Source organism: Bombus fervidus, chromosome 10 (genome assembly GCF_041682495.2).
Source record: "Bombus fervidus isolate BK054 chromosome 10, iyBomFerv1, whole genome shotgun sequence".
NCBI lineage: Eukaryota > Metazoa > Arthropoda > Insecta > Hymenoptera > Apidae > Bombus > Bombus fervidus.
This window is the reverse complement of record NC_091526.1, coordinates 12,841,904-13,382,355: the sequence shown is the minus strand read 5'-3', so window position 1 is coordinate 13,382,355 and position 540,452 is coordinate 12,841,904. Positions and strand designations below refer to the sequence as shown.

Below are 540,452 nucleotides of genomic sequence, written 5' to 3'. Positions count from 1 at the left end.
TGGTGAGACTTTTTTTCGACAGGGTAATGAGATGCTTGTTAAATAACGATTGGTGTCCAACTGGCCGTGTCTGTGCCTGATTGGGCTTGCAGATGTGCGATGTACCTACTTTAACCGTAGTTGCTTCGACGTAAGAATTCTTCGTCGTTTTGCCGGCAGTAAACCGTTTCGCGTAAGATGTTAAACTTTCGCGAATAAATTGGAATTTTTATCGATGTGAAAATTCTTTGTTTCGTTTACTGTACTATCGTATGGAAATCTTTTTCCGATCTCCGATCTGTATAGTGCACTTTTACAAATCAAAATCATACCATTACTTGGCATGACAAATCTTGCGACGACTTAAAGACTCTTTGCCGTCTTTTTTTGACACTGCCTCAAGCTTCTCGTACACAAGTCCCGACCTGTTTCAAAATCCCAGAAACATTAACCTACACGACCCGCGTAAACCCCGAATCGGCGGCACATTAAATTTCTATTACCATCGGCCTGTTAGAACGTCTATGGTAACGCTCCATGACCCTATTCACAGACCGAATGCGATTTTAGAAATTTGTCACGGACGTTGGTAGTCAGACACGGCGTATACCCTTCGAACGTGGTTACTACTAACGATCTTTTGTGGTCGAATTCTTCCGAAAAACTGACGATCAAAGGTGGCTACGAAACGGGAGGGCGAGACGACAGACCCCCTGTGGATAAACCGCACGGTAGCTGGCCAAAGTGTCGCCTCCTCGAAGACCACCGTTCGCGTTGTCCTTTTTACGAGATTTACCTTTGACGCGGCAGAAGCCTCCAGGCAAATAATGGCCGGAGCAAGTGGAGAAAAGGAAAATTTTGTCAATCCAAGGGTGATTCACCCCCTTAAATAAATTAGTTATTTTCAACTGCTAGACTAGTAAGAAAAAATGGTAATACAGACAGCCACAGGTATAAGCTAAAAACTCGTACCTATCTTATCTCGTAGCAATTTTCGTGGAGAACTACAGGTTATTTTGACGTCTGTCGCGCGACACTCGAGATAAGCTGTAGATCATTATTCATCTCAGAAAGTGGAAGACGAAAGGCAGGAGGTGCGATGTTTCGATGTTCTTCGGTGACAAGCAGTGTCTGACTTTTATCGATTTGTAGTAGCTTCTTGTTTTACGAGAAGCTTTTTCACGGGAAACATCAGAGTGATCGGACTGTGTGACAAATCACTTTATATACAGTATTTTCTACTTATGACGGATGGAATAAGAAGGAGAATAAGTCGATTTTTAAACAAATAAGGGTAAATTCAAAAACAAATTCGTTCCTTGCTTTGGAAGAATTTCACAAATTACGAATGGATGAAAGATTTTCGAACTATGAATATCGTAACACGTAGCGTTACGCAACAATTTCGGATGACCCAATTACTGCAAAGCCCCAGTGACGAGCTGTTAATTAATTACATTAATTCTACTCATTAAATCCAACTGACACGCATACCAAAATTTGCACAGCTTCGATCAGGAGGGCTCGGCCAACAGAACGAATCGATTGGCCGACTTACGAAGCCGCCTGACATTTCAAGCCTCTGTTAAGACAAGCGTGACAGAATCTAATTAATGAATCATGCAAATCAAGGGAATTGTGAACCAGGTACATCGAGGCGATTCTTCCTATAGCTGTTTCGTTAGTTCGTCGCTACGAATGGTCCAATAAGTCAACACCGCGGTCAAGTATCCGTGTCCTACCTGAATTATGCTCGCCTATTTACCGCTCTCGAGTCTTCGAATCCTTGAAACGAGGACTGCAGAGATCCTCGAGAGGCTATTGTTGCACCAAGTATCAGCTACCTAGCTATCTACCTGTCTACGAGACTCTCGTGCCGATCTGCGCCTATCCAGCGTGAAAAAGAGACCCTTTTCTCGTTCTTCCCTTTGCTCTTTTTATTCACTAGCCTCTTCTCTTCCTTTCTATTTTGGGAAACGATCATCCTCGACTACCTCGCCTTTTGTCGCTATTGTGCTTTCAAGAGGCTACCAGTCACTTTGTGTCGCTGTTACGGGACAATTTGCGGCTTTCTGTATCTTTGCTGTATTCTACGGTGGTCCTTTCTGTCGCGATCAAAAAGTGGAAAAACACAGGAAGCTTACCACAACTGCCTAAAAACTGTCGCTCGACTGTGATTTGTTCGCGTCGTTCCAGCGTACCCTCGATGGGTGGTGTCTTTTTGCGTTGTCGTTTCCCATCGAGAGAGTCGAAAAGGAAAGAAGAAGTTTCATCTGCTTTTAATGGAATGTGTCAAACAGGGAAAGTTTCACGAAAATGATATTTTAAAGTACTGGGAGACATAAAGGGTTGAGGAGGAAGATTCTACGCAACGTCTATGCGAACATCTGCTAATTTTCGTATCGGTTGGATAACCGTACGAGAAAGACTCGTGATTCGAGATAGAAGCCCGGTTCGATTTCAATGAATACCGGCTGGGTCGTGTGAGTGAACTCGATTGTCGACTCGGGGTGAGTTCGAGGCGCGTAGAACTTGTGGGAGAGGTCAGAGCTGTCACTCAAACGACCCGATGTGTCTAGCTACCCTCCCATTAGACCTCCTCCCCCTCGTTAATTGCTAAATTGAAGGCAATTTCGACGGACAGCTAATCGGAATTCGACGCAATATATCGCGCGAATCGAGGCCCTGAAATCAAGAGAGGATTACGTGGGATTTATGGAGGCATCATGCCGCTCGTTCGTTCTACTGCCTTCTTCTCGAGAAATCCTTCGCGCAGTTTTTTCGTTGAACCAATCGAACGATCAACGTATCGTGAATGATAGGCCTGTCGATCTTTCTGTTCGCTATACTTCGCCCGCTACCACGAAAGTGTCGCGGATCCAGTTTCCTATCTAGGAATTTTTCGATTGTCGAGGGAAGATTCGCAAATCTGTTGCTTCGCTTCGGACTAACATCTTTTTTATTTTAATACTTTTCAATATTTTTGTTATTCGTTTCCTCTCGTAACGTTCTGTTACGGATCCTACGTTACAGTAAGTAGAAAATATTCGAGTAAGAACAGAAGGATAGAAAATGGAGTAGCGAAAGGGTTAGCTGTCTTCCCATCAAGAATCTTCGGACAGCTTCCGCGGAGCGAGGCGTATCGTTCTCGAAAAATGGGCCGGGGCCCGCTCGTAATCCGGCGCCCTGTGTTTACGACCCGACGGGAGCAACGTCTCTAAAAACCAGGTACTCCCAAACGATTCCACCGGTCTGCAGTAACCACATTTCCACCGTACAGAACTCTCCTCGCCTCGGGCCCTCCACCAACAAAACATTCATTCCGTCGCGTAAGTTCGCGAGGTACTTTCACACGTTCCACAGCGTTGCTTGAAACGTTGTTCTCCATCACCGAGAGGAACAAGCTACGCATTCTTGTTCAATCAGTTTTAGATTAATACAATTCTTGTATTTGCAACTGTCTTTGAAATTTGAAGAATACCCGATGAAACAGCTCTTCGTTCATCTATTATCTCTTATCTTTTCAAGCAACTTTACAACGATAATAAAAATTCAAATCTACTGCTACATCGGTACGTGTGTAAGTGATGCGACTCTAGAAAATTCACATTATTTGCAGGATAACCCAAAAATTTAAAACAATTCCCAAAATGATACTTTAAACTCACGCAGATTCCTAAAAAGAATTTAGAAAAATCCAAGTCATCGTCTAACAAATCGATTCAACACGTTGCAACATGCCAACCGCCTTAATTCGTCAACGTCGAAGACAACGATCTTTTCGGAGACACGTCAATTTTCTATCCTCGTCAGCCTCCCCGAAGATACCCAACAGAAGTTGTTGGAAAAGAGAACAGGCTACGAAATAATAGAAGAAGACAAGCAAAACACAGCCTCGCGGTTTTCGGGGGGTAGTCGTAACCGGTCGCAATCGTCGGGTAATTGGCCGTTTCGATTTTTAATTGGCTAGCCCGCGGTCCGAGTACGGTCGTTAGGTGTTATATTGTGTTGCGTTGTAAACTGTTCCGCTGGAATAGTTGGATCGAATATTTTTCGGGAACCGCGGCAACAGAGGTCCCGAAATGGGTCTGTACCGGCACGGTTCTCGAGCTCTCGAAAACGGAGGCTCTCGCGTTTACGACCGGGGGACTGGGCGGGACCGATCAATGGCCAATTATATACGCGTTCGCAGAGACCCGACGATAATTTCGAAAATTGATCCCTGCGTGTTCAGCCCTTCCTCTTTCTGCCCCCTTGAGTTTCCTCGATACAGCGGGTAGCCGAACGACGACAGCGACGAGATAGGTCGCGGAGGTAGCGTGGAAGGATGATGAAGGGTGACAAATGACTTCCTGATGGTTCCAAGCGTATACTTTCGAGGAATTGTCTCGATTGAATTTAAAACGGCTTTTGGATCCTGCTCTTCTGATTAGCGGTTTTGTTGCTGGAAGCATTTCTGGAGATGTGTGTGTGTGGGAGGGGGGGGGGGGGGTTAAGAGAGAGGTGAAGACGAGAACGAGAAGTTCTGCTGGAATTTTTGTTCGATGATGGATTGATACGCTTGGTTTGGTACTTTTCGTGATTGGAGACTTGAATTGGAGAAGTCAGGGGGAATAGAAATGGGCTATTTAATGATACCCATACGGCCAGTTACTAAATTTATCCTTCTGAGAGACGAAGACTGCACTTCGGAGATTTTACTTTTAGAATAACGTGCTTTGATACGAAGCTAACGCCAGAACTACCAGAATGCTATGAAATTTGTCATTTTTCATGGCCAGTGGTTTACAACGATGCATTCTTCGGAAGTCTTACAAGCTTGTTTCTCCGTTGCGTTGTATAAGCACTTATTCGTACATTTTTTTATCTCGATCCCCTTGATACAAGTTTTATGCTTTAGTCATCTAAAAGGTGCGCAACAAAAAACCAACAACTTAAACGAAAACTGCTTGTCTAGAACCGTCTGAAATCGAGTAGGAATGGGTTAATCACACTTGGGAGAATCGCCGGAATCGTATAATTACATCCTTCGAAAAGACATAAAATCAAAAACGACACGAGCAGATAAAAGGCGGAAAGCCGCGTGGGACCAACTGTGCACAATGTATCTCTTTGTGATAGATGGAAGCTCGAACGGGATACTTTTTGGGAGATCCTTGGAACATCATCCTCGTTATACGCCGCCTTCTACGGCCTACGAGTTTATGGCCGGTGATCTAGGATAGAACGATCGACGAGCAATTATATACGTGTCCAAAGATTCCTAAAATTCGATCTTGCGACCCACTTTCTTCTTCTATGTAATGGAACATTTCGTGGCAAGAAACGAGTCCGTAAATGGTTTAAAACTTCGATATACGAAGCCGACCATACGTTAAATTTGACAGAATGATGGATAAAATGTCTTTTAAACAGTACAGTTATTTTCTAAACGAATATTGTAATATTCCACAAAAAAATTGATTATTGAAACAAACCTATATCAACAGTCGCTCGTTCATATGCAACTAAACACACCTTTCTAAAGCTTCGATTTTTCCTCGAACGACTGTGTAGACAGGCGAATAGGTTCGAGGGACGGACGAAGAGAGGCGGAGAAGAAAGTAGAAGGGTGTAGATAGGACCGGCGAGGCCTCGACTGGGCCACGCAGTTTCGAAAGTCTAGTGCCTACCATATAATTGTTACGTTATTAAATACCGCTTAAGTTGGACTGTTTCGGAGGAAATTCCAGTATAACACGGGGTCCTCTTAATTAAGGGGCACCGGTGGCCATGCCGCCCTCGTACCATGTCCAGGAAAACGAACTTTTAATAGGCGCCAGGGCACCCGCGAGAAAGGGAATCGCCGCAGATAATTATCCACGGGGATATATAGAGACTTTTTCGGTATTTATGGCGATCAAAGTCCCTGCCTCCGTTGTGATGTAACGAGCTCGTTTCCGTTGATCGACCTTCTCACAAAATGGAGGGATCACGGATGACCGATGAAGAGGTAATCGAAGGTGCGCAGTCTTCCAGTGTATCTGATTAAAATTTTGCAGAGCACACTCTTTCAGAGACACTTCATCATATATATAACATCTCTACGTATAATAATTTTGCGTATGATACAAATAGTATTATTGGATACAATTCTATATCGAAATTGCTAAGTATCGCTATTTTAAAGCGGATAATATAGGCAAAAGTCATATTTTCATTATACGAAACAGTTTTTTCCAAATTTCAATAGATAAAGAAGTTCAATAGAATAAAATAAATTAATGCATAACCTATAAGCTCTCGGATGTATCAAATCTACTAGCTTTCATAATAACAAAAGACAACGTAATAGCGAGGAATGCAGAGATTGTTTACGAAATAAAAGATTTGTACCGAAATTTGACGATGCAATAAAAATTCTTCAACAAATTTTGGTGTGTGTGTGCGCGCTGATTAAAGGTGGAAAAATCGATGCCAGTATGTATTGCTAGCGCAATTTTATTCGATCAAAATTGCCATCAGCAAATACCGGGCGTGGACGTGTATTGTTTTGGTGTTTCGAACGATATTTGCATGCGATGTACGTCAATGGATATGCACCAGGTGTTCAAGGGACGACCGATCAGCGGTCTGCCTTGCTATGCAAATACGCGTGCAATAATTTATTCAAATTCAAGGTTGCTGTAGATTTATTGATGTATGCACGTAATAGCTTTAACCTTCCATGTATTAATAATCGATGAAATATGTTTTGCAAATTATAATTAATAGGTGATTTCTTTTTCCACACAATTCTAACTGACTCGCAATTTCTTTCTTTACTTTTTAAAACGAATCCGATTTCTAAGACGCTTACGCGTCAGTAGTATCATAACACTGATAATTTTTCATCGAGTTAGGTAAACATAACCAAACATATTTGACATATTTAATAGGTACGTTACAAAATATCTCTCATTAGTCAATTGATTCATTATTATAAGATATATTAGAAGGTGTATATATGTAAGATTCTTGTTATATAAAGTATATACATGTACAAAGTATCAAACGACGCTTCATAATATTTGCCAGTGATAATCTAATTCTCTCAAAAATTAGAGCAAATATCGAAATTATCCTAAGACTTGTAAGGGAACGTTTACGTCGTAAATTATATGCGAACGATAAATATTAACTCACCAAAGTCGTTTTCCAATTTCCCCAAATGTTCTCCACTTACTCCAAACGTGCCAGCTTCCACATTTTTCACTTGAGAAACATAAACATCACTTCATAAATACGCACTAATTAACCTGATAAATTGCGGCACTGCATACGCGCGGGATTGCGCATGCGTATTGAGCGTATCTGCTCGAACAAAATGTACGTTCGACGCGTTTACGCGGATGGGAGTGTTCGCGATTGAAACAACATTGTGAGCTGTGTAAATGGCTCGGAACACGATTATCGCGTTGGAAAGGAGATGGGAGGCGAGTGGAATCCGTCGAAAATTGAATCCTTGTAGGAGCCGCGAGGGGCGCGTCTTTAAAAACACATAAATTAGAGGCAAACGACCACGCGAGAGGGCAGCATCGACGGTAAATTATGAATCGCTGACGCTGCCGTGTGTACGCTGCCTCTATGCCTCGAATGTCCTCGTCTTTCAACTCAAAAACGACGATTCTCGGTCCGATCGGAGAAAGTGGCTGAAGAAATCGAATAAAATATACATTTGGCTTCTCGCGATCGACAGGCGGAAACCATAGAAAAAAATGTAAACGAAGCGTTATGTTCGCGTTGAATACGATGGTGATCGATCTATCGAATGCGAGTGTGTAAATGTGTAGATGCTGCGTTCAACGGGTCTGCTTCGTTCGTTCTTTTCGATCTCTTTGACAAGAAATGGAATCTCAAAGCGGAGAGTGCTAATGGAGGTAAATTGTATACATCTATTATATGTATGTACACTACTGTTCAAATGTATCCAGACACTGGTTTACTTTTAACAAGACGTAATTTCAGTGAGAGGTTATGAATGAAAGAAAGAATTCGCCTGTGAAATCAGTTTATTGCTCGAGAAGTACTCTATCGTCACGTTGTTTAATTTCCAACCTATGTAAGATTTTCTTGAATTGATTAGAGAACTTCCTTCTGATTATTTCTTATGATTAACTTGTCAATAGTTCTGGATACAGATGATAGTAGAAATTGTTGAATAAACCTGATATATAAAGTATTTGTTGATACGCATATTTTTATTTATATTTTAGTTTAACCAAAATATGTAGATACTTATTTCATATTTTAAATATTAATATGGGCTCATACATGTTGACGATGTTTTGAATATCGAAATTAATTTTAATTCATAGTGGAATTTATTTTCATCAATTCATTTACTCATTACATCAATTTTTTTGACATTATATGAATTTTATTTTAAACCAACGAGAAATTTTAAAAAAAATTTACTTAGCAATGTAACTAAAGAGGAATTATATATTTAATGAGAATGTACATATGTAACGAGAATGACAAGAAGTCACGGCAGGATCATCGCGAAAATCAGCGGTTCTCAGTATTCAAATGTGACATCGATAAAAACTGAATAACTATTATATTTATCTTGTCAATTCTTTTCTGAAAACATAGGAGACAATAAATAAGTAAACAGCATAGGTTTACAGGGATTCACTGTGATCCATAGAAGGAGACGAGTGGCAAAAGTGGGGCCTGATTTATTCGAAATTACGTTAGCCAGCGGCCATCGCGCGTTACCTAATTGAGAAACGCGATGGTCGGTGAGTTATTATCGCGGTGTAGAGCCGCAAATAGTTTTACGACTGTGAGAGAAACCATAAAACTGGGAAACAGGTCGGCAGATTCGAGGAAAACGTGGCAGACGAAACTGTGGTAGTTAGGAAAGGGTTAAGGCCCTGTTCAATTAGCGACAGGATAGCGTCAGGAAAGTTTCGATGCGGAGGGTAATTAATAAGAAACTTGTTTCCTTGCATCTGGACAGACGAAGACAGGGTAATCAGTCGTGATTTATGAAGGTGGAGCATTCTTATGGTATGGAAGGAAGATTTAATACGACGTGAAACAGGGAGTATCATTTTGTAGAGTGATGTAAAGGAGCGAGTTCAGTGATTGAATTTTTCGAACATTATGTACATGGAATATAGAGCAAATCGTGCTTCAGGAAATAGTAAGAAATATTTAAAGAAAAGGATTAGCGTTTAACTGGTCCAGGGTCTTCCATCACGGGAACGAGGAATAACAATCTTTCATAGAAAGTTTTATATTCTAAAAGATTGGCATCAAATATTTTCTTGGCAAATACCTAACTTACGTTGCCTACTTATGTTTACTTATGTCTATTGCACTGGATAATGGAGAACACGCAGTGAAACAGGATATTGCACGATACGATGAATTTGATTACTTTACATAGAAATTTAATACGAATGCCAGAATCGTGTATTTCACAGAATAAGAAGCATTTTCAACAATTTTTAAGGCAATAAAATATACCGTGTACGAATATCCTGTTTCATCGTTTGTTCTCTAATACGACTAGACAACTAAACTCGAAGGTGAGGAATCCATCCAATAAAGAGAAAAGGGAACAACGGAAGAACATTAGTGAACACTGGTCTCCCTCTTTTTCCTCCTTCTTTCACCGTGGCTTGAAACTTGCTTTTCTCGGTGTCTCCGCAAGTTAAGCGAAGAAAATAAGAAGGGAAGAGAAGACAGGGCTGGAAAGAAGGACGCAGAGAGAGGCGGAGGTCCGTTCTGTCTCTTTCCCTCGTCCCAGCTCTCGTTGGCTCTCCTTGTCGACCGCGACATAACGTGCCGTCGGCCACACGCGTCGACAAGTAGATAAACCGATTGATATACGACCTACATCCTACCTACCTTCTCTCTACCTTCGGCCGTGCGCTTACTCGCGCTCACGTGCACGTCGATTCGACGATCCCTCTTCATTGACCATTGCTTCTTACGATTAGAGTCGTCGTGGACATCGTGTAGAATTAACCCTATTATCGTGGTCGAATTTATACAACACAATCACGTGTCGTTAGGTTAGCGTAATCGTTGAAGGAATTAGAGCTACATCATTTATTCTATTTACTTTTATACAAATTTTAGAAAGCTCGGAGATATACAATTCCTTCGTGTACGTTTATTCGCTGTGTTTATTTTTTGATTAATCGAGTAATTTTGGCGAGGGCTGGTCTCGTAACTGAGGTGTTGAAAAAACTGCAGGATTGCTTGTTTTAATGGAAAAGAACGTAAATACGATGAGAAAAGTTACAAGTTGGCTTCTCTAATTCCTAATTCAGTCCACAAAATACACATGCTCTTTCATTCTCGTCAAAATCGCGTCTCAATCAAGCGGAGAGGAGAGGAGTTCCAAGCGAATCAACCGGTCTATTAATTTCCTTCAGCAGCGTTTATTACCGACTCACATGCTAATGAGCAGAGTGAGTCAGAAGAGACAGCCAGCCTCTAAACTCTCGAGACGAAGCCAGTAAAACCGATCGTGGTCGCTTAGGAGATCCGCGAGGAAGAATTTCCCCGGATGCGGTTGCTCGGACAGGCCAACCGGCATTTATAGTCGTTCGAAAGCGGTTTCTCGGCAAGGATCTCGCGATACGCGGCACGAAGGCGACGATTTGTCCGAGAAATGGTAATCGGAGTCCCGCTGAGCTCGGTAACGAGATTCGAGCAGGCCCGAGGCCCTCGTTTCCCAGGGGGAGGATCGATTTAAACGTTCGCCAAGAAGGTCGAGATTCCTCGGCCCTGAGGAGTCCCGTGAGCGTTCCCGAATTTAGCGAAAGATTGCGACAGCCAGTCGTATATATCCTAGCATACGCTAAAACGAACACAAGAGAATGCTTTAAGCTCGATGACAGCGCTGTCAACGCCTCTGGAGGAAGTACGTGGCGACAAAAGGAGTGGTTTTGGGAGCGAGGTATTACAATGGATCGTTTCGATAATTCTTTTGTGGAAGGAATCGTTTCTCGGATAAAACTGAGAAGGCAGGATTATTGGACAAGGGAATGGAAATTAATTTCAAGAATTAGAACAATTAGAATTCCTGCTACTTAATCGTCGTCACATTTACTAAATTATCACTTTCGTAATTTCTTTCACAAGTATCTTCTTCCTCGTTCATTCATATCTCTAACAAGAAGCGCGCATATCCGAAACGAGTCGCGTTACATCATCCCCGATGAATCAACGCGGCGACCGCGGCAAGGTCCAAAGAAGCTGCGAAGCGCGTTCCTAGTGTCAATTTTACTCTGCAATTTCAGTCCATAATTCCAGACGCTTCAAGGCCGCGTGTCGGTGACAGCAGAGTTAAGAACAACGTTCGAAAAGAATACTGGAGAGGACGCGTTAAAAGATGTAGGCTTGCAACACGTTCGGAATCACGCGGCAAACGGACCGCGATGAAAAGAAAGAATAAAAAGAGTCAAGTGTACAGGGAGGAGAGAAAAGGAAGAAAAGGGAAAGAGAAAAAGAGAAACGTTGCGGGTCCGATGCCGGAGGTCGCGTCCATGTCGCGTTGCAAAAGTGTCGGTTCGCGTGCTACATCCGGCATGCAGTTCCATGCACGGTCCAACGCGTGGTCGTAAAGAAAAAAATATGGATGTGTCTCATCCCGGATTCAAATACACACCCTCGGCTCCCGGTGCCACATAAATTTAGTTCAAGCCGGTGTAAAGACAGCGATGCGCCGCATACCAAAACGTTCCTGTTCCGTGTTCTTCATGGTTAACAAAGTAGATCCCCGGGACGGGCTGGCGTTTCTCCATCCTTCGTAATCTAGAAGCGTGCATCAAGGATTCGCATTTGAATCTGGAGAACATTCATGACGGACGGGAATTATATTCGGGACCTATCTTTTCGAACATGTTTCTGTTCTGGTCGGTTCTCGATCGTGTCCGTGTAGTGCAGGTTATTTTTCGGCTGTTTTTTCAAATCGTTTTGGATATCTTTAGCGGTGACGTCGAAATTTTTCTTCTTGAGCGAGATACGGGTATTATTTATTTTATGGTTGCTGGATTGGTTGGATTTGGATCGATTGTCAAGATACCTCTCATCACAGCCTTCATCGTACGTTTGATTTTGGTGTACACGAACTTCCACCGCAGCACTCGATCGATACGTTTTCATCATCCGCTTCAAGAATCCAATTCCAAACCACGCAGTCACTAGGTACCCACAGGTACCCAACGTTCGAAAGATTCGGAAGGTTTAATCGGTCATTTCCGTTGGTCGATTATCGCCATTCTCCTGCCAGAGATAATAGTAGCGGCGTGGCCACAGTTACCACGATTTTTCGAGTGTTTCATAAAAGCAGCAACAGCCTCTAAACGGCAATAACAGCGAATGAATACGGTTGTTCGGGGACAGAGAGCCGAAGAGAGGAGAGCGAGAATATAAGGCAGTTATTTACGAGACAGCGCCGCGGCGTAACGAGCGTCCACGAGGCCAACGAACGACTAAGCGGCGCGACACCGATCTGTTCTGGCCACATCGTGAAATTTCACGCAACAAACGCGTTTGCGCTTACCCCTTAACCGCCTTAAACCTTCCCGGATTGCACTCGATGGTTGATCAAATTTTACGTCTATATTCGAGGCTTACTGCCGTTTTATGATCATTCTCAGCTGGCGATTTTCTAAATGACTCGAGATCACTTCGTTAACGAAACGCGTATCTTTGTATCCGATACTCTCGTGGAGAACGTAGGTCAGTAATTGTTGCCGTTATTAACCAAGTATAGTCGATTTTTTTGTCGATTAGTGAAATAAACCTGATACGTTTGAGTCTGGAATTCGTGCAAGTTTCGAATCACTCGTTCAACGAGTAGAGACCTAATCGAAATTGATCTGTCTCTACCAACTACTAATTCGATGATCGTAGAAGGTTTCTAAAAGCCCAATAGATAAATGAACACACTCCCGAATATCTCGAAATATCATTCTGCTTCGACCGATTTCTCCGCATAACCCAAGGTCAGCGGAGAGGGTACCGACTAAAACCCTCGTCGAGAACTATTAACAACACCGGGAGTAAGCTCGAGGTGGGATCCAGGCCCGAAAGGACTTTCGAATGTTACACCACTCTCGCTCTCGGATATTTATTATCAGGCGTCGATCGCATGAATCGCCAATCGATATGCCATTCGTGGCCGTCCAAGGAGCGGGACACCCCGCGGACGTTCTTGCGATGCTTGACACGACCTAACAAATGGCTGTTTTACATCGGCCAGAAAATGAAGCGAGCATGACGAGTTGATTTTCGGTCTCGGCGGGAGTGTACACTCCGCGAGGATGATGCCCACGGGAGGACTCTCTCCTGGCAGAGACAGAGGAACAGGACAAGGAACGGGACAAAGACGGAACTCTGAGAGGAAGAGAGAAGGAAAGATGAGTCGTGAGACAGACGTAGAAACGAGCCGGTCGATCAGATCGGCTAGGAGAAATAGAGACGAAGGGAACGAGTTAAAAAGAGAGGATTCCAGGTGAGGACCAATGACTGGAGGGAAAAAGGTCGAGCTGGAGGGGCAAGCAAGAGAGGAGACACTCCTACGGTCGAGAGGAACACGAGCCAAGAGGTGTTACTTGTCAGTCCTCGCCTCGAGGCAATGACAGCCGTAGCCAGGGAATTAGCATGGGATAATGGGACGCGGTTGGCCCGGTACCCCCACGGGGGCCAATGAGCAGCCACAAAACCGTAGCTGGAGCCGGGACGACGCTCGAAACGAGAACGATCGCGCCGAAACACTCGACTGGAAACTCAAATACCTCTGAGTCATACCTACCAAGTGTTTTTCTTCTACTATTTCTTCCCTTTTGTTTCATGTTCCTGTCGATGACGTTGATGCGCCACGGACTTGATCCGCTAGAACGCAGGGGACCATTTCGGGGCGTTCGTTTCCGAATCCGAAGGGGTAGTGTGGCGGATTCTACGTTCGAGCAATGCGTCTTCTTGGTTGTTTCTGGTACCGAGAAGGTTTGGTAGTAAATGGGCTTCCTCGATGAAAAAAGTTCGAAAATATAGTTTGCTAAAAAGAACGACACAAGTACCGAAGAATGAGGATTCCAAAACGAGGAAAATCGAACTTTAGAAACTCTTGAAAATCTTGAAAATCTTCGACTTTCAGGAATAATTTCTACAAATCAAACTATTAACGTTTCCACGAAACTTCTAAAATTCGGTCCTCCGATAAATTCCACCTCTTATCGGCATCGTGTCACCGAAGTGCTCGAGAGCGACGAACGACGCGTGTCCACCTCTTTCGAGCTAATCTCTCGATATGATAATTGAATTACCTCCCGTGCAGCATCGAATAACGAGAAAAGAGGTGAAGATCGAGTGGAAGCAGAGCCAGGGATCGAGCGACAGGCAGCGTGTGACGAACCTCCACGCCCCTTCGTGACACCTCCACGTCGACCGGCTGTCACCGATCTTTTTCTCCGTTCAGAGACGCGGATGATCCCTTTGCGACACTCCCACATTCCCCGATGACGAGGCTAGATCACGTCCCTCGATAACGCTGCATCTGGGCCGCCTCGCAGCTGAATCGTTTGCGTTCTTCGAACCACAAGATGCCTCGTTGAAGACACCTCGTACCAGGGGTGGAGATCGATTAATCCCTAGAAACTGTGACTCGTAAATCGATTTGGTATTTTTGGTTATCTTTCCTATTTTTGACAGACGCTGTTTATGATCGAAGACTATACGAGAACTGCACCACGTAAGCCAAAATTTTCGTTCTTTACAGGGGTAGTCTTAAAATTCCAATAGTTCCATTTTCAACTACGTTTCAAATCTCAAAAAACTTAATTGCTATTTTATCAATTAGAAAGTTTTATGTTATATAGTTTTAGGCTATTAGTTGGTTATTCGTTTGGGCTATTACGAAGCTTTGCGCGCGCTATTTAAAAATAAAGTCTATCAAACCAGAATTCTGAAACGTACGTAGTAAACGATTTCGCACAGACGTCTATGTGAAGGAATTTTGAAAAAAATATCAATGCATGCAAAAGCTTTTAGAATGTGAATAAATTAGCCAATATCGCGGATACGTTCGCTCCGACATTCGAGAGCGCAACGATCACTCTTGAAGAGACCAGGTTCGATTCGCTTCAAACATTCCCAAGTTATCAGCGTGGGCGGGTTGACAGAGAGAAAGGACGAGAAGGTGAAAGATAGAGAATAGGCTGCGAAAGGACTCGTGTAATATGTTTACGGAGAAACGTGAGTCGAGAAATCTGCTGGCCCGGTTTGGCTCGCGTTTCCGCGGCTATAATTTGCATAAAACATCACGGTCATTCACTGCTTGGTAGCAACAACCATATCTAGACGGAGATTACAACTGCGTCCCGATTGATTTCGTAAATGTAATTAACGGCTGTAGCCGACAGGCTGAAGCTACTTTACCTTCTGGCGATTAAATTCTTAAGAAGCAGTGGATGTCGAGGCGATTGCTGGGTTTTCTAACTAATAGGTACCAGGAAAGGTTTACAAGGTACAATAAAATTGCACTGAACGATAACGTATGAAACGTCCCATTTGAATACCTTGCATTTTTCAGCTAGATTATATCGATAAATTATTTAAATTGTCTGCAATATGGTTAATATTTTATTCTTCTTTATTTTGCATATCTCTGATTTGAAATAATATCGCGAGATCTCCGGTTATTATTTTCCACGGTGCGTGAGAGAATAAGGTGTTGTGTCTTTAAATTAATATTCCTCGAAATATTGCAATAAATATTGTTACACGCGGCACATACCTATAATTATCGAACGTTCAATGACAAGAATTAAATGATTGCCACTCCTCGATCTGCCGATATAAAATATCTGCGATTGCGCAATCGGCATATCCTCGTATATCGGTGCATATATTTGTAGGTAGTAATTACCAGCGAAAATAAAATTCACAAAAATCTCGTTAATAGTATAAAATCTCATACTGGTCACTGTTCACCCAGTTTGCGGTATGACATAAAAAACGATCCGCTTTAAAAGGGTTAACACTCTTGCCGAGGCGCGATACAATCGATAGCAAAGTTTCACTCCGAACGAAATAGTCCGTAAAGCAACCACAACGTGAAACCAAAGCAACAAGCTGCGTCAACGGCAAACGCGAAGCCGCCCAATCGTTCCATAATTGTAGCCGTTCAAACCGTAAGCATCGTTCGAGCATCTCGCGTGTCTCGTCACCGGATTTCGGTGCAATTTTCCGCGGGACGACGCGTAAATCACCCTCGGCCGGGCCTCGCGCATTAAATGGACGCTGCACCTCCCAGAATTTCAATTACGAGCTCGCAACTATAAAGTCATTGCTGAATTATTGCCAACGAAGCGGAGTCGTAAGAAGGTCCCGATCCAGCACGTAGAATTAATTTCTCTAAAAGCGGCAATAATTCCTCGGTGAACCGTAGGTCGTACCGATCGGACAAGCGTTGCTTTCACGGTAGGAGAGGGACGTTAAACGTCAACGTCAATGTTCCGCGGGCGTAAATAATCGTTATTGTTAAAGCTCGGACCGGCAGCCAGCGTCTTTGCTCCTCTTTCTTCCTCCCTTTCTAACCTCTTCTCCTCATTCTGCGTCTTTCAACTCTCGATGTCTCTTCCCTCTCTTCGTTCGTCCCTTCGTTCCTCGTCTCGCATTCTCTTCGTTCGTCTTTTGGCTTTGTCTCCTTCTTTTCTTCCCTGGCCTCCGTCCGCGGACACAATGTCCGTTCCTCTTCGTAGCTCTTTCACTCTCTCGTCGTCCCGTGCGAGTTGTGACTGGTGAGTCACAACGAGGGCCCGCTCGCGTCGGCGGAGGTGGCTCTTGTCTCGTAATTTATAGATCGTGGCGAATCGTCGAAGGAAGACGGCGGAAGAGCCGCTGGACTCCTCGCGAGACAGTCTTCTCGATGCTCACCACGCATATGTGTTTCCCGTCCGCTTCGTTCCATTCCGAGGTGACGATGCTTAACGGCGGTGCGTGAGGTTTATGAATTGAGAAGTTGAAACGAGAAACGATGCGAGTGGCAGAATGCAGCCGATTAGACGTGGTTATCGACAAGCTTGTAATTTTTACGAAAGATCTCCTTTCAGGAGGAAAAAGAAGTAAGTGGAACGCAATTACGTATGCGTGCTGCAATACTATACTATGTAATTTTAACTGCATCATAGAGTAACGTTTACAACGTAGCATAGGTACGGATACAGTGATTATCGCGTGTGTTTGAAACAGTATCACGAAACGATGTACCAACAACGCGAAGGTGGAGAAAACCTGGAACGTAGAATCGTACAAATCTCAAATACTGTTCGTTCTTGGCAGCTGGATAAATTGATAGCTCACAATTATTAATTATAGTCAATTTTTTAATCCGTTTAATTCCTTTTTACTCTCTATACCGATTCGGTTTAATTTATTACCGAGTTATGCTGTTTGAATAATATAGATTTTTCACGCGTGCACTTTACTATGTAGTTAAAAGATTTTGCAAATTCTCTGTGCTGTTTTCTTCGTTCTGTTCGCCGCGTTTGATTGATAGCAGGAAATTACATATCGAGATAATAATTAAATTAACATTAGAGTGCATTCATATTTGAATTCTATCAAGATCTGTACTTTCTGTATCATTAAACGATTTTTAACTTCAACTCTTTTTCTTTGCCTCGTGATTTCATTATTTCAAAGAGAGAACGAATTTTTCATAGAAATTTTATAACACGGTTCAAACTTTTTTCATTTCGATCCCTTTTGGCACAAACTTTACGCTTTAATCGGCGGTAAACGTTTCATCCACTCGTTTCTATCAAGAACGCTTCTACGTATCGCCGTAAGAGCTGACGAGTCTCGCGCTTTCCAGTCGGATCGCCTATCTTCCCAACAGCTCTCCCTACGCCTGTCTCCCTTAATTAGCACGATGCTCGTATCAGCCTAAAAAAAATCTTGCGATATCGCCAGTTTTCTATGATCGACCTCCGCGGTAAACCTAACCCAGGCGCCACGAGCCGGGGAATCATCTCCAGAAGTCGATGGGAACCGTGGTGGCTCGGTCTTCACATATTGTGCCAACAATTAGGTGAAAGGCGCTCCCACAGATCCTAGAAGCGGCGACTCGCGGTGCACCGAGGGAGAAAGAGAGGCCAGAGATCGAGAAAGAGACTTGCAGAAGGGGGACAGGCGGGGGGGACTGGATCGTTTAATATACTTACCGAGCGACCAACCGACCTACCTACCTACCAACCTACCGGCTGGCGATGTAGTCAGTTACTACGTCGTGTACCGAGAGCAAGCCTGACAGAGACGGAGACGCGGTCGAGCAAAACATACCTCGTGTTCGCCCAAGGGGGACTAATCTAGCTGGTAGTTTGACGTGGCGATGATGCGGTAGTAACCTTTAGGTTACTTCTCCTTCTGCTACTCTTCGACCTGATATCCGCACCCACGGCTCTTCCATTCCTTCCTTTCTCATTCATCGACCTGGATCTTCTTCGTTTATGGATTTCTAGGTTTATTGGGTAGTTGGGTGGATGCGACAAGGGGAAGGATACTTGATTCGAGAGAAACTTGCCCGAGGTTGTAATAAGAAAGGAAACAATAAGATTTGATTACGCTTAGGAGGATTTTTTTAATTTGATCTTGGAAAGATAACGCAGCTGGCCTATAGGACATATTGTAATAATAAATATAAAAAAGAATTTGATATTTCCATAATGCTGACGTACACGTACCTATAGTATAATTCTTGTCAACAGCAAGATATCATAATCGTAAATTAATTAACAAGGTTTAATTAAATATCGCATACTTGCCATTTTTACGCGTATGTTTATTCGTGACTTACAGGTTAATTCAGCCATTAATTTCGTCTGGTAAAATAGGACTACCGTGTTTCTTCTTAATGGCCTGTTCTCACGCAGATTAGGATTATGGGTACATGCAGTGGATGCTGTTAGTAGGAGGGAATTTTTCGCATTCTTTCAGCACAAGCCATCAAAACTTCGCTTTCACTTTCGCCCACTGGTGTTTACTTTCCAAAATAATAGTTCGTGTCGACTAGTCACATAAAATCTGGATTTATTCCTATCTCTTAAATTGCTTCAAAAAGTTATCTGCGTGCAATGTACGTACACAGGATCGTTACAAACAAAATATTTTACTACAAGTCGTTTTCATTTCGAGCGAATACCGTGCAATATAATATCGAGGGACGCGATATCTTCATTGAAAGTTCGTGACAAGGCTATTATCCGAGTGACAATTGCCGTTACAACAGTCGATGAAACGTTCCCTAAATTAATTAACTATGCAACCGTAACCTTTATACGTTTCTTCCTGCATGTTGGCGTCCAAAGCGATACCTGCAGCATCCATATCCAGCTAGTTCTGTTTTCAGTTACCTTTCGACCGTTCGGATCGTTTCTTGATTTGCAGGTTGATTTAGCTATTAACTCCACTTAACGAGGCGCAGCTACCAGACTCATTATTAATAGTACGTTCTCACGCGAATTAACTCCGTAGACTTCTAACGAGAAATACTGATATTATGGTCTTTCTAATTGACAAGGAACGCTTTCCGCGATTGCTCAACAGATGCAGAACACCTGCACGAGGAAAAAGAGATATTTTACTGTTGCGTTCACGCTGTCAGGCTCGATTTCTATTGTAATCGGTTCATGCAAATGAAGGATTTAATTAAATAACTTTCACAGCCTCAAACGGATACCGTGGTACACAGCTTGTCCGTGATAATGTTGATTGGTTCTCGGATGCAATAGGTTAAGAAATGTAATATCTAGTTAATTAAGCGTTTGCTTTTTCTGATATTATAGTCGAGGATATAAAGATTTCACTTTTATTCTAAACAGTTGGCGTAAGTAAATCCTATTATTTAGGTTATCCTGATTAATTAGATTCAATTTTCTATCGCCGTAACTAGCCATTTGTTGAGAACCAGAATCAGCGCGCAGAATACACGCGACCGGTAAATAAATAATATTTCATTAATTTCCCCTTAACTCGTTACCTTTCCCATGCTCCTTTAATCACGGATCAGTTTTTTACACTTGGTAGTTGTGGCGATTAATTTCATAGATCGAATAATTAATTCGTTCGTCAAGGTAGAGCTACCAGTTTCTGTATTTGTGTATACAATCACCTGTTTCGTTATTAATAGGTGGCTCAGGCGGGAATTAATCACAAACGCAAACGTTGCTGCAAGAGTTGCGGTCATTTTTACAATTCCACGCGGCGTGGATGGAAAATATTGCCGCTGCTTTCGCAAAAGGGGCTCTGTAATTAGTCACGAAAGCAATTTCGCGAAACGTACGTTTACTTAGATAATTAACAATTATAAATAATACCGTTCTGATGTCAGTAGCGAATTATTACACTTGTAATTTTCTTCTCGTTATTTATCGTAAGGTATTGAAGTAAAAGAAAACGTAAAAACTTGTAAAGCGTTTTACGATCGAACGGATCGAGTTCTAGCTTTGAACGAGAAACGGAGAAAAGTTAAAACGTTATGTTTAAAACAATTACATCTAATATTAAAGAAAATCAACTCGATATTTTAATATACAACACAACATTAATATATAATATACAACATAACGTATCGTACTTTTACCCATACGTGTATGAATCCTTCGCTAAGTGACTGTGTCATAAATGGCTTTTATTCAAGAATATTAATTACCCTTCATCGTAATCGATATTATAGAAATCAACCATCGATCAAACAGCTGTATCGAGACGACAACTATTACTTTTCATAATTATATTTCATTCCATTCGTATATACACAAGCGGTCACGTTCGTGTACAACGTTCCGCGATTATATTACATATCGTTTTACGTATAAGGCCAATTTAATCGCGATTAATAAAATTTCAAAGGAAAGTATTCCCGTTGTTGATCACAATAAGGCAGTTTGAATCCGTATAACCATAATTGTAATTGATAATTGATCGCGTGTCATACGTTGCACTATTATCATTGCGATCATTAATAATACGGTTCACATCAATTGTGATTATTAATAACACAGCCGTGGTGTAACGGGCAATGTAACTGGCGTTCAACTATGGGGTATTAATCTCCCTGTTAGTTTGACGTGACGATGATGCGGTAGTAACCTTTAAGTACTCTGCCTTCTGGCACTATTTAAGACGGTATCCACACCCACGGTTGCCTCTCTCTTTCTTCTCCCTTTCTATAATCCTATTTGGATTTTTTTTCCTTAGCCCTCGGTTCGTTCGTTCGTTCGTTCGTTCTCCCCTGAATACCGTCACGTTTCAAAAGTTATGTCTTTCTAGAAGTTGAAAATCCGAGTTCGTTGCACCCTCGACTGTGGCATCCGAGCTATCGTTCAATTTGATGGCACATGAAATGTGCACCGGACGAACGATTCTACGCGGAAAACGGTTGTTGGCGTTGTCATTTATTTCGATTTTCGTTGGTTAATATACGTGCTACGTGCTAGCGAGAGCTTACGCTTTGTTACAGATACTCGGAGAAAGGTTCGGTGTAGGTGTTACTAATCGCTGTTTTTAATTAGCCCATTTGATGAACGTTTAATTTCATTAAAAATATATGCCGTCCATATCGAAATATTCGCTAACGTATCCATAAGGAAACGTGTTGATTAATACATTTATAACGCGTAATACAAATTTCCGACAGAATAAGTCACGATATCCATTCTCTTACCTCTCAGTAATCTATGCAATTCCCACAATCCTGTTTTATCCGCGATAATCTATACTCCTGGCTTAATAAAGCAATTAACGAAGTGCATCGCGTAATCGTTGGATACGAGGCAATTATATCGAGCGGCATTGATCGTGTCGGACGATTTTCAAATCGATAGGATCTTGGACACGTAATACGATTAGCCGCAACCCTCGCGTGCGGTCAAGACAAACAGAAACTACAGTGCTGTTTTTCTTTCCGTCCTTCTTCCCTCTCACCGTTTCTTTGACGCGACGATGGTACTGTAGTAATAACCTTTAGAGCAGTTAAGCGTTCACCTTTTGCTACTACAAAACGACGCTCGCTTTCTCACGTAACTCGTCTCTCTTTCCTTTCCTCTCTCTTTCTTTTCCTCTCTCTCTCTTTTCCTCTCTTAGCTGATTCCCTTGCAATATTGATGCCCTGCTGTCTTGACGTTTATATTTAATAACCAAGCGTTACACGGGTAGCCCCGATTGCGTGAAACTACGACCTACCGTATTCCATTAATACCTGCTGTTCCGAGTCGGCGTAGACCTGTTCGTTTTTGCTGTTAACGACCTACGATTACCGAGTAAACGCGGTGGTTATGTTCGATGAAGGGATTGACGAGCTATTTCTCGGATTACTCGGATTTCTGGCATCCTAGTCTCGTTCGGTTTAGTTGCCGATGAATCGTGATCGCGGAAGAGATCATTCAGAAACAAATGGGAGATATCGCAGTCCTCGTGTTCTCGATACCGATAAAACTTTGATTATTCGAGCATTAGATTCGTGGCACGCGCTGTTCCAATGGTCGAATAATTTTGCTTCTCTACGAGAGAAAATCGTTCACTATCTTACGATAGGGATAAAGACGTAATAATTTCTTTCCATTTCCTCTCAAATTTTCCATTAGAAAGTTCCGGCGTATTAATGCGTTTGTATCTCACTTACCAAAGGTTTCAAACGCAAAACTCGGAATATGTTCGTGTAGGTACAGGTGCATTTCAAAGAGAGTCGCGATATTTGCAACTCAAAGAAAGAAATAACGATCATTCTCCGAAGTGGACACAGCGAGTCGATAATCAATTTACGAGGCCTGAACGACGAACCTTGCGAACCTCGAGCACGCAAGGTCAGCCGCGTCGCAGTAACGTTTCCGCGTTCGAAGAAACTGCGTCTCTGGCGGAGTGAAAGCGGCTCGTGGCATTGGTGCTATTATAGTAGCGATCGTCGAGTCGTTTTTCACCGACCTTTCCCCCCAAAACGGATCGCGGTCACGTCGGCTGCAACGCGAAGTTCACTTTCCGCCCGCGGAGGTGAGAGCTGCATGGGAAGCTTCTGCCCGCTACCTTACCACTTCGCACATGCTCATAACTTGTTCTTAAGTATGTGGAAACGCTCTCGTGCCATAGCAACGGACTTACGCGAGTCGAATTAACGCTGGCCATCGTGTGCCAATCGTTCGAGGTTAAGGGGATGCCGATAAATCTGTCTAATCCGCCGCTTCACGCGTCTAACGCGTTGTGCGCTTCATTTAGTTTTTGGAATTTGAAAATTAGTATTCTTGTTGATTCTGGTGTTAACAATTTTTGTACGGTTCTTGTATTTTCTAACATTCGGTATCTAGATAACCAATGCCATTTAAACGTTGCTTCCTAACCGGAAACCTAAACGCCTGTAGGGAATCGTTCGACGTTTAATTCAATTTCGTTGGAAGAAACGGTTCGCGTATTTACCTCGGGCAGAGCGTGGATCACCGATCGCGAGGCAAAAGTACAAAGTGGCCGTAAAGTGGTCGTAAAACACGGACTCGGTGCCTCGAAGATGGAAGAGGAGGAGGAAGAGGATACTTAGCAGTAATGTTTCGGCTGATAAATTATTCAGAGGCGCATGTTACGTGGAGGTAAAAGAGGAAACCTGGACAAAAATGGGGCTGTAGACATTGTAAAAATATTCCTAAATCCAGGTAAGACGGGAGACACGGAGATGGAGGCGGAGGTGGAGAGGCGTGTAACGCTCGTCTCGGAAAGCGCGCATCAACGGGTCGTATTCAATCACCGTGACATTCAGCTCACGACTTTTGCCCCAGGAGGTGAGAGCAGCTTCCAGCAGAAGCATAAAGCGAACAGGATGCACCGTCTGCAATCTTGTACGCCCGCGCCGTGCGCCTCTCCGATCAGGCTTAAAGCCTGTTGCACAATCGCAAAATTCTGCACGAACCACGGACGGACTATAGAAAAATCAAAGTCTCGCTGACCAAGTGAAAGCGATACGTTTTACACGTATTTCATACTTTACGACGATCTGATTCGAATTTTATCGCGCTGCCTCTTCAATGGATCTCCGATGTGTTTCGTACAAGGTCGCAGGCATTGTGAAAAAACCGAATATTAAATGGTACCTTGTAGATATCCCGTTGAATGCACCTACCTCTCCTTCTTCCTTGATTGATCGATAACTGCAAGATATACGAGTACATTGTCGTCCTTCCGATAGATCTTGCAGGTGTTGTACGTTTTAATGGGCAAAATTCCATATCGCCGGTATAAAGTATCGCATTGTTCGACGTAAATTTAACAAACGACTATACGCGTTTAAAACGAGGTAAAATCGAGGTAAAAACGAGGTAAAAACGAAGCTGTAAAAATGTGCTTAAGAAACTCATCGTGAAACGTGTACCAGGAAGAAATACGTTTAAAAAGGCAGAAACGTATTCGAGCGGAGCATAGCTAATGTTTCAATGTTTGCCGATCCCTCCTGCCCCCTCTAACCGCCTGCCCGCCCAAGAGCCTCTTCCGGTCGCTGATACGTCTCTTTTTCGAATCCGGTAAAGCTAATTGAGTCAAGACGTACTGTTTCTCTACGGACGACGTATTGTGACAGGAATGATAATTTCGTGCAAACACTCGGCTATTTCACGCCTGCGGGAGGCCTGTCTCGATCACGAATACTCTGCTTATCCTTTTCTCCTTTTCTCGGCTCGTTCGTTTCTTCTCGCTTGTTACGATTCGCGTGACGACCATTCCGAAGCGATGCCTGGCCACGACTCATCAGAAACTCGTTTTAAATATACCACGATCTCGAGAACGGGACAATCAGAGACGACTTTAAATGACCCTGCGTTTCCATTTAAATCGCCCGTCCCGACGTGTTGATATTTCACTGTTCGAACATTATCGTCGTTGCCCCGTGATTTCGAACGGCTTCCTTGGCTAAATTGTGCGAGGTTTTGACGTTGAAAGCATCGTCCTGTCTTTCCTGCTTTTCACTTCGCTATTATGGACCTTATTTTTATCTTTTCTTCTTTTTTTTCTTATTATTATCGTATTTCGATTCGCTGTTTTATTAATATAGTTTTATTTATCTCAACGGCATTGAATTTCGTCGTTACTACGTCGTAGAGCTAGAACTAAACAACCAAAGCACGAAGTTGTAGTCAGCTATAATTTCTCTTCCTTGAAACAAAGAGAAGTTGTAGATAGTCGAGACCTACCTACCTACGATCCGTCAGAGCGTTGTACACCTTCGCAAAATCCTTCCTATTGGACTCGTCCCAGCAAGAAAGAAACGCGACCTGGTCTGCGTAGCGATGCATAGATCACCGTCAAAACCCTCGAACAGATCGAAACGGAAGAGAGAAAGAAAGGAAGCGGAGGTGGAGGCTGCTGGGCCGAAGTCGTCCATCAAAAGACCCCGAGGGGCCCATTAAAATAATTCAATTAAACGGACAACAAATCAGCCTCGGTTCGAGCAGAGATGCGAGGCATCGGGATGAACATGGTCATCCGATAACTTTCATCGGTTGGACTCGTCGGCCATGGAAAAAACGATGGGACGGCGGATTTCGTGAAAATGTGCTCGCTCGCGCTCGCGCGGCCCGCACAGAAGAAGAAGAAGAAGAAGAAGAAGAAGGAGAAGAAGGAAATAAAGGCAAAAAAAGAGAGAAAAAAGAAGAAAAAAGTGCGGAACAGCGTTTTACGACTTGGCAAAATTTATTGGTAGGCCGGTAGGGTGGGACGTGCCCACAAGTACAATGCGATTCCCCGAAAGCACACGGAGAGGTGTCACGCATACTCGTGTCGTCTTATCTCTCTTCGAGAGAAAAGCAACAGAATCACCTCTCGCTCTCTCTCTAGCTCTCATACGTTTTCTCACACTCTTTCACGCACACATACGTTCTGTCTGTTTTTCACATTGTCACCGGGCTGACCGTGCGCCTCGGTTCACTTGTAAAGCTAGCGATACAGGCATATAGATATAGATACACGTTACAATATATAATTATAATAATTATAATATAATATATAATAATATATAATATAAAATATAATAATAACATTATTATCACTTCTATTAATCGGTAAAAACGTGAATACAGCTTCTACGGGGATCGAGAGGCCTATCGATTGGCTACGATGCGCATTGACTAACGACTATTCATTTTTTTCAGTTTTCTTCCATAACGTTCGTCCAATAATTAATAATTATATAATAATAATAATAATAATAATACGCACGTGATAATCGCGTTGTTCGTAATAAGATACAATATTAGAAAATATAGCGATAAATTGTCATTTTCAAGATATATACAAAGCGCGACTTTGCTTTTCTTTCCTTTATTTTGCCAACTTCGTTCCTTTTCTTTCCCTAACTTCCGTTCCGTTCCGGAGAAACAGGTCTCCCGAGAGGATCACAGTTGAATTTAATACAATTTCAATACCTCAAGGGATCGAGTGAAGTTTTTTATAGCTTTTTGTCGATGTGATCGCCGCAGACTTTCGATGCTAACGAACAATTGACCGATCGATCCATCTCGAGCACCCTCGAGACGTCGCAGCTTACGAAAGTCGGAGTCGTTCAAACAATTATTTCCACTTTTCATCCACGCCGTGTGTAAGTGTTTAATTTACAACGTGCACGCGTTAAAACTAGTCCCGGAAATTTCTCGATCGCGACCGATACGCGACCGTGTCAGAAAGTATCCCTATGAAGAAAGAGAACAAAAAATAAAAGGTAGCTGTGCAGCTCGAGTCGCGTGTAATACATCATCCTTTCAGGGAAGTATGAAATGTTAATTTTACGCAAATTATATTTTGATCGAACGTCCGGTGACGGAAAAAAGAAATAGTTGTTTCTTCGACTATGGCGATCTGGTTAAATATATCGTAAGATCACTGGTGATTGTTCGGTTTGAAATAGTTTCTTAAGGAACTTCTGTTATTTCGAACGATCGATAATTTCATACTTTTGATATTTCTTTTACGCCCATTCGGCAAGCACACGATCTTCATCGAAAACTAATCTTGAAATTAACACAAAAATATCCTTGAAGTAGAAAGCCAAGAATAAGACCTTGAAACCAAAAATTACCAATGACATCTTCAATGGATTCGAACATGCCTGACCGGTTTCCGTTTTCTCCCAACGCTTTTCCCAATGCCGATGTTCAGCAACGAAGCCACGAGAAAGGTTACGAAGACGAGAGAACGATACGGTCGCGCCAACGGCTGTCCAGTCTAGGAAACGCTCGATAGCAATCGATCATGCCGTTCTCGATCGAACGGCCGAGGTTTCGTATCCGCGCGAAATCGAAGAGACACTTGCAGAGTCGACGGTTCATCCACTGGAAACCGATTCCAGCTGACTGCTATCTGCGTCAGCGGACTCGCCTTGTTTCACATTTCCAAGGTCGTCTGGTCGCGTCTCCGGCTAGATGTTGCTTCGCTCGCGATTTCGGTTCGCCTTGGTACGCTATGGGACCACCGAGATATCTTGATTCGATTCTTCCCGTTGAATCGCGTTGAATCACGCGGAACCGAGCCCCCGAGACGACTCGGCTGTGATCCTGATGGCCAGATGTTGATGTCGGACCAAGAACGCGTCGCTCCAGGCCTGGGCGTGGTCCCACGGTAGCATCCGGTCCTCAGCAGCATCTTTGAAGCGGGTTATTACGCGGCCTAATTTGGAACTCTAGCCCGAGGTCCTCGTGTAACACCGTTGACACGGAGCCTTCCTTTTTTCTCCGCTTGTTGCCACCTGCTCGTGAAACGAGCGGATCTTCCAATTCAAATTAGCCGCTTCCGGACCAACGTGAATCCCAATCGGCGATTCCGGGACCCCTTTGATATTGAAATTCAAATTTCTCGATGCTTCGCTCGCCGGATTCGTGATCCTCGACAGGCATTTCTTTCGTGAGATTAATCAGTCTGATATTTTAATTTATTTCTGACCACCTTTCCGAAGATTCTCGTGCGTATGGATTTCCTTGTTCGTGTTACAGTTCCTTTAATAGTTTCCGATCGAATGTTTCGAATTTGGTAAGGCGAGAATGGCAAACGATGAAATTTCGATCTTACGGACGAAAGCGTGCGATGATTTTCTTCGTACGACCTTGGCCTCGTTGCTCCGTTCCCATGGATGCTCGAACTGAATTACGGCGGCTTTGCTTTCCATGATTAAGATGTTACTTAGCTCGGTCGGGAGAAAGCAGGAACCACGGGCGAGTAGATTTTTCGAGATAACGAAAACTGGTTGGGCATATACTTCGTGTTCTTCGAACGTGTCGCTGATAACGAAGTTAGATTTCCCTGTCTGCCTTTCCACGATCTTATGCAACTTCTGACTATCCTTCACCGGCGGACATTCGTTAAACACGTTGAAGTAGAACGATTTCGTTTGTTATCTCGCACGTTCTTCGAATTGTCGAGAAATTTCGATCGAGGAATGCTTGAAATACTCTCGAAAGACCATAGAGATCTGTTTAACGAATGTGAAACGTGTCGTGATCAGATCTTCGGTATTCTAACTTCCAGCTCTCGTCTTGATGTGAATTCAACGATTCGATTAATTTGATTTTGCATGGAATCCTCGGGAGCCTCGTGCCGATGAAATTCTAACACGGTTGACACCATTGACGTGATTCTTCTTGTTTTGTTTCTGTCTCTCCATGTCTTTTGTCGCGATGAAAAGTCTCGATGACTTGCTGTGGCTGGCGTCTAGGTGTCTAGGCTTGGAATACAGGAAAGTGGCAGAAGCGAAAAAAAAAAAAAAAAAAAAAATAAAAAATAATCGGAGAAGCGGAATGGAGGAGCGAGAAGCGAGGTTCGTAAGACAGGCGAGGAGACGATCAGTAATTACGGAACTGTTTCCCTTGCGACTCAGTAGGCTGACGCGCTGCGTCTTTTTCGAGTTGATTAATTAATCGATCGACTCGGAATACCGACAGACGGACATCGAGAAGAATGGACGCGTGATCGGGTCAAAAGATTCTCGGAATTTCGACGTGGATTTTTATTTTCATCGTTGGATCGTTGTCGAGAGCTTTTTTTCTATCGTTTTTCGTGTCACGCTCGTTCTCCTTTCGTTTCTTTCCAACGCAAGGTGTCTGAACATTTACCGAAGTCAGATCTCGTTCTTTCTACTGATTTTCCTTTCGTTTCTTAATTTTTAAATAGAACCGGAAGAAGAATAATTCAACATAATTCACGATCGACTCGATGTAAAGTAAGATTTCTAATTGAAGATGCGTTCTTGTATTCGATCGGCATTTAAAATTAGCATCCAGAAACTAATTCTTTCTGAACAGAACGGCCGACACGTTATTCCGTTTCTATATTTCATTTGTATGCTCGTATGTATAAAATACGATCGTCGTACGTTTATATATATACATACGTATAGGCTTCGTCGAAATTCCAAAAAATATTTGTTGAACCACGACCGCGCGGCATGAAACTAGCCTAATCAGAAACAGAGAGAAACGCGTCTCTACGGGAGAAGATTTAGGATATTAGTTGGCCGGATGGCTTCTAGTACCTAGAGTAGCCATTCGAATAGCCATTTGAGTAGCCGTTGGAGCCCTTGTAGGGAACAGAGTGTATGCTCCTGGAACAAAGATGGTCGAAATCGGAAGATGAGGAAAATTCTCTTCAAGAAGTTGTCTGCTTCCTCTCCCTCTCCCTCACTTTTTTTCTTCTCCTAATTAGCAAATCAAATTCCACCGCTTCGCGATTAGCGAGGAGGGTGTCGTGCGCGCTCGTGTTAGTATCAGTAGAAATTAGAAGGCGATAAATGCGATCGTGGATCGTCGATCGTAGCAGAAACAGCGGAAGAATAACGAAAAAGGTGATAGCGTTGATAGAAGTGTAGATCTTTTATAGCATGCTGGGTGTATTATATCCTTCCTTGTTCTTTTTTCTTTATCTCGTGGTGGCGGTAGCAATGCACGGAATCGATGTTCGTGCGTTGTTCTCGCGATTGCGACAGGGACATAACGCGGCAAATTTTGAGTGACGAGTACGATAAAAAAGAAATAAAAAGATAATAGAAACAAGAGGGGAAGACTATATAAGTATATATAAATGTCAAACGATAGAGAAGAACGTGGATTGCAACTTTTTGTTGTTATAGGCTGTTGTTGAGTTGTTAGAATTTCTTTTTGTTGATCATGTTGATATTGTTGTTGTTGCGTGTACATTGTGTGTGTGTCAAGGTGCAGGAGGTTCAGAGCTCCCGCTCACCGCCACCCACATCTACAACAGAACAGAAAACAAGACCACCGCCGTTACATACAAGGTATCCATTAGTATCCACCAGTATCGAAGATTTATTTTATCGCTCGCTCGTTCGAACGTGCGTGCGCACGCTCGCTGGCTCGCACGTTCCATGCGGAGGCAGCATTATTTCAGACTGATTTATGGGTCAGACTGATCTTCAAAGTGCCAAGACGGCGTCATGGGAGGAAGGACGTGAACTTCGCGGATCTACGCGGATTCCCTCTCTACCTTCTTCGTTTTCCTACGCGAAATTACCACGGTGAAGGTGACACGTTACCACTACGCAAGGCCAATATGCCGCGAAAAGGTCACGCGTGAAAATGATCCGGTTCGCTCGATCGTCGACGAAATTCAGATCCAAACACAATTAACTAAATTATCAAAAATGTATTCTCTACTCAATGTCTTCAAAATCGATCGAGCGATCAATGATTTTCCAATACAAACTGATTTTCTAAAAAGTTGACTTCTCTGCTCTTAATCCTTTCACTATTTCGTTCACGAATGCCAAATATCTCTTCTTAAATATTTTAGAACAATATTTTATGTATCCTTTTTTTTTCATATACCTTTATATACATTGTGATCCTTCTCCAGCTATTAATTTTTAGAGCTTTGCGTTATGTTAGAGCGGAGGTTGCTACTAATTGTTAAATGATTTACGAAGTTGCAAGACCGGTACACGATACGCCAAATCATTCTCGTTCCTGATAAGTAAATTTCGTTTTTAATGAAGCGATGTCAACCGCCGGAGATATCGACGTTTTTATTAACTCCATGGTATTTCCGTAAAAGCAGTAACTTTTTCGTTTAAATTATACCTTTATATATCATGCATTTTATGCTAGCTCGAGCATTCGAATTACTACGTTTAATATCGAACAGGAAGAATAACAGAAGTTTCGTCTCTCAGAATTGCTTGAAATACTGGTAATTTCAGTCAAATTAAAGTTGTACGTAAATCATGTAATTTTGGAACTCGATTAAAAATTCCCAGAGATTTTAAATTTTAGATTCTTTTCTTCTCCGTATTAACAAAATCGTTTATTTACTTTGCAATTAGCGAAATTACAAGAAATATCATTGTTCATCGTTTATAGGATGGAATTAAAATGAACAAATTTTAATTCACTGTATGTAACAACATGCGAAGTATATATCTTTCTTGAAATGGAAAGTGCGATTTCATAAACGAAGAAGTTTCCGCTTTTCGTATCAACGATACAAAATTTTATAAAAATTTGCATTGGCGCAAATATTTGGCTGTCAGTGTGCAAAAAATTACGATTATTAGGGGTGTATTTTATATTCGGTTGACGTTTCATAGCCAATTCATATTTGATTGCCGATTGTCGACGACCGACGGGTCGCGAAGTTACGTCCGGCTGAAGCGAGCAAACTTTCGCTTTTCAATTCTCACGTTTTATCGTAAAAAGCTAGCTATTTTCGCGAATATTTGTTAAAACAATAAAAATTCTTTGTGCCAGAACACGTAAACCCAATTGACGAACAAAATTTATCTCGAAATCTCTCGTCACTCGTCGAAACACGTTGTAATACGTCTTGAAATAAAAAAAACTTCGTTATTTCACAAGATATTGCATAAAATTATCTATGTTCGATATTTTACGATACTTTTAAAAATTCGTATAGAACGGGGCTACGAAATTTCACGAAGTAAACCTTTTCGCATGGAAAGTGCGGCGAAAGTTTCAAACGTTAAATTCTTAACCATATTTCTCGTTTTATCGAATATGAAAAATGTATTTTTATTTTGAACGAACGTGTCTGTGCTTCGTTCGACGACGATTATTCTCAACCGAGTTTCTCGACGCGATTTCGCATTGAAACGACGATGGTTCCGTCATGATGGGAAAGGAAAAGGATTGACGAATCGTCGGTGGGAAATCATCCAGCAGGATGAATCACTAAATGAAGTACTGTCTTCGTTGGATTATACTTTTTCGTCTTACAAAAGGTCCTACTGGTGACCCGACCGGTTTTCGAAGTGGTCCCTATGTTCTTGCTCGCTTGGGTCAATACACAATATGCGCGGCTAGTTCGTTTTAAATCGATAGGTTTCGAACGAATGCACTTTCGTCGTATTTTACCAACTAAACGGGACTGAGAATCGAATGGAACGGAACTACCATCGAAATTTCGGGAAACGACTCGCTTCGAAACGTTTTAACGTTGAATTTATTCGTTATTTCTTTGTGGAAATGCAATTTATGTTTCGTTTCAAAAGTTGCCTCGGTATTATTGCCTTGCTTTTATTACCGAAACGTGATTTTTGTTTTACATTTTGAAACAAATGTACGAAAAGAATTTAACGACTGTATTTAAGGAAAATATTCGACGAATAACAATGTTTGACTATGCTAAGACGATTCGGCAGAAACGTCAACTTCTGTAGCTGTGTTCTTTTCGCGAGTTTTAACTTTTCTTTTAGATCACAATTTTATTACCGAACCTACGTTTATAGTTATCGAAAACGCGAAGATTCTTCTGATAAAATTTCTGATAAAAAACGATTATGCCTGTTAATTTTTCTTTCACATGACACTTGAATTTCGCAACGTATCAAAGTTAATAGTTTAACGTTAGAAACCATCGAAACGACGAACAGTTTAACAAAAGGAATCGGACAAAATTTGTTAAATCACTTCGCTTATCTCTTTGTCATATTTCCACAAAATGATTTGAACGCGAACACTGCTATACGGCTATCAACGCAAACGTCACGAGAAAGATATCGATTTTTCGTGTTAAAACACAAATTTCAACATTTTCTGACCGGAATTTTATCAAGGTATTCGAGAACATCGATTCGAGTACGCCCGGCACGAAAGATATCGATTTATCACTGTTCGAACTTTACGTTACCGCACTTCACGTTCAAGAACATTCGCGACGGAGCACGAATCGAGCACAGACACGTCTTTCAGCTACTGTCAATCTTCGAACGAGCCGTAGCGATCGATTTTTCGGGACCAGTTCCGAGAAAGTGACCGCGCGATCGACACTAGACGTCGAGAAAGACGTCAATGAAATTCGTCTTCAGACACCAGGATCACGTCGAACTTCACCACAATCTCTCCTCGAAATGGCCACGAGCTCGTCGAGTCTGTCAGTGTCACGGGCACGGTGCGCGACCTTTTCAGTTCGCACTAGTTCAGTCATAATCATCACTCGATGCAACTTGCTATCGCGACACGGCAATCCACGATCAACCACATCACCACGAGACCGAACGAATAAAAATAATAATAATAAAAAAAAAAGAAAAACATAAGAAAAAGAAGAAAAAGAGCAGAAAACAAAGTATAACAAAGACTGCTGCACTGTTAACCCGTACAGAGACGAAAAATAGCGATCCTGGGTCTGTTGGACGTCTGGTCAACGCGAAAATCAACCACGAAATTGGTCCCGTCGCCGAGCGGCGAATTAGAACAGACTCGATAAAAAAAATGTTCATATGTACGTATATACGTGTCTCTATATATGTATCTACATATACACGGATATATAATAGAGGCATATAACAGACGTATGCACGTACATAGATATTTAAAAGAATATTCCGGGCGAAATGTACCTGTGTTGCTTGAGGTTATCCTGTCGCTTGAAGGACTTTCCGCAGACCTCACAGGTGAAGGTCACGTCGTCCTTATGGCTGCGCTCGTGGATCATGAGGTTGTAGGGCTTCGTGAAGCGCCGCTGGCAGTACTTGCAGACGAACTCTACCGTGCACTTGGCGCGCATCTTCTGCCGGCGGCCGAACTCCCTGCCGTGCCCCTCTGTCTCCATCGGCATTATCGCGAACATCCTTATAAATTCCCACCGCTCCTTCTCTTGGTCGACTCTCTGTCTCCTTTCCCTCTACCTCCTCTCTCGCGGTCCTGCTAACGCCTCGAGTCACTCCCTCCACCAGGTTACAAGCCTATAACGGCGTCTCTGTCCCTCTTGTCCCGACAAGGGGCACGTTTTCTCTCTTTCACCGAGCTTCCTCTCTCCTTTTGGTCCCTCTCTCACGATGCTCTCTCGGTGTCGCTCTTCTCCTCCTGCGCAAACCTAGTCCCGACCGGCTAACTCCTGCGAGTGAGATCACTCGGCCTGTACCTCCTCGCGGGAACACGCTCTCTCTCTCTCTCTCTCTCTTCTTTTTTTTTCGTTCTCCTTCTTTTTCTCTCCTAGCTCTCTCTACCTGCGGGAAATAAAGGAGCAATGATTTTCGGATCGATTCCCGGAGACGCGACCGCTCGATCCGCGCTGCATGGCAACGATTAGGCACCAGAATGGTACCTAAAATCCGGCGCGGACAAGCGACGCGACGTCGTTGCGATTTTAAAACGGTGACGCTTTGCGGCTCGGCAAGATCATATTTTTAATAGTACAACGCAGATGAGCGTGCGATCCCACCGTTGGGAATGCGCAGACGCACGTCGTCACCGCTGCGAAATCGCAATCGCATCGCTCTTTTGTATCGAGGTTTGAGGATTTCTCATAGAAATGCGAAATAGTCGTAACGATTGCAAAGCAGATTCTTCTCTGCAACCGAAGATTCGTAACGGATGTGTACTCGAACGAGAAATATTCCCAACGAAGATTTCGCATCTTTACGTGATTCCAATTTACGGAATTTTGATGTTGCCGATCGTGCAATACGATGACAGCGAAAGATCGATGGAGATAAAAAAATTCTAAGATGGAGATTGGTCCACCGAATGCGTTGGTGGTATTGCATCATTAGATATACGAACATACCAAATTATATCGGTGATGTGGCGATCGGCGATTCGACGAGTTTAGCTGTGATGCAAGCGATCGACGCGCCGTCGATGCGATTTCGCAGTAGTAACGCTGTATGATTCGACAGGCACGTGGGTATTTTCCACGAAGAACGTTAAGAAAAGGTTGCTCGAAGATACTTTGGACATGTAAGGGCATCTTGAAAGAATCGCGCTTTACCGAGATACGTAGTTTCGCTTGGAATATGGCTTAGAAAGTTAGCTCGAGCAAGTAGTGATAGTAAATGATTGCTTGTACAGTCTTCGAGATGAGGCTCGAAGCAATCGAGAAACTTACGAGTATGGGATTAATGGAGCATACGATGCTATCTCCTTGGACAAGATTTGATCTCGTTGATCCATGAAAATCATAATTTTGCCTGTAGATTGAATACGAAGATGGTTGAAGAATTAAGCGAAGGGAAATGAACGTAAGGATGTGTCGACTTTCGAACGAACAAGACAGAAACACCATTATCCTCGACGCGCTATCCCTAGAACGCTAACAGCTTTTTGCACGAAAGATTGACACGTAGAAACGCGAATTCTTTTGCGTGAAAACTTGAGTAAGAAGTACTATGTTTCTGAACACTTCATCCCGTAGAAACTGGTCTTAAATCTTACCACTCGCATAATCAAATCAATCCTGTTGCAAAAACTACGGCTTCCAAATGGCTTTATCGCGAGACTGTCAACGATGCGGGCTGTCCATCGGGTCCTTCGCTCTTCGACGTCTGCTGTCCGACTAGTTACAGAGGAGTGGAAGAAGGGGTGTACGGTCGGAAGTAACGAAGCAAGTTAAAAACGAACGCAACGCCGGAGGAAGCTTATTGCTCGGCGAGTCGTCGAAAAGAGAGGTCCCGCGGAGTGGAGAGGCAGCAATAAAAAAGGCCCCCGGGGTCTGATCGCGGGGTCCGCCGCGGCCATTGTGCAGGAGCCACGTCCGGTGCTACTGGTAGCACAAGGTAAGCACACGGCGCACGCTCGAATAAAGTGGCGTGTCCGAATGAGTAATAAGCGTGGCTGGGCGTATCCCGGTTGGTTAGGCTGCCTAACGGCGGTGGGGCCTAATCGGAGCTGCGTGTTACGCACGAATCTGCTCTACCCGCTTTTTGCTTTCCGCCTCTTCGTTTCGTTTCAGGCGAACCGCCAGATCGGAGCACGCATCCGCGATTCGTCTATTCGATATTACGTATAGACGAAGAATTCCATTTATTCTCACAAAAATGTCGCCCTTAACTCAGATATGCTTCGACGTTTCTCTCTTACGATATCTCTTAATATTTCTCTGCTATTTGCGGTTTGAATCAAACGTATTTTACGCTCAGCTTATCGCCAATTCGTAACAACGCTGATTCATGGGTATGACGTGAAATCTACGCGATTCTGAATCGAGAAGGGGAAATTTTATTCTTGGAATTTACTATTATTAGACACCTACTTTTGGTTTAACACCGGTATTATATGGCAAGGGGTTGATCGTCGGTTCGCTGATGTTTCTCCAACGTCCTCTTCTACTATCACGATGCGTTTCTATAAATGTAATTGCGTTATACTTTAGTATATTTTAAACGAATTTTCAAGTTTGATTGAAAATAATGAAGTAGAATGGCGGTCTCGATCGAAGAGGGTCTCGTTAAGTAGAATAGTCCGATCGATAGTTCGTCATCGATTTTTCTGTATAGTCTACCTTGTTCGTCCTTTTCTATCGTCACTGCTAGATTATCATTCTGAAATTCTACGGTATTAACATTAACTTCTAACATTCGGAGCAACACAAATTTTTCTTGCACTTGTAGATTCTTTTAACGTCGATCTTCTGAATTAAAGCAGTTATACCGACTTTCTTTTTTCCACCTTCCTTCCGAATTCTTCGAATATCTATCGGAAAACGAAGATGTTTATTTCGAAATCGCTAGAAATTTCTACGCTGGGGCAATCACGTTACTCGATATTAATTTTACCAGAAGCAATCATCCGGCACAATGTCGAAGCTCGTGTCAATAGTCAAGTTCGTCCATACGCCTGTCGTAATCAAGAGGTCAAAGCTAATGTATGATAATGTATGATAATAGGATGTATATGGAAGCCCGCAGTTATGATCGCGTAGTACGTCAGAGGTATCTGCGAATGAGCATACCCACGCAAATTATGTAGCCATATAGAGGTGAATTTTACGTTATCGACAGACGATCTTCGTTTACCTTGAGAAATACGTAAGAAAAGTGAGCAAAATGTCATTTATTCTCATTCCGTCCGATCTTGGACGTTTTTTCCACTGGCTGTTTCTCTAAATTGGAAAATATCAAGCGTGTACGCTCGAAGGTTAAGAATACCGGTATAGCTTTTATGGACGGGGTCCTTCGCGCGGTCACGACACTGTCATCGTAAAATACGATTTCGATTCATCGTAAGGAATAATGGAGTTGTTTAGGGGGCTGTGAGGAGAATAAAATCATAGCGTTAAACCGGGCAACTGAGATTTCTTAATCCTGTTAGACACGCGTGCTGCAATTCGATCAGGCTGTCGCGTTCTAAGAACACCGATGCTAACGCGTGTTTCACTCGTGAACACGGGCACGTCCCACGAAAGTTAAAGCGTACTTGTCATCCGCCGAAAGTTATCGTTTCGGATCGGTCGTGGAAACGTGGTCGTGATTCGCATGGATATGCGACTGCTTCTTTTCGGCGGGAAAATTACGCTTCTTAGGTAGCCACGAGTCTATCGCGGAGATTTCAAAGTATGTAGTGTTAGGTCGTATGAAATGGCCGACTTTTCGACTAAATACCACGCTGTTTAGAAGCAATGCTACCATTTAACCGTGCTCTTTGAATTTGAGCGGTTCAATCTCTCGCCATCGTCTTACAGTCAGAAACTATTCCGAGAACTCTTTTCAAATTCCATTCGTCGTACATCTATCTGAGAAGACAGTCGTTTCAATCGACTCTGATAACCATAATCGCTACTTAACCCCTCTTAATACCGGCACAAACCTTGCAAGTATTTCCCATTGACCGTCAGAAGCACCTAATCCGCTTAAAACTCCAATTAGGTCAAGCTGCGCTAATGGCGCGGAATTTTCCACGTCGCTTTCGTAACGAGTCATTGACCTTACAAGAGCAACTGGATTGTCAATCGCAGCTGGAATAATTCAGTTACGAAGATTCATACCGATTAACCCCTCGTCCAACGGTCAACGTTAAATATTCCACCCCCAAGGAACTGGTAACGAGCCGGAGGGTTGTTCTCGGCTCTGGCGATCTCATTCCTTCGACAGAAGCGTTCTTTCAGAAGGGAAAGGGATTGCCTCGCGACTGTCGACGAAGACAAGAGGTTCCCGCGTTTACGCTCGGTCCCTCGCGAGCAAAAGGACGGAGGGCACGGATGAAGAGGCAGCCAATCAAAGAGAGGACGGAGTGGAGCCAACCAAGAAGCTCGCCTCGACGTGCGTGCACCCGTTCTCGTATGTATAGAGGAATAAAGAAGGGAGCAGTAGCCTTCGTTCGTTCGTCGGTAGCCAACCAAAGAGAAGCTGCTACCGTGCACCGCCCTACCGCCGACTACCGGTTTTCGGCCAGTCGCTACCGAACCTCCAGAGAAATCCACCAAGCGGAACCACACCCTCCTCCTCTGGATCGACGTGGTACCCTGGTACTGAAAAGTAGCGCGGGCTCAAAGTGCAAGGGCTTGTCCGTCTTGGAAGGGCGATTCCTTATTACAATTCTTCCCTGGCATCCGATAGGAAGGGTGATGCCGAGGCGATCGATGGCGAAGCTTATGGGACGTTGGATCGATCGAAGGGTCTACTCTTTTGCGGTCAACCAGATCGTACTCGGCGACTTAGCTTTGAAAGCTGTTGGCTCGTTATCGAGTTAGTTGGATATAGTTTGATCAAGAGGGTTGAGAATGTTTGCGAGGGTGAATGATCGAAAGAATACGAGATTCCCACCGTTGATAGAAATTTTCGATAAAAACTTTGAGAGAAAGGGTTGATTGCCAGATTTCTAACGACGAAGGAGCGAGAAATTAAGTATTTGGAAAATGTCAAGGGTATGTCCTGGATTAAGACTATCGTCCGGATATTATGATTCGTTCAATCAGAGTACGCGGGACAACGAATTTGAACCAAAGCCACCAGTGGTTACGTTTCGAATCGATCACGTTCTCCCAAACATAAAAATAAAGCTATTACACCAATGGCACTGGTTTGAGAGCGTTCGACGAATAAAAGATTCGGTACAGCGTAGCCTGGTAGCCAATCAAAATGAACCAGCTACCGTGTAACGCCCTGTGGCACGCTACCGGTTTTGGGCCAGTCACCACGAAGACTCGAGAGACATCAACGAATGTGGACCACACCTTTTCCCGCCCGCGCGATTCCAAGTGCAATGAAGCGCGAATCAACAGTCACGAATATCAATTCGATAATAATGAAAATAAAAACAAATTATACGAGAAAGGAAATTACAGATAGCTAGAAATATTCCAATTTTAGGGCCTGTAGGATAAAAGATATTCTGTAAAAAGACCAAACAGTATCAAACTATTACGGTAAATAATGTAAACAACGAAGATAGAAAGGTGTCATCGGTGAATTTTCGTCGTATCGCGCGAGAGCAAACTGTCACGAGCAAGAGGAGGCCGTGACGAAGAAAAAAAAGTGACGAAAGACGCACTTACCGGTGGAAGTAGAAAGCACACGCTTCGTAGTTCCCTCTGAGGACGCGATGTTTGCCGGACTTCTGGTCAAATAAACGTCCCTTTGAAATTTCTTTGGAACTGGTCAGCGAATATGCGTGCGTTTGTTATCCGCGTAGGGGAACGAGGGTGTGTGAGAAAGAAAGGGAAGAGAATCCTTGAAAACTGGTTGGAGACGTTGAGATTCTCTATTGGATTCTCTATCGAACGTGTGTCGGGATGCTGTCTTCCGGGCTGACAGGTCTGGACCGTTTGGGTGCGCGGCGTCGACTGAAGCTCCGTTTGCCCGCTCGGTTCGCTGGTAGCCCGAATAGGTAGGCACACCAGAAGACGGTAGGATGCCGTGTGTAACCGCCAAAGGTCTCCTTCGTCGTCGTCGTCTCGCTTCTTCTGGTTGGAGGACCGGGAGACACCTCCCTACCGAACCAACTCACCGATGCCCACCAGTTGTGTCGTTTCGTTCGTGTGAGCCTCTCTTGATTCTACCAGAAACGCTTCAGGATCTTCCTTCCTTGAACAACGCTGCCACTACTAGTAGTAGTAGGACTATAAAAGTAGTAGTAGTAGTAGGAGTAGTAGTAGTAGTAGTAGTAGTAGTAGTAGTAGTAGTAGTAATAGTAGTGGTGGTAGTGAAGAGAAACGTAGAAGAGGAGGTAAGGATCGAAGGATCGCGGAGGAGGAACGGGAGCAGAAGAAGGAAAAGGAAGAGAGGGCTAAACGAAGAGGAAGACGCGTTTCTTATCCTCGGAACTTGTCTCTCTTTCCTTCTGGTGTCCTTGTCTGACCAGTCGCCGAATAGCAGCGTGGTTATTCACAAATCCTTCGACGACGCGGCTTCCTGAGCTCCTGGGATAGTGGTCATCCGCCCTCCCCTTGCTCCAACTGTTCCTCAAGTTGCTCCCTCTCTTCCACGATCCCTTCCACCGGGGTCCGATAGGACCGCCCTCGTAACCGTTGGATCAGAGAGCATCCCTCTTCGCCCACGCGAGAGACCCTTTTCGAAACGGTCTTCCCACTCTTCGAAGAATACCGACCAAGAGTTCTTTCGTTTTCGCCCTCTCTTTGCATGCCTGCCCCCCGCGGGGGCGGTAGCTAGGCCAGGGTACAAAGGAGGTAGCGGTGCTGGCCAAGCCACCGCGACTATTACCCATTTACCGATCTCTCTGACTTTCGTCTCCAACCGCGAAAATTTGTTTCCCGTTTCGGCGAAAAGAGTTTAGCCTTAGGGGCTAAGGAAATTCGGCTGGAACGCGGCGCGAAACGCCGAAAGGCAGTGCGCCGGTGTACGTGTCACAGCCTTGGGACCTGTCGCCTTTGTCGCCGAACAGCGGCCAAAACGAGTTCGCGTCGTGTGTCAATCTGCTCGCCCACGCGAAAAAGCGGATCAGCTGGAATCGATTCCTGGAAGAGGATCCGCGGCAGCGGTGATCTCTTTGTCTCTATCGAGGCCTCTCTCGAGGCCAGAAAGAGTGACGCTGACGAAGGTGTGGGAGGAAGCGGAGGTGGAAGGAGCGTGCAAGAACGAAGAGCGGGGGCTGACGCGATGCCGCGGGGGTTCCCAGGACACGTGGGAAATGCACAGTAGTCGATGTCAATCCCCCCACCAGCCGGCGGCCAGCGTGGGTCCTGTCGGTCCCCGTCGGGCCCCACTACGGCCCACTGCGGACCCGGAGAGCCATCGCCAGCGTACAGGGTACCGCCCAGCGAGATCTCGCGGTATCGCTTCATTGGACGATTCAATGGGCTATCGCCTCCTTCGCGAGCCACCAGGATGATCGAGTGGTGGAAAAATTCCACGGGAAAGGCTGGCGGATCGCGTGGAAGAAGGAGCGACCGAAGAAGACCAGTGAGCGATCGGCAACAAAGAGAACGCCGACGTACCGCTTGGAATCCGATTGTAGCCACCGGGCAGCGTCTCCACGCCGGTTCGGACCGATCTAGCCGAAGATGAAGACGACAACGATGACGGGGAAAAGACGTTTCCAAGGGCTCTGTCCGACCCAACTTCTTCACCGCGTCTGATCTCTTCGATAGGAATATTTAGGCAAGCAAAATGAAAACCGGCATCCGCGAGCAAAGGATTAGGTTTCTTCGAGATTTCCCTCGCAGATACGCGTGGAAATCGATGACAGCAATTTCGATGCTGACGCAGCTAGAAATTTATGGGAATTTGTGACAGCCACTGGGCTACAGCCTGGTTGAAAATTGAGAAATTCGAATTCCATACCGAATTCCTTTGAAGATCGAGCAGGGTAGGTTAGAAAATAGATAAAGCACGGCTGAATTCACTCTTGCCCGTTATCGCCTGTCATTCGGATTGCCAATCCCTTTCCATATTTCCATAAATTTCCAAGTATTAAATCGTAAATTGCATCGTACGAGTTCTAGCATCGATACGTATCGTCGATATTATATCGTCGATATTGTACAAAGATGCCGAGAACCATGAAATGTTGAAAATGTTATCGATTGTCTAAGGGCACTCTTGGATAACAAATTCTGCAACTGTCGTAATCGTTCTCACGTAGATTGCTAATTTATATGGATCTTTGTGAAATTTGCTGTCGAGCAAAATGTTCGATATTGCGAGTCAAGTTGTAGATGCATCGGAGGAATATTTCAGCAACAAAATTGAAAAATTCAACTCCAGATAGACGAAGAGCAGTCGCAGACAGCTTTCCTGAATAGATCCGTTTCCTTTGCAATTAATCTAATGATTAAATGAATGGTCTTCAAATCGAAAACACTATACTTACGAGGAGATGGCGAACGAAGTTGACCGAAATATGTCTTGTCATTTCTTGCCGTTTCCTTGTTAATTAACGACCGTATGAGTTACAAAAAGTTAGCAGAATAAAACTTTAACAGACCGAAGGGTAAAACGGAACTTGTTGATAAAATTCTGGTCGTAACGAAGAGAAGTAATAAATCTTTTAAATTCCATAGAACGAAAACACGTTCAGATAAAAGAATGAAACGAGGAGAATGCGTTAGTGGACAAAATTGACAGGCGACAAGCCTTTGATAAGGATGTTTACGAAGGACGTATTACCGAAAACTATGCAAACATCGATCTCGAAGATAACGTCTCGGGATTTTGGTTTCCTGTACCGAGTTCAAAGAAGTATCCGGAGAAACTATATGTAAAGTAGATATATATCAAGTAACCTGATTTTTATTTCACCTTTAACCTTTTATTTAACCTGAACATTTCTGCGGTAAGGAGTTTTAGAAGCTTCGTAAGCTTGATAAGTATCCGCGATCTAATCTTAATATTAGTAAGAAAACTTGGCGAAGCTATCGTCTATCTCTAAAATCTTACATTTTTTCGACTTGATAAGTTTCTCTCCTTTCGAATCGTGTCGTATTGTACATGCTCCTGCAACAGCCGCGAATTAACGTAAAATGGGTTTAATAATACGTTGCGATAAATTAGTCTAGAAACACAAATGTAGTTAGAGAAAGTAAAATATATATTAACAACGAGTAATTTGAAGCAGCGCGTTAATGGTTTCTGCTAGAGGAAGGTAATTCGAACAACGAATAATTTCCACGATCGTCGGACGCTGTTTGCTCGAATCTTTTCGCTTGTTTGCGCAACGGTGATCCCTTGTACATTACGTAATGAGAAATTTAGAAAGACGGCGTACGACTTGTGTGTCATTAGCGGCGGGATGACGCGCGTTACGTAAAGTTAAAATCAACTAGATGACATAGGCTGGGTTACACGTGAACTTTACCTGGTTTCAATGAACAGTAGAATAGGCCGTTGATCGGACCAAGCGTAAGTAGAACGAGCATTCGCGATGTACGGCGGAAAGATATAAGAGAAGACAAATATTTTATCGTATCAGGACCTTCGTATTATCCCTTTCGAAGGAATATTTCTCCTGTTACTAGACTTTTGCACTTAATTTATGTACATGGTAATCCTCAGAACGATAGGCCGAGTAAATCTACTTGCTGCTGCCAAACTAAACGAATCCCGCTTAGTGGTTCGATTTCAACGTCTCTATCTGATTATTCGCGCCATTTATTAACTGCGTTAAAGGTTAATACAATTGTCGAAAGAATAATAATAAATATATTTCATAAATTATTCCAACTGGAGTTAAATAGAAAGTTTCTTTCCATTATTACTTCCATTCCACGATGGTAGACGATTGTCGTAACGACAGTATGGAAGAAAGATACTGAAGATCGACGGTATCTAACACGTAACGTGGTAAGAAAGTAAGACAGCAGATAATGTTACTTCTGGAAGCATAGTGTCTCGTATTCCATCGCGTTGTCGTAGCAACTGTCGACTTGGGAAAAAAAAAAAAAAAAAAAAAAAAGGAACGAAATATCGAACTCGATGAACGTTTCGGAGTAACGCGTATTCGGTAAGCGGGGATAGATCACAGAGAGACCGCCGTGTTGGCGCAGGAAACGGAAACTGGCGGAAACAAAGGCCGGGCAAACAGACGGCATCCCATGGGGAATGTTACCAGGGCAAATAGCGCGCGTCCTCGCTATCGGCCCGGTCCGCGACAAATATTGTCACGTTCTTCTGGCACCAAGGAAAAAAGGTACTACGTGGTACATACCACGGCTCGTTTTCGACCTACGGGTCCCGTAGGCCGATAGATTAGGTCCTAGCCACACGATACCGTGAACGCCATCACCTTCGCCCGTGGGCAGAGATAACGAGGAACGATCGAGACAGGTCCACGTCGAATTAGCAGGTAGGTCCCGAGCTTCAGCATCGACGAGGGTCTCGGGCTGGCTGCTACGCGCCGGAAATCTTTTTTTTCGGCCCTCCACCGATGTAGATGTTAGTGATAATATATAATCAGAGCGTGCACTTCAGTTTAGCGTATGATTACAGACTAAGCCCAATTAATCTTCCCCGATATTACTCGCTATTGCTTAATGATATCGCTCGCGTCCAAAGTCGAATCGTTCGACAGCCACGCGTGAATTTTTATGCAAAGAGACGAGATCTCGACGGGACTTTCTCCCGAAGAAGAAGTTTTAGATGCTTTCGAAATCGCTTCGCTCGTGTGAATTTCTTTGAGGCTTAAATTGGATCGTATCGAGTCGATGTCCACCCGATGAAACGTCGCTTCTCTTTAATTTCAATCTCCCCGCTCGATATCGCTCGTTAAATTTCCATCTATTCCAGAGAATCGTCCTTTCTTCGTTGGCTTCGATCCTTCTATATTATATCCGTCTGTTCGAAGATCGAACGGTCAAAAGATAATTAAGCAAGGAATTAATATTACATATTCCAGCAATTGCAGCCTGGCAATGTACTAGCACTGGCCGGACGAGCAATTTTTTTAAGTAAAATCCTTCGAAAAGCATCGATCGATCGTGGTGAACGAAGAAGGGATCATCGGCCAGCGGAGGATTTTTTAGGCCACCCAGTCCGCGAAGCAGCCTGATACGTCTGAAAACGTTGTCAGACACGACGATAATAAGTGTCTCCCAGAATGGCGGCTACATCAAAGCTCCAGTCGCGTTGTTGGGTCGGCGCGAAGTCGCGAGTCGCAGATACGCAGACGCACCCAATGGCAACGCGTCTGTATGCATACGTCTCTGCTTCGTCTGCCTAATGGTTCTTTCACAATTGGTCGTTTCGCAATCGCGTGAATCCTTTTTACCGCCATGCGATTTCTCGGTGGAAAACTCGCGCGATCCATTTGTACGCGCGTACGCGCCACTCTGCCCGCGATTGATAACGAACGATGGATGGATTAGGCTCATGGTCGATGCTTTCGTATCTGTATTCGTATTCTTATTATTTTTTCAAAAGAAACGAAAGAACTTGCGATTAATTATACGAGGCATTCAGAACTATCCGGATGGTGGTATCGGATTTTGCTTCGAAGCAAGCGACATTTTAGTCGTTTTCGAGTTAAAGACAAAAATTGTTGTTATCGTTGTTAGTTGAATCGCAACACCTGAAAATTATCGCGTTCTTCGGATTTTCAACCGCTTTGTGTATCGTACTCGATCTTCGTCTAAGCGATTCGCCATATTCTTCGCAACGATATATGCGATAACGATATATAATACGATCTTTTACATGCCAATTTACACTTTAACTTGCTGGAAAGTATTGTAATTGTCACGGTTGCGTAAAAAACAAAGGAACGTGGTTTTGTAAAATGTCAAAAATTGGAAATTTCAAATAGTTCAGAGTAAGAAGTATAAATCGTCGAACCTTTACGAGTTCAAGCGCGCACAAAGTGAAAATTTCATCCTAAATCGATTTAAAAATAGATGGGCGAAGCGAAGAAGCTCGGTTCATAGAATTCTGTGTTTTACCAATATCGGTAACGTCGTTCTTCTACGCACACATACACGCACACATCCACGCACACGCACACACACTCACTCACAGATTATGTACTTTGTATTTTTACTCCACCGTCGGACGTTAACAAAGTACAATTCCATAATTGCGGCACTTTATTGTCCATCGTTATCAGTTGCACTCGTTAACAACTTAGATAAAGAGATTAGTTTCAAAACGCTGGCTGATAATCAAAATAGAACGCAACAGTTGAATCGTGTTGCGCGTTTTATCGAGACTCTATTAAAAGTTCTGAAAAGTAATTTTTACCTCTGCCGTACACACAATTTCAATTAAACTATATTACTAACGCTAGATAAACGTTAGTTTCCTTATCTTTCGGTCGTAACATCCGCGTAACTCTAACTCGTTGCTCCACTATTTTCTAAGCTCGACCTTATTCATTCGTATTTTGCACACGATCTCTATCGATCCTTTAACCGTTATGCAGAGATCGTCCAATTAAATTATTCCTAATTAACATCGAAATATCCGTCCCAAAGCGTCGTACGCTGGTACATCTCGCAAACGACAGGGAAATATTTCCCTGTAAAATTTGCGTAAAATTTGTCGATCGATCGCGAAGAATTCGATTTACATCGCTGTGAACGACGCTTAATCGAGAGCCTACGAAAAGGTACGACGAACAGTTCGCTCGCATAATGGGCATAGGGCGAACCCAAGAAGAATCGCGGACCAAAGCCGCACCTTGTGCCGGCCACGTAAGTATGCGACGTGCACACGTTATAATGCTACGCCCGCGAACGTACGAGGCAACTAAGGTTATTGCGACCACCGTGGCGCTCGATAGAGCACCGCTTTCACCTACGATCCTCCTCCACCCTCGTCTCGTTCGCCGATTTCATTCTGGAATTCGATCGTTCCGCAAGCCGATCAACCTTCGTTCGAATTTCGATAACGATAAAGGGAACGCGATGCAACGATTATTCTTCGCGTTCCATGCATCGCCTTTCTATCGTACGAATAATAATTTGACTCGAAGCTGTTCGACGTTTGATTTGTCCGTGCCAGTCGCATTGTAATACCTACGACGGTAATTGACTGTGAATTCGAACGCGTAGGAGCGCAAAGGCAAACGTGCGCGTCTTGCGACTTTTCCAACGGAGATTCCACCATGCAAATTTCCCCGAAGCGCTTCGAAGGTAGCAGATAAGAAGCCCGGAAGGTGTGTCTTTCGTTTGCCGATCGGAGGAATACTTTTGTCAGGCCGCCAAGATATCGTCAAAGTTTACAACTCGGCTACTTAGCTTTTGCCGTCCGAAATACTCGTCGAAATAAATACGATGTATGTCGTATAAATTCAAATTCTTCGTATCGGGAAGTAAAATCGCTTTACCAAACGACTCGCATTGCTCCAGAGACGATGACTGTCGTGCGAGAAAAACCAAAGGTTCGACGATGCTGTTTACCTTCGGCGTCCGGCGATGTTTCCCGTTGGCGTGTCACTTTCCCGCACACGCTACACGCTAGACGCTGCGTTTGCGTTTCGATATTTGAGCGCGCATCGATCTCTCGGCAAACGCGGTTTCTTCGTGACTCGCTCCGCGAGGTAAATCCGCTTTCCGCGAGAACACGACCACGCGTTCGACGATTCGCCGACCAGCCACGGTACGCGAGTTCTACGTGACATAATGAAACTCGTCGCGTGAGATTCTTCCGCACGCTCTGACGGAGCGTTTATTGGATGCTGGAATGCTAGATACTGCGACTTTTACGTTCTTTACGACGCGCAGCGCGAATACCAGCGAATCGCGTGGACATTGTGCGCTTGTTACGTAAAATCTTTACGTTTGCGGCTAAATACGCGTTTCTTCGCCCCCTTCGCAGCTTCGAAAGTATCGCTCGTCGTAATATCACGGCGTAACGTTACTTCTTTACCTTTCTCGGTACTTGAAAAACGTCTTAGTTCTCTCAAATTTCTTTCGCGTCAACAAAAATCACTTTTGTTAAGGTTATTGGATGTATGCGAGTACAAAGGAACGCGTGGATAAATTGTAAGGTAGAAAATACATACACGTAAACTCCCTAGAGTTCACGCGGGATAGGGATAGCTCTTTTTGTTTTACGGGTAGCACGACGTTCTTTGTTTCACGGACAGAGCGACCCTCTTATGTTTTTCGGACAACCATCTTTGAGAAGCACGTATTTTCCCAAACGGACGGACAGAGAGTAACATTAGAGGCGGACAAGATTACAGAATAGTTATTTAAAACTTTGAAGACCGACGTAGAAAGATCGGTAGCTCAGGACGTTGAAAATCCATTTTGTTTATGTAATTTATTGTTATTTATTGTTATAGACGGATATCGATTGTTGTTTAATTTTGTATTTTATCTAATTACGTTCATAATAAAAAAAACTCGATTTTCAGACTTCAGAATCGGTCCTTGAATTATCCCAAGAATAACGATATTACATACATTTTGAATATCAAGGCGTAAGTACAAAGTTTGGAATAAGATACGAGCTGGTCCAGATCCGCGCGCTAGCAGCGTTACCCTATGACCGAAAAAGCCTGAAGCCAACGTTGCGTGTTTACCGTTTATGGTTTGCCTTCGACGCAGTCTTTTGTCTATGCGCTGTCGATGGCTTCGGTGCTGGAGAAAACTAAAGACCACAGATATGTAGAGTTTTCTCACAAGCGGCGACCACTTCGACAATTTTGATTTATATCTTGCGAAGAAGCAAAAGTCGGTCTTCGATGCTAGAGTCGCGTTACGCAAGGCCTAAGAACAAAGATACACATTGAGAGAGGCGATCGAGTACTTGCACCCCGTGTAATCTCCATAGCCGGGTTTCGGATGTGGGTTTACGGCGTTTCGGCAACGAGCCGTTCAATGTTCGCCGCGAACCATAAAACGCGCGGCGCGAGACGTGCGGACGGTAGTGTATATTGCCGTGCATTTAGCTCGTCGCGCGCGCCGCTGACAGAAGAGGGATTTGCCTTCGCCGCTTTACCGGATTTACCGAGACACCTCGTGAAACACGCCCATGTTTGACTTTAGCTTTTGAGCGATGCCGAAATTTTCACAGGAACTCACCGCCATGTGTCACGGGACAAGAAAAAGAAAGCAAGAGAGAGAAAGAGGGGAATCTACAGACCCGGCCAACGATGCAAGACTTATCACGCGCCGTAGAACGACGTGCCGACGCACAGAATAGATTGTTTGTCGATTTTTAGTGACCTCGCGCGCTATAAAGCCGACCGCTCGTAAAACCGAGTTGCGTTTGCCGAGCTTCGTCTCCACGTATGCTTTTTGCTACGCGCGCACGGTCATCCTTGCCGAACGCGGTTTTAACCATTTCTTAATCGCGCTGCATCATTTTTTTCCAGCGATTGGCGCTAAGATTATCAGAATGGTCGGACAGTCTCGTAGAAGTTACGTAGGTTTACAACGACGCAGGTTTCGCCGTCCAAGATGATTTCTCGTAAAACGCACGGATAAAAGTTTCGAATTTTCATGGTATATTTCTGATCGCTTCGTTCGTCGTTGATTCTTGCGTCGTCGAGCGATGCGAAGACGTAGATAGATATTCCCGTTTCCGCTGCGTACAGCCGTATTTGCATCTTCGAGAGAATTTAAATCCTTCCTTCGAAAGAGTTCAGATAGAATTTCTTAGAAGCGTGACACGTATGTATCTTGGACGTTGAGATTTTCTATCAGAGTCGCACGCTTGTGTAACGATACGGCGGAGTTTTTATGATTTACCGTATTTATGTTAGACGCATGAATTTTTAGATGTAGGGTACACCGAAGGTAAGAGAAACAAATGCACTACGGTCGGTAAGGCAGGCGTTGGTTACGTAACCTACGTTCGATATATTATCTACGCGCAACAAGTTAGAGATCAAAGAAGAGGCGAGAAACAGAGTAAACTTACTTATCGTCTTCTTCGGATTACCTTACCGATCGCGCGAATCAAGATCAAAGTTTTCGATGTGTTTTCTGTAATCATCCGAGTTGCTAAAGTACAGCAACTTGTCTGTTGCATCTTCTCTACGATAGACCCGTGTGGTTAATGTTTCTTTTTCAATAAAAGATCGCACAAGGTGTACCAACAGTCGGTCGAGTATCTTCGGTCGATCAGAAATTGATCGATGGTAATAAAGTTCTTGAATCAGATCTACTTTATTCTCTTCGATGAAATTTACCAACAGTCGGTAAAATATCTTCGGCTGGTCGTGACTGGATCAACGGTGATATTAGTCGTTGTCGTTATTCTATTATTTTTAAAATACGCATTTGATCCTTACAAACGCGTGTATAATTGGCAACATCGATAAAAATCACAGCGTAGAGTATTGTTTTTGTACGGGATGATTTACTCGTTCACCCATCTACCGATGTTTCTTATGCCGTCCAAATTCAGAAGATTCTGAAATACCGCGACCAAGGATACGCGAGCGAATGTTTTTAATATCTTTTATTTCGTTTTTCTTAATATAATTTACAAACTTACTTAACTCTCGTATAAATCTAAAAATATAGATGCTCGTGCATGGCGTAAATTAATAACATAGAAAATAACAGGAGACTTAAACCATCCGCGAATTTCTAGTTCATTCGGCGGAACAGAGCTCGTTGTACATAGTACATTGTACATTTCCATATATCACTATACAGTAGGTATATTAAAAAATAGTACAAAATATTTTAATTCTTTTGTTTCGCACTTTCTCCCTCTCGCTTTCTCTCACACACTCATACGCAAACGCATTCTTTCCTTTCCCATCGCTCTCGCGCTTATACACATAGACCTAGGAATTTCACTCCTATTTTAACGTGTACTTTGAAATAAAAATTACAACGTTGTATAATAGCTTTCGTTTCGTTCTCGTAAAGATATTTCGTTTCGTACGGTTTATATAATCGTCTTCCACTTCTCGACGAGTCGCTTCTCCAGATTTTCAACGATTCCTCGAGAATCGTGCGATTCTCAACGATCGTACAACGCCAAGTATCGCCAAGTATGTCGAAACATTTTCACGCTTTTCCTAGGATAAACGATTCAATAAAATAATACTCCGAATCTTTTCAAAGAAATATTTTTCACGCATATTGCTTCGATCTTCTTTCAAATTCGTCCACCTAATAATTAAAACCAACAACTTCTTTAAAAAAGAAAAAAAAAAAAAAGTTACGCCATCCATCGCAAAGTTCGAATCGATGCCATTGCCGTTCTATCGCGCAATTTTCATCCGCTTGATAAACAAATGGCAAGTTAAAAACTGCAAAGATGGCATCGTTCTCGGTGAAATACGGTTCGACTCGAAGAGCCGAACAACGGGTAGCGTTAAACGCCGAAGGAAGAAGCGAGCTCGACGAATAAATTCCACGGACGTTTCTTCTAGAAAAGAAACGCGTTTCGACCAGTAGTAAAACCGAAGGGGAGATCATCGTTGCGGTTAGACGGTGCATCCTCGGTCACAAAAGGACCCTTAATGATGCTCTCCACCGGTAGAATAGAAGAAAAAAAAGGGGGTGGGGGGGAACGGTCTAGGGTCAGGAATATTTTTAGAAGAGAGCAGGTACCACCTAAACCAAGTAGCTTCGACACCCTATTGCACCTGTCACCTGTGGCAACGGTGGCACAGGTTCTTCCTGTGGCCGAAAAATTTGCATTATCCCCTCCTCGAGTCGTTGCAGACAACGAAGGCGTTTTACAATCCTGCCGTTTCCATTTTTATTTACGGCATCTCCTTTATCGAGAATCTTTCAACTTCTTTCTCCTTTTCTTCTTGTCTTTTCTTCACCGAGTTCGCCAGTATCGTGCAAGTCGTGAAAACGTCGCTTCTTTTTTTCCAAACGAGTGTACTCGACGGCTCGTACTATCGTCAATTTTGAATTTTTCTTCTCTTAGAAAATTGCCGAACGTTAGAAATATGCGGATGAAACGTCGATGGAAAATGTTGTAGAGATTTTTCGGAAAACGTGCCGATGGAGACCGAAAGAATACTCCGTTGCGTCTCATCGTCCTTTGTACGATACAAAATAAGGCACATTTTTTCACGTTGAAAATTGATATCGTAGTTGTAAGAAACGTCGATATCGGCCGAATAAATTTTTCTACGACTCGGCCAATAGTTCGCAGAATATTCGTCCGATATGACCGATAGAAAAAGTACGAAATTTACATTCGCAGCGTATAAAATAAAACTTTTGCGTCGATTAGTCGTTTCAAGATTAACTAGACCTCGTAGTTGTATGTACAAACGTCCTCTCGATGCACCGATATGATAAAATTTTGTCAATGTTAACGCTTCCAACCTCTGCACGTTGTACTTTTCTTAAGGTTTCTTTGTTTCTTCCTTTTCTTCTCCCTTATCGAATATAAAAGTACAGCCATATATGTATATAACTACAGATAAAAACATCTTTCAATCGCCAACGCGACATAAAATCGTATCGAAGAACGGTAAAAATATCGCCACGATTCGTTGCGATCGCTTTTCCATCGTGTTTCGAAAAACGGATATTGTCGTTTCTCTACAGCGAGCGAAAATTCATGCAGAACAATTTCTTTGCAATTTTTCTTTATAGTTCATCGTTGAATTAAAAATCAATCGCTCGATAAATTTCCAATCTTTTTCTAATATCTTCGTATGTACAACAATTATAAATGCTCTTTTTATAAACGCTCTCTTCGTAACAATAATATATAATTAACGTTGCATCTAGTTATTATTATATTATCTACCAACTAATCTTTCTCCTAAGAAAAAGATATCGAATACTTAACGTTTAACGTTTAACAATTAAAGTAATATAATGTCGATTTAATTTTGTAATAGAAAAAGATTATACAATTTATACATCGTTTGTTTAACGAACTAAAAAAATACCACAGTCTGTAGCAATGGTTTCGCAATTATCGATCGAATCGAAAAAACAATACCGTTCGATCGTCGTGACGATATTTCCACCGTTGTAAAACGATCTTCGTCATTTGGCATGTTTCATCCTTTTATACTACGCAAAGGTTGGCAATCCAAATTGACGTAAGCTCGCTCGTAAGAAAAGTCTCGTAGCATTTTTTCAAAGAAAAACCGCCTTTCGACGTCTAATTTCTGTATCGACCAGTATCGGTGGAAATGCACGTGTAAGGAGCGTTACAATAGTAACTCGATATCTTTCGCAACATTTCACGGAATATACTCGTCGCATCGTGATCGCGATAAAATCACCCGCGATTACTCGAAACGAAATTAAATAATCGACGTATCGAGCCTACGCCACTTGGACCGCCCGTGTAAAAGTCCTAACACGTGACATCCTCTTCCGCCGTACTCTCTACCATCCAGATACAAGTATACCGCTTAGAAAATACTCCGTCACTCGGACCATGTCCGAACGACGATTCCGTTCGTTTGCACCAATTAGTCCCCTTCTTCGAAATCCAATTTCACAGCAAACGATCATTTGGTATTCTCCGTCGCGACATTGTCCCTTCTACCGACGCATTATATCCGCTATAGTGAACCCTTGCCTGGCTGGGGCGGGTCTGGGTGGAGGTGGCGGCTGTGGGGTGGGTGCCCTAGGTGGTCGTGACACCTCTTCCTCTCGTTCTCTGTCGCGTTCTCTTTCTCTACTCTGTTCCATCTCTCGTTCTCGTTCCCTCTCGCGTTCCTGCAGCTCCAGCAGCACCCTCGACGGTCCGGGTGATCCGATTCTTCGTCTGTACGAGGTCAGAATCAATGGCGGTGGGGGTGGAAGCGCACCAGGAGGATTCTGTGCGACAGAGTGTCCGCCAGTTGCGCTGCTGGTTACCGTGGAGGACGGCTTCACGGCCGGAAGCAGGTCTCTTCTGATCTGAAGGTGAGGTCTCTGAGGAAGAGCGGACGAGGAAGTTGGCGCCGGAGGCGGTTGCGGCGGCCCGGACGAGCTTTGAGAGGGATAGGAAGCGTTCGTCGTGGAAGCTGGCAAGGAGGAGTTGGCCGTAGACGCGGACGACGACGAGCCGGCATCCTGGCAGTCCTCTTCCGGGCTGTCGTCGTCCCTGAGAGCCTCCTCCAACGCTTCGGGTGGCACGTCGCCTACCGCGTGCGTCAACGCGTGCCTCCTCAGGTCGCAGTTTCTGCGAAACACCTTACCGCACGAGGTACACTCGTAAGGTTTGTGATCCGTGTGCGTGAGGAGGTGGGTTTTCAGGTTGCTGCGTTGGTTGAAGCTTCGAGCGCAGACCGGGCATTTGTGAGGAGATTCTTCCATGTGAAGGATTTTGTGCACGGCTAGGGTACGGCTTTGGCAGAAACCTTTGCCGCACTCGCCGCACTTGAACGGCTTCTCCTTGCTGTGAATATACCTGCAATGTACATAGGGCCGGGTTTAGTTTGGTCTGATAACGAAGCGTTCGTGCGACCGCGAGATAGCAGAGGCGTTGCAGTTTCTAGCGTAGCTTGGCTCGCGATATCGAATCGAATTCTCGCCTCTGCACGATCTCACAGATTTCATAATAAAAAAACGAAATTACCTATGATCTCGAAGGTGATCCTGCCTCCTGAAAGCTTTGCCGCAGATATCGCACGAGTACGGCCGCTCGTCCGTGTGCGTCCGTTCGTGAATCAACAAATTGTACGACTTTGTAAACTGTCGATTACAGAATTTACAGATAAACTGTTTCTTAGGCCTGGACGCTCTTCCCGGCGCCCTTAAGAGCCTCCTATCCAAATGTTGATGCGCCAAGGGTCCACCAGGCGGATAAAGGGCCGCCGAACCACCCGGGAAGGGACCTGCGAACACCGGGTAACCGGGTGGTGGTTCGAGAAGAGGCGGCGGAGGAAGCAGAAGGGCCCTCGCGGCTAGTTCCTTCCTCTTGTCCGCCATCATAGCCATAATTTCGTAACTGGACGAGGATTTTCTCGCGACGGACGACTCTGCGCCGACCTCGTGATCCGGATTCGACGCGTTCGACGAGGAAGGTGGTGGCCCGGTTAAGTGAGGGTGCAGGTCGGCCGGATAGGGCGCCAAGTGCAACCTCGAAGGCACCACGGGCACGAACGCGGACGATTCGCGGTGATGATGGTGACCCAAGCCGGCTACCAAGCCGTGTCGATGGTGATGATAGGCAGCCAGGGCGCTAGACGGGTCGAAGCCCCTCGAAGTCGACTGTGCCGCTGATCCTGAGGACGATGCGCCCGCTGAAGTCGGTGCCGTCCTCGGTGACGGCCCAAGGCCCAGGTCCCGACCTCTGCTCGTCTCCTCCGAGACCGTAGCCGAGGCCGAGGCCGACGACGCCACGATGTCCGTCGGCATACCGATGACACCTGCAATTTCAATCAACTTCGCTGCTGATCGATGCTTCCTTCGCTTCTTGTCGATAATCGTACGAAAGATATCGTATCGTATAGGTTTTCTTGGAGGGTACGAGGGAAATTTACATGCGAATTGGGCTGAATTTCAGCTCCGCGTGAAAAAGATACCCGATGACTGGAAATATAGGATAGACTGGAAATAGTGGAAATAGAAAACGTAATTTACAAATGCGAGTTCCACCATTCGGATACGTTAAAGCTATTATTCGAGCTTTAGGTAAAATATTCTTTCCTATCTGCCAATGTAAATCGTTATGACGCATATATTTTTCACCGTATTGCGACGGTGTAGTTATAAATTGAGAGACTGGGTAGATGCAAACGAGAAACGATACGTTTCTTTGGATAACTTTCGGGTAAAGGGAAGATTTAATCGACGATCGACGCGTAAACGTTGCATCGGTATTAAATTACTGGATACTTGTTCTTGAAAACGATACTTCTCGGCTAGCACTTATTTTTATTCATTCGAAAAGCTGAACCGAATTATAGTAATAAAATCGGGGAACGTACGTAACGCTACTTTTCACGACAACCGATAAAGCCATACATTTTCGTTTCCGCTCTACCTTCGTGATAAGATAAAGCTTTTACTATGTATTTACCCCGAAACAAACGATTTAGGCTTCTGGGAAAAGAAAAAAATTCTAGGTAAACAATATTACTACTTCGAAGCAAAAAGTTCTAAAGCGACTTTCACACCGTTGCAAAATGGTAACGTATACTCCGATTACGAAATGCCATGGAAATGCGATTCAAGGACTTTAGCTACGTTCGTAACGTTTGTTTCTCCGAACTTCCTAAGATCTGTAGTTTATCGTACGTTAAAAAAAAAAAAAAAAAAAAAAAAGAAGGAAGAAAGAACGGATCCTTCGAGAATGAATCTACGAATGCCGAATACTTTAGCGACTCGTGTGAAAATCATCATCGATGATCGATCTTTTGAAATTAAGCCGAGAAATCCACGTGACAAGGTTAAGTGTAAACCACGTTAAACATATCCGCCATCTTGCTATTCGTCTGTGACTTCCATTAAACATCGATACGAATTGAATTCATAGTCCGTGAGATATCGTTTTCTCGTGATATTTTGCTCCATTCTCGTAATCGATCGTTAATTAACAAGACCCTTTGTACGATACGTTCCGTACGGTCAAGAAATTCTCTTATTATCATCCTACCAACTAAACTCTATCTAAATATCTCTGCTCGGAAAGCATTCTTCCATCGGACCTTACTCACGATTCTACATGAATAAAACGATCGTGCGATAAGAAAAACGGAATCCCCCGAGCAACGGGTCTCGTTCACGATAAATCCAACGAACAACGTTATTCAACGGCGTAAAACGAAGCGCCGTTTCCACCTAAAGTCATGACTAATTGCTCGTCTAATGAATCAAAAGAACACGACTTTATCGCGTATCGCGTTTCCCAGACAATCGTGCGATAATGCGTGGAACCCGCTCCCGTTTAGCCAGCCGCGTGCGTTCCACGAACGTGAACTGGTTATCTCGAGCCGAGCACACCTGCCAACATGGCTTCCGCGGACCCAGCGGTCACGGCTAGTCCTAGCGGCCATGTTGGAATCGCCAATGCCCAGAAGAATGCAACGAGCGCGGACCACCTTGTTCCCTCTTTACCTCCGTATCGATCTAAATGTTCGACGCCTATACGATCCTAGAAAGGAGCTCACCAGGGAAACGTCGGCCGTCGAGAACGCTTCTCGATCTCGCGTTTACTCTCCGCCGATATCGGTCCACCGTCGCATCTCCGCCCGAGACGTGTGATCCTGTGCAGCGATCGCTGGCGGGAGCATTCGTCGCGATACCAGGATCGGCTACATCGAGTCGCTGCCACCAACGATTCTGCTGTTCGTTCCTCGGCTGCTTTATCGTGAAACCATCCGCGAGCACCCACGTAAGCACACATACACGGATCCGCACTAGCGACACACTGTGAATCGTACAATCAAGTTGGTAGGGGCACACGATTTCGGCCACGAAACTCGCACACTCGCCGCGCACCTCCTCCAACCTCCTCGATACCCACTCGATCGTGGATCGCTTCTCCTCTTCCGGAAGCCTGGATCACCGCGAAGTCGCGATCGGAGAGGGAGATAGATGGATAAAGAGAGAGAGAGAGAGAGAGAGAAAGAGAGAAAGAGAGAGAGAGAGAGAGAGAGAGGAAAAAAAAAGGAACGTAAGGAAAAGGAAGAAAACCGCGTAATCGTCACGGACGTAGCACCGTACCTACGTTTCTCGATCGTAGACACGAAGGAGCGCGCGGTTTACTGCGTGTTGGACGCCGCCAGGTAGGCTACCTCGGCGCACACCCACGCAGCCGAGGCACACGCATGGTCCACACGCACGCGGACACACAGGTAACAGACCACGACTTGCCTGGGAGTCTTTCCGTTCGGCTGCCGCTAGTAGCGCTGCTGCTGGATGCTGTGCTCCGACTGCCTCGCTTCTGGCCGACGACGGTGCGACAGAGTCCGATGGAACCGGCCAATGGGAGTCCAACCGAGACGCAGCAGAACCTGGAGCAGGCCCTAGCAATGGGACCGAGACCCTTCCGCGTTCGGCATCCTGCTCGAACAACTGCCCAGCTGCCGCGCAGGGAACACGGCGCGGAGAACTTTGTTTATTCGAAGAAAATTTTTGTCCACCTGTACGTACACGATAATAGGCTAAACAGGTTGATCGTATCGTAGGATCGAGCGTAATTTTAATCCGATATGGAAATCCGAAAGTTTCGGCGATTGTAGCGTGTTTGTAGGGTGACGTTAACGTTCGTATTAATCCAAACGAGAAGGAAGCGCGGCGGCAGAAATACGGGAGTAATTTTAGTCTAGTATGCATGAACACGCGAGAATGTATTTGCATAGTCTATGTACGGATCGAATTTAATTTGCATGAAAATTTAAATTATACATGCAAATAAGAGTCAGAGAGACGCAGAAGTTTAACAGCGGATCGAAGAAACGAGACAGTGGTCGTATTAACGCTTACGGCTCGTTGCAACGAGACATCGTTAATGCGTTTACGATAAAATCAGATAACCAAAAGGAACATCGAAGATAACGATTGACTAAATCGTCGAATATATAACCGCGCCTAAGGTTTGCGCTATTTCGAAACTATAATCCGAGATAATTCTATTTGAAGCGTCATGCAAAATTCATGAAATGACTTTAGATTAGATTGCCGGCTATTCAAACGATAAAAGAAACATATTTAAACGTAATTTTTCACGCGAACGTTCTTCCGTGTTACTCGTTCGATTCCTCCACAGACATTCGACGGATCGAGAAAGCACATCACCGTTTGATAAACGATTCGAGACTTCCCTTAAACTACGCTGATATATACCGTCGGTATTTCAAGATTCTCGACTAGAAGAGTCGGTATATATCGTCGATACGATATTGCGAATATTTATCGATAAGCTGCACCTCCGTCCAGACCCTTGAACGATGTTATTGATCGTCCGAGGACACCCTTCCAAATAATTCTTCTTGCAGCGCTGGAAATCCCACGGACGATCGTTCATACCTAGCTATACGTATCGATACGATGTTCCAAACTGTTGAACTACTTCAAGAAAAACTCTACAACCTTATTTATGTATATCCGTGACCTGGAGGCTACTATTACTACTACTACGCTTACTTGCTACTACTATATTATGTCTTGGGTTGCAAGGTCTAGGAACGAAGAAACTAATAAACAGATTTCTATTTAGGTTCCCTGTAGCCTCTAGCCAAAGCTACGAGGTTAACTTATTTCGATAATGTTCTTTTGCTATAAATATATGAACGTGTTTCCTATCGTTCCATCGTCTAGTAACATTAAGACAGTAAGGATCTGCATCAGCATAAACTTATTACGAATTCATTCGCTCGTTCTTCGATCAGTCAACCTCGAGCTCAACACGAACGGTCGTTGCGAGATCCAGCCTTTCTACCCTTATTTTCTACCCCGCATGGGTACGATCAACGTTCCAGCAACGTTTGTTCCAACTTGAAAACTCCATTCCGCGTCAAAGCCATCGCTAACAGAGACGCAGAGCAAAGGGGACCAGGAACGAGGGAGGGAGATCCACGGGTATCCTATCTACCAGTGCCTACGACGCGGTGCCGCGCAGGTTGAACGCAGGAGGTTTAGGTAGAGACATGGTATGAGGAACAGGTGCGTAATACCAAGGTTCGGTGCCCCCCTGATCGATAAACATATCCATCTCCTTCGAATCCTATATTCTCTATCTACAGAGCCGGTATAAACATCCATCTCTAATCCTCCTTCGAAATCCAGCGCGCAAACACGTTGCATCTTCGCCACCGGACTGTTACCAATTTGCCAAAAGAACCCGTTCATTTACGTGCATTTACATACCTGATCGATCCTTCCGAAAGTCAATGGACCGTGCAGCAACTCGAAGACTCCTTGTTCGTCTTAGATCTCAATCACCTGTGCATAAGAGGAAAGTCGAATTCCAGGAGGAGGATAACAGCCGCTCGAAGCATTATTTACTAGGAACGAAGATGAAGGTAGATCGCGTCACGTTCGAAACGCGAAGTTCGGGCGAACGGGTAACGGAAGGTAAAAAATCGTGGGGCAGGTTGTAAGTCCACCTGTAGGAAACTCGTACGGCGCCGGCACTGAAGAAGGAGATCGGTTGATGGTGGGCGGGAAGGGGAGAGACCAGCGGCCAGAGGCACTCAGAGAGATCGAGCCTCGATCTTTCTCCTTACTTCTTCTCTTCTCTTGCTTCTTCTTCCCGGGCCAGTCGACATCCAGTCCATCCCTCTCCCTCGTGGGCAGAGCACGCGGTTCTTTTTCTTTCTTTCCGTCTCTTTTCTGCTGGCAGCAGCCGCCGCCGCCGACGCCCAGCCGGTTTTACACCGGCGAACCGATCCAATCGAGTGTCTCGGAAGAACGAGGCTGGTTCTAGTTCATGGATCGTGGATTTCGCTCCACTTGCCTAGAACAACCGGCGTAATTGTTCGTCCGTGCGATCCAGAGGGATTTGCTCGCGCCACGATCGCCACGCCACGCTTCCTCGCGGAGCAACGTCGAACTCGCAGGAATCCAGCTATTGGAATTACGAAAAACTTTGGAGATTCGCGCGTTCGTCAGACCGAGCCGAGACCCGTTTCTCCGTTTCGTTTTGGCTTACCTTCGTCTCCTCGCGGTGGCCACGAGCAACTGCTCCGGATTCCTTCCGAGTCCAGTCGCTTTGCAACCGAACGCTTCCTGGCTCTGTCCTTCCGCGAGACACGATTTTTACGGCAATAGGAGGTGGAATAGTTTACGCGTTCGCTGCTACCGATCCACGTGTCGCGTCTATTCCATTGCTTATGTACGTAGCACTGCCGACGTAGCTGCTACATTTTACTTTCTGTACGTTTCGACGAAATAATCTGCAAAGAGAAACGAAGCGGTATATCGAAACGAGTATTACTTAAAATAAGACGTTTCTAGCGAAAAAAAAAAAAAAAAAAAAAAAACAGAGGTACCGATCGATATATTCATCGAATAGCAAGACAGCTACTGCAATCTCGCTAAATATCCGTAATGTCCAAGATTACCCGGTTAAAATATTCATTTTACTCGTTACGCAAGGAGAATTTCCAATCGGACACGGTTCCAGCGTTATTCGTGCAGCGGTCAACTCGATACGGTTCGTATTCTGGCTATTATTGGGTTTCCCTATTCACCTTGCTTTCTACTCTTTGGTAAAAATCGGTCACGAAATCGGCTGGCGAACGCGAGCATTCGCCGGTGGCTGATAGACGAGGTTCGAGCGGTCGATCGATAGATCGGCGATCGAGACGACCTCCTGGCATGAATATTAAGACAAATTTCTCGAATATCGGCCTTCTCGCCGAGCATCCATCAGCTCGCAGCGCGATCAGATCGTTTTCTCCGCAGCAACGCCGGAACAAACCTCCCATTGATGACCCATCGATGTTCATCGACCGACTATTTTAATGTCCCGTGAATTTCTGTTCCGCGTCACGAGAAAACGTACTGCTGTCCATAAAAATCGATTTCTCATCTCCACTGCTATCGTTCGATCAATATTCTTTCCAGTCGGAATAGAAGTACGACTTGTTCGAATTTGCTTTTTATTAAATGTAAAAGAATTTGCAATAATAAAAATAAATGCAGAAAAAATTTACTTATATTTCTTTGACAAAGATAAACCTCCTCAGTAACAAAAAATCGTTGATGCGGTAGTTTGGAAGAATGAAACTCGACGTTTCAGAGTTTAACCTTGCGCGTAACAAATAAGCATCGAGCATCGGATCCAAGCTCGTTGAAAAAGACGATGGAGGCAGAAGCTATTATCGATCATCGATCGTAGCTACTTTTCACCGTAAGCGGCTATGAACTTTTCCGTCTTTCGTGCGCTATTGTGCGTAGGTCAACGTTTACCTGCAGGTGCATTTGTATTCACGAGCCGGCGACACGCTGTCGGATGTAGCGTCGTGTAAACGCTGCAGGTACCTGCCAATGTGGACGAATCAGCTGCGGAGGAACGTTTTTATGCAGCATCTCGGAGAGGTAATGTAGTCGATCTTTTTACTGGCCTTCTATATTGCTCAATGTACCGACAAAGAACCTCCATGGACGCTTTTGACAAGTTTTTTCTTCGCCTATTCCATTGCTTTTGTACTCGCGAGGTAGCCCGAGATCGAATTAAAAGCTGATTAAGCAAGCATGGCAGGATATATGGTAATTAACGCCGTAAATTTTCTCTGATTTTTTTACAGTAACCTTTAAGACCAGTTTCTTGTTAAAAGAATCGTTCGAATAATTTAAGTCGATGAAATTTATTTAAAAAATGATCTATTAATTTATTCTTTCTGAAAATACCGTTTCTTTTCTAAAAATATGTTAGAGATCATTGCTATTACATTTATTACAAATTTACGCAATTTACGCGAAGAGTAACGAGTTGTAAATGCAAAACGCTAGAGGGTTCGTTGTGACGAAACATTGACGAATTACTGGAGGAGGCTACGGTAACGGTATGCGGTGACGAGCCTTTTCCCTAAAAGGCCCAGATGCTAGGGAGAAGGTCAACATGGTTCCTTTACGTGAGAAAAAAAATGGGTCTCCGACGACAGGTATTTTACATTTAAATATCGGAGTGGCTCGCGGTACTCAGATGCAAAATACAACGTTGTACGTGATCTCACGTGTTGAGAACGAACGAGGATGGACGCTAACGATAAAGTTACAGAACAGTTTTGTATTAGAATTTAGATTTGCATTTAAGCGTTTAACAGCTCAATGGTTTCAATGCCGATATATTCGTTCGTACTTTACACGCTACATCCTTCGATGCGAAGAATCATCGTCTCCTCGATTCTAGACCGAAGCATAACGGTTGGAAGAGTTTTGTAATAATTTTTAAACCAATAGTCCGAACCTCGATGCTCAAGAACAAAACAATGTACGATTACCGCATGCAAAATCATAGAACGCGGTGTAAAAGACAAGACGCAGTCGCACCAAATTCTCGTTAAAATCGTACGAGAAGAATCTCAAGCGAATTTTTGGCTCTGCTTCGCACATCGTAAGTCATCAGAGAGTGCGAGAAAGTCACGCACCGATTAAAACGCGAATGGTAGGTTTTGGGGGGTCAGAGGACTCGATCCGTACAAGCTTTTAGGCAAGGCGACAGCACGCGAGGCGTTGCTACAGCGTGCAACTGCCTCTCCCGTCGTTTTGTTCACTGAACTAGTTCCCTCTCCTCTTTCCGCCCCCGACCACATGCAGCCACTACCATCGACGCTATCTCACCACCACCACCACCACCACCACCACCAACACCACCACCACCAGCACCATCACATCCACGCCGGGAAGTTATCAAGATCACCACCGTGCTGGAAGTTGGAGGAAGACTGGGCGAGCGACTCCTTGCTTCCAAGAGGAAGAGAAACGACGAGCAGTCCAACTCTGTTGGCTGACTTTCGACCAAGATTTCATCGAATTTGCTCTAATTGAAGAATTTAAGGGAAACATGGAGAGGAAATTCGCGTCGAATCGTTCCTGTCGAAGCTTTCATGGAAGTTATGGACGGATTTCCTTTGTTCACGGTTTATTAAACCGTTACCTGTTATGGATCTCGTTCAGTAACTCTAGAAAAGATTCGTTTCAATTTGGAGGTCTTATACGGTCGATAAAAGTTAGAAAGTGGTACAACTCTAAATAATTAATAGAATTGTAGTCTTAAGAAACGTTGACAATCTGAAAACTAAATGTAATTTCTGTATTTCTGTTCATCGAGTGGTGTTAAAAAATACGTATACAGGGTGTTCAGTGATCTCTGGTACCCAGCGTTTTTCTCGTAAATGGCGAATACCGGAAAAAGACGCTAGAGAGAAAAGTTTTTCCATTAAAGTTTTCTAAAGATCAGCCTAGTACGCGTGTGTGACAAATTTTCAAGTTTATTTTTCTCGGAGACAAAGCGTTCTTCGAACAAATTTTATTCCACATTTTCGACTTATTCTCGCACGTAGAACAACGTCCTGTCGATTATTTTTGCTCCCGTTGAGTCCCAGAATTGTACACGTTCGAGTATGCTTGCAAACAAATTTTCAAACTCGATTTTCTCCAAAACGAAACATTATACGAACGTTATCGTTCTTCTTATTTTTCCATAAAGAATCACCCTGTACCCGCTTGTTCGTGTTGTTCGGTCGCATTCTGTACAGTGCCGATATCGAAACGAACCTTAAACACTTTTACACGGTACCGTATCTGAAGAGAGGTAACGATGTCGCGTGTGGATCTACCTTAAAACACGGAATACGATGCGTCGAATTTTGATGCATCGAACGTGAACAAAAGTTGGTGGTTACCGGCGAGGGCGTTCACATTGCACGCGGTGCGTGTGTTGCCGGCGAGCGTCTGCTTACGGTACCGCTTCATTTGCGACTAGCGCGCTCGATGTGCACGCGCCCCATGCGTAACGCGTGCTTGTTGGCAAATTTTCAGATGCGAATCGATTCTAGTCGAGTAACTGCCCCTATTTCCGTCCCAGTTGCGTAGAAATTGCATCCGCTCAATGAATAAATGGAAATGCGAGCGTGAAACGATAATCGCGAGTCATTATGTATGAAACTGCAGGTACGGTGTTGTCGTTAATGTATGGGGTTTTGATGCGCGATCAGATAGAGTTATGTTACTCGTAGACAGCTTTAATTACAGTGTCTGTGATCGATGCGCCATGGTACGTAGTTGTTTTCGGAATAAAGGGCTTATTATGTTCTTGCGAATAATCGGACAGCAGCGAGTTTAATTAAAAAAATTATGGAAAATGGTTTTGCGTCGCTGATGCTTCTTCTCTCGTCGAGAGAATTAATATCCGATATTACAAGAAATATATTATGAACGAAGCTTTACTCGTATCGCGCAGAAATGATAGAAAAACACGACAGGCAAGAAGGAATTGCCAAGAGAAGAAGGATAGAGAAACGGAGCTGGAAGAAACTGTACAAAGAGTAAAAACGCATCCCTGCCAAATGAAGTCTCCCTAAAGTATATGCATACTTTTTGCCTTGGTATTTCCATTCGAGGAGCGTTCAAGAAGATGACGAAGATTGGGGAACAAGATGAAGATTAAAGACGCACTGTAGGGAACAAAAAGACGACGGCGACGTAATTAAGGAAGTAATATCGTAAAATTTAAGCAGTATAGTAATGATTGGTTTGCGAACGTACTTATATTTTAGTCCAAATAAACTTCAAGGGGAACGAAAAACCGTGGTGAAGTGTATACCCAGCAGAGTGGAAATTAATATTCCTTTGACGATGATTAAGGCGTGTGTTGCTGGGTGTACGTTCGTTTCGGGTTATAAAATAGGAAGAAAAATACTAAAAAGCAACGGATAAAGATAATTAAGATTCAGTGTATAAAATGGGAAGCAAACAGTGTAGTAATGATAATTATCGTTCTTCTAAAGAAAGTACCTAACGATGCAAAATCCGAAAGAACGATATAACGTAACAGCGATAATTCAGCGAACGAAAAGATCGCAAATGGCGCTATAACGTACATTAATCGAGGAAACACTGAAACGAACAAGGTAAAGGAAAGTAGGAGGTATAAAACGGTGTAACTAAGAGGAAGAGGAGAATTCTGGGGCGGTCATAGAATGGTAAAATAACGCTATAAGCGTTGCGCGGATCCGCAGTTTCTCTCAATGGAACCCGAAAGAAAAGAAAAGAACGCGACACGGGAACCGGAGGAAGAAACGGATGGCCTCGCAAAACTAAAAGGAAGCGGGCAGATTAAAAAGAGGAGCGAGAGACTTCTCGCGAAACTTTAAGATAAATACGTGCCTGTTAAAGGAATCTCAAAAGGACAAACTCGACCGGGAACGAATTAAAAATAAGCCGGCAGAAATGCCAGGGTCGAGGACCTCCGTAGTCACATCTTTCCAAAAATTCGGACGTCACGGTTGCTTTTCGCTCCCGTCTTCTCTTTATCGTTCCGAAGAAGCTTCAAATGAGACGAAGAGAACCGGCGAATAACTTATGCAAAAGGAACAAACTCGTCGAGAGAAAGGGGGAGGGGGCGGGAAGGGACGAACAGAAGAAAGAAATCGAATGAGATTTTCACACTGGTCGGGGACAAATGAACGTTCGAACGAATGACAGAAAAATGGTTTCACGGGGAGCATAAGCTACTAGGAATATCTCGAGGTTCGTGAGAAACGAAAGCGTGGATCAAGAATAGGGAAAATGTAACGCAGGAAGATCGAATCTGTAGCTCATACCCGACCAACCACGTGGTCAGTGTGAACGGAGCTTGAATCCTGATCCAAGGAGCACCGTAGAAAAGGATAAAGAGGGCAAGAAGGAGACGATGAAGAAAGACCGCGTCAGCAGAAGGAGAGGAAACGTGGTCTCGCACCGCGCACGGATCTCGAAGCATGGAGAACACGAACTGGTCGCCGCATACCTACACGACGCGTAATGAGAACATACCAGCGTCGTTCGGCCTGCTATCTGCTATCAAACGGATACCACCGGTTCAACCGCGGATAAACCGTGTACCGGGCCCTCGGCAAACTCAAATTCGTTTTACATCGAGTCATATAGCCGATAAATTTATCGCAACAATGTCGTATCGGAAGAGCCGTTTCGCCAAAGGATCTCGCATGCCACCATCTTACACGTTATATTCTCCCGATACAAATCCCTGATATTGAACGAAAAATTGCCGCCGGTTGCTGAGAAATTCGTGCTACAAAATTTTCGAGAATGTGTCGTAACAGGGGAACTGTTTCGCGCAAGATTTTCCCTCGTCACCTACTTACCGGTTATATCTTCCTAATCCGAAGCCCGAATTTTTGCCCGAGAACTTTATTCGTTCTTATTCGATTGTATTACACGCGTAGCCTGGTCTTTTATAAACTTACCTTATCTACCGATCTTTGTACGACCTATATACTGATTTGAATCACCGTGTTGCAGACATTGTGAATAATTTTTAGAAATTCTTTTAGGTCTATAGGATCATACAGATAGATACCTTTTAACCATTTTATTTCATTAGTTTAGAGAGTAGGATTATTGAACTAAACGTGGATGACGAGATGTGAGACACAAAATAAAGGGTGCTGATTGCGAGGAATGGAGCAATGATAAGGGGTAGGGAATATTGGACGCGAGATATCAGTATTGAATCGTAGGTAGAGAACGTAAGATTTAGAAAATAAAACGGGGAATAAAAAGTATGAGACGCGGAAATATGTGCGAATTCTTCAACGTAAAGTTCTAAAGTCAACCCAGTCTTAACGGTCAAACGATGATTTACTAAAAAAGCATGCGATGCAAACAGTGTACAAAATCATTGACAAACGACTCGAATACTTCGTTTTCAATTGAATATGCATCAAATTAACATTCTATTCTCTATATGGCGATGCTCTTCGTATCACTTTCGTACAAAAATTATAGCGCGTATAGTGCTTCGGTATCCTTAGGACTTTTCCGGCGGTTACTTGTCTGTGTAGAAGGCTAGCACATTGCAATTACCCTTTGATAGTCGTGGCATAGACATTATTAGGCATTTCCTCGTTCTAAAGCGATAAACGCGGCGAAAGTTTCAAATCTAAAATTAATGTAAATTATACGGCGTGAACATCAATAATTTAACAATAATTACCATTTATAGGAATTAATAGGTAATATCATGGGTATAACGTAACGTATCGGTATAGGATTACGCGTGGAGTTCGAAAACCAACTAATAATCTTCGAAGCCTTTCGAATTCTATTGCGAAATTATACGTCTCGATATTTGGAGTTAGTTTCACGAATACTTGGAAATAGTGGCTAGATAATTATTATCAATCCGAAACCATGGGAACATAGTAGCCAAAAACTACCATTGACATTGCAGAATCGCATTAAATTAGAATTTTATTCTATACCTTTAACGTTTATTTGTTAACTTACTGAGAGAGCTTTTTGTTATATTCTATTGTTCCGTTTCCAATTTAAGCTATCGTTCTTTCGTTCGTACTACCGATAAAATTGATAGACGGGTAAACGATAGCGTCTTATAGTACGTGTAGTATACGATGACACGAAGTTTATTTAGAAACGCATTTTATAGAAAATGGGACAAGTCATTTAAATTAAAAGGAAAAATATGTAATACGTAATGGGTGAATATTCCAGTCAGACTGTGTTAATCAATTAAGATATAATCAAAGTATTTGTACAGGTGATTTATATCTACCGACAGATAGTTAGTAAGTGGATAGGAAAATAAAGTTGATACTACACGTACTACTTTGTATTTAAAAAAATTCCGCCGTCGATTATCGGTTTTTAAATATTTCAGTGTTTGAAAAATTTCTTTACCATTTACCGAGCACCTGTTTCTATTTAAACAAAGATTAATTTTCTCTTCGTTAACCACCTCATAAAAATTATAGAAATAGCTGCTACTTTCGTGATTATTACTTTTACATAACATCTTTATCAAACATAACATTGTAAAAGAGAAAGATATCGGTATGTTTGTATAAAGCTATTTTGAAATACACGAAGACAGAACGTTAATAGATAAAACATTATCGACGAGAAGAAGCGCATGTTTTAAACATTTTGCTCAAAGGAAATCTACTTTGCGTTTTCGTAACATCAATTGACCAATCTTAGCGACCGTCCAGGTAGAAAGTTCTTACAGCTTTCGAATCTCGCCACGACATGGCGTCTGAAAGCAATTTATCAGATAATACATGTATGATTGATTTTATTTCTACCAAGTATTTACACATTTATTTTATCTCAAAACCTAATGCCGGAGTATCTTTGACATTTGAATGGAAACTGCTTTATTCTTATTTCAAGATAAAAATAATTTAATTTATCAGAGAAAGTATGCAAAAAAGATTTTGAAAATATTCCTTTAGATCCTGATCTTCTTGGTAATGAGAATTTTGGAAAATTTCTAATCGGAATTATTAATAAATATAAAGATAGAAACGTGGCGTTATTATTAAACGCTACTGTATTATAAATGTAATGAAGAAACGCATATATAATTTTCTCTCAACGACATTTATTACAATCTCGGTTGGTTCAATTAATTAATTTTAGTTTTGGCACTAGAAAGACGGACACGGTTACATTTGACCCTTTGTACTTTTACAATCACACTGATTCCACTTTATTACAATAATATTACGCAATCTTTTCTTTCGTCACACGCTTTATAAAAATTCTTATTCTTAACGCTTAAAAAATGTCGACAAACGAATCAGTTAACTTAGAATCAAAAATGTTGTGATTTGATTTTGATAGAAACGAAGAAATGCTATCTTTTGCGCAAGATATATTATCACGTAATCGCTAATATCTTCATTTTTTTCACGTATTTGCGAATTTTCTAAACCTTAACCGATATCGTATGTTTCTTTGATAAATTGACAAATTTGAATTTGTGCGCTATTTTTTTTTTTTTTTTACTTTGCAAAGAGTTCTCTAATATACAGAGTGAATCATATATTTGGATATATTCGTATTATACGGATCAAGTAACTTTGTAAAATTATTCTCTGTTTGAATATGCCAAAGTAACGAAATCCCGAAGCTTCTATCCACTAAAAAAAAAATCTGTCAAGTTTAATAAATCGAAACTTTTAAGCCTTGTTTCTTCTTTTTCTTCTTTCACAACCAGTTCCAATTACATGACTCATTCTCTAATATCATTCAACATTTAATCAAATCACGTACGGAATATACTCTACAATTACTTCGTCAACGATGAGGACATCGTAATTGTCGTCATATTTATTCATACTCCAATCAATTATAGACACATACATTTACTAACAACCCAAACGGTACACCTCTACCGACAGAATATACCTAAAGTCAATCATTCTTTCAGTAGACCAGAAAAAACGTAAAAATTCTACACGAATAACTTACCAACTCACTGTCAAGTACGAACGTAATTGAAACGTAAATCCAAAAGTGAAACAACAAACGTGGTACGGTAGCAAATGTTTCTGGAAATTATTTGGTCATACACCAACGAAAGATTGTCCATTGGTCAAGCAAAGCGACCGCTGTCCGGCTTTCTCGGCGGTAAGAGGATTCTCCTACCATGAAAAAAACACTGCATCATCTAAACAGCGATAAAACCAACGTCCTTCAAACCAGCTCGAAGGGTGACAGGTAAATAATTGACGCACTTCATTCTACAATTGTATTAAACCTCCTATTTTATTATCTGTGCATTTTTTGAGCGGTCTGTCGTTCAATTTTTGCTGGCTTCTCTCGCCTTACTCTCGACGCCGTATACGAATCACGACTCTTCGACTAGTCCTTCGTTCCTCCTTGTTCCTCTTCCGTTCTCCAGCCCTCGGAGCCCACTATTATCGATTTCTGTCGCGATCAACTCGATCGTTCTTCGTTTCTTCGTTCGAAATACTCTTCGTTCTCGCTGCTCGAAATTATTTTTCGCACTTCGCTGTTTCGAAAGAGATCGTTCTTTGCTCCTTCGTTTGTGTTCACGATTCGCGCGGTTTCTCGATATCGATAAAAATATTAGCGGTAATAATAGCGATGCAATGGCGGCAATTCCATGTACGCGCGAGGGCGTGCGATTTAGCCGTCGAATAGTTCGTATGCTCACGCAACAAGCACGCGCAAGAAAGCATTCACTCGGCCAAGAAGTTTTCCCCGCTTATGGGAAACTTTTGCGACGGTACACTTTTGATTTTTCCTTGCCACTTTTTTTTTTTTTTTCTTTTTTTGGCCACTTGGTACGTTTGAAGATTTGAATCGGATAAGTAAGCCTTCGATGTTACTGTCGCAACTTTACGATTTTTATAATGCCAATAATTATTCGAGCGGCCCTTTTCGATCAGTCACGCGAGCAAACGATTATCGCTCGAACAAAGGTTTTATCCATTGCGAATAAAAATATCGTTCGTTCAATTGCATCTTATTTATCTGACCGTGATCGACGAATGCTGCTAACAGTTCACAATTCTTACGCGTTAAACGATATTTTTCGCCCGAGTCTGTAGACACAAATATGCTTACTTAAATTTATAAAACAAGTACAACTCGAACGACAGAACAAACTGATTCTGTACATATTTCCAGCTTTCTTTTGTTATCGTTCGTCGTGGTAGCGTATGTTGCGTTCAATAAACGTTACAACAACGTCCAAGTGTTTGCTGGTCAATGCTGGACATTGGGTATATTTTCTCGCGAGGATGTTTCGATTTTACGTTGTTCGAGCTTTCGTGAGCAGTTCCAAATGGAAATTCGTGTGTAACGCGGTGGACGACAGTTTAAACCCTCTTAAAAGCTAAAAATCGAATTCTAATTCTGTAAGAGAAAAATCGGTTGGAATCGTTCTAATTAATACAAGACACAATCGGTGAATAAACGATTCTTTCGTTCCTTTGCATGTCTTTTTTTTTTTCTGCGAGTGTTCCATGCTTATCGTGTGTGATTTCAATTCCCGTGTATCGGTAAAGTACGCAACGTTTGTATATATAAAAACGGAATCCAAAAGCTGATTTTAACAATACAAAAATCTGCTGAATCACGAGCACGAGTCCAGGAATCACGAAGATTACGAGTACTTACGGCAGAACTCCATTTATCGGAACACATCGATGATAGTAAATTCCGTATCACTACCATATTCCGAAATGGAAAACTAATTCCTTTAAGCGTTTTTAATAAATACGACCGACCTTTCATATTCTGTATTACAAAATTCATTGTTATATGTTGCATTCAATATTTGTTCACAACTGTGTAACGTAGCGTTTACTCTAAATTTCATATAATATTTTTTGCTCCCTTTCATTCGTATATTATGCTTCCGCAGTTTGTCCAAATAGCAATTTCAACGAATCGACTTGAATATCCACTAGCGATTCGAATAAATGGAGTTTCACTGCGTGAACATTTGTCTGACTCGATACTGGGACTATTTACTTGAAACAGTATTTCTCAAGCCTTATTTACCATTTTTGCACGATAAAAGCTACTGTTCTCTAATTTTCTTACGATGTTTTTCAAGTCTTTGATGTATTCTTAGTGAATTATTATTGAAAAAGTAACGATTATACAAACGGTAAAAATTGTGCGTCGTATATTGTAGGAAAATGAAAGGGATTCCGAAACTGGTTCGTTTTGTTCGTTTCATGATGGTTCGTGATACTAGTTGCAGGAACTACGCTAGATCATCTTGATTATCTTAATGACATTGAGAGTTGCTTCTTTTTTTCTTTCAAATAAACATTTGTCAGAAATATAATATAAATGTCTAAAGAAATGAAATCTAATTGTATCTTATAGCTTATATACGTTACTTAAAGAGAAACTTCGTGTTCGTATACATTTAACACGACTGTAGAAATATACTGTTCAACTAATTAACAATTTACGATTCTTTTTCAGGAACGAAAAAAATCTGTTCGATCGAGATTCTTTTGTTACTGAACACTTTAACAATCAATCAAACTCGTTCGTACTGATGATTCTTTCGATCATTTTGAACGGTATACGATCGTGCAACGCAAACATCCTTTACAGCTCGAATAAAACGAATAGCGTAATATTAACTATTTTAAATGTAACACCTTGAGAAACAGTGTTTCAAGTATCGATTGCGCTATGTTAACTTTCGATAGATACACTGCCACTGACGACCAGCAATTATTACAAAATGGTGTTTATGACACTAAGAAACTGGCGAAGTGAATCGAGCATCGGTATCAGTTGGAAACAACGAGATCGACGAAATTCGTGAGAATCAGAAATAGCACAAACAGCTAGAAGAGTGTGGCAAAGCTCGGAGTAACATCACTGAAATTTATAAGATAACGGATAACTTACAGAACGTTTGTAGAAAATTGAAATCGTCAAGAGGCGCCTGACAATGTATTCTTGACAATGTTTCGTGTAATCTGATATTGTTCGACAGTTAGCGATTAAACAGCAATTAGACATTGGCTTAAGTTTGAAACAATTTGCAATTAGACGGTAATATCTCTAATAGCAAAAAATATGGCAGATTTCAAAGAATATTACCATTAATCCTAGTTAATTAGTCGACTGAACTAGTGAAAACAAATCGATGGATCTTCATCGATGATTACGAAAAATGGAGCGAGCGAGAGGGAGAGAGAGAGAGAGGGAGAGAGAGAAAGAGAGAGATACGAAGCCTTTCAAGTGATAGTAAATAACGCTAATGAAATTGTTACGATTTCTGAAGAATCGCGAATTTGAAGAGTATTTGCGACATGATCCACGCGATGAATTTGCGAACGAGAATCGAGACGATAATGGCGACGGTGATAGATGAATTTGTGATTTTCGACAATGTTCGTTAGGAACCGGAAACAGGAAGAGGCGAAGGACATCTCAGAGGATCTTCGCTGCTTCGACTTCTTTGCTTCTTTGTACGGTAGGTCGGCCTTTGTCAACCAATCTTTATCCATCGATCGATCGAATATTCGAGCGCCGCGAGCCACCTGCAAACAAACGTAGTTGTCTTTTTGACATAAAATTCGTTCTGACTCCAAATCGATTTTCATTGAAAATCCACGTTGGAGATTAGATAATTATTTTCAAATCTTAATAAATACGTGACCTTGACATCGTAATTCAAGACCATCGACATCGATGTGCCACGTCTCCGTGTAAATAATTACCATAAACGTGGCGGTGATTATAAAAGTGAAGTGGATAAAAGTGGAAAGAATTTCAACCGCTTGTTCACGTTACAATAATCGAAAACCATGTTTGCAAGGTAATAGAAATTGAACCATTGGATCGAGTCGGTTGTTGCGCCGTTAAACAAAATTCAGTTCATGCGTCAAACGCCAATGATATCTCGAAACGAAAATATATGACGTAGTACACTTTCATAATCGCCGGCACAAATTGCGTACAGCAAATTCTTCGACTCAACGACACGAATTGTTGAAAATAATATAATAGAATCGATAAAGGAGACTAAACAGGTTACCGTTTCTTGTCCATTTCTGATTCGGTGGCGAAGATGTAACTTCTCTGCGTGGGGTCCGGTGGTTGCAGCTCGAACGCGTGTTTCCTGCCACCGGAAGTGGGCGCGCTGCTATGCACCCTGAACCCATGCAGGCAGGCGACACCGAACGCCTTCTCCGCATTAGCGTCGTCGTAGAAATACAATGCAGCGTCCTTTAGTACGCAATATCGCCTGGACCAACCGGTTGGTGACGACGTTTTTCTGGCGTGTTCTTGCTGCTTGCTCAGGTATCCGAAGCAATCTGGTCTGTGAATGGCGCATGCTGCCATTTCACGCATTCTCATCGACGATTCCAGCCAGGTGTCAACCTGTAAAAACGTCAGCGGGAATCTATAGGATATACAGGAAAAACGGGCGATTTCCGTCTTTAGCGATTTTCTATTTCCTTCTCAGAACTTTCGTTTCTCTTGACGCGTTTTCCAAGTTGAACTAATTACTTCGAACATTTCGAACGTTTCACAATAAATCTCGTACAAATGCAAAGACTATTAAGGTAGATGCACAATAAGGCATATTAGTAGAAGTGTACGATTCTCCAGAACGCTGCCAGACACTTGCAGCGTCTAATCCAACTATTCGAGAAACTCCAGCAGGCGGGTAGCCAAACTTGCAGAATTTAAAGCGAATCTCATTTACTTAAACTTACAAGAACGCCGACTTCCATCGTTTCGCAAAGTTTTCGAAGGTTCTTTTACCTAGATAACGATGCAAGAGTATCTCCAAAGATACATACATACAGCATATGCTGTTAATTGTTCAACTTGCACCATCCATCTCTCTTTCTGTTGGACGAATGTAACGAAAATTTTCTTTTTAGCAGCGATTGCGAATACTAGCAATTTTTGATTTGATTTTCTTTTATTTCCGAATATACCATCGCAAGTGAAAGACCGCATGGAAGGAAACACATTACGTACGCGTGTCAGTTACCGCACCAATTAAAGATTAAATGTCATTCTGATCAAGAAGATCCGGATATTCGCGAGCGGTATTCGTACATAATGTAAACTTCGTTTACTCTTTGAGCATGACCCGGAAATAGACGTCGAGAGTAACTTGGCAAGCGACTCGTAACATTTACCTGGTCGTTTCTCTCGATCGCTTCCTTGATGACCGTCGTCCATCGAGCGGCAGCTTCCTCGGTGTCCGCCGCGAGCCGAAGCGTCGGTGCGCCCTGTTTTTTGATCGCGAAGCTGTGTAACCTCAGCTCGGGCGTTTGCTCCACGTCGTACTTTATCAGCATCATCGCCCCCACTGGCTGTGAATCCTACGGGAAACGGAATGGTCCACTGGTGAACCATTTTTCCGACAAAACGATCCCGTGCAAACACTCGTCGCGTCGATGGCCTCGATTAACCGAAAGGAATGTCGGTTAAATAGGTTTCGAGGGGACGCCAGGCGTGGCTGGATGACATCTCTTTAAACTAACGACGAGCATGCAAAGTTCGGAACCTTTGTGCATAGTTTGGATGACTGAACTTTCTAACTTTGTTTATTTTAGAGCAGCGTTACTTGCTCTGCCAGTTTTCTCCGAATACAAAGTACCCGATCGTGTTAGATATTCTCTATATTTTGTGTAAAATTACACAAGCTGTACTAGACGAGTAGAACCAACGACGTGCACCAAGCGAATAGGACCGACGCTGTAAAATAAGCTTCGACAATTCAGAACGGAGAATACGCTGATATTAATTTTATCCTTACGTATTGATCGTACCTTATCGCGTTTCGGTATTTGAAAATGCAATTTCATGTTTTTCTTTTTTTTTTCTAAACCACATCCTATAGATTTGCGCGCGCTAATCGACACAGTTTTCCATTCTACGAAGAATGGACACAGAGAAGGGAAAGAGAAGAGGGGATATTCGTACTAACCGCGTCAGTCTTGTAATAATAGAGGCAGTTGTCGCGGCGCAGGGCGAACCATCTTCGCACCCACTTGTCCGTGTTGGTCGAGGTCGCGGATTTCCTCCATAGGTATCCGGTGCAGAGCGGCGCCTCGTCGCTTCCTTCCTTGGTACCGGGTCTGGCCACCCGCGGTGCCAGTACGTTGCACGTTCTCGCCACTTCGAGTTCAAGGACGTCGGTGCCAGAATGCGCGAGCCTCACGACTTCCGAATGCGTCGCGTCCATCACGTTCTTCCCGTTCACCGCCATTATAATGTCGCCAACTTCCAAACCAGAGCTCTCCGCGGGTGTGTCGGGCTCGATAGCTGAGACGACCACGGGTTTCGAGCCGTGAATACGGAAACCGAACTCACCCCCGGCTTCTCGTTTCACCACCACCCTTTTGTCGCTTTCTGTAACCATCACCACCACCTTCGTTATTTGGCGTCTCCAGCAGTGTCTTTCCTCTTATTCGAGTCTCATCGAGCGGCAAACGCGAACTCGTTCGCGCGAAATCCCACGATCCAAGATTCGAAATCCGAGATTTCAGGAGCCGCGATCACAGCGGATTTGCCGCGTGATAATGCAGTACGAGCAGGAATTGATATGGATCCTGCGGATGATGGATAGCGAATATCGGTAGGAGCGGAATTGGGCGCATTAGGAGGATAGAATTCCGGATATTATAGTCGGTTCAGATCTATTTTAGCGAGCAAGGATTCGATAGAGGCGCTGAGCAGATTCGAACGTTTTTGGATAGTTTGTATCCTGTCAGGGGAATGGCTGAAAGGAATGCGTGGTAGAAATCCTATGGAGATTACGTTAATCACTGCTGCGAGGGAAATGTGATTCGAAACTTTACAACTCTGGAAAATGAAGCTCTGCGTGAAAAAAAAGTCAGTAGTCTACGTTTTCGACCTATTTTTCCGCACGGATTCACCTCCTTTCGGCTTTTACCGTCAGTTCGACGGCAGCCGGTATAAGTCTTGCACGGCTATTAATTTAAATGATTAATGTGTTTCGGAGGCAAATATTTTTCTCATTGATCGACGTTAACGTTATTATACCGTTGAAAGGAGCTATCATCGGTTCAAATACTATCAATCTACTGCCGTTTTCCTACGTAAACAGGTTTAGCAAACAGCAAAACTGACGAATAGTAATGATACTCGAAGTTCAGTTGCCGTTTACTCTTTTACGCTTCGAAACCGTGAACAAACAGCACGTACGAATAGAGAGAAAGTCGTAGAATTGTACACAAATTGTAGTTTCATATTCCGACTGCATAGATTACATAGTATTTTATTTTTAGCTTAAATCGACCACACGGTTCGATGGAATGATTAGTTCCACACGATACACGATACGTTTCTAGTTTGGTATCATCCATCTTATTTATCAAGCATCGAAGCACGCAATATCGATTGCGCGTGATCGATTATGGGCGGAAATCCGAGAGTACGACAGACGGTTCCGAATAAATTATCCTGCAAGTTGTTACTACTGCCAAAATGACGAAGCTGCTCGTCTTTCACAATAACGGAAAATATAACGCCGTTGTTAATGATAAATCGTGCAATCTCTAGAATTTATTGCGACTCGGGTTACGAGAAGGAAATATTTAGTTGGGTAATATTAGGCTGTTTTATAATAAATAATAGTTGTTCGGAATTTTGAGTGGCCGTCCGTTTATGGCACGGACAGGCCCATTCCCTTTTTTAGGAAATTCCCAATTACACGTTCTCCCCGAGCTGTAAACCTAATGAATCCGAGATCAGGTAAAAAAACCCCGGGAAAGGACCAGCCGGAACAGCACGATGGACAGACGAAACCCAACGGCTGGTAGGAAGAATCAGCAAGGTAGGAGGATAGTTCATCAACAGACATCGTACCGTGCGGGTGAAATATGAAATATGAACTGCCAACAAGATCTTACCACCGCCGTGTTCATAATATCACACTTTACGTTTATACAAGTGCAAATACAGTACTGAATTGCTCTAACACTCGATTTATTAAACCTCCTCTACCTTGAGCGTTAATTCATTCGAGGTACGCGATATCGACCGATCGGTTTGACCTGACCGGTTGCTCTTTAGACGAGAATTCGCAGGAAACTCCTCTTTCTAATTCCGCCGTTTTTTTTTTTTTTTTTTAGTTGCAGTTTCTATTAACCGGAAGATCGTCGATGATCCCAAACTCGTTACAAAGAATTACAGAATCGTTTTTGTTTCTCTTAAACATCGTCGTGAATTAGGAAACACGTGACGAAGAAACGAGGAATCGGCCCGTAGGTAGAAAGAGCATTGTCATCGTCGATAAGCTTCTCTTCCGACTGCCTCGTTCTCGATCCTTTCTTAGACGGATATTTTTATTTGCGATTACGCTTCGCGCGAGATAACCAACGATTTACTTCGTTCGAACTCACAACTACAATTTCATGGATACTTTGGGAACGCGCAGTCACGCAATAAATCATCCCCCGCGGTGGAAATTTATACGAGAAGATTTCAGTGAGGATTAAGGGTTGCTCCAATTCCTCAACCTTGTTTCCATAGCTATGCCAGTATCGTTTCCTATTCCGTACTGTTACGTATTCATCAAACGGGATAGCTTTTGTACATTATCTCGAATCGTGAGATACGTATTAACCCTGGAAACCCGACAATTCTATTTTACCATACTTCTTGTATTAGGTGAATATAAAATGTCTCTACAAATAAAATTCTAACTACACGTACATTAAGATGTAAACGTATCCGCACATTTGCTTATTTTTAGCTTAGCGAGTCTTTCTGCGGGTCCTTTAATCTTTAAATTACGAGTAAGACAGTAATTATATTCAGATGGTTGAAAAAAGAGAGAGAGAGAGAGAGATAATTTTAGCAAGATTCTGAATATGAATCGTACTTTTTGAAAAAGAACTTTAATTTTCTGCTAGCACTGCAGCCTCATTAAGTATCCAAGAATTCTCTGATAATTACACACGGCTGATTCTCATGTTGGTCGATTCTTTAAAATTTGGAATGAAAGTTACGGCGCGAGGAATAATATTAATTTTTAGCGCGAATAGCGGAAAAAATATATTTCTATTTATAGTTACTTCACCGATTGGTTATTTCGCGAACTAGAGCTTTTTCGTTATAAAACACGTTGATAACGCGTATATCCAGAGCTGAAATAACGTTTCTTTAATTATAAAATTGATGGAACATAAACATGGTATTTTTAAGAATTGAAAGCATCGTTGTCAATTATATATTTCATGAAAATATTCAGCGATTATATGTTATTCCTCTCTTAAAATTGGATTTTATGGTTCTAACGAACAGGAGTCTCGAAATATCCGTGCTCATTTATTATTTGCATTTCGCGATTATTTATCCAAGAATATTTCAGGATCTTATATCTATTTAGGTTATCGTTTGCGTTGGATTATTCATTTATTCAATCGCTCTTCCATTTCAACCGATCCTCCGGCTCATTTCTAGGCATTTCATATAATTGAGAAATCTCATCGGTATATTTGAAATTGCTAATTAGTCGTATTAAATTAATGTCGGTCTCGCTGTCCAATTAATTGTTTCCAATTTCCTGCGAAAAAGTGACGTGCAATTCGAATTTACACGCGTACACGATTCCATTTGTTCATGAATTTACATGTTGACGTGACTGTTCCGTGAACACGCATCAATTCATTTTCCCTATATCTGCGAGAAATTCTGATTCGCTTTCTGTACGAACGATCTTTGGGTCGTACAACGATATTTTTCGCATTAACATTAATTATAATAGTATATTTTATACGATTTGTATTCTTGCAAAGGAACGCGTGCGACGAATATTGAAAAAATTTTCCTAACAAAAGCACGACGGATACTTTTGTGAAAAAGCAACGAATGAGCATAGAATCGGAAACGTTTCAATCGTTTTCGTTCTCATAGATAAAAAATTTCCGTAACTCGCAACGTTTATCTTGCAGATTTGAAGAGAGAGAGAGAGAGGGAGGAGAGTACTATGCACGTCCCAAAGCAAGCGCATAAATAGAAAGGAATACTGGGTAAAAATAAAATGAAAGCGGGACGGTCTACGTCGTCGTAGCTACATAAATAAATGCATTTTTAGTTCAGTATTTGTTTTGCACTTTTTTTCTCGGCATTAACATTTGCAAAGTTATATCTAAAAATTGTAAAACAAGAAATGACGTAACGCGAAGCGATGTTAAAAATACGTAACCGAAACTCTTACATTATATATTATATTTCTGAAAGAAAATTCCGTTTCTTCTCCTCTCGTATGAAACGATATTCGCTTATAAATATCGGAAAACACACGCTTAATATGCCTCGTTCAAATAGTCGCATGAACGCCATAGCATCGTAAAGAGTCGTGGTAGAATTCAGTTTGCGAACCGTTCCATTCAGAGATACGAAATGGATAAATGGTACCGAACGTAGGAGATGTCTATTTAAATCAACAGAAATTTCTTTCATTTTTACGTGAAACGATATATATTCAGTTATAAATATTGAAAGCAGCCATACGAGATATTCTGCTCGATGGGACGAAATAAAAATTAATTCACGAGACGTAAAATGTTTAATAATATCAAACGTAGGATATAACGTTACGTTCTAAAAGCAAAGTTTCGTCTTTTTCTTTATAAGTTTACTAGGGAAGAATTAAATTGTTTTGTAAAGCTCGGAATTTTGAAGAAGTAGAACGCTTGTATACACTGTACGATGCTCTTTTTCGTAAAGATACAATGTCAACGTTTTCTGAAGTTTACGTCGCTCGATGTTCGCGTGACGGGGCAAGAGGGAAGTGCACGTGACTTGGTTAATACGAAAATGAAAGTTGTTAGTGATACGTAGTACGATAGAAGCTATAGTCTCTTCCAACGTTCGCCACGTCGGGGATACGATGACGCAAGCAATTATTTTTGTAGGACGTTGCACTCGTGGGCGACGCACCGATTTTGTCTTATTTTAATTTCGTCCACCGTTCGATCTCAATTCAGTTCACGATTACGCGAACGCTTAACAAGTAGTGTGCGTGTAAACAGAAACGCGTGCGACACGCCGTTGCTATACCGTTGTTTTCTTCTAACTGAGAATGCGAATCAACCCTTTTAAAAGAAGCTCGTTCGCGGAACGATTAAATCAGAGAAGTTGAGACGGAGTGAGAAATAAATTCCAGACGAAATCTCTTCGGGTATAAATTTTAGAGATATGAATTTTCGCTTAGGAATCGCTATGTTTGAACAGTCATCTTACTAAAAAGGAAGTCGAGTAATATTTCGAAAAATGTTCACAGTTCCTGATCTTTATCTTTCCGTGTTGCAACAATCGTTGTTGATATTATTTCGCAATAGTTGGATTAGGTTCGCGTAGAGCGCATTCGAATTCTCCGATAATTACACTTGCCCTTAAACTGCAAGAGCTCGTCTTACGCGAAATCGATTATCGAGTACCCATCACGGCTTCGTCCGACAATATCTTCATCAAATGTTCCATGGATGTAAGTAATTGCATACAAACACTTACAAAGAGACGCGATCAATTAAATTAGTAGAGCAAAGGGAACTCGATACGCATTCCTTTTAATTAGCACGTTGTTCATTAACATTTGTACATTTCGATTTTCGTATTACTTCTAACAACGACAGAGGCAGTTTTACGAAGGAAACGATTTAATTCCACGATAATTTCCACCTATTTTTCGTCGCGGCTTAATTTTAAAATGCACGATACACGCACACACGGATCTCCTCGTAAACAAAAATGTAATGTGGTAATTTCTGCACGCGAACGTACGCATTGTTACATTTCATCGTGAGCTTTAGAAATTAATATTTCTTGCTCTACTTAATTCTTAAATGCAGTTGCTAAATTCTCCCCTTTGTGTTGCGATGAAACAACAGCCGGCGGTGCTTCGTTGTTATTTTTACTTTGGTGCAATTAATTAACGTTGAGATTGCGTTTAGCGCTAATTGCATATTTCAAACGACAATTCGTATTGTTACGATATAATGTTCATAAATGAAATATTGTGAGATAGAAATGGCGGAATAGAAGTGGTACGAATATTCGCGTTCGAAAGAGTTAGGGTACCTATGTATATGTTTAACTGTGTAAATCAAGAGAAAGCGAGGGAGAAAGATAAGGCAACAACAGGAAAACGATGGAAACGTGTCGAAGCATGGTCGAAAATGTCGAAATCCAGGTCGAAGGAAAACAGGTCGAGACGAGATTATCAAGAAACACATCATGCCATAAAAATAATCAAGTCCTTGCGTCATCAGGCGTCGAACGTAATCGATAGTGCTCGTGCTTATAGCCTTTTTGTCTCATCATCGTTGCACCGTCGATGAGAGACGGTGAGACGGAGGGCTTCCTTTTATTTCTGCGATAAAGATGGCACACGCAACTACCGCCCAACCCCTTTCGCAGCTGGTGCGTCAGAAATAGCGAAGATCGCTTTGTCGTCTTTTTCCTGATGGCGGAAATTCTCGCACGTGCGACATGCACAAGCATTCCAAGGTTGTTGCGTCTCACAGGGGGGAGAGCCGACGTTGTTATGGATTTTAATAGGGAGCGTGAACGACACGCTCAGGGGTAGGTAAATATCTCGCTTGGCTCGCTTTCGCTCACTTCGACTAAAGTGAAAATACGAATTCGTAGCATGCCATTTCATTTACTAGGGGCGCTATTGTATTCAAGAGGTACGAATTGGAAATTGGTCGTGAGTTTGGTGGTGGATTGCCGAAGGAATTCAATGGAACCACGATGGCTTCGAGGTAGCGCGAAATTCATTTCTTTCGTGATAGGTTGTCGCCACCAGACGCAATATTACCGTATTACAGTTACAGTCACAGACGATATTCGCCAAGTATTATATATGACGTAGCGTGAAAAGATTTACGCTTCCTTTCAAAACCTCAAATTACAGCTATTTCGATTAATTTCTTCTGTATGAATATAAATCTGTATGTATAGTTGACAAATTTGTTAACTGACGCTGCTAGCGAAAACGATGTACAAACGATATTGTTTTAAGCAGAAGCGAATTTAAGTAGGGAGAACGAAGACAAACTAATCGAAAAGTCCATCTACGTAAAAATATATCAATTTTCTTTGGAAATTTCTAGCATAGAAAATGCGTGCGTAAAGAATACAAAAAAAAAAATCGAGTGTTTTTTAAGACAAAGCCATTCTATAAGCATGTCTTTAGTTTCATGACCCTGATCGCGATAAAGGTACGATTGACAGTGGCACGTATTGTTCGATTAATGACAACCAAACCGTGCCGTGCCATCGACTTGGCACACTTCCGATTTTATTGTCCCGACGACAATCACGTTTCTCTATAAATTTCTGAATATCGGAATTGGCATTGTTCCGGTACCTGGTAGTTGCTACTTTGTGCAAAGGAAACAAAATCCTTTGAATAAAATTTACGATATCTTGTTTCCTAATTATCACTGTTCACCGCATGATGTTACTAGATTTTCCATGTTTCATCAGCTCTTACGTTATACCGAATTCTTCAAAATTTTCTTCGTAGTATCATTTCTAATGTCATTTTGTGAAACCAAAACACACCCATTATCGGTGTAAATCCCCTTTCGGAGTAAAAACGTGAAGATTCTATAGAACATGTACAACCCTCGTTCAAAACACATCGTTCCGATGCACTTGAGGAAATTAGCTGCTGCTATCAATAGTTAATTATGCGGGTCGTGTTCATAAGATCGTACACAGTAAACTAATTACAGGTAAGCCCTAATAACCTTTGGTGTGGAAATTTAATTTTATTGTCATTAGATTGGTACACACCACGGACGAATTTGGACGAAACAAGCAGACTAATGGCCACCTTGTTCGATGTCGTAGCGGCTTCGATAAATCGGTTACAAGACGAAAATCGTACCTTGATTTTCAAAGTGGATATTTTCGAGCCATTGCCTCAGGGTCAGGCAGAAAATAATTATCGGTGACGACCGTGACTTCTTTTGACCAAAGACTCGAGGATCGAATTGTACGAAAATGATGGCGAAAGAAATAGAAATTTTTATTGACCGAGGAGAATATTGGTTTTCATATTTTTTTATATTCTCCTTACGAACGAATCGTATTCGATCGATTGTTTAATCGAATTATTTAATCGTTATAAAAACAAATTATTTCGTAAGTTCGAACAAATGACTAAAGAATATTGGGGAAGAGTATAAAATGATCGCTTAAATTTCCTACGGGAGAAGTGTAGTGAAACGAGTTCTGTGGAAAAATGTTCATTCGATAATTTTAATCAGGTGGAATAATCGTATTTACGTATTAACAACTCGATAAAACAGCGATTAATGGTCGTTGCATAATAGCTGTTCACGTTTTCATTACACGTGTTATCGAAAACATCCGTGCCGCTGTGTGAGTTGCGTTAAGCTATGTTAACTAGCGCATTGAAATAACATTAACATAAAAAGCTCTAACGAACAAAGAAGAAAATTGTGTTGCAAGATCGTTGAAAAATAATCTCAGTTGGATATCAATTTCGTTCGACAGAATATTGAAAATGATTTCTATTTCTAATCTCGGATTATACGATAAAGAACGACGACACATTTAAATCCGGATACGATTAGTTTAGTCCTTTTCTTACAATAAAAGAATTTATTGGAAAACTTTGAAAAACAATTTCGAAAGAAGGAAACCCGGTTTTAAAGAAAATTTATGGTCCTCCGTAGAAGTCTTTGCAAAAACAGCTTCACCAGGGAATTTCGAAGCCGAACCAGTAGCATTATACGTACAAGTTTCGAAGCCAGAGAGTAGAAAAGTGAACCGCTTTGGGATACGTTTCATAACATAAACTTTGACGCCACGGAGGATTTCCTTCTGACCTGGCAAACATTCGGGAGGGTACCAATTTAATTATTCACTTAGGAAACTTCTCCGGTTTTTGATTCACCCTGTCTCGGTTCGTGAAAGCGAGCCGTTCGATATTTACAAGCACGTATCACGCACAATGCAGGATCGATCGCCGATAAAGAAATTAATGAAATTTCACTTTGCAAACTACGATAGCCAATTCGCCGTTCTTTCCAAAGTTAAAAGCTTTTTTGTATTTTTCTATTTGTACGAGATCGAATCTTTGTTTACAATACTTACAAGCATCGATCACGAATTTCTCTGTTGCGATGAAATAGAATATGATTTTTGAAAAAATGTTGTACACGAGTAAATTATTACGTGTAAAATGGAAAAATATTTACCTTCTGTAATGTCCCTTTTCCAATGTATCTTTTTTCTTTTTTTTTTTTTTTTTTAGTGGATGGACGAAGAGGAACAAAAATTTGCACGTTATTTGGAACTTGTTAAACTGTAAATGTTTCTTCCCGTTTAATTAAAACCACTGGCAACGTTATCTGTTATTCCGTTCAACCGGTTCAATTTTTCGCTGAATAAATATTAAATATTGGAAAATGTCATGTAACTGGGAATACAACGGGGAAAGGGCGAACAGAAATCGAATTCCTCTAGATACAGGCAGGTGGGATGAAACAATTCACAGAAGAATTGATAACTTTCTGTATCGCAAGAAACGTTATTTTTCTGCAAGATCGTGTCTCTTAAAAAGCGTCGAATAGAATAATTAATTTACCATGGACGTCCGCGCCGAGCCTCGTAAGGGCTTGACCCTCCGTGCACCAAACTCTGAGCATGCACTTCAGCAGCTCCTCCAAGGCCCTCTTCAAGGACACGTCCTCTCCGAGCTCCGTGGAACATTCGGAGGCCGCGCAATCGCACACCATCTCGCGTGTTGATGCGTGTCCGGCCACGTGACGCGTTCCAAGTGCTACGCGACTTTCTCGTAGCCTACTCGAACTTTCGGCGTACTCTTCGGTGAACAACGTATCCACCGGGTTGCCCGGCGATCGAAAAATCACCACCGCGCTATCGTCTATTCGCCTCCTCGTTCCCTATCACTCTCGAATGCTTCAACGATGCGGTATCGATCATGAATTATGACACGACGAAGAAGCGGAGGATTTCCGGTGTACACCGTACACCGTCTTTTCCACGCGCTCGCCGTCCTTTCTTTTTCTACCGTAAAAGGTCGCGTCAAGTCTACGCCTCGATTTGTTCACGAACGAGATACGAAAGCAGGATACACACGCGTCGCGGAACGCGTCAGACGCAGAGGAAAGCTCTGTTCTTCCGAAGAGGATGCCTTCGGCCAGCTCGTGGAATGCGACTCGCCGCCCTGACCCACTGACTGCCAGCCAAAAGCTTCTTCCACGCCACCCTCCCTGCCTTCCTCTCTCTCTCTCTCTTTCTTCCTCTCTCCTTCACGCCTCACTCCACTTCGGTTTAACTTCGGCGGCAATATTCAGACGGCCGCGAATCAAGCTTCCACGTATAGAATCAACTCCTCCCTCTCCCTCTTTCTTTCTCTTCCTCTCCGCGCGCTCGAAATTGTATCTCGATGATACCCGATCGATGCTTCCGGTGTGTTCTAGCGAAACGAGGACCGGGGAAGGGGATCTCGATGCGGTTTTCGATTGTTGTCTTGAAATGGAACTATAGAAGAACGGAGGAGCGAGATCGACGAGGGGAGTCGTTCTTTCGACCGACTGGAGGAAGCGCGCAGCAGCCACGCTTGGATGTTTTCAGAATATCTAGAATAACGCTATTTTACTAGGCTAAAATTATTTTTCGACTTTGTTCGAGAACTAATTTTGCTTTCGGATATACGAGACATTCGAGTTTTTCTTGATATCGATTTTCCTTGCATGGATACGTTTCGTAGCGATTTGTGATATTGTCTTCGATAATAACTTACTACGTAATGTGACAAAGTTTCTTCCGTGGAACTCCTTTACTGGTATTTCCTTCGCGAGAATCATCTAAGAGAATATTTAACAACGTTCTATTATGGAAGCGAAGAGTATAACGTCTGGAATATTTGCCATTACTGGCACTTGTAGTACATACCGGCGTGTATACATAATTACTTATGAAAATCGCTTACAAGAGCACTCTAAAAAGTTCAGAACGAAACAAGCCTAAGGTATGCTTAAATAACGTAATTCTGCGACCTTGTATCATATAATCGGACAAAGAAACGAATCGGCAATTATCCGAAAGTCGTTAATTATTGCAAATATTTGCAGAGTAAACAACGATGCTAACATACGAATAAACGTTCAGAACGCATTACTAACTTCAAACATGGATATACGTACTGTCAACAATCTGCTGTTTTCATTCATACTCTTGCCAACTAATATATCCTGTATAGTTATATTTCCACATAATTGTCTTTAGAATATTGCGACAAAGACGCAGTTTAACACGTTCGCTCTACGCCTATACGACTTTTCTTACGAAACTACTTAACGAAGAGAAAGGAACGATGAGAAATAAAGCATCGATACTCCGTATAGCAAAATTTACAGCTTGAAATCCTAGTTAACTGGGCAATCGTAACACCGAACAATATTTATCCGTTCTAGAAATACGCGAATCCCTAAATATAGTACAGCCTGATACGATTTATCCGCAACTCTATAATCGTAAATTATCAAATGAAATTCATTTCCCATTAAGTTTAATAGAGGTCGTTATAATATTCTGACAATGGCTTGAACCAGGAAAGCGAGGATTCGCCTATTCTAATCAAGTAACGACCTATTCGTCACATGTGCCTAGCTGACGCACAAGCATCGTGGAAGCGTCGTAGCAGCCGACGACGCTCGGCGTCCTTCTCTCAAGCTACGCCGTTTCGATTATATTTAGCCAGAGTATTACGCGGTGCTTATTTAAAGAAACGGGAAGAACGATTCCCTCTTTTTTCTCCTCTTTCTTCTCTCTCGCTCTCTCTCGGCCGTCTCTTTTCCGCCCTCCATTTTCAGCACATTTTCCACTCTTCCTACCTCCACGAAAGCCATCTGCTACCGTTCGCTTTCTCTCTTCCACCCACGTCCCGGCGTTCGATATGGCAACGATTTCTTTGTCTGATCTCCTTCTGTACCAGGGCATTCTTCAGCGATGCGTTGCCTCATAGCGAAGTAAATTTTAGTTACAGTAACCTCTCCCTCTTTTGCTCGCACTCTATCTCTGTCGTCGATGGAATTTCTACATTTCGACGTATACATTTTGTACGCTTTGGATAGATCTAAGCGACGTCTACTTTGCCGTGTTAATTCAAATAGGCCTATTTGATTCTACGTCAGAAGATGTTTCCGAGAAAAATGGCTTTTAGCATTTAACATCCCCAGGCATCGACTTCGCGTACGTCCGAAATATACACCGTTACATCCTCCAGTCTCAATGGAAATACGGCTTTCTTATTTAATGTACGTATAGACAAATTATTTTTATGCTAGCCGGCTGCAATCATTCGATTTTAAGCGAAATTTTACGGACAAGCTCTTTTTACTTAAGAGAACTTACTAGTTTCATACGAGTTCACTGCTAATCTAATTTTTATTGTAATATCCGATCGATGGATCTTCTAATGGGACAATTTTATTTATGAAATTTTCAGTATCGATCTTTTTTAGAAATTGTAAAATGCTAAAGTTTCAATTATTTCGATGTTACACGAAGCTTGTTTCGGTTTCCATTTTCACCATCTGTTTTCCATCAGATGTTCAATCTCATTCCCATTAACTTGCGTAAAAATTTTAATTTCAACTGCCTGCATGCTTGGTTTCTGTCAAGTGTCGAAGTTTAAATATAACGTTCGAAGATGTAATTTAAATTGCTGTCCAACGGAAATGATACACTCGAATACAAATTTGCCGTGTTATGTCAAGAGGGTGCATCTGCAACTTTTGCTTAAACCGAGACATTGTTGCCAGGTAAGACGAAAATAGTTTATCTATAGGTATATTAAGTAAGAAGGCTGTGTCCGCATTGAAACTGAAGATTATTATTGACATAGAACGTACGCGTATGAAATCGGTGCCTGCTCGTTAGATACTAAATCTAAAGGTCATTTTTCTCAAAATCAACCTTTCCACGCCAGCGTCGGTTACTTCCTTCAAACTAGAAAAGTAGGAATACTTGAAATCTCAATTGCATTCCTTCCAATCGCAAAAATTACCCTATATCCGTACCTGACGCTTCTATATTAGTTCTTCCTTCGAACATCCCACTTTACCTTCGTCTCTCTTCATATTTCGCATACTTATACATAGTTTATCGTATGAATTTCGAAAGTATGCCGCAATCGTTTTTGCCGTGCGTTACATGCTTAATTCTTTATAGGCCTGTCGCGTTGTCTAAATTCCGTGTATCGTACTGAAATAGTTGAAGGAAACTCTTCTGTACGAAAGAATGTTTCTTTACGGATAAAAGAGATAATTTACTTGTAACACTTTAAATATATATTACATGCATTGTGTCATAAAACAATGCAAACACGAGCACAAAGTTCACCGTAAATCTACCTCCGGTATATTCGTGTAGCCATGCATCGTCTCCAGTCTCCTATTACGTGAAAAATTTCGATTTATTCGTGTGACGTATCGTGTATAATTTCTCTTTTCTGTCATAACTATCTCGAGGAGCGTGTCTACACTCAGCATATAACGTATGTATAACATGTAACATCTTTGGAGGATGGTAAATGATCCTCGGAATCTCCACAGCCGAGGGCATAAATTTAGTGACAGCGTTAAGGTGTTGTGCATTGTAAGATGAATTTAGCAAATATTTACGCAAACATAACGTTAGATCTATCATAGGTGTCGCGGGGAATTTTGAACTTACCAACAATTATTCGCTCATTTCATTAGAAACTTTGTGTCTCTTTATCGATATTCCGTACAAACTATAGATTACCAATGACGAGCGGTGGTAAATATTTTCCTATCAAAATGTAATAGCCATCGTTTTAACCGTCGTTGAGGAACAAGCACAATTCCGAGTAAAGAGCAATCAGTTTTGTGTAAACTACTCTCGAGACCAATTGCGAACGTCACCGTTAAATATAGTGAGCTAAGTGGAATTTATTTAAAACGATGATTCTTATTTTGGAGTAATCGACATATCGCTGAACCAGCATCGGATTTATTTTTAAAACCAAGTATTTAGCACTTTTAACGCTCGTCAGGATTAAAATTCATTATGGAAAGGTTGCTCGTCGTTCGTAAGTGGTTTCGACAAGTAGTTATAAACGGCTGTCAAGACTAATCTCCTTATCGTTATCTTTCTGATAATTTATTTCCTCTCCGTATTGTATTTCTACCGTTAAAATATTTGGATCGCAGGTAAAATAACAGAACCTAAAGTTCGATATTTACTTTTATAATCCATGTATCGTTGAAATTACACTGCAGATAAAGAAGCAGCAACGAGCAAGTTGCGTTATAAATCGATCGATTTTAGCCTTGATTAAAACCTTCATTTTAAATATTCCTGTATATTTAGAAGAATAACCTTTATGTTGAAATTTATCCATATAGTCTGAGGAGTGAGATTCCGTGCAAATCGAGGACATTCTATTCAGCAGATTGATTATTCGATATTAATAAATATAGGAAATTTATAGACACGAAGAACCACATGATGTAACTTAACTTCATTGTGACCGAGTAAACATTTGCCAATAATTCCCATACATTTGCCACCATGTGCTGCAAACTACGAAACTAGAAGCAGGGAATTTCGTCCCGACACTTAATAAAAGAAGTTTGGCTATTCCGTTGAAGGCGAAATAATAAGAAAATGCAGTCCAACAACTCACCGAAACACTTGGTCTGTATCCTTTTATACATTTCCCCGCTTATCTTTCGGTGTACTATCCTCTGCGTCGTCGCCTGGTACTTTTTCCTAAAGTTTCTTTCGCTCTCCGTCGATTCCTGAGAGCCCCTTCTCTCTTTAGCCATACTTTCTGTAACTTCGTCGTCGCCGTCTCTGCTGTCTGGCCTTTTCCACACGTGACTCTCCTCGAGATCGCCGATGTAAATCCATTCGCTGCTCGTGTACGGTTCCACGTACGTGTCTTCGTCCTCCCGACCTGATATTAGACGCAAGAACAACAACTTTTAGACAGAAAACTTCCGACACAATAAATTTCGAACGAGAACATCGTTCTTTTTTTTCTTTTTTTACCAGAGATGATACTTTCCTCGATGGATATGGAATAGAATTACTTTCTTTGACAAGTATTCGAGGGACGAAGGGGAAAAAGTACGATAAGATCGTCGTAAAACAACTTTTCCCAGAAGATCTAACTTGAATATTTCAAGTGTAACGATAAAGAAATTATGAATTCAATTTTGTTGTTCATAAATACGAAGCTTATACTTTTATTAAGCGTTGGAGAATCTAATTTTTCTTGTCGTTACCTTTAATATTGTATTTAGAATAGCCTGAAATTTTCCATAATCGTATGAAATTTAACAATCGCGCAGCTTCGTGCAATTATCCTTCGTAATTTTAAATTTAATTTTGCTAATGTCCTGTTTTTTTAATTCTACCTTATAAAAGGTATTATATTCCATTATTACGTAATGGTAAAATTAGGCGAATGAAACAGACCTATTAAGAAAATGAACACTTTATTTCTTCGGATCTTAGTGAAATTTATTGGATCTTAACAAACACCGGAACAACTAATCACCTCCAAGGAAGATATACGGTACGAGAGAATCGGGGCGAACTTTTTTAATTAATGAGCGCTGTGTTCACTAAATTTTTGTTTTAAATCGCGTTTCATTACGTAACTTTTTACAAGCGCGTTACCTGTCTGCCTTTATTATGCTCGTTTCGCAAATACTCGCTATGTCCATTTACCCGTATAACGCGTTTCCCAGTAGATGTGGAAGCAGTTAATAGAGTTCTCGCATCGCAACTTTTTCACACGCTTTTTTACGACACCGTCAAGGGAATATCTTAATAAAACATACATAAATACGTAGTGATCAGAGCCAACGTCGCAGTTTTTGCCGATTGTTACGATCTAAATGTGGATGTTTATGCATTTATGGGAAATTTAGTTGTACGAAAATGTAAACTGCTCGTTACGACATTTGGTTTTACAATTTAAAAACCTTCATCGTCTTATTTAAATCAAAGATATTTCTACAGATAGAAATAATCGAAATGTAAGAATCAACACGTCGTTGTTACAAGTAACGGAGGACAAGTCGTAAAATCTTCCTCGAAGGTGCTAAGTTTTGAAATCTTTGCCTCGCCTTCGACTTCTTTCCCATTACTCTCATAGCACGATGTATTGGCAAAACCCTAAACTTCATACAATCCTAGATCCAAGCTATCTTTTCTTAGAATCTACTCTTTTATCTCTTACACCACCAATACTTTACAATACTTCGAGAGTATATCCCAAAAGATAAGGCAGATACGCACAGGATGCTCTAGAAGCCACGACAAAACAAAGAAAAAGAGGATTGTTTGTGCAAGATAAATATTACGAAGTATCATTTACGAGAAAATTCATTCCTCTTATAAATTTTAACACATAAAGATAGGTGTTCAAGCTAGCCTTGATATCTCGCAAACGAAACACCGTGCAATTGCTATGTAAAGTATCTTTTGGTAGACCACGTGTCGGGATGAATGAAAAGTTCGTTCCATTTTTACGGCTAAACCAAAGGACGTGTTTTCTCCTTTACGTGTGTCCTTTTCGATCACAATGTGACCATTCCTTTCGATGTCCTTCCGCCATTTGTGTCAGGCCAACAGATATCAAGTACTTGTTAAGTAAAAATGCTTGTTTTACACTCTACAGTCGATCGTTAACTAATCGATAACGGTTGATTAGTTGGTTGATTAATAGCCATTGTTTAAACTCGGATCCATCTCGCTACGAAAAACGAAACGAACTTTCTGTTCAACCGAATAATTTAGAAGCGATTCAAGACGGACAGGTTACGCGACTCATGCTGTACGATAGACATTCTTTGCAACGTCAATTCTGTACATCGTACTAACCGGTAAGTATCTCCAAACTGACGTCGGTGCTCCTCGCGTGAAGCCTTTTTCTGCCAGCGGCGGTATCGTCGATAGATCCTCTGCTTCCTCGTCTCGAGGCCACCCTTTCCTCCGATTTCGCCCGGACGTCCGATCTACCAGCGCTGCTGCGTCGGTGCCTTCTGTCTCCTCGATCCTCCGATCGATACCTTTTGTCGAACTTCTTGTACAGCCGATGGCCGGGTACGTGCTTCGGCGTGGAGGACCTGTGTCCTTCCGGGGAGTCCGCGAAACCTGCCGGCGGTCGAACGATCTCTTCCGAGACCTCGAGGTGGAGCAACACGACGGCACGCACGATAGAGAAAAGAGGTAGATAGACCGACAGATAGAGAGACAGATCGATTCGAGATTGTTTTTTTTTTTTTTTTTTTTGGTAGCTTGCTGGAGGTTAATTTTTAATCGAACTAAGTCGAATTTGAGTTAAAGCTGATACTTCAGCGATTCGTGATTCTCCGACCTGTTAACTCGGAATGCGAAAATCAAAGATTCTTTGTCTTTTAACGCTAGAACCGCCAATCCAAATTCAAAGTTTGGTAATTGTAGCGTTAGGGTATCACTGTGTTTCGTAAAAAATTAAAACAGATCCGCACAGAGATAATTAATTTTCGGATATGTTTAATTACGCCTGAGAGAGCAAGTTAACAGGTTAAGGGCTGGTTCGTTAGAAACGAGTAGGAAGAAAGGAAGAAATTCAAGACTCAAGCAACGACTAAACTACGCTATACACTACAGGCTTCGTCTATTTATAGTTAAATATACTAAAAAAAGTACCTTGAAATCCACCATCAACTAACAAAAGAAGGAAGAATATCGTTTGAAACCTCCTACAAATGTTCTATCGCCCCTATCGTATCATGCCTTCGAACTTCCTTCCTTTCATAGGAGGAACTTTAATAAACACGGTGAATAATTTACCTCTCTTCCACAATGGTGACAATGGGGAGCGTCGAGGGCGCTGGCGGTCAAGCACTGGTCCGCGCCCTCGCTGTAGAAGACACTGTCGCTCCCCGGGCTCACGGATCTCAACGATTCCGCTGAAAGAGCCCTTAATCTAGCCTCTGGGCTCTGCGACTCAACGATCATCGTCCGTTGTCCGTTGTGTCCTGGACTGCGTTGATAACGACCCGGACTCAGCCTCGAACACATTATGTCGTCCGCAGCGCGCGATCTTCTTCGTGGAAGGCTGCCTGTTATGGCAGCGTTCTTGTCCTAAATGGAAACGATGGAAATGGGATAAAAAGTTGTTCCGCTATGCCAGTATTACAGGTTGGTTTCGCGGTATTTTCAGTTACGAGATTTGTCAAAACACATGTGCATGGAATATTAAAATTTGCGTTTGGATCGAAGGCTTCGGTTTTGACTCTCGAACGAGTGCTGCTCGACATTATCTCAAACATAACGTTTAAGAAGCGAATTTCTGACGGGATACATCTCATAAAACTTTACGAGATATAAGGATTAGCATTTTTTAAACGTTTTATCGTGCAACTTAGGAAGGGACGCGAAGGACGATATTTCCAGTGTCCAATACCCGTAGAAGGGAATTTTTTTTTACAAGGATTACTTTACGTTTTATATGCGAGTTACGTACGATAACAAAGAACCAAAAGGTAACACTGTGCAGGAACTTGAATAACATGGAAAGTGATTATATCAAAGTTCACATATAACATTCAGGAATAATTTTTTAATACGTAAAAGAGTGAAATGTCTTACGCTAAAAATCCACTGGTAGCCAAAAGATAATTTTTAGCAGATAATTTTAACACGAACCAAACTAAGTTTATGTAAAATAAGTAGAAATAGAATTATTCTCTCTCGCAGGATTATATTCGTAGTAATATCCTCGACATTTTCCACTACGCATATATGAATTTGAAAATATACATATCCGATGTAATCTAATATTTTTCACGTGCAAATTAGAATTTTCCGATAGTATATTTTTCGTCAACGTGACGTCTGATCGCTGCTTTAAAAATTATAGAATATGCGTCTCTCAAATTTTGTCCTTTTCATCGACTAACGTTTCTCCAACAATGACTTACCTCGTTGCTCCTTCTCCTAACAGAAACGTAGCCAGCGGTCTTCCTCCTGGGACTATCCCTCGTCCTCCTGTGCCTTCCATCAGCGCTCTCGCGATGCATATGATGATGATGATGATGATGCATATGATAGTGATGACTGCAGCTGGAATCGTCCGAAGTAGGAACATGGCCGCCATCCTCGGCTTGTTCCACGCGCCAATCCTCTTTCTGAGGGCTCCTGGTAATCTGTTGTTGCTGCGACTGCTGCACCTGAACCGTTTGCTGCACAGTTTCGCGCTTTCTGTTGTTCTTGTGCGGGCTTCTGGCGCTCGTTGATTTTCCTCTCGGCCTATGACGATGACTCGGCGTCGGGCTAACGTCGACGTTGTCTCCGTACAATTCCGCGCTGCGTTCAATGCCCGATGAGCTTGCAAGGAAGTCGAGGGTGAAGGTTTTCCTTCGTCTGCGACGCTCTTCTTCGGTCCAGCCGCGTAAATCTGGCGGAGACTCGGCGTAGCCACCGGAAGAGGAGCGGTGACCTTCCTGGAAGCGAGTGGTAATGAAAGCAGCGTAATCGATGTTTTAATCCTTAATTGGGTATCTTAGACAAATGGTAATTATCGATCTTACCAGCGATTTATTCGTTTAACCATTGAAGCAAGCAATGTGACGTATGAAACGTGTCAAATGTAACGGAGAAACGTATGGATTCGATTATTTGTAACCAAATAGGAATAAAAAAAAAAAAAAATCCAGTGCGTAAAATATGTTCAAACGATCGATTACATTATCATCAGGCACGGAACCAAGACCGTGTAAAATCGAAATGGTACACGATACGATCCCAGCTGAGATTCGCATTTAATCTTCCAGAGATCGTACCTTAACTGGAGCGAGACTAATTCGACGCCATTAACGAAGTTCGGAATTACTAAATCCTTGACGACTTTCTAATACTCCCTTCGAAAAAAGGAAATAGCAAAAATTCTCATTACTTATATAGGATTTATAAAACGCCGCTGTATCTCGTTATTTTATGCAAGAGTATCCAGGAATACCAGGTTTTCTCTCGTAGAACTATCACGTTCTTCCGTTGGACGAGAATAAAAATTTGCTAATCGTAAGGTAAGACAGGATCGACAAATCGATTGGAATTAGCTTAATTATGTTCTTACGTCACGATCCAGTTCCGTCTCCGAGGTGTGTCCGCTCGGCGGTGCCGTCTGCTGCTCGAGTTCCTGACCCGGATCTGTCATCGCATCTTTCAGGTCGTAACTGCCAGAACTACTGCTGCTCGTGGACCTAGCTGGTGACGGGGGTACCTCCAATCCGAACGGACTTTCCGTTTCCTCCAATATCGGTGGTGGGCTGCATGGCTCTTCAACGACGGCCTGACGCGACACACCACGGAATTTCAATTTCGCATTCCGCGGCACTTAATATCTCGTCCTACGATTTCTTCGCTAGGTACTTACTCAACGACCGCGCTAAACGCTTATTTCGTAGAAAAAAAAAAAAGAAAAAAATTATACGAATTTGAATTTGGCTAACAACCTTCTGACCATTGAAACGAATGTTCCATCTCCACGTAGAAATGCAAACAACGCAGATGAATATAGATGCAGACAAATTAATATAAAAGTTGTCGAGAAGTTGCCGAAAACCGAGTGTTCTCGGTGCTATCAAATCGGACATGGAAATAGCAGCAATAAGTTGTGACAGCGATTGAGAAGAAATAGGATACGAAGCAGACTTTGGGCGAGTCGTCTGTTCAACTTCTTCTCGAACTTCTCAACAAAAGATCGCCGAGAGAAAGAATGGCGAAGCTTACCTCGCTGCGGGCTAGGCTATAAATCGAGCTGGCGCTCTCGAAAGAGCTTCCTTCCGCGGCAGTGGCTGTCGCCGAGGCCGAGGCCGCGGCGCTCGATGTTTGCGGGGGCTTCGACCAGGAACTGGTCGTTGCGGAAGTGCCTGTAGTGGTCCCAGTTTCGGTGGAGGTGTTGGCAGTGACATAGTCCTCGGTGGTCGAGGTTTCGGACAGGTCTGTGTTGGTTCGACCGCCCGAGTCCGTTCTGGTGAGGCTCAGGCCGAATTCGCTCGATGATTGCGATTGTGGCTGCGACAACGGCGGACCGGGACTCGGACGACGGAATCCGCTTCTCGGTCTGCCGTTCAGCGGCAACGTCACGGATGATTCGACGCTGAGAAGTAATTGCCTTTAAAAATCGCTTCAAATTTTACACGAGGTGTCTCTAGCACGGGCCGACGTTCGATGGGTGAAGAGATCGAACGATGAGGTGCTGCGGGTGATCTCGTGCTTTTACTTGGCGCCGGGATAGAATGCTCTTTGTGGCTTGTTTCGATGTTTTGTATTATAGTCGAAACGAACATTATGCCTTTTGATTTCTATGAAACTCAATGATTCGAAATACATTGAAAAATAAGATCCGCGATACGTTACCTTGGTGTTAAGGGTTGAATCGGTGTCGTCGGTTCCAGGCGTATCCTCGGACTCGATGGACGTGACTCCATCGTCTCTTCGATATCCAACGCTTCGGTATCCATCGAGGAACGTTGCTGGTGCTGGAGAAGCAGAAGGTGCCTTCTCCTCGAGGACGGTGTCAAAAGAGCCAACGAGTCAGCCTGCAGAACCGTCGCCTGTGACTCGTTCCAAATTCCGTCGCTGTGGTCCCTCGTGACGTCGTTCGTTAACGAATCGCTCGATGCGAACGGAGATGCGATCATGCCGGTGATACTGGTTCCAGGGCCGAAGAGTAGCGGGCAAAGTCCGCTTTGCCGTAGTGGCCGTGTCGGCGACACGTAGTCCTTGGGGCTCTGTAAAGTCCTTCGTGGCGCTGCAATTTTAAGCGTAATCAAGTGTCAATCCTGAGTACAAAAAGATACCAGTTTCAACTGAAAATGTTACTTAGTCCGAGTTTATTAACGTAAAGCGTGTAATAAATTTTCAGTACTTCGATCGTTTTAAAGTTCATCGAATACGACCATTCGATAAGATTTCGAAGAAATCGAATCTGAATATTTTAAGAAGAAATAAAATCGATCAAAGGCACTGTTGCATCAGGATTTGTATCATTTATTTGCTGCACGATTTGTTCTGCTAGCCAGCCCGCTGACCCATGCTTTCATCTTAAACCCGATATTCCAACTGGCTACCTCTCACACTGCAAATTGCTTGAACAATTTGACGGCTTTCGAACGTAGATACGCAAAACTCATAGCTTGAAATTGGTCGAAGGTAACACAAGCGTAAAGACAGAAAGAGTGACTTAATCTCCTCGAACAACGAACAGACGAAAGGAATAAACTACGCAGAAGTACGTACATATGCGGTTGAAGTCGATCTATCCGTAAGTAGAATCTATCTGTTTAAGTAACGATATAAATGAATTAATACAGCTGACCAAAAGTTTGCATTTTCGCATTCCTGACTCTTCGTACATTTTTTAAAGCGCCGCTCTGTCTATTACGATATTGTTCTGGTTCGTTCCTTTCATACAGATTTTACTTCAACAGTCATAGAATTTTCAAAATATCCTACATAATTCAAAGAATTTTCGTTTGCAAACGTCACACGGTGCAATTTCTTCGAAATTTCTCGCGAGTGCATACATAATAAAAACATGGATCACATTTCGTACCTGAAACTGCAGTCGGCGAAGTGGGAGACGTGGGAAGCGACCTCGGTAGCATAAAATCATCCGACGCCAAGCCTTGCACGCCATCCTCCAATGACACGCTTCTCTTACGGAACAGTCCTCGCCGGATAAGATTTTCGTGAAACTCCTAAAATAATACGCGTCGTACATTTGTACGTGCGTACGATGTACGCATCGAGAAAGAACATCGCGGTGACGCTACGTGAAGTGGTTTTTCGACCGAACTTCGACATTTCCATTTTTTTTTTTTTTTTTTTTTATTCTTTTCCACTTTTGCGACTATCGCAAACAGGAGAAAAATACAAGTTCGTTCGACGATTATCGATTTCTAGTCTCTTCGAGTTTCGAAGCTTTAAAGTCTTTGAGTAAGGTCGATGATGAGAGCCTGAGTAGCCCTCCGGCGTCCAAACTGGGAAATTTGCTAGAATTTTTGACGTCAGGATGATCGAAACTGTCGAGGACCGAGTAAATATGATATTTTTCGAGAGCTTTACATGCCGCGTTGACAGAAAGTGTTCCGTTATTTTTTGAAGGAAATTGAAGCGTTTTTGTTTTTTAATATGTAGATATTTTTGGAAAAATTAATAGCGATCTTCGTTAATCGTAAGACTGTAGGTGTTAAAATCGACAAGATCGTCGAGAAGTAATCGAGAATTCGCTATTATTTCTAAGGAGGCGATCAGACTTTTTATCCTCGCTTTAAAAAGTGGCTGTATATGTTCGAATAGGGAAAAAGTTACCGTTTCGTTCAATTAAAATAACTTTTCTCCGGGCTTGTTGAACCGTGATCGATTAGAATCCAAGCACCTTGCACAAAGCAGTGAATTCTTTAAGAACTTTTAATTAGTTCTACGATCTTTCAAGGAAGGAAAAAGATACATTCAGTGGAAATATTACGAAAATTTACCCTTAGAAATATAACCGAGGATTAAAGAGAGTTACGTGAAGTTAACGAGTAAAATATTCCTCGAGAAGAAGTACGTTTACCTCGATAGCAAAGAACAAAAACGACAGTCACGTTTCATAGACTGCAATTTCAGTTGGATAAATTTTAAGAGCTTCGGTTTAGTTTTAGATAATCGGCAAAGTTCTCTTAATGGTTTCGAAAATTTACGCCCGACCGACATTTGTTGATAGGAGAAAAGGGAACTAATTAATTAGGATAACAAGGGAACAACGATCTCAATTTTCTAATAAAAAGCTTTTTTAATAAAGTGGATCAAGGGTAGCTAAAAAAAAAAAAAAAAAAAGAAAAAAACGAGAAGTAAATGAATTATTCAAACGAAGAGGTAAAGCCGAGTAGACGATCATTATCCAGGCGAAAATTTTTTTTAAATTCAAGCAATTAAGGCGGAGAAAAGTTTCAAAAGTGCTTAAATTCGGGATGCACTGCACACGTTATTAACTTTAAACTTCGATTTAGCTCCGAGGAAAGGGATCAGAAAAATTCAAGCTTTCGGTATCGAAATTTAGTTGGACTTGGAGTTCGTCGAACTTTTCGCCTCCTCGTCGACTTCGCTAATGTCTTCCTATCGAAAATCGAATATTTGTCCTCTTGACTCGAGTTTCAGTATCCTGCTTCGAAATTAAACGTAGGTAATATAAAATTACAATTTTTACTGTTTCTCCCACTATTCGTGGAAACGTCACGGTTTCTCGTTTTCGTGGAAATTTTCCCCAATATCCTTAGAGACCACGTTATCTGTCCAATCCACGCGATTTATTAAAAATCATTACGGATAATATTTCAGCGACACGGAAAGAACATTTCAAATGATTATTTGTACGTCGTGCGACGCTTTGCAGTTTGGAGGACTAATTTTTGAAACAAAAATAGCCCGAACAAATTGATAATAGGATAATGGTATTACGCGTCGGTTTCAAGGAGGAGTTATGCGAAAAGTTCGATAAATAGAGAGATTGGAAGATTTCGACGTAGCAGGAATAGAAATTGCACTGGCTCGGAGATTTAAAATGCTTCTGTAGCAGTTATCTCAGTGTTCCATACTGCGTTGCGCTTCCGTGCAACGGTAGACGAAAGAATATTGAAAGAATTGCGTTCGGTACGTGGTCGTTGATAACAATTCCTTAACGTGACTCTAGCCAGCTTTCTCAAACTACTATCGGAGACGTTGCATTTCGATAGCAATAGTACTTCGAATACCGTGCAACGTAAATTTATCTGGATGAGAAGCAAAACCATATTTATTTCAACCGAGACCATCGAGAATTCGTGTATCACGACTTAATGTCAAGCGAACATAAGAAATAGAAAAATCGAGAGGATACTTACCTCTTCGGGATGATCCTCTTGGGGCGAAGCGACCCTGAGCAGGGACAGATCCTCGGGCGTCGAGGAGAATTGGACGGTTGCTCTGACGGTCCTGCCCCACGAGTCCTGATGATTCCTCCTGCACGTATGAGGGTAACTTGGCTCGCCGGCTTCGCCGATCAGCTCGCGTCTCTCCACGCGAATTTCACCGTCTGAAAGAGTCTTCTGCAAGGGCAGGAACCTTCGCGTCGTCTGGGACATACGGTTGAGAAGGGCGCGAGCGTCCGGCGAGACAGGCGCCGGCTTAAAGTCTATTAGGATCTCCTGGTCGTCCAAATCGACGGATCTTCGATGACCTAAGGACTGTAAAACGAAAGAGAGAACGTGACATTTTACAAAGCGAATGAATAACGTGGTTCTATTCGGTCGTTCTGGAACTTTTGTTTCTTTTCTTCTTTTTTTTTTTTTTTTTTTTTTTTATCAAACGAGCCAGTAAAACGTTTATAAACGCATTTCCAACCTTATGACGCATGACACGTCGAAAATAATTAGATCGTGTACCTTCTTCCGGCGAGTCTGTCCATGCCAGTATATTAATTAAAATTATATCGTCAAAGAGCGACGAAACACGAAATAACGAACAAACTGGAGGACGCGCACGCATTGGTGGTGAAACGTTTCGAAACGTATAATGTCATAAAACGACGAAACATCGATCAATAAGTTAATATCCGTAACGACGTTGTGTGTTCTTTAATTACGCTCCACTGACAAGCTTTCGCTCTTTCACAGCGTTTATTTTATTAATCAGATAGTAATTCGATCACACTACCATTATAATTCATTATAATCTACTATAAATAGCGTTAAAATGTGATCCTTGCCCGACTTTCTGATTAATATAGCGTAAACGACTGTCCGCAGAAACTATTCGGATGATTTATGCGGGAAATGCCTCGAAAATAAATTAGTTAATCCCCCGCTGTTTTATCGAACGCGTTAATTGCAATTTTTATTCGCGTTCGCGTGTGTGGACGGGATGGCTCGCTAATCTGTCATTTTTATCCGAATAGCAAATTGAAAAGAATGCAGTGGAAATTAAACGTTACATAAAATTTGGTCCAACTACGAAGGCAATGATTGCATAGACGTTAAACGTTTATCTTGTATATGTTGCACGAAAATTCCATATGACAAATGGAAAATTTGTACGGAATCAAATATTACTATGATAATCGTAAAATAACGCAAAATTCGTTTTACCGTGCCACGCCGTGGGATACATAATTCTCTGGTAATTGAAGAATTCATGGTGCACGCACGCTACAGGATCTCGCGCATAAATTCATCATTGATTGCAATCGATAAATCGTTGATAGTTAGATATAATTTCGTTGAATTCGCAACGAAGGATGTATAATAACGTTATTTTATTAATTGTTTTTATTCGCTCGCAGTTTCCATGTTATTCTCGAATATTACGATAAAATCGAACGGGTTTTTCTCTTTTTCAATCGTCACGCGGCTTTCGAACGGCTCAGGTAACTTTAGTGTAGCCACGCACGCGAATCCTATACGATTTACACTGTTCGAAATGTGAGCTTAAACTCGGTGAAAAAGCTGGATACACGTAAATCGGTATACTCGAGAATGGTCAGGTTACGTAGGAGACCGGCCGGAAAACCGAATCGTTGGCCGCCTAATCGATATCTAGTCTCGCTACTATGACAGCGGTGAGACTTCATACGTGAAATTGAATCGGATGGAACGTCGGCGAGAGAGACGTTTGATGCTACACAGAACCAAGCAGGATCGGCGAATAATTCGGCAGATTTTCGAACCGGTTGCTTAACCACCGTTCGAAATTGGAATCTGTAATATCTTCGCTCTCTCTGAATCGAGAGTGGCGTCAAGTAGTACCCTACAACGATTCGAGCATCACGAGCCGAGGCCGAGTCCTTTCAACCTGCTGCTCTCCAAGTAGCAGAATCAATGCGATTCGAGTCGAATAGTCAGCACAGAGTGTACCGGCAATATTCCAACGCGAATCTAGTCAGCAGCTGCCTGTATGATTGCTTCGCTATCAAAGGAATTTCCTGTCGGGCACTTTGCCTGTCGAGCATCGATCAATCCACGAGGACAAGTGGCGCAACACAGGACGAAAGTCGTTGCTCGAGAAAAATTCAATTTGCCACAGAGGCGGATCGAGGATCCCGTGTCCTCTTTGTCGTGGTTATATCTGTAAAGAAAAGATCGTAGGACGCCTTGCGAGTGTACTTTTCCCGGGTTGTTGGTTTAGACGTCACGTTTAAGGGAAAGTTTTCCTTTTTTTTCTATGTAACTCGAAGCGATTTTCAAGCAAACTTCCCATGTATTTTGATACGTTGAGAAAAGCGTTCGCGAGCTTTTATAAAAGACGCGCGAAGAAAATATCTAAACGAGTTATTTTTATCGTCGAAGTTAGGAAATACGTATTACAAAAATGAAACGCTTCGAATGTTGCGGTGATTATCTCTCCAAGTACCATCTTTTTTTTTTTTTTCTTCTCCCTTTTCTCGTCTCTCTTGCTACATCAATTAACTTTTACGAGACATCGCACGAGCTTATAAAAGCTTCGTATCTCTTCCGTTAAATCGTGAGTTCTGTTTAAAAAACCGTACCGTGGCACGACCTAATATTTCGCACGTTATTCGTTTGTGAAATATTCACGAGGCAGGCTGCAAAGAGCTGCGCAGAGTACCGTAACGCAGTAAGTGCAACCATAAAAAAGATCTTTGAAAGAAAATAGTTACTTGTAAAAGAACATGGAGTATAGCTTGTAATGCGTTTAATCTAAGAACTGTAGAGAAATATCAGATCATTATCCAAGTTTAAAACGCAACGCTATAAATCAGATTGCAAAGTTCTGCGAGCAAAGTTTCGACTAACGAACAAAGAAATAGTCAAGAGAAATTAAGTTATACAGTAGGCGAAGGAAATAATCAGGACGATCGAGTTATACAATACATCCTGCGTTACAAGTCCGTGCCACATCTGTTTCTCACCGAAGCTTAGGACACATTGTGCTGACGCGTTGCATTTAACTGGTTTATTGAATCATGATGACCTATCCAATCAATAGAATTCAAAGCGGAATTAACCGTGACACCGACTAATCGCCAAAATTTCACGTTACTAATTTTTCCAAAGAACAATACCTCGACTAACTCTTTTACCAGTTTTTCATTTAAATCCCTCCAAAAAAAAAGGAAAAATGAAATTACACTGAAAAATATTCCAGGATTAACAAAGAACAAAAAGAATGTACAACCGTGATGACAAACAAAGAGGCAAGTGGAAATAATACAACGAATTGTATCAATAGAAAGAACAATTTGAAGAGTGATAATTATATTTTAACCGATAGCGATATTTCGCTCAATTTTTTTTTTTTTTTTTTTTTTTTTTATAGCGATCAATGTCTGTCGTATATCGCGAACAAATTCGATGTACTTAAGGCACCCTTTAACGTTCCACCACATTTTTCCACGACCCTTTAAATCCTCTTTCTCCCTTCCGCCCCGGGAATTACCAGAATTCACGTATGACGAAATCTTCTGCGGGATTCACCGGTTTAAAAGACCAAGCAAATTCCGTGGTAACCACTAAAACTTACAGCGTATCGAGCTATTACTCCGTTTCTCATTTAGAAGAAGATCGATATTAGATTCACGGCTCGATACACGTACTAAATTATCAAGTTAAAACTAATAATTCATTTCGCGAATGAATAATTTCCATTTCCTGACTATAATTATACTACTGTTAAATTCTGCGGTGCACCGGTTAAGCTACGTGATAAATAAATAATTTGTGCGATGAATAATACAAATAATAATGAACAGCTAAAACCTAGTTATATCTAATATCTCCCTGGTTCTACTCGTGTTACGTGAATTATAAACTTGTTCTCTGTTTAAAATGTTTAAATTCGCCTCAAAGACATCATGAAAATTATCGTAATATTTTTTAAAGCCTGGAAGCGTATAAATATAGAAGCAATAAAGATTTATCGTCGAACGTACACAGTAAAAATTCTCCTTAGAAATTTCTGCAGCTGATGTGCAGTAATAAACGCAAATGAGTTGACATGTACGTCAACGTTCATATGCTTTTCGTAAAGTGGCTCACCACGAGTGTATCGCCCGCTTTGGACATCCCGACTCTCAAAGTTTATTTATTAAAGTCAGACGTACCTTGGTTACAAATTCTAGCGAATCGTTTAAAGTCAGAGCGTACGCGAACTGCAGTTTGGACACTGCTCGCTTTTATGAAATTGTGATACAGGAAAAGAAAATTTGTAGATTCCTTGGATAGAAAAGTAGTTCGTTTTCCTAGAATTAATAACATAAGTCTTCGATGTAACGTCGATCGAGCAACGAACCTTTATATTTTACAAATTCAATTGCAACGTTGTGACTACAATAGGATCTCTATTATCCCACGTCTATTATCCAAATGTGCTACTATTCGAATCTTCCATTATCCGAATGCTGCATTATTCGAACTGCATATTTCCTCTATTGCTATAATATGAAATTACTATTGCGCACTTCTCTCTAAAGAGAAACGTATCGTATTAGCTGTTGATACAAACCGAGAGACGAAGCTAGAGTAGAGAGCGAGTTTCGGCTCTTAACTTATTTATTTGCAATTAATCGTGTCGTAGGTTATAAAAATTTAAGATTGAAGTTGTGCTTTCTGAAACACCACCAGGCCGTGAAGGTACAGAATATGGTAAGCTACAAGTGGCAAAATTCGCATTTGGCTTTACCATCGCTTGTTTTTTCGCTTACCGTTTACCAATGTTGAACAAAACTTTATTTACCTATTAGATAATAAATTACAAATTAAAATAGTATTTCAATTGCTAATAAGAACTAAATTTCTTATTTAAATGAAACTCGTCTAAACGACGCCAAAAATATTATTCAATAATCATCGCCAAACATTGCCGCTTACCGCTCTATATAGAAAAATACGCTAAATGTATATCTTTGTATCTTCACGGCCTTAAACCACCTTTTTCCGTTCTCAAAGTTCAATCCGAACAATTTCTCGAACGAAACCACGTCGCAACAATGTTCCCAAAGACTCACATGGCTCATGATAGGTTCGGAGATGTCCCCGTTGGTCAATGGCTCTTCGAGTCCCTGAGGGGGTGGCGTATCGACGAGGAAGGGTGACCTCGGCGGTTCCTCGCTCTGCGTTCTGTGAAGAGGCTCGTGGTGCTCCGTTTCGTCCTTCCCGTTTGCACCAGCCTGACCTCCGCCCAACGGTGTACCCAGTTGACCAGCCTCCGAGTAGCTCTTTGTCAGCTTCCTACCGTTGAACAGACCGTTCGTTTGCGCCCCTTGCGAGACCATCTTCACCCGGTGTATCGTCCTGGGGCTGAGGGTAACGGGGACTCGACCCCGGAACACGGCTGGAATCTCCGTCTGGGTCGCCTGGGTTTTCATCGTACCGCGCTTCGGTGGCTTCTCTGAAGCGAAATTCAAACTTAAGGTCATTTGTATTATCCGCACAGACACGTATATAGATATACACGGTGAAAGCTCGATTATCCGACGTGATGTAGTCCGGGTCTATCTCGGATAATACGGAAATCGTGCGATCAAATCATAGAAAACATTTTGATAGTGTAATATTCTGTAATATTCTATTGTATTTAGATCGAAACTTTGATTAACTGCTTTTTCAATACCTCGCTATTTACACTTTCGTAGTCTTCGTGTTAAAAATTCGGAAAAGACAAAGCTATGGTAAAGTTCAAAGCACGGATAATTCAGATAATACAGAACGTTGGTTAAACGAGACTCGAAAGAAACGAGACTGCACAGTACTTAAATGAGAAAACATTTTCATTCGATATTACATGCCTTTACGAATCGCCTTCTGTTGACCGACTGATCGAATGCCAACGTACATGTAATATGGATACTAACGTCTGTATAATATATGTATGTCGGAATAATGCTACCGTGAACAGCGATACCGAATCGTTCCATGTCGGGTACGATGAATATAAATCAACCTTAAATAAATCGGCGAAATCGAAGGCTAACGAGTGCTCCAGTCCACGGAAAGGACGGTTCGGTCTTGAGTCTCTGCAGGAGCGAAGGGAGAAAGAAAAGTGGAAGAGGGTGGTAGGAATAACGAGAAGCAAGGGACGTGAACGGAAGGTGGTAGACGCGACAGAAAGAAAGGTGGCGTTGCTGGAAAAGAGCTTTGGCACAGAAGGTAAATCTCTTTAGCTCCGTTCGACTTTGCTGCTACTACGTTTTTGTCAGCCCGAAGAGAGACTGCTCTGGAGATGTTGTTCGAAAGATATGGTTTGCTCGTTGTTTGAGATGTGGTTTAGGGAATTGTAAATGTTTTTGGTAGAGTTTAGTTTCAATGCACCTTTGTTATGGAGGGCTAGGAACTCGTAGTACATCCGAAATAGGTATAATAATTCATCTATTAAGCGTAGAGAAGGATTACGTGCTTTCCATTATATGTCTATTACTTATTTCGTTATTTTAAATTCAGGTATAAAATGCAAGAAGTGATATTATCTAATTAATTGGAATAGGAGATCGTACAGCGATGGATATTAACGAGAAGTTGAATGGAAATCACAAAATAATTTTGCCAGTAACACGTAACGGAATTTTCATGGAATGTTTCATTTCCGATGTTCATTAAATGTTCAAACATTATTTAATTAAACTAGTCGATTTTTGAATCGGTCGGTAGAGAATAAATAGAGATAATGAAGCAAAAATACCTTACGTATTTTTAATATCGTCCTTTTTTCCTTCGAGAGTCAGTAAGTAAATTAACATAATATAAGGACATCGCGTCGCGTCGTTCAGATTACAAATCAAGCAATTTCAACGTGCTTCGCGTATCTCGTTCCCAGACGTAACATATTCTTGGGAAAATCGTCACGCGGAGACGAATAAGAAACGGATATCCTTCGTCGTGGAAATTACCCTAGTAATATAATTTACATCAACGCTGTAATTGGACGTTCATTAGGAATTAATCGAGGAAGCGAAATTAACGCTTTCGCCTATCTTGGCTCCGTGTAACTCACGAATCGAATCTAATGTCAATGCGACGAGACTACTCCGAGTCGTTATCATTTCCTACGAGAGTTCAATATCGAGTCTCATTCGACCGACTATATTGGCAATTTGTTGGCTAATATTGGACTAACAGCCGGATCGAGGGCAACAAGTTAATACCTCATAAGAGTTTCAAGGTCCTTCAGTTTACCCTGTTATTCGAATATTATGATCCAGGATAAGGGATTGATTGTGAAGTAGGCTTGGCTATTATCGCAACAAAATATTTTCAAAACGATTACCCAACTTATCCGGTTAAATGTTATATTAAAATAATTATAAACTGTTCGATTTGAATAAATAAATGATTTTTTTTTCAATTATTCTACCATCTAACTATCAACTTTTACTATTTAACTATAACTAAGAATTTGTTTACTTAATCTTGATCCAAATTTCGTACGATTTTTCTTATGCGTATGTTCCGAAGTAGATATTTATTACGGATATCAAATCTTAGAAATTCTATCCGAACATCTTCAGGGTAATATCGAATAAACCTTCCCCTTCAAAAATTCAATTCTCGATCATTAGAGTACACGATGGAAATATATAACAGTCGGCTGAGAAATAAACTCAATCTATTCCCCGTAATACAAGCTAAAATATGGATGATCGCCTATTTGTAGATACCCCCGTTCACGTCGATCTTTTTTTATTCGTCGTTTTATAGAAGAAAAATTGAATTTACGGTATTCTCTCGTACCTCTCGTACCTCTCGTACTTCCGATCATACCCTCAACATGCAGTATGTATGTAACTATATTGAATTACTATAGGAAAGAGAGCAACACCTCCCCGTTAACTTCTTCCATCGCAGAATTTCCATATCGTTTTACGATTTTTTGTTTCGAGAGGATAAAAAACGTAGCATTGTTGTCTCTTCGTTGTTAATGGCGATGTATGCGCAATATTATTTTTCTCTCCGCGACATTATTACGTAGAGAATATAATTTTACGACACCTATTTTCCACGGCTTTGACTGCTTTATATCGCAGTTCGTGCTAAAACAATAGAACTATTTCACTTTGATAAGCTGTTTCTTAATCACGAATGATTGATGAAGTGTCATCAAGGTGTCCGACTTTTTCAAGATTTCCGTTCCCACTTCGTTCGAGAACAAAACTTGTGCTTGCGTTATCGTACATTGGGTTTCTCGTAATTAATAAACTAAAGGCAAGCTCCTCCATTCTTAAAAACCTTTACAACATTGAAGACTTAAAGTTCTACGTAGCAGTTTCATTCTGAATTATGGCGAAGCCAGAGAATAAACGAGAAGAAAAGTTTCGTGCCGCTACTTGCGAAACGGAGAAGCGATATAGAATGAAATTTCATCGTTTAATTAATTTCATAATTAATTTAAATTCAAAATTAATGAATGATGGGAAAATATATATATAAAGCTTCAACACGAGTTCGTAACGTTATTCAATAACAGAAAATTAGTTTGTTAAACTATCTTTATGCGTTTATAGCACGCTACGCAATATATCGATATTTTCATAAAGTGCATTTATTAGCACTTTAATGAAATAATAGACATATATTGTCTCGTACATAAACATATTAACTAAATATTACATTTCATTGGAAATTGGACACTTTAGTTGTACTCAAATATGATATTAATATCGGTAATAATATATAAATATGCGTATAATATAATAACGTAGATGCAGAGGTGTTAATTAATAATTAAATTTCATATCAAAGAGGAGGAGGAAGAGCTTTATTAAACTCTTCTCGAAAATTTCAGCTTTGAACAACTATTATTATTAATTAATTCTACTTCCTTAATTATACGAGTTCTAAATTTCACGGAACTTTTCGCTCGATGGTCCTGATACGCGTTGATTTCAGTGTAGAAAGATTTCAAACAAGCCGCATCCTATTGAAACGTTTTCTCCAAAGGGTGCTATTGTTCCAATCTACGGCCTTAGCTTTAAGTTACGTCGTAGGGCCTATTTCGTTACATGGGGTAAATGTGTGTGTGCTTGCGAAGGACCGTCAAGTTTGCACAGTTCGCGAGAAAAGCGAGATGCGAGTAAGCCGTAAAAAAGTGTGAAAGCGTGAAAATTGACCTCCAAGGTGCCGTGCCGAGACTTGTGAAAAGTACGAGAAATTTCAATGAGACATTTTTATAGCACCGAATGCTGCGTATTATAGGAGAAATCATCTCTTATACCATCCCATGACAAGCCATCCGATTCTGGTTTTGGTTTATTTCAATCACAATTATCCAACGGTCGAATTATTTCAATTAAAAGTTCGAAATGGGATAAACGAAAGCTTATAACGAGTGTTTGAGCATGGAAGCACTAATCTGAAAATTTCAACTATCATCAAATTTTTCAATCTAAAAATATTCTATCTACATAAAAAATACTGATCTTGTACTATTGGACAAATTATATTACTTTGATTAATTAACTTTACGTACGATAAATACGCGCATAGCGAGTTACGTTACGCGCAATTACTGCAGGCCACAGCGTTAATTGCTGTATTTGCATGAGGGAAAAGGTACTCACCAAGGACAATAACTCGGGTCTCGTTGGCGGCATACGGGTGCATCAAGGGTAAGGCCGAAGGAAGCATTGCGTTCTGTATCGTTGGCTGCGAATCTATAAGGCGTTCCTGGTTCTGCGGCCTTGGAGGGCTTCTGCTCCTTGGAACGTCGAACGACGTAAGAGTGTGCGATCTCGCGAAACTCACGTGCTTCGTTTTTGGTACTTGCGTGGTGGGTGGCGGGGGTGCTGGGGGCAATACAGGTCGAGGACCCTCCAATTTCGTCGATTCTTCGTCCTCTGGAAGCCATGTGTACCTATAACGGAGAACAGTTTCAGAAGCTCGCTTATTATTCGCGAATTATAAATATTCCCATATTTTTGTATCGTTTCTTCTCTTCCTCTTTTTTTTTATAATTGTTCCGATTCTGAATATTCAAAGGTTTCATTTTCATAAAAGCACGCGTTGTTTGTTTATTGCTTGAATCTACGTAAATTCACGGGGAAATTTTACTCATATTATTGCAAATGTATACTACGATGTATACGACTCTCGTTGGAAACGAACGGATTGTTCGATTCATTTGAATAAAATGATAGGATACGCAAAAGGATATTGAAAATCAGAAATTTCGTAATTAAATGATAAAGGGAACAGCGAAATATATCTCATTATTCGAAATGACAGAAAAGTATATTACGTAATAGTTTGGTTAGCGTATAGAACGCTGTTGCAATGGAACACAGAAATACCATTCAAGGTTTGCATTGTAACAACGAAACCGAATTTACGTCGGGGTGTGAGCGAAGCAAAGCGCGAGTCTGCGATTAAAGAAACGAATCCATAAGTAAAAGATAATCAGATTAGTTTCGTGTTATTTGTTCGCGATCTTCACAAAGAGAAACCAAGTACGAATCCACCGTGTCGTCGTCAAACACAACGCGATATTTTTCCGTAATTGTACGAATTAGAGGGATGCCTGGTGCTGTAAAAAAAAAAAAAAAAAAAAAAAAAAAAACAATGAAAAGCAGCAGCAAATGACATTACACACGCGTGTACGATGATCCAACAGGTGTCGCGGAAGAACGTTTCATAATCGCGAGACAAAGGGTGGGGCGCTAACGATCTAAAGAAAGCACGTCGCGCTTTTTCCACCGGATGACATTAGGATAAAAGCACGCCGGGCAGAACTTCCTTGCCGTGGATATAAGGCTTAATTAACCGGTTAGTCGATAGACATTTATTTCTGCCCGGGGACATCAAGCTTTTTATTTAACACGCGAGGGAGAACGCCATGCCACGGAGATATTGCCACGCACGCTGGTTACATTCTCATTTCCATTGTGTCGGCCAGAAGCCGATCCTCGCGTGTGACAGGTATTATCTTGGGGGAAAAGTGGGTGACGCCAACGTTGCCTCTGCGACACTGCAACAACGACCTAAATAAATTGCATTTAGACTCCAGCATGATGATCTCAAGGATGCGTGGCAATCTTGCTCCGCTCTTCTTCTTTACGCTCAGATTTTAATAAAATAAATCTCGTTTCCACTTATTCCCTGTTCTTTTGACAACCGTGTAATTTTATCCGACACGTTATATATCGCTTTCACGGTGTCGAGTGATATTCAAATTTACTGGCAACTTTCTTCGATACGCTGTCAGAGTATTTCAACGCTATCTATCATTTGTTGTAAGCCAAAGGCATTTGCGAGCACGCTTCGTGTATCGAAGTTGGAGGATTTTAAGTCCAGCGATCGAGTTGTCAATCAAAACGAGATGGAGCACCATCGTGCACGAGCCATACACGATCCGCGATTTCGAGTGGCACGCGTTCTAACGATAGCTCCAATTATCGAAGATAAAACAGACGTGCACTTTCTGCGAATGCTAACTATAACACGTCGATACGTTTCCCTGCCATTAAGTTCCGTAATAATTTCTAAAATCGATCAGAGTCACGTGTCCACATTTATTTCCGCTTATCTTCGCATCGACGCGTAACTAAAGTCTAAATACGGTAGCGTGTACATCAGGGAACATAATTTTTCATCGATCGGTGACGGCCTTGAAGCAACGCCGGCGAAGGCTGCTCTCTGTACGCCGGCGAAGGCAGCAATCAGAAATAAACCAAACCCCTTGAACACGCCATCAAACCCGTAATCACTTGCCTTTCCCTTGCAACAATAACCTCGTTGGTAACGAGGTTTCGTGAAAGTGTCGCGTTAGAAGGCTTGTTACGAACTTGCAAACATCTTCTTAAGATTCTATCGAAGTCTCCGTGTATTTTATGCGCAGATTCCGAGTGGTTAATTTCTCTCGGTACCACTTCGGAATATTTACGCCGACGAATCACGCCACCGTGAACGATGAGATATTTCATCGGTGTGGTAAACCTCTTTTACGCCCTCGGAATATTATCGATGCTAAATTTCGTCGTACGACTCGATATTAACGAGTTACGACACGACGGACACGTTCTTTCTCCTCCTTTTGCTTTTGTCAGAATTTATGGCAAGTATACGAGTAGATGCTCCAAAGATTTTCTACGAACAACGGTTTACGATTGCGACGCGAGAGATATTTATGTTTTTTTTATGTCATATTTTTATTTATATTTTCCTAGTTTGCATTCCGAATGGCTTGTGTCGGGTTTCCTTCTTTTTATAAAATGGCCAGCGCAAATGAAAGAATCAACGAAGGTATTTCGACAAAGAGCGATGCATGAAAGTTGCATTTAAACATCGTTTCGTTGTCGAATCAGAGGTGTATCAAGATCGATAGCCGCGATGATTCAAACTCTGACGCGTATAGCGCTTACGAGAATCGAAAAACATGTAAGTGACAAATTCATTATTCTTCTAAAATACGATTACGCCAGAATCTCTTCAGATCTCATTTTCCAGCGGTTCTTGATTTTCAATTTTCTTCTGTTCGGCACCATCGTCTCGTCCGTATAAAACGTAACATGAACGACATCGTACCACGATGTATCTCAGCCGTAATATCGCGCGAGCGAAATTGCATGCTGAAATATCTCGTCTGCGAATATCAAATATTTAGAAGCTCACCTTTTCGGATCGGGGACGGTGCAGAAGGACCTGGGTCTGCGCCGGAAGTAGGAACTCTCGATCCAGTCGGCCTCGTCCTCGAAATCGTAACGAGACAAACCCCTCGAGTAGGTCGGATAAGGTTGACGGTACATAATCTGCAGGGAGCGTCGGGGGTAAGGGGCGTCGCAGAGGTTCTCATCGCTGGGCACGCTTCTCACGCAGGCGGAGAGAATCGAGGTCCTAGCGGAGGCGCAAGGTGACGGGCCCCTGGTCGACAGACATCCGAAAAACCCACCACCCGATTTCTCCACCGCGTCCAATTGCCGGCTGGTTATGCAATACTGCTCTTTAATGTCCTCGCGTGAATAAAGCGGGGTCGCCCTGCGATCCCAGTCGATGCTGATGCTGCCAGCAGGCGCCCCGAAACCACCGTGTAGATCCACCTGGGTCGAGACGTCCACCTGTCACCCACACAACGTTCGCTCTGATTAGTGGAAAATCGATGGAGGATGCCGGCTTCGATACAAAGTGTCGGACCACGATTCGAACAAAGGTTAATTCGATACTATAGCGTTAGTTTAACGCGTTTGATGCTGTCGATGCATATGGTGCGTCTATTCAATTACAATGGCTACAAAGAGTATTTACACGTGGCCTGTAATTATTTTTCAACGAAACGTTCCTTTATCGAGTCGTACGTTTCACGCCCGTACGATAAATACAATGTTACGTAAATACGTACTCTTTATAGTCGCTGTATTTAAATATCGATCCTCACGTACTCGTCCACGCCTTTATACTTTTTCGGTAGATAAGAAAGCAGCCATCGACGAGAATAAAATGTAAAATGGCTACATCTTGTGACTGTCGTAAACGAGCGTTAAAGGATTAACGGACGTGCCGCATATCTTTACATAGGATGCCGACGCGAACGTGATATCCTTTGAATAACAAGCTTCGATAAAAGCAATTTCAAGAAGTGATCGAAAAAGAACGCAAACAAAAAAACGTTAAACGTCCCTCTTTCCATTTCATTGGGATCCGATTTCAGTCATTAAAACAGAGATCAATTAACAACTGACAATATCGATATTCAACTGACACCTCGGCAGTAATGCTCGTCCAGATTTATGAGCTCCATTTACGCCATCGCGAATTGCGAATCCTGTTAATTTGTCAAATCGATAAAACATCCCAGTCAACCACCAATTACGGTTCTTCTCTTCGTGTAAAAAGGGAGATATTTTTTTCGCAGAAGAAATTATATCTAGTTCGTTTCTCATTCAGAATGCGTTCTGCCTGTTCGCGCTTCTCGTCTTTCGATGAAATTCATGATATCACGTCGAGCTTCCGAAAGTCTGCACACGCCGATATTCGATAGATCACCGATACACGTCGATTTATAATTGGCTTCGCAAAATTCCGACTTGCAGTTGCGTTGTGATTTTATTTCAGTTCGAATCGACATCGTTGCAAATAACATAGAGATTGATTCCTACGTGAAAGTTTGTTTGCTCCACTCTATATCGTACATCGATTTCGTTTTCGTTTCCTTAAATCAAACTGTATGCTCTGTATGATCGCTGCTACTTACATTCGTAGGTTTCAAATTCTCACGCGTTTACTGTACGCTGATATCTTTTCTAACGTCATTATCGAATTCCAAGCTAATCACTATCGTCCCACGTATTTCGAGCGAGCGCCGATACTCGTTAATTTTTAATCGTTCTGGTGGAGAAAGGAAAGGGACAAAAACGAAAAAGAAGAAGAGAACGTTCTTCTATTCCGCGTTAACGCGTCTGTCTCGATTCGTCTCATCCGAGCGTTCTATCGATTTTCCGGATAGATCGATACCATGCGTGGAACAGAAACTGTAACGCTATTAGCGTCACGCGAAATATCGATACAGAGCGTGCGACTTAAAAGGACCGAGCGCGTGTTTCAAACGGCCGATGCGTCGACGTACCAGTGGCCATTCGAATAGGACATTTATATCGTTAGCGTGTCGACCCGAACGCACCGTGTAACCTCGCTCACTCTCTCTCAATCTCTCTGTATTTTCAACGGCTGATTAAATTGCGAAACGGGCACGATGCGGGTCAGCTAATAGAGTACCTACACCACTGCAAACGTTGAAGGTGGCTCGAGTGAAACTCGGTATGGAAATTGTATGGAAAAGTTTGATAAAAGAGTTATAGAGATTTTGCATAGTTCTCGTTCCTTTGTTTTATCTTATTATTGTATTATTGCTATATTATTTTACCTCAAACTTTCTATTTCACGCCAATATCCTTTGGAATTTAAACCGATCGTACTTTACGTACTACTTTGACGAACATTCTACGTACTAAAAATACCTATTCTTCGACATTCTCTTGTTTCTGTGTATAAGCATAATGTATTTGCAAAATGTTTCGAACATAATTTTACGAAGTACGAAGATTGCAACAAATACGGTGTTGGAAACTCGTTCAGAACGTAGCCAATACCTCCGAAGCTTGCGCTTAATAATGTAAAACGCGAAGCGATCTAAACTGTGCTGAAAGAGTTGCTAGCTCCAAGCTTACCCGTAACTCAGTGAAATGACGGGAGGAAAAGTAATAACAGTTAGGAAAGTTTAAACAAGTAGACGGTTGTTATCGTTCCTTTTACGAATTCATTATTTTAATAAAAATACGAGAAGAATTAGCCGCGACTTAAGCCAATTATAGCAGGAAATTATAAACACAAAAATTGAAGTCTCGTGTTCACCGATATTACAAATATCTAAAAACGTAGCGAGTTTAAAGTTAAATAAAACAAATTGCAGATACAATTATCCGAGTAAAATGAGCTCAACTTTTGTTTTAAAACAAACAAACACCCTGTATACCCTAAATCAGTAACACACACGAAACATTTTACCTTTAACGAACTTCACGGGAAGCCGAGCGTCGTGCAAACTTACAAACCAACCAATTCTCCGTCACTAAAGATCAATTTCCCATACCATTGGCCAGATTCCGCAAGATTAACGCAAATTGCAAACACGGAACGAGATTAACAGTAGCGTTTACCAGGGACCGATTGATCAAAGGTTAACAAGTTGATTGCCACTCGAACGACGAAGTTCGATGCAATGGATTCCATTTTGCTCGAACGTTACCACGCTAAACGGCCGGGACAAAATCATCAAACAGAAATAGCGAGCGTTGGCGTGCCACGAAAATGGCTACATAGGGCGATAAAATGGATTTTCTCAGCGGTTTTCCAGTATCCGCTTATGGTCGATCGAAGGAAATTCGCTTCGCCGCGAGCATCTTCAAAGTCTCTTTGTTCAAATGTCACAAAGGTCCCATTATTGCGGACCGAAAGAACGTTGCTTATCGCGTTCAATATCGATGCATGTACGAACACGGCTACACACAGGATAACTCAGGGCAGATGGTCATTTTATTACGTCGTTTTGTAAGTTTCGTCATCTTTGTTTTGATACTAAATTGCAAAGAAGAATTATAAGCTCGACCATCGACTTTCGCGATATTCTTTCTCGTTTTCTATCGCAAACCTTTCATTTAGGAAATTTTTTTTTTTCTTTTTTGTAACCCAACTTACGAGATCTCCCTGATTTTACTTTGATCGGATATATCTTGGACAAAATTCTTCTGAACTTCGACAATCGATCTTTGACATTTTCTTACGTCTAAACTTCGCGTATAAATTGAACCAACATTTTCCAAATTTCTTTAATTCGCAACCGAGAACGATTCGTACTTATCGAATGGCATTAGGATTGTTTGAGAGTTCGATAGCTTGCGGGGGAATAGGGCAGTTCGGAAAACGCATTTAAGAAGCTCGGGATGAGAATGGGCGAAAAAAAAGCGAACGGGAGACGGGACAAGTGGAAGAACTGCGGAGAACGGTGACCGATAAGAAACTTCTATATCGAATGAAGAAGTTAGAGTTCCTGAAAACAATAAAATTTCGAGCATAGTTTATGAAAATTAAGGAATCGCAAGGGAGAAGCGACAAGTTTTATGTTGTAACGTGGATACAAATTTTTATAAAGTTGAATGGTAAACGATAAGAATCCAAAAGCGCATTCGGTGCATTTCGAAATAAAACGGGTTTTCAGTTACGCTGTTTCTAACGCGTTTCTTGCGTTTAACGTTAAGTTTCTTTTTCACGAAATATCTACAACTTGTATGTACTAAAATGATGCACAGCGTCCGTAGAACAATACCTAACCGTTGACTCAACTTTGACCAAAACGTGCTATAGATCCTTATTCTCGGTTCCCACATTCCCGGTTCGCCGGCAAACGTAAATTTAGAACGTTTTGTTGTAAGAAACACAACGTTATTCAGCGCGTATGTACCGAACATTTCGTGCAAGAAAGGGTACAAAAGCGACGACAGTAAGGCAAGAGAAATTACGCAAGTCTAATGCCGTCTCTGTTGTCGATTTCCGATAGGGGAACTGATCATAATGAGCTAAATACGGCAGCAGACTGTTTTGCGTTTACGAACTTCACACGTATTAACTGGTTGCTACTAATAATGGCGAACAAATTTTCGAAGAAAGAAATTATCCAGGCAACAAAATGCAAAACGGTGTTTGTACTTGGGATATGTGTTACTTGAACATTTGCGAAAGAATTAAAGAATTAAGATAAAGGGAATTCTTCTATGCTGCTAGCAGCGTGCAAAGATTATACGTAATTCGTAAAAATTGCTTTTCAATGCCTTTGAAAACGTGTAATGAAATCGCTTGGAGCGAAATAGGCGTTGAACGTCATCTCTGGCGGTAGTTTAGGTGCACGACTTTTAACAGAATCGGAACGAGAGATCTAGAAGTTCGTTTTCAGTCAATGACGTTCGCCGTGTCGGGATTCAATTTTCTCGAAAATGCACAGAGAAAAGAGGCAACGAGGATGAGGACGGCGCGACCCCTTAGCTGAAGATGTTACAAGTATACGATGCAAAATTGAAGCTTCGCGTTAATTCTTAATCCGCACTCCTTTACTATCTCGTGCGCTCTTCGGATGAAGAGAAATGAGATTGTCGGAAACAATATGCGACGAATTAATACGCAGCTAAAGGCTGTCGAACTTTCTCATGGATTAATTCGTTCGATTTAGATTTAGAAAGATATCGAGCTGTGAATTATTCATTAGAAATAAACGATAAATATCTTTCCTGAACGAACGATATCGGCTATTTATCGTAAATTTCACTTTTCAGATACCGTGCAGCTACTAAAACCAGAGACAACGTTATCCTCTTGCATTAACGAACATCGAGGAGCGACAACTAAATGACACGGACAGCCACACCGCCAGGACACGATGCAGGAAATTAAAATCGGGATGCTGTATATATCGATGTGTATTCCACAGCTGCAATACGATGCTATTGCGTGCGCACGGACAGCCACGTTCGCAGGACATTTTCATTTCGCGCGAGACGCGTCGAAAAAACGATAATTGATCGTTAGGGACTAATTAAGAGTTTCTGCTTTGGTGGGTGGGACATACGAGTGGTCATGCTCGTTCCAATTACACCAACGCCTCGATCTTTCATTTTCCACGTCCGTGAAAACTGCGCACCGATATCGCGCGAAATAACGATCACGATATTCCAGGCAAACGACCACGCGATGATAATGGTCCCGCGTTGCAGAAACCTGGCCTGTTTTTAGGTGCGTGAAAAATTCACACCTTCCGGTGACGTACGCTGATAATGCATCCAGCTGGAGATTCCGCGCGATTAATACGCGAATTATCGAGCGATTATCGAATGAAATTAACGTTCAAAGAGAATTTGGTTTTCGAAAATAGCAGAGTATGAGGAGGGAAAAATGATGGCGCGAAAATCGACCTACTGGTCTGCTGGTAAATACATTCAGATTTAACTCTGTTGCGGTTCTTTCAGTTATTTTCAACTTTGTAGTCCTCTTTTTATACGTAAAAATTTGGTAAGTTTGTGGAAAATACAAAAGAATGGCACGCTATATCTTCGCTTGAAAATCGTGTTTCGATCGACTCTCTAATTGCAACAATATAATTTACAATACATCTTAAATGGTTGAAATTAATTGAGACAAGATTATGCAAGAATAAATTATTAAGCTTCTATTCTCTGCATAATAATTGGCACGGTTCCAAGTAATTATCCTAAATGCTGTTGTCTTAAGTAAATGAATTGTTAATCGATTTTAGGTGCGTTTGTTACCGGCGCGTCATAATATCTCTAGTATCTCTTAAACACAATGAAACAAATTTCGTGGTGCGGGCGTAAAATGTTTTCCGGTGAAAAAGTTACTATCGTTTCGGCTGTAAAACGATGTACAGTTAATTACTTTCTGGGAAAAACCGTCCTTATTTCGCCTTGAAGGGAAGGATAGGAATACTGGTTTAAGAATCGAAAATGGCAAAATCGCTTTTGTCGTTTCCATTCGTTGGAAACAGCGTACAGACTTATTATTCTCTTTAAAATCGTTCCTTTGCTTTTGTTTCACAAAGACCAGACGCCGTGCTTCTACTCCAATAATTCTCTTTGTTGTTATACCGCAAAAAGGTGAACAAAAATGTTCCCTAACGAAGATCGATAATGCGATGTGAGGTTCTTACGTGCACACCAAAGAAATTCTTTATCGACAAACGCGCCGCATTTTGCGATAGATAATATATGGCACACGTGATTTAGAAATCACGGGGCACATTTTTCCGTCGAAAAGTGCAGAATGAAATAAAACAAAACCGTGCTGAACGCTACTTTCACGTATCTCCCAGACGAATTTTTCATTCAGAATTTTTTAAATCTCCGGAAACCTTATTTTTAATATATTTCACTTGCTTATACGCTTCCATGCGATACGCAGTGTGTTAGAATTTCATTGTTTTTAATCAAATAACGAAATATAAATAGGATTGTGCTTGAAGATCGTTCGAGAGAAACATGACAAGTTCGTTTCAATGTATTCTCTGAGTTTGATGCTCTTTTCGTAGCTGAGACGGAAAACTTCGTTGAAAAAGTATTTAAGGATTAGACTAATGCAGCCGATTACGATTTTATACCGTGCTACGTCTGTTTATCTATACGTATAATATCACATTTTCGCAAGACCGAAGACAGTGCGATAAACGTGCTACATTTCTCTTCGTACGTTTCCTCGATCTTTTAACTGTCCAGAAGAGAAATACACGCACGACTCTAGGATGCGCAGTTACGCGACGAAGGTTGTCAAGCGAGGAAAACTGTTTATACAAATGGACATTTTAAAAGTTACGAGTGCCCGTCGCATATGGTCCTCGAGAATACGCGACATCTTGCGAACATATACTTCCCCTCGTGACAGTAAAGCAACGTGCTGTTATGTGACGCAGTAAATCTTTGCCTTTTATAAAATATTTCACCTGTGAGAAAGGACATGACAATTTCAATCTGTATAAATATTTTCCCAGCTAGAGAAATTACGCTGCGCAACGTTGTTATGCAAGATTTACGAATAAGCAGAATCGACCGCCTATGTATGCTCGGTCGTTTTAAAAGCATCGATAAATAAATCACAAAAATCTTCGACTCTTCTAATTCCAACTACATAGAACGATGGCGGGAATCGACACAAAGTCATTGCTGATATTTCACCAGTGAATCGATGATAAATTCTGTTCCCGGATAGCGACACCGTTTTATTGAAATTCGGTGAAGATATCATCGATAAACGATGTTCTCTCTAACCATACCGAGCATAATCTCGCGACGAAGAAATTTTCTAATCCGCGAAAGATGCTGAAAATTCCTCGCCGCGTAATTCCATTTATTGGAATTCGAGCGTGAAAAGATCAACAAAAAGGAACCCTCGATGAGAAAATGGAACAGACCTCTCTCTCTCTCTCTCTCTCTCACACACACACACTTTATCGTACGTTCGTCTGCCGCTCGCTCTCGATAAAACTGACCCACATTCGATCGGCGGGAAACGAGTCTTCGAGTGCATCATTGAGGCGTACCGAGCACTTATTCGAAAGACGAGAGGATGACACGAGGATGAGTTGCGAGTTTCGATTTGAGGTCATGCACTTTCCTATTCGTTGGGGGGTGAGTGGGCAAAGAGAAAGAAAGGGAAAAAAATAGAGAAAGAAGGAAGAGAAGGAGAAAAGAGAGAGTAGGTGGGCGAAGGCAGATGGCAGGGGTGAAAAGAAGAAACGAGAACTCCTCGAGCAGTAATCACGATTAATTAAAGGCTTTAAGCTAACTCGAGTTCTTACGCTTTCTAGGCCTTTTATGACACTTTCAATGGTTGACTCGCCTTAAGGCTGCCTTTCGAGAGATTCCTTGTGAATTACGCGGTATCATTGTTTATCGAATTTCCAGCGATAATTATCGATCGAGGCCTTATTAACGAACAATCCTCTGGCGGGTTTGATTCGTCGCTACCTGCTTGCAATTAATACTTTCTGAAGGTTTTTAATGCGTCTAAATCTGTTGGGAAGTCGGTCGCGGGATTCATTACGACCAGGATATATCTTAATTAAATGGTAATAGATAATTTTCGCTATTCCCCAAGTGCCATTCAAAGTGAAAAATAAATCTTTGCGAAATTTTTGATTTTATCCTTTGATACTTTCGAATAGTTTTGGAAGCTGTGTACATTCCGTCAGCTTCTTCCGAATTCGAAAAATCTCCTAAAACTTTACACCAAATTTATCGTTGGTAAACACGTAGAATTGATAGTTTTATGCGTTATACATATAGAAAGAAAAAAAAAATAAATTCAACTGCTGTCGAATGAAATCCGAATTTGTTTATACACACACATCGATTTTCATTAAGCTGCTTCCACAATTTCAGCACGCTGAACGAAATTTCGCATTTTTTCCACAATTGAAATGGTTTCGGTAAACATCCTGCGGATATCAGAAATCCAATATTATCGTATTTTCTTGGAAATAATCGAAGTAAGCTTTGTTGTTTATCGAAAATGTTAAATGCATAAAAGGATACGCGTCGTTTTAAACGCAATTCGGTCGGCTATAGCAATCGAAGTAATTTAACAACGAATTGGAATTGGTTGAGCATTTCGACCAGATAAATTTAACGTTTAGCAAATGTAAAACGTTCTACTGATAATTATGGATAAAGAAAATTGTTCGAAGAAGAAGCAGGATAAAGTTAAGAATTATGAGAAATTAATTAGGAAAATTAATCGCACAGAGAAAAGCCGTTTACGCTCTCGATAGCTGATATCGCGTATGTAGTTACAGTAACTGAGACAAATTAATCGTTCCTCACACTCTCCAGCCTCTGTGTATATATTGTAGTATAGCAGAACTCTGGTTATCGAGACAGCTTGCAGCTGAAAATGTCTGTACAGCGTTATGAACTTTCTGGATAAATATTTCGACTCTTGATCTTGAGAACGCACGGTTTAACGTATACATCACTTGCAAGTGATACAGACAGAAAACAGGTCGTTCCTCGTGAACGTAAAAGCCCAGGTACATAAAGCATCTTGTTTGTGATTCATTATCTTTAATGAAATTTATCTTTGAAGATTCCTTTACTATAAATAAGATGTACCATGACGGTCTCTATAGATGCGATTATTTATTCGTTCAAAGTCTAAATAACATTCGTCGAGAGTTTGAGGTCATTAACAATATTATCGATGAGAATCAAGAACGCGTATCGAGTACGCTATTATCGTAATTTGAATTTCCAACTCTTTGTGCGCGCTTGGATAATACTTCCCCTAATTATAAGGGGCTCTCGGTATTTTTACCAAGGGGAACAATATTTTTAGCGACACGTAGCTACATCTACGTGCGTACGGTATTAGGTCGAAACATAATAGATGTTTCCAGTGATATTCATTGAACCGAATTTTAGTCAAGCACATGTATTTCACGTATTCGGAAAATCGATCTTCTCTAGAACAAAGGCTAATAAATGTACGTACGATCTTATTCCGCTTTTTCTTTTTCGTGTAATTGCTACAGAAATGAGTTGATAATTGGTGTTCGACCAATAATATAAAAAGTATATTCTCGTTATTGGTAACAGTTAGTAATTAGAAATAACCGCACAATTCTGTACTAATATTTATATAACTGTTGCATAAATGCATATACATTTATCGTAATATGATAACGATAAGCTATCGTAAGCTTGTTGTTCCGTAGTCCTCTAAATTACTTTTATCTGTGATGTACGAAAGATTTATAAATAAAATAATAGCGTAAACGGTGTAACTTGAAAGAATAAATTACCTGATCCGTATACGTGGATGGATATTTAAATGACGCGATTAAATCGCGATTTAAAATATTCCTAAAGTTACATTGTTACACCGTACTATCTTTCAATCTTATCATGGACAAGAAAATATATCATACTAAAAGTTTAGTTTCTTTAAAAACTTGTTCGTTTAGTTCTGAGGCCGCTTCGAAGCTATTCAACCTGTCTTGCATTTTCACTAAAGATTTTATAATGAAATCCACGCGTTGAATATTTAAAGTATGATTTAATTAATTCCCTGGTATTTTATTATCTTCGAATATTCAATATTCTATTTGTCAGAGAACATAATGGAATTAAATTTCCTAAAATTCTATTACGACGATAATTTAAATATCTTAAATGGCTAACCGTGTTTTATCGTAATTCTCTCCAACGTTTAATTTATTTTGCACAAATTACATTTGCGTACCGTCAAGTTCAATTCTTCTCGTAATAAAGATCATTGTTGCATTCTCGTTTCGTAGCAATCTAACAGAATTTTTCTCATTTTTCTCACTCATTTCGAATTCCGCTCAACGTTCGTTCGCATTTTCAACATCGATCGAAAGGAGGAAATACAAGGAATTAATCAGATTAATAGTCATCGATGAGTGAATCGCGAAGCGGAAATTGCAACATCGAGAGAGGCACAAACTGGCTCGTTTATGATCCGTTTGATGGCGATAATATTGAATTACGTCGATAAGAAGAAGAAGAAGAAGAAGAAAAAATGAAATAAGAGTATGAAAGAAGAGGTCGAATAAATCAATGGATTTAAAAGATTACGTGTTTCTTAGAAAGGATCGCGGCATCCATTCATTCATGAATCCGCCCGCACGTTTTTCGAACCGCCCGCCGGCCCGACCTAATATCTCTTCGCTGAATTTAACAATAATTTATTTGCGACATCGAAAGCCTCTGGCGATCATTGAATTGCAAACGTTACGACGACAAAGGTGTGAAATGAAGAGCGACGAGGTAGGAGTTGTCGCTGTAAAGATCAAACGAGATTCTACAAGAAATAAAGGAATAGGGTCGGCGGAGGCAATGCTCCGGAGAAATTCAGATCGAGCAATTTCGAAATCGCGCTACAACGCTCGACACGGTGAGCAAGAAATTGAATGGACGTTTGAAAGATCGAGCCGGATGAAAAAATATCGAAGACGCGTTAAATAGGACTCGAAATAGCACAGAAAGTTTAAAAAATCGAATCGAACAAGAAAAAAGGGGGGGAAAAAGAAAGAAGGGAAGGGATTTACGATACGAAAAATGGGGTTAGATCACAACGAAGAGATAAATTTTTAGCAGTTTGAATTTTTATCGGTAGCTACGTAAATTTCGGTCAAAACGCATAGCATGACAGTTTTTTTGAAAAAGGATATTTTCCTGTAATTTTCAAAAATTCTTGTGTATGTAATCAGAGAAATTCATTAATTGGAAATTCAATACAATTATTAGAATTAAATATTAAATTAATAGAAAAGTAATTAATTCTACTTTTATCTTTTTACGTCGATGTAAATATATATATAATATTATTATTGTTGTGCGTATAAATCAAATAAAGGAAAGTTAAATTCTACAAATTTTGATAATTAAAAAACAGATAAAAATATTATCCGGAAAAGCACCAGATATATGAAAGTTGGCTCAGTTCTAGAGGGAAATTTTGAAGATTCAAACAACATCTGGCAGCTGTTACTCTGTTTGAAAGACGCTCGCTACTTAATAGGCTTCGATTGATCTAATTATCTCTGCAATAAAGCATCGTAGTTAATGACGACGTAACCAGAGTCGACACTGATTAAACACGTAAACATGAAAAATTGAGCGAAACAGAGACGAAAAAAGTTCTAATATTGCCTTAATAATCGCAGAATTATGACAAATGTTTATCAAAAATAACTCTCCTGGTTCATTAACCGCTGCGAGAGAAAGGACAAAGCAAAAAAGAGGGTGGCAATCGATCGACTGTTAACCATCATTACGCGTGTAATTTAAATATTCATCGTTTAATAAATTGAAACTCACAATTACTGATCGAATAATCTAAAACAGAAAAATGGGAGTACAGCTGATAATAACTAAGAAAATAAAAGATTATACGGTGAGACCGATTCTATACGGTAATAGATAAAAATAAAAGTAATAGAGATAAAAGATAAAGAAAGTAAATGAATAAATAAATAGAGTGAAAGCATCGTTCTTTAAAATCCTTACTTTCGTAAACTTGGCAATCATTGAGTCGCAGAATTCACCGATCAACGATAAAAGTAAATCTACAGAAACAGATCTTAAAGCCTTATATCGTACGATCTTCTGCAGATCGAAACCTGACAGTAATTAAACCCGAGAAAAGGGAGAGAAACGTTCGACACGATCGACTCTCCTTTGAAACTCAATTTGTTCTTAATCAGCGATCACGAAAAACAGCGTTCAAGCTCGGCTGGAAACGCGATTGAAAAAAGCCGAAAAACTGAGTCGACACAGAGGGAGATTCGCACTAGACGCATTGGCGGGGATACGATTCTCAGCGCGAAGGGAAATTGCCGTCGCAATCCCGACCCGTTCGCCACGCTCGATCAAATTGTCTTCCTATCGCGATACAGCAGAACACGATCAAAACAAGCTTCGATCAAAGAACTTAACTTGCATCGATATCGAAACAAGAATCAAATAAACCAAACGACGAATCGCGCAGCACATCGTTCGGCTCAACAGATCGCGGAACATTATCGAAAGCATCCTGTCAGGAAAAAAAAAAAGAAAAAAAAAAAAGAAGAAAAGGAATCGCAAAACGTTAATATACCTGAGAATGATATATAGAGGTGGTCTTGCCATCTGTTCGGATGCTGGGAGGTGTAGTGACGTTCGCGGTCGGCAGATTCCTCGGATTCATCGCGATTTCGGGGCCAGGGTGAATCTTCCTGATCCCCTGGGTACCGGCGGAGGGACCCATGGTCGGGGCTTTCACCATCGTTGGCCGCACCCCGTGTGCTTGGTTCTCGCTGGTCCACGGAACGAAATCCACGCAAGGAAAAGGAAAGCAGACAGGCAAGCACGCACGCACCGAGGAGTAAGCAGAGGCGAGCAAGCAAAAGCACACTGGCCGCCGCTACCGCCGGTTCTATCGATCTGTCCTTTCTCTCGTGTTGTTTTCCCCGTTTCACGATGGCAAAACGCGTGTCAAACAGAAAGAGAACCGAGAAATTGTCCCTGGTCCTGACGGTTGGACCCGAGGAGGACCCGTAACGGTGGCACTCACCACCCAGCGTCCTCGTCGACTATCACCACGGTCCGTTCCCTCCCTCGAACGTACATCGTCTCGTTTTGCCGACCTACCCCGGCCTCCTTGCCCGACGCTAGCGCCAACATGGTACGTTCACGAAACTAGGCTAGATTCTCCGTCGACGAGAGAGGTCTCACCGCGAGCGGTGGCGAGTTCGGGGGCGGGCTGTAACGTCGGCCGGAGACAATTTCATTCCCTCGTTTAATGAATGATGCGTGAATGCTATCGTTAATTCCGTGGCGTGGCGAATCTAATCTAATCTTTTCTATACACCTTTACACCGCTTGTTTCGGCGTGCTGCATGTCCTGAAGACTTAAATACTTTAACGGCAGAATCTTTTAATCTCTGTACGTAAACGTTTGTAATTTTTACGACCCAGCACCAAGCTTTCGTCTCTGTTGCAGATGGACTTCTTGAACTTTTTCTTTCCTAACTTTTTCTGTTCCAACTTACGTTAACTGCAAGGTGAAGACCTCGAGTCTGCCACAGCTCGTATATCTTCAAATTTCTCAAGTTTAAGAAATATACGAAAGAATCGCAACTAGCAGTAGTTCGTTTTCCTTATTCGCCTCTTTGTAAAGTGTACTTTTGCACTGTTCATTTTTGCAATTTGTGGAGATCGAGAGAGCGTAGGAGTTTGCTCGTTAAACGGATGTCAGAATTTATAGGTTTTCGAATATGGGTGCGAAGAATTGATTGAGAAGGAAATTGTACAATTACACGTGGCGGCATGTGCGGAGTTACGCGAGACTCGCGATCAGTTTGGAAATTGTTTCCCTTGCTTAAAATTTGATCCGCCTTCACATCCAGCTTCAACTAAATTATTATTCCTATATCGGAATAATAGTATAGATATCGAAAAAGTCGATAAAAATGTGCTGAAAAATAGAACAAAAATATACGAAGCGTTGAAGTACGTATAAGAAAGAATTGATCAAGTATACATCTACCTTTGCTTCAAACAAATGAATAAAACATTAACCTGCGAAGTTGCTATATTTTTATTCATCATTCACTATCGCCCCCTTGTTATTGCCACTTTCTTTCAATATTACTTGCTTTTATATGCGTTCTCTTATGTAATATACATATTAGGTTTTCAGATATTTCCTTATCTAACTTCCGCGTATCGCTTCACCTGTATCAATTTTTCCTAATCAAACTATTTTCAGAAGATGGAAGATTTAATACGCTCGAACGTTAAACAGCGTAAATGTTAAAACGAACGACATTGGTCCGTTTTATCTATATTTCGTTGTTTTACAACGTCTATCTATCGAGATATTTCCAACGACAAATTTCTAAAGTATAATAAACGCGAAGGAAATATCTAAAAATTCATTTCTAAATGACGTCACGCGGAGATATTTCCCAAAAGTATGATTGGTAATCATTGTGAGATCACTATCACGGATGCGCTAGAACTTTTGCATAGCTATATGTACGGACAGGTCGATTCTCTCAAATATTCCACTGTATAACGATGAATTTTACCCCGTGGCGACTCGCCGCTTCGAGTGTTCTCGACGAAGGTCGTGAGATGAAAAGGAAACGGAAAAGACCGAGAGAGAGAGAAGCTTGAAGACTGATCGTCGCGGCGAGGGTGAACGCCACGTTCGTCCAGGGGAGAGTATCAGAATTAGGGAAGGGATGAATGGATGACGGAGATGGCAGTGGCTGCATGGAAGAAATTGAGACAGGCTATCGCGATGGCCGTTACCCGCCGGCGGATTCACAGGGGTGGAAGTCGAGCACGGGCTTCTCCGATTGCCTGTTTGCCTTTCTTTCGTGCTCGCACACCCCGAATCGTGTACGCTGCTAACATTTTCGTAGTCTTTAGTTAGCGATAGAAGCTCGGGGGAAAAGTCTGAGGTTCGCAAGTTCCGAGCGTATTTAAGCCTCATCTAGCATCTTGATCTAACAGAGGGTGCAAATGGAGCGCGAGCCGATATCATGCTTCAAGTACACGTTGCAATTATCGTGAACGCGAACTTTCTCGGAATAAGCATTCGCGAGATCAACTATACCGTACATAGATTCCGGCCCGATCGAAAAGTTTTAAACGCATCGCGAGCAAAGAGGATAAGGTAGAAACAATATTTTTAAATGATTTAGGATTTAGACGAGACAGGTTCGAACGCTTTATAGATATTTCGAGACATGGGACAACTACAACCAAAGTGACCAGTGCAAGTGACATTTTTCTGATATCAAGGAAATCGAGTATTAAATTTCCACGTGTTTGAAGAATTTCAGATAATATTTTCATAAAAATTGAGCTACGTTTCATAGAAAATAGATATAGAGGATACAGAAAATAGAATGAAGAATTGTGTTACGAAGTAATTCTATATTTGAATTGATTTCGATTCGGCAGTACAAATATTACAATTAATTCCGTCCTTGTTTTCTAGTTGACTGTTTCCAATGTGTAATAGGGTAATTAGGGAACATTGGAACGGGTACTTTCTTGGGGAATGTGAAATTAACGAGAATCCGATTGGCGAAGGAATTATACGAGATATTGATCGTTCCAACAAGTATCGTATGCTTCTTAACACGTTCGCGCTGTTTTTCATACAAGATAACACATACACTTTCATGGTATGCATATGATATAGACTCAAATGTGCGGGACGAATTAACAACCTCAACATTTTGAAGGCGGAACGAAAGATCCATAATATCATGATTTAATTGGATACGGTATTATTACGGATAACATTCACAGCGATGATAAATGAAATCTATGGAATAAAAATTGTCTGGAAGAAAATTATAAATCTTTCGAATCGTCTAATGTCTATACTGACAAATTGCACATATCAAAGTAGAGAAAAGATGCGCTATCGTGGACTATACGCGACAATAGTATCTGATAGACCCGACAAACACGAGTCGGAAGTGCAAAAACCATTTGACTAGCGAACATCCGTCCCATAAAAACCTATACAATAATCCTCTTCTACTACTATTCTCCAAACGAAACCTTTCCAAATATCCGACGAACGACGAAGAAAGAGTAAAGGCAACTTATGTCAAAACCTACATATACCTACACAACGATCGTTCGTCGCGATTGATTCGGCTTGCATCAAAGAAAGGAAAGTTTCTCGCTAACGACAACGTATCAACGTCATCGTTCCCCCACAAAAAGTATAGTAGGTACATATCACGGGCCGCCTACGAGCTGACGGATTGCCAATCTGGAAAAAAACCGTATCTGTCGAAAGATATTGCGAGGGAAGGGGCGGGGAGGATAAAAAAAAAAGGAAAAAGAGGAAAAACGAAGAAGAAGAAAGGATCGCGTTTTACGTCATCCAGCATCCGCAGGCAACGACACCCACGCGAAAAACGGCTACGTACTAAGCCTATCAAAAAAAGGAACGTTTCTGTTTCAACAAAATAACTGTAATCAACATCCTGTTAAATTAAGTTCAATAAGATTAGACGATCTAAAATTTGGCACCTAAATGCTCTTGATAGCTCTTCGCTGCTCTTCGATTACCGACAGTAAAAACTCATCGCGTGTGCCCGATTATAATTATCAAGCCTTCGTGAATTTATTAATCAAATAGAGATTTACAAACTTATCGAAAATATCGTGGAGCAACGGGTTAGTCATTGATATTGACATCGTCGCAAAGACCATAACTTTTAATCGTGTAATGGCTGTATTTCTTTCAACAATCCGTTTTTTCCGAAGCGCGCTTTCGCTTGCGTGATACATAGCGTTCAACGAACCGACAGGCCATATTCTATCCTAGTTTTTGCGCGCCTGCGAGTAAACAACCCGGTCGCGTGTGTTCACAATTGTTCTTGACATCGGAAGATGCATCGTCTCGTTTCGTTGTTTTGGTTCAGTTGTTAGTAGCGGTCTCACGATCTCCGATAATCTTTTTGTAGTGCAGGGTCTTCTGCATAGAGGTCAGACGTTTCGTTATTTAAAACGACGGTTGATAACAGATGTCGCTCGATGTATGTATCTCCACCGAATGTTAACGATAGAATAAACGTGACACGTCAGTGGTGACATTAAATAACGCTTTGTGCGTCACGTTCTGAAATACCGACTTGGAAAAAATTCGACGTGCTTCTTACGCCCTCTGCGATTTGCTATGGACAACATAGGAATCGTATTCAACCGCAGAGGGAGTGCACTGATTTGAAATACAGACGAGTTTGAATTAGAACCATTGCGACAAAGCATTGTTATAATACATCATTAGTAGTAGTGAAAACTAAAATTAAATTTTTCTTTAAAATATGTGTAAAGTACAAAAAAAAGGTACTTCAAGGTTATAAACAAAAATTTAAGACTCCATTAAGAATCTGTTTCGCTGAACTACTCGATTTGTATGGCTAATTAATTATTTAATACGAATTACTTGTCTCCGTGACATATAACAATCGTACATCAAATGCTTATTACTCGTGGTTCGACAAAGAAACAATATAAACGTATACATACTTTTTCTGCATTTACTACAGCGAATCGAACACCAAATCCGTTTGACAGCCAGCGAATTAACCATTAATTATCATGGCGTCCATAAATTTCTGTTCTTTCGAACTCGTTTCAGTGATCAACCAGCTATCTGTGCAAAAGAGAACCAAAGATTTAACATAAATGTAAAATTGAAACCGGTTACATTAAAACGAGACAATAAGCGAATCGAACGGTCGATCGACAAAAAGTGAACCAGCAAAAGTTCGAAAAATTAACGAGTTTCGGTACGATAATGTCTAATAAATCGTTAAACAAATGCATATTAATTAAACGAACCTAATAGTAGCGTATAATAGGAACAGGATAGCGGTGGAAATACGACGTAGTTGAGGTGACGCGGTTGAAGCGCAGAGATACATATTGATGCCACAATTTTCGACCGTAGAATGAAGTCCCGCGACGTAGCATCGCTTAGTTGATTCCTGATTGGTCGGCGCGCAACAGCGCCGCTTCCAATCAAATTTTCGCGCGAGATTCGAAATACTTATACAGTGGTATATGGTTAAAATTGTAGAAATCAGTGATAATAACTGGAAGATAAAATCTATTATATAATATATTTACTATTACTTATATAAATAATATATTTACTATTACTGAAACGTACTCGGAATTGTTATAACCGGTTTCGTGTTTGATATATACATATATATACGTGATATGATATTTATACAATATATGTGTTATATTAGAGTTCCGTAAATACTTAAACTCAGTTACGTAAGACGTATCTCACTCACGAAAAATAAATTACGGAGACAGCACTGAAATACTAGTAGACTACTGTATACCACAGAACACTTTGATCTTTCATTAGTTTATATTATACTTTTCGTGGTTTCTATCTTGTTCTTTCATCTCCTTCTTGCAAAATTCTGCTATTCGTCACTCCATAAAAGCGTACACCCTTATGAATACAATTTACACATTAATCGTATAATATATCGAACTAGATCGAACACGTTTACATTCGACATACCGAAGAATTTAATGGTTATCACTTAGTTGATTTTCACGCGAATGAACGACATTTTGAAAATAAATATTTTTCAGTTCGTTTCTAAAATGGAACAGTCTCGTCGGTCCACGTGTCGATGGAACTTGAAGGTTCGCGACTGGCCACGCAAATAAACAGTGTCGAATTTATAGAACGAGAAATCGCGTTTGCTTCGTGGGTTATTCTTCTCCGCGAAACTCGAGTTCTTCGATCGACTGCGGTGAAACGATCGACATTTTCTCCACCAGTGGATCGTTCTGATCCTGTGTGACTTTCAGTTATAAAAAAAATTCAAGTGTGAATAATTTTTTGATCTCTCTTATAGACTCTAGATAGATATAGGATATAAGATTGTACGTATTATTCAAATCGTCATAAAAATATGATTAACGAATGCGAAGTATGTAATTGGTGAGGATTATTATTTTATCTTTTATTAAAATAAATTTAGTGCGAGTATTGTATATTTGCCATAATGCTTGTGTGTTTGTGCTTAATGTGTGGAAACGATAATTTTACTAGATACCTATTATCGAAAGATCTGATTGAGTATAAAGTGTGGTGATCGTGTGTGTTTAAGTTCTGATATATTTTTGACACCGCATGGAAAGCGCATCGAATTTCCTAAAAGCTAACTAACGCTATACCGTAACACAGCATACTATTGACTCGTATCATTAACATACAACTATAAAATTCAGTGACAAAATACTAAAAGGAGAAGTCAAAATTAAAATTCCTTCGAGTCTACAGAAAAACCATTAAGAAGATGTAGAGATTTTACGTTTGGCTGAACGTGGCTTCGTTCAAATTGCACAGTTGACGGGCGACTCGTATTTCCCCCTGGAACGGTTCTTATTTCCAACCTATTTTCCAATCAGTTTTTCCCGACGGCCAATCCTTCCCAAGGGTGTTGTAATACTCGCTTCGGTCTTCTTTCACGTAGATTATATATAATAGAAAACTAGATATCGAGTAATCAGTGGTCACGGCGAGCGTAATTGCGCGACGCTGCATTTGAAAACCTACCCCTTCTCAACATCGTAAATTTAATAACGCAAAGTACATATTGATTGCCTTCCCAACACCCTTGACTTCTATAAGAATATGAAAATATTGATCCAACGTCTGCTAACAAGCAATAAAATACGAGAATGTGCATACGTCTATGCCATCTTCTTCGATGTACAGGTAGATGCGTACATTGCGTTTTGTATATGTGTCCGGTGTGTGTTTGCACAGTGTGTAAAGTAAAGAATGAAGTATTTGCAAAATTTATCGATTGTTTGCAAAGTATCAGCTTCATATGGTTAATAGTATTGATAGACGAAATAACCACGTTTCTTACATCGTAATATCATGTACCATAAACTGAGGGAATATCGACAAATTTTCTTAACATTTTAGCGAAACTTTGTAAAAGAAAGCATCTTTGAAATTTATTACGTACACTTGCGTCAAATTGAATTTTACGTTGGATCGTTTTTACGGACGAACCTATTTGTGCCGATATCCCAAAAGTCATACCTTAAAAAATTGCATTGGAAGTCTATTCCATCGCTATTTCTTATCCTATATCAGCTACCTTAATTTAATTTTTCCGTAAACAAGCTTCTTTCACAATTTCCTTGACAAAAGAACCACTACGTAACAGTAGTGAGACAGTATTGCATTACATCACATCGAAAAAGGAAGATAAAACCTTATCTTGCATCTTAGATAAAATATACATTATCAAGATTATGTAAAATTCAGTTGCTTTTAGGAAAGTATCATATTACGTAAAATTCGTTTCTATTCAATTTGTATTATATAACGTCTCTCTGCGTCCACAAATTCCATCGCAAACTACATACATAGCAGTGAGAAAATAAAGAAAAAAAAAAAAAAAAAAAAGAAAAGAACAAAAAGATAGAGAAGAGAAAAGAAACACGAAAATTGTTCAGCTATTTCCTTTACCAATACGATAAATTTTTATTTGATAGCTCTTACCATTTCGGCGTCTGATATCAATGCCGTCCGGAAGCCTAAGTTATCATTCGAGCTTTTCCTTCTACCATGCGAACCGTGGGAATCCAGAAGGATGAGAAAGCTAGATGACGGCAGATGGAACGACCGGGTGATCCTGAACGTCGGCGGTGTACGACACGAGACCTACAAGTCTACTCTGAAGAAAATACCAGCTACTAGGTTGTCACGTTTAACGGAAGCCTTGGTCAATTACGATCCTATTTTGAACGAATACTTTTACGATCGTCATCCGGGCGTTTTTGCCCAGGTGTTGAATTACTATCGTACCGGAAAGCTTCATTACCCGACAGACGTTTGTGGTCCGCTTTTCGAGGAGGAACTCGACTTCTGGGGACTGGACTCTAATCAGGTTTGCAATTACCTTTTATTTCAACCGCGAAACGACTTCGTTTTGTGGAAAATCCTACGTGATTACTCTGGTCACGCTGAATCGGGGAAAAAGCGTCAGCAGATAACAGAAACAAGAATCGGTGACTCGATATATTTGTTTGAACATTTACTCTAAAACTAAAATTCTAACGAGACACGAATACCACGATCAAAAGATTTGATCGTTTATTCGGTCGTTTATTCCGACCGTTTATTCGATTCGAAACGCAACTGCATTATTTCATAACGTTTAACGATTCTGCATAATTAACGTTGGTTGCCTGTCCATTTTCCCGACTAGCAGCGCGGACACGAATACGCTTTGATATCGCAGGAAATGTCTCTTTCAAAACGTAGAAATCACGGGCCTGCTATCGAGTCACCGGGTTAGAAACGTTTGCTCGACGACAGTTTCTATTGCACAAACATCCAGCGTTTGATTTTGGGTTCTGATCGATTATACGCTTAAGTTGCGGCCAATTGCCAGACAAATAACAAATTTGTTTCCAAATTATCGATTATTTGTCTAACGTGCTCTAGCGAGCATTTTTATTTCTCGAAAAACGAAATACTCGTTTAAGTTTCTATACTTTTCTACGATGTTTCAATCATCTGATTTACCATTCGTAAAATATAATTGTGTAGCAAACGTGAAACACTGGTAATGGTAGAAACCGGGTCTTCTATTCGTTCGTTGCACTTTCTTGCTTAATTAATGACGTAATCAATATCAATTAACCTTTTCGTCTTCGTCTGATCCTTTTTTCCCCTGGAGGATCCCGCGAAAATCCGCTCGCGCTAATTAAGGCAGCGTTATATTATAATTGATAATCGCTCGGCAATAATACAAAAAAATTATCACGACCAAGAAATTATTTGATATGTAGCTCGAATACGAACTCTGTCTAGTTACGTGGTCTGCAATTAGCCAAGTTCTAATCATCGCCGGCGCGTATAATTTCCAATTACGCATACATTTCAGGTGGAACCGTGTTGTTGGAGCACCTACAGCGTACACAGGGACACCCAAGCGACGCTGGCGATTCTCGACAAGCTGGACATAGAGGGTGAGAAATTAAGCGACGAGGAGATCGCGCGACTTTTCGGTTACGAGGAGGAATACAACAGAGGGACCTTGACAAAATGGCAAAGACTACGGCCGAGGATCTGGGCTCTGTTCGACGAGCCGTACTCCTCCATCGCGGCCAAGTGCATAGCCTGCATGTCGATACTTTTCATCTGCCTCTCGGTTCTCTGCTTCTGCCTCAAGAGTCACACGATGACGAAACAATCGAGAAACAATCAACGGAACGATGAATCGCTGCATTTCGAATCCAACGGATACGTGGATCACGTCGATTCTTCTCCGGTGCTCCTTTACCTTGAACATACGTGCAACGCTTGGTTTACTTTGGAGATTACTCTTCGCTGCTTGGTACGTAGAAAATTGTCCTATTGTTGTTACGATAGCTGGCTAATTATGGTATTCGACAGCTTGAAACTACGCTTCTTTTCCCGAGTAAAATATCGAAATAAAGTATTACTCTTTGAACGTTTGATATCTAAAACCGTTGGAATTTCATTTCATCGAGAATTAATAGATAGCGTTTTCTCTCTTATTTTATGCAATTTTTTAATAAATATTTATCGAATGATTAAATGTGCCGCAGCAGGCGAAAAGGTAAAGATCGAGTAATCAATCATTCTATACATGATCATACACATGTTTGTGTATAATGTATAACGTACAGCATTATTTCCAACTAAACTGCAACGTAATCTACAAGTGAAAAGCGAGAAAAAAATGTTGCAATTATAAAGGTGTACTGTGGGCATTTTATTACATTTATCAGGAAATATCGAACGCTTTACGGAGGACCATTTGGTTAATTATATTACATATCTTGCTACGACACCATATACATTAAATGACATAAAATTATCATTAATGCAGTATTTTACACGTGATGCTCTACGTCTCATTAAAATCAATTAATTGCCCTAGTTTCTAGATATGTTTATATCATACGAGATGTAATTACACAAAACCGTACTTGAAACGAGGAAATTGGAATTAAAATATTTCCGTTTCAAATTTCGATAGACAGTTTTTAACAGTTTCGAGTTGTGTTTAAAGAATGTGGAACAGCCAAATAAAACGCGTCTGTTTAATGTAATTATCGTACAACGTTTCATTGTTATTGCATTTTATATAAGTTAAGAAGGAGCGAATAACGAAGTAACCCCGCGATGTAATTACGTCCCTTTCAAGTGCACGTGAGTGACAGGAGCAAAAGTGGTTCACCACTGAAACACAATGGTACAACATTAGAACAAAGCACGTTTTTGCGCGTGCGACGTGCGGTAAACAAATTCAATTCGGTGCTAGCTAGTTCGGGTTAGCTTGCTAACACAGATAAATTAACGTACCAGACGACCTCGGCTATTTCTTGATAAAACGCCTTAAATGTGAATTGCCGCAAATAACGAATTAACGGCGAAAAAAAAAAAACATTTACTAGAAAAGAATTATTACTAGAGATAACATAAGGCATGATATTTGAGAAGTTTTAGATCGACGTTCAATTAACTTAACGACTGTCTCGAATACGTGTTATGTTAAGCTTACAATTGTACCATTTTTTTAAAGATATATCAATGCCGGAAAGACCAGTTGGATTTTTAACTTGCGGATTTTGTTTCTCCGTGTCTTAATAGATACACGATGTTTCAGATTTTTATGGAAGTAAATCGGCAAAAATCCCAAACTAGAAATGATTTACTGCTTCCGACTAAACAACGTAACAAATCATTCGTTAATTATCCCTTTATCCAGGACTCGTTTTTGCTCGTATATAAAACATTATAAATGTGATTTATTGGATATCTGTATTTACTACTGTACTTTCCAACACGTTGAAAAACGTATAAATTCAAGGAAATTATAACCTGCCCGGTTTCACCGTACGTCAAATAATATCCACTGCCACGAAATTTAAAAACCATTTATTTCTAGCAAGAACTAAAGTGAAATGTCACGTTTGCTTTTAAACTGTCACATCGTAATTTCATCTAGACCTTGATTAGTCGCAGAGTAATAGCTTCCAGTCGAGCAAGTCGTTGCTTTTAAAAATCAAAACGAATATTAGAACGAGATTTAATGACGCTGCACGCGACTCGCCAAAGATCATTCTGTGTAATTTATATTTCGCGTGATGTTTGAAAGCCGTGATACGGATTTCGTGTATTGATTTTTTTCGGCGAGGAACGGTTGGGAACGTGCGAAAAATACCAACGATGTGGACAAAGTACCGAGGATTTTTCACTTCTACGCGAAATCCTGCATAAACCATACGCTCCGCAGTGATCAATAGCGCAATTATTGAATTCTCATTTACAATCTACGGTGAAACCCTGGGAATCTATCTGGTCGTTGGAAGAAGCAAATTTTCGAATAGAGGGAAACTCGTGTCTCTTTATTCGTATCGATAGAAAGTAACAAAATTTCCAATGTTGTAGCACGATCTGACATACAAGGTCTAGCTCGTTGATCGACTTAATTACAGGTAAGCCCAAGCTTGAAGAGATTCGTCGTGTCACCAGTGAACGCGATAGACTTAACCGCTACGTTGAGCTTTTACACGGAGTTCCTTACCAAGTCCAGCCTGTATCTTGAGATTCTGTCGATAGCTCGAGTCCTGCGGCTCTTCAAGCTAACGAGACACTCCCCAGGACTTAGGATTTTGATCCATACGTTCAAGGCGTCAGCCAAGGAATTGGCGTTGCTGGTTTTCTTCCTCGTTCTAGGCATCGTCGTCTTCGCTAGTCTCATCTTCTACGCAGAACGTCTTCAAGTAAGTGCTTACAGTTGCTTTCCGAGAGTATACCAGGTGCAAGATTTCCAGGTTGTGTAAGTTCGATGATCGGGGCGTAATAATTGGAAAAGGAGTTAAAATATTAAAGTACTACGAACAAGTTCTCGCTCGGGAGAAGCTTTGATCTGCGAGCACGATCGATATTGAAACTTTCACTACGTGCAAACGTTTCAGTTCGTGTTCCTTGATTACTTTTTTGAACAAGTTAATTTGAGGAGAGGATTAAGACCGCGAGTAAATCTTTGTTCGTGGGATATAGTTTTGTAGGAATTCGAGCGAATATAAAACAAGTTCTCGTTGGGTTCTCCATACAGACATTATTTTTCATTTATCTTTGACAGTAACAGCAACATACCGATGTATATTGTACTTGTAGTAACTCGTTACTTTACCGTCAAATGCCAAATACGATGCATTATCGTTTCACGAATATGTTGAACAATATCTTCGTGTTTAGAAGCGGTCCTTTCTTCCTTTTGAAACTTAAATGTTCCTATTCAAAATCACAAACCTTAAAACGATCGTTCATACGTCTCGTTTGACCGGTAGGAAAACCCGCATAACGACTTCGACAGCATACCGCACGGTCTCTGGTGGGCCTTGGTGACCATGACGACAGTTGGTTACGGCGATATGACACCAAAAACCTTTCCCGGAATGTTCATCGGGGGATTGTGCGCTATTGCGGGCGTTCTAGCTATCGCTCTTCCAGTTCCTGTTATCGTCAGCAACTTCTCCATGTTTTATTCCCATACGCAGGTTCGTGGCACATTTTCAAAAGCTTACTTTTCTTCTTTCTCCTTCGGAATATGTTATACATATATATGCACGAATTTATACTGTGCTATTTCAGGATAGGTAGAAAAATGGAATGGGAAAATAAAATAAATATATGGAAGGCTCACCGGTACCCTTATTTTGTACGAATTCGTGCCCCAACCATAAAATTCTTTTGCTTTAAGCCTGAGTAACTGTTGCCCAAACCATATATATTATTTAATGAACCTCGTGTCAGACAGAGTTTCTTTCAACGAGACAGGAAGTTGACGCGAAGGTGACGCGCGAAGATTTTCCTTTTTTCGTCGGATTAACTTGCCTTGGCTCGGGGACCAGTTCCTGTGCGCTGAATAACGTGTTCACCGAGAACACGGAAGCGGCAGTCCATTCAGCCTAGCAACATGCAAACTTTTGCACTTTTCGCTAGCCAATTTGAAACTTTCTATCCGGCGAAGAAGTTTCGCCCCGGTGTCAATTTTTTATACCGCCATTAGAGCAACGCGGGTACGCGTACTCGATACACGCCGCATTGACGCCGCCATTCAATTAATCGACAACGGAATATTTTAAGTTCGATGTTGGCGAACTCGCGAGTCTATACATCGTACCCTCGCCTGTCTAAAAAGTTCGGTATTAAACGTTTTATCTCTGTCAAGATTAGGCCAGCATTCGCTACTTGAAAACCCGCGAGTTTAAGGAAACTCGAAAGTTTCGTCCGTGAGGGCGAGCATTCGGAAAGTTCTGCTGAAAACATCGTGAAAATTAAACGTTTCGAGATTGCACGACCTTTATTTCAGCCGTTTCGTAGATCTTTTCATTTTGACGAAGCATATTCGAGGATACTGGCAACAGAGTAACGAAAACACAAAGGAGGAAGAATGTATCGACGAAACGAACACGAGTCTCGTTGAAATAATTTGGAAAGTAATTGTAACAAGAAGAGATCACGGTCGTTGGGTCGTCGATCGTGATAGAATCTCTTTTGACGAATTGAGAGCAAAGATAAAGCAAAAGTTGCAAAAATTAATTAAACAACGTAAAAATTGTTACAGGCTCGAAGCAAGTTACCGAAACAAAGGCGAAGAGTGCTACCAGCGGAAGTGCCAAGACGATCGAGATGTTTGAGTTACCAAAATACCAACGATATTCAATCTCAACTTATTTCCAATACCTCGTCCAGGTCACTGAGACGGAGACCAGCAACCATAGGGTTGGAAAATGTTTTCAATCTGCAGGTAATGTGCTATACGTTGATAATTTGGAATGTGCAGCGATGTAATTCTGTCGGTAGCCGATAAAACGGTAAATTTTACAAGCGATATCCCAATTAAAAGAATACTGGCTCCCTTAATTACTGTATAAAATTGAATTACATAATCCTCGATGCACCAGAGAACTGTCGTTAATGAATAACGAGACACTCTACGTTCGCGTCCATTTGATTTGCATATTGAGGAACCTGAATGCTCGTAAAGGTGCAACGAGGTAATACAAACCCCGTTCCGACACGATTCATATGCCGTGCAGTTAATAAATAAAGCTGCGACAAGATTTTAACGCATTAGACATTCCGGTGAGGGAAAAGGAGGTTTCCTTTTACAATTTATGAGAAACCAGCCAGCTGCTGAAAGTAGCCGTCGCTAAGAGCTGTCTGAGCGTGTTTCGCAAAGGAAACAAAATGCAAAATGCAAGAGTACCGTGTAAAGACCGCCTACATTGAACACAAATATATTAATAACAATGTGTGTACTAATTACACTTTCAAAGCAACTTGTTCATGCTTTTTTCTTGGTATTTCCTCTTACACAGCCTAATATCGTGATAAATTTGCCGCAAGAATCCACCGTCACGGGAACCATAAATTCTGACAGAGTGGATTCTCCTCACCTTGCCACCACCAATCCCGTGAAAAATGGCACAGCAGTTGATGGGGCTACGTATGATACGTATCAAAGGGAGGAGGGCAAAAAGGCAAGTTGGTTTACAGAAACCTCCAAAGATATACCTCATACTTACATCATTGTGCCAGAGACGTTGGCAACGATGTAAAAGTTAATAAAAAATAAATAAATTCGATTTAATTACTCCCCTCTATTCACTTTCCTATTAAATACGAGTGACACGCTTTCTCATAAATTAGATTATTCGCGTAGAATCAATGATCTCGTTGGAAAACCTCGTCGGAATTAGAACCGTTTCGCTAAAGCGACAGATTCGCGAATCTAAAGATGGCACAGCCACATCTTCGAATAACCGACCTATTTACTGAATTGGTGATTGATCAATCGCGTTGGAATAAAAACGAAAATAGGCGAGAAAAGGCGCGTAACGAATAAGCAGTGAACGTCGGCGCGAAATCCTCGAGGTAAAATTCATTTAGTTCGACGCGACGACGCGACGCCTGGCTACGCATCACTGTTTATGCGACAATGCTGGAAATCTTAATCCATTTCGCCTGAAATTATCTTCCCTTCGGAATAAAAGTTTCTTTCTCTTCTCCACAATGATACTCGATTCAATAGCGCGACTCGTATTTTACTCGGATTACAGCGGTGCACGTGTAAAACTTGATTCTCTGGATTCGTTTCTTTCTTACTGGAAAATCTCCTCGACGGTGTATACGCCCTTGTACGAGTGTCTATACGATCTTTAAAATTTATGGAAAATACTTCTTCTTTTCCGTCGTAGTTTTTATCGTTGAATCGTAAATTTTATTAAATCCTCTGATTGAGACTGTGATGCAGTAGAGGGTGGAATCCGCGTAGAAAGTTTTCGTTTTATAAGGTCCTTGGCACGAAGATAGAATTTATTTGATGAATCTTGATTAAAACTCCGATTAAGCTTCGGTCGAGTATACAGATGTGGCCAATTTATCGCAGAACGAATTTGGGCAATGATAAGAGAAAATATCTTGGGACTAGAAATCTATCGATCATTTTGATCTTACGTGGTATCAAAAATTCACATTAATTAACACACGTGTAAATCACTGTACACGGCATAACAAGTTAAAGAAACGCATCTATCTATAACGTTTCGTGCAAAAAGATTACGCATGCTTGTAATTAAACCTTTGTACAAAACAAATTAACGTCCGAATACGCGACCTCTTGTGCCACTTTGTTTCTGGTTCTCTTAATTATTTGTTCGTTATTTTATAATTCTAGGTTAGAGTAAAAAACTGTAAACGTTACACATTGTATCGTATATAAATTTTATAGAGATTTTAAATAAACTTCTTCGGACATTTCCTTTTAATGGTCGTAAACTCTTCGAATAAAAACAATAAATCTGGCAACTAATCGCTCCTCTTAAGCCCCCATCTTCCGGCACATTGCAATTAAACGGATTTAATTAAACCGAGTCTCTAAAATTCTACATTAAATTGTATAATTAACTCTGTGATTAAAGAAAAATTTCATGCGTATAGAAGGGAATATTTATCATTTTTCTCGTTTCGTTGGCTTAACGCGCACCACCGCGTCTGGTACAATTTTGTTGATGTGGTGAGTTAATTCCCGTTCGGTGAGCGATATGGACGTACGTAAATACGTATGTATATGCGTATATTTAGTCCGTGAGATGCTTTATTTATGCCTGGAGAGGCGCGGTTGTGAAGTTTTTGCGAACACGTCGCTGTTTCTTCCTTCTGAATATTTAAACGACGAAGTCAGTGAGTGCTGAAAGGATATGAAGACTTTAAAAAAGGGTAACTCGATTATACTAGAAAAGGAAAGGATTAGTAGGTAGTAGGTAGAAATATCTTTTGAATATTTATGCTATCTCTTCTTTTAAAAGTTGCTTTGGAAATAAAAATACTTCTAGAAATTGCATCTCTTTTGTAAATTAAATTAAACAATATGTGAAACCACTTCCTCGTGAACACATCCTTTTCCAAGCTGATCTTGTGTAAATATTAATAAAGTATTCCGTTGGCCACATGCTAGAACCTGCATTGATTATAAAGCGAAAGAAATCTTCGCCGTTTGTGAGATGAATGCAAATGACGGAATAAAGTGAAAAAGGGAAGCAAAAACGTAGGGTCAAGGAATTTTTTCTATGAAAAAGTAAGAAAATGGCGAGTAACGCTAGCGATAAGCACGCAACGTAGCATGAAACAGAGAATGTTCTAAATCCTGAAAACTCTGCCTATTATAAATAAAAAGTGTTTCAACGTTCAACGAAAGACTAATTATAAATTTGTCGAAAAAGAACGATTCAAATACGTTGAAAACTAGAGATCACCGAAAATAAGAAAATGATACGCCAGATTCGTATGGAAATGTACTCGTATGTATTCTATAACGTAATTCGTATGAAACGGAGCGAAGAAAGTACAGGAACATGGCCTGCAGCGACGTAAAAAGCAAAATTATCTCGAAACAAGGAACGTTTGAGCAACGAGATGTTTACGAAATTAAAGAAGAGGCGTTGTATCTTAATTACAAACGCTGAGAGTTCTTTGTGAGAAAAGCGAACATTTGTAGCTGAAGCAAGCCCGATAGTACGAATCGAGTACGGTTCACGGTGCCCTTTCCGTCAATGAGAGGCACTTCCTGTGTGGCGGCAGAGTTTCCCTATCATCTGGCCGCAAAGGAAAACAGGGACGGCGGAAGGAACAAAAACGACGAAAGAAAGGAAAAAAGGGCTGAAAAGAAGTGCATAGAAGAAAAGAGAAAAATGAGGAGAAAGGGAAAAGGGCAGAAAACGAAGAACGGAAGCGAGGTGAAACTTTAATCACCGATTCAAACGCGGGGAGATTCACAGAGGGCGAAGGAAGGTTGACGCGAAGAGGGGGCGGCGGCGGGTATCAAGGCGCAAGCGTAAGGCATCGACCGGGTAGGGCAGTTTGCTCGGGGATAGAGGAGGCAGAGAGAACGCCATCCCTCTCTTCGCCCTTTAGCCACCGTCATAGGCCCCCCGGGTATACCTTTGAACCTCTTCCAACGTGATGCGCGAGTAAACGTAGCTTCCTCTACCCCCGACGTGCACACGTATCGCTTCTAGCCTCGCTCCTTATGTCTCGGTTATTTTCTTCTTTTTCGCTCTCCATTCGCCGGTTCCGCGTCCCATCACGGACCCTGCGGCTGACCAGAACTTCCCCCGTAGACGTCTGGCTTTTTCTAAGACCGGCTTACCTTTTCGTCGCGTGTCTGTCACCGTGTCCAGATGAATTACGGGAACAAGGGAGCAGAGTCGAGAGCCAAAGACGGAATCGCGGTGATCTACCCTCCGTTTCGATTTTTCTTTGAGAAGCACGACGTAACCATCTGCCGTAGATCTGCCGTAACCATCCTTCTCTATTCTCCATATCCTCGTTTTGTTTTCCTGATCTTTTATCCTTCGAGATTCGTACGCTAGCCCGATACGAGCACCTGGGAAACTCGATCACTTTCTCCTTTTTTAATGTTGCTAATAATAGTCCGGGGATCGCGGGCTTCCTCGCGGTGAATCTGACAGGAGGACTGCCGGAGGTTAATTCGTAGCTGATTGTTGTGTAAAGAACGCGGACGATAATGGATTGTTGACGTTCGCTGATTTATTATACTATATTACGATACGCCGCGCTTTCTCATAGGCTGATCGAGTTTCTTTTGAAATCAGAGGACGCAGAGTGCTTTTTATTAATTTTTAAGACGATAAGGAAATTTATTCTTATGACATACGACGATACGATTCTTTAAGAATTCATCATTGGTATTAAAAATTATTTTAAGTCATTCAAATTGCAATGTATGGAAGCTATCTCGGTCTCTCGCTATTTAGAAAACACGAAATAATGAATTCTTCCGCGATATTTTTCTCACCTGTCAGCTTTTTCTCCCTTCTCTTGACATCTTCCAAATTACTGAGTTAGCCTCGCAGAAAAGATTCCACCGACCCCAAAATGCATTCGCTTTCTCGCGAAAACAAAGTACAGGACGTAGAATGCTTCGCATCTGTCTCTCGAAGTTCAAAAAGTATAATTTTCACTTTCGGTTTTAATTTTAACTTAGTGAGATTATAAGGGTGGGAAGATAGGTTTTGTGGCGAGGATAATGTACAAGGTAAGATAAAATATGGTAAATGGAGACGTAACCGGAAACTATCCAAAGTGCAAATAAATAGAAGTAAAAGAAGATGTAAGATCTAAAGATATGTCTAGAAATTTTATAATTTAAGGGCTATTTTCCGAACATTTATCTTGACACTTTTTCTCTAACTGTTTTTAATTAAATTTAATTTAAAATTAAATTTGATAAAATAAACTCTTGCAATTGATCAGACTTTTTAAAAAATTTTCTCCCAATTTTCGTTTTCACGCCATATCATTCTCTGTTATTTTCTTGCTGCTTAGCGTCATAATTCTCAAACTTTCGATTGTTCCTTTTGCACCGTCGTTCACAGGGAGACACTGTATGGACGCAAGGATAAGAGAAGGGTAAGGCGCTAAAAGTGCATTGTTCAATGAAATTTACCTTCTTTTCTTCCTTTCTCTCCTGGCCACACAAAGGAAACGACAGCTTCACTGCTTAAGATTTTGTTTCGTGCATACCTTGAAAACTTCGTCTTCTAACAAATCGTCTTCTGTACGCGACACAATCGTGTTTTTATGAAATCGTAATTTACAAAATTATGTCAAGGCAGGATAATTTAATAATTCGGAATATGTTTTAATTTATTAGTACAGGTAAATTATTATTGCCATGTCATTGTTATGCTATCAGAAATAACCACACGTTATTAATGTTTATCTGTAGCTAATCATTGTGTTCGTTGTATACTCTTTTGTATATTTTGCTTGTATTCGTTTCATGGAAATGTGTTACTTATTAAATGCTTATTAAATGTCAATTATTAAATGCCTATTAACTGTCAATTATTAAATGCTCTTCCGTCGAAAAGTTCAGATTAATGGATCTGTAAAATAACAGATAGGAACTTCGTGAAATTACGTATTACGATCATCGATAACTTATATTTTACGATGATAAAGTAACACACTAATGACCAGGAGGTTACTTGTCTCAAATGAATAACGATGCTGTCTTAAACGAGTAACGTGGCCAGAAATCATCGTTCTATCATTTTTGTGAATATTATTTGTCTCTACAGCGATGTTTCACCGCTTTAATTTGTAGATTTCATCGATTGAACTTCTCCTTTCGCTTTAAATTTTTACTTCGCACTTCATAGAATGGACAGTGCGTTAAACTGTTCCCTGTAACATATATGGAGCTATAAATAATTGTACGTATATGCATTTTAATTTGGAATAAACCAACTATCAGAAGGACTACTGTATGTATTTTGAAGTGTAATAAAAAGAGTGGCGTTAAATGCACGGTACGTTAATAATACTCCCTCCTTCTCCGAGTGTATCTTTTATACATTTTTCCTCACGATATTCCAAGATAGTTTCAGTTATGGATTAAGAAAGAAAATTTACTTCTTCATCTTCTTTCACAACATTAATTAAATTCGAAGGGGAAAATGGAGGCGAAAGGTTTGAATACTTTAAGTAGACGATTCCTCGTAGCCGAGAAACATGTTCTTCCCTGAATGTCAATTATTCAACACCGAACGAGCGAGAATCCATTTTCTCGTCGCCGTGAGTGACAATTTGTATGTTTAAAAGGTTTGGAGGAAGCTCATTGTGAAACATGCGAAATGAAACATACCTGTTCGAATAAATGATGAATTTTTAATTGACTTTCCAGGCAAGATATTACTTGCGGAGATAAAAATTGCATTTAGTTTTCGTTCAAGGGGTTCTGTAAGTGGGTCGGATGAAATTTTATGTGACATTCACGAGCTTGATCATCGTTCTATCACGATCGGGACGTCGCATGTGTACAGAGACGGGGGCAAGCTAACTGTCGCTCGTTTCCGTCAGAAAATATCGATTTAACAAGAGCTGCAATTCCAAAGTATCTATGAACAGACAAGTGAAACGATTGTAATTACCCGTTTCCTATAAATCATCGCGCATATTTGTAGGCAATAAGTAATACTGAATCGCGTACTACTTTGAAACGAATTGTTAAAATACAACGAGGTCGACGAATAAAAAGAGAAGGAATATTGCAGAATCTTAAATGTAGTTTTGGAGATATTTGTTATTCTTAAAAAATGCGTGTGCATTTCTCACTTATTTTGTTGCGTTTATTTGGTATCGTCGTTCGCGAAGAAAGATTCATAAATTGATAAATACTCGACTAAAGCAATAGACGTTTATCAAGATTATAACGTTGGCAGTTCCATGCGCTCGATTCGTCATTAGAAAATACAGATACAATTGCGACAAAAGAGAAATTTTTCACATAGAAGGATCGATGGTCGAGTAACGTTCCGTTTCGGCTTGTAATCGATTAAACGTTGCATTCGACTGGTAATCGTCTATAACCGCGGCACAGATCCGACGGTTGACTTATCGACGAGTTCAGACGATTTCCATACATATTCTGGCCAGCTCGCCAGAGCACACGAATCGCTGATACACCGGCCAGTTGCTATGGGTTCGGTATTGCTCGCGAGGTGGTTCGAGGGTACCAGGAATAAAGCGTAACTTCGAATTGGGGATCAAATTCTAACAATCGGACGCAATTTAGGGACAAGTTGCTTTCATCGAGATATACCTTCGTATGGTGAACATTTTACGTGTATTTAAATACCATGTTCATTTAACATATACGTATTTTAATTTGTCTCGTTGGTTTGTTTTTAGCGTGACGCGATCGAGGTAGGGAAAGTTCGCAAAAAATTGATTTGAAATCCGAACGTTGCTTCGACAGAATATCGATGTTCCGCTAGATTGTTACGTACAAGCCCGTATCCACGAGCTTTCGAATCGAATCATAGTAAACCAAGTAGAACGTCGACGTATTCGATCAGCCAAGTTGCGAATTTTTATGCGCTTGCTTGCTCGGTATTCAGCGACTTCGGGTTAGTTCATCGCAGTTCAGTGACTTCAATATAGCATGGTAATGTTTGTTTGGAAATACGCGACCGAACAAAAGTTCGAGACCGGTCGACTTATCGCTGTTCCTTTATGGCGTCTCACGACTAACACTATCGAACAAAATTGGTTTCTCTGGAGAACATGGAACGGTGCTGTGATACGGCTTTACCGCAACTAGAATTCGTAATGAATCAAGTGGAAGAAGATATCTTTACTAATAATAGGAAAAATGAACTTAGATATCGATATGTGCTTACGTAAAGCAAAATTCTAAAATACAGAGGTAATAATTGCCTGTATAGCAGAAATTGTCACGTAAAGAAAAATATCACAAATTTTCTGAATAAATCTTTTCTCTGAATACGTCCATTAGAGCTGATGGCTGATTCGTTAGCTTTTATATTACGAACGTAAGGCTAACGAAGTGTAAAAATCGATGCAACAAAGTCTAGAAAATAATTTATGAGATTGCATTGTGCAAACGCGTATGTCGCTCTGAATAATATAATTGTTCATTGATATCGATTCTATCTTACGATACGGTAACACCCGCGGGCAATATCCTCGCTGAAGTAGAACAGAAGCATATTGCTTGTCACGATACCCTAACGTAATGTATGTACGTATATGTATTGCTTCGGAATTGTGGTTTGGCAATTTGGCGCCATATGTGAGACCAAAAGTGGCTTTTCTACAATAACAAGACACTCTAAATTAATTCGATATTTGTGACGTGTTTTCCAATCGTAGCATTATGATTGAGTAATAATTTTCTTCATTAAAATTCGATAATGGCGATAATTAACATTCTTTCAAGTTGAATCGTGTACCTTTCTCCTAAACGATGTACGCTCGTTATTTTGCACGGTCTATCAACTACTAGGAAATTTTGTAAACAAAGAGAGATAACTTAATTTATAGCTCGCACGATTGTCTTTTTCTCCTTTCCATCTACTTTCGCTGAATAACAGCGTTTCATTTGCCGTTGGAACATTGTACAGTTTACATAAACAAAATGAAATATCCAGGGCGATGAATGAAGTTCTGAATTTAGCACGTATCACGTAATGCTAGCATGAATCTGTCGTTACAATGCGTTAACACGCATCGAGTATGTCAATACACATGCGATGGTTAGCAACGGAATGCAAACATATTCGATTTAACCGTACGAGATACAGCTTTTAAGTATACTCATAATTTTCGTAATGCGTAATCATTTTCAACCTAATGCGTCTCTTCGTCGCAATTTCCAAATTATTCGAGCCACGAATATTTATCTGTAATTTTCCTGCATATTACCCCTTTGAGGGATTCTCCCTTTTTGCCCAACAAACTTTCGATTCCCATAAGCCTGTTACAACGTATTTATTCCTCTACGTAGAAACTAAATTAAATTTGAGGACATACGAAGGGACTACGATTCGTACGCTTTTGTTTTGTTTTTTTTTTTTTTTCCTGGAAGGATTTTACTTGGAAGTACCATAACAGTGCTAAAAGCACAGCTTCCAGAACTCTGGCGGTAACATCAAATTAAGGAAAGTAACTTGACGTGGGCGTAATAAGACGGTAGACTGAACCGCATTCGAACTCAACTGGAGACCGAGGAAAGGATTCGTTTGCTTTTCCTATCCTTACAGCGCTTGTATGATGTAAATTGTCTAAGCTGTTTAAATATGTTTTTAAATTACTATAAGTGTACGAATAATTATTCGAATTGACGGAGCTAAATTTGCAGAACGATTAATACGAGAATCTCACGTAAAATGAGTTCGATTATATCGTCTAAACCGTTATTGTATTTGGAGTGTAAGGTAATCTCCTTTCTCAGAACATAATCGAAGCTATTTGAATACGACTCAAGTTCTCTGTGCACTACCATAGAAACCGTATGAAGCGCCAAATCCTTGCAGAAGAAACTTAAAACCTAGTTTACGGAGACCGTTCCCGTATGAAATTAACTATTGAAACTACTTTCCGTCTTATGAAACAATTAACCATATTTGTGGTTCTATCTCATGGGCTTTGGTTGAATTAAAGAAAAATCTATAGATGTTCTTTTTCGCGATTTAATAAATTCAATTCGATAATTTCATAAAGTCTCAGAGTTTGGTAAGAATTTCCTTTCCATATACGTAGGAACATCCTTAATAAAATTATACCGCTTTTATCGGATTCTTACTGTCGTAAATGTATTAGCTGCAATAGGGATTCATTCCATGTCTTCCATGCCAAATCACTTTTGGGATGTCCTAAATTCAATCTGAACCTTCTTGGGTTCCGAACCCCTGCTGGCCTCAAGCCATAAGGCACAGCACGCCTATTCTATCACTGAGCAATTCGAAAAAGCGCAATAAATTTTCATGAAATCATTCAGCTTATTCTCTTAGTTCGTTTCATAATTTATAGAGACAAGTATTGCGCGAATCTATGTAGTCAAAACGTGTTTTACGATTCGTTGAAGACTTTGGGTTTGAGATAAATTGCAAGGAAAATTATCGATATACGTTAAATACAAATTATCGACCAAGTTGGAAAATTGTGAATTACCAATTTCTTTTTTTAAACGCAAAATCGAAGATCCTCTAATTAATTTCATCAGACAACGATAAAATAATCCGTTGCATCCGTAAGATGCCATTATTTGCTTCGCATTCTTAATGGCAGAAACGTGGCTAGCAATAAGCACAGAAGCTTTATTTCGCAAGCACGTTTCCCGTCTTTCTGGACCTGATACGAAAAGAGCCTCGTGAATCGATCGTTGTCGCCCTCGTCATCGAGCAACCGTTACTGGTAGCAGCCCCTTTAAGACGTTGACGCCTCGTTGAAAGAGAGAAGGGATGGGATGGGAAAAAGCGAGAAAAAATGAAGGAAAGGTGAGACAAGTCAGAGAGAGAGAGAGAGATGAAATAACGACCCAAATAACAGGAGAAGATATGGAAACACACGTGTATTGTCGACCGATTTTAAGTTTGGAAGGGCAGACAAAAGATTGTAATAGCTTATTAGAAGGAGCATTATGGGTATAAGTGGTATAAGAAGAATACTATTACAAAAGTAATGCAAGATATAAATATCGTTAATTATGCATTAACGCATACATTAGTTATGTAATTAGCGCACAGAAATGAATGAACGAACGAATAAAGGGAAGCAAACGAAGTACGTGTCAATTAGTTTAATTAGAATTCTTAAGAATATAATTGAATATTAAAATAGAACTGGAAAAAATAACAAGGGTATGAAAAGAATTTCAAAAATACACCTCCGCAGCGCAAAAATAATATCGGTCTTTCCATTCGTACGATCTTTCTACACGTTTACTTGCTGACGTTGGCGTACCGTTGTTATGAAATTCCCATATTTCCTTACGAACCTTCACACTCTTCGTAGAAACGATCGAAACATAGAAAAGAATCAACAACAAAACGGAGATCTCATAATAAGCATATCGTAAAGGTCAAGTTAATGAAAGATATCAATACAATAGACGTGTTTCCAACTGTTCCATCTTCTTTGGAAAATTTGGCCTTTCTGGCGAAATTTAAAAAATCATAAATTAATAAAAATATGTAGAAAATCGAATACGATATATATTAACTGTAGAAACGAGTTTTTTCCATTTCCCAGAAAAATCGGAGAGAATTCGTTTCTGCACCTAATAAACCACGTTCGTCATTCATATTTTACTCCTCGGTATTTTACAATTTTGAAAAAGAATGCGAGAAAAATGTTCGTAAGCATTTCTATAAAAATGTTATTGCTGAAATATAAAGTATAAAGCATTAAGAGAAGTTTCAAGCGAATAACTCGATTTGTTCTTTCGTTTTTATTTTTAATTTCAGAAGGCAATACTATTATCCATTTTCTGCTGTAAGCAGATACCACGATAAAACTACAAAGGGCGCAATTAAAATACTGAACTCCATTGTTTCTTAAACGGATCAAGCGAACAGTTGTCTGTTGATCCTTGACTCATCGACGACAGCACGAATTTACGAAAGGTCGATGGACGCAAACGTTGGTCTATCGGTAACTACTTCGAACCGCTTCTGCATTTAGACAACGATTCAAACTAAATATAAAAAAGTAAATAGTAAGAGAAACAGTAAAAGAATAAAATCCGTAAGAAAGAAGCTCGCGTTTCTCCACGCAACAACCGCTCGGTTTCTAAAACCGAAGCATCCTTTGAAATCGTTGAAACCCTAATTCCCTCGAAACAAACGAAACATTCACACGTATACATATACTTGTATGTACATACGTAGATACGTTGATGGAAAAGCTAGGCAGAGGAGCAAGTTGGGCAGAAGCAGGTTCGCGTAGCCACGGCTGAAAAAGATCTCACGGAACCCGGACGAATGCCCCGCAGCCTGTATCGTTCCGCGGCATCCACGGCTATAGATATACCGTATAGAGCGAGAAAGGCAGAAACAAAGAGACATCACGAACGCAAACTCCGAAAAAATCGGTGCTCTCGCAGAACCCGAAAAATCCACGTCCCCTTTCGTGTTCAACATGCATTTTTTTATCGTGGTCGTGGTCATGCCCATCGTCTTTAGTCGTAGTCGTGACGAGGATAGTGGCGGTTGTAGCGACTACCCCAACGCATACGCAATCGGGGCTCTGCGCGCGCCACTCGTCCCACTACTGCGCCCTGTCTACACCCCCACCCCGCCCGCTTCGCAGTATCCGTTGGAGGACAGAAACGGCGGCTCGGTTCGAGGTTAGTTCTGTCCGCGCACGAGTCGAGATAACCGGAGAATTCGTCCTGATATCGTCACGGGACAAGTCGCGACACGAACGAGTAACGATGACCTTTCGCTCGTGTCGGGTGGTGGCACGGTGAGAATCAACCGGTAACCGAGTTTCCACTGGAAAGTCCAGATAAAACGAACGACGACTCGGTGGTGAAGAAGCGTATGCTGTATCTGTGAGTAGAGAAGTTAGACGAAGGAAGAGAGAGAGAGAGAGAGAGAGAGAAAGAGAGCAAGAGAGAAAGCGACGGTGGACCCGGCTTCGTCGAGTGGCAGGTCGAAGCGAAAGAGCTAGTGTCCATTGTGCGAGTCAACGGTGTACTTCGACCAGCGCCATCGTCACTCGCTACCATCGACATGGAAGATACAGAAGCGGAATAGTGTCGTTGAGATGCTGTGAAGTAGTCCCGAGACATGAAGAGAGCGCGACCGTGGGTAAGTAGATTTCCCTTTATCTTTCACCCTTGGTGGCTGGATCGCTGGCGGAGTTATCCTAAGTGGATCCTCGCCTCGAGGGACCCTCTCGGCCAGCGTAACCTCAACCACCGGAGCGAACATTTAGTTCGCCACAGCGACTAATTATATTGGCCGTGTTTTGTCGGCCGATTACTTTGCCAAGCAATCGCGGCCGACAGTTTCTCGAATGCTTCAGCTACACCACCCGTGATGTACGAATTTCATCCGTGTTTCGAGTATGTGCCTTGGTCGCGTTCTCGTTTTCCTTCTCCTCTGATTTCGTTCGCTATTATCTATATGAGACAGACTCTACAAGGGAAATATAACGAGGATTTTCTCGTATCACGAGACCATTGTATCTCGCGTTACTCGGTACCATTGTTGCGTCTCGTTCTCGCGTGTGCATATTTCCCTATTTCCTAGCGTCTACTCGGTCTACGTTCCTACAATAAACGTACTGAAAAGTAGGTGGTAGGATTGTTCGATCAGGGACAGACTATTTTTAATATCACCTCTTTTCGTTGCTTTCTTTTGCTCCATCAAGCGGAAAATCCGTTGAAACGTGCCTTTAAGACTCTCCAAGAGTAGGAAGAGAGGATAGAGGGACAGAAAGGGAGCGGAATTCCGCGAGTCGATCATTCTCTCGGTCTTAATCGCTTCTACCCTTATCAATCTTCGCGCAAAGCGCTGGTTCGATGCACCCGCCTCGACTAGTGCCCCTAACTTTCCTCGCCACCGGCGTCGTCGTATCCACCTTCTTCCGGTGCTCGTGTACGAGTATTTTCGTTCATTGATTTATCGGATTCACTAGTTTCTCGTTTTCTCGCTCGATCGCCGTCGGCTGACCCGCACCACCCTCTCCGCTGGTTGCGTTGGTTCGATTTCGTTGCAGCTTCGACAGGTTAAGTCTAGCTCGAATTAGTCGAGTTACCTGAATTCGATCGACTTGAATCGTGATAAATTGCAAGCTATGATTTACTTAGCACGTAAAAGTTCACCTTTTTATCTTTTTACTAGCGCGGATCTGTTACTTACGCGACTCGAAATATCGCAACCCTGATCCAATTCACGCCTCTTTGCTAACGTTATTTACTCGACTTCGAGTGCTCTAACTTAAATCTCGCCTAAACTTTCTCGCTAATAACAATCTGTTATTTACTTGGTACACGTTTTCATTAAGCTTCGAGTAGTTCACGTTCAAGAAATCTGAAACGCTTTACCAATGCGAATATATCGTTCTTCTTCGCTCGAGATATTCTTTCGACTTTCAAGCTATCATAGATCGAAGTTCTTTCAACTACGTGTATTCCTTGATTCGAACGAAACAACAGATGTTAGGTAAGAGGTTATTTCCACTTTCGTGCTTGTTGATATCGGTTACCTAAACCGAGCCGACTGTTCTTTCTGAACTTCGTGTTCGACCCTCCCTATACACAAAATCTTTCTTATGTTTACAAACGATACAGGTAGAGGCATAATATGAAACGTAAAATCTGCAAGATAAACTCGTACGCTTGCAAATAGCAAAACATAATACGTAGTCAAAAAAATAAAAGCATTTGTATACATATTGAACCGGTGTTTGGTCTCTCTGGCAGCAATACATTTACACTACTTTTCAACAGTGTTCCGCAATCATAATACAACGAACGTTCGTACAGATATAATCGCTTTCTCAGATTTTATATATACATTTTCCTTGAAGTATCCACTTGAATCCAGCCGACTCGCATTCAGGTAAGTTGATTGATCCGAACGAAACTTTACTCTCCGCTTGTTTTTCTTCGTCTGACCCTCTCACCGCAGGATAACCTCCTTTCTTTTTCCACCTTCGATCTTCTCCTCGGCCAAGTTCTAAGCCTTTTCCGATGCTTCAACATGGACGATCGAAAGAAGGAATCGCGATGGCAATGTCGTTGGGCGTACCGAGCGCTTATCGGCGTTTCGTGCACGCAGACTATCGATTCCACGCGACAAGAGGCCGCCCGCTACTGCCGCCGCTCAGGCTGACTTGTAAACCAGCTAGTACGAGCTCGTAGAACCGCCTCGTTCCGCTCGTGACAGCACGCGCCTTGTCTTTGCATACGCGCCTCCTCTGACTATCATGTTGCGTGGTCAATAACCTCTTGCCGAACCATGTCAAATGTATACACCCCCGCCTCTGGATCGTTGCGACGAAGAGCGGTTGATTTGCGCTCTGGTTAACGACGAACAGTAATACGGATATAACGAGGAGTCGACGCGTCGTGATTTTGGTGATCGATGCCACGTACGTAGTTGGCAGCGTGATTTCGGCGATCGTTATGCGACGAGGAGTGGGAATTCTCGGCGGCTGCGGTCACGGATATATCGTAAGTTCCGGAATCTCGCGGTCACCTCGGCTGGATAGTTCCGCTAACCTGCAATTTCTGATTCGGGACTATTAATAACGCGGTCACCGATCATTGTTGTGTCGCTGGCTTTCCATTTTCTGAATTGATGATCGTTCCGTTGTGGCTCGAGATAGGTTTTATTTTATGATTGATGCTTTATGTCGTTGATCTCGTGACTTTGTCGAGTTTGCCGCGCTCGTTGTTCCGAAATTCGATATTTATAATTTATATCGTGTTCTGAATTTTTTCTTCCATCGTGTACTGTACGTACTAAGGGCTTCGTAAATCAAATTTATCAACGCTGTAACAACGTTGCAGGGATGATTTACATTAACAACAATAGTTTTCCTAATTTCCATCGGGGATCAGGTAATGGTAATTACGTGCGTTAATCAGATTTTCAATTAATCTCCATGTACGATATCGGTACGATAGATTTCCAAATATAATAACGCCTGCTATTTACTATCGCGTAACCTAATTTTCTAACCAATATATCGTGTACTTTGTTCTTTAAAAATTATAATTTAAACAGGGTTTTCATACAATTTTCAAATTACGGTAAGAAGAAAAAACGAATTCGGAAATCGTGATATTACGAATCCAATATAGCAAGGAATATTCTGCTCTGCGAAAAATGTTCTTATACCACTTATTTTTTATTTCTATGCGCTAAGTACTGGCATAATCCTACAATTTCCGTTTATCCTCTAAACGTTTATTCGCCCTATTCTAATAGCTAGCATTTTTCATTTTCCAAAGAGCCCTACGTCTTTCGTTTATGTTCGCGACCCTCGGAATTTTTTATCGGCTAACACGAGACAGAATTTTCAGAAAAATTAGTTTTTACGGGTCGAACGCGCGTAGGGCGGAATTAACATGTAATTATTCAACGGTTCAACGCGGTCGCGTCACTCTTCCCCGGCATTAAACGTTTCCCTTTTTGTTAATTTATTCGTACGCGATGTTATTCTAGCCTTGGCCTGGCGCCATGCGAATTTCGCAGGTAATATATTATCGCTTAGAGCCATTTATTGCGCTAATTACACAGATGCGCGCTCTTTCCACCTCCGTACGATACACATTCGTCGTGGCAATATTTTTGCCAGCGATTTCTCAGGCTTAGATTTTTCATCGACCACCGACTTCGCATATGTGTCCGGTGTTTAAAAAAAAAAAAAAACACGCGATACGAGTTAAATTGCTGAAAGCAGAATGATAAAAAGTATCTCGTTCGGGCCCAAATTTTATCGTTAGTTCCCTTCGATCTAAGTTCGTCGTCTTTTACTTTCGTCTCTTTTCGCTATTATAAAAATACAAAAATGCACCTGGTGAAATATACACGAGTGTAGGTTGGGATTCTAATGGACACATGCGTAGTCCTTCGCCGCGTCGCTCGTCCTTTCGACCGTTAATTCATTCAATAGTCGTTAATAACCTTCGACGTCGATGCGATTCTAAAGCTATAAATATAAAAGAAGAAAATATCAAATGACTTTATTACAGAAATTATTCGATAGCTTTTGGTAAAAGTATCTCTACTTTAGAAGAACGCTGGATTTTTCTCTGTAGATTCGAGGATATTTCTTATTTAAGGGCAATCGGCCATTCTACGAATCAATTAAAATGTAATTGAGATTTATATCCCCTGTAAAGTAAATTTATCGAAGAAATCTGGCTTAAGAGAAGGAAATTGTTCGGAGAAATACTATAAACACGAAATTAGTAGAATAATTGACTCGTTCAGCGAATTACTATCTCGAGCTTCTTTTAAGGGTTATAAAGAGTTTACTTAATTGAGATGGCGAGATGTCTTTTAATTCGAAGCTGGTTAAGACGAAGTTTGATTTAAATGAACTTGATAAAGATTTGCTAAGTTTGTATTTGTGCCGACCATACTGAGGCACACGAAAGTGATTTTAATCCTCTCTGGTTTTAAAGCTACGCAGCAATCGATACGAAATAATCATGTTCCTTCGTCATAGATAATTTATATAATGAGATGACAAACAAATATTTCGATGAAATGTATAGAAAATTAGGGTAAATTGCCATAAGAAATACTATCGTGGTGAAATATTTCAATAGGTAACGACCAGTTTCAGTTCAATTATTATACATAAAATTCATTATCTTCCACTCCGTTCGAATGGCCTGCAGCAGTCGACAGAAAAATGTTTTCGCGCGAGAAGTGGAAACAACGCTCAGCGAATTAAACAAGTCGACCAAATTGAAGCGCAATACGAAAACAACTTTAACTTATTTAGCAATGACTTTCCACTGAAAATTTCAGGTATCGAGGAACGTGCACCAATATTTTTGGTCAAATATGCAAATTTACAGTTCGTTGTTCATTTCCATTGAGCTGCGATCAGTAAAAATCGCCATGAACCGATCGTTATAACAGGAAACATGTTAATACTGTACGTTGGATCGCAAGCGAGAAGCAGACTGATTACAAATCCTATGACCATGGTCACTTCTCGTTATTTCGCGTTTACACGATAGAATCCGTTATCGTGGCTTTCTTATATCGCAAACACACGCGATTCGTCGCAATACGCTGTGACATAGGTAACTGCTATCGTCATCAATCTGTTCGTTTCTTCACAGTTTGCGGTCGCCTGTAATCCTCGTGGCGAATCGCTATTACAACTCCTTTCCTCGTCGCCATTATCGATCATCATTTTTCAAGCTGCCGCGCGAACTATCGTACAGCGTGATGCGATCGAAGATTTACGTTTTCGTCCAAAAAAGCCAATCGATGCTCGTGATATCAGAGAAAATATGGCTGTAGCGTGATCTCGTTTCTCATAAATATTACAATCTTTTCTCGACCCTTCCTCGAGAAATATCACTACAATAACTATGAAAGACAATTTTTATGAAAATGACTTTTTCAATTTCTTCTCATTTTTCTCTCTAAACGAAACAGCATTTGTAGGGGAATCACTTTTTCCTAAAAAATTATATTTAGACGCAGTAAAGATCAGATGAGAGGAATGTATTTGTACGAACAAAATGATTAGAAAGGATCGATTTATCCTGCTGTTTGCGTGTATAAAAGGATCGTTACAGTTGCATTACCACAACCAATCGTGTAAACGATAATCGGCGTGTGAGCTACGTTTTGTTAGGTTTTCGACACTTGGATTTATGAGAGGATTTCGCGCGAATCGCTGTTGCGTCTCTAATCCGATGACAACGAGAAGCGACGTCTATAAACCATTCTAGCCTAAAATTTTTAACCGTTTGAAAACTCGATAATGGTTCAACTATCACGAATCCATGGAAGGCTGTGTGTCAGGTGATATACGTGTACACATCTCTGATATAAATCCGTAAGTCAGCAAAATATGGGACGATTTTTCAAAACTGCGTATCAGAGCGTAGGAATCTTTATTTAAAAAGCAGCATGCTAAATGAAAGAACATAAAGAATCAATTCGAGATTAGCATCGGTAGAAGATCGAGTTCTGCTCAACAGTTAGGTGATACGATCGGTCGCTCGATTTATCACGATCAACCCGATTCGTACAAGAAATGGAGGGTCTCGGTCGATCGGCTAATAAAGATCAATTTCAGTAGTCTCGATCAGGGGACACATTAGTCAGTCTGACTCGGAACGCTCCAACAACCGATCTCATTCAGGAAACTCCCAGTCAATTAGGACCGGGTGGTCCTTCGGATCCTAGACGGCACGTTGCCTCGCGTGCAATAGCCAAGGTCAGTAGGTAACAGGGTGGCGACCATGCCGTGTCTCCCTAGTAATAATTTTGGGAAGTCTTGTACAACTCTAGGTCACCGGTATCTCCCATTACGTTGTATCCATTTCGAGGAAATACGACCCGGTTGACAAATACTGTCCTACATAGAATCCACGCGATATGCGCAGTCGGTCGCGTGTGTATTCGTGTACGCACACGTGAAAATCTGGCACGATGATGACACAAATAGAGAACCGACCTAGAATTCGATCGCGCCACCGCCGTCGAGCCGGCCGCGTTTTCCGGCCACCTCGTCGATCGAACCTCGGCCAAAGCGGACCAGCTTTGACGATCGTACACGACACGTGCACGCCATCGTCTAGATTTCCCTCGTCTATCTTCTATCGAACACGCTCGATCGTCATTCGCGATAGGTTCCAGTACGTTTCAACGAGTTTCGATCTAGGAAGTTCGAGCTCTGTTTTATGAACACGATAGGGTAGGAAGTTGGACATCTCGTGAACAGGAATTTTAGATTAATCGGAGATAGCTGCGTTAGTGTTTTGAGGGGCGTTCGATACGAAAATTTTAACCTTAATTATCTAGTTAGTTACTCGTTGCTGTATGTTCTGTCAAATACGAAATACTAAAATACGTGATCTGCTTGGATCTATCTAAATCTCAGGTATTAAAGTTAATCTTTGTCGAGTTATTTGTGAAAGTAAAACTTCGTACGATGTTACGATATTGCACTCTCAGCGCGGCATTTCGATTGGCATCTTTTATATGTCACATTATGAAAAGGAGAATATCGAGATGATAATCTATCGTTATAGATATCCGCTGTATATTTCCCTCGCTCATCGAGGAGGAAGGAATTTCCCTTCGCCTTTATTTTTATCGAGGAAAAGGGTCGAGGCAGCTTTCCGGGAATCCGGTATTTCACTCTAAAAGTAAAACTCGATCGTCGACTTTACGATTCTGCGGAAGGCAGGCACGAAGTCACGTTGGCAGGTGGTTCGTGCCGAACGTTGACCGGGAACAAAGTAGTCTGCAACCCTCTAGAACACATTAGCTGAGGTTAGAACCACTTGTAGATTATTTTTTACCGTCATTTCGACCACTGTTATATTTGTTTCGAATTTTTAGCAAATATTTTCCTGCCAGTCCTTTAAAAATTTGAATATTAATTTTTTCCTCGTAAGCACATCGAATAAATGGAATACCAAAGGTCTAGAAAATTTACGTTTCTTTACGTTATTACTTTTATTTCGTAGAAACATTCGGCAGACCAGAATTTTAGATTTATATCGCTCTTAAACTTTCTTCGCATCTTTGTGTTTTTCGAATTGTCGGAAACCACCCTTTCCCGTTGGTTTTTCTATTTTCTTCTTTCGCGTTAATTCAAAGCGAACGCGTGATACGAATTGTTTCTCGCTAACCGTGAAAGCAACATCTGCGATGCACAAACTAATTCTATCTTGTCAACGAATTAAAAAAAGAAACAATGGAAGGATTGAGTAGAATTCAGCGAAAAGAATTATCGCGCTGTATAAAACGCAGGAGACATATTTCGACGAAGAATTTAAAAACAAAGAACACGACTACTCCGTCGCGGATGAAAAGAATTTGCGTTTGTTCTTCGGCTGTATAATATCTTCGGATCCAGCACAGTCATATTTGTATATAATTTCGATGGAGCGAAGTTGCTTTCCATGGGAGGGGGAAGATATCGTTTGCGTCGTTTGGATAAATCCAGAGAAGACACAATGGTCCCTCCGCGGAGGGACGAGGGTTCTCAAATTTACATTTAAAAAGTCAGTGTCCCAGATTCGAAGGGATAATTTAAATACCTTTAAAACTTGCGGCTAACGACCTTTCCGTTTGTCAATAGGTTCAACCATCACGTTCCAAAGTGACGGTCGTTTTTCAAGATCATTAATATTCCGTTATCGATCCGCGTAATTGAAGGAAATTTTGTGTACAGTTTGCATTAACGCTGGGACTCTTCTTATGACAGGAAGGCGGTTTAAAGTTGCAAAGAAGGTGCGGAAATTTGATGCTCCATTTCAGGAGTTGAAAGTTTTAACGAGTACAGGAATACGATTTCCTAGTGTCATTTTGTAGAAATTGATGAAGTGAAGAGCATTGGGTCTTTGGGATATTCTATTTATGATAATTCCACTCGTTTGATACTTCGTAAATGTGAAATTCTGATATAACTCGTCTTACAGCGCGGTTGGTCAGTGTAAGTGAAACAGGTCAGTCATTAGTCGGACATCGATTTCGCTTTCCTCTACGTTTAAATTTTCCAACTCTATTCTATAAACATTAATCAAGTGTTACGTATATATTTTGAAAATATACGGGGTTTGTTTCACGATCGATAATATAATATAATAATATAATATAATATAAACATACCGCCAGTTACGTGCATCATTTGCTTACTTAACATTTTCTTATTCTATTTTACTCGTATACACCGACCTAATATCAACTGTCGTAGCTCGGTTTTTCGAGCTTCGTCGCTATACAGAGGCTCATCAAGAAGTCAGCGTTACACTTAGGGATCGCTCCTTGTTAAATCCACCCTGAAAATGTGAACCACCAGGCAGTTAATTTACAATGCGAGTTTTGCGGCAATTAACGGTATCTCAGCAGACTGTAACCACTTCCGAGCGCTGTGACTCACGTGTTCAGGTCGATGATTCTACAGGCTAGATTATAACAAGGCAATTGCTATTGAACAGGCGACGACCAAAGCCTAGTTAATTATTAGCCCTTCGCGGTCCGAGTCGCATTCGATATTTCATTTCAATTGGTTCGTATTCAGTAATTTACCCTCAATGACTATTTATAATTTGGCTGTAGTTTTATTATTTTTATAATCGATGACGTATCAACGTTTATAATATATACGGGGAAAATTGGGGCGGATTGATATTTCTCGAATTCCTATTTATATCTATATAAATGTCTTTCTTTCGTCCATTCGATATTTATTCTAGAAGCTTGCGAGAATATTACGCGATATATTTAGTTCAAAAATATCGCTTGACGAATAAAGTTTTAATCGTAATTAATGACTCGACGAATACTTTCTACGATCAATTTATTTCATACGGGAATGCGAAGAAGTTAGAGTTCCTTGGTATTTACAAGATACGAACCGAGTAGGAATTTTCACATTTTCATATTATTGTATTAATTGGACTGTGCTATGTATTAGAGTTGCTCGATGATACAAACCAGAAACAGCGAAAACCTTCTACTAATATTTGCTTATCATTTGTGGGTTATCGTAATGGGCAGCACAGCCTTTGAGTCTAGTTCTCCCTTATCTGGAATTTAACGACCATCTACGGAGCAGTATTTCTCCCGTTCTCTATTTATACCTCGTTCGATCATTATCCGTCCTCTCTCTCTCTCTCCCTCTTTCTCTCACCGTATTTCGTGTACTCTTTACTTTACACATAGGTGTACACAAACACGGAAGAAAAGCAAACAGAGAAAGGAAAAGAATGTAAAAATTCTAGCGGCTTCTCTTAAAGTTGAGAGCCGCACGTTAACCTATAAATCCGTAGTTGCTTCAAAGTGGGCATTGCGCCCTGGAAAGGGGGTCGTGATTAAAGCGCGGCAAGAGCCACTGGAATCTCGAATTGTAAATCTACTAGGTAATCTGATAATTGCGGATTACGGTAATGAGATAGATAAGCGTTTAAGCAGAAAATAGGTTCAATGTACGGGTTAAACGTGTTGGAGTTCAGATCGCGTACATTGAGTTTCATGCTCGAGGAAGCGGTGAATATTTCAAGAGAGACTCGACCAGCCCACGAAAATTTCTCGATAGACTTCCGAATTGACTTTCAACCGTGTTAGCTACGGCTGCGCGGCGACATTTGAAATTGTAATATTTTAAGAATATTTGATACTCGGTACAACGCGGGGGCGCCCTACAAGTTTTTCAGGGCTGAACGAATAAAACGATCGAATAAATAACAAACCCGTTGAATGGCTTCTCGCTCAAGAGGAAAGTATCAAGCCGCTCGTTAGACGTTTATAAGCAATTTGCTCTTTTCTTCTTGTCAACGTTTACAACGATCGCGAAGAGTAGATTTCGGAAGAAGAAAACATTCAAACGTTTATTATTATTATTATGGAGATTAAAAGTTCGGACTGTACCTTTGTCGATGTTTCGTTCGATAAGAAGTTCCTAATGTTTCCTGCGAGCTTTTGTTTGCGAATGAGAGCAATTTATATTATGTTATCTCGTTCGATCGGTTTCGAAGGAACGTAAGTGCTATATTTAGTATCATAGAATATTTAAAGCAAGGATTAATCTCTATCAGCGATTAAGGTATTTCAATTCCAATAGTTAAATTTTAGAATTACGCTCGCCATTAGAACATTTGGATTTTACCTGTTATGCCTTATATCTGCAACGCTGCTTTTAAACTGTTAACTATTTTGCACGATACGAGCACGAGATTCCATTACAGCCAGCTAATTCTGTATGCCCACGATATCTAAAGTTTCTTACGATTTAAACTACGCGCTGAACTGAGAACCGCAGAAGCTGATGGTCATATTGATTTACGGGGTCGTTTACATGTGGCAGAAAACCGCGGAAGATAAAAAATGTAAACGAAAGGCAGAAGTTTGGACCGAATCCAAAATAATTTTTCGACCTACCCATTTACCCTCATTTATACTGTTTACGGTGTGACGTCGATGAAAATGGCAAAGTATAGTAATCGGGCTGCTTTTGTACTAAATTCGATGTTTACGAACAAAGATTTTCAATATCGTAAAAAATTCCATGTAAATAGGATTATCGTTTGCAATGCACGAAACAGTTTGTAAAAAATTCTCGTTGTTCTGCCGCTGACGGTAGCGACATAAAACGTTAGCAACAACCACGAATTCCGTGTATGACGAATCGCGGGCAGAGGTTAATTAAAAAACGCACACATCGCTGTACCGTTCTATTGAAAGTTAAAAATGTCGGGGAATATAGCATTAACGGCGTTTAAAGCAAGTTTATCCGAACCGGAAGATTTTTTAACAATCTTACGGTGTACGAGAAAAATAGCCTCAGGGTGCTTTTCTGTTGGCTACGGTGTATGTACGACTCCTTTAAGAGGAGACACGAAAGCCCTCTCAAAGTTGCTGCCTGAAGAACACGTCGTGTCGTGAGCTGCTTTTCAGGCATTTTCCAAGCCAGTTGGAAAATACGGAAATTCCGTCTGCATTAAGGTACAAACTCGCAGTGATTACTTTCATATAGTTGAAGCACGAAAGTCGACTAGATTTCAACTCGACGAGATGTTTGCTGGTAATAAAAAATATTTATCGCTACATTTATTTAATTATATTATCACTGTTGTTACCAAAAGACAGTGAAAATAATATCTTTTATGCAAAAGTTGTCGATTCAACATAAACGAAGACCGCCGCAGAATTAATTAGAATTTCACTCAAAATGCATTTTCGCTCGAACCATCCGACCTCTTATTCATCCTTCGATCGTTTTATCCCATATAATATGTTCTTGGAGTCTCCAATTACGTGTAACTGTACGACACATGCTCACCGAGACGATACAAGATGCTTAATCAATTCCTAGTTAGTTGTTCAAATAAAGGATCGATTCGAGGCTCGAAAGCTCGGAACTGCGAATACCTGGTTCCGTAATTGCTTCTCTCGAGCAAGCACGACGTGGTACGAACCGCACGAATGTCGTTATTCGTGCTATTTACAAAATCAGAGGTCCTTTTACAACGAGAAGAAAGAAATACTCGTAGGAAGGAATTGATTTCGAATTAATAGAGCAACGTTTCTTAAACCTTTTCCATTGGTGACCCCAGTTGTATGTACGTAGATCGGTAATAAATCAAATAAGTTTGATTTTAAACAATTCTTTGTTATATTTACAATTTTATCACTTATTTACCACTTACTAGAACAAAACATATTGACGGGATAAATATGCTTGTTTAGTTTGCAAAAGAATTAAATCTTGACCGAATATTTGATACAACGCGTTTTTCAGAATTAATATCGTATCATGATTATACAATCTTTAATGATAAAAACATCGTTTTGCCATAAATACATAGTATAATACGTTACAACTGTGTCTAGGGCCATTCTAGAAATTACTGGGGATTTTCTACTAATTCGGAGTAAAAATCCATTTAACCGATCTTTTAAAAAGCTCTTATTTCACGTCTATCTCGATTGATAACTCGCTGAATTCTTCATGATCCTTTAGTAACAGATGATTGACATTTTTCATTTCGCTGGTGTAGTTCGTTGTGGCAGTTGCACAAATTTTCACGATCCGATAATTCCGTTACGCAAGCCAGAGTTTAAGAAGCTCTGTACCGGAGGATCAAAGTTGAACTTTTACCACGGCCGTAGGTTGTATCGTTTGCGCCCAACAGTACTTCAATTAACTTTAATTCGATGAAACGACGGAATCGAATTGAGATAAAAATGGACGCCGACGCGACAACTTTCGATGTGAAATATTTCAAACGAATCGACGTACAGACGTCGCGTCACTTCGTTTCGCACGGAATTGGATTAAAGCGAGGCCTTTCCTTTTTCCCTAACGAAAGTTCAGAAGAGAGCGGAGAAAAAGTAAAAATCACTTAACGAATTTGAGTTACGCGATTCGCTTTTTGGCTGCTACCGGAAATTGCTTTTGACGCGACCTAGACATGGCCGAAGGATGAAAAACTGCGAACTAAAGTAACACGCGGTGCTTTTCGAATTTCTCTTTGCGAAAGAAGAAAAATATGCAACTTCGAGAGTTAATAATTTGATCTATGTATTTATTAGAACATGTTCCAATGATATTTCATTTTCTTATCGTATCCTTTATAAAAATTCTCCTTCGGGTGTACGTATTTAAGAAATTATATATCGGATCGGTCGACAGTTAATACATTAATCACGGTTGAACGGAATTGGAATGTCACTTCAATAGCTCCTTTGATACGGTTTCATGGAAACCTCCCAGAGATCCTGTCACGTATTATCAAGTCTGTGACAGTAATTCGCTATCGGCGGAGATTCCAGCATCCTTGATACTCCCTCGGAGATCTCTTCCTACCACGAAACATTAGTAGCAATGGTATTCGCTGCATTGGAAAAAAATTGGGGGCTCTTAAGATTGGAAAATTCAATTCGTATATTAATTTATTGTAAAATCGTCGAAATACGATATTATTTCTTGTACGGTATATATCACGTTCGACAATTTATTCGTCAACGTTCGTGTCAAACGTAAGGGCGAAAGATAAAAATTCCGGAAATCCAAAACACCGAACCAAATACAGAATTGGTTATATCGAAGCTTCATCACGTCGTTGGTAAACGTTACGAGCTCTGAAGCACATTCTCTCCTTCATCATCGATCAATCCATTTGTCATGCGTTAGAATTAACAAACCAAATAATGTCACAATAGTTCGAAGGTTTCACAGTCCGTGCGAAACATCAATACTTCGATAATTTCGGAAAGCATTTGCTTTTCCATCGTGACGCTTGTCGGTAATACGTTCGATGATCGTTTAAAATCATCGAATAAAGGAACGATCGTATCGTTTTCTTTAACGAGTTTCGATAATTTTTAATCTCGCATCAACGTTGAAAATTGTACATAAAATATTTAAATTAATCACGTAACTTAGTTTCAGTTTCTGTCCATTTATTCCCGTTGTTACTTTTCCTATGCAAGTTTCGGAGATACCTATCGAACATAGCCATTTCGCTTTTGCTATGGCTATCGGCCAAGTTGGACTCATTTTTGTGCTAAATTAGACAGGCAGGTAACATGCATTTGAAGATGAGAATTTGGACACGATGCAGGAATAAAAAGTTTGTATTTTTAGTTTGTCCCAGTTAAGTGCAATTGTTAAATATGCATACGTCAATGGCGAAGTCACGAAAGCGTATAATTAGAAAATATTCGCGAGCCGTAAAACTTCCGGGAAATTCGACGTGTCACGGAGGAATATAAGAACACGTTACACGAGTCGTAAAACTATGAAATTAAAAGGATCGAAACGACGAACTTACAAAGGAATTTTATTGGCTTTTGTCTCTCGATAAAGTAATAACTTGGAATAAATACGATTATAAAAATACTATATTAGGTGAATTCGATTCATTTAAGAATACTTTGACGTGCAGCTGAACGCTGCATCACAGATGTTTCTCCAAGCACCAGCGTATTTTATAATCCTCCTCTCCTTTTTCTTCCGAAACCAGCAACTCAACCAAGAAAGTTTAACCTTTGGATGAATTTCCCATTGAAGTACGCCGAAGTATACTATGTACTTTGAAACAGATACTCTTTACCGCTTCTATCTGCAGCAAACTATCAACAAGACTTAAAAAATATGTATACACCAGGTGGTTCGTAACCGATGGCACAATCGGGTACAGGTTGATTCTGTGAGAAAAGATTAGGCGAAAGTACAGAGTAAAATGTTTGAAAAGATTTCATTCCATATTTTCGACTTATTTTCTCCCGTAGAAAACAGTTCCATATTCGGTTGTACCATCAATTACGGACCACCATGTACATCCCTTTACCTACAAACTATAGTCTATTGCAATAAAAAAAAAAAAAGAATAAAAGACATTAGATACAAATAAAATGTAGAAAATCTGGAGCATTGGTAAAGAATCGAGTATTACTGAAATGAAACTCGCAGCTCGGAGAATGTCCGGAGAATTTTGCCATATTCCTAGCTTTTCGACGGAATCATCTATCTTCGCGACGTTCCATTCGAGGAGAAATATCGATATTCCGGTTGAAGTGTAGCCAGACAGTGAAAGAAAAAAAGGGACAGACGGAATCTTCATTTTCCGCGCATTAAACACCTTTAGAATCGACAAGGCACGGCGTAACGTCGCGAAAAATGATCACAAATTCATAGCAATCGTGTCGTACAAGACGACTATACTCCGCGTGAAAAGACTCGCCTCACATTCACCGTGAAAAGAGGAGTACTTTCTGTCAAAGAGAAAATATCTTTGACTTTTCGCAAGTAACGAAAAATGGTGACAAATTCGTTGGAATGGCGTCACGATGGCCGATCATGACCCGTTACGATTCACCTCCTGTGGAAAAAAGCTTGATTCTCGTCGGCTGTGTGAAACAACGAAGAGTTTTCGACAAGGGGTCGAAGAAGATTAAATTGCGCGTAATCGATGACCGTTATCCCTATAAATCAAACCAACTGGCAAAAAGTGCTTGGCGCGCGGACTTGCCGTTGATTCTCTGCTGGTCTCGTAAAGTTTCCATTTAACAGAGAAACGCGACTGTTCGATATCGTAACGGTACGAATCGAACATGGGACAAATGCAAAGTTCCGTTTGTCGGAATACCGCGGTACTCGATAGAGAGTTTTGCTGGTTCTACCTATTCGTGACGATCGTAGATTTGCCGAACGCGTACGATTTTCTTATTTCCTTTTTGAAGCATTTTGGCGAGAAGCGTTTCGGCAAACGTAGTTCGGGTGGGAAAATTGAAAATCAAAAGAGAAATTTGCTCGCCTTCGTTCTTTTTAAAGGGCCGTCCAAAAGGCTGAGCCTGTGTATCTTGACATAACGAAGGTGGCCTGTGTCTATAGGCAATTCTTGTAATAGCGCTTTTCATAGCAGGTTGAACTTCTCTTGAAACGCGTGAATGAAAAATGATAGTTATTTTCGTGGAATCGCCACGGCTATCTCAGAGGAAATGTCGTATAGAAGATCGCGGTTACAAATTATTCTATCTTGTGTGTAGAGTAGATAAAATCTTGCACCTGAAGTGTCGTTCCTCCTAAATACAATTTAGAAATTAGATATTCATATTACGATGCTAATGCATCCTGCATACGTCCCAAATTACGCAACAGTTGCATTTGCTTGGAAGCTGTCTTTTACACGGTTGTCTTTTAGAAGCTCTTGGAAGTTTATGATACGTCGTTCGTTATTGACAAGTAGTAAGTAGCTGTCGAAGGAAGTAATTTTCTAAAACTCTAATTAAAATACTTAATTAACAAAAAATACTAAAATGAAAATATACATTCTTATCTTCAAAAACGTCTACGAGCTTCTAATCGAATAAAAGATACTGTTCAATCTTTTAGCCGGTTTGGGGTGACTCTGCTACGATTAGTAACTCAAATATTTTGAAAACGGATTACACGAGAATATCTACTCTACGCGTAAAAATACTTGTGAAAACGTAGAAAAAGATTTGTTCCGTTTAAGACTTCGTTTTCGAAAAAATCGAGACATAAACATGTTCCATAGGAAGAGCGTTAATTGCAGATTTTTCCCTCCTTTCTTACCATGTACTACCGACTATAAGCTTCTTCCGATAGTGAAAAATATACAGTGAAATTTGGAATTTTTTAAAACTAAAGTTTACGCACTAACATCGGGAATAACGTAAAACGACAGCCTAGGACGTTTAAATTCAACAAAATTCCCTAGCTCACCAGCTTCTTGCGATAGAATCACGATTTCAATCTCTCGGATTAGGCATCGTCATCGCAAGTGGCATTCGATTGTGCCATTTCGATGACTCTTGGCAACGATTCACGCGGAAATCGGCTTACACGGAAAATGGGGACATCGAACCTTACACAAGTGCCTTCTGGATTCGTTTCCAGTGAAAATGGGGAATGTCGGCAACGTTTCTATCATTTTAGTATTTGATCGAGTGCATCGAAAACAGATAGTTCTTTCATCGAATTCCTTTCGACTCTTATAATGAGAGTGAAACGACGTTCGCCGTTTGACAGCGGATGTCGTATCGAGTGTCAAAATAGATGGAACGAAATGCGAAGTAGAAGATCTTTTCATTTGTCTAAGAAATAATAATACTCGATCTTACGAAATATCATAGCAAACGGTACTTGAACGATTTTAGTTCTTTGCTATAGTATCACGCTAAAATAAACAACGGTACACAAAATATGAAATTCCTTCTATCGTCAATATGTTAAAAATTCAAACAAAGATCGATCAAATTGTCGGACATTGAACAGTATCAAAGATCTGAATAAGTGAGTGTAAGGTAACAGATAGACGCAAGCCTATATAAACGAAAGGGGAATGGAATTGAAAGAAACGCTGAAGGGCTCTCGAGAGACAAGATATATATGTTCAAGGATGTACATAACTCGATAGGTAAAAGATTTTGAGGCTACCGGCAAACAGTCTTAGATCGGAGAGATCTTGCTTGTCCTCTTGCGTTAGTCAACGACGGGTGCTTATCTTGTAAGTCTGTTTCAGCGATTGAACAACTTAGTGATCGGAATTCTATCAAAAATTATTTTCTTTTTTTTTCTTATTACGGTAGTCTAATAATATAGATAATTACGTTCCTATGCAACTTATGATCGGAATTTAACTAGTCTATACGGTTTGGTGAAAAGCGAAGGAAAACAAAGACGACTATGAGGGATGGACTTTTCCAGACTGTCACAGACTTATGGTCTCTTGACAGACGCGAATCGATAAGCCATGGGAACCCGCAAACTGGCGCCCTATTGCGTGACGCGAGGAATTCCAAGCTCGTGGCTGAATATTCCACCCTCTTAGCACCGACGACAGTTCCATCAACGTCAACGTGTCGCCATCATCGTGTTTTCATTTTTCATTGCAGGCCGTGTGGGTTTCTCTGAGTCGGAACCGGCGATAGCAGAGCCGCGATCAAAATGAGTATTCTGAACACGGATTCGGAAAACCGCGTGATCCTGAACGTGGGCGGTATCCGGCACGAGACGTACAAGGCGACCCTGAAGAAGATCCCCGCGACCAGGCTGTCAAAGTTGACCGAGGCTCTCGGTAACTACGATCCGATCCTCAACGAATACTTCTTCGACAGGCATCCGGGGGTCTTCGCCCAAGTGCTCAATTACTATCGCACAGGGAAGCTTCACTATCCGACCGATGTGTGCGGACCGTTGTTCGAGGAGGAACTCGACTTCTGGGGACTCGACTCCAATCAGGTGGAACCATGTTGTTGGATGACATATACCCAGGTATATAAGCATCGACGCACATCTATCCAGCTTTCAGTTCTCTTTGTCGTGTTCACTTAGCTATTCGTAGATGCGGTTTTACCGATCGCGGGTGCAAGATTAAGGGACGAAAGATCGCGATTTTTCAAATACGCGTTCGAGTTTAAGACGAATCGTCGTCGTTGACGAAGAGTCGGTGTATCTACGGAGTTAAAATTGAGAATCGTTAGATTATGGTAGATACAGTTCTGCTTGTCGAGTACAAGTTTTTTGAGTTTACGTAAATTTGACTCTACGTCGATGTTTCAGTGACTTGATTTGTTATGGTTAAATTATTCTCGATAGAACGAAGTAATTTGAAAGGACATGTAATTATCGTTTAACTATAAATATCATTGCTGGTCCACGTGCTTAAACATAGGAGACAGTATAGAAATATGATGGTATCGCTTAATCTGCATCCGCAATCACACTAGTAAATACTGATTTTTTTTACCACATAATGGGAATGCGTTTGTTACGTCTGTTTATAATATCGTTTTATATTCAATCTAGATCTATAATCGCAAATACGAAGCATTGCACTACGCGAACGATGTGACACAAGTGTCATCGATTTTATTTAATCATTAATAATACTATCGTTCGTTAATTAATAGTGTACATACACCAGTACATAGAAAATCACCGCTCGTATAATGCAATTTGTATAATATAATCGACGTGTATCCTATTCGTTTTATCGTATTATCGCTAGTTTAATCGAGAATTAGACACAGAACCACGATCGTGTAAATTTTCGTTTACACGATTCTAAATATTCGCCATTTGTCGGATGAATTTAATTTAATAGCCTTAACAATTTTAAAGGAGGCGACAAATCGCATACACGGATAAAATAATGAATTATTTCTCTCTGTGGTCGTTATTTCGGTCAACTGATTCGGCAAAACAGCGAGGCAGTCGAATCGAACAATTCCTACTTTTATAATGAAAAAAGAATCATTTCCATCGATGAAATCGCGATGTCCCGTTTATAAATTTTTTCATCGTTCGTTGTTCCACAATTTTACCAGCGTATATCTATCGATTTTACGAATATCAATGACAATCGTATTAATTTGCTGATGAAATTCGTTCGCTTTAACATTCCGACGATTATTACAAGTCAGACAAAATACCAAATAATATTATTTTAAAATCATCCTTCGAAATTATTCAGAAATTAATTTACTCAGAAACGTATGTAATATATTACGAAACGATAGATTTAACATGGATTCGACCCGCTTACATGTTTTTTACATTCTTCTCGTTCCTTTCTCCGTTTTAAATTCTACAGTACACGCACAATTATCGATTCGTGGAAACTAGCACACCGTGTACGAGGCGAGCGAATTGATGCATCCATAGTCGTGCACATTCGCAAGATGCAAGTACGAAAGAAAATCGAAAGCTAGGAGAAATCTGTAAAAATTTCGTCCTTCCGGTCTACCGATCGTCGTATGGAAACGAAACGTCAAGGAAATGAAACGAACCGATCGAATAAATTGCATTTTGTTTCCTTCGTCTCACTATTAAGATGTGACGCCGATATCAGATTCATGCAAAACGTAATTAATTGTATTATACGATGCGACTACGAAACAAAATTGAATTTATCGGATCGCTTTACTTTTTCGTAAGTCGTACTATCTTTTCCTCCCTCTTTCTCTCTCTCTCTCTCCCTCTCTCTTCCTTCATTTTTCTGCGAAACAAATAAGAGAAATGTCAAAGTAAAGAAATCGGGCAAGTTTCCAAAGAACAGTAACTCGGTTATCATAATTCCAGCAAATCTGAAATATTCTTTTTCGTTTTCATACCATTGAACTTTGCGAATCTTACTTCTTCACCGATGGACCGAAGTATCACAAATTTATTCTCTTTCTCTCTGAATGAAATCGTTTCGTCGTCGTTCCTCTTTTTCTTGCCCCTCACCCTTCGTTTCACTTTCGATTTATACTATGAAGTAACTTACTTTCTCCTCGACTTCGTTCATCGAGTGTCTCCAAGCCTTATCCCGTGAGATTATCCATCTTGACCCATTTGCGACGTCTGGACCAAACGGTGACCATTTGCAGCTTTGACCATATTCGACCCGTGTTGGTCGTTGGGTATCGGGAGAAAAAGATGAGGGGAAACGAGAGATTTATGTTGAGGCGCCTATAGAACGCAGGTCAAAGGACATCTTTGGGGTTTGATTAAACGCCAATGATTTGTGACGGTGGATATAAATAAAGTAACAAGGTGCGATTTTTTCCGAGGCACTGAATATTTCACTGGAATTTATATGGCTATTTGTTTCACGGGCAGTAGATCTTTTTTTTTTCGAAATAATGGAGTGGAGAGCTTCTCGAAGGTATCAGGGCAACGAGGCAAACAAATGTTAACAAAGGGAGAAAGAATCGGACGTTAGGAGTTGATATTACACTATGGACAGAAAAATTGGAAGCGGTAATTTATATATGGAGTAATTACTACAAATAACTCTAAACTTTTGGCTGTTAGCGTATGTATTTCATTTCTGGAAAAAGATACACATGTATCCTTTTTTTGTTTTTATAGAGTCTTCCAATTATTGAAATATTGAAAAAGCTACTGATTCTAACAGGTATCTGTGAATAAAATTCTCACGTTCAGATAGTGTCTTAAAATAGTGTTTTTTTAATAAAGTAGTTAAAACAACAGTAGTAAACATAATTCGTATAATATTCACATTATTATTTCCATCACACATGGCCATAAATCATGGCGACCACATTATAGTACGAGTGTGCACATGCAGCTGTCGTGACAATAGAAGATTAAGATATTATCTGTGAGTCGCTACGAATACGATAAAATCTCATCGTTCGTAATACGACACGTACGTAAACAGTGTTACCTTGCTGTGTGCGCCGGATAAATTTATTATTTAATTAGAGTAATGGAATTCATTTGTAAATGGTTGTCGAAACGTAAGCGTCGTTAATTTTCATACAATATTGACAATCTCCGGGAACAGTTTCCATTATTTCGCGATTCTGACGAAAGTACAAATACAAATATCAAGTTTTAGAGAGATATTCGAACCATGACTCGATCTAAAAGTTACTAACAATGTCTAAATCTTAAACATTAGTTAGGGTACTCCGAAAGAGTGAAACATTAGCTTCGCCAAGAATTGTTTTTAAATTTTATAGTAGAAATCTCACAAATTCATCGTTCGCAAGCAAGCTGATCGTATAACGGAAATGTGTGGCCATTTTTAGTATTGTCACCCATTAAATTATCGTGCAGAAGAGATTTTTAGAAGATAAAGGATTTTTATGGGAAATGAAAGAATATCCCGGGAGTCTCTGTGAAAATTTGAAACGCGGTCTCTAGATCTATCGCGAGATTAGATCCGAGAATATAATTTAGCGAAGAATCCCGTGTAACTCTGGCGAATTACTCGTAGTTTTCTATTGTTTCGTAAATATTTAAAGATCCAACTGATCTTCTTAGCTGACCGTTGCGACGTTTCAAAGACACGCGTGCAAAGTGCCTAATATCGATGGACGTGTAGCAGCGTACGAGTCGATAATAATTCTAGAAATTAATCAAAAATAAGTTACGTACGATAAATGTTAGATTATTAATCGACGTTAGAATCGATCGTTACCGAACACCACGATCAAGCGAGGCTGTACTACCATGTAATCGCTGACACGTTTTCTTTTTAACATATTTGCGCTTAAAGAGTTGTGTTCGTCGCAGCCATAGAGAAAAGAAAGAAAGTTTTGATAAAAAAAATCTTTTTCATTGCATGGATTAATATGAAATACAAAAATACATAACTACATTGGTATAAGGTCCTTTTCTGCGACATGGAAATTCGCGACTATCGCGAGTATAAAAGCGATAGAGCAGAGTTCGAAAATTTACGTACACGTCGTGGACGATTTTAATGATCGTCTAAGGGGATTTTCGATGTCGACAGGGGCGTTTCTAGCCGATTAACCGCACGATCGCGTACCCTATATCGTCTTCTAATCGGGGTCGTGTATATACGTCCTTCACGGTTTCCGGTTCTGATATATCGCATTCGCCAAAATCCAGTAACGACAAGCTTGCAGTAATATTCAAATGCTGCTCGCCACAATCGTAGCATACCATTCCACGAGTCTCTCGTACATTGTACATTATCCAAATTGTCAATCAGCGTCCAATTAGCTTCAAAGTAGTAATGGTACCTCAGAAATATTCCTGGAATTGCACGTCCGTGTTTGCCAATTCGATTATTCCGTTATCCGGTGTTTTCTCCCTACTTGCCTCGGGTTGCTCTGCATGTACGAAAAGCTGTCGTAGAGTTTGCATCTTACGAGCTGTTATCATCCATCGAATTTGTTCTTACCATAATTTATGATATCGATATTTAAGAAACGATCGAATATTAAACCATTCCACGGCTAGAATATGAAATCTTCTTGACCGATTGACTTCAGTTTCGCGGTGTAAACATCGGATGCGCGTGACATTTCCCAATTAATTCAGAAATTTCTACTGATCCGCGAAAGAGGCGCGTAAATGCCGATGAAAACCGAATAATATCCGTCGAAACGATAATTTCTCTGTTGCAAAGCAGTAATCTGATACGGTCATAACTCGTAAAGACGAGAACAGAAATGAAACGTGAATTATAGAAAACTTAATGGGAAACTGTGAAACGACTTATCGATCTTCGTGCTCGATTAAGGCCATAGAAACGAATCCACGGAGTTATTGTAAATAAGAAGCTTTTGCGTTGCGTCTTCTGTTTCCACGAAGAAATTCCTGCTACAATTTTTTACGCTATTTTTATATTAAAATGTTGCGAATTTTAAACGAGTATCAGAATATTGGAAGAAGTTGTTAGAATTAATGAATTTAATCCAGAAGTTTAATCCTTTCGTTACGATGGAATTAGCCGCCAACGCGCTTCCGCTGCAGGGAACAGTTCAAATTCGCGAAGCCGCAAAGCCGTTTTGACGCAAAAACAAGTACAACAACCCGCAAATTATTGGATTTTTCGTGCACAGTGTTTCAAATTAATATATAAAGAATTATACAAACAGATGTACGTGTCAGATTAACCAAAGTTTAATTGAAATTGTTTAGTACAGTATCGTACGCTAAATCTCAAAGCAAAAATTAGAATCGGTAAAAACTAGAATTTCCGAACTTTTCAACGAGTAAAGTTTCCAATGTCGTTTATCCTCGAAACCATGAAATCGAATAAAGATAGTCAAGAAATCTACGTTCGTAAAGCAAGCAATTCGATTGATATTCAAAGAGTAGACCGTTAGCTTCGACTGCTCGTAAATATAAATAACATAAATAACGCAAAATCACTCGAATCTATCGCGAAAGTCGTTGACCGAACGATTCGAAAAAAGACAGGCGAGGTTGGTTCCGATTAGAACGTCGATCGGTTCCGCTCAATTAACGTAAACAATCTCGTCGATAGCCGCGGCGTGCAAACGAGCAGCGATTATAATCGAATTCCCGTTGGAACCCGACGAAACGAGGCCGGCCAAAAAAAGTGGCATCGAATTTCCCGGTGATTAGGATTAATCGTGAGACGAAGGTGCGAATCCCAGTGGGCGAGTTCATCGAACGATGCGGTGAAACATGGCTCGTGCGACTCTATTTGCCTGGTCCAAGTTAATCTCGTCCCTTGATTTATCGAATTGCGAAAGATTCCCATGATCAACGCGAAATACTCGTAATGCAACGACAAAAAAGCTTCTTCGTGACAGTGTAATAAAAACGATAGCAGCTTCCGAGTTTGCTCGTGCCGGAAATTTTTGCTAATATGACGCGCGTATGCTGAACGATGGTGTGAAAATTTCGCGCTTCGACGCGAGGCGTAAGCTTGTGGCAGCCTCGAGTATTTTGAGTCGATCGGGGGAATCCTTAATCCGTTAACCGAGGTCGGATAGTCAATCTTTCGAGCGTAATTTTTCTTCGGTTGCGTTCACATTTGCGAGAGTTAAAAACAGCCTGACTGGAATTCGTTTGTCTTTGTTAATTTCGAATTTCGTAATTAAAGAAGATTCTGGTTAGGGGATGACCCGTTTTAACAGTTTCATTGTCAGCCGGTAATAGGAGCGTGGACCGATGATCCGCCAGGTGAAAGAGGAAACTGATGAAATCGTGTGTCCCCTTGGGAAATCCTTCTCCTATCATTCAAATGTGCTGCTAGTTGTGAGCTACAATGAATGTTTGCGTATGCAAATTCGAAGCAGGAGAATTGGACGAGTTTGATTCTCGTGCTTCGATTGCACATTGTTACTTGCATTTGTTATACGTCCAATTTCTGGAAGAATTTGCTACAGTTCCAGGCTAGTTGCTCTATCAAGGTTGGATCGTCATCGTCGTCGCATCAAATGAGAATCAAATTAATAACAGATAGCAGATCAAGAGAGTAGTTTATAGATTGACGTATTCGTCCTTTATAGAGCACAGAGATATTTCATTTTATTAGCAGTTAAATATGGTATCGTAAATTTCTAGGAATTAGATGAAACGCAAGTGACTTCGATGCGAGAACGAATGCTGTATAATGCCTGTAAAGACGATGCTGGTTTCGAAGCGACCTTGTTTCATTGGGGTCTGGTCGAGAAGAAAGCATCGTTGGTCCGAAAGAGGGTAAAACGCGTATGAATTCGCAGTAACATCCACAGCCTATCCTGTATCAACGATTCTAACGAATATCGTCGTTGATAGGATCGTGCCTAGAGTACCCAGCACCGAAAAGGTCAATGATAAATCTAATAAAAGCCTCGTATATTTATTCAAACACAATCTCGGTCATAATTCCCCCGTTCTCTTTCGGCAAAATCCTGGACGTTATTTACAAGCAATTCCGCGAAACAATCTGTACTCCCCCAATCTGTTGGCGAACAAAGGCGAGGCATCACATTAGCAATAAGAAAGCGAAAGCTCGAACAAATGATACTTTATAAGAGTCATCTCTCCATTGTCTCCGAGTGTCGAGTTCGTCCCTCGAGTCGTCGACGCCCAATAAAGAAACACACGGCGGTATAATAACACGATGATTGAGAGCTACGCGAAATCGTCCAGGGACTCCTTCGCACAAAGGAATCCAGGAAACTGGTGGGTTGGTTGGAAATGTGCCGAAGAATACTCGGAGAGGCGCGAGAAGTCAGAGCGCAATGCCATTTACCCTATGAAACCGGCAATTTCACGTGGCAGCCAGAACAAATGCGCCACGTGGGGTAACTCGAGACCACGATGCTTTCATCGGTCCTTTTCACCACCATGAGATACATGCATATTCCGTGGCTGGAAACTTTGCTAGCGAAAGGAACGTCGGCCCGATTGGTTTCCATTGGAACGGGACTACGGTCCGTGACGCGACGTGACGTGAAAAATAGGACACACGTATTTTCGCCATTGGCCAAACTTTTCATATATCTACAAATAGATTGTTTGGATCTATTGTTTGGAACAGTCGAGACACGTCTATGCCAGATAGAACAATAACGTCGTAGTGAATTTAAGTTCTGGGCTGCAAACGTTATTTACGACGTTCTTTCTCCTGTCGCTTGCTCTCCGATAACCGTTCACGTATTAGTATTTCCAATTACACGTTTCGGCATTCGAAACGCGTAGCACCAACTTTCCAGCCACGCGTAATACGAATTACGGACGAGAGCGTAATAGCAACAGGAACAACGTAAAATAGAAATAACGAGATGTAACGTATGGTGTGATCGTGAGTTTCGAAACCAGCTAGAATTTAGTCGTAGCCGAAATTTGGAATGATTCTCTTCCTCGATATGTGAAGATTCACGTACGCTTTGCACGCGCTTTTTTATGTGTGTCCCGAGGAAAAGCACGACCAAAAAAAAAAAAAAAAAAAAAAAATACGCACCTTCGAGAGAACGAGAGAGTTTCGCAGGTACGAATAACGATCGTTGTTGCATCCTTCCTCTCTTCCACCCCGACCCGCTCTTCTAGCATCGGGACACGCAGGAAACGCTGACAGTCCTCGACAGGTTGGACCTCGATACCGAGAAGCCGACCGACGAGGAACTGGCAAGGAAGTTCGGTTTCGAGGAGGCATATTACGAGGGCACTCTCACGTGGTGGCAAAAGCTCAAGCCCCAGATGTGGTCGCTGTTCGATGAACCCTACTCCTCGCTGGCAGCCAAGGTTCGTATACTTGTATTTTCTATATTTTCTATATTTTCTATATTTTTCATGTGTATACGTTTGTTTTCTCTAGACAAGATGGACAATACGATAGAACTGCACCGATTGGAACAGAATTTTAGTTATAGTGGTGGAATTAAACTTTAACGACTTTAATCGTTCTAGATAAACATGTTGCAATGTGTAAACGTACGGTATATCGATATTTCGGATAATACGTAATTTTAATAACATCGATACATAACGTAGATATAGTAATCAATGCGTTTTCAATGTAGCTTTAAATTTCCAAGTGAAAGCAATTAACTGATTAAGTGTTACGTTAAAAGCGTTCGGTGCCATCGAAAAAGTGTTAAAGCCTGTAGTTAAGGGTTAACCGTGTTACGGTGTTCTAGTTTATACACCCGTTTCGATCTTGTTCTCGTTTCAACGAACAAATAGGATTTAAATATTTTATTTGGTATTAAATTGCAGATTGAAACGAAGCTTTGTTATCAAGCAGGAATTTTAATATATAAATAGACGAAGAAAAGCAAAAAGGAACAGATTTTGTCAAGTCCTGTTATTATGTTAGGTAGCTGTCAAAAGTTTGACGACAACTTGTTTGTCAGAAACTTTAGGGTAAGAAGTTTAAACATACTTCGCTCGTGGTTAACCAAGAAACGTGGTTCGTAAAATATAACGCAACAACCAACTATGAATAAGATTAAAATTTATAGCAGGAACTAGTCATTTTCTGCCATGTATTTCATAATTAAACAGTCGACTCCGTTATATTTTGTATAAAAATTGTTGCTTTATCGTAACGAAACGTTTTTTGCACAAATGTCTATGTTATATGTCATCCATATTAATATCGTAATAAAATCTGTTAAAATATTCACAGGCGATTTACAAAACTAGGAATAAGAGAACTGCTACGAAGAAACGAAACGCGTATCTTAATTCTCGTGAAACGCTGAAGTAGCTAAACGTGATTAATAAAACAGTGGCACATCGTTACATCTTCTAAAAGTTCCATCGTAAAAACAGCTTTTCATTTATTTTCCCCCTGTTGCTGTTTATGACAAAGAGTGAGAAAACGAAGAAGTGGATCAAACTGAAAACTTTCAACTGTCGTACGCTGCTGTCAAAACGACAGAACTCCGCTGTAAACAGGTTTACGTTCAATGAAAAAGTTGTACACGATAATAAACTTCTATCGGGTTTCCAATACGCGATTCATGATTCAAAAGGAATAAAATTTATATACAGGTTGGATTCCGGTTTCGCAATTGTAAGACCAGATAGTATTCACGGAATGGGAAAAGAAAATCTCAATGAACGTTTTCCGTTTCGGCTAAAAGCATCCTTGATCTTTGTTCTTTCGTTGTTAAAAAAGACAATTAATTAAATTGAGCGGCAAAATGACAATTGGCTGTAGAAAAATTATGAATTTGTACGTTGTGTTGAAATTCTGTAGCCGTAAAACTTTTAATCAAACTTAGTGACAATTCAGGATCTTTCGAGCGCGCGTTATCGTCGCAGGATATTCTCAAGGATATCTCTCGTTCCGTCGGTTATCGAAATTATTTATGATAAAGAGAAGAACTAACTCAACGGCAAAGAAGCGATTAAAGTACATCCAGGAATTGGTAGTTGGAATTTACTTTTCATATTACTTTTCTCCTGGCTTTATTTTCATTTCATCTCGTCTTACCTGTGTTCTCTGTACGATCCCTTTCAACTATTATCGTCCTTCGCCTCCAGTTCTATTATCCTGTCCACGTGAAGTTGACGTGAAATTATTACAATACCTTTCTCAGTTCGTTTCTCAGGAACACGGTGATTATTTTAGATCACAATACGTAGCATTACGTCGTACAAAGAAACACAAAGGTAGCATAAAATGAATCGTGCGATAATTTATCCAGCTTGTTATTATTATCTTCGATAAGAATTTGATTTAACACGAGTATAGATTGTCTTTTTTTACCCGTTTAATTATAATTAATCAATCAAATTCTCAGACATCTGGTACGGTAACTTTAATGTTCGTGTATCATCGACGCGTTAAATCGCTGCGTGACAGAATGGATCGTCTATATCGCCTCCGTTAATATCGGCCACATTTGAGAAAGAGTCATCGACGTAAATTCTCGTTCGTATCGAAAGTTAACGTAACTACTTGTTTCGTAGCGACGCTAAAAGCTGTTCCTAAAGAAAATCGATCGTAGAGGTAAGAACGTACTGATCACGCAGCAGCGCGTAACTTTTAACGTCGTTACAAAGAACAAAACACGGTGGAACCACGGTAACAGGATTTTCTATAAAAGTTAGTCGTGTGTTAGTACTCCTCTAGGCGATCCCCGCGATAATCTCAATTTCATGGTTCGACGTGATCCCTCCAGACATTTTATGGCCTATTCAGATTTTCGTGTAACATTGTCCGCGTTCCGACGCTCATAATGAAAAGCAATTCTGAAACTTTGGTCATGCGTTAATATTCTTTTCGCGAGTAATAGCGGAGATTCGAATCACGTCCTCGACTCTTCGTTTCTTTATCCTTTTATCGCCGATCAATTTGTTGGAAGTGTTTGCGTTTAGTTTTAGGGTTTTGTTTGGAATACCCTATAGAAGTGGGTATTTTCAACTATATCTCTGATCATATTATGGTATATGGACGATGCGTTAGTTACGACCGTCTACGAGAAGAAGTTTCGATAGGACGATAAACGTCTCGACCAATTCCTTAACACAATGCAAACTCGAACCTCGACGATCGATCCACCTCTAATCAAATTATTCGAAATGCTCCACAGGTGATCAGCATAGTCTCGGTCCTGTTCATCTGCATCTCGATCTTGTCGTTCTGCCTGAAGACGCATCCGGACATGCGCGTGCCGGTGATCGTGAACCGATCGGTGAACACGGGGAACGGCAGCTCCTGGGCGGTGGATAAAACGCATACGAACGCTCACGACTTCTTTTTCTACATCGAGTGCGTGTGCAACGCCTGGTTTACTCTCGAGTTTCTAATACGGATTACCGCGAGCCCGAACCGGTGCGTGTTCATCAAGAGCTCGGTCAACGTGATCGACATGGTAGCTACCGTCAGTTTCTACATCGACTTGGGGCTACAGCGTTTCGCCTCGCATCTGGAGAACGCCGATATACTCGAGTTCTTGAGCATCATACGTATCATGAGACTGTTCAAGCTAACCCGTCATTCGTCCGGCCTGAAGATCCTCATCCAGACGTTCCGCGCATCCGCCAAAGAATTGACCTTGTTGGTCTTCTTCTTGGTCCTTGGCATCGTGATCTTCGCCAGTCTGGTCTATTACGCGGAACGTACCCAGTACAATCCGAAGAATGATTTCAAGAGCATACCATTGGGATTGTGGTGGGCTTTGGTCACGATGACCACCGTCGGTTACGGGGACATGGTGCCGAAAACCTACATAGGGATGTTCGTCGGCGCGCTGTGCGCCCTTGCCGGTGTCCTCACGATCGCCCTGCCGGTGCCCGTGATCGTCAGCAACTTTGCGATGTATTACAGTCACACGCAGGCGCGAGCCAAGCTACCGAAGAAGAGACGCCGTGTAATTCCGGTCGAACAGCCGAGAGTACGGACTCTGGGTGCGCCGTTGGGAGCGGCCGGGGTTGCAGGCACTATGGGGCCACCGGGATGCACCCAACAGCACATGCAATCGGGTGGACCTACATCGGGATCCGGTGCTCTAGCCCCTGGCCTTGGACAGACGCCCGGGGTCGGCTGTACTGGCGGCATGGGACCTCAGAACAGACGGATGAACGCTATCAAGACCAATCATCCCAAGGATGTTTCGTTCGCCACGAAAACAGGTAAGTTCTCCATGCTTGATCGCGCCACGTGTTTCTCGAGGATTATTAGGTTCGTCGTTTTCGTAAGTCCGCGTAAAAACGTATTTTACTCCGTTTCGACCGTCGAGTATTTATATTCGTTGTCTAGATTAGGAGTACTGGTTAGTTACTAATACAAATCTATGGAAACGTAGTAATGGCATAAAAGGCAACAAGTACTTGCCAGCGTAAGGTAAGATATCTTATCTTCGCAAAAACAGAATCCCCGCGACAATCCAATACGAAGAATGCAACAACGCTATTGTAGTAGTCGACTATTGACGGATTTCAAAGGCACCATCGTAACATTTTCCATCGCCCACTCGCGTTTTTATGGGAGGAAAATGGCATCGTAGGTTCGAGCGACGAGCTCCAATAGCATTCCAATATAGATGAAAGTTTACCTACTCTTCGTTGATCAACAATTTTTTTTATCCTTTCTTTCGCGTATATACCGTTTCGCGTTTAGAACGAAGGATACTACAGAATACAGAGCGTAGAAGAATACTACAATAGTGGTTTCTCCTCGGTGGTTTGACAAAATATATAGGTACAGACAAAGTCGTTAAAAGTTTTAACAGTTTCTTTCCACAGACACGTTTGTTTGTATGTATATATTTAGCTTATCTGCACGCAAATCCTATACGTATCTACGTACATGAAAACAACGTTCTCCTTCTTACTGCCCGCAAAACCTCCGGTAAAAGCCACCGACACACCTCCTCCAAACTACCTACAATCTTTCCCAAGCACCTGAAACGAGTCTTAAACCGCATCACAGGTGCACTCGCAGCGTTCGCCAAACCTACATTTCTTACTCCGTTGAGCCGAGTGTTTCTAGGAAGAAGCCGCGCGTGTATGTCTAGCAATTATCATGCACAAAGGCTCTGCCGGTGTACAAAAGGAACGTGAAAAGAAGGAAAGAAAGAATAAAGGTAGAAAAAGGGGGAAAAAAGCAAGGGGTTAAACAGTGGTCTTGGCCAAGACGCAAGACAATTTTAGCTGTAATTGTCGCCCGAGCGGAAAGGTCTGTAGTGTCTTTGTTTTCCTGTTCTTCTTGTACCGTGGGTTCCAGAGGAGGACCGGAGGAACTCTAACCTGCGGACCAACGGGACCAAGACAGCCGGAGGTTTGGGTTAAAGCTGAAACCAACGCTACTCTCCACCACTGCCGAGGCGCACTCAACCGGGGCATCGGGACGACCTACCGAGCCGAACGGGAAAAACGGTGAGGGAGAGAAAGAGAGCCGGGGACGGAGGGGAAAGATTGCCGGAGGAACGAGCTCAAGACGGGTATCAAGATTGCATGGTCTATAAGGGAATATTAGATCGCTGCGGGTGAAACGTCGGATTTTTACCGCAACCACTTGCGACGCCTTTCACTGCGACCATGCGTGGATTATTACAGCTGTCCTGGCTTCTTTTCGTTTCTGTTCGTTCCAGCACACGTATACGTATGTATGTACGAACATACGTGTGTAGCAGGGGTTGGGAGAAATTTTGGCTGTGAAATTCTGGCTCGTTGGTGGCTTACAGGCAATCATTGGAATCTTAACGGATGATAAATCTCTCGAAATTCGGTGAACGAGGGTTGCGCTCGAAAGGTTAGCAGGACGATGTAAAACTTGAAGTGTCCTGTTCTTCTTTATTGGAGTTTTATTAGAGCTTGACGTCTGGTGAATTTTTTCGCGATGTTTATACCAAGAGATGTATTTGACGTAATTTATCGTTATAACTTTTCAACTTTATAGATTTATAGATATATTCGTATAAAACAGGTATATTCATCGCGTTATATTTATAGTATGTAATTTATAATTTATTACGATATATTTAAATACATATTTTATTTATATATTTTTATACTACTTTATCTTTAATTACATATATATAATATATATAACTTAAAATGTGTACAGCACGAGAGAATACGTTTGACTAACGCGTTGGAAAGACTAACGCGAAATTTCCAGAGATATTTTCTTGACGTACGAACAGTCGTTGAATGGAAGAGAATATTTCTGGCAAATATACCAAGCTGCTTGTTTTCTTCTTCTTCGGAAGCTTTGTAAGTTCGTACGAAGCTCGAAGTGACTAGATAAGTAAATAATCTCTGTGTTTTTATAAACGTAGACACACATTATATAATACACGATGGAAGAGAAGAAAACGAGTACTTTGTTGATATAATACAACCGAATTAGAAGATCGTACATTTCATTTCGTCCTATTTTATTTCTACCGAGTGAAATTTATGAAACATTAACGATCCGTTTAGTATGCATGATACGTATCGTGGTTGAAATACAAACGCGGGGATGTTACATGAAATTATACAAACATTATACGTTTCAATTTTGTAACAAATATTTCATAAAGTATATCGCATTAACATAGCACGGATACTACTAATAAATGAGCCACTCTGAAGAGTAAACTGGCTAACTATACTATCTGAAAATAATTTGATAATATCACGAGAATATATAATTATTGCTCGACTTTACAAACCAAAATTGTAAATAATTTAGTTTCTATGCACCTCCGATAAGGAACGTATCCGCCTTACGTATCAGCCGAATTAACGTTTTACCTACAGCATGTGCAATCTTACGTTTTAATTACGAATCGTTTCTAATTACGTTTAACGTAAAAACAAGCAGCGTACGGTTTTCGAATGGTAAAACCGAAATGCTCGTGAAATTGTCATGAACGAAGTACTTGCGTCGATAGTGATAACGAAGGGCGTTCCAAAGCCTTAAAGCCGAACGCCAAAAACAGTGAGCAGCTTGGCCACCGGAAGTGGAGTCACGTTTTAAATCAAAAGCTGCTGGAGGCAGCAATTAATTGGAGCTTTTAATTAAATCACGTCCGCGCCAACCTGCTAACCTTTCGAAAAGCAACAAAAACGAGGAAAAGAAGCGAGGGAGGCGAGAAAAGAAGAGGAGAAAAACTTGACGACCAAATAAGAAGACAGCGGAGCGCCTTAATAAACGAGGCTGGAGCGCGTGCGCGCACCAAACATCCGACATTTTACCCGCAACGATCTAACATTATTCAGGGACTTCTCGCGATACATCAATTCAGCCAATGTATCATTTTCACTTTCTTCGATCGTTTGCTCGAGCGATCGATCTCTCCTCTCCTCTCCAATTTCTCCTGTCCGTTCTTTATTCTCGCCACAACGTCTTCACCTCCCTCCATTCTAGTAAACACGGATCATTCGCTCGTATCGTTCAGAAAACACCGAGAACGCGCCTTCGGATCGGCAAAGATCGCGCGTTGATTCTGCTAAATGTTTAAATGAGATTGCAACGAAAGAAAGATAGAAAGGTGAGTGGGGAGAAGCAAGGAAAAGGAAGCGAATGAGGTAAAAACGAGAGAAAGGAGGGTAGAGAAGGTGTACAAGGGATGAATGCGCGGGGCAGTGTTGGGTGAACGAATGTTTGTTACTAGAATGAAAAGGAAAAGGAAACCCGCTACTTGCATATTATTCGCTTTGTTTCAAACTATCGAAGCTATCCAAGCGTTTTCGGTCATTTCGTACAGAAGTTTTGTATTCGTCTTTACGCGCTATCGATGTTCTTTTACGACGGAGCAATGTTATTTCTTTTATACGAAAATTTGGAACGACGAATGCGAAAGACGTTGACTAAATTCATTTTATATGTTATCCGAAATAATTGAAGCCCGACACTGGCGCAAAAACTCGTTTGAAACGACGAGGAATATTCGTCGATTGTCGAGTGGAAGCCGAGTGAAAGCCTCGTGTTGGTCAAAGTCGAATAATTTATAAACCGGAGAGCACAGCTTCGCTGCCAAAAATTCCTGAAAGTATCTGGTAAATGCTGCAGCAGCCGCGTAATGAGACTGACGGCGTCTCGAGGAGTTTAAATATTTGCGTACGGAACGTTCGTAGGAATTTTTGTCAGGATTCGACGTCGTACCAAGAAGATCCCTCCTCCCCTTAAACGGATTCGACTTTCCATCTATGAACCGTCGTCGAAAGCGAATAGAAGGCCGCTCTTAATTTCTCGAGATTGCCGCTTTAAATATCGACGAGTGAACAATTTGCGTTTCTCATTTCCACCTTTCATCTGGAAACTTTCCTTTCCAAACGATATAAGGAACGAAACGAGATAGCGAATAAAACCTCAACGTGGAAAATCCTTGGAGAAATTTCGCTGTTCTTCTGCCTTTCGCTGCACGAAAAGCGTAACGTATTTATTTCCCGCCATCCTAATAACATCTCCGTTAACGATCATCGATCGATAATTAATCGAAAGAGAATACTCATCTTACGATACTTATCGTTAGTAGCTGGTAAAATCCGAGCGTCAAAGTGGATATTAGTTGATGCCCTAATTGAGAGGACCAAGTGTACACACGTGTCGCATAAAACGTTGATTGTTAACAAATTTTGATATACCATAATTTTACCCCTAGTAAAGTGTAACGTAGTGAGTAAAATATTTAATGGGCTGCCATTTGCCTCGATTGCCATTTGATCCTCTCAATTGGTTTGAAGATTAATCGGATAATCGTGAATATTTGCTTGTGACTCTTGTAATAATTTAACAAGGCTGCGTTAACTAGCGATGCATAATTTTCCAAAGTAAATGCATAAAACGTTCGAACGCTGAGAAAGCTAATAAAAGTCTGGCGATACTCGCTTAACGCTAAGTGTATACCACCGATCGGAAATGAAGCAAGTAAAGGCCGAACGTCGATTAAAGTCAATTGCAATAAAATTCGCTACGCTTGTTCGCGGCTGCTAAATATCAAGCGACGCTGTACTCGGCGGACGAGTGGCGAACCGAACAGGTTAAACGAATAAAATTTATTTCCTATCGAGACTTCGATGGCCAAGCTTTTTGTATATACGCTTCGTGCATATACTGCGTGCCGTTAATGTTGAAGTAAGTTTGTTAATAATGAGAAAACGACGATGCAACGAAAAGTTGAACATTTCTCCGGATTTTCCTTAAAACGTAATATTAACGAGAAACGATTATAAAACTGCTACGGTATTAATATAGCGTATGTAATAATATAAAAATATCTTTTCGGAGATGAAATGCCGATAAAATTCGAGCAACTCGAGGACGAGGGATCTTTGATGTACACGCGCGTATACACACACACACACACACACAAGTCTCGAAACTAACACGCATATACGTCCAAGTACGTGTAAATATTCGGATCAATCGCGATCCAAATACGAAAACCACACAGGCTGTTCTATACTCCTTTGTTTCTATTTTCGGCTGTTTTCTGCGTAAACGATTCTTCGTTTCTTCTTTGTTCTTCGACGATACGTATATACTTGCTCGCTACGACAGATAAAATTTAAATTCAAATTTTTACAAAATATGGGATCAATGCCAGTTTGAAGTATCTTTTCTTCTAGTTATCCATTTCGGATATATTCTTACGCGTTTAATTTGGATCGAATAGAGAGAAAGCAGCCTTCGTCGTTTAACGCTTAAGAAGCTCCAAAGTTGTGAATAGTCACATCGGCGCGGTATTATTATCTTTAGGAGCGGTATTCTTTCTGAAACCAGTGATGTCGTTTCCGCGTTACATGTAACGAACCTTCCCTCAAGCTTCGTGTCTACTTCTGACGCGTTTAAAAAAAAAAAAAAAAAAACACTGACTATTTTATAAAAGAAAAAAAGAAGAAATTGTGAGTAAAGAAGTTGGACGAGTCGTATGCGCTTTAAATTAATCGACGGAAACTAAAACGCTAAAGAATCGTTGAGATAAAATAAATTATATTCTTTACAATGTTTTCATAACGCGTTCTAATCGTAAAACTGTTACTTTAAGGTTTTGGAATATTTACAGTACTTCAAATGAATATTTGAACGTTGATAAATAAAAAAAGGAACTGTGAACAATGTAACATGCTCAAAAATTGACTTAAGTACGATATACAATGTAACGGTATACTAATTTCTATAAGAAAATTCGAAATTAACTTCTCCTCTTGGACACGGAATATCGTTGATTTCTCAAAATTATCGGTCTACGGCGTAGACTTTATTTCGTCGATGAAAATACAGAGAAAATTGTACAATCGACTCAGTGCCGTCCATCAAGCTACTGTATTTACGTATATACGTTACGTATGTCTTTTATAAAAAAAAAAAAAAATCGTTGTAACAGGTAAAACGATAAAAAGCTAAGAAATGTAAAAAGAAATTCTGATGTTTCGTGATAACGTTGTCGTTCTTGATGGACGTTTAGCTCTCATAATTTTAGGATTAATAAAAAGCATTTGGATGGAAATGTTGCTCAAATGATAATAATTCGATACCGTTTTTTAATTACTTTCTACGCGTATTTCATGATATTTTCATGTCTTTCTTTGATTTACTGTGATATCGTATACCGCGATCGAATACAAAAATGATATATATAAAATTCCTACCTTTAACGCGCCTATCGACTCAACTTTTAACGTTCTGTACTTTGACCAAATAATATGAATTTTTATAATAATTTCATTCTCGACAAACACACGATCCTAGATACGAAAAACCAGAAGAGAAAGAAACGTTAACAAACATTACGTACCATGCTAACAAGGAAACAAGAAGAAAGTATACACGAGATCTAATCGAAATACGTCAACATGTAAAGAAGCGACTTAGCGATACGATAATCCAAGTCGCGATGTTGTTAAAAATAATTTTCTAAGCAATATATGTATACATGTGACAATAATTTACTGTTAAAAACGGTTATTAAATCAACGGTTTTCTAAAAAGTAATCGATAGAAACGAAATAAGAACATTAAATGAACGTAAAGTTAATTAGAATAATTCGTAAAGAACAATTGTCGAACTCTCAAGGGAGAACGAAAGGATATGCCGGTTGCACCGATGAATAAAACTGAGCCATCCGACGTGTATGAACGCGAGACGATATCACTGGCGACAGAGGTTGCCTGGAAGAACAAAAACATCATGTTGCAGCGTTCGAGGCGCGTTCGAGGAACGATAAAGTTGAATCGCAATCGAGACTCGACAATTTCGACGCACCTATCGCACAAGTACACCCCCACACATGCATAGACACACGCTCGTCCACCTGTGACACATAGACGTACACGTACAAACGCAAATATTCACCGACAGTTCATAAGTACTTAACTAAAAGTACTTAACTAAAATTACAGCGAGACAATACAAACCGTATTGTATGATACACGTAATACAGGGTGATTCTAAACGAAAATGAAGGGACGAATCGAAAGGCAAAGGGGATGAAAATAGACGACGAATGTCCGCTTGTTTTCTACGTATAGATCAACTTGAACGAACAGAAGGCAGAACTAAGATCTTCGCTTCTTAGCTGTTATCGGTTTTTAATCGAAATTAATAAACGTACAATGCGATTGTCAAGCAATACGATTATATATTTTTGAAATTATATTTTCTATTTTCTCGGACAAATGCACTTTCTTCGATTTTGCCGAATCTTTTGCTTTTTAATGTTTTCTATTCCTACGTCGACATTGATTCGTAGACACTGCAAGAGATGGGCATTTCTCATCCATTTTTGTACCCCGTGCCTGTAATATTTATTACATTTTTAATATAAAAGCAGTTTAAGACGGTACTTGATCAACGTATGCTTTGTTAAAATATAGTGGATAATCGTGTCATTTCATTATCATACGCACATCGCTATAATATGTATGCTTGGCAAAAGACATTTTTTTTACTTGCTAGAATGATATCGCTCGTTGTATATTCTTTCCACGATAACGTACCCGTTTATTCATTTAGATATAACGTTCAAACAAAAGAGAAAAAAAGAAAAAAAGCAAAAAATACCAGTCTCGAAAGCTACCAAAGAAACGTAGAAAATGTTGAATCCAGCAGAGCAAAAGTGATTTACAAGCCACCTATTCAAAATTGAAAACGAGAAGAAAGAGTTTTCTAGTTTTCAATGCTTCGAACGAACATTGTATACGAAACTTCCGTCGCTAAATTTCAAAGCATTGTTATCTTCGGAACGACACGTTCAATTACTACGAAAAAAGAAAGAAAAAAAAAAAAAGAAAAGGAAAAAGGAAGGGAATAAAAGAAGTAAGGGAAAAAACACAGAACACCTAAAGCAGCATTGATCCAAGTATCCTCGCGTCGCGTTTCTCATCTTCCTCGAAGAAAACATTCCGCGTGCCTGCGACGTGTTCGTCGCGGTGCAAGTGTTTGGACAAATAGTTGTGAACTTAAAGCCGAGTAAAGATGCGGAAGCAAAACGACTGAAAGAAGAAAAAGATAAAGAAATACAATCAGGGAAAAATAGGGGAAAAAAGAAAATTAACGAGAGAACAAACACGAACAAAAAATACAACACGACAAGAACACATGACCAGGTTCACTTTGAGAAAACAGAAGTTCGATACTAGAGATCGAACATTCGGTTTTTCACAGACACCAGCAGCATGTATATTCACGTACATGACCGTACGCATGTATGAAACGTATTCGTACGTGACACGCACACGATACGCACCCTGAATACCGCCGGGACCAATCGAACCACCCCCTGTACAACCCCACGCTGTACAATCCGTCTGATCCTCAAATTGCGTTTAAAGAGAAATTACACTGTCGTCTAGACTACGGAAGACGAAAGTGTAAGAAAGCGCCATTTGTATTTACGATTGTGTGTACACGCGTTTGCACGCGTGAGTGAAAGGAGTGAGAGAGCGAGAGAGAGAGAGTGAGAGAGAGAGAGAGAGAGAGAGAGAGGAAAAGAGTTGAAACGACGATATAAGCGGGGGATGGGGGACTGACAGGGTCAAGTGGAGAACGTGGCAAGCATATCAAGCGACCAATAATAAGGCGCACTTTGACTCCTTCGTGGACAGGACCAGGTGTTTGCAGGATTTATACGAGACTCGTGGGTCATCGGCAAACCGGACGAACAGAAAACCACGAACCAGAGAAACGTTTTTGAGAAACACGTTTGCGAACGTCGGGACGCGACTTTCATGCGCAAAGACGCGTGAAAGATCAAAGGAAGTCGAATATTTGCCCGCGAGCGAATCGTTCGAGCTGATTCTGATGCGATCAGCGAGGTTTGGTCGGAGAAACTGAATGCGAATGGAGTTTCGGGTGAATCGGAGGTGAAGTTGTTGGGGAGGAGAAATCGAGCAGAGAGTTGGGAGTTTTGTTTTTGTTGGCACTCGTGGACAGTTTTATGGTATCTAGAGAGAGTGCCGTAATTTAGAAGGGGGTTGAAAATGGTTGGCGAAAAGCCAGAAAAGGGAGGAAAGTGGAAGATGAAGAATAACTGCGATATCTGCGAGTATTGAGAAATTGAAAATCCAGGGAATAGAATATGGATGTGATTTTATGAATAATGACTTTTTAAACAATAACGAATTTTAATAAATAATGGGTTTATCGTTCGGAGGAGATTATATAGTGGTCGATATATACGCGTTAATGGTTGAAGTTAAATGCAGCGTGACAAGAACGAAACGGGAAAGGAAACTTTCGAGTGAATTTCTGCTTCGATTTATTCGACATTCGTAAGAATGATCAGAACGAAACGAAATAATTATTTATCAAATATCCAACAAAGAATATATTGTACAATGTCTCAAAGTTATATGCGAATACCTAATCGAGAAAATAATATCACTTTACTACTAGGTACTACTGCCAGAACCAAATATTAATCTCAAATACAAAATATTAACTACGTTAAAGTAAAGTTAATATTAAAAATATTAAAATACTAACCTCGTAAGCAGGAAGGAACAGTTATTAAATGGTATGGAACACAAAAAGAAAGTAATCCTACGGTACTACTAACTTTAGAAAGAAAAAAATAAATTATAATTTTTAATATGAAACGATGAAAATTCGATTATCGAGCTCCCACTGTGATACGAATCGGTGACACTGAAAATTTCGCGAATATTCGATCGTACAGCATCGGCTACTGGATAATTAACGACGTGTGTAGAAACGGACAGAATTCTATCGTACGAGCAACAATTTTTTTCGTTAAATCTGCCCCATGAACCGAAAACGTGATTAAATTCAGGCTCGATTCACTTCAGGAACCGTTTCTACGCGATTTGTCCGGAATTTTCCACTCGTTGGTCCGACGTTAATTAATTAGTGGCGAAAATTAAATGCGAGAGGAGTAAGAAGATACCATGACCTACCCAGATGTAACGTTTTTTGAAGTTGAGGTAAAATAGAGGATACAGTGCAGTGGAAAAATTAAAAGTCATCTAAGGGTAAAATTAATTATATTTTACTTTTATAGTAAAATACGAACTTACGCTCGAACCGTATACTAAATATTTAGTAATACATTAATAAATATCGTTTAACACGTTAGAACATTTATTGATTAAATTCGTATTTTTCCGAATACGACGGTTCGATCTTCTTTAAAGCACATCGCAATTAAACGTCTGCTTTTCAGTAGATACTTTTAATTTTAGATACCGCGAACTGATTTAATTGAATATCGATAATTTAGCAGTGGGTTGTTAGCGATGCTGAGAGCGTTCTTAAATCAGCAGGTGAAAACACGATTCGAATTAGTTGAACCGTAAGTCACTCGAATAGAATTTTCTTCGTTAGTTCAATGCACGTGAAACGACGATTTCAAGTTTCGAGGTGAGTTTAAGTTACCGCGGAAGACAAGGTGTACGATAAATCTCTTACACTTTCCTTTTAATCATTGCAAACTGTCTGCTGCAAAATACGATGTATAAGTGCAAGGCCTATAAATTAAAAAGCTATCGTTCATCGTAAAAATGATACGCTTCGTTCGATGAACAACGCAATTTTTCTTCAAAAAATAGTACCTCGATCAAAGAACGTGAAATTCGTATAATTTGTTTCTAAATCTGATTATCGACTCAAATATACGTATAAAAATTTGCAAGCAAGGCCTACTACCGTTAACACTAAGCATAGCGTGTAACTGTCCATATTTTTGACGGAACAGAATTGTTCTGGAAATCTTCTTATTGTCGCACCTCGTAAACTAAAAGGTTAGCACGAACTGTTTCGAGCCACGAATCTAACAAGTGGAACAACAGAAAATCTGCGACGGTAAATTACTGCTGTTCGAACGTGATACACGAACCGCAAAAGAAATCTTTCAGCCGTGTGACACGAATCACCGGTGATCAATCTTATCTGAAACCTCTATCTATCCGATCCCTTTACGAGTCCTACGTGCGTGGATTACGCGTTGGCCACTCGATTCGCCGTGAACAGATATAAAACGATACGTGACCTGTCGCCCGGACAGCTTGTACGACAATCCGCAAAGTATTCCCGATTTTATCTCTCTCCTTACACGCCCCTAGAGGAACGCGAAAGCCATAGATTATAGGCTGACGTTCTCTTCGCGCGAACGAGGCTTCGCGAATCCGATACATTGTTCCGTTGACGGCGAATAAATCAGATCGAGGATCGGAAAACAGGTTCGACGCCGCGACAGGATTTCCATCGGTTACTATCGAGTCGGGTGTAATTGATAGATTTCTAAACGAGGAAATCGGAGAAACAAAGCGTACGGTGGCGGCACGAGAGTCTTAACCCTCGCGTTATTAGCCGAGGATATGGGGTTGGTTAGGGAGAAATGGAAGGCGGGAGTTTGAGAAGCAGATTTCGAGAGAAATGGAAATTATGAGCCTCGGCTGGGTTAAGGTGAAGAGAAAGGTAGGAGTTTGGGCTTCGTTAAAGAGGAATGGGAAGTTGAAGTTTGGATTAAAGAGAAGTGGAAAATGGAAGTTTTGGTTGGATTAAAGAGCAGTGGAAAATGGAAGTTTTGGTTGGATTAAAGAACAGTGGAAAATAGAAGTTTGGACCGGATTAACAGAAAGTTGAAGGTGAAACTATAGATTGTTTTAATGGCAAGTGGAACATAAAAATTTGAGTTACGTTGAGTTACGCAAGTGGAAAACTAGAGTTTGGACTGTTAACGAGAAACGGGAACATCGGAGTTTGGAGTAAACAGAAGTAGACAATGAAAGTTCGAGCTGCGTGACAGGATCATGGAAAAATAATTTTAGATCGTTAATTTTATCTTGTTAGTAGATGAAGCTCCCATTGAAGCGAATGATAAAACCAATCGTTAATAATTGCAATTAAACGGTAAATTTCCTACAGTTCCAAAAACGCTGATCTCTATTCGATCTTGATAAAGGTAACGATATGACAAAGAGATGGCACGCATCGAAACGATTCTAAAAGTGAAACAAAAAGTTATAATGAGATCCTGTTCACCGTAAAATATCCAGTCATCGCTACATCGATGGAAAAGAAACCGGTTCGCGTTGTCATCCGTTCCAGTATTTAACCTGGTACTCGTTTGTTCAAGTCCGTTAAAAGGAAACGCAGCTTGAGTTAAATTTTGTTTTTGATAGTCGACTAGTGTGCAGGTATTATCCAAAGAAAAAGTGCTTCAAAATGTGCCGCGTGCAAACGAAGAACAGAATGACGGAAGCAATGGAAGAGCGTGAAAGAAAATACGAAGAAAAAGAGGGAAAAGGTCGACGAAAAAAAAAAAAAAAAAAGAAGAACAAAATGAAAGGAATTGTACGCGTTTGCGGATGTGCAGAAAGAAAATAAAAGGTATCTCTGCGAACGTATATATGTACGCGTGCAAACCGCTGTTGCCTGATATTAATAGTGAATCACAGCGATGGTACGCGTTGGCGAGGAAGATTTTCCAGGCGAATTGACGTTTTTCTCTTTAACACCGTTACTAATTGTCGCGGCAAAATTGTTCAAAGAAAATTGAAAAGCGAGAAAATGTATTACAGAAGAAACTACAGATGGAAAGAAAAATATGATCGTCCAGCGGCAGAATTTCGCGTAGAGACCAGTATCAATTTGCCTCTCGCGTGATACTACTTTTGTATAAAAGTTTATAAATTTGAAATTACCTCTCGACTTCTCGTCCAACGCAAATGAAATATTTAAAAGCCATATAAAAAGTATCTCGATTTAACTGATATTTGATAGTACGGAATTGTTACAAAGCGAATCATTATTTGAGTTTGCAATTAAAACGCGTTACCAGCATGAAATACCGAACCGGTTAATTTATCACGGTATATATGTATATATACTGGCATATTTAATTCCATTCAATCTTAGAAACAGCTCTCGTTATTACATTTTCTAATGCGATAAGTACCGACTGTTAACAAAGCATTTGTATTGTAATATATGCATTGTGTAAAAAGCAGAAATCAGGACACAGAAATAAATTATTTCTGTAATACGCTACAGTTACGATTACTATTCGAATTTATTTAACGTTGAACGTTGAACAGAAATACTCGTAAAGAATGAAAATCTAAGATGTTAAAGATAAAGTTTTAAGAGAATAGTTATAGTTTTTATGGAATTTTAAGAAATATCATGATATCGACGATAAAAGAAAATTTGAGTAGAATAACGGTGTTGCATTTAGAATAAAACCTGGTTTTATTACGTTCTCACGCATAGTGTCTTCTTTTTAGATTATTTATCTTAAATCAAGCGCAATTACATAATATGGCTGAAAGGGCATAAAAGTTCTGAATATCAGATCGATCGATGTGCGGTAAATAAAAAGTTAATATCCAAACATTTTCACTCGTTGATGTGTACTTGATCGCGATTCGCGTATAATAATGTAAGCAAAGGTTTGTCGTGAAAAAATGTCAAATGCTTTCAAATTTATGTCATAAATTTTAACATCATCTTGAAACTTGCAAATTGTTCTAATCGAATCGATAACTTCTCGTGCATTTATTTGTCTTAACGAATACATTTTGCTTTTTATTTCTCGTATTTTCTTTGGAAGGATTCAAACCAAACGATAATAATCTTAAGATTTCATGCACAATGTATCTACACAGTACTCTGAAGTAATGTTCGCCAGATAAAATATCTCGTTGCGTGGAAAAGGAAAATCATACTATTTTCGTAGTTAAACGTGAAACACGATATCTCGGACTTTTTCCTGAATATCTGAAATGTCCCCAAAAAGTTCTATTTTTCTGTTATCTAAGGTTCGTTCTCTTATTCGCAGTCTTCGCGTTAAAAGTCGCTGTAACCATAAAACGACAGAACATTGTGTTAAACGAGTAATAGATACATAAATATCGGACGCTTAGATCTACTACATCTCTTTCTCAAAAAGGTTACACTTTATTAAAATCAATGAACAAACGAACAGAAATGTATGATATAAATACCGAACATGCATACGTGCATTCACTCGTGCAACTAAATATGGATAGTAAACAAATTCAAACGAAGCCTATTCGATAAATATAACAGAGACCAAGGAACTAGAAAATAAATACGATTACAAGGCAAACGTTCGTTTAATAAACATACCAAACGGCGAACATTTATTGAACAAACACGCCACACTTCGAGTAGCTATTCAACGAATGAATCGCAGTATCGAACGTATACAACGTTTAAACAAATTTAATGGAAGATAAACATTCATCGAACGAGCCTGTAATGTAACTTCGAAAGATTACAAATCAATGTACCGAAGAGTTGGTCGTTCAACGCGCAAAACGATTCAATTATCACCGCATTAAATCAATATCTGGAAGGATAATTTGAAAAAGAGAAACAAAAAAAAAAAGACACGAAACATGCATTGAACGAAGCAAAATTAAAAAATCAGCTCACTGATCAAAGTTTATAGTTGCAACTACAAAACGATTCAATCCCTCTACCTCCATGAATCGATATCAGAAAGGATAATCCACGAAATGGAAGTACAGAAAGCACGAAATATCACGACGGATAAACTAGAATAAAACGAAGATAAAGATAGCACATCGTAACAAGAAACAATTCGCCGATTCTTCTAAATAGTATACATATCATGACGCTTTAAAGTAACTCGAGTACTTACTCTGTCAAAGAAAAAGAAAAAAAGAAAAAAAGAGAAGAAGGAGAAGAAAGTGACGGGAGAGCTTTTTTTCTTTTTGTTTCATTAAGCCAGACTTCCAAGGAAGAAGGATCAATTCAAGTTCCCGATAAGAGTAACTCATGACATAATAAAAGAAAGGAAAAAAAGAAAGGAAAGAAGAAAAAAAGGGGGGGAGAGGGGGAAAAAGGAGAAAGAAATGTACAGGAAAATCTTACTACGAGTTAGCACAGTACGGTATCAGGGGAGCGACATGTGCTGTATCCAAGGACTCTGTACAAAGAAGCATACACAAATACACACGCATACACACACATATCTAAATCATACTCACACGCACAGACCTACATATGCACACACGTTCGTTGACCACCGCCCTTTTACACGTTTTATCGGTCTTTTTGACTTTGTAGATAGTGGTACGACTTTTCTTACACATGCCAGACGACGTCGACGACCACCGGCCTCCGGAATACAGTTTTTGTCTACCGGACACCGGAAGTCATCGCCGTTCGATCACGATAATTGCTAATCTCGTTATTATTATTACTTATCATTACGGTTATATACATTTAAAGAAAAAGAAAAAAAAAAAAGAAGAAGAAGAAAAGGAAAGAACGGAGACGATGAAAAAAAGGTGATAGAGGACTAAATCGAGGAACATACATAGATACACGACGATGATGAGGAGCTCGTAACGTCACGCCGTGTTCTGGTCGGAGCATCGTTTCTTTCGAAATTCCGGCGTGACGTCACCTTCATTATTGTATTTAATAGCATTATAATTTATTCTTGTAATATCATTATCGTTATCGCTGCGATTCCCGTGATCATCGTCGGCCCCTTCCAACTGCCTAGTTCCAAGAGGGTGGAAACGCATTTCTCTCCCGGCGTTTAGAAACACGAGGACCGATGAAATAATAAATTACTTTAGAGAAACGTAATACAAATGGGGGTATTTCCGCTTCAAGGACTCCAAGGGAGGGTGGACTCAAATTGCGTTTGCGATTTGGACTGTTGGCGTGATGTGGCCGACGATCGTGACGCGTGATCGAGAGAGAGCGTGAGAGAGAGCGAAAGAGAAAAAGAGCGAGAGGGAGAGAGAGAGAGAGAGAGAGAGAGAGAGAGAGAATAGAGGCGAAAATGGAAACAAATTGAAAAAATGAAAAAGCGAATTATATATCTATTATTGTATCGAGAGTTGTGCGCTGCGTTTGCGATTTAAGCTAGTTCGTTTGTAAATAAAGACTATTTAACTCTTTGATATCGGTGTCTGTCGATCATTCCGAAACGATGTACATTTCTGTCTATGGTTCTCTTTAATCCTCTATAACCGTATTATAAGTATTATAATCAGTGTTTGATACGCTTGCGACAGACGAAGGTTGCAGCGGACGAAATTACATTTTGAAAACGCGGTCTGATGAATATAGATATCCCAAGTTACCTACGGCGTTATAGAGGGTTAGAACGACTGCTGTCCTTGTAGGATATCTTGGTGGAAAAGCGAGGAAACCAGGATGACGGTGGATGAAGAACGCTGGATGGGGTCTCAGAATCTTAATTGGCCATTTCTGCGAGAAGCTGCTAGATATTTGGGTTTATAATTGGAGTAGTCGGCCCACGAATCTTTTGATCCTCTTATATTTTTGCTCACAGCGGGAGGTATCTACTTTAATTTCAACGGCTTGCGACGTTTTCTTTTCGCGATGCGTATAAACGTACGAGTGGCCGAATTATGAGACACGTTTCTCCCGTTTCTAAATTAAAAAATTTAATTCCGTAGGAAATCCCGACCGACATAGCTAGATAGCAAACATCGAATCGTCCTCTTCAAATATTAATCTTTGGATACCACGTGAATTCTCAACTTGTGTCACACCCCGTACGTCTCGACTCGTTTCTCGCTCCAAGGCCATTCAGACAACGCAGGGTAGTTGCTCGTACACGAGACACATGCCAATATTGTCCTCGAGAGTGGTTCCCGTGTCCTGTCCAGGACCGAAAGCCACCCTAATACGAAAGGGCGTTGCCCAGGTCTCCACGCGGCAGTTGCCTTCTTCGTCCAGCTCGTTTCGATCGCACAGGGAGTTGCCGCAGCGTTCAAGGTTGCAAACTCCGGCCTCGTTGTTGCCAGGCTGCAATAGGGAAATTCGTTGAAACGCGTCAGCAAGAGTCTGGCGTACGACGACGTGGATGTCTACTTGGTCGAAGAAGAAAAGGTTAGTCGAAACTCTACGGAAATTTAATCTTTAATTATCAGCATATTTTGTTCATTTTCTTTCCTTTCCTCCTTTGTTGCATATTCTACCTATGTAGAATACAACAGCGAAGAAAATTTGTTACACTCTGAATCTCTATAGTTATATGTTGTTAATTTTTAATTACTTAAAATTATGATTTTTTTTTTCAAGCATCTTTTTAGAGGCTCTTGCGACATAAGCACGCGTGAATAATATTTACGACGAGAAACGACGTTTCCCATTTTTCACACGCATTTTTAGACACGCGAGGCGTAATTTTTCGCATTGCAGTGCTTACACGAGCTCGCATTGTGCCCGTCAGGGCTTTGCTCGTGTTTGTGAGAAATGAACGAAATTAAGAAAGAAAAACAGTATTTCCTATTTCTCTTGTCCTCATCGTGAAAAATTCTCTTCGTAATTTAGATTCTAATGCGAATAATTAAAACAATTGGCATAATTGTAAATAGCAAAGTAGTTAATTTGCAGTCACACAAGTTACAGTCACGTAATTAAAAACATCGTAAATCTTTCACTTTCAAACATTTTTTACCACAGTTTTTTTCGTGAGATTTAACTAGGTAGCTGATCCATAATTCGTGACTAAAATAAATTTCTCCCAGCAACATTTTGCAGCGTTCATTGTTGCATAGTAACAGTTTAGAACTACAAGACCAGCTGAACATGGAATCCGTAAAAAAAAAAAAACGCGCTTCTCGTATTAACAAGGTAGTTGCATGCCCGTGTTTGCAACATGTTAGAAACTTTTTAATCGTCCAATGGTTTTCCTTATAACTACTTGCAAAACTTTGTTACGTTCGCTCGAGCAAAAGTATCACGCGCATCACAAAATCAATTAAACATATTTTATAGTGTCAGTTCGTATTGGTATCTAGTAAACTTAAGATTGTTAAGACAAGTTCCAGTTAGAACAATCGATGTTCCTTCCAAAGAACAAAGACCACGGAACTTTCGGTCAATTTAATACTTCTCGTGTGAATTATTCATGTCATAAATTCAAGTAACTTTCAAATAGCAAGAAACAGTGACAAATCGGCCGTAAAGACAAACGATAAATCGCAACACCGAGCGAAACAACTTCAACAAGTACCGTTTCAGACCGCCATTACCATAATCGTAAAACTGCAAAATTCGATAGTATAATCCACCGTAGTATCCGAGTCCTTTGCATACTATACACGTTATGCTATATATACGATTTACCAAACCAAAGAAACAATCGAGCCACGATAAAAGTCAGCGAAACGATCTACCAAAGGTGTCGACCTACCAAAACCGAGAACCGACCTTCGAGAAGTCTCGAGCTAATCAAATCCACCATCCCATCGACAGTCGGCCTTCGCGAACAAACTAAAAAACATTACCGTGATAAATTCCTCGAAATCGCAGGGGATGAGCACTCTGTCTCGACAACGTTCCTGTCCATAAACCGCTCCATTCGACGAACCGACTTCTTGTTCCATGGTATTGCTCGTGTTCATAGAGGTTCCAGCTTCTTCCATCGGATTCGATCCAGATCCCTCGATATCCGTCCCATTCGTAGATCCGACGGTCGTATTAGAAGTAGTCGAGTTCGCGTTAGGACCCTCGTCGATCGACGACCCGTTCCAATTTGTATTGTTCGTCAATAGCATCCTAGGAGGGCCGATTCGAAAGGAATCGGGTGAACAGGGCGTATAAGAGATTCCGCACATCTCTCTCTCTCGATGAATACACATTAGATAGTCTTGATCGGCCAGATATCTTCCGTTTGACAAGAAGTTGAAGGTTTTTAAGGTGCCGTTGGAACCTTGGAAGTATTGGAGGCAACCGGTAGGTGCACGCTGCGCGAAACATAACTGGACGAGCCTCATCTCCCACATTCTCGATCGAAGATTGCTAGGTAATCGGAAGTCCAGTGTCAGGGACTGATCGTCCCCGTCGAAGTCTATGTATACTGGACAAAAAGGAAAAAGAACGAGTCTACAAACGATTGTCTTGCTTCCAAAGAGCTTTGTATCGGAGAAGATGGATCGATTGCTTAACGAAACTTAGTCAGGTCTTTCTAACGATATCGAGGGAAACTCATCGGATGGAAAGTATCGTCTTCCAGCGTACGATATCTACTCTTTTTTCGTACGTACAGCTACAGTTTTGCAGACGAGATTGATTGTCCGACGTAGTTCGGTGGAAATGCGATATCAGCGAGATTTTAATCGTGGTGGATTCCCCGCAAAGATTAATTACGCGAATTTAATTTATTAATCTGAAAGCGTTTGATACAAACTACCATCGAGCAATTAAGATTTTTCATTCGATCGATCGATTAGTCTCCGATACAAATGCGTAAAGATAGAGGAGAGTATAAAGACGTTGATCGCGTGACGATATTTAATTTTTCCAGTGAAATTCTTTTTCTATCGCCGACTTGGAGATATGAAAGTTATAGAGCTCCGCCTCGTTGCGTGAAATGCCCTGTATATCGCATAATGCATCCAAAGAATGGTATAAATTCTTCTCGCATAAAATAATTAATTAAAATTGACCTTAATAAAATTGACCGTACGACTTATTTGAATATCTCTGAAACTCTTTTCACCGAGAAAACGAGGAAAGAAATAAATAAAAGCGAAGATCGAAGCGCGAGATTGGAGCGCGAAATGAAAAGTTTTAACACAAAGCACAAAGGAACTCTTACTTACGATGCTGACCGCTGTTCCAGCCGCACATTTGAAACACGTTCTTGCCATTTCTGATTTCCATGATATCTTCGTCACATACGCCAGTCCTGGGGTTGGGTTGACCCTACAACGATCGATAAGTCTCTTGAATGAACAAGTCGTGCGGTAAATTGCGGTCGATTTTTATCAGCCGATCAGCATACGCGCGTATAGCGTGCTATTCGAATACTCGAATCAGCCAGTACATCGTGGCCGTCTTTGGTCCGCCATCTCCATCGGTGGATCCAACCATTCGAAACAAATTAATCGTCCTCCATAAATTTTTCCATCCGAGTATTTCCAATCTTGTTAAATAATTCGTTTCGTTTCATACATTTTCCCACGGGCATCTCGTTTGTCGTAATAATTATCCGCGAAATATTCCAATGAAACTTTTGCTACTTCCGTTAATCGATCGCAGTAAAGTAATGATGGAATACTACGCATTTATCTTTTTGAGAAAACAGAAACAGTTAATAAAGCTAGCCAGATAATAGCTAATTCAAATTTCATCGCTTCTCCTATGATTTCCTGTTAATAAGTTCTTATACGAACGAGGAAGTGGTGCGATACACTCGCTTCAACTGGTTATTACAACACTATGTCGAAAAGAATGTAAAGTTCAAATCGCGCAAGCCGCTACGCTGGTACACGGTGAAGCTACGATGGTGTCATTAACCCTCGGGAAACACAGCGCAACCACCACGTACTACCAACGTACAATTATACTCTTTGCAATCTTAATTTTAATCTTCTGTATCGTACATTTTGTCTGGGAGCTTCAGTAAAATAACATACCCTCATGCTATAAATCTAAATTACAAAGTAAAATTCTTCTGTACAATACTCGTTGTTTCTTTTAAATGTGCGTTATAATTTTATTGCGTGATCGCGACACCTCTATCCTAATAAATACAGTTCACGTTTCGATATTTCAAAATTATTCGAACGAGCCATTATCCTGCTAAATCATTTAACAATCAAGGTAAAAACTCGTCCCATTTCGGCTACACGGGAATGTTTCCATCGTCGAGATTACCACGCGAAACACATACTACAGCCGTAATCGGCATCAGCATAAAACATAGCGCATCTCGACTGGCAAAGCATAAAAGAAGCGACGGTCTCTCGAAACGATAGCTTCACCCTTAAATAACGTGAAGTTTTAAAAAATTCATCCTCTCTCTCTCTCTCTCTCTCTCTCTCTCTCTCTCTCTCTCTCCGTCGACCTCCATCCTGTCTCGCCGTCGACGGTTGCCCGGTTAATTTAAAACGTGGTAATCTTACACGTCAACGTGGATGAATTTTACAAGCGTGCCTAGATCCCCTGGAGACACTCATAAATGTCAACGGAGGGACACTAGCTGGAACAGGGGAAACGTAGATATATATTCGGGTTATTGAACTTTTGCTTGCGTTCTCAATTATGGGTCAATAGTAGCACACGCCACCGTTCCTGTGGAAGTCGTGCTGCGTGTCCTGGCACTCCAATAGGTTAGCTTTTTGACACGAACCAACAACGATATCCAAGGGTGCGAGGCGTAGCGGAGAGAGACAGAGGTTGTCGTGTACAGTAGGAAACCGTGCATAGTGGGGTGAGATCGTAAATGCGTAGTATTCCAGGGGTTAATATGCCGTTAGTGGAGCAAAGAATGACAAAGAACTGCGTGGCTTACTATGTTGAAATGGACGAAATCGATCCTGAGCTGGCTGACCTGCCTATTGATCTTCTGCACGACCACTGAACATTTCATGGGCCAGTCAATGAGGTTGGGGAAACCAGGGCTGATCACGTAGGTCAGATTATTCTGCACCTTCTGCCCGCAAGTTGTCGTGACTTGTGACAGGGGAAAAAAGAAAGAAATGAATAAATAGCAAGGGGGAAAGACGAACGGAGGAACGAAGAAAGCAATGGTTGGAGAAAGAGAGCGAATCGCACGAAGGTGGAATCGGCCAAATAGCGGATATACACCGACAGCCAAGCTCTATTTCTATGCGCACGATCGAACTTGGTGCAGCATAAAGTATCTGTTGTACATTGTGTATATCGATTTGAAAATATTGATCGGCTTTTCGCTGTGTTACATAGCCGGAAAACAACGAATTCGAGTGCGTTCGTGCGGTCAGAAACATTGTGTTCTCGTACGATGCGTTGACAACGATTCTTTCATTCTCTACTTCTGCCGTGCCATTTTTTAATCGCTTTCGTACCAGGTGAATCGTCGAATTCGCTGGTGACAGCAATTGGCAAAGATTCGGAGGTAACGACGGTGAGCAAATAAATTCGTCGATTTCGACCGCTTACTTAGAATTCGATCTCTCTTTGTTTGAAAGAAACAATACATAATCGGTAGAAACCAAAGGAAATAAAAACGGACACGTGAATGATATTTTCTAGGATAATGTACTATTCTTAACGATTTAATTAGGGATGTTTTTTATTCTTTGATACTATAAATAATTTTCCTAAAAAAAAAAAAAAAAAATGTAAAGATTTTACGGTGAACAGATACGCTGGTATTTTTACTGCCATAAAGATTCTGCTTGATAACGGGAAAAAGCAGTTACTATACTCCCACAACAGGGAAACTGTGATAACGGTACACGAATGAATTATGACGCGAGGTACGATACGCGGTACCTGTTTACGTGCGAAACAGGATATAAATTAATGCCAAGTAAGCAGCCGAAACTCGTATGTGGATCAACGGCTGTAGCGGGAAATCGAATAACAGGTATCGGGCATTTTTCCAATCTCTTCATACGCGAGTACGTCGAGAACGACAGGTACAAGATACGCGATGTTCGTATCCTGCTCTGCCTGCAACGCGAAATATCTTGATCCTACTGCCTGACTACTGAAAAAAGTAAAAATGGTTAATCAACCTTGGTCCTACTTTTGGCTGATTATACCGTCGTAAATAATTCGCGAAGCAGTGAAATTTCGAGTTGAACAAATATGGAATTTAATATTTATCCAATTTATTAATTTGTTATTAATACAAATACAATTTACTAATTTATTATTAATACAAATACAATTTACTAATTTATTATCAATTTAATTAAATATCTTTTCAAACGTTATACACTTAGCGACATTTAAGAAAAGCATTCGTTTAAAATCTTGTAAAATGTAATTTATCGCGTTCTACGGTACTTCGAATTTGTAAATTGAACTTTCAATAGGCTTACAGAACGAGCATACACGGTAAAATAGTAAATTTCATTCGCGTGAGAAAAAAAGCTTTACGCGATAGACTTTTAACGTTACCGAATGTGCTTGCACCGTGGAAATATTCGAGCTGCATCGATTTAAGCACCGTTAAATTGAAATAAATGAAAATCCAGAATCCAACATGGGAAAATTATTGTAGCGTGGAACAAATACGATACAGATTATAAAAATAAGTAATAAACTGAGAAAACGAATATTCATTAAATAGAAGAGGAAAATTGAAAGACGTAAAAATAAAAATTATTCGTTTCTCGCCACTTCCATTTCAAACAAATTGATATTTTTCATTGCCCTTTTACTCGCGCGTTTCATCATTTTTCAGAAAGCTATCTAAAAAAGCGATCGTTCAAAAATTAAAAGCAAGCATTTACGGAAAATATCGACAAAGAAAGAAGAAAGGCTACGAAAGAAATTCTTTATTCTCAAAGAGGAAACTATTTCTCGATATAGATATCTCCAAAAAATATTTTTGGATGGACGAAGCAGTCGTGTAATTAAGATTTAATCCGTACGATGAATATGATATTCATCGGAAGAGTTTCGTGGTTCGAAAACCACTCGCCGAGAATTACAGCAGGTCATTCCAAGAAAGTTCGAAATTCCAGCAAACTATTTTTGAGGAGGAGGATTATTAATCGCGGTGTGACGGTCTCGTAAGCGGTCCCAAGCCCCGATAATGAGTTCTCATTCAGCCATTCAGCGGTCGTTTTGGAGTCACGGTGGTTCTATTCAGCTGGCTGCAACCCCGAGGAAACGGTTACCAGTTTCGCGCAGACGTTTCTCGCCCTTCTTCTCTCTCGGAAAACAACCAGTGGACAATCTTGAAAAATTTACGGAGCGGTGTCTCTGTGATCGAACGATGTCTCGTTAAACTCTTAAGAACCTGACCGTTTTATTATTTGTATTCTTTCGTTTCATTAGTTGCCTCATTTTTTGTTTCTTCTTTGGTCCTTCTTTTCTTATATATTTTATATATACATTGTGTATATAAGAGAACAGTGGAATTATTACGAACAATAAAATTAAGAAGCGGAATCGGTGGAACTTGTAAGAGAGGCGATAAAGTTAAGAGCGTAATTGAATTGTACAGAGACGTTTGTAGGAAATACTTTGTTGGGATGAAAGGAGAGCTTGGACGTAGAGATTTCTCGTAATTATAATGGCACTAATTCTCGTTAAAAGTCAGTAATTAGATCAAAATTCATATATTATAAACCATATAACTACGAAGTTTATTTCGTTGCGATGTACAACAGAGTTTCTTCGAAGCATTCGATTTTCTAAAACAAGACGTTATATCAAAATAACGCGGCGAGAGTCTTTTATTTTCAATTATAATATTCTAATCTAAAACCGCTTCTAGCGGATATGTCCTGAAACACACGAGACTTGCAGATCAAGAACTGCCTATCTGGTAATCAAGGCCACGGCATTCGGAAACTGATCGAGGGTACGTACTCGTTTCTACGCAACATATTCCATAGGCATCGCTCGATGTAAAACAGTTACTCCGATGGTGAAGACGTTAGTGATCGAACTGGTTGAAAAGCGACAATTCCCGAACGAACTGTTCTCCGACCGCTAGGATAATTTCTTTCTCGCGTTAGGTCGATTTACAAAGACATAAAATTGAAGAACATCGAGATTTAGTGGAAAGATCGTATCGTCGAGCTATGTTTCTTACGTAGAATCGTTAATGGACGGCATACTATCCGAGATATAGGATTTCCAAACTGTTTTAAAATATTCTGGCTGTTCTACCTTGACCGTTAGAAGATGATAAGGAAAGTTTATCAATTATCTATTTTACCGCTGGCTGCAATTTTATCTTTACGCGATCAATTTAAACGTGCTTTCGATAAATATAAATACCATAAGTAATACAGCAGAGAAATATTCAGATTGCGGGAGAATTTCATGAACCGAAATTGATGTAAGTACGTTAATATATTCGATGACCGAAAATAAATTTCATAGACCGAGCACGGAGGATTTGGAATGCGCTGGGAACTTATGAATATTTATACAAGCTTGAGAAATTCGGGGTCGGGATGTCATTTGGGCGAGAACCTTCCTCACTCGACTACAGTATTTCTATATTATTCTGTTTTTCTTCTCTTGGAACGATCGTATCATGTTAGATGGATATATCGTTAAATATTTTAATATCGTGAAAATATTTATATACAGTTTTGTAATATCGAAGCTATTTATTCCCTTCGATATACTATTCCGCTGTTTAAAATTGAAAACAAAGCACGAACAGACTCTAGTTATCGAATGTCTGAGCGATATTATTCGATATCACGATGCAGCGATCTTCGAAAACATTCAAATTTTCAGGTCACCGAAGTTCCCTCGTCGAGCTCGATTTAAAATCAATATATCACGGTCTACAAGACGATACGAACTACCACTCGCAAGCATTTAATACGCTTCGAACACGTCGGTTATATTAATATAAAAACAAGAACGATTCTTAATGGAAGAACGATTCGATAATTTATCACGGTATCGTAGAAAGAAATAGAGTGACCGAGTCGTATGATTGAACGAAAAAAAAAAAAAAAAAGTTTCAAAGTGTTTTGCATGACACGCGTAACGTCAATTGTGATGTAAATTATAAAGAAATGTTTACAGTAAGTTGTCGTATATTTTCGCGAATCGCGAGCATGTAACGAGGTTTGCATAGGATGCGGCGCGAGGTATCCAAAAGGTTTTCCTTCCGTATCCGACACAATATCGTCAACGAAACACATCATGTACGCAACAAGAAGACTCTATACGGTTATCAAGTTATCCTGAAAGTAAGCACGTGCACACAATAAAAGAAGTATTGGCGCTTGTTTCACGAGTTTGCTCACGTATCACGTTCTCCTCTAAACGAGCAGTCGCTCTTCCGTAAAACGCTATACACATTTGATACGCGAGTCGCCGAGCGATCGATCTGAATTCCATCAAACTGATACCGAATAATATATGCGATATATGTATAGCGTAAATATAAAAACACACCTGCGCGTTTCTAGTAATTGCAAACACGAAACGTCGCTGCAACGACTATTGCGTTATTCGAGAATTCCCTCGTCTTACCGATCGTGTCTGCCTTGATTAATTCAGGTACCGTGGTGGTTCGATTTAAAATCCGATTCCTCGCCGGAATAAAACTCGCAAGGTTCCGAGCGAACAGCTCGAGCGAGAACTACTTGTTTGTAGCTCTGGTAATCTCTATGAAAGTACGAGAAATAGACGAGAGAGAGGGAAAGAGAGAAGAACGCGAGTTTCCTTCTCGCAACAGGATCTTAACGGGTAATCGCGCGACGCCTTCGAAGGCGATGATCGAAAAAGAAATTGAAAAGATTCGACGAAACGCGAAGGCGACTTGTTATGTGGGTCGCGCGACCGAGATGGCAACCAATTAAATAACTGTATAACTTGTGTTGTACGTTCTTCCTTGGCACGCGAGCTCGTAACAAGTGTTTCTCTCGTTCTTCCAGTTTCTCTCGCGCACTCTTTCACCTGTTTCTTTCCTCTGCGCGCTCGGAAACGGAGGCGCACGTTCCTCGAGATCGTTCCTTCGGACGTGCACGCGGTCTCCGTGATACCGTTAGCTAAAACCGCCGCGCGATCTAACCGAATTGTCGACGACGACGACCTTCGAAACCCGAGAGCAACCCGATTAATCTGGAAGGAATGGGACCTTTACAGAGGTACTTGTTGAGGGAATCTGCGGATAAACACCGAGTAATCCGTTGACATCGGTGTAATTAATTGGATGTCGCTTTAGTTACATGGCTCGCGTTATACCGCGTGATAGATAGGAATATTTAACCTTTCGTTGCGACGCGCGACTTACAAGCACCTAGACGATCGGTATCATTTCTGCGATATCGTTAAAGAACGTCGCTCTCTATGAGAAAATTTAATTGAACGCGTTCGAAGGTTATAGAGTTATTTATGCAGAAAACGAATGAATTTCTTCGAAATCGAGAACACAATTTTTCCGCTCCAGCTTTTTTAACGCTTGACGCGAAGCAACGATAATTCAAGCGATTTAGTGAAAATTATCAGATCCTTTTTATCAACAGCGGTATTAAATAATAGGATTAAAATCACATATCCCGTCCAACGACGTGCGAAAACGTCGCGTCGCGTTTATCAATTTCCTTCCCCTCGAGAAAACCATCTTCCCTGTCCTTTTTTTATCGCAAATTACGCTACATTTCGTGTTTATATATCATGACGAAAGTTTCCAACCTGAAAGTGGTTAAAATCTTTAAGCAAGTTCGGTTTATCGATGTTAATAGAAGAGCGCATCGCGTGGTAAAGTTTCGTGCACGATATCCGTGAAATGTTCATGCAAAACGAGTAAGAAACGCGTAAGTGCTTTCATATCGAAGACCGAGCAATTTACGATCGACAGAATACGACGTGGATGGAAACAAACGGCGTAAATCGGATGTATATCGTTTTTACACAGAGTCGAGTCCACGTAATCGTATTGAAAAATCTGTACCGAGAATTACGTCGCGTGTTGCTCAGTCGCACGCGTAACGGGACTTACGAATGTTAAAATGTAGCCGAGATTAAAATTCAGTCGCCACGGTTTACGCATGGGAAATGTACCAATCGCTTTTCTAGTAAATCGACGATACGACGCCGTTATTAACATTTTCTTGTCGGATTAACGGAAGAATCTAAGAGCTGTCACGATGAACATTGTCCGTAGAAAATGTCAGAGAAAAATCTTAGAAAATCTTAGCCTAGAGAATGTTTTCATCGAATATAGATTTAATTACTCTCGTTCGAATACCCAAGTTTGTATATTCTCGAGAACAGGACAGGCCTTTCATCCGTTGAAACTCTTAAAAAGAGAAATACGTACAAGTATCTCCGCTTTAAAATTTAGCGATGTACCCTGGACGCGTATCAAGGGTGCGCTGAAAAATGACGTCGTGTATAAAAAAGCAAGAGGAAAATAATATACAAAAAGGCAACGAGTCGTAGGGGATGAAGAGAAAAAGAAATTAATTGCACGGGGGAGCAACGATCGTATCGACAAATTAGCAGTCACGGGGAACGAGCGCAAATCCCCGGAAATTTAAACGCGTTCACGCACCGATCCTGTATTTCCCGGCTATAAAACTTCTACCACGCGAAATTTATGAAACGTTCGCACACTGGGTGAACCGGGAATAACAGGTTATAGCTTGCAGGTACTTACATATGCAGCATACGCCGAAACCGGGAACGCACCGTCCATTCGACTTTCCTTGTCGAATGCGACACTCATACTCTTTCATCCATATGCCCCGTCGTCCGTCCTGCGATTGGCACTCCTGTGGCACTGGGGTGGGAAAGAAGTTGAGAACTACGAGGGGGTTACAAACGAAAAGTCGAGCAAGATAACGAAACCGAGATAGCAAACCGCAAACTGGAGGAACACTGTCGGTAACGGGATAATAACACGGTCAGCTACGAGACTCGAGCGAGATTTTCATATTTCTGACGAGAGAGTAGAAGAAAAATGAATGCCAGCGAACGAAGTAATTACGAACATACGATTAGTCCTTTCGGCGCTATGGCTGTGCATGTACAATCACGCAGGTACCTTTTTCTCTTTTCTTCTTTCTTTTTTTTTTTTTTTTTTTTGTTACGTATATGCTATTTAATATTATTTTTGACATTAAGTTAGTTATATTTAAGAATTTGATGAAGTTTTTTAGTTCGTCTATACGAAAGTTCTATCTGAGCCAAATGGATATCGGTTTATTGTCTAGTGAGTAAAGCGTGATCGATTTTTAGTCTAGAAAATCTGTTACTTGTCGAAATTTTATAGTTAATTCGATAATACGGAGGGGCTGTAATATACGAAGAGACTAAGTTATTCCACCATGCCACTCGCTTCGTCATCAGGATCTTTAGTACGCGATTGGTTAAATCTTCGTAGCGATGATTATTCGTGAAAAAACGTTAGGAAGATCTACACCAATGCTACCCCAGTTTACGGTACGTACAAAAGAAACTGGTTCGCCAGTGTTGAACCGTGTTTCTTTCGTCCTTGCAATCTGAAGAAAGTATAGCGATGATAGGGAAAGAATGGAAGGAAGAAGAAAATAGAACGCTGGAAAGAAAGATCTGCTTTTTTAACCCATTCGCTACAGCTGTCTCTGCGGGAAAGCAGTCGCGCGATATACGTCTGTACGAAGTTTATACGTAGAACGTGAGAAAAGTTACTTTTATTTCCTGAAATTTTAAGCAATTCCAAAAATTTTCTTTCGATATCTTTTTCTGCTTTCTCGCGCATTAATAACCCCTTCAGACGAGCGTTCGAGTATTACGTTAAGTATTTCATCACGAACAGTGGTGATTTAACGCGAACAAGAAACCTTTCCTCCGCGGTACATTTGTAATTCATGAATATTGTAATTAACGTTATACAGGTATCACACCTACGCGTGGACTGTGCGACTCGACATTCGAATAGAGACGCATTTTGTTCAGAGTCGGAGCAATCAACGCACGATGATGAACACGCAATTACCGCAGTAATTAATTCGTCGGTCTTTGGTTTCTCCGCGGTGGAAGGACTATCGAGTTACTCTTACTTATCGTTACTGATTGCCAATTAACGCTTTGCGGGCTACACTCATAGGAATTTGCATAAGTAGTGGGATTTGCGGACTAGAATTTGACGAAATGTACGGGATAATCGGTAAAGGCTAGTATCATCGAATTGATTTGTTCGATAAGAAATATAATTCTGTTAAATATTTCGTGTATTAAAGATCAAAGATCCCTGTGAATATTTAACTAGTCGGGCATCGAGAAAATATTTTAATTCAAATATTAAATTTACACGTAATATTTCACGTTAATTTGTTCTGTTCCTGCTTAATAACTCTGAATATTTTAGCTATGATTATGATCATTACAGAGCAAGTGATAACTAATTTACTTATAAATATCAAAGGTGATTTTAATGATAATATTATACGCTGTATGTATGTATTTTAATCGTCGTTGGATTAATTTTGAAGCGACCAGCGAATACATATTTAATCTCTACAAATAGAAACTAGAATAAAAGCTACATCTATCTCGACGATCAAATTTTGAATGCTATTATTGTAATTTAAATGTGACGAATAAGAAATTATATTGAAAACGAGTAAAGAAAACGAGAAAGAAAGAAATTCGAGCGACGAATTAACTCGCTCGCGATCATTAACCGGTTAACGGATTCGTTCTATTCGTAATTTTGAGAAAATTCGTCATCGTGCACCACGATAGAATGCCATCTCATTCCAAAAAAAAAAAAAAGAAAAAAAAGAAAAAAGAAAAACAGCTCCGTAGGTGGCGTAGGGCTGGAGGAAACACAAATTCCGGTGCAAACACAGGACGTAGCGTTGGTCCGAGAACGTCTTGGTGGACACAAAAGAAACACGAAACGGCACTCCGAGAACTTACCCCTCCAGAATCGGTTTCCGAACAAATTGAATTCATCCGAAAGTTTCTCATCGGTTTGGGTCTGCCAGGAATCCAAGCCCAAGAACAGCAATTGCTGCGTGTTCGATGGAAAAACGATCAGAGTGCAAACACTGGATGACAACCACGACAAAACACTCCACTGTGCTTGCGACGCGAACGCGACGTTTGCGAGTAAAATCAGTGGAAGAGAATAGATCGCGAAGCATCTGAGGATCATGTTCGACATCGGGGAGCGCGCATTCGCGCGTCTCGCAACAAGGATACTTTCAAAAGTACATCAGCGGAAGACGATGACCGACTGACTGGCCTTATAACAAGCTGCTCAGGCACGGCGATACGTGTTGGGCCCCTTCTGCTACGGTTACTATTTATACGTTTACCGCTACCGGTTCCTTTAATCGCGAACATCCTCTACAACACACCGGATCTCATCGATTTATCTCGATTAGATCGATTTAAGTATTTACCTACCTTCGAATATAATATCCGCCTGATATTAGATTAACCTATTTTTCTGTCATACTTAGTATGAATTTAACTGGGATTTTTTTTTTTTTTTTTTTTTTTAATTAATTAATTCCAGTTTGCAAAGCAAATGACGAAGCGCCATTTTTCCAAACTTTTCTAATTTTAATCAGGAAAGATACACTCCAGCCGGCCCGGTAAATCATAAAACTTATTACTAACGTCTTTCCAGGAACTGGATATTCTTCTAATTTGTTCTACCATTTCCTTTCAATTTATTTTTAATTCCTTCCATTAACCAAGGCATCCTAATTAGGATGTTTCTTCAAAGTTTTTCAATCTCCTTCGGATTTTGTCGGAGAAACCCGGTTTCGATGCTTGGAAAATGCTTTTAATACGCGCAAATCGAAATATCATATTTAATGGCAAATAAATTCTAATAATCCTGTATCGATAAATATCGTGCAGAGATTTATTTATTTAGACCCCTTAACGCGACAGGAAAAGGTTACAAAGAACATTTGAGCGTGTTTCGGATTAAAAACAATTCCAACTTTGAAATTGAAAACTGAAAGAGTATAAAAGATTCAAATTTCACAAAGTTGTGACATAGTTTCTCAGTATTCGTTTACAAAGGCAAACGTACCAAATAGCTTTTCGATATTTTTGATCTACCGATATATCTCAACTAAAATATTGGAAAACTTTATCGCAAGCATAGTAGCTCGGTAAATAATGTAGAGCTTAGGAATACGATTTTTCGCATCTTTTCTAGAATTTTATGAAAAATTCAATAACGGATGTATTATACTATCGTACATTCATATTTATATCCGTTTAATGAACGTATATACAAATTTGTTGCTACGACATGTTCGATACTACGAAATGCAATATTTTAACAGCATTGTACAAATTTACATCGCTTCTATCGATAAGAAATTCAAATTGAAAACAAATGTAAGGAAGAAATGAAAAGGAACAGAAGAAACCTGTTTGATGTTACTTTTTTCTATATGTATTAACATTTAGAAATAGAATTTATTATATGTTCTATTTTCGTTTCAGATGTATAATTTATTTAAATATATAGATATTTAACAGTATTTTGTAGCATGATTCAACAACGGTTTTCATTCAAATTGATTTAAAAATGGAAGTACACGTCATTGATTTCGTCGGTATACGTACGCATAAATGTATATATTTATCGGGTGTTGTAAAAACAGGAAAAAAATTCACGTTGGTAATAAGGTTTTCTACTAGCAATTAATTACCGAACGCGACCTCTATATACAGGCCAGTCATGCGCAGATCTTTGCTCGTTGAATATTTCTTTTTCGATATGGCTACCGAAAGGTTTTATCGAAAACAAAATTAAGGAAGCAAAAATCTACACGGGCGGAATTACTGAATATGATCATCGTGCATTGGTAATTTGGTAAGTCAAGCTTATTCTTTTTATTTCGATGTTATGAGAGGTTATAATTTAAGGGTAAAGTCGTCGAAAGAAATGAAAAAGAAAAAAAAAATAGCAGTGTAAAAGGGAGAATTAATTAAAAATCAAGGTTTCGCCATTTGGCTATGATCGCTTGATTACCAAAAATTAGCGACGCGAGTGAAAAATACCATTGTATTATATTTTTATGGATTAAATCGATCGAACAGCCTTTTGGTTATCCGTATTACAGGTTGTTCCGAAATTTTCATCATGATTTTGTTATTCCTATTATGTTATTAGCAGCATAATTTGTTTAAGCAAGCACCGCTTAATAAAAAGACACACATTGTTTATACAAGTCTCGTTTATTCTCCTATTAACAACAAAACTCACAGCTTTATTCGTATTAGCTGTGTTCATTCTATATATAACATGATTTTATTTCAACCTGAATGGCTATGTTTTTCTCTTTTTATTATCAGTCGCAAAGTAATTTTAAATATTAACTTTGTGTGATGTTAGTGTCTTTACATGGTGCACTTTGTTTAATGTTTTGTGGTACTTGTGTATCCTGGAAACATTATTGGAAATATGGGGTTTCCTTCCTATCGGTAAGTAGCTAGGGATTGTGATTCCTATACTCCAAAAAAATTATAAGTAGTAGTAATAGTAATGATAATAACATAAATTACTTCTCATTTTAAAGAACAAATCTCTTTTAATATGAATTCCTTTAGGAGCCCAATTACTTTTTAGAGTTGTTAGCCTAAATGTGTAAGTACATATATAAAAATTGATTTACATTACAAAGTGTGTTATAAGAACTTATTTAAAATGTATTTAAGTATTTGTGTTGTATTTTCTGTTGCTGAAATTATCTATTCAGCAATATTTTACAGCACTTATAAGCAGTTAGCGATAAGCTATTTGCTTTCAAATATAAAGTTACAATAAATCTATTTAACATAAAATTTACTCGATGGAAACTTCACATTTAAATAATATTATATGTGTATATAAATTGTTTAAGTATTATAGTATATACAACACTAAATGGGTAAGTATAGTTTTTTTAAATTTGTAGCTTTATTATAACAAACTTTGAACAAAATATACCACAAATGATCGAATGAAATTGCTGCTGCAGGGTTGGCTTATAAAATAACGTTATTACTCTGGGTATATATCGTTTCTACAGATATTAGTGAGCATTGACTATATGTATATTATTTTTATAATTTCAAGTTTTCTTTGGAGTAACTATATATTTATTTCCAATTTATTATTTATAATTAACGAAGAATTTATTTTTCTGTATCATTAATTTTATGTACTTTATAGTAATTGTAGTGGGATTAACTAATTCTTATACTTTCTCGCCAGCCCTAACGCTGCATTGTTATCATTCTCAAACATGATAGCATTTTTATATTTTCAGAAAATTCAACAACAATTTTTCATAGACGTGGTCAACCATGCAAAACTTTGATGATCTTGATATAGAGGGACGCAATCCTTCTCATTTATCTGAAGCAGATAAAGAAAAGGTAATGCGTAATAGGAACTGTTTGTAAAAGATATTGTTATTTATTAGAACCTTAGGTATATTGTAATGCACATTTGCCAAAGTTAGATACATACGACATATCTAATTGAAAGCAAAATTCACAAAGGAAATCTGTATTTCTGTAATAAAAAATCTTTTACTACTTTCATGTCCAAATTAATGTTATATATTTATATTTTATGATACGTTATCTGCCCATTCTATAAAGTGTTTATATTTCACAGGAAGAATATGATCGAAAACGTTTAATGAGGAGCAGTGTCACTGCCGAAGATGGCACTCTCAGACCTGTATATTCTGAGACTGAAGATGGTGATATATGGTGTCATATCTGTAATATTGCTCTATTTGGAGCTCATAAATTGCTAAATCATAATATGTGTAGTCGTCACAAAATGAAATTAAACGAATGGCCATACCCAGTATTATTATGGTCCAAACGGTCAGATATTGTGAAAACAGCTCCACCTGTTCAATCGACGGCTATTGGTGATGGCTTGGCACCCGGAGAACCTATACCACCTGGCATGGAAGATCAAATAACTAGAACAACTACGATTCAGATGAGTCTGGATCGACATAGAAGTTCACCGCTTGTTGGTCTTGAATATCTGCTCGAACTGATCGATAATGATTCTTGTGAACCCAGTTATACATGTGTTTTGTGTGATAAACGAGGCGATCCTCGCACCGTTATGGCTCACATTACCAGCTATAATCACAGAATAACTTACCTAAATAGACATTTCCCAACAATATCGCGAGCAATTACGGAATTACCGCGTACTCCTAATTATAAGCGTGGAGCTAATGAAATATCTGTGTTAGTGGCAAAGAAGATCGAAGAACGATTTGGAAGATTACAACCGCAGTTGGTTGACAAGAATCAATTCGAAAAGAGTAAAATGCAATACATCAAGAGGGTCTATCAGGACTATCATTTTAGGTAAGTCATGATATTTACCTTTATACATTTTCGGCTTTCTATACGGTCGAACATTGTACGAACATCGGTTAGCGTGATTTTACGAATGTTTATGAATGTGATCCAACAAGGTGCGCGTTAATGATCTTCGTAATTTAATTTACTTTTCCTTTAAATCAATGGCTGTTTCCTACGTGCAGGGAAACGCCAGAGTTAACATTTATGGATGTTTACGATGTGCGATGGGTAACGAACTTCGAAGAGAAGATGGCAGAAATGACTGGTAATAGTAGTTCGAAGAAAGGTGAGTATATGACAATCTATATCTTCAATGTATATCGTTTCTGTATTTACAAGTATTGAATCGTTCAATAATCTTATATTAAGATTCTCAACCTGCCAATGAGAAGCAAGATAATAAACATAAAAGTGAAGATAAGAAAAATGAAAAATCATCGCCGAAGAAAACAGACACGAAGTCAGATACTACTAAATCGTAAGTTAATGCTTACCTTTGATTACGAATTGTGTACATAACATTTTGATTTAACAGGATTCGTTTAATGTTTTTGTCGATATTTAATTTTTGATATTTTCTTCGTTTAAATAAATTTGTCGAGTAATATGATAATCCAGAAACAATATAAATATATGGAATATGATCTTATGCCTTCCTTCGTTAATAAAGCCAGTCAAAATCAAGTGTTGAATTAATGTTTTGTCTTTTTTTAGGGGTTTCAAGATCCGTATTCTCACAAGGGATAAATTAAGTATTCGTAAACCCCTAGATAAAGACGAAGAGAACGTGAAAAAGTCCCCCAAACGCCCCTCCGACGAGACAAAATCTCTCTCGTCGCTTTCGAGCATATCAAGTAGCCCATCGCCATCGCGTTCGAGATCACGATCACCTATTCGTAATCGTAAAGCCAGTTCGGTAGATAAAAGTGGGAAGTATCGTAGTAAATCGCGATATTCGCGAGATCGTACGCGTTCTCACACTCGTTCACGTTCGCGTTCCCCAGAACCTCTTAGGGAGCGAGATAAGTGGGACAAATATCGAGAACAAATCAGACGTGCCGAAGAAACTCTTGATCGCGCGTTGAAGTTCCACGAGAAAAACCCAGAGAAACATCCATCTTATCCGGACGAATGGAAAAAGTTTTGGAATAGGCGATATAAAGAATTACAAGCCGAAGGTAAAGATCCGAGCAAACATGACTTTAAACCGGAGTGGATCGAGTTTTGGAATAAACGAATGCGGGAAATTCATAACGAACAGTTGCAACAGCGGAAGGAAGAGATCAGGAAACGATTAGAATTACCGGAAGATAAGCCACCGGAAAAATGGATTCCATCGAACAGGCGCGACAGATCGCCTAAAAGAAGTCGCCATCGTGTGGAGAGCGATGACGAAGTGGAGTATGTCGGTACGAAAACAATAAAGACGGATTATTACGATCGTCATGACATTAGGGAACGTGATTACGCTTACTCTTCATACATACGTGGAAGAGGAAGCATGTATAGAAGCACTTATTATCCTCGAGGAATTCCACCGCGTACCAGACCGATACATTACGCGACACCATATCCGGTAACAGACAAGTCTCCGAGCCCTATACCAGACGAGGTATTGACCGAGGATTTAGAAGTCGTCGGTTTATTGCGATTACTTACGGCGCTAGAGGGTCAGTTAGGTTCTCTTGGACCAAAGATAGTATCCCTTCTCTCGAAAGCGTTAGCAGCGGAAAAAGCGAAACCTAATTCCGCCGAGGAATTACTATATGACGAAGAAGTGTGTGTATTGTTTGAAACAGTTAAAGAAAAATTAAAAGGCCAATTATTCGCGGGGATGATAGAAAAAATGGCCATAACGCCGACAAAAACGGCGATACAAAACATTGCTCAATTGCTGCATAAGGCAACAGAAAACAAAAAGAAAATGGAGGAGGAGAAAAAGAAGAAACACGAATTAGAAGCTGCCAGATCGACGAGCTATATACCTAGAACAACTATCTACCAAAGGCCGGTTGAGATAATTACACCCGTCATTAAATCCGAACCCGTTAGCGTACCTGGTGTCGGAACTGTAGATAAGGTAGCTATAGCACAACAGATAGCAGCTGCTTTGGTAGCTCAAGGTAGATCTAACGTGTCGCAAGAGGAATTAGAAACTCTCATTAACGCGGTTGTAGGAATGGCTGAGGCATCTAAAAATTCTGATAAACCAGTAACTACCGCAGATTTCGTTAAAGGACTATCAAGCGGAAGTAATACTTTACCTGAGGCTACAACGCATGTTGCACCTACTGTTTCAACAACGGTGGATACAGTTGAACGCCAAACTACTAGAATGGAGAGTTTATCGGATTCGGACTTGAAATCACTTCTACAGAACTTTAAAGACCTGGCCACTCAGGAACAACACGGACTTATTAATTTTTTAAAGAAGTTAGAAGTAACCGATCCAGTTCGAGTAGAAAAGTTAAGAGCATTCGTTAATTTGGGCATGACGTCGATAGCGTCAGCAGTACCAAAAATAAAATCTCCAACGCCAGAAAAAGTGGAGATTATTTCTAAGTCGAATAGGAGTATTTCTCCGTTCTCCGGACGTAAGGCAAATCAAAATCTCGTAGAGGAGGAAGATAAATGGAAACCTAAGATAGATATGTTCGCGAACGATGACGAGGAAGAACAACAGATCAAAAATGACAACGACGATAAACAGAAGTCGAAGTTAGATCTGTCAGATGACGATGATGATTACACGTTCGAAGATATATATAAAGCGGCGGATAAAAATGTTAGTGAGAATGAAAAAGCAAAGAAAAAGTCACGAGCGTTTTCGAAATCATTGTCGAATTCGCCGCGATCATGGACGCGCTCTCACTCGCGTTCGAGATCACGTTCTCCCGTAAGATCAAAGGAATTAACAAAAACTAACGATCCAAATGCGATTTTAAACGAGACAAAGCGACTGATAGCTAACATAATGGGTGATCTTCCAAACAAATACGTGCCAAAATCGCATCTACCACTCGGAAATGACAATTCTGAGAAAAATATGGCGAAACCGGTAGATTCAATGTCTAACGCATCAACGGTTGCAATGCCGAGTTTTTATAATCAAGAATATGTTCAAAATAATCAACAACCTTGCTCCCGTCCACAAGGACCTTCTTTAAGTTATCCAAACATGTCCAATCAACAATTCCAAAATTATCCTCAACAAGTTTATAGTGGTAATCAGGGTTACATGGACACTAGTTATAATTATCAAGGATACGGTGGTCTAGGGAATCAGGGTCAATACAGTGGACCGTCCATGACATCGAATCAATATCCGACTCAACAAAATTACGATACATCAGCTTACGTTGGACCGCCCACGGCTCATTCTTCCAGTTATTCACAGCAACAACAACAACAACCATACGGAAATTACGTGCAACAACAGCGTTTCTATTAACGTGATATTCGATTTACAGGCAATCGAGAATATACAGAAATTTTACATAATTGTAAAGCTATTTACAATTGTTAGGGGATTTTTACCTTGGATACTGTTACGGTGTCTAACGTGAATGTTTAAATGTTACTAGTTCAAGAACCCTAATCAAGATTTAGAGATGATCAGGATCCTGTTGAGTTTATAATTGATGTAAATACGTTTTAATATAGCGCTCTTTTTCACTACTACGTTGATATAATAACTTTTTCACTACTACACCAATCATAAGTACCCTGATCATTTCTACAAGAAAGAAAAAAAGGTTAATAATACGCTTATTTCATTGTCACAGGACTTCCCGATATATTTCACATTTACATTTGTCGTTTCTCTTCGTGCAGAAAAATTTATTTCCCCGTCGTTTTTTATACGTTTATAATCGCGCGTCTCTCCGTCGTCGGTAACGAGAAAATTAAATACATAAAAAAAAAAAAAAAAGAAAAAAAGCAATGAAATCTTTCTTAAAGTGTATCGCGTACAGGCGTGGAGTGAGTGTTTCTAAAGATGGAGTGTTTTTAAAAAACGATCAATGTGAACGGGACGAAAGTAAGTAAAGCAAAAAAGAACTTGAAACGAAAAAAACGACTACTCTATATTATAATTTTGTTATGCCAATTTTAATTCGATCAATTGTTCATCGTTTTATAATTTAGCAGTTTCAGATACGTGAGATAAAATATCAAAGGAGTCGAAAATAATGATGTTATTTTTACAAGCACTTTTAATGTTTAAAAAATATATATATATATAATATCAAGGGTAACTATATGTAATTTTACAGTAAAAAAGAAAAATTGTAAAAAAGCATTAGATTAAATGAGTAAACTATAATCTTATAATCTTCATTTGTAAATATTTTTAAGCGTGTAAGTTTTTCGTGTATCCGCGAAACTACAAAGATTAAACTCGATATTGGTACACTAGTGAGATTAAAGCACATAAGTTTAATTGTATAAAGAAGGAAAAAGACACATAAACGAGTTATATTTCTTCTTATGTTTCGTATTTCTATTCTAACAAATACTACAAAAAAGGCAAACAAAAATTACGCATTCCAGTCTTCATGAACGAATAGGAATCTGACTTGGACACAGAAATAATCGATATATTAATACCATGTGGCTGCACAGTGCACACTGACTAGAGAGTTACAAAGATTTCGGCTATTTCGTGCCTATCGATGCACACAGAGTACCATGTGTCGTATCACAACGAATCGTATAATTATATATATATATATGTGTGTGTGTGTGTGTGTGTGTATATATATATAATTATATTAATATATATATATAATATATTAATATTAATATATTAATATATATATTAATGAAAGCTCACGATGCGGTTCGTACAATATTTACACGTTTCTTTACAGACTTTATCGGAACGTATTAAAAAATTGTCTACTTCGGTACGAGACCTCTCATCTTTGGATAAACCGGCGCTGGGATTTGAGGGATCTTTCCAACGCTTTTAGGTCGTATTTTCGCGGATTGTAAACGTGGTTTCGATCTAAGTTTCGCACTAGACGCATCCACGTCGATATCTCCTTCGTCTCGCAACGCTTCTTCGAGAACAGCTTGAATCGTAGGTGCGATAGCGGGTCCTTGATAGTCTAGCGTTGTTCTAGCTGGCATATCTAGGTCTAGATTCAATATATTTTCACCCGCGTAACGACTACCTCCTCCCATGGCTAGAGCAATTCGAGCATATTCCGAGACTGGCCTACGAGCACCAGGAATCGACGTGGGTCTCCTTATCAAGTCTACGCTGGATGGTTCTGTATCCTTTACTACCCAACCGTCTTCTTCTTCGTCGAGGTGAATTCTCGATAGGATCTTATTCTTCTCTTCGTCGGGAATGAAATTCTCGATTATAAGATACTTTAGTTTTAGTTCCTTCATTAGCTCGTGTTGAGTTTGTTCTAAGTCTCTTCTGTCTCTGTTGAAGTCGTTAGTGACGTCTTCGAGTTCCTGCTTGAGAACTTGCAACTTATTGAAACATTTCCTCAGCTTCCTCGACTTCACATCCACTTCTTGTTGCAAGTTCGAATATGTTTCTTTCACGCCTAGCATAGTTAGCTCTTCGTCCTCCAGTTTCTGTTGCATTTCGACCTCTCGTTTCTTTCTCTCGGCAATTTCCGCGGCTTTCTGTTCCAGTGTTCTCTGTTGTTCGTTAGTATGATCAATGATATTCTTACCACCGCAAAGCATCTTACTTTCCAAATCCTTTATTCTCATTACGAGTGCCTCCGTCTCTTGTTTCTCGGCTTTCAATTGTTCCGCAATTAATTTCTTATCCGTCTCTATTTTGTTATCCTCTCCCCGACTGTCTTCCGCTTCAGACTCTGAGTCCATAACTTCGTCTCCCTTCTTTCTCTTCGATTTCTTCTTTCGTCTCTGCACAGTGCCCTTTTGCGCCAGCTTCTCCTTCAATCGACCGATCTCTTCCTGATACTGTCTCAATAACGCGTCCTTCGGATCTTCGTTTATTTTTGGTTTGTTCTTGATGTTCTTCGCCCGATTCGCGTACCGTAACGTTGTCAAAGACTCGTCGTAATTGTAACTAGCGGGTCCAATGTTTGCAACCATGATGGTCTTCGAGTTGCCACCTAAAGAGTCTTGCAGCAGCCGCGTTAACTTGGAATCTCTATACGGCACGTGCGTTGTCTTCCCGTCTACCAAGGCCGAGATTACATTTCCTAGCGCTGATAAGCTCAAATTGATTTTACTGGCTTCCTTGAGTCTCTCGCCAGAGGCTCCGGTCTTGCTTTGCCTTTCACTGCCCGCGAGATCTACCAGATTCAGACGACCGACCCTAATCCCACTGCTATCGTCGATCGATCCCATTTCAATAGTGATCAAAAATATCGCGTGCGACCTAGAACTATGTTCGTTCATATTCGTCGCGCCAATGGTTCTATTCTGATTTCCGGTGTTCATCAACTGCTGAATTTCAACGGCGCTCTTGCACACCGACGTGGATAGATCTTTAACGAATACACCGGTATCTGGTTTCTCCTTCAACTCGAATCTGAGACTCTGGTCGGGCTGCAAAAGGTCGCGAATCTCTTCCTGATATATTTCAAGGTAACTAGCTCTCACCAGGTATTGCATGTTCTCTGATCTGCCTATATGATTAAAAATATGCTCGAACGATCGTGGAATTACACCGCGTTTCTCGTGATCGTTCTTGAGGCCCTCCATGGTGTACGTTTTGCCTGTTCCGGTTTGACCGTAAGCGAAGATGGTACCGTTGAAACCGTCAAGAACCGAGGATACCAGTGGTCTGACCGTTTCCTCGTAGAGGTCTTGTTGGCTGGAATTCCAGTCATAGACCGCATCGAACGTGAAAACTTTCACATTGTCGGTGGAAGGATCGTCCCGCGGATGACGAATCTCGACCACTCCCCTCGAAGGGAATACGTCGACCACACGCGTATAACCACGGGCTAACTCCTTCTCGTCCATCGGTCTGCAACGCACGACCACCTGGACGCGTTGGGTCACGACGTCCGCCGAGCCACTCGTCTTCATGCTTTTCTTTTTCCAGGTTTTCAGCTGGTTGTCCGACTTATCCATGTTGACGGCTGATGCGACTTCACCTGAGAAAAACGCAACGGTGAGACTGTGGACTCTCGAGCACGCACGCAACTACTTTGCAAAATCAATACTTAATCCGATTCGACTCGTTGCAAAACCGATGAAATAAATTGTGAAATAATCGTATCGTAAAAAAGTGATAGTTGATCTTGTAAAGAAAACGGATAATATCGTGTTTTATGAATTAATAAAGGTTTTATGGAAGTAACGTGACGTCTGGTTTGTTTAATTTTACGATTGTACGTGTACTTCTTAACAATTGTTGCCGTTAATGGAAAAGCGACGAACAAGACGCCGGTTGACGTAACTGTTTGTACTTGCGTGATCTTTAGTGTGTAGGAGTAGCGTGTAGGATCCGCTGCATGGTCGTTGATTAATCGAAAGACGATTGTTTTATTCCCCCGAGGAGAGTTAAGTATCCGTTTTTTCGTTAACGACAAGGAGCGAGAATACTCGTAAGCATCTCGTAATTCACGCATATTCCGATTTCTTTTTAATTATTAGAATTAGAATTAAGCAGAGAAATCGTAAAAATTGCGTTGGAATGCGGCCGCGACTTTGTTAACGTTTAGCGAGAAACTTTCTTGATTTTTCGAAGCATTCTTTGACTAGATGCTCTGTTATTTTTAACGGGAGAAAAAGAAACGAAAGTACGTACACGTAGTACACCTTAACCAAACATCGCGTGACACGTTCTACATAAATGTCGGGACTGTATATTTTTCCAACAATACACACTTACCTTCTGAAGTTTCTCAAGACAACAAGCGCACGCACGTACAAGACACGTTACTATAAAGGTACGACGATTTTTCGTCGTATCCGCATGTTACCCTTATCCGCAAAGTATTGATCCATTATTTGCTTTCTAGGATTTACACTAACGCGCGCTCTTTTTATTTCCACTTGTTCGAACAGTTCTAATTCGTGGGTTGGTCTGAGTTCCTCCTTTAATCAGAGCTCGATGCTCGAGGGAATCATTAGAACGATCGACGGTGCATTGCGATAAAACGTAGAAACAACCGCATCGTATTTTGACAGGAAAAACGTATTACAATCAAGCGTGCGCACTGAACTTCCCTCACTCGTTTCCACGGACTTACTGAATCGATCTCTTGTTTAATCACTGAATATATTTCTCAAGGTAGTCGTGTCGATGTTGGTATACGAAAGTTTGTAGAAAGAAATTTACTTTATCGACGAATCGCATCTTCATCTTTTTTAAACTTTGAAGGAAACAATAATATTGGTATAAGTTATTTGAGTCACGTTGGAAAAGTTAATCGATATAATATTATCTGAAGAATACTATGACAATAAAATAACAACTACTTTTATGTAATTTTGTGTTTTTTAAATAAAATGTGTGAATGCGGTCGTATATATATGCATACGTATACATATATATATTTATAACTGTTTTGTTCGAGAATTATTACGTTATGTATAACAAATATTTCACATTTGGGAAATATTAAGTAAATTTCATAAATTAAAAGGCAATTAAAATATTATTCTTATCTATAACAACGATCTTTTGATCGAGGAAATGACGTTTTAGTTTGTAGTTAGCTTCGTGGCGTGCAAGTCACCTCGAAAGGGTGCTGTGACAGTGTTATTAGAAACATTATTAGATTTAATTAGTAACTGGAATCAATGTTGAAAAGTTAAAAGAGTTTTATATAAATTTACAGTGAAGTTAGTGTAATACATTAAATTGATAGAAGTAAACATTCTTGTTGCATAAAATCATTCCACTAAACACTTTTTCAAACACTTCGTATTTAAACCTGAAAATATCATTTTTGGAAAAAAATTTATATAATTATTTTAATAACAGATTACTCGAAGTTATCCGTTTCAAACAGAATAAATATAGGATTATATGTATAATTTTTTTTTTTTTTAGTTTATTGTTTTAATGTCCTAACTCTTTGCTGCTTTCTCTGTTTCAGCCAAAATGAAATTGTGGTTAGTTGTAGTTCACATCATCTTGGTTGCAACCAACATATGGGTCACAGCACATTTTCACGAAGAACTTCCCGAAGACAATGAATTTGCAGAGTTTGAAGATTTTGAAGAAGAGAAGACAGCTCAAACGATCAATGATCATAATATAGAACACCTTAAAGAATCAAATAATAATCAAGATTTCGACGAGGATGATATTTTAATTGTGGATGGTGATAGTGAATTTGATCATTTCCAAGATGAAGAAGAATTTGAAGGATTAGACGCAACTGGAGGAAATTCAGGGCCAAAGAATGATGAACCTTCTACTTTAACAATCACAAAAATACCACTTCATCTGCGTGCAAGATGGGATAGCTTTTACTTAGAGATACTAATGATTATTGGGCTATTAGTATATTTTATCAATTACTTAGCAGGGCGTTTTAAAAATGCCCATATAGCAGAGGCATGGCTCATGGAGCATAAGCAGCTTTTGCTGGATAATTTCTCTCTTGTTGGAGATACAGGAAAATCAAGCAAAGATACATCTGAAAGTGGTTTGGTAAAAGAAAGTCAGTCTCATTATAGCTTGTATTGTTCAGGGAGAGTTGGGTGCGATTCCATGTTAATTGAATTGAAATTAATTAAGAGGCAAGATTTGGTTGCGGTACTAGCACAGCTTGTGAGGCCTCAAAATGATCAGGCCCATATACGTGTAGAATTAGCAAAAGATGAAACGGATAATTTTGTATTAGCAATAGCTACAAAAAGGACTGCGATGCATCTAGTACGTGATATGGCTGATATTAGTGTTTATTGTCCAGAAAAGAGACCAGGGGAAAAATTTGGTCTTCCATCAGGTTTTTATTTAATGTCTGAAATTGCTGAAGCAGCATCAGCTATTTTAGATACAAGAGTTTTACAAGCACTTTCAAAGTTTGCACCATATATAGATTACATACATATTAGTGATCAATTTAGTGGTCCAAAACTACAAGAGTAAGTATTAAATACGTTTTGTTTTAAGAATAATGTTTTTCTTGCTTCATGTTGCGATAATTAATTAATTTCATTTCACTTTAGAGATACAACTCAGCTAACAATGCCTGAAGTAAAAAGAGTTTTACTCGTTGGACTAAATATAAATATTAAAGGACGTACAACTAATGCAGAAGGCCAAGAGAAATTAAAACTCCTTTTACAATTAACCTTCTATTTATTAGATAAATTACGTCGTTTTAAATTATCCAAAGAGGTTTGAATATATACATATATATATATATATATGTATTCTTTTAAAATTATATTACTATTCTAATTTATATTGTTGTTTTATTTATTGAAATTTCATGTTATTTTTAGAGTAAAAGCAAAGCGGATAAAAATAGATTAAGAGTAGAGGAAGCATTTTTAAAAACAACTCATGCAGCCAGAGCTGAAGCAGCTGCACAGCGAAGAGAAGAACGTCGTAGAGCTGAAAAGGAACGTATATTACAAGAAGAAGATCCTGATAAACAAAGAAAGTGGGAAGAGAAAGAACAACGAAGATTGGCTAAAAAACGAGCACCTAAAATGAAGCAGCTTAAGGTGAAAGCATTATGACCAAATAAAACTAAATAACTAATTAACTAAACTTATAGCTCTTCAAAAGTTTTAACAAATTCTAAGTTGCTCAATTGAACTGCCTACTTACTTTAACTCATATAGCAAAGCTGTATCATCTCAACCATATTTACTTATTTCTTATAACTATCAAAATTTCATTAAATAGCTTTAAATTATCACAAAGGTATAGTAAGTACATATTACATACTCAAAATCAACCTCTGTGAGATAAAAGTACTTTTATATTTTTTATTTGTAATATATACCTCCATTTTGTTTTCCTGTTGAAAATATATCTCATTACTGTTACATATTTATTTTGCGCATAATTATTACAACTTGTCAAATAAGCCATAAACTCAACATAATATGTTATAAAGATTTTTGACTTGATAAAAGTGTAGCAACATATTATGGAGATAATATATATAATTCTTATTTTGAACTGATATTAATATTAGTTATTGCAAATTTTTGTTGATATCCACCCTTTTATGTTATGGCCTTCTTACTAAATATTTATATAATAATAGTAGAGCATAACTATAAAAAATTTTCACGTATGTATGCCTTCAATTATATTGAAATATGATGCTCGTAAATCACATTGAAATACTTAAAGCATATTCTTTTGATTACTTAAATAATGATATATATACATTAATCAAAGTAGTTAAAATTAAATAGTGTAAAATATAAATGAAAAATGAAGCAAAAATATTAAGAATATAGGATATAAGAATAACATATTAGTATGAAATTTATATTGATTTATAGAAATTAAATATTTAATAATAATAATATGATGTTAAATACTATTTTAGTGTGCATGAACTGAACATTTAAACGTGAATCTTTATTCAGTATTTTTTAAATGTCATAAATGTTACTCTCAAAACATTTTTTCATCAACACTTTTCAGGCAAATCATTGTTATTTCATAGTATTACATTTATATAGATCAAAAATTATAAGTAAGGAACGTACTGCAGCCATTGATATTATGATGTTATTAAACTTTAGAAGTTATACGAGGGTTTAGAATAAAAATGAAATATTTAGATTTTTAATAGAGTAACGTGAACACGAATTTATTATACTATTTACTATATATATATACTATATGTATATATATATACAGATACTTCTTTAGAAGTAAAATAAATTTATCATTGAAAATGTATGATACAAGTATATCTTTAAAATAATTTTTCACAAACAGATTGCATCGAAATCGTAAATTTCATATTCAATTTGTATATACATATGTGCATTCGAGTACAAAATATTTCACACGGAATATTGTACATTGAAATACAATTTTTTATTAGTATCGATGACTGTCTTACAAAATAAAAAATTGTGATCAGATATAAAATCAGCTATAACGATATTTAAACCACCACGGCCAGGTCGTTTTTTATTTATCCATGGAAGAATTGCTTTTTGACACGATGGTACTAAATCTCTTTGCAATGTACCGCATAGATGTTTCAATACATAAGGAATATCAGGTGTTAAGAGGCATTGTGATACGAAACCGATTTGTAATGGTCGCGTCTTCAATTCGATATCTAAAAAGTTTATAAGCTCGTTAACGTTAACGGTGTTAGGCCATGGAGTGCGCCACAGTCCACTTGGCCATAAATTTTTATAATTTTGTGCATATTCGTTTCTGTAAATAACGATGACTTGGTACTTTTCCAGATTAAGCCAATGTAATGTGATGTGATTAAACGTAGATGCCATGGGGCATAATTTTGTTTGAAATATTCGGAAAATCGTTTCAACGAGATGGTGATGATCCATTTCTGAGAATGAATAAAAATGTTGAAAATCTAGGATTACGATCTCGTTATTGTGATAAGACAGCCATTCTGCTATTTCATGGAGCGGCTGATATATTTTCGATCCGTACAAGCCATGAACAAAATAGATATTCCCATTCATTGGCTTCGTCGCTACGCGTAAGTCTAGATATCGAATTCCACCATCGAGCTGATCCTTGATGCTTTCATGTTGTGTAATGGACCAATTAAAAATAACAGGTTTTGAAACGAACGAACAATAACGACCAAGAGCTCTGATGTATCTTGGCTCGTCGGGTCCCACGTCACTGTGCCGATTTATGGTATAAGTCATCGTATCATGAGAACCTATTAGAAGTTATCAATTTATATTACATGTACTAATATTATAATTTTGAGGTCAATATAATTGTATGAAACAGGATCATTAGTTTGTAAATATATCGAAATATATAACTGACAATGTGATTCAAAAATTTTCATTTTACGTAAAATTTTGTGTACGTCGAAAGAAATTCTAAATTTGATATGAATTAATTCTTCTGGATCTAATAAAATTAAATGATCTCTTTACAACTTCGAAATATAAATATAAGTTTTCTAGCTTCTAGTATAGACTTTCATAAAACGAGAAATATTTTGAAACTTACCGGGTATCGCCAAACGTATTATGGAAAGGCTTTTCAAAGCTTCTGGTAGCCGAGTCATCCAGTATTCTAGTTCCTCGTTTACAGTGTTCTTTCGTTTTGATCTGTGTGAAAAATTACTGACACCTTTAATTTCATATTCCATTTTATTATACATTTAGTGTCGATGTTGTAGAAAATTTCCTGATGAATTATTTTAACGAAAGGACGGTATGATGTAGGTGACGTACACCTACTCGTCAAATGACTCGTCAGTAGATGTTCTCCATGCTTTATATCGCTTTTTCAAATTAACGTTCCCACGGTGATGGTGCATTAATCACCTCGCACCATCTTCCGACACGCAACTGGACGGTACAGATTCATAGAACCTAACCTCATGGTCATTCGGTTATTTAGCGTCCCTCTTTTCTACAACCGAGAAGTTAACTGCGGGAATGAGTTCGTTAGAAAAAAAGATACTGTTAACGATACGCGGTCATGATATTTATTTATATAAAAAAATCTGTGAATGTTCTTTTTTATGAATTATTGTAATACTTTCAATATGGAATGCACGATTTAGAAAAAAGTGTTTGACACAAATAGTATGATTATATTAAATAATTCTGAAGATAAAATTAGGGAATTAATTCAAAAGCCTAAATAGTACATGTGAAATTTTATCTTTCATTGAAATTTAACGAGAACAATATTTTATTTTATGGAACTACAAACAATTATTAATTATTGGACTAAGAGTATGTTATCATGTCACGTGTTCTGAAATACAGAACGGTAGAAATATGGAATTCTATATATCCTCTAGAAGAGTAATTTACAATTGCACAATAACACCACGGACGAGGTACTAGGCAATGGTATACAATATTAATGTAATTTTGTGCTATATTGAGTCGATAAAGTCGTATATGACATAAAAATGGTAAGTCAGTCAGGTTATACATACTATATTCAATATTCATTGATAAATTTCATTCGACAAATGAAATTAGAGAAGGGATACCTTATTTTTTAAGACATCTATGTTTCAAACTCAGTATTAACTTTATGCAATGTGCATCAAGCTTTTCTAAGGATTTGTCGATTCGAATTTGGCGGACCGATTTTCTATGTTTCCCGCTCGCCAAATTAAATATCTCTGCCAATAGAAAATCTCAACCAATAGAAATTGCCACCAATAGGATATCCGTTAGATGACGCCATGCCACAAAACGTTAGTCAAGTGTTAAAAGTTATAGCGGTTAAATGTATCACTTTTGCTTTCTATACGGTATAACAGGTAATATGCACAACTTAATCTATTAATTAAACAATATTCCATTGCTATTTTATTACCGTTTTTACATTATTATTAGCTTCGTTAATTGATACGTGTTTGTTCAAGAATTTATTGAACATTCGAGTATCTCTAATAGATAATTATTTGAATTCTTTCGCTTATTCGATAATTAGATGTGCCGGTATCTTACATTATGAATTTTAAAGACAGAATTCGGTTATCGTTTCATTTTAATACATGTAATTGATGTGGAAATACTGATACAATATTTCGTATTTTGATAAAGGTCAATCACAGTTTCTACTTCTCCCTATCTTCTAGAGAGGATATATCGATACTTCAAAAGCCAGAAATGTAAGTATTATTACACGTTATATTCCCACTAATTTTATTTTAAAAATAAATTATAGTATTTTACGTTTTGCAAACGCACGATAAAAGGACTACTTACTTGTAAATTGATATTTTAGATGATAGATCTTGAATCTAAAAACGAGGTAAAACGAGGGTGGAGGAATCTCCACGTACAACAACTTTCACCTGGTCAATTAGTATTATTTGATATACAAATATTAATTGCATCACTGCGAGATACAATTATGAATTTTATAGCAAATAATATATGACTTGATTGGCTGCAATTTTTGTTACGTTTTTATGTAACTAGAAAATTTACTCGGTACTTGATTAACGCCTGTTTAAATTTTTATTAATTACATATAATTATTACAAAAATATAGTATCATTTACAAATAATTAAGTTGGGCTCTTTTGAGTTCGGTGTACTTTTCAGTTTAATAATTTGTAATAAATAACGGAACTATGATACATGGAAGATATTAATTTTTATATTAGTAATTAATAGTTTGATAGCGCCTCATACGGAGTCCCTTCGATTTAACAATGGGATATATATATGTATTTATTTATTTAGATATGTATGTATTTCACGATTTTGAATTTGGACTTGAACTTTTGTTTGTTACATTAGTTTTACTTCCTTAAATTATTATACATATAATTTTTTATTTTTGTAATCTTTGATAGTTTATAATTAAATTTATATATATAATAATTGAAGAAAGTAAAACTAATCAAAAGTTCAAGTCCAAGTTCAAAATCGTGAAATTACGTATCGAAAATATTATAAGATTTGGTACTAACTTCCTACTTTAATTAACTTTAGATATATTCCTCCTTTCGGCGCTAATAAGAAAGCAGCTGGATCAATTACATACGGAATCATAGTTTTCTCGCAAACTTCAATTTTATGATTGCGAAGTATCGTTATCAAACCAACTTTGGATTGATAAACTGCAAATCGAGCGCCTGAAATATATTAAGTATTTCGTTGAATATATCGCAGTATCTCTTAAAATTAATGTAGTATCTTTGCAGCATTAAGAAAAGATAACTATAAGATAAAATAGTTAAACACGTACCAATACAATTTCTTGGCCCATCACCAAAAGGCAAATAGTGCATGGAATCTCGTGATGCAACGGCGTCATCGTTAAATCTTTCAGGAATAAAAGCATCAGGATTTGGATAAATATCAGGGTTATGATGAATCGCGTATAACGGTATCCATACGAATGTCTTTTCCGGTATGGAAACTTTAGTGTTGTTAAAGGTATAACTGCTCACTGACTTCCTTAGTATAAGCGGTCCAGCAGGATACTTTCTTAACGTTTCTGCAATAGATGTAAGCAATAAAAATTAGTTTATGGTTACTAAACAAATGTGAGTCAAAGTTACGGTAAAAAACGGATAACGCGAGTTACGCACCTCGAAATACTAGATCCAGATATGTCAAATCTTTTATTTGATCATATTTCAATTCACCGTCGTTTTCCTCAAAGTGTTCTCTAATTTCTTGCCGCAATTTGTCTTGTATCTCGGGGTTTAAAGCTAATTCATAAAGGGCATTGCTTATAGCTGACGAAGAAGTCTCAAATCCAGCAACGAAGAAAACGAACGCTTGAGCCGTTAATAGAGTGTCCGTAAGCTCTGTACAAGACGATTAAAGGATAACGTGAACTGCTTATCAGAGATAGCTATCGTAGGAATTGCTTAAAAATTGCTAATAAGAAAAATTTAAGGTACTTACTAATATTTTCTAATTTATCTGGATGTTTCTTAAGTTCCATAAGCATATTCACAAAGTCAGGCCTCACGATGTTGTTGTCATTCCTGTACTTCATCGTATCAACGATTATCTTCGTGAGGAACGTAGTAATTTCCAGTGGTGCCATTATGGAACCGAGTAAATTGTAAAGGCGAGGAAATATTTGTCTAAGTCGAAATCTCAAAATTTGCCCAAAGGAAGTGGCAAACACTTGTTTGCCCATTCGACGAAATTCGCTATCTTCGTCGGATAACGCGTTCATTTCTATACCAAAGGCACAGCTACCTATTACATCCGTCGTATATTTGGCTGTTAATTCGCGACATTCTATGGGCTCGCCTTTCGCTACCAGGCTATCGAGGTACTGTTCCAAGTGTTTCGAACATTCTAATATCAGAGGAAACATCTCTTTGAGCTTGCCAGATGTAAATACTGGCGAGAGCCTCGTTCTTAATGGACGCCATCTCTGTGACTCCAAATTGAAGAGATGTGGAGATAGTGGTTCCGCCTATGATCATTTTTGAAACTGGTTCGATATTCGACAAAAGTAAAAAGACCGCGGTGTGTCATTAAATAGTTTAAAGAAGCAATGTGCCATGGCACGGTTAAGATTCACGGCTTACCGGTTAGCGCTCATTTACCTTTTCGTGAACAGGAATCCCTCGATCAGCAAATATAGAGAAATCTCTTATTAGGACATCTTTTATGAGCTCCGGATCTTGAAGAATTAGTATAGGCGTTTTTCTTGTAAATATTCCGACCATTGGCTCATCTTTATACTCCTCCCAGAGTTTCTTCAAATACGTACACATCGATGTCCTTAGCAACATTACATCTTTGATGTTACCGAACATTGGTACAGGCTTTGGTCCAGGTACTCCTCGGACTTTCCAAAAATCGAAAGTCGAGGTAAGGTAGTAGTAGAACGCGAAAAGTAGCGCGATAATTCCGCAAATAATTTCGAAGTAAGTTGCCATTGCGCTACACGTTGCTTCTAATCTGATGGACAAATGATGATTCATAAAAGTAAATTCTCTGCAAGATATCGTTACTACTTATATTTTCATAGTAAATTCAAAATCATAAAAATTACATGTTAGCAATGTATTTGCCAGTATTTTGGGATAAAAATCAATTCTCAATTAAATTTAAACATAATTGAATGAAAAGAGTAAGATTAAATTATTTTTAGTTTCGACGTGTAACGTAACGAATTTAAGTATTAAATAATTCTCGTTTATAATAATCTGTCCGGATGTAGAGCAAGTCTATGTCTGTCGTGACATGTATTGATAGAATCAAAACTTATTTGAAACGAGGAAAATAATATCACGAATTTTTTAATTGATGTTCCTTGTTTAAAGTTGTCGTTTGTTTTTCGTACATTATTATAATGTAAAAGTTAAGTACACAATTAAATTATCTTTTTTTTAAATATCTTTAGTAAATGCCAAATAAGAAGGAAAACAAAAATCTCGTGCAAAATTAAATAACAACGATAGACATATATATATATATCATTATTTCATAATGTGTATGGAATACGTTTGTAGACAAACTCATACTACTCGATCATTAGCAGCTTGAAGCTGTGCATCAAGGTCAATAAGAAACGTAGCAGGAACACGAAAGAGTTAATAGTGATTCAGTGTATATATTATACTATTATTTTGTATATATTGTATAACAAGATGGTTGCATGTAACGCACGATAAACAAAATGCTTACGACGCTTGCCACAACGTAGAAATTCACTGTTTGACACTATTTCAGAGGCACTGGCGCAGTGGAATCTTCAGTAGAATGGAGTGTGAATGATTCGATAAAACCACGGAATGCGCAATCAAAATGAGTTGCATAAATGCGACGTTAATGACTAATAAAACAATCACACAGGTCACATGTAGCTAGCGGATCGACATTTTATTTGAACAATATTTAATACTGTGTTTAATACTGGGAAAGATGAGTCGATTAATGGAACGTAATATGTATCTACTTTGTCTGCGGCTATACTCGCTTGCACGGTTCTACCGACTAACTGCCTATGAAGAATATTATCGCCGGAGTAGTGAATTTAACTGAGGGATTTGATCGATACAGAGTAATGCGCAGCTCTGTAGGTGTCGCCGTCAGTATTGGATACCTACCCATTAACAAAATACTATTGCAAGGGAATAAAAAATGACTAGAATACATAGTAACAAGCAACTATAAAGCAAAGAATGGTAATTCAGATATTTATTTTGAATAAATATCGCTAAACTACGGCCTACAGTAGCGTTACAAAATCCGTTAGTAGATCAGACTCCAGGATGTCGACATTTTTCCTACTAAACCCAGATTCCATAGCGTTTATTTAAGTGCACATCATGCAAAAAGAAAATGTCATTCTCTCGGGGAAAAGAACATTTCCATAGTTGGAAATACCCAGTCTTTCTATTCCCATTAATTTCTCTAGTACTATAATGTGATTCTGGTAATACGATATGTATGAATTCGTTAGATTCGCCAGATTTTTGGAGAAAACATTTTTCTAATATTTCATTACATCGTTGAAATAGATCCGTTATAGATAATAAGTTTGTAGAAGCACGTTCACTACAAATTTTTATCAATTTCTTTTTATCAATTTCTTCATAGATAAAGGGTTAGAAGTGGCCGAAAGCTTAATACATTTTTATAATTTTTTTTTTATCATAGAATAGTCAAAAAGTGCAAAATATAAAATCTTGAAGCGATAAATAAAAAATATGTTACGTTACGTTTGATGTTAAAATCTATGAATAGCCACCGTTCAAGTAATAAATTCAATTTTCCACTTTGCTTAGTTTCAAGTGAATTCCACCCTTGGGAGACAACATAAAGGGAGTCAGATCATGTACATAAGTAGTTATTGTCTTTTCGCAAACATCAACTTTGAACTTGTGTAATATTTTTATCAATCCCATTTTAGTTTGATAAATCGCAAAACGTGCTCCTGAAACAATAATTAAATTCGTTACGTGTACACAAAACAAATTAAGAACAATTATTTAATGCAATATCTCTCCTTGCTTTACCAATACAATTTCTTGGTCCACTGCCAAACGGTAAATAGCACATCGGATGTCTCGCAGCTACAGCGTCTTCGTTAAATCTTTCTGGATCAAATTTCTCAGCATCCGCATAGATATTGGAATCCCTTTGAATCGCATACACGGGAATAAGTACTTCGGTACCCTTGGGAATCGTTATCTCTGTACCACTAAAGGTATAATTAGCGTTGCATCGTCGCCTTAGGGCCGTTATTATTGAATACTTTCTAAGCGTTTCTGTTTAACAAAGGCAGATACGCGTAATTTTAATACGTGGATAGATATTTTTATTTCTACAATTTTTATGGCGTAATTTTAATATTTAGTAATCGATTTCACGCGCTAATTTCGGGTTAAATGCATGAACATTCGCAGTTAAATTATCAATAAAACGTTTAACAACAACGTACCCTTGAATATTTTGTCCAAGTATTTCATTTCTTTGACTTGTTCGTATTTCAGGTTTCCATTAGTTTTGACATAGAATTCTATGATTTCTTTCCTAAGTTTATCTTGTATATCAGGGTTCAAAGCCATTTCGTAAAGTGCGTGCGATATTGTCATCGAAGACGTTTCGAAACCAGCCCCGAAGAAGACGAAAGCTTGCGCAGCGAGAATTGTGTCCGTTAACTCTATAAAATTTCGCAAAATTTGATAGAACATGAAATATATATTATAATGAATTAATCATATTGTACTACTCTAATTAATAATTCATCAGTATTCTTCGCTACGGTGTTATCTATATTAAACGTAGTTGCGTAATTAAGCAATTGTTCAATCTCAATTTATCATTAATTCTTGCATAACAATGTCTGATTAAAAGAAACCTATTTAAAGATACAATTAATTGGCTTACCGATATCCCCTAATTTTTCCGGGTGCTTCTTCAGTTCCATTAGCATGTGTATAAAATCCGGCCTAACGATGTTATTTTCTTCTCTATATTTCATGGTATCCGCGACCAGTTTTGTAACAAATTTAGTTACTTCCAATTGTGGTATCAAGAACCAAAGAAAGTTATACAACCATGGAAAACTTTCTCGGAAGATTATCCTGATGATCGATTTCGAATTTTTATCAAAGATTTTTCTTCCTATTTTTCGAAATTTACTCTCTTCGTCCGACAGTGCATTCATGTTGATACCAAAAATACAGCTTCCAATAACGTCAGTAGAGAATCTCGCTGTTATTTCGCAGCAATCCATGAAGCCTCCCTTTTCTATAACCTTCTCCAAATATTGTTCCAAATTTTCGGCACACTCTAATATCAGGGGAAACATTTCCTTTAGTTTACCGGAAGTAAATACTGGTGAGAGTTTCGTTCGCAAAGGCCTCCATCTTCTCGCTTCTATATTAAAGAGATTTGTAGCGAATGGATCAGTCTGCGATTAAAATTAAGTTGAAACGATTAATCTCGTAGCAACTTATACAAAATACCATTAGCTTACAAGATCTTTCTGAGTAAATGGTAGATTTGCGAAAAGAACGAACAAAATTTTTTTTAATCTTTCACGATAATATCCTAAAATTTCGTTAGTCATAACCGTATTTACAAGTTATCAAAATATTCCAATTTTCTGTAATATTTCGCACACCTACAACGTCGTTCATGAAATACATGGACACTATGCTCGATTTCTATAAACGACATACGAATGTTAATATGAAATTGCCTTGTATCATGGATCATTCCGTGTGTGTTTTTGAAATTAAATTATACTATGTTAAAAAAAATATTAATGTCCATATACCTTTGAACGCTAGTGTACATTATACATACCCGTTCAAGAACATGCAGTCCTCGATCGCTGAACGTTGAGAAGTCTTTGATTAAAACGTCCTTGATGAGATCTAAATCGCACAGAATAAGCGAAGGCGACCGTCTCGCGAATATTCCAATCATTGGTTCGTTTTTGTATTTCTTATACAGGCGTGTTACATAGTCACCTATATTGATTTTTCTCAGCATAACATCTTTGATATTTCCAAAGCCTGGTATAGGTCGAGGCCCAACAACGCCACGATCTTTCCAAAAATCAAACGTAGATGTTAAGTAATAATATACAATAAGAAAAACTGCAACGATCACACTTAGTATTTGAAAATAGTCAGCCATGTCGATTTGCCGTCAGCTTTTGTTCAAACGAAGGTTCGTCATAGACTGATGTCGTTAGATGAATTATGCTGTGTAATTATTTTCTTAAAAAACATTACTCTTAGAATTTATAACGTTGGCGCACGAATTTTCGTATTAAATGTGTACAGACTAAATTTATGGCTCTTAATGCTTACAGATAATAAAAAAGAACGTGAATTTACATTTTCTTGCTGTTAAGTAAATAGAGTTAATCAAGCTGAATCATTTCATATAACATATTTTGATATCACTTATATCTACATAAAGTTCTGCGTATCTGACAATGGTTTTATTTATTCATTACTCAAAGATATAGAAAGTTAATTTTATAAATAATTACGTAGCTCTCCGCTCGTTATCTTGTTAATTAATATAAAAGCTATTTTTTTACGAGTTTTAACAAATATTTGTCTCCCGTGTGTTAGTGAGATAATGAGAAGATATTTCATTAATTCTCCAATTCTCCAAACACGGTCGTTAAACAAATTGTAATGACGCGTTTAGGATGTCAATGCACTGTTGTGTGATTGTCCTAAATATACAGGGTGTTATACAAAAAAATCAGTGTAATTAATGTAAGCCTTCAAATCAAAATTCTTTCCATGAAAAATATGGAAATTTTTCACGCTTACAAATGATATTCGATGCGTTTTCCCACAACTTCGAAACAAGACTGTGTAACGAGTTTTTTCAACTATTCCTTCTGTGTTTCGCTTTTCATCATATACAATCTTGTATTTATTGTCATGTTATCTTTTATTCATTATACATATTCATATATAATAATTGAAGTAAAACCGCCGAAATACATTAAAACATGTTGTGATAGATAGAACAATATCAGTTACATTAATGCAGAAATGCATTATGGTCATGAAATAGTATCTGTATGACTTCGCTCATTAATTACGCATGGTGATTATATAACGATGTGTAACCGGTACTGATGTTATTTCAACGTGCGTAGATAACTCAATCCCACAAACGAAGTCCCACAAAGGACACAAGACAAATTTATATGACAAATAATATTTCACGTTAATCGAAGAACCTGGTGGATTTGATTTCACATCAAAAATATTGATTGTACGAATGAAGAATACAGAATACTTATAAACTACGAAGTCTTGGATGCTTGTTTTACGATTATTTCTTACAATAGACTTTACACTCTTTCTATCTCTCTGCTTCTGAATTAGATTTATACAAGGCTACGTTTTTTTATCAGATGTTTCACGTTTGAAATTTCACGAAATCTTAATCAGACCGATTTTCTTTTAATACATTGCACATCGTTTCCTTGAAAACAGAAATTAAATCTATTACAAGTAACGATAACAAATATTCGTGGAATTGTATCGTTTATGTGTAAAATACAAATACACGCGTTTAATAATCTGTTTTTCATAATTACGTAGGTACTGTCAATAAGATTGAAATTCTCTTTGTATTTGTCAGCGATTTGTTTTGTAATTAAAAGCAGTATTTATAATGCATTCAGGATGTCATTTCTTTTAAAATCTGTAATATGTATATAAACCAAGAAACAATGCTATATAAACGTATAGATCTGAATATTTATTAACAAAATTTGAGAGAAACACCGAGTATTGATGGAACGATATCGAGGCTCTGTAATTGAATTCATGCCACTAATCTTATCTATAGAAAATTTTAGAAGGGCAAGTGTATGTATCGAGTTAACACATTTTGTGATGTGATAAGAAGAAGTGAGTCATTCGGTAAAGGGAATTGATGATTCGTTGTGGTAGACCATTGGACTGAATTTCATAGAACAAGAAATTCATTTTTACTACAATCATTAACAACTTTGTTATTGGCGTTATTTACGTCAATCTAATCTTCGCTTAAATGATATGTAATACGTATGTTACGTCGCGTGAGATGGTCCGTGCGACGTCCCTCATGCTCTGGCCGCCAAGGCCCACACAAGAATCCGCGTTCTTAGTTCAAAAAGACACACCCACACCGAGCTTTCCTCCGTAATAACACGAGATGGGTCTTCGCTGTTCTTACAACCTTCGTGCAGTCATCTCTACTGTTCCTACATCCCTAGAGCAGTCCTCTCGATAGTGCACTCATCTCGACTCTACTAGTCCTACCATCGATGCACTCATCTCAACTGTTCCTTCACCCTTAGTGCAGTCATCTCTACTGTTCCTACATCCCTAGAACAGTCCTCTCGATAGTGCACTCATCTCAACTGTTGCTAAGTCCTATCATCGATGTACTCATCTCAATTGTTGCTACAACCTTAGACCAGTCATCTCAACGGTTTACACGAGATCAGTTCCATCAACTCTCTGCTTCTACGACTCAAATACCAAGTCTACAACTGACAATCACCTACAACACATATACCTTCCGAAACGACGTAACATTAAGTGTAAGACGTTGTTGAAAATATAAATATTATAGAACTGTTGATTACAGTTTTATTCCACGTCAAATACCCCTATTATCCCACAAGAAATAAGGGGATCGACCTGTTCGTGGTGTCGATTGTTACAATCGTAACAGGAATTTACGACTCCCGTTGGCGCGCTACCTCGCGAACGCGTCTCCCTGCGACTGGAAGAAAAAACAACGTAAATATAATTCTCTTAAATAATGATAATAACGATAGCAGCTACGAGTCAGTTTCCCACCTTCTCGTATTTTATATTTTTGCTTCTCAACTTTTTAATAAATTGCCACGGATGCACAATTATCGGCATGTTTGAGATGTTAATTAAAATTAAATTAAAATTTCTTCAACACGCTCAAAGATCATCGAAATAGCTGAGAAGGGTAAGATATCGATATTTACCAAATAATTTTCAAGATCAATTATTGATTTACATGTTTCAAATTTTTAGGAATTCCCTAAAATAGGCAAAAACACTTATTTTGTTTATTAAAGACACTCGCAAATCTTTCAGATTACAATTTTCATTTACATTAATAACGGTATAAGTTATTTAATTCTAATCCTACTTTATAGTTAAGTGTAAAACAATGGAAAAAATATGGATATATAAATAGATGTTTAAATTTACAATAAAGAAATGAAAATTTATACGTTACTGGAATAAACAGATTACTAGAACGACGATTGTAATCTAAACAACAAGAATACGCGTATCTATGTCTTTTGACTAGAAACGACTATTTATATATCCGTAACACGAAGTAGTTTTTTGCGAAATTTACATAAATATATGTTGCTTGAGCAAATCTAAAAATTATCCAACAGAATTTTTCAGCATTCGCTTCGTATTTTCGTTATTTTCAAGTATATTCCTCCTTTTGGTACTGACACAAATGAACCTGGATCAAATTCGTAGGGAATTATCGTCTTATCGCAGACTTCTACCTTATGGTTACGAAGAATCGTAATTAATCCAACTTTGGTTTCATAGTTTGCGAAACGTGCACCTAGAAATAATACAGTACGAAAAATTGATCGATAGTTTTGAACATTTGTAATTCATTGAGGAGTGAATTTAACAAGTTACAAATGGAAGTAGAAAGGAACAATAGATTATTAATAATAAATATTTTTCATTTTCCTTTCCTAATCCATTCTAAACTTTCTAAATCATGCAAAAATAAAAATGGTCATATAATTTACATACCAATGCAATTCCTTGGGCCATCGCCAAATGGTAAATAATGCATGGGGTGTCGGGCAGCCACGGCGTCTTCATTGAACCTTTCTGGATCAAATGAATTAGGATTCGGATAAATATCTGGGTCACGATGAATCGCAAACACTGGTATCCATACCAGTGTTCCCTGTGGTATCGTAACTTTCGTACCGTTAAAGGTGTAGCTCGATTTCGTTCTCCGCGGTATGGATGCTCCTGGCGGATACATTCTCAACGTTTCTGTAAAAAAAGAATAAATCACTAGAATTTGTACGTTTGTTAAAAAATCTAAATCTACGAAAGTATGTTAGAGCTGTCGATCGAATTAAAAAAATAGTTTGTCGAAAGAATTAAAGATTAGATCAAAAATGTATGATATTGATAGCAACGATATAATTAATAAAATCAAAAGTAATATTTGATTAATAGACGATAACGTAATCTAATAATATTAATGGTGCTTGTATAAATATAAAATTTCACTAGACATCGTATTAATCGTATATCATATTAATTTGAAACAGATTCGATTAGATAAAGTCAGAATTAAAGAATAATTAAAAATACCTTTAAATACTTTCTCCAAATATTGCATTCCTTTGATATCTTCGAATTTCAACTCTTCGTCATTCTTGCAACAATGCTCTCTGATTTCCTCGCGAAGCTTGTCTTGTATGTCTTGATTCAAAGCTAATTCGTAAAGAGCGTTGCTCATAGTCACAGAGGAAGTTTCAAAACCCGCTGCGAAGAATATGAATGCTTGCGCTGTGAGTAGCGAATCTGTCAGTTCTGAAAAGAATTGCGATCACGCGATCAATTTACATCGATTAACAAATGTTCATCCGTTTTAGATCTTTTTGGCAAATGAATCATTGTTATAGAATGAATTGCCTGTGAGACATACCGATGTTTTCAAACTTCTCCGGATGTTTCTGCACCTCCATCAGCATGTTGATGAAGTCTGGCCTAAAGATGTTGTTCTCCTTTCTGTACTTTATAGCGTCAGTCACAATTTTTGTAAAGAACGGTGCAAACCTTCGATCGGGCATTATATAACCGAGCAAATGGTACAACTTTGGCATGAATAATTTCATCTTCTGTCGTATGACGTTTTCCAGATTCACAGCGAATAGTTCCCTGCCCATTTTATGGAATTTGCTGTCTTCGTCCGCCGTTGCGCTCATCTCGATACCAAACACGCAAGTGCCAATTACGTCAGTAGTGAATTTTGCCGTTATCTCGCAACATTCGATGGGCTCTCCTTTCTCCACACGCTTGTCCAAATATTTCTCCAAATGCTGCGAGCACTCGATTATAAGGCAAAACATTTCTCGCAACTTGCCGGATGTAAATATCGGCGAAAACATAGTTCTCAATGGTCGCCATCTTTCTGATTCTAAGTTGAAGATACTTTGAGATAGCGGTTCCGTCTATGGATTAATTAATTTGAAAAATTAAGTTATACAATATATCGAGCTAAAATTGGACTTGTTTACTGCACGAAGAATTCTATTGATTTATTTCTGAAGATCCGACTTAATATAATTTCGCTTACCCTTTCATAAACATGGAATCCTCGGTCCGCAAATTTGGGAAAATCCCTGATTAAAATGTCCTTGATGAATTCTGGATCTTGCACAACAAGCAGAGGCGATCTTCTCATGAACAAACCAACCATTGGTTCGTTTTTATAGGTATCGTAAATTTCCTTGAGGTAACGAGGCAATGATTTTCTCGCGAACATAAGTTCATTGATGTTACCAAGGAATGGTAGAGGTTGTGGCCCAACTACTCCGCGACTTTTCCAGAAATTGAAAGTCAATGTGGCATAATAGTAGAGAGCAAGAAGCAATGCGACCATGCCGCATATAATCTCGAAATAGTTCGTCATTTTGCTCGATGATCTGAAATCGGTAGTTGCAAACTATTCTAAAGATGTTACGTTGAAGATTTCTGACGATTATTATATTATTTTATATAGAATATGTATGATACGGTGTATTAAGTTTTGTAAAATAGATAACTGTTATTAGACTTAATATAATAAGTAACATTTACTTGTATGAAAAATTATTTTTTCTTTTTCGTAGTTAAGTAGATAAATAGCTCTGTAAGATAAGTGCGAACGAAGAGTATTTATGTTTGAGAAAATGAGATTAGACAGATAGTAGAATAAGTCAAACGTCGACCGGCGCGAAAAATGTTTGACTAATCGAGGTACTACCCATATCGTATCGAGCAAATTAAATCATTTTAACTCTCTAGTTTATAGAGAATAAAAGAAAATGTTTTAAGCAGATGACGCTAAATTTGACGACAGCAATTTACAAATAACAAAAAATTACTACGAGTCATGAATTAGATAAAACAGCGAGAACCTCCTCCTTTACAGTATTATTTAATTTAATTTTGAAAATAATGTAATAAATATTTCTGCGTGAGATTGAGTAATGTACATAGTAATTAAAATAGGCAGATAGGTGTCACATTATTCTAGAAATATCTTATGCAGGTACAGCCGTCTAGAAAGAAAACTTGACAAGTTAGGGTGATAAGTATTATTATAGTTGGAGTAATTAGCTTTTTAGGAGATAATGTTTGTGTGATAATAATGGTAATTGTTTGAAGTACTGCTTGTAGAATTTAGATCGCGATAGATACTTATGATTAAACTTGAAGAATATCGATTTTATAAATAATTGTTCGTTAAATATATATTTATTAGCAAATTTTTCGGCAAACAAAATCGAAGAAGCAAGTCGATAAATGAATTCCTAGTTGATTTGAAATGTTAATTTATTTAATATCAATTTAAGTTTTATATTATATTCCTGCATTCTTACATTTTATATTGTTAGAGTTTCTTATTTTATATTTCTATTTGAATTTGCATGTTATTGAGCTTTAATAGGAATATAAGAGAGTTTGAGCGAGTAGGTTTTAAGCCTAAATGTTAAATATGAGAGATGTTAAGCTTGATGATTCGAAAAGTAGATCATAAATGTAAACCAAAGAGAAATGTAACTGGAAGTTTAACAAATTAATTTACAACTAAATAGAAATACAAATCAACTTACGATAAATACACAGTCTTGCTATTTGCGTTATTCGGTAGTAAAAGAAAAAGTTACGCAGATGCGTCCTGAATACGTTTTTACATGCAACTGGTTTCCACAGTAGAAAGTCTGTTGGTCTTATACCTGCACCGTTGTTATAGTTGTCGTTCATCGTGACTTGCAACTGTTCTTAGTAGTCTGTGTCTCTCCCGGTAGTTTCTGAAAATGATCGCGGCTAATCGCACGTTAGTGTGCTAAATCTCTTATTGTTGCTTATATCCTTATTACTATGATATGCATTAAGGAAAACGTATTTGTTTGTCAATTGTGTTCATACGTGATTACGTTGCAATTATAACGATTTGATACATCACCAACACACAATCACAAATTATTAAATGTAAAACTTAATTGAATATAAAAATAAACTTGAAAAATTTAAGGAATATAAAACTAAGATCTGAGTGTTTAGATCTGACAAATGTAAAAGTAAGATCTGCATATTTTACGACACTTGGAAATATGAATTATACCTAAAAATAATAGATAAATTGCACTAATTAAGAAAAATTCTACTTTCTCGGGTAGAATATTTATGAATAATATTTCGGAGAATTTTTATCTGTATAAGGCAGAGAGAGAGAGAGAGAGAGAGAGAGAGAAAAAGGGAAATTCGTTGCTTATGAGATAGCTTCGAAAATTCCTTTTTTTGAAATCGGTCAGGTTCGAAACTATTTATTGATTCTGATTATAATGATCTGGTAAATTACAGTCAGTTATACTTTATACTGTTGGAAGGCACGTAAGTACCGTGTAGAGATGGAAAAAGGTCCTGTGGAAGGAATAAGGGCTCGATTGGTTGTTTTTAACAGACTCGACACAATCGTAGAGTTAAGCACATGTATCGGTGGAAACTGCCACACATGCAAATAAAACATCATCGTGCGACTGCGAGCGATAAAGAGCATTTGTCTCCGTGGCATATCGGGATGCATGCGAAACATGATAGGTTTAAGGATTACTATACTACGGATATATGTATCGCTTATTTATTATTGAAATATAAATATGTAAAATTATAAAATGTAACTATATAAAATATAAATATAAAATATAAATTAATATATAATGTATTATAAATTGCTTTCTTAGAAAGCGCACTTGATGCCGATTTTAATTAGACGATTACAATCGATATATGTTAAAAAGTCATCATAATTTTGAATTACGTTTATATTTTTGTTATCTTCAAACAGATCCCTCCTTTTGGAGCTAGCAGAAATGCACTCGGGTCAAATTGATAAGGGATCATAGTTTTCTCGCAAACGTCCACTTTATACTTGCGAAGAATCGTGATTATACCCACTTTGGTTTGATAAACAGCAAAACGTTCACCTAAAAGAAAAGTTTCATGTGCGTGTTTGAAATTTGTATGAAGTTGAAATTCTTTTCTCTTAATAATTCTAGTAGTCATCAACGTACCGATACAATTTCTTGGTCCATTGCCGAATGGTAAATAATGCATCGGATGTCGAGCATCAATGGCATCTCGAGTGAAATTTTCGGGATTAAAAACATCAGGATTCGGATAAATTTCGGGATCACGATGAATCGCGTATACGGGAATCCATATCATCACACCCTTTGGTATACTGATTTGCGGATCTCGGAAGATATATTCAGAATTTGATTTTCTTGGTATCAGAGTTCCTGGTGGATACATCCTTAATGTTTCTATAGGAATAAATTGAAAAAAGAAAAAGTCACTTTATTCATTTTTCATGTTTCCTCTCAAAGCAAAGTTATACGCATACCTTTAAATACTTTGTCCAAGTATTCCATATCTTTAATATGCTCGTAATTTAACTCTCCGTTGTGTTTCTTATAGTGTTCGTTGATTTCTTCGCGTAACTTCTCTTGAATTTTGGGATTCAGCGCGAGTTCGTAAAGTACATTGCTCATTGTCGTCGAGCCAGTTTCAAAACCAGCAGCAAAGAAAACGTAAGCTTGTGCGGTTATCAAAGAGTCTGTTAATTCTGTAAAATACGATTTAATATTGTGTCATAATGTTACCTATCTAACAAATATCTAACGGATATATTTTATCAAATTTTTTGTAAACTACGCTATTAAACGTACCAAGATCGTGTAACTTTTCTGGGTCTTCCTTAAGTTGCATAAGCGAATGTATAAAGTCAGGTCTATACACATTGTTCTCTTTTCTGTATTTCATAGTATCTGTGACGACCTTGGTTAGAAACGGAGCAAGTCTTCTGTCGGGCACGATGTAACCCAACAAGTCGTACAGTTTCGGCATCATCAGTTTGAATTTCATTCGTATTATCGCCTCCAAAGATGGTTCAAAAATTTGTTTGCCGATTTTACGAAATTCGCTCTCTTCGTCTGACAGTGCACCCATGTTGATCCCAAAGGCACATGATCCTATCACGTCCGTTGTAAATTTTGCTGTAATCTCACGAAAATCGACAGGTTCTCCTTGCGCAACTATTTTATCCAGATATTTTTCGAAATAGTTTGCGCATTCAATAATCAGATCGAACATATTTTTCAATTTACTAGATGCGAACACAGTCAGCTTCGATCTCAATGGACGCCATCTTTTTGCTTCCAAGTTGAACAAATGCTGCGATAATGGTTCAACCTATAAACAACGCAATTTGAAAATTTCGACTATTCGACTATACATTGCAACTGATTTAAACAGAAAAGATAAATAAAAATAAAGAAACGAATAAAATAAAAAATAGACGAAAGACACTCAGGTATTTGTCATCTAAAAGATTCGGTATTTAAGTACAAGAGGAAAAATAATAAATATATTTAAATTGACCCTCAACTGAAGACCTTTATTATCACTTTCACGCTCCCTCGGTCGCTAGCCACTAAGTCTTTCAAGTTTTATCTTGTTAACTGACCGCGAATGTTCGGAAGTAAGAAAAATGATAAAATGAGAATGCTGGAGGTACTTACATAATCCAAAATCTAAGGAAGACGTTATCAAATTGTTTCTACCCGTATTATTTGTGAATTATATCTTATGGATAAACATCCAAATATGTTAAAAATATTGTGAATATTACCGTAATGACTCAAAACGTACCCAAAAGTTTTAAAAATAATTTTCCTAAGTTATACATACCCTTTCATGGACATTAAATCCTCGGTCAGCGAATTTCGAGAAGTCTCTGATGAGAACATCCTTGATTAACTCCGGATCTTTTAAAACTAGTACAGGCGTTGATCTCATGTATAACCCAATCATACTACCCGTATATGTTTCGTAGAGGCTTTTAATATATTGTGGCAAAGCTATTCCTGAAAACATGATGTCTATGACGTTTCCAAAGAAGAATACTGGTTTTGGTCCTGAGATTTTGCGCTTCTTCCAGAAATTAAATACTAATGTATAATAATAATAATAAGCTAGAAGTACTGCAACGACAGCGCTTATTATTATCAAATAATATGCCATGGTTCTCTGTTTCAGTTACTGGTTGAGTCGAAAAAAATGATTTTCTGAAAAAAGAAACGTATTACGGTAATTTGGTATAGTCGGTGTTCTCCTTTAGCTCAATATTTTCCAAGTCGGAATCGATTCGATAATGAATATAACAGAAACTTGCCTTAATAAAAATTGGAAAAATAGAATTATACAATATTTATTTATTTATTTATTTATTTATTTATTTATTTATTTGCTTAAGTATTGAATTCTTTCGCTTTTTTAGTACTTAATTAGTACTTAGTTAGTTAGATATTAGTATTGAGGTGCTAACCACTGTGCTGCCGTTGTCCGATACTAGTTAATGCCATTTTTGTTGTCGGGTGCTGCCATATATGCACCGTACATGGATGACGTAAAACTTCTCTTGGGGATTTTCATTGCACTTACGTTTCCTTGTTTACTGATCTCTGAAATATCTTTTTCTACGTATGATTACATACACGCAACAATGTTCTTAATTGACAACACGATATATGTTTTGATTTTTAGCAAAGCAATTCTTACCTTTTCTTTACAGAATCATTAAGGGACATGTGTTTCTACGACGATCGCCAGAGAAAGTAATACCCGTTTTGAAATAACAACAATACAAATGCCCTTTAAAAAGATTTCTCGATTTGTAACTTTGGCATATTGTAATTGTAACTCTACTTGAACAGTTATGGTAATGTTATACGAGTTTTTTTTTTTTGTGCCTTGTCAAACCAGTTTAATATAACCATCGAAATGTATGCATTATATATTATGTATGCATTAAACACAAAATTTTGTATGCCTTTAGTTAATACACGAATGAAGCTAGGTGATCTATAAGTATTTTATCTACATCGTTTTATTTAGTTTCTATATATAAACAGGTAGTACTTTCTGAACGAGCCTCTTATTAATAATAGATGAACAAAACAATGTTTCCTACAATGCAAAAAGTTCATTACTCAAAGAATTAATTATTCTTTTCTTACAAAAACATCTAACCTGGCCATAATTATCTGAAGATCTATTAGCTAGTATTATCAATTAGCTAGCCTTATTAATTATTGTAATTATTGTAATATAGATTTTTGGAAGAATTATTATAAGGGAACATTCCCAAATGTGAATTGCTAATTTTAATCAAACTTATGTATAACGTACTTCGTGAAAAGATACCTGACGCGTACTTTTTTTATCGACATTCATTTTAAAGGGGCGAAGCAGCCTCTAAACTATTAGATTTAGAAAAATGGCTTAAATATAAAAATTGCCCGTTCTTAAACGAAGAATTTAGCTACGTAAACAAAATTTTAAAAAATCATTTGTTTAGAGAATATCATAAGAATTGGCGTATTATCGTTGCGTTATGTTAATTTCTAATCGGGATCTTCTACGTATGTAATTATAATATACAATATTTCATTATATTTTTTCCGAGTAGTGCACGATTTACCCTGTTAAATCTTTCCAATCACGGAAACGTTTGAAGTTCAGTAAATATCCCATTCGTTGCGAAATTGAATCATTATCAGTCAAGTTCGATAATATACATTATGGAACACAGAATGCTATGACACGGAAAATTAGCATAAAGATATTGCATTGAAGCCATGCCTCACGTTACTTTCGATACATAAACGATATCCGAATATTTACTTACTTTTGACAGAATTCAATTTAATTGTTTATCATTACCATTGTGGATTATAAATTATAAATGTGGAAGAATATTATCATAAGCTTCGATATAAAACAAGTATAAAACTCATGTTTCTAGTTTAAATATTTGTATATAGCATAAATATATATAGTAAATATATTAAAGGCAGCGATCGATTTGACATAAAATATTTTATTCAAAATGTGTACATATACTATTATCAATTAATAAAAAACAATCACACATCGTATCTCGTAATTACGTATAGTAAGAGTAGCTCTCTTCTTTCTTCTTTGTCTTCCTCCTTTTTTGCCTCTTCGCAAAAGAAGCGGCACAACAGAGCGATCATTCAACTTTACTGAACCAGTTGTTTTCCGTTTAAATCAGGTCAAATGCGTAATCGTGGTAGGCTTTGATAAATAAATACTGATTCTTATTTTGATTCTTATTTTGTCATACATCAATTTCTCCAAAATATTATCGTATTTATAGTTTCTGGTATGTACATATATGTATATATACGTATACTAAAAATTGTAAACGCACAAAAATATTTACGCAAAACATATTGGGCATAGTCCGTATGTTGCGAAAATCTTTAGGGAGGAAGATATAGATTAGCTTCCACTGCGTAAAATTTCCACGACAGCCTATTTTATTGGAGGAAAACCGGGAATTTCAGTAAAATACGTGGGGATGATATCGCGGAACAATAACTTCGCACAAACCGAATATCGTGTTGCATATGTACCGTTCGTACGTGTGCGATTATTCATAGAAAAATAAAAATACTGATTAATGAATTAATACTCTTAAAAACGTTAAATTCCATTACATTTGCATAGTAGAGAATGAGGATAATTGTAACTTCATAAGCACATTATGATGCGTCTACGAACTATCAATCTAATTTATTTCTATCCAAAAATTACCTTTTCTCAGTCCCTTGCCATGTCACAATTACAAAATTTACTTTACAGCGCAAGCATAGAAAAATTTGTTATTCGGCGTTAATACGATTAAAATTAGTATCTTTAAAAGTATCTTTCATTTTGAAATTATGTTTCTAGTTTCGTTAACTTCAAATATATGCCCTTCTTCGGCGTCAGTAGAAACGACGTCTTGTTAAACTCGTATGGAATCATGGTTTTGTCACAAACGTCCACTCTATAATTACGAAGAATCGTGATTAGACCCACTTTGGTTTGATAAATAGCGAAACGTGAACCTAAGAATAAAAGTAATGCAAATTAATAAATTGGTAATTTAAACAGAAACAAACAAGTTCAACAGAAATGCTCGTATAATTGAAAGTACCGATGCAATTTCTTGGTCCATCGCCAAATGGTATATAAGTCATCGGATGACGAGCCTCAATGGCGTCTTCGTTGAAATTCTCCGGATTGAACACTTCCGGATTTGGATAAATGTCAGCATCGTGATGCAACTCGTATATTGGAATCCATATAATTGAATCCTTCGGTATACTGACTTTTGTGTTCCTGAAAGTATAGGCGGAAGTAGATCTTCTTGGCAATAGAGATCCTGGTGGATACTTCCTTAATGTTTCTATGAAGATAAATTAAGAAAGATGTTTTATTATATTTTTTTGTAAAGCTTTTATTAACCTTCTATTCGAAGCAAAACTACACATACCTTTAAACACTTTCTCCAAGTATTCCATGTTTTTAACATGTTCGTATTGCAACTCTCCGTTATGTTTCGCGAGGTGTTCCCTGATCTCTTGACGTAATTTGTCTTGAATTTCTTGATTTAGGGCGAGTTCGTAAAGAGCGTTGGTCATTGCCGACGACGAAGTTTCAAAGCCGGCAGCAAAGAAAACGAAAGCTTGCGCAGTTAATAAACTATCCGTTAATTCTGCAAAATATAGTTCACTTGTGTTAATTAAATTATTATGTTGCACTAAGAAGCGAGTCGTATTGTTTTCGTTCTTATTATTCGCTAATACGATATAACGTGATTATAATACGATATTAAAATTAAATTGTTACCATAAACTTACTAATGTCGCCCAATTTCTCTGGATGTTCTTTCAATTCCATAAGCATATGTATAAAGTCAGGCCTGTATATGTTATGCCCTTTCCTGTACTTCATAGTGGCTGTCACGAGCTTGGTAAAGAACGGAGCAAATTTTCTGTCGGGTATAATGTAACCCAACAAATCGTACAGTTTCGGCATGTACAATCTGAGTTTTAACCGTATTGCGTTCTCGAGGTTCGTGGCGAAGATTTGTCTACCGATTTTACGAAACTCGCTGTCTTCGTCCGATAACGAGCTCATCTCGATTCCAAAGGCGCAGGAACCAATCACGTCGGTCGTGAATTTCGCAGTTACCTCGCGAAAATCTATAGGTTCTTCCTTCGCGGCCAGTTTATCCAAATATTTTCCGAAATGGTCTGCACATTCGAGAATGAGACCAAACATGTCTTTCAGTTTGCCGGATGTGAACATTGGAGTGAGCTTCAATCTTAACGGACGCCATCTTTTTGGTTCCAAATTGAAGAGATGCATTGACAATGGTTCTGTCTGTGAATAGTTCGCGATATCAGTTTAAAAACCAATAAAATATTTTCTTTCGAGCGAACGGCACAAATGTAACGTTATCGCTGGAGAATAAAAGGTTAGAAATTCCTTCATTAGGTGTTGAAGTGATCGATACTTCTGAGAAAACTCTACATCTGGTCTTCGGCTTTCACAAGGCGCCGATGTCGTCTATAGCGCATAGACAAAAGAATGCGTCGACGACAGACGATAAGCGGCACACGTGCGACGTTTTTTTCGGCGTTCCTTTAGTCATAGGGTAACACTGCTAGCGTGCGGATCTGGACCAGCTTACATATATATTCCTACTTGTATTTACACTTCTATATTAAATTATATTTTCTACCTTACAATCTATCCACACGTTTCTTTGTTCACACATCTAATAACCTCAACATTAGGCAATGAATTATCTGGAATATTTATTTTTATGTCTCGCTTTACGATTAAAATATGTGTTTACTTCGTGATAGCACTATTAATAAATCATAAGTACGAATAAGAAATATAGATAAATAACACGGAATGGGTATTAATGCTCTATCGCTCATTTTTTCACTTACAAATGCAATGTAACATACCCTTTCATGAATGGCAAATCCTCGATCGGCGAATGTCGAGAAGTCTCTAATCATGACATCTTTTATCAGTTCCGGATCTTTTAGAACAAGAACCGGTGATCTTCTCATGTACAACCCAACCATCGGCTCGTTTTTGTATACTTTATAAAGGTTCTGCATGTAAGTCACCATTGCTATTCTTCCAAACATCAGGTTCATGGTGTTTCCAAATAAGAATACAGGCTTTGGTCCTTGAACTCCGCGACTCTTCCAAAAATCGAAGGTTGACGTGGAATAATAATAGAAAGCCAGAAGTAATGCGGCTAACCCGCACAAAATTTCAAAGTCACTCATTATTATTTCTCTTCTGAAAACGAATTTATAATGTTGTGCTATAAAAAATTCTGTAAGACATTTCTTTTCGCCGTAGAAGAAAAGAAGAGGAGTTAAATTATATTGTTAAAGCGGTGCTGATAGAATGCTGGACTCTTGACGATATTTTGCCCTAATTTGAAGGTGTATTTATGGTGTTGGTAGATACACGTGAATACGAGGCTGCACTCGGTAGTGATTCGCAAGAGACCCCGGGTGCACCTCCGAACGTCGGGATGACCACCATGGGGTTTTAGTCGGTAGGAGTCCGACACTACACGGTCGTTGCTACGCAGCGCCGAGTGTCCATGAGGATTTCCCCACGATAAAAAAAAAAAAAAAAAAAAAAAAAAAGATACACGTGAATACGATGATATTTTTGATAATTTTTATTCTGAATAAATGCGCGTACAAGTCTGCTTAGCCTCTCCGCGCGTTTAGGGACATGTCCTTGTTGAGCAACATATATCGAATTATGAATAAAATTTATTGACTTATTTGCGTTGTTAATATAACACATGCATAATATATGAACAGTATCTGACTTTTTTGCTAATGCCAATTCCAGCGTTATCGAATATATTCGATGATTACATAAAAAATGTCTTTATTCTTTGAAACTTCGAAACTATAAATTCTTATATACATATGTTATCATTACATGCATATTGTATGAAAATGTTATATTTTTGTATTTTAAAACGTTGTTGTATTAAGAACTATTTAAATATGACGCGAATCAGGCAATATCTTTATCATCCAGATTATCAGGTGCGTAAAGCTGTCTGCTGCATTACTCGCAATATCTTTTTCCACGCGATATCAATATAATTGAAATAATATTCGTTGCGCGTAGAAACTGAGAAATATATGCATGTCAATGCCAACGCTATTATTTATTAGTAACGAACTGTGCTATTCAAAATTAGTAAAATTACGTATATGTACTTATGTAGTAGATTTCTGTTGTTAGATCAGTGTATATGTGTATAATTATTATTGTTGTGTATGTGTTGCATAATTTTTGACGTTTTATGTTTGCGAAACGAATACGTATGCATCGAATAATAAAATTAACATTCAGCACTTGAATAAAACTGTTTGAAGTATTATCCTGAATTATGTATATACATACGCAATATAAAGCAATAAAATAAAAAAGTAGATTTATTCAGATACAAGTAGATTTATAACGTAGTTAAAAGCGTTATGTAAGGTTCGATATAGTACTTACAAAGCAACTGATATCGCTTCTCATTATTTTTCCAGACGCACATAAGTACGTATGTATATAGCTGTCTTATTAATGCCAGACGATATATTCCTGAGGCGTGGAAAACGATGCTTTCCTTAATATGATGTAGAACAGACTAATGTTAATCTACTGACGCTTTCGATTTTTAAACGAACACTCTCATGATGACTTGCATATAACGAAAGTCTCCGGTGATTTTACACAAATCAGGTGTGTGTAGCCACGCTACAGGCAAGATGACCAGATGTGACACACCTTTACTGCGTACGTCACCGACTTTCAATCCTTTGATTAGTCAACATCTCTCTAATTAGTCGCCTAGTCGCTAAATCGCTGAACCCATCTCTCGGTTCAGATCTTACTTACGATTTATATCTTTCGCGACACCGTAATTCACTATTTGCAAGTTACTCCTATTACGACGAACATCGTGATCTTGTAAATAACTATACGAGTCGAACACTTCTAACCTTATTGTAAACGAAATTACAATTCGACATCGTAATTTACCACGCGAGTCTCTCCGAACATTTATATTGTCCATGTTAAGGTTATTGGATGTATGTGAATACAAAGGAACGCGTGGATAAATTGTAAGGTAGAAAAAAAAATATATATGTAAACTCTCTAGAGTTCACGCAGTATGGGGACTTTTGATGACCTGGTGCCGTAAGGACACCTCATATAGTTTTGCTCAGCAGCGACGACAGGTCATTCTCTTGCTCGCAGTCTTACTAGCCAGAGACCTAGTGCGTGGGTAGTCAAGAGTGAATCGAGCGAGCAGTGTATCACGAGGGGTGAGTCGAGTCTGTAAACCCTTATCCGAGTCTGATTTTTCTTAATTTACTTTATTCAATGGTAACAAATTGACAACAATGACAAACGATCAACATAATAAAAAGTACGGATATATATCAATTCTCTCATTGAAAATTCTGTACATCCAGTGTTGATTCGCAAAAGCTCAGAAGAGCTTTATGTCAATACCAAGGTGAAAGTAGTTAGATTTTGTCAGTTCTGGCGGAAGTTCCACACTGTAAACGTCGCATCCTTTCTAAGAAGGAATGTACTAAGAGAGCTGAGGGAGAAACCGATGGAACCAATTGGTCAAAGTTAAAGACTCCATAAAGGATTCAACTAGTGCAAGTTTCTACGTCAGTTCAAGTAGTAGAGATGTACCGATTAGGGTTTTGGTTAGCCGTCTAATCGGTTGATCGGTCTCGATTAGTCGTCTGTGCCGATCACTTTCAAATACCGCAAATGTATCAAATTTTTGTCATATTTACTCTATTAACGTTTTGTTTCTGTGTTTTAAAACTCTTTTTAGTATAATATAATAATATAAAACAATATATTATAATATTTAATATTTTAGTATAATAATATAAGTATAGGAATAATTATTTGTTTTATGCCTTAGCTAATTTCAAATACACTCCTCCTTTCAGCGTCGATATAAAGGCATGAGTGTCATTTTCAAACGGAATTTTGGTTTTCTCACAGACATCGACTCTGTGGTTACGCAGAATCGTTGCAAGTCCAACCTTGTTTTGATAGTGCGCGAAACGGACGCCTGCAAATAATTATAAAAAATTATATATTTATTTGGCCTGAAGGTTTGGGGAGGAAACTCTTTGCAGAAAATTTTGAACAAATTCCAACTTATAAAGATTTTATATATTGAAGATAGAAGAGATGCTTTCTAAATGGGAGAAGATGATAGAAGGTAGAAAAAAGATGTTGACGATTTATCTTTTCTACAATGTCATGCTGATTGAAACCAACGATCCAAGCACGTGCCAACGATTTGATATTTTATTATTTTATCAGCATACCAATGCAGTTTCTTGGTCCATCGCCAAAAGGCAGATAACTCATAGGATGTCTAGCGGCGACAGCATCTTCGTTAAATCTTTCAGGATCGAATTTCTCAGGATCCGAATATACATTTGGATCATTTTGAATGGCATATATTGATATACATATATTTGTTCCCTTTGGTATGGAAATTTTCGTGTCTTTAAACGTATAATTTTCCATCACTTGCCTATTTAAAATAGGTAATGGCGGGTACTTTCTTAGTGTTTCTGCGGAGGAAAGGCATAGAAAATATTACCATTCGTATTAATAAAATTATCTTTGAATATTTCAATAATTTTGCGAGTTTACGCACAATTACTACGCACCTTTAAGCACTTTATCCAAGTATTTCATTCTACTGATATCTGCGTATGTCAAAACTCCATTATTTTCGTCGTATACGTCTCTAATTTCTTCTCTCAGTTTATCTTGTATTTCGGGATTTTGTGCTAACTCGTAAAGAGCATGTGACATCGTCGAGGAAGATGTTTCGAATCCACCGACGAAGAAAGCGAAAGTTTGCGAAGCAAGCAACGCGTCTGTGAGTTCTGCAAAATATAACAAGATTTGTTACTATGCACTATTATGATATTGCAATATCTGCTATTACACAAAAGATCTAATTTTATTCGAAGCATAATCTTAAACTGTATTCTCATCCTCACCAATATTGTTAACTTTATCCGGGTGTTTCTTCAGTTCCATCAGCAAGTGCACAAAATCTGGTCTGATTATGTTATTATCCATCCTGTACTTCGTCGTATCGATAAATAAATTTAGAAAAAAATCGTTAACTTCTTTTGGTTGCAGGTAAGAACCAATTATGTTATACAAGGATGGTGTAAATTCTCTACAAACATCACGAATTATCTGTTTCGCGTTAAATGCAAAAATTTGTTTGCTCATTCGAAGAAATTCAGAGTTCTCATTGTCGAGAGCATTCATGTCTAGTCCAAAAACACAGCTACCGATCGAATCGATCCCGAATTTTGCGGTCAACTCACGGCACTCCACTGGTTCATCCTTCTGTGCTAAATTTTCCAAGTATTTCTCCAACTTTCCCGCGCATTCTACTATAAGCGGGAACATTTCTTTGAGCTTGCCGGATGTGAATACCGGCGAGAGTTTAGCTCTCAACGGCCGCCATCTTTCAGCTTCTAACATGATGAGATTTTGATTTAGTGGTTCTATCTACGCAAGAAATTGCAATAATAATTAGTTACTTGAAAAGTGTATGTAACGCAGGAACAATGAAGTTGCTAATTACTTTTTCATTAAATACTTTAAATCCTCGGTCAACGAATAAAGAGAAGTCCTTGATGAGAATATCTTTAATCATATCTAGGTTATTGGGCATCAGAAGTGGTGATGTTCCCATGTATATTCCAAAAGCTGGTTCATTCTTATATTGTTCGTACAACTTCTTCGTCCAATCGGCCATCGATTCTCTTTTAAGAATGATGTCCAGAACGTTGCCAATGAAGATTATCGGTTTTGGTCCAGGTATATTGCGACTTTTCCAAAAGTTGTAGCATGAAGAGTAATGGTAATAGATCGCAAGAAGTAGTACGGAAATGCCACACAGTAGTTGAAAATAGTCCATGTCGAACAAGATTTCTTTAATTTCAATGAATAAGTATCAGTGTTTGTAGGGTAATTTTTAAATGTAGAGTGTGCAATTAAAAATGTATTCTTAACTATCAATGATCGAACATTTTGTACCTATATGATATTGTAACAGGATGAACATTCAGAAGGATAAAAAAATAAATAAATCGTTAACGGGCAAGTTGAATACGACTAATAAATTTTGATTGGTTTTTAAAAATTTACCTCAGTGGATGGGATATTATTATGGTGTAACATCTTATCTCTATACTGTCTTTATATATTCTACAATTGTGACAAATGAACCGCAACCGCGTGGAGTTCACATAGTAATATTATCAATAGGAAAATGAAAGACATGCGCTGACGATTAGTGACGACACGACGCGTCACGATAGCGACGTGTATCAAAGTAGATAATGATGATCGCGCTCAGACGATCATTGGTACTAGCGATGAATCATGGAACGTACTTACTTGATGTTGTTTTGGCTACTTATATTCTATAAAACTTTTAATGAAATAAAAATATCTATGGCATAGTTTTAAAACAATTTGTCAAATGTATAGCATAACTTTAGAATGTTCGTGGCATTTAGTCGAGTTTCGGACAAGTAATTTGCTATTAAACTAAGAGCACTGTCCGCACGTTTTAAAATTAGTTGTACAAATTAGAAAATTGCACATACAGTGAGACTCCGTTTATATAAACCCCACTGAAGGACGATTTGGTTCATACGACCAGGTCGTTGATATAATAAAAGTCCATCTATATATTTCTCTCTATTGTCAACGATTTTTGGTTCGGTTAATAATTATAATTAGACATTGATATACGTAACTGAATTTACGCGCAGCGATAGTTCGGATAATAGGAGCTTACCTAAAGTTGATTTAATCAGACACTATTAAAATGGCGTACGTATACTGAGGTATCGTAAAAATATAAGCTAGCAAACTCTGTCTGGTGTCAACAGTCAAGTGACTATAGTGACATGCGCCAAACTGATATTATTATTGCAGATATCTTGCAGTAGATAAACGACGAAAACAAAGGTTTAGGAACACCGATAAAGATTTAATAATAATCTATAAGTAGCTAATATCTGAAAAAACAAATTAATCATTTTGCGTCTTTTTGCATTATATTCAGTTATAAATGACACGTAAATCAAATTTTGTCATAAAACTAAAATTTTATTTTATTTTACGTAAAGTATAAAATAAAGTAAACGATGCTTGTGTGATTATATACAGAAATTTTCTGATAATTAATCTAGTTTCCTGATAATTCAGATAATACCATTTCGTGTAATAAGCAAAATTATTACTACGTTCATTTGAAGCAAAATAGCTATCGCATAAGTCCGTGTATCATTTGATGATAAAAGCAAGTAAGATGATGTAAACCTATAGAACATAACCTATAATATATGTTATGTAACATTTCAACTTTTCGACGTATTGTTGCTGCTACGCAATTGCACAATCTGTATTTATAATCAACTACACGCTATATAGTCAAGGTATTGCGGTAATGCGACCATAATATATTGTACACTTACTTGTTGAGATGGATAATTATACGAAGATGAAAGCTTTCTGCAAGAAAGAAACTGTTCGGATTGTATCTATGGTCAATATCAAACTATACTGACTGAAGCAGTTTCTGCCAGAAATAATATGAATGTAGGTTTGCTCCTACCCACTCTCCACATGGAGTAGTTTATAAGTAGTAATTGGTTAACGCCTTCTTCGTACGCCGCTTACACGGTTTATTTTTTCGTACACTTTCTTACACTTCAATCTTCGAGTCATCGACAACTGTATGGAAAATTGTCGATTGTATCAGATTAATTCGGAGTAATTTCTTAATTACGATAACGATTCGTTTTTATGTGCTAACAAAGTTGGTCCTTTTATCGTTATCTTTATGATACAGTGTAAATGGAAATTCACGATAACAGAAATCTATAATGACACTTCCATCGACATTTTGTTATATCTACGTTTCAAAAGTTTCAAGCTTAATCAATGAAATATTTTCGTTCTCTGATACGATCGTTTCTAAAGAATTTGTACATAATAATACAACTTAATTTACGGTAATTGTAAGATCCAAAATGTAACAGTATAATTAGATAAAAATGTATTTAAGTAATTATTTACATTAATTTTGTGCTTTAGTTATCTTTAAATTTACCCCGCCATCGAGCGATAATAAAAAGGCATTTTTGTCTGGTTCGTATGGAATCTTGGTTTTCTCGCAAACATTGACTTTGTGATTGAGCAGAATCGTTGCAAGACCGACCTTGCTTTGATATTGGGCGAATCGGGCACCTGAAAGCAATTTTTAAAAATTACATCGATCCAATGTGGTATAATTAATCGTATAATTATCATAGTATTAAATAATGGCATATAAGATTAAGGGAACAAGATACCATATTGCGACTATATTTTATTTATTTTATTTAAATACCAATGCAGTTTCGCGGGCCATCGCCGAAGGGTAGATAGCTCATAGGATGTCTGGTAGCAACAGCATCCTCGTTAAACCTTTCCGGATCAAATTTCTCAGGATCTGAATAAATATTTGAATCGTGTTGGATACCATATACTGGTATCCATACTATTGTTCTTTCTGGTATGGTGATTTTTGTGCCTTTAAACGTATAATTCTCCATTGCTTGCCTGTTTAATACCGTCAGTATTGGATACTTCCTTAGTGTCTCTATGGAGTAACAAAGAATATTTCTTCCGTAAAAATAAAGCGCAGGTTTTATTCGCGAGAATCGGATCTATTCTCTCATTTATAAGCGAATAATCTCTTTACTATCTCATGAATAATCAAGTATTTCTTTCTTTTTGTTATAAATTGTTATTACAGATTTCATTAGGTAGACGTACTTTAATATTTTTTGGTACACACCTTTAAATACTTTGTCCAAATATTTCATTCCTTTGATACCTTCGTACGTCAGAGTTCCACCATTTTTGTTGTACGCATCTCTAATTTCTTGCCGTAATTTATCTTGTACTTCCTGATTTTGTGCTAATTCATAGAGAGTATGCGATATCGTCGACGAAGACGTTTCAAATCCAGCAATGAAAAAGACAAACGCTTGCGCGGCGATTAAGGAGTCGGTTAGTTCTGTAAGACACACAATTTTTTGTTATAAATCTGTTATTGACATATGTATTTTTCGCGATTTCATTTCAGATATACTTTCAAACTCCCTACTCACCAACATTTTCCATCTTTTCTGGATGTTCTTTCAGTTGCATCAGCAGGTTAATAAAATCTGGTCTTGTTATATTGTTCGTCTTCCTATATTCTATTGTGTCACGAACCAGATTTATGAAAAAGTTGTTCATCTCCGTCATCGGTAAAAGGTAACTAACTGTTTTAAACAGAAATGGTGCAAATCGTCTGCAAGATTCTCGGATAGTCTGTTTAAAATTGGGAGTGAAAATTTGTTTGCCCATTCTTCGGAATTCGCTGTTCTCATCTTCAAGAGCATTCATGCTGATCCCAAATACACAGCTTCCGATCACGTCGGTCGTGAATTTTGCAACCAAATCACGACACTCTATTGACACATCCTTTTTTACTACCTTATCTAAATATTTTTCTAAATTTCCCGCGCACTCTACTATAAGTGGGAACATCTCTTTCAGCTTTCCGGAGGTGAATATTGGTGATAACCTCACTCTCAGTGGTCGCCACCTCTTGGCTTCCAAAAGGAAGAGATGCTGCGACAATGGCTCTATCTACGCAAGAAATTATATATCGATAAATTTACAAACACTTTGATTTCGGCAAGTCTTGCGAATAATAATTTCCGAAAAATGTTTGTACGATTATTTTATTATTTCCAAAACATCTCGTTTATCTTTGAACTCAACAAGCTTTTCACGTCAAATCAACTCAATAAATCTGTTTTCAATAATGTTGTTGCACAGAGCAATGAATAAAGGAAATACCTTTTCAAGTACTTTGAACCCTCTGTCCACGAATAAAGAGAAGTCTCTGATGAGAACATCCTTGATCAAGTCTAGGTCGTTAATGACAAGAACCGGTGTTGTTCCTTCGTATATGCCAAAGACCGGTTCACTTTTGTACTCGTTGTACAAATTTTTCACAATTGTGGCTAAGGCCTGTCTTTTAAGGATAATATCCACAAAATTGCCAACAAACATCGACGGTTTTGGCCCAGGTACGCCACGATTCTTCCAGGTGTCATAAGCCGAGGTATAGTAATAATAGATCGCGAGAAGTATTGCAGCAATGCCGAAGAGAAGTTGAAAGTAGTCCATGTTGTAAGATACTAAATTTGAATAATTAAAAATCACAATCAATGACTGCTGTCGTTTCTTTATTTTACTTATTTTTAAATGGTTTTACGTTTGGTTTCAAAATTATCAATTTTCAGTTTATTATGACGGATTGGTGTTTCAGAAATATTTTTCTCGAATAATCATATTCTATACGATCGTATTAATAACAAATAACCGGAATTATTAGAGAGTCTTTCGAACGTATTTCTATGTAATTGTTCTCAGTCAAACAGAAGCAAGTATTTGTATACTTTTGAACGATAGTCTATGGATACGCGAGGAAAATATACTTCTGATATAATAGCGTTAGTCAAGTAATAATTTCCCGTGATATACCTAGATTACGAAATATACTTCGTGTTGTTTTTATCATCTACGTGTACCGTGACCAACTCCCAATGTAGTGTAAAAAACGAAGTTACTCATATCACGTTACCAATATCAAAAAGTTGCTAAAAAAATCAATAAGTTTTGGTTGATCTATAAGGACATTTAAATTTTACTTTTTAATTGTAAATGAACACTTAAGGTAATTAGTTTGTTGAATAATAAATACGCGACATTTAAATTTACAAATTAAATTTCAAGTAGTTGTCATACTTACATGATTGTTCTTTAAATAAAGCTTCTACCACGTAGGAAGAAACGTATCTGTCCGTATTACAATGTCAAATAACATTAACGATGATGCGTCAGTTTGAGTCAGCTGACCGATAGCTACTGTCGGTATTTTGTAGCTTGGTGTCATGCAACACACGCTATTTGTACGAAGGCAGCGATCAAAAGGCAGATTGACGGAAACTAATTTAGATTTTGAAATGAATCAAATTATCGATATTGTTTTCACGAAAAGTTTCAACTTCGTTTCACCACGGTGAATATTCTACTTTGCTTATCTACAGAATACGTATATATATATATATGGCAATCATTAGTTTGGATGTTGTGTTATTTTATCAGTTTTCTTGGAAGGAGTTTGATAACAAACAATGACACAGCGTTAGTCCATTTCATTATATACCATTTATTTGATTTTTAGAAACATAACCTGTATGACCATTAAATATATTTATAAAACATGAAAGATATGAAATATCACAGATGACAAAATCAGTTTAAAGATATAATAGAAATAATGTAGGGAAGCTGTGTGTATATATATATATATATATAAACAGTATTTGTCGAGAGTCATTCTGATAAATTGTAACGAAATCCTTGACAAAGATTTCCTCGTATCGTTTACGTAAACCACTCGTCATTATGTACCGTCGTCGTGTGGCTTGCGAATATAATTACGAATTTACTGATACATATTGAATCAATATATAAATCACCAACAGTCTTGATTGACTCTTTTGCTAACTCATCCTATAATGTAACGTGTCATGCAGATAAAAAACAATGTTTATCTTATTTATGAATTCATTTATATGAATGAATATATTTACTTATGAATTAAGTAAGAGTAGTAAACTGTTAAGCGAATGAAAAATATTAAATTACTGTAAATAGAACAGTCTGTTTTTGCCACTGATCTAATAATAGGAACTATTTCGCTCTAAGAAAACTGTTCAAGGGTTGTGACGTGTTAATAGCACGGAAAATGTTTAAATCGACCAGCCACAGAAGACAAGGACGAGAAGAGTAAGTAATAAGTTACCATTGGTAGTAATCAATAATAAACATTTTGATTAACGCGAACTTGTAATCGATACTATAATTTTATTATCAATTTTAAGAGTCGGCATAGATCGTCGAATTAAAATTAGTTAGATATGTACATCATTACGTATAACAATATAATTCTTTAGTATATTAATTTTCTACTTTCATTATTTTCAAATGCACACCTCCCTTTAACATCATCATAAATGAACGGGGATCATTTTCGTAGGGAATCGTAGTTTTCTCGCAAACGTCGACCTTGTGATTGCGAATGATCGCTATAATGCCAACCTTGCTTTGATACTGTGCAAAACGAGATCCTGAAAGTAACGATTAAGAAGCTACGTCATTCATGCTTTTTTTTTTTTTTTTTTAGAGGTAAAAGATACTTTACTAGTACTGCGTAGGTTTTCTTTTCTTTTGCTTATTTTTATTAACTTACCAATGCAATTTCTTGGACCGTCGCCAAAAGGTAAATAAGCCATAGGGTGTCTAGCAGCAACAGCATCGTCGTTGAATCTTTCAGGATCGAATTTCTCAGGTTCCGGGTAGATATCTGCATCTCTTTGGATTCCATAAGTTGGCACCCACACTTTCGTGCCTTTTTCTATGCTGACCTTGGTGCCTTTGAACGTGTAATTTTCCGATACCTCTCTCAGTATAAACGGTATTAGCGGATATATTCTCAGCACCTCTACATAGAGAAGAGAAAATAATTTATGTGAATCATTGTTTCGAATGTTCGACCAACTGCTTGAATAATTTTCTTCAGAAATCAAAGTTTCGTTTTAACATTGTAACGCACCTTTGAAAACCTTGTCTAGATATTTCATCTCTTTAACTGCATCGTACGTTAAAACTCCTTGATGTTTGTCGCAAACCTCTCTAATTTCCTTACGTAATTTGTCCTGTATATGTTGGTTTAGCGCTAGTTCGTAAAGAGTGTGAGATATCGTCGTTGAGGTAGTCTCGAACCCAGCCGCGAAAAAGACAAATGCTTGCGAGGTGAGCAATGAATCTGTTAGTTCTGTAAAGGACAATATCACCGACCTTTTATAATAATCTCATGCGATTAGAGTTATCAACTAAAATTGAAAAATTTCTTCTATGTAAAAAAAAAAAAAAAAAGAAATTCATGCCTCTCTTTTCACTCATCTGCACATTCTGCACATTAAAATTTATCAGAAATGGACAAATATTTGTAATACACCTAAAGAAAGTCACACAGGGTTGATTTTAAGCTGTATACCTAAATTTTCTAATTTCTCTGGATGTTCTTGAAGTTCCATCAGCGTGTTGATGAAATCTGGTCTGACTATCTTATTCTCTCTTCTGTATTTTATCGTGTCCCTGACCACGTCTATTAAGAATTGGTCGACTCCTGGAACTTGCAGTAGATGGCCAAATATTTCGTAGATGTTTGGCAGGAATTGCCGACAGATATCTCTGATTTGCATTCGCGTGGTCTGTGCAAACAGTTTTTTGCCTACTTTGCGAAATTCGCTGTTCTCATCCGAGAGAGCGTTCATGTTGATTCCAAAAACGCAACTACCAATTACGTCGGTTGTGAATTTCGCAGCCAAATCGCGGCACTCCACTGGTTCACCCGTTTGCGCCACGCCGTCTAAGTATTTCTCCAGATTCTTCGAGCATTCTATTACGAGAGGGAACATTTCTCTCAGCTTGCCTGACGTGAATACAGGGGAGAGTTTTGCTCTCATTGGTCGCCATCTTTCCGCTTCCAGGGCGAACAGATGTTCTCCCAGTGGTTCTGCCTGAATAAAATCTTTTTCTGAATTTTTGTTTCCTTCAAGAAGCAAATATTAATATATTTCTTTTTATGCGTCAAGTGGCATAAAAGTTTCGGCGAATTAACGAAAATAACGATCTTCGAATATGAAGTATATAATTACACGTGTTACATGATACATACAAATAAAAATTCGTAAATTAATCATAATTTTCAAGTACCTTTGAAAATAGGCGGAAACCTCGGTTAACGAATAGAGGGAAGTCCTTGATGAGAACGTCTTTGATTAATTCCAGATCTTTAATAACGAGGATAGGCGTCGATCCCTCGAATATTCCAAACATTGGCTCTTTCTTATATTCCTCGTACATTTCTTTCAGCTTATCGCCTAGCGACATTTTTCTAAGTAAAACATCTTTGAGATTGCCAATCAAGATAGTAGGTTGCGGTCCGGGTATGCCACGAATTTTCCAGTAGTCCAAGGTTGAGGTGTAATAATAGTAGATCGCTAAAACCACCATGCCAATGGCACAGACAAGTTGAAAATAATCCATGTTATATCAGGCTTTCTGTAAAAATCAAATTTCACTGATCAGAATTTATTGGTCGCGGTAACTTTTTCTTCTTATAAAGTGGATGTTTAAAGCCATACGCTAAACGCAGAAAAACAAGCTACTCGATTGATCGTCCTCGACGATCGGACCATCGATAACGATTAATTCTCTTTTCTTTTCTTTCTTCGAATAAATTTAAGCTTTTTATCGATTATTCATTTTTATTCTATATCGAAGAACAATTAGATATCAACTCAAAAAGATCTTACAAACTGAAACTTAATCCCAGTTTTCTTTGTCAATATTTCTTCCTTTGCAATAAGGATCTGCGCTGTTTAACAGAATTATAGCCTCTTATCTTCTCGAGTTTTTATCAATTTGTTTGTCAAGTTGCTCGAATATGTAGCTGAATAATTTCTGTAACGACACTGTTATGTTCCTTCCGTCGTTCGTACTGATGCTTACATTTGTCGTCGCCCTAAAACAATTTCTATGCACTTTTCTTGTTACAGTCGTCATCCAATTTAAGTAGCTATACATTCAACTAATACGATCGTTTCTTCTCCACATGTGTCTCCACATTTGTTTTCTCGATCATTCTAAGGTCGACATACATTATCGAGAGATTGTTTCAATCAATTTATAGATATCATTTATCCAATGCGAACCTCTTTATTGAGATAACTGAAAATGTCCTTGTAAATTCCGACTTAAATACGAGATGCAAGTACTTCAGAGCATAATGTTAAACAATTGTGATATAGAAATAATAATCAGAGCCACTTTAACGTATTCTTAGATCTCTATATCGATATTTTCATTCATTTGAAAAGTACGAATCTTTTATTCGCCAATAAAACGTTAAAACCTAGTGGTCCATATTACGCGAGATAAAAACTTAGTACTGATAAAAATAAATCATTCGTTTTGGTAAAACTTTGATAGCTAGTTCTCAGCAACAATCAGTGTAACAAGTAGACAATATTTTACAGCATTCGTCTTCGCTTTCTCGTCTATCTTTAATTTATTCAGTATATAGACACGAGCCCACAAGGAAATACGTTTCAATTTCATCCCTAAGACAGCCAAGATAGAACGAAACGATCGCGAAAAGAAAAATTAAGATAATCAAATTGTCAAACCGAATGATGAAACTAATTTCCGATGACTTTGAGCAACCGTGAACTTTAATCTGACGTGATAGCTTTGCTTTATTAAACGTAACGATTCTAACAACTATACAATAAAATCACAACTGACTATTAACCGAGAAAATGGGCTGCTCTCTGCTTTTGGTTCGCGCCGGTTTCCGACATTTCATTATTTGTATTTGTTCCATTGGTCGAATTCAACAAACGCAAAATATTTCCTCGATGAATAATTGTTTTGCTCAACCAACTCCATCAATCGATAAGCTCGTGACTTGCAATGGTGTAAAACTGTTATCTCGTTATACACAATGTAAATTGATCATTTTGACTGCTACATTGAATACAACATTAATAAAGATGGGCGTTCGTTCCCGTATTTTAAATAAATAAGTACATAGACTGGTGTGGGTATTGTAGAAATGTAGAAATAATTATGCGAACTTTTTTGAAGCCCACCGAAACGCGTTGCAACCAAAAGTTATTTCTATTGATTTTGGTAAAATTTTGATATGTAGCTCTCTTAAAAAACGTAACACCCGAATACAAAACGTTTTTGCAAGAAACAAATGTTACAACATTACATTTTAAACGGTTTGATAGATTTTTCATGATTATATGCGTATCTTTTAGATGCACTTTAAATGTATTTACGGAGTTCATTTGTAAGCAGATAAGAATGCAGAGATAACAGTACTTGTGTATAGATTCAAAACAATGGTTTACTGATTGTAAACAATTATTGTTTTCTCAGGTATAAGTGCACTACTTTTTCCACAAATATACTTTTACAAGGTGTACAAATAATAGTAATTTCACTACATAGTGCAATGACATTGTACCGTGGTATAACACCAAAATGTTGAGATTACATCGAAGAGAATGTTCCCTTAAACAATGAGCTCAAACAATTGATACGAGACAATCTTGAATGAATGTAACTGTGAAATTAAATTATGTAATATTAGATATGATTATCGTCGTGGGAAGTCTAAATTTACTAATTATATACATTGTAAACGGATTCCATTTTATAAATTAAAAAAAAAAATACGTTATTTCTTAAAATAATCCATGTAAACGGATTCCATATTGTAAACTTTTAAATAAATTAACTTGTTTCTAAAAATGAATAAAATAAAAGGTAAGAATTTTCTCCGAACTTTTTGATGAATTATATAGGATTAATTGACATGTACGTTGAAAATTAATTGTTGAATTAGAACAGTTTTTCACACTTACAAGCAATGAAGTTTCCTTGATACAAAATCTTTACATATTGCTACTACTTACCTAGTAATCACGATCCTACGAAAGTTTATTCCGAGTCTACGTTTGTTGCGTATCGTGGAAGGATGTTAACTGATACTGTCAGCGATCACTACTTGCGCCTCTTTTTAAATCGTGACGCAATTGAAATAAAACCATACGTGATTGAATAGTAACAAAGATTATACGTACGTACTTCGATATTTCTCTTGTTTCACATATCACGGTCAATTATTACGCTACTGATATCGAATAAAACTAATTTTTACTATGTATCGTATGCCGTACATTACTGCGTATTGTATAACTTACAAGTAATTACTGAAATTATTATTATTCTTGTAAAAGTAATTATTTCAGTTTAACTCGTGCAATTAACTTGTTCTAGAGAGGGAGAGAGAGAGAGAGAGAGCACGGAAATATGGTAGAAATTAGAAGTCACGAAACCCCATAGTGAACCATTAAATAAAGCTAACTAATTTGCTCTTTCCGTAGGCACAAATTGTGAATATAAAATTCATTCGCTGATAAATAAATGTATGTAAAGTTTTATCTTCGCGTTATCTCTTCTGCTATTTAACGAAAATTTCATGTCAGGATCATAAGAATACTTCGACTCTACAACCAACGATTGTACGATAAAGTTTTTACCGAAGAAATTAAAATGAAAGGTATATAAAAAGCTATATGTATGTACAATGCAACAGGGAAAACAAGCGTTTACTTTTTTACAATCGGGACAGCAGATTGATAATTTCATTTATTCTTCAAGAATTCTAAACAATGCCAACAAAGATAAACAATGATAAAATGCTAAACAATGCTAAAGCTGTTGTGCAAGTAAACATACGTGTAACATTGTTGTGCGACACTTGCTGATATAGCCAGTGAATAAGAATACTGATAGCAGATGGATATCGAAGAATCGGTAAAAAGATTCTACGTAACAGAAAAGGAGCATAAAGTGTAATATACTATTTATACATGAAGCTTCATTAAACAAAGGGATATTAATATTTACTGTTTATATATATTATTTTTATATACCGTTATATACTGTCTATATATACTGTTTATTATATACGTATATATTACTATGATATTACATAAACGAACTACTAGAAAAAATATCATATACATATTTTCATACCAGGTATATGCAACACATGAACATTCTGTATTGCTCTCTTATAGAGATAGAAAATTATTTCGAGAATTAGTAAATTAATTTTTGCTTTTAATTATGTTTAAATATAATCCTCCCTTCGAGCATATTATAAATGCAAAGGGATTTAACTCGTATGGGATCGGTGTCTTCTCACAAACGTGCACCTCATAATTATGCAGAACCTTAATTAATCCAAGCTTCGTTTGGTAAATTGCGAAACGTGCACCTGAAATGAAATAAATCAAAGAAGACAACGTCAATGCCGTTTGATGAAATAACAATTCTATGGAAATAAAGTATAATCGTGTTATAAACGTGCCAATACAATTCCTTGGACCATGACCAAAGGGCAAATAGTGCATAGGATGCCTCGCATCTACTGCTTCCTTGGAAAATCTCTCAGGATCAAACTTATCTGGGTCTGAATAGATATTTGGATCCCTGTGAATAGAAAATACCGGTATCCAGACTCTCATGCACTTTTGTAGTGATACTTTCGTGTTCGAGAAAGTATAATCGTCCGTTGTTTCTCTGGATATGAATGCCAAAGGTGGATATTTCCTTAATGTCTCTATAAACGAAATAAAAGGAAAAGATAAAAGTATCGATATAACGCATAAATTACGAGAGCAGATTGGCAAGTCTCCGGAATCGCCGCTAGTACAATAGTTGGTATTTGTGATTGTCGTTGTCATTCCGGAAACTTTTCGTCCTGCCCTCGTATTGTAGTAAACCCCCTGCGTATTAAAGGAATCGATCCTGTTACGTCTCAACCTTTAAATACTTTGTCCAAATATGTCATCTGTTTTATAGTCTCGTATTTCCAATTCCCGGAATTTTTCGCATCGAATTCTTTTATTTCTTCTCGCAGCTTCTTTTGTACGTCTTGATTCAGAGCCAACTCGTACAGAGCGTTGCTGATCGTCGTCGATGAAGTTTCAAAACCTGCCGCGAAAAATACGAATGCTTGTGCAGCAAGCAAAGTGTCCGTTAATTCTGAAAGAAATGATCCTGGTATAATAATGGGAAACTATGGATAGATTCGCGTATAAGAATATTTTATAAAGCCAGACGTTGCCATTTGCAAGCGAGAAAATGTCAACAAAATGATAATCTCGACACGATAATGACCCGAAACATTCCTCTAAATTAGTTAAGACTTTCCTTTCTTTCGAAAGAAGATATTAATATAATTAAACGACCAAGCCAATCTGCTGACTCGAACCCAATTGAACATTTGTGGGATTACGTTAAACGTCAATTGGGAAGTTGAATACTTTACGTATGAAGGGGAGCTAATACAAAAAATTACGCATACATGGTGTGAAATATCAATTGCGTGTTATGTTCGATTAATTGAATCAATAACACACAGAGAGTAAAGAATTATCCAACATCTTATTAGATTAGTTTTTCTTTAGCTTTCGTTAGAAGTAATTATGTAATTAAAGCAAAGTGTATCTCAACTTGTTACAAAGTTTCAATTTGTTTATCCGATTCGTTATTAATCGTAGATCTTACACGAACATAATTAGAAAAAAAAGAAACATATTGCAACTTCATACATGGTCTGTTATCTCTTTACGATATTTTCAATTTCATCACTTCGGAAGATAAAATATATACAGCATTTTCCAAGCGATCATAATGTTCTTTAATTTTTGCCAGTAGGCGTACGTGCAATAATTTATGAGACGAATAATTGTCTTTGCTAAAAACTTACTAATATCCTTTACTTTTTCGGGATTATTCCGAAGTTCCAACAACGTGTTCATGAAATCGGGCCTAACGATGTTGTGCTCTTTCCTGTAGTTCAACGTTTCGACGGTGATCCTCTCAATGAATACGTTCACCTTGTCTGGCGGAAGGATATAACCAAGTAAATCGTACAACTCTCCCATGCACTCCTTCATCCTGAATTTCAGAACCGCCTTCCAATGCGTAGCAAAGATTTCTTTGCCCATTCGGCGAAATTCGCTTTCCTTATCCGACAACGAATTCATCTCAATCCCAAAGGCACAGCTGCCTATTACGTCGGTAGTATACCTGGCCGCAAGTTCTCGCACCTCGATAGGCTCTCCCTTCGCTATCAATATATCCAAATAGCTCTCGATACGTTTGGCACATTCGAAAATCATGGAGAAGATTCCTTTCAGTTTGCCAGACGTAAATACCGGGGAAAGTTGCGTTCTTAATGGCCTCCATCTTTCTTCTTCTAGAGAGAAGAGATGCTGAGAGAGTGGTTCCGCCTATAACCATTGAACGAGATACAGAGATATTAAATAAAATAACATAGAAATACATAAACTTTCATTCGCTAGATGTACCGATTATCAGCTTATTTTCTATTTCGTTTGTTAGCCTTTCCATGCGTTCACTTACTATTTCTTGCTTCAAGAATCCGCGATTCGCGAATTTAGAAAAGTCTTTAATAAGAACATCTTTAATAAGCTCAGGGTCCTGTATAACAAGATAAGGCGTTCTTCGTACGAATAACCCGATCATAGGTTCGTCTTTATATTCGTTATGTAGCTTCTGCAAATATTCTGCAAACGATATATTGCCAATCATCGGCCAGAAGATATTGCCAAACACTGGTATAGGTTTCGGACCTCGAACTGATCGATCCTTCCAAAAGTTGAATTTTGCCGTAAAATAATAATACAACGCAATGAACACCACTGTCACGTAGCATAAAAATTCAAATGCCATTTTGTTTTATCCTTGTTCAATCTCTCGACGATAGAAGTCAAAGTTCAGCAATCTGTAAAACATATAAATTTAAGTATTATATATATAATATAATCATAATAATAATAAATAATATAGGATTGTTTATTCAGAAGTATTAGAAATTAGGATTTCCAATGATTTCTATCCTATATGATAAATTTATTGATAGATGCATCTATTTACAGTGGATCAAACAGGAAACGATGATTATTTAAGGTGAACTAAATACAATAATTTGATATAACTAAGACAAATAAATTGATAATTTACAACTCATAACTAATAGCTTACAACTCATAACAATTCGACAACTTTCTTTCGGCTCGCAAGTAACTAACTCCTCGCAACTTGACTCTCAATGAACGATTCCTTATAACTCCGACTCTCAGTTAACGACTGCCGATTAATTCGTCTTATTTCCTTAAGCATGCATCTCTTTATCTCAACACGTACGTGTTACATATATAATAAAATAATTACTTTTCTGACATGAAATTTCATTTATTCAAATACCAATCAATCGATGGTTTCTTGAAATATTTATGGATGCCGTATCTTTTTGACTGTTAAGTTATAATCCTTTTAACAAAAATAATATGCAATACAATAATAACATAAATAAATGCATGGAGTTACATTCTTTTTGTATATCAAACTATCGAAGCTCTTTTTCGAATACCACGAATCCTCCGACGTGAGAGAGTAAATCTTTGTTACAATTTTCGTATGCAGTTTCCATTTTTGTAAAATTGCCATTATCGTCGTGTCTTTATCGCGATAGAAGCATTTCGTAGCGTTAATGCGATTAATGTTCTTTGTTGGAATACGATATTACACGCATAGACACAAACACCCTTACACAGACACCTACACAGGCATTTGAACAGGACACTTACACAGGTCATACTCATTACTGTATAGAGAGTGGGACTCAAAATATTTAAGAAATCGTGGATCACTATCTATGTCTAGTTTGAGAGTAACTGGTCAACGATCAACAATTCTTGCATACTTTGTTAATTATATAACTCGCTTATATACATTTGGTTCTGTACTTCTGTTTAATAAATATCACTGAATATTATTTTAACATAAACATTGTGTCTTCCACAGATTATTAATCTTAATTTTAAAATTAAATTCTAACATTCTTCTGCTCAGGATAATCTACGCGATTTAAATAATTCTCAACATTATGCTCTTTACTTACAATTTCTGTGGTTGTTGTTTTTCCAACGGCATGTCTTTTTTGCAGTAATTATGCAGATTTTATTAATGAGTTTGGAATATGTTGTCATGGTTAATATTCTGAACAAATCTTTCCAATACACGCAACCGTCGCTCGGCCTTCGTTTACGAAATATTCGTAAAAATCTTCAATTAACTTTAGTTTCCATTACACTTCATTCTGGTATATAGATGGTACGCATTTCCGTATGGTCACAAATTGCGTTGAACTTCTCTGCAAATATCTCGGAAACTAAGACCGGACGGTGATAATATGTTTCAGAAAAGGTAATGCAGAATACTGATATCGATAATATATTTCAAATTCATATCACTTTCGACTTTTTTAATCGCGTCGTATTATCTTTCGATAATTAGAACGCTATTAGGTTCGTAATAAGTTCTTGCAATCATAATTCACTCTATCGACTAGAGAAAATAATAAATAAACAAAAAAGGGTATCTGCTATTGGGAAATACTATGTTTCGATAACAGAATACATTCGGATATTAAGATTTGCATATTAAGATACGGATAATAAGTATTCGGACATTAAAGTACAGAAAACGGATAAATAAAACTCTACTACATCGCGACTGTCAATTACAAACATATCCTTTTGAGGGAAATTGAGGCATTTGGAGTTTAGTTTATCGAATAAGAGGTAAGTAAAATATGAAAAATCATGCTTACATTTAATTAGGTATTCCAGCGCGATACAGAACACCTTCCTCTTTTTCGTACAGTCGTAAATTAATTCTAGTCTCTTTCTTCTTCTTCTAATATATGCCAAACATTACTTTTACTCCGCGATACAACAATTTCCTTTAAACGTGTTTCTCTTCACTGCTTTTGTCGGCATTTACTTGTCGCGAAGATTAGAAACGCACTTGCATGCTATTCGCGAGACACTGCGGTTCTTTTATAAGCTTATTGGCTTATTTAACGATCTTGAAAAGTTCTGGAAAATATTAAGATGCTTAAATTCCTATCAGCGCGTCACTTTGTATCAAAGCTAATGACTTCATTGATATTACAAATTAGGGCTGTAAAATGTTAAAACCCTAAAGAAATGCAACGAGAAGATTTCGTCACGCTAGACAGGTCGCTTAAACTGTAAATGTTTCCTTATTTAACTAGAGGAGAAGCAGTAATACGATAATTGCAATCCCGTGAGGCCCTAGCTTTCGTCATCTTCTATCTTAAAAACTGAAAACGAAGACACTCGATAGTATCGCAAGTTAAACTCACTGCCCGTATACTGAGTCGTCTGTTAGCGGATGTAACAGTTTTGTAACTGGAATACCTAATCCAGCGCGGTTTCAATGCTAGTCAACACATTTTCAGACAGGAGAAAAAATCTGATTATACGAGGGAACAAAGTTGAACGGAGTCGCGACCTAGTGACATATACGTTAAAATGAAGTAATAAAAGTATTACGACCGTTCACGGAGAAACGCGGTCGCGAGAAAATACGACGAAACATACGTAATAAACAGAGCTGGAAATTCGACAAAGCCAACACAACAAACAAGCGAGGAGCATGATTGCTTAGATACAAGCGAATCGGAAATGGAAATCACAGAAATGAATGACGTGAGGAATAAAACCAACATCGATCTATCACGCCATAACGAAAGTTGGAAGGTCGTAACTCCCAGCAAAAAACGAAAGATAACAACAAACACAAATGCTAGGAGAGCTGCGGAAACGGAAAGGCAATAATGGCTCCAAGGAATTCCACTCCAAAACTCCTTCAGCGCACTGCCACAGGAAAAGGAATCAGAACAAACAGTAACACCGAAAATACACATCGCCAAACCACCACCAATCTACATTGATGCACGCATAATAGACCCCCTCGTCGAACAGCTAAACATCACGGCAGGCAATGAGAACTACAGTATAAAACAACTAAGGCTTGACCAAGTCAAAGTGCAAACCAACACCCCTGAAATCATACGCGTTGTTTACTGCTTATAGTTAATTGTTCAGTTCTGAAACATAATTCTCCTTCCTTAATATGCGCAATTGTTACTTCATACACTCACCGTTGCCCGCCGATTTCTTCACGTCCAGAAAGCCTAATATCTTTCCGTATAGGCAATGATCGAACAGCGCTGAGCTAGGACATTCCATCTAAATTAGTCACACGAGCCTCGAAAAAGGTCAAATTAACCATTAAATATCTATTATTTTCCATGTATTATTTATTAATAAAATGACAATCTCATTTTTCTTAATGTTATATTCTTAACTACCCTCGGATTTCGATGATTTTTGGACGTGATGTAAAACAACATTTTGAACGATTTTTTCCTATATATAAGGAGCGCGCTCGCTTACTTGCCGAGGTACGAGAAACTACCGATACCACTGCAGCGAATTCCGCTTGTAAATTGCAGCACCGTACGTATCAGCAGCATGTTGTAATTATAAACAAAGATTATGCATGTATACGCGAAAATACAAGAAATATCTGTTTGATATATTTAATTCGGCAGTCACGGGACAACCGGCAACGCTTGCGTGGGATGAAAACAAATTATATAAACATCAACAATGTTTTTATTTGATTATACTGATATATGTAACGAAAATATGAACTACTTGTTTCTATGAGTAAAATACTTTAACTACTATTAAAATACATAATAATAATATTGAATTTCATTTGTCACACTCCGACAAATGTCCATCGCGTTAAATAAATACCGAAGTATACGCTAATAAATAATTTTATTTGTGCCGAATGAATGTCGACATTGTGTTAGTCCTGTAGCCTAGTTATCGTCAAGTACAAACCGGTTGTGGGTGCCAGAATGAATGAAAGTGGATTATATTTATAAGGAATTGGCGTTTTGGAACAAACGTCAACCTTGTTTTTATGCAGGATTTTTATTAATCCAATTTTCGTTTGGTAGATTGCAAAACGTGCACCTGCAATAAATTATCGAATGTCAAATGTAAGTAAGTTCATTAGTTGTATTCTTTAATATACTTTATACTTTTAATATACAATTTTACTAATCGTAATTCTATCAATTCTAAGTCTAATTCATCGATGGCTAATTTATTGCGTTATATTCCTGCAAAGTTTTAAATAGCCACGCCTACTTTTTTTTTTACATCTCGATCTTAATCGCACGATTTTTCCGCTTGCATACTTAAAACTCCGCAATTCGTAATAGTTCTTGCAACTTTCATTTCCAGAAATATGCGTTTTTACCCATCGTCGTTCGAAGGATAAAATTATTTAAAGATATATTTCGTTTCATATCGCCAATGTCGATCAATTATTTGATAGTTATCAAGAAAGAACCGATCGATTTTTTGCTAAATACATACCGACACAATTTCTCGGACCATGTCCAAAAGGTAAGTAATACATAGGATTCCTTTCTTCCATCTTATCCTGGGAAAATCTTTCGGGATCAAATTTTTCTGGATCTATATAAATTTCTGGGTCCCTGTGAATGGGAAAAACTGGCACCCATATCAACGTTTCTTTCGGAATTGTTACTTTCGTATTTTCGAACGTGTAGTCTTGGAGTGACTCTCTGCTCAAAAATGGCAAAGCTGGATACTTCCTTAGTGTCTCTGTATATTAAATAAGAACGATAATTACTGATATAAATGCAGGAAATAGAAGATAAACAGGTAAGAGCAATAATGAGAATTATTAGTATGATTATGCTATGTAATAGCTCTGAATTAATACATCTAATCCATACGTATGAATCAACGATCAAGTTCGATCTTAGATGCGAGCGTTATAATATTTACCTTGGAACACTTTATCCAAGTATTGCATTTGTTTTATAGTTTCGTATTTCCACTCTCCGTTATTTTTCGCCGCGAACTGATTGATTTCTTCGCGCAATTTGTCCTGAATGTCGTGATTCAAAGCCAGTTCGTATAGAGCATTGCTGATCGTAGTCGACGAGGTCTCGAAACCAGCCGCGAAGAAAATAAATGTTTGCGCGGCTAACAAATCGTCCGTCAATTCTACAAGCGAAAAGATATACATATTACGGTATTTGAGGCGTGTATTTCACTCAGCAGCGATCCGAGGATAAATTCTTAGAGATATCCTTATCGCACCGATACTTTTCTGCAAATTATTTACGCCAGTGTACTAACTAATATCAGCGACCCTTTCAGGGTGCCTTTTCAACTCCATGAGTATATTCATAAAATCAGGCCTGACGATCTTGTTCTTCTCTCTGTATTCGATCGTCTCTCTAGTGATTCCCATGATCATTTTCGTTTCCTCGTTATACGGTAGCACACGAGCGAGAAAAACGTGCAACGGTGGCAGGATCTGCTGTATTCTCGTACGGAGTATTTTCCAGAAACCGGTAGAAAAAATTTGTTTACCGATTCGACGGAAGTCGCTCTCGTTTTCCGAGAGCGAATTCATCTCGATCCCAAAGGCGCAGCTGCCGATCACGTCAGTGGTGAATCTGGCGGCAAGTTCTCGCACATCGATAGGATCTCCTTTCTCTATCATCGCGTTCAAATAACTTTCAAGATGATTAGAACATTCTAAAATTAAGGAGAATGTTCCTCTAAGTTTGCCAGAGGTAAACACCGGAGATAATTGAGTCCTCAGAGGTCGCCATCTCTTGGCTTCCAGGGCGAACAGGTGATTAGACAATGGAACTGCCTGTGTTCGTTAAAAACATCATCATACGATACGTCACGGTTACTTAAAAGTGATTCATAGATTACATAAGACTAAAATTCATTTGTTTCTGTCTCTATAATTCTATTTCTTTCGATTTAAATTAGTTGCGTTCTTTCATATTTACCGCATACTTACCGGTTCGCTTTTGAAGAATCCTCGATTCGCGAATTTGGAAAAGTCTTTAATCAGGATGTCTTTGATGAGATCAGGATCTTTGACCATTAAAACGGGCACTGTTCTTAAAAATACCCCAACCATTGGTTCGCTCTTAAAATCATTGTAGATTCTCGTTAACAATTGTGGAAGCGATTCCATTCCAAACATTGACTTCATATTATTGCCGAAAAGAAGCGTGGGCTTCGGTCCGGGTACTCCGCGTCTCGTCCAAAAATTGTAACGAGTCGTTAAATAGAAGTAGAGCACAATGAGCGTTAATGCGAGGCCGCAGAGTGTTTCCAAGTTGATAAACATTGTAAATTACACGTTGATAAGAAATTATTTGCTACAAGATATAAATAACTTTTATCTAAGCGCGAAATAGGAATCAGGGAGAAAACGAGTTATAAAAAGGAATAAAATATATAGAAAATATACAGAAAATATAATATATACCTACTGAAATTTTTTATTTCAGATGAACTATATATGCTGATATATCAACCGTATTTCGCGGGGCGTTCTAGTTCACGGACAGCTCAAACATTTTTCTAACTGAAATGGAATCGAACTCGACAGAACTGAAAAAATTTATGAAAAGTCCAATACAAACATATAAAAAGTCTCAGATTAATTAAGTTCATAATTCCTCTAATTAAAAAAATTCTAAAAAGGCGATATTATTTATGTAAAAAAGAAGAAGAAGATAAATTGTCCCCTTAACTTTAATTAAAAAATAAAATCTGGCTGAAGAATAACGAATACTCACAGTTTAAAGTTTAAAGTTGAAAATACAGCTGTATCTCTATCAGCGGTTTAATACGTACTGCTCTCGTTTCTTATTCAGCAAAGAAGATACACATTTAATCGCAATGCACATAATCTACTGAGTCATGTTGACAAGCAAAAATTCTTTAAACTTATATATCATTTCTTAATATCTGCAAGCTCATCTTTGTTTCTCCTTTTCCTTTCTTTGTTTAAATATGCATGGCTCGAACAAATAGCATGTAATTTAATATTTGATATGATAAATTTAATAGCGTGTAATACAATGAAATTTATCATACGCACGTACCAGACCGATTCTTAATTAAATGTTTAAACTCTGTTTTCTTGAAAACAGATCCTTAAATGGAAAATTGTATTATACATTTTCAGCTTATTTTCATATTCTGTCGATTATTTAGTCTGTTCCAGTCTGAAATCAGTCACGTTTAAGTACACTCAAGATACAAATCACAATGTGCTAAAATTAAACTTTTCGTGGATTAAAAACTTCACCTTTGTCCGAAAACTGTAAACGATTCATATAGCAACGATAAACACTTCATCGTTCCTTTAGATTTTCCAAAGTTTCGACTTTTCTTCGACTATTTAGTCTGTTATAAAGTATTATCCCTTAGTGATGTGATATATCGAGAAAAGACGTTCGCGCAATAAACAATCGTAATTGTTTCCCGAAAAAATTCGTTGACAAATTTTGAATAAGAAGGAAAAACAGATGAAAGTCTCGGCACTGATTGAATTACAATACGAACGCTATTCACGAAACTGTAAAGTTGTTTATATACAACAAGTTGCTAGATTCGGATTCCTTGCCCCTTCTCTTCCTACATCTCACAAACCGGTCTCACAGTCAAAACTCGTTGAAAAGAACGTAGTGAGATGTTAGTTTTAATATTTCACTGATATTTTTACTTTACTTTATGGCCTTCGTTAAACTACAAATAGATTAATAATCAATTTAATTCGATTAATACATTAGACATACGTATAAAAAATTATTTATTTCATAAAATAATCATATAACAAAAATACATTCCTCTTTCCCCCTAGTACATCATCAGAAAATATTTACAATAAGTTTACCTAGCCTGGTAATAATTTCCAAAGGAAACAAAGTGATACATTACGTTGAATATGATAATAATTACAAATAAATTATGAGAATATCATTAAATATCTTCCTTTGGCTTTCCGCTATTTTACTAACATTAATAACCGATTCGTAATAATTGATTTCTTTAAAAATCATTCATAAAAATGAAGCTTTAAGCGAAAGAAAATTGCTATTGCGTACAGACTACGTGTTTTCGTCGATTTTATCGAACAGATATAGTCTTATCTTTACAACAGTTAACTTGAATATCGAAAAGGTTGTAAAGTATTTTATTAACTTTCAACTTTTGTAACTTTTAGATCGAGTCCGTGTTTGGGTGCCAGCGTGAACGTACGTGGTTCATTTATATAGGGAATTTGTGTTCGTTCACAAACATCAACCTTATAAGTACGGAGGATTTTTATCAGACCAATTTTAGTCTGGAAGATCGCAAAACGTGCACCTACGAAGAAAACACGATACAATATTAATATACCGTAGTATCTTACGATTGATAACCAATTTCAATAATATGCCTTGCATAGTAGGGTTTATCGATTTGTAAAAAATTTGCTTTCGCACGAACAACAAGGTGATGATACTACATACCAATACAGTTCCTTGGGCCATCGCCAAAAGGTAGATAATGCATCGGATGCCTTGCCGCTACTGCATCCTCCTTAAACCGATCGATGTCGAACACGTCAGGATTCGGATAAATCTCAGGATCGCGGTGGATACCATATGCAGAAATAAAGATCCTGGTGTTCTTTGGAATTGTGAGCTTTATATCTTCGAAGGTATACTCCTCCGTATTTTTTCTCATTATGACGGTCACCGGTGGGTATTTTCTTAACGTTTCTAAAGATAAAGAACCTCTGTTAATAAAACTTGCAATTTTCTGCAATTCTATTAGCTTATTTTATTATTAACGCATCATTTTAGTCTACTAGCATTTATAAGAAATGTAAAGATTCATATATAAAATATCCAACAAACCTTTAAACACGGCATCCAAGATCGGCATTTTCTTAATATTTTCATATTGCCATTTTCCATCGTTCAACTCGTGATGTTCCTTGATCTCGGCTCGTAATTTATCCTGTACATCTTGATTTTGCGCCAATTCGTAAAGGGCGTTGGCTATCGTTGACGAAGAAGTTTCAAAACCAGCCACGAAGAAAAGGAATGCTTGTGCAACTAGCAAAGGATCGGTTAATTCTAAAACGAGAGAAACGACATTATTTCATTATATCACCACCTTAAAGTAGGGAAAATCGTTCTTAAGACATCGTGAACAGTAACCGGTCACCGGTTTTGCCACCGGTCTCGATTCGCGTAGGAACGAACCATTCTAATTGCACGCAACTGTTCCCTAATTTTCCTCGACTTTTCTTAACAATTACTCACGACAAACGATCGCACCAAATTTCTACAACATCGAAAAGCATACACACGTACTTATGCTCAACTTCTCAGGGTGATCCTGCAGATCCATAAGAGTGTTAATGAAGTCCAGCCTAACGATCTTGTTCTTCCTTCTGTGCTTTATCATATCCAAGACAGCGTTTGTGAAGAAAATAGTGGTTTCGTCTCGTGGCAGTATATAACCCAGAAGAGTGTACACTATTGGCCAATTCTCACGAAGTCTGTTTTTTACTATCTGCTTCAAACCAGGACCGAAGAATTCCCTTCCTATATCGCGAAATTTACATTGCATGTCTGACATGGCATTCATGTCGACTCCGAAGGCGCAACTGCCAATTACGTCGGTGGTAAATCTGGCAGTCAGTTCTCGTACTTCGATATGGTTTCCTTTCGATGTCAATAATTCCAAATATTTCTCCAGATTGTTGGAACATTCAACGATCAGAGAAAACATGTCTTTTAGCTTGCCCGATGTGAAGGTCGGCGATAGTCTTGTTCTTAGTGGTCGCCATCTTTCTGGTTCCAAGGAAAACAAATGTTGAGAAAGTGGTTCTGCCTATATTGGAAAATTCGAATAATCGGTATAGAACTTAAAAAAACAAATATATATAATCAATCGATATAATCAATCAATATATATATATAATCGATCAATATCGAAGCTTATCGTTTAATATCAGTATATAACACTATCTATGAAATTGGAAATACGCATTAGCAATTATACTGTGCAGTGTGTAATTTTATTCGTGCAACCTTTGATCTTATTTAATTCTTACATAAAATTACTCCTTCGCGTACTTACCACTTCGTTCACAGCAAGGCCACGATTAGAGAATTTGGAAAAATCCTTGATGAGAACGGTCTTGATTAAATCAGGATCGTTTATAGCCAGGATACGTTGCGTTCGTATGAACAATCCAAACACAGGCTCATGTTTGTATTGTTTGTAAAAAGAATTCATTCGATCACCTATGGATATCTTCCCAAATATCACGGGAAAAAAATTTCCAAAGAACAGTACTGGCTTGGGTCCAGGTATTCCGCGCTTCTCCCAATACTCAAAGGGCCTTAGTAGGTAATAGTAAAAAGCAAGTAAAATCGCGATAAATCCGCAAAGGATTTCGAAGGCAGCCATTTTCTATAAATTTTCGCCAAATTCTCAGGCAATCAAAAATCCACCGACGAGAAGCTGTAAAAAGTACAAAATGTGATCTACGACCATCGTTATTACAACTTTCATTTTTACTAACAAAATAGTGTGAAAAACGTTCTCTGATTTTTAAAATCACTCACTTTGGAAAATTACAAAGGATATAAAACACTAACAATGTTTACTCTGACTAATAGTGTGACAAAAATATGGACGATTAACAGATTCGTAGAGCTGACATTCTATCCCTCTAGATCGCTAGATTCATCCACGTATTATGAATAATTTTACCGAATTTTTCGCAAACAATTATACCTTTTATAAAGGAAATAAACGGGATACTTAAAAAGTGGAAAAGAAACAATATTGAAATACGCGAGAAACACGTAAATGACGAAGAGAAAGTTAGAAGAGGGCAATAATTTCTTTCAAAGGCTCAAAGAGTGAAGTTCTAAAAGTATGTACATACATGGAACACTGTAAAATTAAGTTCTTGGATTGCCGGATGGAATCACCACGACGATTCGAACCGAACTAACTTTCTACCATTATCTACATGAAATTATATATTTTCCCATATATAACAAAACTATCGGACACAATTGCGTCATAGCACTCTCACGATGTCTATCATTCTTCCTTCGATAAGGCTAATATACAAATCAATCAATATGATCTTTGAAACCATACGATAAGATAAAATATATGCTATTCGATAAAAATTGTATACGCGATTTGAACGATTTTTATTGTGTGTCTGCCCCTAAATTATTTAAAAAAGTAATCGAACGAGTTAGAAACAGTCGCGTTTACGGTATGTTCTGTACATTTGCAAATGCCGAATTCGAGTGGTTTCACCTTGACGTTGACGATTGTATAAAGAATAACCGAGTACATTCGACGTCGCAGTCGCGATACCGTTGAAGCTTGCTAATCTGTACGCTAGCAAGCGAGAGGGCATAGTATACGGTACCCTTAAATGACTGCTATTTGTTTCTAGAACCAGAGATGATGGAACTCAGGCAATCGTTACGCGCGTTCGAAGTCTCGCGTTTGCAGGGATCGCGATCAATCCCAATGGCATCCTTAAGCGTTGACGCGTTCTCTTTCTACAGTTGAAAATGACGGAGGCCAGGTGGCCGCCCCGTTCGAACTTCCCATTTTCTTATACCTGAACGATAAATTAATAATTCTCTAAAGCCGCATTTACATTAAGCAACTACAGCTTAAATAACTTGTTCGTTTAGTCAACAATAAAAGAATGGGTTATTTCTCATTCTCGTCTTTGCCAGAAGCGATTGGATTGGCCATCGGAGAAAAGTCCCACTAAGAATTTGAGACCGTAGAATTTAATTTTCCTACGACAACAGATATGAGTAAAATTACAGTCGTAAATTATTCCTAACTGTCGCAAAAATAACGAGAAAACATGTATACCAGATATTTCCGTATTGGGGCTACTCGATGTAGAGTTTAATTAATGAACTGAAAATGGAAGGCCAGTTAAAATTTATGACCCAAACCGTCCCTGACCGTAGTTCATTAACAAAGCATATGAACAATTCTCATCAATATTTCCATATCATCTTTTTATTATCTCACGTAAGATGTAGTTTTCACGTCTGATTGACTTATTTCTTATTTATGTATGTATATTTATTATGTATTTTAATTATGATGTCTACATACGCACGTTCGAGCGAATATGACATTTTGACATTTGCTCGATATGCAAGATTCCGTACAAGAATAATAAAATCACGTTAATTCTCATTAAAATTATACTTAATTAAAGAAAGTGTTAGTAAACAATATTAAATTAATCGGAATTTACTTCACGCAGATTTTAATGTTCCTTTTATTATTGGGTGATTAAAAGTTCAGAACGTCCCAACGTTTTTAAAAATTAATGTATAGAAACTTAAGCGTTAAATGCATAAAATGGATGGTAAAAATGTAAAACTAACTTTTCTCGTAAAGTTATTACATGTATTTAATAAAATATATTATCTAATCAACACTATTTCCTTTTATTATCTTCATATGCATTCTTTCAAAGTGCATAGTTTTTCACCTTGTACTAATTGATATATCATAAGAAAAAACAGAAACATGTTAGCGACTTGTGTTAGTACTTAACAATTTAATTTTATTAATAAACAATGTACTTGACTAGCGGAATCTTTGCTTTGATTGAAATTTAGATTACGATTTAGCTTATTCCGCCAATATTACGACATTTTCAGATAGAATTGACTTAAAAATAATTTCTTAGGTTAACTTATCTTTTTTTTTCCTTCTTATTGATATAATCAATTCAGTTATTAATGGTTCCTTCAAAATTATTACGATCTAAACATCATTAATAGTTATTAACAAAACGTGAATTGTCGAAGTATTATAATTAAGTTTGAAAGGGAAAGAGTAATCGAGAGTAGCTAGTTTCGTTATAAATATTTATTCAAAAGAATAGTCTTTTTCGAACGAACTTATTATCCTACTATTGCTCGAATCTTTAAAAATACGAATAACGACTGGAACATAGTCATTCATTGATAGTGCAAAACCATGAATGAACGGAGGCCATGTGAATTTTAGAATACACTATGCGTATAGTGAGTACTACTATTTGGTGACGTATAAATTGTGTATGTAATACCAAGGTTCAATTGTACAGTATGAATTCAAATGTTTCATTAATATGATTCCTTATATACATACATACATATATATTTTACATAACATAATTTATTAGTAATGTAATAAAAATGTACTGTATCATTAGATGCGAGATTTAGTTTGTAGGGTGAAATTAGAGGTTATGTATATTTTTCGTTCCTTCTGTAGATAAAATTAACTAAAATTTCATAATATTGTAAATATTAGAAACTATATCTTGTTAGTTTATAAAATACTTATTATTTGTATGTATATCATAAATAAACATATTTTTGTATTTTACAAAAGGGGCTGCATTAACAAATTGATGGTATATTCAAGGAATTGTATATTAAAATCTATTATAAAATGAAAGTTGCCGAAGTATAATTTAGGCATTTGAATGTTTAAAGGAAAACGAATGACGAATAGACAATATATTTAATATATTATAAAATATTATAAAATATTCGTATGGAATAATAATTTTCGATAAACATCTAATATAGCTACATATATACATATGATGTGTATTATTTTATGTATAGACGCAATTTATCAATTTTATTCATTCTCGAAATCTTTAGTCCCTATTTATAAATGAACATACGAATCCTCATAATGTTTCAAAAAGTTAATGGCCGATATCGAAGTGACAATTGTTTTTTAAAGTTTTCAATTGTACACTTGTTAATACTTTCGTACCATCTTGCTTAAAAATTTTCAGTTTTTGTTATCCTGCTTTTTCTACGTAACAAAACAAACTCAAAAGGTGTTTAGGTAAATTATTAAATCAGTATTTTAGGCATAAAAGCATAAAAAACATGTGCAGTTTCATACGAATAAAGTAGGACAATCTACTTTTTTAGGTTATCAATACTTTTTATTATATCTTGTGTTTCTGTGCTATTGTTCGATTTCTACTCAATTAATAATTGCTACACAAAAACAGTACATATTGTCAATTAGGTATTAAGAACATCGCAGGTAATATTGTATTTTAGTATTTATCTCTTTTATCTTAATACCGTATTTATTTATATATACCATTGTTATCATATATATACTGTATGTATCATATATACAACTGTCGCTGTAAAATATGTTTTTTGCAACAAATGATAAGATATATGTACTAGAAAAGGTATTCATTTGCATCAATCATTACATACATCATCTGTAAGAGGAAAGTAACTATTAAGATTAACCTCTTAAATTGAGGAATGGCTCTTGGTATTTTGCAGTTTGCCTACAGGAATTTAGTCAAGTGCCCATTAGTTTCCACTATGGCTACATCAGTGTCAGTTGATGAGCGTATGTTAAAAGGAATAAGAAAAATAATTCCAAATTTGAATAATACCAAATATAAAGGACAAGATGGTAGAATTGGAATATTTGGTGGTAGTATCGAATATACTGGTGCCCCATATTATGCAGCAATGAGTGCACTTCGCACTGGATGTGACTTAGTGCACATATTTTGTGTGAAAGACGCAAGCATTCCTTTGAAATCATTTAGTCCAGAACCTATTGTTCACCCAGTTTTAGATCAATATGATGCGATTAAACAAGTAAGACCATGGCTTGATCGTTTACATGTAATTGTTATTGGACCAGGTCTTGGTAGAGACGATAAAATATTTAAAACAATTGTTGAATTAATTTCAATTTGTCGTGACATGAAAAAGCCACTAGTAATTGACGCAGATGGATTATTTCTAATTAGCCAAAAGCCTGATATTATAAAAGAGTATCCAGGCGTAGTTCTTACTCCTAATGCAATGGAATTCAGTCGTCTTGTTAAAGGAGTACTGGATAAAAATGTTCAACCTACACCAATGGTTAAAGCTAACGATGTTAAACATTTAGCAGATGCATTTGGCAAAAATGTAGTAATTTTACACAAAGGAGCAAAGGATGTAATTGCAGATGGACATAAAGGTACAGAAGCTGTGTCATGTGGATTAGCAGGTTCTGGAAGAAGATGTGGAGGTCAAGGAGACTTACTATCTGGCGCGTTAGCTGTATTTTGGTGGTGGGCTATTTGCGCAGGAAGTAGTGAAAGTGCTTTGTCACCTCCGATAGCTGCAAGTTACGCAGCATCTAGATTAGTAAGAGAATGCAACGCATCTGCATATAAGATAAAGCAAAGGGGAATGCTAACATGTGATATATTGGAACAAATACAGCCAGTTTTTGCTAGAATTTTTGAAACTCATTGTAACAAGTGAGCTACTTAGCTAAAATGACTATAATTCTGATGTAAAATATTTTTGTATGAAACAGGATTATTTTTTCTTTAAAAGTTTGAAATATAAAATCCTTATGTATATATTGTATAGATCAATTAATAATAATTGATAATAATATTGATATTGATTATAGAACATCTTCATTCAATGGGAGAAGTCGAACACGAAGCACTGATTCCTGAATTATATCTATAATTCCTTAATTTTTCATTGTACAGAAAAATTTAGTATATTTTTGGATCATTAAATCATGAAGCGACAACATTAGAAAGGAAAATTATATAAATTCAGGAATGTAAAAATCACAATGAATTTATTATAACTAATGATAGATCTTTTTAATGTCATTAAATGCATTACAAAATAAATAAAACACTTTATAAGCTTTCATAGACTTAATTCTACTAATTGTTCTTCTCTTTTGAGTTATCTTCATATTTACAAATGGTGCATTTCAGTAATATTTTACTGTGAAAAAATTTTCACTTACAAGTTTATACAGGAAAATGATCGAATTTATGTTTACAAAATGAATCGTTGATTTAATTTAGAAATTAAAGAATGAAGTATAATAATAACTTGTTCAGTACTGAAAATTGTTTACATTATTTTACTGTTAACTAAATAGTCCATGAGGCGCGATTTAAAACAATTCACAATTAAGCTTTGTTCTGTACTTTGTTTGTACGTAACTAAAAGTTACATGAAAACAAAAAGAATATTTCCTATTCGAGCATCAGTAATAACGATAATAATTAATGATCAATAATAGTTAAGTACTGTATTATTAAGTATCGTATTATATAAAATAAAAAATACATTTGTAAAAATAAGTGTATCGTATCTTTAAGCATTTATATAAGTTTTCTATGGAATTGAAATTTCAGTAACAAGAATTTTCTTAAGTAGGTACATAGTTCTATAATGAAAAAATATATTACTGATGTGAGAAGTAAGAAATATCTCCTCCTTCGTTGCTTAAGTATAATACTATACATTTAGATCGGTTAAAAAGACTTTAACATATGAAGTACGTCATACTATTATTAAATTATTTAGTTATACGTCATTAAGTTCAATGTTTAAGAAGTCCATCGTATTCAATGAAAATTTAAATTCTACTTTATCTGTCTACTGTACTATATGTCGTATTAATAGTATATGTTAAAGATAATCGTGTGTATTATCATATAAAAGTCATTGATCGCTAACTAAATAAAACATCTCCACGCTTGAAAGTACAATACGTTCTAAGAATAGTTGTAGTGTATATTTCTTCGTTAGCGCGTCCTAGAGTCCTATAAGTATCAAAGTTATGGGGCTATTATTTATCGATAGTCCCATATATTGTTGTCTTTCATTTCTACGTTAAAATAATCTCGTCAGCAAGTACCACCGGGCTTGACGTTTAACGAATACTGTATAAAAAAGAAAACAGATCATAGTATCTATATAATTTTTGGCATGAATATACCGAATACTGTCTGTCCACATCAGAAGATGTCTTTGCTAATTGCATAGACGTTTTCGTGATGTTATTCAACGTAAATTCATCTAGATACTAAAATTATATTATTGTTTAAGAATAATGTCGGTGAACTACGAGTAAAACGTTAAGACGGAAGTATGATTTCCGCGTATCAAGAGTGTTGGTGGCATATCTTTAGTTAAAGCTTCCAGCCATGCCATGTAAAGTGGAGCTGAAACCGCTCCTTTTCTTGGCATTGGCAACGACCTGCAATTCAAACAAATTCACTTGTAAATAATTATTTGTTTGTTTGTTTATTGATTTTGTAAGTCGTCTAACAAGATATGTACTTACATTACAACCAACGTGGATTGACTGGAATTCTCCAATAATAATTCTCTCAGTCTGAGTTGCCGGTACGTCTTATCTTTCAAAGACTGAAGTTCAATTTCTGTTACACAACATTCTGCAACGAGATATTGAAATTATCATTTCAAGTATCCTGATAATTGTTGACGTTTTAAATGATCATACTGATATATTTACTTTATAATAAATAAATGATTCTTTTTCAATTAATATAGATATGTATACGTAATCTAGTAAAGTACCTGTGTCGTCAGGCTCGTTTTTTCGGAAGTCAGATATAAGTTTATCGAAGAAATCTAGCGTTTCTTGCTTTGGTTGAACGCTTATGTCGTCTACCATTTTCAAACTGGTATATCTTATCCTGAATTTTGCCATTATCTCGGCCATTCTATAAATTATTAATATACATGATCGATGATCACATGGATTATTTCCAATTAAAGCTATTTTTAATTAAGGAATTTTTTTTGTTGAAGATACGAATAAAAAATCAGTTGTATTTAATCTACTCGATTATACGATTATTTATAAATATATACAATCTAAATCGAACCATACTTTTTTGAACATTTAACTTACTCCTTTTCTTGGGCCACTATATCTTGTTTATGATTGGCCAAAGCGAAAATTCGCATTTTACAATGCTCCCAATTCGAGCGTGTACTGATTATATACGGAAGAAGAATCGTCAAACCTGTTGAATAAAAATGTTTACCACTTAAAAATGAGTACACCTGAGAAATTGAGTCATTATTAAATATCAATTGAGAAATTAAATCAATATTTTGGAATAAGTAACGCGATTCATTGAAGATTTTTGTTAAAGGCATCGGATACAAAGGCGACCCGTTTTTAATACGTTTCTGATACTGCTTATGTACTTTGATACTGAAATTATCAAAAGATTATTGCTCGAAAATTAATATTAATCTCATTCAGCCATCTGCTGGGATAAATCAAAGGTATTTGTTGATTAAATCATTTAGATGAAATAGAAAAATATCTATATCACATAGATTAATTAAATGTAGGCTAATTAAATACGACCAGATAGGTATATTAATTAGTAATATTGATTGCAGACAGGCGTAAACATTTTATGAATTACCTCCATCGTCGTACAACCACCACACGTCGATTGTACCATTCTTGTGCTTTCTTTGGAAAATCGCTAAACGTTCAGGGACCGGTGCCATTGCATGCCGTTTCTCCCTGTAGAGATAATTTCAAATATAAAATAACATTTTCTCATTAACACGATTACCAAAAATACAGATGTAATGCTTAACGTCTGTAGATGCACATCGAAATTAATTTTCACCTACATTAATTTTTCTATCGCGTGTTTTCGTTTGTTCTTCAAATGGTCACGGGCACTTCCGTGAGTAGGCGAATCTCTAACAATTTGTGGAGCTTCTACCGGCACGAATTGCGTTCCTGAAACAAAATTATATCGATCGGTATAATAAATTTCAAATGAAGAATTCCAGCTAGAGTTCGAACGCTGTTAAACATCATGATAAAAGTAGCTGAGGAAAAGGAAAAAGGATTTTTTAGCAAATCTAATCATTTTAATAACCTAATCAATCAAACTCATAGATACCTATCGTTGGCACGCTTTGCACTCTTGGAATTTGGCTGGACATTGACAAATTGCTATCCACGTGCATCAAAGTGCTTCCAGTCAAATCGTAGCTACTTTGCGCCAAAACACCATGTTCGTCATCCCCATTCGCGGTTGCAACTTCCGAACAATCCAAGCCCTCGGCAATTCGTAACATCGCTACCGCTAACTTCTGATCGAACGCGTTACTAGAAACGGTACAAAGTTCCGTTATATTCTCATTATCGCGGACACTGTGATATACGCTAATTAACTTACTGAAGAACATTGAAATATTCTTGCAGATCCTTGTGGTTACACGTTGACCAGTGTGTTTTGTAACCCATTAAAACAACGTTCGGTGCCAACTTGCCGACACCTGTTGCTTGCATCAAAGCTGATGCACCCCGTTCGAAGCTTAAATCCTCCACTACATGATAGAACGACTTTATACGTTGTTGATGTAACCATGCATAGCCGTTTCTCAGTCGCATCGATCGTAAACGGTACGATAAACGAGTCTGGAAAGAGATAAAAGTCGTTTTTGTTAATCTTGGGTGTTTGAAAATTCAAATTAGATTCTCGATACGAGAGGATTCGCGACACTGGTATGACGATAGAAAATAAAAATGTCATCAGAAAATAACTGGTTGAAAAAATGCGGTTAAAAGCGACTAATCAGACACGCAGTATTTTAGGAATGTTTAAAAGTTAAAGTGTCTAAATCCGCTTATTTAGACTACGTACTGGGTGTATTTCACCGGAAATCAGTAGCGAATGGTTTTTCGTGATGAGATTTGCCAGATGCAGTAACGCTGGTCTGGCGCCAGGAGCTCCGCTCAGTGCCAAAATTTGTGGAGCATAATTTTTGACATGTTCGTCGATAGAATTCAATCTGCAACATTTAATTTGAACATACATTTGAGAATTATGTTATATCGCGAGGGAGTTGAAAATAGAAAGTACGACGTCAGATAAAATTGGTAAATAGCGAGCTTTAAACGCGTCTATACGAAATGGTAACATCGCGTACATGGTACATATTTGAATTTGAGTAACTCGAGAAAAATAATGGAATTATAATAATATTCTTACCGATAAACGATAGAAAGTGCGGTCTTGTAGGTTTGTGCCTGCGTGCTGCTACCCCAATTCACGTCTGGTTTCCGATACACCACTATCAGATACAACGCAAAGATGATGACAAAGGTGACCAGCGAAGTCACCCAATCGATGAGGAACATTATGGACACGCACGTAATAAAACCGAACAAAGACAACCAGGTGTTGTAATACTGTAAAAAAGAAGCTTCACTGAATTTCCCTCCTTGTTTCATCGTCACTGATTATTCAAGATGTGCTCGTAAAATATCTTTTTACTTTGATTACTCACTCTGAATGTAGGTCGCCATCCAAGCGGCCGAATAAGCGCCGCGTGAAAGGTGCAAAAATTAATTAACGCGTACGATGCCAGATAAAAGTTTGAGATTAGAGGCGCGACCACGTTCAAGTTTGCTGAAAATCGAGATAATTCGTATTATTTCGCTATTTTAATTGAAAAGCTAAAAGTCTAATATCGAAAATTGCAAGTTTATCGATACCTATCAAGAGGAACAACGCTGCTACGACGAACGTGAGCACGTAACCACGATAAGGTTCACCGTGTTTCCCGTAACTTTTGCTAAAGTAAATCAAACCGGGATAAATTCTGTCTTGTCCCAGCGCCTGTATCAATCGTGGTACCGATAGCAAGTTTGTCAACGCTGTAGAGAGAGTTGCCGCGAAACAGCCGGCGTAGATCAACGGACCCCATACCGACATAAGTTGCATCACCTACGAGCAAAGAATGTAAAATCATACTGTAAATTTATTCGCTGGAAGCTTGTAGAAAAATAATAATCGGCTCACCCTGCAATCCATTTAAGAACTACGAAACTTAAAACTAAAGTCAGCCGAGTGATAAACTTAAATAGATAGACGATAGCAATTTTTCCAACTTTCATTTTGGTCGGATTTCATTTTAATTTCTTTCTCCACGTAGTTTTGATTTTAATATTCGATAGCGTTTTAACGTTAATGTGTTTTAAATAGTTTCACAGGAACTCCGTACCGAGTAACTGTTGTGTAATCCGTAAGTGCAGTTGACGTTCGGAATGCAGTTTACGATGGTATCATTTGCACTGACAAGCCCACTGGCATCCCTTAGGGCCGCTCCACCAGCGAAGAAGACAAAAGTGACATAACTGAGCATCGAGATTAGCAACGCAAGAAGCGTTCCGATCGGTATGCTGCTCGCTGGATCCTTTAAATCGCCGGAGATATTGGCGCCAGCTTGAATTCCCGTTACAGATGGAAAGAAAATGGCGAACACGGAGAAGAACGTTTGGTTGCTGTTCTCGGAAAAACGATAATCCGGGCCCAGGTTGCTCATGAATACTTCAGCTGAGAATTTAAGAAACGATTCGTTTAGAGATAATAGCGTATAAATAGCTTTTTGTGTAATATATTCTTATAAAGTAATCTTATTTGACGTACAAGAAAATCCAAGAAATCCATATGCTTCTTGCGTCGTATTCTTAGGTCCTATGATAGCACCAATCAGAAAATCGAAAATAGCTGCGACGATGATGGCTATAAGGAAGTTTTGTGCCTGAAAGAACTCGTTTTATCAAACATCTTAAAAAAAAAAAAAATATATAAATAATTGGAAGTTATAAGTATTAAGCTATTTACTACAGTAAAGCAACGAAGAGCGTAATACAGCAGAGCAAAACACGGACTTGTACGACACACGAAAACAATTAATTTTTCTATCGCGATCGAAGTATATAAAATAAATACCTTTGACTCCCATTCCATTCCAATCGCGCAGATCATGATCATAACGATCAACGCGATCGTTCCAACGATTCGAACGTCGTTTACCCCATTGTCAATGATTTGCATGTTATGCTCTCGTAACAGATCGTTGAGGGAGTCGCAGAAACCAATGGTATTCATCGATGCCGAAACTGCATTTGCAAATGCAAAAACGATTCCTACCGAGGCTCCAAATTCCGCTCCCAGAGTCCGTGATATGATGAAATATATACCACCTATAGAAATTTCAACTTATACGTCATTGAACTTAACGATTTATTATTTAGAAATATTTTCTTTCGTTTCTATGGAGGGGGGAGATGAAATTCGCGAGGTGGAAAGAAGAGCTTTTACGCGAAGATTATTTAATTAAGATTTAAAGCATGTTACGTACGAAAAAATTTCGACATTAATTTAAATATTAAAAATCTAATTTCTTTAAATGTATAGTTTGAAAACGATGGCTCGTATTAGAATTCTGCCAGTTTTAATAAGATCGGAACGGTATTCCATAAAAATGGATAAGACAAATATTAGAATAGAAAAAGATCTCTATCAGTGGGAAATTTCTTATAATGTACATATTTGCATTTTTATAGGCAAATCGTTGCAACTAGGATATTGCGCGGTTATTTTTCAAGAACGAGTTTCCACTTCGTGGAAAAACCAATTGTCAATGTTCGATTCTGGCGAGGCGAATGTAACGACTATAAAGTACATGGCACCACTCCTTGGAAAAAGGAAAAAAGAGGACGAGAAAGAACGGGGGACCCGTAACACACCTCCCTTTACTTCCCCATTAGTACTAATTGCGCTCAGGCTAAGCGTTGTGATGACGCAGACAGCTGCCGATATTCCGATTATGATGATGCTCTGCAGTATGCCCGCCTGTGCTACTACCCATGACAGCCGCAGGAAGAGCATTACACCCCATATATTGAGCAGACATGGTATGAGGACACCCTGGATCCATCCTAGTTTTATTCCCGTGTGTCCTTGCTGAGTTACTCCGATTTGGCCAGCCTCTATGTTCGGGTCCTGAAATTTCCAAATTTATCTCTGCATTGCCCTTTGCTAAATCCGTGTATACGAAGTGTCATTCTTTTCTATAAAATTCTATAATTAACTAATTAACTAATTTATAATTCGAACATTTTAGGACTTACATGTTACTTCTGTCAAATTTAATATCTTTCACAGAAGCTTCAATTAAAGAGAGATTCTCGTGTAACACGACTGAAAAATCGATGTTTTGTTTTTGTGATAAATCAATGGCACAACACTTCGAAAATATGCTCCTAAAATGTTGCGGTCGAATTCGAAGAAATTACGAATAAATAAGCGTAGTTGACGTCTCGTTTACACAAGTCGAATTTACATTGTTTCACTTTGGAGGAACAGTGTAAATTCGGCTTTAGTAACGCAATAATATGCCCGCGATGTTTATGCAATGCAATATTGAGATAGATGGACAACGTGATAATCTGCGCGTATGTGATCGTTGTTTATCTTCGAAGATCGCAACGTATGCGATCTAGTCTTCGCAAGAAGATTTGGAAATACAGAGACCGATCTTGGTATTGTTTCGAGAGTTCAGAGAGTTCAAAGAGTCGACAGTAGTTTCACATGGACGAAGAGGATACCAACGATTGCGTACAATTTGGTATAACATTTAAAAGAGATAAATAAGACAAAATTTGTTAGTCTATGAATGTATCTTTGTACTCGAAAAATAATGATCTCTTAACGTTAATAATTTGCTGAAGAGAGAAATATGGATAAATAATAAACGCGGATAAACGCGTTATGTCGCGTTTCATTATCAAATCTATTACAATGACCTTCGAGAACGGCGGGGATTTCAAAATTGATACCTTTTCTAATTTATCTCGCAGCTGGTATTTACTGCTGTGTAAACTTAATATACTGTCTCCCTCGCGCCTTTCGTTATGAGTTCGATCGTTCTTGCCGAGGGAGACAGCTCCTCCGGGTGTTATTTGACTTCACGACGAGACGAATTGAGATTAGCTTTATCACTTGTAATGCACGCGTTATGCAACGTTTATTTCATTCCCATGAAAACAGTAACGTCAGTCTAAGAATTTGAAGTATCTCGTCTAATATCTCGCAATGAACTCTCTTCGTGTTGAAAATACATTTATCCTGTTCGTTGGAAAGTACTCGGCAGCAATTTTATCTTAAATGTACAATGGAAATGCAAACGAGAAGCGGAGGAACATGAGAAAATAGTTCGTCTGTTCGAGTCCTTTAAGGAACACGACGATTCTTTAAACCGATCGTGAGTCATCAATGAAAAATACTCGGTTTCTACGAAGAATTGCACGTGTACGTATCTAATGAATGTTGTTACATTTGCATTTCTAATCCCTCCTCTGTCGCGCGTTTCATTCGCACATTTGCAAATGGGATACGTGACCTATATTCTTACACGCGTTGTTAACAGTTGACCGACGTGTATAAATTTACGTATTTCCGATTATGTCGAAACACGAAGCCGACCATACTATTTCATCCCCTTTATTCGCATTGCGTTAAAACGTTTTCTGTTATAATATTTGAAGCAACCGTCGTTAATAACGATGACGTGTATGCAATTAAATAATATAGCGTTTTATGTTACTTGGAAACAAACACGATAGAAATATATTATAAAGGATAATTATGGCATAAATGAGGAACGGAAAACTTGGCGAATCTATCGCGAGATCAAATTTATAGAATTTTATGTTCGCGTTTAATGGTGACTCCGTCTTCCCGTTACAATACTTTGCAAACTGCAGACTTTTTGCCATAGAATTCTCGTACGATCAATGAGATACATTATCATCGAACGTATTCTATTCTACGAATGAAAAATGATTAACGCACGGGTACGAGAACCTCGACGATTACGAGATATTTTTCGATGCATTCGATGATATTAGAAACGAGGGGTAGTAGGACGAATGTCTACAGGGTGTGGCAATCTTACCTTTATAAGATTTCCTTCGTGCAGGGTGCTCAGCGATGGCCTCTTAGCACGACGACTCAATCTACAAACAGAAACGTGCCTGTGAATTTCGGTAATGGTATTAGTGAGCCTATAGCGGCTAATTAAGTTAGGATAAACTGTTGAACGATTTGAGGAATGGACAATTAGGTAATGTTCGGCGGGAGAATTTTTCGCGAAATTGAGAACAGTATCTCTAAAATCATGGAATAATTAACAAGTTCTCCCGTGTATTATTAGTAGCGTGTAGTATACCGTACGGTGTGAGAAGTACTTTTATCTCTTGCGTTCTATCATAATATCAAATATATGGATTTTTCTTGTAGACTAATAGTTCCAACGAGATGATTTATTTCCAGAAGCGTATCCATTGTTTTATCGCGATCGTTTAAGATTTAATTTAATAAGAGTTACAAATTCTAGTTATAGTTACAAGACTCCCATAGAAAGAAATTGCAAAACATCCGAGATATCCACTACTCGGTGGTCGTATACTTTCTGTCAACTTTCAAAGACATTAAGGACAAATGCTACGCGAGAAAATCGATCTCAGGGAAAAAATTTGTCGCAACTGAGAGGAAAGTACGTAGGAGGCAAGTACGTAGTAAGTGATACTAAAATAGACATCGAGAGTTCCAACCTTGTTGAAAGGATATTATTGTTTAATTTTTGAAGATGAAAATTTGATAGGAAGAACGGCACACTTTAATTTGTTACTTAACACTTAACAGTTAACACTTTAATTCGTTGAAATAATCTGAATTATGGAATCTTTGTTCGAATGAGATTTTATAATAACGACGAGACCTTTGAAAACTGTGAATTAAATATGTCTAATGATTTTTATTATCTGTAAAAGAAACAATTTAACGATCGATGGATAACTAAGTGATTTTACTGTGTCGCTAAAAAAAAAAAAAAAAAACAAATTATTTCCTCCTTTAGAGGAAACGTGCTTTTAAATAACGTTGCAGGAAATAGCTAATTAGATAGAAGATACGTTCCTCCGACAGATATTGAGAAATTAACTGTTTCGTTTCGTCAACGAAGTATCGGAAAATCATTAATCTCTTAAACGAAAAAAAGAAAAAATAAATACACGTTACTGCGAAACATAGAAATAGCTTTTCTCGCTGGAACAATAATAATGGTAAAATTACAATAAATTGTCGTCCGTCGGACAAAGAACGCTCGCACTGTATCCTTTAATTTAAAGTCGATTCTAAACGCGTAGCGTTATTTTCAACGGGTCACTGTACATCTTTTCAGAATTCTTGAGAATTTATTTTTATATTCGACGTTATAATCCTTTTTCTCTGTTTCTTCGAACAAACCCATACAGGTATTATTTTTACAGTATCGTTTCGCACGCACACACACACACACACACATACCTATAATGATCTAATCGTGGCACCACGTCCCACAACCCGCTAACGTTTAGGGTCATCGGTGATCTCTTGTTATTTTGGCCTCCGCTAATCACCTCATCATCCATAGTTTTAAGTACAAATCAACCGCGTCTCGTTGAATCTGCAATGATAAGGAAAAAGCGCTGTTAGTTTCAATTATAAGCCTTTATAACGAGATACTTGTATCACACAATAGACACAGATAAAGGTGAGAAAGATGTTTGACAAATTGACCGAGATCGTGATCATTTTATGTTACGTAATTTACGCCGTTGATGTACATTCTGTACAAATCTAATAAAAGATTTGTCAGATTGCTGGGACAATGCCAGTAGAATTGTAACCGAGTGCGTGTCGTTTGAGTGACGAAAATATGATCACCTGTGAAATCTAAAATATTTGGCAAACTGTCGTGATAAATGTGCCAAAGAGTGAGCGCGTTTATTATCATTCCCGGAAATAGGAAATTAGTAAAATCGAAATGTTCCTGTAATATCGCGTAGCGCGTGAATTTAGCGAATCGACTTAATCGTTTGAAAGGAATTCGCGTTTCGTCGAATCTCCAAATTTAACCCTTATTCGTTATCGCGAACATATCAATCGAGTTTTTTTCAGGAGACGTGAAAAATCAAAAGAGTCTTTTATCGTACGGCGTTGACTCGCTACGTGCAAATTCACGTAATACGAATACCGTGGAAAATATTTTCTAATTAGTATCATTCTTTGAGAAAATCCTTGCATTATCGTATTTCCTGTTTAACGTCCGACGAATATTAACGCGAAAATTTGCAAGATTATAGCTCTGTGAAAATCTACGTATCCATATTAAATAAAGAACAATCGTTTCAACGTTATATACCACGGCCATTTTTATCTTTCTGAAAGAGGAAAATATGAAAAGGTCGAAGAAGAACAGCGCTCCGCGCGTTCCAAGAGTCGCCATCGATCAACCATAAATCGCAAAAACGTATCAGTCAGAGTCGAAGAACTCATGATTCACCGTTTTTCCTCACCATCCATTATTCAAATCTGCCAGCTGACTTTCCTCCTAAGATAATGAAAGAGATGAAAAAGCAGATACAGGCGCGCATACTCGCTGGTTCCGCCGCCTGTTTACCCGCTCGTCCTTGTAGCCTTCGCGTATTTTTGAAGATCGTCAAGTCAGAGAGGCAGAAAGTGGAGTCGCGTGTGCGCGGAGGTCGACGGAAAAATAGATTTTCGAAGAAAGCCGCATCCGTTGCCTCCAAGTTCGAGCGAAAGCGTTCGAGCCCTCGCGAAATACTTCGCCTCTTCCGTTCTTCGTTGCGTCGTCGCGAGAAATTCTCTTGAAACTATTTGGCCATGATCCCGGAATTCGTAACGCCTCGCGAATGGCTAAACTCGAGTTTCATTCATCCTGACCCTACCGAGAATATTAACGCTACGTTTTCAGAAAACTGTCCTGAGAACAGAAGCCTGGCGCCAGTAAACGCGCCAGCGCACGTTTCTAAGTCCTGTTTCGACTAGGTGTCGTCGAATCGTTAAAATCTAATCTGATAATCTTTCCTAATAATTTATTAACGCATACAAAGATGATTATAAATAGGACGACGTTCCTCCGCGTAGCTCCGTTGACGGTGTTAAATGATTTTCGATACAGAAGCAAGGGGATGAAAATCGATTATCACGTTCGAATGCAAGTTAGTTGCGTGAATCGAACGATCGAGGTAAAATCGACATTCGAAAATAATTAACCGCTATCAAACGACACGGCACTTGAGTTTTTTTGAAGGTTAATGCTTAAAGAACGTTCGCAATTAGTTCAGTTATTTAAAACGGCATGCGGCCTGTTGTACATATTGAAGCGCAAGTGTCGCAGGCGCATAATTAAGGAACATTATCGCTACTTTTAACGCATATCTTTGCACGTCATTTGCACATTTTTATTCATTACGATAGCGAACTCAAAATATGATGACGCATATGGTGAGTCATTTGAAATTACCATGGACAATTTTTGAATTGGATAATACTGGAAGAATTACTGTATCGAGTGCTAGTTACACGTCTTCATACGAGATATTTATCACGCGGGTTTCGTCCGAGAGAAATTTTTAAGAACGCCATACTCTTAATGTCAAATTAATCTTCCACTTAAAAACGTCTATTAATTTTGTTACTTCGTTTAGTTACAACCGCACGGTATCGTATGGTTTCTGTATCTCCGTATATTCAGTAAGCGTCTTTTACATCTACCTTGAATCGTGTGATGCGTTGCGCTACGATGCCAAAGCAAATAAATTTTCGACACATTTTTGCTGCCGGTTTCCAGCTTGTTATCTAGAATTTTGCCAAGCAGTCCATGCCCATGACAGTGGTCGTGAACGCGAACGTCAAATATGAACAAATAGAAAATACTTCGAAATAAGGATAACTTCTATGTATCTTTGGTCTGTATGTGTTAAATTTAATTCGAGTACCGTTGTTCTTTTATGTTCCATAAAATACATATCTATACTACTCCAATGTAATTAAGGTTTAATTCAATGTTTATGAAATGCGACAGAAAATAGCAAATTATCCTCAAACCTGATCGTTGCGAGAGTGTTATTTGATTAATCTTCCAACACACTGTTACGATATCGTTTTTGTGTTTTACAAAATTCTTTCGATCGACAACACGATGTAACATCTTCCGTAACATAAATATTATAATTATTACAAGTTTGATGGAACGATAACGTCGACCGATCGATTCAAATTCATTCGCAGCAGAATGAATAATCCGAATAAGCTGAATAATCGAATAAAATCAGTAAGCGTGAAAGAAAATAACGTAACGTTAAATGATGTTGATCGAAGAGACTTTATCATCCCTTTCAATGATGTTTTCACAATCCTTATCAAAACAATGGAATGCTGAGCTCGAGTGTCTGGAGAGGAATGCCGTCTAATCAATCGGAATAATAGTGCAATGATTAGGATTTTTAATAAGTGTGTCATTCATAGAAAATTTCTAATGGATGATATCGATCCGATAAATTCGAACTTAGGAGAAACAAGTTTTCTTGTTTTCAAAATTTCAAAATTTGAAGAAGCTGGAGTTAAAATGTAGGTTAGAATTCTCGGATACCGTGGCAAGGAAAAAGTTCGTGAGATTTCTTATTCGAAAGCATAACTCTGCGTTTAGCAACACGCAGATAACAGTTTACGCTAAAAAATTCTTGATTACGTTACGTTCTCTATGTATGTACGACCTTGTATACATTGTATACAGACACGTTGGAGGGCTTATAGTGAACTCAACTAGTTTCGAGTCTTGTTTTAAGTGCGCACGCCTGCAACTCAACTTCAAAGTTGTGTTTTCGTATACGGAACGTCGTGAAATAAGAATTAATACCGTAACATGGACTTATTTTTCTTTGGTAAATCGTTCTATTTTCGTTTCTGCCATAATTTTCGTTCGACTTCGGTATCGCTGATCGCGTGGGCGTATAAGGATTCTGTTCGAACTAACCCCGTGTAAATTCGGACGAATCAGCATATTTATTTTAGCAGCGTTGCTCATTTTAATTAAAATTCGTAATTTTATTGTTATTGCTAGAATATTAATTATAAATCGCTATTATCAATTTTATAGAATAATAATTGCAATATGAAATAAGTAGAATTACGATTTGGTAACGAAGAATTGTATTCCAACGAACGTGACGATTGTTTTCGCTATAATATTTCAAATGAAATCAAATATAAAATAATAACGATAACAATTGAAATAATTTCTTATGTTTCCGATATACAGCGAGTTTAAAAACATTCGCGACAAACAGAAGCAAGACTTTCATTTACAACATATTCACGTTGTTACAGTGTACAGTTATTGAGAATCAAACCGGGTATATAAATGGCTCAAATTAGCATCACAAAGTTACCTTGTCCCACAGTAAGAACATCTAATATGTAAACCTCTTCGCTGTGAAAGTAACGCAAAATTACATTTTACGCAATGTGTAACACTGTTCGATCGCAACAAGAGATAAGAGTTAGGCTGAGTTAATAAATCAATCGACATAAAAAAGATTTCAATATTTATTGGGAATCGTAAAGTAACTCGTAGAATGGCATTAACCTAAATATGATAAGCGAATTTCCTTTTTTATGCTTTTCAAAATAATGTCACTTTTTTCTACTCGGGATTACGATCAAACGTATTTACTGGATTTTCCTCTTACACTCGATTATTCTTTTATTTACGTTATACTTTACGATTCTAAAAACACATTACGCGTGTTTGGGTTAATTATAAAAGTCCAATTACGTAGACAATTCTTTTTTCAAACGTAAACCTAGAGATACGCTTTCGAACGAACAACGCCATTTTACTTATCGATAAATTACGTCAAATTGTCGCAATAGAAAAGCACCATACACCTGTCCACGTAGCCATATTTAGCGATTTGCACGTGTATAAAAAACGAATAAAGAACATAGCGTATCTTTTACGTACATTCCACCCAATTTTCACCCTGTTGCGAGGCACTATATCGAGAATCTCTCAAATATCTTAATGACGTTAGATCTACGATGGATTACGTCAAAATCACGAAAAACTCCAATATCCCTTTCGTTCGACGATGTTCTATCAAGTCGAAATTCGCGAGAGAGAAAGAAACGAAGTATCCCAGCGTTCGAACTTCCACCGTTTCTCCATGCACTATGAAAAAATTGAACGTACACGTTCCAAACGGCTTACGAAACGAACAAAAGAGCACAGCACACTCGTCGATCTATGCGATCATGCAAAAGCACAGTGCACAAGATCTGTGGCAGGAACGCGTGGAAAAAGAAGAAAAAGGAGTGCAGAACGAGAAAAAAAGAAAAAAAAAAAATAGAGAGAAAGGGTATCCTTTGGAAAACGGATCGCAAAACGGAATTGTCACTCACGGGATGCCGAGGTTGGCAATCGAAACGGGAGCCTGGGAACACGATCCACCGATTCACGGATCGCACGCGATCCACTCGGCGGCGGTAGGACCGATCAGCGGAGATCCAACGCGAGCCACTGAACACACCGTGCAACACTCGAATCCCTCGAGCCGGCCGACATTAAGGAAGGAAGCATGCGTCGTGCTTCCCTTTCCCCATAAAACTCTTTCAAACACACGCGTGCACACCTACTTAAATACACACGCGGTGGTATGCGCGCGCGCGTATACCACCGCCGCCACAACGCTATGTAACACACGTCATACGCGTGTCCTCACGCGGGGGCTTCGGCTCCGCTACGCGTTCAAACGCGCGAAAGAATAACGCGCCCGCAGAAAGAAGAAGGAGAAACTTGGTTTATTGGCAAACGAGTCAAAGACCCGGTACCTCGAAATCGATTTTGTATCAATTACTTACGTTGTATCGGCGTCGGTCGAACTTCGCTAGAATCTCCAGACGAAGACAGGAAGGACGAGGCTCGTGTCACATTCGATCAAGGATAAAGCAGAAGGGGGTGGAAGTGGAGAGTCGGGATTCGATTTACCGCGTAGAGGGTTCTTTTCCCTGGCAGCTTAGGGTTGTTTCGGCATTGCCGAGTGATTGACATTTTTCGAGGGTGCTACCGAAGTACTTCTTCGTGAGCCGAATGTCTTCGTTGATCCGAGTCGCCCCTTCTTCCTAGGGTTGTTCCTTCTCTACGGTTCTATCGTAAGGTCGGATTTATTAAGGTCAGAGAAAGATCGTCGGTTCCTATATTTGAAGTTCGTTTTAGGACGCAGGAGACCAGTTATCGGTAGGCTGTGGATTTTTATGCGTTTAAGGATGATTAAAAGACTCGAGAAGATACAAAATTCACGTAGTATACAGAGACATAAAGAAAATATTCAAGGCCAAGTACCTGTCTCGAGATTCAACGGGTGAAATAAATTTTTACGCAGGTTCCAATTATTTGTTTATGCTAATAAAGATGTTAAATCGCATAAAAGCGCGCGGTATAGTTGTCAGGTATGTTTTTGTTTACCTCGAACGTTGTCGTATTTGCAGAACGTTATATTCGTTTTATTTTATTATCATACGAGAGAAATTATTAGTTAGCCAGCTGGTAAATTGTGTTTCGCAAACCTCCACTGGCGATATAAAATATATCGATTCGATTGCGTAAAAGGACTCTGGATATTAATTATACGGAGAGACAGGAGGCGAAAGTTCGATAAACACGTTGTTGTTGACGCGTTGTTTAAAATACGCGGATCGTTTCGTGATACGTGCTTCGAACGTAAGTCAGATATGCGATGAAAGTAATATCGTTTGTGAAATTTACGGGGGTTCGTTTTCAAATATCGTAGGATGCTGTTTGAACGACAGAAACGACATTTAAAACTTTCGAAGTTATCGCGTGTTGGCATCGATAGTGGCATAACTTAAAACAGAGTAAACGTCTTAAACATTTTCGAATAAACCTTTTATGATTTACATCTATTGATTTTCTACGTGTACCGTGAATGATATTCGAGATGCGGGTGATGGAAAGGATAACGTATCTAAAACGCGTATCTTTCATCCCCTGTTCGTTTCGAACAATATTTTGATGCAAAGCAGTAGGACGCAGAATTTATTTGTCGAATAAAGTTGTTTACCCATAAAACACCTGATTCTACTTTCGATCGATAAATTTCTAGACATCCTAGACGGAGGATGAAGCACTGTGAACGCAAATTGTGACGTTGCGCCTTAACAGGAGACACACCCACGCTTCTAACGCCGACCTTGAAGCGATACGTTATCGAACCGTAGTAGAAACATGAACGTAATAGAATTATTTATCATGGAAGAAGACCGATCGTTGATTATCTTTCCACGAGATTTTTAGTTCATCCTGGCATCCAGTTCCCCCGGTTTAGATTTCTAAATTGTTCGGGCTACTTGAACGGAAACCGTTGTTTGGGTAACGCATCCGGCCTCGCGGAGGGCAATCTCGCGAATTTCGGGAGCGTTAAACATCTACTAAACTAGATTTATCGCAATACGTTTCGTGATATGTCCGACCGATAGCAATGCAATTCGTTTCCATTCGATAACACTTTATTTTGTTTTCTTATGCTAATCGTTTGATAGCGTCGATTTACTTCCCTTCATGATAATACATAGTTACGTATGTCACGCTTTGTTATCGTTTATTCCAATGTATCTTTACAAATGAAAGAATTTTTTATTAAGTAGTCGGTATCATATGTAATTCTGTGTATCTCGCGACTCTTTAAATTTCAGGTTTCGAAAGATCCTCCTTGTGAAATATTCAGGAACGTCAAACGTTTCTTGACAAAATTGCCCTCCGCGAGAATGAATGTTCAGGAGGCAATGTCTAAAGTACAGAAGCTAGTGTTTAATATTTTACGATCGTTTAACTATTTCGAACATATAGCCATAACGTTGGAATGCTACTCTTCGAATCAAATATGCAACGTCTCGGTTTTTTTTTATTTTTTAAACTGATAGGCAGAAAGTCTGTTAAAACTAACGAATCGTGTACTTTTCGAATTAATTCCGCATTGTCTCGGATTTTTTTTAAACTGATAGGCAGAAAGTCTGTCAAAATTAACGAATCGTGTACTTTTCGAATTAATTCCGCATTGTCTCGGTTTTTTTAAAACTGATAGGCAGAAAGTTTGTCAAAACTAACGAACCGTGTACTTTTCGAATTAATTCCGCAATGTCTCGTTTTTTTTTTAAACTGATAGGCAGAAAGTCTGTAAAAACTAACAAATCCTGTACTCTTCGATCGATATTTTTCTTAATAAGCTGTTTTTCTCATCTTCGATTCTACGTAACGACTAGTTTTATATAACCGTTTTATTGCTTTCATTTTCCAGCGATGGGAATCCCAAGTTATTGTCTTAGGAAATTCATTGACTAATAAAACGCAAATTGATTGGCTGACGCAGAATTAGAATTAGAAGTCTTCGACGGCCATTATCTTTCTCGTACTCCGATATTCTTATATAAAAGAAACGGATAAAGAATCGAATAATTTTTTACTATAAAAGTCGTAATCTTGCAGCAATGGTTGCTAATAGAATTAAAGAATTCTTTTTGGAAATTTCATGCGCGCCGATCTTACGACGCGACTATAAAATAATCAAAATTAACACGTCGACCACTTAGCTGATTAAATTTCTTCCAATTTTTAGTTGCACAGCCTGTCGGTCCTTGAAATTGCAGATATTTATCGTCTACGTTTATTATACTCGTGTTACAAAGCTTTCGCTTATAAAGGTATTAAGTTGGAATCGATCAAAATCGACGGTAAGAAATCAACGACCTATCGATCGTTGTAATTAAAATTAGAATTTTATTCAAACGATCGTTGCGTTTCACGACGATCTTCGCCTCTTGCAAGTATCACTTCGTACGGAGAACGAATGACACTAATTGGCATACTTTTGATACTTTTGGCCGAGTTCCCTTTCTCCTGAAAACCTAACGTACCGTCATAAAGAATGTTTTAGCTACAGAGATCGAGTAAAATTCGCGCAAGCATCGATATAGACGCGTTCGCACGATACGTTTCAAGTACGTACAGCCGTACAACTAACACGATGGAAGATGGACGAGAACGTTAGAGCGTGGCTCGAAGCAGAAAGAAAATAACCGAATATTTCCGGTCAGAACCGATTTCTGCACAAAGATGCACATGCCAGTAACTTTTTTTTTTTATTAGCAAAGCGATTCGCATATACTAGCCGTGACTTCATCACTTAAGTCGTTAACAACGATATTTATGACGTCTCCGTTTCTTGCCTTGCTTAAACTATTGCCAGAAATGAGAATAAATTGCAAGAACGCTAGACCATTGCTCGGGGTAATTAGACATTGTCGCGTACGAAGAATTATTCACGCGACGACAAAGCGAGGGTAGAATCGTGGTAAAGCAAAACACTCGTCGAGATGAAATTTTACTCGGCGCCGCGATTTATTGAACTTTTGCCGACCCCTTGTCATTCGAGCTAACGCGGTTATACAAACGTACACGAGTCATTTCGATAAACACAGAGGTTTGCAATTTTTTTAAAAGAACAAAGTAGCTCCATTAAAAAATTACAGACAGAGAGACGAACAGATGGATATGGAAACGTGGCTGTGAGGAACATCGTGATTTGTGACAGGTCACTGCCATTTTTGTATGAAATAATGTAAAAATAATGTTATTATAAAAATTTTAGTCCGCCATACCGTGATATCGTTCTTTGAATAATTCTTTCTTTCGTGATTATTTAATTCGTACGTCATAAACGAGATAGGACAGATTATCCTGAATTGATAAAGAGGTTATCGTTGTTAGATGCGAGAAACGATAAGAGCATTAGGCATACGAAAGACGGTCTAAGCCTTTTAGTAAACAATTGAGCTTTATAGTCTATCGTCTGCACAAGAAAGTGACAAGTGTTGCGTTTGGTCGCTAATTTATTCCGTCGTTCATTCATAAACTTTTAATAACATTCGTGTGCCGTCGCTATAGTTCAATGAATTTGAATATTTACAAATTGCTACTTACGCGTTACTACGTGCTTGCCGCTTTCGAATTTAATTAGCCGAGCGCAAAGTTCTGCTTTAAGCGAAGAACTGCGAATCGTAGGGAAATCCACTGAAATCTCATTGCTACAAATGATGCGATAATTCAAATTGTTTCGTCTTTAACTCTTTGCTTATCACTTTATACGCTATATATTATCGAAAAGAATTTTGCGTTTAGAAAATTAACAAAAATCGTTCGAGTATATTTCGAAGCAATATCTGTTCGCGCACAAATTAAGTGGAAAATTCACCTGAAACGAACACCGATTTGTTGATAATTACCGTGGATTCGATCGCTGCCAAATTGCGAGCCGTAAATTATCGTACTTGTCAATGGGTCGACTCATTTTAAACCTCGTAGAGTTCAATCGTCGCTACGCGCGTCACCAATTAAAAACCAGTTGTCTGATTCCATCGGTCGCCACGAATACATTTACCGGACAACGAGAGATGTCGTAAGTTAGAACGGTCGATTGTTTTACCGGTTAAAACTGATACGTACTAGTCCATTATCGTTTGAAAGTCAAAAGTATTGTCCTCGATCACACTCGACGATAACTGTTCTTTTTTTTCTACACAAGTTCTCCGATCAACTCCTCTTTGTCTTCGTCATACGATCCTCGTTAATCCTTTATGTTTGTTTCTCACGAGTTGACGATACGTATCTTTGGTGCCGTGTCTCCGGTCGGTTGCGATCTCGCTCATTAAACTTATTCATCGTTGCAATTACACGTAATTAATCCGCGGTAACGCAATTCAGAATATAATTATTTAACGCTAACATCGCGCATGGAAGTTACCGCTCAGGCCGATGGATTCGTTCGGTAACTATTACGTTATTTACAACGAACAGGCTCGATCGTGGGTTGTGTAATGGAAAATTATTTGATCATTGCACTGTTTACTTGGAAACATGAACGGCAATTAGGTTACAGCGCAAGATCTCACACCTTCTTTTCGCGCGAGATAATAATTACTGGCTGATTATGCGGCAAACAATGTGAAAGAGTATGTATATCTTACGACTAAAGAGGCTAACGTTATGCCAGTCGATGCCAATATAGGAAATTCCGCGTTCGACGATCGATCGTTCCTTCGGACAAAGGAGAATCGTCGTTTCTATCTAACGATTCGTTGTCCTTTGAATCGATGTTAATAAAACACAGCGTCGTTTCTTTCTGTTTCTTCGTGCAAGTTATTTGATAAAGCAACTCTGACATAATAATAACAGCGTGCAAAAATAACCGCGTCGGCTACGTGTGCCATTCTCGTTCTCGTGTCATCGGTTAATCTGGACATTAGAGGCAAAGTTTTGTTCGATGACGCGATTTAATCGAGATTAAATTTCCCAGAAACCTCCAACCCTGCCATATAATGGAGATCATGAGCACACGTTCGCAGACAAGCCAGAAATACTCGTTCGATCAGGCCGAGTGGTAATATCCGGAAAATGTTAAGCGCGAGGAGGGTAGGTACCGCGAAGGCCGGATATGCGGAAGTTTGACGCGTTGCCAGTAACGCGAAATTGCCCGCTGGAGGAATCCTTACGATTCGCGAGTGCCCATTAAAATTAGCCGCGCCGGAAATAGGAAGTCCACTGGTTGCGTTGTTTGTCACCGAGCGGGTTCGCGAATGATTCATAATGTGAATGCGAGGTCACTGTGCCAAAAATTTGCCTCTTTGGCGCTCGTGCCTTAGGAAACGATAGATAGATAGATAGATAGATAGATAGATGTCCGTTTCCCTTCGACACGCTCCATATTTGCTTCGGTTCTTCGGATTCGAGATGTTTGGGTTGGGGCGATATCGAGTGGAGGGAATTTTGGAGTTCAGAGAATCTTTTCGTCGAAGCTGACCCATTTTCGGAAATCCTTCCAACGGAGTGTTTTCCGCGTGGTAATTTTATCGGACGAACGGTAATTGACAGCTTTAACGAATATACAGAAAGAGATACACGTATACATAAAGCGTGACGATTGGGTATTTTTTGTGATGTCAGAGAATGTTAATAAGGCAAAGTCGAAATACGTATTTCGATGGAACAACCTTCTGACTAATCTAATCCTTTACATATTTACACAGGAAAATATTAATTTCGTCATCGTTAACCTTCTTCGTAAATGGAATTCAAGTATGTAAATGCGAGTCTATAAATTTAATTAACGACCAACTGTAGTATATATAGTTTTAAAAGGCCAACGAAGATCCTAGTCGATGGTAAAACAGTCGTATAGGTTCGATAGTGGAGAAAACGATTCGGATCTCGTCCTTCGTTTCCCATACGTTTCGCGATCAGCCTTTTTTCTTCGCTATGTCCTTCTTATGTTTTAAACGGTAACTAGAGCTTCTTTTATTACTTTTTCTTTAAACGATGTTGCATAGTTGCAGTCATTGAATTCGTCGGAATGCGAAGGTTCGATTCGAAGGCAAAGAACTGTTCGTGTAGAACATTTGTTCAACGTCGAAGAATAATTAACGGCGTGGATAGAAGAACTCGTTGTGGATATGTATCGCAGATTAATTTATAATAATCGGACGGAGAAATTTGTGTTGCAAAGATTTTCGTTCGGAGGGATGCGCTTGACGAGCGATTGCAACGGGGACAAGCTTGCAGATAAACGTTTAAGCCTCTTCAACTTTATGCTTGGTTACGCGTTTAAAGTTTCTATGTACACATGGCCAAGCGCTATGCTCGTTTTATGCGTTTTCGAGGGGATTCTAAATAAAGCAGAAGGAATTTGGTATAGCGAGTTTAGGTTGTTCTTTCATAAAAGACGGACACGCGGCGTTCGTCGTGTTTACCAGCGCGCGTCTTGATTCGCTCGAAAGTATTGCTACATCACAGTCAGGCGTTTGTCATATCCGGGAAAAACCTCTGGATGGAAAATTTTTCCGTGCGAACGGCAATAATTTTTACAATATCTCGTTACGCTTGTTGTTTTAATTAACGTATTAATTTCGTAAACGCGTGCATTTAGTCGCTCTACGTACATGCTAATTTCATAGGCGAACCTATTCGTGAACAAAAAATGATAATTTTTTTTCCAATGCTAATCCTGGTTAAGCGAAAACACGCGTTTTTTTTTTTTGAAGTCTTTACATACGACTTTTAAATCAATCAGCCGAGTCGAAAGAAAGTTAGAAAGTTTACAAAATATATACATCGTCTAAATGTATATAATTCGAAACTGGACAGGACAAAGTAAACGGGGCAGGAGGTCATCCTACGCGTGAAAATAAATCGAGAACGTAGAATAACATATTTCGCAAGACGCTTTGTTTCCGAGAAAGAAGATTTGGAAATTTATTATACGCGTATACTAGATTTAACCAAAAGCCTTCGACCTGAACTTTTCTCGAAGACGAAGCCTTAAACGTAAAATTACGTTGTTCTATGTTTTCGGTTCGGAAATTATTCGTCTTCGAGTATACTTGATAAATTGTTATTCGACCGAACCTTTTATATAGAACAAACGTATGTGTGTGCGTGCGCGTGTTTACGAGAAGGTAGCAAAATTTCTTTCGGAAAATTTCAGAAAAGTAACGTTAAAAACAGAAGACGCTCGTGCGAATCGACAGGCTGAAATTTGTTCAAATGTTTGTAAAACGATAATTTATAGAGATAAGAAAGCGGCTGCTGTAACCTAAGAACATATTTTCCCGTACGCGTGACAATACGATCGATTTAACAAACGGTTTCGCAAATAGATGAGATAATGGCACGCATTTTCAGCATCTTAACGCGCGTTTAAATTAAACTCAATTTGGAACTGGCAGAAACCTACTCGATCTAGAACTGATTCGAGTTTCATCTGGAACTTGATGCTCCGCGATCAAACCGTATTTAACTGCGTCGTAGATGCCAGTAAAATATAAAACACATTTTCTCGCTTCGGCTTGACACATTTTATACGATAAAACTGTTTCAACGATATTGTTAGAAAGTTTAATAGATTCGAGTTATCGTATTACGATAGTTTAAATTCGTATCGCAACGAGCGTTGCATCGACAGAGTCCTCGGCTACGTTTATAAATAATGTTTAGTATAGCGCTCACTTGAGAAACCGTTCGATATTAAATCTCACCTGTCGGGACTGGTTTCGGAATTAGTCGAAACTGACCCATATCGACAACGATGGTTCCTGAGAAACGATCACTTTGAGGAAAACCGAAGAAAACTGAGTTACAACGTGACGTCCCGTAGCACGTAAGGCGGATTATAGCGCTGCGAAGATTGGTAGAGGAAGAAAGGATTAAAGTTTGAGTTTGCCTTGCTATAAAAGCGTCACTATAAAATAACACGTGTTGCGAGGATCGACTGTCTTTGCTTTCGTACCAGATTTCAATCACGTTTGCCAGTTCTTTTATTTATTTTACAAAATATCGTGCGAAATATCTCGAAACGTTGGAAACCTACTTGAATCGAGTAACGTTTTCTACACGTAGGTGGTATATACTTAAACTTACGACAGCCTTCTTCGTTTCTATCGATAATTAATCAATTTTTTTTAACGCCGCGAGAAATGGAATTACGCATTCGGTTCATGGAAAAGTGAACGATTAGCGTAAAGATGTTAATTAATCGACCGATTTTGAGTTATCCGCGTTACGTTATCCGCTCAGTTTTCGCAAGCAACAGTTTCAGTTCCGATAGAATTTCCGTAGAAACTTCAGGCTATGTAGTATCAAGGGTTGTAATCCGAATGGATAAGCATCGAATCTCGATCTATTTAAAGAATGCTGAAAAAAGATTGGCATCGCGTAACGTACAAGCAGATACCGCTTGGGTCACGGTTGTGCATATAAACGATACTAATAAAGCATTGGTATAAAAATGCGTCACAAGTTTAACATTTAGAATTTGATGAAAAGAATTGGCAGGAACCGGCGTCTGAACCATAGCTTCTGCGTAAACGATTATTTCGCGAATACGCGCGGATCAATTTGCGAGTATATATTTCCTTCTACGACCGAGCAAAGTAACCCGGACATCTCGAGATCCAACAGCCCCAATCCAGTTCGAGCCAGTCCGATCCAGCAAACGATCTTGTAGACCACCTGGATAAGAGAGGGCTTCGGCTACGATAAAACTTCGATGGACTCTTCTCTGATAAATCAAACGCGTGACTATAACAAGCGGAACTAGTGGAGCATGATGACGATGCGACACGATGGCAACAATACGATATCGTACATCGTTGATTGTTGTACGATACGCGGTCGATAGAGCACGATGAAAAGAACGAGAAAGATGGCGAAAGAAATGAAAGGAAAAGAGACGCGCACTTGGGATACTTTCGTCGTAGGCGAGGCGAGAAATAAATATAGAGGAGATTAAGAAATTTCTTTAGCGGTACTTGTATTCACGATTCACCGTACACGCGACCGAATTATAATTTTGGTTGATCGTTCGAACGATAGATTTAAATCGGTTAATTTAGTTTCGCTCGTATTATTCAACGATAATATATCGTATGCGTAGACGCGTTATAAAGGGAACAGATATATGAATGATATTACGATATTTTACATATTACGTTCCGTATGGTGGTAGGGGGAAAATTTCAAGCGGAAAAGTTTTGTTACAGGCAACGTATCGGTCTAGAGATTTAGATTATTCTTGCACGTTTATGACAGATTTTCAGTCAGTTCGGATTACGAAGTGGATTTTATTTCTTTGAAAATGTTATAATTTCGCGATACAAGATATCGCAAGGTCGAATGTAGAGGTAGAGCGTAATTTAAGAATTTCGTAACGCTTTTTACTGGATACTGTTCAGAGAAGATGAAATTGCGCGAAGCGCGTTGCATAGTTCGCTCAACGTTACTCGCTAACTTTGTAGCGTATTGTACGAATCATAAATGATTTTTTCCAACGTTTCTTGCATCGTATTACGTTACTCGCGTTTTATTCAATTCGTACGATTTAAGAGATAACTTGATAATCTTTCTAATCAAACTTTGCCTACAATTATTAGAAAATTATATCTGGCAATATTAAACGTACATTTCCTCGTTTCTTAAACTTGTATCTTCCGAGATTTTTATTTGCAGATAGTTTTTTTATTGGAAAGTGCAAGTCCTACGTACTTTCAAATAGGCTATTTTAACATTCAAAGATCAACGAATGCGTAAATAAACGAACAGATAACGGAAAACGATGGAAGAATCACGACATAACTTTCTATCATATTTCTTTTTAAAAGTATTCGTTAAAAATAATTCTGATCGTATCGACGCGAGTAGCGGAGACGGAAGAATAATGGAAATTAAATTCTAAAAAAAATTATTACAAGTTAAAGGACACAGTCGCCGTTCACACGGTCAAATGCAAATCCAATATTAAGATACCTAATTTGAATATTGCGTAACTACAAGAAAATTGTGTCATGGCGAGAATAATGTCTCGACGAGAACGAAGGTTGCAGATTTAAAGACCTCCGCAAGTTTCGTAAGAAGTAGTTACAATCGCTTATTCTAAATAATTTCGCATGTATTTTATACTTCTGTGTTAATTTATGTTTACAGGGTCATCCTTTTAGCTGCGAGTATTTACAAAAATTTAGCGTATTATGTAATTAATGCTTACGTATCAGCGACTTTTATCGTACCAAGATCTTCAAACGATATTTGCATAGTAAATCTGCAACAACGAAAGCTTCGCCTGGTCAATTAACCGACAAAGCGTTTATCCAAACTGTACTCTATCTTCGTGTTCTTCTATTTCAACGTAGCATTCGTTTACTTCGATAAATCGTGAATTCTATCGCGATCTCTTTCGTCCTACGTTAGAGTCCAGGATCGGATCGAGATGAACGAGAACGACTACGAAAAAATAGATTGCAAATGTATTTCGGGCGTAATCGTTAACTTTTTGATGTTACGGATACTTTTCGGTGTTCGATATACGTCGTATTTGGGGCATAGTCTGTCTTGGTTAAAAATAACGCGTAAAAAAACGCAGCTTTCAACGTACTGTAAACAGTACTTCTAGTTACAGCCCCGAACTTTCTTGTATCGATTAATGGATTTTGAGTACATTTACCGCTTGATTTTTTGTTAGTTTTGCCAGTCTTCTTCGAAAGAACAACTGCACCGAGATTTTTGCAAACATTTTGCAAACGCGAAACAACGTTTCTCCCGTTTCTGAGATTTGTACATCGTCGAGATTTCTACGTTACCTAGGAAAAGATACAACTATACAGAGCGTCTCTAGTAACCGGGTCGAGCTATGAATTTGTTCCAAGCGAAGTTGGAGAAAAACCATCGAGGCAATCTTTGTACTGTTTCTTCTACAGCTTCCTTCGCGGATGCACCGGTTCAGCTACAAAGCGCAAACGCGCTCTTTCTTCTTTGTTATTGTAACTCTGTATTTTTCTTACAAACCACCTGATGCATTTTTTCATTCTCTGCAAAAATGTTTTGAGTTTCGTACGTGGTAGTTTTGCAAAATTTGATAAAGAAGGAAAAGTTTCCCCGTCTTTCACGCGCTGATCTTGGTGAAATTAAAATTGAAATCTTTTAAACTAAGCACTTTCCGACCCAAGTATCTTACTGTTTTCCCGCGGAGGATCGAAACATCCATTTGAAAAGGAACAGCGCGATCGAGCTTTGCAACCGCACCGATGCATTTGCGAGGAAACTAGTACGATGACGTGATAGAGCGTGTGAAACAACGCAGAATTTATCTCTGCGCTTTTTCGCTGCTTTCGCTGTAGCCTGACCCATTTACTAGAAACACCCTGTGTACGAAATCGACGTAATTTACACATTTTTGCTGACTATTTGTGCTTTTAACGTCTTTCTTCTCGCCCTCGACAACGATTGATGTACCATAAATTCGCGAAATCTTATACTCAGCAATCTCAATAGACGCATAACCCTTCGAAGTCCCTTACATGGTTGTTCGTTCCGCATAGCAAACTCGGAGGGTGTGTGTACTGCGAAAAGGGAAAAAGTTACAACACGAGGATCTTTCTTCTTACGTTAAACGTTCTATATTTTCTGCTTCAACCCGACGAGGCCAACAATTTTTCGTTAAATTGCGGACACAATATGAAAGGTTTATCTCATCGTTGGAATTTATATGTACGCGAATTGATTTTCATTATAGATCTGCTTCTACCGTATAGAAAAAAGAAATTATTCGTCAGTTTCTCCTTAGAATGTGATTGGCACACGAAGCTTAAAATGTATTCTCCGATTAGAAATTGTATATACGCGAAGCTCATGGAAGTTTGTATATTTGTACCGTAAACGAAAAAGGAGATTGTATATAAACTAATTTTCATTAGAGGTCTATTTTTATCGTATAGAAAAAAGAAATTATTCGTCAGTTTCTCCTTAGAATGTGATTGGCACACGAAGCTTAAAATGTATTCTCCGATTAGAAATTGTATATACGCGAAGCTCATGGAAGTTTGTATATTTGTACCGTAAATGAAAAAAGAGATCGTATATAAACTAATTTTCATTATAGATCTGCTTCTATCGTATAGAAAAAGGAAATTATTCGTCAGTTTCTCCTTAGAATGTGATTGGCACACGAAGCTTAAAATGTATTCTTTGGTTAGAAATTGTATATACACGAAGCTTATGGAAGTTTGTATATTTGTACTGTAAACGAAAAAGGAGATTGTATATAAACTAATTTTCATTAGAGGTCTATTTTTATCGTATAGAAAAAAGAAATTATTCGTCAGTTTCTCCTTAGAATGTGATTGGCACACGAAGCTTAAAATGTATTCTCCGATTAGAAATTGTATATACGCGAAGCTCATGGAAGTTTGTATATTTGTACTGTAAACGAAAAAGGAGATCGTATATAAACTAATTTTCATTATAGATCTGCTTCTATCGTATAGAAAAAAGAAATTATTCGTCAGTTTCTCCTTAGAATGTGACTGGCACACGAAGCTTAGAATGCATTGTCTGGTTAGAAATTGTATATACGCGAAGCTCGTGGAAGTTTGTATATTTGTACTGTAAATGAAAAAAGAGATCGTATATAAACTAATTTTCATTATAGATCTGCTTCTATCGTATAGAAAAAGGAAATTATTCGTCAGTTTCTCCTTAGAATGTGACTGGCACACGAAGCTTAAAATGTATTCTCCGATTAGAAATTGTATATACGCGAAGCTCGTGGAAGTTTGTATATTTGTACCGTAAATGAAAAAAGAGATCGTATATAAACTAATTTTCATTATAGATCTGCTTCTATCGTATAGAAAAAGGAAATTATTCGTCAGTTTCTCCTTAGAATGTGATTGGCACACGAAGCTTAAAATGTATTCTCCGATTAGAAATTGTATATACGCGAAGCTCGTGGAAGTTTGTATATTTGTACCGTAAACGAAAAAGGAGATCGTATATAAACTAATTTTCATTATAGATCTGCTTCTATCGTATAGAAAAAAGAAATTATTCGTCAGTTTCTCCTTAGAATGTGACTGGCACACGAAGCTTAGAATGCATTGTCTGGTTAGAAATTGTATATACGCGAAGCTCGTGGAAGTTTGTATATTTGTACTGTAAATGAAAAAAGAGATCGTATATAAACTAATTTTCATTATAGATCTGCTTCTATCGTATAGAAAAAGGAAATTATTCGTCAGTTTCTCCTTAGAATGTGACTGGCACACGAAGCTTAAAATGTATTCTCCGATTAGAAATTGTATATACGCGAAGCTCGTGGAAGTTTGTATATTTGTACCGTAAATGAAAAAAGAGATCGTATATAAACTAATTTTCATTATAGATCTGCTTATATCGTATAGAAAAAGGAAATTATTCGTCAGTTTCTCCTTAGAATGTGATTGGCACACGAAGCTTAAAATGTATTCCCCGATTAGAAATTGTATATACGCGAAGCTCGTGGAAGTTTGTATATTTGTACCGTAAACGAAAAAGGAGATCGTATATAAACTAATTTTCATTATAGATCTGCTTCTATCGTATAGAAAAAGGAAATTATTCGTCAGTTTCTCCTTAGAATGTGATTGGCACACGAAGCTTAAAATGTATTCTCTGGTTAGAAATTGTATATACGCGAAGCTCATCGGAAGTTTGTATATTTGTACTGTAAACGAAAAAGGAGATCGTATATAAACTAATTTTCATTAGAGGTCTATTTTTATCGTATAGAAAAAAGAAAATAGTACGCGAATCGAAGAGTTAGGTGTTTCGTTCGAACGTGAAAAAGAACGTGAGATTTATTTTATTTCCTTAGAAGTCATACGCGAACAAAGTTTCGTAAGTTCATGTACGTGTATCAAAGATGAAAAGAATCTGTTGTACAGGAATACCGTGGATTCTTCGTTTCTACGTGAAATAAGGCAGTTGAAAGAAGAAAACGAGCGTCGAACAATTACATTTATTTTGTTGGTCCAGCTATGCAGGTGCGATCGACACAGCTGTCGCGATAATTACGCGACCGAACACCATTATTTATCGTGTTTCGTTCATCAGCTTTCAATCTCTGTGATATTATTACACGTATAGTTTTATATCGACGCATGCACGTTCGCTTTTCATTGGTTTTCCCATTAATTCTACACGTTCATTCGTCATTCTCGAAGGTATCGTTACGCGGGGACATTTTTCTCTAACTTTCTCTAAACGGTCTAAACATACATATTCCTCTTATATTATCGATACTGAACATTTATATTATAATCGAACATTTAAATTCTTTTTTTTTTTTTTTGGTACGTTGTTGGTTTCACGCATTGCATTGTGCTGTTGTAAATCTTGTCCACTTTGTTTCTTAAATAACTGTATTAACTTATTCGAGATATTATCTCTCTCTAATACTTTTCTATTATATTATATTAATTGAAGTAACGGTTAAACTTTGGCAAAGAGATATTCGTAATAGCGGTAGCTTAAAATATTTTTGGACGAATCCCCCTTATAATACGCAAGGTAAGTGTTGGGGATATGTACGTCGTTCGTACCGATAAGATATACGATATTGAGGAAAAAAAGAAAATATTTTAACCGTGATCGACTACGTTTTGAACGTTATAAAAATCTTCGATCTTTCGCAAACATTGCAAACTTTAAAAAGCAGTCCTCTGAATTTCAGAAATCGAAACTTCCGACCAAGTTGTCGTCGTTAAATCGAAAAAAGAAGTGGACGATGTACTTGTAAAGAACAGTTCGATACGAAACCTCGATATCTAACGATTAATATAATTAAATAAGATGTATATTTGGCGCGTCAACTGGTTTTGTCTAAGTCGAATATATCTTAATCTGTTTGAATTTTCAAGTGGACACTTCCTTCGGCTTTCACATTCGATATTACATAAAACGATATCACACACAGAGTCTTCTATACGTTTACGACGATTGCGAGTTATTAGTTAGCGATTATAACATTAAGTAAGACAGAAATCCTAACGTATATCGATTACGAGATATATAGTTTGCTCCATTATATAATACTATTCAGGAAACAGGGACGCACGTCTTTCCAACGCTCCGATACAATCGCATCGTTCACGTTGGAAATAACTTTGATAAGAACCATTCTCGTAATTAATAATGGCGTGGCGTATGAAATTTGTCCTTCGCTCACATCGAAGAACTATCAATCGAGAATTCACTTCGTTCCAAGCATCGGCAAATGAGATCATCGCTCTTAATATTTCTACTTTCTCTTCGAACTTTTAATCTCTAGACACCTAACCGTCTTGATCCTTTATAAAGGTCCTCTAAATGTAATTAATCCGAACGTTTCTAATCCTTTATCCTATGGCAAATGTTTATGCATTTATGTTTATGCACCGACGTACAGTATCGTGCGAAAGGCTCAGTGAAAAAATTCCGTTTCATTTTTCATTTCGCAGAGACTAAAACCGATTAAGCGGCGTTGCTTCAAAATTTCCACAACAGAGGCAAATGCTTCAGAGGCACTCGACTAAGAATCAAAGGTGGCTCGATACTTTCGCACGAAACTGTACGAAATGTTCCTTTTTTTTTTTTTTTCTTTTTATTTTTATTTTTATATTGGCGGGAATGTCTGTGCTCTTAGACGTGTAAATTGTCATTGTCGTTTAATTCCATAAATGTGTATGTTCGATGTTCGTCGCGTAGCGTATTAGATTTACAATTTGAAAAATTTCTATCGTCTCTGTTCGATGATATTCTCGAGAGATGATGTACCATGAGTTACGTAGCCTCGACTATACGTCGACTCGTTTACCATATTACAGTACTATTACAAAGTTAGTTATTATGGATGTACTATACGTATGTGCTTAAATAGCGGGCTCGATAGAAGCTACGAAATAACCCTGTATTCCTGGTTTTGTTTTCTCACACGCAGCTTAATTTCAGCTCTTCGTTCCAGTTCTTTACGTGACGTTTCATACAAGTTGGCGAAGTCGGTCGATCTCGACTATCGGTTGAGGGAGCAGAGGGGCAATTTTAGTATACAATTTTCTTTCATACGGTTCGTGACACTGATAGTATTATACCAAAAATTTTGTCGATTTAACAATCGTCTCGCGATGATTTGTAACGAATAAAGAGCCAGTATAGACATCTGGTTTTGATTCTCTTTGATTTGATCTTGAAATTATTTGATCATTTTACAAGTTTATTAGCCTTTACGTTTAGAGAGATGGTAGACATAACAAACGGTACATTGCGTACATTTACATAATATTAATATTAAAAATTGGAAAAGTAGAATAGAAATAAATTATTATTTTGGTTAACAGTTCGCTGACGTTAGAAGATATTCTATACAAATAAAAGACGAAACGTTTAATTTCAACGAAAGCCGCAGTTACTCCTCTGCATGTATAATTGTCATATAAATTGGTTTAAAAGATACACGGGACGACAGAAAATATACAATTCGCGTGTTTCGCGAAAGTAAATTAATCCTTGACGGAAGAACCTATTTCTTAAGGCACACACTCAGAGAAAGATCGTCGGTCAAAAATAACCGGTCGAAATGAATCATTAATACGATTGTTTACGTTCGTCGCATCGTCCGATTGTTTTCAAATGCTGAAACAAAAATGCCTGATGGTTCACAGAAGCTAACGTTAACAGGGTTTAACGAAACCGACAAAATTTATGGGACAATTCGATGCGCTCCTGAAACGTGTTCGAAGTCTCTGAGAAAAATGGCGTGCGACTACGAACACGCTCGTGTAATTCGACGAGAATTCACGACGCTTCCGCGTACGAAACGAACGAAAAATCTAACGGAATCTAACGGTACAATTAATCTCTCCGTGTATTATTCGGGTTGGTTTCTATGTACAATTATAGAGAGCAACCTGCTACGAATCAAAGTATCTGTACAATGACAACAACAACAATAACAATAACAACAATAATACGGTAATATATATGTATATATGTATATATTATGTATACATATATCTATAGCTGGGAAAAGAAGAGAGAAAAAAGTAGAAGTCGATCGTGCGATCTCTCTGGATTCTTACAAACGTAACGTCGTGAACGATTGCGATACTAAAGAATAATTAACATATTTTGTATACATACATATATTTCTTTTTACATCTTCAAGACGACGCTAAACGCACACACAGAATTCTCCGAGAAAGGTATCTCTCGCTTTTTTCCTTTTTTACTCTCGTTTGGTCATAAAATTCCGGTTGCGGAAAATTTTATCGTAAGAAATAATCCTTCCGTGATTGCCATATTCCGGGATAACGCTATTGACTACGGAGTATGACGCATCAATATTAAATATTCGACTATACCTAACCGTCATCTTATTTATAAATATATGTACGCAACACGTGTAATATATATACATATGTATATTAAAATATTGACAAACAGAGACGAAATCTACGGTAAAAAAAGCTTTACGAAATTGAATAGGCCTAAGAAATACAAAGTTGAATACCGTTGACGGATGGTCCGGATATCACAAATTAATTTCCGCCTCTTCGTTCTTCGCTTGAACACGTTACCATCCAATTTGTCTCCTCTTCTCAGTCACGACGTATTTAGAATAAAATATCGACTTTAATAATACTCGACCGGTGGTAGCGTTGGATCATCGCTCGTTACTTCGCGTCTCATTTCGATCAAGTTATTTAATTTTTCGACTGAAATCAAGTAAGCCGATAAAATCGTTACGGCTCGTCCGCGATACGACGATACGAATTAAGAATTTCCTACTTGCGATTAAGTTCTATTGTTCTTTGCACGCTTAAAAAATTTCTGCTTTCATACGTGGACGAATTAACACGTAAAATTTCATTACAAATTGACGTAGATCTGTTTGATAACTTAATATTTGATGGTAACGTTCTCTTAAGAAATACCGAAAGGTAGATCGAGAGAGGTAGACGAACGGATGGTAAGAAATGCTTTGAATTTTCTTGGCGAGATTGTCGGACATCGAGAGGACGAAACAAAGGTCTCCAGCGAAATACGACCGTCGCTATGGTCCGCGTATCACAAGTTAACTTCCTTCGTTCGATTTTCATTAGCTTCCTGTCCAGGTAAAACTGGCATATCGTACGTCGTACAATCTCGCGGTTTCTTCTCGTCTTCGATGATGTTTATCGTTCACAGATAAAGCAGTTCTCTGCTACGACTTAGACTCGACGTCTGAACAGACGTTTCCTCGAAATCTCGAGCGGTTCACGTAGATTCCAGCACACCGCCGGCAAGTTTGGTCGCGTACAGATTTAATGCCTGAAAAAGTAAGATTCGTATTTGTCTGACGATATACCTCCTCCGACTTATCTTCGAACGATATAGAATAATCTTGATAGATAATTCGTTTTCAATTATATTTCATTAAACAAACGAATTTTAGGATCTTTATGATCCTATATACGCGATCAGATACACGAAAAAACACATTTTCTCGGAGTAAGCAAATTCGAAAGCAAAGTACAGGCAAGGGAGTTTAAAAAGCGAATTACCTTGTAAATGAAAGCGTATTGTTCTTTCGTCTTGACAGCTCCAGCACGATCCCGTCTGATAGTGTAAACGACCCTTGGCACGTCCACGGTCCTCGTAATCTCATATTGTCTAATTCCTAGGTCAAGAGCTATTAACGTTCCCGTACGTCCAGTGCCAGGACTACAGTGGACCACAATGGGTCCAGGGCCGCCTCTTTGGAGTGCCCTCGCCTCGAGAAGCACAGCTATTAACCCGGCACCGTCGGACTGCACACCGTTCACCGGCCACAGATACCAAATATGATACACTTCTCGGAACGTGTTCTTCTCCAAATTCTGTAAAAGTCACGTTTCGTATTAGCTTCGCCTCTAATTTTTACTTGTAGCAGTTGCATCTGTAAATGGTCGACTTCGCGATAACGACGGATCCACCGATCGACGAGTGCGTACACTACGTTGGAATTAGTTGAGCGAAGAAGTACTGCAAAATGCTGTTACATTTAAGAACCGTCAACGACCAAAACGTAAATCTTGTAAGAAGGAAATGAAAAGGAGAAAAACATAGGGAACCATTTTGTAAGTTCGTAACAGTGCTCGATGTTCCTTACGTTTAAATGAAGCGTAGAAATGGCATATTTCTCTTTGGTTTCTCTCTTTTTCAGAGTAACTTGGAAGTCACCGTATAGCCGGCGACAGTCGGTAACTTCGGAGGGTGGGATGTACTCGGTGCACTTTTCCACCCCGTTCTCCACGAGATCGGTCAGCATGATGATCACTTTGCACTGTTGCTCCCAGATCATTCTCCAGAAGTCGGTAACGGTCGACTCCATCGGTGCTTGGCAAGCGACGTAATATTTCGTTGCGTTCTTCGGTCCCTGAAAATCATTTTCCTGACTCGGTTACAACGAACAGTTACGCTCTGATGGCTGACGTAAAAATTACAATATTTATATCCGTCTCGATTTTTATCGTTTCGTGTCTACTTTAGCGTCGTTCGTCTAAGAAGGAAACTCGTAACTGTAACGCAGAATAATTACATAGGATTGGGATTAATTAGCGAGATGTTGATCAACGTTAGTTTGAAATTAGTTCTGGGATAGAATTCGCTTATTTCGAGCCGAATCGATCGCAGTTAGAATCAATTAACGGGCGCGATAATTGCGTTGCGCCTAGGATACGATATCGATCGATATTATCGATGGGGAAGGAACGGTTCGGCGCTAATTGCAAGTCCGAGAACGTTGCCCTCGGTACGTTCAATGTGCGTCAATGGCAGCATGCTGTGTAATCGCAACACGCGCAAAGTGGAAACGTTGAAAATGTTGGACCGTCTGCATCCGTTGGTTAAAGCAATTCTAACGAACTGCTTGTTATTTCTCGGAGGACCGTAAACGGTCTTTGAACGGGACGTTATGGGATAGGATGTCGAGACGACGATGAGATTTTAAGTCGCTTATAAATGGAAATCGGCCGTTTGAACGTGAAACGTTGGAATAGCCGATGAACACGGTGTCTGTACTGTTATGTAACAGTACTAACTTCTGGAAAATGATAAACAAGCAACACAAAGAGGAATAGGTGAAATAATCATAGGCAAGAGCGCGGACAACACACGTACGTACGTACATGTGTCTGGCAATATGAAATCTCATTGTGTTTTCATTCTATCTTTCAAGAACCAGTGGACTAATTGATTTAATTAGCGATATTACATTTAGAAAAATCGCCTACTTATTCTCAGAGCAACGATTAACCATCGCTTTTGTCGGTACACTGCATTTATTTAAATGCTCTAGTAGTTCGATGGAAACAGGTGTCGACGTTCGTCCTGCTTCCGCGTATTGCCGTGCTTCGAGCTTACGCAATAGTCATTCGTGTTCTTTGTAATGCATTATGCAACATCCTTTTTCTCACGCAGACAAAACGCTGCTTTAACCCTTACCCACGTACGATCAGATCGCTCGAGATACGCGACCAAGTGTTTTTATTAAGCTGATTTTCCGAGATCACGCGGATGATTTGTTCGCTAGAACAAGAATGAACGAACCGGGCGCGCGAAGTACTCGCTCGAACGAAACGAAAGAGTAGAACGAAAAGAAACGTTTCGCTGTAACGAGATTACGCTATTTCCTTCTCACCTGTGCGATAGTACCTTTGCTCGATGTACCATAGAGTCTCGTCGGCGATTGGTTTCTTTCGATCGTAAACATGAAAATCTACTTGGGAGTCAAAGTAATATTGGAACCGTGTTAAGGCAGCTTACCCGAACGTAACTGGCGTTGATGTACTCCGTAAGAGGATCGTTGTTGATTTTTTGTAGGAGCACTCTGGTCTCCGGAAGCGGTATCACATTCGCGTATCTGTTCTTCACTTCCGCCCCAGCAGGCAATTCGTCTATCTTCGCTGAGACTTGTGGAATACCGGAGAATTCCTCGTTGATTGCGTTAACGTCGTTACAGAAGGATGAAAGGGCCGCGAAGTTCAACGGGTGAGACGGAATGGCGCTCTGCAACGAGGACACGCGTTTCGTAGAAACATGATTTTCCTGTATTTTACTGCAACGTTAATCGAGTCGAGCGGAGTTTCGTCCGAGCTTTCGGATGTTCCAACTACCATTCGTTTTCATCCCCCATCTCCTCGTCAATTCCGGTGAAATTAATTTCCTTCGTTGGTTTAATCGTCTCGTCCCATTAAGAGATAAATATGCAGAAGAAAATTTAGTAATCAGCAACTAACGATTTAAGAGACGTTACATCCTCGACACTCTCCCTTCGACTCGATTAACGTTAAATGCTTGACGATACTTATTTTATTTCTTACAACGCTACTACACAGACTTTTATCCTTCGAAAGGTTTAAACGTTTGTCAAAGATTACCTGGAATAACATGCAGTGCATTATTTTCCCCTTACAAGGGTGTATGTAGTCTTCTAATCGCAACGTTTAAAATAATGCTACGTTATTTTATGATAATTCGGTGGGAAAGTACTACGGAGAGACAATTTTGTACGTGATACTTGAAGAGTTAATTTCTATTTACAAGAACGTGTTAAACGTATGCTACAAAGAAAGAAAGAAAGACACGTTTGACTAGGACACGTTAGAAAGCAAAATGCTTTTACGTGTAAAACTAGATTCGTGTGTACAAGATTAGATAATCAATTCATTTTGCTTGGATAAGAACGACTAAACTATTTCGTTTTGAAGCTTTTAAACGATGAAATTCCATTTATCCGGAAGTTTTTTTAACGAAAAAGTGGCGGAAGAAGCACGCTCGAGTAAAATATTCTCAATTTGTTCCTGTCCTACATTTCGAGTTACGACACGAGCATAAGCCTGTCTTCGTTCTGCTTGATCTACCTAATAGAAAGTTGAGTTGTAAGAAAACAAACCAGTTCGTTTTTTACCACTTTAGCGTGGGTAAGTAATTGTACCATTGGAAAGGAAAACAAAACGTTTTAAACGGAACCATTCGCATTGATATTTTTATCCGTTTGCCGTTTCGTGCAATGCGTACTTTATTTCTTAGGAAATACGTTCTTCTCCTTAACGACAAGTCGTAAAAAAAAAAAAAAAAAAAAAAAAAATAATGAAACTTACCGAATCCTCGAAAGTTGGATTCCCATAGCTTCTTTTCGAAGATCTCGTCACACCTTTGCGTCTGACGCTGTTGTAAGCGGAAACACTGTCAAGGCTGTAAGCGTCTAAAGACACTGGACGACATCGTTCGCCATAGTTAAACCTCGTTTGCCTCTTCCTCATGATAAACTGCAAATAATTTTCCACCGAATTAACACATCTGCTCTCTAAACTTCCCTGAGAAACACGATTCTATCATTTTGCAAACTAACCACTCGTGGAACAAAGCGTTCGAAAGAAGGTGATTTTAGCGACAAGTACAAAATGCACTCGAAATTTCTCGCAAGTTTCTACCGTTAGAATATGAAAACTTTTGTTCTCCAATTGTAAGCTCGCGGTTACCGAGTTTACAGTAGCCATAGCTCTCTACCAACGAATATTACGTTCACTTTGAACGAATATCGTCGAAACAATTTCCAGGGAAATTCGTAGAAAGTGCAAGAAAGAAATATCTCCGTTTAGTAACAAGTCTCGATAGAACTCGTTTTCGTTGCAGTGGCGATTGTCGCTAGTCTCGTAATTTCAAGGTTCTCCGATATCAGCAAGGATCGTGCTTCGTCTTAACATCAGACTTAGCTATACTCCTGTCGTATCTTAAAAACAATCACCGAGAAGAACGATCTGCTGTTTTAAATTATCTTTACTTCGAACGAGACATAGAAAACTGAGGAATAATATTTGCCGATTCCTCGGTGGACCTTTCTAACGTTAATTCGCATTGTTCTTTACGCGAGAAGCAAACAATCTTGAAACATCGTGCTGCAAGCTGTGTGTTTCTTCTGTCGAAACACGTTCCGACGATCGGTTTCGACATCGAAACACGCGTGAATGAAATACACGAAGCGAAAACCAATGAAGCGGTGATGGTTGCTCGGTCTAATAGCCGATTCAAGGACGAGCATCGTGTCTTTTGTAGCGAACAAGAGACGAGGTGCATCGTGTTTTTCTCGCGGTTGGAACCGCAAATGATTTTGTCCATTTTTTCTTTTTTTTTTTTTTTTTTATGAAGAATTTCACGCTCGACCGGAAACAAGTCTTTTAAATACGAAATTGAAACGCGTTTTCGCGATTTCTTTCCCCTTCCTTTGATGTTGAGCGATCGTTACATCGTAACCGATCAGTGGCAAAGTTAGATTGATATGCAATTTTCTTGTAATATTAACGAAAGTAGCACAGTTGCCCTTATTTGCCAAGACAAGATGAATTATCCTCATCTTCGTTACGCTTTCGTTGCTTTTTCTATTTTTACTTTCCCGATAATTTCATTGTGAAAAACGATTTGTTTCAATTTATCTCAAAATCGTGATTCCATCATTCGTACAGATAATTCTAATACTAATAACGATGCCACTGACTGGTAGATGATCCAAAAATCTAATTCGCTGTAGAAAGGAATATATCTTTCTCTTCGATCGCAAAGATTTCTAACAAATTTCGCGTATCAGTAGTCGTCCAGTCCGGTCCAGACGTTCAAACTTGAAACGCGTTGCAGCGAACGCATCGACGTTTAAGATTCGCGAAATTTGCATCGATACAAACGTCGAAACACGTGTTTCAAAGTATCTGATTTTTCCAACTCTAGTATTATTATCATTAACAGGGGAATTATAAAAATTAAATATCAAAGGATATCGAGGAAATTTATTTCCCAACAAATTCTATTCGATATCGTGATTTCTGCGCCGATGCGAATTAATTTTGATGCCAATTAGCCGATACAAATCTACGTACATTGCGACATGTTTCCATGAAAGCTAGTCATCGATGTACGCGTAGCAACGTGTTTCAACGTGTAGGAACTTTTTTTAAACAATTAAAAAAAAAAAAAAAACGCTGTATCTTTGCGTGAAAAAGCGGGACGAACACGAACGTAGAAGTACAAACACTCACACGCACACGCACATGTATTTATCATTAGATGTTACGTACACTGGAAGTAAATCACAAGTATGGACGGATGAATACGTAACACGATGCGAAATGAGCTTAATGCAAGCACGAGGAGGCCTTTTTCAGAGAGTATAGATCTTTGCTGACCTGCGTAACTGGGAATCTCGTTTCATTAGTCTCTTTTCTTGAATCATACTTTTTCGTGCGAGTGGTGCCAGCCGATAAGCGTGCGACGAATGATAACAAAGTTTCGCGTTCTTTGACTCGCGAACGTATCGACGAGATAATCATCGATCCGACGTGATCGTAAAGGAATGACTCGGTTTTCGGTGAACAGGATATTCATCCGTCCGAAAGTGACGGCAGATCGTACAGTACGATACAGAACGAGAGTGTTTAACAAGCAAAATGAAAAAAGCTACTTGTTCGTTAATTATCGTTAATTATCTCGAATTAGAAAAAATTTCAGAAACAAAGGAGATTTGGCCGTGTCGTAATCGACGAGGCGTGAATATCTCCATAGAATTCGAATATATCATCGAATATTCGAATGAAAAGCAGAGTGCGTATTATTTATCTTCGACGAAAGTAAAAAATATTGATGAATAAAAAAAAAATCGTTACCAGAAGACCGGTGAGAAGAACCAGGCAAATCAAGGCAACCGAGGAGACCACGACGACCGCTATCGCGTTTCCGGAATCTGGACCCTTTTCCTGTACCAGAAGAAATCTGTGTATCTGAAAAGAGTGGGTCAATCGGCGGAACACGTTAACTAAATTGTATTATGAACATGGGTTAATTATCTACAATGTGATGCTCGACACTGAACTCTAATTTTGTTCGCTTTCGATCAAGAAGACAAGTATTATCTGTATTTATACAAGTAGAAATAAAATTACGACGTTCAAATATAAAATCACAAGGCTTAGAATCGTTTTTGTAAGAAAATATTAAGATTTTGACTCTATATGAATTATCAACGACAGATATATGCAAGGACACATTGTAAAATTTTGTCGACAGATTTCTTATGGCTACAAATGACGATAAACTCACGGTAATCGGGAACTTGACGTGGTCCCGCGAATTCTCGTACAAACTGGGCAACATTTTCGTCATGGTGCTGTCGAACTTGCCAGCTTCGTCGACGACGTAAATCAAGATTGTCATCATGGGCATGTCGGACGACGATGGCGTAGTATTCGGTGGCTCCTGACACGGATTTTGATGGAAAATAATCTGTTTGTCGGATATCGGCCTGTAACGGGAGACGACGAAGATACTATCTGTTAAACGTTAAACATATACCAGCGACGTCGAGAGGAAATTATAACGTGTATTAACCTCAAAGCAACGCACGGTTCCGGAAACTCTCGGCTACGTGCCGCTGGTTATCGTGAGATTTACTTTAGACCCACGGTACTGCGACTTTCTTTATAAATAAATTTACTCTATATCGAGATACCGATGAAAATCGACTAGGTCAGGTACTTTCTAAGCTCCGAGTCTCCCTATTCGACAAATTTATTTACTCCACACGTGCACTCGATTCGTTGCTTCGTGACAGTTTCGCGCGTAATTTTTCCTTGCGATGATAAAAAATTGACAAATTTATTCGACGGTGGGACAGCTCTTTCCTTATCGAATAAATAACGAGGAAAAAATTGCAACACTCACTTGTTCATCCCGGACGTCAAAATGTTCGCCAGGGTGTGCCTCAGTTTGTCCATTTGTGGACACACGTCGAACCAGGTGCCTTCCACGTCGATTCGAACTAGCGACGTGATCTCCTCCTGATCGGGTAACACCGTCGCGTCGTGCGCCGTGACCGACGGTATGTCGGAAACGGTTGCCGGGCTCGTGCTACTCGAAACCGGGGTCCTTGGCTCGAGACCGATCGGGACAAAGGGGCTGGAAGTAGCCACTCGCGTGGCATCTGTCGTGTAAACGTTCGGTATCGACGTGAATTCCAAGGGAGACTCGGTAACGTTCGCCATGAAATAGGAATCCTTGGAATCCTTTGAAATCGTCTGTTCCGTTCTAATCGTGGTCGTCGCGACATTCTCTTCGCTCGTGGTGCTCCAAGAATCCGTCGCGTCTATCGTTTTCTCAACTTCGTCCAGGTTGGTCGAGCTGCTGTCGGTTTCCTCGTCGACGAAACTCGGCCGAGTCGTAAACTCGTCCTTAGACTGTATCGTTTGGCTCGGTATCGACGTAGGAACGATCGTCCGGTCCGTCATTGGATTATTCGTGGCAGGAATTTCAGTCTCGCTGATCGACGATATATTCTCCGTGGTCGATTCGTTGCTCGCTGTCGTGGTGCCTTCGTTGGGCGTATTTTTTGCGAGTAAATCCTTAACCGTAGGCACGACGGAAGTTTCGTTTGGTAAATCGCGTCCCTTGGGTGGTTCCTCGGTAACGTTCCGCCAGAGAAAAGTGGTGGAGTCGGACAGGCCAACGAACTCGAACTCGACGCTGGTAGTGGTAGGAACGAAAGTTTCCTCGGGGCTGAGAGTGCCACTTACACCGGAAGGGATTTCGTTGGTTCCGTTAGCGTCCGAGACGCTAGTGGGTGGTTCGGTGACGTTCCCTACGGAAGTTTCCTCGATGGTGGTCGTGGGCAAGACGGTGTCACTGTCCGTTGCTACTTTGACGGTGCTCGTGTCCGTGGGTGAAGTGGGGAATATCGGCAAGCTCTCGTCAGAAAAATTCCCTTTGATCGGTGGATACTCGGTGGAGAGCTCGGTGGCGTTGAGCGTGGATCGTATCAGCAGAGAACCAGCTACGTTCGTCTGTACGTCCGCGTTCGAGAGCATTCCAAAGTCCGTTTGCGGTTCGACGGGTTCCGTTGTTAAAGGTGTGGGCGTTGTCCGAACCGTAATCTCCTGCAAGGAGGCCTCGTAGGTCCGTTTATCGCCACTCTCGGGCTTCACGCTGACTTCCGTTATCCCGTTTCCAGTCACATCGACGTTCCCCATCCCAGAGGTCTCGCGGCTCTCAGCCCATCGAGAAACGTCATTTCCCGCGCTCGTCGATTTTTCTTCGCTCTCGTCGATGTCCTTCTGTTCGCTTGATTTCTCGACCACGGTCTGATTCGTCGGTCTAGTTTCCTCTGATCTAACCAGAGGCGCGGTCGTTATTTGAACGGACGGGCGTACCTCCGTGCTCGAGATGGTCGATGATTCGTTGCTTACTTTCTCGTAATAGGTCGGCTTAAACTGCTGGATGCTATTCTCCAACACGTCCGAACCTTCGGTTACGACGAACTTTTCTTCCGACTGTCCCTTGCCGATCGTGTTCTCCAAAGCAGAAGCTTCTTCCGTGGTGACGTCCAGCTGGTTACTGGCGTTACGAAGCGACTCTTTAGGCGACTTCGTGTAAGGATAGGGTTTCTGGTCCGCGAACCTGTCAGTGGCGTTCTTCTTCGCGACGATCGTTCTCTTCGAGCTTGCAGATTCGAACGCTATAGTTCTTCCTCTGGGAACCGGACTGGAGATTCCTTGAACCCCGGAAGATTCTTCGCTCGTCCTTTCGGTGGTAAGCCGCGCCAATTTCTCCTGATTTTTTCCCTCTATTTCCTGCTGTTTCTCGTGACTGGTCTCGTTAGCGTTCGCAGAATCGCGCAAAAAGTCCTCGTCCCGATTCGACGTTCGATTTAATTCGTTGGCAAGGCCGGCGTCCTTCGACGTCGAGTTTTGGGATTGTCGATCGATAAACCGCTGGATCACGGGCTGAGTCACGTTCCCGACGACCTCCACTTCCTCCTTCGGATGCCGCGACTCGTGAGTCACCGGAATCTCCTCGGTGATAAAATTTGTCGCGTTTTCGAGAGGCGTCCATTTGTCAACCGTGTCGGTCTCCACGCTCTTCTCCGTCGAGATTTTCGAACGATGGCTGTAGTTGACGTACGTGTCATTGATCAACGAGACGGACACGTCCTCCTCTTTTCTCTCGTCGGCCTCCTTCAAGTCCGGAACTTCCGAGTTCTTCACCGGACTCTCCGCTTTTTTCTTCCTCTGCTGAATCTCTTCGAGGAAACGAACTTTTTCCGGAGCTGACTCGTTCTCAGGGTTGAACGTTTCTGATTTTAGCCCGGAATCCGTGCTCGCCTCTTTCGAGGAACTCGCCGCTTCTTCCTTCGTGTCTGTCACGCGTTCCTCTTTCAGCTCCAAGCCATCTTCCGAGGATTTCTTAGTTTCTCTTGGTTCCTGCCTCGAGGTATCGTTGGAACGTTCAACGAGCTCGGAACTTTTGTTCTTCGTCTCGTCGACTTTCGATTCCTCTAGCGCTGGTTTCGCGGTTACCGTGGTCAAACCGTTGGTTCTGGATAGCCTGTAAGCGTCCTCGGATATCGTTTTCGTGCTAGAACTCTTCCCAGAAGTTCCATAGACGATTTCCTCGAGCTTGGATCCGCTGTTGGCTGAATCTACGGTCGATAATCTGTCGACTTGATCGCGCGACCTGATTCCTTGCAACTCGGTATCCTCGTCGATCGGCATTGCCACTTTCTCCTTGTCCACCGTTTTGGCATCTTTTACGAGCTTATCGTCTACCGTTTCGAAACCTCTTTCGGTCGAGTTGTACGGACCGACGGCTTCGTTTCTCGTCTCTGCTAAGAGAAACTCTGACTCGTCCCTCGATGGTATTTTATTTAAGATCGTCTTGTTCTGTTCGAATATCGATGTTTCCGATACGTCGGGGGTGAGCAGCTTCTCCGAACTCGACGGTGGGTCTTTCGTCGCGTCCACGGCGACCGTGCTGAAGAGTAGCAACAAAACACCTGAAACACATATCGGTTAATACCGGACGATCAGTTTTAAATTGTTTGGAAATTGTCGAGAATGTTTGTAACTTTAAAATATGTAGATCGCGTTTTAAAATCGAAGCCATTGATTTATACAGCGTTAGGTATCGAGGTTACAAACGAGATAATACCAAAATAAAAAAAGAATTACACCAGATCAGATATTCTGCCACTGCATCGTCTATGGAGATTTCCAAATATTCGCGTAAACCGGACTATTTTGTTATTAAACAGTGGTATTTAATTTTCATATTCGTGTTATCTACAGCAATTACGTAAATCAAACTAGTAGCGTGCTGCAGTGTACAAGTACGCATATGTGTGACTGTGATTACAATCACGCTTATGGTTACCGTAGTTGAATTAAACGGGATAAACAGGAACTACAGTAAAATAATAACAAACCGAATGGAACTGGAAGATAAGAGCTTGCGCGTATATTTCGTGTAAACCTTCGCTTAAACTGTCTTAAATCTTCGCAGCAGATATATTTAAGCGATTAGTAACATCGTTAGGTATTCTTCGACAAAACGTGTTTCTCTGTTAAGTGGTTCTCTGCGAGGTATATCGAAGTTTACGCCAACATTACACGTGATTATATTATCTTCTTTCTTAAACGAAATACCGTTTGTTACGATAAAGACCAGATGTTTTAATAACAATATTAAGAGCAGAATGAGAATGTATATTTTTGACTTATTCAGAGTTATTCACGATGTTACTATTACTTTACTTTTAGATTTACGAACATTGGGAAAATTGCTGGCAAAATCATAAACTCTAGGTTCCACGCAGTCAAACGTTTAACGGATAAATTATTTTTTAAAGAGAACCATAAACGAAGACATTGCCACGAGTTCGTTTCAAGAGCGACTGGATTCTACGGTCGATAATTCTAGTTAAGTATACGTCGAGTTAATTGCTATGAAATTATCGACCGTTAAGGGTTAATCGTAACTTTATCTTGAATCCAATGAACGAGGGGTTGATTGCTGAATCGGTGAACCGTGAACAGTGTCGCGGACGATCGACGTATCGGCGATGAACACGTGCAAACGCCGAGCCGAGCGATGGATATTGACAACGGTGACTGGTTCTCACAGTGAGTTGAAATAAAAATGACCGTGGAGAGCGTGGACGAAGCTCTTAATGGATCTAAAAACCGGTTGGCCGGGAATTGCTCAGCCAGCCATCGAGAAACGATTCATGAACCTCTATGATGTAGTTTGCCGCGCATTCTACGCTACGACGGATGGAAAAATGTGTATGCAACGCGGTGTGTATGTTCGCGTGCCTCTGAATGTTAAACAGACCACGGGATTATGCAGAAGATTTAAGTATGCGCACCTGACCTCTACCGATGTGGACAGGTTACGTGAAAATGTGTACATGGGCGGGTACGATTACGAGGTTTCTGTCGCGGGTTTCAATCGTGTTCGATAGCGTTCTTTCAGCATCCCTTTCAGCAAGACGATCGAGTGTTGCGCGGTTATAGTCGTAGAAGTAATTCTATCGCTTCTGTGAATTCCAGCTTGAAACTTGCTTCCAACGGAGGAGCGAATAACGAATGAAGTGTGAAATAGCAATGAAATTAGAAAATGTCGAGGTATATTCTACGGTAGTTGGCTAGTTCGATGCTTTGGAAACTCGCGATTAACAAGCAATGAGACGGAATGAAGTAAAATAAATTAAAGGTTACTCGCACAGAGATAATTATATTCCAATTATACGCACAACACTGGTGAATTGGTTATCTCTCGATTGGACCAAATCGCTTTTGGCAATTAGAAATTAGAATATTTGGATATTAGAAACACTGCCTTTGTCGGTGAACGTTCTTCGAAACGGTCCAAAAATCGTTCTAACGCAAGCATCGAACCACGCGCTTTCTAATTCTTTAACTGATTCGATTCTCGTTTTGCATTCTTCGCGGAGTCATCAGTTTGGAACGGATCATCCGGTAATAATACGGATTCGGCTGGAAACACCGAAAGGAAACTTTCGATTTCGATTTGTACACAATGAACGGATATAGGAGACTTTCGATTTCGACACCATTATTTCTTTTTCACGTCGATCCCGCGATCAACTTATTAATCGGTGATTACTTTCGTGTAACTTTCCCTTATACGTACGTATAATTCCCTATCGATAGCCAGCCACGTTTTCAAAAATTGCTCGTTTCAATCTTTGAGAACGCGAAATAAACTCACCGGAGACCTGGAGGAAAGTTGAACGACGTGGCTTGGTTCGAGAGCAACGGTAAATTCGTATTGTCAAGGCAAGTGTTACGGTTTCAGCCCGCAGTCCGGCACGGCATGGCGATTCTAACAGTACTTGATGGCCGAGCAGCGTGGTTCGTGCAGTCGCCCTCGTTTGTCAGCCTTTACGCGATGCAACAGGATGCATTCGAGCGATTCGATTCTCGGTCCAACGGAAACACGGATCGTGCAGTTACGCGCGCGTGAAAGTTATGACGAAATCCTTGCTGCGCGACCATTTATTTCTCAATCGTGACAGATACGCTCTCGCGGAGCTTCGTAGAAAGCGCTAGATTGAGAAAAATCACCGAGGTTAATGAAATTTTGATATTGCGGGAGAATCGTTTCGGATAGAACGCCGTACGTGCTTGGCTGTGGTTCCATCGCATAGAAATAACAATCTCAAATTGGTAATACAGATAAATTACCTGTGTGGTCTGTGTACGTTTCTGTTCGCTTATATTCTATCGCACTCCACACGAATTAGATCTTGTGCAGCGTGTCGATGACTTTTTTTTAGTATCAGAACTATCGACAAACGTAGCGTAAAACTCATACCAAAGATATTAAAATGGCAGGTAATGGGAAAGGTACGCAATGCAAGTGCACGTTATGCGTTTACCGGTTAATGAATTACGCAAATCGACCGATCGATTCGGCTTTGCTACGTATCCTTACCTGTGCATACTCTTAACACGAGTGGCACTCTTCTTCTTCCAGTCATCTCCACCGTTCGTTAGACCTCCTCGCGGAATCTGCAACGAAAATTACAGTTCGATTTACACCTACTTGCAAACGACGTTTTACCTTCTGTATTATTTATCCTAGCAATTAGAGGATAGCGTGCTACCCGTTACATACTCATTTTCGATAACACGTCGAGTAAAAAGCCGAGAAGCGTTTAAGATCCTACATTGAAATTTTACTGAATGTTAATGATAGGAAACGATCCAAGTGGAAACATTATATCGCGAAGGACGATTAAATTCTCCGCTCGCTTCTGCTCAAAATGCCTCGCAGTTTATAGTTTCGTTGATAACTATCCAATCAATGATAACGAAGATGAACGCTTTGTGGTTTCTCGTACCGGTAGCTCTGTGGTTTCCGGCAAAAGTGGCGTGATTTCAATCTCGCAGAATGCTTACTGCAACAAATTGAATTCTAAACGTTCTAGAGGAACAAAAAGATTCGTGTGAATGACTAGCGAATGCATGTTCTAGAGCATTCGGCAACGATCGATAAGACCGATTCGTGAGATAAAGCGTGAAATAAAATCTGACAGACCCAAAATCAGCAGCGATGCAAATTTTCGTCGCGATTTCCATGAAAATCGTCGGTAAAAAAAAAAAAAAAAAAAAAGAGAGAGAGAATAGTTGCAGTGGAACGCAATGTCGGAAGTAAAATTCGAGCGGAACTTCTATCTCGTGTTTCGCATCGACCGTGTCTCGTTCGTCGAAGTTCCAAAGCTTCTATAGTCGAACCTTCTCTAATTCGACGTCGCAATTAGGATAACCAGACGTCGTTGTATTCGTTACACAAATCCGATGTCCCTCCGACTATCGATTTATAAATCGTCGTGTCCGTGTCACTGCCACTCATTGTCATTGACCAAATGATCGCCAGACCCTCCTACCGACGGCGCGTGCGGCGGCTCCGGTCTGATCACGCCGTCACTTTCTACTTACACGCTATCGTTTCTGACGCTCGTACTGCATTTGCGTTTGCAAAGATTCATTTTTAAGCGCTGCACATGGTGAGGCGGTAATCGTAATACAACCGGGCAGCGATTGATTTCACCTAAAAAAATAAGTCGAAAATGTGGAATACAATTTTTCTACGACGCTTCGCGTTTCTGAAAAAGTCCGGTTTGAAAATTTGTCAAGTATACTTCAAATTGGCTGGACGCCGCCGACTAGGTAAGAAGAAACGATCGGTTACAGTTTAATTAAGAAGCTTTTAAATTGATCTTTCCCGATAATGAAGCATTTTACGAAAAAATTTCGACTTATTTTCAAACGTAGTTTAAAACGAGATTGACAAAATTTCGGTATACTTGTCAAATATTCAAAGTCGATTTCCTGGAAAACGAAGTCCCTGCCTGACCGTCCTACGATAATCGCATCATCTTGCGTGCAAAGAAATCTGCGCTATTCCTTTGCCTCGGTATCTTTTCTATGAAACAAGATAAGTAAAACGACAGTTATAGTTAAAGTTTAGGGACATACCTCGGAGACGAGAATGTTCGTACGACTTCGGGGATCTATTGTCTCTTTGAAGATAAAACTCGAGCGAAATGTGGGAGGAAAAAGAGAAGGAACGCGGATACGTGTGACCTGGTTCGCGACACGATTCACCTCGCTGGCTTTAATCTATATACAGTTGAAGAACCAGCTGGAATGTTTTATAGAAACATCTGGCGATCGTGCGACGAGTTTCCGCCCGATTTCGACTTTACATTCCGGCGCATAAACTTCGGTAAAAGAAATTTTTGTTAAAGGCTTATACTTGGCAACGTTAGAGTATTAGAGATCGAATTCGAGCAGATCTGAGAATATTTCGTGGTAGCTCGGACGGAGGTAAAGTTTCGAAGCGACGCTGATTAGGCAGGAAATGCGGAATCATCCGGAGAAACGTCGTGAAAATTGTCCGCTTCCTACGTTTGATTTTATTTATTCGCCGTATGTTTCGAAGGCAGCCAGACCGTTCGCGTCATAAGTCTTGACTTTCTTTTTCTTCCTAGTTCGTTCTAGCACTCGACGCTAGGTACTCGTCTCGACATCGGAGCTTCTTTTAATTCTCAACGCGGTCGTTTTAACTTTCCTTCGTTTTTTCCCTCATTATTTTCCTACCTTTAGCCCTAAGACTTTTATGCTCTCAATAAGTTTCTCATATTTCCGTTAGGATGCGGTACACGCTGCTCCGTTTACTGCAAATATTAAGCAAAATTTCTCGATTACGAGCGAACGATATATGCGATAAGACTACGTAAACGTAAATTTCCAGCTTCGTTTCTGTAGCGTCGCATGAAAAACGCCTGCCTGAAGTACGGTTAATTGGCATTACAAGACACATGCATACTACCGTACGTGAATGAAGCGGCACACACGTGGACGTGTACTATACCACGAACAATCCAGTTTCTTTGCCCTCGCCGACCCGTATCTGTCCTCCCACACACGAGATCGTTACTAATTAAGAATTCGTGAATTCAGCCATGCCACGACGACCAACAATAAGGACACTGTGAATTTAAAAGAAAAAATGATGTCAGTCTGAAGAGCTAATTATATTCTATGGCGGTTAGCTACTTAAGGCTATGGACGATTTTGTCGCAAATAAATATCCCATCAAATACGACTACGCATACACATATCAAATTGCAAAATGTCGTTTCTTCAGATATAGGTATAGTACTTTGATCTCGATATTTTACACCTGTAGTTTGCACCTGACACGAGATTCCGCTGAATCGTGATAGATACGGTTAGTTATCGAGATCATAGGATTTATGACACGGACGCCAAACTAGGCTATTTTCGAGGAAAACGTTAATCAATACTTTACAGAAGACTGTTCGAACCAGATGTCAGGGCCTAGAAATGGCTTTATGGTCGCGGAGTGTCAGCATTTCTGGGTACTATACGAACGACTGGGCTGGTCTTGGCGTTTGCACCCTCGGTAACGATGGACGTGTCATAAACCCTTGAAACCGCGCACCAGTTCGTAAACACGAAAGCCGTTTCTCCTTCGACCTAGACACTCCATTTGTGCTACCGTCTTACTAGATTTTCGGTCGTTCCGTAAGAACCTAGTCAAACGTGAATTGTTAATTTTTAATAGATTTGTTCTTTAGCGTGGATAGCAATTGGTTGGTAATAGAAAATTTAGCAAATGGTATCGACCGGTCAAGTTCAGACCTGGAAGAAACGACATTTCATACGCGGGTCTTTCCTTGAGACGAAAGATCGTCTAAAATATGAATTGTTTCCAAACTAAACGATTCTGAACATTTTCTGGGGCCAATGAATGATTCTCGGTGTAAATATTTAAACAGCGAGTGCACGATGGAATGCAATTAAGAATCGGTTAATTAGAGTACATTTACAGACAGTGAACGCAATGGGAGCACGTGTATACGTCGATACAGTGTATGCGTCGAAAGCTTTCGCACCGTCGTCCGTATCGTTTATACCTGATGACACGATACTAAATGGAATGTGAACCATTCGACGTTTCGTCATTCGACATTTGTCACACTCTTCCTTTTCTTTTCCCTTTTTCCTTATTTCATTGGATTCTGCGTTTCTTTTGTCGCTCCGGGGACAATCAAGTTTTACCAAGTGTCAGGAATGCTACGAATTCCTGACGTTTGAACGTTTCCACTAACTGTTTCTCCTTTACCTTAAATAAATTAGGTAATTTTGTATCATTCGAATAATTCCACTATCGGCTATAGTATTTGATAGAACATCAACCGGTTCTTATAAGATTTAGCCTTGTTTTCAATGTTTCTAGGTATATACCGTCGATTCTTGAACCTTTTCGTTTCCAAAATTACAGCGAAATAAAAATTGCTGGTGTTTTCTAGCATATTTTGTAGCGGGGAATGATTCATACGCACTCAAGCTACATCCTCAATGTACCTCGTAGGAATCATTTAGACGGTCGTTCAAAGGAGGTCGACCTCGAGATATGTCAATTAAATTAATACAAGTTAGACCGGCCGGGGAACGAGCTCTCATTTCGTGCGACGTTCTCTCGTACGAAGAATTTTATTTGCCTTCTTGATCTGACAAACAAGATCACTTTTCATTTGGACACATTTCTTCATTACGCTACACGACGTATATTTCACAATTTGTGACCCGTGTATCTCGGCGCTCGTTCCACTCTTAAATTGGTTGATTATGCTACGCCTAAGTAACGCAGACGCCAAATTTATTTGTTATTTTATGCTCATCTCATTTCATTTCATTTGAAGAACATACGAAAGCCAGGCTCGAGTAATTTATGATACGCGTATCAAACGAAATGAAAGCAACAGAATTGCTAATAAAGCACGATTATCTTTTATTCCTTTTTTTTTTTTTTTAATGGATTGAAAATACTCGCTACCTGCTACGGTATATCTTTTTATCGTTTTCGTTTGAAATTCAAACTCTCGTTAACTTATTACGTTATTATATTATATCTTCATAATTAAATTTGTATTATACATTGGTTGCACACTTGCTACGTTAACAGATAAAATCTTCTCGCTATATGGAACACTTCATTATGTAAATTAAAAACGCTCTTCGTATTTTATGTCTCAGCAAGTATCCACTGATTCAGTATCTTTTAATTTTCCTCTTAACGGTGTTTTCCTTCGTAGATGGATGTTACAAGTCCTTCGAGCGCAGTTATTAATAAAGATATATCGATAAACATTATCGTTAATGAAAATATTCCTCGTATTATGGAAAGATAGAAACAAAAGCTAGAGAGAAAATAACGTTCTCGTATCGTCTCTTATTTTAGTCGAACGTTTACGTTTTTCGTGGAAGTTTAGAAAGTGCATTTTTCGTAACACGACTCATATTTTTGACCAAGATATAGCATTCGGTGTTTCCGGCCAACTTTTTTCATTTCGGCCAGCTGTAGTTGCACAGTCGTCATTGTATCGGATAACTGTTCGATCGGCGTGCTTGTGAGAACTCTCGACTTAGAAGCAGCGCGTTAAAAGCTGCCTTTTCCGCCTCCGCCCTTTCACTTTCGCGCTCTTTGTCCTCGCCGATTGGATTGCTCTTCTCACGATGATAGAAAAAACCATTGCATTCTGAGCGTGCCATTCACTGCCGGAGAATTGGGCCATAGTGTCATTTATTTCGCAGCATCTTTACGAGAAATGCGAGCCTAGTTTCGCGTGTCTCTTGCTCTCTAATTTTACATCTAACGAAACTTATTTCTCTTATTTTACAACTCGTTTCATTTACGAAGAAGCTTCGTAATTATATAGGAAACGCAACGTCTGTCGTTAATAAATTCTATACGTCATTTATTCTAGAATACCAGTGACCGTATTGAATTAAAATACGACGACGTTGAAAATGTTTTGCAAGGAATTGCAACGTCTGTTTAACATTTTTTTTCTCTTTTAATTATTTTTCCCAATTTGTTCGCAGCGATTCGTTTTTTCAATTATACAAAACGTTTCTATTTATATCCATGAAATTGCAACGCACGAGATACGAAGCAAGCGGTTCGCGTGATTAAAAGAGAGAAATATATCGGTTTTCAATTAGCTCGAAAAATATTGTTCGTAATACGCACGGCGTGTCTGTTTTTCTTCATTCTGCGTCGAACGGCATATCCACGCAGCGAATAGAATTTTTCCACGGTCGGGCTGAATTTCATCGCCAGATCACAAAATTCAGCAGCTCGAACCGATAAATTAACCGAATGCATTTTGAGTAGACATCGAATAATAAACAAATGGAGAATTTCCAATCGATATGAATTCTACTCTGATGAGCGTGTATCGTGTCGCATCACGCAGAAATGGAATTCTATGGAATTGAAACAGAGCGTCGTTCCTCCGAACGAATTCGACGATGATAATTAAAACGCGATGTGATCAAGGAGGCTTATTAACCGAGATACGGATCACGATTCACAGAAATTAATAGCGAACGAACAAAGAATTCTCTATACGAAACATATGATCTATTGAAGGAAATAAGGAATAGCATGCACGAACGATATGAATATATCAACAACAATATTATCATCGTTATTAGGTATACTTCGTCTAACGAACAGGTCGCGATATAATTGTTGCACACGGCTATCAAAATCAGTACAGACATCTGAAACAACGAATCACGCGTGTACAATGACGTCTCGTGAAACACGTGTCACCGTGATCGCATCTCGTCCTTCTTTTAACTCTACTTAATTATACGCCTCTCTTACTGTCGCGATACGAGATAATGCCCTAACGTTGAGCCACTATTTTCTAATCATTCTTCCACGAGAATTTATCGAATAAGCAAATTTCAGCTCCCATGTTTTACAAATAATAGCGTTCGTTGTTCGGAACGCGCAGAAGAAACCATAATAGTCTGCGTGTGAAACTTTGATAGCGCGATTGAATAATTTTTATGAAATCCAATCGATTCAAAATGAATCTTATAGTTTTACTTTTAATGCCGACCGCTTATATAAATAAAGCAATCTAGGTACAAGATAATGTTAATTAATTTCAGTTACACGTTTCGAGAATATCGCAACGCTTCGCGAATCCGAAACGGTGTACGATAACATAGAAGGCAATTAAATAACAAATGACGGACGATGACCACGCTAGCACGAATAAGGATGAACAACAGTTACGAGTTCGTTCTCTACAGGTTTACGAGAAAGAAGTGCACGGTAGAACGGAGTGCAATTCAATTCGTTACAAAGCGAGGCGAGCTTTATTTGCCGTGAAACGTTTCCAATTTGTCGCTGATGAATTTGTTTTTTAGTACTTATGGTAAAGTGCGTGGCCATTTTATCGCGCTTGATTCTCCCTGCGGAACACGTCGCCGCGTTTTCACTTAATTAAATTTATCCATCGCTGCCGCCTTAAAAAAAAAAAAGGAAAATAACGTGCCAATTCCATTTCGTTGTCTCGACAAACGATACGAACGCGTCAGACATATCTGTTTTATTCGCCGTTCTGTTTCATATTATCGATTCAACGTGCGGAAGTTTCGGAACGCGGAGCCAGACGATCGGTAAAACCATTGTAAAAAAAAATTGTTATAAAATCAGAACGAAATTAGTAGTTCGCGTGATTCTAGCACCAGTTAGCGGATTAATGACCGTGATGCTATTTTTTGATCCGTACTTTTCCGCAGAAAGTTTCTCGTTCTAATAAACCGGTTTACTTCGATCTTCTTTGAATATGCACAACTCTCTCCGATACACTCTTTTCATTCAGTTTTAATAGACAATAAACTTGGTCATAGACTATAGGAAGCAAGAGAGAAACAAATTCGACAATTCTTAATTCTCAGTCATTGCTCTTTCCAAACCCGTGACGAATCCCTTCGAAAAGCTTGAACCAGGGTTTCAACGTAACACGTACAACACGTATTTCTTTCATTCGTGTATCGACAGGTATGGAATAGCCTGAAACGATCGCATTTTGTCACGGATATTCCGAGGCGAGAGAAACGCGGTACTCTCTCTCTGAAATGCATCCATGATGCACGAGGCAAAGCACATTCATAGGCAAGATGGCGTGTCGATATGTACGACACGTCGATCGATGGTTTCTCGTCGAAAACACTGTATACCTTACATTTTTCCTTATCTCTCTCAACTTTTACACTCCTGTATCGCTAATCTTTTTCCCTTCGACTCGAGTTTCGCCATTCTTTCCGTTCTGTTTACTACCTTCCTTCTTCGCTCTCTGCACCTTCGTTTTTGTCTATCCTCGTTCTATTTATTTCGCTCTTTTTCTTTATTTTCTCACAATTTTTATAATTCCACTTTCTTGTCGAATACTACTTTCTTGCTCGTGTCGATATCGCTCGCAGTACCCACTTCGCATGATAATTACTTTACACGCGTTTCTCCTCCTTCTTTTTTACTTTTCGTTGGCAAATCTCATTCACGGTTACACGTATTTCGTTATATTTTTAATTCAATGGCACGAGTTTCGTTGTATAACATCTTCGCGATACTTTCATCTTTTTTTACGTGTATTATTATTCGGTCGTTCCACGCTCGTCTCGTTTTTCAATGTTTTTTAAAAGTATTCGCGTCGTTTAATTATTCATTCGCGTCTGTTGCTTCGGCTTCCTCTATGCCAGCTCACTCATCTTTGTAAGCAACTTTTATATCTTCCAAAAGTTCAGCTTTTTCAAAGAAACGCGCCCCTCCTTTGCCTTTTGAGCGGTAAATATTTTCTGTTGCATTCTATCCACTTTTTACCCCGTCTTTTGTTCCCCTCCCTTTCTTCTTTTTCATCTTCCAGCTTCATACCCCGTCTCTTTTTTATCGTTTATCGTAACAGTGTTTCATCTACGTACGAATCATTAATATTTATGTCTCCGATATTTAGACTCTTCTTTCTCCCGTTTTCTTTGTGACCGACGAGGTACGATAGCTAGACTATAGACACTAGTCATCCGGATTTTGCAGGTATTTTCCGACCATTGTAACGCAGGTCACCCAGGTTTAGCGCAATAAATCAACTAAAAATCTGGCCCGTCACTCGAAAATGCACTAAACCTCGGGAATCCGGCTCTCGACCATTCTTTGGCGTCCAAGTGTCGCGCCTAGCTTACGTTTCCCATGCCGACGTCAGATGGGAAGGCGATTCTAGAGGTCTAGATTCGACCAGGCACGCGATAGCGTATGCAAAATGTTCCGAAGACGGCTGACATCTTCGTCGGTTTCTCTTTTCCACATTTGCACGAATCCGAGGACGAGAGAGGAAATTTTGCTTCGAAAGGAGAGCGCTCTCGAATCTACCGCGATTCCAAATCTAATTACGATCCGAGTCTGACTCAAAGTCTAACTTACACCTAACTATGTAAAATCTAAAGTTAGTTACGTAAGTAGTTAATAAGCACCTTTAGGAATAAACTTTAGCTCCGGCACGGACACTCGGACCGACCTTTTAAACTTTCTTGTTCAATGCTGCCGTTTCCTGTCGAAGTTCCTATATCCCAGGATAAATTCCTCGAATGGATCGCGTCGAAACAAGAGACACAATGTTACTGCGAGACGTAACACTCCGATTCCGTTTTACGTAACGTTCTTTGGATAATAAATCGATTGTATTATAATTCTACGATACTGCTTCATTTCCTATCTTAAATCAGAGATAGTTGACGAACATCATATACAATAGACGTATGCATATTTAACTTTCCAGGTAGCTTTGTCTAGCTAGCGACTGAAATTCTCGGTATACATAGTTGGAAGGGTTGGTTTGCGAAGTGACCCGTAACGTCACAGCTTGGTGAATGTGAAATTCTTAGCTGTAGAGTCACGCTGTGCTAAGGGCGTGGTATCACATTCTCCCCGAATCTCTAAAATTTCACTTCTATTCTTCTGCCTTCACTTTCGCTATCTTCTCTTCTCACCACGATTCTCCCTTCCCCGTCGTTACTCCTCCACTTCCTCGTGTTCCTCGTTATTCCACTCTACTTCCCCTTTCTTCTTCGTACTTTCCTTCTTCGTTTTCTTCTCTTTCGAGCTGCAGCTTGCTCTGTTCGTTCAGTTATGTTCCGACATCCTTCTACTCTCCTCTCTCTCTCTCTCTCTCTCTCTCTTATATATGCTTGCACGCGGTGTAGAGCCGCGTTACTCGACTTCCTCAATTTGCATGCTAATAGAGGCGCAGGCGAATCGCGGATAATTAAAGGCCCATTGTTGCATGTCGCGGAGCAAGCTCGCGCAACCGTGTAAATTTTCCTGCATTCCGTCAGCACACTTTCGCCCTAGTCCCTCGCCATCGCCAAACCATCCGACGTTCCTTGATATTCTATGATTCGTTCGATCAACGTCGAATCACTCGCGCGCGTCCCATTAACGATCTGCTTGTTCGTAAAAATACGAAATACGTGGGAGAAGACGATCGATGTATCTTTCGTATATCGCGTAGCTGGCTCGGTCAAATACAACGTGCGTGTTACATAAAAAATCAGCTTGTAGAAATCGGCATCGTTGTATCACGCTATGCCTACTGACGCTACCTGCAACGTTGATAAAACGTTCAGATAAAATTCTTAATGGCCACGGCTTAACACTCCGGAAGCCTCCAACAACAGTACGTACTTGCACGGACCCAGGACGTAAAAACCAACGACTCTTTATTCTCTATAAAACGGAAAAATGACGAGAAAAAGGGAAGAAATTTTACTGTTTGCTCCGACGAAGTTATCTCGTTGTGTCCGATACCTCGTATCCAGTTACGTAAAACACTACATATACAGCTTGCTAATACGAACTTTTCTTCCCTAGAACATAAAGAGTAAAAAGGGAGAAAACTTTCTTTCTTTTCTCTCATCCAACCGAGTTATTTTCCCTCCTTTCTACGTACCTACTCCGTGTCATAAAAGCATTCATCGCCGGTTCGTTTATTCCTTTACAACTTTTTACAACTTTGTCGCGGTAATAGCCGAGCACTCGAACGGGGCGATAAAAAATATCGGAGATCGTAAATTCGGAAGGCACGTTGCGCTACCTTAGCCTAGTCGCTAGAGGTGGCTGATGGAAGATCAACGGCTCGTGACCACCTGCTCCACAATGGTGTTCCATTGTTGTGTTCGTGGCAGGCCAGAAGTCACAGTTGTTGGCTGGTATGGTGTTTCGCCGGATACGGGATGCGGCTACATGCTCCACTAACTTTCCCGACGTCTTTTACCATCGCGGCCTTTTCAAATACCGATACTGACCCAAGGGTTATTTACACGGAAATAAAAACCTTAAGTGTTGCTTTGGCTATTCCCATGACTTACCATGGTATGCGATTATCGTAACACGGTGTTTCATTTTATGGCCTTATAGATAATTCGATTTCGTCGTATAATTTCGTTAAGGATCTTTGTACGTCGTCCCATTTTCCTTTAACTTTTTCTAACACTGTTTATGTATCGTATAAACGAAGGATACGACGACGATAGTTTCTAAACCGAATAAACATAATCACGTTATCAGCGTGTTTCACGTGTCGGAGTTCGTAACAAAAGTTGAATAAACCGATCTTACGCGAGTAAAACCTTGATTCAATATTAATTATAACAGACCGGATGAAAGCGGTAATGGAATCTTTATGAAAATTTAATTAATTGATTTTGTGCGAGATGGGTATTAAATTCAATGAATATTAATTAGATAGCTAGTCAACTGGAAAGCGCTACGTGCTAACCGAAAGCAATTAACGAGAAGAAGAATAGATCGACGTTAATTATTTTGAAAAATAATAATACCGATAGATCGACATTGGAATATTCGACCAATCGAGTAAGTCCGACAGAGATGGACCGCTAAGAGAGGCAAACCTACGTATATAATTTGGAAAATATTCACTAGACGCGCGATGTGTCGACGTTACTCTATTACAATGAACGCGAACAAGCGTTTGATCAAACTTTAGTGAAAGTTGCTATTTTAATATCTGGTAGGCTAACAAAAATTCTTTTTGCGTAATTTATAAGAAATAGAATAAATTTCCTATTGAGTAAACATTAACTATTCTTATAAGTATTACGTTGTAAATATTAACTATTCTCATAAGGACTCTAATAAGACATAATTATGCCACATAGTAAAATATAATTATGTTATATAACCTGCTGAAAGATGAATTTCTACCAGTCGTTATCCCAGCTGTGTTGTAGACCTATTCGCTTCCGCACTATCGGTAGCAGCTATCATCTTCCTCATACGAAAGTCCGCTTTCTCGAGATAATGATATTCGAAGAGGAAAAGGCAATCCTGCCGCGACACAATAATAGCCAAACGCCGACGAAAAGGGTTGCTCGAGCCTCGAGACGCGATGCAATTACGACGCGAAACAATAGGCGAAGAAATTGGTCTGAAATTTTGATGCGTTCCTGTACCTTTCTCGTCCCGGTGAGGCAGACCGGAAGAATCGACAAAGGCTACCGTTTAAAAATTGCAAGAGCTGCGGGACTACTGGCTGGCACAATACGTTATTGTGAAGGGCGATCAGCGAAGAAGCCGAACAGCGGTAAAGTTCAGGGAAACCATAGCTACTCGGCCGGCGAAACGAAGGCAATCGAGTGCACAGCCCAACCAGCTCCGACTTCCGACTTCCACTTCCTATATAAATTATTGCGAGGACGCTTCTAGAGGCCCTCGCTTTCAACGAAATTTGCGAGCTCGAGATCGCCTTACTTTGATTCTGTTTTCGCGTTTACAATTTGCCGTTCGCGTGAATTTTCGTCCGGTGTATTTGGGAAAGTTCGGGTCTATGATCGAACTGCGAATAGCATGCAAATGCAGTGGGTGTAGAAAATATTTGTACGGTCTTTAGGATAGTATTTTCAATTCGGCTGAAGGGTACGAATGTTTTTGAGAAGTTGGGAAGGTTGGCTTACCAGGTGATGTGGGTGAAAAGAATTTTGGAAAAGTTTCGGGTGATCGAAATCGCGAAGAGCAAAGGAACTAAATCATCGTTGTAAGTAAATTAATAATGAAAATGAATCAGCTTGAAAATCCAAGAACCATAAATGGGAAATCCGTAAAGTGAAAAAAATACTTGTTCGCCTATGATTGTACAATTAGGGAATAAAAGATTTAATCGATCGCAGCTTAAGTCGCGTGTAATCGATTGTCCTTGTTACTACAAGAGCAAGCTTCACAAATGCTTCGAAATAAAAGCCGAACTAGGCGACCGACAAAAATAGTCGATTAATGGGTTCTCGTTACATGGATTCGTTGTGATGTAATTGGTCGCGTCATCGCGATGGAACACCGACTATACGCATCATTCGGGCATGGATTTTCTTCCTCACGCATCTACTATGTAACTTGTTATAATAACGTGTACTCGCAATGTAAGAGAAAGCGTTTGTTATAATTTGATTAAATCGAATTGTCTTAACACGATTAGTGCGGCTTTATCGACCATACATCGACTCTTTATGGCGGTTCAAACGTTAAAAATTCTTTGCTCACACTCGTCTAAAATTAACTGAAATACGTCACGTTAAAGAGTAAGACAGAATCGTAAGATTGCAAAAGAATTTATCGATCGCGGGATATAAAAGAACGTTTGAAGAATTTTAGAAATTCTGTACAATGTGCAGTAAAATTCTTAAGTAAAATTCTTTCAAGTACCGGAATATTAAATAACTAGTTTTTGAAGAAGGATTATCAAGATCTCTTTGAATATATACAATTATCTATTATAATATTATAAATGTGATTCACGTCCGATGAATTATGAAATAGCATCGTCGACAAAATTATTTTCATTTATTGAGAATTCCCCTGAAACTGAATTCCCCTGAGATTGAAACCTGTATCTACAGATTTATCGTTAATCTAGTCTATAAATTACTCTAACTCGTCGGTGAATGGATGTGTGTTAGCAGTGCGTGTAATTATTATATTGAAATGTACACTCATCTACTATTAATCAGTAACTATACATCGATGAAAGATTAAAATCCGATATGAAAGCTTATCCATCTGACATTCCTACATAATACTTCTGCGTTCCATCTTCCTTTTCGCAGAACTACTATATAAAATTGAATCTTCTTTAAGGAAAAAATTACCGGACAGATGGAAGCTTGCTGGTTTAATCTTTTTATCTGAAAGGTTAATAAGAACAAAGCGAGATCCGAACATCGGTATGTTTAGCATCGTTAACATCATATGGATTTAAGGGAGTTTCCAATATTTGCAGAAAAACGTCAATGAAGAAATCACTCAAACGTTCTTTTTCACGAGATCACGTAGATATTTCGTGGAAAAAGGATATTTCATCTCCCTTATTGCGGTCTGGAACGCGAAGGGGAAGTTCTTCTCGACAAGTTCTCTTTTCGAACGCGTGTAATTGACGCCGTTTCATGGAAGAAGTTCGAAAAGTGGCTGGAAAGCAACGATCGTTCGACCAAAGGAATACCCATCGATTTTCCATTATGCTTGCTCTTTTCACCGGAAACACGTTCTCCGATGGTGGAAAACTACGCGTTATTTTCTCGATAGTTTGGCCCGGCGATCCCGCAGTTAGTTACATCACCGAAGAACCGATGTAACTGCCGCTTTATTCGCTGAAACGTCCAACTTGATCTCTTTCTATTTACCCATCAGCGGGCTCTTTCAATTGCACGAAAAATTCCATACTTTTTCGCTGCCGATTCTCGGTATCAATTGCGATCAAAGGTATCGACCGAAATGGCAAGAACTGGTTAGGGTTATCGATGTATTAAACGACTGGTCCATTTGATTTGGTGAATGCAGCCATTTAATGCTCGAGCATTTGCCCTTTTTTTGCTTGGAAAGTGGACCGGTCTTTCGAAAAAGTGGCTTTGATGGAGAGCACTTATTAAATTATATTTGAAATTGTTTTAATTCTTTCCAATTAAAATTAAAAATCTTTTTTTCTTTGGAAAGAATAATTTCTAAAAGCGAACGAAACAGAGTTGTTCGATAGCAACATGTAGATGCTGCAATCAATACAGGAGGCAATAGATATTGGGAAGAGAGTGACGAAAAGGTTTGTAAAATTTGTGAAGAAAATGAAGAAACATGGCACATTTGACGAAGGAATGCAAAGTAACGAGAAGACTAGGTAAAGACGAAGGAGTGATACGAGGAAGAGGGGATGGATTAAAATGGACGTTAAAAACAAAGATAATAAGGGGAAGGAGAAAATAAACGAATAAAGGAATAGAATAATAAGAAGAAATATCCCGAGAAGGGAACCATTATCTTAAATTAATAAAAAGCAAAAAGCTGTAATTATAAATTGTAAATTATATGTTCGATTTGAGATAATATCCAATAATTTACGGGGCAAAGTGTAATTAACTGTTTAATTTATGTGCTTTGGTAGATTCGCGTGTGAGCAAATAATGATACCGAACGATCATTATACGAAATTCAATTCCCTGTGTTTAAAACGCGCCATAGCAATTAACCATTAAACATGTTATCACGAAACGACAAAAGCAAATTAATTATTAAAAATGCAGAAAGATGACACGCGTCAACCTCTTAATTAAATGAAGCGGCATTTTCCCAGATACTCGATGCCCTACATTTAGCGAGGACATCGACTTCCATCAAATTCTCATCAAACTGATCAAATTTTCCTCAGAAGCCTCCCTACTACATAATAATAATAATAACAACGATATTAATAAATCGACTTTATCGTGCGCAAAGAGAATCCTTGATAAACGAACAGGTGAAATTAAAACGAAATAGGTCGCGAGGACAAAATTCGCTTCTAAAACCTGCCCTAAATACATTGCTTGACATTTTCGTTGGCCGATAGCTTTTGTTGCGAACAATATCTTGTTACGATATATATGTACAATGTGGTAAGATAATAAACAGCGAAGAATGTATATGGCGAGATTGATAATCCTTGTATACATTTGTATCCACCTAACAACGCATACTTCGGACTTACAGAAGCGACACTAAGAAAAATAAATGTCATATACATATATTCGTGTATTCGCATATATTACCATCACATATATTCCCCAGGATTATTACGATATTATAAAACAACGTCGAAGAAACAGTACATTTCTTCGTACGAAATGAAATCCGAACATTTTATTTAAGCAGAGTCTTTAGAAAGTGCGGTTGCAAAAAGAAGAAAGGTACTAACGCAGGGCAAATAAACTGGCTGAAAATATGCTGCATGAGATTATGCGGAAATGCTCCATATACAATTTCGTATAAAACGTCGACGGAGGAGAGCGAATTTAAAATTCTAAATTTATCGTGAACCGGTCGAGCGAGACGAAAAATTTCTTCCCAATATTTGAAAACATCGCGTTAACTTTTTTCTATACAAATTTTAGATCAATCACATGCGAAAAATACAAGTAGATCAGGATCATCAGGATGTTTCAATCGATGGAAACGCAAACTTGCACCATTTTCGAAATAAACGGTCCATTTTTTATTCGCTTTCAGATGCCCTCGATATTTGCATCGATTAAGACGGCTATGGCGATCACGTTGATAAAATTTGAAGCCAAACTGTGAGTGTATATCGGATCAGAATCGACGTTGCCGCGAACAAATCCGTGCTCATCTTCGAATTGTCCCGTTATTTAAACCTAAGCAGCGCGTTGTTGTGAGTGTTGCGCTGGTGGCTCCAGTTCGAAATCGTTTCGAGCCATTATTCCATGAAGAGCATTGCATCAGAGAAACATGCGTGGCTATGAATACGAATATCTGCCGCGGGTGCAACTGTCACTGTCCAATTATCCAATGACGAACCACGGCCTTGTCGCGCCTTTCCGAACAATGACGTCCTATTACGCTGTTTTAGTTTGTTTGTCGTCGAACGACGACGTTTCGTTTTGCCTCGCCCGTTTGCTCACTCCCTGTCAAAGTCGCCAACCATCGAAAACTGCGAGTCTCTGGTACGAAAATTCGCAAGAGATTCGCATTGAACTAATTCCTGTACGCTAACTTGGCAGATCGATTCGATGGAGAGTCGAGAATGGTAAAGCGATAAGAGCAAAGATTTCCAATTAAATCAAAAGACGTATTTTTGTTAATAGACGACTTACTCGGGACTTGTCACTTTCATAAATTCAGAAGGAGAATAAAATACAGATCTCATCTACTGGACACTATAACGAATTAAATATCCCATTTTCGACAATTTCGTACTTACAAACTTGTCACGGCATAAAATTTCGCAGTCTGTTCATCGACTTTCTATAAAACGCGAACCGTGCCAACTGCTATACCTTCGAAACCAACTTCTCTTACGTTTCGATCGATCCGGAGTTCCCAACGTACGAAAATCATTCACGGCCGTTTTGCTAAGGTTTCTTCCCTCGCGATTCATAATCTCGTCACTTTCGCTCCTTCTTGAACGCGCATAGGCTCGCGAACGTTACGTTATACCGTTCGAGGGTCCGGGAAAGCATTGTGTCAGAAGCCTGTGAGATTACGTCGCGCGGGGCCAATTGCAAAACGGCGCGATCCGCTCGTCGAGAATTATTCATACGGCGGTCGTGTGGTTATTGTTGTCTGGGAGCGGGCCAGGTAACGAGGCGCGAGTCCGTGGAAATCGTTCCGCGAATATTTCCACGGCTACCAGAACCGTCTGAATAATCGCAACGCGTAATCGTCCCGTAGATTTGTCACGGCTGATAAATCTTGCTAATTACAGGCCGGCGCGTTTCGCGCCAGCTAACCTCTGGCAAGAAACAGTTCCGACTGTTTTCGACCGGTGCGCTAATTAGCGGAACAAGCTAATTACGCGGAAATTATAATCGATCGGACCGCTAGTGTAACCTGCCGATTCAGCTTGCAACGATTTGCTTGGGTCACGAAAGGGTTCATGCAAATGATTTAGGGACTATCTTGCGTCTATCTGTACTTACGTCGGATAGAGAATTAATGACGTTACATTACGAGAAGAATTCGCAAGTTGATATTATTATACTTTGTACGATCGATATATGGTATACGTCATACGATCAAGAGTTTATAACTCGCATTTATATCCCCGGTGACTAATGTATCGACAAACGTGTCTCAGAACGTGAATAGTCCTTCTGGGGTTTTGAACGTCTTTGCCACTTAAAGTTGACAAAGTAGTGGTGTAGGTCAACGTAGAGACTAGAGCCCAGAGAGAAAATGAACCCCGTGTCACGAGTTTACAACGCGTCTACCGCTATCGAGTGTGCGGATACTGCAGCTCTCTTGCTCAATAACTTACCAACTAATATTTTATATTTGATATTTTTCACGCGCCAAAAGATGCTAATCGATACAACGAATCGGAAAATGGCATTTAAATATTATTAGGACGTGATTGGTTCATTTTCTACTTTACACAGTCACTGACACAAGATTGGAAGGCATGAATCATGCATTATGTGAAGCAGCACATCCATTATGTAGACAATGCGAAGTGTCTGCTTTAACTTGCTGCCGGATTTTAATTTTATTTATCAGTTACGGCCTACACAGAACCTAACATTTTTACATTAATTTTTTTTTTTACAAACGAGTTAATTTCAAGTAAAAGCGCAAAAGTAAAGTATCTGCTCACGATTCTTTCGTTCAATTTTTTATCCTAGTGGCAGAGTAGTTTTATCCGAACTCGGCAATTGATTGCGTCACGTGTTTATCGCGTAATCAAAGTTTGAATGATTTATGCTTTACATAACGAACGTTTAACAAAACGAGCCAAAGGAGAATAATGGAAGCATTGGAGATGTTGACGCGTTCGAAAACACGGAAGCTGTAATTCAATTGTTACAATGTGTAAAAGTCTCTGCGCAGATTAAAAGTTAATGCGAAGAATCGCGTTATACGGCAACTTGTCAAGCAGCTGCACGGACAGTGTCAAACAAATGTGTACATTAGTCGTTCGTAACACATTAACAATGCGGAATGAGATTTCCACATTGTTGGTGATAAAAAAAAACAAGCGTTTTGCTAAAGGCAAACGTGGATCGACGTCGTACGTATTGTGTCGCAATAAATTTGCAAATGATTTTAAACGATCTTCCTTCTTTTGTGAGCAAATATTTTTTTTACCATTGAAATTTACATCCTTCTATAAAAATTTATTCACACAGTAACTTGTTTGATAATGCGAAATAATATCTTCATAAAGACACAAATTACTTGAATAATAAAGAAAATATCTGATCGCAGAATAAGAAAATACGATCGATAGATAAGCAGGTCGCTTTATATCGTCATATCAATGATATTATATGACGAAATAAATAGCTCAATTTATAAATATCGGATTATAGAATATAACAAAATATAATTTATATCATATTTTGCGTTACCGCCTTGCTAGTAAATACTCGAAACCTCGAATAGGAGATATATTACGCAAATTAAATACCACGGGATACCATAGGAAAGATCGCTGTTGTATCGAAAAATTCAACTCCTTTTATGCAAACTTGAGTCATTCATTGTGCTTGAGAGCGTAGTTCTCGGCTCTGGACGATCCACAGCATCTAGTCGATGTATCGACCAACCGTTCAACAACCAAGTTGCTATTTATATTAATCTTTAGAATTTAAAAACTCGAAATTTACAAAGTTGCGAAATGTTCGGACCACATCGGTTTGGTGCAACGAAACCAGCTTAAATCAAGAACACAGTACGTAGTTTAAATTAAATTAAACGGAGGATCTTAGCGAAATAGAAATGCCTTTAATATTTCGTGATGACTCTGTTATATCTGAAGAAAGAAACATTGATAAGAAGATGGATTAGGCGCGAACATCAACACGTTATCGTAACAATTGTATCGCGAGTATCGTTATTATTTGTTATTACGATTATCTGATTTAATTGCGGTAAGAAGAAACAGAATGGCGATTGGCAATCCGATATCCAGTCGCGGAGTTGTCACGATAAAATCTGCATGATGCGGCCAACCTGCGTGACTTTGGAAAATTAATCCCAATGTTGAACGAATCGATCGAAATGAACGCGTAGACGAGCGTAGAGCGTGTATTTTATTGCAAAGTATAGACATATCGTCGATCTGAAACCACGTGTATTCTGTTCGAAAATTTACATGCGGTAAATAAGTTGATTCGCAGAATTATATAAATTTAGTAATTTCTCTTAACTGTAGTAGCTACTATTGTTATTACATCCAGAGCTACAACTACGAAAGTTATTAGTAAAGTCTTTCGTTTAATAACTTATCTCCTAATAGAAATCTGCGAATGAACGATAGTCACAGTTTCTATAATATTCTTCGTAAACTTTCGTATTAGCGTCTTATTTTTGTACTTTAAAATTGCAAGTTTCCCGGATGAATAACCGCGATATCAGGTGGTCTACGAATTGTAGAAAGCAATCAGGTTTCAAAAGTTAGTCACGAAGAGTACAATTTTTCCAGCCAAAATAGGTTAATTGAGCAAAGTAATAGCGCGAGCTAGCTAGGAAGTGAAAGGTCCGGGTTCGAATCACAGTAGAACACACTGAACTGTTATTTTAGATTTACCATTATCCCGTGTTATAGCATACAGAATGAAATAACTAGACGCAATGGAAAGAAACTATAGTTTCATTTCATTCGGCTTATTATCCCTCGCACGCAGTAGAGAGAAGCTTTTAACGGATCGTCCCACTTCGTTCTGGTCATTTACATATTTGCATTTATTATCGCTCAATTTATCATGCAGAGTTGAAATTGTTAATCTTCCTATTTACATGCATGCGATTAATTTTCACGACTTTGCCGTTGAACGCTCCGCTTCATTTTACATAATCTTTTTCCTTCAATTTTTCCTCTTTTCGAAAACTAGTAAAGTTGAGGTATAGCGAGTTACGCAATGGTCATTTTTATGATGCATTGGGAAAACCTGGATAACGCGATATCATGTTCTTACCGAGTAAATGATGGAATATGATACGTTATGGTTTCGCTGATACGAAATCCGAATTACGTTTTGTACGCGAAACACGATAGTAATAATATCGGTATAACGATAGTGCATTAATTTTATCACGAATATCAAAAATAACGTTGCTCGGTGATACGCTTGCAAGTTCTCTTTGAGAAATTCTTCAAGTATAATTACTTCCGCAACGAAATAAAAATATAACTCTATACAATTTCGATGAATATTTTAGCAATTGTGTATTTCACGGTTGTTTCTGCAGAAATATTCGGATCTCACTCGCAGTTAATCTTTGCCAATGCTGGTCAATAGAGTTTATGCCGTTTAAAAGTAGCGGATATTGAGAAACGGACGAAGCAAGAAGAAAAGTAGGTAATTCGACGCTTGATAGAAATTGCTTGCCGGGGAAAAAAAGGGGGGAATGAAAAAAAGTTTATGTCATGACTCATAAAATATCGACTAAACGGCGAAGAAAACTTGCAGAAAATCGTTTACGGCGGTTTACCATAAATTACAAAGTTGCTTAAACTATCTATCCACTTGTCTTTCCCTCATAAAACGTAACATTATTTTCTCCACGGTGCTTCTAAAATAAATATAAGAAACTAATTGAAGTAATTCGTTATTTCAATAAATAAATCGTCGCAAATGTATTCTTTTTACCTTAGAAGCAACATAGGGAAATTTTCAGAAAGAAATCAATCTTCCAAAGATAATTTTAAACAAGATCCTAATATATAAGAAATAGTCGAACCTGATGTTTGTCCCGACCTACTATGTAGACATCAAAATAGATCGATGGATCCGATAAGCAAGGAGATACGATCGACCTGGTTACGCTATCATGATGATTCAAGGTGTAGCAGTCATTCGATGAATCGAGAACAAGTAATCGCGTTATAGGCTGATAGATATTCACACGGTAAATCGACGATGGAGTCTGTTTTCGAATTGTGCGTCTCTGATACAGCGAATTGCCGGACGTGGTTGACGCGCGCGATTGAAAATAGACGCTTCCGGTTTCTCCTGGACACGTGCACGGGATTCAAGGCACGTAATGTGTGCCACGGAACTTGACCGAACCTCACAAAGCGAGAGTTCAATTGAACAGCCGTTTGCGTTCTTCGCGCGATTTGCAGCTGCGAGCAACCGGCACCGATTACGAATTCGTTTTCAACGCCTCTCGTCTCTCCACTCTATTGTTAATAAGTGATGTTCATTTCCTCTATTAGGATTGGAAAGCGAAACGAAGCGATCCTGGAATTGTTCCCGGGCTCGATGCAGTTTCGCAATTATCTTTCTGAAAGATTCTACAGAAAGAGAGAGAGAGAGAGAGAGAGAGAAAGTGAAATACTTGAATAAACTTTTTACCCAGATTCTTGGCACAATGAGCCATTTTCATTCGTATTGCCGCGTTGTTTGTATAATAATCGTGTAGTTGTTTGTGGGAATAATTATATGTAATTATATATAATTGTCGTACACAATTGCTTCAACTTCTTTTATGCATTTATTATGTCGTTCCACGATCTTGATGTTATTTTTTGATAATACTGACTTCAAGATATTTATTATCAAATAATATCGATAAAATTATCATAAAGATAGACGCGAGAGAAAACTTATATATAAGAATGATACGAAGGTATCAGGATGATACGAAAAGAAATTTCAATTAATTTTATCTCTCGTCTGTTTTTGCAAAGTTTAAACAGACACGTGTGAAAGCTGTCTTATATCAATTAAAAAACGATCGTTGCCATTCTGAATCTGAATCGTCTTTACATTTACCTATGGTTTTACCTGCCATTAAGGTGAAAATGAAACAGTCCTGCAAATAACATGGATATAGTACAACGTTCTGTTCGAACGAAAGTCACGTTGAGCAAACTTGCTAATTCTATTTGACGTATCAAGGTAACCAGAGATTGGTGCCGATAAAAAATCGGATACGCGTATCGACGAGTTGACAATTGGAAAATTGCGAATGCAGAATGCTTTCATATTAGCATTGACAAAATTTGAAAAAATTACTCGTTAACATACCATAAAAATCCTATCAGCTGCGAACGTGTTGAACAGCTTTGTGACGCTTTTGGTCTTATCTTATCACCATGGCCGTTGTGACGTTTGCACCTCGATTCGTTGTTGAATCTCGTAAAGCTTCAAGACACCGATGAATCGAGCACCCGGGCGTTACGTATCGAGAAATCGCGACTCGCTTCTCGGAAGCGAATCCAGTGCAAGAAGGGTGAAATCAACTTCGCTGATTGCTTTTAATATAACAATCGCTATACTATATATGGAACATAGACTCTTAAATATAAAGAGGATAATGGTTCTCTTAAATCTTGCTCCGTCGTATAAACTGTGAACGTTACGTAAGGCAAAAGACACTGTTTTAAATAATATGGAAAAATGATGCCAATGGTCTGTAAACTCGAAATTCTGATATTGTCATGGTAATCTAAATCCTGTGTAAAAAAAAAAAAAAAAAAACTAATAAAACTTACCTGATATCTAGAAGAGAAAATCTCTATTTAGAAAATATCTGTGTCATTTTATCCAATGAAGCGGTAACTGTACTTATTATACTTATTACGCACATATTCTTACCATTCGCTAGATATTTATTGATATTTCCACGTCGGAATAGATATCGCGTTTTTCTTTTTTTTGAACGTTAACCCGAAGACTTGGAAACTTTATTTGTTAAAATTTCGTTACTAAACTACATACTACGATAGTTTTGGTACAGTTAAGCGCTGTAGGAATATTTTTCACATCGATTGTATCTTTTTCTCATCGTAAAGAAACGGCGAAAAATAGAACGATGAAGCGGATAGCAATGAAAATCGCAATGGTAGTACACGTTCATTCACTGGAGTCGCGAGATTATAACTTTATTTCGTTGTTATTTGCGCAACTGTGTTCGCCGGTCGTAAAATCGCACGGATAACATTTAATGGATGAAAATGTTAAGCAACGGAACCTGCGATCCTGAGAAACAGTAAGGAATACACGCGCGAGATTACACGGCGGGTGTTCGATGGAAAATGTCAGAGCTGGGTGCGCCGTGGTTTGTTATGCGTTTGTTTGCGCGCTATTGTAACGCCGTGCAATGTTAAATGCGAACCAAAGAGACAATCCCCGGGCGATTGTTTGTTCTGGAACCTTGGTAATCACGAGATTTCGTGAATAAGCGCTCTCCTGGGAATAATTAGAAGCACAGCGAATCCGCGAAAACGGAGAAATATTTTAGCGAATCCCGGAACACTGGCAAAGTTCGTCCTCGACTATGCTATTATCTACCACTAATTATACCGGAGATCTTCGGAGATTGAGAGAGATCTCGCAGAGACTGTGTCAAGACATCTTGTCTAAAGCAATCGACGACAACGCGTATCGATGTGTATCGAGATTTTCGAATGCAACAAAGGAAACAATAATCGACTCTTCGATCGTTTCAACGTCCCTTCAAACTTCCCATTCGTATAGTTGCTAAACGCTAAAGGCAAATTCGATGGTTCGAAACTCGCGTTTCAATCCGAGTTGACAAACTCTACGGAGAAGTTGAAACCATTTCGAAGCTGGATTGTACGAAAATACCGACGTGTACCAGTCTACAGCTACAGAATTCAATTAAATCAGAGACAGTACGGAATTGTTGGGCGCAAGCAACGGCACTCCGGCAGAGAATGGCAAAGATCTAGGTGCGCTAAAGCGTCTGCGGTGAAATAAAGTATACGTAGAAGGACTGAAACCGTAATCCGGCCAACCGAGCCAGTCTCTTGACCTGACATTTAATGCTCTTACACAAGTTGCAACTACCCGTTGCTCTTTGTCCGCCAAGATGGTGCTATTCATCGAAACGATAGGAGTAGGCCAAAGGGAGAGACGGGCCAATGATTTTATCGTGTCGCGTTTGAACGTGCTCGACGCACAGCAATTTGCTATTTTCCACGGTATATGTACCATATCGGTTGCGAAATCGATGTCGGTATTGTCTTGTCAGCGGAGATTTGTTGGAGCAGACTTTTGCGAATACGACTAGTGATCGTTATTATCGTTATTAGCATAGTCCTGAATCGGATATGAGAATTCATCGAATACGCGTGCGATAAACTCCCTATATAATCAGGCACGTGCGAGTTCCACCGTGAAATTGAGATTTCCACGGTTCTAGAGGCACGGCAAGCAGATATGGGAAACCTCGCTGGTTACAACGATGGATTGTTCGCACTAGCAAGTCGTGTTCGTCGGGGATTCTGAAATTGATTAAATCATTTGACTCGCGGTGGTACACGTCCGCTGCTTACCACCAAGTACAAATCCGAAACACTTGCTAACTTTGATAGATTCGAAATCGAGTTTGACCGGAACAGAACGTGTGCGACGATGTCTTGTAGACGTACGTTGTATACGTTGTACAAGGTTTAATTGGAGTTAAGTGAAACGAATTACTATGTAGTAAACAAATTAAGTATAGTAGTGCCGATGTCACGCTGATGAAGGAAATCCAATGACACGAGAATGAAAAGAGACGATTTAAACCTGTGTTTCTTCGCGATACAGAAGAAAAACATGAGAATTAATGGTACGATGATTCAGAGTGTGTCCACTATCTTTAACTGCCGCTCAGCAGCGAGACCGTCCTCAAAATATTTAATTATACGACCAGTAGGTGAGGCTTCTTTCAACCGTGGAATCTTTTCCAAGTTCTGGCAAATAATCTTCCTTTAAAAACAAGAAACGAAGTGGATTCCTATGTAAAGAAACTTTTCAAAAAATTATCTTCGAGAGATAAGTAATTTAAGCGACTGGTTAACGCGTCTTGCACGGTTTAATGGGTTAACGGGTTTCCTTCGATGCGACGACTTTCGACTATCGTGGCGAATCAACGATCAGGAGAGAACCGAGTAAGTTACAGGATCAGAAATGAAACATTACGATGACGGGCCTCTTGTGTTGCGTGGGTCATTGAGAGTGTCACGCGTGACGTGGGAGCGTGTGTACGCAGAGGTATGTCAGAGAAAATACGGCGGAAACACGCACCAGCCGGAGGCACCAGCGAGGGAAAAGAACGAAAGAGAAGGGACATCGTCGAGGAGAAAAGAAGACCACGTACAAGCCAGACGGCAATTTTTCTAATTTGTTGTTATCCCCAGACAAGTTGAATTATGGCATGGAAGAGTCTGCTACTAGAAACCCACTCAGGATATACTACATTTGTATCATATTAGAAGAGGAAAATATTATTTTATTATATGATTTTGATACTTGAATTTATATGCTGTTTGGTATTAAAAGAGTCGTTATTATCGAAACAACGATCAAGAGATATTAACTAAAAAATGGAACAGAGACAAGGTAATCGATAAAGCAAACGATTCGTAGAATGTATAATATACTTTTTTCAAATTTACAAAATACTTTGTACGTTTATCGCTAGTTTTCTGAATTATCTTTTACTTTTACTACAAGGGAAATGTGCAATGGTAGTTATGTTCGTTATAGAATAATTTTATGGCTAGGATATAATGGAGAAATTGAACAAAAGGATCGCGAAGGACGACGAAGAATGCATTCCATACATTGCTTCGAAATGACGCGTCCCTACTTCTTTTATAACCACAGGATTTTCTCAAACATATCGACTTAATGAACCTTTAATCGGTCATTGCGCCTATGCTAAGAAGTATTTCTAGAAATAACGTAAAAGCTTGATGTTACTTGAAAATTATGGTTTTTAAAAGATAGAAGATACGTTGCATTATGTTTGGCCGAATAAAAATTGTAAATTTCCGATAAACGAGTAAACATCCGCGCTATGACAAATGCAGTTCCTTGAAAACTACGAATTATAGGAATCCAATATTCCAACTGCCAACTGCATTTTTCATGCACTTCCTACAAATACCATTTTGCTTTTAGATCCATACGCTGAAATATATGCACACACATACTGAAGGATCGTAGAGGACCAAGCAGGAGAAAGAAGTAAACGTTGCTGGCGAGTCGAAATCTTGTATTCGCTGCACTAAGCCGAAGATATTTATCAGCAGAGATTAAAACGGGACTTTCCGTGTGTAACTGCATAAATTTAACTTTCTTGCTACGTATACGCACCAACACATATCCAGATACCGTAACTTTTCGGTCCGGTCGACGAATACCACGAGCAGCATCCGAGACAAGAATTAATATGACAATCTCTACGACTTAAATCTCGAATCATCCTCGAATGAACAATATTCGAGTATACTGCAAACAATACAAAATACTATACTATACTATTTATAACACAAAAAATATTAAATTATTTTACTGTGTCATTATCTGTATCCTACATATTCGTAACCTCGTGGAATTGAAATGATTAATACCTTTTAATAATTCATATTCAAAAATGTTTATCATTGAGAGAGTAATTTAGAATTGCAATTTACAGTTCGCTATCTATATTTTACAGTGCAATAATTTATCTTAACTCGATATGTCGTTTATTATCGAGCAATTTACATGCTACCACGTGCGTGTGACTCAGAATCGAATAGAGCTTATCAAGCAGGTATTCCTTTTCTTCCTTGTCGTTATCGCGATTGATTGTTTGTACAAGCAATATCAGTTAATAAAACATTCCGACAAATGCTTAACTACTAATATCACTCGTAAAGGCGTTACAAATAAACGTAAAGATTCGATATTACGATGCTATTAGGTTTAGAATTGAGGAAGCAAGTAACAGGAATTATAACGAGGATAATAAAAGGCGTAAAAACGATCTTTGCCTATCAGATACGATTTACGTAATATAATAAACAGAAGCGTAAATTATTCGAATTCGATTTTCGCGACGTTTGTGCAGAAAGCGAGGAGAGAATTTCGTGCATTAAACAGCTGACACTTTTGTATCAGTGATAAAACCATTCTATCTGATAACGATAAACGAAGGTTAGAAGAATGATTTCGACGATGACGAAGATACGGAACTTCAAAAGCTTGGGAATATTCAACAAATATTAAGAAAAAATCGGAAAGTTAAATACGACGAATAGTACCTTCTATTGGATTATATTAAAACTTCTGCTAGAAATTCTTTGGTTCAAATATGTAAATCTATGTTTAACTACTTAATAGTTACAGCATTTACATAATGCTACTTTTCGAAAATATTATCGATTTAAATGCAGGAATAAACGAGAATGCAGATTTCGAACAAGATATTACTCGCGAATATTTTATGTCACTCGTGAGGTCCAATTATTTATGATTTAACGATAAGTACCGTCCGACAAAATCTCCATTAGTATAATATCGAAACCTTGAAGGAATATTCCTAGAAATTTCAGGAAACTCCGCAATTTATAATATTTTAATTCCATTAAAATTCCATTAAAATATTATAAATTCGCTTTTCGCTCGTAATACGCTCATACGTAAGTTCGCTCTTTTTTGCAAGTATTTCTACTCGATCCATCACGAAACAACACCCTGCATAAAGCTTCTAGTTGAAACAACCCACCCACGATAACATCATCACATGTTAACGACGTTTAATCGCCATACTAATAATCTCCGCGTTTACGACGATCGCTAAGAGTTCAAAGCACGGTCGAAACTTTTGACCACGCTATCGCTTTCGATGCAGTTGCTAACACGATAAACTTCCCCTATATTTTCTCATTGAGTGTTGCATATATAATATATACATACGTGTACGGCCACGGAATCGTTCCGCAACGATGAGAAAAAGCGGATGAGTCAGCTGCTTCTTTCGCAACTTTCTAACGTCATTTACACGCTCGCCAATCCATGTCCGATCGTTCACATGCAACTCCACGATGAACACAAACTATCTATGCAAAACGAGCGCGATCCTTCGATAATTTCATATATTCCATGTTTTCGTTGCACGAGAATTGAAGTTCAGGTACACGCGTGATTAGAATCGAAACAAATATTCGAAATCTTTGGTCCATTCCTCCGAATATCCGCGTAATATTCGAATAAAGTTCGACACAAATGTGAAGTCATCTTGTTGTAACGTTTTATAGAACTAGGAATTTTACGCGCGTTTTGCGACAATTTTTCGAAAATAGATGGGACAAGACAAACGTCTCTCGAATAAAATATCGTGACGAAACTCGTGGCTCGCTATCCGTAGAACGCTACTGACATAATTAAGCCAATTCGCCTTCAGATTAATGTTTCATAATGAAATTTGTGACCCTAAGATTTCAATTATATCCTACGGATTCGCGGCAGTTTCGTTTCTTGAAAAATTAAAAGGTCGCTAAAGTCCTGGATCGCTTTAATCACATTACCCTTGAATATTAACTGCGAGAAAACGCTACAAAACGTTTCACGAAATGCTCGTGGCAAAACCAATAACGATCATTTTAATTCCGAGTTTCGAAGTATCTTGAAATAATTTTTAGAATGTAAATTAATTAAAAAAAAAAAAAAAATCGTACGATTAAAATAAATGCGCTCGTCGTAATACAGACGTTACAAGTAATTCAAACGTTTCTTTCTGTATTTCGTGCCCCTATATTAATTAAATAAACGAGACATTTAGAGACGCAGTAATTTATAATCGAAATTCTTCTTTAGAAGTAGCAACTCTATAAAAGACTTTTTATATTTTCTTTTTCTCTCGTACGTGGCACTCGAGCGGAGCAGGTCGAGTTTCATCAAAGAAAATTGCTGCTTTGATAAAGCCTCGTTTTTCACGTTTTCCTAACGCGCCATTCAAGGCATGAACTTGAAATAATCCAATTACGTTAATTTGACGACTCTCTTCATACAGAATTTCAATAAAGAGGATTCTTCGCCTTTTAGCTGCCTTTTTCACAGTCCTTTAAATCAGAAAATTGGACATTATTCCGTGACAACGCCACAGATTCGCTTTAAATTCCGTCGGAATATCCAGACTAACAAAAATAATGCATCGAATGAATTGTGTATAAAATATATAAAAAAAAAAAAAAAAATAGTGGAACTTTGATCTCTTTCCTTGCTCACATAAATTCACTGCTCAGGCTAAGACGCTAGAAATTATGCGGAGAATACTATCATACCTTCGTACTATCCTCGATTAAAGTACTGCTACAAGTTGAACACCTCGCATATTTCAACGCTACAACTACCAACAACTAAAGTATAAACTCGTACCAAAGAAATAAAAAATGAAACGCGAAAAGTCACTATAGAGACACTATGGAGTTCTACGAGCTCTGGCATTAATACGACCTATCGATCACAAAGAAGATATGCACAGATAGAAAGACTCGTGTCGTAACGGTTTATAGCAAATTGTCACGGCCTGTATTGTACTTTCTATTGACCGACTAGAACCAACTGGAAACATCCTTGAATATATCGGGATTATTTACATGCATCCGGTTCTCTTTTCACGACAGATACTCGCGGTTAACTTTGTGGTTAATTGCTCTCGTGGTTCGCACCTTTATTTTTTAACTTTTAATTCGTCCAAGGAACCATTTTGACTCGTGATATATATACCACTAGAGACCAAGTTGAACGGTTTCTTAGATACCTGGTCGGGACTCGGCGAAGCGAATCTAACGAGACCCTTAAACTTTAATCACTCTGTTTACCGATACTGTATTCGCGTTGTTTGCATGCGTATAATAAACCGTGAATTAAGTATTCGAGAGGAATTTGCAATGTCGTTCAAATTTACTTTCCGCAATTTTCTCTTTAATAGATTTGGATCGAAGAGTAGCGTAGTCGGAAGAAATAAAATTTCATTTTCGTCATTCCGACCAATCGCAACGTTTCCAGAGTTTCTTTACGCTTCATCCAGTAAATTAATCCTCCTGAATTCTAAAAAAAAAAGACTCGTCGTTCGATCCAATTCTAAAAAAGCGTTATTCTATAGTTTAAAAAAGTGTCCGAGTATTGGCAAGACTGACTGTATGATAACGTTACAGTACGTACAATGGTGTGCAAGTATTAGGTTGTCCGAGAAGCGTCTTTCTTCTACAGACCCGTCGTTTACAACGGTGCATCTGTATACAAACGTGAAACCTAATCTGTCGAGCGTTGTGATCTTTATTTTGATAGAAGAAAATGGATCGTACGTAATTCGATAAAATAATATAAAACGAAAAATATTGTGCATCCATTATTTCCTTATAAAACGAAAGACTCTTTTTGGACCACCTGATACTTTTTGTAGCCATTGTAAAATAGCCATCTACAGTCTGGTCGTGTCATTTGTTTAATCATGGTCATAAAAATTTGAATTTGCATAAAGATCTGTGTAGCCTCAAGGACGCATTGTCAGATACGCGAAGGATACTGATTTTTCTGTACTTACTACGAGCAGATCTGAACGTGCTGCTGATGAAGGCGGAAGCAACGAGTCCGCATTATTCTCCCTCTTTCTCTGCGCGGCTCTCGCTGCCCTCTCCTCGACGTGACGGCCACGAGAGAGTAGCCTTTCGAAGTCTTGGCCGGTCACGCTTGTCCACGCGTTCTATATCTTCCTTCTTTTTCTCCCGTGCCTTTCACTCTTTCCCCTTTCTTCCTCTATCACGTGATCTCTGTCCCTCAGTTTTGTCTCTTCCCTTCGATTACGGGGTTCGCACTACACCCGCGAGCCACAACACACGGTACCCATGGCGACGCGTTCTCTCGCCATATACGTTGTCTCTCCTCCTAATGTTCTTCCGCTCCCGATCTACGAAATCGTTCCGTCTCTTTAATTCATTTGCATTCAACGGTATGACGCACAACCGGCGACCAACGTAGCTACAGAAAACAAAGAAGGTACATACTCTCGAGGTTAAGTGTGAACCGATGCGGAATATGAAAATTATGGAGAAAATAAATATAGCGAGGAATAGCGCGGAAGAGGACATTCATATTTTTTTAACGAGCTATGTCGATAAAAAGACAATATGTCTGTTTTACTGACACGTAATTACACGTATACGCCAACACTTTTAATTACAACGAAATACAGGAAAGTTTACACAAAAATATTTCTTTGCATCATTACAAACCATAACAAACGTTACTTATTTACCGAAAAATTCTCCTTCCAAGAAACATTTACAGCTATTTGGTAATTAGCTGAAGCAGTTTATTACGTATACAGATACTGGTCAAGGTTGCTTATCGGTTTACCGAATCCTTTCTAATATACCAAACAACCTTAACCATTAATCGATCGAAATTTTCAATTCGATCGATCGATTATTTCTTACGACTGGAGAGAATCGATCGTGATCGTGATATCGAATATTTAACCGATAGTATATATTCTTCGCGCGCCATTGTCATAGCAATTTTCTTCTTTGTTCGATATTATTAGTCAGCGATTACCGAGTGAACGCTTATCGAGGAGGAAAGTTTTCTGTCGAGGGAACTTGTTGCTCGATCATTTAAATCTGTGAATTTCTTACTTCGATATCTATAACGTAATATCGAGGCGAGCGTTTCTTTCCTCGATACACGTGTTCATCGAACGAGATCACATAGAAATCGATACTCTTACATCGAGATTCGCAAGCAGGGAAACGTCGATAACAGATCGACGGACAAGTGGTTTAGATATCGAAATTTATCGTAATTATCGACTGAATGGGACAGAATTGCACGGCTGATTGTTAATCATAATACTCGTCCGAGTACATAGCCAAACGTTGGATTTCAGACTAACAAGTACAGATATAAGTAGGTAAAAAAAGAGAAAAGGTCTCGTTGATGAGAGAATGGCGACTAACGGCGCGAAGAATTTTTTTCGTTAGAAAGCGAAAATTGAAAAGAATTGTTAAAAATTTGCTATGCAAATTTCGATATCGATACGACACTTAAAATGTTCCAAAGAAGCTACTATATCATTGTAATGTTACTTTGTTTTTATGCACAAGAATTATATGTAACTAGTAGATATTTATGTATATTTATAGTAATTACTACTATTATAACATGACATATAGAATACGACTTGTTCCTACAATATTGTGATACACTATCGCATACATCGGTACGGCGATATTATTATTGACATATAGTGGCAATTACGCTATGGCAATCATAACATCACTACCTTCGTTACTTCTGAAAATATAATAGTAAGCTTCTGAAATAGCCGATATACCGTGTCAATATACTTGTGGCAACCACCAAACTATTTTCAAACAAATGCAACAGATGAAAATTAAAGAAAATACATCTTCAAAATGTTTCTACGATTCTATGAACCGAATAAAAGCCGTCATCGGTAGAGAATCTTGAAATAATCGAAAGAAATACTTTTCGAAAATTCTCGGTATATCAGAGAGAGAGAAAAGGAGAGAGAGAGAGAGAGAGAGAGAGAGAGATATCATAGTAAACATTCCTGAAATAATAAGAAACAATCGTGACGCATACCCGAAATCCATAGACGGAGGTCGACGCAACGTGAAAACCGTGAGACATCGATAATCAACACGCTGCTGACCGAAAAAAAAAAAAAAAAAAACAATGCCCGCGATTTGGGTTAGGTTGCACAATGAGGCTTTTGTCACAATTCCTTCGTAAAAACAGATAATAAGCTAACCTTCGAAACGTCTGTGCTTGTTGGATGCAAACGAATTAACGATCTGTTGACTTTCGTCTGCTCCACGTAAGAACCGTCACTGGTCGTCTGTCATGTGCACACGTTAGTATCGTAGTTGGTTTCGTAGTTGGCGGAAGTTTTCAAATTCACTGGTTCGAAGCGCGGACGATATTAAACTTCGACAATGCGCACTATAAGACGCTCGCCGCGAGACTGACTACGCGAGTCGTGCACGTACCCTTGCTGTTTCGGAGTGTCGCGCCGTCTACCAATCAGTGCCACGGATTCCTGCGTAGGTATGCGTCCGCGCATGCGCAACGACGCGTCGAACGGTCGCTTGCCGATCGCGAACCCGTGATGCCACTGTTAAGGATAATAGCACTTTCTGAATTATGTATACATATTGCGATTAATAGACCGTAATTTAATAGGCCGTGTGAGATCCAATATACTAAATAAAAACTTCCACATCGATTATTACCAAAGTTTTTCTTTCTTGTTTATCTCCTTTGTTAAATGTTCTTAATTGTCGAGTACACTCGATTACAACGGTGTCTCGATTATCGAACGATTGATATGGGCCGAACATATCTCGAATAATCGAAAACTCGAATAGTACGGAAGGATCTATGGTTGTTAATAAGTCGTGCAACAAAATTGTAAAAAACATTCTGATCGTTTGTGTATGTATTTAAGTTTGATTAACTATTTAATTGATTGAAAGTTTGATTGTCTTGACAATACCTCGCTATATACACTTTCGTATTCCTTACATTAATTTATGTTACTTTCGGAAAAAATGGAGTCACGGTGAAGTACAAAACGACTCGAATAATACGGAATTTCGGTTAAACAGGGCTCGGATAACCAAAACTCCACTGTGCATTGTTTTCTAAAGGTTTACAGTGAACCGTATGAATTCCGATATAATTATCGGCAATCACTGGAATGTTCTATTGCTGCTGTATGTGTGATGTGTAATGCCTTGGTGTGCGAGCATGAGTAAATCTCTGGAGGGTGTTCTCTTAAGTCTTCTTGGTAAGTTTAATCACCAAACTTATAATATATTTGTCTGAACTTATATTATATATATATACACACAATATACATGTATGATATATTAATTATTATAAAATATATTATATATATTTTTTATAGTAGATTCTTTCTGCTTGACTTTTGAAAAATTCAAATAATCGCAGAAATTAATTTTTAGAAGTAACAAAAGGTAAAGGGAGGTGCAACAAAAAATTAATGAGCCCCGCCTTCTGCTAGGGACAGCTACTTAAATAAAGTAAAAGCATATTTTTATGCGTCCCGTTTATTAATTACGTGCCACGTTACGGACGTAATTTAATCACTCTGTGTCGTGCAATTTTCATTATAAGGAAATAAATTTTCACACACTAAATGTATCTTTTCATGACTAAACTTTCTTTTGCTCGCGGTCGTCTTAACGCGTAATTTTGAAACACGCGTACGATTCACCGTGTTATCATCGCGTCGTTCTTCGGTGATTGATGATAAAGGTGACACAGACAGAATAAAAGAAATTATTTTATATTCTTGAAAAATGTAAATAATCGTCGAAGAAAGAATTATCGACGAACATATTTCACGTACGCTTGACGTACAGGTTTTTGAAACGAGTATAGAGGACGGGCGCAGGTACAGATTACAGCGCAAACAAAGTTATAAAAATAGCAAAACCAGAAACTCTCTGGAACAGCGTGGAAAAAAAACACCGTAACCGTTTCAAAAGTTATATCGTGACAAATTTATCAGATATAAATGCAAAGGTATTCCTAGAAAATCGAGGAGCGATCGTCAAAATCATTCGTTGAAATATTGCATGTGGCGACAAAAATATAAACGTACGTTTGATTTGTCCGTGAATCGAATTGAAGCAAATCGGATAGATTGTATTTGATTAAAGGAATTGCAATCCTCTGCCAGTGAGAAATTGATTCTGTTCCGCAAGCTATAAAGGAATAGCAATTAGAGTAATTTGCAAAACAAATTAAACGTTTTCGCCGACTATACTTGCTGGGATTTATTATTAACAACGAAAAATTAGAATTACAGATGTGATAGAATTACAACGATGACTTTAACCTCTCTCTGTTAAATGTATTGAAAGTACTACTATCCTTTAATGATATTTAATCTTCTTTATTATCAGTCGCGAGTACTCGGAGGATGTTTATAACTAGGAGCTAAAAATCGTTCCGATAATTACAGTGACCGAAGGTAAACTGTTTAGCTGAAATTACTTCTTTCTTTGTACAGATGCAATAGTCGATATTTATTTTCTTAAAATAGAAACAACATAACAGCTCTAGATTTTCTGAAGGATACTTCGTGAAGGATTTCTGAAAGATATTGGTTACTACTCATTATAGATACGTTCTGTCCTACTTACGATTAGCGTTCTCGCCATGATCGCTAATAAGTTTACAAGGTGCACGTGACCTTAAAAACACATAATGAGAATAACAACGAAATAGGTGAAAGAACATCGTCACTGTATTTTAATAGTTACGCGATGATCCGTATTTGGATAAATCACGAATTAAGGGTTAATGAACGAAAGAAATTGCCGATGCGAATCGACGTTATGCCACGGTTTGGTGCTTCGACGCGAAAGTACGGAGGAGGATGCGCTTTTCCGGATGTGCACGCACGTGTATCTAACAAAACAGGAAAATCTGCGCACCACGGTTCACTACGGTATACACGATTCGCCTCGTTACGAAGGATGAGCCCGAAAATTGTGTTTCCGTAGCAATGAACTAATTACCGTAATAATAAGCGCTGATTAACTTACATAAAATCCTTTCTCTGCAAGCTCGAACAGCATGGATCGCGCGCTCTTCGCTTCGATTTGATTTGATTACGATAAACAGTAGGTTGTTTGCTTTTCGCCATTCTTCTGTATTTTCTAAGAAAAAAATTGGTTCAGACATCGTACAATTTCTCGTTACTGTTAGACGAGGAGTGGCCAACATCAGAGAAATTAGAACGACAGCCATGTTTTGGCTGTTAGCGCGTTGCTTCGTGCTTATAATAATTCTTTTATTCCGTTTGCTACATTATTTCATATCTTTAGACCCAACTTCTAGAGACAAAAATTATTGCGAGTTTTTATTTGCTCCAAATAGCTGAAAAATTGAGGAAGCGAAACGCAATTACGTTAACTTGCCTCGTCCTTATGGAATTTCTTTAAAAACGCGTGGCAAAGTTTAAGAGAAATTACGAAGTTCTATATTCTTATGGAATTACAATCTTATGAAATCACATTCGTCGATAATATTGATTTATTTGTGCAAGGGACCCTTAGTTCGCTGTGGCTTTCATAATGCCGTAGCTGTTGCACAACAAACGACATCATCATACGTGCAAACCGAACTTATACGTACAGATCGATGGTACGTTCTCATAAAGAAACGTCGTCGTCGTCGCGATGCATATTTCATGCCTCGGCTCTGCTTTTCCGCAGCGGAAAATTGACGTGAACGAAAGTTCACGACACAATGTCGCTCGCGTAAAATTACAGGCATGGAACTAGAATTTAGAAATACGTATACGGAACGGAGCGTATCGTCACAGAGGAAAACGTTACAGGGCGGATGTCGAGGTGTATTTTGCCTAATTTTTGTACGATGTTTTTTCTTTCTTTCTTTAGTATTTTCTACTTTTTTTTTCATGTTTTGAGGTCTCTACCTTCTTTTCTCTTAATTGGCCGTCCAGACTTATTCTATCCATAACGTAACAATTACTATAACGATATACTCGACCAGAATCATCGGTTGGGATCCACAATTTTTCAGTTTCTTTTAAAACCTTTCGTTTACTGGAAAAAAAAAACTTTATTCAACTCCTCTCCTAAAAGTAGATTAATCTGTTGTTAAATTCCGCCTTTCGTTAAAAGTCAGAAAAGAATTCGAAAGCACAATGTTTGTTTAAAATATCCTTAAAAAATGGTTTCACGTGAAGCCACCGTGTTTAACGACGGTGAAGCTGCTGTGGCTATTGTGACGCTTAAAAACGATTCCGCGTTGATTCACATAAAGTGGCTTGAAGTCGTTTTTAAACCTGAGACCCCTGTGAATGCACGAGAAAAAGGCTTCCATACGTGTAAGGGTTCCATGAAACGAGATCTAGCCGGCTGTATTATAACTTATAATGTAGGCTGTTCTCTGGCCATGATACACCACGTAAATTTCGAACGATGGAAACAAAAGCCACGTTGCTTTGTACGGTGCCCCTTGTTTCGTATTCCACGGTGCTCTCTATGTACCGGTGCATTTTATTGTTGCTGAAAACGTGAATTACTTGCATAAATGCCGTCCCTATGCGTGCAACTTTAATGACAATTAAAGAATAGGAATAAGAATGACCGGCGTAAAAGAATCCATTTTTTGTTTCCCGTTTCGTGTATATTGTAACAATATGTGCTTCTGTACCAAAGCATAATACGTATAATATTCTTATACTACCAACGATATCTTTTTAAAAAAGCATATTTTTTCGTTTCTTTTTGATATTTACGAAATGTCTGGTCTGCCGTGAACTTTACCATTATCGTAATAAATTATCGTCGCGAATATAAGATACTGCTGTTCTTGAATATGAAAGGAAAATAATGGAAAGCAGTTCTGTTATCCAATTTTGCATGAAAGTCGCTGTCAGATAAAGCAATATGGAAATACAGAGAACAGAAAATTGTATCTGGTAATGTTCTTTGACGTTACCCGGCATCTTTCAACACGATCACGTGTTTTTGTAATAAAAATTATTTTTAAAAAGCAAATTCTAAACTAGTAAATATTTTCGATCCTTCCAATGTAATGATACATACAATGATACATACTCGAGAAGCGTTATATTTATACAGAGAATATTTTTAATCGAAAACTAATACGATTATCTTTAAAAGTGGATGGTGAATTGAAACCTACGGATTTTCAATTTATAAATCCAATACGCTGAACATTCCGTTGATTGCCAATAGGAGATAGAGTTGATCGTTTTGAATAATCAATCCTCGTCTCCGTCTTTCAAAACTTACAACGAATCTTCGAAGAAATAACGAACGATCCCTCAAATAGCTACCTGTTTATTATTTTGAGATTGATGGAATCTCGAGTTTTATTCTTGTTTCCTTTTACCATTATTAAAACTTAACCGATAAATAATCTACGTTATCTTACTTTCAATGTCATTTGAAATTTCTATTTATGCATTTCAAGATTTTATTCGATACCCGTTTATGTAACCACTCTATTGCCACACTGTACTCCGCAATCTGAAGTAGATTTCACGCTTTCACGGTGTCATATTGGCGTTATTAAATACGAAATATCAGTGTCGATTGTAACCGCGCTGTGATGATATTTTTGTTTTGTGTATTTTTTTTTTTTTTTTTTTTTTTTCTTTACACAGACGAGTTGCAATACACGTACCAGAGAAGTTTCTTCGATACATATCGAATCAATGTAGCGAAAAAACGGATTTCTTTTCGTATCGAAACGAGTTTGTGGTTTTATTCGATATAGAAGTAGATATCACACATAGTTTGTGGTAGAGCGAAGTTTGATACCAGTTAATTCTGCATAGTACAAGATACGATATTAAGAACGATAGAGTCGTGATCCTCGTTAAGATTTTTAAATTATTCCAGAGTATGCTACGGCACGCACCACCGATTTCATAAATATCTTTATTTCTCGAATAACACGAAATTCGCTTATTTTTTAACTTCGGTTAAACCAAGAGCGATGGATAAAATAAACTTGTATAAATTTATAAAATACTGTTTTCGTACACAATTATCGCGGAACATTATGGTTTTTTACACGCTTGGATATTACACTTTTAATGTAATTCATCGAGTAATTATGTGTACATGAAAGCAATCTCTCTTTAAATTGACTCTTTGTTACTCCATTATCATAATTCATTCATTAACTTTACTTTAATAGAATGATCAAATAATTTGCACGTTAATAATTAAATTGGATTTAAAAGTGCTACGAAATATATTCTCGTTCATGCTAATAGATAATAAACTCGAATATTTTAATAAATACGTATGTAGGAATTACACAGGAATTACATAGAAATATTTTTCAAATTCCTTTGACATTTTCTTCAGGTTGTTCAATTGAATTATATAAACCTTCTTAAAAGCATTGGTCGAGCAAATGAGTCATAAACCTTGAAACTTGTTGACAAAATTAGTCTTTTAAAATAATGATAAATTATTCGCTTATTTACAGAAAATGAAGAAACAATAATTTAGCACCATGATAAATATTTGTTGAACATTGAAAACGATGTTCCAAGAAATCATTGAAACTGGAATATTTTCCATAATCCGTCGATAACAATATTCTTTATCATATGTTTTCTCATTTTTGCAGCATTTCCATATACATATTTTTCTTCCGATATTTATTTCAACTGTCTGAATCAAGAGGATAAACTAAAATATTATTTTAGTCGAATAATATTGAAAAGCCATTAAATCATTCGCGCATGATATCTGCTTGTTGTTTTAATTAATAAAAGATGGTCATAAATACATCGGCTATAATGATTTTATTCGAAAGCCGCTTAAATCTCCGTTTCTTCGTCTCCTTAACTATCCTCGTTCGTCCAACTTGCTAGTAAATTTTAATTCTTTTTCTTCCTATCCTCGAAGTGGGATTATTAAATTCGTAAGAAGAATTTGCAGGAAGAAGCTTTATCCACGATAAGGCTAGAATTCTACTGCAAGTTATTATAACACAGATTTGCTCAGCTACGCTCGCTCTTCGCATTGCCTTTATCCTTTACAATCATCGTATTCACGCAAGCAAAACGACACGCAAGCTTATATTTGCCGCATCACTCTCGATTACTGCATTCGTGTAAATCAAACCTAATTATTCTTAACAAACGATCATTAACATACTACTGACCGATTTATTGAAATAGGGCTTCGTTGTCAGTTTACTTTGCCACTAATATTTACAGAAGAATGGCTTTCGATATATAAAGTCTCGATATAAGGCCAGAAAAACCTAAAAAAATTAAATACACAAATATATTGATTAATAACTGATAGTACAATGCTGTGGAAGGATTGACGTTCGTTGTCAGTGTTGCTATGTTATCGGAATTACGACAGAGACGTGTACTTTACCGTGCAACTTTCTCGCAAAGGATGTTCGACAAAGAGAACGTGTTGATAAATCTTGTAAATCAAATCTTCCACAGTCAGACAGTGCAGCCACAGTTGCGTTGGAAAACGAGTCGTTCGATCGATTTCGCTGCAAACTTGGACGGATTTCCTATCGGACGAATACATTTCGGATCCCGTGGGATTTTAGTTGGCAACCTCAACAATACCATCTAGCACCCGTTTATCGCGCGACTCGGTTCGCTCCGTTAATTATTTCGCTCGGCTATTTGGCGGTTTCACTTCGTTATTTAATCGTAATCTTCGAGGACCGGTACACCGTCTTGAAAGGGAGATTATGCGAAAAGTTAAAAGTTGTCGCGTTAATATCGATATAAAGTAGCGAAGTACCATCTGCCTTCCTTTTCCCTTTGAGCAAAACTTTAATCATGTAGACGCTTTAAACCAGCATCTACTTGATTAAAATAATTTCCACGTAGTTCTGCTTTTAGAGTTTCCAAGGACAATCTAATATTTTATCATTCTAGAACTAGAGTTCTATTCTAGAACTTTAGCAATTAAGGGTTGAGAGAGGGTTGCCTCTATTTAAGGAATCTTGAAAAATCGAACGGATCGCTAAACTTCTTCTCATCGTGTTAAAAATAGCGTTTGCATTCGCTGATAACTTGCTCTTAATAGTTCTCTCCCAAGTTGTCTGAAAGGTAAATGAATCATCCGAGAAGATGAAGTGACCGAGAAGAAATTCCATTAGTTAGAAGGATGAATTTCTGGCTTTATCGTTTGCTGTAGATACGCTCCCTTTTTATCGACGTGTTAACCAACAAAAGAAGGATATTCGTTACCGCTTGACGCGTTAACAATTGTTAAAACATTTGTACAAAAACCTACTTATACTTTGAAAAATACATAAAATTCTTCTGATAATCCTCCATCGTTTACGGAAACACTTATCACGTGGCAATGTTTTTCCTTGTATTTAGCGAAACTACGATAAAATTGTAATGGATCGACATTATGGCTATGAATGAGATAAGAAGAAGATAATTAATTACCTGCATTTAACAGCGTTAATTAACAGCGTTACTCCTAACTTAATAAGTAGGAAGATTATAATACCGGTATGATACCACAACCTTTAATCAGGTTAAAATATGAACACGTACGTAGTTTCACAGTTTCTCTAGGAAACTAGAATTTATCGAACTTTGTCAACAGTTGACCAATGTCGAGCGATTTCACACAATGCTCCGTATATTTTTACCTTTACTAAAATTGCAAATGGAATATTAATATCTCGTAGGGAATTTAATATCTTTGTTGCGTGGTTTTTAAATACCTTATGGAATATCATAATTTATTCCGAAACCAGTTGGACCAACCGGTTCAATTTGTCCGAGTAAGAATTCCCAGTAAATGTAATCAGCTGCACGCCCCTCGTAAGTTATCAACACACGCGATAGATAAGCGTTTTTCTGATAATGTGAAATTAACGCTCGCACGTTGAATTTTGCATGATTCACTGGCATTGATATGCACGAGTATGGATGAAAATTTATTGATCCACACGAAGTATAAATATTGTTCATATTCGCTTCTTTTATGACTATCGTATATCTCGTTCTATGAATCGAACGAGTCATTCAACATTCGCGTAAATACGAATATAGAACGTTAAAATTGACCAAAAATCAAGATCGCTCCTGTTCCATGATTTTTTTATTACGAGTTTTGCAAAACACATGAAATTTATTTCGATTCCGAGAAACGTAAAACACGAAGCTGCTACCATTGCACCTCGTACAATAAATTTGACATCGATCGCCAATAATTCTTCGTAGCGATCAACGCATTGGTCTCTTTTCGCAAATTAACTAGACAGGTAATCGCGTTGAAAAAAGATTCGCGTGCCGCTTGACGCTCTTAAAGATCGGAACGAACGAGATCAAGGTGTCAGCTTCGAGTATACGACGCTAAGCAGCGAGATTAGAGAGAAGGTTAAAAAGCAACCGGATATCCTTGACACGATCGGTGGCGAGAAACGCGAGGGGACGTTGTTTTGCGCGTCGAGCAACGCGGAGTCGCGAGGACGTAAATTACTTTCCTGTTTCGGTGCTGAACTGACCCTTAAGAACCGAGCAACATCGTCGTCGATGGTCCCGATTAATTCCGGACCGAGGGCACCGCCGCTTCCAATCGAGTTACACTCGATAGGATTATGGAATTACAAGGTTAAAGCCGAACGGCGAGTTCGACGCCGATAAGGTTAATGGATGTAAGACTCGAGACCAACGTCGAATGTCGTTGGCAAAAATGGACTAGAACGGAGAAGGTAACGTGGGAATGCATGGGCTATCCTTAAACGACTTTTCAAAAATTATCGAATCGATTAGGCGAGATACCGCCCTCGCCGAACAGGAGTCGTTCAAAGCAAAATACAACTTTTAATTGGGAAGGGAGGATGATAGAAAATGATCGATTTTTGTGGTGGATCGGACACTAAAAATATTCGAAGAAATTATAAAAGCGCGATCTTTTTACCAGTCATATAAGTAGAAGCTTGAAAACGAAAAAGTTTGTAAAAAGAGCGGCCAAAGTATGAAGCGAACAGAGCGAAAAGCTGATAGTCTTGAACTTCAAATGATAAGATAGCTTTGTAACGAATGGATAAAGTTGGAAAGTTCAAGCGTTATTTTGTAGATAAAAGGGGATATTTATATTATACGTGAGAAATAGTTGAGAAAAATACCTGAGAATTTTAGTATAATTTTAAATCAGTTTAATATACAAGTATCCTTTTCCGGTGATCTTCCCTTCGTAAAATTAAAAAATCGAAGAACGACATCGTAACTGACAACGAGCTGTCTATAATAGTTCGGATAATGTTTCGCGTTTGGTTATCAATTTCGAAAGTGTCACGATGGAACGTACACGTGGTTTTCCCTCGCACGAAGTCCATAATTTACGACGGTGGGCGTATCATCTGGTTTTTCATTCTGACCGAAATAAAATCGTACGATGTCTACGGCTGGCCATACGGCCGGAACGCTTTTAAAGTTCCACGCGGGTTCGCGATAAAAGAAAATATCGCAGAGACGTCGATCACGTACATATTAATTAATTGTTTTATGATCGAGATACTGCCGTCAGTAAATAGGAAAATTGAAATTTAACAAACGCGACAATCGATCAGCGTTCTGCGAATGACACGCCGAAATTACAGTGTTTGCGAACAACGTGCTCGAGAGAGCGACGTCGACATTTTGCGGTAACATCGATCGGTCGGTACACATGCACTTTCCAGACGGTTTTGCTACGAATAAAATATTTAATCGGATAGTCTACGCTATGCAATAGCGTAACTCACAGAAAGGGTCGACAACCTTGATCGATTTGCATCTCTAGCTACGGTTAATCCTTCGATCGCGAAAACGCGAGACGGTTTGACACGAGCCGCAAATGTCTCTGTCGATCTTAATTTCGATTATCGTTGGAACGGAAGCATGATTATACGTGATCGTGATAACTTTGCGAGTGAAAAAATCTGTTGCACGATCATTTCGTTAGTTCTGTAATTTCTAGCGTACTTGCGCGTGTTAAATTACAAACGGTATGATTATTACGTGTGAATAACTGCGGCGACATACTTGCCCCGATGAAAGGAAAAGTTCCGCAAGGCAGCATGACGCGTTTTAATGAATCGTGTGCTCCGACTGCAATTTGCGCCATAGAGAACGAATCTGTGCGTTCGTCGTTAATTTGGAGCGGCATGATAATAAGACGAAACCAAACGATGATTGCAATGAATTACTGCGAACATTTCATTAGCGTTATTAATTACGATCCATTGTACTCGCTAATGAAGTCGTTAAACACAGATTATTAGCTACGGCTTCGGCTTGTTGTATCGTTACCTCTATTACGTGCTGTATTCCATTATATTATCTTAATTCCGTGTAAAGGGAACACACTGTTACCAGCGAACAGCGCAAGCAGATACGTCGCGTACACGTAACTCTCATTCGCGTGATCTGTCGAAACGGTAGCACCGAGAAAATTAACTATTTATTTATTTCGCGTGAATTCATAAATGAAACGAAGAACGTAACGTTGAATAAATTTTGAAACAACATCGCCGATTCACTTGGTTAATGTTTAACTTCTTTCGTAAAAATAAGATAGAGATAAATTATACTGTTTCGTAATATTGGTAGATGAATCACCCTGAATCTAAGTAATTTTCTACAACAAACACGCGTACGATATTATGCAAATACGTGTACCGGATGGTAGCGCAATTTACAGACAATTTTCTTTTAACGCCCCGTTCTCGATTTCTTCTTCCGCCCCGTTTTCTCCCAATCTGTTCTGATTTCCTCTGTTTTTCTTCTTTCCGTCCAATCTTCCAACGCTCTCACTTTCCAGCCGTGTCTTTTTCCTTCCCCTTCATTTATTTCTGTTACCCGAGGCCGTAATAAGAGAACCGATTGCAGACTAGAAGAAAATTGTCTACAATTTATGATAACCTTCCGGCACAGCGTACTTACTTGGCACGGAACAAATAGGCTTTCTTTGTGGTAAAAGTCAGCTTCTTGCGTTTAAAGGATCAGACGCTGCGAAAGGAACGCTTGCCGCGCCCTTTATACTTTCAAGCCTGTACACGTCTTTTTAGAACCGAAAGTCTGTGACCTAAAATTTACCTTCTCCCGTTGAAACTCTCTTACGAAAATTATTTCGACAATCGGAATTATTCAGCCTTTTATACATTATAATTTTCACGTTTCCCAACATTTTTATTCCGACGTTTTGCTTCCGCCATCCGTGTGACATTTATGAAATAAATTAACACAAAGCCACGGCACGTTGTAGGCGCGACAATATGCAAATTGGACAAAATGCAGATAGGATGGTTCTAGCGCGCATTTCGCTTGCCCAAGCCTCTGACATTAATCAGATTGCAAGATAAAGCGGTGGTGGTTCGCGGTCGATTTTCACAATTTCGTTTTTCACGGTAAAAGGAGACCGGAATGCAGCAAAATATTGCACACGCGTTGCAACGCGAAGAGAAAGCGTCTTGTTATAGGACAATACGTAATTCTATTTCCTGTAAGAGGTGCCTGGCTGATTATATTAGATCGTAACGTACGAAATAGTCGCTTGAACGCTTCGTATTCTTTCGATCTGCGTTACGTTACTTGTTTCTTCCACGTATTTCGTAATAATCCAATGAATCGTCATTTTCTTCTCTTCCGATCTTTTCAACGTCATTCCGTAATATTTCGTACGAAGAACGAAGACAAGATATTTTCGGATTCGTGGAACGAACGAAAATGGGAATTCTGACAGAAGGAGAACGCTATAATTTCTCGCTTTTGTTTCACCAATGACGCGTACAACGGTGCCAGAAACAGAAGAAAAAAATATCTGTAACAAAGCAGATCCGTGTTTGCAAACGTTTCCAGAGGTTTCGTCCTTTTTTCTCTCCTTTTTTGGGGGGGACTTTTTTTATTCTCCCTTTCTTTCTTTTTTTTTTTTTACCAACATTCCGTACGGTTCGAGTTTATTGGAGCGAGTCAGTTTCTCTGGATTCTATCTGGCATCTAGCCGAAAAATAAATAATGCATGGGGAGTCACTGCAATTTTCGTGGAGAACGAATAGAAAGCGATGAAAATCGCCACGTAACCCAATCAGTTACGTTACTTAACACTTTCTAATATTTCCTAGAATTTCATATTAAACGATTCTATGAAATTAGACTAAACTTTTGATTTCAAACGGTACACCCGAAGAGAGAAAAGAGGAACGACAAGTTTGCAAACGTGAAAACAGATTTTATTTGACAAACCTAGGAAATTCCATCTTATGATATTTGGACGAATAACGGAAACACGTTGAATATCAAAATTTCGTTGTTCGCAACATTGTTTCGTACACACTGGCTACCGCTGGATGGATTTATTCGAGAATTTGTGGTATATCATAGAATTTATAGTATCGCAGGTATTATAGAATTTATGGTATTATGGGAAGAAAGAGGAAACGAATCGAGCTTTCGGAAAGCGTCGATCGATACCGTGCATCCTATAGCACGTTTGCCTTCAGCCATTAAAAAATCGATGGATAATAATTCGTAACATCCATAAATCGTAAATTTCGTTGAAAGGAACTTTTTTTTTTCTCTCTCGACCATCGTAAATTTTCAGTGGCATTATCGACGATGATCGATACACGGAGGAAAAAGTCGCACGCAGATTTATGACAATACGTATCGAAAAGAAATGAAAGAAATTATGAGACAAGGTAAAAACTGCATAGAGGGAGAATGTGAAACTTGCGCGTTTTAGGTGACTTGGACGAAACTGTTCGAACAACGTCCGAATTAATTCTTATGGAATGGACGTGGAGGAAATTTCTAGTAGTTGGATGCGGATGAAAATATCTATGCAATTTACGATGAGAAAATATTTGTGAACGCATGTTGAACATCGCTGATCTGCAATACGATAAGATAAACACGAATATTGTGTAATCTTTAATAGATTCTAATGATTTCGGTGTGATAGCACTTGAGATAAACTAGGTAGCCGTGACGAATTATTCAGTTACAGAGATATATTACTTTGAAAATTGGAGTGCGATTGAATTAACGTTAGATTGAGATTTATCTACTTTACGAATAACGTGAAATTAAATTATCTGGACTAAGGTACGATTTACTACTCGTTTAGTGATCAAAACGGAACTAATTCGTAAGACGATCTTCGAATTCCGTAAATGAGCCACGAAAGAAAATTCTGTTAAGACGGAAAGCACAGGTTCGATAAAATACTCAGAGTCCTTTGTAAAAGATTCAACGCGGCTCGATCGTTTGCGTTCCGTTCACAAAAGACAGATAGAAGGAACAGCAAGAAAGACTTCGTTCGTTTAATCGTAAAAGATTGTGTTGCATTTGCCGGTTTACTTCGTACAAATACAATTACATTCGTTAAAATTTAATATCTACACAAATACACCGCGTACATTTCGTAGACGCACATTGACGACGAGATTCCAATGATTCAATCCCTTTTTCTTTTTCTATATCAAACACAATTGTACAACTCTTTGAAGTATAAGTCAAAGGAGAAACATTGTCATCCCTTACACATTTACGCATACTGTATAAAGATAATAATATATACAACCATTCTTTGAATTCAGCCTGATCGGCATTCACGGTGACATCCGTTGTAACAACGTAAAATAAAATAAAAACCGATATCACATCTTTGATTCTTTGTAGCGTATTGTTAGTTGCATTCGATGTCTGAAAACGATGCATCAAGCTGAACTAGGAAAAAAGATCTCCATTGTTTATCGATCGACTTATTGTTACCGATTAACGTATGTACAATATTTCATTCTTTGTCTTCCTTTTGAAGCGCTATTGGAACTTTTTACAGAAAGAAATATGGAGTTATGCTATTCCATTCTTGAAGAATATTATTTTCAGAAGCGATTCATACTTATTTAGCTATGATCCGCATCGATATGAAATTCTAACATTCGGCTAATCTATAGCACAAGAGATTCGACAGATTCCCTTTCTCGGAACTTTTCCCGACTTAAATCTACAGGAAGAGCGTTTCCCAAACCACCTTCGCTCACAAATTAATCACTTTGTACAATCCGGATTCTAGTTACATCCTGTAAACATTCGATAAATCCTAATACGAATGACTGTTTCCAAGAAACAATTAATTACAGTTCCATCGTCGATTTATTTACAACCAGCCTGAAAACCAACATTCTATGAAACATAGTTTGGAAAACGCTGGTGTACTGGCACTCGACATCTTAAGAAATAAACAAAGTGCGGTTGATGCAATTTCGACGAGTCCCGCTATATACTTTTCTCGTCGATGGCAAGAAATAATGTTATTGAACTTTAACCTTCGATGACGTTTGTTGACTCTTTAAAAATTATTCATAGGCCTTCGATATACGTTTCGTTTTCCGCTTAACATCAAATATGAACACGAAGGAATCGACGTTTCAGGCAGCATAAATCAATTCTTGTTGCGCATCCAGTGGCATGGTTGCGTTCGATTAATTGCTTAAAAAATCGATAGACGAGATTCGTAGCCTACGGATTACAAGTTTCGTTGCGAGAACAGCTGTTTGTGCATTAAACGTTACATTAAATACTAGAAGATGACCGTCTTGGAAAGATGAACTCGACGAATAATTATACAAACTGCCTCGGCTAATGCGGCTCATCGACAAATCTTCCACGCGTTATGCGTTTATATCAAAGAATAATTTTGCGACAAAACTGTTCCTTGTATTTGTTCTTACATATAAGTGAAGCTAAATATTTATCAAGTTACCTGTTTGAGACGAGGCACTTTGTATAATAATCGAAAGGAATAAAAAAGATATTCCGAGGATGACCATAGACGATGAAAATACGTCAATGGGACGTTCGTTGCTATTGTTAAAGAACAAGAGCAAACGTTCATATACAATTATTTTCTTCGTCGACGAAGAAGAAATGCACCTTTATTTAATTAAACTAACGATCTCGTGCTTTTTTTCCTGTTATTCATCGAGGCAGTCGTAGAAATCTGATATCGATCTTCGTAAAGCGATTTTCTTCGTATCTTTTTCATTCGTATTTTTAAAGCTTCAAAATATTTGTTCGTGAATCTTACGCTATATCGATATTTTCTGCTACTTACAACGATTAAAACGAAGAGAAATTACCCAAGAAATATACATATAAAAAAGAAGGTACTTCCAAGTTTCAATTTACACGAATAATCGTTACCTATGCTTTTGGCGACAACGACGTCCGATTTCGATTAATCGAGCAAAATACACTCTTATTAGAAAGTATACAACGACACGAATTCAGAGACGTCCCAGTCTCGAATGATTAAGAGTTCTATTCCAAGGTCAGGACTAAGTCGTCTCCTTCTAATCTCATTCCCTGAGTGACGTCCAGCGTCTTAATCTTTCCAGCTTTCGGAGCTTGTACAACCATTTCCATTTTCATAGCTGATAACACGACCAAGGGTGCACCCTTCTCGACCGAATCGCCTACTTTCACTCTTATGTCGATCACAGTGCCAGGCATGGGTGCTCCGACTTGGTTCTTGTCTCCTTTCGCAGCTTTAGGGTGTACGTGAAGCTCCTGTTTAGAAGGGAAATGGTTTAGTTGAAATTTTCAATCCTGACGACACTTTTTGGTAGTAAGAGAGTACAACGATAACATAATTCAGGACTCGAAGTATCGAAACGTGATTAAAAATGTAACGCGAAATTTACCTTAACAGCTTCCTTGTCCTTGATGAACACAGATCTGAGTTGACCGTTCATTTCGAAAAACACCTCGCGTTCTCCATTCGGCGTGAGGTCCTCGGCAATTGCCAGGGTCTTAATGGCCAAGGTTTTACCCCTCTCGATCGTCACGTCGAACTCTTCTCCGACTTTTGCTCCAGTCAAGAAGATCCTCGTCTCTAATCTGTCCACTGGCCCAAATTGCTCCCGGAAGCTCAAGTAATCGTTCGTAACTTGAGGATAGAGAGCAGCTGACATGATGTCTTTGTTCGATACGTGCGGGTAAGTTTCCTTTAGTTCAGATTTCAAGGCGTCGAAATCCAATGGCGGTAAACTTGCACCAGGTCTTCCTTTTACGCGTGGCATGTCTTTTAACACCTTTGACCTGTAAAGTACGGTTATAGAATACGTTTGTTAACAAGAGGAAGGCAATTCCTCTAACGCGTTTGTAAAGAATACACGATGCAGTAAACTTTAAGTTGGACCAATCTTTTAGATCAGATAAAAACATTTATAGTTTAGTCAGACAATAACTTGTTGATTTACGAAGCGAAAGGTGCGGTATATTAATTTCACGTACCTGAAAGGTTCGGGGAACCCTCCGTGAGGTTCACCAATAGCACCTTGCAGGAATTCTACAACCGATTTGGGGAAAGACAGTTCCTCAGCTTTGTTCAGCACATCGTCAGCCGAAAGTTTATTCTGAACCATAAACTGCGCCAGATCGCCAACTACTTTCGAACTGGGAGTAACTTTGATAATATCTCCGAGCAACAAATTTGCTTCTCTGTAAGCTTTCTTCACATCCTCGAAGAATTCTCCCAAACCAAGGGAATAGGCTTGGAACTGCAAGTTCGTATATTGACCGCCAGGAATCTCGTTCAGGTAGACGTCCGCGTTTCCAGACTTCATAGTGGTCGTACACTCGAACGGAGCGTATAAGGTTCTAGTCTGTTCCCAATAGGCGGAGTATTCCGAAATATCGCTGAGATCAAGCCGCGTATCCTTCGGGGTTCCTGGAATTTTTCGAATTTTTCTTCTTCTTGGCACTTGGTTTTATTCCGAGTAAGAGTCACCATCGTACACTCGTATCTTACTCACCGATAAGAGAGGCGACCACGGCACCCATGGATGGTTGACTCGTCATTCCGGACATACTGTCTACAGCAACGTCAACCACGTCAGCGCCGCTTTCTGCACACGCTAACATCGACGCCACTCCAGCCCCCGCGGTGTCGTGTGTATGAACATGAATAGGAACATCGGGGTGCTTTTGTCTGATCGCGTCGATCAACATGACAGCGGCTTTCGGTTTCAGAAGACCAGCCATATCCTTAACCGCCAACACGTGAGTACCAGCCTTTACCAACTCGTCCGCTAAGTCCGTGTAGTATTTCAGATCGTACTTTTTTCTATTTGGATCGCTTACGTCACCCGTGTACGAAATCGCTGCCTCGACGATGCCTCCCGCTTTACCAGCTGCCTCCATGCCTGAAATTTCGTTTCGTTACGTACATTTTCGTCAGTTTCGTTTACTTCTATCGAAACACGCCTCCTATTTTATTCAACGACAGTAAGTGTATACGTTAGATGTTCTTGTAAAGAGACCTTAATCTTTCGAGATTCCTCTTACCAAAAAAAGGCGTCGATGGTTCCCTCGCTACGTGGCCAAATCCTTTTTCTCTTTTTCTCAAAACCTTCTCAAGACCTCTACCTCTACACCCGATCTAATTAAACTACCTCACGCACCTTTTAATTATTGTAAACAACAGTACAATCGACGACTCGTATCTTGACGACTTGGAGTCGCCGGCTATGAACTTTCTAAACATTTGCTCAAGCACCTTGCCGAGGTCCTTATCGAACCCTCGGTCCAGTTATAGATTACGGTAAAGCTACAAAGCGGCGGGCTATCTGCCATGATATCGTTAAGAAAACGCGCTGTCGTTGACGTATAAACGAATGAATTTCCGAGATTTGTTTCCCTCGACTTACCAAGAATTAGATTCGGCAGATAATTCAATGAATCGAACACCCTGAACACATCCATTCCAGTCTGTACAGCAAGTTCGCAGAATTTATAAACAACGTTGTCGGGATAGTTGGTGTAACCGACAGCGTTGGCGCCTCTCAGAAGCATCTGGAAAGGAATATTTGGTATCGCCTTCCTCATGTCTTCTAATCGTTCCCAAGGACACTCGTGGAGGAACCTAAGGGCAACGTCGAACGTGGCACCACCCCAATTCTCCAGGGAATAAAGATTGTTGAACTTATGGGCGACGAATGGCGAGATCGTGAGAAGATCGTGCGATCTGACGCGAGTCGCCAGAAGAGATTGATGAGCATCGCGGAACGTGGTGTCCATCAGAAGTAGCCCTTTGTGCTGTCTGACTGCTTTGGCGAACGCTTCTGGGCCTTGCTCCTTGTAAATATGACGGAAGCCTTTCGGTGGTTCCAATATGTCTGAAAATTTCAGAAGAGTCAGTCGGAGATTGAAAAATTCGGAGGAATTGTAGGAAGCTTTCACGTGCGGGTTAGTAAGCTTGCGCGTGCAGTATCCAAAAACAAAGCGTTAGAACGAGATAAAGGAGAGATTGATCGAAGAGTAAACAAAGGAAAATGTTTCTTGTGAGATTACATAATACAGGATAGACGATGTATAATTGACTCATCTCAAAGTCCCCCCTATTTTCGAACGATGCATCATCTTTTGTTTCGCTTTAACAATTGTTTTATGGACGCTCAAGTATGAATACTCTTGAAAGTAAAGTTCAGCAAACTAAATATAATTGAGCAGCTGGAAAGTGCTGGTTGAGAAGCGACAGCGATAGGAACGTATCTTTCGAAATGTATGAATATGTAATGGAAAAAAATGAGATTGAGGGGGGGGGGTTCGATTTTGTATAGTGTTTCGAGGAGTATTGCATTCCATACATATTTGCCAAGTGTCCATAAATGACTCGTATCCAAGAGACTGTTCTTTCTTATCTCGTTTAAAGATTATTGACGACGAAAATCATTGAGTTTATATACTGTCCACCCTGTATAACAGTTCATGTGTGCGCGCGTATAATGACACTCTTAATTAAAGTATCTCTGATGTAAATAATATGTCTTCTGATGTATATAGCCCGTCTAAATGGACGAGTACACTCTTCAAATCTCTCTCATTAATTGCTCTACCTTTGTTCATAAGTAAAAACCGATCTACCTCCCTTCTGCACAATTTTAAAATCCATAAAATTATTTTCGATTTAAAGCATAGCTTTAATCTGTATTTTTAGGATTTCTTTTTAAGATATACTAGAAAATTCCACTACTATTCCAAATTATATTGCCAATAAATGCTGCTCCCATTTAAATCGCAACACGGAATTGTTGTCCATAAACAAATAATTAAATAAAACGTTGAAACTAAGTAACAGGTGAATTATTTAAATGTATATTTTCAAATGGTCTTATTCCAATATTTCCATTTTCAATTATACTGTTGGAAAATATTAGTATACAAAAATATACATTTATAGTCACCTTAATTTTTAGATCTACATGAGCAGTTTAACATTGAAATCATATCTGAGAAACTAAGGCACGTACAAGCTTAACGTTCAATTTCATTTTCCTTTTTCTTATTTTTTTTTTTTTTTTTTTTTTTTTTTTTCTTGTGAGATATTCACCGGAAACAATATTGATGGCTTCATTTGCAAACCACTCACGTAACGAATAGTTATTTAATTTAGACAAACGTTTTTCCTCTTAACCCAACGAAACCACTTCCAATCGTACAAACCAAATTCCAATTCCAATTCCAATATTTGTAAATTACGGATTCCAATCGTGTCTGTAATACAATCAACGCAATAAAATAAATAAAATAAAAAGCAACGAAAATGTTTCAATTTTGACAAGCAAATATCGAATTTGTCGTATCTGCCCATTCTTTAGCTCCGTTTGAAACTATCGTCTCTGCCCTTCCTTAACCAACTAACGATCTAATTACGAATACTTAAAATACGAAACTTAAGAAGATACGATGATACATCTTAAGGCGTACCTGATGCGTCTGGATCATTGCTCTCTTCTGCAGCTGCAAACTTAGCAAAGTCTAAAAAAAATGGTCAAACAAAAAGATAAAAGCATGCGATAAACAATGAGAAGTAATTACGAGAAATGATTAATCTCTAAAAGTAAAAGTGACGAAGAAAGTTACTGAACGATTTCCTTGAATTGCTGCAAATTAGTGCACACCAAGAAGGAAGTTTTAAATCACAAATGTTTCTGTCACATCGACGTGTGCCGAAAGAAAACTCTAAAGCTACGTTATATAAAGATGGAAACACCATGCCAACAGAGTGTGTTATGAAAACAAGAGTTTTTCCGTGGTTTCAGGTGTTGTACGTAAATCTGTGTGTGTATATAGCCCCAATTTTGAGATACACGATAGTATAGCGCGCAACATAAACCGATTGGTCTTTAATCCAGCAGACAAGCATGAAAAATATCGAAACAATAAGGTTGCTTAATTGCAAAAACTACAATTCCTCTCAGCAACCTAATAAAAATAATAAAAATACGCTTCTGTTCCTTTCATAAAATTTACCAATCGTGCAATTGTTCGATTCTATTTTCGTTTACCACGCGTGGATTCTAACATTAAAAATTATACACTAAATGCTATAGATATTAATTAAAAGAATATATACATACGTATTAGGCTGTCTTCAGACTATCAGGATCTCAACTAAAAGGATCAATATGTATCGTCAATACGATATTGTCAATATTTACTGATAAATCGCATTTTCGTTGAGAACCTTGACACAATATCAATGACAACGTCATTGATCGTCCGAGGGCACCCTTACAAACAGTACTGGAGTACTCGATTGCCTATAGTGGCAAAAGATCAAAGAAACAACCCACATACGAAACGAACAACAAACACCCAATTATCCCCTTACACACAGAAAAGAAATAGAAAAGATTTGCTCCCTTGATTCGCTGTCCCACACCATTGAAAGCAAACTTCTTTGTGCTTTTGCTATTTTAATCGTATCCAATTACGAGATCGAAGTAAGAAGTGATCCTAACAAGGAAAACCCAAGGTGACTGATACACGCCGATTTTGATGAAAGTTCGCACGAATGTTCATTAGATCTACCTAAGAATTTACCCGCGATTCGTCCGTTTGTTACTTATTTAGATGCTTATAAGTGGCAAACGACAAAGAAGGATCTCAAAAGATAGTTGAGATAAAAGTTATACCGTGTCTTGAGACTTAAAAATATTTCCTGCAAATTTATAGACCTCAAGACACTAACACAATACTCGTTTCGACCATCTTTCGATATTTTTCGTCGTTTACGATTTACAAGCGTTTACACAGAAGGGCTGGTTCGGATAGAAAGGTCGATATCGCCCTTAAAGTAAGAAACGGGCGCGGTCGAATTGCGGCTAAATTGCCTGATGTCGAATTATGGCTGAAGGGCAGGTCTGTTAAACTTTGTTCGTCAAAATACAAAGTTTCGTTAAAATCGACGCGTATCGGTCACCGAGGTTTCCTGTGAGTGTCACGGAAACACGTGATCGGACATCTTGTTCCCAATCAGAGCTTCGATACAATACCTAGAGCGACTTGTGGGATGTGAGGCTTTATCTCGGCTGGTTTCAACGGCGTCGCCAATGGGGTACTTGGTCCGTTCACCAGAACAGTACCAAGATAATTTAACAGCTTCTGAGCTCGATTCTGGCTCGGTTGGAACTGGAACAACTGCGGATTCTCGTCGATAAAGTACGTGTCAACGTTTCCATTGAGGAACTTTTGGTTTTCCAGCACGTTCAGGAGGAACGGGATGTTCGTTTTCACTCCACGAACTCGGAATTCACGGAGAGCGCGATTCATCTTCGCGCAAGATGATTGCAAGTCTCCTGCGTGGGCTATTACCTGAGAACATGAGCGAGATTCCGATGAGTATTCGTGGTACGATAGAGTTTTCCGACTCCAAAAAGAGCAACGGACAGACACGTGTCTGCTTTCGAATCTATCTGTTCTCGATTATAATTTGTTTAGATCTTTACCTTGACGAGAAGCGAATCGTAGTAAGGCGAGATAATTGCGCCAGCGAATGCGGACGCACCATCCAACCGGATACCCATACCTTCCCCAGAACGGAATACTTCGATTCTTCCGGTATCCGGCTGGAAGTTCTTCGCGGGATCTTCCGTCGTGACGCGACACTGTATCGCGAAACCTTGAGGAACGATCTTGTCCTGTGTCATACCTAGCTCAGGTAATGTGATACCCTCGGCAATACGGATTTGAGATTGCACCAAGTCGATTCTAAGAGAAATAAATTCCTTATCGCAAAAAATTACATCTATTCGTGCTTAAATCTATGCGCAAGATTCCCGTGAAAAATTACGAATTGACAACAAATTTACCATATTTACGTAAATGCTGTAACCATATGCAAAAATATGAAAGACGCTTATGCAAATGTTCTTTTCACGTGTCTTTTGCCTCGATATACGTACCCGGTGATCTCTTCGGTAACAGTATGCTCGACTTGCAACCTAGCGTTGACCTCGATGAAGTAGAAATTGCCGGACTCGTCGGCCAAAAATTCCACGGTACCAGCGTTCGAGTAACCGACGTGCTTTGCCAATCTTACAGCGTGTTCTGTCATCTTAGCCCTAACCTTGGGATCTAACATTGGTGCAGGAGCGATCTCAACGACCTGAAATTTTCATCTTAATTAACACGACTCGTTAGAACGCACCGGCCTTCCGACAAAAAAAAAAACTCGCGCTTCAAACGATTTCGCGATACCGTTCCGTTCGCACAATGTTTCACGACGTCGACGAACACGTTGATCTAGAGTCGTTCGATTCTTGTCATTTCTCTTTGCATTTTTCTTTCTTTTTTGTCCTTTGAATGCCTATTCCCCGTTTTTTCTACGTTGTCCTCGTTCTCCGTGCAATACATGGAAACTATCGAGTACGTAAGTGGCATTTAAAAGTCTAACAAATCCTTGACACGAAGAAGCAAGAGAATGATTTTTATTTAACCGCCTATTGCGAAATAGTACTCAATTTATCTTCGCATGTAATTAACAATTTAGCCGATGTTAACAAACACGAACAAACGTCGATAGTTGGAGAAATACAATTTTGCAACGTGTAGTACTGTATCGTTCGAGTGTTCAGAAGTTGTATATAGTAATTTATGTAACGTTATAATGTAACGTAATTCTTGCTTTAACTACGTAACGACAGCTTATACAACAGTACAAACGTAATATCGCAAATCATTTTCCTTTCTCGTAACGAAATTCTATCGATACGCATTTCGCTAGAAACGGAACGGAATCGTTCGATTAATTTCCCAAAATGAAATATTTTACCAATTTATAGGCCATGTTTCTGTAATTTTTAATCCTTCGAAAAGTCTTTCGTGAAATTCTTAAAAATTTCAATTCGATCGTTGCTACAAATAACGCGAATAAATTAGCGCGTCTAAAAATACGTGTAATATGGATCATAAGCGAATAAACGATTTGATTAGATGAATGGCCACTGTCTAGAAACGGTTAAATCTTCTTCTACTGACCTTTTGATGGCGACGTTGAACGGAACAATCACGTTCATAAAGATGAACGACATTGCCAGCTTTGTCTCCCAACAATTGCACTTCGATGTGCCTTGGCCTCTCGATAAATTTCTCAATGAACATCGCACCGTTCCCGAAAGCGGCTGCCGCCTCGGAAGATGCACGCTCGAACATTTCTCGAACCTCTTCCATGTGTCTCACGACTCTCATTCCTGACCAAGTACAGAAAGTAGACTTTATCTCGGAGTTTAGAACTCTGACAATTGAGAGACATTTTACACAGAATATCACTAACATTCTCGTGAAACGGAAGTATCTCTCTTCTATAGAAGTTTATGGAATTTAATGAAATTGAAAGGATATTAAAATTTAATGAAAATTGAAAGCTTTCGAATCAGAATTTCATGGAAATTAATTATCCGCAAAAAGGTAAGATCGAAAGCTTGAAATATTTATGCAGTTTAAATGATTTTTGCTCTACTGTATGCTTGAACTAAATTCATATAAGTATGTAGTTAACATTAAATACATTCCTACCAAAAAACTATAATTTTCCTCGCAGATAAGAACAATGCACTTACGTTTGTGCAGATAAGGTGAAAGAGTTATATACATGTATAATAGCTAATCCGTTCTATATTCGTTTCAAGTTGCACGGAATGACTCAATCTTAATTGTACTACGAACATAAATCTTCTCTCGAGGTGACGCTTTTATTGAGCGTTCGTTGTGAATGCTACCTCGTTCATCTCCGATTTTTATTAAGTAAATAGCATTTGGAATAAAAGTACAATGCATATTCTGTTTTGACTGCTTCCAACTTATAAAACGATTCGGATACTTTAACGAATCGAGATTATCGTACGAGTAATTATTTTCAAACAACATCTACGAAACTTCAGAACGTGTGCAGTATCGCGACCATCAAAAGTTTTCCAAATATTTTAGCATGTTTTCCAATCGACAATTGCTCGATTCTGGTGAAAAGAGCCATTATGGGAACCAGTAGTAGTCAACGAAGCGTAATTAAGTCTGCTCGTAAATCATACAGAGGAGAGAAACTGATAAACTTGTTCCACCGAGTGGATTTCACAATGAGTAGTTTTCGTGACGAGTAGACGTCCGCGGGAAAGAAGATGAGAACAAAAAAAAAAAAAAAGAAAAACAGCACCGGAAACACCAGATACGAATGCATTCGACGTTGCGCGTCCAGAGCATTAGCCTACTTTATCGAAACCTCGTTTTTATTTCACGACAGAAAATAACCACGAAACGATACTCTGTTCTCTAACCACGGAAAGTTTCATTTATACGTAGAAATAGCTTAAACAAGCGTTTCTATCCGATAAAGCGAAGTTTATTCGATAAAATCCTACCTCTTCCACCTCCTCCGTAAGCAGCTTTGAATATCACCGGCAGTCCATGTTTCACACAAAATTCCATCGCCTCGTCAGACGTTGTTACTGGTCCGTCTGTTCCCGGAACGATCGGTACTTCAGCCTCTATCGCGGCCTGCCTCGCGGCTACCTAATCATTTTCAAATTTTTATGATTTATGCATAACTGGATAGTGGAAACTAGGAAAGTATGAAGCCTGGAGAGGCAGTCTGGAAAATTTCCTTGGTGACGAAACATACTGCGAAGAGGCAGTTAATTGTCTGAGGAATTTAGAAAAGGAGAAGAAAGACAAACAAGACCGAAGATAGGGATACGTAGCGATAAAATAGAAACAGAGAGAAATAGATTAAATAAATAGGCAATTAGTTAACTCAGAGACGATAGTAAGGCAGATGTTCGATCCCGCGTGCTTCTCTCGGTTTGAAATGATCACGAAGGTTAAGACGAAGTGAATGAGAGTAAGGCGTATGGTAGTTTAGCGAAGTAATAGTATAATTGTTCTCGAATTCTACAGCGGCGAGTCGATGTTTCCACTTAGCGTACGTTTGTAAGTGAATAAATATTCTTTGTCGCGCTCTTCTTATACCCTTGGACTAGGATAGGAGTGCGTTAATCAGCAACGGTTACGGGAGAAATGGTTTTAAGATGACAGAGATTCGGAAGAAGGGTCATCGCGACGTTTGCATCGCTTGAACTTAATCTGTAAATTCGTGAGTCGATGCACAACAGCAGGTATGATAAGCAGGAAACGAATTGTAAATTGTAAACGAGACGGAGATTAAATAAATAATAGGGATAACAAATACAACCGACACTGAACTATCGAATGAGTAGAAATGGCAGAGAGAAACGATTAATGAATTAAAGTACCGCGTCACCGAGAGTCGTTGTAATTTTATTAATATCGCAGAGTTTTATTTTTTTAAGAAATCGTACCTTGTCACCCATTTGTTGAACGACTTTGGGGCTAGGACCGATAAATCTTATTCCAGCGTTGATCACTTCCTGCGCGAAATCCGATCGCTCCGACAGGAAACCATAACCAGGATGAATAGCGTCGACATCGTTCTCTTTCGCGATTTTCAGGATCTCCGGAATATTTAGATAAGCTTGAACAGGTGGAAGTCCTTTGCCGATCACGTAACCCTCGTCGGCTTTTTGTCTGTGCATTTGCATTTTGTCCTGCTCCGAATAAATGGCCACGGAACGGATGCCCAGTTCGGTACATGCTCGAAACACGCGAATGGCAATTTCTCCTGCAAGAATAATAAATCTATTTTGTTACAGCGCTATTACCCCCTTTTGAAATCTTTATTTCTAATTCTCATTTCGTCCGATCTTCGTTAACCCCGCTGAGGATGCACGTGCGATTAAATAGCGTGCACGTGCATCATATTCGGAATACCGTCGTTTTCGTACACCGATTTATCGCACGGCCTTGTTTCATAAAACGATGCAGCCATCGATCCGGACATTTCATCAAATGTAAGTTCTCGTGGAATTTATGAACGTGCTACGAGCATAAAAGTAAAACATTTGACGTTTAAGTCGTAATTCGTAACGTATGAAACGCAGTTTTTTATCGAGCCACATAGGTTAATAGGATACTTAAATATCGATAGAAGCGTATGTTGATAATTTCTCTAACACGAGTTGCCAGTAAAACAATGTGCACAAACACGATCTTAACGTTGGAATATTTATAACTTGTTAGCGTGTTTCGTATGGCTCGAAAGATCGCGAAGAAATTATTATCTAAGAAATAACGCGTACTATCTTCTTATATTTGTGTGCACGTTTGCGGTAATTTTTCATTTCAAATGCGCATAAATACGTTCATTATAAAAAAAACAACGATAAAACCTGATTTTGATAAGATTAGCGCAATACTGCCTGAATCGTGAAACTAGTAAGCGAATTAAATTTCCAGATATAATTATCTTTGAGTACATATCATTTTCTAATCTCAAAACTTGAATCTTTCCTACGATAAACAAAGAGTGTGATACTACGAAGAGAAATATCTCGTTTTTCAAAGTATTTCATTTTTCATCGCCACAATGATATGTCATCCTATTGATTGGATATTAACGACGTTCGTTATCAAACGTAGACACAATAATGCTCGCAATACAGTAATCTCGGTCTTGTGATTTATATAAATACCTCTTTAGGACTCTTCTGCCAAAGATCGTGAGCTAAACAGGCACACTCTCTATGTTTAAGACAAATACATGGCGACACCGGTGTCCGCTTCTCGCTCTTCATCGCTTCTACAAAATTTCTTTGCATCGTTAATTTATCGCCTATTAGAGATAATCGAAAACGACGAATGCACGGGCGGTGCAACGATATAACAAATGCGAATTGCAATGAAAGAAGAATTAAAACAAATTGTTTAAACGGCGTCGAATATGTCGTATTATCGAAAAATTATAGAGAAACATTGTCAATCTCGAATTATATAAAAATAAAACGATGTTATATTAATAATCTTAATCCCTGTTTTGAGTTTAATTATGACATCTTTAAATGGTTTATCATTAGCGGGCCAATTACGACTCGGGCTAAAGATAGGCACGCGAATCGCTTGACTTCGACATTGGCGTTGACAGCATTTAGACGAGTAGATTGGTTCTAGATATCGAGATAGCGATTTATAAAAGTTCGATTATATACAAACGAAAGGTGGTAGCGTCGTTTATCCAGTCGAAGTACGTATTTTGTATGCGTTCGATCGAACAACCGAAGAAACTTTATACAACAAACCTTATAATCTTTAATTAGTAATAATATCTCTATTGCCTTGCAGAGTCACATCAATTTATCGACATAACGTGGTTGAATCTTTGTTTACACATCGCTTTCTCGCAATCGGTAATTTCACACCCCTGAACTTTGACATCGATTTTTTAAATTTATTCGTTCCGATCTGAATCATGCTCGAAGACTCCGATTATCACGAGCTAACGCTACAAAATAAATTGCAAAACTAACACCGCGTTGCGCGTTCTACGGCTTGAAGCACGAACAGATGAAACTGATGTTAGGCGAAACTCACCTCGATTGGCGACGAGGACGCTCCGGATTGGTTTGTACTGAACATCGGAGGCGAAACATCTTTTTGCAATTTTATACACCTGCAACACGTTCCTGTGTTTGACCAGTGCGTATCTAGCACGTGAGGACTGCATTTTTACGATGTAGAGTCGCTTGGGACACTTTCACCAAACGTATATCAATTTACGCTGTTCGATTAGAATCTTCTCTTAATCTTAAGTACCGCGTTAACTTCGTTAAATATCTCGCCTCGATATATTCTTCCGAAGGAACTTTTAACCGCGACAACGTCACTATAGCCTTTGGTGTTCTTAAATAATAAAAGAAATATTTCTCTCTCTCTCTCTTTCTCTCTCTTGTTCCACACGGAATTTATCACTCTTTGTTATCTATTAATCGAACCACGCTGTTTCGTGTATGTCGCTCCACGCGTCTCGATGTATCGTAAAAGTTCGATTCGAACGGCTGCACCGGCTGGAAGCTTATCGAGAGTCCGGCGTGGAGTGATTGCCAGGTTTCTGAAACAATAAATATTAAAGTTCGCGCGTGATCAAACAAATCCTTGGTATAGCGAGCGACAGAGTTGAAAACAGTGGATACTGACGTCATTTCGAGGTATAGTAAGTAAAATTATTATTAAATATTTCGTCGTAAGTTGTTGCCGGTGATAGGGACACCTGGACGGTGTTTGTTTTCAACGTTAAACCATCGAGTGCTATCCCTTAATTGTTAGTTACGAGATTGATTTTTCACGAACAGACTTTTCTCTGTTAGGTATTCACTTGTTAAGGGACAATTTAATACAAGTGCAATCGATACAAAAAAATAGGAAATTGATAAGATTGGTGGAGGATAGGATTAATCGGAAAGGATCAAACGTAAGAAAAGCCTGAAATTATTTTACAAACTTCACAGCACGATGTTCTGATACACTTTGCGCGTCGATCGTAACGAAACATCGTGAGTCAGACAGTTTCTTAAATCATAGATCGATGCCAACCGAAACGTATACAGAAAATGTGCAGATTACTTGGCGTGAAAATATTTTGTACTGGAAACGATCGCCTGACTTTCGGATCAAGTACGATAATGGAACAAACGAGTTTATTATTAGAATAACATTAGACTCGTACTTTGAATCCGCGATTCTAAGCCTCGGTCGTCAACGCCGTTGTACGATACGCTTCTCTCATAAATAAAGCCCGGTTAAAGTCTCCTTCTGAATGTATGGCCTTGTTGTTTGCAAACCGCCACGAGCATAACGATGAATAAATTAAAACGACGAATTCGTTCTAACCATCGATACGATGAACCGAGCACAGATTTACGATGTAGCATGTATACACTTGCGATGTTTTGTTTTTGACGAATCAATCAAGGCCGAACAACTTTGGATTTTGTTTTGGACTATTTTTAGAATCGTTACAGCGACTCTTTGATCATTTCGATTCTAAATATATTCCGTAGTAGAAGATATTACTAGAATTTTTAAAGTATCCCAACTACGTGAATGTTTCGTGTCAACTTAATGTTTATGAAAGAACATTATATTCTGTCTAAACCATTCAATCACAAAATATCACCGTGTAATCGAACAGCGTTTGAAAATTGTGTAATCTATTGTGCAATCCCTTCGACGACCTTGTCTGGATTTCCATAAATGGCAACCAGTCCACGAGATCCGATTTCAAAGTCAGAGATCACCGATCACGACACGTCCATATTTTTCAATACCTTGACATTGTAAGTGCTCCACTTATTCTGACCCAGATACTCTTGTTACGTTCGTTTAACCAAAAGTCAACGCGAAAGCTCTTAATAGGAAGACCCGACGAACGAATAAAAACACAATTTATACGACGATTAGAAATGCGATTGAGTTGTTTTGTTCGACGAAACGGAATGATATTTCTGCTGTAAATCTGAAACGCAAATTTTCCAGACGAGTCGGATACTCTCCATTTCGTCTGAATTCACACACGACAGAGAACATTTAAATTTAATACACACGTGCGAAGAAACTACGAAGCAGCATTGATTCGTTCAATTGCACAGTGAAACGTGTGCGTGGAAAGATCGCTGCGTCTCTTCTTCTCGACTTTCTTTATTTTCCACCGATACGGGCTTGTTCGCGTGATAAATGAAAAAAATATTTAAGGAGCTAAGAAGATAAACGTCGACGATGAAACGATAAAGGAAAAAATGAATCACGTTTTACGATCCTCCCGAGAAAGAGCCGATACCAGTTGATTCTAACGCCAATTTTTATCGTTCTTTGACATCGTACGTTTTCCAGAACGCATTTCTTGCGTAACGCGTAGACTATGAACCTCAGACGAGTTGCAGTAATTTGCAAACGTAACGCACTCGATGCACGCATAAATTTATGCGTTCCCTGGCTAGAAAAATGATCACGAACCTATCGGTCTTAATTGGAAATGGCAAATGTAAAACTTGAAACTTCTTATTTGATTAATCCTTCTGCTGATCTTTCTAAACATTTGCACAACTATTATTTGCATCAAATGATTGAGAACTATAATTACTTATGTTTCACAAACGATGTATAGATACTTCGAAGATATCGCTTTATTTTCTATCGAATCATGGAACAACTTCAAATAAAATATCAACAGATAAATTGGACACTTTCGAACATTAAAGTTAAAGCGAGTGCGTCAACCGCTGAACTCACTGGGCACGACACTGTACAGACTACAAACGCGATTCTACAAAGTTCTACGCAAATTGTTCCGGATAGACTTTATCGCGAAAAGAAATGGTTCGCTACTCAACATTTGACTCAGGTAAAAGGGTGCGTGCGCATTCAATTTTAGAAAGGATCGTCTCTAACGTGTGTCTATATATGTGTGCGTGTGCGTGGAACATATTGTATTAGACGTAAAAACGTAGCATGGTCCCTTCACCCTTTTGCTTCGCCTTAGGGGATACTATTGAATTTTATCCCTCATTCTCGATACTATATGTGGAAGAGTGGAGGAAGGAAGAAGATGGATGCTTTTGATCGTGTTTACTTTATATCATACTTATGGAATTATATTCTACATGTTCATAAGAACGTAACTGGATCGCTCGTTCTATAAAAGAATTTTGACATATCATTGATCGAGTGGGTAGCTAACATTAAAGTATAATTCTAAGCACGTATATAAGAGCCACTTCATCCGTTGAAACAGAAAGTCTTATCTTCGAATGATATTGTGATTCTTGAATTATTATGAATCATACTTGACAATGCAGAAATAAAGTCACAAACTTCTGCCAGAATTCAACAGCGTTATAAATAGAACTGTCTTATAACATAATGTCTCCCCGTTTGCCAGGAAAATTAAAATAATGATTCGTGTCATTGACACGTATAAAGGTGCTACATCGCCAGTGTTCAATTTGAAAGGTTACATAAACGACGAATAAAATATTCTATATAATTAATTAATATCCAAATTTTGTCCATTTTATAGCTCTTTTCGTATCTTTCTCGGCATTCTTGTTCCTATTTAAACACATTTACTTACGAATGTATGTATGTCTGTTGGTTATATAGAAGCTGTTTAAAAAGCACATTAACGTTCGATTTCTATGAATCTATAGATCGATGAGTCGGAGATGTCGTATTGCCAAGATTTACATATGCATATAGAAGATACTAAACGACAATATAAGAGCTCTTCGGCCTTGCGCAAAATCAGAAGGAAATACTCAAAATAAGTCTCTTATGTAACTACCGCGGCAGCGATTTAAATTTCATTCGACAGAAACTCGTTGTCTCCGTTTTTTTATGTTTTTCGCCTTCTTCTTACTCCTTTTTGTATTCTCTTGCTGATAGAAGCAAAGGCGCTGCTTGATTTATTTAAAAGTTAGAAACAGAGACGATAGCTGCTACCTCTTCCATTTCCTATTCAACTTAGCTTCTCCTGTTGCTATTAATGCGATGACGAAGACGTAATAAAGTAGCACAATGATGCACGTTACTAAAAGAATCCTGGGAAACTATATTTCATACTATACAACCGTAAGACGATTTGCGAGTCGCATTAGATAATCTCTCACAACGACAACATCTGTTTCTATTATTTTTTCTTACAATTCACGCACATCGATATATCGGTTTATCACGAATACCGAACATGTAATTTTCATAGTAATCTCTGACGATTGTAGCTCTTTTTTTTTTAGTAACAAATATATGAAAATACAAAAAGAAAGTTGTATTATTATACGAACGAAGCCATTGAAGCGTGTTGCTAATCGACCTTGAACGTAATATTCTGTCCAATACATTAAATTGACGCGTGTCGTAGAATAGACTCTATTATTGTTCGTTTCTCCTTTGCGAATCAGCTTCAAATTTCGCTTCAATACCTATTAATATTAGAGATTAATATTTATATGAAAAATAAATTTTCCTTCGTCGTTCGCACAAGCTTTCCGTAGATAATGCGTTACTATTACGTTGCTGATACTCCTGTGCTATTCGTATTTACTAAATAATTCTTTGAATTATTACAAAAACGATTGATCTGTGGACATATTTAGGAAAAAATGAAATTTATCTGCTGTTTTAAAATCTAAAGTTAGTCGCGTGTACCAGTCGCTGCGATGGCTGTACACAATCTCCGTCTATGTGTTTATTGGTCAATGACCATTCAATAAGTCGTCAATTTAATGTTCGTTGAACACGTCACACTGAAACTTAAGAGCCGTTTTCGTTTTACATATGGTATCTATCGCGAGAAACAACGTTTTAAATATTTATTTTTTAAATTCTATCAATTTTCTTCGCTACTTTATTTTTATCGTTACACATTGTGTTATTAATAACTTCCTTGAGAACTTGTTTATGAAATACATGCTTCATTTATCAAGCTTTCTAGCTCTAGGAATTTCACTCCGCTTCAGAATTTGTCGAATATGCGTCTATCCTACATCAGTGTAGACTTTTTTTGGAATGCTCGATTAGATAATAGCGAATAAAATCCATTCTTGAAATACCTCGAGATTAGTGTACCGCGTGCCTTGTGGAAAACTATGCGAACAATTTCAATAAACCTACAAACTATAAAACCACTTTGCGCGTTTGTCACGCAGTTGCAAAACATCCGCTGGATAATCTACCGAACTACTGACCTTTCAACGGCCACACACGGGCTTTTTTTATTTCCAACTATGTCAATATAGGTACTAATGTCACACGCATATAATCAAAATAATATTTATAATTTCAAACAACTGTTCTATAGATTTTCTATTCGTGTCCATTCACGTCACTCGTAATAGTTTCGTTTCGCTTAGTTGATCGAAATAGAATCTTTGATCAATTTTTAAACGAAAACAATTGAAACGTTCATTTGTCGATTACCGTCGGCGTCCTATAAAGCAACAAAATTTCGAAATATTTCCATTTAGTTTCTATCATTTCCACATATTTTGATAGCGATATATGTTGTTTGCGTTACTATAGCGTTGCTATTTTTGAAACAGTCTGTCGTTTATCAGTATTCGTAATATAGGAAATCTAGAGATTACAATGCGTACTTGTTTCCCTTAGATTAAAAGAGTAATTTTCCGTAAGATCGGATGAATGGTAAAAATTGTATAATTTTATCAGATATATTAAATATATTAGCATTAAACGTTATGTCAAATACACGAAGAAAAGGTGTCATGTTTTAAAGAAATAGACCATAATTGACACTGATCGTGTCTCTCGGAGTATCTGGTAATCTTTGTTGTGCTGGCTAATCGAGTCAAATGTACGTCCTTGTGGTTTAATCGGACGGTAGAAGTGAAATTTAAATGGATATCTATGCGATACACGTTGCCGTTCAAAACATTATGTCGTCAAAATCATTACTTGCTCAACGATATTAACTTCACTGGAAACATCGAACGATACAAATTATTGGTAAAATATACAACTAGGATAAATTAAATATAAGTGCAAATGCTGACAAACATCAAAGTACGAAAGTGAAAACCAAAAACAATTACCTGTTTGGTCTTCTATTCCTGTACGTTGGTCTTTTTTATCTACATCGAAGACTTCTGCGTCATTGATATGACTTCTTAATTAGGCTACCCCTATTTTCCATGTTATAGGACTTCATCAAATTAAACTCGTTAAACGTCGCTAAGATTGTATTTCAACTAAACTAGTTGCGCTACGTCATTGTGTTGTGTTGTGTGTGAATATATATATATATATACTAGTGGAAATAATGAAATAATTGTAAATATCGATCCTACAACAGCGTAATGTCAGAAACAGCTGAACCGCGAGTCGTATAGATTTGCCAGACATCATTGAACAATGTTTATCACTTTGTTCCGTGCCATTTCAGGAGAAATTTTATTCTTCAATGAAGCTACGAATAGTAATAATAATATTATTATTATTAAAGCACGATGTACGATTGTTGTATAACTGGGAGATAAAACACGTTGCAATATACAACACAGTACAATAGGAAGTACAATCGAACTTTGCGATTGCACGAAATGGCACACAATGTAACACAAAGTTTAGTTTCACCTATTACTGAAACTAATTCTACTGTACAAAGTGAAAATTTACGTCAGCGCAGTGAATTATGTTCTCGAAATTTTCCAACGTTCCTTTACGAAGCGAAGCAAAATATAATGGCGAAAAATATTAGAAATAAAAAATCTGTTTGCATCGGAGAAAAGCTACGTCTTTCGCGTAAAAAACATCTCATAAGTAATCGAAATAAGGAGAGAGGCATGTAAATATCCTGCGATAATGATATTACGTACATATATTATAATTAAACTCAAGGTTTAACTCCTGTAATTTGAATTAATGTACTTAATTAAGATGTTAAAGCTGAGCTACTATTTCGCAACAAAACACGTTGGTGCGTGTAACATCCAAAGTTCGTTATTTATCTTTTCCCTCCTTACAACGTAAACTGGAACAAGATCGTGAAAGATCTCATGTATTAAAGATATCGATACAGAATTTAAAAAAATACTCATGTCGTTTGATATAATCGTACGATTAAATTTAAACTAAGGTTAAAAAACAAACGACAATTCGTACGAATCAATTCAACGAACGTTGTACACTACGATCCTTTCGCAATCGTTAGACCGTAAATGTTTGTGCGAGTTCATAATTTATAATCATGGCTAAAAAGGTGGAAGCTAAATTCATCTTTCTTCGCTCGTTAAATATTACGACGAATCTTATGGTTCACATTGTAACGCTTATCGTTTTTATCGCCTCGCGACTGCGTTTGTGAATCCAACGATGATTCGATGCTGGAAAATGATATCGATTTCTAAGACTGAAAGCATCGTTGAGGTTGAAACAGCTGATCCGTCAGTCTTAAAAGTGGCCAGATGAAAATTAAGCCGACCGACTATACGAAAGAGTTGTATTAAAGAGCGGGGTGATTATAGCTAACGATTTCAACGTTAGTCCGAAAAAGGGGCGTCAACTGAATCGATATTTCTAGCAGGCAAGTAGGGAGGTAGGAACGTTAACCGACTGTTGAGGGAGCACGTAAACGTTCCTCCTTGAGGACTGTCTCGTTCGTTTTGGCACGGTTTGAACATCCTATACGACATATCGTTCAAATTATCTAGTTCACAGCGATATAGTGTATTATATACTGTCAAATAAATTGGACCCGGTGAAAACTTGTTTCTTTGAGAAAGAGAACGATGACTCGTGTATTGGAATTCTCGTGGATTATTCCTTGGGCGTTGCTACGCAACCTTCGCGTGTATTCGGTCAATGAATACACGTTAATGTACGTGTGTGATAATGTGTATATATGTTTAAAAGTATCAGAACTCGTTGTTAGCTTCTTGTTGACTGAGGCGAGATTGTGTTGGTCAGTTATTTCGTAAAGACGACCCAAGAAGTAAGGCAACTTTTACCAAACTCATAGACTGTACATTTAAATCATCCACTGGAAGGCTCGTTGTTACCAATAACAGACTTTTTTACAATAAAGCGCACAATTCGTTGACGCGATATTCGCGAAACGTTTATGGAAGATTGTACGAAAAAAAAAAAAAAAAAACGCGCTGGTCACAAAAGAATAAATAGAATGACGGACAATGCGCAAAGCGGGGAGAAGAGAAAGACTGCGGAAAATGATGCGTCTCGTTTGATTGGCGCCTGCACACGCGCTTTGTAATTACACGTGCTCTTGTCGTCGTATTCATACGCATACTGCGTCGATTAACATACTTGTGCGTACTTGTCGCACGAATTGCAGGTGTATCAGAGATACAGCCGCGATGCATCAATGTTTAACCAATGCGAATGTAATTAACGATCTTACGTTGCCAAATATGTATACGATATAAACGTAATAAGATACGTACCGAGGGAAAATTTCAGTAAAAGCATCTCGAAAGCTACTGGGAAACATTTTTACTCGAAAAGGAACAAACGCGTAAACTAATGTAACGCGAGGCGGAGATTACGTTTGTACACGCGTTATTAATCTTCTTGTATTCACCGTTAGTACGTAATTGTCATTTACCGATCGATATTTGTCATCGGTCTCATTGAGAAAACAAGCAATTTCTTATCGGAGGAATGATACGTCTGATTATCTAACTGTAGTTACGCACAGGGCAAATTAACTTCTACGTAAAACATTTCTACGCAAATAATATCTTCGCAATCTGGAAACTTCAAAAATCTAAATCTTCGCCATCGATCAACGAACTGTGTGTTACGATTATCCTAAGAATTACGAAATTATCAAATTACAACCCTTGTTAAAGTGAAGTAATACAATTTGTAGTACATACCATAGGTATTTTTCTCTAATCAAGCAACAACTATATCGTACCCTGTGATTCATTAAATAATTGCTTTCATTCATCGGTATACTTGAATGCAGGGATTTCTCGAATAGATGTGAAATAAGTATTGTAGATAGAAGATATAAAAAGATAGCAAGAGCTAGCAGATTCTATTATTTCCTTTTATCTTCGTCGATATGAATGAAAAAACAGTTGACCTAATCATCGTGCAATATTGTTTACGTTTCAAGCGCCACTAGATACATAACTTTACATTTTCGCCAGCTATTCACTAGCGCTTGTAAAATATTAGTCCAATTCTATAACCGATACGAGAAAAATATATGGACGGAATGGACGAAGGACAGAATATATGAGCACATTTAAACAACATGCATTGCAAATTCTTCGCACACTGGTGTCGATATATAAATATTTATAAACTGATACTTCCGAATAGAAATTTAAAAACGTAATTTAAAGAATAATATTTGTGTTTGGACGTCAATTACAACGTCAACTCTGGTACGATATACCGAGATTAACCTTATAATTGTTCTCTTTAATGTTGCAAAAAAAGATATATAAAAGAATTAGAATAAATAAAACGACGTCAATGATATATATGACAAAAACGCAGCGAGAATTTCAATTCCCGGGAAAACCCTGTAATAAATTTCAAATGGCTGTATTAATTAAACTTACATTGTCATAAAATGTTAGTTTCTCGTCTGTACAGATTAATTACAAGATTAAGGTAATTCGATAAGCGTACGAAAAGCAAATCTCTCTTCTGTAACGGGGAGATCGTATCGCTGAAGAGTTATTCTGTACATAATATTTTCCTATATGAACGCAAGAAATCAAGTTACGTAATAAAGAATTACTTTATCAGATCAAAAAATTGTACGGTCCCATTCACTCGCAAGCAGCTTCGATCGCTTTAATTCCGTTAACTCGTAACGATACTAGCTGCCAAATTTACGATTAAAGTAGAGATAATTCCTTACAATATTAATCTTTCAGCTTGTTGACATCGGAATTCTAATTATAAAGAGTTTAGGTTATTTGAAGTTGTTCGTAATGATAAAAATATCTAACTATAAAAACAGAAAAGCAAGAAAAAATTGATTTTCCAAATCTGAAAGAGCGTGTCCACGCTGGAGCAATCAACGCGGAATCTCGTGATCTTCGACCCTGCATCGAGACCTCGTTGATCGACCATGACGATTCACCGAATTATTACATAAACGTCCTAAACCGTCATTCGGGGTAGATCATATGGCCAGAACGTTCGTAAATGTTCGTTTCGACGACTCTTTGACGTTCGATTCTAACGAGTTTGTCACCGACGCAAGAATTACACAACACATTAACCTTTCTTATTCTCACTGTGCATTAAAAAAAAAAAAAAAAAAAAAAGAAAAAAGAAAATGCACGAAACAAAGAGACCCCTCGATGATGCATTCGACGTTGGTCGATTTCGAATTGTTGCCAGGATCTGTGCATCTATGTTTACCCGAAACGGGCGTGTTGTAATCGCGGATGCACCAATTTGAATTCGGTCGAGATTGGTGTACGAATAAAAATGCCAAAAATTTTGGTACACGCGCGGCCAATCGGCGCATCTCGAGCCACAGACTCTCGAATCGAGAGCAGCGAACCGCGGCACGATAACTCGCGTGGGTCAATTTCGTTGTTGGCGCAGACCGCGAAACTCGGCACGCACGCAAATCTCAAGCGAAGCACACACACGCGTTGTTTCGGCACTGCAATCGTGACAGCCAAGGGATTTCAGGTTTCTGGGCCAGCTTCACCCGGTCATTTGCCGGCGACCATGAATTGTCAATAATTCATTGCCGCGCCGGGAAATACTGTGCACGGAAAGATCGAAGGCGACGCAAACGATCGGAGGACGTAACACGGTGAAACAGACGAAAACACGTCGAATCTCATTCAATAATTCGGTGTACTTACGGTGTCGCACGCCGGGGACAAGGTAGGCCAGACCCCGTCCGGCTGAAGTCTAAGCCGCAGTGAAATCTTGAAGCACGTCGAACTGTTCTCGCTGGTACACGCGTTCGACCTCTATGGAAATAGACAGGCGCGATTGGTATACCAACCTGCGCCTGCTCGTACCGTGATGCGCGTTTCTTCGGACGACCGACGGTGTCGCCAGCTAGCGGTTACGCCGACCGAGGAATAACCTTATCACAAGTTGGACATATTGTCTGATAGTGTATCGTGCGAGTTTACTGGCTACAAAATAATATTTTTGTTTGGTGATGTGTTCTGAAACGATTCGGTTCGTTTCGAACATATACACACAGTGAAACGAAGAGTACGGACATGATTCGAAGCTTCTGAAAGTCTCCATGAGTGTTGAATCTTAGGCTTCTGTACCTAAAGTTTCGACGAGTTTTGGAAGTCGCGATAGATTTTGTAAATTTTAAAAATCATGAAAGTCTTGGCGAATTTTTAAATCTCTCGAATCGCATCGAAGTTGAGATTCAAACTCTCGCCGCTACTCTTACCGAGATACTCACATTGTACCGTCGAGTGTCCGGTCTAGAAGAAACAAATAAAGTTTAGTTAGCAGCGTAGCATATTAACAACGGCAAGGCCAACCGAGTTTGATAGTGTTATTAATTGGATCAATAGAAAGTTATATTTTTCAAATGTATCCTTTTTAGGGGAAAAGGTCCATCTATATATGATATAACCATATCTATTTATATATGTAATGTCTTTTTATGTTTTAATTATCCATATGATTAATCGGAGTTATTACATTTACGTTCACATTTCGTTTCTTATTAAATTATGCTAATATAATAACATGTGTGCATATTAAATAGAGTTCACAGTCCGTTAGCACGAGTTCGTAACGATAAGCCAGATCACGTGCCTTTCTGAACTACGTTCCACACAATTTAATAAATTAAATAGTCATACCTCGTGTAACCAAAATATTATTAAATCTTTCAAAATGTTCGTGAAAATATTATATTTCCCAGGAATACATATAAATAATTCTCAATAACTTCGGTTACGTAATATGCGTCGCTATCCATCAAGTAAGAATTACGTCAATTATAATTTGCAACGGAAGAAAAAAAATTATACCAAATTCATATTAATTTGCTTTAATAATCGTTTCTCGAATACGCATGTCTTTTTTCTTACTAAAAGGTATTGCAAGTTTCTTTAGAAAACAGCATGCAATACAGTACCATTTGGCATTTTCTTATCAAGGATTCAAAAATGGCACTAGTAGGTACTAATAATAATGTATCGCGTGAGTTTACGTCAAAATCGAATCTGCCAATCGCGTCACTTTTGACGAAGTCTTTTCATAGTGCAGTTTCCGTGTTCTTCTTACCATTAATCCTGCTTCAAGTTACAAAAATTTGTGACACATTAATTTTTATAACATCCAATCTTGGTGCAAACATTTATCGCGTTGAGATAAATCGTGTATCATATATCGAGATCACATGTTTAAAGCAGTTCTATATTGAGAATGTAATCTCCTGTTTAAAGGAATATTACTGAAAGTATATTTGTTTACATCTAGAAATCGTTCTTTTACTCCCTAAAAGATAAGTCTGTATTTACGTGTGCCAGGAATATCGTGAAAGTCCGATTGATAACGGATGATGTAGAAGCATCGAAAATATTATCAATAAATAACCTGCATATATCTGTATATATCTAATACTGTATATATCTAGCAGAAAATCTAAGAAGGTTAGTTACCAGACCTTTGTTGCGCAACTCTAATATTTACTGATAAACTGATATCATAGAACAACGCAATTTCAAAAGTAAAGTTATCATTTAAAGTGCCACTACTTAAAAGACTGTAAAGAAAGACTGATATATAAAAATAACTCGTAAAAAAATATTAACATTAATATAACGATAACGTTAATATCATCGTTTCGTATCGACGCAAAATAATTTACATATATTTGTTTAATTTTTATTACAATACAATTTTAACGATCACTAGTGCTGGTTTATGCAAAAATATATGCACAATTTAAGAAAATATTGATTCTTTATGGGTTATTTATGAGATAAAATCCATATATACTATGTAGTCCGGTTTGGAGATCAGTAGAATAAGGCAGGGATAGTATACCGTCAGCCGGTAGGCATCTGCCTGACCTAACGTGTCTATTTCTCCTTAACATATCATACGATGCAACTGTTCAATATTCGATTTCTGCAAATGATATTGCATGTCATTATGCGTGTCTCTCTCTAAAAAAAAAAAGAAAAAAGAACGAGGTAAGGTAAGAAATAACGAATTTAAATATTCCTTCAAAGTTATTGTATTAGAAAATTGTAAATCCTTTGTAAAACAAGAAATAAATAATTATTAACGGATAATTTAGGTTAGATAGAAAACTTGAAATATAAAAAATAAGAAACGAAAATAAGAAGTCATATGATATGGAGATATCAAATTGTATAACTGCTTTGAATTCACATCGAGTCGCTTCGAAGATATTTTTTATTTTGTATATGGCGTAAAAAAGAAATATTTTCGAAAGAACAGAAAAAATTGATTATCTCTTGTTTACGAGATTATATTTATACGTTAATAGTATATCCAACACTTTCGTCAGCAACAGCTAATTGATTACGAAACTAAAGGAAAGAAATATTGCATGCATCGTGCATTTTATGTTTTCTGTGTTATTCTTCATCAATTATGCAGATCATTTGTTGGATTAATTAAGGAAACGTTAACCATCTGCATTCGCAAATTCCATAGAGCGAGCTTTATACATTGTTGTGAGTAGACTGGTTTGAAGTCTACTACATTTTTTATAAAGTGTCAAAGGATCGTTTATAGCATGGAATTTCATGATCTTCTACTCTTTTCTTTTTTATATAAAATAAGTTGTTGGATTAACAGTTAGAAGATCTTATACTTGCATATGTCCGTGTGGACAAATTTGCTGATTTCTAGGGAACATTGAATAATTTTTAATCTTATTTTTTTACTTTTTGGTCTTTAATTGTCATCCGACAATATACATTAAACCTGTGATAATACATTTTAGTATATTGAGTCAAATCATTATCATTCTTTCGCAATATACGTATATCTAACATACTCATCGTGTGAATGACGTGCTGCTTCGTTACATAAGCGTATCAATGGGACGGTAATTTTAATTTTATCTGTGTCGAGCCATTGACTTAATCATTGACTAAATACAGAATAGACCTGACGCTATGCGGGATTTATTTATTTGTATCTCACATTCTGAAATACCGATCACGAGAAAAATTACGTTTTCTACGATTTGCTACAACAAATATGAGAATTATATTCGATTCAATCGTCGCGTCACAAGCGATAACGATGGACTTGTCATCTTATGGGATACCGTCACATGTAATACAATAGTACATTGGACGAGATATTGTCCTCACGACAGAAGGGAAGTAAAGGATAACTCAAAACTAATCCGATACGATTCAAAATCCCGCCGCAGAATGGCCGTCACCAACGTGTTTTGTTTCATATTTATTTACAGCCACCGACTCTCCTCATTGGATGAATCGTAAATAAAAACCAATATGGCATCAAAGAACCGCGTAAAATACACTAAAATAAACGTTAAATGTTAGACAAATCTATGCGTTAAAAATGCTCGATTTCACGTATGCATAATTTTTGCAGTGGTAAATTCATAACATCCATAGTATCTTGATCTACCGGGGTGGAGCCGAAGAAAAGGATTTTGGATGTGCACATTCATTGCAAAGAAACTTCAATTCCTGATTCTTTCATTTAGTATTTGAAGAGTTTGCGCGTTTAAAAGGACACTTTAATCCAATTAACTCCCTCACATTTCACCCTAACGATCGTACTTTTTCAACGGGTGAAGAAGATGGTTTATGCTCGTATTAATATATTTGATCAATCTTATTTTAAATACTAATTTTATGAAATAAAGATAAATATAGATGTATCGATTAAATAAATGGCATAAATTATTTTTTCTATTCGTTTTTTTGGAATGTATGAACATTAGAGTAGAGACCTGGTACAATATATCAGAAATAAAAACATGAAATAGTCCCAAATATTTAAGGCACGTAGGTCAATTATATTGAATATAAACTTACTTCTTATTTTAATAATTTAACACTAACACCTTACACTCTCATTTCCTCTCTAGTAGAAACTGATAAAAAATTGTTAGAAATAAACTCTAAATAGTGAAATATTTGCACAGTTGGTAAGGAAACGTCCGACATTTTGTGTGAATCAATTATCTAGGGTTTCCATTTAGTATATATTTATTCCAAATCTAATCTGAAACTAAAAATTTTCTCTCTGTCAAAAGTTAATTTTCGCAAATAAAAGTCGATAATAGAATAAATTAAGAAATATTTCTGCATTAACAAATTAATTCATTTTATGAATGGACATGATCGCTTTGTAGTGCTATCATTCATATAATTCATCAACATATACAAAGTGAAATATAATGAAGTCAGTTTTATACGACGTCATATTTATAAGACAGTGATTCTGGTAAGCTTGGATTTTATCAAAATCTGGCATAAAAAATATTTTATCTTAACTGTCATTTATTCGTCGTTATGGAAAAGATATATCTAAATTCTAATATTAATTATTGCCGATAGATTTTATATTGCTCTAAATAATGAAGTAACTTTGAAAACTGTTTTTATTATTATCTTAAATTTAAATTATAGTTTATCGTAATTTAAAGAAAATATACATATAAAACTATAGTTACTGGACATTTTGTAATATCAACAAATACTTAGATTATTAAAGTAAATTATCAAAATATCAAAATATTGATACAGGTGATTTTTTAACTATGGAGCCTAATGAAGAACAAAAATCTACATCAGAAGAGCAGAACTCAACCAAACTATTGAATATTAATCCAAGACTATATGCAGAGCCAGAAAGCCATTTGCAGAATCTTGGATTTACTGTACATAATGGAAAGGCTAGATTCAAATTAGATAAGGATGTACCTTTGTCCTATAAAGCAGCAGTTGAAGATGTTTGTGCTGTTGATGAAGATGACACATCATTATCTTTTGTGGTATTAGGTAAAGATTCATTGGATACTATCCAACAATCATCACTTGCATCTTATGTTGATATTCAACAAAAGTGTATGTCTATTGTACGTATCTATTAATTGACTAAAATTTAATGTTCTAAATTAACTCCAATAGAAAAATTTAAATCTAATTTTATATGCAGGACTATAATTCTATGATAGCGTCATGGGATTCAGTAGAAATACATCAAAAGTTAAATGAGGTGTTACAAGAGAACACAAAATTAAAGGAAACTTTGAAACAGAATAATATAGCTATGAAACAACAATTCAACACACTAGCAACATGGCAAGAAGATATTATGAGAATACATCAAAATCATAAGAAAAAATTTGCTGAAACTAGAGAATTAATAAACTACCTTAAAAAAGAAAATACAGACCTGAAAATGAGACTTAGCTCTGAACTAACTAGTCATTCGGAAATGGGATACGAGGTATGTTATATCTTTTTTCCTTATACATTTGTTAATATTACTATTATATTGTAGTTTCTTGATGCAAATGACAAACAAGATACAGCAACAGAGGAGAAAGAGTCTATTCCTGAAAATCAACTTAGCAAACAAGTTTGCTGTGAGTTAGACTCAATATTGAATGAAAATACTGACAAAGTAAAAATACTAAAGGAAAGTGGGACTTCAGAATCTGTTGAAAAAACTGTAGAATCAGAAAAAGAAAATGCTGATAATAAACGATTCTTCGAAGAAGAAAGAATCGCACTTCAGAAAGAGAAAGAAAATCTTGAAGAAGAAAAGAAGATGCTTGACAGTCAAAAAAAGGCCTTAGAAATGGAATACAAAAATTTAAACAATGCTAAAGAACTTCTACAGCAAGAAAAAATCAGTTTACAGGAAGAACAAACATCTTTGGACCAACAAAGTCAATTGTATGAAATTTATTATAAAAAGTCTTTAGAATCAGAAAAGGAAAAATTTCAAACAAAATATAACCAGTTAATTGCTGAAATTGGTGTAATGCATGAAAGTGTACAGAAAAAAAATGCATGTATAAAGGAGCTGCAGAAAGAATTAGCACAACATGTAAGTATAATTTATTCAATAAAAATTAGAATCATATACTTTTTTCTAACAATAAATGTAATAATAATCTTTCATCACCAATGCAGATGGAAGATAATAGTTTGCTGCGAACACAGTTAAGACTTCATGAAGAAGATTTTGGGCAGGAGAGGAAACTCAGGGAGATATTATTACAAGAGAAAAATGCATTAAATGCGGATTTACAGAAACAAATAGAATTTAACGAGCGACTACAACAACAAATTAAATCTCTAAATACGTCTGGAAGTCAAGTAAGTTGCCAAATGTTTCCATGCTTTATAGATATATAATTTGATTATTTGCGATATATCAGAAATTATGTTATATCTATTCAATTTTAGACAAACATTATTGAACAATTACAGCCTCCATTGTTATCATTGTCATGTCCAAACTGTAATCGTACATTCCCGAATGTACATTTACTGGAAACCCATGTTACTGATTGTTTAAGTTTAGACTAGTGCAAAATCTTGAAATATATATTTTGTTAAATATATGTATAATTATAAAAATGGAAATATTGATACATATAAAAATATTTCCATTAATGTTATATTCCACGACATACATTTTATTGTAATAGAAGTTGTAAATAACATGAAATAAAATTATTTAAATTTTAGTATTAAATATTAAGTGCATGATTTATTTCCTCCAAATTCAAGTATTTAACTATGTTAATATTGGGAATCCGTTAAAATAAGAATTAATTAGAAATACGTGTGAAAAGATATATGTACTTATTGCAAAATGATGCATATAGACTGAAAGCTTTTCTTGAGTGAAAAATAGAAAGCTTTTCATTTTCCTAATTAATTATTGAGGTGCATAATTTGAAGAACAAATAAAATTCGCATGTGAGATTGGAATAATAAAGAGAATATATGTTTATGTACGAGTGTAAACATTCTTGAAAACGAAAGTCGCTATTATATAAAAGTTTAAACGAACATTGGAGCACTGGAAAACACAAATAAGACTTTTTAAAAATTTTAATTTGCAACTTTTAATATTAATTGTCTATCTCTCCATTTTCTTCATTATATCTTATACAAGCTGTAACTCTTAAAAAAGTTGCCGTCATAAATTAAAAAAAAAAAAATACAAAAATGATTTCGTTGCTGGTATTATGAACACTGTGAGTAGCTTGTAAGCATTTTTAATAGCTCCAAATTTTAATGCAAATTATTTAAACTACATTGTATGAAGATAATGATATTGTTTGGTTTCTATATTGTTTCATAATTAATCTCGAATTATTAACGAGTGCATATTATAAAAGATTATATTATACAATTTTACAGGTTTCGTTCATAGAAAAAATTCTTATGTTGGTATTAAATATTCTTTTAGTCTTCTTTTCTTAGTTTATAATGAGTTATTAACGAAGAAATTTTTACAGTAAAGTTAGAGGAAGAGTCGTAAATGGAATTATACTTTCATTTCTGATAAATTAATATCAGCGAGATTAAAATTTGAAAGGAATTGGTAAGAACATAGCATTCATTGCTGTTGGTAGCACTTCTATAGCGTAGTATGTTTAAACTGTTTTCCGTTGAACCACAAACGGTTAAACGAAAGATACGTTTAATCTCGTCGGCAGCATAAAATAAGTATAAAATAAAATAGCGATGTTGCAGAAATACAAAGCATGTAAAGCTGGAAATACAGAAAAAAATCGTATTATCCGCGCTGAAAGATATAAAGAGACGCGTAAAAGTTACAGAGCAAAGACTTTTAATGAAAATCGCAATATATCAAACACTACGATAAATATTCAAGATGAAAGTATGTATTAAACTCTATTAAAATTTTATGAATAATTGTTAAAAATTGTTACTATTAGTTAATTAAAATTTAATTTCAGAAGCACAGACTGATCCTGCTGTAGAAGACCGTCTACGTAGACTCGAAAAATGGAAAGCCGAACGTGAAAAACGTAAAAAGGTTGAACAACGTACAAAAAAACGACCGTTTATAGTTGGAGTTGTTCATCATAAAATATATTCGCCAATTACAACAGCTACACCAGTTAATACACTTACCACTACATCTAAGTCTCTTCCAAAACGAGTAACAAGGGCGACAGAGAAGCGATTAATGAATAAAGCAAACGAAAAGAAAAATGCAGAAAATTCAAGTAAGAATTTAAATGTACCAAATAAAGATGATAAGAATGAGAAAAAGAAAGTGCAATCTTTTGCCCCTGAGGGACATAAATTTAAAGCTCCACCAGGGTTGCCTAAAATGCCATTATTTGGGAAAGTAGCCGTACAAAGTATGTCACCTGCCAGACTAAGTCAACTTTTAAATTCTCCTTCAAAAATGACAAGAGCTAGTATTAAAAACCATAGTACAGAGTTTATTGAAGAAAAGGATCATTTATCAGTGGCTGATACAAAAGATAGTTCTGTGGAATCTATATCATTACAATTATCAATTAGTGATAAGGAAACATCAAATGATAATGAAGTGCATAGTAATAACAGTATCACAGCAGCAGCCTCTTCTTTAGACAATAATATGTCTACATCTATATGGTCAAGTTCTCCATGTGAACCAGCTTTTTTTTCGCCTCATATAGTTTCTAGTCGTGGAAAAAGCAATGCCAGAAAAGAACAACAGTTAAGACGAGGTTTTAGTCTTACTCGTTCCTCAGACAATGATATTCCTACGAAAGATACAGTTATGAAAAATTTAAATATCTCGATTGAAGAAGAAGAACGTACTGCACAATATTTTCATTTTCTTTTGAATAAAGAAATAAATAGATTAAATGAATTATGTGAGAAATGGGCAGAAATCAAAACAGAGCCTGACACTACAGATGATGGTCAATATGAAATAAATCAAGCTATTGGGCAAACAAATTTGTTAATAAGCAAAAAATTTGAAAGATTTCGAAGATTAGTTAGTGATTGTGAAACAGGAAAGGGTGAAATGTTAGTTACATGTAAGGATTTGCAAGGATTTTGGGATATGATGTACATAGAGGTGAAAAACTGTGATGTACGATTTGAAAAATTAGAAAATCTTCGTGCACATGCTTGGAAAGAAGAGGAATTGTTTGCTCAGAAACCAGTTGCTAAAAAAAAAATTGTTAAAAAGAAAGTTGTATCAACGAAGCCCAGTTCTATTAGAGCTTTCTTAGCACAAAAGAAAATGAAGTTGAGAAATAGTGGTAATGCAAAAGAACTTAAATCTAGGTCTATTAATTCCAGTGAAAATGAAATTACATCTGTGAGAGATGACAAAAGATTAAGTTTATTGCAAAAGGTACAATCATCTGAAACACCAAAGATAGCAAAGAGTCCATTAACAATAATAAAGATAAGTCAGATGTGTAAAACTCCAAAGATTCAGTTAGATGATTCAATATCCTACATTAATTCTAATCGAACACCAGGAAAGAGTATATTGAAACAACAAAAAAATTTTAATGAAATAGAATCAACAGTAAAATCTGCAAATAAAATTAATTTTAATGATCATATAATTTTAAACGAAGTATCAATTGACGAAGAAACACAGACAAAGATGGATTTAGCTGCAGCATTATCAAGGATAGATAGCTTTGATAGTACAGAAATGAAAGTTAACGCGGAAAAAAAGCTTTATTTCGATGACAGTAATTCCGACGAGGATGATTTTGATGATGAAGACAAAATAAAAAAATCTCCGGGAAGTAGAAATTCGGCAAACAGGAACGTTCATAAAGTACCGATTATAAACATAGAAAAAGCGACACCATTACAAGAAGCAAATAAAAATTTTAATACACCATTCAGGAAGATCACCAGACAAAATGCAGTGGACGAGGATGAGTCAGTGTTAAATGGAACCTTCACATTAGATAAAACTAACAAAGAAACTTCAGACGATATAGATTTAAGTACATTGAATGACAAATTAAAAAAATATTCTATAAGTAGCAACGAGGAAACAAATGAACAAACTGACAATGTAAGAGTATTGAGAAACAGAATTGTTACTTCAACAGAAACACCTACGCCTAGGCGAAGATCTTCCAGAAGAGTATCTGTTAATATACAAGAAACAGAACATAAAGAAAATGAAACTCCTATGGATAGGAGAAGAAGAAAAAGTCGTTTTAAAATAAATGCTAGTAATAATGAAAAGACAAATATAGAGTTGTTATGTTATAGTTGTAATGACACATGTTTGGATAAAAGTAGTGACAAGAGGAGATCCACAAGAAGTGTAAAATTTTCTGGCATAGGTAATTTTATATAAAGTACATAATATTTTGTCTTTAAATGCAACGTTTAAATGGAGATGTTTTATTTCAGAAAAAGAACATAGCGATAGGACAAATAAACCAATCCAACCTTCGACTCCTCACGTTAAAAAAAGTAAACGTAAAAGTAGGAGTATGTCCATGGAAACCTCTAGTTTGGGAATAGAAGAGAAATGTAATTAAATAACTTTATTTTAACTTTTGTTAATTTGACATTATGTATATATTTTCTTTTATAGATATATATTTGTATGTAATTATAATTCGATTTTAGCGCCCCAACGTATCAGCAGGAGATCGCAAAACAAGAAATTATAATATTCAGTATTATGAAATTTGTGTAACTGGCGCATAAAGGTACAATAAGTTTTTATGATTTCTAATTGATATTTGATATGGATTATTTTTATTGCAACTATTGCTGTTGTTCAACCTTAATATTTTATTTTAGATATACATATTCTTTAGAAAGAACATATTCTTTACAAAGAATTAAAATAATACTTGCACATGATTTAGATTGCAAATTTATGTGTATTGTATAATTTATGTACGTTAATAAAACGGAATTATCGTTAAGGTGATGTTCATGTGGGTATATACATATTTACAAAGTTGATGAAATAGATAGGCGCTATAATATCAGTGAATAATATGTATATCCAATAAATATTTCTAATCACGTGTTTCGTATTTGTTCAAGTTAAATTGGATTCATGTTAGTTTAGGTAATTCTGTTTAGAAAATATTCAAAAATACTTTTTATTGACCTTATCGTGATAGATTATGGTTATTTCCTTGCATGACAATATGACTTATTGATTTATCAAAAACCATCGTCACTTTTAATCGGATAAATATATAGCCAATGAAGTCATCCTGAGAAAATTTCCCTTGACTGACTATTCATTTAGGAATAAAGATTAGCCAAACGCAGATTAATCGCTTTAAGGCCATATTTTCGCTCCTCTGTATCACGCATCAGCCAGTCATGTAACTCTTCTCGCTCTGGATTGTTAACATCACGGACGTTTCCAAGCTTTTCGTAATACCCCCAAAGTCCACTCGAATCTTCAGACGGACACATCTTTTTTCTCTTGATGCATATCGGAACATCAGACAATACCTGATCGGATAATGAATCACATGATTCCAATTACCCCCCAAGTCATATACATAATTTACTTTATCCCCTTCCGTACGAACAAGTAGTTTTAACGATATACTTGCATCATTAATACCTGAGGTGCTAAAATCCTCTTCTGATACATTGCCGTATTATAAATTCCCGTTCGCAAAGATATGCAGATGGTAGTTTTTCCAATCCATAGCCAATGGTATGACTACGTGTAACTTGTCAAGAGACATTCTCTTCGGAACAATCAGCCGCCGTGAAATAGGTGGTTTGCTGCCAACCAGTGTGATTTGATACAAGTCCTTCCCCAAAGATTTGCTCATTATCACCACTTTCTTAGCTACACTCGCCGGTCTTGATCTCCTATGCCGATGAATTTAAGCCGTTGTTTCTGGTCTTTGTTTAATTCAAAGACGAACTCTTCAGTCTGCCGTGTGCCAAAAGTTACCAGGAAGCTGGAACTGAAAAGCGATAGAATATGCAATTGAATAATTTTCATCTAAAAATTCAGCGTTTTATATTTTATAATTTCCATAGTTTCAATACGTTCAACGATATTCATATTTATAACTTTTTTAAAGTGGCAATCTTAGTGGAGGCGTGGCTTACATTTCAATCCTCTTGCGCTAAGATGGCAAACTACTGAGGATAGGTCGTTCGGTCTCTTTATTCATTCATTAAAATCAACTGATTTTAACGATTTTAAAATAACACATTTTACAATTTTTTAATAGCAAAATTAATGCGAATTTCTACGCACGAAATTTGTAAATTCATGTGCGCTACACCTCAAAGTAAAGATTTTGCCGATGGTCTTCATTAAAATCTTCATTAGGTATGTTACGCTCGAACCTCGTCTAATGTTTCCGAGAGTTTTGTGCTTTGAAAACTTTTGAGAGATATTCAGTATCTTTTCCTTCGTTCAATAGCTTGAACAGCTATTGATGTACTAGACTCTGTACTAATTGAATAGCTTGGGAGGTTGATTATTAGAATCGCCGTATTCTTTAAAACTTTAAACGACACACGCGACTATACTTCTATAATCTAGAAGAGAGGATGCAGATAAATTTCCGGTACGATTTCCTAAAAATCATAAATTTTATGTACAATTAATATTTATCTATGATCACAATAATATTTATTTAATAGAATAAAACGAAAGCGGACTGGGAAATTTTTATCTGCAGATTACCGATATGATTATCGGTCCTCTATTTTCATTTCATCTTAAATCTTTACAAACCCACTGGAACTTTTTCAAACTCTCTGATGGCCAGTTCGCCCCTGGGATATAATCTTCTTCTGTAAAGTGTAACGAGCATGCTCTCATAGACGACGATATAGTGCTCACTTTTATAACATTCACCCATGCACTGAAGCATTCGATAATATCTTCCTGATATAATTTATTTTCCACTTCCTAAGTTACCATCTTCCCAGGGGAAATGACTAAAGCGGACAATGTTATTTTTACACGCACGACTGTAACAAACATAGAGATGTAAGGATAGCGTACGTGAGCAAGCTGAAAAAACGATATAGCATTAGAAAGAGAATGCTACACAGAGGCGCCTTGTATCTTTGTCTAATAACGCGTGCATAATCGTACGATAAATATGTTAATGTAACACCGATCAGCGAGTGGCGTCAGTGCGCATTTCCAGTTAAACAAGGACAGAAGAGTCTTCTATGCAACGTTCTCTTTTTCTATTCTCACGTAATTTCGTTGTTTCTTTGATTTTACTATTTCTTTTATATTTATCTGATTCTAAATAATTTCAATTCTTCTCCTAGTTACAAAAGCATAAAAAGTTCTGGGATTTTCCGTAAAAATCTTTACACGAAATGTATCACTTCATTTACGTAACTAATATACCTACAAAAATAACGTTATCGTTGCAATTCACATTTTCCTAACGAATACGTCCTAACGAATAAAAAGTTAAACGCACGATCATATTTTGGACGTTCTCTCGTTCAGCTTATAAAAAATATACGAAAAGATCGTTACGGAACGTTCCATCACATCGTCCTTGTCATTGTCTCTTGATCGCCTCGTTTTAAAATCTTACCTTTTCTCCGTTCGTATCGTTCGCGATTCCGATTGATGCACATCGCGTTCGTCGATAGGCTGGCAAGTTCAATATCGTTTCGATCCGCGAAAACAGCATCGAGCGATTAACCGCAGCGGCGAGTAGAAACGTAGAAAAAAGACGGCGGGAACGAGACGAGAGCAGAGAGCAGAGGCCGATTGGGTCGCGGCGAGCTTAGTTGCGGTACGCAAGCACGCCGAAGCGGAGCGCAACTTCGGAACCGCGTACGGTGGGTGGGAGTTGCAGCCCTCGTGAGTCAAGAGAGCGAAGAGTAACCGAAAGAACAGACTTCTACTCAGTCTGTCCGCGGCCGTCCGTCAAGCAGACGTCCCCGACTCTCTTGTACCCCTACTTCTATCGTTTCCGTCCGTCGTCTCATATCGAGTGTCTGTTTCACAGTGCCTCGAGGACCTCGTGAATGTCACGTGTCGTCGATGGTACGACCGTTATCACCACCGACACCCTGACCGACCATCGCCGTTGCTCCATCGATCGCGAGGATCGATCTTGATCGTCGTGCACGCGCTTATGACAGTTTATCGAGTCGAACCTATCCTTCGTGCATGAGAACGATTGAACGTGTGGTCAAGTGGCAAAACGTGCAAGCATGTGGTACACGAATTTTATCGCGGGTCTAATAGGCCTGATTTTCATCGTCGGCTTGCCACCCTGGTGTTCAGACGCGTTTAACGTGGAGACGAAACATTATGCGGTTTATCGAAACGAGACCAGGTCCATGTTTGGATTCGCTGTTTCCGTGTACCGGGATAGATATGGTCGAGGATGGTGAGTCTTTATCTTCCCTTCTTTGATTTTTGCTTATTTATGGCTCCTCTTGCGCTACGATGTATTAAAGATATCGTGCAAAAATGTAATCGAGACGAAAGGTTTCTGCGTGTCTATAATTCTTATAATACAATTTTGTTCCTTTTGGTATTTAAAGTTACGATAAAATAAATTCTGATCGTCGTATCAGAAGATTTCTTTCTAACGCTGCTGACTCGAAATTCGTGCGATTCTACAAATAACGTTACTTCGATCGTGCAAGAGGGAACAGCCTACTTTGTTTACGATTGATTTTGAAGGGTATGCGTGTCGTTTGTGATTGTTGAAATTTATTGCTTCCTGAACATTTGTTCAAACATAGCGTAGTATGTCGAGGAATATCTTCGAAGATATTTTAAAAGTATTACGGTTGTTCGTTTCGAACTCGTTCGATTCGGCTGTTTCATTACGATAAATAAATAGGTGAAACTAAAATAATTATTTTTTGAATGCTAATTATCTACATTGAATAATGAAATTGCGATATAAACATTGGGCTTGATAAATACCAATTAAGAAAGAACTAAGGAATTAGAAATAAGAACCCAACAATTTGCCTGTAAGAGACTAAAATATAAAACAATATTATTATTATTATTGTTGTTGTTATTATCATCATATAACGAAATTGTGAATTAATCATGGAATTGATCGATCTTGTAAAGATGTAAAGTAAAATCACGAACGACTCGGTACGCTACAAATCACCGACAGGTTGGATCATAGTTTTAAGTGGGCGATGTGTAATTCGATGACACATAATTCTTGGCAAAGATATGACTACACATCGAATTTTCCTCTCATTTTGATTAATGTTACGGAAGGTAAAAATATTCATCGTATCAACAAGCGTTTTACTTTCACTATCTTTTATTACATACAGGTCGAATCAGATTTTAAATATTTCGCTTAAAAACAAAACTCGATTAACATTTTTACCAATTATGGGCCGTTCGCCGTTTAAGACTTCTCGGTATTGTGTCAGAGTCGGAGAATTTTTTCGTCGGTAACCCGTGACCCACATAATTTCAGAAATCCGTGTATCGAACAATTCGTGGCTCTGAATCATGGTTATTAAATGTCTGCTGCATATTTTAGTTCATACGCGTTCTCCGTTCGCGAAGAAGCGCAATTCCGCTGACGGAAGGAACATTAACTCGCTACGTAAGTGGTATTAACGCACCTTCTGAGTTACACTTATCGCGTAAACGTATTCAAGAAAAACGAGGCATTAAAATACAAGAAACGAGAAATTACTTTAAGCAGATGAAATATTTTTCTCGTGGTCGAACGATTTTCCGACCAACAACTTTGATAGGTATCGGGGCAGACGATGGCGGATAATTTATCGGATGTATCGGCGATATTTATCGTCGCGTAAATGGCAGGCACTCCCACGAATTTAGGACGATCACGCTATCCTTTTAAATCCTCGTGCCAGAATCTAAATAGCAAAGCGACTTCTGCTGTTTCACCGTGTTTTCGTCGGATAACGAACCCCGCTAATGAAATATCGACTCTGGTTTGCCTACGACGTCTTTGAAAGCGTGTAATTTCTTCTGTTGCAAACACGCGACAACCATTCAGAGCATAGGATCGATCTCTCTAATCATAGGCGAATCGAACGCGGTCGTGTTTCTCCAAACGATGCGAAATAATAGCGTTGTCGCGGTTAATTTTGTATCGCAGTGTTGAATTTAAAAGCGCCATGGAATTAATTACGAAGCTTGTGTAACGCGATAGCTAGTAGAGTTGCAAAGATAGCAGTGGTATTTGAGTCTTTTTAAGAAGGTAGACTTTACATTAAAGAACGTTACATTTTACTTAGGGTTTGATTAATCGTTAATATATTAGTAACACAATTTCGATTATATACTTGAAACTTAATCTTATCTCGAGACAGTAACCGCCTGTAATATCATTAGTACTAACACACCAAGGTATTACTCACGACAACCGCTAATTACGATCGTTCACAGTCGATGACTCGTTGGCAAACAGATCTGCTTCATCGATTATCCCCGCGACACGACGTTCGAGGGCAGACCCTTGGATAACAGGTGCTTCTCGGAGAGCTTAGAATCGTTTCTCCTTTTATGTCCCCTTTCGAGAACAAGGCGAGTCAGTTCTCCCGTTTCATCCGGACGCTCGTAACTGTTCTCCATCTTTCGATGATGATAAACACCCATCGGTGATAAGTGTTAGGTCATAAGGTATAAAACGTTCGTTTTCTTCGATCAAAATAAATATACATTTTCGCTTCTCATCCGTCGCTGAAATCCATACTATTCTCGAAAAATATCGTTCTCCTGTATTTTATAAGAACGCCAACTCGAAGAAAGTTACTATTACGATTTAGAACGAAATCAACAGGCAACTGGGTATGGGTACAATTGGGAAAATAATTTCAAATTTTATTTCGAAGGATTTTCCAGAGGTATACCTGTTTCGGTAACTAGCCGGATGAAATCGACCACTTAACGAAGTATGCGTTTATCGCTATACGTAGCATACGTAACGTTTCATCGAAGAAGATCACAGTTTACGCTATCGTCTATACTAATACCGTATACATATTCGTTGTGGTTTCGAGTACGAGCAGTGTCTCTCGTGAGTCACGCGGCCCACGAATAAACGTTTCTGCTCCAGCTCCTCCGGCGACGATGGATATAAATAATGCCGACAGAACGAGGAAACGCGAGTAATAGCATAGGTTACGTCGGCCCTGTGCGGAAAAATCCGCGCGAAAGGTCGGCTAAGGTCCAGGCAACGTAATGTATTCGATTCTAAAGGATGTCGAAGCCACCACGCGATGGAAGTCGATAGAGACGCCATCGACTGACTACCGGCTCGAATCTTTGCTGCGCATGCAAATCGAATCCTCCAGCTTTCGTAAACGTGCCCATCTTCTTCGCGATCGTGTTTTCAACTTGGCTGAGTTTTAAGAATGGTGCCGCACGACCGTTCATTCCGATAATTGGATTGGACCGCATAATTTGACAGGCTCGAGGGATTTGCGAAAGCGAGCCGGCTTTTCCGTTCGTTGGTGTCGATTGTCTGGACAGTTTGTCCGAGAAGAGTCATAAATAAATTTTATTCAACGACACGATTTTCTTTTCTTATTTGTAGAAACGCAGATGGTTTTTTTTTTAACTATGGCTGTGCTTTTCTGATAGTTTACTCGATCTAACGTTATTTGTAATGGATCTATCGACATGACAGCTACGGTATATCGTTACAGATAGTTTTCTCAATTCATCCTGTTTCCTCTCGTCAGCTACTTACACGGTTCCTCGTACATTGTTGTCTCGGAAGACAATAGACGGTCATAGTATCCGAGAGGAAATAAAAGGACGGACCTGTGGACTGGCGTTCAGGATATCCAAAGCCGCAGGAAGCCCGGATTACATCGTTCGTTACGAGAAACTTCGTAGGCGCTTATATTTAGGCCAGCTCGTGGAAGCTTTACGAGCGTTCATCCTCGTTAATCTGGCGCGAGGCGGACGTACCAGGTTGCTACCGTACTGTCGTCGATCTGCTCTCGCATCGATTCCCGAAATAGGATCTATATCGGAAAGCTGGCGATTTAGCCATAATAGAGGAACGCACTCCTTCCTATATAAGCATTGCCATACTCGAGGAAAAACAAGCTGAATTCGACGAATCGTTTGCAACATTACAATTAAAGCAGAATCTTCTGAAATTCTAGATATGTGTATATCGTTTGTACGTTTGCTAGGTGTAGTGGTGAGGAGTAGCTGACACAGGATTACATCATCGTTGACATGATTCATAAAAAGAAACGCGTATTTACTAATTTGCATGAGCGCCACAACCTTTTACGAGATAAGGCGTTAAAAATTGAATTAAAAAATCGTATAGGATAGAATAGTATAGAATAATCTTAATCGTTAATCGTCATCTTCCTTTGTACAAAATATTTTACAGTTCGGTTCTACAACTCCTATTTGTCGAACGCGACGAAAAATCTACCGAACCGCTTCTCCGTTATCAGCATCTTCGTTTGAAGTTTCGCCTTTGAAAAAAGAAAAAAAAGAACAGAATTCCGTAGCATTCGAATGGCGTAGAAGATGATCGTCGCTTTCGCTCTCGATCGTTTCTCGATAGGCGAAACAGGTCGGTCTCTAAACGCGGTAGCGAGCAACACGTTCGTCGGATTCAGAGCACGAGGTTGGCTGTGATACAGGATGTTAGGTCATCCGTTACGTGGGCGGCTGGTAGCTCTCGCTTTGCTCTGATTAATACAGCGTTAATCTCCTCGTTCGATCTACCGTTTCACCCAAGCCTCGACGTTTTCTCAATGAACCTGTCATCCTCCCGTCCTCCGCCAATTGGACGACCCTTCGTGGAATTTGGAATTGCGTTTGCCGCCCTCCCGTCGCGTTTTCGTGCATGCGAGCGCGCGCTTCAAGAAGGTCCCAGCTAATCTGCGGTCGTATCAGTCCTCACGAGCGGTCTACGATGTCGATCTCTAGCTTAATCTTCGTTTTATCTGTACCAAACCGAAGTATCCTTACGGTTCTTCGAGTCGTTTCTTCGCGTACGCGTAATAGGATTATCGTAGAAGCTCGGCGAAGCTATTGAATATGAAATTGTACTATACAGGCTGTTTTATATTTGATACAAACAATCGAGAAGAGCAAGTTTGTTCACAATTTGTATGGAGGAATGTTATAAAACTTTTTACTTTTAGTTGCGAGCCAGACTAGACGAACGTATTAAAAGACAGTACACACGGTATAGAGATGTCTCGTGGCTCTCTTAAAGATATCTTTTGGATGTTTTATGGTACGTGTAGCGATCTAATTCAAGAGTAGTCTCGAAGTAAACAAAAAACGAACGATTTCGCAACTCGTTGCGAAAGTACTATCGTTCGCGATTATGTTTTTAGCCGTTTTATTTTGTGATCGAGTTTCTGTAATTATTTTGTAATCGTATGGAAAGTGAAATATTTATCAATACCGTATGAGAAATATTTAGGTTGTACGCGACGAAGGAAAGGAAGAAAAAGCGCGGTGTCCGTTGAACCATTTGGAAAGCCAGGAATACGCGTTTCCCAATCTCGAGATGGTATTCGAAAACAAGCTACAACCACGCGAATCGTTGTCACTCGAAACTGTTACAGCAACGGCCTAGAGGCAAACATAATGGTAATTTTAAACGTGACGAACAGGTTGTAGGTTCAGACGTGGCTCATGTATATTTTTCAACACGATGATCCTACGAAATGCTTCCTCCGAACCAAATTATGAGTCAGCCTATCGTTGTCCGCGATTCGGTCTTGACTCACGATCTCCTTATTTATTAGAAAAGAAGAAGGTGAGGGAGAATGAAAAAAGAAAAGGGGCCAAGGCAAAAGGAAAAGGAAGAAGCAAAGTACGAATAAAAGGGAGACAGAAATAAAAGATTTAAGGGAAAGGAAAACAAAAGAACGAGGAGAAAGAGGAAGACAATGAGAAAGGAGCAAGGAAAGGAAAAAAAAAAGAAAAATAGGGAAAGATAGAAAAAAAGGAAATGAAAAGTTTCATCGTAGCTGCACGATTTTTCTCCTTTTTCTCGCAGATTCGATTACTCGTATCGAAACCGGCGGTTCGAGCCGTGCGCTAAATATAAAAATTACATATTTCACGAACGAAGGCACGCTTCGTATTCGAATAGATGATAAAAGTTTCTGCCACAGCGTCGAGACGAGAGACTGATAAGGCTCCGCTCTTCTTCCTTTTTCTTCGTCTTCGCTGATCGAATTAATTATCCAACTCGCGCAGATACGTTATACCGACGGATGCTTTCTTCGAAGCAAAACTAGTTTCCCCCTTTGTTGAATTTCTATTATACGCCGGTCAGATTTTTCGCCGAGAATTCCGGGAAGCATGTGCTCCTTATCACAGCCCGCCTCCACGTGATAAGACCTTGCCACGATTTGCAACGTGCCGGTCGTTCGAGATTCTGCCAGCGTAGAAAATTTCGTGGTATCTTCGCATTTTCTCTTCCTGTTTATTTCACTGTCGATTCTTAATATGCTCCTAATGGTTGACGTTTCCTCAACGACATTGGCAACGTGTCGTCTATAGAGATATTCTTTGACAATGAGCCGTTTGTTAACTCATTAAAGTGAAATAACAAGTGCAAAACAAGATTACATAACGCGTAGGATGAAATAAGCAGAAGGAAGATTACAGAAAATCTGTTTTGCTTATTTTTCATCGACTTTGATCGTTCTCTTGTGACGTTGCTCCGATACATCGTACGTGATCGTTTCAGACGTTTTCCACGGTTAAGCTCTTCGTCCAAGTCTTTCGTCCCGCTAACGTCCACTGTATCTCAGTCACGTTCGTTCGAATTTGTCGCTTACGAAGCGTGTCGATGACAGAAGAAACGAGGATTCAATTTTCCTGTTTCCGGTCGGCGAAACGAAACAAAACGAAAGTCAGGATAGATCGGCGCGCTTTTCGCTTTTAAGTAATTACCGTGCAAAACATAGAATTTCTTTCTTTTTTCCTTCGTCTCTTGCCTTCATCTTTCTTCTCGTGGTCTTTCTAAACTGCCATTTTAAGAAACAGTCTTTCTAATACAAAAGTACAGGAGGACTGTGGACTTTGATCTTAATTTTTCGACGCATCCGGCGCGAAACGCGCGCTCGTGCCTCGTAGCGCAATAAAAGGATGATGTACGATGATCGTGTGCGGAGGAACGATCCCCGGAGTGCAATGTAAACGAAGATTTAAACGGTAGCCGCGAACGATCGTGAGCACCGTGATCTTTCAGTCGAGTTAAGTACAAGGATCCACCTAAGACAGCGCGTTATTCATCGCTTTTTATTCTCCCATCGGTCTTCAAACCTCGTACTGACCGCCCACCTCTGCATACCTGGCACACCTTCCAATCGATTATCGATTCGCATCGAGCTGGCGTTGATATTGATGGATCTTGACGATCCCGACTTTTCTTTCTCTTCCTCCTTCCCTTCTCCGCTTCCATTTCTCTATTTGCTTTCTGCTTCGTGATTTTATGGTCGGATCTCGTTGGCGGTCGATTTTTTATTACGACGAAAAGAAAGACTGTACGCTGTTTTTGTGTCGATAATATCGTGAAATTGACAAGGTACGATTGGTGCAAGCGATCCATCGGATTACGAGACTATTCCGCGCCGTGTAAACGAGTAGAACAGAATCTCGTAAGTCGAACGCTGAAGGTACAAGTCGCGAGTAATTGGTAGATCGCGAGCCATCGTTTGACGAATTACAAGATTGGCGATCGTTTAATCGAATTCTATCGTTGAAGTAGATACGATCGTGTGAGAGTATTGTAAAAGAGAATAATACTCGGTAGCGCTTAATTTCTTGAAGAGTACGTCGCCAAAAGATCCAAAGAGTCAACGTTTTAATTACTTTTAAACACACGTATTCATCGCTGTAATTAATCACGAGAGGCCAACTGCGTGTGCCAACGATGCAACGATCGTTTGCCGCCAACGAACGATTCGATATCCTCGAACAGCCGTAACCGATGTGGTGAATCGACAAAATACAGAGAAAGGAAGGTGTACAAACTTCCCCGAGGAAAGGGAAGAAAAAGAGCAAAGAGCGAGAAAGAGAGGAAGAAGAGGGGAATGGAGATAATGAGGATCGCGTGAGGCACGTGCCCGAAGCTCTTGCCGTGTCATTATCCAGAAGAGAACCGACAGCCGCGGGCCTATTACCTTTACCTGGACGCATGCAAACACGTGTGCAAATGCTCTTACACACGTGAGCGACACGTTTGCAGGCGGCTGCAGGGCCAGGTGGAGAAGCTGCTAGGAATAAAGGAAAAAAGAAACCTTCTTCAAATGAGTTACTGCATTGCCTCTGGTTTCTTCTCGTCGTGCGCCGTGTGCAGTCTTGAGAGCGCAACATGCGATACGAAATTTTTAACGATACGACGTATTTTCATTATTCGTTCGTTCCGATTGCTAACTTTTAACGTGTCGTTTAATACGAATGCGCTCGGACGAGCAATTCTTTTTATTTCACGTTCTGTCGCTATATCGGCGATGTTCGTGCGAACATTGAAAAATACAGAGATCGCGTACAACCTGCAGAAATAAATAAGACGTATGAAATAAAGTACTCGCAAGTGCAAATTGACGTGTTCGAACGACGATACGACGAGCAATCTCGGTCACGTAAATTCGTATTTTCATCTTTTTATTTTTGAGTTTTGAGTTTTTGATAATGATTGGCGTATGGAAGAAAAGTTTGGAGAAAGTTTGATGGCTTTTTGTACGCAGGGCGGTACCTCGAATCATTGTTCGAGGATTGTAATAAATCTTATATTACGGAGATGGCCTTAATCTTTTTTAACGAACATCTATAATTCTTTTTTGCCGCGTATGAAAGTGTACAAGATGAGGTTGACAATTAGAGAACACTGCTTCGCTTGCAAATTATTTCCTTCGTATTTTCGCTTCGTATAATTTTACAACCACCGACGGTAAAATTTCTACAGCAAGGTAAAAAATAAAACTTAAATTAGGACTCGTTGTAGGCAAAAATTTGATACACCTGAAATTAATTACTCGTTCGCAAGTATTCTTTTCATTACACAAATTAATCCACGAAGAAGCACGCTCGGTTTCCGTAATTAATCGTTGCCAGTTGATGTTCCGTAATTATTCTCGAAGCTACTCTGCTAAACGTGACTTAACAGATGACCGTCGGTGTGTGTTTACGCGATTTTTACGTCACGTGCGTAGCGCAGCTCGTTTCCTAGTGACGTGAGTGACGTAATGACTCGTACGTGAAAGTCATTAAGCATTGGCAACGTGAGAGTGCAATTGAAACGGCTCGTTAAGTGATTTAGAAGCGCATTTCCGACCACCTTAGGAGTCCAATGGCTGTTATTAAATCCCTCCGTTATTTATTATTACCTTTTTTCATAGTTCCGTATAACGAATGAATCGATCAGACCTAATCGATTAGCCAACGTGTAATTGGTAGCGTGTAAAAGTAAACAGGGTTTGATTAATTTCGAAACGTGCAATTTTTATTCGAAACAAGTTTTAACGTAGTACCATGAAATCTGCGTACACAGGCTATTGTAAAAAAGCGAGACCGAGACTCTGTGGCAATAATTAAAACTCGCGTTTATCACGCGACCATCGCGATCCGATCGTCGAAGGTAAATCACCAAAAGACAGGCGAACGTTGTAATTACAGCGTGGCGATTCGTCTCGAAGCACCCACGTGGATCGATGGCGCACGTGCAGACGTAGGTCGCACACAGGATGCTTCGTCGCGGTTTTTATAGCAATTCGTGGATCACCGACACACGGGGGTCGTCGACGTAACACGAATTGACAGCGAGTATCGCGTGTCGGTATCACGTACGGTGCTACCGAGTGATTCACGATACGGTTGAAATCACCATTGCGGCCTGTGACTGTCGACACGGGAATATCCAAGCCGTACGTGTTATGTGCTGTAAACACAGCGAATAGAATCACCGCGTAGGTGTGTCCAGAACTATTTCTATCGCCCTGCATGCCGTACTGCCGTTCGAAACCTAAAACAATGAGATTATCGTCTGAATAGCTGTAATGATATATCGTTTAACTCCGTGTCGTGGGATCGATGCTGTTTCTACGAACAATAAGGAATTCTGAAACTTTCAGCAGATTGGAAGGAAGGTTTGGAGAGCTAACTAATTTCACGCGTTAAATACGATGGATTTTGAAATGGTAGATAGGCTCTGAATGTTAAATTCTTGGCGATTAGTTTTGGACTCGGAAGGTTCGATCACGTGTTTCAAAAATTTGTACGGTATATCCGATGTTCGTGGAAATTCTGGTTTTCCCGGACTTCCGTCGGTCTGTTCGAGGCTACAGCTTGTCATTGGAAATCTGCAGCATGTCGTTTCGGTCTGGTGTCTTCCCACCGTTCCGTGTCTATTCCACGAATACTACCAGTTGTTCTGTCCACCATATGGCAACGAAATGCTCGCACCTACGCGCCTTGCCGACGAAATTGCATTGTTATTCGGTAGACTTGGCGCAACACATGTTTCCTCAGAGTGCTGCCGAGTTCCGTCAATAAGAGGAACGTGGCTCGAAGACCGGGAAAGCTATTTTATGGACGCCCATACGATGATTTACAGTTCCTCTCTCCAACTATTCTTGCTGTAATCGAATGAACGCTGCTGGATCGAGTAACTTGTTTCTGTGTTTACGCAGCTGAATTCGAAAATTTGTGTAATCTTCCAACGTATACGATTGGAAAGCAGACACTGGAAAGCAGGGAACTTTGAAAATTTGAAAAAAATAGAGATTAATAAAATAGAAATTAATTAATAGAAAAAATAGAAAACGAGAGAAGAAAAGCAAGCAAAAGGGAGAAATGGAATTTATGAACAGTAAGGAGTAATCGGGATGAGAAATAAATTCGAAGAACGAAATGGAAAGAGACAAAGATCAAATAAGTAAAATAAGACCAATCGTATAACTATAATAGAATATTTGAAGAGTAGGTGCTCGGATAACAAAGGCCACGCTGTACCGTGTAAGTCTACTACGATTTCATTTCCAGTTATTTTTAGTCGTTCGTCCAACTTCCCGATTAACAATACGGAAGGAACGTACGCTTTCTCGAGACAGACGAAGAAGCTTCTTCGAAATCGGCGATAAAATTCCGTAGCAGGATTCGTTCGAATCTGATAAGCCACATAGATAATACCATAAAAGATGTCACATACGTACGCAATTGCCGTTGCATTGTTCATATACCGCGTATGGAAGTGGGTCGTTGCATCGTAACTGCAGATGAGACGATTCTGATTAATTCGTTCTTTTATTAATGCGATTAAGATCGACCGATTAATCTGTTCGTCCAGACCCAGTTCCCTTCGTGATTGATCTCGTTGCGTACGAGCTACGAATGCGACTCTCTATTCTCGATCATGTGCATTGCAGCCACTTATTTATTGCACGACAATGCAACGCCACAATTGTACAATTTATTGCATTCCTTTCGTCTCGCCGTCATTCCCTTCTCTTTTATTTTAGCGAATTATCGCGATGATAAAATGAAAATACTAAAATAATAAATAAAATAAATTACAATTAAAATAACATATTTTCGTTTTACCAGAATTAAAAAAGATCGCAGTACTAAAGATATTAAAAAACAAAAGAGGAAAATATTGTTTAGAGAACGGTATGGATCGGGCAGATTTTCCACGAAACGATAAACAATTTTTAAAGCTCGAGTAACAAAAATCTTTTCTGTTCCGAGACGAAGAGGCTTGTTTAAAGTCTGGTTCGGTGGAACTCCGAGCGTTTACCATACAGATATCTTTTATTAGCAACGAGGCTGATGTAATCGAGTAAACAGTTGTCTGATAAGAACAATAACAGAGGAACGTATGAATCTGCAAGGTCTCGAACGTGACCAATGCGAACGTCGAGATTTCACGAGTTTTGCCAAGTCTGGTGTCCACGTGCACGTCTTTTCACCAGTCTTGGCCATCCGTGTCGGCTTATCTGCAAGAGTCGTTTGAACACGTACAGATTGATGCAAACGAAAGTCGCTAAATTCCTGTTTGCTTCTCTTGGATTTTTTCAACGCTCGTTACGAAACTTTTGATGGTAAATTCATCGATATCGTACTGAGTGTATTTGCAGTAAAAAAAACGTGTTAGAAGGTCGTGAAATTCTAAGATCTCCAAGACGAAAGAAATTATTTCATCCGGCTCTTTTATGTAACTTTCTCGGAATTAAATACTCGCTTAATTCGCCATTAAAGGATTGTAACATTCAACGACGTTGAAGGCTTAATTTTTGCTCGCGATTAATCTTAAGCTGTGCTCGAAACTAACCAACTGAATTTTACAAGACGAGTGCAAGTGGTTGCGTTTTTATCTGTACGAATGTCACGAGCGAATTGTAAATTTACACAAGAACGAGACACGGTTAATCTTGATCGCCAATCGAAGCCGCTGAATGGCCTTGAATTCATTCAAAGACAGTCATACACGTTCCGCCTCGCATGCTTATACTACCGCCAGATGTAAATTACGCTCGAGGAATGTTCAATTGGATCTATAATTGCTCGTGACCGAGATAGAGTCGAAGACTTTGCGATCCTAGAAAGGAAAGGCATATTTTTTTTCCTCCATGAAATTCGATACGCGGAAAATTTCGTAAGAATTCATGATCATTGGTCGCGGGATCAGTATGGTTTGATATTTACTTTGGAATAAACGTATGGTAATTATTTATGAAAATTGTATGGTAATTAAATTTTAATGGAATCGCGAAGATTTCTCAGATTATACGGCGATTAGAAAGTTTCCAAGTAATCTTTTGCAATAAATACGTAGTCGCGTTGGCACGATTTTACTCGAAAAAGTTTTATCGAGAATTGGACACAAAGAAGTTTGGGGTTGCAGGCTTTCGACTGTCACGTATGAAATTGTTTTTCTCGTCGTATGTCTAAAAGAACATTAAAATTCCAATTTGGCGCTGATATTTCCTGTCGAGGAATTACCACGCACCCGGAAATTTTCTCTTTGTCGGCGCTTAATTAGAATACAATCCGCGCGTGGCGATGCGTTCTGATAACTGTGCGTATTATGTATGCGCGATTAACAGGTGAATATGTAATTAGTCACTTGCCGAAATTTATTCTCCGCCGACTTCAAGGTGTTGCGTTAAATCGCAGTTTTAGTAGCGTAAATTACGCGATAAATAGTCAACCAATCCAACTTTAAAATTCTTAGCATTTTTCAGAAAGTTCATTTGTAGTTCAGTGGAAATAAAATAATTCGAGCTTCGCTGTCGGTCCCAAGGAACGACGTCACGCGTTAATCACAGAATAATGTTGCAAACGAAATTTGAAACAGAATGAAATTCTTTTTCCTCGCGAGGATTCACCCTCTATGGCGAACAGAAAGAGCCACCCTTCGCGTCAGCTGTTTCATAAATCAACGCTCGTACATCGAGTGACCCGGCACGCTCGTGTACGTGCGATTTCGCTTCGGGTGATCGAAGCTTCGCTCACAGTGAAAGTCGCGAGTGTCAGTGAGGTGGTGCTCCTTATAAAGTAGCGGAGAGCCTCGACGTCGATACGCCTTCGTTCCACTTGCGTCATCGATTGATCGCGCGTCAAGACGCGCGTGTTGCGTGTCCCTAAATTCCGGTTGCACAATGGAACTTTAGAACGATCCATGTCTACTTGAAATCGAACGAGAAAACTTGCGAAATCTGTCGTTGAGTTGGCACGTTTGGAAAAGTAGGTCATGGGGGTGTTCAACCCCCTCGTACTTTGCGATTCTCTTCGCTGCATTATTCAGGCAAAGTATCGGTCATAAACTTTCTAATAGGTGGATTTTTTCTCAATTATCACAAGCATATATTTTATATCGTATAATAATTTTTTATGTGATTGTACAAGTTTCTATAGATTGTTGTTTGCCTCTTAATCCATCGAAAATATCGATTCGTACTGGCGCTTTACGAGATCGCAATTAATAAGATCAATTCGTGGAATTGTCAGTGTTATAAATATCCAATACGTAGCGCGAGTAACGTTATAATTAATTCCATCGTTGAGCTTGTCGTGTTTCATTGCACGACCGTTCTATTCGAGTTCATTAGAATCTCGTCGAGATATTCGTACTAGCCCGAGGAAGAAATTTCGCAACAATTCGACACAGCTGTTTTAATGGAATTTCGTTCTGTTCAGCGATAATGCAGCCGAGTTGCATGTACATATCGTGCGGAAGGCGTCTTCTACCTGGTTTTAAATTTCCTAGCACGCACATGCCCATTACCATATGTACGCTCCACGGGAATATCTCGAGTTCGCTGAACTCTACACCTTAATCGAGGATTCGTTCCAAAAATCGGCTATGTTCTCACTTCCAGCTGTCTTCTATCTCTTTAGCGATAAATACTGCAGTCACTACGCCACGCTCGGTACGATAGACGATTCTTCACGAACAATTTTTAGCCGATAATCTATAAATTCTGCTTAATCTAGGTATATCTGGAACTTTCTACCACGTTTCCTAAAATAACGATAAGAATTCTTATTGGAGATTTACGTTGAACGCGTTGGTGAAATTTCTATGTAATAGTAATAACAAATTATTTATTGGTAGTTAATTTTTAAAGAACGATCACGTAGTCCGAAAGATATTGAAACAAACTGAGATAAAGGAAATTACCTTTCAATTATCCTTTTGAAAAAATGACAAGCCTAACTGATTGTGAATGAAATTCATCATAAGAGAGGATATCAGATTTTACGTGACGTGTCGGATGCTTTTCATGGGCGTATAGAAGGCACTTCCCTTTGTAGGGACTTAAAGTGTTACGTGATTTCCGGCTTGAAATACTAAGGTTGCATTACAATCGTCATTCTTTATGCGCATACACGGATTTCTGTTTGATTATGACAGTTGTGACGGAAGGAAGTCGGTGAATTAAATGTTCCTTTCTCTACGATATAACGTATATTCGGATGCAGATATTCAACGTCGCTGCAGCTGAAGGCTAGATCCAACGAAGTCTTTCCGTTAGAAAGAGACACAATTATTCGACCCATTTTCAAAATTTAGATCTTTTTCCCACAGATTTCTTTAACGAATCGCCATCGTCGGATCGAACTTTGGCGGACATGCGATTAAACGATACAAGCATCGATTATCTATCGATCGTGCTTGGTCTGCAACCTTGAATCTACGTGATCGGTCTACGCGGAGGCTGCAAAACTTCCATTGTTTCACGCGACGCCCACGCATAGCGTTGAAATGCAGTAGAATCTTTGTTATTCGAATTATAATCGTTCGGATGCTTCGCTCTTTGAGACGAGATCTCCTTCAACCTCGGCATATCGACCGTGCGCTGTCTATGACAATCGAAACTCAACATTCCTTTAAATTAAAGACCATAAAATTCAAATTAAGCATCTTAGAGAGCTAGCAATCGTATTCGTCTCGTTGTCGTCCCTAAATCACGAATAAGACCATCCGTCACAGCCCCATAAATCAGCACCAAGCGTATTTTACACAGAGGAGAGGTCTTTTTTTCGCGCAGGGGCGCAATGAGCGTGCACGAACGCTTCAATGGGCCAATAAATAAATCCATCGTTGCTGGACGAAGAGGTATCGCCGGGACAGGTTGTGGCCTTTTGCGCGAACGGACAACGACGGTGGCGTAAAAATAGCGGCGCGTATCGCGCGGAAAAATCGCGGCCGTGCATGAATTAGAGAGCCGGGCGAACATCGGCGTCCCTTTGGCGTCGCGGCACGCGAGGCCGTCGTATTGACTTATATCGCGACGCGACAGACGCGCATTTGTAATCGCCGTATTTGGCAAAATCGGACGGCTCCATTCGCGGCAACGAGACCCGTCCGTCCCGTCCAATCTCCGGCTTTGATCGCTGAAAACGCGGCGAATCCGCGACAAATTTATACGCGCCGCGAGATGCGTGAGAAATATCGCCGGGGAAAGCGGGAGGATCATGAGAGAAATACGGAACCGTGTTCTTGCGAAATCTTGCTTTGACAGACTTCTGTTACTTTCGCGATTTCAGAGATTAGGAACCTGTCGGACATAAACGTCGAATTGGCTGAAAAGTTTGTAGTATTTGTGTTGAAAATCGAACTACGTGCTTCAACCGATTGAATTCGCATTTTACGCTAAATCCACTCCATTCACAAATTTCCAAATCAGTTTTTTCTACATCGATGCTTTCGAAGTTTCTTACATAATCTACTTGTAGCTGTTCTACGAGGAATTTCGACACGAATCACGCGTAGATACGACTGGAATAAATAATCGGAAAGCACGATTACGCTGGTTTTTAAACAAGATCGACACCAGGGACTAGCTTTCACGTAATTTGTTAGAAGTTTCTTGCTCGTTCTCTTGCCTCGATCTCTTGATTGATTTATTTATTGATTGGTTGATGTAGTCATAGATGTTGATTGCCAGCAGGCATCGAGTGTTTTCATAGGGTACGCGTTCACTGTTGATTTATTCAACCAGTCGACTTCACGGAGAAAAGACTCCCGTGTGCCCCCGTTCCTTTTTGCTGGTCGTAATTGAAATTCCGATGGAATTAAGTGCTCTGTGGCGATATGATGTTATTGAGTCGTTTGCAGCTTCACGCTCGTTAGGATCGGTATGTCAGCAGCTACTGTGTTATTTTAGCGTCGTCTGTGCGTTTGGATCTTCGTACTATTCTCTGTATTCTTTTCTTATGGACAAGGCAACGTTGCTACGACGATACCTCCACTATATATATATTTTCTACACAGAATCTCATAGGAGTTTTGCGATCGTTACAGATATAAAGTAAAATAAAACCGAAGATTAAAGCGTATTTCGAATCAATAAAATTCTACTTAAAAGCAGGGATATTTCTTCAGACCACGAATTTCCATCAAAATTCACGAGTCAAGTGTACTCACGAATCGTTTCTCGAGCTAATTTAGAAGATGCTAAATCACTGCACCTGCACGTTTGTCGGTGCAGCTGCAGACTTTCATTAGCACGTAGCGAGGCCTCAGCATCCGATAAATCTGAGACGATCGAACATATTGCACACGCATCCGCACACGTTTTTCAATCACCACGAATTTGAGAAATGGGTTTGCGATCTTCCTTGAAACTGTACCGTAAAAATCATTGAAGATCGTCGAGTTTGAAAGATCGAGTGCAGCAGCTGTCTGTATCCGCGCGTCCATCTATGTACATGGACATATGGCAAATTATACCGATTGCCGAACTAAAATCGTAGAATCGTACAAGGTGTTCGTGCAACAGAAGTCTATAACTCGCAACTTGTAACTTGTCAATTATACCGTTGTCCACTTATACGATACTTTCGGCCGCACCCTGTATAAAATCTTTAGGAAACAAGAAGCTGTATCCAGACGCGAAACCTGTACCGAACGATCTGAAATAGCGATCCGAGGTTTGTAACCTGTCATTTTTATCGTCAGCCGTATAAAGACTGGATCCAGCGGGGATCGAATAAAAAAGAATCTAAATTGTTCTCCAAACTGGATCGACATTGTATAAATCAACGCGTTTCAACTTTCCCTCGATGTCAGGTTGCTTGTCCTCGCTTAACCTGCCGCTTGCTACGAACCATCTTTACCGCCTACTGTCACGACTATCCGCGAGATTGACACACCTGAATGTTCTATCGTCGAATCCTGTTCGTGACGACTGATAACGGTACTAGCATTTAACAGGCAAAGGGGAAATAAATATTGCAGAGGCAAGCGAATATTAAATTAAGAGAAGCGAGCAAGCCAAGCGAGACACTATGGTAATAAAAATAAAACGTACGAACTTCAAAAACCAGGAAAAGTGGTTTTTATCGAAAAATATGCTAAAAGGAAGAAAATAATTTTCTTAATCAGGTATTATTAAGTAATTGAACGTAATACACCGGGAAACCTGTATATGTTAATCACGTAGGGTATCGATCGATAAATGAGCTCGTATTTACTAAAAATAAAAACCTTCGGAACAAGGCCGACGAACAGAAAAGTAAGCTGAATAATAACCGTTAATACGGACAAGGGGAAATTATACAATTTCTTGGTGATCGATAGATTTTCTGACGAGCAATTCTAGCCGCGAATTTTGAAACTTTCTGCGAAAAGTTGCGCGGTTGTAATCGAGTAATTGCTAGAATCGATAAAAGCTACACGGATAAAGGTAAATTATTAAATTATCTTTGCAGAGAAAAAAAGGCGAAAAGGTTGACGATAGCGAGAGAAAAGAAGAATTTCTAAACGTTTGTATTCGCAGTATCCTGTGGGACCGGTTCGCCCCTGCATTCCTGTTCTGGTGCATGCGTCACATATTGGTGACTGCAGTTCCTCACGATTGCAGAAAAAAATAGAGTGGGCGAGCTTAAGTCCTCGTCAGGTTCGACCCACAGTTGCTATTAACGCGGCGTGTCCGCGAATCCATTGGACATCGAGGTCGTAAATGGATCGAATTTCGACAACAACTCGGATGCAGCAACCCTCCGTGATGAAAATGATTTTCCATTTGCTCGTCGCGGCGGATCAAACGCATCAAATTTCACGATTACGTCGTAGAATAATTTCGTTTGCTGGGAAGTTGAATGATTCGTTCGGATAAGAGGAACCGCGAAAGCTGGAAATCTTCGTCGGAGGATTCAACGCGTTAATTGATTCGTCCCTGTTCATTGCCGGTTACCGTTTGTTCTTATCAAAACGACACATGGCGATTCCGGCGACGCGTTGCGTAGACTCGCGAATCGCTTGCATAACTCGCATAATCGTCGCTCCAGCCGTTGTTAACGCGCCTCTGCACGCGTATGCGAGTTTTACCTACACTCTGACTGCAGCCTAGGAGCTGGAGTATGCCAAGGTTGCCTTGTAAACGGTGGCATTTTTACGCCTCGAACGGAGACGACGATGATCTTTCCGACAAAAGAGTCTCAGTTCCTTTAAAGCGCCTCTTCGAAAGTTCGAACGGAGCTTCTTTTCATCCTAGAAACGGAACAAACGTTTCTAGGTCGGTGTGTAACGATAAAATACTTTGCACTTTTGTGGACTTGAAAGGATTCTGTTTCATTGTTTGCATGCAAGATAATGATTTATTCGAGGAAGCTTTCTAGATCGCGTTATTTTTACTCAAAGATAACTATTAACGTGGCGAGAGAGAAATTTATGATATTGCTTCTCCTCGTAGTAAAGAACCGAGTCTTTATCCCAAAGTGAAATTCAACGAAACGAACGTTTTCTCCGTCAGTTTCATCCATTGTTCGACGATAAAACGCTACGCATCATTTATCAGCCTGCGGCAATACAACTACATATATCGAAAGTAATTTTTCTTTATCAGAAGTGCTTTATGCTTCGTGAGCTGAGACGATTCTCTTCAAATTTAATATCAAACACGTAACTTCTATTTAATTGCTCCTTCGTATTTTCGACCTCATAGATTATCGTTAAATTTTATCGAACGAGAAACCAAACACGCGAGAAGTATCCGATATCCTGCCTTTTGTTAATTTTTTTTTTTTTCGTATAATAATCTTCATCGCGATAAAATTTAATTGTTACACAATTACGCGCAGAGTAAAGAAATTTTTATTCGGAAAAGTTCAAGGCAAACCAGGATATAAGAGCAAGGCTGCTTTAGAAATCGCGTTGTTTGTTCACTCAGCACTTTGCTTCTCTTACGTGTATCTCAACGATATCGATTATTTATAGAAGATAAGAATAACGAATGACTTCTCTTATTTATCCCAATACGCTGTTTGACGTTGTAAAATTCATCCGTATGCAGGTGGTATTAATCACGTGGTATTATAGGTCATGGTAATTTTAAGTACAACCCCAGGACCGACACACCCTTTCAGGGTAATTATACGATCTATTACCTCGGCTAGCAATCTTCATATTGTGTGCACACGCCTACGTCCAGACGTAAAGATTCGATGATAACGTGCAATGATTGTACTCTGCCACGAACCGCCGGAAATTATGTGTTTTTGATAATGTTTTTAACGAGGTAACGTGGAATGTTTAAATTAAAAATAGACTTATTAAAAGAGGGAAAATATATAATAAAACGGTACGTGCGATTAAATTAAAATCAGGAATTATTCTCATTGCTGCATTTCATTAATTTTTAAAACGTAAATTCCTCGAATACAAGGAAAGACGATAACTATCATTGTATGATTCCTCAAGACTATCGTGCCACTGTTAACGAGGCAGTGAAACGATTCTCGACGATGCTTTTCGATTTACGAATTACAAATCCGTAAGACAGAAGTTCTCGAAACATGAAAAGCTCGTCAAATATTTCACCACGATCTACGTTATCGTATTTTAATTTTTTGCTCCGATAATTTCAATGATAATCTAGAACCGGAGAGTCGTTCGTTAGAAAAGTGGAGTAGTCGTTAAATTCTAAGCCAACAAATACAATGGGCAGTTTAGAGCACCAGATGATGATCGTTAAAATAATTGAACATCCATAGACGATAATTGTCCTCGTTAATTTTAGAACCAAACGGTTACTTACTTAAGAGGAGAATAACGCGATCATTCGTTAACATTAACTTTAGACGTTTATCGTCAGAAATATTTCATATGTATCGGTTCCAAACGCTATCGTTTAAATATCGATACGGTTCTATGGAAGATTAAAGAAAATAACAAATTAAATTACGACGTGATCGTCGCTTGACAATTACTATTTCATTAACTCTGACTCGATAAAGAGCTGGTTGATTTCAATAAACGATTTACCTACATGTTCACTTTGACATTCTAGTACGATGGAACTAGCACTGAACGACAATGTGTTCCGTGAAACCGATAAAAATTGCGGTGGCAAGTGTGTTACCTGGTTTAATAACTCGTCTGTTGGTCGGATCAGTTACTGACTTCTTGCGCCACTGTTCAAAATAGCTCGTGACCACTGACCTCGATCTCGGAAATACGTTCGCATCATCGTCTTTCCTCAACGATAATGAATATCGAACGATGACCAGCTAACATTAACCATCGCACTAATGACGCAACGCCTTCGTTTCGGCTGCGTTTTATTATCAACGTACGATTTTCGTTCGCTCGAGTCCGAGTTTAAGGATTTCACGGCTGATTCGATACGTTTCCTTTTTCGCAGGGCGATCGTGGGTGCACCGGAGGCCGAAACTCCTCAAGTTGGCGTTTACAGAGGCGGCGCCGTTTACAAATGCGACATCGCTGCCGATGACCGATGCACGCTGATCCATTTCGACAACAAAGGTAAGAAGAATTAACTTATTACTTTTCACTTTGACTTACTTTCTTTTTGGAAAACTATATCCGATATTTTGTATAACCGTAAAACCGACGACAAAGCGAGCGGTATAAATTTAGGTTTATAGGTTTACAAATTGTCGTACGCGATTAGAAATCTTATCATACTGGCATTATTTTGCGCAGCATGAGCAATTTAATATGTTTTACTTCGTGATAACGCGTTGCGTTCTTCCATGTCAATTCTCATGCAAATGTGATATTAATAACACGTTATATTTTTTATCGCGAAACCACTCGATTAAATAAATTGTTCAAGTTCGTTCATTTCGAAATTTGGCGCTGTCGCGCTACCTAGTACGTTCTGATTACCTAATATGTTATAATTGCCAAATATTACCATACTATCACGGTTCTAACGAGATTTGATTTATAGCGGTATTTAAGGAAAATGACTGCGAAGTATACTTGCGGTTTACGAAGGAACAAAGAACTTTGTACAGATCTCGAAAAGACTATCGCAAGTACCATCGCTTATCGCAGGGTAGCATGGTCGATTAACCAATTTTCAGATTAGCATAGTCCGGAGAAAAATGTCTGAGCGGTTGAATTTCAAAAGGATCTTTAGAAAATGCAATTGTTTATCGTAGGATAGTTTATCGCGTGCCGGAAGCATGGTCGGATTAACTCTTGCAGTTTGTTTCGTAGCTCAATCCGATATCTGTTTTCCGGTTCTTTCTTCCACTTGCACTCTCGTACCCGCCGTGAGGCATTGAAAGGTAACCTCAACGGGAACATTGTTGCTAACGAGGGCTCGTATCTCGTGTTCCACTAGCTGTTCACAGTCGCTGACCCACATTCTGGCTTTCCACCCGCTTACAAAGCCCTCGAGGAGCTTCGTAATCTCGGCAACTGGCAAGTAACCGGCCGACTGGTTGTAGAGCAGCGCGTTCTATTCTCGGCGACTTTCCACCCACCCTGTCGTTGACCCTTCCATCGCTTCGACTGTTTATCGCTTCTAACCGTATCGATTTCGAACGTTTCGTCGATCCTTTTTCTGAAAGCAACTACTAAATCGCATCGCGACTAGACCGTTGTACAGAGAGAATTTTGTCGGTCGAACGACGAATCGTATTGCCGAGTAAACGACAGATGATTCCACGATCTTTTGATCTTTGTTACGAGACTTTCGTAATAATACCAGATACTAAAGAGTCGGATTTCGTTGTACAACATAAGCGAACATCCGTTAGAAAGTACATCTAACACGAAAAATTGGTTGTGCAGAGACGAAAGGAAATCCCAGAGAATTCTATCCCTTCGCTTGGTATCGTCTTTCTCTCGCAAATCAACGGACCAACTACGAGAACTATGTCTGCGCAAATATCTACATACTGTACGTAGCTACACTCTGCCTATCAAAAGTCAAATTTACCGAACGCATCTTAATCTTATCGTCGTGTCTCATCTGACAAAAGAAGAAAATCTCGAACTAGAAGAGCAGACCGTTTCGTTAAATATTTTCACACCAGAGCCGTATCTTGTCTCTTAATCAAGGAAGCGATCGTCCATCATCGTCGTCGTCGTCGTCGTTATCTCTACGATCGAAAAAAGGACTTCATAACGGAAGAAAAAAGGAGAAGAGCGTCGTAATGACTCAATTCCGAGTGGAACAAGTTGCAACGTAAAAATAAAAAGAGTGAAAACCGAACGAAGCCACGAGCGTGCATAAATTTCCATCTCTCAGCTTCAGCCAGCCATTCGAATTAATAATGACGAGGCGCGCGCGCGCGTTCTCCCGCGATACGATCTTCCGTTTCAGCGGAGAATGCTGGAGCGAGAGTCGACGTTAATGCCCGCGATGCAAATTAGCGGAATATCATGCTGCCGCGAATTAGACGTGCTTACACACCTCGTAACGATCGTATCTCGTGAATCGTGCACGATTCCGGACCCGTAATTTGCCGGCGCGAAAGTAATTGACTGTTCGAAAGCAATCGGTAGGAAATCACCGGTGCCGATTCTCTGTTATCTCGACGAGGTTCGGTCGAATCGATCGCGTACGAACAAGATCGAGATAAAATAGCGATTCAGGCGCGTTGCATTTTCTTTCGGATTTATTTTTATGGATTTTTCCTTACCATCCGATTATATGGGTATTTCTGCAAGAGAAGATTGCTGGAATATTCTCTGTCGTTTGTTCGACGCCTTGGTAATAGATTCTTTGCGATTACTCGCTGCATTAGCAAGAGATTTCTTTTATTTATATCGAGTGTTTTCGTTCTTTATTTTTCGCAAGCTGTGAGAATAGTCTAGTTTTATCGAGATTGAGTGGTTTTCCACGAGTATTTTATTTCGTTTTATCGAATCTCTCAAGAAATATTGGAGCTTTTGTTCTCGTTATTAACGTTAGCGAGAGAACTACAATTTATGTTCAAACGTTTACTTTAAACTTTATTTTATAGTTCCTGAAAATTCATTTTCGTTTCATGGTGGATTTTCATGGAATACTCTGAAAAATAAACGAATATCATACCGGCTTTTAGTCTTTGGCCAATAATATTGTCTTCTTCGTTGCGAGATACTAACTGTGGCTATTTTCGAAATGTAACGTTTGCTCGCCTCCAACGACATGTAAATCCGGCCGTACGCTCACTCATCACTATTTTAAAATGCCCGTGAGAAAAATAACCGCTCGCGCGGAGTCGCTTCTGCTTGAAAATTTATCAAGCGAAAATGAAAAAAATACTGAAAATACTATGCGCGATCTAAGTATAACGATCGCATAAGACGTTGCGCTTGATTTATTATCAAAATAGTTGCCGACACGTCAATCGTCGAACTCGTCGCATCAAAAACCATCCCCGATTTAATTCCGCTGTTCTTACCTTTCGTTCCACTCGATCTCCTCCAACTTCGAATCCAATTGCGTATCACTGCGCCGGATGGTATCGATGCCTGCAAGGTCGTGTCTATTCCGCTCGATCGGATCTCTGGATCTCTGGTAACCAATAGTATTCGAATCGTTGGGGTATCTGCTATTCCGCGTGCGTACGAGGAAGCAAGTCGTATCTCGCGCGGGTCTGTCCGGAGGTCAGTCACTTCTTCGGGTGGTCGAGCGAACATCTCGTCGCGGAGGAACTCCTCGAGGTGTACACCCTGCGGAGTGGCGTGGCGAGCCGCCTCGGGATACCGGGAACCATCATCCACGCAAGAAGCCGACTCTGCCTAATACAGAAAACCGTAAGGTCGTTCTACCTACGGGCGTGCGCGGACGTAGGTTCGGCGTTTCTTGCCGGATACCATCTGAAGATCTTCAAGGAAGGTCGCGTTGCTCCGTCCCTCGGCTCGCGAACGCGTGCTTAATTGACGTACCCTTAATGAGCGCGGCGAAATAATTGGGCCGCGATAATCGCGACGTCGTTCGTTCCTCCGCCGTCGATAATTCATAATTGCCTCTATTAAGGACTGTGTTTGGTCGATCGTTTGTTTTAATTAGACGAACGAGCGTGTTTGACAGACGGAGGATTTAAACGAGTCGATTGAACGCGTTAAAAAGTCACGAATAAAGATTCAACGATCTTTCGTTAATAAAAATAGCGTTATCGTAATGGATGGACGTTCGAATCGAAATTGTCATTGACCTGTTTCTCGGAATATTTATCGAATATTATTCGACGTGTTTGTAATTTTGCGATTAATCGCGAATAACATTGCGATTGAATTATACTTGAGAGATCTGTCTCGGTTCGCCAGTATCGACGTAACCATACGCCTTCGGCAACGATCGCGAGTTAAGGGATAGGAAGCGAAGGACAACTTCCGTTTAAGGGTTACGACTCACCGATACGGCTAACGGGTTCGTTCCATTCGTAAAATCGACAAAGAAAAATCCAAGGTGTACTCGCTGAGAATTCTCTCCGGTGACACCTGTCCGTGCCTTGTTTTTTCGAAGAATATCCGTATGATGCATCGAAAACTTTCGTTTCTTGGACATCGTTTAACTTATCTTCGGTACGCGAGTCGGAAAACTGTCCAATCTTGCTCAGCGTTACTCGTATGTACATTGCCAAAACTCTGAATATTTTATATGCTATTCGCTAGGAAAAATGATGTTTAATCGAGCGTACAGGAAACCGATATTTAATTTTAATCGAACAGTCGTTAATCGTACACAGAGAATGTAGTTTTACTTAATGGCGAGACAAGCTTTTCGAGATGTACTTGTTCTTTTAAAACCTGTAAAAATTGTTAAATCGATAACCCTATCGCGCGAAACGTTTCAAATCGCCGGCGAATATTCCAATTAACAAGAGATAGATAAATAACTGGCGAAGAAATAATCGATTCGATTTGTAGTAACGTGAAAGTGCGGAATTTAAATTGTAACAAATAGGCAGAGTCGCGATTATTGTGATAAATATCGCCGCGACTGTACTCGTTGGTGAATTAATCTTGTAGTAAATGCAAACGGCGCTAAAACTGGTCGTTTCTGTTTCGTTTCATTCCGTTGCAGCAAGTACCCGCGGCGACATATTAGGTTACCTGGAGCTAAGTGACTGCTAGCTACGGGATATCTGGGCGTTGATTCGTTCTTAGGAAGCTTCTCCTTTAGATTTACAAGAATCTAGTTCCGATATTAAGTGACCGATCGTTCGCGTTGACGGCATTCGTTATTCTTCGAAATAGTTAGCCTGGTCCAAGAAGAAACGCGCATTCCTCTTGATAATCGATCGCGAGTATGCGCTGTGATATTCAAACGGCGATTTGTTTGCCCGCTTTTTACTTTTCCAACGTGCGTCTGCCGCTTTTTCTTCGAATAGCTGATTCGTTATCAGCATCACGGTAGCCATAGCGCCGAAGCTAAGTTCATTTATTCGTTGGAGGATGAGAACGTTAATGCGAAATATTTCTCGTTGAAGATGGAGAAGCGCGAATCGAGAGTTAATTCTTACGTGAAATTTCTTAACGAGTATAGGCTGCACTAAATATTATTAAAATTAGTATTTAATACTATTATCGACTCGTTAGTCATTACAGGATGAAGTAATCGTTGACAATGACGAGGAGCAATTGCCGGCAACGACTAATGAGAAATTATTTCCGGTTGCAGGGAATAACCATATCAGAAATCCAAACGTACCGGGTGGTTTGAGTCAAATCGACAATAAAACCCTTCAGTGGTTCGGTGCCACGGTTTCGGCATCGTTAAAAGATGGAGGACCCATACTGGTGAGTAAATCTATCAAATTTTTATCATCTACCTTAGTAATGTTTTTTCGGCCTAAAACCAAACTAAAAAAGCCTACGTTGATATAACACGTATAAATACGTTTGAATTCTTCGTAAACTTACGAGCATTCGAAATCTAGTTATTAAAATCGTTGGATTATTTGACTAGTAAATATATATCGCTATATAAGATGCTTTTAAAGTTCTCCTTTTTATGTTGGAAAGGAGTTTACAAAGGTATAAAAGCGGTAGTTACGAATAGACGAAGGGGCCTTGTGAGAAATTACAGGCGTGCACGTTCTTAGAACACCGTACCTTCTATTTCAGGAATCGAAAACAAACGAATCTTGGTTTCGTTCTATGTTTCCGTTGCTGTGTCTAAACGTCTTGCCATTATATCGCACCATATATAGTTACTTTGCTAGGTAACGCGAGTATAAAAGAAGCGATACAAGCAGAAAATATTGGGTCAGTGTTAAAGTTCGTGCCCGATTTCAACGGACCTAACTAAATTATTTGTTCGCAAAGTCACACCTGTTGTTGTACGTACGACCGAGTATCGCTCTTTTTATCCTCTGTGAAGTTTCCGCGTGCTACAACACACGTGACTTGCTGGCAAACAATTTAGGAGCACCAACTTTTCCACCGATCCGATAATTTGTAGAAAACATTCGCTTCGTTCTGCGTTCCTCTATAGCAATTTTTTCATCGTATCTAGCAATCCTCTGCGTGTATCATCGCTCGACCGTTTCACGCGCGTCCTATTAGAGCGCTCGGTTCGCATAGATGCGCGTTGCAATGAGACGCGCGATGGAATTGTTGTTCGGATATGAATCTAAGCGCGAAGATCTCTGACTTTGCAAGACGGTCGGTCGGTTCCTTCTTTCCCTTCGGGACGCGGTCCCTATGATGTACTGCCGCCCTTATCTTTACGTGCGTTGCACTTGGCCGGGTCTATCCCGTACGCATGTGCGGATGCACATCACGCACGGCTGCGGTGTGCCGGTCGGGATGATTGAAGGAAGGGAAAAAGAAGGAAGCCGCAGGACTGGGATTTTTCGGCCGGTGGATTTGCCGAGTTTGTTTAGCGGTTTATACGTAATTGGATGCAGAACGCTGCTTATTTTATTCGGCGCCTTACTTGGCTGTAACGGGTGCTTTTAAGCCTTCGTTCGTCTTTCACACGGCGATACACGTATGCGATACGCGTACGATGCCATATCGATTATGCATCGTTCATTACAGAATCATCGTGCGAACGCTTCCATAACGAACAATGTATTCGTCGTGCATCTATCGCGATACGCGTATCGCCGCGCCGTGTGAAAGGGCGCTTCAGGGCCGCTTTTATTCGCTACCGATGTACCTATTTTCTTTTGCCTGGTTTGATTACACTTCGAAATGACTTTATACTCGCAAGTACCAACTTTGAACTTCGTTTTGTCTGTCGTTTTACAGCGACTTGAAAAAGCATACACGCATATCTTTACTGCTTCCCTTAACAGGATCGTAATGTTCTACTTCCATGTGGATATCACGCGCAATAACACGGTGTAACAAAAGGTAGAAAGGTAAAATACAGGCTACAAAAAGTACTTGCATAAAAACTGACCACTTTACGTCGTTGTCTTTTTTCTTTTAACACGATACTCTGTGACACACTTTTACCTGACGACACAATCGTTGAAACGGCACGATACCGTATCCGAGATGACTAAATGCAGCTCACAGTCCGTTCCTCGAATTCGGATTCCTCGTAGAGAAATCGGCGGTGTCAAGTCGCGAAGAACCCAGGCTCCCATAAATAAGGAGCTGCTCTCCTACGTGAGAGACGTATTAGCAACGATTATCGTTCCCATGCTCGCGTAATTTTCGCATAGCGAAACGTCGCCGCGACATTCTCATCCCCCCTGGCCTCCGGCATTATGCGCGAATTATCTACTTACTGCAGAATGCGAGTGCACGTTCCACCGTAAATGCCACTATGCTTTTTCTTTTTCGTCGCTTTCTCCACCCGAACGCTCGTCATACGCGAATTAAAAATAACCCATATTATTCCCGCCGATCCAACCAACTTTTTCGTTTGTTCTCTGTGTTGGCTCGCCTATACGCGTTCGTGGAAAATTTCCCATGTTCCTGAAGCCGTTCGTCGGTCGGTAGTCGATCGAAGATAAAGTTAGGTAGATCGAAGTTTTGTAGGTAGCTAACTTTGGACGTTATTGTACGATAACGTTGTTCCTAGTTACTTGGACATTTTTAACTCGCACATTTAAAACGTGGACACCTGTTGTCATACTCTCTTCTTATTTTCCGTATCAAAAACACGGGTCGTTAATTCCTCTCGACACGATACATCCGCCGTATCGATCGAATCCATTATTCTCAAAGAGCAGATCGTTTGTACACGCTGTAAGGCGAATTACGTAATTCCCATCTCGTACGATCAGCGATATTATCGAACGGTTATGCCTGTCAAACAGAAGCGTGTATTCACGCTGCAGCGTTAATACGAGCTGGTCGATGTTCTTGCTGGCGACTCGATGAATCAGAGTGAATTACTTCCATCGAGAAAACCTGGCATCCTGCAGAGATCGTCAGTGGCACAGCCCGACGATCGACAGGCCATGGATGAAACGGCTTCCACTTTCAGCTTCCCCTCCGGGATACTTTTCATCCGTTATCCACGCGTGTATGTACTCGTCGATGCTTTCAACGACGCATATCGAGGCGATTTGTTCGCGATATTCTGTAAGAAGTACCGCAATCTGTCCGGTCGACAGGCGTTCGACGTTTTTCGTTTCGTTCGGTGCTCGCCAGGCGATCATTATCAATCATCGTTCGCGTAGAACTTGCGGGATATTGAAATGAAATGGGTTTCGATGTTGCGTGTATTGCCAGGTAATTCTAGCTCTGGATTGGTAATTCGAGGAGATCGTTATCGATGATTTTATAGGGGGTGTTGTCCTAGCGACATGTTGGATCGGTGTTTTTGTCCAAGTACCGTCGACGAAAGGGAAATCAACGAGCTATACCGGCTAAAGAAATTAGCCGAACAATTGGAAAGCTCAGGAAATAGAAGAACGAAGATATTTAACAGACTCTGAAAATGTACACAGAAAATGTACATTAATATAAATAATAAATTTAGACTAGATAAACATTCTAGAAATGTTTTATCGGAAATTGATCTCGAAGGAATATCGACGAGTTGAATTGAAAGATCTCCAAACAAGGAGGGGTAATACGCGTATTTTTCAACCTCCAACTACGGAAGAAACTTGTAATTTTAGAATTTAAGCAATTAATAAAGAAATTAAAGGAGAATACCGAAAGAGGGATCGATGGGAGCTTAAATCGTACAATTTTCGGTTAATTAACGAGCCCGACGACGGCCGTAGGGTTGATCCTTGTCTTTCGGCACACATCAAACTCGCAGGTAGACGTCACCGATACGTGACGCGAATAATTCTTTGTCCGACCATATCGTTTTAGCGCCATAGTCGACGTGTCGAAGCATTCGGCAGGATTACACATGAACCTCACGTATTCAGCTCCGGTCGTAAAAGGAGACAGACCGGAGCTTCTACTCGGTCACACTATTAATTAACAAAAACTTGTATCTCTATATAAATACCGTTCCCGAAATTCTTGGCGTGGTAACTTTATACTGGCCCCTTGGAACTTGTCGAGCCCGATTCGTTGCGTCGCTGAGAGAAAAATTATTGTCGTCAATCTGGAAATTCATGATAGTAATCTTCCATGATAGGAGGGAATAAAATAGCATAGAATTTTAACGAATCGATGAATTTTAATTTAGTTTTTATCAGATGCGATTGAATTTCACGTAGCAGTCCGTCGTTGGTCATATTATATTCTTTCATAAATAAACTGCTCTCGCGTTTTCATCTACCGTTTCACTGTCGTTGCATGGTTTTTTCTAACTATCCAATTCAGAGATGCTTCTTCGTTCTTTTCTTCTGCTCCGTACTTCTGATCTCTTTCACGATCCGCCGACATTTCAAAGATACAGCTTCTTGATTGCTGCCAGATGTTTCGCGCTTCTGACCTTTCTCTCTTTTCTCCTTTCTCCAAATAAGAGGATCGTGTCTTTTTTTTCCCTTGGCCAGACAAATCTTCGTTCGATCATGCTACACCGATGAAATAAACGACTCGCGTACGTAAGAAGCGAACTATTAGAGAAAAATAGAATTTCTGTTCTCAGGATAACTACGTGCAATCGCGAATGAAACCTTTTCGTAAGAATTCGTTCAAATTATTTCATTAGACCGTCAAACGTTAAAAGTTCTTCAAATTGAAGGAGTGTACGTCGTAAACGCAATCACAGAATCTAACTTCAACGGCTGTAAGAAAAGAAAAACTCTCGTATTTCATAGCCGCCATCAAAACTGACCCAGAAATCACCCGCGTCCTGCTCAAAGAAATCTCGCGCACAATTTAAAGCACATAAATTACCAGTGCAATAACAAGCTCGACAACAAGTCTGAAAAACAACCGATCTTTATTAATACGTTACCGGGCAAAACCTCAGTACGAATGGTATTCAAAGTTGGGATTCCAGGAAGGTGGAAGAAAAACTACTCGTCATTAGAATTCCATAGAAACGATGCTTTAGTCGAAACTCTCTCGAAGCAAAGAAAGATGAATATTAATATAAATCTCCTCTAGTCGTTTTACCAGTGCATGCTCTTTCAACGACATATTTCATCACATTTTCACCTGTTTCTCGTCTTATTCTTTGAGGCTGCTCGCGAACGTTGTTCTTTAACTGCTCGATCGTGGTCGATTTGTTCGCATATTCTTTAAGTAACGTCAAAAGAAAAAGGCGTCAAACGATTCGTAATAGAATCGTACGATCCACGTCACACGACCGCTAACTAATGATCGATATATGACGGTAATAAAAAAAGGTGTGGCTTCTTCCATGACACCCTGTATATGAAATTCTCTATATCAATCGAGTGGAATAGCGGCACGCTTCACCTACTTTCCTCGCGGGGCAGCAGCTTGCGAATCTCGAAAAACGAACGAGACGAAAGCGGCGGAGACAATGAGAGCCGAGCAAAAAACCGAAGGCGGAGGAAAGAAAGCCCGAAGAAGGCAAAAACCGTGCACGTACACGGCCCGCCAGGGACCGAGGGAACAATCGGCAACAATAAAATACGACGAAGCCGTCGCGATAAAGCCACGTCGCGTCGTCTCGCGAGTGCTCGCGGAGAATCCGCTGGCAAAAACGCATCGATTAAAAGACGAAGAGGACGCTGTCCACTCGAAACCCACCACCGACCCCGACGACCCACCTTGAGAGCAGAATCTTGTACCGAAATTCGTGTTCCCTCGCCGGTTTAATGGAAGTTTCTCTGGAATAGCGTGTGGTTGAATTTAGTGGTGGCTCGTTTCGAAAGATAGAAATTAGGTTTTCTCATTTTGGGTAGTTTTAGATTTACGATAGTTGGTAAGTTTCGGGTGTTGTTACTGTTCGTCTGATCTTTTTACGAAAGTTACCACTCTGTCAAGATATCGACCAACCACCGTTCGCTCTTTCCCACGCAAACTCTCGAAGGTGGAGCCGAGTTAGCCAAAGTTCTTACCTACTTTCTCTTCCTTAAAAAGAACGTTTTTTTCTTTTTATTTGCGTTTATTTTACAATCAATTCTCCTTAGAGAATTTTAAGTAAATTTATCTGACGTGGTACTATGACATGATTAATAGGTGTTTATAGTATGTTCGATTCCATTTGAATCTAGTGCTTAGGTCTAAGGTGTAATGTCTTTTTAGCCCGCGGATCTGTTCCGACGTATCGAGTAGTTGAGTAATTAGAGGGTTTTTGTGGTTGTTAACTCTTTTGCTGAATTAGGATAATTCTTCTTTGACTGTGGGTACCTTGAGGTCGTGATGTATCGTCTCGTTGGTGACCTCCCAAGGTGCATCTATTAAAGATCTTAAGGTTTTCGATTGGAATCGTTGAAGATTAAAAAGAACGTAACATCGAAACGAAAACACAGATCGATAACCATCGTAGATACACGAATCTGCATAGATATCTGCCGATCTATCGATTTTCCATCGCTGGACGATCCATGTCGAGCGTATAATCTCGTAGGAAAAATTTGCGTATCCTTTCCCTTTGACCTTCTGGCCGTACACGGTACACCGTTCGAGAAGAACGTCCTTTTTGGGGATTAGAACGATACTCTGGTCCCTGGAACAGTGGTCGGGATCGATGGGACCAAGGGAGATCGAACGTTTGTCGGCTGGCAGAATGGAAATACCATTGTCAGAGAGAATGGACGGGACAATGTTTGAGAAATTCCCATGGCCTCGTGAGAGATACTGTGAGAAGCGGTTGATCATTCTGTCTCTGGATCTTCGAGAGGGTGTGTGGACGTTGTTCCTCTTCTTCTTCTTCTTTTCCTTCGGTTTTGTCTCGTGGTAGGTACGTGTTGCTTGCCGATTGCTGCGATCGTCCGTTCCTTTTCTTGTTGGAATTTCGTTGCGGTTTCGCTTGGAATCATATGGCTGTGCGGTTGCGCCGGAATTAAGTGGATGTTGGTGACGATTTATGATGAACGCTTCGATGGAGGCACTGTTGCAAGCGTTTCTGTGCCTGGTTAGAAACGTATATGGGCTTTTTTTCTGAGAAATACGTTGCTCGAAGATATATCAAGTTCGCGTTTCCTAGAGAGCAATATCGTAGAGAAATTATCGGTACGTAGATTAGAAAATCTGTATGAATAGGTTTCAATGGAGCGCAGATACCGTCATTTCAATCCGTACACGCAGCCTTCCTTTTTCTCGCAAGTTTGCACGCAGAAGGAAGAGCCGAAGTAGAATAACGCAAGAAACGGAGACAATGCACATTCCGGGCGTATGTTTTGCCGACGGGACAAATTGCTATGTCCGTTAAACGATCGTTCTTTTTTTTTTTTTTTTGCCGTAAGGACCTGCTTTTGGTACCTTTAAGATCGTTTTCACGAATCAACTTCCTGACCAATTCTAATTGCAATTAGTAGCCGTTCGACAAAAGCGCGCGAGTGGAACGATCGCATCGATCTCGTGTCCGATTCTTTCCTCCGAAGAAGAAAAGGAAAATAAAAAGAAGACACGATGGAGGAGACTTCTTTGCCAACATTTACGCGTTTAATTAGTCCGAATTACCGTACTCCGCATCGGCCGACAAATTTAATCTCAAGCTTAACAACTCCACCTAATAAGAATCCAACCCATACAAGCTCGAGACGCCCCTCGTCCACGTTTCACGCCATTAAAACACCTTCTCCGTTAAAAGAACCAAAAGGAAAGCAAAACGAGCTCCTGTAGGTACAAGCAGCGTCGCTTTGTCCCGGATATTGGCCAGCGGCTCTTACAAGCATGCCCATAATGTAACTCGTTGCTCAGCCATCAAACGTAACACGCCGCTGCCAGACGGGCTACGATAACTCACACCTTTCTTCTCGCGAATCTGAAATATCGCGGCCGGTATTCGCGACATCGAAACGCATTCGCAGAATCTTCCAACTTGCTCCGAGGCAGAGTCGCAGGCGGCCTTGTTCGTTCGTTCGTCCGTTCGACGAATCTTCGCTTTTCTACCGCGTTGGGACGCGAATTCTGAGTTAGCCAGCCCCGTTGACCGTGTACGCGCGATGTATAAATAAGGCAGTGACTCATTGTCAGCCGCGAGGTGAGTCAACGACGAAACCAAAGCGAACCAAAGTCTTCCGTGCGTGCACCTCCGCTGTCTTGTCCGCTTCCTCTGGCAGCCACCGCGCGTAAATATCCGTCCGTGGCTCGTCGCTCTGTTATCCTGTCACGGGACAGAGCTCCTGGTTCCAAGGAGGACTCAGGTGAAAAATATGGCCGTGCAACGCAGGGACAAATTTAGCGGGGATATTTCATTCGTGCGGCTGCCTCTTACCTTCTTTGTGTTCTTATTTTCGAGGCTTTTTGCGCAGGGATGTTTTACTTATTTTATAACTCGGCTGGTTTGCGTGATCAGGCTAACTTTCTAGAATTTATACTGTTCAACTAGAATAATTTTCATTCCTTACCTACTGATAATAATAGTCTAAAAAGAATTGCTATTTTATTTGAAGCAGAGAACGCGGGAAGACGGTGTTTTCCCTTTAAAAGCCAAGAACTCGCGCAAATAACGATCTTTGTCGATTCGTTAACGGATGGAAATAAGCCGACCGGGCCTTTCGGTATTAAAATCGAGCAGAGATTTCTTCGTCATTTTCATCGAGTCTCCGTAATCCGCGCGATACTGCCGCGTTTCTTCGCTCGACTCCAAGCGCACCGGAGAGAATTACGCGTTAAATCGTGCGTTATCCTGCGGTATGACAAATCGGATTAAGATCCAACGCGTACGGTGGGCTCATTTGGAGCTGTAATTTGCCATGAAATCGCCGCGTTACGCCTTCCAGGGGACTGCTCGTTGGATTAATATATCGAAGGGAGGGTGTCGTTTTTAGCCCACAGTCTCGTCCACTTACTAAACGGGGAAAATATTGTCGTTCTTTTTTTAGAAGTAGTCGGTCAAGGTTCGTTTCGTTCGGCTTTGTACGCGGCAAAATGATTATAAGCGAAAAGAATTATTTTATCGCTGTTAGATAATTTCGTGGCTATAATCTGAACGATTTGTTATTAGTGGAAATTTGTTGAAAAGGAGAATAATGCTTCGATGTATTATGTAGTTATCGGAGAAAGGAATTTCGTGAATATACATATATATATTTTTTTTTTATTATTTAATTTGTACTTTACAATTTGTCCAGTTGGACATTTGGTAAATTTGTTGAATACATGGACTTGAAAACGACGAAACCATGTTTTATTCCATAGAGAACGAAGTAATCGGACGATTATAGATTTACTGTACCAATCGTTAATTACTTTGTGTCAAGCGTGTTTTGCGCGAGACGTACGTGCAAAAGATAGAGACGCCGGCTCTTATCGTTCAATTAGTAACGATAATTATTAACATCACCGATAATATACATCACGGAAAATGAAACACGCAAGACAGTTGCGAAACGTTTCTTGTCGCGATGTAAAATGCGTGTACACAGTTCTATATAGATCAAGATTTTTCCATAACGCATTGTAATTTAGCGTTACCAACATACGATATTTTTTTCGGGTTGGCAAACGATTAATTAACATTTGGCAAATTCCACTCGACAAAGATACGTACATCTGCCTAATTCAAAATTTCATTTCGTTTCGTTTTCGACACGTTTAGTCCACGTTGTATTCATATGCAATGCTCGAACATCGTGCAAAAATGAGGTTGTACAGGTTCCCCGAAAAACATGGTCTGTTCCACGGAAGCCATTCCTGTATCGACTACTCGAAAATACGAGCGATCTATCCTCGTTGGTTAGGTCTGGGCGCAGCCGACCCGAGATGACCTCATTCACGGCTCAAAAATAACTTACCGCCCGCCTGGTCGTTTCCTCGTCGACGATACGTCCAGTCAGTTAGCTTTTTTTTGAAAAAATTTATTGACTATCAGGAAAAAAAGGAGAACGAAAGGAAGAGAAAGAGGAAAAGGGAAAAAGCTGAAACAAAAAAGAACGAAGAAACGGGGGACGTTAGAAAGCGGTAACGTGTAAACGAATTCATATTTTGCACGCAATATCACTATTATTCCCATGTTATATATTTAAATAATAATAATAATATGGTTATTTTTCGTAGAACGACAATCAGCGTGCTTCTTCGTCGAAGTATTAATTTTATTAAAAGTAATAAATTTTCGATTAACGAATTTTCCAAAAAAAAAAAAAAAAAGAAAAAAAAAGAAAGGAAAGTAATAACGTGATTCTTTTTCAAGTGGTGAATTGTACGAGACAGGTAGCGATTTCAAACGCTCGGTAGACAGTGTATATTTGCAAGCTCGATGAACTTTACAGTTAGCATTAGCGTGTTCCTTTTAGCCGGTTTACAGTGGAAACGCATTAAGAATTGCAGATAATATCGCAGCCGAGAAAATAGTGGCACATTGTTTTAGTTTGTAGAGGCGTGGAAGATACGGTGGCACCGGCATTGCAGCGGTATTTGTCAACTATCGGCCTCGGGAATTTCCAGCGTGCACACGTGCGTTACACGTTTCGTACAATAAAGGTCAAACGCTAAAAGAGTTTACGGTAGGCCGGCCGGTCTGTCGTTGGCCTGCAACGAATCAGTCGCCTCGTAAACTTTGACGTAAGAAGACCTCGGCATTTATTGTACTTTACGCGCGAATCCTCGAGTTTCGCTGAAAAACGATCGGCAATGATCTAATTTCCAATGATGCGACACGAATGCTACGAACGATGTAGGTCAACGATAAGAATAGTTATCGAACGGAGAGAACAAAAAATTGAGTGAAATTTCAATTAAAGATAACGATTCGTTAAAAGAGAGAGAGAAAAGAAAGTTTGTAACCTATTTATCGATAGAAAAGTCGCCAGCTTCCCGCTTTCGAAAGAGTAATCTCGAACTTACTGCAGGAAGTGGACGTGGCTCACGATAATGAGAGAAATAATAGAACTCCTGTTGGCTGTTAGGATATTTCACGTTCCTTTAGATAAGTCCGTTTGACTGCTCCGATTGCTTTACGCTTGAAAAGATAAGTATTATCGTCTCGTGAGAGAAATACGATTGCAATGATTCGTGAGCGAGATATTTCCGAGTTCTTAAAGGAAAGAGAATTCAACATTTTCGATCTATTTTGATGGAACACCATGATTTATCGGTTCCTCCAAAAAACTTGTAAATTCGAAACGTTTGATAATACAAGTTTAGTTTCCCTTTATCTTCTACTACTTTTATCTTTCGTCTTTCGTTGTTCCAAGAAACGTGGCATACACGGATATTTTCATGGAGCTTCCCCGCGTTGTAGGCGAACGTACAAGCAAGCAGATTCGATGATAGAATAATTCCACGAATGAAAATAATTGCGACAAGAATAGGGCGAACTTTAGAAAAAAATCAAATTGTATAATATTTTATAATCGCAGAGTATCTATCGTGTAGGTACGCCCTTCATCTTCTCTCGATATTCATTTATTCGCTCTTTCTCTTTTCAAACTTTCCGATCATCCCAATTATCGCATCATTCACCGATTATTACACAGTCGTTTCGAATAATCGAAAAGTTGAACGACGTTGAAAAGAAAAAAGGAAAGAAAAAGAAAGGGTGTATCGTTCTCGTGCGATAGGAGCGCGTTGAAAGGCCACGAAGTGGTCGACTGAAGACATTAAAGGAACCATGCCATCAGCGAAGCCTTAAGCTCTTTCTCTCTCGAGTGGTCCTTTTAATGAAGAGTGAACGCAGATACAGCGAAGGTGCAATCACTGGTGAAGAATGTTGAAGTAATTACTTCAAGAAAAACTCTACATCTTTACTTTTGTATATCCGTGACCTGGAGACCGCTGTTACCCAGAGAATAGAATTTAGTGAAACAAAAAAAAAAAAAAAATATTCAAGATAAGGAGAGATCCATATTATCATGCCCTTGAATATAAGTTATGTTTTGGATTACAAGGTCTAGAAAAAAAGGAGCTATTAGTAGATTTCTATTGCTGTTTCTTGTAGACTTTAACTAGAGCTGCAAGGTGAACTTCTTTGGTAATGTCCTTTGCTGTAAATATATGAACCTCAATATCGCTTTTTTCGTATTGCAACACTATAAAACAATAGAATTTAGTGGAAAAAAATATTCTAGATAAGGAGAGATCCATATTATCATGCCCTTGAATATAAGTTATGTTTTGGATTACAAGGTCTAGAACAAAAGGAGCTATTAGTAGATTTCTATTGCTGTTTCTTGTAGACTTTAACTAGAGCTGCGAGGTGAACTTCTTTGGTAATGTCCTTTGCTGTAAATATATGAACCTCCCTATCGCTTCTTTTGTATTGCAACACTATAAAACTATAGAATTTAGTGGGAAAAAAATATTCTAGATAAGGAGAGATCCATATTATCGCGCCCTTGAATATAAATTATGTTTTGGATTACAAGGTCTAGAAAAAAAGGAGCTATTAGTAGATTTCTATTGCTGTTTCTTGTAGACTTTAACTAGAGCTGCAAGGTGAACTTCTTTGGTAATGTCCTTTGCTGTAAATATATGAACCTCCCTATCGCTTCTTTCGTATTGCAACACTATAAAACAATAGAATTTAGTGAGAAAAAAATATTCTAGATAAGGAGAGATCCATATTATCGTGCCCTTGAATATAAGTTATGTTTTGGATTACAAGGTCTAGAACAAAAGGAGCTATTAGTAGATTTCTATTGCTGTTTCTTGTAGACTTTAACTAGAGCTACAAGGATAACTTTTTTGCTATTGTCCTTTGTAACACTATAAATGCGTAACACTATAAAAAAGGTCAGCGTACATTATACTGGTACCTTTATTTATTTCAATATATTTTTCTATTAGAAATTCATCCACTCGTTCTTCTATCAGTCAACCTAAACAAAGAATACAACCACCGTTCGAATTATCATTCTCTTCCTTTCTCTCGTTTCATCCTCTTTCCTTTTTATTCTGTTCTTTTCTCTCCTTATAATTAGAGATGCGCGAGTTTTCGTTGCCCGAACATGCTGTTATTCCGTTACTTACGGTCGTGAAAACGCTCTGAAAACGTGTCATTATTCCAGTTTAAACTCTTCCGGGCTCTGCAACGACGAGTAAATTGCATCGCTGCATGCCGCTCGCGAAATTCACGTCTTTCCGCCTTCAAATTCGTGCAAGATAAGCGAACGAGGTTGAAATTACACAGTGGTGGATGATTAGCGTCGCGTGAGGCAACCGAGCAACACCGTGCGTCCTTGAACGATGATTTGGTGGCTGCGCTTAGAGCAAAGACGTCGTTAGGCAAGGGAACTGTTGGTTTTCGTATATGCGAGGATTTGAATGATTTACGATATAATCTTTAGGAAGTTGGGAAGTTAGACGATTCTACAACTTCCAGAAAATCTGACAAATTTTTAGCCTAAAGATTTTGAGTACTATCTCTCGTCTCTACTGCATGGTACAATTAAAAATAACATTATCCTCATCGAAGTCCAAGGTTGTTAACCATTCAGTCTGTCTACAGAGGGTTCAATAGAATAAATTAAACACGAAAAAGTTAATTTTGAAAGTATAATTTGTTTGAAAAAAGGAACGTATCGTGTCTCGAGAACGAGTTACAGTTGCCGCAAAGATTTCGATCTCGAAAAACTGTCCGTCCGCAACTTTTTCACTGCCTGTTGGTCATCGCAACATTGTAACACATACGTAATCCGGACAAAAGGAAGAGAGAACGTGTCGAAACGTTTCTCCTCATCTGCTTTTTCAACGTGCACGCGTCGATCAGCTGTCGATTCCTTAATACGTATCTCGATCAAGATACATCCGAACCCGATTGTCAAACGTATAAGATCGATTTACTCGTAGAGGCTCGATCACGATCGATCCGCGAGACCAGCTGTAACCGTGATAATCCCAGGCTTGCCTCTTCGTCTGCTCCACCTTCGACTCTCCCTCCTTTTCTACCACTCGACGAGATGCATTCAAAGGGCTCACCGAGGACTGCCTTTATTCGGAACGCGTCCGATGACCAAACCCATTCTTGTATTTCGACGCGGCTGTCCGCTTCTATTATACCTCTTGATTCCACCGTATTTTTTAACCGCCTCTTTTTCGTTTGTTCTAACAGCTGTTTCGTTGCTCGAGTCATTTCTTTTTCCCTCTGAAAGGAGTTAGCTCGGACGTAGTTTTCGAGAGGTAGGAAGTAGGAAGTGGTTGAGAGTTGCTCGCGAATTCGATATTACTCGACGCAGTTGGAAATTAATTTCTAAATTTGTAACTTAGTTTGGTATTTGATAGAAGCAGAAGACGATGGAAAATTTTTCGGGAACTTTGTGTCGGTAGATTTTTTTCTATTTGGAAGAATTTTACGATCAATTCTCATTGAGAATTACAAGTAAATTATTCTGGCGTGGTACTATAACGCGAATAATAAGCGTTTATCGTATGTTTGATTCAGATTCATTAGATGGATTAAAAAATAATGTTCTGGATTAACGACAGCAGTTACGCTTCGATGGTCGAAACGCGTTCCAATAAAATTGCGAAAAATCAATTCAGCTATTTTTACTGCTCGAAGCAGTACAAAAATGACTCATCTTTTACGTTGCAAACGCGCTTGCTACATAAGTGTATATTTTTGTATTTAAAAAGGGTCGTACGCGCGATCTGAGCCGGTGATCCTTAGGCGATTGAGCTAAACTGGCGCAATGGATAAATTGCGGTACACATCGACGCAGGCTCTTCTTTTTTCACGTTCCTCGTTCCTGTCGGCTGTTCCCTGCCTCTCGATCGGCCAAAGAACACAACTGGTCGTTACGTTCAATTAAGTCACGACTCGGCGACACTTCGTTCTACCCTGGTACGCTTTTCTGCATCGAACCGTTCGATTTCGATCCCCGCGATCACGCGTCAGGCGTAGTCGTCGGTATTCTCGACGCAACACCAATAAATCGATTCCAGCGGGCGTACGGTCGATCGCTTGTCGATACGATCGCAGCCGAGGATGTTAGAATCGGTTTGTCCATGGAAATTTGTCGATTCGCTTTGCGACGAAAGAAACGCGTTGTTCGCTGGTTTCCCGAGTTGTTCGCGGAAATATTTCTTTCGCAGTCTATCAAAGTATGAAACAAAAAATTGTCCAGTCCGTACAAAAACGCGTTTGTAATTTCATTACGAACAAAGGTCGTCGAGATTTGGAAAGCTCGTCCACCTAAATCAGATTTTTGATCATCGGGAGATATCTCCTGTACGGCAAGTACAGCAAGTTCTACTTGAAACATTTCTTTGCATAACGAATAAGTTTAGAAGATAACTGCGTGTGTCGCTTCAAATGGGTCACCGTATATAAAACTTAGCTCATCCAACTCGATACTAAACGCGGATTAACATTCATTTCCACTTCCTAAATCGCTTGAATCGTCTTAAACCGTTCAGCCTTTCACTCTGGATGTCTCAATCCCTGATGATCTGCTTTAATCTTCGATGAACGCTGGATGATCGTCCGATTCAGAGAGCCAGCGATACGACGTAACATTGTAACGCGCCTTAATTGGCTCGCAATTAATAATGCAGTGTTGCGTGTACTGGTCGTGGCAACAACATACGATCCTCCTGCACGCGGAATCAGCATATACGGCTCGTTAGGGCTCGTTTACACACAGAGTTAGCCTTGGAAGCCGATTAAAATGTTACTGGACCGCGTCCGAGACGATACCACGCGTTTGTTCTCTCCCTTAAATCTGCGTGTAGACACGTTTAAACGCAGCGAAGCCTCCTTTCAAGGTGTTTGATTTACGGCGAGTCGTTCGAATTGAACGCACGAGCTGGCTACGTGCACGAAGAGAATCTCAGCCTTGCGGTGAATGAAATCCTGCATGCGAGGGAATTAATTAATAACGCAGCACAGATTGATTTATCGTGGGATTTTGTTTCGTCTTTCTTTCTTTTTCTATTTATTTATTTTTCGGTCTCGGTTGCACTGAAAGTATTATTTTCCTAATATTCGTTTCGCATTAATGATATTAATCGTCGAACGAGTACTGAAGAGTGAACGAATAAAAAATAACGACGGTGAATCGAGTAAAGAATTTGTTTAACCAAATTTAACGTATAGTAGAATTAATTCCTTTCCGAAGACTATAGAAACGAAATCCTGCGTAGGTTCCCTAAGTATTGTATTTCTGATACCGATACGCGTCTTAACTGCATTATTCACAATCGCGTATCGCTGTGTGCCACCCTTCTCGCGAGAATGCAAATGGAATATACAGAGACTTCAAAGACCGATACATTATCTGCGACTTTACGACTATTACAAATCGTAGCCAACTAAATCTGTCAAATCAGTGCAATCAAGAAACAAGAATTAGGAGTCAAAGATCACGCAGGGTAAATAACCGGGCGATATTTCGCGCGAAATTAGCACAGATCCTCGACGCGATCGAGCGGTAAAGGATGCCATAATATTTCACTGGAAATGCAAAAGATATAGAAATGATTAATGGAAGCATAACGATCGCGATGTGCTACATCACGAGGAGGTACGATCGTTACATTTAACCCTAACGAGATTGACGTGTCGTGAGTCATTAATCTCGGCATCGTCCTAAAATTTCCGTGAATTCCGCGATTAATTTAATTTGCCAACCGTCGTGGTTTTCTCTTAAACGACAAGTCCCGTAACGAGGTGGCGCGTGACGAATTTCACGGGAATTCTCTTAGACGCGATCCCTGTTCGATGAAACGCGAAGCGTGTCGTTACGTTTTATTATGTACGTATATTTATACGTCGGTTATTAAGGCCATCAGCTGCTACAGTTAGTTCTCTGGTCAAGTACAGACGATTGACGTAACACGATGATGATCGTTGCGCGTGAACCGAGCCTTGTCCCAGGATTCGAGCGGACAACTGCGAAGTCAATTGTGACACCGCTGCCGAAAATACGAATTAGTCAACGCTTGTAACAGAGTCGTGCAGATCGGATGACACAATGCGGAGTAACGTTCCGAAATGAAAACTCCAATTGTTCATGTTGAGGTTACTAGATGTGTGAACAAAGAAACGTGTGGATAAATTGTAAGGTAGAAAATATAATTTAATACAGAAGCGTAAATACAAGTAGGAATATATATGTAAGCTGGTCCAGATCCGCACGCTAGCAGTGTTACCCTGAGACTAAAGGAACGCCGAAAAAAGACGTCGCACGTGTGCCGCTTATCGTCTGTCGTCGACGCATTCTTTTGTCTATGCGCTATCGACGACATCGGCGCTTTGTGAAAGCCAAAGACCAGATGTAGAGTTTTCTCAGAAGTATCGATCACTTCAACAGTTCATCCTTTTGTGAAAATGTATAAATTTAACAGATTTAGAAAAAATGGTATTCATTGAGAAATGAACTAAGAGTAGGAAAATCATTTTCTTAATAATTGTCATTAAGTAATCGAATGTAATATTAATATACAGAGAAACCTGTATATTAATTCAAATACTATTTTACTTCAAGACGATTGAAACAAGAATTTGGAATTGGTTGCGTCAAGATCGATCCACGTGTATTTACGTGGAATTTCAATCGGCGCGGAAGTCCTTGCCTGTTGTACGTTGGAACAAAATGTGCTTAACGAGTGGACAGGCTGGTCGTTACGTCTAATTGCGATGGAACGGCCATTAACAATACGAGAGCGCGATGCGTGGTGAGGTGATGCGAGAGGTGAACGACGTTAAACGTTCCTGTTTGATATGCTTGCAGGCGTGCGCCCCGAGGTACATCTGGTTCTCCGTGTCCCAACAGAAGTACGATCCGGAAGACAATCGATGGAACAAGGACTCGCCCGTTGGAAGTAGAAGGGAACCCGTTGGCACCTGCTGGGCCGTCAGCAACAACTTCAACGAGTCACAGGAATATTCACCCTGTCGCACCAGTGAGTTTATTTTTATACGTTCGACCTTTTTGCTCGTGAGTTTCACTATTTTGTTTGAAACAGTATAAAGATCGTGGGAAAAGATATTTATTATTAGAAAGCAGATTCTGTAGTTATCTAGAATCGTGCTACCTCGTCGATTTCAATGATCTTGAAATATGTTGCCAAGGTCGTTATTCTGAAAAATCTTGTCGAGATATTTGCAAAAATCTTTCGTTGAATTTAAATCTATAATTGGCAGTATATATATATATATATATGTATTTCTATGCTAGCGTTGCCGGCCGCCACTCGACGATCGGATATAAATTTAGCACAACTTATAACCCATTAATTTTTTCCTTTAATCCGTAGGTTTATTTATAAGGCTGTGTTATAGGAATGTGGTCGCCATCAGGCGTCCGGCTATGCCAGAATTCACGCTGCAATGAATATTCATGAATATTCATGAGGTAAATTTAACAAAAGCTTTTTGCCAATATCTTGAATATAAAGCCGAACAGCGGTCGCGTGTGTGGCAAAGAGCTGACTGTATATTTTAAGGTCACTGAAATCGGTGAGGAGGCCACGCTTTTAAATAATCATCGTAGAGGTTCTACAGAATGTTTAGCGATTCTCACTCTTTCCAAGAATAGTTTGATCCAAGAAACAGGTGTCTTGCTTTTAACGGTGGGCCAAACTAGAGCCTCTCTGATCTGTCTCGGTCTTTTCCAAGATAAATTCGAAAAAGTCACAGGTTATATGTACACGGAATCGCCGATTTTGATAAACGTAGTTAGACCAAAGACAAGAAAGCCTCGAGTCTCCGAATAGCGGGTGGTTGGTAAACATTTTCTCTCAAAAAGTTATTTTTGGCACTGAGACCCTTGTCGCAGCCAACGATACATATGTAAATGGATTACGTACATTCAGGATGCTATAAACAGTTGTAAACAGCGTCTGAAGAGCTCTCTCCTCTTTCCGTTTTGCGTGCTTGTTCGAGGGGTAGCACGAGCTTCGTTTTCTCAAGTGGTAAATCGTTTGTCCTTTGAGAAATCCCACGGGACGAACTTTCTCTCCGGCAAAGACAAGGATACTCCGCGACATGTGGCCGTGTCCTCGAGGCATGGCGACCATAAATACGCCTGGTAACAGGATATTTCCTGTCGTCCATGCAGGTCTGCCATGGTGTTTTAATGACAAAAGACGTATCGATTTTCTCGGAGCCGGTGAATCGGCTGCTCCTTTTACGGTAATTCTAAAAACACCGTTGATTTTTTCTTTCTTAATTCGTTTCGCGTTAATAGTCGAATCACTCGATTCCATCGGTTCTTTCCTTAATTTTTCTGAAATTATTTACTCTTCTGCATTTTTACGCTACGGTTTGTTACATGGTACGAGAAAATGCTTCTTAACAGAGCTAGAACGTCTCTTAGTTTCTATTCTTTTTTTTTTTTTACATAAAGAAAGGTAGCTTACTGGTATAGGGAACTCGCACGAAACCAGTAGATAAGCAGCAGATACGAAAAAAGTGCTGTTTCAAAATCTATCCGAATGCAAACAGGAGCTGAACGGTTAAGCGTCAAGTCCATCACGGAAAGTGCACTTTCTTCTGTTCTTCGCGATAACGTTCGTGCCATTGTTCGAAGATAAGCTACTTTGGAATGTCCTGCATTTTTCTGTTATCTACTGGTTATCACCGGTCCACCATACTTTCAGCGCAGATTCTAAAAGTTACTTGTGCATGGCATTGCCACGTTGTTTGGATATTTCGGAAGTTTTTCCGGTCGATCATCCTCCGCGATTCCAAGGCTGAAAAGGCATCGGCATAAAATTATTTCGTAACGAAGAATACGACTCGGAGCGTGTAATTGATACAAAGCGCGATACAACAGCACACACAACTTGGTTAAATAAATATTTAATTTCCTTCTTCTAATTTTATTATATTCGGTTTACCGTGTGTTTCGAAATTGGAAAAATCGAAAAACAGGAAAGAGAAGGATGTAAGAGGTTTATCTTGCTTCTCGTTCAAGAATGACCGCTGGCGTGAGAAAACGGTATATTTAGTTCGCCGTATCTGTTTTGGCGCGATAAGGAAGAAAAACAAGTAAAGAAGCGTTGAACGAGGAAAACGATTTTAAGACTTCCTTCTGTGATCGGTGCACGTTCGCGTACCAAGGGCAGATTCTTTTCAGGGGCAGAAATATGCCGCGTGGGTTGTCCTAGCGTCACACTTTCCCGCAATTAAAGTCAAGCGTTCCTTCGCGAAGCAAATCTTGCACGCGCTCGCGTGTTTTACGCGCTGCGGACTGACGCGCTTCCTGTCACGCGTGTGCTCTACATTTTCTTGCTAAGCTTCGAGCGCAAGACGAACTTAGCAGAATCTGACGCGTTTAAGCGGCTTCTGACTCACTCGCGTCTGACATTTTTTTCGATCGCCGATGATCCAGCGTTTCGCCGTAGAAGATCGATATCGCGTTTACGTCGACGTTACTTTGGCAAGACGAGCCATCTTCGGCGAAACTGATAAAAATGGTCGCAGTTCGTCGGAAAACGTCGATATCCTCGCGGAAGTGCGACGCATCGCAGACGCGTGAGGTCATCGTCGAGAAATTCCGCGGCGAGAGTCGAGCAATTAAACAATTTGTAGCGGCCAAACGGGCGAACGTTTGCCGTCGCTTTTCCCGAGAATCGTAAGGCGCGTTCTTAACGGCTAGATCGTTTATGAAGCCGTGCGCTGGTCGTTCTATCTGGATATTTGCTCATTGTTGCCTTTTTTGGACGCGAATCGCCATGTTCGCTTCTCGTCCGTCGACCGGCTACCATTTGTCGTTTGCAACGTTACCGCGTACATATAATTCGCATTGGAACGTTTACTTTTCCAGCTGTGCATTATACGAGCGTTCCGTTAACATTCGCGTCCTTCGACGACATAAATCGCATGGTGGAACGGCTGATTTTCTATCAGGCGAGTTCTGTTCTTTGTCAATTTTCAATCGCTCGTAGGAGATGACGTTGGTGTTGCAAAACAGCACGTGAGATCATCGATGCGTCGTGAATCGACGAGAACAACCTTCGGGGAAATTGACTCACTTTTAGGTTTGAAGAAGGTGCCGTCATCGGGAAGGAAGTTTTAAAAACTTTTTTGTAGAAATTGTAGTTTTGCGAAATTTCGCAGAACCCGTTTTGGTCGCTTCGATCCTACCATTCCTATTAATATCTTTCGTTCCGTCCTTCTGTTTCATTGTCTACTTCGTGGTTTAATACGCAAGACGAACATCCGCAAACATCTGCCACCACGTAATTTTTATTCCTGTAGATTTGCTCACGTGCACGTTTCCGTTTGTCGTAAAGAACTGCCGGTAATACCTATATCAGCATGCAAATACATATGCGTGTTTACACCGATATGCATAAACGTGCGAAGCACCTTAACGTATCGATTAATACTTCTTTATTATTCATTATTTATTCTTTTAAAACTTGGGAGGTTCTTGTCAATTATTACGAAACGTATATCGCGCTGCTGACGATCGTCAAAGTCTTTAGACACAGTTTTTTGTCACAACTGTGTTCTTGCGTTGGAATAGTTTGAAAAAAAGTTCTGACGTATTTATCGACATCTTTCAATCGTTAAGTCAAATGTTTGCGAATTTTTCTTAATAAACGTAAAAATTATTTCCAAATAAATTTAAGTATGAAGATTCATTCAGGCGATGGAACGCTGTTCTTCGAATTCCATTGAAACCGATGTATTCTTTACATAAAATTCCTTCGATGCGATCGTATACCTTTCACCCTCGTTTACTTCTATTTATTTAATCACAAACACATGTCTGTCGTATCACGCGATATGTTTCACAAGTACGCTACTTCCACCTCATTTTCAACCAGATTAAAGGCGGACAGTACGCTTTTCAAATAAAGATTACACGATGTTTTTCCTTCTATGGTAGTGCAAATAGGAATGATCGGGCGGTTTCCCGTTGGTTCATCAACGTGGCTCGCTGAAAAATCGACCGGTCGACTAATGGCCTCGCGATGTGCTAAACGTGCCACAAGGAGAAGAAAAGGGTGTACGGTTAAGCGCTACTAAAAAGAGCTTTTAGAGCCAGGATGGAGGTGTTCCAAGAGAAGCGTAGACAAGGTTTATGATTCACACTCTATCTATTACCTTCGATGCGTTCAGCCAGTGATTACAGAGCAGAACGACTCCGATCCATCCTTCACGATGAAACGCCACAGTGAATGTTTCCATAGAAATCGGCCTGTTATTACGGCGTGTAGTTTCCAACGCTTCCCCTTAAACGTGCAGCGATTTTATCTAAGTTTGGTATCGAGTCGGAATCGTTGCTTCTTACGTCGACTAGGAAATAGAAACTCTTTTTTTTTTTCGCTCGAATATTTTTCCTCGATTTGGACTACATACTCGATGGTTAGTTTCATTAGATCGCACGATGTCGATGTCGGCGTCATAGGTAATTGGATGTCCTTGAGTCATTTAGATTCTTCTGTATTTTTCTCAAAATTAAAAATATTTTTGATAAGAGGAAAGGCGAAAATTGATGAAATTAACTTAGGAACATTTACATCTCGTAGGAATATTTTTAAAACTGGTGCTCGCTTGTTGCAAGAAGATGTTTCTCGTACGCAACGGTAGCAAGACAATTATCAAAATAGTCGAAAGAAGCAATCACTTCGAGAGAACTCTAACCATCGCGGTTAATAAAACAGTACGCGCGTTTGTTAAGCGCGCGAGGCGAGAGAACATTCCCTCGTTGTTCGGTGGCGCGATATCGTCGCCACTTAGACAATAAAACGGCACATTCGAGAAACGCGAGCAGCGGCGGTAGCATCCAGTGAAAGTGGCGATGAATTGCCATTAGCAAGCCGCGTTCTAACGATGAAAGCCGCCCACTCGCTGAAGCGTGGTTCGAGAAGGAAGCTCGTATAGGAAAAACACCGAGAAGAAAAACAAAAGATGGAAAAACGGAAAATTGTAATTAGAAGGCGCCGTTGCCTCGGGCCGTTAGCTCAGCATCGTTCTAACAAGGCCAATTAACACTTGATCCTGCTTGAATTACGATCGTGTTGCCGATCTTTCTACCGGCTTCGCCGTGGATATTCGTTTCTTGCCCGAGGATTTGTCAAAACGAATGGCCGTCGCTATTTTATTCGCGGCAACCAATAAAAATCACGGCCACTTTGTGCTGGCTTGACGAACTATTAACAACAAGAATGCTGGTGACAAGATCTTGAATTCTTCGCGTTGCAATAAGAACGATCCGACTCTTATTGCGATTTTATTGCGACTCGCGCTCGCGTCCAACAGGCGCTTGGAATTGCTGTTCAGAGATAAACCTCTGCGGTGTTTCGTTTGTTTCACGCCGATTGTCTTCTTGCTTGCTTCTCCAGGATGGAAATGCAATTTCCTTCTTGCTTTTTTTCTTCGGCTATTCTTTTTGGACAGTTTTGCGACGATTGATCTGTCAGGGGAAATGACGTTGTTTGCGGCTATCGTACGTTTTCATGGAGAGGTTTCGAACAGCTCGAGCGAACAATGAAATACTCGATAGTTTAACCAAAAGGTGGAACGCGTTTGCTTTTTGATCTACGTCACTTTTCCTTTGATTTCCTTCCTACCGATAGAAATATAATTTCACTCGTCATCGATTCTCGTTATGGCGTTCGAAGGTACCTAAGAAACGAACCGATTTAAAAAGAAGGATAGAAAGAAAGAGCGATTGTAATCTATCCTACCGTTGTACGATAATCGATGTTTTTGATGTTAAAGCGATTCCACCAACTGACTCGCTCTTATTTCCAATATAGTTTAACAATTTCAACGTGGTATTTAATGTTTTCAATTGTTCAGATTATTTACCACGACCATCGAGTTTCGTTTTCTTCTTATTAAAAAATAAACGCTTGATAGGGGATACTTAATCGCCCGTCGACACACTCACACATTTACGCGGAATCAGAATCACAGTAGCTCCATTCATTCTGTGCAACTCGATTAAGCGTCACGTGTACGAACGTACGAACACTTTCACCGTACCGTTTTAATTTCATTCTTTAAAATTACGAATTAATACATGCAGCGAAAATCATTATTTTCATCGAACGATCTTTAATTTACTCGAACGTGCGTTTCGTTCGACTCACGCGTCTTATCGCTGCGTTACTTATTTACATTTAGGTAATTTCATTTGCTGCCTTCAATGTATATTTCCACGTGACAAGGATGTCGTTGTTCTCGAAGGTCCGTGCAGGTCCTCCGTGTCGTTAGGCTTACGCTTCGTTTGCTTACTTGCAGTAACTTTCTTCGTATTTCCATAGCGCTCGTCGTGGGTCCAAGTTCGAGTGCAAAGCACTCTGTTACCGACGAGAATAGCACCCTCGCAAAGCATCGAGACACGAAAGAGTATAAATAGAGCGACCGGCGACGATATCCTCCAATCGAACCTGTCTTTCGTTACCCCGCACGTTAAGGCAACTTTTTCGCCAAAGAAAAAGAAACCTTGTCAAACGTAAAAATAACTTTCCATTCTACCTATACCGAAATCTACGTTGAAAAATCACTTTTCATCGGACCAGACTGCTAGAACTTTGCGTATTATACGATACAGGATAGAAGGTAAATTTGGAATTTTTCAACGATACAGGACTTCGTTTCAATTATATCGCAACACGTTTCTAATGAATCATTCAATACACCACCTACTTGGAATCATTCTTCAAAGCATTGATTTCTCACGTATCGATTTTAAACACGCCATTACCGGCTATACATCGGGATCGAAGGCCCATTGGGACGCGATGTTAAAGGGCAGCTGTCTCTCTCTCTCTCTCTCTCTCTCTGGAGCTTCTTTGCATGCGCACGAAGAAACGGCGGCGCCGATCGACCACGTTGTTTTTTCTCTGGCCGACACGGCTGGATCGGTCGTCGACGACCGATTGATGTAATTGCGTGACTGGCAGCTCGTCTAAAGTGACCGATCGGCCGTCAGGGCCCCTTCTCGTCGTCCTCATAACGTATGTACGTAGTCACGCTCGTGTAGACCAACACTGCACGCTCCTGGATCCCACCGGATATTCTCCCATACAGCCGTCGTTTTCTTACACTGACAGTCTCTGTCGGGCCGTGAGCTCGATTAAAACAACCACGACTCTTCGTTCATCGAATGCAACTTTCGTTTCAAGCATCGGGACGATGCGAGCGAAGGAACAGCTTGGAAATACGCACAGGTGTATTAGAAAGATATGTGAGAAGTCGAGGGAAATCGAGTCGGTCGAACTGTAAAATTTCACGCTTCGTGTCATTGAATTTTTCAATTATTAATTTCGATGGTATCTGGTATCGCGTATACGATATAGGACTTGTCGTTTCATCCTGGAAATAATTTCTTTTTGGATCGCGAGTAAATGACGCGTCAGGTTGTAAAGATGTATGATCGAACGATTCTTATTAAGAGTTTATTAGGAATTATTAAGAGCGGTTAAGTTAGTTGAACGTAATGGTTTGATAGTCGGATAGCGCAAGCTAAACGAACAAGGAGACACGGATATGTAATTTTATAAAAGGCTGTAGATCGTAAAAGAAGTCAGGAGCAGCGACTAAAGCAAAAGTTCATTGACTCGCGATCAATCTCTTAGCAACTGCCAAGAGTCAATATTTAATTCATGGAATGCGTTATTTATTCATACAGTGAACTAAATACAAATCGAATAGGTGAAAAAACCTATTGAAAAGTCGAGAGAGTAAATCATCGTGTTCTGAACATTTCTAATCGCGCCACGTGTAATTCGTTAATTAATATTCACCACCGTTAGAATTACTGTTAGAATTACCTTTAAAGCGACAAAATCCCTTTCTTCGAGAGCAAAAACCTCTCGGCTCTCGAATCTGTCATGAAAATTAGAAAATCGCGCGAGGCAGAAAAATTTGAAAACGACACGGTAGCGTTACACGAGTCGACGTTTTCCTTCGTCCGTCGATCCATAAATTCATAAATTGCGCTTAATGGTAGCAATGTTAGAAACGCGGACGTAACCTTGACTAGTTGAAACGAAGAATGTTCGATGCAATAGGAAAATGCTGAGTTTTGTTGCTTCTTCTCGGCTGATAATGGCCGATTGTCGGTTAATGGCAGCGACTCGTCACGATTACGTTGGCGCAGGCTTTGACGAGTGTGGCCAGCTTATTGACGCTAATGCCAAGTGTCAGGTCGAGATTAATCTTTCCGGCGGCAGTCACATTCGCGCGATCAATCTTACGCGAGGGTGCTCCAAACGGATCGTGAATGCGCGGTTCGTTTCCTCTATGAATCGACGTATATGTTTGAAATTTTATTCTTCTCGTTTTTTCACGAGATTGTAACACGAAGCGGGATAGCTTTGATTGATGGGCAAGGCGCTACACTTTGTGTTTGTTGGAACAGCAAATAATCGGTTTCCTTATCGTGCTACTTGTAGAGATAAAGGCTCTCTGTTCGTGGAATTATTTAGAAAATGTGAATAAATAAATTTTACAACGACTTTGTTGTCTTATCGTGACTAACGTTTTTGGGACAAGTGTTATAGAATATGCGTCGAAATTTTATGTTTCTCTAGTCGATTCAATTATTTGTTATATCTTCGATAGGATACGCGGCGAAGTATCAACTTGTTTCTGTCACGAAACACGAAGCTGCAGAGACAACGCAAACAATTTTTGTCACAGATATTTGCAATTCTTTAGAAAACGAACGCTTCTATCGATGATTTCATACGTATGATGAACAGAAGATAAAGGTATTGGCCGTCCTTGAGAACATGGCGCACAGCTGGAATGCGAAACAGCATGAAAATGTATTCCTTTATTTTTGAGAACATGATACTTAAACTCATTGAAAGACACATTGAACGGAAAATGTCTAACGATCGTTTATAGCGTTTGGAAAGATCGGAAAGCGAGAAGTCATGGCGTACGATCCACGTGGAAATCATGGCGAGTCGCGGCGTTCGAAACCTCGCGTATTTCGCGTAACTTCGCGTAAACATACGGGCGGACGTTTCGACCGGAAGTTTCCAAAAAGATCGACGTAAAGATAATACACATCGTAAGTGCACCCCCGAGCTGCATTTCTGCATTCTCATCGTGCGCACCGATGTACAGTGTACAACGATGGACGTTAAAAGAACTTCCATACGGAGTCGGACTACGCGATAGACTGGCTTGCACGTGAAACGAAACCAAAACCTCCTCTCTCCTCATGGTGACGTCTTTTACTTCCTGCGTTTCGTCGCGTTTCTACAGCTACGTAATCCCCTTTAAACGTTCCTCCCCGTAATCGCGTTTGACGTATCTGAAAATAGAACGTTCTATGCAACCGAGCCTGGCTTTGTTCCTCCTAATTGGATAATAAATTTGTCGCGCCTCCGATGGCGGCTTTGCGTATGGTGTAAAGTATCAAATAAATTATCCACCAGGTTATCGTTCAACTACATAAATCGCAGTGGGCTACGCGATCATTTGAAAACTTGTATAATTTAGTTGGTAAATTGTATCGTTCGAGAGATTTTAGACATTCGATGAGAACGCGTCAAACCATCGATTGTCCTCGTTTCGGAAATTACAGGCTGCGAAAACTCGTTCGCTTCAATAAAAAGTAGAAAAAAAAAAAAAAAAAAGAAGTAGGAAAGAAAAGACGCGAGAAGAAAAGGACTTTTCACGCACGGTACGCGTTGCTCGCGGGTAATGCAATTTTATCGGCCACTTTTCCGCTTCTTTCGCCGCGAAGCGACGTGGTCTTCCACTGAAATATCATTGCGAGCCAAGAGGCGGCGAAGAAACGTGGATATTTGTGCGATTGCAAAAGGGCATTCGCTGCAGGCGAGATCTCGGAGCGGAAAGAGCGAATTACCAGAAGAACACGGCTGTAATAACCGCTCCTTTTTCTCGATGACACGTAATTGCTCGAGAGGAGCACGTGAAATAGCGTATCAGAAGCGGATAAAACGGTCTATCAAACTCGTACACGTACGCGGACGTGTGTACACACTCGAACTGGTTCGTGATCGAGGTGAAAAACGGGAAATTATAGGAAATCGCGAACTACCGGCCGCGGGGAACGATCGTGGTACACGAGCGGGGACACGATCGAGAATCGTAGAAATTGATAACCGTGAAGAAGTCACTCGCGCCGGATGAATTATGTATTTAGCGGAAACAATGGAGCACGGTGACGTGCTCTGGTTACCGTCGCTGTTTTCTGACTTTGGAACATGTTCGAACGTGGTGACCGTGGATTAATTTGCTTGTAATTCGTACGGACAGAGTTTGGAGAAGCGTCGTGATGTTTAGCGATGAGGTATGCTTTGCTCGGAAAAATGACGATGAAAGTAAATATCGACGTGCAGGATATAAAAGTTCGTGCGTTTGAAAAGCTCAGCGGTAATTTAGGTGATCTTAACGCATCGTTTACGGGCTGTCGATTATATCGACGTCTGTATGATTATTGCTTTCCGAGTTGGTATATTATAGAGATAATTTTAGGTAATCATCTTCGAACACCAATGTCACTAACATCGTCGGGTTCCATTCTCGAGGCAGGCTTCGAATAGTTGACAACTTTTTAACAATTTTGAAAAACAAATAGAACGCTGTTATTACCGGCTATACAAGCGCGAATTTGTTCAACAATTTTTCTACCACCGCCTTTAACAAATTGAGGAAAAAAGCGATTGATAATCGATAGCCGAGGCCAATAAAACGTCAATTTATTGGCTACCGGTCGATAAACGTCATTGATATGCTGTCGGTAAGTAACGCGTAAAGATCGATGGAATAACATTATGACGTAGGTAAAAATTTCACTGTTCGATCGATGCAAAAGTGTAGAGCATTGAATTCGTAGAAAATATAGGACAATCCGGCTAATTGAATTTCCATTGACATCCGAGAGGCGATGATTCATTGGTTCGAAACGAAGCGCGATTCATCTGGACCGAGTCTGAATCGGCAATCTAATTTTAATCGTATTCAATCTCGTTGGCGTTGCGAAGGTCGGGAGGATTTCCTGGAAGCGACGTTGGACATTGTCGGGAACGAGATACTAGTCCGAATCGATCAAGGCGATCCGCGACCGAAGAAAACGACCCGCGAACACGTCACGCGTCCAAGATCGATCCAGGATTAATGACGCGTGCAACGTATTCTATGGACGTGTGCGGGAGTGCGTGGCGATAGTCCTTTAAGACGATTCCTAAGTCGACTTCCTAGTCGATAGGTGGACGAACGACCTCCGTGACACGGTACAAGACGTTTAGCAAATGCGCGCGCCAAGTCTTTCACCTTTCCTGACACGAGTTCCCCTCGAGGAATTCCTGTCTCTTTTTTCGTCGTAGAATACAGTCGAGGGACTTTCCTGCGGCTTGCATTGTTGTTGAGATATCAAACCTTCCGCGAATTCGTCGATGTTTTTAGATAATTCGAGTTCTCCGTTTCCTTTTCTTCTTTCTGTTGATAAAGGAAAGTGTAATTTTTTTTTTTATTTTGCGAGAATTAGAAATATCGAGGAATGTCCATTTTTCCTAATTTTCCATTTTCGACACAGTCTTTCTCAGACTGTGTCGAATCAAAGAGCGTCCCTCTGTCCCAAAGAGTGTCATTAAAGATTTGGTGTACGAAACAGGGATAAAAATGACGAATGATTTATTAAACATACCTTTTCCCAGTAACTACATATAGTATAAACTCGGTTTTGTGAACAATACGGTTAGATTTATCCAACGTTGTTCCTTTTCTTCGATAAGATATTAAAATTTAATTTTCTCGACAGAGCTATTTTCTGACATCTGTACATTTTTCTACACTCTACGTTGTGTTATAAGAATGAAAAAATAAATTATAGAGAACCTTTAAGCGGGAAAGAGCGAGGCATTGAAGCAACAGGTTAAACTCGAAGTAATTTTTCATTTGTCGACCGTAATTATGCGTGGAATTATCGTTACGAAGGATCGATTCGGGGAACGTTCTCAATTATCGAAGGCTGCCGGTACGTGGGCAGAAGTCCGTTCAAACGAAACGACCGAGATATGACGTCTCTGTTTAGAACAGCGAAGAACGACGCTATATAATTGCGTGCTTCCGTTTCAGGGTACTGGGGATACCATAGGCAGGGTTCGTGTCAAGCTGGATTGGGCGCTGCCATGTCCAAGGTAAGTCGAAAGAAAAAATACTAGACACATAATATTTCACTCGTAGAAAATATATCTTTAAAATGTCACCAACGATTTACACGTAACGTGGATTTTATACACGTGTCGTGGATGCATCGATGAGAGTTCAATTGCAACGAATTTTCATATTCGTTCAAATATATTTGAGTTTCTCGAATAGCAAAACCGTCGACGAGAACCACAACCCCCTGTCATCGCGTTACAGCGTCTCGCTCGAGCCTCGAGATCCCACTCGTCGTCGTCTGCTGCTGCTGCTGCTCCACCGCCAGAAGCAAGCGTATACAACTCGAAAAACATTCCCCCAAGAATATCACACAACGGTTTCACAAATCACCGTGCACCGAGTCAGAGCCAAAGCCAAGCCAGATACCAAAGCGAAAGGGTGGAACACGATTGAAGGGGGATTAAAATTCAGTCTTTGAAACTATTGAAGTCAACGAGCGAGCCCAAATACGAGTCTTTCCCGTGGCACGCTCTTTCTCTCTACGATCTCTAACTGTTTAAGTCGCTGGCGTAAACACAGAGGCCCGTTGGATATAAATACGGTAACCCCACGTGTCCTGGCGGTTGCCACGTCCCAAAAGAGTTAAGAGGCGACACGAGGGGTCGGCGAGGAGGAGCCGAATATGGCCAGGAATGTGAATTCCTGCCTTACGCACCTCCGATCGTGGCCATTCGTATTCGTGGTGCATGGCGAGGGTATAGAAAGCCGGCCTCCGTCTATCTTTTTTTCCTCTTTCTTTCTCTTCCTTCCTATATACGATTGTCTTGTCGAAAGCTCGATTTTCTGGCGCTGGTCGCCAGATCCCCGGAGCCGATCTGCCCAGGACACCACGTAGGCGTCGACCTGTGCCTTTTGTCCCCCCGCTTCTCGTCCCTTACTTTTTTTTATCTTTTCTTTTCGTTTCTTCTCACTGGATTTCGCCGGCAGATCGGCGCATCGACTCGTGCGCTCGACACGTTCGTTCGTAGCACCTGCGTCCACGGTGATACCTTGTTGTTGGCCGGTGTCGCGATAAGTATCGCGGGGCCAATAGGTACGAATTCGAAATTGGTATGTCAGCGGTTTATCTCTGGGGGATCCTCGGCTACGGAAAGGGATGAGTCCATGCTGGTACGGACGTGAAACGTATGAAAAATAAGAAGGTTGCGGGGAGCGGAGTAGCTCGGATCGCTTTTGGGGATGAGTTAATCCTGCAGCTTGGAAACTCTGCTTTCGGGGAAAACGTGCTTTGCTTTGGTTTTCAGTGTAGGATTACCACATCCGTCGGAATGATGGATTACAGACTTCTTCGTTTTAGAGTTAGACATTTTTCTCTGTATAGATACATCTATCTTTTCCTCTATAGATATATTACTTTCATCGATCTGACAATTTTTTTGTTACCCCGAGGCAGGAAAAACCACGACGTCCTTTTGATCGCAGTCGATTAACCAAACGTCTCGAACTAAAAATATCGTGGTAGCTTCAAATTTAAAAATCATCGAAAAATTCTGTATATTCAAAATAGAGATTCGCTCCCTTTCACTGACGTCAACCGAGAAACCAACCCCTTCTCGCGTCGTATAATCTCGATCCGAGCCCGATACATTTCTCCTAACACGCTTTCTTGTCCCGGGGCCGCGTGACCCAGACTCTGTCGATCTAATCTGCGAAGATGGGAGAGAAGAAAGGCAGGATTTCCGGCGACGGGGTTGGAATCGACGCTGGGAGCGGCGTTATCGGCGCAGCGGGACAGCTTCGATTGCCGACTAAGAAATAGTGGCACAATTCCGTAGCCACTCAGCCGGCTATCTCACCGTGGATGTATAATTCAGAATTGTTCGGCTATATAGCAGATGTTTAATGCATGCCGCGGTCCGTGCCCGGCTCTAACTTCGCCTCGGCATTCAATGTTAATACCCCACCCCCGCGGTACGAACGGTCAATCGTGCCTCTTACCCACAGTCCGCCAGTCGTGAAACGACGCTGCCGCAATGATTTTAGGCAAATTCGATCCTCTTCCTCGATCCTCCGACCCCTCGTCTCTGCCTCCCTTCGTCTTTATTCGCCGGTTTCGGAGTCGCGCCGCGAATCCAGCAGCTGGTCGCCGCTGACGAATTCTAATGGCGCGTTTAACTTCGAAATCATGACGCGGATTCCTCGTCTTCCCTCCTGCAGCCAAGTTTTAGGCAGCTTCGGAGTGCTTCGCAGGATATTCCAGGTGAATTTTAGAGGATGGCAACGTCCACCTTTCTCCGCTCGAGAGATCGCGATATTCGAGGATCTGGACATTTGCCAATCGCAAAATCGACCTCAGTTTTCTTGCGCGAATGTTACATTGAACTTTTCACGGTTCATTCTCAAACAAGGAGTCGTTGAATAGGAAACTTTGGATCACAAAAACAACTCTACGCAAATTGTTTTACGGCTAAACTATCCTCGAAAGAAAGGGACTGCACCGAGCACGTTCATTTCCATTCATCGTGGTAGACTCACCGAAATATTAAGCAAATTTTGTCTCTATTTAAAGCAGAAGCTCGTCCATTTTCAATAACGTTTTCCTCTCGAACTGTTCGGCGTTTGTTCAGTGGTCGTAGTGACCGCTAGATCCTCGTGCGCACTAAATCTCGAAACCGGTGATTTAGAAGGCTCCTGAACGCCATTCAGTATGCAATCGGCCATCGATCTTCGCGTTAAACTGCCGCTCCTGGTATCTACCTCTGTTGTATCTGGTTCCGCGCGTTATCCCCCGATCTACAGAGGATCTAGTCAAGATCGATCGATATCCGCCCGATACCGATCTATACGACGCGGAACGCGATCATCGATCCTCTTGTTCCACGGACAAACGTGTACCCCTCTCGTTCACTCGCCACGAAAATAACTTCGAGGAGGTCTTTTCGTGAAATCTCAATGTTGCAGCGGTATTCCCAGCTCGAGGAAATCATTTTAGATCCAACTCGATAGACATTTATCTTTTATACGGTCGATCGTGCTCGATCTTCCGATTCGGGCGGTAGAAAGTGTTGTTTGATCGTCGCTGGCGATCGACGCGCCGAGATGATGTTTCCAAGCACGTAGAGAGAAAATCGAGAGTAGAATCTTACGTCGGGTGAATTTTTAATTTTACGACTCTTGGGGAAAGGTGATTCGATCTGTTGTACAAAAATTGGTTGAAAAATAACAGAAATTTAAGCAAGAAATTTTTAATTCGAAGATTCTTTTGAACTTTAACTTGAGTTTAAATAAAACTCAAAAGCATTTACGTTCCATCGATGGTCCTAAGTAGAATTTAAAATCCATTCGACTTCACCGCCCACGATTCTCTCTCCAAAACGTGATGTAACAGAGCTAGTGGAAGCTAAGCTACCCTCTTGTACGTCTTCAACCTCTCGAGCTATTCATTCGCAATATAAACTGAAATGCAACACGTGTCCACTTCAGTTTCACGTTATCACGAACGTATTCTCGAAAGGGGCTGCCTCCACTTTTGCAATTCAGAAAAACTACTTTCGACCATACAAACAGTATTTTCGTTTCCTGTATTCATATTCGGTCGCTTCGTTGTTTGTTTGTCGTCGAGCGTTTAACCAGAGATCCGCAATTCTTTCATGGAACTGAATTCGACAAATCAATAAGAAAATTAAATACTCGTCACGCGAGACACCACGATAATCCTCCTTCCCCTGACCCCAACAGACACCAAGAACTCTTATTCGATGATCGTTTAAAAAATCGAAACTCAACCCTGTCGTATATAGCGGCTAGCTATCATAAACGTCTCTCGATTTCTTCAAAAGTCGTTGGAAGAACTTATCGACCGCCCCACTATGGTTGCAGAGGCGCACATAAATACGTGGAAACGGTGGCATAAATTTCAGCATGCTCCCATACATATTTGAGCGACCGGTTATATTTCAATCTCGGATGGCCAGTTTCCTCCCCCTCGCGATCGGCGCCAGAATACAACTCGTGCCGGTCGTGTTTCGTGTAGAGAGAGGCAAAGAATACGGCCGCCATTGTCTCGGTTGCAAATTTTTCGCGTGTACAAGCATCGAGGCAACGCTACTCCGTAGGGGGTACATCGTGTCGGTCTCTTTCCCCTGTTCAGCTTCGAGCGTCTGTGCGCCATCGAGCCGCTTCTGTGTTCAGCCGTGTCGTACGAGTTCCCTCGACAAATGCACGTATTTGCTTGGCTACCGGTTCGCTAATACCTTCGCTGTAAAAGCAGCGCACAGGACACGGGGGTTGGAAATTTCGTTCGGGACGGCAACTTTTCTCCGAAGCGTTCGAATTTTTGAAACGCCAGCTGCCGCGAATCTTCGTATTTTTGTTGTGCCACTGACGCGCACGGATTACTTGTTATTTATTCGTGGTAAAAATTAACGCAACCGACGAGTCCGATGAGATTTTTAGATTAAAAAGGCAGATACCGTATCTCGTAAAACTTCGTGGGGCTTCTGTGTCTCGATTCTTATTGTTCGTACCGTCTGAGACTTCCGGGTGCGAGACTAATCAGGCTATGATTAGTCTTGATCGAGTCGCATAGCTGCGAGGCTACCAGCGCGTCGAGACGAAGCTTCGACTCGATGCTCGTTGGATACGCCAGCTCCGTCTGTTAGCTACGATTCTCATAGCCCGGCGGATGGCGCCGGAACATAAAAGTCACGGTTATTGCACCCGTGCACAGTGTTGGGCGTGCACGTGACTCGGTGGCACGGTTTGACATTGTTGGTCGACGAGGAGGGCCCATTGTTCGCGTAGCGTGCGAATCGGCCGTACGGGCCGGCTCACAAATAATAACATTTCTGCGGGACGATAAATAAAAGCGGCTCCTAAAGTGCAGCAGTAGCAGGCTGGCGCCACTAGAATGCATACGGTAAGAGAAGAGACCGGCTGCATGCACTCGATGCACTGACGCAACCGAGATGCCCCGCCGATAGCGTCGAGGAGTTTATGTCACAGTTGTGTTTTTTTGCTTCAACTGGAAATTAATGGGCCACGATTCTCCGTGGATGATTCGAAGCGTGTTTAACTGGGAGAAATTTTACTTCCTATAGATTTGATATTAGCCTTGGCTCAGGTTGAGCCAAAGTAAGGCACATCTTGATTTCTCGGAGAAACAGCAGCGACTGTAGAAACGCGCGTTATAGACCATAAGAAAGAAGCACCTAATGCAAATGCGGTAAGTCGACTGCATAAACTCGGCGATCTGGCAGAATTACAGCGCGAAGCTTGTCGTTTGTAACGCGACTGTGCTTACGAGTATCGTCCGCGCGGTTTCTAATGGAGCAAAGATTACGTATCGGAGGGCAGTGAAAATGCATTCCTATTATTCTTCCTGGCCTTTGCGTTACCTTCTTACTCTACCTATGCCGTACATTCTACCTGTATTTTACCTATTACTATTTTCCGTACAAGCAACCGATTGTAATTCATTGCCCGAGTTTCGTTATCGATAGAAATTCTTTAACCCTTTCTAGACAGATATAGATCGGTTCCACTCTTCTTCGGATTCGAAAGAAATACAGAAACGAAATTGATTCGTCAACGATCCGAACGATCCACGTGGCGTTAAAAATCTTTTCGACAAATCTGTCGACCCTCCTCCATCGTCGCTTTATATCGAATTTAAAAATCTGAAAGCGCTCGATTCGCACTTAGACAGGACGACTCGCGTGCACGCTGCACGCGGTTTGTTCGAATCGCGTAACACACGGCGCTCTGGGAAGAGAGAGCCGGATGGGAGGAAAAAGGGCAGACGGCGACACGGCTGCGGCGAGCAGCAATAGAAACGACAGGGGAGTCTCAGGTGGCCATTTAAGGCACGGACATTTCGTTCTGTCACCGTGTTCCGTGTTCACCGTCGACCAGCGTTCGCAAGGAGGCCACCTACGCGCCGCCGCTGCTCGTCCTCCCTTAGCGGCCGCATTGTTTTACAAACGGCCGCCATTTCTCATGATAAGCAGAGTAAAACGAAACTAGACACGGCCCTTTGGCTGCGACTGAGCCGGGCAATCCGCTCGCGGTGCCGTCACATTTTCGCGTTTTAACTTCGTGCCAGAGCTATCGACTGCGTTCCGCATCGCCAGCAAAACTTTTTGCCCCGTCCTCTTCTTTTGTCGGATTTTCGTTCACCGCCGCCTGGCTTTTTAATTCTTTCCGGGAGAAGCTCTCTCTGACGCCGGAATTCTGCGAAACGAAGTTGAATTATGTTCTACCTTGTAATTTATACCGTTGCGTTCTCAAGTTAGACTTTTACGTTGGTAGAAACAACGGAGCTGTGAAACGTCGATAGTTTGGCAGTAAAGCGGCATCGGTGTTTTCTAGGAACATTAAAAAATAGTTTTGTCAGTTACCTTTGACGCACGGTATAAATATTAACTTTTATCCGCAAAATCGGCTTCCAATTTTTCAATTTCATCCATTCGTTACAAAGCTACGATCGTTCGAAGTTAGCGATTACCAATTTCTCGCTCTGTTCACTCGATACTTTAACTTCTTTTCTTTTTACAACTCTCTCGTCATATTGCCGGTAAGAAAGCATGCTTTTATAATTTCGCGGAACCTACAGGACTATGTCCCGTAGATATTCCTGGTGCTTGCGCTTCGCAAAAATCGGCCATCTTTTATCATTCTACTTCGACGCTACGAAAACGAACTGTATTCAGTTCAAGGAACAGATTTCGATAATTCGTATACCTCGCAAAGCTTAAAAACGGAGGCATATTTTCTTCAGTTTTCCTATGCCAATTTCCACCACTCGAGCGTCTCGGAAATATTCAACGGCTGCCCAATTTATCTATCGCACGTAGTCAAACAAATGTCGCCGTCGCGTTCAACAACCGCTCGCTTGAACTCTGACATCGACTTTCCCCCTTCGCTCGTTCGCTTCTTCGCCTAATCTTCTCTCTGGTATTTCCGTACTTCTCGTTCTTCGTTCGATCTTCTTACGATCCTTGCGTTTCCTTCACCGTGAAACGCTCTGTGCGCGCGTGGGCGTACGACCGCATCGGCGCGTAGGTGCATTCTAAGAGAGTACACCGACATTGTCCCGCGATTAACGCTTTGATCCCGGTGATACTTGAGCGGAATCGTGGGTTTGCTTCTCGCGCGAAGGTCAGTACAGGGGGACGCTATTTATGAAAACTAGCAGCCAGAAGACACGTAGAATTTGCGAGGGGAAAAAGTCTAGGAAGCATATGTTCGTAGTTTTAGAGTCGCGTAATCGCACGGCTATGAACATTTGCTATAGTCACGTTCTGAGAATTCATGGTTACATTATGCTCATGATCATCCGCGAATCGTTCGTCGTTGTTTCATAATAATTATAGTCGTTTCGTGCGTTCAATTCGCAGCAATTATAGCGACTCCTAGGGGGCCACCCTATTATAGTCATTGTACGATCTTTATAGTCACTTTGTAACCATTACACTCGTAGTATACCATTTGTATTCCTCGATACAAGCCTAACGCAATTTATATTCGATTCCACTTTGACTCGAATCTGATCCAAAAACTCAAACTAAATGCAAACTACGATCTCGAGAAGAAGAAGTCCGTTGTCATCTCCGATGCTATTCGTATTGTTCGATATCATCGTCAACCGTGAATTTGCATTTAGTCTCTATCGATCATTCTGTTACGGAACGTTGATTAATATGTATGCGGGACATTATCTCTACTACTGTTGCATCGCCGTTAGATAAGACCGTGCAAGACGTACCGTTACATCGTGTAAAACGTAGACGCATCGCGTGGCAGGAAGTCGACTTTGCGGGCTTTCGACTTCGGTAAATACGCCGCTGACGAGACCTTCTTCTATCGTTAGCCGCGTAATGGAATATTAAGTTCTAATAACGCGGACGATCGTCCGATCATACGCGGTAAATGGAATTAATTGGAACGATTGCATTTCATCTCTCTATTAATGCTACTGAACGGGCAATTAGCGAATTAACGGCGGTGCTTTGTTCGTTGAGAAAAATTTCGTTTATGGAAATTAGCGGAATTATTCGCAACGGTATATCGACGATTCCTAATTTTTCTCTGAAATTTTATAGATTTAGAATAGGCGTAGTATCGATTTGTTTGGAGTTTTATCGGCTCGTTTCACCTTAGCTGGTTTATACCTTCTTCTTTCGTTTCTTCGATACGAATTGTAGGAGCTGTTGTAATAAGAGGACGGTGCTGTTTCTTTAGTCGTTTAAACCCATCAAAATGAAATTATTTCTTCGAACGCGCTACAAATTCTTAGTCGACCGTGTTGGAATTTAATCTTGAAGTTAAGATTAATAATCTTTGGAAGACACAATGTTTGTGTTGAAATAATATTCATTGATGTTTATTAAACAGAACTACAGAACCTGATGTATGTAAGCGAGTGATATAATTAACAACAGACTAGACTTAGGTAATGACCCATGATCCCTTAAATAATTTGAGCCCCACTCTCTATACGGTAATGAGTATGACCTGTGCAAGTGTCCCATTCAAACGCGTGGGTGTCTGTGTAAGGGTACTTATGCCTATGCGTGAAATATCGTCGTATTCCAACAGACCGATACTCGTAACAACAAAGCTGCGCGTTTTTAGATATAAAACCTTTCTTGCTCTTCCAGATGGGTACGATTTAAATATTGCAACTGTCTTGGTGTTGCAAGCCGTTCAATCTCAACTTTGAGATTCTTTCTATACTGTACGAACCTCTTATGAATTCCATTTTTTTATTTTTTTTCGCGGCCTGGCAGTCGCGTCGCAGCAAGTAGTATAACTTTGTACGCGTCAGACGAGTAAAAGCGTGAAAGTTTGTCCGCGGTCGCCGCATGGGAACGACCGATAGGAAGGTTCGGCCGCGATACAGAGGTATGTCGATGATTTCGAGTGGCACTCGAGTAATTCATGCGCCGATTAAGTGCACGGTCGAGCATCGGAGGAGAGAAGCGTGTGTGAACGTGGCTGAAGAGCGTTGTTTTATCACCGGCTGCCAAATGTTGCGACACGTTCTCGAGTTACGTTACACGCTTCGGAATTTATTGACTTTTAATCGAACCGCTCATCTCGTCTATATTTGTCTTCGGCTTTCCGCGGAGTCTGAGCTACTGTAACGAGTACGGGGTCGTACGTAAATATCGATAGGCTTGCGTAACGCATCACGCGTTCCAAAGATGCTACATTTAGATCGAAAAACACGTTCGCGTAGAATGCCGAGTAATCGACTTTTAATCGTAATCGATTAAAAGTTGACGTTTCTGTCGGAGATCTTCGAAACTCGCGCTGAGAAAGTTGATTGACGATAACGTGGAATATCGCCAACTTTGTGTAAAGCGAAGTACGACAAAATTTCGTTCTACATTTTCGACTTAGTTTAGCGGCTTAACGTTAGTCCCTGGTCGAACGTAAACGTCGTCGATCCTCGCTTCGTAAATTGTAAGCACGTTCTTGCGATTTCTTCAACGATCGAAGAAACGGTTCTCGCTGCTCTTGCCAGTTACCAGGGATTTCACAGTGGCCGATGCTTGATTTTTCCGCAAACGGGCGTCGTGATGGTCGCGAACGCTGGATCGCGAAGGCCACGATCCGCGAAACCGATTTAACATGCGTGACGCGCAACGCGCCGCATAGACACGCGACTAGCATACGTACGAGTCGCTGATTTATCGCGTCTCGGGCTCGTGCGCGCGAGCCACGTCCCTTATCTACACCATTATCTTCTCGATTGAAGAAAAGTTGAACTTTCGTGGGTGCGTCCGTTTCCTGGTTACAGCGCCCGTGGCTGGGAAAAATCGCGAGCCCCGGTGATCGCGCTCGTTGTTGCTCGTGCGTGTTCCAGACGCGTCTTGTATACGGAAATTATACGAAGATCGTAGTCTCGATCGCACGTGCAATCCACTAAAAAAGAAAAAGAATTGATCAACCTACTCCGTTAGCGACTGTGATCGCGTCACAGGACAAGCCCAAGTGAAAATCAAATACCTCGACGCAGACTTTGATCCTTTTCATTTCATCTGGCGTTGCCATTCAATTAAAAACAAGATCGAAATCTCGCAGGAGCGTAACTTTTGAATCCAATGTGACGTTTAAATAAAGATCTATCGGATGCACGATGCCTTTGATACGTAAAGAGGTATCGTCTACCAGACTGGTGAAAGTAATCCCAAGAATTCTACCAAGTATTCAGGAAAAGAAGGAATGAGTTTGTCCGATAAAAAATAAGTACATCGTAAAGTGTTTCCCGTGGTTAGTTATTTGACGTCGATTAATTTCTCTAATGGAGTGCCTTTCTATTCGTTTCAGAACGGTGAGAGGCTGTTCATCGGAGCGCCAGGAAGTTGGTACTGGCAAGGTAAGGTTCTTTCGTGGTACACCGCTTCCACGGCTCGATTTAGGTCGACAATTTCACAATCGATACCACCTTGAGACACGACATCTTGTTCGACTTGTAAATACGCGTATCGATCCTATTTTCATTTCCATTTAATCGGGATATTCGAAGAAGCTGGAAACACAGAACGAAGGAAGAGAAATTGTTACCGTCTCTTCGAATATCTAATTTCAGACCGTTTTAAGTCTCGATTTCTTTCAGTACGAAACAACTCGAGTAACTCGAGTCGTTTATTACGAATTTTCATAAAAAATAAAATTACAAAGATTTCGACTTTCGAAAAGTTTCGTCGAAGGCTTACGGAGAATCTCAGCGATCAATGGAATTTAAATTGCACGTTTAAAATTGTAAAAATGGAAATATTACTCGAATTAAGGAATTCCCCGGACCTCCCTAAACCAATTGGGCTTCTAAAAAATACTCGGCAGAATTGCGATCGGCAAAATTAAATCCCCATTTACACCCACTAATTGGACGGTGAACGGTCACTGGGCCGCTAATAAAAAAGAGAAACAAGTCGGAGCTCGAGCTTTCATAACGCCTGGGCGACGGAACGGCAACGCGTAATACATCGCGACCACACGTGCTCAGTGGGTCTTTGAAGTGATTTAGAAGGCTTTCGTTGAACGATTCCAGGTCAGATATACTCGATCAGCACCGCATTGAGATTGGAGTTCTTAGCGACGATGTTCGTCATCCCCGAAGCAGATGCATCAGGTATCGCGTACTTGCAGGCGGCCCTAATCAAACGAAAGATAAACAAATGTGTCGTTTAAAACCAGCCCCCTGTTTTCAACACCTCTAATCTGCCGCCATGTTTTCTTAACGACGGCGTTCATTAACAAACGTTGCTTCATGCTCCGCGACGATCTTTTCGTATTGAGTTTTTTGAAACTTCTCAGCGTGCAGCGTTCAAGGAAGTAGAGTATTCCGATCAAATATCTCTGTTGTTACCAAAAGATACGACGTTATTTCGAGAGCGGAGCTGTTTTCCTTTTATCTTCGTCTCGATGTAACGTCGTAGCGTAGTAACTAATTGCTAATTATATCGAGTTCTGAGAATTTATGCAGGGGAATATTTCGTTTAACGATAAATAATTACCGTTTGACTTAATCGCAAATTCAATTTTTATTTCTTGCTTCTTGATACTCGCGGACATTTTCTTCTCTTGAAAAGCAAACCAGAGATATTTATCGGCACTCCCTTGGACGTTTCATTCTGCGCACCGCAAATATCGATCCACGCATCGATGGTGTTCGCGATAAATTCGAAACGATGAGATTATTTGCCACGCGATCGCGGCATTCGTTTGCTTGGCCCCCAAATAATCAATTTCCAATAATTCCATATTCATTTGGCTTCCACTCATGCGGATTTACCGCGATTAACCCGACGCCTGTGATTAATAACGATTCGAACGAACTCGTGTTGAACTGTCACGCTCAAGAATATCGTAAATGCAAAAAAAAAAAGGAAGAAAAAGAAAAAAAAAAGGGAAAGAAAAGAAAGAGAGAGAGAGAGAGAGAGCAAAGAGCATCCTTTGTTCCGTACATTAGTTTGCAATTAACGTAGAGTATAATCTTGTATGCTTGACAGTTTGAGGCTTGTGACGCCTCTGACGCTCCTCCCCCTCAGTGATTAATATCCGATTGATGATTAATGCACCGTATGCTATGATTACTTATTAATTACTGCCAGGTGAGACGAGGGTGGCAGTGTTTAACTGGTGCAGGCCCGCTTCCTTCGCAGCTTCGCGTTGCAGCCAGAGAATAATAATACGAAGCCAGTCTGTAGTAACAACAATAATTTCTAATTAAACTCGAAAGAGTCTCCTTGGTTGTTCGCGTTTAGTCGCAGTTGCATAGTAGTAGCGACCATCGGAATAATATCAGCGTCGTTGATAGAGCTGCGCTTAGAAGCTGGATTAATCATAAAAGCGCCGCTTTACGAACGTGTATCGTTATCAACGTTTTCTGACTACGATTTTCCGATTTTATTCCGATTTCAAGTGCCTGTCTAAATGGAATAGGACGTAGCTTTAAATCGCGCAGTTTGCTATCGTAAACAACGAACGTAGAATATATCGTAGGATGTGAAATAATTGAAACGCGTATAAAGTCGAGAAGTAACGTTTGTATCGACTCGCTAAATTCTCTTTATTATTTAAATTTGATCTAGCCAGACCAATTGTACGATCGAGTAATCGATACTTTGTATCATAGCTGTACTTGCAATCAGATATTTCTTCTGACATCGCATGTTGCTGCTAGTTTCTTGTTAATATTCTGGCGGATATTTCCCATGTTACGATCAACCGTTCTATATCGATCCAAGTTTCTCACAGATATTAAATTCCTATTTCGTGTCAGTGCGCGTTCCGCTGGATCGTAGTCAGAAAGCAAATACGTTTGGGAAAGTATGTGTCTGAAATCGTAGGTACAACTTGGTGATTGACTCGATCGATTGCTTTACAGGCCAAGCGTTTTCACAGCCATTGAACAGCCGCGCGAGAATAATGTTCACGAAGGAAGGGCCAGCCACCGAGGACGATAGCTACATGGGTTACTCTGTCACGACCGGCGATTTTATTGGAAACGGTGACAGCGGCACCGCCGTCGGCGTACCTCGTGGCTCCGATCTCCTCGGCAAAGTATGCTCATGAAATATTAACGCGGTAATTCGAAAGAAAAGAAGTCGCGGGGTCGGAAATTAATTCTCTCTCGTAGAGAAAGTAACCTACCGACGAGAGAGATCGTTCGTTCGCTTGTTTCTTCGCGGAAACCGTACGAATTCCAGCCATTGAGATTTGTTGGAAACGATTCTTTGTTTAAATAGTCGCATCGAGAAACGAGTTAACGAGCAAATTCGATCGGCGAAAACGTTCGACCATCGTGAAACACCAGCCTTCGTATAAAATTAACGAAAAATCTTCGATTATAGGTCATTATTTTTACCTCGAACATGACGAATCATCGCAACATCACCGGAGAGCAAATGGGAGCTTACTTCGGTTACGCCGTTGCTTCTGGCGACATCGATGGCGATGGACTGGACGATCTTATAGTTGGTGCGCCTATGTACACGGTGCCAGATAACCCGGAAATGACCATCGAGACCGGAAGGGTGTACGTGATCTATCAAGGCGTTGGAGCTGAAAAATTCCGCAAAGTTGACTCTAGGTACCGTCTCGTCTCGTTCATGTTACACGCGCGTTATCAGTCAAAAGTTCGACGATACTCCAGAAGCGTCGATCATAATTTTCAATTTTTACACCTGATATTCCTTTCGTTTGTAATCCCATAAGCGGATACTTTACTTACCAGGTGACCGATCCAAGTCAAACTAATAAACAGTTCTTGCCAAAGAACATAGGCGATTGTTCGATTTAAAGTTACTATCGTAGAAAAGAGAACGCTCGCGTCTGTCGTAATTCAATTTTCCTGCCACACGAACGAATCGTCGTTATCCGTGGCTGAGACTAGTTCCAAGGAAGATCCTGAGGATCAGCCAGAACTCGAGAACACACGGATCGTTGAACTCCCGCGATAATTGCTTATCGTTATCCAGGGACGGAGAGAGCAACCGCGGACGATTCGGCTTGTCACTGGCCTCTCTGGGGGACATCGACCGTGACGGTTATGGTGACTTCGTGGTGGGTGCTCCTTACGGTGGTTTACGTGGTCACGGTGCCGTGTACATCTATCACGGTTCGTCAACCGGCGTTCTCGAAAAGTATTCCCAGGTGATCTACGCCGAAAACCTCGACGTACCCGTGAACACGTTTGGATTTTCCGTATCTGGTGGCCTCGATCTCGATGGAAATCGTTATCCAGATTTGGTGGTCGGTGCTTACGAATCTGCCACCGCTATATTCTTCAGATCCAGGCCAGTCATCAAGATGGATTCGTACGTGTCCTTCGATCTGGAGTCGAAGTTGATCTCTCTGGACGATAGAAATTGTACACTATCGGACGGCAGCAGAGTCACTTGCCTTCCTCTGAGAGCTTGTTTCAAATATAGCGGAGAAGGTGTTTTCTCGAGGCATAATTTCAATATTCAGTACGCCCTGGACGTGAAGAAGACAAAGAGTCCGAGATTGTTCTTCTTGGAGCTGGAGGGAAGGAACACGATGAATCGAACGATCATGGTCGATCGCGAACGACAGTTCTGTCGCACCGTTCAGGTTCGTCTAAATCGTTTCATCACTTGACAATTTTTATCGATTAATCGGAGAACTTGATTGGAACTTTTCAAGTTCCACTACCAAAAACTTTCAAGTATTATTTAATAAAAAAAAAAAGTAAACGTAGAGACAGAATTTCATTTGTTACATTTTCAGTCATAATTATCCAAAACTTTGACTCGTTAGATCTAATTAACCAGAATCCCTTCGACCATCCATAGGTATACGTGACACCGAACATTCGCGACAAGCTTACGTCCCTGGACGCCGAGATGCGGATGAGTCTCGACGAGGAACGCTACGAAGACACTCGACCGAGAGACCCTAGACTCTCCTTGCGTCCCGTTCTGGGCTCCACGACGTCCAGGAAGGACTCTCTGTCCATCAGAAAGAACTGCGGCTCCGACAACGTGTGTATCCCAGATCTGCAGATGAACGTGACATCGAACGTGCAGAAGTACCTGCTAGGCTCCGGCAAACGGCTGCAGCTAGACGTGTTGGTGCAGAACATGGGAGAGGACGCTTTCGAGTCGACGTACAACTTGAAACTACCCGCTGGTATCGATTACATCAAAGTGGAGAAGATCGAGACTATGGGGGTGCCTGTTCAATGTTCGGCGCCTAAACAATCAAACAACAATACTCTTCGTTGCGATATTGGCAATCCGTTGCAGAAGAACGGATTAGTTAAATTCAGAGTGTTGTTGCAACCTGTTACGTCGCATGGAATGAAGCCGATTTACGAGTTCGAAATGGACGTGAACACCACCAATCCTGAGAATCCGTACACGACCGACGATAATACGTATACCTTGAGACTGCCAATTTGGATCGAGACCGATCTACGAATAGACGGTGAAAGTAAACCGAAGGATCTGTATTACAATCCGGATAATTATACCAGCGAGATAAATGTTACTACGGAGGCAGAGTTTGGACCAGCTATGACGCACAATTACACTATTCGAAACCAGGGTCCGTCGGACGTTATCGAAGCGGAGGCTTTTCTTATTTGGCCCGCTCAAACTTTGGCTGGAGACACGTTGCTGTATTTGTTGGAGCAGCCGGAAACTTCTGGACCCATCGCCTGTGAACCTGCCAATGCAAATTATCTTAGTCTGAAGGTATGTTTCGAGACTTGTTATATTTTTATTACAAAACTTTGACAGCCTTACGTTTCGGTTTAGACTTCGTTGCCAATCGCCGACACTTTCGCTCAGTCCATTGTCGTATAATTATGATACATTTTTTAAGAAAATCACATTGAATCCATTGTATCGTACACTTGAGCTTTGTATATTTGTATTGAATATGTGTATTCATTTCCTGATCGTCCTATACATTTACACAAGTCGAGATCATAATCCTTTTCTGACCAATCGCTTTCACCGAGTCGTTAGACTCACAAATTGCCGGCCTCTTCGATGCATTTGTAAATCGGTTTCGCTTCGATGGAACGCTATCGGATACAGGAATCGTTTGGCTCACGCGTAAAGGCCGATTAAATTAAAAGGAAAAAGCCGAAGTCAGGTTAAGATGGAAGAAGCGATCTTTGTAAAAATAAATTCTCGTCTCGAAATAGAGAACGTTCCCTTAAATCGACCGAACGAATGATAACATTCAGATGAAAAGTAGTATATTCGTGTGCTAATTACAGCTGGACCAACGCAGAAGCATGTACTGGCATCACCCAGATCCATCGGGAGTGATCCTGGACGAATCCCAATCAGGCAGAACGATTAACGTGCAACGAGGCTTCGACATGGACAAAAGTAAACTGTCCCAGAAAGAAGAGTCCGAGATCAACACCGGAGACAGTTCCAACATCCAGAAATCTCGTCATTCCTCCTCCTCTTCGTCTAAAGCGATCACCAGTGAAACAAGAAGATTCCAATTATCCGACACTGGGAGCAAACCAGACGTCCTGATCACCACCTACACTCAAAACAATTCAGGGACCAGCTCTATAAATACGGCAGACTTAGCTTCTGGTGGCAACAGAGGCGTGATTTTTCACACGGAATCTGGCGGTTACGGAGAGACGGCCACGTTGGGCGGTGGTTTCCGGCCCACTGACGGTAACAGTCTAGGTGCGAGAGTACCAGACTTCGAAGGAGGCCATGGATCGTACGTGAACCATTCCGAAACCTTCGTAAACCGCTGGGGCGAGACCAGCGTTTCTGGAGGTCGCTCGTCTTCGTCGGATGGATACGGCTCTAACATAAACGAGAACGATGAAAGCTACCAGGAACTATTGAGGCAACGACAGGCGCAACGTGAACGCGAGGAGGAGGCTCGATTGGAGCGTCAGAGAAAGAAGGAACAACACATGGCTGCGCAAAGACAACGAGAGGAGCAAGAACGTTTGTATTATCAGAGAAGACAGGAAGAAGAACGCAGAAGGGCGGACGAGGAGATGAGGAAGAGACAGGAGGAGGAACGAAGACAACAGCAAGAAGAAGAGATACGAAGACAACAAGAGGAACAACGAAGGAGAATAGAGGAAGAGGAATATAGGCTGGAGCAGGAGAAACGTTACGGCAGTTCCTCCGAACATCGTGGAGTTCAGAGTGGTTTCATCAGCGGTGATCGAGAAGAAACTGTACGAGGAGGTGAATTCGGATTCCAACTACGTAACGTCAGTTCCACGCAGGACCTGGAACGACTGTTTGGATCCTTATCGAAGTCAGCGACTGGTTACGAATTGTTCAACAGACAGGGCAAACAATATGTTCAGTTTATGGGAAGATTCCGAAATTCTGCCGACAGAAGGGAGTATATAGAGTTCCAAGATGGATCTACGTTTCCTCTTCAGGACCGTTACGGAGGAGAGAGTTACGTTTCTAGCTCTACGGAGAACAGAGACGGTAGATTCTTGAAGATAGAGGGTGAACTTCTGGTCGATTCGAGCGGTAAAGGGTTCATCGTGCTCAAAGATGGTCGCAGATTTCCTCTGCAGGGTTCGTTTACCTACACCGAGGAAAGAACCTATACGTTGGATCCATATAGTTACCAGGGTGGTAGAACCGGCAGCGAATACGAAACGAAGGGTTATAGTAAATCCTGGAACGAAGAATCTAGACAAGCTGCTGGCATAGGAAGCGACTACGAGTCCAAGTACACCAGCACGCACGAGGAAAGAAGAACAGAAGACAGAAGAGTAACTAGCAGAGTTTACGGAAGAGAGAACCGCGACACTTCCGAGGAACGTCTATCGACTAAGATTCCAAATTCCAACGATGGTTCTAGATTCAGGCGAGAAAGCGATATGGTTAACGTGAGGGAATTTAAAAAATTCGAGAAGCTGCATAGAATACCTAGGGATCTTGAAAACGACCCTTTAATGCCGGAAACAGAATTCGACGAGGAAGATTACGAGAGCAATCTAAGAACGCAGGAACCGGTTAGTCTTTGCAAGACAGCCAAATGCGTGATGCTGAGATGCGTTTTGGGTCCACTGAAGAAGGACCAGGAAGTTTGGATCGGAGCTAGGTACAGAGTGGACGCAAGGACGCTGAAGAAGGTCGCTCTGCAGGAAAAAGTCAGGGTTTCGACTCGATTGGAGGCACAAGTCACCAAGCAACCGTTCATAGGCGCACCTGCCGAACAGGTGATCAAGAGCCACGAAATTAAGACGAACGTCGAGCCAAGCATAACACCATCTGCGCCGGATGTTATTCCGCTCTGGGTCGTGGTACTCTCCGCCTGCGCTGGAACGATCATCCTATTACTGCTTATTTTCCTGCTGCACAAGGTTTGTTTATGCAAATTAAGCGGTACGAGTTTGCGTAAGACGATGTACGACGATATTAAGGCTTGTTTGTTGAAAGTATCTATCGAGTGTTGTAATCTCTCTAAACTTTTCTTATCCTTCTAGAAACATTTACATTCTGTTCTCAATTTTGCTAAAAATCTTTCATTAGAAAAATCGAGGTATCTCGAAGAATATTTGTTGAGAATGTTGTTGATATTACGCACAAGTACATCTTCCGTAAAGCCTTAAAACTGAATAAGATAAAGAACCGAAACGATTTTACAAAGTACCTTTTTATTTCTTCGACAGTGCGGGTTCTTTAAGAGGAATAGACCGTCCGACGCACCAGAGAGGCAACCATTGAACAGGAACGGCCACTTCCAGCAGGGTGACGACCACTGAGAAAAAGGGCCAAGTATCCATCGATGGAATTCATTTCAAATCTCGAAAGTCGAACCGAACGAACGAGCCAGGGAGGGCCTTTTAATCCTCGAATCTCGCAAAGGAACAAATTTACGCACTGCCTGGATCACGGCTCGTCCTAACTGTAATACAGTCCCGCGTCAAGCACCACTGTGACTGTTATTACGATTATTGTAATTAACAAAATCGCGAGTGCCTTTATCTCCAGCCCCGAACGAGGAAACTGCTCGAGCATTTTTTACTTACATCGAATTACGAACGAATAAGCGATGTAAAAAAAGGTTCTGGGGCGAATCTGCGATTATTTTCTACTGCCACTGAATACTCCTTCCAGCTCCTGCAGCTCGATCATGCAAGTTTCTAGTCAGGAGACGTTTTTCTTTTTCTTTTAATTATTATTATTATTATTATTATTATGTCATTTTTTAATTACCTGTAATTTACTTAAGCCACATGCTCGTCGATGATCACGGGCGAATACGAAGATCGATCGAACTGCCTCGATGACGTGGAGGTCGAAGTGGCCTGCAGATACACCTTGCAATTTATGGAAAATAGATTGCACTTTTTCACTCCGTGTAGAATTTATCTTAATCTTTCCTTTAAAAAAAAAAAAAAAAGGAAACGTTCGCTGTGGAGAATTCTGAAAAAATAAGATCAAAGAGTGAACGAGTTTTTTATTTTATCGGTCTTGTACAAACGCTGATTATATTCCGGGGCTTGAGAAATTGCAAAATAGTTGAGATTACCAAGAGAAAAATGTCTAGTTCTGTGTTGTAAATATACTATAGTATATTTATTCTGGCTTACCTGGTGGAATATTCAGAATAATAATTTATTAATTCTATTTTCCATTAGAAGAACGTTTGATCGGCTCGAATGCTTCGATTCACGTCGATAGAGATCTCATTCGTCGCCGACATCGGCAGTCGATTTTATATTTGTTCTCCTTCTTAAAACAAGCTGGAGAACGGGAGTTTTCGATTATTTATTAAAATTTCTACATTATTATATGTATATGTAACGTATGATAGAGCGTTGTAACGTGAAACCGGGGCTTGCCCTGACTGTATGTGTGTACAATCTTGTAAATTATTAACTGTATTAATTACTAAAAACCGTTCAGAAAGTAACTAGCTAACACAAATTAATAATTGTGTAGAGAGCAAACGAATTCCTGAATAAGTGGGAAAATAGAAACTGACTTGTACATACAGACTTAAGGTGTAATATTAAAAGAAAAAAAAAATATATATATATATATATTAATTAATAATATTATTAATATTAAAGATGTTATTTTATTTTTAAATGTGGGTGAAAAATCGCCTCTGATAAAATTACTTTATCAATTCTAAGAAATCTAGAATTTTTTAACGAGAATAATTTTGAAAATATATGCCATGAAAATGGAGAATTAATTAATTTTTCATTAAGACCAACTAGTAATCTCGGTAGGATGATCCCCCTTTTTTTTCAAACTTATTCCCTCTTTTAAATAAATTCGTATCCTTGTATCAAGAGATTCCTCAAAATATGATCGGGAACAATTAATTTTTCATATAATCATTTATTAGAAAAATCACAATGACGTAACATCAGTAGACACAAAACAAATGCATGATTAGCATGAATATCATACTCTCATTGTTGTTTCTACGATAGTTGTATGGATCGTTTTTTGTTAGACCTGCATTAATTTGTAAAGTTACGTCGCGCATAAACGATAAGAAAATTGTTCCAGATATAAAAAAATATATCTTTCGATAATCTTAATTTATTTCATAGATTTTGACGATGTTTCTACTCTCTCACTCTCTCATACACACAAACACACACGCACAAACACTCTCTTTCTCTTATTTTGACTTCTCATTGTCTTTGATAAAATTTATACAAAAATAATCTTATGAGTACAATCATTTTGTAAAATATACTACCGTATTTAATATTTTACTTCTTGCTTTTTAAGAACCTCGAAGTAGAAAAAGTGTTTAGAAAAATTTCTGGTTCTTTCAATGATTGATTTGTTTTTTCGATCGAGCGAAAATGGTCTGCGTATATTCGTGAGTCGAAATGAAATCTACCACCGGGACAAAGTAAATCTTGTAAAAAAGCGTCTTCATATTTTTCCCCCCGGTTTCTGCCTTCTCTAATGAGTTGTCGTTGGGAAAAACGGTACAAAAGTCAATATTTTAAAAAACATACATATAAAAAAAGGAAATCATGAAACATTTCGTACAGACATACTCATCCAGCTCTAGGATTATTGCTAAAAATATTAATCTTTCGTTATATACACGTATTGTTAGCCCTTCAACGACGCATGACGTACACATACATTCTGTTTCTTCATTATTTTTATCAAAATTTGTTGATAATCTTAAAATATTTGTATACCGATTTAACTTATCTCGTTTGAACGTTCAGTCTTTGAAATTTCAATATCGGAAGGTCGAAATAATTTTTTTTCAATTTCTCAAATTCGGCGATCAAAGTAACGTGTCGTTGAAGAAAAAACAATTTACCAAACAGAACGGTTTACGTTATGTGTTATCTTCCATTTAAGATACACCGAGAAAACAAAATAAATATATTCACTATCTTCGGCAGTGTGAAGTCGATACTCCTCTTCAAAAACTAATGTGCTATCGAGCAATATGTATGTACAACATTATGTATATACGACTGCCATCGAACGCTTACCGGATGTATCGTTTCGATCCTTGCCGAAAAAATACGATCAACAGGAAATTTTGTTTTCTCTAACGTCTTGCTTGGTAATTTACAATAATCTCGATCAGACGGAGGCTAACTAAAAGATTTACAATTCACGGTCGATAATTGAGTTATGTTTATACGAACCGATGTCGTGAGATAAGAAAATACTAAATACGATTAACAATGTAGTTGTACCCGTAATCATTAACACCCGCGACATCATCAAGACATATAATCTTGGAATTTCCCTAGTTTCTATGTACTAATGATTGGATTTGTTTTCGAATAGAATAAACGCATGGACCGAAATAATAAACAATGTTTTTTGCAAAATTCAATCATCAATTTTTTTTATGACTATGCTTCAAAATTCTATCGTTGATCTGTTTATGACTGTACTTCAAAATTCCATCGTCGATTTGTTTATGACCGTACTTCAAAATTCAATCATCGATTTTTTTATAACTATACTTTAAAATTCAATCGCCGATTTGTTTATTACTATCTTCAAAATTGTCGTCTAAACTTCATTGTCTTTGCATGTAACTAAATCATACGCTTCTTCGTGAGGGTCATCCTCGTATCAGCTATCTGGAACCTGAAAACAGACAAATTATTTAATAAGAATTAATTAAAAAAAAAAAAAGAAGAAAGAAATATATATATATATATATTTGGCTATGGGTATTTTAAGTAATCGATCATCCTTACTTTCCACTGTAGTTGGTTGCCAACGTTGTAAAGCTCCTTTAACGATTCAGCCAGCTTTCCAGAATTCTCCAACTCCTTGTATTTACGATACAACTCGAGAGCAGCTCTGGCATCTTCAGTAGAGTCGTGTGTTTCCGACTGAATCTTCTTACCCAAAAAGTGCCACGTAAGAAAACGCAACGATACCATACGATGACGAGGTAAATGAAATAGCAGTACTGTGTCTACGACCTGCTCCGGTGGAACGACTAAATTTATCACTCTGTGAACAACGAGAAAAAAACATGTAAAATCAATATGATTGAGGCGGTATTAGACGTGTTAGTATATTAAAGAGGCGAGTGGTAAAAATGTAATAGTCAATGTATATTAAAATCACTTTAAATGTAAGTACAGAGATAGTGTATGTCGGTCGTAACCGTCGATCACTCAATTCTACCGTATAACTCGCTATGTTGCTCCGCTATGCTGTTCGCTATACTCTTCGCTATACTGAATCGCTCTAAAGACTGATTAGAGAGGATGTTCGTCTAAAAAGTTCAAATTTGATTCCGGTTGACGGTTACAAATAACGGCGATAATGTTTTTTGTCCAGATTTGTTCGTTTACTCTTGAATCTAATAAATCGAAACAGCGTCAACACTCTAAGGCACAACAATATGAGTCACTTCCAATTCGAATTGTCCTATGACTCATATACCGCTACATAATAAAAGCAAAAAGTAACGTAATTACCTAAAATCATTCTTCAGGCCATGACCAACGAACATGATTCCATTATCAACGAGAAATCGTAGTTTTTGGTACGTTGATTTTAGAGTTGTTAAGTGCTTGCTACTAAAGTTTGCGTCCAAATCACCTGGTTGAATCCCGCTGAATTTTGTCAGGTAATCTACTACCTGTTCTTGAGTGCTTATGTAATCGTCTATAAAGGGAGTTCCTTCCAGAGGACCTTGGCTGTTTAAGGAATTAAAAAAAATATCAAGCAAGAAACATAGTGATCCAAAAAATGGCTATACTAATGTAAAAATGATAAGAAAATAGTTAAAAATTGTACATACCCACGTATACAAGTTATACGTGCAACAGACATGTGACTTGGTTTTATAGTGGACATTTTTCCATCGCTACGAAGTTCAGATTCTTCCTGATTCAACGTTACAAATTCAGCGTCAATTCCAACTAGTTCGCCTATAGAAATAATTTTATCAGTTAATATCATTTTACGTACGTAATTTAATGTCCTTTTATTTCTATATTTGATAGAAACCTGTTTTAGGCATTTCGTCGGACGTCAATGGGGTAAACGTGATACCCCTTGTCCCTCCACTGCGAGCGATGCATTTATCTTCACCAAATACATCATAGGTAAGCGGACTGACAAATGGTGCTGGTTCAGGTGCAGGTACAGCAGTATAATGAAGGACACATGGAACCTTCCAATCAAGATTGAACCATACCGCTTCTTGCGGTGTCACTGCGGATATACTAAACGAAATAGACAAATTTTCATTACAACTTGAAACAAAATTCTATATAAAACTAACGAAGAGAGTAAGATTCGAATTTAGAACATTTGTATGCATAGAAAATTTTTCATAGAAAGTTTTCCATCATTCATGCCATCCATACTTCTTCGATTCTTCGTCGATTATTCTAGTATTATTTAGTACAGAAAATGAATTACATTTACGTACCAAAAATCGTTAAAAATGTACCACTGCGACACCGCACTGCCAGCCGATCGTTCATGATAATTTGGTCCGACTCGCAATAGCGCAACGATATTCCTCTTATCTTCGTTACTTTTATCATCGATGTAGCAAACAACAGCACTAAGACTATACCGAACTTTGCTTATCTTATTCAAATTTTCATCAGTTTTGTTTCCTTTCTCCACATCGTCATTTCGTACTGTGTTAACATGATTTTTAACCACTTTCTCTTCTTCTCCGGAGATCTCAGATTCTTGTATCTTATTATCCCCTTGACCATTTTCTACTATGACCTCATTGACCGTTTTACTACTTTCGTTAGAGTCGCTCTTTGGAGTGCTGATCTTTTCTACGAATAATTCACAATTGCTATCCAAGGAAATCTCTATATCGTGTGGAATCCACGAATGAGAATAGTATAAGTGACTAGGCGGTGTTGTGACCGATTGCGGTGTCGAAGTTGTTATGGGTGGAGTAACTGGTGGCGTTTGTACATTTTCTAATAAAAAATTTAAATAAAACAGATCGAAAATGTTAGTTAAGCAAGATATAATGAAAATTCTGAAAAATTGTAAAATGGATTGTAACTGTACCTGAATCTCTACCAATGTGTCTGAACCTACAACCAATTCGAGTACAATTGTTGCCATATCGACATGGTTTCGCAGTAATGGGGACAGGACTCGAAGATGGACTACTTTCTTTGCCACTTAATACTTTTTGAACGACTATATCCATTTGCGCTTGCCAGAATGCTTTATCCTACAATAATGGTAATTTTAGTATGTTAAAAGTCATCATGGAACTTAGTATGTGCTTGCAGTCTATGAGATGCAGTCATGAAAGAACTCTGATGATTAATTATTAAATTATTCAATGTCTAGTACATGATTAGGAATAACGAGTAACGAAGTATTTCATACCGAATATTATAAATAGTGACATTTCGGAAATTGGATATTGGTAAAATAATAGTAATTGTAAAACTATCTTTTTCATATTACTCAAGACTATTTTTATATTTATGACTGCCCCCAGTTATAACTGCTAGATTTTTATATGAAACACTTATAAGATTGTGTCTGATGTACCTGTTGTGTATCTAAACCACAATTCAGAGCCAATATTTGAGGTAGTTTAGTCAGTTGTCGAGACTGGAGTGTGGGTGTAAACTTCTGACAATTGTCACACCATGCAGGTGTAATTTTCTCGGGTCTTAAACTACGGGTAAGAACACTCGTAAATGGAACTTCTTCGGCTGCAAAAGATAAAAATTTTGTATAATGATAATTGATGTGTATATCCAATGTACATATAGCTTAAATAGCTTACAAGGATGCGTTAATTCCGGGTAAACTAAGTTGCATAGCAACATGATGGAATGTTTTGTAGCTTCTTGCCCACATTTAAGACAGCGGTGTATATGCATTTGTTCAGATCCAAACAGACGACTGATCTCTGTCTCTTCATCTCGTACTTCGTTCTCCTCGATAGATTTTTTGCTGTTTTTGTCTATTGGAAATAAATATTTGTATAAGTTTTTTCGAATATCATTATTTTTTTGTAATTTTAAGATAGTATACGTTAATAATGGAAATTTATAAAAAAAAATATATAAAAAAATTCAATAGCCTTTAACGAGGACCTATTTACTAATATGCTAATTTCAGGAGAATAGTATTTGTATTGGCGATGCATTATTGTTATCCTTTTTTTACAGACAATATCGCTATTTAAAATATTCTGATTTTCTCCTTAAAAATATAAAATGAAAAGTTTAATGAATTTATTGGAAATCAGAGCAATGCATATAATAACACAAAACAAATTTTTGCAAATAGGCTATGCATTCGCAGAAAACAATGTCTTCTTTCTTATAGAAAAGAAGAGGAAGTATAGGTAAAACCAAAATTAAAAAAAAAAAAGAAAAAACGTGCTTAAACAAAAGACTAAAAAACTTTCTGCATAAACCAAGCACAATAAAAAGGAAGAGGATTAACTGGCAACCTCGGTATATCCCAAGAATACAGATATGAAAATATATATAATTTTTATCATTAAAAAAAGGAAAAAAATTTTTTTAAACTTAAAACTTAAAAACCTTAAAATTTCTTTGTATTCTTTGGATATGTCGCCACAATGGTCAAATAAGTGTAACAAATAATCATATACAAAATGAAAAATAAACACAAAAAGTGCCCAATAAAAAGGTTACACATGAATTGTGTTTACCTTTCGATGTGATCCACATATATTTACCATCCCCCTCCTGTTTTTTTCTTTTCTTCCTTTCTTCTGCGTGGCTTCTATATCGGGAGCCAATGTCCTGCAAAATGCTAGGGAAATCTTGTTCGTTATAAACGAACGGAGGACATTTTGGTCCTGATTTAAGTCGAGCAGCTTCCTCTTCCTCCAGTTGCCGTTTCTTTGTTTCCAGAACTTCGTAATGGATCTGATGTAGTATAAACCTGTTCCAACTCTGAAATTCAACAATATTATTAACATATTAATATTTAACACAGACACGGACGTTCTGTATTGAGAGACATACCTGTATCAATCGCATCAAATTCGTTTTCCTTTTGGCTTCCGGATGGAGATCGCTGAGTATAAGTCCCAAAGCTGCTGCTTCGGGAACCGTTCTGAAAGCTCGTAGGAAATTGGCTGCCTGACAAGGCAGTCCTCGGGACGTGTCTAACATGTGAAACAAGAATCCTAGTTCGCAGGATAGGCAGAATTCTCTTTGGCACGAGTGAGAGAGCAGCGCTATTCTTACAGGTTCGCAATAATAAAGCAACTGGAAAATACGTGATAGACATGAGTATCTTTCTGAGTTTGTTTCTCTGCAAGAAGAATAAGCTTTCTGGATTTTCATTGTACTGATTGAACTAAGCTTACCTGCAACATAGCGTTACAATAACTGTTAGGAAGAGTTGCTTCGAGACCGCAGAAGTTTGTGTGATTATACTGATCAAAATCGAATTCATCGTAACCGAGACGTGAATATTTCAACTCGATTTTGCGATAACGTTTAGGTATGGCCACAAAGGTGCCGTCATCTGTTTTTGATCGTGAATCGCCAGCGAAAAGCTTTGTGACTACTCCCCGACGTTTTTCCAAATTGTAAGGTATCTGCAAAAGAGGTATTATTTATTTTTCTTCAATCAGTCAAACGACTTTCGCTTTTTCTCTTAAATAAATTTAATAAGATTAAAATTATGATGTACTATATGAACGTGATTTGCAGCATAAAAAAATAAATAATACCTATTGAATACGCGTGGGACCGAGCCAATAAGTTAGGCTTACGTGTATGTCTTACAACCTTTATTTCACTTAAATACAACTTCCATTATTACATTCTTGAAGGAATATATTCTGTATAGGCATTAGATATACTATCGATTATTAGCCACAAAATCATTAAACTAGAACAACCATTCGAACGAAATGCATTGATTACAAACGCTCCAACGCGAAATAAAAGGCAGTGAATAGTGTTCTTCTTGAGATCCAAGACTTCAAAATTTGAAACACGATATGATTTGTTGGAAAGTAGATCAAAACTCAAATTACACCACATACGGAGCTAGAGAGCATAACATAAGCCTATAGAGAGCATATTTTAAATAATTCATAGAGCTATATCACGAATTATGCAATGCAATATATATGTACATCATTTTAGAACACGTTCATTGTAATTCCTACATTGGCACATTATTTATATTTGTCTTGATAAAGAGTTAGTAAAAAAGTTATTGCTTTTTTGAAGAAATTGAGGCAGATGCAACCATTGCTCTTCAATAACTGCAATTTTACACAGCCATTAAGGTGCTACTGATATGCGGACCATAAAATAAATGTCAATGTTTCTCAACCTTTCAAAGATATTTAGATAAAATTTAGTAAAATTCTTAAAAATTTGAAATTCGGCTCGAGACAAATTTACTAACGTTTATATTTTATAATAAAAATCTACAGTAGCGGACTTTTATCGGTGAAAATAATAGGATTCAATAACTATATTTATTATATATATAACTGAGAAATATATCGACTAAAATTAAGAAAAATAACTTCAATATTATATAATACACATGTTCAATGTCCTACTTAGATCTTTTTCTCTCATACATACTATCATAGAGGAAATTATTAAAATGTTGTAGACTAGCTTATGAAAATATATCACAATCTTTTAAGGTTGTTCATGGACTACGATGATATTTATCACGAAATGTTATCAGTCTTAAATCACATCATATTATTCTGGCTTCTCTAAAAAATTGAAAGTATGGAGCTCGAATTCCTTTTCCTTACAATAAATCGTTCCGATTGACAGTATCAATTTATACCATTGAGGCTATAATAAAGTCGTCAATTAGATTATATCTTAGTTATGTTATGCAACTAATATTGTCTGATAACCGATTCAATTAATAACACACTATATGTGTCAATGCATACAAAAACACAACTGTATTCAGTCACAAGTATATAATTCCCTAAAGACAAACTTTGTTCTTTCTCAAAACTGATTTAAAACTATAAGAATTTTAAGATAAATGAAGAGTATCCACGTCTGGCAGCGATAATTCGTTCTGTTTCATCAACCCATAGGTGTAGCTGGCAACAAGAAAGTCAAACATCAAAACTAATATGATAGTATAATCTTAAATGGGAGTCATGGGAAACACTTTGTGAATGGAAGACAGGAAATTCGGATTTTAGGAGAGATTTAGAAGAGTCGGTGAAGAATATTGTATAAGAGTGGGAGAATATTTTTTCCTCACTTGATTTCTGCGGAATGTCTGAGGGTTCGGGGCATAACCTATAGTTCCTTGCATCTTCATTGTACGCAATATTTCAGGATCAATCGGTGGTGTTCTTCTGTAAAGACATAGAAAACAAGTTTGGAATTAGTTTTTTTATTAACACTACTTGTTCAATTTAATTGTCAGTTATCATTACCTACCTATAAGCATATCTCAAATATTCCTCTGGCCAATCGCTTAACAATGGCTGCCCACTATAATACATTGGTATTGTACTTAGTGGTGTAACATCATCATCGAATGATATATGTGGAAGTGGCTCAACTGGATCAGCAAATTCAGTTGGTCTGGATGAATGAGAACAGAATCATTGTTCAATGCTTTCTAACTTTAGCTGGAATTTTTTATTTAAAAGATTTAATATATTTACTAACCGAGAAAATGTATTAAACTGGGGCTCAGGTGTATTTGTAGACATAAGATGTATAGAACCTGCCGAATCTCCAAAACACAGACACTGAGATGTAGAAGATACATCAAATGATATTATTGCTCCACTATTTGCAACCTATCAATACAAGAAAACCTGTACATTATGTAATCATAGATTACCCTTTTTGCACATATGACATATAACATTTACCTGATACAAGCATGTCATAGATGGCTGTACATTAGCATAGATAGTATCAAGAAGTTGCATTTGTCCCGCTGATGCTACAACAGCTACACGACTGGAATAGCTGGGTAGGAACTTCAATAGAAGAGGGCACACCAAAGTTGCAACTGGGCTCAATGCTCTCATTTGTCTCAAGTCATATGCCATTAAGAATCGATCTATTGTCATACCCTGACGACTAAATCAAGAAATTAAATGGGTTAAAAACTTTAACAATTACAATAGTGTTCTCAATGACGTATTAATTATGGTGTCCTAAATCTTACCAGTTACTGAAACCACAAGTAACAAGGTAATTTCCTTGAACATCAAAATCATTGAGAGAACCACTGTGAGTATCAAAAGAATGTTCTATTGATAATGTATTTGGATCCCTGAAATCGATTCTTCCACCAGGACTACCACAGCATATAAGTCTGCTATGCTGCCTTAAAATTGCACAACCAGTATCCTCTACAGGTACCTATAAATACAATATGTTACAAATACATGTCCACATAATCATGTTATTCTATCAATGAGGTGAAACTCACTAATCCAGTCTCTTTTCCTCTTGTTAGATCAAAATCGATTATTTTTTTCTGATGACCGCCCATAAGTAACCTTGTTGGTGAAACGTGAAGCATGCATTGCATGTCTATCATATTCGGTGACCTACAAATCGTTTATTTTTATACAAAAAATTCATAAGTTCATAAATGTCATACAAATACTACAAAATTAACATACATCTGTGAAAATATTGGTATACCACGTCTCAACTGATATCGTAATAAATTCCGTGTTAGAATTAAAATTCCTTCATCTATTGGATGAATATGCCGAATTTCTTGACTGGCATGAACTTGAAACGAGGTGTACTTTTGTAAACCAGGCCCATAATAAGACGTCACATGACCCTATGAAGCATTGTTCTTAGTCAATGTAATTTTAATAATTATTTAATAAATATCAGTGTAATATGAATTAGATGCTATTTTAATCATACGAATTACATAAAGTAAATGATAAAAGTAATAAGATGTATAATTTGTTAACTAGACAATAAATGTTATAATACCCCCTCATTTCCCATCCACATGAGCTCTTCGACATTGTCAAAGATGACAGTGGAAACTCCAAATCTATCCCCCCCATCAGCAAGTACAGTACGCGTTTCATGAAATTCAGCGCCAGCAAATTCCTCTCCAAATTGCTCTGTTGTAGGTACATATTCATCACCAGGTAAAACATAATTTGGTTCTTGCCCTGTAAGGAAAGATGAGAAAAGATATTGACAATGGAAATTCTTGATGTTGTTTCAATATCAGTCAATATCATTAAACATAACTTGTGACAACATTTCAACATTGAATATAGGTTACAGATTATTAACGTCGATTAATCTTTGTTATCATTGTTTACAAATTGTAATATTTCTGCCTGAACGAGCGCCTCTAAATTTCACAGTTGAAAACAACAACATCACAGCTGATTTGAATCGCGTGTCTAACCTTTGAATTTTGCAAGATTGTTTTGGGTCGAACAGCTGATCGGAACTAAGCATCATGTTCCGAAAACAGCGGAAAGAGTGGGAGTAACCAATAACGGTTTATTGAATTGGTGGACAAGAATTAACGAGACAAAAGATATTATGCGATACTAACGGCTAATGGGACGCCAGATCGCGCACCATGATTCGAGCAACGAGTGTCATAGAACAAAGAGGTTTCGCGCCTTTCCGAGTCTTCCGAATCTTGGGACGAAAAAATCACATTTTGATGTAATCGAATTCATTTTGCCGCCTTCAGAAGAGAGAAAGAGTGTTAAAATGATACATATAAAATACTTACAAACGAGTTGTTGTCCGTTAACACCGCTATCAGCCGTGGCCTGTATGGACGAGCTGTAGTGGCCTAAAACCGAGTATTCCATAATATTCCCGTCTTCAGGCCGTTCGATTTTGAAACATGGAATTGCCGTCAGTACGAAGATAGCCGTAGAATCGTTGCCCCAATGATCATTCTCTTTTCATAGCACACTTTTGGACACGCACACGCACGTACTGTAGTCGCCTTGGCAACTGTGCAACAAGCGAAACACTTCGTCACGAATATTCACTTTTCTCACTACCAGCCGATTTAAACTAATGAAAATTATAGTTAACACAACACTTTTTATACTTGTTTATCATAATACATGGATCAACCTGTTCATCGAACAACCTTTAATTCATGATTGCCCTTTTCTACGCGTTCACCCTTATATAGCTGTATTGCGACTCAAAGGTGTCGCCACCTGCTGCTTCGCGCGTCAATCAGTACGGCTAATGGCAAGACGCAAAAATCCCTAGATTTCATTATTCGGTTAGTTGCCGCCCTAAATATTGTAGACGAAAGGCGCGAAGCTGAAGAGAAAATTTAAGAAAAATTACGTTCAAAGGAGTTAGAAATCGATGGATCTGATGGAGAAAAGTATATAATTCAAATACTTTTACGATTTTATGAAATTCTTATGTTAAAAGAATAATTGAAAGTAATAGAGCAATTTTACGAATGAATTTTCAGGCCAAACGGTGTCTACGATTGAAAAACGTTCGATTCTGCTCATATATCACTCATGCTACGCGAAAAAGTAAGTAAAATAAAAAAATAATATTCATAATTATATCGTGGAAATGTTTGAAATGCACTATAAATTCAAATCACTTAGATGTATGTATGTATACTTTTGGGAAATATTTTGATAATTATTGTTCTAAATTCATAACGACACTTGTATAACGCCATCTTGATATGTTGCTTTGCCTTTTGTAATAAGATTCGAATTTATTTAGCGTTATATTAAAAAATTTAAACTATTGTTTCTTAATACATCCATCGACAATATTAAAGTTAATGTAGAGCATTTTGTTTTTTTAAAAAAGATCGTATAAAGATATAATCCTATAAGATATTACTATAACGACATTCATAATTAGGTTAATTATAAAATACGTTATTTTCAATTGTAAATTATACAATTTTCACTTAATTATCTGAATATGCTATTCTTTGCTCTTTGAAACGTATTTTCGTATAAAATAATTCGAGTAAATAATGGAAGAATTTATTTGTCAGACATCGATATACATATGTACATATGTATATATATTTCACAATTTTTGATTAACGTTTTACATATCACGTGAGAAACGATGAAAATCACAGAAGTGTCGAAGTATTCGCTGTTTAAAGGGAGGTACGGTTATTAATATGAAAATATGTATCGAAGAGAATCTCTAACTTTTTCCAAAATACATTCATATTATATTTTGATTAGTTTCACACGGTCGTCGCCTTGTATAACAATATCGTATACAACAGAGTACGAATAGATTAGATGTACCAGCCGTGTTTATTTATTTTGCACTTTGATTTCGATTTTGCGATTACCTATTCTCAAAGACGCTTTCTACGGGTGTATTACTTAAAAAGAGAGAAACGATATCATTGTATTAATTAATTTTCATAGAAAATATGTAGATTTAGATCATCGATAAAATAAGAAACAAAGAAAATGAGCATGGGCCATTTTCAATACTACGACATAGCGTTTTATTCTATTATACGTTTTTTAAATATATTTATTGTATGTAATATTCATTTATACGATTCTTTAATATTCATTTTGGAAAGAAAAAAATATTAAAATAGAAGCAATATGTAAAAGTTAGCTTATAGATAACAAAAACGATTAAAATTATGGTTGGTGGAACGGTAGTAAGCAGATTTGTTGTTGATTTTAACAGCGGCGGGAGAGGGGAGGGGAGATTTAGAAGATTGTTCGCTACTGTAAAATTTCTGTTAAGTAGACAGAATTGTAAAATATGAACAGGAAGAAAGAACGATTTCGTTGGAAGTCCTTTTGGGTCGTTTCACGAAGTAGTAAGAATTTTTAAAAAATTCGTGAACATAATCGTTGTGCGATATGCAAGACCTAACAAAACAATTTGAAATCGTGTTATTCGTTAAAAATCTTTTTAATCTCATTTACAATGTTGTTGAAAACGTACCATTCAGTCTAAGACGTGTACCCTGTTAGTGTTAACGCGAATGAATTTTCAAAGAATTCAATTGATCGACCTCACTGAAACGGAAGTAAAATATAATTTAAATTGTTAATATACAAGTTTAAGTTTGTGAAAGATACTTCTGCATAAACGTAATTTATTACCGATGATATATCGATTCAATTAAATCAGCAACACTTGAGAAAGAATTCCGATTCTATTTTTCCAATGGATCTTCGTATTGCCTTGAATCATTACCTTTAATGCCGTCGAATCAGGCGTGTGCGATGATGAAGAGCGCTCATGAGCATTCCGATCTCTTCGTCGGATTCGGCCGATTGGCGTCTCGATTTCCGATTATTCGGTGTTCCACTGACCGATCCAGAGCTTTGTTTAGACGGTTGCGTTGGGAATGACGAGCGACGGATAAGAGGCGGCGGTCTCGCACCTACGGTTCGATTTAGTGTCATTTATGTTAAACGATACGTTTATGTAGGCTAATCGAGCTGGTCTAATTATACGGCTACCTAATAGGCGTAAAGCAGATCGATGCATTTCGAAAGATCTCGCACTCTTCATTGGGTACCTCGGTAGGAATCTCCTCTGAACGGGTAACTCGACCATGGACGTTTTTCTTGATCTGATACTATCTGCCTTAGACGAGTCCTTATGCGTTTTTTAAACATATATATACATGTTTGTATACTCGTGTCGTATTGTTTTTCATATATATTTATATATACTTTATGCAACATAGAATAGGAAAATGCATTTCGGTGCGCGTGAAATCAATCAGTGTAACGTTTCGTTGCATCCACTTTTACAAAAATATGGTTCTACTTGTTAACGTGATATGACATTACACGTCCATACTGTATGTGATTAACTAGTATCGTATGCTACAGTATCTGTTTGCGGTAGTGTCTAATCTGTGATACTAAGAATTTATTTAATGACACTTCTACTTCTAGAAAGTCTCTATTCTATAACATTTCGTTCTTTAAATACCTTAGTCAATCAAGATTCTCTGTGTACTATGAATCTACACAGACCATAGTCGCAACCAAGAAATTCTAGTTCGCATATTACTATTACTTTCATCGATGTCTTATTTTTTTTTTTTTTTTTTTTTTTTTTTTTTTTTTTATTCTTTAAATCGATATTCTACAATTATAGCTTTCAAGGAACATTCATGTCGAATGTTTCGTTAAACGAGCATCTCTATCTCTGCCTCTTAAATGTACCTGTAACGTATCTACACTGATTGGATTTGCAACGACGAGAAATATAATCGTTAGAAATGGTGCGTTATAAAGATCACGGAATGGATATATATCACTATCTGGATCAAAGTTACAAGATAAACTAATGCGGTTTCCGCTGTAATACCTTATCTCTAGCGAAACGTATTCGCAATACTTCAACGAGAGCAGCGATTGCTGAAATGAGAAGCATCGTCACGAGAATGTGTCCGGCGACCACGACCGATTTCGTTCGACAATCTTTCCCACTTTCTCCAACTTTTTCCGTCGAATTCTCACCGACCATCTCCTTCAATATCTTGGACGTTTCATTATTCCCTTTGTCAACAGGTTCGCTCTCGACATCTCCGTTATTTTCCTCCTTCGTGTCGTTAATCGGACAGATTCGCGTGTAAGTACAATTTCCATCGTAATCACTTTGAAAAACCGATATCAATCTGTCTTCGTACTCGAACCTTGGACAGCGTTTCAACTTTCGATGATCCACCGGGATTATTATCGCTTCGACTGTTACGTTCTCCGTCGTTTGTATCGTAGTATTTTCGCCGATCGTTTCGTTTCGACTGTAGTAATTCGTGTTCAAGAGCAATCGCAATGGCAAGGAAAGCAACACCCCGAAGATGGTTAGTATAACGAGAATGCTGACGTTAATGCCCATCGAAATCCGCTTCTCGGACATCTTGACAGAAGCTTGTAACCGAATCGCGTTCACAGCTCGTTCCTCGTACGTTCCTGCATCTTGCATGATTGCACCGCGTTGCATCCGAAGGCCAGGGTTTTCGCGCTCATGTCGAGTCGTTTCGTTCGCTCGACACGTTCCACCGTCCACCGCGGCTTTTGCTCCAGTTCACATGGTCGGCACTCGAGACGAGGGTGTAAGAACTTTCGAATTGTTATCGGATGAACGACAATGGGATCGGCCACGATATATATCTCTTTAGTTCAGACGCAACTGTTGCGCATTCTGTTGTGACTGCAGTTTCAAGTGAACCTGGATGTCGGTTGATATTGATTTCCAAGTAGAAGCGGCCGCGTACGCGCAAGTCTCGCGGTACCTCGCCTCCGTTCGAGGAAACTACGAGTTGGCGGTAATTAGATGACGTTTAAATTGACCCCTGTATTAAACAATCAACGCTTACGCAGGAATTGCCCTTGTTCGAGTTTGCATTAACGTACGTAATCGATCATACATTTCTTGTACTCTGCTTACGTAGTTTGCAGTAAATTAATATGTGAATTGTTAGACGTCTGGTGGTTGCACAGTTATCAATAAACGTGGTATAAATGTATGGGTTTTATCGAATTCTTAATTCATTAAGTGGGTTGCTTATTTCATCCTAGGGACATTTTTAGAAACATGGAATGTATTCTAGGGACATAGAAATTATTTGAACTCTTTCGAATATGAAACAGTTCAGTATTTTGAGTGGCCGTCCGTTTATGACTTAGACAATACAACTAACTGTTTTGCTGACCTTAGTAAGAAGCTAATAAACATCCCAATTATCCGATGGGTCAGGTTAAAGTAAACATCTGATATGATCTAGCAATACCGTAGGATATGTATGTCACAAAATTTGAATAGATTCCCATCCCATAAAAACAATGGAAAGCACGGGACGGAAAATTAATATACAAGGAACAAATAAAACTTCTTGAAAGAGTATTAACATAGTTTAACAACATCATAGCGTGATACTCTTCGTGTTATATTATACCGTATTCTGAATCTTAATTTGCAAAGACATAACATAAACATATTACTACTCGACATCTTTAATTTGTTTCCACTTTGAGCGTTAATCTCGTTCAAGGTTCGCGATATCAACGATAGTATAGCTTATGATGATGACCTTAGTAAGAAGGTAATAAACACTCCAACTGTCCGATGGATCAGGTTTAAAGTAAACATCTGATATGAATTAGCAATACCGTAGGATATGTTCCTACCAGAGTACACGATCACAAAATTTGAATTGATTCCCACCCCATAAAAATAATGGAAAGCCCGAGGCGGAAAATTAATATACAAGGAACAAATAAAACTTCTTGAAAAGGTATTGACAAATTTTAACAACAGTTTTCATCATAGCGTCATATTCTTCGTGTTATACTATACCGTATTCTGAATCTGAACCTGCAAATACATAATATAAACATACTCGACTTAACATAAACTACTCGACATCTTTAATTTACCTACATCTTGGGCGTTAATCTCGTTCAAGGTTCGCGATATCAACCGATCAGTTGTAACCTGACTGATCGTCACTTAGTTGAGAATTCGTAAGAGGAAGATGTTGTAGAAAAAGATACAATCTGCTGGTAGGAATATGACGATTGATTTGAAAATTTTATTACGCATGGTACAAAGGTAAAAATGTATTACATCCGATGAAACTATTTGTTACGCCACGAGGCTTTTTAGAGATCGTATTTCCAACCGTCGCTCGCGGCCCTCCAGCGTCGCAGATACATCCTCTTATCTGCCCGACGAAAAATATACATTGTATCAATGAGCGCATATTTATCACCAAATAACGAGTTCTGGAACCGTCGATCTCGGACCGTTATTTTCTAACGAAGAAGTCGGCCTACGTGATCATCGGCGCGTGCGATGGCGTGATCCGAGCATATGGGGGGTCGTCTCCCCGAAAGACAAAGAATCGGTCTAAGGAGGTCAGTCTCAATCGAACGCTCTAACCGATCAGTCTCATTCGAAATCTGTAACCGAGGAGTCCATTTTCGTCGTCCGAACAGTCAATAAGTCTACCACGGTTCTATCTTCAAATCAATCCGTTTGTAAAGTCTAACTATCTCATCGAGAGATATCGTCAAATCGGGTCACATTTTCTGTAACGCATAAGCTGTACTCATCGTCAAATACTTGTGACGCTCATAATATTGTGTAACCCATTGTTGAATATATACATCATATTAACCTGTTAACACAGTGTTAATTTCAATTAACCACCCCTGTTATCCTAACCGAAACACGGGGAACGACTATTTCGCGGCGTCGATTAGCCGAATCGTAGCGAGAATTTACGCCTCTCGCTGACGCGTTTTCCTCGCGACCGCGTCTCTCCGCGAACGGTCGTAACACTATTCGTCGAAGCAAATCGTGTTTCTGCTTATAAAATTTGAAAAGAATATGCGTGTAATAGCAACGCAGTTTGTTAAATTTTACAAATTTGCCATTGGACCTTGATTAGTTATCGGAAGATAAGAATTAACGCGTGTATATCTGTCGATAATCTATAACATTGACGCATTGTTAGGTACAACACGGGAAATATGTTTCAGTCTCCGTGCATCTTCAAACTAGCGAGGAAATCTAGTTGCGATGCTAACAGTATGTCGGAACTTTTCTTCCTTTCCTCGCGTTAACCAGGATTAACTACCGCGATCATTAACTGCTGGCCTAGTTTCAGATGAACTTCGAATCACCGATGCAAACAGCGCATTAACTACCTAGATAGCCATCAATCATTAATTAAGTTCAACAGAGCTCAACTTTGACGATCAGATTGAAGTTGGCACTCGTTCTCTGTTTTTACAGTTATTTGCCGCTCATCGTATTTTATAATCTTCTGTCATTGCACAAGATACTAGAATTATACCCAAATTTTCAGATATTTAGAGACAGAGCACTAATTTGCCTCACAGAACTGTTCAAGTTCTTATTCCTTGTAAGAAAATCTTAATGACGGTTTCGGAAGGAAAAAAAAAATATATTAAACGCAAAAGATATCAAACGTATTCCCTTCGTAGTGTTTTGGCATCTCTTCGTCTTCTCCTTCGTCTTTTTCACATCTTTTTCTCTTCCTTGACCGACGGTGTACTCGCGTACTAATTAATTACGTTTCGCACTTCTTTATCTGTTTCCGATTAGTGGGAAAACTCGTATAAGACGTGGCAACCGCGGACATCCTACGCCACAGATATTTTCGCGATAGTTTCTATCCTCCGTAAAAGCGAAAAATCTGCATGAAATATAAGGCACGAAGGAATCGTGCCCGCGGTGATAGCGGAGTGGAAGCCCGAAGGCGGCACAACAGTCGATTCATCGCACGATACATAGGCGATTCGGTTTCGCGTGGAGAGGAAGGAAGCGGTAGCAAGCGGCGGCAAGGGTGCAAGGGAACGCTTTGAAATGGGCAGGTTCTCTAGCGCGTGCATACATAAATAATATTAGACAATATCGAATTAAAATTCGCATCTTTCTGGCGAGCAACAATGGACCATGGCGCGGCCAACAAAGGAAATGCCCGCCGCAACGGCGGTGGCGGAGGTGGTGGTGAGTGGTGGTGATGCTGCGGTGCTCATGGCCGGTGGTGGTGGTAGTATGGTGGCGGCGGCATTTATAAAAGTAATAAAACAGTCGAACAACAACTCGATGGAGTGAGTTGGCAATCAGAGAGAAAAGGAGGTAGCGAGGAAGGTGGAAAGGGCGAGCGAGCGAGATATTCCGCGAAGGTGAAAAGAGGAGAGCGAAAGGAGATACAGAAAAACAGAGCAAAAGAGAGAGACGAAGCACAGGAGAACAGCGACCCGACCCGACCGACCGGTAGCCCAGCCAGCGCACGTATATCTTGCTCTGCTACACCGCACGCCGATTCTTCGAGGTTCTCATTGATGGATTGGTTCGCCACCGAAACCGAGATATTCCACCTATCATCCCTTCTTGCTTATCGTCCACTTAAATATTCCATTTCCCTTTAAAAGATTATAGTAACGTATTATCGGGATTAATAATAATTAATATATATATACGAGCCGCATGATCCGTAAAGGAGATCTCGAGAACATCGAAAAGGCGTATGACCAACTGAGAAAACGTGAGAAATTAACTTCTTTATCGAGCTAACTTGCTCGCCACTTTAACCAACTCGATTATTAATCCATCACTCGGCAAGGTTTATGTACTCGGTGAATCCCATTCGTATCTTTTCTCGGCCATTCGTATCGTTTGAACATCCGTTTCGTGGATAGCGCAAACATTAATTCAATCTTAATACTAGTTCCGTTCGTAGAGTCGTAGAATATTCACGGCCGATGCGGGAACCAGTTCTCTAGACGAAAGAAGCATAATGAGATTAGCTTACGGGCAAACATCGAAAAACGATGTTGGTGCAGGATACCGACGTTGTATCGTTGGCGAACGAGCCGCAGGTGCGTCCAACCGATTATCGGGAGGCGAGTCGGTGCGCGAAAGACGAGAGGTGAGCGCTCCCTCCCTGGAGGTTGAGAGCCAGGGTATGTAGAGCAGATGCTCTGGCCATGGCAGTGGTGGCGGGGTGCGTGATTTTTCACCGCCGACAGCTCCTCCTTCGAGAACCGCGCATTCCACCTCCTTCCTTCTGCCTCTTCGACCGCTCTCGCTTCTTCGCCAGTCGGTCTCCTTCATCCTTCACTCTTCGTTTCGCAACCGCTGCTTCTGCTGTTGCTGCCGTTGCCGTTCCTCGTCTTTCTCTCTTCCTCTCTTTTCCTCGCGCCCTGCCAGGCCTAACTTCCCTCTCTTTCTCTCCTTCGGTGGCGAACATTCGCAACGTATGCCGCGGACACGCCACTGGACACCAGTTGCACGATCTTAGATTTGCTGATCTCGCGTCCAGAGTGCACCGACACATAGGGATGCGCTCTGATGCAGCACACGAGGGGCACGCCTGTGTCCGCTCGCGTGTGCACATGCACGCACGCGATACACAAACGGCCCGTGACTGTTCTCAGAAATGATTTTCAATAATCGGCCGACAGGGAAACGCGAAAAGGTACCGATGCGCCTTCCTCTCTTGACACGTCGACGTTAACTTTGCGCCGTTGTGATTTTTATCGATTACCCGCTCGTTACCAGCGCCTCGTATCCTTCGCATAGAATACACTTACAGGTAATTGCAAAATGTCCGTATTATTCATGGACAGAAGAAATCGTTGCAGGTAGTCGAAGAAACGAAACTGAACCACCCAAAATGGAGACCACCTGAAACACCTCATTAACTTCACCACCTCCATCAATGTCTCTGCTTTTCTCTACCCACCTGGTGGATTACGATTTACAAGCAGCCGTCGTACCAGGCATCGTTCGTTACGTTCGTAATTTACATTTGCCAGTCGGCCACGTACAACATACTTGAGTCAGCGTTGAATAGAATCAACACCGGCCGTTTTGCCAGGGTACCATGTTGAAACGAGTGATTTACGTAAGCTTGTCGATGTGTAGCGCGGCTCGGCTTCGATAGAAAGCGAGATCGACTTGTAAATCGGCGTGTCATTATGCAGATAGCCGGGATGCACGAGCGGTACGTCGAGCGAAAAACGCGGTATCGCGCGGTATCGAGACACGCTGGTGTATCGGGGGGTCCCGGGGATTTACAATCGACTGAGAGATCGGAAATCACCGGCCATGCCAGGCATTAGCCGTCAGGAGGTATCGAAGGCGCGAATACGGCTAATTGGCGTAGCACGAGCCGCGTATAGGTAGCTTAGGGGAGTCGCATAGCTGCGAAATTTCCAGAGAAGGCGTTTATAAAGCGCGTACGGTCAGCGAGCCGGAGGGCCGCGAGGGTTTTAACAGAGTCGCGTCTCGCTCGAAAGAAGAAGCCGGAGAAGAGAAGGGTAGGCATCGCAATTACGCAAATTGCGGCTCTGTTCTCGCCTGCTCCGGGCTGACTGCCTGCGGGAGGGCATCATGACGACCAGTACAGGCTGAAGGGTGGCGTTACGTGGAATGCTCGTGGTTCATGCTCGCGTTCATGCACGCTAACTACTTGCTCTACGATTGTTTGCTTACAAAGGATGGACCACGCTTGTAGGAAGAGTTCGATAACTAGGATATCCGGTTAAGGTTTCGTTGTCTAATTTTTTCCCGTGAAACGTCGATGGATCTTTGATCAAATTCATGGCTGAACGACCACCGGCGTAGGCTCAATTTAAAAAATGTATCCTGCGGTAATTTGCTTTAACTCCGGGATATGATCATTAGGGGTGTGCCGCGAATAAGATCAGTCAATTAGTAACAAGCACCGCTAATTCTTCTTGCACAGATTTCACAAGCGTGCCAGCATGTGGCGGTCTATTTCAATTAGTCTTTCGATCTTCGATGGGTTCACGCGGTATACGCTTTTTCGGAGCTCGTATGCGAACTCGTAGCGTCGAAAAGGTTAAACGAACGATCCAAAGATGGAGTTTGTTATCGTAGATTCGACGTGGCTTTCACTAGTCTGGCGGATCGTCGGCGATGGCTCGCCTACCGCGAACATTCACTCCGGAACGAGAGGGATCGGTCTAAGAGCGATGAAAAATGCTGTTTATATCGGGGAAACTGGTTGAACGGCGGTCCGTTTCGACGGGCAGGCAACGGAGCGCGTGCCTGCCGCGGTCTTATTAGCGCTGATCAGCCTTGCGATAAATTTATGTGCCGTGCAAGATATATATGCCGCGAGGCATCGCCACGTGGAAAAAACGACGCCGTTACACACGCGGGATCCCAGTAGTTTCTGGTTCGATTCCGCGGCCGTGTCGCGGCCGTTTTTGCTCTGGCGACGCGCCGTACGCACACGGCGCTGACACTGCGTCTAACAGAGAGCGACAGAAAATCTATCAGGCTTTCAATGAAAGCGCTGGATACACCGCGGCTGGAATTTCTAATGCCAAGGCGCGCGCCAGCTATGTCGGGCACGACGATTGGCGAGAAATCGTTTCACCACTTTGTTACGTTGTTTTTGTCGTCAACACGAATATCTATCCTATCATGTCGTATCGCCGTCTCTTCATCCTCTTCCCGTTCTTCTTCTTGTATTTTCTTTGTGGGATAATCCCGGGCAAGATAGATCTCGCGTTCAAAAAAAAAAAAAAAAGAAAAAAAAGAAAAAAAACGTATCCATGTTGAATATCTTTGAAATATCGAGTATTATACTTTTTGGCACGCATAGCGAACTATGTTTTCTGGAACGCGCGAGTTCCACCGATTCTACCGATGATCGGTACAGTGTACTGATTCTACCGATGATCGGTACAGTCTACTGATCCTACCGATTAGTAGGATCGTTTCACTTTTTCCTCTTATCTTCTGTGTTCGACCGTTCCCCTGGAAGGGTCGAAACAGGAGGGTCTCACGATTCCAGAACAGGTAGATATAAAAAGCAAAATGAAGAAATAAGAGTAAAATCCATAATCTGGATTGATATAAACGCTTAGGCCGACAGGAAGGGTCGCCGTTTTAAGCGTCACGAGTCGGAGTCGCGTAAAGAAGAGAGCGATGCAAGCGTGAAGCCGCTCACCAGGGGCGTATTAACGGCGATGCCATAACGTGGGCATTTATTTCTCTATCGGCGGCATCCGTTGGAAGCTGGAAGCCACGACCACGGCAGGCAACGATGGAAATTTATACGGAGCCGATAATTAGCGAGCCGAATCGGCTCCTGGGAGGAGTAGCTCAGTGGCCGCGGTAATCGCCGTAATTTATGCCCGCTTCTCGGGATATAAGCTCGTTGAGATAGGCCAGGAGCGTAAAAAGGCGCACGGCGAAAATGTCGCCCAATTAACGGCGAATTGGAGCGGCCGAGGTCGCGCGCGTACACATCGTGCCATTCCACTGCGATGTGTGGACACGCGTGTACACGCGTGTCTCCTGCACGTGTGCGTGTATATAGGGTGACCCGGCGAGATCGCATTTCCATAAAAGAACCGAGGATGGAACGACGTTCACCGTTGTTTATTGGTCGCTTCTTTGGGGGCTGAAGTTTTATCGAGGCAGTCTTTGCTTAAATTTCTTCCATCGTACGATCGTATTGGAACCAGTTGATTTGCGAGTATACCTGTCGAACGTGCTTGAGAACCCGAGAAATATCGTGATTTTTGAAAAGACAATGGAGGTTGCGGGCTAATTTATAGGGAAGTTTTCTGAATCAAAGAAATATGTACGTTCCTTTCTGATAATCGTGTATTTGAGATACAGAATTTACGCTATTCCGAGATCGACTTTGTTTCAGTACAACTAGAATAATTGCGTTCGCTTCTAAAAACGTAACTTACCTGCTTACCTATTCTTTCGAAAATTTAACGTTTCATGTCACCGGCGTTATATTCTTCTGTCTTTTATCTCAGACCATTCTTATTTTCCGTACTACGAATCTACACTATACTAATTTTATTACAATGCATTTTGTGTTAAGTAGAGCGCAAAACCTCTATTGATTCCTCGCCACGTGAAAGCTGAAGTTTTTCTAATTTTGGAATCCGATAGATCCTGATCCATAGTGCATGAATTCAAAGAGGATCAAAGCCGTCTCAACTTTGATATTCACTGATACACGCAAACCTAATATGACGTCCCTCCTTAAAATATCCAATTTTAGAATAACAAAGTTGTCGTTTCTATGCCATCACTGTTTGATCGTTGTTTAAAAATGCTCGAATATAAAAAAAAACAACAAATTTATATTATATTTGTACCTGTACATTAAAGATGCTACGTAGAACCGTCCAAACTGTCAATCTTGATTACTCGATTCCGAAAAAAGGGCAGTGAAAATGGAAACGATATCCGTATTAAAATATCGAACCATCGAATCTGGATTGACGGCAATCCCAGAAACGTCACACGTTATTGAAGCTTCCGTATTAAATCATTAAACTCGTTCGTCGTTTTCGCTATATTTCGATCGGCAGAAGCTCGAAGCGCGGCTACGAAATTCGCAAACGAATTTGAACGTATTACGTATTATCAACTTGACTCGATACTTTGTTCTAAATCTATATTTGTTCATATTTGTCGGCGCGTTGCAAAACTGTGAATATATTTAAATAACTAATCCTCACCGCTTGTGAAAGAAATTAACGTTAATAAAGGCAAACCAACCTTAATTAGATCGATTTTAGCCTCCGCAAATGTAAATGCGACACGATTTATTTTTATCAGGAACGTAAACGACGCGTTAAGAGATACGAGCTCTCTAAATAAAGAAATTATTACGTACGAGGGATTGGTACTTCGGTTGACGAGCTAACTCATCTACCCAGGTTAAACGGATTAAAATCGAGCACCTTGTATATAAATACATACAGATATTCTTAAAGATTCTTACGTGCGGTCAGGTACATAGAGGTGGCGGCAGAGGAGCGTACGCTTAACGAGTCGCTGGCGCAAAAGCCGCCGCTTCGCCATTAGCGAGAGCGGACTGCGCGAGTGAAACCCACCAGGTTTAAATAGCGCGAGCGTTCAACCGGACCAGGAGGCCCGGCCTCGCGTTACCGCGCCTCCCTTTTGAACTTCGAGCCACTTTTACGATTTTATTATTGGCTCTTACGCTCGCGATATTTATGCGACGTCGCGCGATATTTTCCACGGCGCAACGCGTCGACTTTAATGGTATCCACCCTTCCCCTGTGCGCGCGATCCACGACCCTCTTAGGATCGGCGCATCGCGCGATGCACTAATAACGCTTCGACCGAGCGGAACTTAATTAGGAGGCCGCGGACAACGAGCGGCGAACGAGCATCCACTCGTTGCACACCGCGCCGTTCAAACGGCCTCGAATACTGCAAATTTCCAATTCCATCGGGATTCCGGCCACGCATTCGTTCGATAATTTACCTGTTTGCTCTTCCCCGTTGATTACGCCGCGCGCTGTTTCGCAAGAGAAAAAACCACACTTTTTTCGATAGCTAAAGCGAACAGATACGTTTCATTACGTTTCTGCCGTAACCAAATCGCACAGTAGCTTGTCATTGCTCTTCCACGATAGCCTAACCTAGATCGAAATTCATGCAAATTTCAGGTGAATGTCTTTAACTTGCAAACTGTGATGCACGATTTAGAGTAGATGAATAATTTCTGTGAAACGAATCCCGTATCGTCGAGTCGCCGGAGAAATTGTCCCAATCTGTGTTTTCCTGATTATAAAATTGATATTTGAGAACTGGTTGTTAATCGAAAAGAGATAAGATCGACGCGAGAGATTGCAGTGTACTTTTCCAATTCTTTTGCGTACAACCAATAAGTTAAGCTTCTGATCTTTGTACTCGAGAACATCAAAGACACATTCTTTCGTAATTTGCACCATTCCTTCATTTTTCTAAACTGTCTAATATTTTATATCTTATTCATCTTTGATATTTTATTACTTAGTCGTAATGTCCTATAAAAATCATTCTCTAATCACTCGTAGTATGGGAGTTATGTAAATTACGCGTCATTTTGCTGACCGTTGCCAACGATCGTTTTTCCTTAGGCTTTTTATCTTGTTCGATAATAACGTTCGATGAAGATACGAAGTGCTGTCAAAAACCTATCCATTGCTCGCATGACAAACTGTACGGAGGTTCGATAATCTACCACGTCTATCGCATGTTAATGATCCTAATAAATGTTACCGAAGCAAGCAGAAGAGCATTGACATTGAAATAAATCGATATATCTACGCATCTCCGACGGCCACTCCGGTTAATATTTATTTATGCATCTTTACCAGCCAGTTTCAAACTCGTTTGGCGACGTAGGACCTTCTTCTCTCACCTTCGTTCACGAAAGCCTCTCAGAGCGAGCCTACGAGTCCTCGTGAATCAGCCATTTTCCATTAGTTTCAAAATTTCAGTCTTCCATCGCCAAAGTATGAAAAGATTACAAGCGTGTTTGGATTATCTAAGAAATATATGGAGATTTCCCGAGATTTCCTAAGATTCCCAAGTAACTCGCAAAATTGTGAATGTTTCTAGCTCGAACTCTTCCTCCTTTCCAATGGCAAACTTTCCCATAATTCCTTTCCACGAAATCGTGAATGGAGAGAAGGGTGGACTGGGATCGTCCGCGTGAACTTAACGTACACCTTGATGTAGCTGTTGAGATACTTTGGTCGCGGAGATGTTATCGAGAGCGTGTTGCCTATGGTTTCCACGAGCAGCGTCCATATATGCAAAAGAACGAATCGCACGTTCTATTTGTTCGGCGATCGGTGCACGTGTGTGCGTTCGATTCTCTGTTCTGGCTCGGGCTCGAAAGCGGTTGCAGAAGGGACCGTTAGAAGTGGATAACGATATTCAAGTAGTTTAAAGGAGGTCTGGTCGCGTTGCGTGCCGATCGTGTCTATTTTACGAGGCGCGAACGACAGTCTTTCCTTGCGATCGGCCATCACCAATGGACAACGCCTCGCATGTTCCCGACAGCGAGGCCAAGCAGCGCTAAAGTACCCGTGATTTTCAAATTCTCCGTTCGGTGACCGTGTACACAGCAGGACATACTTGTCTCGAAGCGCATTGACGACTCCGAACATGCTTGTTCAGCTTCGTGACTTTTAGTATGTGACCAAGTTCCAGTCATAAATTGCTTAATATTTCCGTTTAATGCGCATTATCCTTGCGCTCGTTGCTGTTTAGATTTCTCTATTTGCCAATCGTTAAACCGAAGTACTACCTTCCGTGGATGAATGCGAAGCATGAGATGCGTGATTTTATGTAATTAGAAACCTGCACCGTGTACATAGAATAGTATAGTATAGTATAGTACTAAGAATAGTCGTAAAATATAGAGGAAGTACCGGAAACTTGGGATGGAAGGGATTGTTATCTGGATATCCGATATTTCCAAAGGTTTCAATTTTTTTCAATTAAAGGTTTCAATTAAAAAAAAAAAAAAAAAGAAAAAAATCGGGATATTCAAATTTAATAGAAAATTCTACGTGGATACACACGTATCTTTTATCCACGCTTGAAACAACTAAACGAGCGCTCGATAAATTTTGCTAAATTTTTGCAACTTCGCGAATAATTTGCACAGTCAGTAACCGACGGACGGGCGCTACGTAATCCCGCGGTACAATTGAGATATCGTAAAGAAGTCAACATTTTTTCACGAGCTCCGATCTGCGATCATTGGCGGGCAATTAGCCAGCTCTTTAAAACGAGCAATTATTTGTCACGGCGGTTGTCGAGCGATCGAGATTGGTTTCACGATATTGTAAATAACAACCGGGTACCGACAAATCGTTATCTTCGCCGCGAGCTTTTAGCCCATGGTCCACGGGCACGAACTTTCGATTAAAATTATCTACGTGGTTTCGATGTAGCCGGCAGCGAGATTGCAAAAGGGACGCGTGATGGTGGGGTGGGACGTATGCAGTGCATACAATAGTAGCGCCTTACGATTGGATCTATTGCTACCATCGTACGGAACGCGAAAACCTGGAAGTCATTTCTGCCACCATTCCGCATGGCTGCTCATAGCTATGCCACCACTACTATTACTCGTTTCAGCATTTCTTTCGTGATTTTAGCGATAGATGCGAGAACACTCGAGCTGATTTCAATCCAACCTTAAAATCCTCGAAGAAACTAGAATCGATTTTACAGAAACAGATTTCATCTTTTTTCCCGACCTCTGAAATTCCTTGAACTAATAACGATCGCGAGTGACTCGATGTTTCTTTCGATTATTGGCTCGATCGAATATTTGAGCGGCAATTCATCGAACGACTATCGACGGCAGTCGTGGCTCGGTACATCTAACTACCGTGGTACAGCAACCTTTTTTCTATCTCGTGCATCGCGTTCCTGACACGACAATCGATGTTTACCGGTAATTCAGATCTCGGTTAACGGCTGGCAATTTAGAGTCACGCGTCTACTCACGCGACGCCGTGTGGTATTCTAAATATTTGGTGATTTATGCCTGTGTTTCTTATGTTAGTTTCTTTCGTTCTATGGTGGAAGTGAAAAAGAAGGAAAAAAAAAAAAGAAAAAGAAGAACGTTTGGTCGATCACGAGCTCCTAAGCGAAGCTGCTGATGGTGCCACGTGGTTTACTTGCGATGAAGATTTCTAACAAGTCATGTCGATGATTAATCGATCCTGGCCGGCATTCTTGTAACGAGCAGCCGCGTACGACAGGAAAAGTACGAATGAAAAATGCCTGAATCGAGCGTAATTTATTACCGCTATTATGGATTCTTACGAGTTACAGCCTCGTGAACTGAATTTCACGGGATCGCTTTGCCTAGCCTTCCGGATAGGTGTAAGGTTTTTTACGAAGTTCAATGCTAATCCGGTATGCTTGAATTTTACTTTTCTTCTGTCTTTTTGTTTTTCCTTGATCGTCTGTAATTTCATGCTGCAGATTCGTCGGTATGTCGAACGTTAACGTGTAATTTAGTAAATGTGCGAAATAATCTAGGTGGGAAAAAAATTTGCAAATAGAGACGTCATGCATCGAAGTGTATGATTATTGGAATTATTCTACTCGAGATATAATTGTTCTACTATTTTTCAATTGCTGTCGAGAGGAAAATGAAACGTTTGTAAAATTGTTGTGTATCCTTGATCGATTGTTGTTGTGCAATTTAAGAGAAGAAATAGAAGAACGATTACGTTGTAGACTAGGGCATCGGATTAATTTTTTAATCTTTCGATAAAATTCTATTTTATTCTATTCGTAGAATTGTTCTACTTTCCAATTGCTGTTAAGATCGTAACGTTTGTGAAATGATTGCGCATTCTGATTAATTATCCTGATCGTTTGACCGATCAATTAAATTTGTGTAAGGCGTTGTCAACGTTCGATGGTATATTCAAGAATTTCCGTGTTCACCTATTGGAATTGCGTTACGCGTTAGGTATCAGGAAATGGTATCGAATTGTGCAGTATCTTTATTTGTGTAGGCCCGATAAATCAATTACTCGTATCGCCGTGTCGATAATTTACAATGTGTTTCTTACTCTCTTGTTCACTTTCATTGCTCGAGCTTTATATTGTAAATCGCGCACGGTCTACATTTTACTATTTCCACGCTATCACTGGTGGCGTCAAAGATGTTTTACGACTTTAATCAACCGTGGTGCAGTCGACATATATCTTATGTCGTGTCATTGTATAAATATATATGCCTTGCCTTTTAATCTCTGCTGGATATAAAATCGTAATGTACTCTATCTTTTATATGTTTTCCCAAACTATTTTCTTAGCAAAAGTAAGGGAATATTTTACGGTTTTCTTTTAGAATAAACATTTTCTATTTTGTCTTATCTTTCTTCAGAATCTTCGCTTTAAATTCAACGATAGCTCGAAAGTATTAAAAATAGTTTTAATCCGAAAGATTCATTTCTACTAGTCTCTACGTTTTTAAACTTAATTTTTTATAGCAGGTAACTCGGCGTTATATATCTGAAAGATGGAAATCAAAATGTTTGTTATCACTTCTTAAAATTCACTTTCATTTCATTATCGTTTATCAGCTTGTAGAATGAGATTTTAATACTCATTTTATGGCACCATCAATCCGTTAGCTTTATCTTTCATGCAGCGTTAGTCATGAGAATGAACATAGATAGGAATGTGGGTCGTTCAGAAAATTCGAAATTTTATAATAATCCTAAAATAATTATAAATTCGATGATCGTCGAGTAACAAAGAATGCAATTATAAAAAAGATCACGGTGGACAAAATTTGATTGCAGATTGAAGTTCGTCATACAAAGGTGTATGAGGATCGGTACAACAATTGTCTCATCGAAGCACCGTGATAGAAGCCGTACATTTAATCCGATTACGATCAACGATGGACGAAACGACAAGCGAATCGACGGGACAAAGGTCGGCGGATCCATGAATCACAGCTATTTTGACATTAGTTTAAATAATCGGGCTCGCGCCAAAATAATTTCGCCTCGCTTCGATCAGGTTCGTGCGGTTCCGGTTCCGCGAGCATCATCGTCGCGGTTAATCTTCGTTTCTTGGATCGTTTCGCGCACACGCGTCATATCACCGGCTCTCACGTTCTATAATTAAAACGGTAGAGACCCGATCAAACAAACCCTCCGCCGACACGGTTCCATTTACTCTCTATTACAAGCTCGCGCGCGCGTTTACCAAACGATTCCATTAACTCGCCTAATCGAATCGTAGCTAATTGCCGCCCGGCGATGTTGAAACAACCGTGTGCTCGGGCGGAATCAAATCGAGCGTCGGTTGCTCGGAAGAGTTCGTCAAGTTTCGTATGAGCGGCACATCGTGTGCTCGTTTGACCTGTGTAGCTGTACGTCGAATACGCTCGACGCGGCAGTTCGCGGGACAGAATCGTTTTGTTTACACGCGCTTCGCGACAGCCGCTCGATAAATCTATTCGCCACGCTTCTGCATATTTTCCAAATCGACGCGTCTCCAAGTCGCACAGCTACCGTCGAATATCCGCGAAGACGACCTTCGATGATTTTAAGTGGAATGCGTCGGTCATCGTCTGATCGCCCAAGTACAATCAGGTGTAACATTGGAGTCGCTCCTCCTTTTGTCTACCTATCGAGTCGTACTCGATGCATACTTGTACATCGAAGAGGAGAAAAACGTTGGATCGGATATACCGACGACAATGCACGACGTACACGTGGATGGAAAAGTAGATTAGGAGGAAGTCAGACACGTGGGCGATATCTCAATGCCCGGTCCTATACCGTTTCAATACCGTGCTGGATATTTTCCAGTTGTTATCAAACCGTCTTACAATAGCAGCTCTTTATACGTCGGATAGATGAAGATAGATCGTCGGATGTAGTCAATGGATAATTGAACCAAATATACCTGTATAGCAGTGTCAATGCGCAAAGAATATTGTACGACAGCGAAGGAGCATCTCGGCAAGAACCGAGACACGTGGACAGAGTCAGAATCTCGTCGGTCCACGTACAAGGTGCTCCAATCGACTACATTAAGCTTCAAAGAATCCGAGCTCCTTTGCACGTGCAGCTAACGTGGTGGTGCAAACATCAGATCCGGAAGCGGGAGTGCGGCATGTGTGGACGATCGAAGGAAACGTTGAACGTATTCGCGGCACTCCGGATCCGTCGTTCGGTTGTGTTCGTACGGCTTCGTCCGCGAACAAGAGCGTAACCTGCGCCCGAGGTGCACGCTGGATATCGTACGCGAAAGTATACGAGTTAAACGAATATTTGGTTCGTCGCTTTGTTTACGCGAGTATCAGCGACAATAACAACAAAGAGAGACAGAGAGAGATAGAGAGATAGAGAGAGAGAGAGAGAGACTCAACAGAGATCGGTGAGACTCATGCATCGAGCGAGTCGGCCGCGTTATCCGACTTGGAAATCGCGTGTCGCGTGACGGCGGCTCTCAGTTGGTTTTCGCGCGTGCAACGGTGTGATCGTCGTCAGACGTGTGTCGACGTGCGTCGTCGTCGCTTCCTAGCTTGATCTTCCGACGGGAAACGCGGGTCCGCGAGCGCGTCACGTGCGAATCTTGTGTGCATCGTGCGTCGTACGTCGTGGCAACGACGGTCACATGCTCGAACCTCGTCGTCGTTGGGTTCGTGCTCGCGAATCGCTCCGATTGTGCGCGTTCCACTGTCGTGAGAGTTCCCGCGTGTGACCTCCTCCGGGTGACTGGGAAAATGAGACGATCCATCGGCAGTAACACGTTCTGAGGATCATCCAGGAGGACCAGCAACGACAACAGTCTCGCATCGATCCGGTGAGTCTTATCTTTTAAACGATCCTGTAATATTCTCATCGTTTCTTTCAGCTTGTTATATACGCGTTTCTTCTACGAGATTGCGTCTTTGATTTTGCGTTTCCTGGAATTAACGTCGACCTGGCTCGATTGTTTTGGAGCGTGAAAGGTACGCAGCGGCCTTCGGCCGTTCGTTGGATATCTGTGTCAGGTCGGCGGAAATTCTTATTTGCGTTGTTAGTCGTGGAATGTTGTACTTTCCCGGGCTTTCGATCTTTCTTTTTTGCTTTTTTTTTTTGTTTGTCAAACGCCGTCTTTGTCCGACGGAGACGCCAAAGGCGGAGCACGTGTCTGCGGTTTCCTCGATGATCTCTCGCTCCGCGTTTAGAAACGCGAGTCTCGAATTAGATCGACGATTGCTACGAGAGGGATTGATCGACTTTGTCGTTGAAACGTATGTATGTACGTTTGCGGTCGCCGCGTTGGCGTTCACAGAAAATCCGTGCGTCGTTATTTTATGTAACGTGTGCTATAAGGTTATAGCGAGATAGAGTTGGCTGGCAGCGGAAGTACAGGCTGCTGATAGCGGAACCCGTGGTGAATATGGAGTCGCACACTTCGTGTACATTCCGTTGGAAAAGTTATTTCGGTGTCGCGCTCCTCGCATATTTTTCGCGCATTTACCGCTCTCGTTTTCGATGTTTCCCAAGGTGACGAAACATACGGAAATTGGAAATTTATACGTTAGAATATTATTGAAAAATTAATTTTAAAGATTCGTTTCGTTTTACTTGTAAAACATTTTAGTCCGGTTATTACGGAATACACTGGGACTACCGTGGTTGCATAGAATAACTTTTAGAACGCTGTAACGAAATAACATTCTAAATATAACACGAGGCGATAGTTGCGAATAACACTTGCGTTAGACATTCGTGTTACAGCTCTCGAAGATAATAAAATAAAAAATAGTTTATTTGCTAACAGAAGCTCCACGTAATCGCTGATACTTCATACGGAGCGGTAACTTATATATCTGTTACACTCGAAAAGATCGAGTAACACGCGAATTTAGAAATAAACTTCTAAACAACGTAATACACCAGAACGATCGTCGATGACAATAACCTTAAACTTCGTCGGACACATCCGTATCTTTATAAGACGTTTAAGCTCTAGACGCTCGACGATTTCATGAAATCACCAAAGATTCGTAGAACCATTAGACAGAGTATCACTCGGGACACCTTGCTACTCATAAAAATAGCAATGGAAAGTAGACATAGCAAGATCGTTTGCTATCAGTCGCATCGTTTCGACGCGACGGAACGATCGATGGTTCGATTACGTCGGTCAGCCTTACGATCGTTAACGAGTCGGGGAAAAGGACGTTCGTATCGTTGATCGCTGGCGAACGACGAACGTTCGAAAAGAAGGTTTTCCAAACGAGTAATCGTTATTGCTGGAGAAACACGAACGTATAGAGGCGTTGAATCTAGACCGATTCTCTATCGTTGAAGCACGGTGTATCGTGGCGAAGCGTGGAAGATAAGATAGCGCGGGCCGGTTATCGACTCGCTTACACTTGGTTCACCTGCGTCCTAGGTGGTGTTATCTTGGCCTTTTATCGGTGACCTCTGCTCCGTGTACGCGCGGCTCACGGCTGATATCGCGCAACACACGAAACGTCTGGGGCCCTGCGTATGCACGACGATACCGTCGCTATAATGTCTACATCGGAATGGTGAACACACTGGCGGCGACCCACCTACCTTCGCGTTCGCTCGTTCCAATTTCCAGGATTGGCTCTGTCCTCGTCCGTCCCTCTTTTCACCGGCTCCTTGGCTCTCGGTCTTATTCGCATTCCCCGCCATGCAGATCTTACCTTTCCCCCGGACGGTGTTCCTCTCGGTTTACCACCCTGCGTCACGTCTCTCTCTCTTTCGTCCTTCTTTTTCTCTCTCCTCGTTCCACGAAGATGCGATCTTGTCCACCGACGACCACGCCTTCACGGTGTACGGAGAGCAGAGCGTGCGTCGATCTCGTTTCGAGGAGACCCGGCGTGTGTCCTTCCTTCTTATTTCACCAAAGAGACGAGACAAGCAAAAGTCAGAGGAGGGAGAGACAGGAAAGAAGGAGAGGAAAAAATAAAAACAAGGGGAAGGAAGAAGAAGGAGAAACGTATGGAGCACGCCACGGGTATAGGCCGGAGAAGCCGCGTGGCGTGAGTTTGACGACGTCGATGATGGTCGTGGTGTTTCGTTTCTCTCGCGGAGCTATCCGTCGCGTCCGGTCGCAACACTTTTGCAAGGTAAATCTCGTTTCGTGTACGCGCGTCGTCCTTTTCTATTAGATGGACGGACTTCCGTCATCGTGCACGTTCCTCGTCGTGGTTCGATGCGTCGCAAAAAATCGGCTGCGCTCGGCTGGAACGTCATAACCATAGCGCATAGGCTTATACGCCTCTTATACGACCTCTGACGATGATTTCTCATTCTCCTTCGTCCACTGTACGACACGTCGTATGTAAGTACGTCGCGACGCGTCGTCGTCCACGCAATTCTTCTTATAACCTTCTTATAGCCGAGTAAATTCTCGCTCTACCGATCGACCAGCTTTTTTGCCCTCATAGAGCTAGAAAAGGAAGAAAGAGAGACGAATATCGAACGTTATTCGCTCGATAACGTGATATTCTGATTTCACGTCGCGGCAACAGGTCAGCGACAGGTGTATGCCCTCTCGGAGGCATTTCTTGCCGGATGAGAGACTGACTAGTGGGGGTCTGGATACATTCGCGGCAGGCTTCGATAGATTTTATGGTAACATCGATAATTTACGATCACATTGGAAAAGCCGCGGTACCGTGAAGCAATCTCTTTGGTTTTCGTTGCCGTGAGCCAGGAAAGCTTTATCGGCCGTTGCGTCGCTTATCCCGGTGCGTCATTACTTTGATAGCAGTGCGCGTACACTTTGAAAAAGAAAGCTTATCGGGCCTCTTCCAGGAAATACGAAGAACACGCGATACTGGCGGGAAATCCAATCGTATCTCGATCGTAGCACGAATGTGGCGCTAAGCTCGATTCTTCCGTTGTTTTTTTCTTCTTTTTCTACCTGCCTTTTTTATTTTGCTCGATCTTTTTTTATGTAAGGCAAGTCGATATCGCCAGCGTATCGACGCAAGGGAAATCAGAATTCAAAGAAAAAATCGCGGTGTTTGCATTGCTCTCGAGTCAAAGGCGCGGAATCGACCGCGTAGTTTTTCACGGGATTGATAAAAGAAACGACCTTTCGTCCCCGATAAGGCGATCAGTCATCGGGGCGTTGTAGATCGTAGATGGAGCTTCAAGGTAATTGACTTCATGATAATTGGAGATTGATACCGAATTCGATCGTTCGAAAATCTTGTACGCGTCTTCAATTTCTTTTTCAATTTTTCTCCTTGTTCTTTCTTCCAGTCGAAACCCGACTTTAAGTTAAAGATTATTTCTACGAGACAAAACGTATTAATTAATCGATAACAAAGTTACGAGCCCCGTTTCAATAGTAAATTACTATTAGCTACGATGAGTTATTCCACAGTCGTTAACTTTTCCAACTTCTATAAAATCCCTCAAACAAGGCGTTGCAAATAAAACCAAAGAAACTGGAAAACCTGTTGCATTAGCCAAAATAGCTGGCCCTTACATCGAAACCCGCGAATTAAAAAATTCAATGAATAACCTGCTCCTTTTGGTGCGTCCTATCCGTGCCAAGGCTCCATTACGCGAGGCCTAATAGAAACGCTTAACATTCTTGTCGGATATTAAGATATCCGGGCAATGAAGTCTCCCATTATCCGTCATACGATGGCGCCTAATATTACGGTACGCGGTTCATCGAAGCTTCCTTTCTCTTTCCTTTTCTTCTTTCGACCAACGTGTCGAACATTTTTCGTACACTGCGCTAACCGATAGTGAATGTGCGTCGTCTCTCTGGTAGTCACCGTGCCGATCTCGTTCGGTTCAGTTCAACAAAAGGAGAGACAGGGGTGGCGGTGTGTTGTATATGTATGGTGGCCAGTGAACAAGAGGGGCAGGTGGAAGGTTGTGCAACCTGTTGCTTCGTTGCTGGGACGAGAGAAACGAACGGTAGGATGAGAGTCGTTCAGGTTTGGTTGCGGATCGGCATGAGACGGCACACACCGGAGAAACATTCTGCCCTTGGGTATAGCAATCACAATGGGGCGAGTCTCCTTCTCCTCGTGCTCTTTCTCTCGGTGATGTACGCTCTCGTTGCTCCTTCGTTGTTTGGTTCTTCTCCTGGTCTCTTCTTCTTCTTCTTCTTCTTCTTCTTCGTTCACTTCTCTTCTTCTTCTTCTTCCTCTTCTTCCTTTGGTTCGTTGTCGTCGTCTTCTTCTTCGTCTTGTTCTTCCTGCTGGCCTGATGCGGTTCTTTTTCTCCGGCCACCTCTCCACCTCCTTCTCTTCTTGGACGTCGCGCCCTCGGGACACGATCCCGATCTGACGCGATTTGCATAATTCCAGTATCCCCGCCCAGCCGTTCAGCTGCTCAATTATTAGCTGGAATTTAAGACGTGTTTAAGAAAATAGCTGGACCCGGCTGCTTTTTGCTTCTGCCGATTCGAGTGGCTTCTTTGCTCGCGGTCCCTCCTCCTCCACCACCACCGGTAGAAAGTTTGTTCACGCTGAAAAGTGAATCCGCTCGTTTCTTTCCTATATATTCATATTCAGCCGTTCGTAGTCTTTCTGCTTTCAGACACGGTAAATAAAGAAGTCTTTATCTTTGGGATGACACGAGTAGTAAAAAGGGATACGTACGAGTGTACTTTTATCCAAAAACGATACGCAACATCCGTATTTGACTATTTTTCATGAATTTTCACATCTTTCGTAATATAGTATCGCGATTCAAACTTCAAGTCGCTCTGATCCATAAAACTGCTTGAAAAAACTGTAAGTTACGCGTTTGTTCCTCGCATTGTTATATTCCAATTGTCGTGCGATTCGTTGCATATGAGCCGAGGGAGAAAGAGTCGGTGCAGGAGTTCGACATTCCTCGAGTTTTACGAGTTCTGGCTAGATCGAACGATACGTGGTTAGCCAGAAGGATAAGTGCTTGTCAGGGCGTTGAATCATTATTAGGTTGAAACAACACTAGCCGTCAGCAGTGAAACGAGCGATACTCGTACACTGTTATCACAGAACACGGTTTTATCAGTGCTGCGATATGGTAACGAGGTCTGTACCTACGGATGTCTGTTGCGGTTTTTGCGCTCCACATCTCGAGGTTTCTTGCTGGTTCTTGATTAAAATGTTTACGCTCCGTTGCCTCGCGACAATTGTATTTTCCGCGAGCAATCGACTATGGCGAAAAATTCACAAATACATAATATGTAACTGAAATATTTTATTCGGTATAGCGGACTCAAGAATGTTTTCAATTTACACAGGTAATAATCGTTCCTTGTTTCCTCGATGATCGACGTTTTCTCGCCGTTACTTCTTACATGTATCTTTTATTTTTAAAGAACGTTTATCGACGCTAACGACTAATGTCTTATGAAATTTCGCCGATAACATCGATTCGGTTGTGCGCAACAGCAGAGCATATATAATAAATGGTTTTACGAGTAACTATAGCGGCCTATCGTGACCAGAAACGTAACGTCCCTGGACACCCTTTGCTCCCAGCACGGATGTACAACGTCAGTCTCGCGTGCTCACCAATTTCGTTGATTAAAGCGCGCCTTCATCGGTGATATCCTCCATTAATCTCGCATCGGGTCGAGCGCATCGCGGATCGCATTCCCCGATGCGCGATGTGTGTCTCTGGCGACCGAGAAGAATCGGATGCAACGTGTTAGGGCGCATTCTCACTGGTCAGTCAACCACGAAGCGTAGACGCGCACTCTGCTAATATCCTGATCTATCCTGCCACCGTTATAATTTATTTTATCGACGCCCATTTGTACCAACGCATGGCTTTTCAAGTTTGCGCGTGGAAGCTTAATCGCGTCTTCGTCTCAGTCTCATTACCAATCTTGAGATTGTCCCACCGATAATTTCCACCTAACGTGTAGCAACGCGACTCGCGTTCATTTCTTCCTCGTTCCCTTTCATTCTTGGATATTTTTGCCGTCCGTACGTATGTTGGTTCGAATTCGTGAACGTGTGGAAATTGTCGAAAGGTTAAGGAATACGTGAAATTGGAGTTTAGCAGTTATTCTAGTAATTTAAGAGGACGTAGTTTCTTCGGGCATTTGTAGGAACGAGTAAAGA

The 540,452-nt window shown here is 39.4% G+C and overlaps 27 protein-coding genes and 3 long non-coding RNA genes across 59 annotated transcripts; 9 read left to right on the top strand and 21 right to left on the bottom strand.

The window, feature by feature from the left end:
• Positions 1-25,673: 25,673 nt before the first annotated feature.
• Positions 25,674-47,748, bottom strand: Drm (odd-skipped family member drumstick). Of its 2 annotated transcripts, XM_072011257.1 has the most exons (4): positions 47,521-47,748; positions 39,730-40,293; positions 33,857-34,465; positions 25,674-29,587 (listed from the first exon to the last, which is right to left on the bottom strand). In XM_072011257.1, the coding sequence occupies exons 3-4, from the start codon at positions 34,084-34,086 to the stop codon at positions 29,512-29,514; spliced, it is 306 nt and encodes a 101-aa protein (XP_071867358.1). In that variant the 5' UTR covers positions 34,087-34,465; positions 39,730-40,293; positions 47,521-47,748; the 3' UTR covers positions 25,674-29,511. The 2 variants fall into 2 exon arrangements, with proteins under 2 accessions (XP_071867358.1, XP_071867357.1); XM_072011256.1 differs by lacking the exon at positions 47,521-47,748 and having other exon boundaries at positions 25,674-30,234; positions 39,730-40,219.
• Positions 47,749-53,152: 5,404 nt separating this feature from the next.
• Positions 53,153-60,022, bottom strand: LOC139991603 (uncharacterized). The gene is made up of 4 exons (XM_072011843.1): positions 59,821-60,022; positions 57,120-58,014; positions 54,584-55,376; positions 53,153-54,415 (listed from the first exon to the last, which is right to left on the bottom strand). The coding sequence occupies exons 3-4, from the start codon at positions 55,363-55,365 to the stop codon at positions 53,563-53,565; spliced, it is 1,635 nt and encodes a 544-aa protein (XP_071867944.1). The 5' UTR covers positions 55,366-55,376; positions 57,120-58,014; positions 59,821-60,022; the 3' UTR covers positions 53,153-53,562.
• An 8,983-nt stretch (positions 60,023-69,005) lies between these two features.
• LOC139991601 (uncharacterized) lies at positions 69,006-127,182 on the bottom strand. 4 transcript variants are annotated; one of them, XM_072011835.1, is made up of 18 exons: positions 126,657-127,182; positions 113,604-114,046; positions 110,558-110,850; positions 106,013-106,395; positions 100,896-101,237; positions 98,585-98,729; positions 97,387-97,780; positions 96,757-97,141; positions 96,101-96,316; positions 94,947-95,468; positions 94,615-94,626; positions 93,814-94,107; positions 92,860-93,163; positions 90,650-90,922; positions 75,884-76,308; positions 75,090-75,275; positions 73,970-74,316; positions 69,006-73,472 (listed from the first exon to the last, which is right to left on the bottom strand). In XM_072011835.1, the coding sequence occupies exons 1-18, from the start codon at positions 126,822-126,824 to the stop codon at positions 73,421-73,423; spliced, it is 5,184 nt and encodes a 1,727-aa protein (XP_071867936.1). In that variant the 5' UTR covers positions 126,825-127,182; the 3' UTR covers positions 69,006-73,420. The 4 variants fall into 4 exon arrangements, with proteins under 4 accessions (XP_071867936.1, XP_071867940.1, XP_071867939.1 ...); XM_072011839.1 differs by having other exon boundaries at positions 96,757-97,126; XM_072011838.1 differs by lacking the exon at positions 94,615-94,626.
• Positions 81,087-141,747, top strand: LOC139991602 (potassium voltage-gated channel protein Shaw). Of its 2 annotated transcripts, none has more exons than XM_072011841.1 (7): positions 81,087-81,415; positions 134,630-135,024; positions 136,027-136,479; positions 138,611-138,898; positions 139,469-139,678; positions 140,749-140,931; positions 141,506-141,747. In XM_072011841.1, the coding sequence occupies exons 1-7, from the start codon at positions 81,403-81,405 to the stop codon at positions 141,743-141,745; spliced, it is 1,782 nt and encodes a 593-aa protein (XP_071867942.1). In that variant the 5' UTR covers positions 81,087-81,402; the 3' UTR covers positions 141,746-141,747. The 2 variants fall into 2 exon arrangements, with proteins under 2 accessions (XP_071867942.1, XP_071867943.1); XM_072011842.1 differs by lacking the exon at positions 81,087-81,415 and adding an exon at positions 132,848-133,055.
• LOC139991604 (uncharacterized) lies at positions 130,630-132,017 on the bottom strand. Of its 2 annotated transcripts, none has more exons than XR_011800878.1 (3): positions 131,924-132,017; positions 131,609-131,735; positions 130,630-131,054 (listed from the first exon to the last, which is right to left on the bottom strand). It is a non-coding gene; the product is annotated as an uncharacterized lncRNA (long non-coding RNA). The 2 variants fall into 2 exon arrangements; XR_011800879.1 differs by lacking the exon at positions 130,630-131,054 and adding an exon at positions 131,061-131,253.
• Positions 141,748-153,229: 11,482 nt separating the features above from the next.
• LOC139991773 (potassium voltage-gated channel protein Shaw) lies at positions 153,230-200,259 on the top strand. 2 transcript variants are annotated; one of them, XR_011800902.1, is made up of 6 exons: positions 153,230-153,829; positions 171,608-171,986; positions 179,991-180,185; positions 182,987-184,028; positions 185,122-192,757; positions 192,800-200,259. XR_011800902.1 is itself a non-coding variant. In XM_072012143.1 (5 exons), the coding sequence occupies exons 2-5, from the start codon at positions 171,660-171,662 to the stop codon at positions 185,184-185,186; spliced, it is 1,629 nt and encodes a 542-aa protein (XP_071868244.1). In that variant the 5' UTR covers positions 155,497-155,587; positions 171,608-171,659; the 3' UTR covers positions 185,187-185,256. The 2 variants fall into 2 exon arrangements, 1 of the variants encoding a protein (XP_071868244.1); XM_072012143.1 differs by lacking the exons at positions 153,230-153,829; positions 192,800-200,259 and adding an exon at positions 155,497-155,587 and having other exon boundaries at positions 185,122-185,256.
• A 100-nt stretch (positions 200,260-200,359) lies between these two features.
• Positions 200,360-215,007, bottom strand: LOC139991774 (uncharacterized). The gene is made up of 6 exons (XM_072012144.1): positions 214,664-215,007; positions 212,418-212,564; positions 205,632-205,792; positions 203,938-204,040; positions 202,621-203,192; positions 200,360-201,133 (listed from the first exon to the last, which is right to left on the bottom strand). The coding sequence occupies exons 1-6, from the start codon at positions 214,908-214,910 to the stop codon at positions 200,915-200,917; spliced, it is 1,449 nt and encodes a 482-aa protein (XP_071868245.1). The 5' UTR covers positions 214,911-215,007; the 3' UTR covers positions 200,360-200,914.
• A 1,416-nt stretch (positions 215,008-216,423) lies between these two features.
• Positions 216,424-231,597, top strand: LOC139991682 (PAT complex subunit CCDC47). Of its 4 annotated transcripts, XM_072011952.1 has the most exons (6): positions 216,424-216,590; positions 218,029-218,137; positions 218,382-219,103; positions 219,283-219,386; positions 219,470-219,578; positions 219,815-223,039. In XM_072011952.1, exons 2-6 carry the CDS (start codon positions 218,066-218,068, stop codon positions 222,549-222,551), a joined length of 3,744 nt encoding a protein of 1,247 aa, XP_071868053.1. In that variant the 5' UTR covers positions 216,424-216,590; positions 218,029-218,065; the 3' UTR covers positions 222,552-223,039. The 4 variants fall into 4 exon arrangements, with proteins under 4 accessions (XP_071868053.1, XP_071868057.1, XP_071868056.1 ...); XM_072011955.1 differs by lacking the exons at positions 216,424-216,590; positions 218,029-218,137; positions 218,382-219,103; ... (1 more) ...; positions 219,470-219,578; positions 219,815-223,039 and adding exons at positions 227,739-227,896; positions 228,154-229,150; positions 229,235-229,406; positions 229,514-229,738; positions 231,464-231,597; XM_072011956.1 differs by lacking the exons at positions 218,029-218,137; positions 218,382-219,103; positions 219,283-219,386; positions 219,470-219,578; positions 219,815-223,039 and adding exons at positions 228,154-229,150; positions 229,235-229,406; positions 229,514-229,774 and having other exon boundaries at positions 216,438-216,590.
• Klp68d (kinesin-like protein 68D) lies at positions 223,036-226,177 on the bottom strand. The gene has a single exon (XM_072011964.1). The coding sequence runs from the start codon at positions 226,175-226,177 to the stop codon at positions 224,000-224,002; it is 2,178 nt and encodes a 725-aa protein (XP_071868065.1). The 3' UTR covers positions 223,036-223,999.
• Positions 230,886-232,749, bottom strand: LOC139991699 (PI-PLC X domain-containing protein 3). The gene is made up of 2 exons (XM_072011985.1): positions 232,215-232,749; positions 230,886-231,912 (listed from the first exon to the last, which is right to left on the bottom strand). Exons 1-2 carry the CDS (start codon positions 232,366-232,368, stop codon positions 231,047-231,049), a joined length of 1,020 nt encoding a protein of 339 aa, XP_071868086.1. The 5' UTR covers positions 232,369-232,749; the 3' UTR covers positions 230,886-231,046.
• Positions 232,750-234,176: 1,427 nt separating this feature from the next.
• On the bottom strand, positions 234,177-240,888 carry LOC139991675 (uncharacterized). The gene is made up of 10 exons (XM_072011938.1): positions 240,482-240,888; positions 239,558-240,083; positions 239,109-239,330; positions 238,684-238,935; positions 238,434-238,601; positions 236,263-236,672; positions 235,604-236,129; positions 235,282-235,503; positions 234,936-235,187; positions 234,177-234,822 (listed from the first exon to the last, which is right to left on the bottom strand). The coding sequence occupies exons 1-10, from the start codon at positions 240,815-240,817 to the stop codon at positions 234,653-234,655; spliced, it is 3,084 nt and encodes a 1,027-aa protein (XP_071868039.1). The 5' UTR covers positions 240,818-240,888; the 3' UTR covers positions 234,177-234,652.
• Positions 240,889-243,734: 2,846 nt separating this feature from the next.
• Positions 243,735-247,697, bottom strand: LOC139991689 (cytochrome P450 6a2-like). Its single transcript, XM_072011970.1, has 6 exons — positions 247,566-247,697; positions 246,044-246,392; positions 245,393-245,918; positions 245,056-245,277; positions 244,477-244,728; positions 243,735-244,276 (listed from the first exon to the last, which is right to left on the bottom strand). The coding sequence occupies exons 2-6, from the start codon at positions 246,377-246,379 to the stop codon at positions 244,101-244,103; spliced, it is 1,512 nt and encodes a 503-aa protein (XP_071868071.1). The 5' UTR covers positions 246,380-246,392; positions 247,566-247,697; the 3' UTR covers positions 243,735-244,100.
• An 882-nt stretch (positions 247,698-248,579) lies between these two features.
• Positions 248,580-251,245, bottom strand: LOC139991697 (probable cytochrome P450 6a13). Its single transcript, XM_072011981.1, has 5 exons — positions 250,705-251,245; positions 249,684-250,206; positions 249,359-249,580; positions 249,027-249,278; positions 248,580-248,939 (listed from the first exon to the last, which is right to left on the bottom strand). The coding sequence occupies exons 1-5, from the start codon at positions 251,035-251,037 to the stop codon at positions 248,776-248,778; spliced, it is 1,494 nt and encodes a 497-aa protein (XP_071868082.1). The 5' UTR covers positions 251,038-251,245; the 3' UTR covers positions 248,580-248,775.
• A 2,409-nt stretch (positions 251,246-253,654) lies between these two features.
• LOC139991620 (uncharacterized) lies at positions 253,655-262,629 on the bottom strand. The gene is made up of 11 exons (XM_072011870.1): positions 262,488-262,629; positions 260,582-260,931; positions 259,980-260,505; positions 259,641-259,862; positions 259,290-259,541; positions 258,866-259,027; positions 255,849-256,219; positions 254,727-255,252; positions 254,360-254,581; positions 254,021-254,272; positions 253,655-253,931 (listed from the first exon to the last, which is right to left on the bottom strand). Exons 2-11 carry the CDS (start codon positions 260,915-260,917, stop codon positions 253,762-253,764), a joined length of 3,039 nt encoding a protein of 1,012 aa, XP_071867971.1. The 5' UTR covers positions 260,918-260,931; positions 262,488-262,629; the 3' UTR covers positions 253,655-253,761.
• A 129-nt stretch (positions 262,630-262,758) lies between these two features.
• LOC139991692 (probable cytochrome P450 6a14) lies at positions 262,759-266,150 on the bottom strand. Its single transcript, XM_072011974.1, has 6 exons — positions 265,868-266,150; positions 264,910-265,253; positions 264,171-264,696; positions 263,855-264,076; positions 263,405-263,656; positions 262,759-263,262 (listed from the first exon to the last, which is right to left on the bottom strand). The coding sequence occupies exons 2-6, from the start codon at positions 265,240-265,242 to the stop codon at positions 263,093-263,095; spliced, it is 1,503 nt and encodes a 500-aa protein (XP_071868075.1). The 5' UTR covers positions 265,243-265,253; positions 265,868-266,150; the 3' UTR covers positions 262,759-263,092.
• An 818-nt stretch (positions 266,151-266,968) lies between these two features.
• On the bottom strand, positions 266,969-271,821 carry LOC139991691 (probable cytochrome P450 6a14). Of its 2 annotated transcripts, none has more exons than XM_072011972.1 (6): positions 271,677-271,821; positions 268,903-269,250; positions 268,181-268,706; positions 267,737-267,958; positions 267,374-267,625; positions 266,969-267,251 (listed from the first exon to the last, which is right to left on the bottom strand). In XM_072011972.1, exons 2-6 carry the CDS (start codon positions 269,233-269,235, stop codon positions 267,082-267,084), a joined length of 1,503 nt encoding a protein of 500 aa, XP_071868073.1. In that variant the 5' UTR covers positions 269,236-269,250; positions 271,677-271,821; the 3' UTR covers positions 266,969-267,081. The 2 variants fall into 2 exon arrangements, with proteins under 2 accessions (XP_071868073.1, XP_071868074.1); XM_072011973.1 differs by lacking the exon at positions 271,677-271,821 and adding an exon at positions 269,505-269,705.
• A 903-nt stretch (positions 271,822-272,724) lies between these two features.
• LOC139991695 (probable cytochrome P450 6a14) lies at positions 272,725-277,663 on the bottom strand. Of its 3 annotated transcripts, none has more exons than XM_072011976.1 (6): positions 277,475-277,663; positions 275,203-275,584; positions 274,544-275,069; positions 273,595-273,816; positions 273,140-273,391; positions 272,725-273,046 (listed from the first exon to the last, which is right to left on the bottom strand). In XM_072011976.1, exons 2-6 carry the CDS (start codon positions 275,530-275,532, stop codon positions 272,877-272,879), a joined length of 1,500 nt encoding a protein of 499 aa, XP_071868077.1. In that variant the 5' UTR covers positions 275,533-275,584; positions 277,475-277,663; the 3' UTR covers positions 272,725-272,876. The 3 variants fall into 3 exon arrangements, with proteins under 3 accessions (XP_071868077.1, XP_071868079.1, XP_071868078.1); XM_072011978.1 differs by lacking the exon at positions 277,475-277,663 and adding an exon at positions 276,764-276,999; XM_072011977.1 differs by lacking the exon at positions 277,475-277,663 and adding an exon at positions 275,881-275,940.
• A 1,311-nt stretch (positions 277,664-278,974) lies between these two features.
• LOC139991690 (cytochrome P450 6A1-like) lies at positions 278,975-282,501 on the bottom strand. Its single transcript, XM_072011971.1, has 7 exons — positions 282,398-282,501; positions 282,089-282,209; positions 281,608-281,974; positions 280,926-281,451; positions 280,569-280,790; positions 280,131-280,382; positions 278,975-279,722 (listed from the first exon to the last, which is right to left on the bottom strand). The coding sequence occupies exons 3-7, from the start codon at positions 281,941-281,943 to the stop codon at positions 279,553-279,555; spliced, it is 1,506 nt and encodes a 501-aa protein (XP_071868072.1). The 5' UTR covers positions 281,944-281,974; positions 282,089-282,209; positions 282,398-282,501; the 3' UTR covers positions 278,975-279,552.
• LOC139991701 (uncharacterized) lies at positions 279,647-280,251 on the top strand. Its single transcript, XR_011800886.1, has 2 exons — positions 279,647-279,748; positions 279,996-280,251. It is a non-coding gene; the product is annotated as an uncharacterized lncRNA (long non-coding RNA).
• A 1,280-nt stretch (positions 282,502-283,781) lies between the features above and the next one.
• LOC139991696 (probable cytochrome P450 6a14) lies at positions 283,782-286,703 on the bottom strand. Its single transcript, XM_072011979.1, has 6 exons — positions 286,561-286,703; positions 285,744-286,130; positions 284,972-285,494; positions 284,510-284,731; positions 284,120-284,371; positions 283,782-283,973 (listed from the first exon to the last, which is right to left on the bottom strand). Exons 2-6 carry the CDS (start codon positions 286,074-286,076, stop codon positions 283,804-283,806), a joined length of 1,500 nt encoding a protein of 499 aa, XP_071868080.1. The 5' UTR covers positions 286,077-286,130; positions 286,561-286,703; the 3' UTR covers positions 283,782-283,803.
• A 2,666-nt stretch (positions 286,704-289,369) lies between these two features.
• On the top strand, positions 289,370-291,389 carry Naxd (NAD(P)HX dehydratase). Of its 3 annotated transcripts, none has more exons than XM_072011983.1 (2): positions 289,370-289,529; positions 289,994-291,389. In XM_072011983.1, exon 2 carries the CDS (start codon positions 290,036-290,038, stop codon positions 290,978-290,980), a length of 945 nt encoding a protein of 314 aa, XP_071868084.1. In that variant the 5' UTR covers positions 289,370-289,529; positions 289,994-290,035; the 3' UTR covers positions 290,981-291,389. The 3 variants fall into 3 exon arrangements, with proteins under 3 accessions (XP_071868084.1, XP_071868085.1, XP_071868083.1); XM_072011984.1 differs by lacking the exon at positions 289,370-289,529 and adding an exon at positions 289,555-289,736; XM_072011982.1 differs by lacking the exon at positions 289,370-289,529 and adding an exon at positions 289,746-289,893.
• Positions 291,298-315,507, bottom strand: Nkcc (sodium potassium chloride cotransporter). Of its 3 annotated transcripts, none has more exons than XM_072011961.1 (19): positions 315,346-315,507; positions 301,705-301,843; positions 300,293-300,353; positions 298,083-298,338; positions 297,283-297,536; positions 296,977-297,091; positions 296,552-296,883; positions 296,043-296,274; positions 295,835-295,956; positions 295,537-295,736; positions 295,189-295,336; positions 294,721-294,962; positions 294,442-294,650; positions 294,164-294,275; positions 293,947-294,050; positions 293,418-293,532; positions 293,081-293,226; positions 292,824-292,935; positions 291,298-292,736 (listed from the first exon to the last, which is right to left on the bottom strand). In XM_072011961.1, the coding sequence occupies exons 2-19, from the start codon at positions 301,806-301,808 to the stop codon at positions 292,601-292,603; spliced, it is 3,000 nt and encodes a 999-aa protein (XP_071868062.1). In that variant the 5' UTR covers positions 301,809-301,843; positions 315,346-315,507; the 3' UTR covers positions 291,298-292,600. The 3 variants fall into 3 exon arrangements, with proteins under 3 accessions (XP_071868062.1, XP_071868063.1, XP_071868061.1); XM_072011962.1 differs by lacking the exon at positions 315,346-315,507 and adding an exon at positions 311,511-311,694; XM_072011960.1 differs by lacking the exon at positions 315,346-315,507 and adding an exon at positions 306,646-306,836.
• Positions 315,508-321,621: 6,114 nt separating this feature from the next.
• LOC139991680 (uncharacterized) lies at positions 321,622-372,733 on the bottom strand. 6 transcript variants are annotated; one of them, XM_072011949.1, is made up of 11 exons: positions 372,461-372,733; positions 370,232-370,594; positions 339,449-339,525; positions 333,383-336,485; positions 332,762-332,963; positions 332,329-332,418; positions 329,776-329,943; positions 328,439-328,681; positions 326,784-327,050; positions 326,197-326,511; positions 321,622-325,963 (listed from the first exon to the last, which is right to left on the bottom strand). In XM_072011949.1, exons 3-11 carry the CDS (start codon positions 339,492-339,494, stop codon positions 325,910-325,912), a joined length of 4,488 nt encoding a protein of 1,495 aa, XP_071868050.1. In that variant the 5' UTR covers positions 339,495-339,525; positions 370,232-370,594; positions 372,461-372,733; the 3' UTR covers positions 321,622-325,909. The 6 variants fall into 6 exon arrangements, with proteins under 6 accessions (XP_071868050.1, XP_071868046.1, XP_071868045.1 ...); XM_072011945.1 differs by having other exon boundaries at positions 332,329-332,442; positions 370,232-370,665; positions 372,461-372,732; XM_072011944.1 differs by having other exon boundaries at positions 332,329-332,442; positions 372,461-372,732.
• Positions 363,216-366,216, top strand: LOC139991439 (uncharacterized). Its single transcript, XR_011800843.1, has 2 exons — positions 363,216-364,567; positions 364,685-366,216. It is a non-coding gene; the product is annotated as an uncharacterized lncRNA (long non-coding RNA).
• A 692-nt stretch (positions 372,734-373,425) lies between the features above and the next one.
• LOC139991688 (uncharacterized) lies at positions 373,426-418,672 on the top strand. 4 transcript variants are annotated; one of them, XM_072011967.1, is made up of 6 exons: positions 373,426-373,498; positions 416,707-417,038; positions 417,119-417,412; positions 417,467-418,018; positions 418,105-418,290; positions 418,405-418,672. In XM_072011967.1, exons 1-6 carry the CDS (start codon positions 373,441-373,443, stop codon positions 418,501-418,503), a joined length of 1,521 nt encoding a protein of 506 aa, XP_071868068.1. In that variant the 5' UTR covers positions 373,426-373,440; the 3' UTR covers positions 418,504-418,672. The 4 variants fall into 4 exon arrangements, with proteins under 4 accessions (XP_071868068.1, XP_071868066.1, XP_071868070.1 ...); XM_072011965.1 differs by having other exon boundaries at positions 418,381-418,672; XM_072011969.1 differs by lacking the exon at positions 373,426-373,498 and adding an exon at positions 413,164-413,589 and having other exon boundaries at positions 418,381-418,672.
• On the bottom strand, positions 386,568-453,833 carry Pcb (Pyruvate carboxylase). Of its 3 annotated transcripts, none has more exons than XM_072011958.1 (14): positions 453,821-453,833; positions 401,033-401,245; positions 398,908-399,227; positions 397,951-398,101; positions 396,575-396,786; positions 395,500-395,702; positions 395,044-395,305; positions 394,591-394,909; positions 393,020-393,070; positions 390,961-391,428; positions 390,067-390,456; positions 389,546-389,981; positions 388,954-389,350; positions 386,568-388,819 (listed from the first exon to the last, which is right to left on the bottom strand). In XM_072011958.1, the coding sequence occupies exons 2-14, from the start codon at positions 401,163-401,165 to the stop codon at positions 388,571-388,573; spliced, it is 3,591 nt and encodes a 1,196-aa protein (XP_071868059.1). In that variant the 5' UTR covers positions 401,166-401,245; positions 453,821-453,833; the 3' UTR covers positions 386,568-388,570. The 3 variants fall into 3 exon arrangements, with proteins under 3 accessions (XP_071868059.1, XP_071868058.1, XP_071868060.1); XM_072011957.1 differs by lacking the exon at positions 453,821-453,833 and adding an exon at positions 411,817-411,977 and having other exon boundaries at positions 401,033-401,549; XM_072011959.1 differs by lacking the exons at positions 393,020-393,070; positions 453,821-453,833 and adding an exon at positions 411,817-411,977 and having other exon boundaries at positions 401,033-401,549.
• LOC139991686 (uncharacterized) lies at positions 419,565-422,683 on the top strand. The gene is made up of 4 exons (XM_072011963.1): positions 419,565-419,830; positions 419,910-422,282; positions 422,353-422,475; positions 422,575-422,683. The coding sequence occupies exons 1-4, from the start codon at positions 419,674-419,676 to the stop codon at positions 422,616-422,618; spliced, it is 2,697 nt and encodes an 898-aa protein (XP_071868064.1). The 5' UTR covers positions 419,565-419,673; the 3' UTR covers positions 422,619-422,683.
• Positions 425,524-503,873, top strand: If (integrin subunit alpha inflated). Of its 2 annotated transcripts, XM_072011941.1 has the most exons (13): positions 425,524-426,317; positions 447,046-447,167; positions 452,275-452,393; positions 469,727-469,898; positions 482,023-482,084; positions 492,385-492,433; positions 493,109-493,189; positions 494,948-495,123; positions 495,414-495,652; positions 496,041-496,656; positions 496,878-497,780; positions 498,314-500,410; positions 500,720-503,873. In XM_072011941.1, exons 1-13 carry the CDS (start codon positions 426,139-426,141, stop codon positions 500,810-500,812), a joined length of 4,908 nt encoding a protein of 1,635 aa, XP_071868042.1. In that variant the 5' UTR covers positions 425,524-426,138; the 3' UTR covers positions 500,813-503,873. The 2 variants fall into 2 exon arrangements, with proteins under 2 accessions (XP_071868042.1, XP_071868043.1); XM_072011942.1 differs by lacking the exon at positions 493,109-493,189.
• On the bottom strand, positions 502,860-513,690 carry Pan2 (PAN2-PAN3 deadenylation complex catalytic subunit PAN2). Of its 2 annotated transcripts, none has more exons than XM_072011950.1 (21): positions 513,270-513,690; positions 512,498-512,685; positions 512,167-512,336; positions 511,971-512,091; positions 511,704-511,900; positions 511,402-511,615; positions 511,193-511,326; positions 510,959-511,105; positions 510,777-510,873; positions 508,879-509,112; positions 508,532-508,777; positions 508,213-508,459; positions 507,313-507,492; positions 507,072-507,238; positions 506,574-506,742; positions 505,963-506,479; positions 505,536-505,753; positions 505,327-505,456; positions 505,001-505,222; positions 504,266-504,527; positions 502,860-504,152 (listed from the first exon to the last, which is right to left on the bottom strand). In XM_072011950.1, exons 1-21 carry the CDS (start codon positions 513,349-513,351, stop codon positions 504,138-504,140), a joined length of 3,957 nt encoding a protein of 1,318 aa, XP_071868051.1. In that variant the 5' UTR covers positions 513,352-513,690; the 3' UTR covers positions 502,860-504,137. The 2 variants fall into 2 exon arrangements, with proteins under 2 accessions (XP_071868051.1, XP_071868052.1); XM_072011951.1 differs by having other exon boundaries at positions 508,240-508,459; positions 513,270-513,689.
• An 818-nt stretch (positions 513,691-514,508) lies between these two features.
• LOC139991700 (uncharacterized) lies at positions 514,509-517,867 on the bottom strand. Its single transcript, XM_072011986.1, has 5 exons — positions 516,857-517,867; positions 515,995-516,133; positions 515,726-515,915; positions 515,471-515,544; positions 514,509-515,394 (listed from the first exon to the last, which is right to left on the bottom strand). Exons 1-3 carry the CDS (start codon positions 517,490-517,492, stop codon positions 515,728-515,730), a joined length of 963 nt encoding a protein of 320 aa, XP_071868087.1. The 5' UTR covers positions 517,493-517,867; the 3' UTR covers positions 514,509-515,394; positions 515,471-515,544; positions 515,726-515,727.
• Between the last annotated feature and the right edge of the window lie 22,585 nt (positions 517,868-540,452).

Coding starts and splice junctions, on each gene's coding strand:
- Drm (XM_072011257.1), bottom strand. CDS start 34,086: ATGTTCGCGATAATGCCGATGGAGACAGAGGGGCACGGCAGGGAGTTC. Junction 29,588..33,856: donor GATAACCTCAAGCAACACAG/GTACATTTCGCC, acceptor TCTTTGTTCCAG/GAGCATACACTCTGTTCCCT.
- LOC139991603 (XM_072011843.1), bottom strand. CDS start 55,365: ATGCCGACGGACATCGTGGCGTCGTCGGCCTCGGCCTCGGCTACGGTC. Junction 54,416..54,583: donor GATCACCTTCGAGATCATAG/GTAATTTCGTTT, acceptor TGTACATTGCAG/GTATATTCACAGCAAGGAGA.
- LOC139991602 (XM_072011841.1), top strand. Junction 136,480..138,610: donor AGATTACTCTTCGCTGCTTG/GTACGTAGAAAA, acceptor ACTTAATTACAG/GTAAGCCCAAGCTTGAAGAG. Junction 138,899..139,468: donor TCTACGCAGAACGTCTTCAA/GTAAGTGCTTAC, acceptor TTTGACCGGTAG/GAAAACCCGCATAACGACTT.
- LOC139991601 (XM_072011835.1), bottom strand. CDS start 126,824: ATGGTGAAAGCCCCGACCATGGGTCCCTCCGCCGGTACCCAGGGGATC. Junction 114,047..126,656: donor CCTCTATATATCATTCTCAG/GTATATTAACGT, acceptor TGTGGGTGACAG/GTGGACGTCTCGACCCAGGT. Junction 95,469..96,100: donor AGACGGAACTGGATCGTGAC/GTAAGAACATAA, acceptor ACTCGCTTCCAG/GAAGGTCACCGCTCCTCTTC.
- LOC139991773 (XM_072012143.1), top strand. CDS start 171,660: ATGAGTATTCTGAACACGGATTCGGAAAACCGCGTGATCCTGAACGTG. Junction 180,186..182,986: donor ACTCCTCGCTGGCAGCCAAG/GTTCGTATACTT, acceptor AATGCTCCACAG/GTGATCAGCATAGTCTCGGT. Junction 184,029..185,121: donor TTCGTTCGCCACGAAAACAG/GTAAGTTCTCCA, acceptor CGTGGGTTCCAG/AGGAGGACCGGAGGAACTCT.
- LOC139991774 (XM_072012144.1), bottom strand. CDS start 214,910: ATGTCGAACATGATCCTCAGATGCTTCGCGATCTATTCTCTTCCACTG. Junction 205,793..212,417: donor TTTCGGCGTATGCTGCATAT/GTAAGTACCTGC, acceptor CCCTGTCACAAG/TCACGACAACTTGCGGGCAG. Junction 201,134..202,620: donor ATTTCGAGGAATTTATCACG/GTAATGTTTTTT, acceptor TCCCTATTGCAG/CCTGGCAACAACGAGGCCGG.
- LOC139991682 (XM_072011952.1), top strand. CDS start 218,066: ATGCAAAACTTTGATGATCTTGATATAGAGGGACGCAATCCTTCTCAT. Junction 218,138..218,381: donor CTGAAGCAGATAAAGAAAAG/GTAATGCGTAAT, acceptor TATATTTCACAG/GAAGAATATGATCGAAAACG. Junction 219,579..219,814: donor AAGTCAGATACTACTAAATC/GTAAGTTAATGC, acceptor GTCTTTTTTTAG/GGGTTTCAAGATCCGTATTC.
- Klp68d (XM_072011964.1), bottom strand. CDS start 226,177: ATGGATAAGTCGGACAACCAGCTGAAAACCTGGAAAAAGAAAAGCATG.
- LOC139991699 (XM_072011985.1), bottom strand. CDS start 232,368: ATGTATAATAAAATGGAATATGAAATTAAAGGTGTCAGTAATTTTTCA. Junction 231,913..232,214: donor AATACGTTTGGCGATACCCG/GTAAGTTTCAAA, acceptor AACTTCTAATAG/GTTCTCATGATACGATGACT.
- LOC139991675 (XM_072011938.1), bottom strand. CDS start 240,817: ATGGCTGACTATTTTCAAATACTAAGTGTGATCGTTGCAGTTTTTCTT. Junction 236,673..238,433: donor ACTAAGCAAAGTGGAAAATT/GAATTTATTACT, acceptor AAATATAAGTAG/TAACGATATCTTGCAGAGAA. Junction 235,188..235,281: donor TCTGGATCTAGTATTTCGAG/GTGCGTAACTCG, acceptor CATCTATTGCAG/AAACGTTAAGAAAGTATCCT.
- LOC139991689 (XM_072011970.1), bottom strand. CDS start 246,379: ATGACGAACTATTTCGAGATTATATGCGGCATGGTCGCATTGCTTCTT. Junction 244,729..245,055: donor TTTGGAGAAAGTATTTAAAG/GTATTTTTAATT, acceptor CTTTTTTTACAG/AAACGTTGAGAATGTATCCG. Junction 244,277..244,476: donor TGGCCCAAGGAATTGCATTG/GTATGTAAATTA, acceptor TATTATTTCTAG/GTGCACGTTTCGCAAACTAT.
- LOC139991697 (XM_072011981.1), bottom strand. CDS start 251,037: ATGGCATATTATTTGATAATAATAAGCGCTGTCGTTGCAGTACTTCTA. Junction 249,581..249,683: donor AGAAAAGTTACACGATCTTG/GTACGTTTAATA, acceptor CGTATTTTACAG/AATTAACAGACTCTTTGATA. Junction 248,940..249,026: donor TGGACCAAGAAATTGTATCG/GTACGTTGATGA, acceptor CTTTTCTTTTAG/GTGAACGTTTTGCTGTTTAT.
- LOC139991620 (XM_072011870.1), bottom strand. CDS start 260,917: ATGGACTATTTTCAACTACTGTGTGGCATTTCCGTACTACTTCTTGCG. Junction 259,863..259,979: donor GGATAAAGTTAACAATATTG/GTGAGGATGAGA, acceptor TATATTTTGCAG/AACTCACAGACGCGTTGCTT. Junction 254,582..254,726: donor AGAGAAATTGGGCGACATTA/GTAAGTTTATGG, acceptor TATATTTTGCAG/AATTAACGGATAGTTTATTA.
- LOC139991692 (XM_072011974.1), bottom strand. CDS start 265,242: ATGGACTACTTTCAACTTCTCTTCGGCATTGCTGCAATACTTCTCGCG. Junction 264,077..264,170: donor AGAAAAGATGGAAAATGTTG/GTGAGTAGGGAG, acceptor TGTGTCTTACAG/AACTAACCGACTCCTTAATC. Junction 263,657..263,854: donor TTTGGACAAAGTATTTAAAG/GTGTGTACCAAA, acceptor GTTACTCCATAG/AGACACTAAGGAAGTATCCA.
- LOC139991691 (XM_072011972.1), bottom strand. CDS start 269,235: ATGGATTATTTTCAACTTGTCTGTGCCATTGGCATGGTGGTTTTAGCG. Junction 268,707..268,902: donor GTTTCCGCCTATTTTCAAAG/GTACTTGAAAAT, acceptor GATTTTATTCAG/GCAGAACCACTGGGAGAACA. Junction 267,959..268,180: donor AGAGAAATTAGAAAATTTAG/GTATACAGCTTA, acceptor TGTCCTTTACAG/AACTAACAGATTCATTGCTC.
- LOC139991695 (XM_072011976.1), bottom strand. CDS start 275,532: ATGGCATTTGAATTTTTATGCTACGTGACAGTGGTGTTCATTGCGTTG. Junction 275,070..275,202: donor GATTCTTGAAGCAAGAAATA/GTAAGTGAACGC, acceptor CAATGGTTATAG/GCGGAACCACTCTCTCAGCA. Junction 273,817..274,543: donor CGAAAAAGTAAAGGATATTA/GTAAGTTTTTAG, acceptor CATTTCTTTCAG/AATTAACGGACACTTTGCTT.
- LOC139991690 (XM_072011971.1), bottom strand. CDS start 281,943: ATGTTTATCAACTTGGAAACACTCTGCGGCCTCGCATTAACGCTCATT. Junction 280,791..280,925: donor TGAAAGGGTCGCTGATATTA/GTTAGTACACTG, acceptor TTTCGCTTGTAG/AATTGACGGACGATTTGTTA. Junction 280,383..280,568: donor CTTGGATAAAGTGTTCCAAG/GTAAATATTATA, acceptor TTTAATATACAG/AGACACTAAGGAAGTATCCA.
- LOC139991696 (XM_072011979.1), bottom strand. CDS start 286,076: ATGGCTGCCTTCGAAATCCTTTGCGGATTTATCGCGATTTTACTTGCT. Junction 285,495..285,743: donor GCCTTGCTGTGAACGAAGTG/GTAAGTACGCGA, acceptor TTTCCAATATAG/GCAGAACCACTTTCTCAACA. Junction 284,372..284,509: donor CTTGGATGCCGTGTTTAAAG/GTTTGTTGGATA, acceptor CTTTATCTTTAG/AAACGTTAAGAAAATACCCA.
- Naxd (XM_072011982.1), top strand. CDS start 289,852: ATGTTTTTTGCAACAAATGATAAGATATATGTACTAGAAAAG. Junction 289,894..289,993: donor AGATATATGTACTAGAAAAG/GTATTCATTTGC, acceptor GGTATTTTGCAG/TTTGCCTACAGGAATTTAGT.
- Nkcc (XM_072011961.1), bottom strand. CDS start 301,808: ATGGATGATGAGGTGATTAGCGGAGGCCAAAATAACAAGAGATCACCG. Junction 297,537..298,082: donor TAATGGGGAAGTAAAGGGAG/GTGTGTTACGGG, acceptor AAATTTCTATAG/GTGGTATATATTTCATCATA. Junction 293,533..293,946: donor GTGGTTGTACGACGATGGAG/GTAATTCATAAA, acceptor TTTATTCAACAG/GTTTGACGATTCTTCTTCCG.
- LOC139991680 (XM_072011945.1), bottom strand. CDS start 339,494: ATGACTGGAAGAAGAAGAGTGCCACTCGTGTTAAGAGTATGCACAG. Junction 332,443..332,761: donor ACGTCAAGTTCCCGATTACC/GTGAGTTTATCG, acceptor CACTCTTTTCAG/ATACACAGATTTCTTCTGGT. Junction 326,512..326,783: donor TTTCTACGCTTCATTTAAAC/GTAAGGAACATC, acceptor TGACTTTTACAG/AATTTGGAGAAGAACACGTT.
- LOC139991688 (XM_072011965.1), top strand. CDS start 373,441: ATGCCTTGGTGTGCGAGCATGAGTAAATCTCTGGAGGGTGTTCTCTTA. Junction 373,499..416,706: donor TGTTCTCTTAAGTCTTCTTG/GTAAGTTTAATC, acceptor ATATTGATACAG/GTGATTTTTTAACTATGGAG. Junction 417,039..417,118: donor AACAAAAGTGTATGTCTATT/GTACGTATCTAT, acceptor TTTTATATGCAG/GACTATAATTCTATGATAGC.
- Pcb (XM_072011958.1), bottom strand. CDS start 401,165: ATGCAGTCCTCACGTGCTAGATACGCACTGGTCAAACACAGGAACGTG. Junction 396,787..397,950: donor TTACGGAGGAGGTGGAAGAG/GTAGGATTTTAT, acceptor GTACTTGGTCAG/GAATGAGAGTCGTGAGACAC. Junction 388,820..388,953: donor AGGACAAGGAAGCTGTTAAG/GTAAATTTCGCG, acceptor CCTTCTAAACAG/GAGCTTCACGTACACCCTAA.
- LOC139991686 (XM_072011963.1), top strand. CDS start 419,674: ATGTTGCAGAAATACAAAGCATGTAAAGCTGGAAATACAGAAAAAAAT. Junction 419,831..419,909: donor GATAAATATTCAAGATGAAA/GTATGTATTAAA, acceptor ATTTAATTTCAG/AAGCACAGACTGATCCTGCT. Junction 422,283..422,352: donor TGTAAAATTTTCTGGCATAG/GTAATTTTATAT, acceptor GTTTTATTTCAG/AAAAAGAACATAGCGATAGG.
- If (XM_072011941.1), top strand. CDS start 426,139: ATGTGGTACACGAATTTTATCGCGGGTCTAATAGGCCTGATTTTCATC. Junction 452,394..469,726: donor AAGATGGAGGACCCATACTG/GTGAGTAAATCT, acceptor ATATGCTTGCAG/GCGTGCGCCCCGAGGTACAT. Junction 493,190..494,947: donor CCCCGAAGCAGATGCATCAG/GTATCGCGTACT, acceptor ATTGCTTTACAG/GCCAAGCGTTTTCACAGCCA.
- Pan2 (XM_072011950.1), bottom strand. CDS start 513,351: ATGGAATACTCGGTTTTAGGCCACTACAGCTCGTCCATACAGGCCACG. Junction 507,493..508,212: donor TATGTGGATCACATCGAAAG/GTAAACACAATT, acceptor TATTTCCAATAG/ACAAAAACAGCAAAAAATCT. Junction 507,239..507,312: donor CCCGGAATTAACGCATCCTT/GTAAGCTATTTA, acceptor TATCTTTTGCAG/CCGAAGAAGTTCCATTTACG.
- LOC139991700 (XM_072011986.1), bottom strand. CDS start 517,492: ATGCAACGCGGTGCAATCATGCAAGATGCAGGAACGTACGAGGAACGA. Junction 516,134..516,856: donor TACGTTTCGCTAGAGATAAG/GTATTACAGCGG, acceptor AAAACGCATAAG/GACTCGTCTAAGGCAGATAG. Junction 515,916..515,994: donor ATCTGCTTTACGCCTATTAG/GTAGCCGTATAA, acceptor ATCGAACCGTAG/GTGCGAGACCGCCGCCTCTT.